The sequence below is a fragment of the Chelonia mydas genome, chromosome 3 (assembly GCF_015237465.2).
Source record: "Chelonia mydas isolate rCheMyd1 chromosome 3, rCheMyd1.pri.v2, whole genome shotgun sequence".
NCBI classification, from domain to species: Eukaryota; Metazoa; Chordata; order Testudines; family Cheloniidae; genus Chelonia; species Chelonia mydas.
Genome location: NC_057851.1, coordinates 81,942,871 through 82,484,479, shown reverse-complemented (window position 1 = coordinate 82,484,479; position 541,609 = coordinate 81,942,871). Strand labels below are relative to the sequence as shown.

Sequence of the window (541,609 nt, the reverse complement as noted above, 5' to 3'; positions counted from 1 at the left end):
GGCTACATCGCTCAGGGGTGTGGAGTTTTCGCACCCCCGAGCAGCATAGTTATACAGATTTAAGTTTGTAGTGTAGACCTGGCCCTACTCTTTGTCCTCTATCCTCTGCCTCTACCTGCTTACCTCAGTCTCTCTCCCCTCCTTCTGGCCCTGGACCTTCTTCTCTCACTAAACTCCCTTGCTGGTGGGAGTTGCAGCAGCTGGCTTCAGATGCCTCTGTTAGTAGCCAAATAAAGAGCTGCTACTGGATGCCATTTGCAGTGCGCGGTAAGTTTTATCAGTCCTACAACGCCCAAGAACTATTGTATGTATTCTTGAGCGCCATTCACTGGCACCTTAACTATTTACATATCTACAGATATTGAGCACTCCTGCATCAGCCTGTGGCTCCTCTTTCCAACTGCTGCATGCATAGTTGCCAACTTTCATGCAGTAAATAAGCACCCCGACTTTCACAATAAGCCAAAATTCAAATTAATCCCATTTCAAAACAAGGTCAAAACAAGCCAATCCTTAAGAATCCCAACATTCTATATGACTAGATCCCCCCGGCATGCAGTCTGGGACTGTGGTGGGCACTGTGCACCCCTGACTCTCCCTCCCCCTCCCAACTTGCCCCTGCTTGCCCCCGTGCTGGGAGCCAATCAAAAAAAAAAAAAAAGAAGAAGAAGCTGCAAGCCAAACAAGCAATAAGACAAAAACCAGCCCAATTTCGGCATTTTTTTCGCGGGTTTGGCGTTCCTGGCAACATGCTGGCTTGCATTCAGCAGGGGGAGCAGCACCAGGGGAAGAGGCAGCATTTTGCTGCCTGCAGTTCCTCTGTCACAGTGACTCCTGATGGCCCATAGAAAAAACTGCTGAAAATTCTATAGCATGACATTTGCGGGGGTCTGTGGTGAGTCTGTGGTGAGACATGATCGGGCTGCCAAATGCATAGTTTCATGCAAGATGTGTGATAATTGGCAGGCCTGAAACCCTACCAGGAGGCCTAGCAGCAAGTAGGCTGCTGGCAGCAAAGGGGGCAAGTGCTGCACAGGGAATATAGGCTTCTGTGATGGTAATTCAAACTAGCCCCTTCAAACCAATGTTCCCTCTAATTTTTGACAGGCCATGTGCGCAAAAAATTTGTTCTGTGCAGATTGTTTTGCTTCTGTGCAAATTTTTGTGCATGCAGCATGCACGGGGTTTAGGATTTGTGCGTGCGCACACACACACACAACTTACAGGGAACAGTGATTATAACCCCTTCAGTCTTCCCAGCTTCATCCAGCTAGTCTGTGTCTGCTGCCTAAGCTCCTTATTCTTTAGGTAAAACATGGATGGGAGGAAGAGAAGTGACTCTGAACTATGGGAGACTTGGTGAGAGGGAGTGGGGTCCAGGTGTGGGGGAAGGATTCTTCGGAGCCTGATTTTGGGAAGAGGGATCAGGAGATTTCATACTCTAAAGGCAGCGAATTCAGATGGAAGAGAAAGGGTTCTAATCCTGGGGAATGATTTTCCAAATCTCAAGGTTGGGTGGAAGCAGGAAGGGTTCTGAGCCTGGAGGGGGTTGCTGGTCAAGAGCAAGAGGTTTTGGGAGGCATCTGACCCAGAAGGTGTACAGGTTGGGTTGACAGGGTTTTGCATGAGTGGAGGGAATTGAAGTTGTAAGTGAATTAAGGTATGGAGAAGATAGAAAAGTGACTGAGACCGGGAAAGAACAATAAAGAAATCCTGGAAAGATATGTCCTGTTTTCTCCCAACCTGCCCTTTACAGTAAAGTGTCCTAATTTGTCCATTTTGAAAAGGACGAATGTAGTTGACCAGGAAGAGTGCTTTTCTTCCTCACCTTCATACCAACTTTTCTCTTCCCCCACCAAACCTTGTGGATACTGATGGTTGACAGCTTGGGTGCCACAGTGATGTCCTGTTTTTCAAACTTTGAAAATCTGAAAAACCTGTAGCAGGAAGGATAGGGACAAATTTAAAGTTTCTACTGAAAAAACTACTGCAGGCTTAAAACTGTTCAAAATAATTTATAATACAAAAGAGGCATCTGCATTATTATCTTTGTATACAAGCTGTTTAAGAACTTCCATTCTAAAAAAATTCACTCAGGCATAACATAACTTGGCACTGAATAGATGAGGCAGGGACAAGTAGGGCATTTTGAAATCCTCTTTTTGGATCAAATTATAGCCTTATTTCCCCCATTTATTTGAATTCAGTTTTAGGTTTCACATGGGTGAGGACAGAATTCTAGATTGGCCTTTAAACTGGCTGATTATATAGGCCCTGTTCTACAAAGCATTTAAACATATGCCTAACTTTAAGCATGTGGGTAGTCAGATTACCCATGTAATTTAAGTGTTTTGCTGAAATGGGGCCATGAACTGAATTGTCCATGTTCAGTTTAGTTTGGGACAAGGACCACAACATATTCTTCTATTTGTGGACAGTGCTCAAATAAAATAATTCATTTTCCAAGCTTTCTTCACATGTATATCAAATACATTTGTCTGGTTATATTTTGGTGTTTCATATTTCTGTTCTCTGAAACAATGTCTTTGACTACACCCATATTTTTCTCTAAAAAGAAATTATAAATATTTTCCACATTAGGCCTTCTAAAACCATGTGTGTGTGATTTTTATTTTGGTTTGTTATTTTAATAACTGGTTTGGTAAAGTTGCTCTTCTGATCAGGATCAAATCACTAGCTTTCCCTTCCTCACTATATTGTGGTGGATATCAAATTTGATTTTCCAAAAGCAAGATTCAGTTAACTAAAGAAGAGCTGCTGAGTTTAACAATGTAACATCATTTTAACGTGTATTTTAGAAAACTACATATTAAAAGCATGATCATCAAGATACTAAAAATATACCTTTCTAATAATTTGTATTGTTCAACCCTGCAATACTGTTCTGGGCTGCTGCTATTTGTCTTATTCTAAAATACTGTATAATTTATATTGTCAGAAGTTAGAATACACAGGCCCTTCCTTAAAATCTGACACAAAGTCATTCTAGAATTAGTAATGTGATCTATGTGGCAACTTTGTACCATTTGCTCTTGCGTACATTGTGCTACTATAAAATAACTCCTTCCTTCCAAGTCTGAGGATCTCAGCTATTTCTCTAGTAGTCCCAAATTGGTGAAAGGTGGTCCTCGCTTTGCTCTTCTAGAACTAGATTATTCTAAGTCACCAACTTCAGCTGCAAATTTACTTTGCAGACTGAGTTTTGACAGGTTTGATCTCAGTCATTTTTAAGCTTTTTGTAATTCCGATAACTCAAAATAAAAATATTGGAGTTTCAGTTGATTTTCTTGATATCAAAAAGGCATTTTTTTCAAGAGTGAAAATGAATGTGATTACTCAGACAAGACAGGAATGGGGAAAGGCCAGCCCGAGTGGAGACCTGGAGCTAATGGCCCCATTAGCTCCGTGGTTAATCCAGCCCAAGTAGCAGGTAGAAAGAGGAATTAGAAGCTGAACAAAAACACTACAAAGAACAGCCTTCAGTAGTAGGGACAGAGGCAACTACCTTGTCTACAAAAGAAAATTATACTGATTTAACTAAATCTGTTTTGACAGTTAAAATTCAAAAAGTTAAAATAATTTAGAAACCATTTTAGTTGCAGTCAGTACAATTTCCTCCTGTAGACCAGGCCAAGTTAAGGAGAGGTAGAAAAGGAAATCATGTGAAAATGGATAGCCTGAGACATAAAAATATATTTTCCAAGGGAGAATACGAGTGGGAAGAGACCACAAGCGGAAGAACTAAAATTAAACAAAAAAACCAAAAAACTCAAAGTCCTCCGGAAGCTGAATCTAGATCATTGGGCTGACATGGTTAAGGCACATCAGTTTCCATAGCCAGTGGTACACAAGGGAGTTCTGTAGTTTGCACCACATCCAACTGCCTTTCACTGCCCTAACCCAATGGATCAGGTATCCACTTACAGCTGGGTGGACTGGAAGCAGCGTAATATCGAGCAAGACTCAAAACCATGATGTCTGGGCTTATAGCCAAGCACCTGAACCACTCAACCACCATGCCTCACTAGAACTACAAAATTGTTTATTACAATATATCATGAACAAAACTCAAATTATATACATGGGCATAAATCACATTTTACAAAAGACTCATTTCCACGTAACTCAAGAAAATAGCTATTTAGTGTTTCCTTCTTCCAGACTTAACAGTCCATCCTGTCTAGTCTATATCTGTCTTGTTTAGATTGTAAGCATTTTGGGACAGACTGACTGTATTCTGTGTCTTGTACAGCACCAAGTATAATATTGGATTTAATACGTACTTACTTATTTATACATTTATACGTTTATCCCTATCAAATCAGGAAAATGTGGGTGTGACGTTGCACCTCAGAATGCTTTATAGAAATATACTTATGAGTATAAATATGACATAATTGGAATATGTTTTATGCTAGATATGCCATGTAACATATCTTTGCAAACATTATGTTCTTCTGCATGTATTCATCCTATTTCAATGCATGTATCATTTTTATATCTGAAGTTATGAGTGTTGGCTCTATGCTTGTATTTAAAGTGTTTACTGTAGAAAGCACCTAAGGCAGATTTGGTCAACATAGTGTGAAGCGGTTATTCAAGTAATTGGGAGTACTTGGCTAACAATGAACCTTGATAGATGCCAATTCACATCTGAGCCTTCCTGGGAATGTCCCTTAGAAAACTGAGTCATGCATGGACATGTGATTTGCCCATGTGACTCCAAAACTCCATTTTGGAGCTGGATACTACATAGGGAGAGAGAGGGGTTTCCACCCACAAGAGAGAGACTATATTTGCCCCTGGGAAAGCCCCTCCATTTTGTCTTCAGCTGGCACAAAAGATAGCCTCTCCACCCAAAGGAAATGCCTGAAAGAAACTGGAACAAAGGACAGGGACTACAGGGGTGTGAGGGATTGCTGCACCCAGACTAGGAGGAAGTCTAGTCTGTAAAAGAGGTTTATTGGAACATCTCTGAAAGTGAGATTTACCTGCATTTAGTTTTTACTGTATTAGGCTTAGACTTGCATGTTTTGTTTTATTTTGTTTGGTAATTTACTTTGTTCTGTCTGTTATTACTTGGAACCACTTAAATTCTACTTTTTTATTTAATAAAATCACTTTTTACTTATTAATTACCCCAGAGTATGTATTAATACCTGGGGGGCAAACAGCTGTGCATCTCTCTCTATCAGTGTTATAGAGGGCCCACAATTTATGAGTTTACCCTGTATAAGCTTTATTTGGGGTTTGGACCCCATTGGGAGTTGGGTATCTGTGTGCTGGAGACAGGAGCACTTCTTAAGCTGTTTTCAGTTAAACCTGCAGCTTGTGGGGACATGGTTCAGACTCGGATCTGTGTTTGCATCAGGCAAACGTGTCTGGCTCAAACAAGGCAAGGTACTGGAGTCCCAAGCTGGCAGGGAAAACAGGCTCAGAGGTAGTCTACGTACATCAGGTGGCAGTCCCAAAGGGGTTTCTGTGACCCAACCCGTCACAGTGTGCTCTCTTTTTTAAACAAGTATACAGTAATGAGGACACCAAAACTTTATCTTGTAAATGGCATTTCTCCAAACCCATCTGAAATTCCAGCCAAGCCACTATTAATGTTCACTAATTTTCCCATTTGAAAATTTCCTATTTGAAAACAGATCTATAATCTCAGAGTTTTGACATGCAGAATCTCTTCCTGGTGTTAGAAAAGCTTCAGTGAACAGCTAATATACATTATTTAGTAAATATTTACTTATCAGTATAAGTATATATAGAAAATGATGTTTCAAAACAGGTTTTAGACAAGTCATTTTATATAGAGAGTGTTGTAAGTATGCATGGCACTTTACAAATGTAAAAATGCAAGGTTCCTAACTCTGAAGAGTACACATTCTGAGGACCCAGTTCTACCTTCACATATACACAGAACTCAACTACAGGCAATGTGCGGTATATGTATTATTGTTTCACTGAACCCAGAAAAATGTTAGGCTCTTTACAAAACACATAGAAGACTCAGTCTGTGCTGCAAAGTTTACAATCTAAATTTGTATTGTACTTATTGAGAGCAATTTCTGACAAATAGACAAGAAAAAGCAAAGTAGGTGGAGGGGGTGAAAGGAGGACAAGGGCTTGCAAGAAAATTGTGTGGTTCCTTAGATACAGTTATGCATCCTCTTAATTAATTTTTAAATTAAGACTTTTTGTAGTTTGTTTTTCACTAATAATAATGAACCTATTCAACAGCAAGATTTGGCCCAACTCAGGCCACGTCTACACTACCCGCCTGATCGGCAGGTAGTGATCGATCTATCGGGGATCGATTTATCGCGTCTAGTGTAGATGCGATAAATCGATCCCCAATCGCTCTGCTGTTGACTCTGGAACTCCACCAGGGCGAGAGGCAGAAGTGGAGTCGACGGGGGAGCAGCGGCCATCGATCCCGCGCCGCGAAGATGCGAAGTAAGTGATTCTAAGTCGATCTAAGATACGTCGACTTCAGCTACACTATTCTCGTAGCTGAAGTTGCGTATCTTAGATCGATTCCCCCTGCCCCCCAGTGTAGACCAGGCCTCAGATAGCTAAGTTACACAGGATAACAGTTAAGGCACAAAAACATGTGGTATCACCAACTGTGTGGAGATCAACATTAGATAAAGCCTCATTCAGTGAATGGTGTTTATGTATCTCTCAGTGGGAGGGAACATGTCACTGATACTTCAGATCGAGCTCCTGCTGAGAAGTAGCTTGAGGCACAAGAACTGCATCAAACTATTGAAGTAAATAAGTAAGATTTTCAAAGTTGTAAGATAACATTTTTGCTTCCTTTTGGTGGTTGTTTGGGGTAGGTTTTGGGCATGCATGTTTTAAATTAGGCTCAGAGTTTGGAATCAACTCAAATAAGCTTCCTAAAGGGCAGCTACTTATCCAAACCTGTGGAGGCCTCCCACCTGACCCTGAATCCCTCTCACAAGCAAAAACCCAAATTATTTTTCTTTTTGGAGAGGGAAGCCTGATGTCCTGCTAGCCCAACCAGTGAGTTTTGGGAGCTAAGAATAATTCTTCCTCCTCCATTTTTATGGAGCATCTTTCTCTTCCCAATTCCATCCTGCTCTATAGGTTTTCCTTTTTTTAGGCCCACATATAACTACAGCAGCTTTATGATTAAGGTTCCAGTTCTACTACTACAAAATGGAACTCTGTTGTAACCAGGTTCCCCAACATTGTTGTAGCTTTAGTGTCGATGGGATCCAATGGGCTGTCTCTGAGAAATGGTTAACTGCCATTAAAAGCTAGACCTTCGGTGAAGGAAATAGTACTAACTGTAAAAGCACTCTTGACCCTACAAATATTTCATTATATAAGGCCACTTTTTTGGTTGCGGTCATTTAGAAATCAAGCTGAAGGAAATATTCAACTATTTTTGTTCAAGCCTCTGATAGTAGAAAGTCTTTGTTTTACCGGACTCCAAAAAGCTGAGATACATCAGTCAAGTGGACCTGTACACCCATGGGCAGACTTGAAAAAAAAAGTGGTTATTGTCTCCAAAGCTCTTCTCACTTGTGACATCAAAATGAGATGACCCTACTCTGAATATGTTGCACAGATTTTCAAAGCATGATAGCCCATCTCCTTTTCTCCACAGTGAAATAACTAATAATGTTGACAAATGTCAAAGTTTACATATCATTCAGATGACTGGAGGCTGTTCATGTCTCTCAGAGCTGTTGTTTCAGGCTGTCTGATTTGGTTAGATAGCACTGCATTGATTTACATAGATTTCACATTCTGAAGGTCATCTTTGCAACTTTGCAAGAACAAAACAAAAACAGAACTCTTGCATCTTTGCAAGAACAAAACAAAAAAATTTAATTTTGTTTTAAAGGAAAAGTGTAGAGACCAAGATGACAGTCACCGGAGAGGAGGACCAGCTTGTCAATTCAGTCCAGTGCAACCCTTGTTTAGGTCTGTGGATGTTGGTTCTTTGCCCAGCTGACCTTTCACACCTCAGGAAGTCCAAACAGCACAGAGTTACTAGCACTGTTGATACTACCTAAGTGACAAATCAATAATAATAGCCATAATCAGCAGTGTTTTCATTCCTTTGCTTATTGGTAATATCTAATTTCTCTTTAAAATTAAACTAAACTTTATTTTAATGGTGTACCCATCTCTTCTTTGTCACTTTGTCACTATTGCAAGTTGAAATCAAGGACTATGCAGATGTTAGTGGCCTCATTTCACTAGATAATTTCCAGCACCATCAGCACTTTTACTTAGTGGATGAACATGAGTGCATATCTAAATGAGGGAATACAAATATTAAAACTGTTACTCAAGTCTTTCATGTGGAAAATGTGCAAGGGTCTACAAACTAGATATTGGACAGATTTTGCATTTGTTAAAGAAATACTAAAGTTATTTTTGGAAAAAACACAAACAGTTATTTAAAAAGTTAATGATATTAAATATATCAACCAACACTTCAAAGTTGTACATGAACATATAACAGTTATATATAATTTAAATATAAAGTATATGTATTATAAACTTGTGGTTGTAATATATAATCTTGGTGCTGGTATGAGTTTCATACCATTAATCTACTCTAAAAATATATGTATAAATATATAAAAGTGTGAAAAGGGTGGTCCTTCTCCATTAATTATAGTAAGTCTAGCTCTCAGCCTTTTTCTTGGCTGTAAGCCTGAAATATTGATTTAAAACGTGATATGACACCACAGGAGAAAAATCAAGTGTATGCCAAGTCATTTTAAAAATGAATCTGAAAATGATGTGATCCAACTGAGTTTACCCTCAAATGTCACTATTTTTATTTAGTGGAAAGTCTGAACTCATCACAATTGGTAGATTATTTTACAACCACTCCATTCTACCTCAGCTACTTTGAAATAGTTTACATGTATTAGCAAAGAGCATGTGGAGATGCTTCATTCTGTTTGTAAATATTATACCATGGCTTGTGAGGTAAACAAAATGGAGGTTGGCACTTGTATGTCAAATGGCTCTTGATTTTTTCAGAAAAAGAACTCTTGACACAACAGGAAAAAAATGTTTTGCTGCAAGTCACATACTAAGGCCCTGATTGGACAGAGATTTATGTACTTACTTAGCTTTAAGCACATGAGTAGTCCCATTTGCTTAAAAGTTAAGAATGTGCATAAGACTTATTCAGGTTAGGACCCAAATGTAAGTGTGTATCTTTCATAAAACTACAGGCAGTAGCCTGACAGAGAAACTCTTTCCCAAAGGTATTGAAATAAGATAAATTAGTAAAGAAACAGTGAAGTGTTAATCCAGTACATATTTACACTAGCCAACCTCCGAAAGGAATTGTAGCTTTAACTACATTATCTATTTTCCTGTCTAAGAAGCTTGAACTAGCAATTAGGAAAGATAATGTATTTTTCTTGTCAGAATTCTCACTAATAAGGGTTACCAGAGGACCAGATTAATAGGACTGTCCCAATGTCATATCTAGTTGAAATTGGGATGTCATTCATTCAGATTCAACAGTTTATCAGTGGACAAAAAAAACCATGCACACAAATATAGGATGTACACTAACTCAAGGAGCACATAATTATAGTGGCAAATAAACTGGGATCATGCCCAGAAAATCACAGTCTTGCTTCATTATACTTGCCCTCCTAGGAAATGTAAATATGATTGGTGACTAATTTTATCCTTTAAAAAGCAATCTGCTTTATCATCATGGTGATCCTCCTGAGTTATTTATGACCTGCAAGACAGTAAAAAATTATGAGTTACAATAACATAACAGCCTGGTGGATGTGGCACAGGAAACATTGTATTCCATAGTTTTCAACTGAATTATCATCCAGGATAAAATATTGTGGACCGGTTAAGTGGCTCTTTGTATTTTATAAAATATTAGAATCGAAGACAACATGAAACCAAGATGAATTCTCCTCTCCTTCCACTCCCAAATGTCAGGGTGGAATCAAAAATAGTTTCAGAGAACCCATATGAATTCACCATGGTCTGGAAGGGTTTAAAAACATATCCATCTAAAAAGATTTTATTAGTTTTCAACCCTTTTCTAATCTCTCAATGTAGCATATTTAAAGTCTTAGTCATTCTTCTGGGTAATCCTCCACACAAAGTATCATCCTGCAAATGAAAGGCTATATGGTCAAGCTGTGACAAATGAAACAGCCAGATATTAAATCAAAGCCACCTAATCTGCATGAATGATCCTTAGAAGTGTACATCTGACATCCTGGATAAGCAAAGGATTCATAGGTTTTTTAAATATACTTTTCAAAATGTTAATATAGATTACTACTGTATGGCAAGGCCATTTACATTACTAGGAACTGTAAAGCCAACGGTTGAAGTCCAAAGGCTGTGTACAGAGAATAGCAGGTTGTTGTTCATTATCAGGCCATTTCTCACTCCTAGCTCAAAATCCAATTGCACCCACTATATTAATGATAATGTTAAGACAAATTCACCATTGCTGTAAGCAGACGAAACTACTAAAATCAGTGGAGTCACACCTGCTATCACCAGTGGTGCATTTGGCCCATTATGTATAATGGCAAGTCTATACTGGGAGATAATGATTTTGCAGTAATACCTTTAATCTCAAAGCCCTTTATAAACGATACCTATGCTGCCACAATGAGATGTAGCCACCAGGAGGTGGAGGGTGGCTCCAAAATTGGTAACAGATTGAGGGAGTGGGAGAATACATTTTGGGCCAATACCCTAGGGCAAACCCCTACTCTTTAAAAAAAAAAAAAAATCCCATAGAAAGAGTCGACAGGATTTCACTTTACAAAATAAGTCCTACTTTGTAAAGTGACGTAGGGCTTCTCTACACATGGAGTTCCTCTGGACACACTGATCCCAGAATTAAAGTGCCTTTTTCCAAGTTAGTTTAATCCACTTTGGAAGTGGATTAAGCAAAATCAGACAACGGGACTCTTATTTTAAAATAAGAGTTTCTACACATAGTTATTCCAGAATAGCTATTCACAACCTACATTATTTTTGAATAACTTTCAAATGTAGACAAGCCCTGAGGCCCGTCTACATTAGAGTAATTTTCACCAGTGTAACTAGATCCTTAATATAGAGTAAACCCTCAATATATAGAAGTACTATACTGCACCAATGTAGAACAGGGTTTATCTTGGGGGCAGTTCATTGGATTAAGTTGAACCAGTGAAAACTCCTCTCTGCATCATATAGCCCATTTACATTCTGTTTTGTAGTAGTGTAGCTATATTGATATATTACATGTTGGTGCAAGTTTCTCAAATGTAGACAGGACTTAAGTAAAAACGGTACCCTCTTAAGATATGTCTCCACTGCAACTGGGAGTGCACCTCCCACCCAGGCAGACAGACTCACACTAGTTCTGCTGGAGCTAATGCTCTAAAAATAGCAGTGTGGACATTGTGGCACGGGCAGCTCAACTCTGGGTCTGACCTTGCCCTTGCTGCCGCCCATTCTGCAATGTCCACACTGCTATTTTTAGCATGCTAGCGTGAGCACAGCTAGCGCAAGTCCGTCTATCCGTGCTGGGAGGCATGCTATCTCCAGCTGCACTGTAGACTACCCTTACTCAACAGAGCTGCTCCCCTGCACATATTCAGTCTCCTATCTGTTTTATGGGATAAAATACATTTTAAAATCACTTTTGACTTATGTTAGCATTGCTGATTCATTCTGATTCATGTATCATTAACAGAACTGTTACCCATGTTCTGATTACAGAATCTTTATTGTTGGTGATATATGAGCCAAGAAGGCAGCCTGGCTTTCAATTTCCAGACTGAGATTTCAAGGCTGACAGTTAGAAAAACAACTTTTCCACTTATGAAATGAGCATATTTGATATAGAACCATTAAGATACAAATATGTAACTTCACAATGTAGCTTTCAGTCACTTTTCAGACAAAAACTGATCCTTTGCAGGTTACCTCTGAAGTATTCTTTAAAATTTGAGTTTGTTCTTTTTTGTATGTATTATAAACACAAAGACAACCTGAAAGGGTTGATTTTATTTTTCATTTATAAAAAGCCATTATTTGCTTAGCAATATCAGGAAATGTCAAACCTGGTTTTGTTGTGGGACCGCAAGGATATTTATTATGAGCTCCAACTGTTACAACCTGGCCCAGTTCTGCTCTCTGGTTAGACACCAGTCTGTTGTGATTGAATCCAACCACTGCATCCTACCTGATTTTAAGCCCCTTGGGCCTGGGTAGCAACTGATCACTATTCCTAGCCCCCCGTCTCTCAAAACCAGCCCACAGCCCGCTTGAGTCCTCAGTTGCTTAGACATGTCCCTCTTTCCTCCAGAGTCCACCTGGATGTAGGAGCGCTGGTTTCCTAGTTACATTCTCAGGGACAAAGTGTCAGTAAAGCAAGAGAATTTCTTATCCATAAACAACTAACTCAAAGTCCAAGAGTTACAGATCTGTGAAAAACAACGAACTCCTGAATACAATCGTATGATCAGATCTCACCAGCCCTGTGAGTTCTGGATTTGATCTGAGTACTTAAGCCAGGCAGCCCTTCCAGCCTTGTTGGCCTGGCTACCTTGCTTCTGGCAGTGGAATGGCATCCCTTGCTTAGAAAAGCACCCCTTTTAAAAACCAACTTTGTCATGTTTCCCCATGTGCTCCAAGATGTGGGGGGATTCAGGCTCTCTACACATAAGCTCCACCCTCCACTTCACTCCTATCAGCTTCAAAGTCAATGGTCCCACTGATAGAAAACCCATTGTTCCAGTAAGGAAGCGTCCTTCAATGTTGATGGCCCTTGATTAGTCAGAAAAAGCTTCTCAGATATAGCCTATCACTGGGGTATCAAGCCTCTGCTACAAAAAAAACCCTCTAATACTCAGTGAAGGTTACAATAATAAATGGCATTCAAAAAACAAAATGGAATTCATAATTAGGATTCATGTTCTCAAGTCTGAAATTTTGTTCTAATGAGTTTGGTCATATTGATGTGACAGGAAGACAAAAAAACATATTTTAAGCAGTTTGGGAGATTCATTGCCTAACTACAAAACACTATCTTCTTGGAAGGACTCCACATTCCTATCCCTACCACTTTTCCTTCTTTACTCTCTCCACCCCTCAGTCTCATGCCAGGGCCAACTAAACTTCCAGCCAAGCAAAGCAAGCTTAAGCTTTTTTCCAATCCTATTAATGCCTCTCAAGTCAGAAGAGTTACCAGAGTGTGATGCAAGAAGCTTTTCACTCCTAATGTACACATCTGCTACTATACTTTCAGGCCCTGTCAATATGAGGGCTAAAGACTGAGTTGTAGTCCCAGATGTGTGGACTTCCCCTATACATAGGAGGAGGTATCACTAGACCATCAAGCAAGTATCGATTAAAAAATATAATTAAATTCTGGAGGTTGTTAGTCCATCATGCAGACAAGGCACCTTCTTATTCTATTTTAAAACATTTTAGTTGGAAACTTTAAAGTGGGTCCCTTGCATGCTTAATTTTTCATTCCTTATGATTTCTACATTATGGAGCCAGTACTGATTACAGAATCTTGTTGAATTAAATTATGCACATTTTCACAACTACACAAATTATAATATGCATTCACAGCATTCTTAATATACATTCAAAGCATTCCTTTAACACCATCATTGCCATACACTCTAAATAGCAGCTCAAGTGCAAATAACAATTAAAAAATAGGCTGAAGAAAGAAGTCTCAGTATGCCATCCCTTTTATGGTTCACCTCATTCCCATATTACTGCTTTTTCACCATATCCTTGAATCATTCCCCTCATTCAACAACAAATCTAGCTCTCCTTGGGACATGCATTTTGGCAGTCTTCTCTGGCAATCCATTCCATATGTTTACTAGAAATTGTGTAATACTGCTTTGCTTGAGTGGTATGTTTATTTCTGGAGTTAAATTCTGCTCTCTAAATCAGCGAAGTTAACGGGACACATTCTCACACACCCAAGAGTTCAATATTTATCTTGATTTCAGGTGCCTTTGTTTAAGACTATACTGGGACCCTTCAAGGAAGCATTGGAGATGTATGTCGCCACTCAATACATTTTATAAACACTGTGGCATTGTGATGGGAGTGCGAGGAAGCAAAGCAGAAATGACAACGTATTGCAAGAGGGCTCAAGATCATAGACAATGTGTACCACGCAGTACCACAGCATAGCAAGTTGTGTTAAAGACTGAATGAAAGTCTCAATCATGCCTCTTAACTTTGTTATAAGTATTTTAACATTGTTTTCTTTAACAAATAGTGATATTTATTTCAAAGCCTCAGCTATTCGGGAATGATAGGGAAACTGAATTCAATTTTCAGAAGTGTCTTAACCTAAAAGAAACATAAATGATTCTGATCTACTGTACTTCTTTTTCCTAGGCTTAAAGCAGGGGTGGGCAAACTATGGCCCAGGGGCTGCATCCAGCCTGTCAGACATTTTAATCCGGCCCTTGAGCTCCCGCTGGGAAGCGGGGTCTGGGACTTGCCCCGCTCCGGTGCTCCAGCCGGGGAGCAGGGTCAGTGGCTTGCCCCACTCTGCGCAGCTCCCAGAAGCACCAGCATGTCCCCTGACCAGGTCCTACTTGTAGGGGCAGACAGGGGGCTCCCCACGCTGCCCCTGCAGCTCCCATTGGCTGGGAACCACAGCCAATGGGCGCTGCAGGGGCAGTGCCTGCAGATGGGGCAGCACGCAGAGATGCCTGGCTGAACCTCTGCATAGGAGCTGGAGGGGGGATATGCCGCTGCTTCCAGGAGCTACTTGAGGTAAGCGCTGCCCAGAGCCTGCACCCCAACCTCTTGCTACAGCCCTGATCCCCCTCCTGCCCTTCAAACCCCTTGGTCCCAGCCCAGAGCACCCTCCTGTACCCCCACCCCCTAATCCCCAGCCCCACCCCGGTGCCTGCATCCCCAGCTGGAGCTCTCACGCCCTCCTGCACCTCAACCCTCAATTTTGTGAGCATTCATGGCTCGCCATACAATTTCCATACCCAGATGTGGCCCTCGGGCCAAAGAGTTTGCACACGCCTGGCTTAAAGTCTGTCTACACAAATCTCTTTCCTTTTCATAAAATCAGATAAGAGCAATAACTGCCATCTGCTGGAGGATCTGGGAGTTGTTTCTGACTCAGATTGCTTTGGGTTTTTTTGTATCTAGTTGTACTGGTTAAGCTTAGATGACGACTTCAGCCCAGGGAATAAGCAATTTATAAGAAACATTAAATTCTTCTCCACACCAGGTGCAACACGGACGCAAGACAATGGGACTCAGAGCAACTGAACCATCAACACTGAAGGAGATAGAAGTTGGTCAGTTCTGCTCTGGAAGTGGGTAAAATAAGTGGAAAGGAGGAAAATAATTTCTGGGATCTGTGACTTTGCCAAGGTTTTTTTTGTTTTTTATTCATTTTTTGTTGACACCATAGGAAACTGATTGGGCTTTTCTCTTCTGGAAATTAACTTTAACTTTTGTACTTTTGAAATATACAACAGTAATACTGGTAGAAGCAAGAGTAAACTCATTTCAACTGCAACCTAAATTATGTTTGAACCCAAGTTTCCAGGTGTGTAAGAGCTACCATATACACCCTTTGCCTCAGTTAGGACTTGTCTACATTAGAAAACATTATTGTGTTTATAGAACACAGATTAGCTGGCATGATGCTAAACACAGCTTGTTCTGATCTAAACTGACTGCAAAAGGTCATCATGTCAGTTAACTTGAGTGTTCTCAGTTCTGTTTAAACACAACAACATTTTCTAATGTAGACAAATCCTTAGCTTCCAGTAACAGGGTTAACCAATAGGTAGCCTAAATATGTTGTCTAAGGATCAAAAAGTGACCTGAGCTTTCAGTTTCACAATTTAAGCTGCAGTTTATTGTTAACAATGTAATCTTCAGCCATGCAAAGTGGAAAGATTTAGAAAGGTTCTTTGAATTAAGACACTTAAGTGAACGTTTCTGTAGAAACAGTAAAAACAGTGGCAACTATCAAATGTTGAAAAATGCTTTAACTTGGGTAGATAAAGAAATGTTACTAGATGGTACACAAGAGGGATTTGTCCAAGGCTACAGTACCAGCTTTTTTCCGCAAGATAAAATAAAAGAATAATAAAAAAAAATCTGAAACCATCAAGATGTCCACGTACCAAAGCGACCCTATAATTGTATTGTTTTAACTCTTGTTCTACTTTTGTCCACAGCTATCTGTTGCTACAACTCACATCCTGTTTCAATCAACATAGATCATAAACTTTTCAAAACAAAGCATGTATTGTAAAGGCTTGTGAAGCATAATGTACATTTATGGGGATACAGAAATATCACCACAGATTGTTTCAGTGGAAAGAAGCATCCTTTTCATTTTGTTGTCATAGCCCAAAATCAGTATGATAGCACCACAGTTCTAGATTTTTCATTATCTCTATAGGAGAGGTGCTGTTGTGCACAGAATTCCGGAGAAATGTAAAATATTCTAATCCATATGTGCATGCATACATTAACACATGCATAAAATGTGAATTAATGTTGCCAGACTGCATAGCCCAACTACAGACACACCATGAAAGAGAAGGAAATTAGCAGTTTAATTATTCAATACTCCTACTACATCTGCACTTCAGCACCCATTTTCAACCTCAACCATGTCCCCTCTACCACTCACAGTCCACATGTTTCCACTTTCAACCTGAACCAACAACAGGCATCATTGAACTCTGGCCTTTTTTACTGGCTATATACTTATATATGTTTTGATGGTTAATATAGGGTTGTTGTAACTCTCAGAAGTTACGCCATACACGGCCTAGATACGTAACTTCATACCGATGAAAGTCAGATCATGGTGATCGGATTGCAAATGGTGGCCACGAAATATGTTTTTCTGTAACATTCAGGAAAACTTATGTGAAAGGATGATCTATAGATACAGCCCTTTGGCACACCAAGCAAGAACCATATCCCTTGCAGTTGCATTATTTTCAAACTGCGGTGTGTGATTCACAATTGGTCTGTAGAGCTGCTTCTGTCACAATGGTGACTCAGTCAGCCCTGAAACAGCTTTATCTAGAGCTGGTCAAAACTGCATTTTGAATAGAGAATTATTGGGAATTTTTAGCTTGCAGGAAAGTGTCAATATTGATGACATTTTCAATGGGAAAGCGTCCAAATGTTTAATTTCAACTTTATCATTTTCCTTCATTTTGTTTTGACTTATAGTAAAGTATTAAAATTAATATTTTATATATTTTGACATTATCAAAATGAAATATTTTGATGGTCCCAACATTTTTCAAAATTTTTATTGCATGGGAAATTTCAGCTTTTCAGTTCAATTCAGTAAAACAAACCTTCAAATGTTGGAATTTCCTGTAGAACAGAAATTGCATTTTCTGACCAGCTCCAGTTTCATTGTAAACCAGCTGCTAACTGTCTGGGGTTATGTCCTTAGAAAGAAGCTTATATAACTTATGAATGATAATCCTACATAATGTAACTGCAGATATTCTTATTATGCATATAAATATCTAATCCTTTTTTGAATCCTACTAAGCCTCAATAGTAAGCCAATTGAGGCAGAGAGCTTAGATGGATTCGCTATATCTAGGTTTCTTACACCTGACAAATGAACCATAACGCTAAACCAACAAGCCACTTTGTCACATGAGCACTTCACTCTGGAGACTCAGACTATAGTAAATAAACAGAAGCAACAATTCCACAAAGGAGCTAGAACATTTGCTTTCATTAAGAGCTTCACTGGGATTTGAATCTGCAGGAGCAAAAAAAAACATTTTACTAAAACAAGCTGCATTCTAAAATTCTATGGAGACATTCTTCTATAATATACTATGGCAAGCAAACAGGAACACTCAAAAGTTAAAAGTGCAACAAAGCTTGCTGTGAAGCACCTCATCTGAGACATGAAATTTGTGGCAAATTCCTTATGTGGCAAATAAATAGGGGTAATTGTTTATAGACATTCAAAATCTCCTGGGGTCCCCAAGATCTTAGGACTAACATGCCTTAAGACAGGGTTGCTACAACGTTTTTGTAGCATGGACCACTAAGGTGAGCAGCAAACGGAGGACAGGGCAGTTGTGCCCTTCTTTTTATATTGCATATGATGTACAAAGAAGGCTTAAAAGGCCTATTCTCAGAGTCTTCTTGTTTGTTTGCTTGTTTGTTTTGTTTTTTGAAACTGTGCTCTATGCAGAACACTGATAATAACAGTGATACTTTTCATTTCTTGTACATAGCACCTTTCTAAGACCCCAAAGTGCTGTGCAGAGATAATCATCATCCACATTTTAAAGATGGAGAAAACATACCAGAAAAGTGAGGTGTCTTGTTCAAAGTCACACTAGCAAAGTCAGGAATGGAACCTAGACATCCTATATTACAGACCCTTGTTCTAACAACAACATTGTCCCCACCTTCCTCAAGTCACATATTCACAGTTTGTGTGTCCTTTCTTTGCTCTCAGATTTGCTTTCTTGATTGAATTAGACATATGGAAACTAGCTTTTCTACCTACCAGGCTGAAAAGTTTATCCTGTTCCACTTTTTCATAGAACAACAAAACTTTCAAGTTTAGCTCCTGGAATTCATTACAAGTCTGGTATAGCTGTCTCTGACCAAATTCTGGCATAATTGTACACGGTCCGAAGTTTGACAAAAAGCTTTTCTCCTTATATACCAACATTTAACATACCTTTTCCCCAAGACTTACTGTTTGCTAGTATAAACCCCCCCCACACCAGTATATATTCCTTTTACAGAGCTGTGTTTACCCTGTATAGAGAGTTTCATCTAATAAGGCCATCTTTAGGAACAAGGTTCAGTATTTAAGATAGTTCTTTTATTCCTTTTGCAGCCCACGTGCTGACGGAGCATATCACTTTCACCCTTTCCTATCACTAAAAACATTTTTCTTTTAGCTGGTGTGGGTGTCTTTATTTGAAACTACTGCTCAATACTATTATCAATTAAGCTGTATAACAGCTTTTTTGTTCAGAAATGAAAAGCAACAAAATAATGAGAAACCAGCACAACTATTCATGGTAAATAGGCCCAATGGCCTGTGATGGGATGTTAGATGGGGTGGGATCTAAGTTACTACAGAGAATTCTTTCCTGGGTATCTGGCTGGTGAATCTTGTCCACATGCTTAGGGTTCAGATGATCGCCATATTTGGGGTTGGGAAGGAATTTTCCTCCAGGGCAGATTAGAAGACGCCCTGGGGGGTTTTCACCTTCCTCTGTAGCATGGGGCACGGGTCACTTGCTGGAGGATTCTCTGCACCTTGAAGTCTTTAAACCATGATTTGAGGACTTCAATAGCTCAGACATAGGTGAGAGGTTTATTGCAGGAGTGGGTGGGTGAGATTCTGTGGCCTGCATTGTGCAGGAGGTCAGACTAGAGGATCATAATGTTCCATTCTGACCTTAATATCTATGAGTCTATAACCATTATTCCATTAAAATAATACATTTCTATTAAATGAAAAAAAATATTATTCATAACTCGAAAAAGCACAAATATTTCTTCAGAATCATTCTAAGCTATAATGTTAGCTTTCCAAACATAATATATCACACTCAGATTCTAAATGCAATTAGTACCATCTGATTATACTCAGTCTAAAGTAAATACAGCTTAATATTTTATTCAAGTTCATTAAACAAGAATGTTCAATTCAGCTTACAAAGCCTTATTCATAAGCTTTGTACATATCCCTTTTGTAAACCTACAGCAGCAGAAAACACAGTCCATTAAAAAAGCTTAATAAGAGAAAAGATCATTTCAACTACAATACAAGCCACAAGAAGAGGATTATTCAAAAGAGGATTGCCAAATGGAAACTGGAATAATTTCAAAAGTTATACCCCTATACAGTAGACTGAGCTCTACTATGTCTAACATAAAATTCAAGGATTTATATATTTATTTATATATATATATATATATTTATATATAGCCTATCCTGAATTAACACATTCCAAAGACAGAAATGTACAAATATTGCTAGAGTTCTCTAAGGAAGTAATTTTTAAAACAGTAAGACATATGTAATAGATGGGTCTGTACTTCTTGAAGCCTCATAATGGGCACAGGTGGGGAGAAAGGAAGCTTACCTTTGAGGTCTGTGAAGCCTCTGACAATGGGTTTCCATGTACTTCTACATCCCAAACATTAAAAGTGATTCTCAGCTTTCATATTTGAGTTTCCAAGACTTTATTTTTAAAAATTTGCCTTGAAAATATAAATTGAACACTTGGGACTAAACATGAGTCTTCCTAAAGATCTCTTTAGTTAATTACTGTCTCCCTAATTGCCAATCAAGGCTGCATTTAGGGGTCTATGGAAATTATGTTCATAGGTCCTAGGATTTCTGGGAGGATTAAAGATCACAGAACTACAGTAGACAGCTCTGCTGCTACAAACTGCTCCTAGCTAGGTGCTGGCAGTTTAGCCAGCTCCTCTGTTATGTAGCTAGTGTAGCTCAAGCTGCAAATAAATCAGCATAGTCTAGTGGACTAAGCACACATTTGAGGACATGCAACTACTGCATTCTAGTTTTGACTCTGACATAAATTCCTTCTGCGGCCTTGGTCAAATCACTTAACCTTTGCCTTCACTATCCCATCTGTGAAATGCGGATTATAATAATCTGCCTCACCAAAAGTTGTGCTGATTAGCTCTTTGAGGTTAAGGGCCATATCTCACTAAATTTCACCAGAATGGACTTAAGAATTGATAGTAACCCCCAGACCCATATTCCACCCCACTCTTATGTAAAAATAAATATCTTCCCTGCAAAGGTTAGGGGGGAGTGTCCTTTTACTTTCTTCCTCATGGACAGAGAAGGTTTGAAAGGTTTTATTTAAAAAGGTCTTTGTTCTGTGCTTACTTTTGCTGTAGAAATATGAAGAACATCACAGCTGGGACATTCACTGGTTTTGCAGAGCGCTCCTTGGAATCTCAGCTGTGGAGATAGATTTTCAATGGCAGTTAGGCACCTCCCTGTCATTAACAGTCAAAGGTGCCTAATTGCCATATGTGTTTTTGAAAATCTCCCCTATGAATTTTCTCATCCTTAACTGGTTTCAGAGTAGCAGCCGTGTTAGTCTGTATGCGCAAAAGGAAAAGGAGTACTTGTGGCACCTTAGAGACTAACAAATTTATTTGAGCATGAGCTTTCGTGAGCTACAGCTCACTTCATCGGATGCATGCAATGGAAAATACAGTGGGGAGATTTATTTACACAGAGAACATGGAACAATGGGTGTTACCATACACATTGTAACGAGAGTAATCAGGTAAGGTGAGCGATTACCAGCAGGAGAGTGGGGGGGAGGGGAACCTTTTGTAGTGATAATCAAGGTGGGCCATTTCCAGCAGTTGACAAGAACATCTGAAGAACAGTGGGGGGGAATAAACATGGGGAAATAGTTTACTTTGTGTAATGACCCATCCACTCCCAGTCTTTATTCAAGCCTAATTTAATGGTGTCCAGTTTGCAAATTAATTCCAATTCAGCAGTCTTTCGTTGGAGTCTGGTTTTGAAGTTTTTTTGTTGAAGAATTGCAACTTTTAGGTCTGTAATCAAGTGACCAGAGAGATTGAAGTGTTCTCCGACTGGTTTTTGAATGTTATAATTCTTGACGTCTGATTTGTGTCCATTTATTCTTTTACGTAGATACTGTCCAGTTTGACCAATGTACATGGCCGAGGGGCATTGCTGGCACATAATGGCATATATCACATTGGTAGATGTGCAGGTGAACGAGCCTCTGATAGTGTGGCTGATGTGATTAGGCCCTATGATGGTGTCCCCTGAATAGATATGTGGACACAGTTGGCAATGGGCTTTGTTGCAAGGATAGGTTCCTGGGTTAGTGGTTCTGTTGTGTGGTGTAGTAGTACCTGCTTTGAATATTTAACAGAAACAACCCCCCTCCCTCTCCACCTCCAACAGTTTATCCCCACTATAGAAGTGTCTCTCTCACACCTGGTGTTTCTCAGGCATTTAAATTAAGCAGATTTGATAAAACACACTCCCTGACCCCACCCCCAAAGAAAATGAAGTTTTAAACAGCATGAACAAAACTCATTCCCTTCTCACTTAATCAGGTTTATCTACTGTTCTATGTCTACTAGCTCTCCAGTTATCTGCTGTATTGTCAGGGAAAGCAAGATAGATGGAACCTGAATTTTCAATGTAAGAAACAAGTAGGAATAAACCTTGCAGGTCTTCTTTAAAACATAAAGAAACCAACCTCCCCAACTCACACACAAACCCATTTTGTCCTCCTCTGCCTGTCACCTTAAAGGGTTAAAAGCCCTCCTAGCATTTCACTCAAGTAGCCCTAATCCCTGGAGAATTATTACTGTATGCAAAGTGAGCTTATAGGAGCTAAGCTCCAGCTGGTAGGTATTAAAAACTCATTACTGTTTATTGGCATACTTATCAGAATGTATGTGCTTTTATCAGAATGTTTCAGGGGTTCTTTATATGAATCCAGTTTTTAAAAAACTAATGTTGGGAAGACGGGCTGTGAGGGGCACTGCATGACAGAATAAGAGAGATTCTTACTGTGCTGGTGTTCTTGTATAGGAACATCCAGGAGCAGATCTACTGATATACTAGCATAACAGTTCCAGTCCATGCCCTACAAAGTACTGAGCGCTCTCAACTCCCCTAGACTCCCATGAGAACTGAAACTACTCAGCAGCATGGTGCAGGATCAAGCCTCAAGATGCTGGGGCTGTTTCCCTTACACCACCTTGTAATTCCTTGTTGCACTGGGAATTCTCTGTTGTGTCTGAGAACATGATATAGACAGCACAACGTACTTGACTAGCCCTTATTTTCCTAACTCATTATAGCATTCTCTTCCCAATTGTTCCCCAGAGAAGAAAGGGATTTATTCCCTTACTTAAGAAAGAAATTGACTAACATAGCTCATTTAAAACAGAAAGCCATACTCATTCCATCCCTTTTTCTCCTTAGGAAAGAAGAAACTCTTGCCTGATGGGACAAAAATAGGAACAGTCCCTACCACTTCAGCAGGAGAGTGGGTTTGTATGTGTGTGTGGCGGGGGGGTGAGAAAACCTGGATTTGTGCTGGAAATGGCCCAACTTGATTATCATACACATTGTAAGGAGAGTGATCACTTTAGATAAGCTATTGCCAGCAGGAGAGTGGGGTGGGGGGAGGTATTTTTTCATGCTTTGTGTGTATAAAAAAAAAAAGGCTGTATCTTAGAAATGGTATGCAGGAAGAAGCAACAAGGTTTGGACATATCCTAGATGAGTGGTGTGACGGAGAGAGGGAGTCATCAAATGCAACTCCCAGGTTATGGGACTGATTGATCAGGAGGATGGTGGTAGCATAAGTAGCGACAGAGAGTGTGGGGACTGGAGGATGTACTTTGAATTTTGGGGAAATTATAATCAACCATAATTTTTTTTGTTTTTCTGTTAAGTTCTGGTCATGATTTTTACCTCCACTTTCTGAGCTGTTACTTTGCAAATCTCTCTCTTGGCTGGTGGAAAAGTAATGAAACCAATGATCGAAGGCTGATAGAATATCACTGGAAGTTAAAGAAAACTGGAGTGAACAAAGAATGGTTGATGTACTAATTTCTGAATGAGCCTGGACCTGTTCTACAATGCTCACTGCTTGCTCTAATTAGACAGTTCTCATTTATTAAGTCCATAGATTCCTTAATAATCTTCTCCAAAATATACATCCAAGTCCAAAAATTTCACCCCCCACCTTCAGTCTTGCTTAGGCTGTTGCAGGGGCACAGCTAAGCTATTTTCAGTGGTGGAGTAGCTGATGCCAGGACAAAGTATCTCTAGGAAAAGACCTGACTTTGATACAAACCCCTCCTCTTTAGAAATATCTTTGGGATACAGGGATAAATCAGCATTGGCTGAGACATTTAGCAGTATCTGAAGAAGGAGATCAGACTCATTGGACACAGGGAAATCGTCCACTCACGTATTATATATTATGCACATGTATACAAGCACATACTAATACATATTTTGTACTATATATCTAATGCTTTCCATTGATCTCTATTTAATCATGTTTGAAATGCTAATTTATTAGAGCTTTTATTTGTTATACCAATAAAATAAAAACCAGCAGGATCTTATTAAAGGGGAAAAGGCAAAATACCACATTTATTGTGAATACAGAAAGAATCATAGTAAGCAGTTAGTTATAGCTATAACATTCCATTCAATCTCATATTTATTCACACATTCATACATACAAACACACACACACACACAGGTTCTGCAAGGTTGTTATCATAGTTACCAGCCTTAGAGTTGCTCATGCCAAGGCACTGGCCAGGTGCCTAGACATGAGGAGGGAGCAGGGCCTTGTCAGATGCTCATCCGATGCTCCTGGAAGTTGGTTTGCAGAATCAGACCCCAAAGTTCTCACTTTCTAGAGTCCATTTTTATAGGAATTTCTTCCTATGCCAGTCTATGGGAATTGCTTCATCATGCTGTTGCTGAATCAATCAGCAGATAGCACATTCCTGACTGCTCTGTGCTGCTAGATGTTATCTTGTTCTTTGGTTCTCCCATTCTTGAGGCTGTTGGGTGGATTCCAGTCTGCCCTCCGGGGGGGTCCTCTGGTTATTTCCACTTGACGCCTTCTTCAGCCGATGGACACTGGATTCTTAGACTGGCACCTCCCTGATCATTCAGTTATTATCCACACCAAGCATCCATCCACATACATCCTCTGTCTCTATTTTAATCACAATTGTTAACAAAGCAAGATGAATACAACAAAAGGGCGGGTAGTCTCTTTGGTGCTGTTTCTGTTGTTACAGAGTATTGTTTTGAGTCTCTCTCTGTGTGAGTAGTTGTTATTACAAAGAATTGCTTTGAGAACAGACTCTGTCTTAGAATGTACTAACGCAATTAGCAGCTTGCAAGTTTAACACATAGAGGGAGAGAAACAGTACCAAAAACCAAGAGGCCTCTTAATTAGTAATACCCTGGAATTTAAACTATGGGGAATCACATTCATTTGTGATTTTAATACAGAACTTCTTTAATATGATCCAACATATTTACTTTTCCTACACTCTACTTTTTCCTTTCTGTTCTATAGATTGCAGCACTTGTAGTATTTGAATGAATGCACCAAGATCACATTGTCTTTAAAGCTATGTGATGCAGCCAAAGCCCTCACACAAAAGTGCCTGTCTCCCCTGGGGCTAACTACAGGCTACAGCCATCACTACACCCAAGGTGCTATTTGTCATCTAGTCCAGTACTACTCAAAGTGGTGGTCCGTGGACCGGTGCCCAGTGGTGAGCTGGAGCCGGTTCGCACCGGTTCACACAAACCGGTTGTTAAATTTTGAAGCAGTTTTAGAACCGGTTGTTAACCCGCTTCCCTGCAGGGGGTGCTGAGGCTTTGATGGGCTCCGGCCTGGAAGTGATGTAATTCCTCCTCCGGCCGCCGGGGGCGCTGTGCTTCGGGAGCCATGTGGGCTGCCGCCTGGCCCTGGGCACGAGCCCTGTTGCTGCTGCTGCTCCCCTGGCCCTGGGGCTCCCGCTGCTGCCTGGTGGGTCCCCGGCTGCTCTGCTGGGCCTGGGCTGCGTCCTGCTGCTCTCCCCGTGAGCACCCACCACCCTGCCTGCAGCCAGCCCCTGCCTCCTGCCCGCAGTCAGCCCCTGCCACACCCCCTGCCCGCAGCCAGCCCCTGCCGCACCCCCTGCCCTGCCTCCAGACACCCCCGCACCCCCTGCCCGCAGCCAGCCCCTGCCGCACCCCCTGCCTGCAGCCAGCCCCTGCCACACCCCCTGCCCTGTCTCCAGACACCCCCGCACCCTCTGCCCGCAGCCAACCCCTGCCGCACCCCCTGCCCTGCCTCCAGACACCCCCGCACCCTCTGCCCGCAGCCAGCCCCTGCCGCACCCCCTGCCCTGCCTCCAGACACCCCCGCACCCTCTGCCCGCAGACAGCCCCTGCCACACCCCCTGCCTGCAGCCAGCCCCTGCCACACCCCCTGCCCTGCCTCCAGACAACCCCGCACCCTCTGCCTGCAGCCAACCCCTGCCGCACCCCCTGCCCTGCCTCCAGACACCCCCGCACCCCCTGCCCGCAGCCAACCCCTGCCGCACCCCCTGCCCTGCCTCCAGACAACCCCGCACCCTCTGCCTGCAGCCAGCCCCTGCCACACCCCCTGCCCTGTCTCCAGACACCCCCGCACCCTCTGCCCGCAGCCAACCCCTGCCGCACCCCCTGCCCTGCCTCCAGACAACCCCGCACCCTCTGCCCGCAGACAGCCCCTGCCGCACCCCCTGCCCTGCCTCCAGACACCCCCGCACCCCCTGCCCGCAGCCAGCCCCTGCCGCACCCCCTGCCTGCAGCCAGCCCCTGCCGCACCCCCTGCCCTGCCTCCAGACAACCCCGCACCCTCTGCCCGCAGACAGCCCCTGCCGCACCCCCTGCCCTGCCTCCAGACACCCCCGCACCCCCTGCCCGCAGCCAGCCCCTGCCGCACCCCCTGCCTGCAGCCAGCCCCTGCCACACCCCCTGCCCTGTCTCCAGACACCCCCGCACCCTCTGCCCGCAGCCAACCCCTGCCGCACCCCCTGCCCTGCCTCCAGACACCCCCGCACCCCCTGCCCGCAGCCAGCCCCTGCCGCACCACCTGCCTGCAGCCAGCCCCTGCCACACCCCCTGCCCTGTCTCCAGACACCCCCGCACCCTCTGCCCGCAGCCAACCCCTGCCGCACCCCCTGCCCTGCCTCCAGACACCCCTGCACCCTCTGCCCGCAGCCAGCCCCTGCCACACCCCCTGCCCTGCCTCCAGACAACCCCGCACCCTCTGCCCGCAGACAGCCCCTGCCGCACCCCCTGCCTGCAGCCAGCCCCTGCCACACCCCCTGCCCTGTCTCCAGACACCCCCGCACCCTCTGCCCGCAGCCAACCCCTGCCGCACCCCCTGCCCTGCCTCCAGACACCCCCGCACCCTCTGCCCGCAGCCAGCCCCTGCCGCACCCCCTGCCCTGCCTCCAGACACCCCCGCACCCTCTGCCCGCAGACAGCCCCTGCCACACCCCCTGTCTGCAGCCAGCCCCTGCCACACCCCCTGCCCTGCCTCCAGACACTCCCGCACCCTCTGCCCGCAGCCAACCCCTGCCGCACCCCCTGCCCTGCCTCCAGACACCCCCTGCCCGCAGCCAGCCCCTGCCGCACCCCCTGCCCTGCCTCCAGCCACCCCCGCACCCCGTGCCCGCAGCCAGCCCCTGCCGCACCCCCTGCCCTGCCCCCAGACACCCCCGCACCCTCTGCCCGCAGCCAGCCCCTGCTGCACCCCCTGCCCTGCCTCCAGACACCCCCGCACCCCCTGCCCGCAGCCAGCCCCTGCCGCACCCCCTGCCCTGCCTCCAGACACCCCCGCACCCTCTGCTTGCAGCCAGCCCCTGCCTCCAGCCAGCCCTGCCTCCAGACACCCCCGCACCCTCTGCCCGCAGCCAGCCCCTGCCGCACCCCCTGCCCTGCCTCCAGGCACCCCCTGCCCGCAGCCAGCCCCTGCCGCACCCCCTGCCCTGCCTCCAGACACCCCCACACCCTCTAGCCGCAGCCAGCCCCTGCCGCACCCCCTGCCCTGCCTCCAGACACCCCCGCACCCTCTGCCCACAGCCAGCCCCGCCGCACCCCCTGCCCTGCCTCCAGCCACCCCCGTCTCCAGCCAGCCCTGCACCCCCCTACCCTGCCTGCAGCCAGCCCCTGTGTCCAGCCAGCCCTGCAGCCCCCGCCCTGCCTGCAGCCAGCCCCTACCACCAGCCAGCCCCATACCCCCTTGCCTCCAGCCAAACCCGCACCCTCCTATCTCCAGCCACCCCTGCACACCCTGCCCGCAGCCAGCCCCTGCCGCACCCCCCTTGCCCTGCCTCCAGCCACCCCCGCACTGCCTGCCTGCAGCCAGCCCCTGCCGCACCCTCTGCCCTGCCTCCAGACACCCCCGCACCCCCTGCCCTCAGCCAGCCCCTGCCTCACCCCCTGCCCTGCCTCCAGACACCCCCGCACCCCCTGCCTGCAGCCAGCCCCTGCCGCACCCCCTGCCCTGCCTCCAGACACCCCCACACCACCTGCCCGCAGCCAGCCCCTGCTGCACCCGCTGCCCTGCCTCCAGACACCCCCGCACCCCCTGCCCGCAGCGAGCCCCTGCTGCACCCCCGCCCTGCCTCTAGCCACCCCCACACCCTCTGCCCGCAGCCAGCCCCTGCCACACCCCCTGCCCTGCCTCCAGCCACCCCTGTCTCCAGCCAGCCCTGCACCCCCCTGCCCTGCCTGCAGCCAGCCCCTGTCTCCAGCCAGCCCTGCAGCCCCCTGCCCTGCCTGCAGCCAGCCCCTACCACCAGCCAGCCCCATACCTCCTTGCCTCCAGCCAACCCCGCACCCTCCTGTCTCCAGCCAGCTCCGCACCCCCTGCCCTGCCCGCAGCCAGCCCTGCACCCCCTACCTCCAGCTAGCCCTGCCCCATGCCCCTGTCTGCAGCTGGCTCCATGTCCACTGGTGTTCTGCAGTTCCCAGGGCAGTAACCATGCACACCTGCTTCAATGAGGGGGGCAGGAAGCAGCTGAGACCCACACATGTGCACACCCTAGGGTGACCAGACAGCAAGTGTGAAAAATCAGGACAGGGGGTGGGGGGTAATAGGAGCCTATATAAGAGAAAGACCCCAAAATCGGGACTGTCCCTATAAAATTGGGACATCTGGTCACCCTAGCACACCCCCAGAGAGCGGCGGGGATCCACACATGTGAAATGGAGCTCATTTCTAGTTCAGGCCCATCTTTTTAAAAAAGAACTTTTGGCAGGGTTAACATACATCCGTATTTCCCCGGACAGGTCAGGCTTTTTGGTTCTTAAATCGCCGTCCGGGAGGAATTTTTAAAATTTTTAAAATACGGACGTATGGTAACCCTGTTGGTACAAAAAATACATACAGGGGCACATCCCTTAAATCAGAACTTTTTACAGGGAACCGGTTGTTAAGATTTTGGCAGCTCACGGTGCCGGTCTGTGCGCACAATGGGAAAAAAATTGCCGGTCCCCCACATCAGACAGCTTGAGAAGCACTGATAGTCAGTTTCTTTTCCCCCAAAATGTCTGCTCTTCTTTTCAGCAGCACTATCACCTCACTGGTTGTTCTTCATCTTGTTGTTGTACATTTGATCTTTTTTCCTTTTTAAATGAAGTACTTTGCACTTTTTAATTGAATTTTATCTTCTGGATTTTAGACCTATTCTCCAATTTATCAAGGTAATTTTGAATTCTAAACCTGTCCTCCAAAGTACTTGCAACCCCTCCTATCTTGGTGTTAGCTACAAATTTTGTAAGCATTATCTCCACCCCATTATCCAAGTCATTACTGAAAGTATTGAATAGCACTGGACCCCAGGGAGGCCACTGAAGGAACCCCTTAAATATACTGTCCCAGTTAGACAGTGAACCATTGATAACTACTCTTTGAATTCCCTCTTTCAACCAGTTGTGCACCCACCTTGTTGTAATTTCATGTAGACCATATTTCCCTTAATTAATAAAGAATTACAGGAAGGTAATATAATTAATACCAATTGACTTGGCTTTATGGAAGATAGGTCTTATCAAACTCTTTTTCTGATGAGATTACAAGTTTGGTTGATAAAGGGAATAGTGTTGATGTTACAGACTTAGATTTCTATAAAGCAGGGGCCTGCAAACTTTTTGGCCTGAGGGCCACATCGGGTTTCCGAAATTGTATGGAGGGTTGGTTAGGGGGAGTCCCCGCACCCTATCCGACCCCCTCTCCTTCTCGCCTCCTGATGGCCCCCCCCGGGACTTCTGCCCCATCCAACCCCCCCGTTCCTTGTCCCCTGATGGCCCTCCTGGGACCCCTGCCCCATCCACCCTTCCCTGTCCCCTGACTGCCAGGGAGGAGGGGCCCGCGGGCTGTAGTTTGCCCACTTCTGCTATATAGCATTTGACTGGGTACCACACATTATTATAATTAAGAACCTGGAATAGTACAAAAAAAAATCACCACGGGACAAATTGTGTAGATTAAAAACTGGCTGACAGGTCCTCAGTGTAATTGTAAATGGGGAACCATCATCAACTGGGTGTGCTTCTAGTGCAAGGGTCTCAAACTCAAATGACCACGAGGGCCACATGAGGACTAGTACATTGGCCCAAGGGCCACATCACTGACCCCCCGCAGTTGCCCCGGCCCCGCCCCCACTCCACCCCTTCCATGAGGCCATGCCCCTGTACTACCTCTTCCCACCCCCCCATTCCAACCCCTTCCCTGAAATCAAAACGTAGTCCTACTTACAGGATAGGGGATTATTCTGGGAAACTATGACTGAAAAAGACTTGGGAGTTGTCACAGATTTGGAGGAGCTCTGCCTGTTTGTCATTCAGATTGCTGTGAGGGGATATCAATAAGCTAATGTGCCAATATTTAAAAACGGGGAACAGGACAACCCAAGTAATTATAGGTCTGTCATAGACCGCAGGCAAAACAATGGGACAGCTAATGTGGGACTTAGAATCATAGAAATGTAGGACTGGAAGAGGCCTTGAAGTCGTCTAGTCAGTCCCCTCACACTCAGACAGAACGAAGGATACCTAGACCAGTGTTTGATTTTTGTTTGCTGGGGCTGGACAGTTCAGGCCTATATGCATGCACTTCGGATGCAGCTGCTGTCTGTTTGTAGAGGGGTGCCCACCCCCGACTCCAATCAGCTAGATCCTGAAACTACTGCTGTCTTCCCCTACAGCCTCCCCAGCATCCCACCAAAGGCGACAGCCTTTCCTCTTTAGAGGAATGTGGTAGTGAAAGCAAACAAAATTCTATGCCAAGTGGTCTAAAACAGGAGTTCTGAGCCTTTTTCTTTCTGAGGCCCCACCAACATGCTATAAAAATTCCATGGCTCAGTTGTACCGCAACTGTTTTTCTGCATATCCAGTAGATTAAAAGCCAGGGCTGGCGTTAGGAGGTAGCAAGCAGGGCAATTGTCTGGGGACCCATGCCACAGGGGTCCCTGTGAAGCCAAGTTCCTTAGGCTTTGGCTTCAGCCCTGGGTGGTGGGGCATGGGCTTCAGCTTCAGCCCTGGGTGGCAGGTCTCAGACTTTGGCTTTCTGCCCTGGGCCCCAGTGAGTCTTAACTGAGGCCCTGCTCTCTGGTTTAGTTTGGCGGCCCCCCATGGGACCCTAGACCCCTGGTTGAGAACCACTGGTCCAAGACACCATTATTCTTTGTCCAATAGCACAAGCAAGATCCTTTAGAAAACATTCATCTTGTACGCAATGCCCCCTACTAGCTCAACATTAGCTTAGAAGTCTATCTGCATTCAGGTAGGCAGGGCTCACCCCAGGTTCATCAGGCTCCTGCAGCTGCTCTGCCATCTTGAACTGGTGAAAATGGCCTAAGACCCTGATTAGGTCAGCTCCTGCCTTTTTATAACTTTCCTGTCCCTCTCTCCCTGATCAGTTTCCTCAGGTGGCCACAGACACTCCCCTCCAAGTGACTGCATTGTCAAGCAACCTTTTGTCCAACCAGTTCCCCTAGGTAGAAGTCAGCCTTTTGTCTCAAGATGTTTCTTTTTGAAGAGTTCCATCAAGATTTAATAACCCTCTGTAACTCTTAATAACCCTTCCACTGGGCCATCCCTTGGAACTTCAGTCCACCATGGAGGTAAAAGGCCCCAGAGAAGGCAAAGGGCTGCACATTCAAAATTGAATGTGCAGCTTGATACAAACACAGAGATCATAATTTCACACTGAATTCATAAATTGTACAGATAGATCCCACAAATCATCCCAGGGGTCATGGTGGATAATCAACTGGAACACGAGCTGCCAGGGTGACATGGTGGCCAAAAGGCCTAATTCAATCCATAAAACAAGAATATTCAGTAGGAGTAGGAAGGTTATATTACCTGTCTATTTGGCACGGACTCTAATGCTACTGGAATATTGTGTCCAGTTCTGGTGTCCACAACTCAAAAAAAGATGTTGATAAATTGAATAAGGTTCACAGAAGAGCCATGAGAATAATTAAAGAATTGGAAAACTTGCCCTATAGCAACAGATTTCAAGAACTTGATTGGTTTAGCTTAGCCAAAAGGTTACCGAGTGATTTGATCAATCTTTAAATGCCTACATATGACAAACAAAACTTTGTGATAATGGGCTCTTCAATCCACCGGACAAAGGTATGTATAGCAAGAGCCAAATGAATGGGACTAGAAGCTAGACAAAGTCAGGCTAGAAATAAGGTGTAATTTTTTAACCATGGGAATAATTATGAAGGGCATAGTGGGTTCTCCATCACTGGGAACTTCTAAATCAAGACAGAATATTCTTCTATAAGTTGTTTTAGTTTAAATAGGAATTAATTCAGGGAAGTCCTATGGCCTGAAATATAGTGAATCAGACTAGGTGATCACAGTGGTCCCTTCCAGCCTTATAATCTATGAATGGCTTTCTAAACAAAGAGATAAATTGGGAGGAGGAAAAAATAGCTAATTTGCAGATTTCCTACATGTCCCAAAATGTAGTAAGACAAACCACTTCCAACAAAACAATGAAAAAAAACTTACTGTACTTTAATATCGTCTTCCCGTTTAGATCCCAAAGTCTTCCATCTCATTCAGTTCCGAATAGATTTCACTAGCATGACCCCTGTGCAAGACAACTTTTTAAACTTTGCTTTCTTAGGGTACGTCTACAGTACAAAATTATATCTAATTTATATAAGTCGATTTTTCAGAAGAGATTTTATACAGTCGATCGTGTGTGTCCCCACTAAGCGCGTGAAGTCAGTGGAGTGCGTCCACAGTACCGAGGCTAGCATCGACTCTCGGAGTGGTGCACTGTGGGAAGCTTTCCTGCAGCCTCTGCCGCCCATTGGAATTCTGGGTTAAGCTCCCAATGACTGATGGGGCAAAAACATTGTCACGGGTGGTTTTGGGTACGTGTCATCAGTCACCCCTCCCTCCTTGCAACCTACGGCAGACAATCGTTTCGGGCCTTTTTTCTGCCATCATCAACCATACACCACCACTTCTGCTGCCACTCTGCTTTCCTGCAGCAGATGGTGCAGTAGGTCTGCAAAACTCTGCTGTCCTGCAACTCGTGCAGTATGCCATCATAAACCGTACAACGCCGCTTCCGCTGCAACTCTGTTCTTCTTCATTTTGCACCTTTTTTCCTGGATTACCCGTGCAGGCGCCATAGCACAGAAAGCATGGAGCCCGTTCAGCTCACCGCTGCAGTTGTGACCATTGTAAATACCTCACGCATTATCCAGCGGTATGTGCAGAACCTGCAAAACGGGGTGAGGAAGCAATGACAGCATGATTAAGATAGTGATGAGGACATGGACACAGACGTTCCTAGAAGCACGGCATGTGACAATTGGGACATCATGGTGGCACTGGGCCACGTTCATGCAGTGGAACGCCAATTCTGGGCCTGGGAAACAAGCAGATTGGTGGGACCGCATAATGTTGCAGGTATGGGATGATTCCCAGTGGCTGTGAAACTTTTGCATGCATAAGGCCACTTTCATGGAACTTTGTGACTCACTGTCCCCTGCCCTGAAGCGCAAAGATACCAAAACGAGAGCAGCCCTCACAGTTGAGAAGTGGAGATAGCCCTCTGGAAGCTTGCCACGCCCGACAGCTACCGGTCAGTTGTAAATCAATTTGGGGTGGACAAATCTACTGTGGGGGCTGCTGTGATCCAAGTAGCCAACGCAATCATTGACCAGCTGCTATCAAGAGTAGTGACTCTGGGAAATGTGCAGGCCATTGTGGATGGCTTTCCTGCGATGGGGTTCCCTAACTGTGGTGGGGTGATAGACGGAACGCATATCCCTATCTTGGCACCGGACCATAGGGCAGCCAGTACGTAAACCGCAAGGGGTACTTCTCAATGGTGCTGCAAGCACTAGTGGATCACAAAGCACATTTCACCGACATCAACGTGGGATGGCCCGGAAAGGTGCACAACGCTCGCGTCTTCAGGAACTCTGGTCTGTTTGAACAGCTGCAGCAAGGGACTTACTTCCCAGACCAGAAAATTACTGTTGGGGATGTTGAAATGCCAATAGTTATCTGTGGGGACCCAGCCTACCCCTTAATGCCATGGCTCATGAAGCCATACACGGGCAGCCTGGACAGTAGTAAGGAGCAGTTCAACTATAGGCTGAGCAAGTGCAGAATGGTGGTAGTGTGCGCATTTGCTGTTTAAAAGCACGCTGGTGCAGTTTACTGACTAGGTTAGATCTCAGCTAAACCAATATTCCAATTGTAATTGCTGCTTGCTGTGTGCTCCACAATATCTGTGGAAGTAAGGGGGAGACATTTATGGTGGGGTGAGAGATCGAGGCAAATCACCTGGTGGCCAGTTTCACGCAGCCAGACACCAGTGCGATTAGGAAAGCACAGCAGGGCGTGCTGCAGATCAGAGCAGCTTTGAAAACCAGTTTCATGACTGGCCAGGCTACGGTGTGACAATTGTGTTTGTTTCTCCTTGATGTTACCCGCCCCCTTTCTTGACTGTAATTGCCTGTAAGACAACCGCCCTCCCCACTTCAATCACAGCTTGCAGAGGAAATAAAATCACTATTATTTCAAAACCATGCATGTTTTATTAGTTGATTAAAAACACAGGGAGATAAATCACAAGCTAGCCCGGGTGGGGTGGGATAGGGTAAGCAGGGGGAGGGAGGAGGGAAGGACAAGGTCACACTGCAAATCAAAATTTAGGATATGCCAGCCTTCTGCTGCTTCGGCAATCCTCTGGGGTGAAATGAGTGGATCCCTGGAGCCTCTTCCCTCCCCGTGTTCTTGGGCATCTGGGTGAAGAGGCTATTGAACTTGGGGAGGAGGGAAGAGCGGTTATACAGGGGCTGGCTGTGCTCTTGCTGCCTTTCCCTCATAAGATCAACCAGACAGCGAAGCACGTCAGTTTGCTCTCCCATCAGCTTGAGCATGGTTCCTGCCTGCTCTCATCGCAGTCATTGAACTTGTTCCGGGACTCTGCCATTATTTCCCTCCACGCATTCACCTGTGCCCTATCAGTGCAGGAGCACTGCATAAGCTCTGCCAACATGTCGTCCCAAGTGTGTTTTTTCCGCCTTCTAATCTGGGCCAGCCTCTGGGATGGAGTTGATAGGGGGTGCGTTGAAACATTTGCACCTGCGAGAGGAGAAAAAGGGAGAGTAGAAGTTTAAAAGATACATTTTAGAGAACAAAGGGGAGCCTGTTTCTCAGTGAAACAAGCAATTCATAGTACCTAGCACATGTTATTTCTGTACAAGGTCGCATTTTGCCTTTTATACTGAGTGCCTGCTAGTTTGGTGTGACTGCATCACACGTGGCTGGGCAACAGCATTCAGCTTGCAAGCAGCCATGGTAAGCCCTAGGCGCACACAGGGTTCTGCTTCTTCCACATTCATTACAATGCTTTCAAACTGCGGCACCCTCCTTTCCCATACCAAGCAATGCCTGGTGGGTTGGCCATTTAAAAGGAGGGCCTGTGGTCTCTCTGGGATGATCGCCGCACTCACACGCACACACCACCCCGCGCCCTTCAGGCCAAATGCCAACAGGCCAGCATGGATGGGTTTCCCCCCATCCCCACTGCAGGGTTCTGACCCTTTAAGTCAAATGCGAACAGACTTTTCCTGTAGCTGTACTGGTTGCGAATGCATCCCAAGTCTTCAGGACAAATGAATCAGTAAACACACTTTCTTTTAAACCCTGTATCGTATTTACAAAGGTACACACACCAGAAGTGCCTTCTCCGGCGTCATGGTCCCGGAGCCCGCCTTGGGAGGGGGTAGAGGGTATTGGCTCCAGGGTGATGAACAGTTCCTGGCTGCTGGGGAGAACAGATTCACCGCTTGCTGCCTGTGCACTGTCCTCCTCTTCTTCCTCCTCCAAAAAATCATCATGCCCCAGGAGATTTTCGCAAATACGTTTGCGTTCCTTTGTGTTCCTTTTTTTTGGAACGGAGTTCTGCCTGAACAGATTCTTCTCCCCAAACAGCGATGAAATCCAGTACCTCCCGCTCGGTCCATGCTAGAGCTCGTTTGCGCATCTGGGACTGCATGGTCTCCTGTGCTGGTGGACTCTACATGGTCACCTGCGCTAATCAGGTCACCATGCTGGCCAAATCAGGAAATGAAATTCAAAAGTTCCCGGGGCTTTTCCTGACTACCTGGCTAGTGCATCTGAGTTGCAACTGTGAAGAGCGGTCACAATGCAGCATTCTGGGATAGCTCCCAGAGGCCAATACTGTCGAATTGCATCCACAGTACCTAAAATCCCGAACAGCGATGTCGATTTTAGTGCTACTGCCCTTGCCGAGGTGGAGTACAGAAACCAGTTTTAAAGAGACCTTAAAGTCGACAAAACCGGGTTGATTGTGTGGCCAGATTTAGTTTTAATTTGATAGAATGTGGCTAATTTCGATATAATCGCATACTGTAGACCAGGCCTTAGAGTATTAAAAGAAACTTGTCCAAATCAGGAAAGAAAAGACAAATCAAGGTTTTGCTTCTGTCATAAATATAAAGGGAAGGGTAAACACCTTTAAAATCTCTCCTGGCCAGAGGAAAAACCCTTTCACCTGTAAAGGGTTAAGAAGCTCGGATAACCTCACTGACACCTGACCAAAATGACCAATGAGGAGACAAGATACTTTCAAAGCTGGGGGGGAGAGAAACAAAGGCTCTCTCTCAGTCTGTGTGATGCTTTTGCCGGAACAGAAAAGGAATGGAGTCTTAGAACTTAGTAATTAATCTAGCTAGATATGCGTTAGATTCTGTTTTGTTTAAATGGCTGATAAAATAAGCTGTGCTGAATGGAATGTATATTCCTGTTTTTGTGTCTTTTTGTAACTTAAGGTTTTGCCTAGAGGGATTCTCTAGGTTTTGAATCTAATTACCCTGTAAGGTATTTACCATCCTGATTTTACAGAGGTGATTCTTTTTACTTTTTCTTCAATTAAAATTCTTCTTTTAAGAACCTGATTGCTTTTTCATTGTTCTTAAGATCCAAGCGTTTGGGTCTGTGTTCACCTATGCAAATTGGTGAGGATTTTTATCAAGCCTTCCCCAGGAAAGGGGGTGTAGGGTTAGGGGAGGATTTTGGGGGGGAAAGACGTTTCCAAGCGGGCTCTTTCCTGGTTATATATCTGTTAGACGCTTGGTGGTGGCAGCAATAAAGTCCAAGTGCAAAAGGTAAAATAGTTTGTACCTTGGGGAAGTTTGAACCTAAGCTGGTAAAAATAAGCTTAGGGGGTTTTCATGCAGGTCCCCACATCTGTACCCTAGAGTTCAGAGTGGGAAAGGAACCTTGACAGCTTCTTTAGCAGTCTCTCTACGGCACTCAAATATAGTGAAGAGCACGGTATAAATACCTAGATTAAAAAACACAGTAGACTGAATAAGTTAGTCTTGTCCCTTGCACTCCATATGGAAATCAAACATAAGGTTCTGTGCTTAAGAGACTCAAAGGTCTCATATGTACCTATGGTGAGTATCAGATGCTCAGATACCTTAGTGATGGATGTAGTATAAGCAGCTTGACAGATCATTCCTAATTCTAGGGAGTGTAAGTAATGCTTAGTTTCAAAGAGGACATAGTTCATTAGCACATACTAATATTGTTATAGTTTCTCTTTTTTGAAATGCATAGTTAATAAAATAGTCCAAAGTTTATTAAGTTAGAGATGAGTAGTCAAAAAGTTATGTAAAACAGTCCAAATACCTTTAACATTAGCTGAAAACAAATCAAGGCCAACATTTACAGCTCAGTTCCCAGAAAGGGTTTATATGACAAGACTAGTCTAACAAGAGTCCCCAGGATAAAAACCCTAGAAGGCCATTTAGTAAATTATTAGATAATTGGCTTTCTTCAATGATTTGTTCTACTGATTTATCCAAATAAGCATATTGAGCTTCAGACACTTGAGGAAATAATGTCAGTGTACAGCCCAACATCACTGAAGTTCACTTTTGTAGGACTATACATTAAAAATAATTACAGGACTACAGCATTTTAAAAAATGGCAGCTGACTGGTCCACATCTGCCACATTTATTTTGTGACAAATACAGCAAAAGCTGAAGTTATCAAAAGTCCAAAACTATTTTATCCTATCAGACCGATTTTGATTTCTTTGGACTAATCCCTTCCTCTTCTTCAGCCATCTTTGCTGCAGGTCTCTTCTTTAACCCTTTCATCTTCCTTGTCTGTAATTTACTGAGATCCTGTTTCTGCATGTGGATCCGACCATATGATGTACCAAAGACATCGTGAGAGATATTCTTCTTCTTCTTCGGCTGCAAGGTAAGAACAATGTTAACATTTCTGGGCCCAGAATACAATTCAGTCACTGAAGGCAAGTGTATCTGCCATCACAAGTCACCATATTCACCAGTAATTAAACTTCCATTACAATTTAAGATAACTATGCCTAGAAATGGTATTGTACAGATAAAATCCAGAGTATAAAGATTTATTTTCCTGTCTTTATATGCCACCAGATCAGTTCCTTATCCTGCCCTACCCGTGCGTCCCTCTACAGATCATGCAATGACATCAGTTAGCTTAGCAAAAAGACCTGAACATTGCAAAGATAGTGTGCAATAAGAGAAGGTTATTTATTGTCACGGGAGGTTCTTTGAGAGGTGTGGTTCCTATCTGGATTCCAAGCGTGGGGTGTGCATGCGTGCCATACGCTGGAGATGGAACTGTTGATAATAGTGTCCATTGACCCGCATGCGTCGACCATGTGGTGCATCCAAGGCTTTAAGAGGCTGCGTGGATTGTCGCCGCTCTAGTTCCTTCTCACCCGGGGGTAGGAGAGCCCGGAGCAGAGGGAATGGAGGGTGGGATTAGAATCCAGATAGGGACCACATATCTCTAAGAACCTCCAGTTACAGTAAATAACCTTCTTCTTCAAGTGCTGGTCCCTATGTGGATTCCAAAGTGGGAATACAGCGAGCACTACTCAAGAAGGAGGTGGGTGCAAGGGCTCTCGAGAGGACCAACTGTGTAGGACAGTGTGACCAATGGCAGCATCCATCGTGGTGGAGGGTCTGAGGCACCAGCTTCTGCACACAGAGAGGGGGACCATGCACTGCCTTGTTTATGTATATGACCACCGTCCTGTTGTCCGAGAGTACTTGGATGTGGAGGGAGTCTAGGAACGCTTGGCAGGCCAGACAGACTGCTTGGAGCTCAAGGATGGTGATGTGCATTCGTGCTTCTCATGTGGACCAGAGGCCCTGAACAGTGTGGGTGTCGAGGTGGGCACCCCAACCCGCTAAAGACATGTCTGTGGTGAGGGTGGCAGTTGGTGTGGGGGGCATGAATGGTATGCCCACTAGGACTGTGGAGGGGTTGCACCACCATGAGAGGGAGGTCAAGACGCTGGAGAGGAGGACTAGTAGCTTGGTGAGAGAGTCTTCCTATGGATTGTAGACTGTGTGGAGCCAATGTTGGAGGCCGTGCATATGGAGACGAGCAAGTGGTGTAACAGCAGTACAAGCCGCCATGTGTCCGAGAAGGGAAAAGCACTGGCAGGGACGTGTGGGTGGATGTCTCAGCATGGTAATGAGGATAACAAGGGCAGTTAAGCGGTCCCTGGGAAGAAAAGCTCTGGCTGTCATGGAGTCCAAATGTCCTCCTATAAAGCTAAGTGGGAGGGTAGGGACGGGGACGGATTTTTCTTCACTGATGCACACTCCCAGTCTCTGAAGGAGGGTGTGTAAGGTGCACATGGTGGGCAGGAGGCAGGAGCGACAGGGTGCTACCAGAAGCCAGTTGTCTAGGTAAGGAAATAGGGTGTGCCCCAGTTGGTGCATGGAGGCTGCGACAATCGCAAAGACCTTGGTAAATACGCGGGGGGCAGTGGAGATCCCAAAGGGAGGACAAGGAACTGATCGTGGGCATGGCTATAATAAAACAAAGGAATTTGCGATAAGCAGGGTGAACGTCTACATGAAAGTACGTGTCTTTCATATCGAGAGCAGCAAACTAGGCTCCATGTGGGAGGGAAGAGATAGTAAGGGGGAGGGTGACCATCCGGAAGTGAAAAATGCGGATTAATTTGTTTACGGTGTGGAGGTCTAGAATGGGGTGCATACCTCCCCCCTTTTCAGAATAAGGAAATTGGGGGAGTAGAAGCCATGGTGGCAGTGTGGCACAGGTTCTGTGGCACCCTTGTGGACAAGGACAGTGTTTTCGTTGTGGAGAAGATCGAGTTGGATAGGGTTCGGGAGGGAGGGGGGCAGCTCCCAGGTGTGTAGCATGGGGGGAAGGAAAGGAATTCGATCAGGTATCCTTGACAGATGATGTCTAGCACCCAGCAGTCAGAGTTGATGGAACTCAAAGTGCAGACAGAGTGCCAGACAACCCCTGGATATGATGGGAGGTGCGTCCGGAAGGGTTATGGGAAGTTTTCAGGTCTTTATATGAGTCAAAACAATTGTTTGGGTCAATGAGAAATGGAAGCGGCAGAGGGAGAGTGCCAGGGCCATTGAGAGTGAAGCTGATGCTGAAGCAGTTCCAAGGGTCACTGGGGGTACGGGTGATAAGTGGTGCGAGGACGAGGATGGAAAGGTGGATGCTGTTGTCGGTGGGTGGGGGCTGGGGCACAGACGCCCAGGGAGGGAACAGTGGCCTGGGAGTCCTTAATGGAGTGAAGGGACTCAGTCTTGTCACTAAACAGTTTATTGTGGTCAAAGTGGAGGTCTTCCACCGTCATCTGGACCTCCTTTGGAAGACCATTGGACTATAGCCACGAGTCACGACAGAGAACGACTCTGGGGGTTAAGGAGAGAGAGACAGCACCTGCAGCATCTACTGTGGCCTAGAGCATGACTTTGGCCACCAGCTTCCCCTCATCTACCATGCGTTGGAAGTCCTGCTGTTGGTCAGGAAGAAGAGTCCTGGAAATCTGCCAGTTGGGAGTAGGATAGAAAATTGTATTTGGCCAGAACGGCCTGATAAATGGCAATACAGAATTGTAGCCCCGCTAATGAATAAACTTTTCTACTCAGCAAGTTTAATTTTTTGGCATTGAGATCTGGTGGAGTTGATTTAAAGTGCTGCTGACGGGCATGTGCGGTGGCAGCATTGATCACCAGGGAATTTGGCAGTGGGTGGGTAAACTGGAAATCTGTGTCCTTAGAGGGGACGGAATAGCGGCATTCCACTCGCTTTGGTATGGAACACAAGAGGCTGACGTATGCCACACCATCTGGGCTGGTTGTAAGGTAGCCGAATGAATGGGTAAGGCTGTGCAGTAGAATCCTAGAGATTGAAGCATGTCCAGGAATTGGTCATGGGGGTCCTGAACATCCTCTAGTGGAAGGTTGAGGGCCGTGGCCATGCGACGGAGCAGGGACTGATATTGTATGTGGTCATCTGGTGGGGAGAGGGAAGATTGGATCAGGGCATCATCGGAGATGAAGAAAAGCCTGTAAGAATGGGCAATTCTGGTGGTGTGATCGGGGCTGCCGATGGACCCAGAGGGTCCAGAGGTTTCCCCTGGACAGTCACTGTATGCATGGGAAAGGTGTGGTGTAGGTGGTGTGCATTGCGATGATGGTAAGGGTCCCATGAGGCCCAAAATGGCCAAAGAGTTGCCATGCATGGGCGGGGTCCACAGGTACCGGGAACTAAGGATCAGTGGTGTGACCGTAGTCTGGAGGATAGGCATGGTGCCAAGGGTCTGGACTATAAGAGCAAGAAGGTGAGAGCTGTGTCCGGTTCTGAAGACCAGTCGGACTCTGACTGTTCTGGGAAAGGGGGGAGTCGATGGTGCAGGTGGTACCGGCAGTAGCGGTGATGTCGGAGGATGGTCGACTGGGAGAAGGGGCTCGGCCGTCATCGTTGGAGCAGGACGGAGGACAAGAGGTTCACTGGCCAGAGTAGGGAACCTGGGACCTGATGGGGTTCCAGATTGTGGTGGGGTACCAGTGAAGGATAACAGAAGCTCTGCCATTGGTGTAAGTGAAGATAAACCGCCTGGAGTGCATGGGACTGGGAGTACTGAGCTTGACAGAACCAAAGGGGTCGATGGTGCTGGTAGTGACAGAGGGTCCTGGTGTTGAAACTGACAGTGTCGGTGGAGAGTGGTGGCATTTAGAACGATATTCTGTGTGCGCTTTCTTTGAAGGCGGTGTTGAAGTCAAAGTTGGACCTTCACCTGTTGCACGCAACTTCTCCCCCAACCGATCCCAGCTCGGAGAGGAAACACTGCATTTTGAGATGGTCCCCACTGGGGAGCCACACTTGTGCCCGTACTTCTTGTGCATGCGGTGAGGTTTTGTCAGTGTTGGCGGTGCTGTACGAAAGGGACCAGGCGAGGCGGTCACCGACCATGACTGGCATCACTCCGGTGGTTCCGCTGGAGCCGGGTCTTACTGCACACATGGGTGCATGGCTTCCGCCATTAGAAAATTTTGGAGCCGAAGCTCGCGTGCCACCTGGATCCACCACGGAGAGGCGCTCCAGACAGAGCAGCGAGAGACGACGTGGGCTTCGCCCAGACAGTACAGGCAGCGGGTGTGCTCATCGCTCACCGAAAAGGAGGGAGAGCACAAGGCATAGTTTTTAATCCCGGCTTGACGGGGCATAATCCCTGGACTAGGGAGAGAAGCCCCTGAACAGGGAAGATCCAACAAGTAACCTAACTAGCTATGGACCAAAAATGGACAACTACCTAATTAAGTAAATAAAGAAACTATATACAGTGAAAAAAAGGTTGAACGCAGTACTCTCAAGTGGCTAAGACCATGGAGGGACTGGGTTCCAACTCTGGCCATGCGGCAGTACGAGGGAACTAGAGTGGTGTCAACCCATGCAGCCTCTTAAAGCCTCGGACACACCATGTGATCGATGCACGACATGAGCGGGTCAACGGACACTACTATCAACAGTTCCGGTGAAGGCATATGGCATGCATGCGCACCCCACGCTTGGAATCCACATAGGGACCAGCACTCAAAGAAGAACTAACACCTTCATCCCTTGGTCTTTTGCATGGTTTACTTTAAAACTGGTTCTGTATTAAAGACTATGTATGATGCAGAGCAAAGATTTTTGTATAAAATACAAGATTTATGTACCTTGAGGGCTTTAGGTTGTTTAAGAGATAATTTATAGAGGTCTTCTGAAGCCAAATGTGTTCTCCTCATCACCAGATCTAATGAAGGTCCCATCTCTTCCAGTTCAATCCTCGGTATTTTACATCCCGACTTCTTCAACAACACTCTGCGGAAGAGAGAGACAGAACAAAAAAAAATTAAAAAAAAAATCAACGTTGTCCACCTTTGCTGCATTTCGTACTTATGTTTCTCATTATTTTCTGGACCACAGACAGAACTTGGCTTTTAGAAAACATGTGCAACTGTTGAATTTTTTTTTGGTTCAGAAAACTTATAACCACGGTACCAGTGTCTGATCTTGAATGCGTGTTCAGCTCCCATTGATTTCAATACAGTTGTATGTGTTTGTAACCCACACACCTCCTGAGTGTGGTGTTCTGTCCCCTCTAGTGGCACTGAGACCACTTAGAGATTAATGAGTCTGCACTACAGCCGTAGGTCGGGGCCATGTGGCTTTTAGCTCATGCAGTAGAGGCTCATGCACTAAGCTTCAGATGTCCCAGGTTCGATCCCACTTACTGACAACCAGGGTCTGTTTGTGTTACATGTGCACAGAACCATGGGCTGAATCTGGCCCTGGAAAATGGCTACAGATAGAAATGAAATCTAACCTCCTGTTAGACGAGGGGCGGGCAAACTTTTTGGGTTTTGAAATTGTATGGAGGGCCGGTTAGAGGAGGCTGTGCCCCCGCCCCCATCCAACCGCCCTGCTTCTCGCCCCCTGATGCCCCCACCCCGGGACTCCTGCTCCATCCAACCCCCTTGTTCCCTGACAGCCCCCCGCCCCATCCACCCCCTGCTCTCTGTCCATCCCCAGATCCCCTGCCCCTAACTGCCCCATCCAATTCCCCTCTCCTTCCTGACTACCCCTCACCCAACCACCCCTTCTCCTTGACTGCCCCCAGACCCTCTGCCCCTGACTGCCCCCGCCACCCCATCCAACCCCCTCTCTCCTTCCTTACTGCCCCCCCAGGACACCTGCCCCCACTCAACCACCCGGTTCCCTGCCCTCTGACTTCCCTGACCCCTATCCACACCCCCCGGTCCCTAACCGCAGCCACCAAACTCCCCTGCCCTCTATCCAACCCCCCTGCTCCCTGCCCCCTTAACACACTGCCTGGAGGGCCAGTGGCTGAAGGCGTGGCTGCACCAGGGCAGGCAGCCGCGCAGCACAGAGCACCGGGTCAGGCTGGGCTGTGCAGCTGCGCTGCCCCAGGAGCTCACTGCTCCTCTGCCCAGAGCATTGCGCCAGCGGAGCAGTGAGCTGAGGCTGCGGGGGAGGGGGGCCACCGGGAGAGGGGCCGGGGGTTAACTTCCTGGGCCAGGAGCTCAGTGGCCAGGCAGGCCAGTCCCGCGGCCAGATGTGGCCCGCAGGCCGTAGTTTTCCTACCTCTGTGTTAGACAATGTAAATGGGGGGAATGACGACACTTACTTGTAGCTTCGCATATAAATTTTTCCATCCATAGCTGTGAAATGCAGAACATACTCTAACCCTGCCAGGCGAATAGTAGGCACAGTAGGACCTCGAAAGAAATCTGAAAGAATATTTCAAGAAACCTGGCACTTTTACTTTTTTAAAATAAAGAGGTTTTTCAAAAAGGAAGTTTAAGATAAGCAGAACTTTTGATTCTAGTTTATTTGATAATAAGTCTGTGTTATAAGGGATGAATCTCAGATTAACTAGAAACGGATTTGGCCTTTCTAGAGGCAACCCCAGTAATGCTAAACAGGGTCCTTTCTGACTCACATGCACGATTATTCACTACTTCAAGCCCCAATCCTGCCAAGACCGCACTTGCTTAATTTTGCACGTGAGTACGCTCAATGGAACTACGCATGTATGTACACGCTTAACTTTACATACATGAGTAGTCCCGCTGAGCCTACTCACATGTGCAAAGTTAAGCAAGTGCAGAAGTCTTGGTAAGACAGCATAACAGACATCCGCTTTCCAGAAATAATTTGGTAGCAATACAAGCTCCAGATCTTATTTTAAAACATCAACCCAAACCACCCCACCCCAAAAAAGACAGAAGAACAGACATTATCATTGCTTCAATAGCAATAGTAACTTTAGTTTTGTGAAATAATACAAAAAGACATACTTATTTCAGTTTATCCATTCTTCTAAACTTTCAGCTATGAACTCAGAAAAACAAAATGCATCTCACATATGTTTCACTAAGTATACAAAAGTACAGAAATAACATTTAGCTAAGTTATGAGGTTGTTGGACAAAGTGATGGATTAAAAGTCTCTGGTACCAAAGCCAGCAGTCAGAGTAGGTATAAATAAGTGATCAAGATCAATACAAGATAAACATATACAAAGAAAGAAGGAGATAGTGTTTAGTGTTATCTTGATTGTTTTTACTCCCCATTGTTTATGATATCATCTTGGAAACTCGAGACCATCATTGCTTTAAAAAACAGTTTTGTCTCTGGTTAAACAGAGCACTTTTGCTCTTTTTTAAATGAGCTAATACTTGCTATTGCGCTGCAATTAATATTTTTACTATTGTAGATATACACATTTAGCAGACAAACACTACATGGTCAGTTACAAATAGAAAGAAACTTACAGATTGTGTTTACAGTTTTACAGGGAGCAAATTCAGATACCAGTTAACTATCAGTTAGTTGTCTAACATAATTCTCATATCAGGGCCATTAAAATAGTGTATGAGCAAAGAGCACACAACCATGCAAACATGTCAGCCCTTTGCAGAGGGTGGAGGAAGGATGTGACCTTAACAGGGTATGTTAATTAAAAAAAAAAAAAAAAAAAGATTAATACCCAGAAGCAGAACGGCTGAATGGCTCGCTTCCCTTTAAGTTTCATTTTCAGATTCTTCAGCCAGTGTTTTCCTCAGGGACCTTTTTCTGGGAGCATCAGTGATGAAGCTATGTTGAAAACAAAGTCTTACTGGTGGACACTACCTGAAGTTTAGCCAGAAAAATACTCTGGGTCACTTAATATTTTCTCCCTCCTCCTTTGTTGGGTTACTGGATTTGTATCTAGAGGAAAAGTCACCGGTAAAATATTTTCTTCTATTTTAGTGTCAGGCTGTAGCCAAGACGGTCTCTTCTGGCATGTGAAATTGTACCTACATTGCTTTTATTGGCAGATTATCCTTTAGTATGTTCTTGTGGTATAGCTTTCCACTCACAGGATGATCTTTATATCCAAATACACGTGGTCAGGAATTTAAGTTTCTATGACATCCACCAGCTGTAGACAGTATTTCCTCCCTGGAACTTTAGGGATTTGAAAATTTTGGCTTATTCATAGTTTTTGAGACAGTCCACTGTTGTTGGATTAGAGACCTTGTGTTCGTTATCTTTTTAATTCCTGCCACCAGTTTACCCCTTGTTTTTCTCTGAGCACTTAATGTGTTTCAAGGATGTCTGATTTAGTAACCACAGCAAAAGAGCTTTTGATAACTTCCATTTTGTCTTCAAGGACTTGAAATGTGTGGTTCAAAGCAATTTATAATTTGGCCACTTCCTAGGAAGATGCAACAGTTCTTGTCTGAACAGCACAAATACTGCTGGACTTTGCAGCAGTATGATGGGTGGAGCAGGACATGGAACAGTTGTTTTATGCTCCTCTGTCTCCCTCGTACCACCTCTACCCTCTCTTTTTCAAGAGAATCTAAATGACTCCTGCATATCTATGTATTGGACTCCAAATAATTTGTGCAAACATGGTGATAGGGATGAAGGAGAAACTTAAGTGCTATCTCAAAACAAACAGGCCTCCTCCCATTCAGTCCAAGCCTGCATTTTAAGAAAAGTGACCCAACATCTGCCAATTTTTAATACACAAGTGGGTCCAATAAAGGAATGAGTGGTGAAGTGTTTCACAAATATGTGCACAGGAGGCTATTAGAACCAGGGGAGCAGCAACTACATCTCAGAGGAACACAGAAGATCAACAGACTCCTAATACTGGCACCAAAAACCAATGGCAGTAAAACCACTACTACAATTTTAAGACAATGTTTGTATGGAAACGGGAGGGGGAAGAAAGTGACAAGTCTTTGCCTGGTTCGTCTATGTAGAGGGGTAAAGGGAAGCTGCTATTTACATATCCAAACCATTACGAGATGGCCTCAATTTTTAAAAAATGGATTTAAAAGTTTAGTTTAATTTGGTTATTATACAATATGCGAGTTCATCCCCTACCCCCACTGATTTCTAGAACGTGGGATTGCTATCACATGACTTCCCAAAAACGTACAAAATGTCCTTATGGACCACGTGTCTATGAAAACCTGGTTGTTTAACTCTAACATCAACAACATCACATGGTCTAGTAACAAGGGGTCATTAGGTAACTGAGCCTCCTGGCTCTTGGCAGTAGCGCTATAGTAACAAGCTCTTTACAACAGCTGTGACAGCTTCATAAGTTTCTTGGCAACAAAATGGTGGATTAAATACATTATCTTTCTCAGGACCAGAAAGAGCTACTCCCTATCATATAACAGCAATTTCATAGGAGGTCAAATTGTAAGCCTAAACTATTTGACGGTATCAACATCTCATTAAATCCTTAATCTGAGGAACCCCCGTCTTCCACCTATTGTTTTGTCTTTAGACATTTCACTGAAGTCAACAAAACATCAAGACATTTGATGTGTACTTGGCATATGTTCTGCAGCAAAAAAATGGATGCGTATTTGACTGACGTATATTTGGGTGTAACCAAAAGCTTAAGGGCAAACAAATGGGAGAGGGATATGTTACTCAGATGGGCAACAAAATAAATTCAAAGGGCTAGACTTTCAGTTCATCTAGCAAATGTCAACGATTGGCAACACCATCCATTTCAGCTGTAAACCTGTATTTTGTATAAATCTCAATTGTGTGTGCGCATTTCAATCCAACGCCCCAACAATGTGAAAAGGGGATGCACATTAGAACAAGAATGTGTGGGGTTACGGTGTGTAATGATTCTCTTCCAGAAATTTGAGCAAAGTGGCACAAACCTGGTCTTATATGGTTTGCATCCTATGTAATATGGACAGTGATGTAATCATTTAATCATTCACAGGCCCCCAGCTCCTCGAACTGAATGAAAAATAGCTTTGCCATAAAATTCATCCTATTTGGTGCTATATCTCTGAAAAATACATAGATGAGCTCTTAAGAATAGCAGTAATTAATTTATTAATGTAGCAGTCACAAAATCTTTTTTAGCATCTCCAATAGTAGTTTAGAAAGATTGTGCAGCTACGAAGCCAAAGGCAGTGGCAATTTTTAAACTAACATAGGCAAAAATGGATCTTTGGGATTTAACTATGAGTAAAGCTTAGAAGTTTGATTCTCATCTGAATCTCCATGCCTCCATCCATATTTTCATTCCCTGCTCATGCCCTACCAACATTCCCACACACACCACTTCATAGTCCACATCTTCCCCCCAAAATCCCATTCAGGTTAAGCACCCCCTCTCTCTTTTAATGAAGTCTTGGTGCAAGGAAAGAAGTGCACGAGAAGGGGAACAGATCTCCAGTCATTCTACCTTCTAGTTTCACTCCTAAAGCTTACTTCCCAAGAGTACTCAGATTGTGAGTAATGCCACGATACCATCTTACTTTTAAGCTCCAAATAGAACAAGTTCAATTATTTTTGTCTAAAATAATTTATCTAGAAAGTACACCCATTTTTGTAGTTGCTCTCAGCACTACTAATTAAAATCCATAACCTTATTTATCATCTGCATGTTCTCCGTCTATTCCAATGGCTCCCACCCTTGATGTGCAAAAAAAAAAAAAAAAGTTTGTACATTTCTGTTTAATGGAAATCTGTGCCTAGCTTGAAGTTAACCAACACATTTAATTGTATGTTTCTGCCTTAACAACCACTTCTCATTTTCACTGCACATGTTGAACCCAACATTCAACCTAGTGAGGTCCTGATTATAACTGGTTGAAAGTTCTCTGATGGAATAGTTTACCATTAGAAAACGCAGTATTTTGACAAGGTTGTTTCAATATTTCCAAAAAACGTTTTGAAAGGAATTTTCGTTTCACAGGAGATTGACTTTTTGTTCAGATTCAGGACGAAATTAACTTTTGAAATGTCAATTTCCCCACTTCAACCACCTCTAGTCTTCATGGCTTTCCCAGGCTGATCTATTTTCTTCCATCCTTGGAAACAGACTTGATAATGACAGATTTAACTTCAGTTTTATGGTATGTTGTAAATCCTAACACCGCTTCCTTAATGTTATCTTGCATTCTTGAATATGGACAAACATTAACAGGCAAGCCAACATTTCTCAACATTTAGCATTGCCACAGATTTATGAAGTCCTACTGCTCATAAAGTCTTATTTCAAAATACTCACCAATGAGAAGACTTTTCAATCTTCTATATTCTTCATTTAAATCAAATGTGTCACCAGCAAATATCAACATGGGCTTTGTTCCTTCCGGACACTTGCTGTTCTATTAGACAAATATCAAACTAAGTTATAAAGCATATTATTTATGCAAATGACCATGCACATTCCATTCTGAGCTGTTCTGGTCTCTGATAAACACAAAAAGAAAGGCATTTTTAAAAAATAAATCCATACATGTTACTTGTACTTGGAAGTGTTTGCATTTTGAGTGTTTTTAAACAATAGTGAGTGTTGTTCTCATTTAGGCTGAATAAGGAAAAGCTTCCTCATAGTAAAACGTGTTAGACTGTGGAAAAGACCCTACAATGGAAGTTCATTTGTTTGGGACTATTTAGAACTAGACTACTTGAAACACAAGCAAGCATGCTGTATTTCTTGCATTGGGAAGGAGATGGAAAAGACTTACTGGATCATTCAGTCCATTTCCAACTTCTGATTCTGATACACCCTTATATAGCCAATTGACCACAACTCCCTGCTGTGCAATACTTGTGAAAATCATCAAGCTTAAGGTGAGGGATCACTTTTCAAAGTTAAATTTCTTGCTACCTAAAAGATCTTTTTCATCTGTACTACTTGTTTTGAATCTGCAAACTAAGTAGTTGCTAATCTGTGTAGTTTCTTAATTATAACAGTGTAAAAAGGCATATAAAATAGCTAACCTATTTTTTGGCAAAACCAAAACTTAATATGATCACACCAAGGTGGGTTTGCTGTTAGGTTTGGGGTATTTTAAGTCTCTTGAAGTCAAAATGTTGGCCCTCAGACTGAGCCAGATACAGTTCCTGAAAACCAGGGTTTGTGTGTAATTGATGGCCTGAGAAAGTCTCAGAAGTATCTCACACTGATAACAGAAATATCCTTAGCTACAGTGAGATGAATTCTGCCCTTGGAAACCCAGACATGGTTTCCCCCAATAACTTTGAAGGCCTCCCATGGGTAGAATCCAACCTAGTAGCTTTGTAAATTGAATTATTCCTGTTTGCAGCTAAAAAAATTGTAGACTTGGTTTGCTCCCAACAAAAACTTTGCAAAGGAATCCACTGGAAAACATATAGCTAATTTTAGCAACATTTTTACAAAGCACAAAAATAAGATTCTGATATGAATGCATATGTTAATCCTGGAAGTCTAAAAGAGGCAATAGTGAAATGGTTTTGTTTTCCTTACTGAAAGTACACCAGATTCACTACAAGTGCTCACCAACAGATGTGAGCCACTAGAGCTCCTGCATTGTTTAAGAGTATCTTACCTTAATATCTTTTAGCGACACAAATTTCTCAACGCCTAGCTCAATCATATCCAGGACATGATAATCAAACATACGACCTATGAAAGAAAAAACAAAAAATGTTGGGTTAGACATTTATTCTCAAGAGCCACTTCTTCGACCCATTTTTTTAAGAAAACATTTTACCTATTATGAGATTGTTAGGCCTCTTCTTATTATGTGAACCAAACAGAAACAAAGAACAATCCGACTTCTTCGAAAAAAACTCCTATAAGATTAAAAAAGACCACAAACTTCAGTTTGCAAACATGTTAAAGATTTGGTGACGGCTAATGTCACAGTTACATCAGCTGAACAGCTACAGATTTCAAGTTGTAACCCATTCCCCCTTGGGAGGTTCATCCATTGTTTTATACACATGCCAGATAGTTCTTTCCTGGCATTTGACCTAAACTAGTGATACTCTGACCTCAGTGGTTCAGGAGCCAAATTAACAATCAACATTACCCAAAAGAGCCACAGAAGTGTGAATTCATGGTTTCATTTACTATAGCACTATTCATCTTTAAACAGCATGATGGGAAATATTTCTTGTATATTATTCTCACAGCAAATAAGTTAATAACTTAGAGCAAGCTGATAACTTAATTGATTAACAACATAATAAAAGCATCCTGACTGGTTAATAATTAAATCACAGTGTTTTAATATCATGTGCTGCAAAGAGCCGCAGGAGACACATTAAAGAGCCACTTGTGGCTTGCAAGCTACAGTCTGAGTATCATGGAGCTAAAAATTCCACTTCCTAATTTTGTCCCATTACTCCTTGTTCTTTCCATTTTTTTCACTGGTCACCCTAAACTCCTCTTCTGCCCTTTTTGATGCAACATCCTGTTAAATACTTGTAAACAGTTATATTTCCTCATTTAGGATATGTCTACACTGAAATCCAAAGTGTGACTGCAGCATAGACATACCTGCACTCCCATGGCTAAAAATAGCAGTGTAGACAGGCTAGCAATGGAAGTGCATAGCAAGGATCCTTGGCATGCTTGTGTAGTCCATGATGCTGCATTTACCCTGCTATTTTTAGCCATACTAGTGTGGGTATATATATTTTAAATTCCGTCATTTTTGGAGCCTAGATCATAGTTTACGAATGCTTTGGGAAGCAGAGGTAGCAATACTGCAATTTTTAGTTTAAATGTTCCCAACTGCACTGTTGGAAAATGCTGTGCACATTTCACAGGATAAGGGATGTTTGTCTGCAAGGAAATTTCAAGAGCATGGAACACAGGACAGGGGCTAACCCCCTGCTCCCATTTAACTGACTGTACCATCCTGCAGTTCACTGACACTCATCTTCCTCTGGATTCCCACTACTAATTCCCAAAAAGGAAAATAATGTAGTGTTGCAATTAACTCAAATGTTGGATATTCATCAAAATACTCTGCTTTACTTAAAACCAAGAAGAGATGGAGGAAAATCCATGAACTAGAAATTTTGAGACCAAAATCCTGTAAAGCAGAGGTTCTCAAACTTTTCTTATTGCATAATCCCTTCCAGATCTACCAGCTGCCTGCATACCACTACTCTTCTTGTCACTGATACTTTGTGTGTTCTTCTTAACATTACCTGTCTTTAGCCATCTGTCCATATTTCACGGTTATGTACAGATATAGTTTTAGTGCGACATATCTGTGTTCTCATTAATACATCTTGAAGTAAATTAACTACCATATTTTAAAAACAAATTCCCACAGAGGTTGAAAGCTTTGTATAAGTAGCCTATTATGAAAATGCAATAAATAAAATAATAAAATCCCCCATTACACAATTTATCTGTGTACCCCCAGTGCACACATATCACAGTTTGGGAACCCCTGCTCTCAAGGACACATACCAAAGGAAGCTTGGTTGACTTGCTAGCAATTTGGCAGAGGAAAAGATACATGGCCTGGCATGCTGTCCTAATTATATGCAGATATTGAGTCCCTGCCAAGAGAACATACTCATTTGCTATCATATGGATGAACTGAACCTTTCACTTTGAGGTAGACATTAAGAAAGGTCTTCCAGTGTTAGTACATATGGATGCACAACTCTCCATTAAAAGAAAACAATGGCAAAAACAAAGAACAAAACAGATAAGTCTTAGTGAGGATGCCACAAAACACTACTTTATAGTTATATGGGTCTTTTAATCTTCAAAACACTTTATATACATTACATGAAGCCTACGATTTGTCAATCTATCCCGTCGCCTTGTACCATAATATTTAAACATCAGCATATTTTTTCCCCCACAGGAACTAAGCCTGTTTACTGTGCTTAACTCTTCCTATTAGTAATACTAACAAATGACATAAATGACAAAATGGTGATAACATTACCCCATATAAATGGAACAGTAAAGACGCAATTTGTTATGGTAATGGGGTCTACAGGCCCCACACTGAACCAGGGCAAGGAATAGTGCAATACTGGCTACGGTGGCTCCGCCCCTCAGATGCAAGGCATGTTCCCAGTGGAGGAACAATTAAGGAGACTGGTAGCTAAGGAGGAGGAGAGAAGTGAGCTGTATGTGGCGCCAGGAAGCAAGGCTGACACTGAGAGCCATGCCACGAATGGCAACAGCTTTGTGAAGGCTGCTCTAGCAACAGGGACTTGGATTTTTTCCCCTCATTACACTGTGGGCATTTCTAGGAACTCATAACTGATACTTTTCTCACAGTTACTACAATAATCTGTTTTATTGGACAACTGGCAGTGTAATACAAATGCAAAGAGGACTAGCAGTAAAGTAAATGAATTGTTTATCCAAAAGTTTATGCTGTCTTAGAATGTAGTCAATGAAAAATATGAAGAAATAAAAAGTATTTGGAGAATTTAGAACATGTTAAAAAAAAAATATATATCTATATCAAAGGCGGCCCTAATTTGATTTGTACCTGACAGAGCAAAGGTGTGATTAAATCCGAGTCAATATCTAGAAGAATCCATCTCAAATGAGGTCTGTTCTTAAACGATTGTATATTATCACTTCTCATCTCTTATGGGCAACCAACCATCTGTGACCAGCAGTCTTTGCTCTAAACAAGTATGTTGTTCCATGACTCTCTAAAACAGACAAGCCCCAGGATTTAAGACAATGCTTTGATATTTTTGTCTTCCTGTTCAGAAACCAACTTGACCTTAAAGCACTGAACTGAGACCAAATTTAGTCAGAAGTATGTAACAGCCATCACACCCCGAAAAAATTTGTTTTAATTTTAATTTTAATTATTTTAATTTTTTAAATGGAAACTTCTTGTCCGTGAACTCTGGAATAAAACTTGTGATTCATGATCTTTGATTTGCACTGCTGAAGTCAGGCAGATCACCTAAGCTTAATACGTGCTTCTCTTCCTCTACTCAAATGTAATTAAGAAAAGCAATTTTTACAGGACACCCTAAATTTTCCTTTTAGTCTTTTCCCCCTATGGATTTTTTATTTGTGAAGAAACTAAGATGAATATTCACATAAACAATACATACTTTAATGACCATGAGGCTGATGTGAATTTATAAGAGAGCTGTTTAAAAATATTATCCTTCCCTTCAAAACAAGCTCCTTTACTTATAACAATGTTCTAAAATCCTAAATCTGTTTTGTCATAATTTCACAGTAACATGCATGCACTTTCAAGAGCACCCCAAAATTTTTATTTCCACAATCATAGCATGAGGGTTCTGCCTTCAGACAAATGAGTGTTACCAGAAAATAACCTGGCAACATAAAACCAACAGCAGTATCTCTCAGGATCTAGTATTACACAGATATTCAATTTACTCCAAATTGCACAATTCCCTATAATTTAGCTTCTGGGGTATAACTCCAATGAACCTTGGAGAACTACTTTCCATGGCAGCCCTGAATGACTGACAGTATCCTGTACGTAGTCTCTCTTGTTCCACAGCAAGCTAAATAAAATGTGGTTTATACTTACCAGTGATGTCTGATCCTCAAAAGGTCTGGTAATATTTTTTCTGAAGGGGGGGAAAAAAGAAAGAAAAAAGATAAAGATTTGGATTTTTTGTTTCAGAGTAGCAGCCGTGTTAGTCTGTATCCGCAAAAGGAAAAGGAGTACTTGTGGCACCTTAGAGAATAACAAATTTATTTGAGCATAAGCTTTCTGTGAGCTACAGCTCACTTCATCGGATGCATGCAGTGGAAAATACAGGGGGGAGATTTATATACACAGAGAACATGAAACAATGGGTTTTAACATACACACTGTTACGAGAGTGATCACTTAAGGTGAGCTATTACCAGCAGGAGAGCGGGGGGGGGGGGGGGGGGGGGGGGGGGGAGGGAACCTTTTGTAGTGATAATCAAGGTGGGCCATTTCCAGTAGTTGACAAGAACGTGTGAGGAACGGCGGGGGGTAGGTGTGGGGGAGAATAAGCATGGGGAACAGTTTTACTTTGTGTAATGACCCATCCACTCCCAGTCTTTATTCAAGCCTAATTTAATGGTGTCCAGTTTGCAAATTAATTCCAATTCAGCAGTCTCTCATTGGAGTCTGTTTTTGAATTTTTTTTGTTGAAGAATTGCGACTTTTAGGTCTGTAATAAAGTGACCAGAGAGATTGAAGTGTTCTCCAACTGGTTTTTGAATGTTATAGTTCTTGACATCTGATTTGTGACCATTTATTCTTTTACGTAGAGACTGTCCAATTTGGCCAATGTACATGGTAGAGGGGCATTGCAGGCACATGATGGCATATATCACATTGGTAGATGTGCAGGTGAACGAGTCTCTGATAGCGTGGCTCATGTGATTAGGTCCTATGATGGTGTACCCTGAATAGATATGTGGACACAGTTGGCAACGGGCTCTGTTGCAAGGATAGGTTCGTGTTTTTGTTTTGTGGTGTGTGGTTGCTGGTGAGTATTTGCTTCAGATTAGGGGGCTGTCTGTAAGCAAGGACTGGCCTGTCTCCCAAGATCAGTGAGAGTGATGGGTCGTCCTTCAGAATAGGCTGTAGATCCTTGATGATACGCTGGAGAGGTTTTAGTTGGGGGCTCAAGGTGACGGCTAGTGGTGTTCTGTTATTTTCTTTGCTGGGCCTGCCTGTAGCAGGTAACTTCTGGGTACTCTTCTGGCTCTGTCAATCTGTTTTTTGTATGACTTCACACTAGGTGCCATGGTGGCACTTGGGTTATTGTGCTGTTCTGAGAAGATTACTTTAGCTTTAGAAACTGAGTTCCATCTCGGATCCAAAGCAATATTAATTAAGTGATTTTTCCTCCCTTGGTATCCTACTGTTAATTGAATTGTCTCGTTAGACTGACCTCCCACTTGGTAAGGCAACTCCCATCTTTTCATGTGCTGTGTATTTATACCTGGTACTGTATTTTCCACTCCATGCATCTGATGAAGTGGGTTCTAGCCCACGAAAGCTTATGCCCAAATAAATTTGTTAGTCTCTAAGGTGCCACAAAGACTCCTTGTTGCTTTTGCTGATACAGACTAACACAGCTACCACTCTGAAATATTAATTCTGTTAGTCTTTCCTTAGTGTTCCCTATGTCGAAGTCCTTCTGTCATGAGATGCACTCTTCTCCACATTTCCTCGCTCTTATGATGCATGAATTGCAAACAACCATAGAGACAGTACTCCAGAAGTGCAATAAGCTGCCCTCCACAAAATGAAGGTTTGCCTTTCAGGTATCCATGATATAGCTTACAGTTGTCTTTGCCTTTTCATCCATATCATGTTTAATATTCCTAGATTTTCATGAGGTAGTACATCCAAGCACCTGAATTACAACTTTCCGCCTAATGGCTCCCTATTTTGTATAAACATATTCGATTATAAACTGTATTTCCTATTGAGACTACTTGCAACTTTACCTTTTATAGATTTAATGTTACTCTTTCAATTTATCTGTGCCAAGCTGAACTGCTACCATATCTCATTAACTATTCACGCAGATTTGGATCATCTGTGAAGTTGATCAGTAACTTGTCCCTTTTGCGAAGTTTTTACTTCATATATTTTGATAAATGGGACTGGACTCAGACATTTAAACACCTATGGGCTTTCTTCCAGGTTGTTGTTGTCGTCATTTAGAATCACCCTCAGTTTATTATGTAGCCAGATTTTTTTCTTTAAATCCACTGTATTGGCCTGCATGGCACCTTTCTAGAGTGAAAATATTAAGCCCAACTTTATCAAACAATTTTAAAATTGCAAAATGTAACTTACTTTTTGTACAGGACAGCAAAGGGCTTTTTCAGAGCATACTGTAAAACAAAGAATTTGAAGTTAAGGAGAAAGTTCTTTTAACACACTGAAATACTAAGCATTGTTCTTTCTAAAATTCCACATGAAAACGGCATCAAAAGGATAAATGAATTACTTGAGAATTAAACAGAGTGGCCATCAGGTGCAGTCTATCCCAGAAAGAAATCAACTCTATAGACATGCTCACAAAAGGGGCAAGAAAGTACAGATCTAAGACTGGATTACTAATTTTAAAGCGGAGAGGTTTACAAAAAACACACGTGAGACCAAAAAACACATTTGAAACACCAGAACAGGGCAGAACACTTTCACCTCCCACTCAAAATAATCTCAACGTTTGTACGAGAGATATTAAATTTCAAAGTACACTACACTATTTTTATTTTATTAAAATGTTTATACAAATTGAGGGAAATGTTGCCTTGCAGTTAGAGCACTGGAAGAGGAGTTCCAGGTTATACTCCTAATTATGGCCCTGACACACCAACTGAACAGTGCCTAGCACTTGGGGACCTGGTCCATGACTGGGGTACATCAACACTGCAATGTAAGCCCAGGGTTTGAACTCAGGCACAAACCTAACCCCCTTTCCATCTTCACACAAATCACTCTGACCCAGGACCTGGACCCATGGGGGTGGAGGGTCCAAGACTGGGTCATGCCAGGATCCAGGGTTCAAGCCCTATTGCTTTGCAGTACAGACACAGCCCCACTGCACTAGTGCTCTGCCAAAGATATTCCACAATACCACAGACTGACTTTCTGTGTCCTCTTGCTGGAATTAATATGGGAAATCACAAATCACCAGACACCAATTTAACCACAAATTGCTTTATTAAATCCAAAGTGTCTTTATGCAGTTGCTCTAAACTAAAAATAAGCAGTCACTACATCCAATACAGTAACAAAGTACTCATAAGCATTTGATCAAGACACTTACAACCAGTGGTGCTTAGACCCATACTGGTTGGCTCCAACATGGTCAGGCAGCTATTAGCAATGAACCCTTTAAGAGTTTACTTTTTATACCTTTAATGAACAAGTGATGTCATTGCAAATTACTGACTTCAGCTAAAAACCAATTGGAGACAGTTCACTCTTATTTCCAGTCTTAATCCAGATAAGATTTACAATCACCTTTCTTTGCAAGGCCTTCCCTCCCCTTCTTCTTACTGTCCAACAGTCTTCCCATTGCATCTGGGTTCACATAGGCTTTAACATTGGCGTGTGGGTTGGGAAGGGCTGTGTTGGCTCATTTTAAGACAGAGTCTCTTTGTTTTATTTAAAACCACCTGCAGTCATCCCTGTAAGTCAGAGGACTTCTTTTGAGAAACTTCCTCTTATCTCATTATTCTTTGAGCCAGACATCCTCCCTACTTTACTCCTTCTGGCCTTATCACTTATTTTTGAGGCCTTCCTTCTACTTGCTAGTCAGGGCCTTTCTTTACAATACATGTATATTTCCTTAACCAAATTTAAGCTAACTTTAATTCTTTAATTTTATACTTATCCTACACTTCTGAACAGTCAAGTTTTCCCACACCGCACCACGAAAAAAGGGGTGAGAGCAGTCACCTTTTGGGAGGGCATTACTAAGTCTGGGAAATGGGTGGTTATACTTGAGCATACATAATGCACTGTAGATAGTAGAGCCCCAGGCTCGGAGCAAGGGTTCAGCAATTCCTAACCTGGGGTTACAAATGAGTATGGATGCTTAAACATACTCAGGAATTGCTAATGTAAATTCTGCTAACCCTGTGCTCACATTGCAGTGTAGACATCGGGATTCCTAGGTGTTACTGCAACACAAATTATACCTATGCAACATTGGGCAAAGCATATCACCTCTCCATACATCAGTTTTCCATCTGTTAAATGGGGATTAAACCTAAGCTTAACACCTCCAAGTGAAAACAATAGTTTCTTTAAAAGCTTTGAGATCTTAAAATGAAAAGCATTACAGAAAGGCAGAGCACTACTAAATTCCCATATTAATAATACACATTAGGCAAAGTTAAATACACATAAAATATTTTAAACACAATTAGTCCTAAAGTCAAAGTTTAGCACCTCCCTACAACATCAGAGGGCAAACACATTCCTATCACAGCATTATTATTTTTGGCGCTATTTTAGGTGTCAGATGGCGTTAACTGTTGCAGGTAAAATAGATGAACATCAAGTCAGGTTTTGGCAAAATTCAATTTATTTTAAAAGATTTTATTTTGAAGTGTATTTGTATTTGACCTTTGTTAATTATTTAGGACCTTTTACAGACATTTCTAATAAGTTTTTTTTGTTAGCTCTTGAAGCCTGGACCTAAAGACAGTCAGATTATTACAGAATGTCTCAGTGAATGCTGGGATGCATAAACAAAGGACTCTTGAAGAGCAGAGAGGTTATTTTACATCTATATTTGGGACTCGTGCAACTGCTGCTTGAATACTGTGTCCAGTTCTGGTGCCCACAATTCAAGAAGGGGGTCAGAGAAGAGCCATGAGAATGATGACAGGATTAGAAAACATGCCTTAAAGTGACTGAGCTCCTTGAGTCTATTTAGTTTCACAAAGAGAAGAATAAGGAATGACTTGATTACAGTCTAAAAGTATTAACATGGGGAACAAATATTTAATAATGGGCTTTTCAATCTAGTAGAGAGATATAACATGATCCAATGGCTGGAAGTTGAAACTAGACAAAATTAAGAAAAGAAATAAGACAAATTTTTGACAGTAACGATAATTAACCATTGGAATAATTTACCAGGGATCATGTGAATTCTCCATCACTGACAATTTTTAAATCAAGATTGGATAATTTTCTAAAAGAGCTGCTCTAGGAATTGTTTAGGGGAAGTTCTATGGCCTGTGCTATGCAGACGATCACAATGCTTCCTTTTGGCCTTGGAATCTATAAATCTATGATTTAGTCCTTATGATTTGGCATCTTTCACGTTAGCGATAAATCCCATTTCCCCTCAGATACTGCAGTTCTGGTCCAACGTACAATAGGCTACGTCTACGCTACAAACCACTGATGGCAGCATGTAGGATATGTTCAGTGAAATACAGGCTGCATCCACACTCCAGTACATAGCTACACCTGTAAGTGAAAGGCTCCGGCAGAGAGTAAGCAGCAAGGAAAAGCTCCAGCAACTCCCCACTGCAGGAGTCTCTCTCTGTGGCTAGGCATGACCCCTCCCCGCCCCAGCAACAGGAAGGCAGCAGGACACTACAATGAGCGCTCCAGTGAGTAGGGTGCATACCTGGGTACACCCACAGGGTTTAAGGCAGCCAATCAGGAGGAGAACTCTGCCTGCCAACCTCCAACCCCTCAGGAGCTGAGAGGAGTTTTTGGATACGGGAGATGGAACAGCTCTCACAGGAGGGGAGGAGGAAATAGGAAGAGCCTAGCAGCTCAGGGAAGCTGTGCTCCCTGTTCCCTTTCCACTCCTGAGAAAAGTGGGTTGCCTCCTCCTCATTTCTGCAACACAAGCTTGGGAAGGGGGAAGAAGGTAAATAACCCTTGGGAGAGGGGAGTACACAGAAGGTGCATAATTAACAGGCTGTGGGACAGACTTCATTGGAATTCTGGGGTTTGGGGAGAAGCTGAAAGCTCTGTACTATCAGGGAGCATTTTAAACATAAGTCTTTGTAATTTCATCTTAGTCCTTTGGCAGTGGGCAGTCACCTTACTCTCTAAATCTGGTAGAGTTGGCAACACCGACTGTCACATACACTGGTTGGGGGCAGGAGGAATACAAAACCAAGACTGGATATATTGGATTTGGAGTAGATAACATGTGAAACAATTTATTTTAAAAATGTGTGAAATTACTCCTGATACACAGCCTATGTTAAAACTTATTTCAGTACACATATTTCCAACAATATACTTACAATATCTTTAAGTGTTTCAGTCACTGTTAAGTTTGCATTTCCACCTTTTATGAGGATGGCATTTTTTGTATTTTCTGTGAGCTTGGGTTCTCTCTTCTCAAGAAACCTTTTGGCCCTCTTAGTTTTAGGCTTTCTGCAATGATATATTAATTACAAAATTAACTTGCACAAAACATATTAGACTATGCTTGAAACAATCACTTCTGGTTGATGTTCTGTCAATAAAACAAAAATATGAATAAGTACTATACAAAATAACCACAAAGGAGTTAATGAAAATACTTTACTTGACTTGTAAACAACCCTCCCCCCCCCCCCCAAAAAAAAAAAAAAAAAAAAACACACTACTGAAATTGAAGGTAAAGTCTTGACCTTAAGTTTTAATTTCCTGAGTTCTGTTGACTTGAAATTTAAGGTGTGGTAATATTTCCACATCCTTGCTGAAGTACTGATGGTTTCCCTTCATACCAAAACCCTGCATCACGGCCCCACACGCTATGGCTCATGAGGACTAGAGGAGATCCTCTTAAGAGCCCATCAATGGCAGCCTAAAGGCGAATTAAAAAGCCCAAGTTATGCTTGGCACTTCTCTGCTACTTCATGATGTATCCTCATGTACAAATACAGAGTTAGAAGAAAGATTGCTAATGAACAATTGCTACCATGACTAACCTGAATTCGGGTCCTTAGAATACAGTTAACCAGGGGTGGGCAAACTTTTTGGCCTGAGGGCCACATCTGAGTGGAGAAACTGTATGCAGAGCCATGAATATAGGACTGGTGCAGGGGATTGGGGTGCGGAGGGAGTGTGGTGTGCAGGATGGGGCTCAGGGCAAAGGATTGGGGTGCAGGAGGGATGTGGGGTGCAGGAGGGGGCTCAGAGCAGGGGGTTGGGGTGCAGGAGGGGGCTCAGAGCAGGGGGTTGGGGTGCAGGAGGGGGCTCAGAGGGCTCAAGGCAGGGGGTTAGGGTGCAGGGCACAGGAGGGGTGCAGGCTCCAGCCTGGCGCTGCTTACCTCGAGCGGCTCTGGGGTGGCAGCAGCACGCAGCGGGGCTAAGGCAGGCTCTGTGGTTGCCTTGGCCCCGTGGTTGCCTTGGCCCCGCACCATTCCCCTGTTCCCGGCCAATGGGAGCTGCGAGGGGCGATGCCTGCAGATGAGGGCAGCTCATGGAGCCCTCTGAGCCCCCCGGGGGCTGTAGGGACATGGTGCTGGCTGCTTCCGGGAACAGCACGGGGCCACGGCAGGCAGGAGCCCGCCTTAGCCCCGTGAAGCCACAGGGCTGGCGAGCCAGACTGAAAGTCGTGACTCGCCAGACTGAAAGTCGTGACTCACCAGATCTGGCCCGTGGGCAGTAGTTTGCCCTCTCCTGCAAGTAACCATACTGTCTTCTATTAAGACAGATGTTCCATTTCAGTTTCACCAGTGATCACTGCACCACCTTTATGGATTATCTGTGAACTTTTGCCTGCATCTAGACAAGAACGATCTACTAAACTGAGAAGTTTGTTCCTGAAATGCTAAACAAGACCAGAAATGAGTGGCCTACCTCTAGATCAGCGATACTCAGATCTCTGGTTCAGGAGCCAAATTAGGGCCCAACGTCACCCAAAAGAGCCGCAGTAGTGTGTATTCACTATTTCATTTGCTATTTTTATATTATATATATTATTTTCACAGCAAAATGACTAAGTATTCTACAATTGGTTAATGACATAGTAAAAGCATCCTGATTTGTTAATAACTTCGATTGGTTAATAATTAAATCACAAAGTGTTTCAATGTCATGCGATGCGGGCTGTAGTGGGGTGGGTTAGGGAGGTTATTTTGGAGGACGAAGTGAGGCAAGGGACTCCCCCTACAGCAAATCCCACAACCACAGGGCTCTGCCCTAATACAGCACCCAGCATCCTCCCTCCTTCGTGTTTACACCTCTGGAGGCCCCGCGAAGGATCCTCTCGTCCCCTCGGGGGCGGCTGGCCGCGGGCAGAGCCGGGGAAATACGTGTTAATACTCCGTGAAGGAGCAGAGTCGGTGCCTCCTCTGGGGCAACCGGGCCGATGGGCGGGGAGAGGGGGTGACGCTGTTCTTCTCCCCCCGCACTGGCCTGGGAGCCCAGCTCCTGGGCAGGGGCCCGCCTGGGGGCACAGCGCACCCCGCGGACAGCCGCTCCCCCCGCACTGAGCTGCCCGGCCGCCGGGCGGGAGCAGGGGCCGGGCTCCCGCCGGAGCCTCCGCCTGGAGCCGAAGGCGGCGGGCGTGGGAGCAGCCGCCGCTATCGGGCCCTCCAAGCCCCTGCGCCGCCCCGGAGCCGCCACTTACACCACCCGGTCCAGCGCCTCCATCTCGCCGGCAAGAAAGAGACTGACGCACCCCTCCGCCCCCCACGTGCGTCCGAGCGTGCGTGCGGGACCCAAAACGGACCAGTCCGGCACGTCCCTTCACTGCGTCATGACATCACATCCGCCGTCAGAAATCCAATCCTCAACGCAGAGGGACTGGGAGTCGGGAGCTGCAGAGTGCGTGCGCCTTTTCTGTTACTGAGCATGCGCAGTAGAAATTGCGGCGGTCGCCGCCTCAGATCGAAACAGGGGTAAAAGAACTACGGTGGGGAAATGGGTACGGAGAGGCAGTAGGGGCAAAATTCTCAAAAATGAGAGGGCGGGGGGGGAAGGGTTGCGTTCCTGGCTGGCTGTCGCCTTTCCACTGCGCCCCCTAGCCGGGGCAGTGGCGCTGCAGGCCAAGGTGGGGGAGGGAATATATTTTATTAGACCAGCTTCTGGGGGTGAAAGAAACAAGTGTCTGAGCTACCCGGAGCTCTTCTTCAGGTCGGTGTAGCTCGGACGCTTGTGTCTCTCTCACCCACAGCCCTTGGTCCAGGAAAAGCTATTGCCCCACCCACCTTGTGTCTCCAGTATCCTGGGACTGACAGGGCTACACCAACACTGCAGAGACGCAGACCTTAACATTTCTGACCTATAGCCAGTAGCTGTTATCAACACTGAAGCATAACTCAGAAAAGCAAGGAATGATTCTTCCTGCTGTAGGATTTTCTTGGCTGTCTGTACAGCTCTCTCAGCCGCTGCATTCACTTGTGGGGACTATAGGCTGCTAGTAATATGACCAAACTCATAGTTTGTTCAGCATGACTTAAATTCTGCAGCTGTGAGTTGTGATCCATTGTCCATCACTAGTTGTTCTGGAATACCAAGAGTGAGCAAAAGTGCACTGCAGTTTTTCACTAACAGTGGGGCATTATGTCTTTAAAGTACTTTATTTTATTTGAAAAAATAGTCCATGATAGCCAGATAATGGTGTCCTCTGAATTCACGTAAACTTGTAGTTAGTCTCTTCCAAGGTCTGCCTGGTAGAGATGTTGTTGTAAAAGGTTCTTTGCATTGTGTTGGTCTGTTAATTCTACAGTGTTCACATGCAGATACTTTATTCTTTATGTCCTTGCTGATTCCTAGCCACCACACTGACTGGTTGGCTCATTCACACTTAGTCCTTGATATCCTTCGTGGATGAGGTTTGGATTTCTCCCCTCATTTAGTTTAGAATTACGATGCAAACTCCTTTAATCATTCATCCATTTGACTTGCTTAATTGTCCATGACTCACAAAATAATCTCTTGTCACTTCCTTAGTGTCCTTTAGATACTTGGGCCAGCCAGCCCTAATATAACTTAGATATTCTTGAAGTTGTCTGTCAAGTTCGTTTATTGTAGCTGGTGTAGTCTCTTTTCTGACAGGTTTCAGACTAGCAGCCGTGTTAGTCTGTATTCGCAAAAAGAAAAGGAGTACTTGTGGCACCTTAGAAACTAACCAATTTATTTGAGCATAAGCTTTCGTGAGCTACAGCTCACTTCATCGGATGCATTTACGCGTCTGGTGAAGTGAGTTGTAGCTCACGAAAGCTTATGCTCAGATAAATTGGTTAGTCTCTAAGGTGCCACAAGTACTCCTTTTCTTTTCTGACAGTGATCTGTATGTGTCCACAGCATCCATATATGCCTTTATATCATCTTTGAGCTCATGGGTAGTTGAGTGTATCTGCTACCACCAGATTTTTTCCAGGAACATATTCTACAATTGGGTTAAATCGCATCTTAGCAGTGCTTGATCAAGTTCTTTTTGGCTGATGAGGATTGTAAGCAGTTTATGGTCTGTTATTAGTATAAATGAATCCAGTCCACACAGTTCTATGTAAAAGTTCTCACACGCCCATACACTTGCCAAGCTCCCCTTTCAATAAGTGAATACGTTTTTTCTCCTGAGTGAAAGAAAACAAAATGCAACTGGCTTCCACTCAGATCCCTGTTGTTGCAACAATACACCACATAGCTGCTTGCATCCACCATTGTGAGTTTGTTCAAATCATAATTCTTGAGAACAGGAGCTACTGAAATGATTTCTTTTACCTTTCTGAAGGCGATGTCTTGATTTGGTCCTCACAACCAAGAGGTGTTGGACTTGAATAGTTCATTTAGTGGTTTCGACACCGTAGAAAGGTCTTGTAGCTGTAGTGGAAGTAATTTACCATCCCCAGTCTGCATCTCAATTCTTGTACATTTGCTGGTGGATTCAATTCTGAAATTGCTTTTACTTTCTCAAGGCTAGGACTTATTCCACCCTTGTTTACTGTGTCCCAAAAACTTGATTTGGGATAGGCAGAAAAAGCACTTGTCCTTGTTTAGCTTCAGTCCAAACTGACTTCTTAGGCTTAGACCTTCATTGAGGGTTGGGTTGTGTTCTTCCATCAAAGACCTATATATCACACTATCATCCATGAAAACCTCAGATTCATTAGTGTTCATTAACAGTTCTGTCATCTTTCTTTGGAAAAATTCAAGTGCACTAGTAATCCCAAAAGGTAATCTAAGAAAGCAAAATCTGCCAAAAGGTGTGATAAATATAGTCAGTTTAGAACTCTTTTTGGCTAAAAGGGTTATCCAGAATCCACTCTAGACATCCAGCTTAGTGAATACTGTAGCTCTTTTCACTTCGCTTTAGGGAGGAAGTCATCCAATTTAGGTAAATATATAGTTTTTCCTCACAACTGCTTCATTAAGTCTTTTAAGATCCACACATATTTGTATTTTTCCACTTTTCTCTACAACCGGTACCGTTGGGGCACACTGGCCTGTTGGCAATATTGAGAAAATCTCTGAGCCAATCTGTTCCATTCTCTTAAACTCAGTTTCGACTTTATGAAGCAACAGGATAGGAATCCTGCAATGTGTAGGTACACTGCATGGTTCAGCATTGTCTCCGAAGGTTATTTGTACTGGATCTCAATTGAGTTCTTCCACTTTTCTTACTTTGCCCATCATGGCTGCCACGCTGCAGCTGAGAAGTTGTTGGTCTTTGATCAAATGCATTCTGAATGTGAAGCTTTTGTCTTTGTAAATTGTTTCTGTGGTGAACTGGCCCATTCAATTCAGAATATTTCCAGGGCTAGTCAGAGCTGTGAGTTATTTCAGCTCTGGGAGGGGTTGAAGGTGATTGTAAGTCACTTCTGAGACAACACTCCCCTCTTCTCCAGAGTCAATTTTAAAGTCAGTAGTCTTCCAATGACTATTCAGTTTCACTCTCAAGGCAGGATCTGTATCATCACACATGACAGATCCCAGAAACAATGCTCGACTGTAATTATAGTCAGCTCCATGACTGCCTTAGTATTTTGTGCATTTATTACGTATTTCACCACACATGAGCTATGGAATTTTCCACATCGTGTGCATTTAGTCTAAAATGTTTTGTATTTAGCTTGGGACTCCCTCAGAGCTCAGGTGTTTTATGATAATGATTTTTAGCACTCTTGCAGTGTCTGTTTACAGCGTGTAAAGCTAGTTTCAAGTTTTTCAAGTTGCTCTGCCTTTTGTTCTTCTGTTTGACCAGTTCAGACTGTCACACTGTCTGGAGTGGCTCACAACTGTGAATGCCTCCCTCAGGGCAGTCAGAAGCAGGGCAGACACCCCAAACGTTGGTGTATTCCATAATTAGATTTCACCAAGCCAGTAACAAATATGAACTCCTGCATCACTATAACAGTCTTACCATGGAGTCACAGATAGTCCCCTTATACCAGTAGTGGGCAATCTGCAGCCTGTCAGGATAATCTGCTGGCAGGCCGCAAGACCGTTTGTTTACATTGACCGTCTGCCGATACGGCTGCCCACAGCTCCCAGTGGCCGCAGTTTGCCGTTCCTGACCAATGGGAGCTGTAGGAAGTGGTGACCAGCATGTCCCTGCTGCCCGTGCCGCTTCCTGCAGCTCCCATTGGCTGGGAGCTGGCAAACCGTGGCCAGTGGGAGCTGCAGGGGGCCATGCCTACGGACGGTCAATGTAAACAAACTGTCTCGCAGCCCGCCAGCGGATTACCCTGATGGCTGCATGCGGCCCGTAGGCTGCCCACCACTGCATTAGACTCTCCAGTCTATCTTGCCACCCAAACTGGACTTATAAAGTGATAAATGCTCACACAAAAATCACAACATATTCAGGTTGCTTCCAGTCCCACAAGACCAGTCACTTACCCTAGATCAATTGGTACTCTAGGTCTTACACCAAAGAGACTGCCGTAGCCATACTGTAATAAACTAAAGATTTATTAACAAGGAAAAAGATATAAAAGGAGTTATTTAAAGGTTAAAGCAAGCAAACATATACACAGAGTTATCTAAATCCTAAGAGTGACAGAGTTGTACTGATCTGTCAATTCAAAGTGTCTTTCTGGGTAGATCCAGGAGGCAGCCCCTGAGGGTGTCTGGCTTCTGTTTAGACTCTCTGGCCCTTCAGAGTTCAAACAGTCAAAAAGATGGAAAATTTTCCTGTGGCTTTGTTCTATTTCCTTCATTCAGTTTCCAAGCCCACAGGCCAAGCTTCCTTGCACGTAACATTTTCCAGGTGCATTAGGGCCATTAATGAATCTTTAGTATTGTGATGTTCCTTAATGGCCCACCTGATTTTGATAGTCCTTCTGGATGGTGCAGGGGGTTGTGGCAGTTCTCGTGCCTGAGTTCACAAGGTCAGAGCAAAAATTTTCAAAGTTATAAATTAACATATTGTCTTACAGCATGGAATTCTGGCATTACAAGTGAGATTAACGCATGCAGCAACGTACAGGCATTTCATAGAGTCTAAACACTAACTATATTCTTATAGGACTAATATCTATTTTGAGCAAAACTAACGTACAGATGGAACTGGTCTGGTCTCCAGCTATAAGTTTGTCAGTTCTTAACTAATGCTTGCAGCATGGGCAAGAGCTGGCATCTGGCCTGCCAGCATCACACAGAGAACTTTGCTATCTGGATAGGTGTGAATAGATTTAAGTCTGTCTTTAACTGTAGTTGCTGTGAGAGGCTTTTGTCTATTACCCAATAACAATCCTGCATCTGATATTTTCATGTTTTGCAGTCCCAAAATCACAGTTTTAGCCAAAGGATGCAGAACTCTTATAAAAGAGCTCTTATTTTTTCCTCGTTCTTGAATTCACTGGTAAAAACATGATCTTTCATAAATCACATTTCTTGAGGTATAAAGCGTGCATCAAACAGTCAGAACCATTTCATAGTCCTCTCTGTGACTGTCTTCAGTAAAGGCAAAAGATTTAACAATATGTGTTGCCTGCTTCCCCACAGCATAAAATAAAGAAGATACCTAAATATCTCCAGTTTCCTAGTGCAGTTTTGTAGCAATGCAAATTTTGTAAAATACTGCTTCCAGGCTGAAGTTGTATCAAAGCTGAAGTTCCCTGGAGCACGGAAGGGCATGTTTTAAAAGTTGCAACTTTTGTAACTTTGTTCCTTCTGTTTCTACTCTTCTCTGGCATCAGTTAGGCTACCTTGACTTCTGAAACCATATAATGTACTCCTTGTACATGTAGATTGCAGGTCTGTACCAAATATGGACTGGCTAGAGGTTCCTTCCCAGGCATACACCAGATGTGTTCACTATACAATCCTTTAATGTGCAGCCACTGCTGAGAGGTATAGCTATTGTATGCTCAGGTATGGTATGATACACATCGCCACCTAGTGGCTGAACTGTATGATACAGTTTAACATTCTGTTACATTTGCTTACGTGGTTTGGGGGTTTTAAAGAATCCCCCGTCAATTTAGAGGAAACAAAAAACCAAAATCCTAAATCAATAGCCTGTCAACAGCTGAGGGGAGGATGCTGGTGGGTGCCGCATAGAGCACAGAAAAGTTCTCTTAACATTGTGTGTGTGTGTGCGCGTGAGCACAAATGCCATCCCCTTATAGAGCCCTCAAAAGGATTAGTCAATTTACCAAGATTAACAAAAACATTTAGAACCCAATCCTTCAAGACAAGGAAGGTGGACCTCTTAGGCTAGATTATACTCTAAATGTTTTGGCCATCTAACCTGACTATTCATTTGTGATTGTTCTCACCCTATGTAGATGAGTAATCCATAAAGTTCAGATTTTTATTTAATTGGTTTTTCCTCAAGAAAACCTTTATTATTTAAAAATAATATATTTTTTAACAATTATATAACTTCTTAATAGCTTTCAAGGTATGTCAAATGTCACCCAAAAATAATAGATTTAATAACTTAATATTTGTGTAGACAAGCCTTAGACATTAAGGAGAGAGAATAGTGTATTCTGTATAGTGTATTGTACACTGCTGCAATAGTGTATTTAATAATTTAAATGAAATTTAAATTATATGTAAATAAAGTAGCCAGTCTTGAAGTTTAATAATTGTTATGATAAGGTTAGTATTTTTAAATGTAAAAAAATTAAAATGTTTATGGTAATAAGATATTTTAACAAATTAATTCAAATGTATCACATTTGCCAAATTATTTCCATGTTTTAAACTGTTTGTACCCTTCTGAAGTAAAGGAGGGATGAGGAAAGGTGAAAGGAAGCCAATTCTGATAGGGTCAATATTCGTCATGAGAAGAAAAGAAAGCATCTTTTGATGAGGAACCAATACATGAATGCATCCGATGAAGTGAGCTGTAGCTCACGAAAGCTTATGCTCAAATAAATTTGTTAGTCTCTAAAGTGCCACAAGGACTCCTTTTCTTTTTGCCAATACATGATACATACTCAGTGTCAGATTTTGCTGCCAGTGACAAAATCTGACAAGGAGGCATTTTCTGATGCCACATAAAGCACATCAACTAGGTCTCTATGGTAGGAGGTGCAGCTGTCATTTTGAATCAAGGCCCAAACCTGCTGGCTGCCCCAGTGCAAGGCAGACGCTCCCAGCCATTGCAACAGTTACAGCAGAGTTACCCCTGAGAACAAGTAACAATTCAGACAGAAGTTAGGCTGACATAATGCTTTGCAGATGAACTTATACATTTTTGGGTCTGCATCCAGAGATAGCCCAGAGCAGAAGAGTAACAGCTTCCCCCAAAAGCCCTGCGTGCTAGCATGTCAATAGGAGATCTATGTCCATAAAGTGGAAGGAATTCAGAAAGAGAAATAAAAACTACTGAGACCTAATTGTTACTCCCCCATTGAAGAACAGACAGTGGGGTTGGGGGAATAAGGAAATAAGGTCCCATTTGACTGGCTATCCCAGCCTCTGGACTGTACTCAGAAAGTTGGGGATGAATTACTCAATCTACATTTCATAATGACTAGATTATTACATAGTTGTGCTGGTGTTCGGAATAAATACCTATTTTATTGGTAAACCTAATGTACTCTGACATACATCTTTGTCCACATACAATAGGAACAATAGCATAACATAATCCTATTAAGAAAGTGATTAGAGAATACTATGAGGGAAGATCAGAGCCTGAAAATATTTGAAAACCTTGTCTCGTCTTTCTGCATCACAAACACATTTATACATAATCAAAAGCATTTGCTAGCAGAACATAAAAATGTGTTTATACCAAAGCTGAGAACAAAAGAAAGTGGAGGATGCTATGCTAGGAGGCTACCATTGAAACAGTTTATCTTAAATGTAAGCAAAAAGTTATGATATTTCTCTCATGAACCATGTTACTCAGGAACAAGATGAACTGGGTTTTTTTTCCTTTTAGGTTTTCCCTTGTAGCCAAAACTTCATTGCTAACTCTGATTTATATCTGAATTTGTCCTTGAGTACTTCACATGTAGTGATCACTATTCCAAATGATGTTTAAAAAACTACTAATCTATGCTTTCTGGTTCTCACACCAGAAGGACAATATCCTAAAGGTTGCCTAACACTAGGAAATATTGGACTCAGTTTTCCACCAGTGGTTGCTACAGTGAAAGCTGTAGTGTAGAAAGGGCAAAAGTTCTCTTCCTATCACTGGTAGAGCTGCATTTTCGTGCTGTCACCAGTGTAGATTTAGACCTGGTCTACATATAGAGGTTAACTAAAGATGTGATTTTATACTCAGTTAAACCAGTACTATTGTGTGTTTGGATATTCATCACCATTTAAACCTGGGTTGTATCATTACCTTGTGTTGGTAAGCGTACTGAGGTGCAAGCCAAACCAATAACTTGTTTTAAACCTTACATAAAAGAGTCTCCACATAAAAAAGTTGCATTAGTTTAACCAACACAATGTAATTTAAACTAAGGCAATGTGTGTGTTTAGACAGTTTCTTAGAGGGCCAAATTTTCCCAGTGGAAATGCTCTGGGAAGAAATACCAAGTATGTCTTGATTAGAGTTGTGATCCTGTTGTAACTTCAGCTACTTGGCAATAGATTAACACCTTTCTAAGTGCTAATTTAGAAACTCCACAATAAATTTATTCCAGGACACATACATTTTTGTTAGCTACTCTAGGAAGAAGTCAATGGAGCTACTCCAATTACACCTGATGAAGATCTGGCCCTCTATCTCTAATTCTGGACCACCTAGCCTTACTCACTTCTCTGTCTGCCAATTTTTCCACTGTGCAGCAGACAAAATGACCAATGTCATATCTACATAACATTTAGAAATGTAAAAATCTGTTTTGTGCTGTTAAACACTGAAAACGATAGAAAGGTAAGTACAATGGGCTAGTGGAGAACACAGGACACCACAAATGCCACATTGCTTCACTCTATTCCACAACAGTTTTCCATAGAGAACGCACACTAATTTAGAGAAAAAACACTATCAATGTGACAATCACATTTTTGTTTGAAAATGTTGTACTTATAGTTAAAAACATCTAAGATTTCTATGACAGGTTTCAGAGTAGCAATCGTGTTAGTCTGTATCTGCAAAAAGAAAAGTACTTGTGGCACCACTGTTCCTCAGACGTTCTTGTCAACTGCTGGAAATGGCCCACCTTGATTATCACTACAAAAGGTTCCCCCCCCCGCTGGTAATAGCTCACCTTAAGTGATCGCTCTCGTTAGTGTGTATGGTAAGACCCATTGTTTCATGTTCTCTATGTATATAAATCTCCTCCCTGTATTTTCCACTGAATGCATCCGATGAAGTGAGCTGTAGCTCACGAAACCTTATGCTCAAATAAATGTGTCAGTCTCTGAGGTGCCACAAGTACTCCTTTTCTTTTTAAGATTTCTATGACTGTCTAAAACAAGTTGGCAAAACAATGCACCATTTACTTTGTACATCAAATGCTATGAAATGTCAGTTTCACTATTTCCCCCAAACAAACAGTATGCAAGGGAGAAACTGATTATAATGGTTAGTCAAATAGGGGAGCAAATAAATAAATAAATCCTGAAAGTGTTTTTAAAGGAATTATTTCAAAAATATTCAGAACATGGTTTAAAGTTGTTTTTTTTTAATTTTCAACTTGGAAGTTTTGAAACTGACTAGTGTCCCTGTGACATTATTGATATAAACTATGACCATATAGATCATTGTTGCAACAACTGTTATATATTTGCAGTAAATATTGTATAAAGGTTGTCAAGTGAGGTGTCTATAAAAAGTTTATGCTTTGCTGGTTATGATTATGCTCTCTGTAGGTGTGTATCATTTTGTAGCTGAAGTTATGAATATTGGCTATGTACTGGTATCTCAATGTGTTTTGATTCTAAGTAGCCTCAGTGAAGCATTTGGTCAGCTTCTTGAGAAAAGACTATTCTCAACTAAACTCAGAGAAAAGACTATTCTCAACTCAGCCCCCAACTAAAACCCCTCCAACGCATTATTAAGGATCTACAACCTATCCTGAAGGATGACCCAACTCTCTCACAAATCTTGGGAGACAGGCCAGTCCTTGCCTACAGACAGCCCCCCAACCTGAAGCGAATACTCACCAACAACCACATACCATACAACAGAACCACTAACCCAGGAACCTATCCTTGCAACAAAGCCCGTTGCCAACTGTGCCCACATATCTATTCAGGGGACACCATCACAGGACCTAATAACATCAGCCACACTATCAGAGGCTCGTTCACCTGCATATCCACCAATGTGATATATGCCATCATGTCCCAGCAATGCCCCTCTGCCATGTACATTGGTCAAACTGGACAGTCTCTACATAAAAGAATAAATGGACACAAATCAGATGTCAAGAATTATAACATTCATAAGCCAGTCGGAGAACACTTCAATCTCTCTGGTCACGCAATCAGAGACATGAAGGTCGCTATCTTACAACAAAAAAACTTCAAATCCAGAGTCCAGCGAGAAACTGCTGAATTGGAATTCATTTGCAAATTGGATACTATTAATTTAGGCTTAAATAGAGACTGGGAGTGGCTAAGTCATTATGCAAGGTAGCCTATTTCCCCTTGTTTTTTCCTACCCCCCCCCCCCCCCCCCGGCCTTCTGGTTAAACTTGGATTTATGCTGGAAGTGGCCCACCTTGATTGTTATGCACATTGTGGGGAGAGTGGTCAGTTTGGATGAGCTATTGCCAGCAGGAGAGTGAGTTTGTGTGTGGGGAGGGGGGGGGAGAAAACCTGGATTTGTGCTGGAAATGGCCCACCTTGATTTTCATGCATGTTGTAAGGAGAGTGGTCACTTTGGACAGGCTATTACCAGCAGGAGAGTGAGTTTGTGTGTGTGGTTTTTGGAGGGGGGTGAGGGGGTGAGAGAACCTGGATTTCTGCAGGAAATGGCCCACCTTGATTATCATACACATTGTGAAGAGAATGGTCACTTTGGATGGGCTATTACCAGCAAGAGAGTGAGTTTGTCTGGGGGGGGGGGGGGGGGGGCGGAGGGTGAGAAAACCTGGATTTGTGCTGGAAATGGCCTATCTTGATGATCACTTTAGATAAGCTATTACCAGCAGGAGAGTGGGGTGGGAGGAGGTATTGTTTCATGGTGTCTGTGTATATAATAATGATATTCTGCAATTTCCACAGTATGCATTCGATGAAGTGAGCTGTAGCTCACGAAAGTTCATGCTCAAATAAATTGGTTAGTCTCTAAGGTGCCACAAATACTCCTTTTCTTTATTCTCAGTAAGTGCCCAATCAAGGAACGCTTAACTGACAATGAACTTTGGGAGACGACAATCCACATCTGAGCTTTCCTGGGAATGTTCAAACTAATATGTAAACAATGGCGTCGGTCTGCAAACTGAGTCATGCATGGACATGTGACTTGCCCATGTGACTCCAAGCACCATCTTGCTGCTGTGATTTTCCACAGTAAGAACAAAGAGGGATCCTTCCACGGGCAGAGAATATAAAAGGCCCTGAAAACCCCTCCATCTTGTCTTCAATCCTGCGTCTGACCTCTGGAGGAAACTTGCTACAAACTGAAGCTCTGAACAAAGGGTTGAAAGACCCATCCCAGCTGTGGATGTACTCCAGAGACTTGATTTGAACTTGCAGTTTATTCCATCACTGCTACAAGCCTGAACCAAGAACTTTGCCATTACTGTATGTAATTGATTCCATTTAACCAATTTTAGCTCTCTCCTATATTTCTTTCCTTTTGTGAATAAACCTTTAGGATTTAGATTCTAAAGAATTAGCAATAGCGTGGTTTGTGGGTAAGATCTGACTGGTATATTGATCTGGCTCTGGAGCTTGGTCCTTTGGGATCGGGAGAACCTTTTTTCTTTTACTGGGGTATTGGTTTTCATAACCGTTCGTCCCCCTAACTAGTGGCACTGGTGGTGATACCAGGAAACTGGAGTGTCTAAGGGAATTGCTTGTGTGACTTGTGGTTAGCCAGTGGGGTGAGACTGAAGTCCTCTCTGTTTGGCTGGTTTAGTGTGCCTCAGAGGTGGAGAACCACCAGCCTGGGGCTGTGACTGCCCTGCTCTAAGCAATTTGTCCTGAATTGATACTCTTAGAAGTGTCCCACCAAAGGCAGCTTCGTTACAGTTCCTTAGTAATACTATATATAAAATCAAGTGTATATCAATGAATGAGAGGTGCAAGCTGGACTAAACAGGGTTAAGTGAGATTCTAGTAAGCTCAGTGAGATGTTACAATAAAATTAAGTGAAGAATACATTTTGCCTTTTGTTGACAGAACAAGATTAAACCCCTAGATCACTTGCAGACTTCAACTGCTGATTGAATTGTTCTGACCAGAAGTGGTCTCCTATTGGGGACCATATGGAGTGGAGAGAGGAAAGAAATAGGCTACCAAAAACAACTCAGATGTGTTTTGTATGGTGCCCACCAATCTTAGCAAATAGGTCACTTGTATAGCATTTCCTGGGAGGAGCATCCACATGGGTAAGGACATGAAACCCCAAGCTGAAATAATAACTGAAAATGTCAAGGCTTTATTTTGCAATAGATATCTTACAAAGAAAAGATTTACTTTTATTGATATTCATGGACGTGCAATGCATCAGAGTTTTTCTGTGGTGTCTCCTTCTCATTTAGTCATTTGTTCCTGTGCTTCAACTCAGAGGTAAAGATGCTAGCTGGAAATGTATGTATATTTAACACAGAGACAGATACTAAAATCATCACATTCAAGACCCAAAAATGGCTTCCAAATTTGTGGGTGCAGTTTTGCACTCACTATTAATTACTCCCATAAAGTGGAGGTCAGGTTGAGGTGACTTTAAAAATTTGGTTCATAATATTAACTAATTCTATTCATCCTCACTTCTAGACGCTGCAGACTTGACATCACCTAGGAGCATCATCTAAGGTATTGTCTTGGGCACTTCCTGAAGGAGAGTTTTCTGCTTCAGAGGCAGGGCTATCAAGGAGAGGGATAGAGTCATCCATTTCCATGCTATGCTGCTTCTCCAGTTCGTAAGTTAGGCCAGAGTTCCCTTTGTCACTGACCTCTCCCTCCAATTCGTCTGCCAGTTTGTCCTGGGCCTGAGCTGCCTCCTCAGAATCTTCCTTTTGGTGCAGAAAACTACAAATCATATTAGGTCTGCTGTATGAGAAATCTTTGTCTTTAATCTGTAACCACTCCACACCACCTGGTCAGAAAAAAGATAAACTAGTGAAACGGGGAGGAGAGATTTTAACAGCAAGACAATATATTTTCTTAGTTTCACGAGTTCATTGTTTTAGCCTCAAACAATAACTAGAAATATGCAACAAAGGTAATGTTATGTTTGAGAAAAAACAACATTATGTATGAGGTGGTGTGTGCCATAAGCTTCTGCTACAAAAAGACTTGAGGGAAAGAAAGGAAACTGCCTGTGACCCATTTTCCAAACTGGAGACAGTAAAATTCCTCCCAAATGTCCTTACTTCCTTCTGCTGCATAAGACGGACCTATTTTCACTATGATCCTCACATGCTGAAGTGAGGAGAAAAATTCTTAGTTAAGACAAATAGCAGCTTAAGTTTCACTGTTTTGAAGCAATACAGCATAAAACTCTGAGGGGTAGAAGGTTTGTTTGCTTGCTTATACTGGTTTATATCTCCAATATAACATTTTTTGTCTAAGAACTGAGCGAGGGTCTTCAGAATCCCCATCATATAGATGATTTCTAATCAGCCATTTTCATTTGCTTTGCACTTGAGAGCTACATATCAGAACTATTGTTCTTCTAGCTGAGCAGTGCCCCCAACAAGCTCTTAGCTCTACTGCTTCTTCAAATCAGCCAGTGTTTCCTATTAGGAGACTCAACACCTGTCCACATCCAACACACAAGCTACTGCTGCTGACTCCTGAGTATTTTCAACCTAGGAAGGTACGAAGAATCGAGATATGGTCTCCCATGTGCTGTGTAAAACATAACTATTACACCACCAGCTAAACCCATTACATTTCTAAAATTTGGCAATATATGAATTTTTATGGTACTTATTGCTGTCACAAACGGGGCCACTCAATTACAGTACACTCCAAGAAATTAAAACCAAAAATACATCAAAACAAAGAGGGCTGCTTAATGGGTATGGTATTTCCCCCTTAATGGGGATGCCTTCTGTTGATTTACTGGCATTTGAGTTTTGCGTGCGTGTCTCATGCTGGTTCTGTTTGTTCATCTAATAGCTTTTCATTCTTCCACAGCAGTGATACATAAAAATAAATGGTACAAAGTTGTAAAGGTCAACATTTCCTTGCCTAATCCAAAAGAATGACTGGGATGGGAATGACATCTTTCAAGAATGTAGATCTTTATCTTTGGGCTGAGTCCCACCATACATTCAGGAGTTGAGGCCACTAGTTTTTGTGGTTGTTGAGGTTTCCCTGAAAGCTAGGGCTGTGTCTTGGTTAACTAAGTCTAAGTGTGTCTGGGATAACTAAAAACTATTATTTAACAGGATAATCCTTTTCCAATTCCTATTTATCTTAGAATCAGTGCATTTATATGATGACAGAAAATTCCACTTGCATTATAAATACTGGGAGGGGGAAATCCTTTTCATTCAAAGGTTGGTTTCTCAATTATTTATAATACCAGTGAAATAGTGGATCACACAGACATTAGTTTACCATTCTTCTGTATTTATTTTGTACTGTGCACCTATGCAAGTTCCAAAACAGTTACCATATGATTCAAGATGCTAAGAATATATTTTACTGATGCAAAATGGAAACTATCGTGTTAATTTAAGTTTAGACTATCAAATAACTTGATGGAACATGGCACCTGAAAACATCTAAGAATGACTACGAATGAAAAGTGGTACCGCAGGTCTGTAGACCAGTTTATTAAAAATACAGATTACTAATGGAACTGGTATTTCTTCCTTCATGTAAGTATGCTCTTCAGAAGTCACACATGCTCAATATACAGTAATCAAAATGTGTCAAGTGCTGAATGTATGAGTATTGAGTGTTTGTCATGTGCAAGCATTGAATTGCTTGTGAGGAAGCTTGAGAGTTCAATTAGAACATTTCCTACAGTGGCGTTGTTTTAATTAAGCAACCCACCTGCCACTATATTACACTAACTTTTAAAATGAATGATTTCTTAATAAATCAATAGGTAGTATTAGGTGGGGAAAGGAAATGTTACATCTTATGGGTAAAAGTCATCCCATCTGTGATCAGATCTTCACATCTAGATCGCTCACAAGATGACTTTTTAATACCATAAAATGTAATCTTCCAGCAGAATATGTATAAATTTAGCATAAAATGGCTCTTTATTCCTAACCCTGTGTATGAGCAAAATAGCAGGAACAATTGGGAATAAGACATTGCTAGGAGCAGTATTACTGTAAATATCTAAATACAGAAACAGCATTGACTTCCGGCCTAGAGATGAAAGGCAAAATTTAACCCTGGTGTGAAATGGTACAACGACATTGAAGCAAGTGCACCAGAACTTAATTTGCCTACAGAATGCATATAAAAATGGAAAGTAGTTTGGCCAAAATCACAGGAAGCTTTACAAATAGCTATCATTTTTTAGTTCAGTTAATTTGTTTATATATGATGTTGTTGTTTAAGAACGGAAAGCTTGTATCCTTTAGTTCCCTGGATACTTATTGGCACTAAATGGTCAAACTAATTTTTGTCTCCAGCTTGGTATCAAAGATAAGGTTTAGTCCTAGGACGACCTCACATGTTCCCACATACAAGACCAGGTGCACTAACCTACACTCTCTTCTCCTTCCTTCTTTTCAGTCAGAAGCGTCCGTGTCATGTTCAGCTTCTTCATTGTGTGGCATTTGTATTTCAGCTGTAGCTTTTGGTTTCCTTCTGCGTCCACTATAAATAAAAATTAATTGATTCATTTTAGTGAACATCCACATCATCTGAAACATGAAAATTATCTGAACCTTACAGCGTCAGCTCAGATACAAGCCAGAACATAAAAGATGTATCACTTACCTTGTTCTGCATTTTCTTCAAACACCACACAGGTTCCAAGGGTATCTATGGAGAACAAAGGACAGTTAGCTGAGAAATAACAGAGGTTATTTGCCAAAGGCCCAGTACTTCAAAAACCTGAGTGCTCTCCACTTCCACTGAAGTCATGGAAATTGAGGATGATCAGTATCTCTCATGATTGGGCCCTGTATGTCACACTGAAAATGAGCAGTTTCATCCATATAATCTTTTCCTACCTTCATACTCCCCAGCAAAGACATATCTGTCCACTTGCAAAATGGGCCTCTCTGTGTCTATTCCCTACAAACAAGGATAGACAGAAATTACATGGAAGTCATGCTTCAGCTAGTCAAGGCAAGGCACCAAGACTAGAGAAAACAACTGGTAAACTGATTTGCCAAGTACAGTAAAACCAGCATTATATACAGATTCTCTGACATGGTATATGCAGTACAAGACAAAAAAGCAATATGGAATGCAAGCTAGTGATAGTAAATCAAGTCTATTCTATCACACTGAGATTAGTATGGGGAGAAAAACGAACATACACAAAGGAAACTTTCTTTTCAGTTTATAGACTCAAAAGCTTCCTAAACTGTGAGATTTAGATGAAACAGATATACAGTATATCTCGGAAAATTAGGTAAGCAAATGAGAAAGGTGTGCAGGAGACAAAAAGGTTGCATGAGTACACAAACACCTAAACAACACGCAGGCACATCAGCAGTCCAATGGCAGAGGTAGGAAGCTATTATTTATATGCAACAAGCAGCTCTCTGAAAATAAAGGGACACCGTCAACTTAACATCAAGCAAATTTCTAAAAGTGAGTTAAAAATGGTTTCCAGGACTAGTCCTGCTTCTGTTTCCTTCTACAAGTTTCTGTGGTTTTACAATCACTTTCCCCTATTTTTAGAGTTTTTTTTTTCTCCCATTTCTGTGAGTGTGTCTCACAATCAACAAGGAAGTGACTATACAAAAGAAATAGTGAACCTGACTACACACAAAATGCTGTGAAACAAAGTAAACAAACAGAAATATTTTGGGGGTAATAACTTCTTTCAATCATAGTAACTTTAATTGTTATATTAATTATACTCGGTACATGATTTTAAGACAAACACTATTTTCCAGTTGATGGTGTCCCACAGAGTTGACTGAATCCTTTTAAAAAGTCTTTGACCTGGAAAAGGCTACAGCATGTTGAGGGAAGAGGCAGTTGCGAGAAGTCCAAAGGAGCATAAACTAACCTGTATCCAATCTCCTATTTAACAACAGCTTTTCAAAAGTACTTTATGTAATTGCCTCAGGGAAAACAGTATTTTAACTTAGAGTTTTACATTACTAAATTTACTTGCATGGAAAATAAATGATTCCCTAAGGGACAAAACCTTTTCAGGGCTGCATACTGGGGGATTTCTGTGTGGACAAGAGGGTGGAAGAAATCCTTACTCTGACTGCAGTTCAGTACAAAATCTATTTCATTGCCATTAATGCAACTTCAGGTTTACAATAGCTTCTGTGGCTCCTGTGCATTCATTTTGGGAGTGTGTTTTTTGGGTTGGGGTGGCATGGTTTGGAGGCTGGGTGGGCAGAGACGGCCAGAGGATTTACTGAGTATATGCCTTCCCAAAGCACAGTTGCATGCAGGGATGCTGGAAGTCCCCTCTGAACATAGCCTTGCAGCATAGAGGTTGGGACCCTTGCATGAGGTTCCAAAATCCTGCTCTCCCTTTTGCAACAGAACCTTTTAAGTTGTGCTGGCTCTGAGCCCTTCCAACTACACAGGGCATAGGGACAAGATTTATAATCTAACAGGTTATTGGTTCTTCCTGCTTATTCTTCATACAGAATCACAATCCTCAGTTTGTAGTATCAGTCCTCTCCACACAACCCAATTATGATGTCACAAATTAAGGAAGACATCAGACGGAGAATCAGCCCCAAGATCAGAAGAACTCTTAATGGTGAGTTGAAATACTTTAAGTACACACAAAAATTAATTTTCTGAATCACTATCAGAACACAAGCAACCTTAAAACTGAAAAAACAACAGAAGCTCACGTATTCTCACTTCATAAGCCTGAAATGTTCTCAGAAAAAACACTACTCCATGTGACGCTGTATGGAATATGGGAGACACTTTATGATATTGTTCATACCAATATTGTAAAATTCCAAGGAATCTTAATATCTTACCAGATGTGCCACGTGAAAATGTTATGCTTTGCCAAGTATGATAATCTTGTTTATATGTTTGATTCACCTTTTATTGTGAGTTATATGATATGTATGGTATATCTGTGTATTTCTAGGTGACACCCCCAGACATCAGCATTGCTCGCCTGTTCGATGGCCCATCAGGGTCATCAGCTATACAAAGAACCCACTGAAAGGAGCCAGGGGCTACACCTTCTGAGTCAGCAGGACGAGTAGGGGCATGCCTATAGATAGAGAACTTTAAGGCTTTTCCATGCCTTGTGTTGTGAAGCTTGAGTTTGGGACACAGGAAGTACAAGCCAGATGGCAAAAGGAATATAAAGGGCAGCTGCATCATCTCCATGTTGTATTCATTTCTGCTTCTTACTTCTGGAGTAACTTTTCTACAAACGAAGCTCTGAACAAAGGACTGAATGACCCATCCAGGGATACTGAGCCTGATACTAAGAACCTGATATATGGACTTTGAAGTCTCTGTATTTATCTGATTGCTTTACCATTTAACAAATCTCTTCTTGTTCTTTCTTTTTTCCTTATAATAAACCTTTAGTTTTAGACACTAAAGGATAGACTAGCAGCATGGTATTTTAGGTAAGATCCAAACTAACATTAACCTGGTGATGTGGCTGACCCTTTGGGGTCAGAAGAACATTTTGTATAGTGAGCAGAGTTTTTAAATAACTTCTCACTGTACTGGATCTAGGAGCTGATTGGGAACCAGAGAACTGGAATGCAATACAGGGAGCTGTGTGATTTCTTTTTTTTTAGCTTCTCCATAACCAGTGTTGGGGATCAGAAGCACAGTTTGTGACTGGTTGGTGAGTTTAACTTCAGTGTTAACCACCAGTTTGGGAGTGTCTGCTCTCCCTTATGCAGCCTGCTCTGACCTTGACATTTTCAGTAACGGCTGCCCCAGGCACCCCGAGTCACACTCCATTTCTTAGCAAAGATTCAAAACTGGGTGTCTCATTAGTAACTACAGCGGACCCCTGCTATAGCACACATCGCTATAGCGCGGATTCGCATATAGCGCGGTTGCGGTGATTTAAATTGGGATCCATGGTAACGCGGCCCCCACTATAACGCGGTACCGCGCATGGATCCCGAACCCCACGTTCTAGCGAGGATCCAGTGTAGTACTATAGTGATGCCTCATTACTGGTATTTCATTATTTTTCCTAGTATACTGTGAAGTATAATTAAAATTAAACTACGCTTAAAATAAATACTCAAACAAAGCATATTTGTTGTAATGTACTGACCTTGATAGATACAATTATATTTGTTTGGCCTCATCAGTGAGACTATTCAGGTGTGTAAAGTTAAGTTACTTGTTTGTGAGGTGAGGGCCTTTCATGTTAATTTTGTAAAATCCACAGTGGGTAGCACAGTTGTTAATTAATGAGATTCTCTCACAAATACTTCCAAAAAGTAACTTTTAAAAAAAGTCTTCTGAGACTAAGCTTGGGGTTTTATTTTTCCTGCTAAAACTGATAACATCATTAACATCAAAGTAGGATACAAAATGTAGATCCCTGTACTACTGTATAAGATACAAAAACTGGAAAAGTTTAGTAGTGTCTGACAAGAGTAAATGGTTTTCACTATTTAAAAATACTGTGTTTGTTTGTGTGGTTTAAGTCACTTGGGTGTTTTTGAAAGTTATACCCTAAGTTTTGCATAACAGTATATTCACAGACCAAAGGGAACTTTTGATATGCATTCACATTGCCCACTGATGCTAATTGCTCTGTGCACAGACCATGGGCAGTTTATCGCTCATATAGTCTGCATATTTCTACACTAGGGTTTGATCCAAAGCCCACTGAGTTCAATGAGGCCCTAAAATTTCTCCTTGTTCACGAAAATAAAAACTTGCCTCTTTACTAATATGTTGTAGTCAAACTCACCAAAATCTTGCATTTGTTTTCACATTTTTCTAGGAAGTCTGAATCAATAATTCCTGATAATTCTACCACGACCAGCTGTTCCTGCAACATAAACGTATAAAGCTCATTCATCACATATTTAGAACACTAAATAAATGAACAACTTTAACATGAACACAGATATGTCTATTACTTTGCTATTAAAACAGACCTCCCTCAAAACTAGAACTGTAGAACCAAAATTTGACCTATATTTTTTGTTTGCAAAACAACACAAAGATATTGCTATACCAGAGCAAAGTAATATCCAACTAGTACACAGTTCTGTCCATGTCACCAAAACCACAACTGAATTTGAAGGCTGTTTGTATTCGACCTCAGATAATGTTCAGTTTATACCTGGAAGAATAAGGACCGACAGCTCTTATAATTTTATGCTAGCTAGCGTAACAGCACATATTATACTTATTCATATTTTTAATTAAATCTTACAATGCTTCAACATTTACCAATTATAGACTGTAGCGTGAATTCTATAGGTTAATTATAAAGTTTAATTTTTTCTCCTTCTATCTGTTTACAGTGTGTTGCCTTTCCATTTAATTTGTTCTTGTAATTCCTTAATTTGAGGGGATGGGGAGTATAGGAGGAGAAAATGGTGTTGACAGATCTTTGCCAGTCTTTTTCTGAAGATAAGAGATAGATGCCCATTTTCCATGACCAATCTTTAATAATTATCAGCGAACACATAATTTAATTTTAAAAGTGTGGCAAAGGAAATATTGCAAGTTTGATTTTACAGTTTACGAGTAGCTATTACTCTTTTTTTTAAGGTTATGGTAAAATAATGTGACAGTATCAGTATTATTTTCAAAGTTCTTCCTCCTATATAATACAGTAAAGTCTCTTTTCCAGTTTCAGTTGTCTGCATGTAACCATCTGGCTTTGCCATCACAGTCCTCTGCTATCACAAAAATAAACATCTCCAATAAAAACCAGCTTTGTTATAACTGGAAGATTTTTAAAACATGACTCCATTGGAGAGGCAATGCAGTGCAATGGATAAAGTTCCAAATGGACTTGGGAGACTTAAGTTCCACTTCGCTCTCCACCACTAACTTTCTGTGACCTTGGGCAGTCATTTCGCCTAGCTGTACCTCAGTTTCCCCTTCCACCCTTGGAGTATCTTGTCTATTTAGAATGTAACCTTTTTGGGGGAGGGACCATCTTGTATGAATAGTCAGGTTCAGAGACTCATAGACTTTAAGGTCAGATGGGACCATTATGATCATCTAGTCTGACCTCCTGCACCACGCAGGCCACAGAATCTCACCCACCCACTCCTGCAATAAACCTCTCACCTATGTCTGAGCTATTGAAGTCCTCAAGTCATGGTTTAAAGACTTCACGGTGCAGAGAATTCTCCAGCAAATGACCCGCGCCCCACGCTGCAGAGGAAGGGGAAAAACCCCCAGGGCCTCTGCCAATCTGCCCTGGAGGAAAATTCCTTCCTGACCCCAAATATGGCGATCAGCTGAACCCTGAGCATGTGGGCAAGACTCACCAGCCAGACACCCAGGAAAGAATTCTCTGTAGTAACTCAGATCCCACCTCCTCTAACATCCCATCACAGGCCATTGGGCCAATTTACCACGAATAGTCAAAGATCAATTAATTGCCAAAATAATGTTCTCTCATCATACCATCTCCTCCATAAATTTATTGAGCTTAATCTTGAAGCCAGATAGGTCTTTTGCCCCCACTACCTCCCTTGGAAGGCTATTCCAAAACTTCACTCTCCTGATGGTTAGAAACCTTCGTCTAATTTCAAGTCTAAACTTCCCGATGGCCAGTTTATATCCATTTATCCTTGTGTCCACATTGGTACTGAGCTTAAATAATTCCTCTCCCTCCATAGTATTTATCCCTCTGATATATTTATAGAGAGCAATCATATCTCCCCTCAGCCTTCTTTTGGTTAGGCTAAACAAGCCAAGCTCCTTGAGTCTCCTTTCATAAGACAGGTTTTCCATTCCTCGGATCATCCTATTCAAAGGACATTCGAGCAAGGCAAGAGGCCATGAAATCCCTGCTTCCTCCTACCCCAAAAAAGGAGATCCCAGCTCCTGTTCCAGCCAGGCTGCAATAATACTGCAAGCCTTGAGTGACAGCCCATCTCCCTCACTACCAGTCCCAACATGTGCTAGGAATGTGACAGCATGGAGGCAGGGCTCTACAGCACAATGTGTGCAATTAGTACTTCATAACCAATTAATACACATATGTTTGTATAGTGCCTACCACAACTGTGACCTGATATCAGTTGTGCACCGTAGGTATTACCCTAATACAAACAACACGAGTTCCAGTATCCTGTGTGAAATGAACTGGTGTCAGTCCACTTCCTAGCTGACTCGTGTCCACATTATAAAAGACACTATCATAACCTGCATTCTTCTGGAGCGTCAAAGGCCTGCTGCTCTACACTATAAAATGTTACCATTTGTAAGCAATCATAGGTATGCTCATAAAACTTGCAGATGACACCAAGCTAGGAGGGCTTGCAATCACTTTGGAGAATAGGCTAGGCTAGGCTAAGAATTTAAAATTACCTTGACAAATTGCAGAATTAATCTGAAATCAGTAAAATGAAATTAAATAAAGACAAGTGAAAAGTACTGCACTTAGGAAGGAAAAATCAAATGCACAACTACAAAATGGGAAATAACTGGGTAGGCAGCAGTACTGCTGAAAACGGTTTGGGGATTACAATGGATCACAAACTAAATGAGAGCCAACTACGTGTTGCAGTTGCAAAAAAGGCTAATGTTCTGAGGTGTATTAACAGGAGTTTCACACGTAGGATACAGGAGGTATCTGTCCCTCTCTACTTGGCAAGAGTGACCTGGCCTCAGCTGGAATATTTGTATCCAGTTCTGAGCACCACACTTCAAGAAAGATAGGGATAAATTGGAGAGAGTCAAGGTGAAAGCAACAACAATGTAAAAGGTTTAGAAAACTTGACCTATGAGGAAAGGTTAAGAAAACTCGGCATGTTTACTCTAGGGGAAAAAAAGGGGGGGGGGATCCTGATAACAGTCTTCTGCTGTATCTCACAAAAGCTTATGGTCTAATAAATTTGTTAGTCTCTAAGGTGCCACAAGTCCTCCTTTTCTTTTTACGGATACAGACTAGCATGGCTGCTTCTCTGAAACCTACAAGGGGACAGTGATCGATTGTTCTCCATGTCCACTTAAGGTAAGGTAAGAAATAAAGGGCTTAATCAGCAGCAAATGAAATGTAGGTTAACTAGTAGGAAAATTTTTCGAATGACAAGACTAGTTAATTTCTAGAATAGGCTTCCAAAGGAGTATGTGAAATCTCCATCAGCAGAGGCTTTTAAGAACAGCTTGGACACACATCTGTGAGGGAAGGTCTAGGTTTACTTGGTGTTATCTCAGCACATGGGGTTGGACTAGATCAGGGTTCTCAACCTTTTTCTCTCTGAGGCCTCCCTCGACATGCTACAAAAACTCCAGGGCCCAGCGGTGGCGGGGGGTGGAGGGGAGGGGTCTCGGGGCAGGGGCCTTGGGCATAGGCATAGTTTGACTTCTATTTTGGGGGGCGGGCAGGGGCCAGCGGGGCTCGAGCCACCTCCACATGGTGGGGTACAGGGATGGAGTGCCACTTCCACCCCCTGACTCATCTCAGCAGGCCACACAGCCTGTCTGAGTTGAGGGGGGGCGGGGAAGCAACCAAAAATTATAACTCAAAGGTGGAGGGCTTAGCTCAAAAAGTTTGAAAACAGCTTAGGGTGCAGGAAGGGAGTAGCTGGGGCTGTGTGCCCACAGGGGGTGGCTGTGTGGGTGCACGGAGGGGGTGGCTAGGAGCTGGGTGCAGGAAGGGGATAGCTCAGGGTGCAGAGAGACGGGTACTAGGGACTGTATGCAGGCAGGGCGATAGCTCAGTGCAGAGAGAGGAGTGTTAGGGGCTGTGTGCAGGCAGGGAATAGCTCAGGGTCAGGGAGGGCGTAGATCAGGGTGTAGGGAGAGGGGTATTAGGGGCTGTGTGCTGTGAGGACTCCCCTATGATCCCTGTTCCCAGAGGGGTCTGCCAGCCATGGAGCAGGGTCTCCCCATCTGGGTGGGCTCTTACCGGCTGCCTCTTTGGGAGCAAACAGGGCTGGGAGCTGAGGAGCAGCTTCAACCTGGGGCACCAGCAGGAGAGGAGGGAACGCTGCCGCTGCCTGCTCCATAGCACCAGCGAGGGCTCCAGCTTCCCGCCTCTGACCTGGCCAGGGAGAAGAGATGTGGGGGAGGAGGGGAGCTGCCCCCAGGGCTGCCATGCTCTTGTGCTGCAGTTTATTTTTTTTTTTGGGAAGGGGAGCAATGCCCTCCATGTCTCCAACTCTGCCCATGGGCTCAGGGCTTCTGCCGCACAGGGAGTACCAGGGCTTGGGGCTCCAGGATTCAGCCCCACACCCCCCAGGTTCAGTCCCGTGGGGGAAATGGGGGGCAGGGGAGGCACCAGGGAATGGGGCTTCAGCTGCAGGGCTCCACGGCCTCCTTGAAAGGGCTTGCAGACTCCCGGGGGCTGTGGACCCCGGTTGAGAACCGCTGGACTCGCTGACCCCTCAAGGTCTCTTCCAGCCATACAATTCTATGAGTCTGTGCTAACTGATACGGTAGCAGGTACATAGGATATTCCTGAGGGCATTCTGTGCCAAAAAATTAAAAATTATATGCATAATATTTTAAAATTCTCCAAGTTTTATTTGTCAATAAATAAATGCAGAGGCTCCAGCATGGCAGTGGGGATCACAGGCCACTGGCTACACAAAGGTGGGAGATCACCTGCAGCCTCCCCACGCCCAGGACACGGACTCAGCGGTGAGGCTACACCCGACCCTGCCACACCATAAGGCCCAGGTCTGCCCCAGAAACACCCTAGAACCCTGCTCTTCTGCACCAGGTGTGGGGCAGGCAGGATCCAAGTGTGGAGGGGCTCAGTGTGAGGGGATTCAGGTGTGGGGGAGAGGGTTGTGTGTGGGACAATCTGAGTGCAGGCAGCACAGTGGGGGGGATGTGGATGCACAGAGGTTCGTGGGGCAGGGGGGTTCTAGGTGTAGAGGCAATAGCAGTGATGAGCTGGAGCCGGTTCGCACGAACCGGTTGTTAAATTCTGAAGCAGTTTTAGAACCGGTTGTTAACCCACTTCTCTCCAGAGGGTGCTGAGGCTTTGATGGGCTCTGGCCCGGAAGTGATGTAATTCCTCCTCTGGCCACCGGGGGCGCTGCGCTGCAGGAGCCATGTGAGCTGCCGCCTGGCCCTGGGCATGAGCCCTGTTGCTGCTGCTGCTCCCCCGACCCCTGGCCCTGGGGCTCCTGCTGCTGCCTGGTGGGTCCCTGGCTGCTCTGCTGGGCCTGGGCTGCGTCCTGCTGCTCGGGCTTCTCCGAGCCACTCTCCCCGTGAGTACCCACCACCCTGCCTGCAGCCAGCCCTTGTCTCCAGCCACCCCCGCACCCTCTGCCCTGCCCGCAGTTAGCCCTTGTCTCCAGCCACCCCCGCACCCCCTGCCCTGCCCGCAGTTAGCCCTTGTCTCCAGCTACCCCCGCACCCCCTGCCCTGCCCGCAGACAGCCCGTCTCCAGGCACCCCGCAGCCCCTGCCTGCAGCCAGCCCCTGCCGCACCCCCTGCCCTGCCCGCAGCCAGCCCTTGCCGCACCCCCCAACCCGAACCTAGCCAGCCCCACACCCCCCCGTTTCCAGCCAACTCCTGCTGCATCCCCCTGCAGCCCTGCCCGAAGCCAGCCAGCCCCACACCCCGTCTCCAGCCAGCCCCGCACCACCCTGCCCTGCCTCCAGCCAGCCGCGCACCCTCCTGTCTCCAGCCAGCTCCGCACCCCCTGCCCTGCCTGCAGCCAGCCCCGCATCCCCTGTCTCCAGCTGGCCCAGTCCCACGCTGCTGTCTGCAGCTGGCCCCACATCCACTGGTGCCCTGCAGTTCCCAGGGCAGTAACCATGCACACCTGCTTCAATGAGGGGGGCAGGGAGCAGCTGGGACCCACACATGTGCACGCCCTAGGGTGACCAGACAGCAACTGTGAAAAATCAGGACAGGGGGTGGTGGGTAATAGGAGCCTATATAAAAAAAAAACCCCAAAATCGGGACATCTGGTCACCCTAGCACACCCCCAGGGAGTGGCGGGGACCCACACATATGAAACAGAGCTCATTTCTAGTTCAGGCCCATCTTTTTAAAAAAGAACTTTAGGTAGGATTAACATGCATCCGTATTTTCCCAGACATGTCAGGCTTTTTGGTTCTTAAATTGCCATCTGGGAGGAATTTTTAATATTTTCCTGGGAAAATATGGATGTATGGTAAGCCTATTGGTACAAAAAATACATACAAATCAGAACTTTTTATAGGGAACCGGTTGTTAAGATTTTGGCAGCTCATCACTGGGCAATAGGACTCTGCAGGGGCTTCGAGTTGAAGGCGGCTGGGGCTCAGAGGAGGGGTCTGGGTGTGGGGGTCTCAGCAGTGTGGGCGTCTGGATGCTGGGGGAGTGGGACTTGGTCGGGTGGCGTTCAGTCTCAGTTCCAACACATTGCAGGCCATGCCAGTGAGAGCAAGGATTGAAGGGCAGGGAGCATGACTGCCCCTTGCCCTGGGGTGGGGGCACAGCCACAGCCTGCCCAATTTGGTGCAAATATTGCGGGAAAATAGGAATGAGGGCTCTTCTCCCCCCCCACCCTCTGTCACTGACTCCTCTCTCTCCCGTCGTGTCCAGCCCCGCTTCCAGCCTAGTCAGACACCCACCCTGCCACACCCTCCAGGGGCCAGCCCCGCCCGCGAGCTCCGCTGCCATACAGCAGGCGTGCAACAATGGGAGGGAGCGCCGGGGACCGTAGCCTCGGGCTGTCCTACGCGAGCCCCCAGGAGCTCGCCCCGGCAGCAGGGGCAGCCAAACACCGCCCCCCCACCACTAATCAGGCCGGGCAGCAGCAAGGAGGCTGAGTACAGACGCAGACACCTGATACCTGCGCCGCTGCTGGGGACTCCTACCCACCTGCTCCTCCTCTTCCTCCTCAGCTCCCACCGCCGCCGCCATGTCCCGGATCCCGCTGCGAGCCAGCGCCTCAGCGCCCACTACGTGACCCTGCCGCCGCCATCTTAGATTCGGAAAGGCCCCACCCCCGACGGCTCAGATCGGGGCGGGGGTCAATCCCTGGTCTTGTCCTGCCGCCCGATCCCCCCAGGCGGGGGGCCCGGAGCAGCGAAGTCCTGCTCCAGCCGCTTGCTAGGGCGGGGAACGGGCTGCAGGCCGCGCGGAGGGCGGGAGGCGGTTTGCTGGGGGGTTTCCTCCGGCCCCAGGGTCATAGGGCCGCCCGCGGGGAGATTCCAAACGCCCCCTAGCTCCCGCCACAGGGCACGGGCCCCGAGGGGCGGGGCGGGGCCGGGGTAGCGGTTGGCAAACGGTAACGGGCGCCGCGCAGCCCCGGGCCCGAGAGGCCCAGTGGGCGCAGAGGGCTGGCGAGGGATGGAGGGGCAGTGAGGGGGTTGGGCCAGGCCGGCGGGAGCGGTGAGTTCTTGGCCCGCGGAGGGGAAGCGGCTGCCCGGCGAGCGGGGGGGGATCGCGGACTGTGATGGGGGAGGGGGTGAGAGGGCGGGGGCGTCAGCACGACACCAGGGCGATGTGGCCCTTGGGCTCTCTCCGCAGTCGGGGGTCAGCCGGCCTGAGCCGGAGACAGAAACTAATTGGGGGGGCCTGACTGTGAGCTGCCTCCCCATGGCGCCGGGCGCACCCCAGACCTCCGCTCAGCTAGTGCCTGGTGATCTTAAGTGATCTGCCTGCAAGCCCACCGCTGCCCAGCTTTGTGTCCCTCGCCAGGCAGCCCGTGTCTCTGGAGAACTTCCCGTCGCCTCCTCCCGCTTCTGCCCCTGGCCAGGGGCCAGGCGAGCTGGGTTCGTATGGAAGCTGCTATGGGAACCGAGCTCGCCTGGGGTTTACAGCCAGAATGCTTCATTTTCTTAGGTTGAACTGAACATGTAGCTGATGGCTGCCAGAGGCAGGAGATTTACCAGCCCTGGCCTGTAATCAGTCAGTCCGTTCATGGAGCAGTTACCCAGAGCTACTAAGAAAAGGAGGACTTGTGGCACCTTAGAGACTAACCAATTTATTTGAGCATAAGCTTTCGTGAGCTACAGCTCACTTCATCAGATGCATCCGATGAAGTGAGCTGTAGCTCACGAAAGCTCATGCTCAGATAAATTGGTTAGTCTCTAAGGTGCCACAAGTACTCCTTTTCTTTTTGCGAATACAGACTAACACGGCTGTTACTCTGAAACCAGAGCTACTAGTGAATGAGCAGGTAGACTCATGGAGAGGAGCAGCCCCCAAATGCAGAAAGGATTCTGAAGCACTTTTGCCGTTAGTCCAGGAATACAAGGCAGATTACAAACCACATGAATTCTAACTCTGTGGGTGATAGGTGGGGAGCAGAGTGCATGGGCCTTTTCCATTCCAAGTGTTGCTTGTTTTTTTAATCGGAATCAATAATTTGATGTAATAGCATGTCACCCCCTCAGCACTGGTGACAATAGACCTCCAGTATTCCACAAGGCTTTAAGAAATAACACAAGTGCAGTCGAGTGCCTTATTTCATATTCTGCCACTAGAAGGAGACACATGAACAAAATATTGCTTGATTTAGAGATCTTGATCAAATCATTTGAGGCAGGTTTTCAATTAGCTTTTAACTGTAAAGGCAATATGTAAACAGGCTACTTTATTTCAATGATCTTCTCATGACTCATTCGGAGGTGATAAAACTAGCCTTTTAATTATCCTTAACTACTGGTATTGTGATTATTAAATAATTATACTTAATTATAATGTGTTGGGGCCAAATCTTGAAGTGTTTAGGCAGAACCTATAGTGACTTCAAGTGAAGTTCTGCCTGAGTAAGGACTGCTGGATAAAGCCTTTAATTTTCAAAGTGCTTTACAAACATTATTTAATATTCACAAACTACAGCACTCCTATGACACAGGGTTAGTATTATTATCCTCTTTTATGGATGGGGAAACTGAGGAAGAGAAGTGACATACCATAGAGAGCCCTCCTGAGAGCAGAGACTAGATCTCTGGAGCTCCTGTTTGTTAGTCCTCAAACCCCATCTCTTGCTTTAGACCCTAATCCTGCACAGATTTATTTGCATGCTTAATTTTATGCACTGTGAGTAATTTTGTTGAGTTACTGACACTATTTAAAGGTAAGCATGGATTTAAGTCTTTGCAGAATTGGGCCCTATAGATTGGAGCTTTTGGATGCATCAGGAAGTTTGGGAATGTTTACATATGATCATAGGTTAAGGACTTGGACTAATGATCTTAATTGAGATCTAAAAGTCTCTATAATGTTTCTTCTTTAAGGGTTGTTCCCCTTCACCAATATTACAAGAAACAGGGAGGGACTCACTGAAATTAACCAGAAGCAAATTTATTGGATCCCACTTTACTTTTCACTTTGTCTCATTTTTTATCTCTCATTTTCATGTGTTTTTAGATGCAATATCCATGCTCGTAACTCCTTCCCAATCCCCCTGCACAAGGCAGCTGTTCTCTCTGCCACTCTGTATTGACTTCTGTGAGATCCACAACATCGATCCATTTCAGTTAAAGACTCTTTTTATTTTAGTAATGCTTAATAAGATGGAGCCTTTGTCTGGGTCTCTGTTTTGTCTGTCTATTTCGACTGTAAGAACATAAGAATGGCCATCGTAGGTCAGACCAATGGTCCATCTAGTCCAGTATCCTGTCTTCAGCCAATACAGTGGTCAATGTCAGATGCTTCACAGCGAGCGAATAGAACAGGGTAATTTTGAGTGACCTAACTTCAGTGAAAACTGAGACTGCTCAACAGCATTGATGATCAGAGCTCGTTTGATCTCAGTTTGATTCGTCTATAGTTACTTGTTTAAAAGAAACTGATGCAAAAGAACTCAGTGCTTTTAATAAAAAGAAAAGGAGTACTTGTGGCACCTTAGAGACTAACCAATTTATTTGAGCATAAGCTGTAGCTCACGAAAGCTTATGCTCAAATAAATTGGTTAGTCTCTAAGGTGCCACAAGTACTCCTTTTCTTTTTGCGAATACAGACTAACACGGCTGCTACTCTGAAACCAGTGCTTTTAATGATGATCCTAAGAAATTTTATTTAATGCATATAGAAACAAAAGCTCATGCAAATGTCTTTTATAATCATTTACTTACTTTGATTTAAAGTATGCTCCAGGGGACTTTAAAGTAAAATCTGTTTCCTTGTTGAATTTTGTTTTGTCTTCATTGTGTATGAACACTGCTTTGCTTCTTAATGCAGTGTTGACAAAAGCATACAGTTGGACAACCCCAAGAACTGTCAAATTATTTCACCATGAAGAAAGGTAAAAATACTTACAGTAGCCAATCTGCATAATAGAACATCTGTTTGCTTTAACTCAGTGAGCTTTTGAGGCTGAACTTGGCAGAATTTTGAAATTCCTGGTAGTTTAATGTGTTAGTGTTCTTGCTGACCTAGGAAAAGCAATTCTTACCCAATGAAAATACAAAGGATCCTATTACGTAACTTTGGAGAATGGATTGTCCTTCTTAATACAAGTGCTAAACTTGTGACTTTTTTTTAAGTCACTGAAAAATGGTTTGGGATGAAGCAAAATGTAGACCTTTGTCACCAATTGCTTTTAACTATTTTGCTGATATGTTATCTATTGCTGTTGCTTTCCCAGGTTTCATTTACATAATAGCATACACCACTTGCTCTCACAGGATTGATGGCTCTGACTCCATGCCGAGCTATAATACAGGATGACAGAAAGAAGAGTAACAGGGGTGCTTGGAGGGCCAGGTGGGCTAGTAATTGGTGCGCCTGCCTGCTGGCCCTTTGTTTTCCTGGTCAAGGTGCCTCAGTCTTTCAGGCAGTGGGAGTAGGGGGAACCTAAGCACTACCACTGCACTGGGTCATAGAATCATAGAATATCAGGGTTGGAAGGGACCTCAGGAGGTCATCTAGTCCAACCCCCTGCTCAAAGCAGGACCAATCCCCAATCAAATCATCCCAGCCAAGGCTTTGTCAAGCCTGACCTTAAAAACTTCCAAGGAAGGAGATTCTACCACCTCCCTAGGTAACACATTCCAGTGTTTCACCACCCTCCTAGTGAAAAAGTTTTTCCTAATATCCAACCTAAACCTCCCCCACTGCAACTTGAGACCATTACTCCTTGTCCTGTCCTCTTCTACCACTGAGAATAGTCTAGAACCATCCTCTCTGGAACCACCTCTCAGGTAGTTGAAAGCAGCTATCAAATCCCCCCTCATTTTTCTCTTCTGCAGACTAAACAATCCCAGTTCCCTCAGCCTCTCCTCATAAGTCATGTGTTCCAGACCCCTAATCATCTTTGTTGCCCTTCGCTGGACTCTCTCCAATTTATCCACGTCCTTCTTGTAGTGTGGGGCCCAAAACTGGACACAGTACTCCAGATGAGGCCTCACCAATGTCGAATAGAGGGGAACGATCACGTCCCTCGATCTGCTCGCTATGCCCCTACTTATACATCCCAAAATGCCATTGGCCTTCTTGGCAACAAGGGCACACTTCTGACTCATATCCAGCTTCTCGTCCACTGTAACCCCTAGGTCCTTTTCCGCAGAACTGCTGCCTAGCCATTCGGTCCCTAGTCTGTAGCTGTGCATTGGGTTCTTCCGTCCTAAGTGGAGGACCCTGCACTTATCCTTATTGAACCGCATCAGGTTTCTTTTGGCCCAATCCTCCAATTTGTCTAGGTCCCTCTGTATCCTATCCCTGCCCTCCAGCATATCTACCACTCCTCCCAGGGTCCTCTGAGTTGATCCTGAACGGGGGGAACACCAAGTAGGGAGTCTGAATCCACTGCCCTGGAGTTCCTTCAGTTTGGGGTGTAGTTCCTATGGTCCAATTTGCTGGCGTGGCTTGCTTTCTGTGGTGCCCTCTCGTGGATTTTGGATAGTGTCCTGCTGCAGTCCCAGGGTCCTCCAGGCAGAGCAACAATGAGTTTGCTGAAGCCAAACCCCACAACCTCTCTGGTCTGCAATCACCCCCTCAGTTGCTGGAGGCTCAGAGGTCTCCTCCACAGTCTCCCTGGGCTGGGAGACAGAATATGCTACTTGGTGGCTGCCTTGGCTGCCAGGCTAGTAATCCTTCCTTTCAGGTAGGGTGGTAGCTAGCTCCTGCCTCTTCACCATTCAGCCTGAACTGGCCCCTGTTCTCACCTTTCCTCCCCCCACCCTCCAGGCCTGGGATTGGCTGCACCTATAATGAGACAAGGCTAGCTGGGCCTAAAGCTCTCCTTCACATCTGCTGTGCTGGCAGGCAGTTTCTTCACTTCATCACAAGGTGGCTCTGATAAAGCCTACAGATTGACACACTCTGTCCACTGGCATTTTATATCACTTCGGGTAAGGACACTGCCATTATGGTTTTTATTATGTTTGATCACAGGTGTAATGGGTCACTCACCTCTTGTGTGCCTCCTAGCAGCTAGGTGCAGTACTGCAATCCTTTTCTTGTCCCTGGTGCCCCCTGCAGGCTGCCAGTCAATTTTGGTGGGTCTTCCATAGCTTGGCCCTCTAGCCAAGACACAAAGTCCAAATGAACGCCTTCTGGGGGTAGCGAAGAGTTAAATAAATTAACAATCCTGTCATCCTTGCTAGGTTCTTCAGGGTTGTCCCCTTGTTGGGATTTATGCCACTGTGGCTTGCAGGGGAATCTAGGCCTGCCCACTACTACGTGTTCTAACTCAGGGACCCTATAAACAGCAGGTATGCCAATACGTTGCTGCTTCTTCCCTTTGCCTTTTTCTACCTGACCCATTTTAGGTTCACCCTTACCTCAGGATTAAGGTTTGTAGGTCCTCTTTTTCTCTGCAAACCCAGCTTAAACAAATACTGCCAGAACCAAACTCTGGTTATCCTTCAAGATCCTTTGGCCAGAGAGACACATCCTTCTTTCCTTTCCCCTCTGGTCCTAGATGGGAACTGAGCTGCTAAGATCCTGCAGCTCCTTTTAGCTGAGCCTGGTGAGCTCTGTTTGGCTGCTTCTGTGAGGCCTCTATAGGTATGCCTGGAGAACCCACCTTCACTGCTCCTGGGGCAGGGTGTAGTGGGACCCCACAAGGCCTTCCATAGGGAACTACAAAGTCCAGGTACACCCCATCACAACAGGGAAAACATTTTTTGTAAGAAGTCTGACCACTGTGAACTTAACTTTTGTATTATTACTGTCTTTGTAATTCTCAAGTTCCATGCATTTTGCCCTTGTATATTAAGTCTTGTCTCTTCTAGTCTGCCTTTGGATCTGTCTTCTCAGTTTCTTGTACTCTCTCCCATGTTCTTCAGCTGCCAAACCATTGTCTTTCTCTTTGTGGTTTTTTGCGAGCTCCAGCACTTCACAGTTTAATTGTGATGTCCAATTGCATTTTATGGTCAGGTTGTAAAGGCAGTAGATTAATTCAGTTATCTGGGATCATATATATCCAACCAAAGAAGCTGTTCCAAAGAAACCAGAAGAAGACTAGGAATGGGTTGCTCCGCCATGGCATCCCTTATGAATGTTTGGAAAAGCCATGGCATCTTGAAATGTATGAAGGTTCAATTGGTGAAAAGCCTAATTTTTTCCATAGTGACTTATGGATGTGAATCATGGGAAATTAATGCTACTTTGACAGGAAGAAAATTGAAGCCTTTGAGATGTGGGCTGGCAAAGATTCTTGTGTATGTTTTGGATGGAAAAGACGACAAATGCTTATGTTAGAAATATGATTGCAGAGAAGCAGACCCTGCTTTCAGAAACCAACAGATGTAAACTTACGTATTTTAGTCACATCAAGGATGGAGATGAAAATAACATTGAGAAAGTTATCATGGAAGGAATGGTGGAAGGTCTTCGTAATGGGGTTGACCAGTGAGGAGATGATTAAATGGAATGCTGCATATCACTGGGAGATCAGCTGCTGAATGCCTGGAGTTAGTGATGAATTTAGAAGGCTTTTGAAAATTCTGTTATGGTGTCACTAGTATTCAGACATAAATAAATGGATTTTACTTGTTTAAAAGGTAGTCCAAAATATGATCGATCAACCTTTAGAGAGGGCTCGACTTTTTTCTGCTGTTTTATTCCCATATCTTATTTTTAAAATTGTTCTATTTATTGATTTTAAAAAGCCTTACACTATCAGACCTGCTTACCCCTCAGGCACTGCGTAAGTCTCTCTTTTAAAAATGTCTTGTTCAGTGTCTTGTTTGCTGTTCTCTAGTGTCTACTTTTTTGACAATAATATAAGAATGAAATTAAAACAAAACATTTAAATCATATTTTTTCTTTCCAGACATTTAAAATAAACTACACTTCTTCCTTTGCAGAAGCAGAGGAGCATAATAGATTCAATGTAATCAGAGTAGGTTACGATATGAAACTTGTAATACCCTGCAGAGACTCCATGCCACTTATCACACCCATGATGCTTGGCAGGCCTGAACTTAATTGCATTTTACCCATTAATGCCTCCATACACTATTCCTTATGTAGGAAAGGCTCCTAATTCAACTCTTTGGAAGTTTTGCCTATGAGGGGGCTGCAGGAGGATCGCTAAGCCTTTAAGGATACTGGGGAAACAGTTTTGAGAATCTTTTGCACTTGACTGCTACTAATCAGCTCACAGGATTATTAACAAAACATCTTGCTTCTGTTTCTAAGGACTGAAAACTTGTTCTTTAGTAGTGTTAACCAAAAAAAGATGCTGAGGCAGGTTCATTCTCATGGTTAATCAAGTACTTTCAGGAGTTCCTGCTTCCCTGATCCACGTCAAAATAGGTGGATACTGTACCTGTGAAGTAATTGAACCTTTGCGACTCATTTATGCACAGACATCTTACTCTTGATAACTCTGGAGGTCTTTTTAAAATTAATTTACCTATATAGCCCATTAAGGAGATGAATGATAACTTCAATATAAGAATAGTTCTGTAGGAAATCACCCTGTCAGATTAAGGAGAGATGGTAGTGTAGAAATCACATGTAACTACAGGGCAGGTTCCTGCCAGAGGAAAAGCTGTGAATTTTTTTCTATTTATTTTTATTCACATTAATGAAAAAAACAAAACATGTTTTATTCATCTATTCAGTTTTTACCATTGAGTCACTTGATGCTCTGCTAGCACTGTCCTGGTATGTTGACATTAGAACAAGTGTTGCAATTTGCTACAAGTTTTTTGTTTCACTTATTAATACAGCTTTTATTTTGTACTTAAAGTGCAATTATTTTGAGGACCACTTTTTCAAATTGTTTTTGTTACAGTGTGCAATGCCTGGTCTCAGTTAAGTCAGTCAGAGACACCAATCAGGAGATGAATTTTTGAGAAAGAAACTCTCTGAAAGTTTGTTTCACTGATAGCCTGTACATTCTGCATTTCCCTTCCTCTAATTAATAATTAAGCACCAAATCCAATATACCCACAGTAATTCTTATCTTTCCAAGTTTACTTCTCTGATTTCTAGTCTACATCAAAAGAGTTTCTTGAAATAAATCCTCACGAGAGAGGAATTTTTTTGTCTGTTCTTATAAATGCAAATAAATATTCCTTTAAAGAGCTAAGGCTAAATTGTAGACACTGACCTTCCTTGACTGTCTGCCTTAGCACGGAGACAGCTGCTTTCCCTCAGCCAACCAATTGAGGATGGAAGGAACAATCATTGATCTACCCTTCAGGAGCTCAACTTCCAAATTCAATTTAAAGTGACTTCTGAAGCAATCACTAGTGGCCTGGAATATCTCAGCACTATGTTTACTATCATTTGGGTTTTGCACTGGTGTAGAATTCAGAAGGGTCTGATTCTGGACTCCTGGGGTTTCCCCTTTGAACACTGAAAGATTTGTGTAATATATTAGATGGATTTTTAGGTAGCGCACTGATCTGGTATATTCAGAATAGCAAAACCTAGCAGCTCAGCCTCTTCTGAACTTCATTATTTGCCTTCTCAGGGATCCTTCAGGCATACTGTTTACTATTAGAATAATCTTTCACATTCAGCTGTGAGACCGATGACATTGTGCCTTCCAGGAAAGTAATTTTCAGGAGTTTCTTTATCTACTGTAGTCCTCAGAACCTCAATTTCTCTCTAGATTACCTGATTTCCAAAGCAGCGATCTTGCATCACTGTTCATTAAATAATCTCCAGTATAACGTGATCAGGGTATTACTAATTAAGAGGTCTCTTGGTTTTTGGTACTGTTTCTCTCCCTCTATGTGTGAAACTTGCAAGCTGCTAATTGTGTTAGTACGTTCTAAGACAGAGTCTGTTCTCAAAGCAATTCTTTGTAACAACAACTACTCACACAGAGAGAGACTCAAAGCAATACTCTGTAACAACCAAAACAGCGCCCAGAGACTCCCCGCCCTTTTGTTGTATTCATCTCGCTTTGTTAACAATTGTGATTAAAATAGAGATAGAGGATATATGTGGATGGATGCTTGGTGTGGATAATAACTGAATGATCAGGGAGGTGCCAGCCTAAGAATCCGGTGTCCATCGGCTGAAGAAGGCGTCAAGTGGAAATAACCAGAGGACCCCCGGAGGGCAGACTGGAATCCACGCAACAGCCTCAAGAATGGGAGAACCAAAGAACAAGATAACATCTGGCAGCACGGAGCCGTCAGGAATGTGCCATCTACTGATTGATTCAGCAACAGCATGATGAAGCAATTCCCATAGACTGGCATAGGAAGAAATTCTTATAAAAATGGACTCTAGAAAGTGAGAACTTTGGGGTCTGATTCTGCAAACCAACTTCCAGGAGCATCAGATGAGCATCTGACAAGGCCCTGCTCCCTCCTCATGTCCAGGCCACCTGGCCAGTGGCTTGGCATGAGCAACTCTAAGGCTGGTAACTATGATAACAACCTTGCAGTACCTGTGTGTGTTTGAATGAATGTGTGAATAAATATGAAATTGAATGGAATGTTATAGCTATAACTAACTGCTTACTATGATTCTTTCTGTATTCACAATAAATGTGATATTTTGCCTTTTCCCCTTTAATAAGATCCTGCTGGTTTTTATTTTATTCATGTAACACTGTGACTATCTTTTTTGTTTTTCCATCAAAGTGAGAATTCTTTTGATGGACATCTGACTTAGAAATAATTAACACCAGTCTGGTATGAATCAAACTTTCATCAGAATCAGAAGTGGAGGAAAATTACATACGGTGCATATTAAAATGGTGTAGCCTCTGTGTGATGTTTTTGAAGCACACTGTTGGAAAAAGTATAACTGAACTTTGTTCTCGCCTTTTGGCATCTTGTCCCTGCATGAGGATTAAAAAATCAACCACCCTCTTCTTGGCCAGTGTGTTTTTCAGTTGTAGAAACATCATCAGCTCTTTAAAATAAGGTATAAAAAGGATTAACTGTTTAAGTATGTAGGAATTGTGTTGAAATGTTCTCAGGTTGTGGTGAGACTTCCCTTTTGTACATTCTTCTGTAACTAATTTTAACTCTGCACATTGCAGTCTTTGCCGTCTGAGCAGGTCACTTGTTGTAAATCATGCTGAATAAAGTATGGGGCATTTAGTGGTATAAGTTACTGTTCACTGAATGATGTGGCAGTCAAAAGCCACAGGACTCAGCTGGAAATGCTTTGAGGAGGATATTAAAAATGCGATCGTGAACTATTTGATTAATCTGGGTTTTTGCACTCTGTTGAATGCTGCAAAATTGTAATGCAAACTAGTAACTTCTACGTTTGAAGGGGAAAAGATATTAGAGGAGATGACTCCCAAGCTTAAACCACCAAATTTGTGTTTGGTTCTGATTTTGCTCTTTGAACCTCCCTGATGGGATGCATCTGACACTTCAAATTTTGGGCTTGCAAGCCTTTAGTTAAGTTGAATGAAAACTTCAATATAAGAATAGTTTACTTTTAGAATAATCTTTCACATTCAGCTGCAAGACTGATGACATTGTGCCTCTCAGGAAAGTAATTAATTCAGGAGTTTCTTTATCTGCTGTAGACCTCAGAACCTGAATTTCTCTCTAGATTACCTGATTTCCAAAGCAGCGATCTTGCATCGCTGTTCTTTAAATAATCTCCAGTATAATGTGACCAGCTTTGCAACGTGCTGTTCCACTGACTTCATTCATTAATCATGCGCTAGTTTAGATCAGTGATACTCATACTGTGGCTCTCAGGCCGCAAGTGGCTCTTTAATATGTCTTCTGCAGTTCATTGCAGCATATTCATTAAATCACACAGTATTTTAATATCACAACAAATCAAGATGCTTTTACTATGTTATTAACCAATTATAGTTGATAAAATAATACTTGGTCAGTCATTTTGCTGTGAGATTAATATGTGTAATGCCAATTTTGCCACAGTATTTTTATATATTTCCCCTGTCATATGGTTTAAAAAGGAATATAGTATTATAATAAATGAAACAATGAATTCACACTACAGTGGCTCTTTTGGCTAATGTTTATCGCTAATTTGGCTCCTGAACCACTGAGGTCTGAGTATCATTGTTGTAGTCTGTCTAAAAGAAATTAGAATGTGTACCTACAAAATTTAAAGTATGATCTCAGATTTCCTCTTTAGATTAAAGCTGTTGACTTGCATTAGCTCAGATGTTTGTAATAGTTAGGAGCTCAACTGTGAAAAGTGAGTGAAAGTTCATGAAATGTCACAATAACCTATAACAACAAATGTTGATTGGGAAATGGTGCAGAAGGCAAACAAAGAGTGAACTAGTCCAAATAAAAAAACCTACTGCTATAATTGAAGGACTGTGTTAAGATCATGCCTGCTAAACAAGAACGGTGTGACACTGAAAAAAATCAATTAACCAAAATTGGTGTGTGAGAAATAATGAGGGGATGGGCTATTTCACCTGTCACTCCCTTTGGGGGTTCTTAAAAAAGAGAAACTTTATGGGGAAAATAGACAATCAGATGGAGGTTATCACTACACCAGCTGACTCAAAGAAGGGGAGTGAATGAGTTTTGCAATCATGACTGCCACCCGGATCATCTCCTTATATATTCCAATCCTGGGAGATGTCCTGATGGGATCGGGCCAGAGAGAGGGAGCCAGATGACATCAACAGCTCCAGCTGAATCCTGAACACCACCTGGGATGTAAGACACTGTCTTCCCCCCACTTCCCACCAAATGTATCCTTTTTTCTTTCCTACCTTATTTCTTTTCTTTCTTATCCGTCTGAGTTTTTCCTTCTGTCTAATAAGAGTGGTGTAGCTGGCTAAGACTGCATATTTTTCAACACTGCTGTAAGCCTGTGACCAGCAAGGGGCAGCTAAAAGCAGTGTCATGACCCAAACAGCCTGATGCTGGTACGAATTTTCCAGGTTTCGGAATGGCTAAGGCATGTGCTGTGCCTGTGTTTTTCCAGCAGTGAGGTTGCAATTGAAAGTCATCTCCGGAGACAGAATCTGCATTCTCTATCTTCGCTGTTCTTTTTCTTGTTTCTTGTTTTGTCTTCTAGGGAACAGGACTGGACTTTAACAACAGCTTCAGGCCATCAGTACTAATCTCTTCTCCTTTCCCCCCAAAAGACAAGTATCTCTATCTTTGATACCATCTAAAAGCCTGTTAAACAAGGGGGTTTTGCCTTCTAAAAACTCCAGTTAAAGGGAAAGGGACCAACGAATGTTGTTAAAATGAAAGTGTTAATTAATATTGTACATTTCAAATACTTTAACTGTTTTTCATTTGTGTATTTTTAATAAAAGGTTAAAAAGGATTTTAAAGGTGTGTGCACCATAGTACTAAGCAGGCTGAGGTCTCTGTGTACCAAACCTTGTTTCCAGCTGTTGGATGGTGCCTGGGTTATTTTAAAAGCCTTTGGCCCATATATTCCATCTAAATTAATACAACAGGCACTAGTCTAAATAGTGTTCATCAATTCTTTTAATTTTACTATATTTTTCTCCTATATACATTTTTTTTTTAAATATTCAGAAAGTTTAACAAACCACTGAACCAGTTGTTCTCAAACTAGGGCTGCCGCTTGTTCAGGGAAAGCCCCTGGAGGGCTGGCCGGTTTGTTTACCTGCTGCGTCTGCAGGTTTGGCCGATTGTGGCTCCCACTGGCCGCGGTTCGCCGCTCCAGGCCAATGAGGGCTGTGGGAAGCGGCGCGGGCCGAGGGATGTGCTGGCCGCCCTTCCTGCAGCCCTCATGGGCCTGGAGCCGCGATCGGCCGAACCTGCAGACGTGGCAGGTAAACAAACTGTCCCGGCCCGCTAGGGGCTTTCCCTGAACAAGCGGTGGCCCTAGTTTGAGAACCACTGCACTAAACTGTCTGAGATATATACTCTTTGGTACTAACATAGCCTGTCCTTCTATCTTGAGTGTTTAGGCCAAATACAGAATACATCCATTCCACTCTACAAAAAGCTGTTTCTTCAGCACACCCCGAGGTTGCCCTTGTGCTGTACAAGATCAAGTACTTGCCTGCTTGTATATGTGGGCGAGTTAGAACTCTCTTTGGACAAAGCCTGCTTGATTGGACTGAATAATGTCAGGAAGCATAACATGTAATCTATTGGCCAGCACTTATGCCAAAGTCTTACAGTCAAGCTTGATTAATGAAAGAAGTTGAGAACAGACACAATGAGATAGTGCTTCTCCAGGTTTAAGAATAACCTGGGGAAGAAATAGAAGAAATAACCTGGAGAAGAAATAGAGCCGGTTAGATCTTGGTGGATGCAACCCCTCCACTATGACAAATCTTTTATTACAAAGCACAACAAAATTAGCCTATCAGATTACTTTTAATCCTGCATTTGTTTCAATAGTTGGTTTTTCAATTGCATGCTGCGTGGTGGTGCGAGTGAGAGGAGCTGGAAAGCAAAATAGAAATCAGGGTTTCTAAATGGCTGCCCATTGAGCCCTTCTGGTGGTCTGCATAACTTAAATATTTTGGAAATCAAGTTGTCATAGGTCATACCTGTGCCTACCCTGTTGCACCCTCTCCTCACCTAGAGTGTCAGTGCAGGCACTTCCTTCCTCAGTTTCTCTTCTCTCTGGGCCCCTTAAGAACACTACACAGTGTCAGGAGACACAGAGGACAGGACAAGGAGTAATGGTCTCAAGTTGCAGTGGGGGAGGTTTAGGCTTGACAAAGCCCTGGCTGGGATGATTTGATTGGGGATTGGTCCTGCTTTGAGCAGGGGGTTGGACTAGATGACCTCCTGAGGTCCCTTCCAACCCTGATATTCTATGATTCTATGAGACTGGGTCATAGGTAGTCAGGCCTCATGGTTGGAGCCTGACTGCTAGAGCCAGGGGTCGATACAGGGCCAGAACCCGGAATCAGAGCTGACAGTCAAAACCGAAGTCAAGAGTCCAAATGCCAGAGCCAAGGGTCAAGACAGAGTTAGAATCTGGAATCAAAGATGAGGGTCAGAGCCAGATTGCCAATAGGGAGCAAGGCTGGGACAGGATGGGTACAAGGCTGGCTGGAGGGCAGAATCTGGACTGGAGCAGTGGAGCTCTGACGAGAGAAGAGCGCAGACAGTCCATGGGCTTGTGTGTTGAGCAGCCATCAAGCTGCTTCTCATCTTAAGAACTGGCCTGCTAGCTTCCTCAGCCAATCTGACAGGCAGCCTAGCTGGCTCATACTGAGCATGTGCAGCTGCAGGGCCTTACTCCTGGCATAGTCCAAAGGGGGGCGCAAGACACATTTCCCCTATGTTATTAAATTCAAATCAACTTGAGATAAAGTCATGCCCCTTAGCTCAGAGGTTGGACAGCCTTCCTTAGGACTTGTGGTCTGCTGGGAACTCTTCTCCCTTAGTTGAGCTTCTCTTTCTGTAAGCACCTCCCTGGAACTGAGACCTAAAGGCCTTTCATCAGGCCCAAGTGCTTGTTATTTAATTAACTTCCTGGATAGGCTCCCTCCCCTTAAATTAGCTTGTTGTTGCTAGTAGCCAGTAATCCAATGACACAAGTATCAGGGGACTGGGAGGTTAGGAGAGTAGAACTTTCTCTTATGTAATGGCCCATAGAATGAAAGAGTTTGAGATACAGATATGGATTGTTTGGCATCTCTGTTCAGGGAATGTAATACAGAACAGCTGCAAATACAATTTTCCAAATCTTAATGATATAAAAAGTGTACAGTTAGTGTGCCCTCCCAACGTATGTTGAAGAAATTAAACACAAACACTTAAAAATAGCAGAAGTGTACTGTATGTTTTGGTGTTTGGCTGTTCACTTATTAATTTTCTACTACTTCTGCTTGCTTTAATTAGTACTACCAACATCCCAGTCAGTCTCTTCATCAGTTTCTAAATACTGTTGCTTCAGCTATTACAAAGCAATTACAGCCACTCTGCATGTGGTCTTGCTCTTTACGTGTACCAGATTTTGATTCAGGTGTGTACTATGTGAAACAGCATTAGTTCCAGACAGTTGGGCAGGAGGAGTAATTTTAAAACTTTTATTTCATTATAGTTTTTCTTTTAAAATGTTCAAATAGAATCTGAAATATGGGAATAAAATGAGACAAACTATGTATTTAAATGAGCAGCCTTTTTAAAGTCTTTATATCTCAAAGTTCACTGAACTTCAGGCAAAAAATTAAAACTGAAGATTAGCAACTACAGTTTGTTAGACCTTCAAATGAAAAGAAGCACAATTTGTACAATATTTGAATGCCAATGTATGTCTTTCTTTTAGCATAAGGTGGAAAAATGTACTTCGAACATTTGTCTCTTCGGTCTCACCTACGTAACCCTATTGTCTTCAATAAAGCTGAACAGGTAGAACTGAGAATAGAATTTAGCCCTAAAACTGGAATTTACAATTTTGTTGATGATGCATAAGTCAGAATAGAGTGCAGATCAATGTTTTTAGTCCTGTTGGCTGTGCAGCTCTAGCAAGTGTAAAATAAGCAGTAAATACAGAACTTACTTTTGTCACTAAAGTAAGAGAGTGTGATTCAATACATACAGGGAGCCGATCAGATGAGTAAGAAGCAGCTATTTTTAACAGTTATTTGCAAAATCAAACCACAGTTTCTGATGCAAAGAGGTACATATTGACCAAGTCTGGAATAAAAAACCCATGACCCTATAGAGTTCACTTGTGCGCTGAGTTCCGTTTTGTTGTGAAATAAGGATGTAATCAGTGTGTGTGTAAACTAGGAAATAAACAGAATTTTCACAGAAATGTAAAGTATAGCATCCATCTGTCTATTGTTTGAGTATATACAATAATTTATTAAACAACTTATTTGTTGGTGATCCCCAGTATGCAAATAAGTGGCCAATTTAGATCTTAATACCATATAATGAACAGTAAAATCATCTCTTTACTCAGCCTAAAAGCTTAAAGTTAAGCTTTTCTTAACATTAAAAAGCACTTCTGAGTTAATGTTGCTCATGGTCATGATAAAAAAGTCATTTTTCACATTGACAGTATAGAAGCTGTATGTAGGGTTGCTTTTAAACTGTTTTAGCATTGGATTACAGTTCCAGTGCAGAACACACACTCATGTGACCTCGCACATAGATTTCCATGGGACTGGTCATGTGAGTATGTGCTCAGCAATTCTTGAGGCCCAGTCCTGCACCCCATGCAATCATTGGCAACATTACCTCTGAGTTCAGTGGGTGCATGATTAAGCTTTATGATTAGGGCCACTCCACAGGATGGGGAATTCTCTTTCCTGCAAATGCCAGGGATTTACAGTATTTGGAAGTTCTAACCTGTGATTCTTCCAAAGATCAAACATACCTCCCTCTTAAAGGGGCGGTTTCAAGGAAAGACTGCAACAAAAACTTCAGTTTCCTAGGCCTTCTGGAGATTTAGCTGGCCAAAATTTTTGATCCGATGGTGTCTCAAATGACTTGCATTTTGAACTCACAATGCATAGATCACGGGCAAACAGATCTTGCAAACTGGCTCAGTGGGTCGCCCACTGCACTGTAGCTGTAGTAAAGGTCTCACTTTTGAACACATCCTTTAAGAAAACATACCCAGTGGTGAGTAGCTCTAGTACAGTGTCTCCATTTCAAGATTTTTGCAGATTTCTGGCCACTCAGTGCAATGTTTTACAAGGAGATGAAGTACTACTCTCTTCCCTTTCGCGTGGTCCCTGTCCATAGAATTGTAGGACTGGAAGGGATCTCAAGAGGTCATCTAGTCCAGTACTGCCATGAGTATAGGGGACTAAGTATTATCTAGACCAGGGGTGGGCACACTTTTTGGCCTGAGGGCCACATTGGGGTTGCAAAACTGTATGGAGGGCCGGGTAGGGAAGGCAGTGCCCCCTATCCACCTCCTCCCACTTCCTGACCTCCTCAGAACTCCTGACCCATCCAACCCCCGTTCCTTGTCCCCCTAATGGCCCCCTGCCGGGACCTCCCGCCCCTAGCCAACCCTGGGACCCCACCCCCATCCAATCCCCCTGCTCCCAGTCTCTTGACTGCCCCGAGCCCTACCTGCACCCCTGAGCCCTGAAAGGCCCCGCGGGACCCCACCCCTTATCCAACCTCCCCTGACTGCCCTGACCCCTATCCACACCCCTGCTCCTAACCGCCCCCCCCGGACCCCACCCACTATCGAACCCCCCCTGCTCCCTGTCCCCAGACTGCCCTGACCCCTATCCACATCCCCGCCCCCGACAGGCTCCCCGTGACACCACACCTATCCAACCCCCTCGTTCCCTGGCCTCTATCCACACCACCAACCCCGACAGGCCCCCCAAGATGCCCACGCTTATCCAACCCCCCTGTACACTGACCAGCCCCCCAGAAGCTCCGCCCCATCCAACCGCCCCCTGTCCCCTGACTGCCCCCCAGGACCCTCTGCTCCTTTTCCAACCCCCTGGCCCCAGCCCCCTTACCATACTCAGAGCAGCATGTCTGGCAGCTGCGCTGCCCAGCCGGAGCCAGAAACGCTGCCACTCTGCTCTGCAGGAGTGCGCAGCCCCACCGCCCACAGTGCTGCCCATACAGCGGCATTGCTACAGGGGAAGGGGAACAGCAAGGGAGCAGCCAGGGGCTGGGAGCTCCAGGGGCAGGCAGGATGTGGCCCGCGGGCCATAGTTTTCCTATCTCTGATCTAGACCATCCCTGACCAGTGTTTATCTAATCTGCTCTTAAAAATCTCAAATGATGGAGATTCCACAACCTCCCTGGGTAATTTATTCCAGTATTTAACCACCCTGACAGGAAGTTTTTCCTAATGTCCAAACTAAACTACCCTTGATGTAATTTAAGCCCATTGCTTCTTACCCTTAACCACTGGGGATAGGACATTAGAAATTAAGGGGATGCCCTGGCTGGAATGATTGAGTTGGGGCTTGGTCCTGCTTTGAGCCTGGGGTTGGACTAGATGACCTCCTGAGGTCCCTTCCAACCCTGATATTCTAAGGACTTTGTCCCTGCACATTTGGGGGCGAGGGCGGGGGGAGGGGAAAGAGAGGGTAGGTAGGGGTTGGTTGATGCATGCTCAAAAAAAAAATCCATGTGAAAACCCTATGTTTCTGCAGCTGGGAACTCAAGGGAAAAAAGGAGGAGCAGAATTTGAATTTCTTTTACCATCTCTAGACAACAGATAAAGGAAGAAGTGGATCTGGGATCTCTGAGGCAGAGTCTTGTAGATCCACAGAAGAGGATGGAGGAATACAGAGGTTGTACTAGAAAGCACCAGATATGAAAAGACATGAAGAGGCAGGTGTGGAAGCAGGAAGACCAACAGACACAGATGTTTGGAGCAAGCTCAAAAGCTCTTTCCAAAATAGCCACATAGACTGCTTTAGGAGCAGAATTGAGTAGGTCAGCTCCAGGCTCCCATTTGCAGATGCTCTGGCTGCTACATACTTGGGAGGCACCTGATATTTCTTATCTACCTTTGGAGACGTAGGCATCTGCCACAGGGCTTTGCCTGGGTCCATGATAGCCTTGATAGGGAGCAGTATTTTTCTCACTGAAGCAGCCTGGAGAATGTTCACTAACCTGAGTCTGTGCCTCAAGCTCCTCAAGAGGGATTTGAAGAGCCCCAGATATTCTTTTTAATACATCTTGGGAACCTTTGTGGGGTTGTTGGTGGTACTACAGCTTCACAAGGGGACAAGGAGGAAGGATCACTGGGAGGTCACCCTCTGGTTTTTGTTCTCTTTTCCTTTTGTACCTGTGGTAGTGGGAAGGTCTGTGGGATCTACACCACAGATGAAGCAACCCTGGTGGAGGCGTTAGTTCCTCAGGCTAAAGGTGGTCTGGGCAGAGTAGGATGGTCCCTAATAGGGTATGAGCCTTGGGTCCAGGATACAGGGAACCATGGGCCAAGGTTTTGTAGGTCACAGTATCTGTCCTGTGAAGAGTAGCTGGGCTCTCTGTATGACATGGAGGGTTGTAGCAAAATTTTGGGTGAGTAAATATACTGTTGGTATTGATCTTCCTCATCCTCTGACTTGGTGGAAGATGCTGAGGAGAATGTGTAACTCAGATCCAGTGTACCACAGGAAGGTTATTGCTTTGGAGGGTGCCCTATTTTGGTCATTATCCAAAAATATTTACTTTTTAAACCTGCTAGCTTCAAGAATTTGTGGCAACAGCCCAAAAGCTGGTATAAAATTTTCATTTACTTAAGTTCAAAATTCAGCCAGACTGGTGCTATTTTTCATCTTAAATTACCTGTAACCAAACGATAACAGAATAAAAACCTCCTTTGGATACTAGCATCCATGAGTTTTACAAAGCTCAAGACGCGGTATGATATCAAAACCTTTGTCAGGTTTCATTTTGAAACTGATCTTTTAAACAACAGAGAATGAGTTTTAGGTTAGCAATACCAAACATTTGCCTAAGGGCTTTAAGCAGTTTCCTAAAGCCTACTCTAGCAGATTAGATAATTTACAGTTACAAGCACTGTAATACTCTGTAAAACAAAATCTCTGAATAGGAAAGAGCTAAAGGTCAGAAAACTACTAGCTTGTCTGACCTTCTGTATAACAGAGGCTATAGAATTTCACTTAAGTCACCTCTATATTGAAACCAAACATGTTTGACTAAAGCATACCTTCCAACTAGTCTGGAAGACATTGAGATTGAGAATTTAACATTTCCTTCAGTAGTTGGCTCCAGTGGTTAATCAACCTTATTGTTAAATGTGTGCCTATTTCTTCCTTGAATGTCTGGCTTTTACCTCCATCCCTGGGTTCTTATACCTTTCTCTGCCAGATTAAAGAGCTCTTTAGTACCCCATATTTTCTCCCTGTGAAAGTACTTACATACTGTAATCAAAGTCACCTCAATCTTTTCATAAACTAAAATAATTGAGTTATAAGTCTCTCAGTATAAGGGCATTTTCTCCAAGCCCTTAAATTGTTTCTGCTCCCTCTCCAATTTAACATCTTTTTAAAAATATGGACACCAGAACTTTATGCAGTATTCGAATATCACCAATGCTATACAGATGTAAAATCACCTCTCTACTCCTACAATTTAAGGTGTGGTATTAGCCCATTAGCTAACACATGGTAACTACGTCTATTGTAGACAAGGTATACTACCTTTAATACAATATAAACTAGCTGAGTTAAAACCAATGACCAGAGTGGCCACTTGACTTCAAGGGATTATGGGACGTTTCCAGAGGCCAATCACAGCGTAGTAATGCAACACATCATCCACACTGACACCCGGGCATTTCAGCCAGGGCGCAGCAAGCTTTATGCTTCTCGTGGAGGTGGATTACCAGGAGCGCTCCAGCTGCAGAGTCCAGGCACTCTAAGTGCCTTGCCAGTGTGGACACCTCAGGAGTTAGGGTGCCTGGGGCTGACTTAATGCGTTCTAACTTGCAAGTGTAGCCAAGGCCAAAGATTAAAGCATTAACAGAATAAGGCCCTATTTCTGACTGGAACTGTTGCATAATACAGCTCAGTGCTAATTAAGTCAATTGACCTGCAGTCCTACATGTTTTAGGGTGTACAAAGGCTTCAGGGACACGACCCTGAAGAAGAGGGATAATGGGGACCTTTTAACTAGAACTGTAGGTAGTGGACCACAGTGTGGCTGTGAAGTTCAGCAATTGATCAAATACTGAGCGTACAATCCTACTTCTTTGTCAAGCTCCTTCTCCCCTCTCCCCACCAAAGAATGGATGTATGTATTTACCAGCCTGCAAGTCCTATCACTATTATCAATCTTGCATAGTGCACTTCCCTTTAGGGAGTAGATGAGTACTTACACTTGACAAGGGTGCGTTGCTTCAGCCTCTTATCTGACTGGATAGGCCAGACTGCACAGTATCTAGCACAATGAGGTCCATTAATGGGGCTCATACACCCTACAATACAGACTAACTGAAAAGCCTACTACATTGTTTAAGACCTCCCACAGACTGCAGATAAAGTTAAGGAATCAACAGGATCAGCGAAGTAACAATTATGTATCCAGTCACGTAACAAGCCTGGTTGAGCACAGCTCCACTGAGCCACAGTCCCAATCTTCATATTTCTATTTGTTTATATGCAAAAATCAAGTTGCTATATAATAGCAGCAGTAGAGTATTACTATGAAAACTTCAAGCAAAAATTCCAATTTCAAGGTCAGTGGCCGGACAAACCAAATGGTTCACACTATTGATTCCTAGGATCTGTAAGATATGAAACTTTTGGAATTAGATTTAAAATTTTATGAATGACAAGATGAAACAAGTATATATCAAATATTTAATAGAGTTAAAAAAATTAGTTAAGTTTATGGAGGAAAGATCCATCAATGGCTATTAGCCAAGATGGTCAGGGACACAACCCCATGCTCGGGGTGTCCCTAAACCTCTGCCAGACATCAGGCAATAACACTTGATAAACTGCCCTGTTCTGTTCATTCCCTCTGAAGCATCTGGCACTGGCCGCTGTTGAAAGACAGGATATGGGGCAAGACAGACCATTGTTCGTACTCAGTATAGCCATTCTTATATTCTGTTCTTAAGTCCTCCAGAGGTAAAATATTTAGTGTTTTAACTGTAAACTTGTCAAATAAAATGGGTACATTTAATCTCAGACTGTAGTAACTACAGAAATGCTAAAGATCAGAACATATTGCTTAGACAAGGTTACTCCAAGCATCCAGCTATCTTCAATATTTCTGAAGTTTTCAATAGTGGATAACAGCTCAAAATGCTCACTGATAATTTAGAGCAGCGCTATTCAGACCTAAGTAGTTCAGGAGCCAAATTACTGGTCAACATTACCCAAAAGAGCCACAGTAGTGGCTATATTATTCTCACAGCAAACAAGTTAATAACTTAGTGCAAGCTGATAACTTAATTGGTTATTAACACAGTTAAAGCATCCTGATTGGGTTAATTAAATCAGTGTTTTAATATGTACTGCAAAAAGTCACAGAAGACACATTAAAGAGCCACTTGCGGCTCAAGAGCCACAGTCTCAGTATCACTGATTTAGACTAGCACATGATTAATGAGTAGTTTTGGTTTAGTCACAGTATAAACTCTGATTAACTATTTAATGTTAACTTGTAGAAGTTATTTTGAATGTAGAACATTTTAAAACATGCTTTAAAGATTCAAACCACTTCTATATGAAACATGATTAGCAAAGACTTCATGACAGTTAAAATATTTCATAGCTACTCCTATTTATTCTTTGCAAGATGCTTTTGGGATTCACATTCCCTAGCGAGCTCTCCAATGGAGATTAATTGGAAGTTCAAACAAATTGCTCCAGGACTGTTCATAAGAAAAGGCTAGACAATTTTGTATTTAAGTGTAGCAGTAAGAGCAGCTGAAAAACATGCTAAACGCTAGCCACTAATTCCTGCTCCTTAGGATTGTCCAGAAGAGGAGACTTGTCTGCATTACCTCAAGAGATAGTACACTAGATTTAAACTTTAGCCAGTAGTTTCAGACTGACTTTACAGACTAAGTATGATGAGCACACTACTGCAACTATCAAATAAATTGGTTAGTCTCTAAAGTGCCACAAGTACTCCTTTTCTTTTTGCGAATACAGAATAACACGGCTGTTAACCCCCAGTATTCATGATAGGTTTCAGAGTAAGAGATAAAATGTGCAAAATAAAGGGGCTTGAATTCCAAGTTATGTTTCATGGCATGAACTTCCTAATGCTATCAGGCATGCATGGACGGATTGGATAATAGGGTAGACAGCATAGGAGAAACTGATATTTGGTTAATGTGTTAAGTATTTATTTGGAAAGAATAGCTTTAACCTTCATAAGAGCAGCTTAACATCTCATTTGACTTGTTTTGGTGTATTGTCCCTTTGGGCTATAAGTATCTATTCTGTTCAATGTATGCAATGCATATCCCCAAGTTTTTAAGCGCAGAAGTAAATTCAAGCTAATGAATACATTATTCGGATTCCTATTTCAACTAAGCTGTACAAAAAAGCACAAAAAGTGTGATTTGTAACACTACATCACTACAGACATTTTATTAAGCAAACTTTTATTGAAGCATTAAGTTTTGTGGTACAGATATATTTAAATTATCAAAGTCTAACACCATAGAGAAATTATAAAACCATACTTCCCCCTCTCCTGATCACCCAAGATAGTTCATTAATAATCCATTCAACAGCTTTCATTTTCTATTCAAGGCTTGTTTATATAAATTTGCATTTTTTTCAACTTTACTCAGAAAAGGGATCTTCGGTCTGTTTGTATTATAGGACCTCAAGCCAACATAATGTCAAATCAGTTTGGACAATGTTCAAGAACAAAAACCACTTAAAATATTGGTCCTCAAAATATAAAGCACCAAAAAAAACCAACCCACAAACACGGTGCCATCTACAGAAGCAAATTGTTAACATTGGCAGATAACTTCTTCAATGAAGTCTTCAATCAACAATATGGTTAAAATAAGTCAAAATAATGTTCCAACCACTTGATTTCTAACCAAGCAGATTTCTTAGTTTAGAAACACTAAAAAGGTGCTTCATTTATAAATACGGAAGGAACAAAAACACCGTTGTGTCAATCCAGAAAGTCAAAACAATATTGTGAGGACAAGAGGGAAGTCTCAAATTTGTAGTTATTAACTTGGTCTCACATCTGCTAAAATCCCACAGTATTTGCAGACATAGCTGAAAATATGCCAACTCTTGAAAGCCTGCATCTATTAGTCAATAGACATTAAGTGACTGAATTACATACTTTTACACATGTTCTATGAATAGCATTCTATTTCACTGTGTCCAGGTGTCCCAGACAGTTCTTGTTCTATGCAGTCATTCACTTAATGCCATCAAGTCATGGTAAAAGGAACCACCACATTAGTTAGGAGGAAAACCAGTGAAGTCACAACACTGTTGAATATAGCATTAGTCACATGCACAACGTCACAGGACTTTCAATCACAAGATAAAGGCATTGATTTTTTTTGGAATGACAAAACAAAGACATTTATACCAGTTTATAGCATATTTTCTGAAAACTGGAAATGAAAGTTAATGTGTAACAGTTTGAGAATGACCCAAGCTCATTAGCATAGCTAGCCTGGTAAATTCCACAGTCTTTTTGGCTAGGTCTATCTGCCAACAAATTTGAGCGCACCAGCTTTAGTAAGTTAGTCTTAAAAACATGTAGCTTGAGTAGATTAAAAAAGGTGAAAAAATATAAGCAACAGTGTAACAACTTTGCAAAGTACCAGTTCAACTATGCCAAAGCATCTGTATCCTGACAAATAACTTCCTGGGCCTCCTCTGAATGTAGACTACCCTACAAACAAACATCAACTTGGGCAGTAAATGAGATGAGACCAGACTTGACCTAAGCTAATATTGAACCCAAGTCTCTAGAAGTGAAAGGCTAGTGCATTATCCCACAGTGCTACAGCATATTGCCCTTTAGTCTTTCTGAACAAAATCCTATGAGTTTAAAGGACTAAAGCTATGAGTAAGAGTAATTTTATTATATCTCAAATAAAAAACCGCACCCCTATCTGTAGTAGTCTTTACTTATTCTCAATCTTGCCAAATAATTTCTATCAAGTGCAAGAACTTCGATTCAACCACTGAAATGTGACTTAGAAATCAATTTCATTAGAGAACACAAAAATTTGTCAAGAAATCGTCTAAAGATTAAAATTACAGCATAGATGAAAAAATCTGGCAGCAATTTAACAAAACTGCCCAAGATGAGAAGAAGGCTGAAGCCAATGTCTAATGAGGACGAAAGCCTTGTCTGTGGGGAATTTTTGGTGATACCTGGAGAAAAGCTATACTGTGTGAAATCCTAACTGAGTTGTTTTTACAAGTTTTGTAAAGTCTCATACAGTAACATTTCTCTACATGCACTTCAATTTCACAGCAAGAGTGGCATAGAATACCTAAACACAGAAGAGAGCATTCATGCAAGATATCTAACTCCTTGATATAATAATGCATACAATTCAAAATGATTATACTATGATTACATCTAGGGCTTCCCGCAACTACAAGGTGGTAGTGGAAAGCATGGCCCCCTGAATCATTATCTAGAAAGCAGCCACCACCTTCTATAAGGGATCTCTTTTTGCGTTTTTTCTTCATTTTTCTTAATCAACTATGTTGCTGCTGCTGCTTCTTGGCAAAACTGGTAAAAACAAAATTGTAATCATTGAACTGAGCAATCTGGCGGTCAACACGTTTAAACCCTTCAATCTTCTGGGCAGAAGAAAACACTGTGCGACATTTAGAACTCTAGAAACAAAAAAAAGTTAAATTCTTACATTTTCTGAGCTTTTTCTTACTTAAATTAACATATATAGCAGATACAAACTTTTAAACTAGTTTGTGGCATGCTCTTGGGAAGCAATCATCAATGTGCTTCTTTGAATGAAAGTGCTGTAGGAAGCCACTGCAGACTATTAAGAAGAAACAATTCTGTTTCCTACCCGGCCCCCTAGGTCTTTCATACTGCTTCTGTAGCAGATATGCAGGTTAGATGACCTGATCAGCACTTAAAAGCAGTGCTTCTAGAACTACCAGTTGTGACCAATAATCAAGCTCTTATTGCCTATCACAATGCCTATCCAAAAGTGACTGGAGAAAATTCTAAAGCTTGATTATTCCTGTATTTTAGCAATTTCATGAGAATGTAAAGATATTTTAGAGAGCCTTGGTTTGAAGTCCAGATTAACTGATTTCTAAGTTTTGTGTTTGATATATGCCAAAATTTTGAAGACTGTCTGGACCCTGAAGATTGCTGCTTCTCCTTAGCCCAAGCAGCTATTGTTCAAATTAATGTAAATGGAAATTATAGGAAATGGAGAAGGGAGATAAATGATTTTAAAGCAAGGATATTTTATTTAGTTAGCATCTATGTCTATTACCACCTTATTTAGTTGCCAGTTACTGAAAGGAGACTTACCTGATTAACAAAAAGGGTGGTAACAAATTTTCCTGGCTTGAAAACATCTACAACCTTTCTAATCAGCTCATCATAGGATGTCTGACCAATGTTTGTTTCAAAACTAACGTAAGAAAACTCTGGTTCTGGAGTTATGTGAATAGTCCAATAAGTTCCCTGAGGAAGACAGAAAAGGTAAATTAGAATAATTCATAGAAACTTAATGATTTAGTTGTCAATGCTCAATGACAGCAGAAAAAGTATGAAACTTACATCCAATTTCATCCCATTCATTGAATACCCACAAGGATTGAACATTGTAGCATCAATGACAGAACCTGGTATCAGGTCACGAATTCCACTCACCTGAAACGCAGAAGTAAAGTTACATACTTTGCACTTTATACTAATAAGCTTCCATACTTTGTATTATACAAGTCTGGCTACCAAAGTCAATGAACTCCAATTTGAGAGACCAGGCTCAGAAAGGATGTCGGAATTCTTGCTTGGACAGGGAAAGAAGAAAATTAACATCTACTAGAGGCCCATTATACAAAGACTTGCTTTGTATCCAGCCCTACCCCAGTAGGAACACCTGCCACACAAGTCAAAGTGGCCTGGCCCCTTTTCTTCAAATCTTTAACATATTTTCATACTAAGTCTTAGTGCCAGCTGCATGTTTCACTGAAAAGCAAATTTAAGGATGAGGGTGTAATTGACAATTGCAACTATGACTGCAACAGATAAAAATGGAGCTTAATAGTCCCAGCAGTCCCAAAGTGAGTAATGAGGACAGTTTGGATTTGCTTTGAAGTCTGAACAACATTCTCCCTTAATTCATGTTCTAAAAGTAGTGTTCTATTTCACTGAAAGTAGAGACCTCCCAGACAGTACTTGCACTGTACAGTCATTCACTTAAAAGCCATCAAATAACAGAACACAAATCATAACATTAATTAGAAGGAAAAATAGATGAAGTCACAATACTGTTGAAGTCATATGCATATTTCAGTGAGAAGCAGTGACACTCTTTTTACCGGAGTCAAAAATTTTGGGAGGGAGGCACAAAAGATGGAATTCATACCTAAGTTTTATCAGAAGGGGGAACTTCCCCAACCTTCACCTTAAAAGAGGATTTTTTAAACCTTCACAGTTTTAGGGGAGAAGTCTTGTCTGCATTTTAGACTGATAGCCATATGGTTCAATTAAAATTAAGCTACTGACTTTGACCTGTCCATTCTTTTTATTTCTGGCAGTCTCCATCTCTTCAGTTTTACATTTTGTCCGTTTCAATCTCAGTCAGTAGGTTCATGTCCTTTTTCTCTTAAGGAACCCATACTCCTTCATTCCTTTTCCAGACCACCAGTAAGAGCTTGCCATCAGCAAAAGAGCTGGGAGTTGCTTCCAACAGATGTTACAATGCTCTTTCAAATGAGTTGAAATTGGGACACTAGAGGGGAAAGATACTCTTCCGCAAAAACTAGTTCTGTCTCCAGAATTCCCAACCTGTTTTGGCTCGGAGAGAGTCTGAACTATTTGTCTGCCATGGCATTTTCCCTGTTAATCTCTTTTTCTACCATAGGATGCGGATTATGAATCAGCAAGTGCTAGGTGAAGCTACAGTTGCTCAATTCTGACCATCCCATATAAAATTTAAACTCCAGACTTACACGAGTGACATCATTTGCAGTAACACCGTCTTTCATGTAGAACTGGTCCATAACTACTGGATCAAGCTCGCTCATCAGAATTTCCAGTGTCTGATCTGGCTGATTGGTTACCCCACTTTCTGGGAAATCCAGAGTGTATAAATACCTGTTTAATATATAATCACTCCTGTATTATACTAGCAGCACTTCAAACTGATCTGTACTTTAGAAAACAGATTTCAAAATCTTAAAAATATACCTACCAGCAATCAGAATTCATACGCCCCATGCAATAAGCTGCTCCATCTATTTGGGACAGAAGGAAAGTCCATTTATAATGCACCACAGCTGATTCCCCTCTCAGTGAAGGGACTAACCTAATTTCTATTCTTAACAAGGATAATGCAAGAGTCATTTATGGGACATATAAAATGGTTGTTACTCATCTACAAGAACAGGTGTAGTGTGCCAAATCTTGTCAATAAGGATACTCAAAATATAGTATCAGAGGCAGTTGTGATAATGTTCATTTTTCTCTTTTCTAACAGCTTGTCTGTCACACAAGGCCATTATTTATCTTTTAGGTCTACCTTTATGAAACATCTTTAGTATGTTTTATTCATAAGGGCAATGAGAATTAAAAACAGAGCTGTGACCCATTACAATACACATTTATAGGCTAGGTCTTTAAATAGCAGGCTCAAAAGCTAGCTGTTCACTCTAACAAAACATACCTAAAAAGAACACTAGCTCAGCAACTGAATACATTAATATAAGGATGTATATTCTATCATTCAGGATCAATATATTAACTTCTAGACTCCTTTTACTTCTTAACTGAAAGTACTCTAAATTTAAAATTCTCATTTTGAATTTTGTAAACTGCCTAGAACTGTGTGGTTCTACTTTGAACAGTGCAAATTGACTGGCACCTTTTACTCCGATTTGCTCTCTGTGCACATTCAGAATCTCATCTAACATTAACAAGATTACACTGCTTTGTTTCTGAAACCTACAAAGCCACCACCACTAAATGTTAGCTACATTTTATTCCATTTTTTAGGTCAAAACGACTGTTTACTACTTTCCACTCAATTATCATTCCACATACCTCACCTCACTCACAACAGTGGGGTGTTACAAGTTCCTAACAGGACATAATGTGGGCTACAAAAGCTTGCTAGTGGTGACACAAGAAAAGAACCTAGCTCAATTTTCAGATCCCAGGCTGAGTTTATGATGCCAGCAGTTAGAAGCATGTTCCATATCAAACACATGTTGTTAACAGACACAGCATGGAACCTCACAATGAAAGATTTAGAGCCACTTCAGTGCAAGACTAAACCTGAATGCTTTTTTTAAAAAGTTACTAGGACCTTGGAAGTACTACAGTAGTAGCCACCTTGCTGTAGTTATTAGGCTGGGTATCCTCAGTGGCCACCTGTTTGAGGAGCACTACGATTTTAACACCGCTGGCTTAAGCATATCAAAACTCTACAAATAAAGATAGGATGTGAAGGGACCTCAAAGGTCATCTAGTCCAGTTCCCAGCCCTGAGGGAACTATGAATCATTAGACCACCAATGACAGGTGACTGTCTAACCTGTTCTTAAAAACCTGACAGATTCCACATCCTCTCTGTTACCCTGTTCCAGTTAGGAAGTTTTCCCAATGTCCAGCCTAACTCTCCCTTGCTGCAATTTAAGCCCCTTACTTCTTATCCTGTCCACAGTGAAGCAGCTATATTCCCGGCCAGTAGAGCTGCACTGTGGGTATGCATGCCAAGGTCTTTAAAACTGAGGTACTACCAGTTCAAAGCCTACCAGGCTCCTTTTAAAATTTATTTTTTCTATGGTATGCAATCTCTCTCATACACCCTGGTCAGGAAATTAGCAGGTACAATCTCTGGTTCAGAGGTGGAGGAGTCCGAGACAGTCTGTACTGGCTGTGAAAACCTACAACAGGGGTGGGCAAACTACGGCTTGCCAGCTGTTTTAATCCAGCCCTGGAGCTCCCGCTGGGGAGCAGGGTCGAGGGCCGCTCCACGGAGCTCCCAGAAGCAGTGGTATGTCCCTGCTCTGGCTCCTATGCGTAGGGGCAGACAGGGGCTCCGCTTTGCATGCTGTCCCCACCTCAAGCGCCGCCCCTGCAGCTTCCATTGGCCAGGAACTGCAACCAATGGGAGCTGCAAGGGTGGTGCCTGCAGATGGGGTAGCATGTAGAGCCGCTTGGCCATGCCTCCACATAGGAGCCGGAGGGGGGACATACCGCTGCTTCCGGGAGTCGCTTGAGGTAAGCGCCACCTGGAGCCTGCACTCCTGAGCCTCCCCCTATGCCCCAAACCTCTGCCACAGCTCTGATCCCCCTCCTGCACCCCAACCCCCCCCCCCTCAGCCCCACCCCAGAGCCCACACCCCATTCCCCCACCCAGAGGCCCCTCCTGCACCTCAACCCCAATTTTGTGAGCATTCATGGCCTGCCATCTATTTCTATTCCCAGATGTGGCCCTCAGGACAAAAAAGTTTGCCCACCCCGAGCTACAGTAATATTTTCAACAACTCTTACAGCCACTTAGCATGTGTGGGATGTCATGACTGCCACAGGAAGAATCAGTAATAACTTATTAGACAGACTTAACTAAATACATAACGTATGCTCTTAATACACAAATAGACAACGACAATTCCACTAACTCACTTGGGAAAATTTCATTAAGGAACTCTACTTCTTCCTGGAAATTCCTATGTGGGTACTCCTGGTGGGTAGGCTTCATGAAATTCTTACGCGAGTAAAAGAAGCTCTGAAAAATAAAGTCAACATACATATTTGGTATGCTTGGGTACTATTCTAGAGATTTTTACATTCTAGTTGGATGGCAACTAAGAGGTATAATTACATTCAAAAGCTCACCATTACTAAACAAATCAGAAAAGAGGAGGTTATTCATCTTGTGGAGTAACTGCAGTTCTTCGAGATGTCCCCCCCACCCCCATGGGTGCTCCACTTTAGGGTGCGCCTGTGCCTCTCGAGCTCTTGATCAGAGATTTTTCTGCTTGCAGTGCCTGTTTGGCCTGTGCACATGCCCTATGCCTTCTCATGTCAGACAGAGGCTATACAGAGATGTGCAGGCAAACTGTCCCCAGTTCCTTCTCCACCTGAATGTCTCCACAGAGAACAAGCAAAAGGGAAAGAAGGGAAGGTAGTGGAGCATCCATAGATGCACGCATCTTGAAGAACTGCAGTTACTGCAAAAGATGAGTGACTACTTCTTTGAGTAGTGCTCCACTTCAGGTGACTTCTGAGTAGTTTCCCCCAAAGAGAGGGGGGAGCTTTGGAACTAGGTCCACAACGAAGATAGTACTGCAATACCAACCGCTGTATCGGATCTGAACTAAACTAAAGCTCAGTACTTCAAAAACGTATGTACTGAAGCCCACGTAGCGGCCTTTCTTAAGCAATGCTGTGGATGTTGCTTGTGACCTGGTAGAATGTGCTATCACCCCTTTAGAAGGATGAATGTCTGCAGTCTCACAACAAGTGACAATACATCCGGATATCCATCTCAATAGTCTGAGCAGAAATCATGGATATCTTGGATCTATCTGCAAAAGACATGAACAGCCTGAGTGACCTTCAAAATTGCTTGGTCCTATCTAAGTGGAAGGCCAGAGAGCCTTTCTAACATCCAGGATATGGAAACAGGACTCCTGCAGAGAGTTATGTGGCTTGAGGAAAAACACTGGTATATGAATTGGTTAAGGTGGAACTCAAAAATTTAGGTAAGAATTTAGGATGTGGGCATAAAGAAACTATCCTTGAAGAATACTGTGAAGGGAGAAATCTGCCAGCAAGGCTCTAATCTCCCCAACTCTACAGGCTGAAAAGATGGCTACTAAAGAGCCTTCACAGACAAATGCAAGAGATTGGGTTGCCACAGGTTTCATAAGGTAATTCAGTACCATGTTGAGGTCTCATGTCGAGGTGGGGTCTCCAGTCTTGGGTAGAGATTTGCCAAACCCTCATTAAACTTAGAAACAGGATTAGCAAATATAGAAGGCCCCTCTACAGCCAGATGAAAAGCTGATATTGTGGCCAAATGGACCTTAGTTGAGCTAACTGAGCTAAAATGTGGTGAGTCCTGCAGTACTGGGTGCCAACAGCCGTCTGGAGACTGAGGTTTCAGTATTGATAGACTTGGTACCCACGAGGAGAAGGGATTCCAGCTCATCCGTTATGGGTAAGTCCCTTGCATATCTAAACTCCTGAAGGTCTGAATAGAGAATGAGTACTGACGCATTAGTGAAGGACATGATAACCAAAGCTGATGGTACTGCCAATGGTGGGCATACTGATGTAGGTGCTGACAGAGTCTGGTTCCATTGCTTGCTTGGTACCGAGGGTACCAACGGGTAGATGCCAATAGAGGAATGAGTTTGACTGTACTGGACCAGGATGCTTATACTTGCCATCCTCATCCCCAGTACAGAATACTGAAGACCTATAAGAGCCATGTCTCCCTCTAGAACAGGGGTCTCAAAACTCCCGGCCCGTGGGCCATCTGCAGCCTGAAAACCTCCCCACTGCAGTCCGTGGAGGAGAGACGCAGGCAGACAGTTGCCAGCAATGCCCGATGTAGGCATCGCCCCCCACAGCTCCCATTGGCTGGGGGAGAGGGACAGAGATATCATCATTAGTTGCCGGGCAGAGGCAGCCATGGAGGCAGCATCACTTGTTTATATTCATTGTGAGGAAAAAAGTCAAAATACCGAACACAACTATCTGATGCACACCTTGCTGCAATCCTGAAGGTTTCAACTGCTCAGTCATGGAGGCCAAACATTAACAAACTGACAGAAATGAAGCATTGCCAGGTGTCTGGCAAACACTAAAAACTCTCTGGCAGGCAAAGAAGTGTATAAAGTTGTATGGCAGCTTTATTATTTCTAAGAAATTCAAAATAAAAAAATACAATATAAACATTTTCTTTTCTGAATACCATCTTCAGTGACATTATTGGCCTGCTGGGAGGATTTGAAGACTGGCACAAATTGATTTTGAGACCCCTGCTTTAGAACTCCAGGGCTTTCCAGCTCCTCTAGTACTGGAGGAGTCCTTCAATGGTACCAAATTGAGAAGTCAAGGATCCAGAGACTACAGATCTCACAGGGGACCTGAGACTTTTTGGAACAGGGTCCTTCAGTTAAGAGTTTGTACTCCTCTCCTCTTTGGGAGCCCTCTCAGAATCCTCCAACGACCTCCACTTCTTCGGGGAAGCCTGCTTCGGATCTGTCTGGAGACAGATGCACGGAGGGGAGGGATCTCCTGACCTGATTCAAGACACTGGTCAAAGTAACTGGTCTATCATTAATAGTCTGGAGCTTAATCTCCCTGTTCTTCTTTGTCCTCAACATGATGGCTAGGGAGACATTGCACTTCCAGGACATGTGGGATTCCCTCAAGCAAGAGGCTTGGAGTGGCTGTCACTCAAAGGTATAGCCTCTTGGCAAGAGGGGCAGCATTTATACCTGGAAGCCAGGCATGCCTTGCCAGGAAGACAAGCCTCCCCAAGAAGAAAAAATCCTCTATTCTCACTACTAACACTTTAACTATAACCGCTAACAATTAACTAATATTAACAAAATTATAAGAAGAATACAAAATTGGTTAGGCACAATCAAGCTGGGCACACTAGAGCTCCGTTTCAGGCCAAGGTGGTAAAGGAACCGAGGCAGTTTGTCTGTGCATCCCTATGTAGCCTCACTGTTCAGCACAAGGAGGCATAAGGCACATGCACAGGCCAAACAGCCACTGCTAGTAGAAAAATCTCCAATGAAGACCCAAGAAGCATATGTGCACCTGAAGTGGAGCACCCATAAAGGACATACCCAAAGAAGAATGAGTTATTTATCAGATCTCCTATACCAAAGGAGGCAAAAATGAGCATTCACTCTAAATAGATACAGATCTCTGACTAGCTACTTTATCTAGTTAACCTTTTACATTTAAAAAAATTAAGATTAGACTGCTTCTTTTCTTTTGTTTGCAAATTCCATGTGATTCTCCCCCCCACATAAAAGGGGGGAGAATCACGTAGAATCTAGAGCTTTCTTCAGAGTTAAGTCCACATAAACAACATTTTAGCTCTCACTGACAACTTTACAATAAAATCCAATGAATATACAAAGGAAAAATGTTTCTTAAAGACTAAGGAAGCAATCTTATTTCAAACTCTGAGTTACATTTCAGAAGCATTAAGGTAACTTGACCATGTTCTTTTTAAAAAGGAACAAAAGTTAAAAAGTACAAACAGGATTTATTAATGCCATCTTGGTACAGAAAGGTATGAAACTTATAGGAGAGGAGATTACATCATTAAAGGAAGCAGAGTCCATGGAAGCTGTGAAAGACTACATGAGAAACACGAATTCAAAGGTCGTTAGTAGTACATTGCACCAAATCTTTGTTAGTTGTATTTCTGGCAGCTTACCTGAATTGAGTCAAACCCACTGTACTCCCTAGCAAGCTCCAACAGGGGAACCAGTGCTTGCAGTAAGAGGGTGGTGCCACATGTCTTCAAAATGAAACGTCTCTTGGAGACAAACATGCTACTCTCACTGAAAAAAAGAAAATGTCTTACATTAAAAATGGATTGGTGGTTTAGATCTTTGTAAAGCACCCTCAACAAAGGTTATAGTATACACAAATTAAACTTTCTATGTACAAAACAAACTTGGGGCAGGATTTGGAGAGCAATGATTAGACCAGGGGTGGGCAATAATTTTTGCAAGGGCCAATCCACTAATTTTGGTAAGTTGTCACGGGCTGCACATTTCTATGTTATTAATGGAGGAAATGCGGGGTCTGGGAGGGAGTTTGTGTGCAGGACAGAGCTCTGGGCTGGTGCAGAGTGTTGGGGTGCAGAAGAGGGTGTGGGCTCTGGGAGGGAGCTCCAGGCTGGGGCAGAGGATTGGGGTGCAGGGTCTGGGAGGGAGTTCTGACCTTGGGAAGGGGTGTGAGGTGCAGGCTCTAGCTGCAAGGTGCTTACCACAGGCGGCTCCCGGCCAGTGGCGCAATAGGGCTCAGGCAGGCTGCCTGCCTGCTGTGGCCTCACGCCACTCCCGGAAGCAGCTGCAGCCAGCTGCTGCTGGCACATCTCTGTGCGCCCCTTGTGGGGAGGGGGGAAGCAGGTCTTCATGCACTGCCCACCCCTGCAGCTCCCCATTCGCCTGTTTCTGGCCAATGGGAGCTGTGAGGACAGTGCTGGGGGCGGGGGCAGTGCATGGAGCCATGTCCCCTCCACCAGGGTTGTGCAGAGATGTGCCAGCAGCAGCCGGCCGCAGCTGCTTTGGGAGCGGCCCTCTGGGACTTTTAGTGTCCCAGACTTGGAGATCGCAAAGGGGCAGATGAGGCTGGACAGAAATGTTAGTCATGGGGGGCTGGACAGAAATGTAGACAGGCCGGATCCAGCCCGAGGGCCATATTTTGCCCACCTCTGGATTAGACTAATTCCACCACACTAGAGCCAAGTTTATCAATGCTAAGGTAGGTAACTACAGCATACAAAGCCAGCTGCTGCAATAGGCCTTTGCACCTAGGTATTACAAATCAGAGTAAGATTTCAGCCAAGATTTTAAGGCATGGCTAGTTATTTTTGGGTGCCCAGCTCAACATTTCGAAGGGACCCAATCATTTGCCAATTGTGGGTGCTTGGAATTTCTAGAAAGGGCCTGATTTATCAGAAAAGCCAGGAACACAATCTGAAAATCAGATTTATTTAAGATGTCAACTTGAACATCCAAAAGTCATTAGTCACTTTTCGAAGTCTTGGCCTGAGATGTCAACAATAAGATATCAATATTCTTTAGTACAAGTGTGTGGAATTAGCCTCCACAACTGAATAGTTAATATGCCTTTTCTGAATAAGCATGTATCAGATAAAAGCAGCAGCTGAATAATTTACTGTCTACTTGCTGCAACTGCATTTGAGAAAGCATTTTAACAAAAACAGGCAGGCATTCATGTACAATTCAGTTTTATGAGCATCCCAAGACGCATAATATAGATTCACAAATCTTGATTAGTAAATACAGCTATTAGAAAACAACATTAGCATTCATGTAAGGAAGGGTTACCAGTAAATCTCAGAAAGACTGTTTAATTTGAATAATCAGATCCATAATGCCCATGTTTTCAGCATTTGTTTCAGATTATATTGTCTGACCACTATCTAATACACCAAATTAATTCATCTTTGGCTAAAAGGAAGTAACTTTCCTTGCCTGAAAATGCTATGTTTCTTTAGGAAACATTTTTGGTTGGTTTCGTTACTATTCACTATAATAGTGGGCGAGATAGGTTCTAGGCTAGCAAGACAAGACTACAGTACAAGCAGTATATATGTTTTCCCAGATATTAGGCAAGTATGGAATTTGGACTACAGCTTTAGTTACTGAAATGCTTTCCCTGAAACAAGAGCAATTCTATTCTAAGATTAATTAGCTTTATATACAGGCACTGAAGGAATGAAGTGGGACAGAACAAAATCTCACTGCTTTTTATAAAATCTTAGCTTTCAAAGCCCGAAGGGATCATTGTGATTGATCTAAACTGCACAGACCATAGAACTTCCCCAAATTAATTCCCTGTTTGAACAGGAGCATGTATCTATCAAAAAACATCCAATCTTTATTTTAAAATTGCCATTGGTGGTAAATCCACCACAACCCTTGATAAGTTGTTCCAACAGTTAATTACCCTGTTAAAAATTTACACCTTGTTTCCAGTCTGACTTTTGTCTACCTTCTTCCAACTATTGGATCTTCTTATACCTCTCTCCCCGACACTGAAGATCCCATTATCAAATATTTGTTTCCCTCTTTAAGGTATCTGGCACTCGCCACTGTTGGAAGACAGAATACTGGGCTAGACAGACCATTAGTCTGACCCAGTATGGCCATTCTTATGTTTATGTTTCTATGTATGACTGCCCTATCCTCATTATTTACCACTCTAATAACAGGCTTATACAATTGCTAGGATTTCTTGTTTCCAATATACTTTAAAGACTCCTCACTGTCCCTATCCCTGCCAATCATGAATTTTTCCCTGAAGACATTAGCTTCTTTTATCAATATTCTACACTTCTATCAATTGCTACTTATTTCCCAAGCTAGATAGGAAGAAGTTTGTACCTAGAACAGTGCAGATATTTCTGTGAAGAATGCAGAAACTGCACAGCCACTAAGGAGAACAGACTGTATATTGTCCACAAGGTTTGCTCAAACCATGCCTTGAATTTTCATTTACATTAGTTTCCTTTAAACTGCTCTAGAAGCTTAAATGGTGCCCCTTTAAGATGCCATAGGAGTATAAGTGCCTCTTGTGTAAGTGACAATTTGGGCCCCATAAGTTTCAGCTGAAAAAGTTAGTGAAAAATTAGATCAAGAAAGGCAGAGCAGCTTTGACAGAACTGTAACTTACTTCATCTGCCAGTGAAGATATAGTAGCCAGAAGGTTATAGATTCATGTCTGTCCATACTGGCATTCCAGAATTAGAATATTTGAGTTTAGTCATCAATATACCTTTAAACTGAACCATGGCTTAAAGAAACTGAATATGAAAACTAAATGGAGAACAGGACATTTGTTAGCCACAGTGAAAGTTAATTTAAATGGCATATACTAAATGAGATGCAGCCTTTAATCATGGATACATTTATGGAAGTTTCAGTTACTAACCTGGTCTGATCCTTTGATTTAAGAGGTGAATTTAAGATCACACTGACAAATTAACCTTAGTAAGAAACTTGCAGAATCTGTTAGCCAGCTGAATAAATAAGTTGCCCTTTCAAAGTGGTTTGCCAGCTCCAGAATTTGTTCTTGAGTTATATACTATTTGGAGGCAGTCTTCTCCATTTCATAATCAATTAGTAAGAATTCAGATTGCCTCAATTTATGGCATGAGATACATGTTATGTAAGATAGCACACAACCAACATCTGTGTTAAAGCCACATGTTCATTACAAATCAGTGACTACTCATAGACCTGAACTTCAGTTAGCCAGATACTCAAGTACACTATTAGCTGAACTGGGAGATGGAGTGTTTGATATATATTGGCTATGTATGTTTATTACTCCCTTCTTCTAGACGCAATGTCAGACCTGTTCAAATATTCGTTTCCCGTGGATGGCTCACTTATGGAGAATGCTATTACTATAGATTCATTTTTCTTTTAAGAGACAAATATAGGGGTTATGTGGTGTGCACAGTTTAGCTAGTTGTGCACTTTTTGCAGCCATGGATTCGTAACAGATTAAACAGCAATGAAGTACAAGACTGCAGATGCTAGAGGTTTTCTAATACAATTTCTTCAGGAGTTTCTCACAAGCTCTTTTCTGCTTAACAAATCTATGAAAACTGAAACTTTTGTATTGTGCCTGCAAGGTGCAGTTTGTGCTCCTTGTAGTGAAATGAGGGGGAGTAAAAATCAACCTTTATTTTCCACACATTTCCATTTGACTGAAAAATTTAAAAGTTAAAATCTAGAGTCATACACAAAACAGGCAGGCAAGTGTGTTTTTGCCTCTCACTTTTTGGAATGTGGGGAAGCAGTTGAAAGGAGAAAAAATGCAGAAGATTCTTTTCCTTAGTACAAATTGTTCAAGATTCATGCAGCACAGCTGCAGAAACCAGGAGGGAGGAATTCCAGAGATTTCAGGGAATCTGAAGATTTGTTTACAGATGTCCTTAGTTCAGCAGCTATACTTGCTTTCCAGAGCAATTAGTTGATTTCTATATTTCATGTAGATGTAATAAAGCGAGCCTTGAAACTAAGTTTTCAGTTAGTCTTCCCACACAGTGCTGAACATAATCCTTGTACGTGTTTCATGAGCCCTTAATGTGGGAGATTTCTATCGATCCCAAGGCAATGTCTACTGATCAAGTAAATTCATCACAGAACTAGATGCAGATACAAAGCTAGTTCCTTAATCCTTTGAGACGCAGAACAAGACAAGCAGTGGTGCAAAACCTTTATAAAATGATTCATGATAATTGAGCACAAATGTGAAGCATTTTTACAGTTGACAGACACTGCAAGATTTAGACATCAGATAAAAATCTGGAGACTAAAATTAGGAATGACTTTCTTGGAAGAATATAATTATGTATATGCTTGTGTAAAACAACGTACTCTTTTGGAATATTGGCTTACCTGAGTACATAAGCTTCCTGCTTGTCAGTTTTTGTCACACTTATGATCAAACAATGCACATTCTCCAAAAGTTTGTCCCACTCAAACCTATAAAAGAAATCAGTAAGTCAAAGCGAATTCAAACACCAAGAGGATTTTTGCCACAGAATTCAATTTAATTCTATGGTTAAGGTATGGTGTCATTTTTAAGATGAAGACTTTATATTAAAAGCTGTAAGCCACAAAAAATCTCGCACCTAACACCTTCAAATTTAGTTTTGCTAAATGGTAGTTTACTGCCCCAGTTTGAGTTTACACATCAGCTAACTGGTTTCCACCAGTTTTATTTTTAAGTCACCATGGCTTAATTGACACTGCATATGGATTTAAAGCAATCACAACTGCTCCTTCCTCTGGGAAAGTATACAGCTACACTGATTGGTTAATTAATTGCTTCCATACTTTGCTAGAGAAGATTCATGAACCAATTCCCTTACATTTTTGTAGCAGGTACTCTTCAGCTCAGCTAACCTCTCACTCCTCCACCATCCAATGGCACTAGTTCCTAATAATTTGTAGATGACACCCTGTGGCATTAACTGGTAGTCAGGAAACCTTTTCCCACCTGCTAATCGACCATGGCAAGTCAAAAACACAGCTTACCCATCTGTTCAATAAGACACTTTAGCTACCTAATTGTGGTTTCAAATGTTAACACTTTAGACATTCTTGGAAATGAAAGATGCTGAGTATTAATTTGCTTGTGCACTATAAATAGTATTGACATAATCCTTCCATTCCCATTTTACCAGGAAATAGGAAATTAAACAATAAGTAGCGACACCCAAAACGAGCCTGTAAAAATACCTACAATGTTATGTTATAAGTAAGCTATTATAGATGGAAGTTTCTATAGTTACAGCAGCTACATAGCAAACTTCACTAGTTTGGTTAGAGATGGACAACCTGCATTTGAGCTACCAGAAGTTTCAGTTAGAGTGCATTTCAGCCAATATTCTTCATACCAAGTTCCAGTTCCCTTGGCTGTAAACAAGTGCTATTAACTTCTGAAGAACCATGGTCTAGACTAGAGATCAAAAACTGCATTATGTGGCTACTAAAGAAAAACCGTGTAACCTTGGGCAAGTCACTTAATCTGTGCCTCTATTCCCCATTTTACAGAAGGGATATATTTCCTTTGTCTCAACTGTATGCTCTTTGGGGAAAGGACTGTTTATATATATCTAGACAGAGCCTAGAACAACAGAACTCTAATCATCATTTCAAATGAGATTAATATCTAATTTTAGTGACATGATCTGTGATAACTGGCATACAGGAGTAGCATAGGATGATGTCTAAATAACCTGTGTATGAACAAGCCATTTGCTTTTGCATTTTTTTTTTTTTTTTTTTTAATAAAGCTGATCTCCCCCTCCCCCTTTGTCTTAACATAACAAATCAAGTTTTTTAGTGCCACTTTAAGCAGCTGAGTGACACAAACATTAATAAGTTTTATTTAGGTTAACCTTCTGTGGGGGCAGGATAAAAAAAAAGTGTAGTCCACATAGGATAAGCCACTGCATTATAATGCCCTGCTAATCCTATAGGATGATGCATTAGGACAGGTTGTCTCGCAACCCCAACACATAAATAAGTTTCAATGAATAAAGTGAAACCCGGTCAATTAAGACCAAAACTTAATTTATACAGCATATTCTAGAGAATATTTACTATCAGAGCACTATTTTTAAGCTTCCACACAAAAAATATACTGGCTACTGGTACGTTGCTCATCCCTTTAAACAAAATGTCATACTGAAACTTCAGACTCCCAGAGCTTCTCCTACATTTATCTAATGTGTAACTTTCAGGAAAGTTAACAAGATTTTAAATAATGCAATCCACAAAAAGTGCTAAGCTACTTAAACTTGGTAAAGCTAAACATTTGAGAGCTACATCAACTAATTAAAAAGCTATGCATCCATATATAAATCTTCTATAAGTGATCAGTGTTAACTTCAGCCACCACTAAACACCAACTAATTTCTTAATGAATGACAACATATAAAAATGTAACAGGCAAGCCACCACACACTAGTTACTTCACCCGTTAAACTAACATTTAAAACTTGCATTTAATGGGAATAAATTGAGTAATCAGAAGGTGGTGCACACTGAAATAAAGCGTTAAGTTTCACAATTATGAAATTAATGCTAATTCCAGTTTAGCAGTAAAAACCCATTTGTCTACATATAATGCCAGTACAAAGTTGAACTCAAATGAAAAAGATAAGCAGCAGAAAGTGTGCCACTGAAGAAAAATTCATTTGAGAATTAAACCTTTGAAGATTAAAGCAGAAACTTTCAGTTGAACTCTGAACTCACGCTAAACATTTCCAGTAACCCATTTTATAGTCTACCATCTATATTACTTCTCAGTCTTCTATAATCAGTGATTTGAAATGAAGGAATCTAAAATGCATAGCAGGTTTTTTTTTTTTTTTAAATTTAAGTCTAAGGTGATGAAGTCTCTACTAAAAAACTAGAAGACAGACTTAATTTAGTTCCTCAACTGAATATATTAATCTGCATCTCCTGTCTCAGTTACTGATCTAGCTGCCGCTGTTCCCTTTCTGGTCTAAGTGCCCCTTATTACCACTCAGGTGGTCAGGCCTTGTACCTTTACCGCTCCTGGGGTGGATTTCTGCCATTCTCTCACTTTTAGATCTGGTTGCAGTACCCTGTGTAAAAGTGCTTACCCAGGTTCTGGCACCTGTAGTTCTTCCCTTAAGGAGTATCACTAGTTGTGTATAGTTACAAAACAGCCTTCTCAAAGAGAAAGTTATTCTGCAATAAGACTAAAAGCATGAGGAAAAAAGGGTTTTAAAACAGATGTTCTTCCTGCATGTCCATTTTACACTAAAGGCTAACCATCACCTGATGGTACCCTCACTTCTTCCGACATCAATAGGTGCTTCCCTCTTAGGCTATGTACACACTACAGCTTACGCTGGTATAAGTTATGTCACTCAGGGATGTGAATAAACCACCCTCTTGGGCAATGTAAGTTACACTGACCTCAGTGCCACTGTGGACATCGCTATGTGGTGGAGAGGTTCTCCCGCCGACATAACTTCCGCCGCTCGTGGGGGCTAGAGTAATTAAGTCGAGAGGAGAGCTCTCTCCCATCAGCTTAGAACATTTGCACTAGCAGCACCACTGTAAGCTCTGTCATATAACAATAGCCTAAGTCTGCTTTTTCCATACTCTCCCCACTAGCCAACACCAATAATCTTACTTTTTAAATCTGCTTGAGTTCTTTCAAAGTCCTATGTGCAGAGGACGTTTGATGTCCTGGCACTGTCAATCTCTCTCAAATGTTTGTAGAGAAGTGGATTATCTAGAGTAATTTTTCTCTTCCTGCTTATTTTTCCTTACAGGCTTCCTATTACACTTAACCAATATACGTATGCAGTAAACATCCCAATCACCAAGTCACCAATCAGTATTTGTAAGTTTACAAAGCAGCTTCAATTCCATCAGTCCTGCTTTAGAGAACTTTTAAATTAGACAATCTATTAAGAAAATGCTACCGAATCTATAAAATTATGTTGGGCTTCTTGGTTAAATGATATCAAATTAAAATACACATCTCTGAATATCCTTGTCGTTGTCAAGCACAAATTCTAGAACGTCCATTACTGTCCAACAGGTAGTTTAGGTGACCCTGGCTTCGCTCCCACCTTCCACTTTGCTCTAGACTGCTAAATCTTCAAAATTTAAGTTAACAAGCTTTCACAGAAGCCATAAAATTAATTAAAACAATTATTTCTTGGTTAACCAGTCTGAAGATACTCCTAATTCTCAGTGCATCTCACAGCAAGTTTTGAGTAGTGTATGCAGGGTGGATTTGATTTAAACCAAATTGATTAAAATCATGATTTAAAGTCAGGAAGACTATTTAATCATGGATTTCTACATAAAAGTGCATTCTTGTTGGTTTTTAGAACCTTCATACATATTCTTCACAACTCAGAGATAGATGTAGGTTTCATTTTTAGAAGGTAAACACCAGACATTTAAGTGATTTATTTTGAAAACTTTTCAGATTAGTTTTATAGCTATATCAGAAAATGAATGACTGTTTGGTTATTTCATTTACCAAAGGTAACTGAAGCAGACATTTATGAAGTCATTGGGAGGTGAACTATCTCCAATTCAACAGGTTAATCATTAACATTTGGAGGATTTTCTTGCCACACTGTATTAGGAGAAGAACATCACCAGACAGACATTTACATTGTTTTATTTAACTAAAACAACATTATATATTTTAGACTTTTTTCTTCAACAGCAAACATTTTAACAAAACAAGCATATGAATTTTTGAATTTAAACAGTCAAGTTTTTTAAAATCAGGTTTGTTTTTGTTAAAATTGTTAACTAAAATAGTTACATGAAATTTTAAAAAAAACATTAAATCGACTATGTCAGCCAGATCAACATGAGAAACTTAAAATATTGGCTTCTGCAGCTAACTCCATCATCTTTACCTTCATTTTCCAGATTATGAACAAACTGGAACAGAAAAACAAGCTTTCCTGCTTTTTCAGGTCCCAAACAATTTCTCAATTTGGAATGAATTAGTTCAAAGAAAATATTCTCTCCCCACCAGCAGAAGAAGCTACTTCTGTTAAAAGTGAGATCATCACTTCAACAGTCTCTGAATCCAAGTGGTTAAGTGACTTCCACCAGTTCACTGGTGTGACTTTCTTTAAATCAGCAGCAAACATTTTTTGAATGGTTCACCCTTAGCTCTGAAGTTTATTATAGTAGGCACTATGGAGGGATGACTGTTGGATGTCCATGTCATAGCCAACTCCTCTTCTTCAGCAGTTAAGGTTTGATCCTGGTACCGAGTCTTGAGAATCTTTGCAAGAAAATGAGCTGGTGATAGTGCTTGTCCCATTTGTTTTTTTTTAATGCTTGTAATTTAACTCTGCCATTGCATATTTCTCTTTTTAAGATCTCACTCAGTTCCATCCAAATTTCAACAGCATCAGCAATAAAACAGCTATTTCCCTGCATTTTGTTCAAGGCTACAGAAATAGGCTTCAGGGTACTCTGCATGTGTTCAACATTTCTCAAGCTCAATGTTGAGAACTCTGGCTGTGAGAATGCCATCTATTTTTTCACGATTTTGTTCACAAACTCATCAGATTAGGCCAGTTCTTGATATAGTGCTCAAAACAGTCCACTTCTGAGTTCCATCCCATGTCTTGTGGAAGAGTTAGCTTGGTTTCTCCCACTTTTTTCAGAGCAGCTGCTACAAAATGGTTGTTATGGAAGTATTTTGCAATTTCAACATTAGCCTTTATTTCTGGAACACAGAAGTCTTTGACTAGGAGGTGCATCAAATGAGCACTGCAACTGTATGTTATTAGCTTGGGACTCTCTTTACTCTGTTCTAAGTTGCTTCTCATCTTGGATATATTTGCAGCATTGTCTGTGACTAAGTGGCGTACTAGACATTTGAATTTTTTTTTCTTCCCACAGTTTGTTATAGCTTTTACTGCTACTTCTTGTAAATACTCTGCTGTGTGTGCATTTCCTGACGTAGCAATTGTTTCTGTAAGGAAGACATTCCCTTCTGTTGTCACACAAGCACATACAGCAGGATCACTGGTGACATTGCCTGCCTGGGTGTACAGCTCAGCTAAGCATACAACCCTCTAGTAATTTAATACTTAAATGACTACTGCTCCAAGAAAAGTTTCTGAATGTGTGTATACAAGAAAGAAAATCAGGAAGTACTGGATCAAACTTATAGTTCTCATTTATTTAAAGTTTTGGAAAACAGAAGATCAAATGACCGTGTGTTGTGTGAAAAAATACTTCCTTTTGTTTGTTTTAAACCTGCTGCCTATTAATTTCATCTGGTGACCCCTAGTTCTTGTGTTATGAGAAGGTGTAAATAACACTTCCTTATTTACTTTCTCCACACCACTCATGATTTTATAGACCTCTGTCTTATCCCTCCCCCACTCCCCAGTAGTCTTTTCCATGCTGAGAAGTCCCAGTCTTATTAATCTCTCCTCATACAGAAGTCGTACCATACCCCAGTCATTCTTATTGCCCTTTTCCAATTCCAATATATCTTTTTTGAGATGGGGTGACCACATCTGCAAAACAGCAGCATGGCTGAGCGTGATTACAGGGAAGGAACTTCAGGTGAGTAAGTTAAATATTGTGGGGGGGTGGGGGTGGGGGTCTTCATGCTCTTTTTTTTTAATTTAAAAAACCAGTTGCAGTACAGTGGCTACCTGCTTCCCAGTGCCTGGACCAGCTAGGCAGAGGGTGCTCTGCAAAACATTGTTTATGTTCAGAGGGATGTCCTCTGATTCCTCCACAGAGATCTCCAGGAAACTATCACTGAGGTACTTTAATCCATTGTAGAAGGTTTCTGGGGAAGGCTGCCTTATTTCTTCCACCATGGTAGTACACTTTCACATGCCACTCCAGTATTAATTTGGCAGGCATCATTGCAGTAGACAGCATAAGGACCCGGTCTGTACCTGGACACTTGCAGCAGCTGTTCCCTTGCTGCCTTTGTTACTTTCAGGAACATATCAGCTAGGGTTATCTACAGATGTTGGTAGTATTCACTTCAATTGCTTGACCCACGAACATTAGTGCCTGTGGGCCCCTCTTGTGTTTTTCCACCCCTTCCCCCATGCTTTACACTACATGGCTGTAGTCTGGATGGCAGGGGTTGGCATTGCCCATGCAAACTGCAAGCCTAGGGCAAACTGTGTGAAGAGGCAGACCAAGGGCTGCTCTTGGGCACCCTGTCCCCCTGTGTGGGGCAGGTGGATGGTCCAAGCCTCCCACTGTGTCCCAGGCTGCCTGGGAAGCTAACGGTGCCCAGCTCCAGCTTCAGGACTGGACAGGGGGTGGTGCCTCAGGTCCTGGAGAGCAACAGTGGCAGGGGAAGAAAGGGAAAAGGTTTCAGGGGCCATAGGCTATCACATGCACAGACACATGCCCCTCATCACCTCATCTTGCAGTTTGGGAAGAGGAATGCCAGACCCTGACCTCCAGACAATGTTCATGTTAGAAAGGGAAGGTGGTATGGCCCCCTGAGCACCTATGGTTTTGCTGTGGGTCATTCCCCCCACCCCCAGTACTGCTGCAGATGGTCCAGCACCCTTGCCCTACTTACCATAGCTAGGACAGCAAACAAGTTCAATGAATACCTTGTAGAAATGAAAATGTTCTGCTTTACACTTGCATGGATTCAGGGGAAGGATTTTTATATGGCAAGTTTGCACTGACAATGGTCCCTTTGTGCTGTGCCTGTTTTACCGCTGAAAGTGTAGCCTTCATATCCTCCACACCAGAGGAGAGGGTCTCCCAGATAAGACAAAGGCGAAAGAGAATGCATGACTACATTTCATGAAATAATGAATACCTCTCGGACAGTGGAAACTGAGCAGAGGGCAAGGAGAATTACGCTCACAGAAAAAATGGACATTATGAGCAGGAGAAAAGCCCATAAGAATGAGCATGGCACAGAGAAGGTGATGATGGGGATTCAGAAGGAACAAAGGCATGTTGAGGCATCTGGTTGACCTACAGCAGAAAGCTAGAGGCTTGACTCCCTCTGCAGAACTGCATTCCAACATCGCTGTACTACCCCTCCCCACACACATTCCATTAGGTGTGCGGGGCAAACGCAATATCCCTTCCACTCAGCCTCAGGCAAGGGTGCACAGAATCACAGCCACACAATGATTTTTAAAGAGATGAATGTGTTTTCCCCCTCCCCACTGTATTCCCATCTTTCCAAGGTTTAAGTCTTGGTCAATGTTTTTTTTTTTTTTTTGCACACAGAAATGAAAAGTCCAGGTCTTGAAAACGAAATCTTTATTAATTCAAAGTGTGGGGAGGGAGGAATAGGGAAACTGAGGCATTGGGGTGAGCACAAACCTGGAGTGGTGGATGGAAGTCAGGAGTCCTGGCTCCCATCCCTTCCACGCTCTAAGCAGTAGCCCACACTCCCCTCACTCATGGCAGCCACTGTTCTAGCCCCCCAACACAGATGAGTTGCTGGGTCAATGCCCATTCCGCAGACATCAAGTACACTCCCCATTCACCAGCAGTACCTTTGGAAGGCCAAGGCTGAATGGAATGTCTCCCCAGCAGCAGGCTGGGAGGCAGCTCTAGTGTTGCTAGTGGGTAGGGGCTGGGAGTTTTCAGAGCAAAGCAGCAGGTATTTTTTCCAAGGTAACATCACTACATACACAGCAGTCACAGCAAGGTTCAGACTTGGTAGGCACAACACAAAAGCACCACACATTACTGAGAATCACTGTAACAGGCTGTGCTCACCACTGTGGCGACTCCTGCTGGTTGCTCCGGGAATTAGCTCTGTCCACCAGCAGGGCATCATCCTCTTTTGATGTCTCACTCTCCCTCACTGCATCTCCATTGTCTCTGCTGTCTGTGGGGATCCGCGTTGCCCCGGACCACGGCAGTCTCTTCAGGGCACAGCCCTCTGGCTGTGCTCCAACTCAGGTATCTCCCCCCTTCCGGGTGAACCAACAGTCCTTCGCCTGCCCTCTCACTGCAGTGGTGAACTGCAGCCCCTACTCCAGCCCTTCACTTAGGGGCAAACTGCAATCCTTTGGCTGGCCACTTCCCTTGGCAGCCAGTGGGGAAAGGGGGGTGGGGGGGACAGGCCCACCAGCTACTCTGTGCCCCAACCCAGGGACCCTATAGCAGGCAGCTGCTCACTGCCTCTTCTTCCTCTCTGCCACTACCTGCTTTCCCTGGGCCACTTTCCCATAGCCCCAGCACCTACTTGGCCCCTGTATCAAGATCACAGTCTGGGAGCCAGCCAGGCTGGAGCTCCGCTTGCTCCCCCAACCCTGCCCAGTACTGCTCTGTATCAGATACTTCTCTCTACAGGCAACCAGTCCTTCTCCCTCAAGCTCCAGGAGACTCAGCTCCTCTCTTCCCTGCAGCCCTTCTTATAGGACCCAGCCTGGCCCAGATTGGCTGCACCGTCACAGTCATTAATAAAATGGGTTTTCAAAGTCTCCCTGAGATATACTGCTCCAGGTCAGCGACTCTTCAAACAGCCAAAGGCACATTCAACCATTCTGTACTTACTGAGCCTATTGTTTAATCGCTCATTGCTGCAGTCCAGATGTCTGATGTATGGTTTTATGAGCGATGGGAGTAAGGGGCAGGCTGGGTCTCCCAGGATCACTATTGGCATTTCAACATCAATGGTGATTTTGCAGTCTGGAAAACAAATCCTTGCTTACAGCTTTCTGAATAGACCTGTCTTCTTAAAGATGCATGCGTCAGACACCTTCCCAGACCATCCCACATTGTCAATAAAACATCCCCAGTGATCCACCAGCACTTGCACCACCATAAAAAAGTATCCCTTGCTGTTTATGTACTCTGTGGCAATGGTGGTCTGGTGCCAATAAGGATATGCATGCTATTGCTCCACTGCAGTTGGATAACCGCACTGCGGCGAAACTACCCAGTATCTCCTGCATATTGCCCAGAGTGATAATCCTTCTTAGGAGAAGGCGATTAATGTCCCTGCATACTTGGATCACAGCAACCCCCATGGTGGATTTCCCAAATACAAACTGATTCCCCACTGACCAGTAGCAATTTGGCATTGCAAGCTTTCACACAGCAATCGCCACTCGCTTTTCCCACTGTCAGAGCATGTCTCATTTTAGTGTTGCTGCACTACAGGGCTGGGGAGGGCTCAGCACACAGTTCCTGGAAAGTGGCCTTATGTGTACAGAAGTTCTGCAGCCACTGCTCATCATCCCATACTTGCATAATGATGCAATCTCACCAATCACAGCTTGTTTCTTGGGACCAGAATTGGCATACCATTGTGTTCAGGTGCTGCACAATTGACAAAGATCAGGAATTGTTTTGTTCCATGGCTTCCAGCAAGGCTACTTGAAGGACAATGCAATGTTCCGTGCAGCGGCTCCTCTCATGGTTCTGGAAATACCACTGGATAAGGTGCGTGGTTTTTGTAATGCTCACAATAACAGTGCACAGCTGTGTAAGGTCCATATTTTTCTAGAGATGGCATACATGTAGTTATGCCAGCCTTTTGGAAAAAAGGCAAAAAATATTACGGGTTGCACATGAACTCAGGGGAGGGAGAAAAGTGTATCATGGGAAGTTGAAGCCATGTGCCCAGTCACCCCTGTTTGCAAGCCCCTCCCAAAACTCCCTGAGGCTATGCATCCAAATACTGCTAGTGAGGATGCACTGCACCGACACAATGACTGTGGCACGGACATGCACAAACAACGTAATTACTCCGATGCCTGTATGTCGACTTAAGTTTGTAGACATGCCAAGACTGAAATGTGGAGCATTGATCAGTCCCACTGTCTGAAGTCTGAATTGTTAATTGCTGCCTGGTGGTGAGGGGCAGAGCTGAAATGAGCTAAGCAGGGTGACTTGGTATAAAAAAAATCAGTTCCCAGGCAAATTCCAGAGCCATGAATAGAAGCAGAAAATAGTTATGGCAGGAGCTTAGAGAAAGTGAGATTTTTTTCCTTCCAGGTCCCACTCAGATTTCAAGATGACCAGCAACAGAACAGCTGTGGTGACTTGCCACAGATGTGCCATGTTTTCTTTCCTGTCTGAAGTCAGAAGTGACTTCCTGTGCATAAAATGCAAGCTGGTGGCTGTGTTGGAAAAGATTCTTAGATTAAGGGGCAAATAGAGACACTGAGGAGTTCCTAGATGCAAGAACCATCAGTACACCAGGTTCAAGAACAAAAGGAGCTGGCCACCAAAGAATGAGAGAGAGGAAGTCAGGGAAGACCTAGCAGTGTGAAAGCATGAGAACAGGTTGCAGTGGTGTTCTACACAGCTGGGGACAGATTAAGATGGGCAGGCTGTGGCTACCAGAGAAAAGAGGACCAGGAGGAATTCCACACAGCTAGCAGTTTCCAATCGATACCAGGTCCTCAACATGAAAACTGTGGAAGATACCTCAAGATCCAGCTGGTCCAAGGGAACATACGGGACACCATCTAACCCTGTAGATGATAGCTCAACTCAACCTGTAAGGAAAAAAAAATCAAGTTTGCCTAAGAAGAGTTCTCCAACTGTCTAAAGAAGACAGACTATTCTTGTTGGGGATTCAATGTTTGGAAGAACTGAGAAAAACATTCTGCAAGGCACAGGAGGACAACAGGATGGTGTGCTGCCTTTCCAGAGCCAAAACATGAGACATCACTAACAATGAATAGGATTCTCAAGTTAATGGGCAAGGATCCATTTGTGATGGTTCATATCACTAATGACACTGTATTGTGGGATATCACAGATCACAAAAAGACTTCAGGGTACTTGGAAGGGTGCTGAAGGAGAAGAATTTCCAAGTGATCACAGTTTCTTCCTGTCCTGCGAGCAAAGGAAGACAAGGCAGAAGACTTTGGAAGTGAAGTACTAGCTAGGTAAGTGGTGCAGACGTTTGATATTGTGGAACACTGACCACCTTCTATGGTAAAAGGAGACTGCATAGTTTAGATGACCTCCATCTCAGTAGAAAGCGAACCAATCTCCTAAGAGACAAGCTGGCCAGAGGGAAGATATAAGCACTCATTTACCACAAAATCAAGATGCTGCAACAAAATTAATCAAGGAACCATAGGACATGAAGAAATTCTTCATTTGCCTATATACCAATGCCAAGAGCATGGGTAACCAGATGAATTGGAACTGGAATTGGAACATTTAGGAACATAAATTCAACCTAATTGGTATTACTAAAACCTGATGGGGAATGATCTCCATGACAGGATTATTTAAATCAATGGTTGTAACCTATTTAGAAAGGATCAAGTGGGCAAAAACAGGAATGGGAGTCGCACTGTCAAAAAATGTTTTGGGAGTCACTGAACTTAGAAAATGATTTTGAAAGCTTGTGGATCAACATCCTAACAGATAAAGTACAAGGGGTGTACTGGTTGGCATCTGCTACAGACCACCAAATCACACCAGGGAATAGGATGACTGGCTCCTTACACAACTACCGATCATGTGAAAGAAAAAAATCTGTGTGATCATAGAGGACTTCAAAACATATGCTGGACATATGATGCACCAGTACTAAATCACCCACAGAATATCTAATTATTAGAGATGACAATTTCCTAACTCAAAAAATGTTGCCTCGAACAGAGGGGAATTCTACACTAGACCTCATCTTGAGGGATAAAGAGGAACTAATCACACAACTAAGAGCTAACTGTAGTTTAGGTACAAGTGATAACTTAATCACATTTATAAAGTACAAACAGAATGAAGTCCAAACCAGTAATATATATGGTTCTTGAAAATGTCAGTTTCACAAAACTGAAAACTACTGAGCCTAATTAGTTGGAACAAATTAATAGGAAAAAATGTGAATGATAATTGCAAACCGTTTAAGGACTTTACTAGAGGTCTGAAAAGCCACACACAAGCAAGAAGACTATTGGTTAAAAACAATCTAGTTTAGAAGGGAAGCAAAGTGAGCTATAAAAAATATAAAACAAATGGAAGAAAGGGGAAGATGACAGCATAAATATAAATCAGAAAATAGGAATTGTTAGCAAATTGATAAGATAACCAAAGGAACAAGGAAAAATCTTTGGCCACCAGAGTTAAGGATAATAAGGAGCTTAAAATTAAAACAAAGAATGCTAACAGCATTGGTCCATTACTAGATGGAAATGGTAAAATTATCAAAATAGAAAAGTCAGAAGTGTTCAATAAATATTTGTTTTGTATTTGGGAAAAACAGATGAAATAGTCATATGCTAACACTTTCATTCCACTAGCATCCCTGGAGGATGTTAAACAGCAGGTACTAAAGTTAAAAATCAGTAAGTCCAGATAACTTGCATCCAACAGTTTCAAAAGAGCTGGCTGAGGAACTTGCTGGACCATAATGTTTATTTTCAATATGTCTTGGAACACTGGAGGAGTTCCAAAAGATTACAAAAAAGGTAAATAATGGCACAACATTAAGAAGGGTAAAGGAAATGACCCAGGTAATTATAGGCCTGTCAATTTGACACTGATCCAGGGTCAGATAACAGAATGGCAGATACTAGACTTGATTAATAATCAATTAAAGGAGGGTAATATAAGTAATGCTAATCAACTTGACTTTTATGAAGATGGATTCTTTCTAACTTGACTTTTTTTATATGAGACTACAAGTTTGGTTATTAAAGGTAATAGTGTTGATGTAATAAACTTTTGTAAGGCATTTGACTTGGTACGGCATGACATTTTGATTAAAAACTAGAATGATAAAATTAACAGGGCACACATTAAAAGCTGGCAAATAGCTCTCAAAATGTAGTTGTAAATGGGGAATCAGCATTTAGAGGGTGTTTCTAGAGGGGTCCCACTGGGATGAGTTCTTGGTCCTATGCTATTTAACATTTTTAGCAGTGACCTGGAAGAAAACCAAAATCCTTGAAAGTTTGCAGATGACAAATATTAGGGGAGTGGTAAAATAAGGAAAGAAGACAGGTCACTGATACAGAGCAAGCCAGACTGCTTGGCTTCAAGCAAACTATGTTTTAATATGGCTAAATATATACACATCTAGAAACAAAGAATGTAGGCCATATATAAAAGATGGGGGACTGTATCCTGGGAAGCAGTGACTCAGAAAAACATTTAAGTGTCATGGAGAAGGATGAGCTGAACATGAGTTCCAATGAGAGACTGTTGCCAAAAGGGCTAATGCAATCCTTGAATTCATGAGCAGAGGAATCTCAAAGAGCAGAGAGATTTTACCTCTATATTTGGTACTGGTGCGACCACTGCTGAACACTGTATCCAGTTCTGGTGTCCATAACTCAAGGAGGATCTTGATAATTTGGAGACAGTTCAGAGAAGAGGCATGAGGATGATTAAAGGATCAGAAAACATGCCACAGATTGAGCTCCTTGCATCTATCACTATATCTTAAAGAGAAGATTAAGGGGTAACTTTTGGTTACAGTCTAGAAGTACCTACATGGAGAACAAATATTTGATAATGGGCTCTTCCACCTAGCAAAGATAACACAATTCAATGACTGGAAGTTGAAGCTAGACAAATTCAGACTGGAAATAAAGCACTGATTTTAACAGTGAGAATAATTAACCATTGGAACAATTTACCAAGGGTCATGGTAAATTCTCCATCTCCAGATGTTTTTCTAAGATATGCTCTAGAAATTATTTTGGGAAAGGTTCTATGGCCTGGCTTGTACAGGAGATCAGACTAGATGATCACAATGGTCCATTCTAGCCTTGATATCTATGAAACAGTCTTGTATTTGGGCAGGATTGGTATTTTCACTGATTGTGCCTAAGCAACACAGCAGCCTTGTGACTAGAATCAAATCTATTATACCACAAAAGCCATTTGGACTTGTCACTCAATTCACCAGAAAGCTTTGGCAGCAAAGCAATGCCAGCAGAACGGACAACGGTACTTGATAAGGCTTTGAAGTTTACAACTTTCACCAGGTAAATGCATGCCTCTACTTTAAGAAAGGAAATAGGCACTCAGCAGCAGCTCGTCTTCCACACTGGTATTTTCTGACTTGCACAAGGCAAAGTTCTGAATGGTGTGTTTAAGCTCAAAGAACCAAGGATTTTTCCTTGCTGAATGTAGATCAGCCCTCGCAGAACACTTATCAGTGAAGTGCTACTTTATTCTGAAAGTTTATCTGCAGAGGCAGAATATGGCATGGGTTCTTAACCTATGATTACAAACAGGTGTTTGAGTTGTGACCACCAAGCCATTTTTGTATTGCTAATTGGGAAGGTGGGGGAGTGCCAGTATGGCAAAGGTTCAGAATGACTGCACTAAGGGCTTGCATATGCCAGAGACTTTTGCACGAATGTAACTATAGCTACACCAATGTAACCCCCCCACTACTATACTGAATCAGCATAAAAGTGATTTGCACCAATACAGATCAATTTGGAGGTAAGAGACTGCTGTAGGTTGCTTTTTATTTACATTATTGTAACATTTATAGTAGGAGACTACAACATGCAGAAGTCTCTGGTATAGACAAACCCTATGATGAATCATCTTCAGAAGACAAGTTTAAGACAAGGTTTCGCATACAGCTTCATTCAACTTCAAGTTAATCAAACAACTAGGCAACTGATTTTTGCTGACCCTAAGGTAGCAACTTAAAATGGACTTCATTCTATGCCACACTCTGCCACAAGATTTTGTTTATTACAGGACACTCAATTACCAGATCACTTATATAAAGATGTCCCTGCCCATCCAGAACTATGTTTTAACTAGTTCACTAGCAGATTAAGCATGGTTCACCGGGAGAATTCATACAGCAATGACCAGGGCAGTCAGGCTGTACTGCTTTGCATTATTGCCTGTCAGATGATTATGCTCAGCAATCGGAAAGCAGGAACATGGAGGCTGGCTAAATGAACAGGGTCAGCAGCTGATAATAAGGACATTCCTATCCAGACATTTAAAATCCAAGGTGAAATCCTGTAATGCAGACCAGCCATCTACTGAATAGGTAGTTATGAAACTATTTTCTAGAATAATGCACCATTTACAATTGTATTTTTCAATGTGTAAAAGCTAAAGGGACATCAACTTAGAAATATCTGTCAGATGTTTTCCTACTTGATTAAAAGTAATGCATAGAGTTTTTTTAATGCAACAACAGGCAAGATATTTTTAATTTGAAAAAGGGGAAACTCAAAAATTGTCAGGAGGTTTAGGAAGCCCAGAACACAAAGCTACTTTTAACTTAATTTTAAGCTGACTAGATTTCATATTGCATGTCCCTTTGCATTGTTTGTTCTATATTTTACCCAATGTTTAAAAGTCAGCTTAATCTTTTAAATACTTTTGAGTTTTTTCCTGAACATGAAGTCTTCTTAGTTGATGCACCAACTCGGCTGTGTGAAAAAGTGACTTATTTTTCTTTGAGTCAAACAAATGTCTGAGTAACATCTGAATGATGGATTTAAAAATAGTAAGAATCCAGACTTTCTTCAGACTTTGAAAGAAAAGTTTGCATGGAAGCAACATTTTCATCTTAAGTTGCTAAACAATTTGAATAAATGCTATTTTAAGAATGCTCTGTTGTAGCCTGTAAATGCATATTGCTACTATAAAAGCTAGTTGAATAGGAACAATATTACAAACAGACCAGTCATAGTTAAATACAAACAGTACTTAAGATTTTACCTGTACTAAGTAGTATGAACCTGTGCATAATGTAGTTAGTGTCTTATTGCTTCCACTGCGGGTTACTAATAACCTTAAAATTTACCAGTGGTGTCAGATTTTTATTTTAAACCCGCAAATATTAACTGTTAGGGCCCATTCTGGAATTCCCACTCATGTGAGTGGTCTATTTATGCACAGGTAGTTCAACTGAAGTCAAAGGGACAACTTTCATGAGTGTTATCACATTCAGACCTTAATTGCCCAGAAGAAACAGCACCCCTACAACAAAACAGGATCCGTGTAGTTGTTCCCCTATTTCATACACAACTTGATGACAGGGTGGACTGATTTAAAAATCAAAATTATTTAAATTACCAATTTTAATCATGATTTCAAACAGCAAGCAAGAAACCTTGATTTAAATAAATTTTAGTTATTTTACACATTTTATTCAGTTATTGTTCTAAAGAAAGGTTGATTCTCACTGGTTGGTAACCTTTAAAACGGGTTTATCTACAACTAAATACATCCTTTACACTAAACTTGACATCTTGCTAACCAGGAGGATGCACTATATCTACACATATATTTAGACAACTATATAGCTTAATTTACATTTATTCAGATTCTTATTTTTTACCTTTTTATTCAATGAGAAAATGGTGAATGACTTACTAGATACTTTATTTGTGATTTGTAAAAAAATTTGGATGGAAATTCAAATTTGATTAAAAATGCACAAAAACAGCATTTACTTTAAAGAAAACTACCTTAAATGTGGTGGATACATTTAAAAGTTTATCAAAACATGTTTTGCCTTTAAAACTGAAGTATTATTGAACTTATTGCTTCTGGTCACCATGTCCTCCAAGATTTTACAACTAGCACATCTCATCCCCTCAAACCCTGTTTTTATTCCTAGATTGGAAAATAAAAACAAACCTTCAAGCTTTATAACTCAAATGATTTCTTAACTCTGAATGAACTAGTAATTGAACCAAACTGAATAAACTGAAGAGAAAATGTTCCCTGCACACCTTCAGAAGAGGCAGCCACTCTGCTGTCAAAAGCAGGTTCAGCATTTAAACTCTGCTTCCAGGTGCTTAGTCAACAACTTCCATCAGCAGTTCAGTGGTATAAAAACGTCAGCTACAACATGTACTGCTTAATCATTTAAATTAAATACAAAAATAAATCATAGTAAGTTTAAGCCTGAATCAACTGCAAATTTCAAATTAAATTTGAAATAGTTTATATTTAATTTAAATAAAAAAATTCTTTTTTTTTAAAAATCCACCATGTTTGGTGTAAACAGTGCTGTTTTTAGCCATTACAAATTTCAGGTTCAAACTGTTTCATATACTGATTCAGAACTTAATTTCTCCTATTACTGAAGCTATGTAAATTGATACCACTTATGTTTGCCTGGTAGTTCAAAGTCCATACTTTATATTCCTTACACATTACCAGAATTTAAGTTGAGGCTACATCTGCAGAGAGTACAAGAGCATTCTAAAGCCAACAATTTAAACCTAGAAGCAAAGATTCACTCAATTTCTCAAACTGAAAAAAGTCCACCCAAAACATTAAATGGCAGCTAAGTAATTGCTTGCTTTAAGTAGGTTCATATCAGTGTGTGCAATGCAACTCTAGATAAAATAGTTTAATTGGTATAAACAGAACTGTCACCACTAAGACTATGTAGTTACAATTTCTTTTGGTATGGTCCGCTTTTTAATTTTTATTTCTATGGTAACTATACAGCTTTTAAACGGCATATAACACATTTCAAAGGTCTTGGTGGTCAGAGAGCTGACCAGTCACATCATGCTAGCTATTCCTTATTTCAGTTGCTAAACTGCTCTAACATATAGCTGAAAGCACAAGCTTTCCTAATACTATTTTTCCATATACGCAGTTATTGTAGTTACCACAGGGATATGGTGCTATTTTGAATGTGAAGAGAGGTGGACCATCCGAAGGTAAATATGGTCCACACTGACATTTCCATCTAATCCAGTGCTCTCAAACTCAAATGACCACGAGGGCCACATGAGGACTAGTACATTGGCCCGAGGACCGCATCACTGACCCCCCACCCCGCCCCCACTCCACCCCTTCTATGAGGCCCTGCCTCTGCCCCACCTCTTCCCAGCCCCCATTCAAACCCCTTCCCCGAAATCCCCACCCCCAACTCCGCCCCCCCGTCCCTAGAGGGTGCAGGAAGGGTGCTGGGTATGACAGGGGATTGAGGTGCAGGAGGGGGCTCAGGCCAGGGCATCTGGGTGCAGGAAGGGTGTGGGGTGCAGCAGGGGATTGGGGTTGCCCTGCCCCCTGTGCTGCTCCGGGAAGAGGCCGGAACCTGGGGGGGGCCCACAGGGGTCTGTGTGTTGCCCTGGCCGCGCCTCCAGGCACCGCCCCCCACAGCTCCCATTGGCTGGGAACCGCTGTATTTTAGAGCAGGGCAAGCAGGCTAGAGCCGCTCTAGGTAAACGCTTGGGGGGGGAGGGGCCTGTGGGGAGCTGGCAGGCTGCGTGTTTGAGACCCCTGATCTAGTCAGACTGCTAGCATTCATGACATGAGAAAAAAAAGTAAGCTTTTCTCAAGCACTCTTTACAAGGAAATGGACTTAATCTTTAGCAAAGCTCTGTGAAAATTCTAAAGATGAAGCACAAAGTTATGTAGGAAGCAAACTGTGTTCACTGTACTTTATACACATGTGAAGATTTTGTACACTTCCCGGTAATCTGACAGTTCCACTTTTAGTTTCAAACCAAGTGGTGAAGACCACCACAGAATTTTAAAGCAGGGCTTAAAAGTGTAGTATCACCAATGGAAAAGATCTTTCTGCAGAGAATAGGGCTGAATGCCCCAGAGTTATCTTAACTTTTATGACTGATGCCTATTTTTGTCTTGCAGTGTCCATCAGAGCGTGAAGGGGCCAGTTTACAGTTAGTTGTAAGCATATTAAAGAAATGTTTTTTAGTTATTTACTTCCAATTAACTAAAAAAATTTATATTTAACTATAATTTTAATAGAAGAGCAATGCTAACTTGTGAATATAGATGTTTGCAGAGAGTCTGATGTAAGCATTTCAGAAATTTGTATTGCTTTCACCAATTTAGTTCACATGTGACGATTTACTTTAACAGAAATAATTGTAATGGTATTACAATTAAATGCTCAGTGATCTAAATATTAAGTATAATTATGTATATAGATTTCTTCCATGAGGAAATTTTTATTTCACTTCTTTACATGATCTTGTTTGTCAAAGAGGAATTGCTACATATTTGGGACATGCCAACACAAACTTAAGTATAAGGAATTTTCGATTAGAGAAACCAGTATGCAGTACTGTTCAACATAAGATTTTAACTTATTTTCTTCAGAATCTCATGGTAATTAAGACCCACAAATCAAACCACAGAAGTTCTTAAATCTTTGATTAAATTTTAAAAAGCGAGAAGATTGACTGCTGTTCAAAATACAGTTAGTAGCTATGATTTCATAAGTAAAAGTGAGCTTTAATAGGCTCTGAATAATTCCTTGAAAAGCAATGAACCATATTTAGAAATGACTTCCCAAAGTTATATGCATGAACATTAATTGCAGAAAGATATGAAATAAACCTCTTAAAAATTATTCTCGATCTCAGGATTTCTCTGGATTTCAGGGTGGGTAGGAACAGTGTCTCCAGCCTCTTTGCCAGAAGCTAGGAATGGGCAACCGGCGGATGGATCACTTGATTACCTGTTCTGTTCATTTCCTCTGGGGCACCTGGCACTGGCCACTGTCAGAAGACAGGATACTGGGCTAGATGCTCCTTTGGTCTGACCCAGTAGGGCCATTCTTATGTTCCTATCTTTACTACTCTAGAGTTATGGAGAAAAACGAAGAGTATAGAATGTACTTAAATAGACTGCCGAGCAGGGTGGATAAAAATCACTGATTTTTTTTTAAAAAATCAGTTATTTAAACTGGATTTTGAGGGAAAAATCTAAAGATCGTATTAAGATGCATTATAGCGCAAAGATATCATCATGGAACAGGGATTATAAATTCTAATTCTATAGTGAGAGAATATATTCATGTAATGTTTAAGAAAAGTTTTCCAAATGAGTTCCAATAGTTCATGGATTAGGGACCCAATCTTATGGAGTTCCAGGGGCTTCTGTATAGATTTAGGTTATTCTTCCTATCTACCCAACAGGATTCAGTGCTCAGTCTAGAACAGTAATACTCAAAGTGGTGGTCTGCAGACCGGTGCCAGTCCGTGAGCCATCGGCTGCCGGTCTGCGCGCACATTGGAAAAAAAACTTGCCGGTCCCCCACATCAGATAGCTTGAGCAGCACTGGTCTAGAAGATACCATCAGAGATGCTTAGTTTTGCAGTTCTGAAACTGTGGATTTGTGTCTCCAGAGATAACATGCTTGTTAACAGCAAAAATGTTTTTAAATAAATAATACACAGAGGTGAGAAATAACAGACCTCAACCCTATTGTCCCTCTGCAAATTTGTGTACAGAGTCAAACCCTTACCTCTCTCAAAGTGCAAAGTTTCAAAAAGTTCAATGAATACACGATTGTTGGGGGCGGAATAGATCTGGACAAGGAGAAGAAGTCCGGAGATAAATGTGAGAAGGGAAGTACAGGCAGTAGAAACAAAAGTGAAACTGTTTGAGCAGCATATTCCTGAAGTCTTGAGGTCTTTCTGAGTGTAGCCTTCATTGCTTTGAAATCTACCATACCATTCTCTCACTAGAAGGGAAAACCTGTAATGGCAGCAGGCCACAAAAGAGACCAGGTTTGGGAATAAGAACCATTCAAGAAATATATGTTTGCGGATGATGTTTTAAAGAAAGTCACACCAGTGAACTGGTGGAAGTCACTTAACCACTTGGATTCAGAGACTGCTGAAGTGATCATATCACTTTTAACAGCAGTAGCGTCTTCTGCCAGTGGGAAGAGAGTATTTTCTTCCTTTAGACTAATTCATTCCAAATTGAGAAATTGTTTGGGACCTGAAAGAGCAGGAAAGCTTGTTTTTCTTTTCCAGATTATGAACAAACAGGAAAATGAAGGTGAAGACAACTGAGTTAGCTGCAAAGCCAATATTTTAAGTTTCTCATGTTGACCTGGCTGACAGTCAATTTAATTTTTTTATAAATATTTCATTTAACTATTTTAGTTAAAAACAATTTTAATAAAAACAAACCTGATTAAAAAAACTTGATTGTTTAATTCAAAAATTCATATGCTTGTTTTGTTAAAATATATGTTTGCTGTTGAAGGAAAAAAATTCAGAATACATCATGGTTTTAGTTAAACACAACAATTTATATGCCTGTCTGGCGATGTTCTCCTAATACAGCATGGCAAAAAAATCCTCCAAATATTAATGATTAACCTGTTGAATTGGAGATATTTATGAAGTCATTGGGAGGTGAACTATCTGCTTCAATTACCTTTGGTAAATGAAATAACCAAACAATCATTCATTTTCTGATATAGCTGTAAAACTAATATGAAAATTCAAAATAAATCACTTGAAAAATGTATAGAGTGTACCTGCTAAAAATGAAGCCTACATCCGAGTAGTGAAAAATATGTATTAAGGTGATAACCAAGAAGAATGCACTTTTATGTAGAAATCCATGATTAAACAGAGTCTTTCTGATTAGCGATTTAAATCATGATTTAAATCAAATCCACCCTTTTGCAGAGTGGCTATTGAACAGACAAGGGAAGAAGTCAGCATAAGTTTCCTCTCCATTTGATTCAATTGAAGAAAATAAACCATACAAATAAGTGTGCCTAGCTTCTTGAAGTGTAAATTTTAGGGCTTTATCTCCATACTTCTAGAACTATAGTTTGGCAAACAAGACCTTCTCTACATACAACTTGCACGGGTTTAACTAGTTTTACTGTTCTTTTTTAAATATGAGATTTTCCAAGGCACAAAGAGCACTTAGGTGCCCAGATCCCACTGAAAGTCAGTACCCTCGCATGCCCCAAATGGAGTATGAGGGACAGGACATAGAATAGACCAGGTAGACCAGAGTACTCAGGGGGTCTGTGACTCCATGGTTCAGCTGCTATAGTACTTGAGTTTGCACTTGTTACTTGGTGAAACCTAAATATAGAACTCTCAACCAATTTGGTGTTTTTGCCCTGCTTCTTGACAGGCTGTCCTGTCGTTGGCACTCTGACCCATGAGCTACTCCAAAGAGCTTGACAGTATGTTTTCCAAATCGGAAGCTTTTCTCCACATAGGATGCTAGCCTGGATACAATCAATCCGATTCTTCCGGTAACCAGTTCTACCACCCTCTGAACATGTTTCAGAGTAACAGCCATGTTAGTCTGTATTCGCAAAAAGAAAAGGAGTACTTGTGGATCCCTCTGAACATGGGATGCCTTTCCTGAGCTGATCTGCAATGCCTCATGTGATTCAAATTATTAAGAACTACTTCTACTGCAATAATCTGAAATAATTGCTAGACAGAAAGGAAGTTAGGGAGATAGCTTCCTACATACAAAAGCCCTGGAACTAAAGTGTGCCAGTCATCATCCTGACCACTCTGCTTTGTATGTTGTATCTCCCTTTTCCCTTTCAGACAGTAAATACCTCAGAACAGGGACAGTTTACAGTACTCAACATATTTTGTGCCACTACTGAAATATAAACAAACTTAGGTACATTAAGAGACCTGGTGCACATTAGCACTACTTCTCTCACAAGTGTCCATTTGCCTGAACTACTAAACAGTATGTAAACTGCATATCAGCTTTTTTCCACGCTCTTTCTACAGTACTAAAAGCATGTAAACATACTGAGAAATTACTGACGAAAAATACATATCTACAACGAAGATTCACAACTGTAATTTCCTTCTCACCTCCAGCATCTGAACACATCACTTCAATGGCAGATCCTTCTGCTAACCACCTTTACAGTCCAAGCACTCAAAGGGAGTACAGATGTTTAACTCTTGGCAGACACCCCTCCCCAGGCAACACAATACTGTATGGTGAGACAACCTAGAGTAGCAGAAACCTCATGTGTGTCACGCCCAACACTGTTTAATCAAAGACCTGTGCCCCAGCAGGTTTGTCTTAGATACTGCACTGACAAAACAGAGCAGTCACAGCTCAGAGAGCTGTCCCTACCACGTAAAGCAGAATAGTTTGAAGCACATGCACAGGAGAGACCCAGCCCTCTCCTCCCCCCTGCATGAGTGGGATGGAAGAAGCGCCAGCACATTCCTAAAATGCCCATTGGGTGACAGACCCAGACCCAAACCTCATTGGCTTGAATTTGTCAATGGCATAGGAGAGGCAGCCCGATTGGGGGCGGGGGGGGGGGGGGGGGGAGAGGGGAAGGCTGAGCCAGGAAACTCACGTGTAATCGTGGTTCCAGCCACACTTCAGCACTGGGAGGGGGCTACTTCCTATCACCTGCCAGGCTGCCCCACTGCGCCACAACCACAGACAGGGGATCCCCACAGATTAATATCTCCTGCGGGGGAGGGAGGTTGTTATCTGAACCCACTCTACGCATTACAGAGAGTTGGGGCTGCTGCGATAGCCACCATGAGGGAACCCCCAGCCCTGCCTCCACAGCAAAGAAAAACGACACGCTCGCTCCTTCCCTACTGCAGGCTCCGTGGGCGGGGGAAAGTAGTGAATACCCACTCTTGGGAGGGTCTGGACACAGGTGACAGCCCACGCCGGTCTACGGGCAGCTCACCCCTTTCTCCTCACTCCGGTCGCTTGGCAGCAGGGGACCCCGCCATAAAGGCGGCTCCCTCCTGGGTTTCGTTATCAGGGGAAGGGCCAGGCGCTAACCGAATCCCTGAGTCAAGCCGCAGGGTGCGCACGAGGCAGCAGCCCCTGCAGCTGCGGCCCCTCCGCGTGCGCGGGGCCGCGGGCAGCACTGCGACACTTGCTCCCGCGGCTCCCCTGGTCCGTCACCACATGTTGCCAGCAGGGCCTTACGGGCTCCACGCGGTGGAGGCGGGTGTCATGGCTCCTGCGCAGAGGCCGGTCACTGACTAGCACCTTCGCCGGGCCCGGGCGCGCTCTCCTGCAGCCAGCGGGGACCGCGCCGCGGGCGGGCTGTGAGCGAGGCGCTGCCCGGGGCCCCTGGAGGGCGGGGGAAGGTCACACTCCGCGTGAGGCCGGAGCGGGCAAGGTCAGGCCGGCCGGGACTCGGAGCCAGGCCGGCACCCCGGGCACGCACAGGCCGCGCCTCAGGCCGGGGACGGTTACCGCTCCCCGCCCTCCCCGGAGCCTCACCCGGGAAAGCGCCAGGCGCGCCCCTCCCCCCAGCCCAACCGCACCCCGAAGCGGCTCGCGGCGCCCACCGGCGACAGCCCGGCTCCCCTCCGCCCGCCCCCAGCGCGCCAACCTGGGGATGGTGCGGAGATCGCCGGATCCCTTGCTCTGGTGCGGCTCCTGCGGCGAGGGCTGCTCCCGGGCGAACCACACCTCCAGCAGCTTCTCGGTCCCTTCGAAGAAGTGTGCACCGTTCTCCTCCATTGCGCGACAACTCGGCAACCAACAACCACAGAAATTAACCCCAGCCCGGCGGCCGCCCCGGCGGCTGCTGCACGGGCCGCGCCGCCGCCGGGTCCCCGGCCGCGAGTCACCTTCCAGGGGATAACGTTATGTGACCCTTCAACAAAACCAACAACAGCGAAACCGCCTGGGTGCGCGGCGGCTGCGGCGTGAGCGCGGGGGTTACAGTCCGGGCGGGCGGGCGCGGGGCAGGCGAGGCGGTTCGGTTCCTTGTATTCCGTATGTTCCCCTGTTGCAGAGAAGAGCGTAGAGCGAGCGCTAGCTAATGTCGCCGGCCATACTGTGTAAGCGAGGGGGCGCCGCGCACGCAGCCGCCTTTATACCCGCACAGGTAACAGGGAACTGGCCGCCGAGCGCGCCCATTGGACACGCGCCTCTCGGCCCCGCACTCTCCCAGGCCCCATTGGACACCGCACCTGCCTGTCAACCGCCTCGGCCTGTTCGACTCCGCCCTCAACAGCCGCCCGCCCAGCTAGAGCTGGGTGAGCGAGATCGACACGGGGAAAGCAGGAGTATGTGCGGTGTGAGGAGCATAAGGCGGCGTCTGGGGCTCGAGCGGAGGGCGGTCAGAAGGTGTTTAAGAGTGAGGTGTGCGGCTGGGGATGTCACTGTTCCTGAGGCTGAGAAGGGAGAAGTGTGACACAAGCTACTTGTGTGAAAGAAGGGGGGGGGGGGGGGAGAATAAGGGAGAAAGTGTAGTTTTTTCAACGTGGTGCAAACCCCAGAGCATTAAACTAAATCAGCATTAGCCAGTTGTAAACAGATGTAAGTGTGTCTACAGGGGGCGTGCACCAGTTTAACTAAAACAACTTAACTACATTTAATTTAAAAATTGATTTAAGTGAAAATGGTGCAACTTTTGTGTGCAGACATGGCAGCGGTATAAGAAATAGCCTGTGTCTGAGAGAGAGAAACAACAGTGATAGTGCAATGGAAAACGTCTGTGTGTGAAAGAAAAGGGGGTGATTGCATATGGGTGAGGCCTTGTCTACACACAAAAGTAGTGCAGGTTTAACTAAATCTTTTTCTTTTAATTGGTAAAGTATCAACTTAAGCTAAATTGATATAAGGCACTCTTAAACCGATGTAAATGTCCATGCAGAGCAACTACACCAATTTAATGAATACAGTTTCTAAACTAATTTAGTTAAAACAGTACAATTTTTGCATGTAGACAGGGCATGGGAGAGTGAGCGAGCAAAATACAGTACAGAGATAATAAGATGATGGTGATACAGAGGGTACAATATTTGCTTGTGATATGGCCCTTTTATGTTGCTCTGTACGTGCAAAGGGGTTGTAAAGCCACTTATCTGGGCAGCTGGGATTTCCTCCTGTGAGAAAGTTCCCAGGTCAGGAACTTGTAGCACTACTTTCAGAGTAACAGCCGTGTTAGGCTGTATTTGCAAAAAGAAAAGGAGTACTTGTGGCATCTTAGAGACTAACCAATTTATTTGAGCATAAGCTTTTGTGAGCTACAGCTCACTTCATCGGATGCACACTGTGGAAAATACAGAAGATGTTTTTATACACACAGACCATGAAAAAATGGGTGTTTATCACTACAAAAGGTTTTCTCTCCCCCCACACCACTCTCCTGCTGGTAATAGCTTATCTAAAGTGATCACTCTCCTTACAATGTGTATGATAATCAAGGTGGGCCATTTCCAGCAAAAATCCACGGTTTAACAAGAATGTCTGAGGAACAGTGGGGGAGAAAGGAATAAACAAGGGGAAATAGGTTACTTTTTATAATGAACCAACCATTCCCAGTCTCTATTCAAGCCTAAGTTAATTGTATCCAATTTGCAAATTAATTCCAATTCAGCAATCTCTCATTGGAGTCTGTTTTCGAAGTTTTTTTGTTGAAAGATAGTCACTTTGAGATCAGAAATCGAGTGACCAGAGAGATTGAAGTGTTCTCCGGCTGGTTGATGAATGTTATAATTCTTGACATCTGATTTGTGTCCATTTATTCTTTTACATAGAGACTGTCCAGTTTGCCCAATGTACATGGCAGAAGGGCATTGCTGGCACATGATGGCATATACCACATTGGTAGATGTGCAGGTGAACGAGCCTCTGATAGTGTGGCTGATGTTATTAGGCCCTGTGATGGTGTCCCCTGAATAGATATGTGGGCACAGTTGGCAATGGGCTTTGTTGCAAGGATAGGTTCCTGGGTTAGTGGTTCTGTTATGTGGTTGCTGGTGAGTATTCACTCTGTAGTTCTATGCCAACCACCATTTTGCACCTTTCTGATATAGAGAGCATGACCCCCCAGCTGCATGGGTCAGAGTGGCTCCACATTCCAGCTATCCCAGCCTGCCAGAACATTACCTTGGATTAATAGGCAGCTGGATGCTAGCAACCACCAGCCCCAGAACACAGGGAGCACAAAGGTAGCATAAAGCCACCTTTGCCCTTGCCCATTTCTGTCCCATACTGAGTATACCTCGCTCAGAACGAAGAACCAGTTCCAAAGGGGAGCGATGAAAGAATATCCATGTTTTAGCATGAGGAAAAGAATATGGACAAATTCCACATACTGCTTCAGCCCCTTTATATCATTCTGGTAGAAAAAATGGGCTGTGTAGTATGTGACTCTACCTCTGGCGAATACTCCCCATGTACAGGGGTTTCTCATTTTGTGTATAGCTGGCTGAATGGCTATTTTTCAGCTGCTGAAAGAAATTGTGTACGTGTGTGTGAGGGAACAAAAACCGCAACGTGTTGGGTGGAGGGCTTCCTCTGCTAGACACAGTTCAGTCATACTGTTGACTGATTTGCTGATTCTCTGTATCACATATTTCCAAGGACACTTTAAAAGGATACAGATAGAAAAAACTAGTTGTTGCTGATCTAGTCTGTGCACATAAGGAATGAATGACTTTCAAGATATTTGACCAGTTTCTAGGCAAAAGTGTTCATTGTTATTATGTATCTGTACTACTCCCAGCCTAGCACTGACCTCCCACATTCATCTTGATTTAGCAGCCTTGGTTCTCTCATTTCACTTACATACAAGGCAGTAACCACAGCCAGCTCCCTGTTTCAGGGGGTCAAATGTTAATAGTCAAAATTTCTCTCTGCAAATACAAGTTGTTCATTTACCTTATGGAAATTATGGTTTGTTTTTATGTCTGTTGTAACTAGCAATGATAGTTCTCGTACTTACTTGCTAATTATCTATTGTTAGTGTCTACATCTGAAAACAGTCAAAATAGTTGAGGCATGGGTTTTATATGTTTGTTATATAGAGGATGTATTGTGGATCTCTTGTACACAACCAGTTGCTATTCTGATGTATTATATTAGATATCAGTAAAAAATACGAAGTACTATCCTTCCATCTGACCCCCTTTTAGGAGCCCAGTAAAATTCTGATAGCAAGCTCGGAGTTTACTAATATTTTTCAAAGCACAATGATTAGGTGAACTTACGTCAGGTAAAACTGTAAGGGCATAGGTGTATTTAATGGATCTTTTATATATATCACATATTAGCTAGTATTATAAATATGCAAGTGCATACGCAATATAAATAAAGGGCTAGTTTAGTTTGATTCATGAGACCTTTGAATAACCTTTTTTCAGAAGGAGTGCAAAACAATGTTTTTGAGTTAATATGTATCCTGTTATTCAGTTCTTGAAATGTCCGCAAATTGGGGACAAGCTTCCAACAATGAAGTAACAATAAGAGATGACCCAGACAAATATCAGGGTAAACAAAGAAAGTCCCCCAAATCCCACAACCCTCTGTCAAATATTAAGATTGATAGTTGTTATTAATAGATCAACAAGTTATATAATTTAGGGTGTAATGTGGAATCTTATATTTGGTCATAAAATATTATGTAACATAAGAGGCGAGGGGTGTTAAAAGTATGGTATCATCTTGGGTATAAAAGAACGTATGGACACTTAAGTCTTTGCCTTTGTTTATGTACACCTTCTTTGTACATACAGCCAAACCTTTGGCCTGATATACCTCAGTTGATCACTGGGGAATGGCACCTTGTACCTATGCGGAAATAAACCTGTTCCTTGGATCTGAACTCAGGAATTAGCAGTGGTGTTGTATACTACAGTAAGCAGTGATTGTTTGCTTTGCTAGGTTTCTAAGGTACCTGTGGACCTGCTTGGTGGTCCAAAAAATATCCTTACAATTACCTGAATATTTAGCTATGCCTTGCAAAATTCTGTATTTGCCGAATAGCAAAGAGAAATAGTTCTTATATAATAACTGGCCAGTATTGTGAAAATTATGCCTTAATTTAAAAAAAAAAAGTTAGTGACCTTCCTACAATTTACTTGAAATGAATTATTCAATAGCTAAAAAGAAAAATACATAAAATATTAAATAATCATTCAGTGACTTTTTTTAAAGCTAAATTACACCCTCAGGCCAAGAAATTCAATTTTGGTGCAAGTGATATGAACTAAAGAGCTCATGTAAAAGCTAATAGGTGTCCAGATGCCACAGTAGTGGGTTGTACAAACATTTATTAATCCTCAACACTGTGACAGGGGTAAGTTTTATTCCCATTTCACAAATGGAGATATTAAGACAGGTTGGTGGTCTGAGTTTAATAGGAAGAGCTTTTTAAGTGACTTATTCAGTGCCTCAGAGTGAGTGTGCAAGAAGCAAAAATAAGAACTCGTGTTCTTGACTCACAACTCTGTACTTCCTTCATCTCATGTTGCCTCTAGAATAAAGTGTATATGTAAAAAATGTTAAAATATTCATATATAAAACCCTCAGAAATGGATATTTTTAGTGTTATAACATTGATATTTAAAATAGTATATATTTTTAAATAATGTTTTATTATTCATATAGCACAATAAGTGAACATGCCTCCCTGCCTGCCCTGCCCCGCCACTGTGCCGCTCCGGGAAGCAGCTGGAACCTGGGGGAGGGGAGGCCACAGGGGTCTGTGTTTTGCCCTGGCTGCTCCTCTAGGTACCTCCCCTGAAGCTCCCATTGGCTGCAAGGGCAGGGCAGGGAGGGAGCCTACCCTGTCCCCAGTGCGCACCGGGCCGCTCTAGGTAAACGCTGGGGGGGCCATGGGGAGCTGGCGGGCCGCAGAAAATAACCCTGTGGGCCGCATGCGGGCCATGTGTTTGAGACCCCTGGTCTAAATTAATTGACAAGGCTTTTCATAGAGACAAAGAATAAACCATAAGCCTTTGCTTCAGCTAAATAGCACAAAGATAGGAAAACCCACAGTTCAACTCCAGATAGTATTGTTTCCTCTTGTTCTGAATTACACACACCTTTGTAGGAGGTAGGACATGTTGAGTTTTTCCCCCCCCCATAGAGTTCACTGAAGGAAGCTAGGCGATTAGAATGCTCCATTCCCCGGTCATAGTATTAGCTTGTGCAGAGACATCGGATTGTTTGTGGTGGGTTTTAACAAACTTGATTTAAGGATAATTCATCACAATCAATCACAAAAATATTGTAGAAAGGCTGTTTATGTAAGTGAATACTTCAAATGGGAACCAGAAGTTTTTAAAATGATATTGCCAAAACTAAGCATTAAAAAAAAAATCATGAACCAAGCATCAAGTTCATGAGGTTTGCTCAAAAGTTGAGATTTTTTAAAAATAATAAATCTGAGTTTTTATTGGACTTCTGATGTTGAATTTTTGCAGTTCAACATTAAGTTCCTCTCTGCAACAATGAGGGATGGAAACTTACCTTATAACAGATGATTCCCACAATCATAGAACATCAGGGTTGGAAGGGACCTCAGGAGGTCATCTAGTCCAACCCCCTGCTCAAAGCAGGACCAATCCCCAACTAAATCATCCCAGCCAGGGCTTTGTCAAGCCTGACCTTAAAAACATCTAAGGAAGGAGATTCCACCACCTCCCTCGGTAACGCATTCCAGTGTTTCACCACCCTCCTAGTGAAAAAGTTTTTCCCAATATCCAACCTAAACCTCCCCCACTGCAACTTGAGACTATTATTCCTTGTTCAGTCACATGAATCCAGGAGCTGGGTCTAAGAAAAAGATTACAGGTCACAAGATTTATAATACAATCATGAGACTTGGCAACAGGATAAAAAATTTAAGTGGCTCTGCCATAATTTTATATATTGTACCATACTTCACTTATAAAATTAAATTACAAGATGTTTCCCATAACGAAGAGTAGAATCTGTGTGGCTTAACTACCTAGAATGCTAAAACTGCATGTATAATTAGCTGGCTTACAACTGAAATAACCTATTATACTTTCAGTGGCAGTGTGATTTAAGTTTTACTATAGCAGCATTCGCTGATGGCAATGCTATAGCTAAGCTTGTGTCAGCATTTCCAAAATAAAACCTCCTTTTAAATACAGATCATGACTCAGCTCTGAAATTTGCTCTAGAATTAATCTTGACAGAGAGCTTGTTTTTGGACAATACAAGAGTAATAGTTTATCCGTTTTGGGGATCGGAGGGCAACACTTTTTCTAGAGTTTGGCAAAATTGGTGCTGATCATAGAGGTACCGGAGGTGCATACAGAAAATAATTTTTTAAAACTTGATTCTACAGCCTTTTTTTGATGTTTTCATCTGTTTTCCATTTAAGTGAGTTGCACTTCATGACCTTACCTTTGGTAAATATTTCTGTAGCAATATAATCTTACCCTTCCATCTATGTTTTCTACAGTGGTTTTATCTGAGAGATTAACACCTGGTCTACACTGGGGGCAGGGAAATCGATCTAAGTTACGCAACTTCAGCTATGTGAATAATGTAGCTGAAGTCGATGTACTTAGACCTACTCACTGTGGTGTCCTCGCTGCAGTGAGTTGACTGCTGCTGCTCCCCTGTCGACTCGGCCTGCGCCTCCCGCGGTGGAGTACAGGAGTCACCAGGAGAGGACTTGGGGGGGAGGGGGGAGTTTTGATTTATTGCGTCTAGACTAGATGCAATAAATTGACCCCTGCTGGATCGATTGCTGCCCACTGATCCAGCAGGTAGTATAGACAAACTCAAAGCTACAAATGGAGACTTAGGGTAAATCCAAGCTAGGCTACTTGTAGAGTGTGCTACAAGACATTTCCACTTTCCACTAACTGAAGGTTCTGGGATCTCCCTGTGCCACTACGCAATGCAGAATTAGTGTTCCCTGCAGAATTCTATTTTTTCCTGCAGATCTGTGATTTCTAAGAAAATGCTTTCTTCTGGTAGAAATAATAAATTTCAGCTCCATACTTGGCAGGGCTTGCGCTGTCAGCAGGAGGACCAGCCACATGGGGCTGTCAGCGGGAGCCCCGCCATGCGCCCGGCTGTCAGATGGAGCCCAGCTGAGCAACATTTCCTGAATCTTGATTGTCTGTATTGTTTCAGATATACTTGCTGACAGGTATTTTGAAATAAATTACCAAAATAATTGCAACTGGTGTGATTTTGACAAAAATATGCAGAATTTTAAATTGTGCACAGAGTTTAATTTTTTTGTGCAGAATTCCCCCAAGAGTAGTTAATTTACTGCTGGAGTTTCTGTTTATAGGTGAGCTACTTTTGCATGGCAGGTGTGATGGATCATGGAATATATGCTTCCTGTTGTAGAGAAAAGACATATTAAGGGACATAGTCATTTTAAAAACCATGCTTTAAAAAAATCTTACAATTGCTGCAAACACCTAAGATAATTATACCTGAAAAATTAAAATAATTTACCCCAGTTTTGTACATTTCGCAAGGTATGCTAGTCTTTTGGGATGCAGCTGGAGAGTTCTTCTGGTTTGACAGCAGTGACCAACTTGTTCCTGGAAAGAAAGCCTTCTGCCCTTGTAATAAGAGTAACACACACACTTATGTTGTGGCAGGAGATTGAACTTTATTTCTTGGCCCATGTCATCTGATATAGGTAAGAGTTATAAAAGGTTAATATCCTGACTCTAAAGCAGGCCTGGAGAGACATTCTATCACAGATGCTTTGTCCATACTTTAGAGCCAAGGGGAATTCATGTATTCCCTCCAGTCTCTTGAGTGACTGGAAAAAATGACAAGACAGTCATTTTGATCACTCTACTCAGAGCCAGAACAGTAATTGCCAAGTCCACTTCCAACAACAGAATTGGGCTTGTTTTTTTAAAAAGGCGCTTTAATGTTTTGAGAGCCACGGGTCGCAGTTTTTTGGGCTTGTTTTATTTGGAGGTCGTTTATTTGAGCTTTTCCGTAATAAATGACTAACTTGGAGGATGGAGAGAGCAAGGATGACTTAATAAAGGACACATTATTATAATATTTTAATGTGTAACTTGATGTTGTATGCAGCAAAACTAGTACTAAAAAATGGAATTTGTATAAAACCTCCCCACCCCCAACCTTTTAAATGGGATGGGCTTGTTTTGGGCTTGCTCTGAAAGGCAGTGCTCTTTTTCCCCACCCCCCATGGAGTTCTCAGAAACCTCCTCTATCTTCCAGTCCAGATATACTGAATCAAGGGATGTCCTAATTCAGCTACTCTGTTGCTTCCAAGGCCAGTAAGGACTTGGAGCTCTGGATATTCTCAGTCACGAGCTTGTTATTCTTGAGGAAGATCTGTCTGACACACAAGAGTCACTGACAATCTCTGAAGGGAATCATGTCCAGCCCTTCTCCCTTAGGGAAAACGCTGCCATGGAATGGGGGCTTTAAGGGTGAAAATTATACAGCACTTATATGATGATACAGAGTATTGATTTTTATTCTGAAGTTTCCCCACAGATCAGTACTTATACCATAAGTATCTATTTGCAGTTACCTTAAAAAAAATATGTCTGCAGCTGCATTCTTATGTCCTATATAATGGTCACTTCAGAGAAAAAAGTCACTGGCATGTTTGAATTCAGAAAATCCAGAAAATCTGTCCTTTACAAACTAATTGCTAGTATGGAGGCATTCATAAACAACTGTGGCTAACCAAAAATTCTTGAAGTTATCAAGATTCCAAGGAGAATTAAAAAACTTGCTTCATGGCCAAAAAAAACTACACTTGAAATGTCTGTTTCTTATTCTGAGTTTTGATCCTTCCCACAGACATACATCAGAGTAGAAGAGGGCTGAATTTAGTCCTCTAAAGAGTACAGTTTAAGGCTGAGGAGACCACTATGATCATATAGTCTGTCCTCCTGCATAACATAGGCCACTGAATTTCATCCAGCGATTCCAGCAGTTGAGGTGTTTGTTCTTTGTTAATAAGTAAATACTATCAAGCCCAATAATTTGTGGTTGAACTAGAATATCTTTTTTAGAATACATTGAGACTGAATGTCAAAGACTTCAAGGAATTATTTACCAATTCCTTCAAAAATGAGTATTTGTGGCACCTTAGAGACTAAAATTTGGGAATAAGCTTTCATGGGCTAAAACCCACTTCATCAGACACACGGAGTGGAAAATACAGTAGGCAGGAATATATACACAGTACATGAAAAGATGGGAGTTGCCTTACCAAGTGGGGGTGGGGATCAGTACTAATGAGACAATTCAATTAAAGTGGAAGTGGGCTATTCGCAACAGTAGAATACCAAGGAAGGAAAAGTCACTTTTGTAGTGGTAATGAGGCCAATGTAATCAGGGTGGCCCATTTCAAACAGTTGACAAGAAGGTGTGAGTAACAGTATGGGGGAAATTAGTTTTTGTAGTGAGTATATATATGTACTGTGTATATACCTGCCTACTGTATTTTCCATTCCATGCATCTGATGAAGTGGGTTTTAGCAACTAACATTTATTTGGGCATAAGCTTTTGTGGGCTAAGGTGCCACAAGTACTCCTCGTTGTTTTTGCTGATACAGACTAACACAGCTACCACTCTGAAACCTGTCACCAATTCCTTCAGTAAATTGTTCCAATGATAGGACTTTAACTGTGGGGTAATCTTTCACTATTCTACAATATAAAAAAAGTTATTTTCAGTATGTCTGACTCTTGCAGCACAGAATCTGAGATTGGGAGTTGGATGAAAGACAAGACAAGACTCACTCCAGATCAAACTGAAGTGATAGTTGGCAGAGAGTATCATTGGAAAAACAGGTAGTAATTGCATCTGCCTCTTCTGTTAACAGGGATGTCTTCCCTTTGCCAAGATAATTCACAAACTTCAATCTTACTAAAACCATCTCTACTTCATGAGTCTCAGATAACATTGGTATGCAAAAGTCTGGACCTGTGGTACCTAAAAGGCCACTTGAAGCTCAAGAATGAAGACTGTGGTCAACAACTCAGCTCCTCAGATACAAGACAGCTAGCTACTACAAAGGTTAAGCTTGTTTGTGCAGGAAATAGAGGTCCCAGAAGCCAGTCCAAGACTGAAAAGCTCTTGCAGGATTTAAGAAACACTTCAGTCATCATTGCTCCCATTCCAAGGGCAAGGTACACTCCTTTGACCTTGCCTTAATAAAAACACACAGCAGCCATAAAATAAAAAATAAGCAAAAAAGTCAGTTTTCCCTTTGGAAAGGAAGATGGCAGAAGAGGAGACTCACATGACAAGGGCTAGTCATTTTGCTTAATGCACTTCTAGAAGCTGCTCAGATGCTACAGTGATGAGGAAAGGATAAGAAAATGAATAGAATAAAATTCCAAGTTCAAGTAAAGTGAGGCATGAAGAGGTTAAATTACGTGTTTAAAGTCCTCTTCAATGGATGTTTCAGAGGTAGGAAGAGAACCCTGGAGTCCTGCTTCAGATGAATTACAGACTTAGGCCCTAGTTCTGCAACTGACTCTGCATAGGTGCAGAAATATGTTTGAGTGGAACCAATTGCAGGATTAGGGCTTTCAGGACTAAATTTGTCACTGATCTTCACTCAGAAAAATCCAACTGTTTTCAGAGGGTGTTCTTTCTATAGCAGGGATTGGCAACCTTTGGGCCAGGCCAGTTTGTTTACCTGCTGCGTCCACAGGTTCGGCTGATCGCAGCTCCCACTGGCCACGGTTCAGCACTGCAGGCCAATGGGGGCTGCAGGAAGTGGCGAGGGCCAAGGGATGTGCTGGCCACAGCTTCCCGCAGCTCCCATTGGCCTGGAGTGGCCAATCATAGCCAGTGGTAGCTGCGATCGGTCGAACCTGCGGATGCGGCAGGTAAACAAACCAGCACGGCCCGCCAGGGGTTTACCCTGGTGGGCGGGGTGCCAAAGGTTGCCAATCCCTGTTCTATAGTAATGTTAGGATTGACACAAGCACAAGGTAACTCTAAGCCACAATATTATAGCTATTAAAACAATTGCGTTATTCAGACCATTTAAAAATAAGAAAACCTAACTCTGAATGTTTTCAATATTTTAGAACCTTCTAGTATATGCTACTTCCCCAGGGAATCAAACTTCACACTGCAGGAGTCTTCACAATGAACTTCCTCTTCTAGGAATCTGATTTATTGATCACAAATCACATCAGCCTCCTGCTTAGGGTTGCCAACTTTCTAATTGCAAAAAACTGAATACCCTTGCTCCACCCCCTTTCCCAGAACACCTGCTCTGCCCCTTCTCTGAGGCCCCACCCCCACTCCCTCCATAACTTGCTCTCCCCTCATTTTCACTGGCCTGGGGCAGGGAGTTGGGGTGCAGCAGGGGATGAGGGATCCAGCTGAATGTGCAGGCTCTGGGGTGGGGCCAGAAATGAGGAGTTCAGGGTGTGGGTGGGGCTCTGGGCTGGGGGTGCAGAATCTGGGATGGAGCTAGGGATGAGAGGTTTGCGGTGCAGGAGGGGGCTCAGAGCTGGGGCAGGGGGTTAGGGTGCAGGAGAGGGTGCAGTGTGTGGGCTCCAGGACAGAGTTTGGGTACGGGAGGGTCTCAGGACTGGGGCAGAGGGTTGGGGTGCAGGAGGGGACATGGGGTGCAGGCTCTGGGAAAGAGTTAGGGTGTTGGAGGGGGTTCCAACGAGGGGTAGGGGGGTTTGGGTGGGGCTCTGGCCAGGCAGTGCTTATCTCAGGTGGCTCCCGGTCAGCAGGGCTAAGACAGGCTTCCTGCCTGCCCTGGCTCTGCACTGCTCTGGAGGCGGCCAGCATGTCCAGCCCCTAGGCGGAGGTGTGGCACGCACTACTCGCGCGCACAGGTACTGCGCCCACAGCTCCCACTGGCTGCAGTTCCTGGCCAAGGGGAGCTGTTGCTAGGGCCTGCAAGGACATGCTGGGTGCTTCTGGGAGCTACATGGAGCCAGGGCAAGCAGGGAGCCTGCCTTAGCCCCGCTGACTGGACTTTTAAGGGCCCAGTCAGCAGCCACCAGGGGCCCTTTTCTGTCAAAAGCCGGACGCCTGGCAACCCTCCGCCTGCTAGGTCACAAACTTTGGTGTAGAGTACTAGCCTTGTCCCTGCTGAAGCTTTTCTCCCAGCAGGCTTGTGACCCCATAGCCTTCCTAGCTGGTTTCTGATCTTTACAGATATACATTCCCCAAGCCTGTGCTAGGAAACCATCACCCTATTTTCTTACACCAAAAAGCAACCCTAACTGCATGCATCTATTGGCGCCTTATAAATTGTAGCTCTGTGGAACAGTGGCTGGTCTCAGGTCCATCACCTGTGCTAAACCAATGCACTAAAGAACCTGCTTTGGAGCAGGTGCACTGGGCATGTGCCTAGAGATCAATCCCCTGTCATAGGTAGGTTAATGTTTCAGTTGTTGTGGAAGATTAATATTTTCATTACAACATATAAAGAATAAGAACTGAGTGTTATAGTATATTCTGTGCAATGTCTCCCATATACTTTTATCTATGATATAAAAAATTACAAGCAAGGCTGTATGATGATTAGTTAAGTTTACTTTTACAGGGCCTAAGGATAGACTGTAAGCCCTTCTGGGTGAGGATTGTCCCTTTTCTATATTTACACAGTACCCAGCACAATAGGGTCTCAATACCAATTAGGGCCTTTGGGTGCTTGTGATGTGGTTGGGACTCACCACTGCGGCACCTCCTGTTGGTCACTCTGGGAATTAGCTCAGTCCATGTGGAGCACCCTATACTGGTGGTATCCCATCCATCTCTTACCCTCTGTTGGCATCCAGACCTGCATTGCTCCCTTCTCGCAGCATCCTCTTCAGGACACTGCCCTCCAGCAGTGCCCCCTAGTCCATGCTCACCCCCTTCTGGGGGCAGGGGAGGGGGGTTAACAGCAGTCTTTTCACTTCACCCCAGCTACAGTGGCCAACCACATCCCCAAAGTCTAACCCCTTCTATCAGGGGTCAGGTGCAGTCTGCTATGGCCACTTCTAATGGACAGTGGTAGTACAAGGGGGAAGGGGGGGGGGGGTCCCAGCCCTCTTTGCCCTCCTCTGGCAGCAGCCTCCCTGCCCTCCTTCACTCCCCTTGTCCGCCTCCCCTCCCTGGACCACTTCCTCTTCAGCCCCCTTGTACCTTGTGGGCCCTTCTATCAGGGCCTGCAGCCTGGCAGGTATTGGGCTAGAGCTCTCTTCAGCTCCACCCAGTGCCAACTCCCTTCACTCTCAAGACAGACCTTCTCCCTTAAAGGTCTGGGAGAGACTAACTACCTCTTGCCTGGACAGCCTTTATATAGGGCCTAGCCTGGCTCTGATTGGCTGCCTCTTGCTCAGCCCTGATTGGCTCCCCAAAGGCCCTCTCTGATTGGCTGCCTGTCCGCGCAGCGCTCTGGCCTGCTGTAGCCCAATCTGGCCTGGAGGTGGGGCACCACCCCACCACAGTGCTACTATAATATAAAAGTTTACTAGAACTACTAATAATAATTGTCTATGAGAAACAAACAGAGCACACATGTAACAGTGACCTGAACAAGGAGCATGCTGTTTTTTTCCAGTCCTGCTGAAAGCTTTAAAAAACATGGTGCCCAATTCAGTAATGTGCCAAGTACCATTAATTATATGACATTGAGAACCTATTCCTTAGACCCTTGAAAAATAAAATTTACTAGTTATCATATGACCCCTTGCATGTAATATCTTGCTCTGGTGCTATGTGGGAGGCAGGTTGTAGAGAATATAATATGGCTCTGAACTTTCAAAATGACACAAATTAGATTAAAGAGAAATAGACAACATTAAAAATATGCTTCTGTCTGAAATGATACAGAACCTCAGATTACTAGAAAAGAGAAAAATAATCAGTTTGTTTAATTTATGTATTTAGAAGCACTTTGCACATAGACATTTCCCCTGTTTGTGTGGGTCCTCATATAGCAACAGGTACAAGGATTTTTTTTTTAAAATATGAGAACATGATTGTAGAACTGTAAACCTCCTCAGTTCCCCATCAATTTTTAATGTAAGAAGCAACTTTAAACTATTTTTTTTTAATTATGTTTCAAGGTATGTCCCTTTAAACACTGAAATAGTCACTCAGTTTTGTCTGATTTTTCATTATATTTGGAGAATAAGGATCTACAAACGCTAAGGCTTGGTCTACACACAAGTGTCATTTTAACTGAAAATGTTATTTTATACCAATTTAGTTAAACCAGTGCAACTTTGTGTATGGACACTCTTAGGGGCTGGTCTACAAACAGTTTTTGTATCATTATAACTCTCTTGGTTTAGAAACCAATATAGTTAAAGCACCACAACTTCCTAGTGCTTAATTAGCTGTAGCGGAAAGGGAGGAAGCAGTAAATGTGATATATCTTGATTTTAATAAGGCTTTTGACACAGTCCCACATGAAATTCTCATAAGCAAACTAAGGAAACATGTATAGATGAAATTATGATAAGGTGGGCACATAACTGTTTAAAAAAATATACTCAAAGAGTAGTTATCACTAGTTTGCTGTCAAACTGGGAAGACATCAAATCGGGTCCCACAGGGTCTGTCCGAGTTCTGGGACTATTCAAAAATTTCATTAATGGCTTGGAGGATGGAGTGGAGAGAACACACAAAATTTGCAGATGACACCAAGCTGGGATGGGCTGCAAGCACCTTGGAGGATAGGATTAGAATTCAAAATGCTGTTAATAGATTGGAGAATTGGTCTGAAATCAAGAAGATTAATTCAGTTAAGACAGTGCACAGTATTTCACTTAGCAGTGAAAAATCAAATGCACAACTGCAAAATTAGGAAAAACTGGATTGTCAGTGGTACTGCGGAAAAGGTATGATGCTGTATTAAATGTGGGAGACATTTTCTGATATTGTACCTACTAATATTATAAAATTGCAAGGAATCTCACCAAATATGCCGTGTAAGGTATCTGTGAAAATGTTATGATTTGCCAAGTATGATAATCTTGTTTATATGTTTGTATCATCTTTGTATTGTGAGTTATAGGTATGTATAGTATATCTGTATTTCAAAACTTGTGCTGTGTTTCTGGGTGACATCCCCAAACAGATGGACATCAGTGCTGAGACTGTTCGATGGCCCATCAAGGGTCATCAGCTGTACAAAGAACCTACTGAAAGAAGCCAGGGGTTACACCTTATGAGTCAGCAGGACTTGTAGCGGCAGGCCTATGGACAGCGGACTCCAAGATTTTTCTTTGCCATGTGCTATGAAGCTTGTGTTTGGGACACAGGACATACAAGTCACATGGCAAAAGGAATATAAAGGGCAGCTGCATCTTCTCCATTTTGTCTTCATTCCTGATTCTTACCTCCAGAGTAACTTCTCTATAAACAGATTTCAGAGTAGCAGCCGTGTTAGTCTGTATCCGCAAAAAGAAAAGGAGTACTTGTGGCACCTTAGAGACTAAGTAAGCTGTAGCTCACGAAAGCTTATGCTCAAATAAATGTTAGTCTCTAAGGTGCCACAAGTACTCTTTTTCTTTTTTCTATAAACAAAGCTCTGAACAAAGGACTGAATGACCCATCCAAGCTTTGGATGTGTTCCAGAGGGACTTTCAAGCCAGCAAACTCACCAATACTGCTAAGAACCTGATATATGGACTTTGAAGTCTCTGAATGTATCCGATTGCATTACCATTTAACAACTATCTTCTTGTTCTTTCTTTTTCCCTTATAATAAACCTTTAGTGTTAGACACTAAAGGATTGACTGGCACCATGGTATTTTAGGTAAGATCCAAACTAATATTGACCTGGTTACGTGGCTGACCCTTTGGAGTCAGAAGAACATTTTTATAGTGAGCAGAGTTTTTAAATAACTTCTCACTGGACTGGTCCTAGTTGCTGATTGAGAGCCAGAGAATTGGAATGCAATAAAGGGGGCTGTATGATTTCTTTTTTCACTTTTCAATAACTTGTGGGGGGAATCAGAAGCACAGTTTGTGACTGGTTGGTGAGTTTAACTTCAGTGTTAACCACCAATTTTGGGAGTGTCTGCTTTCCCTTTTGCAGCCTGCCCTGACCGTGGCATTATCAGTGAGGGCTGCCCCAGGCACAACGGGTCACAAAAGGATCTGGAGATAATGGTGGATTACAAATTGAATATGAGTCAACAATCCAATACTGTTGTGAAAGAGACAAATGTAATTCTGAGGTGTATTAACAGGAGTGTTGTATGTAAAACACTGGAGGTAATTGTTCAGCTCTACTCAGCACTGGTGAAGCTTCAGCTGAAGTAGTGTTTCCAGTTTTGGGCACCACACTTTAAGAATGATGTGGACAAAATGGAGACAGTCAAGAGGAGAGAAAAAAAATCCCTGAACTATAAGGAAAGATTGGACATGTTTATTCTAGAGAATTGAGGGCTGAAGAAGGACAATTTTCAAATATATAAAAGGTTATTATGAAGAGGAAGGTGATCAATTGTTTTTCAAGTCCATGGAGGGTAGGTCAAGAAATAATTGGCTTAGTTTGCAGCAAAGGCAATTTTGGCTGGATATTAGGAAAAACTTTCTAATTTTAAAGATAATTAAGTACTGGAATAGGTTATTTAGGACTCTTGTAAAATCCTCATCATTGGTTGTTTTCAAGCACAGACTAGACAAACATCTGTCAGGGTTAGCATAGGTATACTTAATCCTGCCTCAGCACTGTGGAGGAGGAAGAGAAAGACTAGATGACCTCTTGAGGTCCCTTCCAGATCTATATTTCTATGATTCTATAGCAGTATAAAAATGCTTATATTGGTATAGCTAAGTTTATGGTAATAAGCTATATTAGGCATGGCCAAACCGCTGCTCATGAGCCACATGTGGCTCTTTTATAAAATGCGGCTTGCAGCGCCTCCCTCCCCATTCTCCACCTACCAGACCTGGGGAAGGGGGAACTCAGAGTTTCTGCCCTGCAGCAAGGTGTCGGGGCTAGGGGCTTCTGCCAGAAATGAATGGTGCCTGCTGAGAGTGGGAGGGGCACAAGTTAAAGGTTTGCCCCCCCCCCCCTCAACAGCCTCCCCTTACCCTCAGTGGTTCTCCCTGCGGCTCCCAGCTATTTGCTGCTGCCTTTCCCCATGGCCATAGCTCCCAGCTTTCCAGCTCCAACAGCTGCAATGTAGGGAGGAGGCCTCGCAGCACCATGTGACCAAGTAGGGCCAGCAAATCCTGGCAAAAATCTAGGGGCGGAACATGTGCCCCCCTGTGCCCCCCACGCATTGCCTCTGGCTTCTGCCTAGCAGGGAGGTGGGGGTCTTGGGGCTTCAACCCCATGGGGCATGCCTACTGGGGCTCAGGGCTTCAGCAGGAGTGGGGCTGAAGCCCTGAGCCTAGACAGGTGCCTCCCCTAGGGCTGAAGCCCTGAACCGTCCTGGGGCCAAAGCCCCAAGACCCACCATCCCGCCGCAGGGCTGAAGCCCTGAGATACACCACCCCGCCACAGGGCTGAAGCCCTGAGATACACCATCCCGCCACAGGGCTGAAGCCCTGAGATACACCACCCCGCCACAGGGCTGAAGCCCTGAGATACACCACCCCGCCGCAGGGCTGAAGCCCTGAGATACACCACCCCGCCACAGGGCTGAAGCCCCGAGACCCAGCAGGCGCGCCCCGGCTCTTGAACTTCGGAAGATTGTTGTATGTGGCTCAGTACGTTTGGCCCTCTGAGTTATATTGATAAATGTACCTTTATAGCGCTATAACAGTGTCCACAGCAGGGGGTTGCACCACTTTTACTATATGGGTTTCTAAATCAATATAGTAGTGGAACAAAAATTGTGTGTAGATAAGCCCTTAGATCAGTTTAAACCAGGCTTACTCCGGTTTAGCTTGTGTCAGTAAACATGCACATGCTAAACAGATATAACCAGTGTTAATTTCACACAAGAGAGTCCACACACAAAAGCTACAATGGTTTAACTAACCTGGTTTAAGTTAAACCAGTGCAATTTCTGTGTGTAGACAAGCTCTCATTTTTGTCACTTTACAGGATTGGGGCCACTGAAAAGTTCTGCAACTTTTACACCACCACTTAGATCAGCTTTTATGCACAACCAGATTGTGCTAGTAAATAAAATTACGCATATTCTGGGCTCTTTCCTCCATCTCACTCCACCCCTTCCCCCAAGCTCCCACCCCGACTCTTCCTGCCCAGTTCCATCCCCTCCCCCGAGCATACCCCGTCCCTTCTCCCTCTCCCCACCAGCGCCTCCTGCACGCTGCAGAAGAGCTGAACCACGGCGGATGGGAGATGCTGCGAGGGAGGGGAGTAGTTGATCGGTGGGACCACTATGGGCAGGAGGTGCTGGGGGATGGGGGGAACTGATTGCCAGTGGGTGCTTAAGCACCCACTAATTTTTTTCCGCCCTGGCAAATGCATGTATCTTGGTTGGGAGCTGCTTGCTTCCTATGGGCTCTTTTCTCTTCAAGCTGTAGGAGCCAGCTTCTCTCATTGGCTTTGATACCCTGATAGAGATGATGGCGCCACCTGTTATGATCACTTGCCAAGATTTCCCATTGGTCAGGATCAATTCCAAATTCCTTCATATCTCACTTGCATGTGTTTTTATAGCAAAGCTTGGGGTGTCCTGTTGTTCTTGTTCCCTCTGATAGCTCCCCATATAGCATGTCCTTGGGTATGCATCTGTCTTCCAACCCACTCAGATGGCCCAGCCAGCGCAGCAGTCTTTGCTTGAGCAGGGCTGTCACACTAGGTAAATTTGCCCTTTGAAGAGCCTCTGTGTTGGTGACTTTATTTTGCCATTTGGTGTTGAGTATGTGGCATAAACAACGTAGGTGGAAACTGTTTAACCTTTTCTCTTGATGAGCATAAGTTGTCCATGTTTCCCCACCATACATGAGAGTGCTGAGGAAGCAAGCTTAGTATACTAGCATTTTGGTCTTGATGGTAAGTTTTGAGTTGTTCCATGCTCTTTTAGTTAGTCCGCTAAAGGTGGTGGCAGCTTTTCCAATGCGAACATTTAGTTCTTCATCCAGTGAGAAGTTGGTAATCACTGTAGAATCTAAATAGAAGTAGTCCAAAAGTTCAGCTATCAGGTTTGTATTTAAGGTAATTGAAGGATCTTGTGGAACCCCCTGTCATAATACAACCATTTTTTTTTATGCCGATGGTGAGAGCAAATGCCTGACAGGCACTTGAAAGGGGATCCATGAGTTCTTGTAATAGATCTTCATTGTGGGCTATGAGGGCAGAATCATAGCAAATAGAAATTCCCTGATTAGCACCTTTTTGACTTTGGTCTTTCACTTAAGTCGGGACAGGTTGAAGAGTTTCCCATCTGATCTTGTGTGGTGATACACTCCATCTTTGGAGAAGAAGATTCCAAAGAGTGTAGGGGCAAGAACACATCCTTGCTTCATTCCACTTTTCATCTAAAAGCTGTCTGAAGTGGACCCGTCAAATTGGACAGTTGCTTTCATATTGTTGTGGAATGAACATATAAGACTTAACAGGGTTGGTGGGCAGCCTATCTTTTCTAGTATTGCAAATAGACCTGATCTGCTAACTGTGTCAAATCCTTTGGTTATGTTCACAAAGGTGATGTACAATGGTTGGTTTTGCTCTCTACACTTTTCTTGGAGTTGATGCAGAGAAAATATCCTGTCTATAGCTGATCTTCAAGCCCCGAATCCACACTGTGATTCAGGGTAGACATGATTCACCAGCTGTTGTAGGTGCACTAAGGTGAATTTTGCAAAAGCTTTTCCTGTTTCACTTAGGAGCGAGATACCGCCTTAGTTGTTGCAGTCGCCCTTTTTGCCTTTATTTATTTATTTTCATGAGTAAAAAACCCACTTCTTCAAAGCTTATGCCCAAATAAATTTATTAGTCTTTAAAGTGCCACCGGACTCCTCATTGGTTTTGTGGATACAGACTAACACGGCTAGCCCTCTGATACTTTTCGCCTTTGTTTTTACGCAAAGTGATGATGTTTGCGTCACGCATCTCTTGTGGTAACTCACCCTCTTTCCAGCATTTAAGTAGCAGCTGATGAAGATAAGGTAATAGGCTATCTTTCCCACTCTTGAGGATTTCTGCTTGGATGCCATCTTTTCCAGGAGCCTTGCCACTTGATAGCAAATCAATGGCCTTGCTTAGCTCTTCTACAGTGGGCTCCACATCTAGCTCTGACCTGTAAAGTTGGTATTTGGTCCAATGAGTTGCTGGTGATATTTCTTTCTTGTGTGTATAGCTCTGAATAGTGTTCAACCTAATGAAACAACTGCTTGCTTTTATCTGTAATGATTCCAATGTAACTTTACTGTGCCCCACTGGTTCCACAACTTGATATGTAACTCTTTCTTCTGATTAACCATGTCTTTGTGATTTGTCCTTTAGCCTCAGCTTTCTGTTTGTCCAGGGACAAGGAATATTTTGCCTACAGGATCCTTGTGCTGTTTTGTGAGGTAACACTTTGTTTTCCTCACGCCCAGAATAAAGCAGTTGGCCAAAGGCAGAATCTCCTATGTTCAGGCCAGAGTACTGGATCATTCCCCAGAAAAACAGCACAAAGTTTCTATTTTGATTATGATACTTATGACAATAAGTGAATTAAAAGCCAGTGTAGGCCAGTGACTAGATCATGGGAGAAGAAGTCAAGACTCCTGGGTTCCATTCCTAGTGTGTACTCTCATTGTAAGATCCTTGGCAAGTCACTTAAATTCCATGCTTCACTTTCCGTACCGATAAAATGAGGCTCTAATACTTTTCTACATCACAAGGGTATTTTGAGGTTAAATTAGTTAATGGCTATAAGGGACATAGAGTGTCCCTTGGATGGAATAGATGCTACAGAAGTGAATATTTTTTTACTAAAAACGTTAATGTTAAAACTCACTGACACAAACTAGTTTTTCCTTTGTAACGCTGACAAATTTACAATTTAAATAAGACATCTGAACTTGTGCCACTTGATTCTGCTGTATTCCCCTTTCAGATTTTGTAGTTGATGTAAGTATGGGCAGTGTTTAATTTGTAATGAAAGAGGAGACGACGCTCAAGCAATTTTTTACTTTTATAACTGGCATGGCAAGCCCAGAGGTGCCACTAGGTTTATGAACTGCCAAGCCTTGAAGTGCTGGCACAAATTAAGCCCTGGGTATGGGAGCACCTGGAATAGATTAAAAAATTTCTTGAAGAACGTATGCTATGATGCCCCACCTCATTGCAGAGACTCCTGAAACTTTCAGGGAAGCACCCATGAAAACCCCAGATATACTTATTATACCTCCAAGCAAAAATTTCCAGTGTGCTTATATGACTTCATTTCTTAAGAGAACCTCTGTGTGCTTCAGCAGCACTTCTATCTGAAGACATACACCTGCAGAGACCTCTTATAAACTCCTCCTCCTGTGAGGCCTCTTCCCCCTCTGTGGTTTCCATTATATATTCCATACTTCCTTATACTGCAAGAGATGGATCTTTTTCTACTCTTCAGGAAAGGCAGCCTCATTTTGACTCTAACTGAAATAAACTTTTAAAATAAGTATTTTATATGCTAACCAATGCAATGCCATCTCAGGTTTAGCGAAGCTGCTGGAAAAAGGCTGCTTCTGGCCCTTTAAGAGTTGGAAGAGAAACCGCTCCCTTGCTGAACCTAATTGGCAAATGAATGCTCCAGTTAGGGATCAGCCAACTAAGAGTGAAGCAACAGAGATGATGCAAAAAGAAAAGGAGTACTTGTGGCACCTTAGAGACTAACCAATTTATTTGAGCATAAGCTTTCGTGAGCTACAGCTCACTTCATCGGATGCGTACTGTGGAAAGTATAGAAGATCTTTTTATACATACAAAGCATGAAAAAATGGGTGTTTACCACTACAAAAGGTTTTTTCTCTCCCCACCCCACTCTCCTGCTGGTAATAGCTTATCTAAAGTGATCACTCTCCTTACAATGTGTATGATAATCAAGTTGGGCCATTTCCAGCACAAATCCAGGTTCCCCCCCCCCACAGACCCACTCTCCTGTTGGTAACAGCTTATCTAAAGTGATCACTCTCCTTACAATGTGTATGATAATCAAGGTGGGCCATTTCCAGCACAAATCCAGGGTTTAACAAGAACGTCTGAGGAGGTGGGGCGGGGTAGGAAAAAACAAGGGGAAATAGGTTACCTTGCATAATGACTTAGCCACTCCCAGTCTCTATTCAAGCCTAAGTTAATTGTATCCAATTTGCAAATGAATTCCAATTCAACAGTCTCTCGCTGGAGTCTGTTTTGAAGTATTTTTGTTGTAATATCGCAACTTTCATGTCTGTAATCGCGTGAGCAGAGAGATTGAAGTGTTCTCCGACTGGTTTATGAATGTTATAATTCTCGACATCTGATTTGTGTCCATTTATTCTTTTACGTAGAGACTGTCAGTTTGACCAACGTACATGGCAGAGAGGCATTGCTGGCACATGATGGCATATATCACATTGGTGGATGTGCATGTGAACAAGCCTCTGATAGTGTGGCTGATGTTATTATTAGGCCCTGTGATGCAGATGATGCAGCCTCCAGTTGTGGGAGACTGTGGGTTAAGGAAGGTTAAAGAAGAGATAAGAACTTCTTGCTCTTCCCTGATAATTATACAGAAACGGAGTATAACGGTTGAGAAATTTATCTAGACAATAAGGGAAGGAAGTAAGTTAGAGCAAACTGCAAAGAAAAATTTAGCATATTCTAAAGGCAATCTGCAAAGGGGAATGATTTGACTTATGTCCTTTCCCCCTCATGTTGTATACACAAGGTCTAAAAATGTTTAAAAGATGGCTTTGGTCTTTACCTTAGAAATACATGTCTTGTCTGCCTTGGAAAACTAAGATGAGTAAAGAATTAATGATATCACCAAGAGAATGAAAGCTGAGCAACTGAGAAAGAAAGGGGTTTATAGTAAGACTGTTTAATCCTTTTTGTGTTTAGCTTCTGTGACTTAACACTTTGTTAAAAATGAATTATTTATTCCAAAGCAACATCTTTGCATCTCCAGTTAAGATGTTAGAGTGTATAACAAATATGCTTGGAGTCCGCCAATTTGGCATTCCTGATCTAAATGAATTCCTGAGGTAAGAAATAAGAAAAAAAATGCTTTGGTGGTTTTGTGTGACTTTTAGGCCACCTTTATACATCAACAGAAGGAAAAAGAAAAGAACAGTATTTTAAAAATATTAAATCCATTTCACTTCTAACTGGCTTAGAAAACATGGAAATAGACCCAGTTGAGACAGAAAGCATAGAGAAAATACCAATTTAGTAAAACTGAGAAACTTCTAAGAGCTGTACAAGCAGACAGCACCAGTGTCAAAATGATATTCAACAACTGGAAAGTTCCTGAACTGTGAATAAGTACAAAGCTGATTCCTTCTCCTCATCCACCTCCACATTTTACCTGATCAGGGTTTGGTCTGCAAGATCTTTTTCTAAGCTGCATGCATGTTACTAGCATATTCATAGCATGAAAAAGCATTGGAAATAATATTGCCCCAGGACACCAGCCAATTCTTCGACAGTCTTCCCTCCATCCCTATTGGCTGTCACTCAGAGATTCTCTGCCTTGTGTAAAACTGCTTGTGCGGCTTCCCCTGTAGGAGCAAAGGAGAGAGAAGAGGGTCCCTTGCAGCTCATCTCTAGCTGCCCAAACCTATCTGTATTCATCCAAATGGATAACTTTTCTTCTTTTTCCCTGCACTCATCAACTTGTCTCCAGTCATACAGGCTAAGATGAACTGCTCTAATTATTTCCATTTTTATGGGAGAGCTAGAGTTAGAAAATGCTAACTCATACCCCCACATCAGGAGTTGGAGGAGGAGGGGTTTTGTTGTTGTTTTGTTTTTTTTGCACCAAGTGGGAACTGAACTTCTGAAAATCATCCTTATTGGCCTTATGGGGTTAATCCCAGGAACATTTAGCCTTATATTGTCAGGCTAGAAGTTGGTAGAAGCAGGAGAGCAATAGGAATTCACAGGTTTACCACAGTTATATTAAAACGCAGCTTAGTATCAGGTAGGACAACCAGCATCATCATAGTACAACAGTTATCATGGCCACTTCCTTTTTTTTTTTCTTTTCCTTGAGTTCTTTGGCATTAGGACACTCACACGTTCTTGTCAACTGCTGGAAATGGCCCATCTTGATTATCACTACAAAAGGTTTTTTTTCTCTCCTGCTGGTAATAGCTCACCTTAACTGATCACTCTTGTTATAGTGTGTATGGTAACACCCATTGTTTCATGTTCTCTGTGTATATAAAATCTTCCTACTGTATTTTCCATTGCATGCATCTGATGAAGTGGGTTTTAACCCACGAAAGCTTATGCTCAAATAAATCTGTTCGTCTCTAAGGTGCCACAAGTACTCCTGTCCTTTTTGCGGATACAGACTAACACGGCTGCTACTCTGAAACCTCACATTTAAAGTGAGTTAACATACATTTCCTTATCTGTTACTTATACCCCAAGTTATTAAAACAAATTTAAAATATCACTTACTTTTCACTTCTTTTCTTTCTGTATCTTACTCAGTTTGGACAATGAAAAAACTAGGGAGTTTCATTTCTATTTCTAATTGGCTTCATTTACTGATTCTAAGGCACCACAATGCTGCCAAGGAATGGCTTAAATTTTTTTTTAAAAAAGTGCTTTCATTTGAATTAAAACTGTAATGAAAACACTTTTATTAATACTAAGTTTTGTAACAGTTTCCTCTCAAAACATGTTGGGCCAAACTGCTTGCTGAGTGGCCCTTTTAATCTATGGACTACATTTGTAAAAAGAGTGAACAGAAGTGAAGGTCCAGAGAAAGACTGAGCTAGCTCTGGAATGTTAATGCCTTTCCCATCAATTGTAGAGCTATTGCCTGAGAGAACAGCCCTGTTACATGTAGGGCACTACTCAAAGTTACAGCTTTACTTAAGACTACTGGTAGGTGATCTGAAATGCTTTTAAAAATTGATTTATGATCCAAGTTCAACAGAATACATGTATATTTGGCTCACAAATTTAAAATACAGTGTTATTAACTGAGCCTTTTTACCTGTCAGGACCTGAAGTAAAGATACTGTCTCTCCAGGAGTTCAGGAGATCACTTGCTTTAAGACTTTGTTGCAGGGAAAACATGCACCCAGATCTTAGGTCTTGGCAGCTATGTAAAGAACTTAATTTTTGTTTTAACATTTGCAAATAAATATAGTAGATCTTCGCTTAGCTTCTTAATGATTTGGAGTCTTAAACAGGTTCTTGGCTCTCTGAGATATTTTAATTCACCTTTTAAAAACCCTTACACTTTAAAAGTTTGAGTCTTGTCTGGTTCTAGCCTCATCTATTTAATTACCTCTGTTTCAAAGGTGTGATTTTATTTCTGTTCCAACATTAAAGATTTAAAATAATTTCTCCTTTCATAGGGTTGGCAGATACGATCAGTTCTTTTCCTGAAGGGAATGGAAGGAAGTTAAGATGCAAGGAGGGCCTTGAAAATGAAGACTAGTTTGTTTGCTGCAATAGGGAAAGGGGAACCAGTGTAGCGATGCAAAGAGGGGTGACAAGCTAGGGCAATGATCTTTGCAGCAGCATCTGGAATGGATATAGCTAAGGCAAGCCCGCATTTGTCAAAGCCAGAGAAAAGGACATTGTGGTAACTAAGGCTATGTCTACACGGCAAATTACTTCGGTCTAATTTATGTCACTCAGGGGTGTGAATAATGCACACCCCTGAGTGACGTGTTATACCAACCTAAACGCCAGTGTAGAAAGTGCTATATGATCAGGGGAGCTTCTCCCACCAACATAGCTACCACCTCTCATGGAGGCAGGAATTATTAAGCCTATGGGAGTGCTCTCTCCTGTCGACTTAGAATGTATTCACCAAAAGCGCTACAGCAGCGCAGCTGCATCAGTGCAGCTGTGTCCATGTGCAGCAGGTAATGGAGGCTGGGGGAGACTAAGCCTCCTGAAACCTCCTCTAATGCTCCCCGCCACAGCCCTGAGGGGCTCATCTGGACTGCTCTGGGTGCCAGTGGGCCAGCCCAGGTTCAGGGTGCCAGCTGAGGTGCGGGGCTGCGCCAGCTGAGGTGCGGGGCTGCGCCAGCAGACTGACTGGTAGTGGGGAGGGGTCTTGGGTGGAAATGGCAGGGCAGGGGCCTAGCCTCCCTGAAGGGGGGTGCACGCGCCGCCCATGGCTGTGCCGCTGTAGCTGCTGTAGTGTAGATACAGCCTGAGATAATGAGGTCCTTAATAATGAGATCATGAGAGTTTCAGTTGTGTGGGTGGACAGGAAAGGCAGTATTTTAGATTTTTTTCTGCATAAGATTTGACCTAGATTGACACAACCATGATGTGAGGATTTAGAGAGAATGCAAAGTTGAATGTTCTGGACCTGAGAGACAGGGATGGAGGTGTTGTACATTCCCTGAGAAAAGAGGGATTGGAGGATTAGGAGTTCTGTTTTGGCCATGAGTATAAGCTAATGGCTGCAGGTGCACAAGGAAATGTCAGAGACAGGCTGAGGCTTCAGTTTGGATAGAAAGAGACAGGTATAGAATAGATATAGATCTATGAGCTCTCTGCATAGAAATGAGTTGAATTTGCAGATTAGTTTATGTAGACATAAGGTATAGAGGGTAAAGAGAAGGGGAACCATAGTGAAGCCTTCTGCCCCCCGCCCTTCCCCAAATGTTGGAGTGGGGAAACAAGAGGATCCTCTGAAGACAATACTGAAGAAGTGATTAGAGATGCAGGAGGAGGACCAGGAGAGGACTGAGTCATGGACGCCAAGGGAGAATAAGATATCAAAAGAGCACCATCAGTGGTATCAAAGACAGCTGACAGGTTGAGGTGAGTGAAGATGGAGTACTGGTTCTGAGTTTAAAAGCTTTAGTGAGGCATTTCATTGGAGTGCAAGGGGTAGAAGCTAGATTCGAAAGGGTCTAGGATGGATTTGGAATGAGGAAACAGATAAAAGGGAGAGGGATGTCAGTTGGAGAGAAAAGTGGTTCAAGGGTGGCATGATTTAAGATGGGAGAGACTGAAGCATGCTTGTATTATGAGGAGAGAGAACCGGGGAAGAGCGGGAGGTTAAGGAGAAGGATAAAGGAGGAGATAAGAGTGGGTGCAACAGAGATCAGGAGGTGGGATGGGGTTAATGAAGATGCTAGAGGACAAGAGCAGACAAACTTCTGTATCAGTGACAGGGAAAAATGAGTTGTAGGAGGGGAAGGGAAGGTGAGGAGAAGGCGAAGGGCTTGTTGCATTTTTGTCAATTTTTCTCAGAAGAAACTGGTGAAATACTGTCAGAAAAGTGGAGGCAGGAGGAGGTGGGGAGTGTTTGAAAAGAGAAACAAAGATGATAAAAAAGACTTGGGATTTCAGATGGGAGATAAATTATGGTGGAGAAGTTGGAGTTGCTTAGTTAGGAAGATGACAGAAGTTTAGGATGGGGAAAAATGTGAGAAATGGGAAATACTGAAGCATTATTTTGACCACAGAGGGTAATTCTATAGTGGTTTTATTTTTATTAACACTTTTATTAACACTTCTGAAGTATGTAATTTTATTTAATTATATTGGTTAACATTGGATTGATACCTCTCACCGGGCAAGACAGCAATGTAGCAGCTCAAGATCAGGCCTTATGGATTTTCATTTATTGGTATCTACAAATAAATCCCTGCTGAGGACAGCATCCACCATTAGAGAAGCTTGCATAGTGAGAAGGCAGGCTATCAGACAATTCTGATTCACAAGTACTTGGAGCTATGGCAGAAGCAAAGCTGACTCATGTACCTTCCTAAAAAAAAATGATCATGTTAGAATAATTATGGTCCCCCTTTGCCACTTCAGATACAAGCTTCTTGTCATGACTTTTATAGCCCTTTATGATTGCCGTACCAGTCAGGTGCAGGATTTGAATCCAAACACTAACCACTATACAAAATTCGATTTAGAGGTTCCAATTAAGACATATTTCTTCTACTTACCTTAGCCCCAAACACTAAGTCATGGAGGCCTCCAAACAAGGGAGAGAAGCTTCAAAATAAGCAGAACAACATTTCAAAAATTAATAAAGCATTTAAAATATTTGAGAGCTCAAAGTAATTTAGTCTATAAAACTTCAACATTTAGTTTTCATTATGTCTGTTTGAGGACTCCTTTGTAGGCCCAATATATTTAGGACTGATATTGGCCTGGTTATGAAGTTATGTTTTCACATTGTTTAGAATTCACTGACATTACAAAAGCACCAAAAAGCTCACATCAAGACTCAGGTCCATACCTTGCTACATGAGTAACAAGAAAACAGGGCCTCCCCAGAGAACTCAGTCTTTGTTTATAATAATCAGCAACAAGTAGATTCATTGAACAAAGGATATTTCTGGGATGACAAGGTAAAAGTAAAACAGGTATGTTTTGCATATTAGCCAATAGTCTGAGTTTACCACCTGCCATTCCTAGCCAACATCACCTGTCAGTGTTTTGTAGGTGTCATGGCAGAAGTGAGTTGAGGATAAGGTGGTAGCTTTATGGATTTGATGGGGAGTTTTTTCCATGCATAATGGGAGAATTGATAATAGAGGTTTACATTGTTGACAGAGCAAAGTCCTTATGGCACTGATTTTCAGTAAAAAAAAAGCCAAAATGGGGTCTCCTTAAAAAAAAAAAAAGGTTATATGTGACCGTATATCACTAAAATTCTGAGAACAGCTTGAGACATATGTCTACCCTATGTAGCCTGTATCGCTATAATTAGGGCCCTACCAAATTCACCGTGCATTTTGGTCAATTTCATGATTTCAGATATTTAAATCTGAAATTTCATGGTGTTGTTATTATAGAGATCCTGACACAAAAAAGGGTATGGGGGGGGTCACAAGGTTATTGTAGGGGGATCATGGTATTGCGACCCTTACTTCTGCGCTGTTGCTGGCAGTGCCAGTGCCAGCAGCAGTGCAAAAGTAAGGATGGCATGGTATGGTATTGCTACTGTTACTTCTGTGCTGCTGCCTTCAGAGCTGGGTCCCCTGCCAGCGGCTATCACTCTCCAGCCACCCAGCTTTCAAGGCAGTTCAGAAGTAAGGGTGGCAATACCATGATCCTCCTACAATAACCTTGCAATCCCCTACCTTTTGGGTCAGGACCCGCAGTTTAAGTAATGCTTGTCTCCCCTGTGGAATCTTTATTTTATAGGGTAAAAGCACACAGAAGACCAGATTCCATGGTCTGTGATGCATTTTTTACAGCTGTAAATTTGGTAGGGCCCTAGATATAACTATGCTCGCATAGCCCTGTAATGTAGATGCAACCTATAACAACAGATTTGTTGTAGGAACATCACTTGTCTGAATGACACTGGTTATTTCGCAAAAAGAAAAGGAGTACTTGTGGCACCTTAGAGACTAACAAATTTATTTGAGCATAAGCGTTCGTGAGCTACAGCTCACTTCTGAAAACTGGTTATTTCGACAGACATCATCTTCTGTCAACATAGCTGTGCCTACACTGGGGTTTTTGTCAGCATAGCTATGGATATCAGTGGTGTAGTTTTTTCACACCTCTAACTGAAGTAGCTATTCCAACCCAACTTAAATGTACACCAAGCCTAGGACAGAAGGATGTAACCCTTCTCTTGATAATCATGCTTAAGACTGATTTAAGACTGGATGATTCCTCTTACAGTGTAGTCGCCTCTTGGGGATGTTGTCAGGTCGACGGTGAGTCAGGAGTGCACATGGTGTCTCACTCCCACCGCCATGGGCTGGCCGGCAATACAGGTTCACCTCTGTGAAGCGAGTTCTGGGCAAACCTTTGGTTTTGCAACACTTCCTGAAGCCATGGTTCTGCCCTAGTGCAATGTCAGCGTGCAATGCAGGATTTAGTGGACACCTTCAGATCTCTTGTCCTCTTGGTCTGGTCGGGAAGGAAACCAAAGCGTTACCCGGCCGGGCCTCTACTGCCCGCACTTTATTGGGGGCCGAGGGTGACAGATCCGCCCCGCTCTGCTGCAAGGGGTGTGTGTGTGTGTGTGGGGGCGCTACACAGGGAGGGGCAGCTCTCTCCGCCTCTGACCCCTCAGGAGAAGGACAGATGGAACCCCCAGCTCCATCCCCTCCGAGCCGTCACCTGCCCCGTCCAGGCAACGCCACCCTGCGGGGCACGAGGCCGGGCCGAGGGCAGCCGTGCAACACGGAAGGCAGCTCCCGCTCCGCGCTGCCCCGGCCCCGGCCGCTCTGCCCACAGCAGCTCCGCCCCAGCAGCGCGTGCCAGGGCCCCTGACTGACGAGCAGGACAGCCATTCCCGCCTATGCCCGTGGCCCAAAGAGCGAATGGGCGGGATTAGCCTTGGCCAATCGGGAAGAACGGTGAGGGGGAAGGCGGGGCCACCGCTTGAGTGGCAGCTCATGAGATAAACAAGTTCCAGGCAGCACCAGAGTCCCTCCCCTCCCCCCCCAGCCAAAGGGCTGAGGCGGCAGCTGCGGCGCAGGTATGGAGCACGGTCTCCCTACGAACCCCCACCTCATGCAGCTGCTGCTCCCCCCTCAGCCGGGCAAAGTGAAGAGTCAGCAACTTCCCAGCGCCCGCTGAAACGCTCAACAGCCCAGGGAGACCAGAGCGCAGGCGCTGACAGGGACTGGGTGTTAAGGGACATGCTGGGAAATGTAGTTCACCCGCCGCTGCCTGCCGACAGGGGCCCTCGGACCCCTGCCGCCAGCTGTACTACCAGTCCCAGAATGCTCCGCGCGACGCTGCGAGCCGCCCCAGTTGAAGCGGGTGGCGGCGGAGGGGAGCAAAAAAAAAAAAAAAAAAAAAAACAACAACAAAAAACAAAAAAACCACACCGCAACCCAAAACAAGGAAATGGTGCAGGGAGGGGGTTCCCGGCGCTGGGGGCGCTGATCCCGCCGCGCCCCCCTCCCCCATGGGTGAGCCATGGACTACGAGTTCAAATCCAAGCTGGCGGCCGAGCGCGAGCGGGTGGAGGATCTGTTCGAGTACGAGGGCTGCAAAGTGGGGAGAGGCACCTATGGGCACGTCTACAAAGCGCGGCGCAAGGACGGGTAAGAGGGGAGGCGGCGCTGGCACGGGACGGGGGCTCCTGGCTCGGTCCCCCGGCTCTCCTGGGGCGGCGGGGAGCCGGGGGCGGCCGCGGTGCCGTGAGTCCCTGGGTGTGCTCCCCCCCCGCCGCCCCTGATGCTCGACCGCAGGCTCCCGGGGCACCATCTCGACCCTGCAGCTTCGCGCCGTGGGGCGGGCGCGGGGGAGGCTGCGGTTGTCCGTGGCCCCTGGGGGCAGGGGCTGGCGGTGACAGCGGGGCTGGGCGGGGCTGGCTGCCGCGCCCCCCGCCAGTGGGAATTCCCAGAAATCCCCGCCTGCCCCACATATACAGGGGAGCGCGGCTTGCGGGGAATCGGTAGTTGTGCGGCGAGTCCAGGTGCGAAGGAGAGAGAGAGTGTGAGTGTGAGTGTGAGTGTGTGGACGACATAGGACAAGGGGCGTGTGAAGGTGGGGTTGGCTTTGGGGGGGACAGTGGGAGGGAGAGAGCCAGGGTGTAAAGGTGGGGGGCAGTGGGAGGGAGGGGACAATACTGGGGTGAAGATGGGGGTTGGTTGTGGGAGGGGGACAGCCCTGGGGTGAAAGTGGGGAGTGTGTGTGTTGGTGGGTGAGCAGTATCAGGGAGATTGGGGAGAGCCCTTGTGCATGTGTGTGGGGGGTGGGGGTGGGGAGTCAGGGTGTCCTGATTGGGGTAAGGGCTTGAGGATGACCTGTGGTAGCCTTGGTAGTAAAGTATGTGTCAGTGTCCCTTTCTCCCTGCAAAAGATGGGCACCAGCAATTTTCCGCCCCATGCTCCACCCAGTAACTTTACTGTTTCACTTGAAGTCATGAGGGATGGTGAGGCAAAGGGAAAAATAGGCTAAAGAACCTAACTCTTGAAAAAGTTTTGTAAACTTTGTATTAAAGTAGAAAATCCAGCTTTCAGAAAACGTATTTACGAAACATGACTTTGTGTGGAGGTGGTGGTGAGATGCAGGTGCAACTCCACTGACTGGTACATCCGGGCTTCATATAGCTCATAAATGTGCTAATTAAGCACTTATGTTCAGGGCCCCAAGCAGGCCCTGAGTGTTTTAGCAAAAAAAAAAAGACAAAGCTAACAAACAACCCTGTTCCACACAAATAAACCAAATTAAAGAGTATTCTGGGTATATTGATGCTAGCCAGTGTGTTCTGTATGGGCTGAGTGGAGGTCTCTGTCAAGTGTTGCTTCAAATATCTTATTTTGTTTTTGAATAAATGTTTCCATCCCCAACCCCAGAATTGTTAAGGATATGAAATTTGTTAGCTGCACAGTAATGTGGTGGTGGTAAGTGTCTCTTATCCATTTTGTGATACATTTAATAGCACAGTATAGTACAAATTGAGTGAAGTGGTGCTAAAAAGTTAGGTTTTCTTGTTGTCCTAGTGAGGTAATTCAGTATGTCTACTAAATGTGTGAGGTTTTTAAGTATGGAAAATTCCCTAAGGGTATTGTGTGCTACCTGAACACTGGAGGTGCCAATGCTTCATCAAAATTATTTTTAAAATCCAAAAGAATGACCTGTTGTGCTTGCTTCTACTTTTCCAATCACTACTGTGTAGAACTGTGCTGTAGTTTCTAATAAGTCTGGTAATTGTTAGATGTGTATGACAAAGCCCTGGCTGGGATGATTTAGTTGGGGATTGGCCCTGCTTTGAGCAGGGGGGTTGGACTAGATGACCTCTTGAGGTCCCTTCCAACCTTGATATTCTATGATCATACTAGCTGATAGCTAGGCCCAGAATGAGATGTGCTGCTCTCCTTCCTATCATGCTGCACAGGTGGGATTGTAGTGCCCTAGCTAGCTGTTACTATTCCTTGCTCATCTCATTTCATTGTATTGCAATTCTGTGATTAAAACTTAGCTATATCTAAGGTTTTAAAAAATCAAATGTTGATGCACACTTCAGACAGCATGAATATTTGCTGGAGAATATAATTCTAAACACCTCATTCAAATCAGTCAGACCTATAGGAACATAGGATAGTGTTCAGTGGGTTTTTTTTTTTTAAACAAAACTATTATGTGTGTTGTGTGTGTGTATAAGGGTGTATTTACAGAGCTGCTCTGTACACATTCAGTTTTTAAAGACACTTGTAAGTTCTTATCTTTCCACGGATGACTAATTCTATGTAGACTTCCATCAGTATAGTCAAGTGGAGTTTTGGAAAAGCAACAGGATGTTAAAAATACAAACTGATTATCATTTAAATTCCATTATCACTTTACAAAGGAATGACTGTGAACACAGTGATTAGAGTTCTGTCCAGTGCAGTGCTGTGGAGGGCAATCCGTATTGGGTTCAGTTTTAACACATTCCTCTGTGATCTCCTGGTACAGGTAAATAGCTTGTTAGAGTAATCTAAATTTGCAAGACACATTAAGGCTATGTCTACACTAGAGAGCTTACAGTGGCACCAATGCAGCTGCACCACTGTAAGATCTCTCGTGTAGCGCTTTGTGCCGTTAGGAGAGAGTTCTTCTGTCAACATAATCAAACCACCTCCAACGAGCAGCGGTAGCTGTGTCGGTGGGAGAAGCTCTCCCACTGACATAGAGCTGTGCACACTGCCACTTACAGCAGAGAAACTTGTGTCACGTGGGGTGGTGTTGGTGTTTTGTTTGTTTTGTTCACACCCCTGAGTGGAGCGACATAAGTTTTGCCAACGTAAGTGGTAGGGTAGACGTGGTCTTAGTTAGTAGAGTATAATACTGAGGCTAGACTAATAGTTGAGAGACTGAGGACTGGTCCAAGTCCACGACTGGGAGTCAGGAAATCTGATTCCAGCTCCAAAGCTGACTGCTGTAGCCTTCAGCATAAAGTCTAGTTAATTTCAAAAAGAGAATTTAAAGAAGTTCCAGGTACTACAGGTGACACTGAGCTCCCCTGATAATTTTGGTGATTTTACAATTACATTTTCCTTTTTTATGGCTCTTCTCATCCTTGTTACTGCGTGAAAGATCTTTGGAAACAAAAAGAAATAATAGTTTAACTGACTATACTCACAGTGCTGTCAAACACATCAGGTAAACTGAAAAAATCTTTGTTATAATAATCCTTTGAGTTACTTGTAAGAATTGGTTCCCCCCCCCCCCCCCCGAAGTATAATTTTTCTGTCTTAAACTTAAAAGTTGATTTTACAAATGGAAAAACTGAAGGTGTACAATGGGGATATTGTTCATATACTTTAAATGGGTGTTGGAAATATTATAAGGGACTTGTACCTAGAGTCGTTAAAATGTTAGAAATATTGGAAGGAAATAAAATGAGACTGAACTTCAAACAATGGTAGTTAATACATCTGTGTGAGAAATGATCCAAAAACTACACTGGACACGAGAAAGAGGAACTGGAAAGAGGTGATGATGAAAAGGACTTAAAGGTGATAGTGGACAGTAATGATGCCAAAAATGCCAATCAGGGTGGATAAAAATCAATGATTTAAAAAAAAAAAATAAAAAATTGTTTTTTTCCCTCAAAAAGCATTTTATCAAAAAAATCCGATCTAAAGATAGTTTTAATTAAAATACATTATAGCTCAAAGATATCTCTTCATGGAATAGCTATGCTTAGTTTTGCAGTTCTCAAACTGTGGAATTGTGTCTCCAGAGATAACATGCTTGTTAACAGCAAAAATGTTTTAAATAAATAAATAAATGATATATAGAGGTGAGAAATAACAAACCTCAACCCAATTGTCCCTCTTTAATTTTGTGTACACAGAGTCAATCCCTTACCTCTCTCTAAAAGTGCAAAGTTTCAAAAAGTACAATGAATAGAAGATTGTTGGGGGTGGAATAGATCTGGACAAGGAGAAGAAGTCTGGAGATAAATGTGAGAAGGGAGTGACAGGCATTAGAAACAAAAGTGAAACTGAGCAGCATATTCCTGTAGTCTTGAAGTCTTTCTGAGTGTAGCCTTCATTGCTTTGAGATCTACCATACCATTCTCTCACTAGAAGGGAAAGCAGGCCGTAAAAGAGACCAGGTTTGGGAATAAGAACCATTCAAGAAATATATGTTTGCTGATGATGTTTTAAAGAAAATCACACCAGTGAACTGGTGGAAGTCACTTAACCACTTGGATTCAGAGACTGTTGAAGTGATCATCTCACTTTTAACAGCAGTACCTTCTTCTGCTGGTATAGAAAGAATATTTTCTTCTTTTGGACTAATTCATTCCAAATTGAGAAATCGTTTGGGACCTGAAAGAGCAGGAAAGCTTGTTTTTCTTTTCCAGATTATGAACAAACAGGAAAATGAAGGTGAAGACAACTGAGTTAGCTGCAAAGCCAATATTTTAAGATTCTCATGTTGACCTGGCTGACAGTCAATTTAATTTTTTATAAATATTTCATGTAACTATTTTAGTTAAAAACAATTTTAATAAAAACAAACCTGATTTAAAAAAACTTTATTAACTAAAATTCAAAAATTTATATGCTTGTTTTGTTAAAATATATGTTTGCTTTTGAAGGAAAAAAAAATCCAGAATACATAATGTTGTTTTAGTTAAACACAACAATTTAAATGTCTGTCTGGTGATTTCTCCTCCTAATACAGCATGACAAGAAAATCCTCCAAATATTAATGATTAACCTGTTGAACTGGAGATAGTTCACCTCCCAATGACTTCATAAATATCTGCTTATATTAGCTTTGGTAAATGAAACAACCAAACAATCATTCATTTTCTGATAGAGCTGTAAAACTAGTCTGAAAAGTTTTCAAAATAAATCACTTGAAAAATGTATAGTGTGTACCTTCTAAAAATGAAACCTACATCTATCTCTGAGTTGTGAAGAATATGTATTAAGGTTATAATAACCAACAAGAATGCACTTTTATGTAGAAATCCATGATTAAATTGAATCTTCCTGACTAGTGATTTAAATTATTATTTAAATCAAATTCACCCAGATGCCAATATCACTTCTGGGCTGCATATCCAGAAGCTTCACTTTGTGGAGTATGGAGGTGATCGTTGACCCTTTCTGTATAGTACTAGTCAGAGAGTCCACAACAGGAATTTGTTGTACAGTTTTAAGGTACCGCAGTACTAGAGATGTTGTCAGATGATCAAAAGTAATTTGAACAGCAGCCAAAATGACTAAGGGACTGGAGTGACTGATTTATGGACAAAACTAACTAAAATATCTTCATAGAGAGAATGTACTCACTGCAACTAGATGTAGAGTCCTCTTGTCTGGCTACAGAAGGAGGAGTTTCCTTAAGGAATTGTGAGGAGAGGGAAGGGGAACTCCACTGAACAAAGTGGATGGTGCAAAGGGAAGTGGCAGGTCCAGGTGTGGGGAAATCCTAGCCTTACATGTGCCTTGGGTGGGGTGGGATTTATATCCTGTACACTGCAGTAGCAACGTGTTCTATCTCAGACCAGCAACAGGTGGCCCATGCCCATACTCATTACAGAAGAAAGATGGTTCAAGGGTAAACAGGAGTTGGAACAGATTTTTTTGGGCGGCATCCCCTGAGGAAGTTGGGGGAAAGGGGCTTGGGACTCCTAATGTCTGGTTGTGAGAATCCCCAGGGTACAGTCTGTACTGGTGAACAGCAGTGTTCCCTCAGTTCTCCAACCTGGGGTGCCTTTTACACAGCTTTGCTGAGACAGAGACCGCTCCTGACCTGATCTCACTGTCGCTTCAGCTTGCAAATTACTCCCAGCTATACCGCCAGGTGCTACAGCCAGCCACCCTTGAATTACACTGCAAAGGAACACCAGCAAATTTGCAGACCCAGACTTCCCTCAGAAATGTGTATCATATACTGCTCAGCCCTCTCCTGGACAATACAAGCTCCTATAAAGTCTATCATTTTTTTTAATAGAAAATGATATGCATAAATCCTGTTATGTTCAATGGAGTTTCCCAGACACTTCAGTTCAAGCACACTGGTTTAGATAAAACAATGACACAAGTTTATTAACTATAAGAAGATAGATTTTAACTGATTACAAACAAAGAGGCATAAAAGTCAGAATTGGTTACAAAGAAATAAAAGGTAGAACTCAACTAACGCCTAACCTAACAAGCTAAGTGGATTCAAAGCAAAAATCTCTCACTACGGTAATTTCTCGCTTAAAGTTGTAGTTATGTTCCTGAAAAATGCGACTTTAAGCGAAACGATGTTAAGCGAATCCAATTTCTCCATAAGAATTAATGTAAATGGGGGTGGGGGGTGTTTGGGTTTGAGGGAAATTTTTTTCACCAGACAAAACTATATATATATATATATATATACACACACACACACACACACAGAGTATAAATTTTAAACAAACAATTTAATACTGTACACAGCTATGATGATTGTGAAGCTTGGTTGAGGTGGTGAAGTCAAAGGGTGAGATATTTCCCAGGGAATGCCTTACTGCTAAATGATGAACTAGCTTTTGGCTGAGCCCTCAAGTGTTAACTCGTTGTTAATGTAGCCTCACACTCTACAAGGCAGCACAAATGGAGGGAGGGGAGACAGCATGGCAGACAGAGACAGAGGCACACACCCTGTGTGAGAGAGAGATGTGCATTGCCTCTTGGTGTACGCTGACCCCACTCTAAGTATACTGTCTTTTTAAGTAGATCAGCAAGTTGAGATAGCAGCTGCTGCTGCCAGGAAGCTCCCTCCCTCCTGAGCCCTGTCATGTCCCCCCGCCCCATGGAGATGGGGTGGAGGAGCAGGGGGAGGGGGAAACCCTGACATTAACCCCCTTCTCTTCCCCTCCGCCCCTGCATAGCAAGCAGGAGGCTCCCGGGAGCAGCTCCAAGGCAGAGGGCAGGAGCAGCACATGGCAGTGGGGGGAGAGACAGCTGAATTGCCAACAATTGATAGCCTGCTGGGTGGCTGCCCCACAGGGAACTTAGGGGAACGGGGAGCTGATGGGGGGGCTGCTGGTCCACCTTGGTTCCAAGCCCCCACCAGCTAGCTCCAACGGGCTGTTCTTCCTGCAAGCAGTGGACAAAGCAGGTGGCTGCCAAACGACGTTATAAGGGAGCATTGCACAACTTTAAATGAGCATGTTCCCTAATTGATCAGCAATGTAACAACAAAACGTTAATCAGGATGACTTTAAGTGACTTACTGTACATTCGAGCAGTCTTACTGGTGGAATTCCTTTCTTCCAGGATCCCTCCCCAGTCCAGTGATGCCTCCTTTGTCCTTTAATTGTTGTCAATGCCATGAGTAGAGATGAAGGGAGAGATGATTTGGGGCATCTGTTCCCCATTATTTATAGGAATAATCCAGTTTCCAGCCAATGGCAGCTGCGGGGGTGGCACTCAGGGTGGGGGCAGCGTGTGGAACTTCCCTGATCGCACTTGCACCTTGGAGCTGCAGGGACATACTGGTTGCTTCCGGGAGCTCTGCGGCACCAAGGCAAGCAGGGAGTCTGCCTTAGTCCCGCTGCACTAAATGGCTGTTTTAATGGCCGGGTCAGCAGTGCTGACTGGAGTTGTCAAGGTCCCTTTTCGAGTGGGTGTTCCGGTCAAAAACTGGACACCTGGCAACCCTAGACTTCTCTAAAGTCATACCACAAGTTACAGAAGAGCTGGGAATTGTCAGACTGCTCAATTCACCCACATACGTCCTACTCAATGGCTTGTGCTGCTTGTCTTCTGACTTGTTGAACGTGCAATGCCATGTACTTTATCATAGTAAAATTTCTTGTGTTGCTGCATGAAGTATATTAGTTGACTTAGCATGGTAAGTGTAGAGCACTACTGTTGGTTTCTTAGCTTGAAGCAGAACCTGAAAATTTGTCACTATAATTTGTGTAATTAAAAAGAAAAAAAACCTCCATATACCCCCATAACAAGCAACACATACAAATTAAATGAATCTGTACAACTTGCTAGTTGCAAAACACACTGAAAAATCATGAAATAAGAATTATGTAGTTAGTGTTGTCATGATTGATAACTGTGAATGAAATGACATGACATAGCTGGAGATGATGAAGTGGCTCTACTTTCCAACAGGACAAAGTGAATGGTGATGGATACTTGCTGCTCTTTCCTTAAGGCTCTCATGTGCAGAGTTTTTTAGGGATGTATCATGCCTCCCCCTTCTTCAATGTCTGAGACCTCTTAAAGATGTGAGGTGCTCTGGGCTCTGCTGCCCACGCTATGCAAATACCACACCATTATATAACATTTTCCACTGCATCCAGTGCCACTACAAAGGTAGTGATGTGCTTGTAGGATTTGAAGGGGAAACCAGATGAATCTAGGTGACAAGAGTAGGAGACAAGATAAGAAACAGTTAAGGGTTTTTGTCATGGGAGTAGAGAAAACTGGACTGATTGCATAAGAGGGCCAATTTTCATAACCTATTGAAGAAAAACTGGCAAGATTTAGTGATTGACTTACTGAAGAGAGAGAAGGGGGGCCCACAAGGAATGGATAAGTTACCATCCCCTTGCACAAGGAGGACAGTGGATGTTAGAGAGGGGAGAAAGAAAAGAGTGTTTGGGAGGAAAAATTAGTTCATTTTTGCTGTGTTAAGTTTTAAACCGGTGACAACTGAATATCAGGAAAGGTGTTTGAGAAGCAAGACTGAATGGGGGTTGTCAGGAGCTGAATAGTCTTTCCATAACCTCTCCTTTATTTCCACACTCCCCTCCTCCCTCAATTATAACTCAAACACTGAATGGGAAAATGAATCATGTAAAGAAAAAACAATTGTAAACTTTGTTTTCTACTTCCCAAAGATGTATCTACTCTTGACCTTGCTTGCTGGCATTCAGGAATTGAAACAAAACCAGCATTTTTTAATATCTCAGGTTTCGCCGTGGATGAAACAAAGTAGTAATTGACCTGAAAAGATTGTTTCAAATAGTGATGTATTTGACTGAAAGAATGCTGAATCCACTTCAGGACAGTTGTTTTCACAAAAGAATTAGCAAACAGAAGGAGGGTAGTGTGGATACCAACAGCTCCCTTGGCTCTAGGTTGACCTAAATTAAGTCAATCTAATTCTGTAGTGTAGACAAACCCTAAGCCATCCTTATAAATTTACTTCTGGTTGTATCCCTATCTCTGATAGGTTAAAAGGGTACTATTAGTGGCAATCTAATACATTTTTAAAATTTATAGTAATTTTAGGTAAGTCCCTATCCTAACTCTTGTGGTATTAAGATGTCATCTTATTTTTTTTTTTTAACTTTTCTCTCATATTGGTGTGTGAAATATCCCAGGGCCGAATGGTGAAGTTGAGTATCTATAAAGTGTTGTTAATTGAAAACTAAAGATTTAAAAAGATTAGAGAAATAAACTTTGTGTTTCTAAAAATAGTAGGCAAAAATTTCACAAGCAAGGTCTTCACTACAGACTTGTATCAGTATAACTACATTGCTCAGGGGTGTGAAAATCCACACCCGAGCAACTTTAACTCTTCCCCATAGGGAAACAATGGGAGAAAAGTTTTAATGTTTTTAAAAATCAGTTTAATCTATTATGGGACAACAAGCAGTTATATGATTGTTATATAATTTGGGATAATTGCAACATATTCTCCAGTATTTTTATCCTAAATAGTAATATATATTCTTAACCTTAACTCCATCTTAATGTAGTTTTTCATCTGGGCATTTAGGAATGAAGTAAAAGTATTTTAAATAGTGTACTGCACATGTATAGTATCATAGTCTTTTGACAGTGCATGATAGTGATGCTTCAATTGCATGCATCAATAATAATTTCTAGCTGTAGCATGCTTAGTTATGTACCTTAATATGGTCGCTCCCTTTCTCACATTCTCCCTTTTCATGCTGCTCTGACAGGTTGCATAGCTTGACAGACAAAGCAAAAATTGAGTTCTGAAAGTGGATCTACAGCTCATCATCTGGAAATACAGATACACTTTTATATGAGATTTTAGTTCCTCAGCTTTTAAGCCGATCAATTTGCTTAATTCCAAGTACTTTGTTCTAAACTTTAACATCCAAAATACTGCCCATAAAAAGAGCAATGCAGGTGAATTTCCTAAAATAGTACCCTTTGCTTAACTTGTGCAGGCAGAGAACAAAGAGCTCAGATCAGCTTACATGTTCTGTATGCAATAATTTGGCTTCAATGGTGAATAATCAGAATACTGCAAAGCACAATGTTGATATGATTCTAGTGTTCTGTTGTCCAGAATGCTAGTGTAATAGGCTAAAAATATTACTCTGAGTGTTGGTATTTAGAATATAGCACTTACTCTGAATGAGTAGTTCATGTAAACAGAATAGTTTTAGCTAATATTGGAGACTAATAATGGCATGTTACCGTGCATGATGACCTGCATTAATTGTGTATTAGATAGACTTTAGACCAGACTAGGGAATTATATTTATACCTGTTCAGTCGGCTGTGCTATGCAACGCAAACTGAATATGCTGCAATCAGGGGTACTGTAACTGCATTTCAAAAGAACTTACCATGATGTTCTTGAATAAAAGCTCTTATTTTTCTAGAAGAATGAAGGAAAGTTACAGTCCTGGCTGAGTTCTTCTTGTCATCCGACACCAGGCTGCTGTTTTGGAACCAAGCTTAGGATCCTGCATGCTTCACGCCTCCTGAATCTGAGTAGCATCTGAGGCCAGACTACAAGACAGGCACACTCCTGGGGTTACAGACTCCTGCCTAGTACCCATTCTTAGGATGTGGGGCCCAGTTCTTCTAAGCCACAAGATCAGTGCCTAGTTGCTTAAGACCACAAGACCCCCAAGTCTCCCAATAGTGTAAGCATGCCCTCCCCAGAGCATCACCCTCATGAGTGCTCTAGTTTATGATTTAACTTATCAGGCTACTTGACAGTTAAAGCAAGGAACATGCAGACTTTGCAAAAGAATGTCTTAACTATATACACTTTCCTCATAGAAATGTACAAGAGTTAGCTCCCCTTTCCCTCTTACAGGCTTGTGGCATAGATGGTTATTTCAGCTAATAAATCATTAACCAGTCAATAGTCTTGGTTGGTAGCCTCCATTGTTCTGCTAGGGCAAGGCTATTCAATTGTTGATAGTCCTTGATGTTCCTAGTTCAGTTTCTTAGACATTGTCTATTTTCTGCCATATGCAGAAGATTTTAATACACACAGAAGGTCATAGTCAGCAATAGGGTTCATTAATTCACATGGAATTCATAAATTTACATAAATTCCCCAAACTGTCAGTGCTAGTTTCAGTGTAAATAATGCAGTTTCTGGACTCCTTGATGCAAGAAGTCATATTAAGATCTTTTGCAATGCAATTATTTCTGATTCCACCATGTTCAGTATGCCTGAGTTGTCAGTTATTGTTCACTTTTCATCTTGGATTCAGTCAGTATCCAGGATAACTGCTTGTAAACTTCACTTGAACTTTTAGGAAAGGATGGGATCATAATCTGCTTAGTAAGAACAATCTTGCAAGTATCTCTTTGAAATGGAGAAACCATTGGGCTTTTTGGTGCTAGTGCCATGAGACTCTCAGGTGTGAAGTCCCATTCTTGAATTGGTCTGATACCTGGTGATGACCAGGAGGGAACCCAGCAGTGGCTCAGAAGAAATGATTTTGTAGCAACAGGACACTGAGCAGCAGCAGTAGCTGGAGGAGCTCCTGCAGGATAAATGAGAGAAAGAATGGTGTCACCACATGGCAAAGATCTTGTCTATATTAGAGAATTTTGCAGCTGTGAGAATAATTCCCTCCTGCCCCAAAATTGAAATGCACCTTCTGACCCAAACTAGTGCTTCAGTGGATTGTCAGGGATTAAGTAATGTCCTTGTAGCCTTTCATGTTGATTAAGGCTCAATCATTACTTAGTCCTGACAAATTTGGCACCAGTCATTTGCTGGCACAATTGTTTGAAATAGTCATCCAAGCATAGGAGGAAGTGGAGTTACCAGTTTTTCTCTATACTGCCTCATCTAGTGAACATCCTAGAATTCCCTCTCTGCTCTTTGCGATATCCCCTCTCCCTATGTCTCACATATTATTCCTTCCCAGCCTTCACTAGTGCCCCTGGATCACTCCATAAATAAGCAAACCAAGTGTGGTTTTCTGGCTGCAGGTCCCAATCGGACAAACTATAGGTAGTCCAAATACTTCTTGACACCCATTCCTTGAACATTACGGTCTGTTTCAATCTTCTAGTAATTTGACCTAGATAATATGAGCCTTATTAGAGGGAGGGTAGGTTTACTTGAAACCTCAGATATTTTAATCATGACCAGTTGCTGGTAGCTACGTGGCTCCCATGGGCCTACATACATTCCCAAAGTAAAATTGCATGTATTTAGGGGTGAAGCCCTGATTTGATGTCTCAGACTTGCCATGACCTGCCTTTGAGAACAGAGAGGTCCAGACTCCTGAGAGTCTTTGTTTCTCTTAGTGTCCCCTGTTCAACTTCTCCAATTTTTTAATTATGGAGACATATAACCTTGAAGGTCTATTTAATGCATCATATTTGGAGGCACCAGACTCCTCTCAACCTTTATTTAAAAAAAATCTGGTGGCTTGTTTAGAATAGCTTGTATTTTCAACTGTGCGTGATGCAGTGCGTATTATTGCTCTCCTTATTAGATGGGGCATCTCTTGAGCTACTCTACTCTCCCCGACTGAGATGCTTGTGATGATATCTTTAAAGGAGGAAAAACTACTTGCTTTGTAGTTCTGTTTCTTTGAAGATATAATCTTGCAGAATTCTCTCTGTTGCTCAAGTCCAATCAGACAACTTCTAGAGGGTTGAGATCAGACTGAGAATCCTGAGAGTTCCTCAAAGAAGTAGAATATCAAGGGAAATAATTATCCATTGTACAATCAATACCTTTTGAAAATCCTTATAGAAAAATATTCAATATGTTGGGAAGTAAATTGGGGTTTTCTTTCCCAAATAGAGAGGTATAATACCGTCCATGTTTGGCAGTTTTCCACACCCAAATACTTGTATTTAATAAAGTGAGGTTATTTTTTATGTATTCTGGAGGGCAGGGATTATTGTTATCCAGAATGAGAACTACACATGTAAGGGAAATGCTGGATAGTTCTGGTTTACTAATTTTTTTTTTTTTTTGAAACCTTGGATAACTTCTTGACTCATTCCTTGCTTCAAGTAAAACTCCAGACAAGAATATGCTCTAAAAATCGTATACCTGTTTACTGTCAAAACTTGTTTCTATGTCTACTTATGGTAACAAGTATGTAGCTTGGCTGCTGCTGAATAGTATTCTCTGTCACAGTTTCAGGATAACTGCACCTGTATTTCCCCCTCTTTGGTCCCTCAAGGGCACCCCCTTAAAAGCTTCTGTTTCCCAACTGTCACCTCTCCTGGGTGAAGACCTGCATCTCACTGTGGCACTCTGTGCTTCAAAACAGCACCCTGGAATCCCCATATTCACCACTGTCATATAATTATGACATGTTTTGTACAAAATATACCTTGTGAGGTATCATTTTAAAAGTCTTAACCTGTTAAACATTAATATCCTGTTGGATTGTATGTGCTATCATTGTATGTAAAGTTACGAAGTTTTGCTATGTGTGTGTTACTGAAATATGTTGTGAGGTTGTGAACACCCACAACCAGCCTATCAGATGCAACTGTGGAGGAGCCAGAAGTGCTGATGGCCCATTAAAGGGACTCCATGCTCCTAAGGATTATCCCAGGAACTGTATACTTCTCACAGATAACACATAGGCAATGGAGACTGCTTGACACGCGTCATAGCAAAGGATCGTTCCAGCAAGCTGGAAGAAACTATAAAAGAGGGGAAGTGACATAATCACTTGGCCTCACTCCCCCCACAACTCAACACCTGGAAACACAACTGGAGGACAAAGACTGAACGGAGGAAGGTGATCCTGGGCTGGAGGAGAGTTCTGATGAGCTGGATGCGGCCCCTAGGCTGTAGTTTGCCCGCCCTGGTCTAGTGCCTAACTTTGTATAAAAATATACATGAATATTAATGAGCATAGTTCTGTATTTTGGCTAGAAGCTTGTTCACTTTCTTAAATATCATTTTAAACTAACAGTCTAACTCCTACTGTGTTTATTTATGAAATGTTGTTAGCTTTTTTGAGGGCAAATCCATCAGACAAGCTAAATTTATAAAGGAATTAATCTGTTCCTTTTTAAACTTGCTCAATCAACTATTAACTACCTGTTCTTGTCAGTGTGATGAAGTGATATAAAATGTTTGAACACCTTATCAGACTACAGTTTGGAAAAACATTCTTAATCTTATAAACATCTTGATTCTGCTAATTCTGAAGCATAGTAAAGAAGTTTGGTGTTCAGTAACACGCAGAAGAGAGAGTTCAAGAAGCAAGTGTGATTGAACTATTAATTAATGAATCTGCATTTAGCTAATCAACACCAATGAGCAGCGTCTCACAACTCTCAGGCCAATACATAGATGAGAGCTGTAATGAGGTCACATGTTAGCAAGTTCTTAAACTAAGAAAATTCATTTGTTTACGTCTGAATATGACATAAAGTGACAACATACGAGAATTATCTAAAGTGATGGTTCGTGAAGGGTAACTTCGAGCACTCAGTAGGTAATCTGCTGCACACCATCCATCCATCTCATCATAGGTCATCCCCTACTATGATGATCCTCCACCATTTCTTCCATAATGACTTTCTTAGGGTGATTTCCATCTCTGTGCCTCATGTGACTAAAGTACATAAGTTTTGCATTTGATTTCTGACATCAAGGTCTGCTTCTCTCCAGTAATATTTCTAACATGGGCATTTGCCTTCCCCTCCCCCCACCCGGGAGATACGTGTCTTGGCCATCACCACATTTCAAAAGCTCCAATTCTTTTCTTGTCAGCAGCGTTAACTTTCCATGATTCACATCTTTAAATTGCTATGGAAAAAAATAGGATTTTCACCAGCTGCACCTTCATACATTTTGAGATGCCAAGTTTTTTCCACACTTTCTTAAAGGTGGCCATAGCTGAGTGAGCCATCCCTAGTAGTCTTCCAATTTCTTGGGAACAGTCTCCTTGGGGTTGTATGTATATGATCCCAGATAATTAAATTCATCAACTGCTTCTACAGTTTGTCCATTAATCAGTGAAGCATGTGATCAATGCATGATTGTACTCTCCACACTTTTCGGTGATGTGACTTGGTGACATGTGCCTCAGCCCTCTCTGAAACCAGCTTGTTGTGGTGATAGTTCTGCTTCTGTCCTTCATTTCATGCAGTCCTGGATTATGTAGAGCATAACTTTGCTTTCATGAGATATCAGGGAAATGATATAATAGTTACCACACTCTATTATGTTTCTCTTCTTTGATAACGGCAGAAAAATTCCCTTCATCCAGTCCTCTCGCCAATTTCTAGTCATCCATATGTCCTTACAAAATTTCCATATAAGAACAGTTTTGTGATCTATCCCTCATGCTTTCTCAGGCTTCATTTTCATAATAGCATTTACCACTTTCATTCACAGGATTTAGGGCTTTTGGCTCCATACTCTCTCATCTGTCATCTTCAGGTATCAAGATTAGTACAGTAATCTCTCCCCCTGCATTTACTATCACCACCCTCAGTGAGGACTCTGCAATCGTGAACTTTTATTACGTTTGATTGTGGGTAAAACCTTTCAGTAAGAAGTCCGACTACTGTGAACATACTTCTGTATTACACTCATTATATTTCTCAGGTTCCAAACATTTTTCTCTTGTATATTCGCTCTTGTCTTATCTAGTCCGCTTTGAATCTGTCTACTCAGTTACTTATATTCTCTTCTACATTCTTCTGCCTCCCAAGCCTTTATTTCACTGTCATTTTCCTCAAGCTCAAACACCTCAGTTAACCATAGTTTAATCCTACGCTGACTTTTCGGAGTGTGTGCTTTGGTGGTTTTGAGCATAATAATTTTCATTTTATTCTAAAGTTTGCTGGGGTTCTCTTTCATCTATGCCAATGCCTAAAACCCATTCTGGACAGAAGTTATATAACTTAATTGATTCTGGACAAATCCAGATGCAGTGGACTTGTCGAATGTTGTATCATGTTAAGTTTTAATTTTGTGCTTGAGGCTAACAGCCTATGATCTGACCCACAGTCTGCACTCGGAAGACTTTGTCCATTGGACTCTTGATCACAAGCATTGCTATATTATTATATGGCCTGTCTGGTTCTTTGTCACACTATCCAGTGACTTCCACATATAGAAACATCCAGGTTTTTGGGTGAAGATGTTTGTAATAACCGGGTGATTAGAGCAGCAGAATTCAACTAAAAGTCTTCCTCTCTCATTTTGTGAGCCCAAACCATTGTTTCCCATTACATCCTGCTGAGCTTACTGCGCTAACATTCATATTTAAGTCCCCAATTTTCTCATGGTGTTTTAGTTACTGTTCAAGTCACTCATAACCACAACCTGTCCTTTTAATTGCTGGCACCTCCTATCCAGTATGGTTTGTTGTGCCTTCTGGCCTGGAGGGTCTCACCATCTTGTGCTACATGTGATTCACTTTAACAGAGGATAGTTTCCTGCTGCTTTCTCTCCGGTTTGTGGCTGCTGTTGGTTAAATTATGATTTAACTCTTCTGCCTTTTGATGGTATTTTCTCCATTGAAGATTCCATTTGCCTACTCAAGTGCCAATCCTCGTGAAGGCATTGGCATTTCTGAAGCTTGCCAGTTACTTTGCCGCCACTCAGCACCTGGTGTTAGCCAGTCACTGGTTGTATCATGTACTGCCATGATGATACCATCTAGCCTAAGTCTTGAGCAAGTTCTTCACTTTTACAAAATAGGCTAGAGCATTAGTAAGCATCCTCATTACAACTAAACTACAGTTGTCAAAAAAGACTACATTTTTTATAGATTTTCCTTGCTTCTTAAACTCTCTCTCTCTGTAGCCCCCCCACCTCATTCAGTATACACTTATTAACTCCTGCAATGCATGAGTAGCCTCTTTTAGTACACAGCCCTGAGTCATTCCATGAGCACCATCCATCCTGTGTACTGAATGAGCTAGGGGTCCTGTGGGGAAAAAAATAGCATGGAATGATGTAATTAAAGACTGTTACAATGCATATGCACAAGGGGCTGCAAATTAAGGTTGTGTAGGCAACCTTAATAACAACATTTCCCAACTTTGGTGCTTTACTTTGCAGCTTTGATGGTCTTTTAATGTATTCTTTTGTATGTAACTTTTTAGGATTTTGAAAAAGTAGATAAGGGGGAAAAACAACATTCCATCTTTTGGAACCATTCGGGCACTAGGTTGTCAGGTCCAAGGTGCAAAAAACTCAGACACACAGGATTATCCTGAGCCCCTAAAATTGGACAGCTGGCAGTTTGTACTTATCACCCTTACAGATTTCCCTGGCCAGCTGCCTCAGAAAAAAGGATGATCCTGGGAAAACCTAGAAAGGGGGCACTCTGAACAGGTACCCATCCACTGGTTTGTCAGTGGGGTTGAAACCTTTAGAACCATAGTATAGCCCTCTACCACGTGAGCTAATGGATTAATTTGTGGTGGTAGTAGGCTGTTATTCTCTGGATGGACCAGCCACTAGAAGGGAATGTGACCCTTCTCTAGTAGTCTTACAGATATTCAGATAATGGATGATATCCCTCCTATTGAGGATGTTGGGAGTTCTGGGTTCTACTCAGGGTTCTGGAGAGGAGTCTGCTGTAGTTACAGATGTTTTGCCACTCTCCCCTTTCTCTGTTTTCCCTGCCTGAACCCTCGTAGGTACTTGTCTGCCCCAAATTGTCCTGTACGCCCTTTCCCTTTTGTTCCTCATTCCCACTCTGCTCCTCAACCCTCTGCATTCATGTCTCAGGCAGCTTTCATCTTCTCCTTCATGCTGCCTGACACCCAGTCTTGGTGCCATAACAGCCCCTGGCAACCAGGATGAGCAATTGTAGGAAAAGTCCTGCGAAGACCTGTGCTGGAGCATGCTTAGCAAGTTCTGAGGGGGAGCATGCTCAGTGAGGTCAGAAGGTTGGAAGAATTTTGCTACCAACCTCTAACAAATGTTCACTAAGCCTACGAAAGTTACCATTTGCATGAACTTGGGTGGATTTTCACTGGGGCAGCAAAAGGTATTTTGCTCCTTAGGCTGTTTCGAAGTATAGAGATGCTGGTTTATCAACTAAATGGTTGTAAGAATTTAACATTGGCAAAACAAATGTGTTTTCCCCTAACCTTATTCTCTGAAATGGCTAAATTGTTTTTACAGAAACTTTTCCAAAAAATTCAGCTCAAGGCAAACATGGAAAACTGGAGCCCAAATGGTTAAAATTTGTCTAAGTTATAAGCAACCGAAAACAAGGTCATAAGTGGAAAGTTGGGTAACCTTAACTATAATTAATTTTACAGATTATCTATTTTAAAAATTTAGTATTTTTAAAACAAATTGAGATTGTGTCCTTCCACCTGTGAAGCTAGATGCTTTAGTTACACAAGTCTGTGTGGGAGAGATACATTTGAAACAAACTTTAAGCACTTCTAGGTATGATTTAAAAGCTTTCCATATATAAATGTCACATTTCAAGTCTGATATTTAAGGGCCCTTCCAGGACTAGAAGCATGTGCATATGTTCCACTGGAAATCTTCCTCATCAGTGGAATAAAACTCTTTTTAAACACTTGGTTGTGATCCAGCATAGAATCATAGAAATGCAGGGCTGCAAGCGACCTCGAGAAGTCATCTATTCCAGTGTCTCTCAACCTTTCTAGAATACTGTACCCCTTGCAGGAGCTTGATTTCTCTTGCACACCACAAGTTTCAACTCACTTAAAAACTACTTGCTTACAAAATCAGACATAAAAATACTAAAGTGTCACAGCACTCTATTATTGAAAAATAGCTTACTTTCTCATTTTTACCATAAAATTATAAAATAAATCAACGAATATAAATATTATACTTATATTTCAGTATATAGTATACAGAGCAGTATAAACAAGTCATTGTATGAAATTTTAGTTTGTACTGACTTCGGTAGTGCTTTTTATGTAGCCTGTTGTAAAACTAGGCAAATACCTAGATGAGGTGATGTACCCTCTGTGTACCCCCAGGGGTTGGTTGAGAACCACTGATCTAGTCCTTTCTCTCATCCTGAGGCAGGACCAAGTATACCTATCCTTGTCAGGTGTTTGTTCAACCTGTTGTTAAACACCTTCAGTGATGGGGATTCCACAACTTCCCTTGGAAGCCTTTCAAGTGCTTAACTATCCTTTATAGTAAGAAATTTTGTTACTAATATCTGACATATATCTCCTGCTGCAGATTAAACCCATTACTTCTTGTTGTACCTTCAGTGAAAATGGAGACTAGTTGATCACTACGTTCCTTACAACAGCCCTTAACATATTTGAAAACTGTTGTCAGGTCTGCTCTGTTTTCTTTTCTCAAGACTAAACATGCCCAGTTTTTTTAACCTTTCCTCATAGGTCAGGTTTTCTAAGTCTTTTATCATATTTTGTTTCTCCTCTGGTCTCTCTAATGTATCCACATCTTTACTAAATTGTGGTGCCCAGATCTGGATACCTTATTCCAGCTGAGGCCTCACCAGTGCAGAGCAAAGAGGGACAATTACCTCCTGTGTCTTATGTACGACACTCCTGTTAATACAGCCCAGAATGACATTAGCTCTTTTAGCATCTGCACCACATTGCTGACTTATTCAATTTGTGATCCATTATAATCCCTGATCCTTTTCAGTGGTATTTATGGCTCGCCTGTTTTTGTATTTGTTCATTTGATTGTTTTTCTTCCTAAGTGCAGTCATTTACACTTGTCGTTATTGAATTTCATCTTGATTTCACACCAGTTCTCCAATTTGTCAGCATTATTCTGAATCCTAACCTTGTCCTCCAAAGTGCTTGTAATCCCTCTTATTTTGGTGTCATCCTTAAATTTTATAAGCATACTCTCTTCCCATTATCTAAGTCATTAATGAAAATATTGAACAGTACTGGACCCAGAACAGACCCCTGCAGGATCCCACTAGATCCCCCATTTGATAGTGAATCATTACATTGATAACTAGCCTTTGAGTATGGACTTTCAATCAGTTTTGCACCCATTTTATAGTAATTTAATATAGACTACATGCCCTAATTTGCTTATGAGAATGTCACGTAGGACTGTTTCAAAAGCCTTACTAAACTCAAGATATCATGTCTACAGTTTCTGCCTTATCCAGTGGGCCAGTAACCCTGTCAAAGAAGGAAATTCTGTTGATTTGGCATGATTTGTTCTTGATAAATCTTTGTTGTCTATTACTTATATCTTCTAGGTGCTTACAAATTACACAATCAATCATTTATTCCAGTATCTTTCCAGGGAATACTGGGTTTGTTGAAAGGTCATGCCTCCCCTACTCACATTTTGATATTTACTAGCTACTAGAAGAATTGACATAGATTCATTAAAGTATTTTTTTGAAAATCTGTTGTGGTAGTGAAGAAAGATTTTGACTTTGCTGTCATTAAAATCGTCTAAATTTAATTACATAAACTCAGCAAGACTTGCTGATTTAAATTCTTTATTCTCAGTACAAAATATCTTGGCTTTTGTCAATATCTGGCTTTTTCTAAAATGGATTAATAATGTTTTGGCAGCTAAGTGATGTACAGTATACTTTGCACATAAAAAATTTTAAGCATAAAAGGAGGAGTGGAAACAAGTGACCTTTTTTGTTTTTTCACCTTCTAAACTGAGTTTGTCTTTTTAGGTTAGAGATAATGTCCATGGAATAGTCAAAGGATAATGGTTTCCTGTAAAATAGATATCTGTGAAATAGAGGCACTTGTATTTATGTGGGGAACACTAATCTGTGATCTTATATAACAAACGTACTCCTGTGGTACCAAATGATTGATTCCAACTAATTGTTTTGTCCGTTGAATATTTGTGCAATAGAGTGACTTCCTCATTGTACACTTTTGATCAGACATTCCCATTGGCATAGAGAACAGACTTAGTATCCTTGTGCAAGCCTGTGCAATAGCTTTTAGATAGCACTGTGTCCAGTGCTGTAGGTCAGAAATGGAACTGAATGTCTGTAAAGGTTGGTACTTGACAGAGGTGGTGCCTAGTAGTTAGAGTGTGGTAGGGGAGCCCAGGCCCTCCCACTCCCCTGGACTCTGGCCCAGGCCCTGAGAGGGTGTCCAAGTTCAGGAAAGGGTTGTAATCAAGGTAATGCAGAACAAACACAGTACCTTTAGTCTGTCTGGGTTCTAGTGGGCCAGTTCCTCTCTTCTCAGAGAAACAGCTTCTCTGTCCTTTCTCAGGAGCTCCTGAGGCCAAGTCCTTCTCCCTGCCTTATCATCCCCCTTCTGAGCTGTCTGAGGTCTTTTAAGCCCCATCTCCACCGGGAGCATGCTCTGCATAGAATCATAGAATATCAGGGTTGGTAGGGACCTCAGGAGGTCATCTAGTTCAACCCCCTGCTCAAAGCAGGATTAATCACCAATTTTTGCCCCAGATCCCAAATGGCCTCCTCAAGGATGGAGCTCACAACCCTGGGTTTAGCAGGCCAAAGCTCAAACCACTGAGCTATCCCTCCCCCCATGAGCAGCTGGGTAGGGAGTCCGGGCCTGGAATTTTTTTACCCTTTATTCCTGGGGGAATTCTACGCAACTGCGCATTGCAGAATTTCACAGAATTCCCTAAAAACAACAAAGAGTTCGGTAGCATCTTAAAGATGAACAGATTTATTTGGGCATAAGCTTTTGTGGGTAAAAAACCACTTCTTCAGATGCATGGAGTGAAAATTACAGATGCAGGCATTATTATACTGACACCAATGCATTGGTGATCTTCCTGAAAACACCATCGTAGCCACCATGGATGTAGAAGCTCTTTACAACAATATTCCATGAGGATGGACTACAATCTGTGAGGAACAGTATCCCTGATGAGGCCACGGCACACCTGGTGGCTGAGCTTTGTGACTTTGTCCTCACCCACAACCATTTCAGATTTGGGGACAATGTATCCCTTCAAGTCAGTGGCACTGCTATGGGTACCCTCCTGGCCCCATAGTATGCCAAAATTTTTATGGCTGACTTAGAACAGCGCTTCCTCAGCTCTCGTCCCCTAGTGCCCCTCCTCTACTTGCACTGCATTGATGACATCTTCATCATCTGGACCCACGGAAAGGAGGCCCTTGAAGAATTCCACCTGGATTTCAACAATTTCCATCCCACCATCAACCTCAGCCTGGACCAGTCCACACAAGAGATCCACTTCCTGGACACTACAGTGCAAATAAGTGATCGTCACATAAACACCACCCTATACCAGAAACCTACTGACCACTATACTTACCTACATGCCTCTAGCTTCCATACAGGACACATCACACAATCCATTGTCTACAGCCAAGCCCTAAGATACAACCGAATTTGCTCCAATCCCTCAGACAGAGACAAACACCTACAAGATCTTTATCAAGCATTCTTAAAACTACAGTACCCACCTGGGGAAGTGAGGAAACAGATTGACAGAGCGAGACGGGTACCCAGAAGTCACCTACTACAGGACAAGCCCAACAAGGAAAATAACAGAACACCACTGGCCATCGTGTACAGCCTCCAGCTAAAACCACTCCAGCACATCTTCAACGATCTACAACCTATCCTGGAAAACAATCCCTCACTCTCACAGAATTGGGAGGCAGGCCAATCTTTGCTTACAGACAGCCCCCAAACCTGAAGCAAATACTCACCAGCAACTACACACCACATCAGAGAAACACTAACCCAGGAACCAAACCCTGTAGCAAACCTTGTTGCCTACTCTGTCCCCATATCTACACTAGCGACACCATCAGAGGACCCAACCACATCAACCACACCATCAGGGGCTCATTCACCTGCATGTCTACTAATGTGATATATGCCATCATGTGACAGCAATGCCCCTCTGCCATGTACATTGGCCAAACCAGACAGTCCCTACGTAAAAGAATAAATGGACAGAAATCGGACATCAGGAATGGTAACATACAAAAGCTAGTAGGAGAACACTTCCATCTTCCTGAATATTGTATAACGGATTTAAAAGTAGCTATATTTGAACAAAAAAACTTCAGAAACAGACTTCAAAGAGAAACTGCAGAACTAAAATTCATTTGCAAATTTAACACCATTAATTTGGGCTTGAATAAGGACTGGGAGTGGCTGGCTCACTACAAAAGCAGCTTTGACTCTCCTGGAATTGACACCTCCTCATCAATTATTGGGAGTGGACTACATCCACCCTGATCGAATTGGCCCTGTCAACACTGGTTCTCCGCTTGTGAGGTAACTCCCTTCTCTTCAGTATATAATGCCTGCACCTGTAATTTTCACTCCATGCATCTGAAGAAGTGGTTTTTTACCCACGAAAGCTTATGCCCAAATAAATCTGTTAGTCTTAAAGGTGCCACCGGATTCCTTTGTTGTTTTTGTGGATACAGACTAACATGGCTACCCCCTGATACTTGACAGAATTCCCTGTTTACTCCTCAAAATTTCTGGCCACTAGTAGGGGCCGCTGGACTCTGCAGAGCCAAGCTCACAGTGAGCGGAGGGCCCACCCTGCTTTGATCCTCATTCTTCCATGGATGGGAGAGGGCCTGGGAGACCCAGTCAGCTCTGGCAAAGGGTGAAGAAGGGCAGGGCCGCACCACACCATGTACCTTGGTGGGACAGTAAAGAAGTTGGGGGAGTAAAGGTTTTGGGGGTGATGGTGTCATGGCTTGGCTCTGGGGGAAAGGGTTGTGGGTGTCTGGGCTGGGGGGTGCCTGCAGCTGGGCTCTGGGAGTATGGGAATGCAGGTGTCTGGGCTCTGGAGGCCGCACACAGCCCCCTCCAGGACTCTCTAACTGGAACTGGTTGTTGTAGGGGGTTTCTTTAACTCTCTACTTCCAGGGGAATCTTTTTTGCTGTTGTTTGTATTATTGACATATTTGTTGACAGGTATTTTGAAATAAATTACCAAAATAATTGAAACTGGAGTGATTATATTGTGTTGTTTTGACAAATAAAATATGTAGAATTTTGCAGAATTTTAAAATATTGTTTGCAGAATTCTTAATTTTTTGGCCCAGAATTCCCCCAGGAGTAACCCTTTAACTCCCAGTGTGGGGTTTATACATCCCATCACGATGCCAAACAAATTACAGAAGGTGGGCCCTCAGACTATTAAGGGTGCTTTATTGTATTAAAGGTCTATTTAATAAACCAAAAGATCTTCTAGCAGTTGAATGTAACTTGTGCTATCAACATATAAATTCTGTGGAAAAAATCTTAGCATCTTAATGTGAGAGTTTATACATATTATGCTTCTGAACTATTAAAGAATATGAAAGTGTACCATACCCTTCTATAAGGAAAAGGTCAAAGGGATTCTCCAGTGTAGCTTTTCCTACTGGCTTGCCTCTATGAGTAGCTACATAAGAATCTCCTTCAGAGTTTGGCTTTGTCAGAGAGCATGAGCAGCACACCTAACAAGGGGCCTTTTGCATCCAGTTGGGAAGGAACAAAATTTGTCCCTACAAACTGTGACCAAACCACAAAAGGTTACTGCCGGGTTCTTATGGCTTTCCCTGTTACTATACAAAACACATGACTTAAATTTTTCACAGAATTTGGCCAGTGTAATTTAAAATTAGCTATTGCACAAATGTTTAGTCAGCAACTTTTTATATTCCATCTTCTTCAAATTTATCTACCCATACTATAAAATGTAGAATGGCTATTGACTATAAACAAAAAATAAAATCATATAAATATTCTATGGCATGTACAACATTTTGTATGATGTACATCAGATTTTAAGATTGAGAATTTAGGTGGTGACTTTGTTAGATTAAAATAAATAAAATATATCTAAGAAATTTGATGCCAGGTTGCTGTACGTAGGTAAACTCATGGTAAGGCTTTCAGGGAGGAAAGAGCAGCTGATAAGCTATTGGTAAACTTGTTCTTTGCAGAAATGAGACCTTTTGTCACTTTATATGGAAAAGGTAAAGCTTTTAATGTTTGGTGCAGTTCATGAAAGATTGTTAACTCTTTATAATCTGAAATTAAACCTGTCATAGCTAAGAGTGAGGAAATGAATTGTCTTTTCAGGAACGTTATGCTTAAAAACATAATTCTTTTAAGGGTATTTAATACCTTACTGCAGTGGTTCCCAAACTTGTTCGGCCGGTTTTGCAGGGAAAGCCCCTGGTAGGCTGGACCGGTTTGTTTACCTGTCGCATCCGCAGGTTCGGCCGATCGCGGCTCCCAGTGGCCGTGGTTCGCTGCTCCAGGCCAATGGGAGCAGCTGGAAGTGGCGCAGGCTGAGGGACGTACTGGCCGCCGCTTCCAGCAGTTCCCATTGGCCTGCAGCAGCGAACCGCGGCTACTGGGAGCCGCGATCAGCCAAACCTGCGGACGCGGCAGGTAAACAAACTGGCCCGTTCCATCAGGGGCTTTCCCTGCACAAGCAGCAGAACAAGTTTGGGAACCACTGCCTTACTGGTTTATTATATGTTCCAGGAAATCTACTTATAATCTTGATATTGGCATTAAAATACATGGTAACCACCTGAGTTGTGAAAACCTGACATACAATTTAATAAACATTGAGACAAAGGGTCTTCCATTCTATTTTAATATGACTCAAATAAGTATAGCAAATAGGAGGGATGTCACTTGTTACCTGAGAGCAAGTAGAAGAATAACAAAATTATTTTTATAGGAAAATAAAATCTAAATGTGTGGTTTTAGTTTGTTACTCATGCTGACTCAACTGTTCTAACATGTTGTGTATTTGTAATTTACAAGACTGTCTGACACCTTAATAATGATTTAAATTCTTAATCTTTTTATATATTAAAAAAATCAAATCTGAAACATGCATTAGCAATGATGGCTGATCTTCCAAATTGCAGTGAGTGAAACTGGACCTGACGAAGCATCTATCTTCCATTCCAATCTCTGCCTAAGGGTGTTTTTCAGATAGGACAAACATGCAGTCTGTCTGACTCTACTATGCAGATTGCCGGGTCTTGCCGCCTCCTCATCAGTGAAATTGCAATCTGAAGTCAGCAGTTTCTATACTTAAAATCTAGTTTGCCTACAAACTGTCTATACATATACGCTTTATTAAAGTTAGTTGAAGACTGTAGAAGGTAAGTCAGCTGAGTTGGAGAGGACTGGGATGGGAATATCGGTAGCTCCACAGCATGCTTCCTGTAGACCTCTGGCATCTCTAACAGGCTTGGAAGACGCTCCTCCTGTTTCATGTGTGCCATTAGGGGAACATTAAAAGATTGCTGTAGAGTTTCATGGGTTCTTTCTTCCCATGAGCTTTAGTGCCAAAGTCCTTTTTTCCCCTTACTCTGTTACAAATTGAATGAAAATGGGGATGTTAAGATCTTCATAATGGTTTAGAGAAGAATATGCATTCAGAATATTCCACACACTTGTAGTCCTTGTTAAGCAGAAGAATAAGCAGTACAGGCTCCCTAATAAGATCAGTGTAGACCTAATATTTGGTGTTCCCAGACAATTATCTTCTACCCTTTCTGTAGTCCAGTAATGGGGGGGTATTAGACTGGAAAAGATAGTATGCAGACTAAGCTAGTCATAGCTGAACTCAGTGTTAAAATAGTAATGTTATTTCCAGGGGCTCTATTTACAGAATTGCGAAAGAGCTGGCAGCTAAAGATATTGGTATTGTTATTGCTAAATAATTTGGTAAACTAGTCTTTACTGTTTAATTAAGAAAATTATTACACAGGATTCCATGAAACTGGTGGCAAATTCAGTGAGCTTCTCTGACAGTCTAAAGAGCCTTACTGCTCTGGACTTGATGTATAATTCACAGATAAATAGAAGCACATCACTCCTTTTTTAGGTAGTGGAGTCCTTAATGATAGTCTGCTTTTAACGTCATTGGAGTATAAATCCGTTTTCTCACCACTTAATGCCTAATATATATGATGTAGCAATAATATTTCCCTTCTCCCCCTCCTTATCTTTGGATAATTCTTTCTCTTGTGCTGTTTGCTTCTCTGGAGAGGAAGGCTTTTAGAATCTGTGATCTATTTTGAGTGATTGCACTTGTCAATTCCACTTCAGGCGTGTGTGCTCTTAGTGCACTAGAGTTGGAGACTTTTTCCTTAGTGGTAACTGTTGGAGTGGTGCATTCACCCTCTGCTACTTTGTGCTGCTTCATGATGGTGTAAAGGGCAGAGCTGCTCCACTCCCTCCTCAGTTCCTTTTTACTACCCAGGATCAATAGTGGGAGTTGATCAACTTGCTACTATGAGTTTCTCTCACTCCAGGGGATTAATTTCACTTCTGTAAATAGTTAGTAGTACTTGTTAGAGTAGCTTTTTTTTGTTATTTCTATTACAACTTTGAGCATCAGATTCCTGCTATACCAAGGGGACTGTTGACCACTACTGGGGTATGCCTTGGTCTCCAGGCTTTTAAGCCTTGTGCTGGCTGCAAAAAGTCTGTTGATGTGTGATCTTTATTCCAGGTACGTAAAGTGCCTTGGATAGGGTCACTTCCAAGACCATTGCCAGATCTGCAGGGACTACAAGTCCCAGAGAAAAAGGATAGAGAAGTGACACTATATTACCTCCTCAGGGAGGTCGCCCTGCGTCTACCTTTTGAAACTTCCTGCTTGGTCTGGGCATCAAGGAATTCTGCCTCGGATGATTGCTTCTATGGATATTGTGGTAAGTTGAAAGGATTAGCCTGTGGTGTCTGGGGTTTCTTTGTCTGTCCAGGATGACTACAGGGCCTACTAAGAGTAACTAAAGAGAGTAGCTTCTGAACCACTTCAACCTGAATATCAAGTAAGGCAGAGTCCCCACAGGCTGGTAGGCATACTACATAAATATGGTAGGATCTTTGTGAGTGGCTCTGCCTATAAATTAAGTCATTCTAGAGTGCACAAAATCTTTGTGGTAAATGCCACCTTCTCTGCCTCCAACAGCGAAGAGGACTGAGAGAATCTAACATGTCCCTTCTCAGGGCTATGAATGTTTTTACACCTGCCAGGTTCCTTAGCTGTCTCAGTAGTGAATGAAAGAGCAGATCAGGAACAGCCTTCTTCTATCCCAGAAGACAAAGACAGAAAGAGATTCTACCTTTTTGGTAGAAAGATTTATTTCACAGCTGGTCTACAATATTGTATCTTTCTAAGCAGCAAGTCTTACTGGTCAGATATGAATTCTCCCTTTCAGGCAATGTATTGAAGTGCTCAGACAAGTTGCTGGAGGAGGCCAGGCAGGAGTTGCAGGCCATCTTAGAATAGGGCAAACTGATGGCTGGGACCTCTCTGGGCTGCCTTAGATGGTGCAGATTTGGCAGCCAGAGCCAAGGCATCTGCAGTAACTGAAGCCATGAATATCTGTGCATAATCATTGGGTCTCCTGCAGGACGTCCGGTCTAGCAGACTATCCAGCAACTTCACCTATGAATGTCCTACCCTCTTCTCACAGAAGATTGATCAGAAACTCCATAGTGTGAAGTATTCAAGGGTCACACTGAAACATTGGGAATTTACACTCCATTCCCTAAAGGAAAGCAATTCCTTGCACAGTGTCTCTAGAGATACTATCTCTTCCCACCAAGGCAACTCCAAGAAAAGCAGGGGGTGGGCCACCAAAGGAAGAGACTTCCACCTCCTCTGTTTTCTTCCATGGTAGGTTCTTTGAGACAGTCTGGAAATCCAAGCAGCCTGTTTGACTGTCTTACTGAGGACAGAGTATCAAATCATTATGTCCCAGTTTCTCCCTCCCCTGTTGTTCCAACAGGTTATCTTACTTCCTATTTGCTTGGGCCCATATCATGACAGATGGATTGGGTGCTAAGTACTGTGTAACAGGGATTTATTTCCACCCCCCATTCCCCATCCCTTTTCAGGGACCACTCTCAGGAGGTTGTCCTCCTCCAGGAGGTCCAGTCTCACCTTCATTTGGGAGCTATTGAAGATGTTCCGTTCTTCACATGACTTCCTGATCCCAAAGGCAAAAGGAGGGCTCAGATCCATTGTAGACCTCTAAAATATGAACAAATATATAAAAAACAAGGGTTTGTATGGGCACCCTAGCCTCTATCATCCCTTTCCTGGATCCTGGTGACTTAAAGGATGCATATTTCCATGCGGCTATCCATCAAAGCCACAGGAGATTGCAAAGATTTCTGGTCAACACAACCCGTTATTAGTTTGCGGTCCTGCCCTTTGGCCTGTTTGCTGCCCTGCAAGTATTTACAAAAAGGCATGACAGTAGTGGCTGCATCCTTAAGAAAATCAGAGTGCAAGTATTTCCTTACCTGAATGACTGGCTGGTATGAGGTAGATACAAACTCCAAGTAGAACTCAGTTTATGCAGGAGCCAGTCCCTCTTATTGATCAACAAGGACAAGTCACTCTTTTCCCCAGTTCAGAGAACAAAATTTATATGGGTGAGCCTGGATTCTACAGTAACCAAAGTGTTCCTACGTCAAGCCAAATTCCCGAGAATGTTTAACATTTCCACAGATCTCAAAGCCCATGCAATCACAGTAGTAAGAAACTGCCTCAGACTACTGGGGTATGGTCTCCTGCACATATGTGGTTTGTCACACCGGACTTTGTCTCAGGAAGTTGCAGAGTTGGTTAAAGACTGTTGGTTAAGTACGTCCTGGCTTGTCACCACTGGCCGTGCTGATTTGAATTCCTGCATGAGTACTAGTCTCATAGAATAGTAGGACTGGAAGGGACCTCGAGAGGTCATCTAGTCCAGTCACCTGCACTCATGGCATGAGTATTATCTAGGCCAGTGGCTCTCAACCTTTCTAGACTACTGTGTCCCTTTCAGGAGTCTGGTTTGTCTTGTGTACCACCAAGTTTCAAGTTATTTAAAAACTACTTGGTTACAAAATCAGACACAAAAATACAAAAGTGTTACAGCACACTATTGCTGAAAAATTGTGTACTTTCTCATTTTTACCATATAATAATAAAATAAATCAGTTGGAATATAAATATTGTACTTACATTTCAGTGTATAGAGCAGTATAAACAAGTCATATGAAATTTTTAGTTTGTACTGACTTTGCTAGTGTCTTTTATATAGCCTGTTGTAAAACTTGGCAAATACCGAGATCAGGTGATGTACCCCTTGGAAGACCTCTGTGTACCCCCTGGTTGAGAACCACTGATCTAGACCATCCCTGACAGGTGTTTGTCTAACCTGTCTTAAAAATCTCCAATGATGGAGATTCCACAACCTTCCTAGGCAATTTATTCCAGTGTTTAACCACCCTCACAGTTAGGAATTTTTTCCTAATGTCCAACCTAAACCAGCCTTGCTGCAATTTTAAACCCATTGCTTCTTGTCCTATCCTTCAGGGTTAAGGAGAACAATTTTCCCGCTTCCTCCTTGTAACAGCCTTTTCTGAACTTGAAAACTGTTATCATGTCACCTCTCAGTCTTCTCTTCTCCAGACTAAACAAACGCAATTTTTTCAATCTTCCCTCATAGGTCATTTTTTTTTTTTTTAGACCTTTAATCATTTTTGTTTCTCTTCTCTGGAGTTTCTCCAGTTTGTCCACATCTTTCCTGAAATGTGGTGTCCAGAAGTGGACACAATACTCCCGTTGAGACCTAATCAGTGCAGAATAGAGTGGTAGAATTACTTCTCGTGTCTTGCTTACAAGGACTCCTGCTAATGCAGCCTAGAATTATGTTTGCTTTTTTTGCAACAGTGTTACACTGTTGACTCATATTTAACTTGTGACCCAGTATGACTCCCAGATCCCTTTTTGCAGTATTCCTTCGTAGGCAGTCATTTCCCATTTTGTATGTATGCAACTGATTGTTCCTTCGTAAGTGGAATACTATACATGTTTCTGTATTGAATTTCATTCAGTTTACTTCAGACTGTTTCTCCAGTTCTTCCAGACCAGTTTGAATTTTAATCCTATCCTCCAAAGCACTTGCAAGCCCTCCCAGCTTGGTATCGTCCGCAAACTTTATAAGTGTACTCTTTATGCCATTGTCTATATCATTGATGAAGATATTGAACAGATCTGGACTCAGAACTGATTCCTGCAGGACCCCACTTGATATGCCCCTCCAGCTTGACTGTGAACCACTGATAACTATTCTCTGGGAATGGTTTTCCAACCAGTTACCCACCCACCTTATAATAGCTCCATCTAGGTTGTATTTCCCTAGTTTATTTATGAGATGGTCATGTAAGACCATATCAAAAGCCTTACTAAAGTGGAGATATACCACATCTACTGCTTCCCTCCTATGCACAAGGCTTGTTAACCTGTCAAAGAAAGCTATCAGGTTTGTCTCCTTGGACTAGTGGATGCATCCAGCCAATGAGAGTATGGGAATGAGTTCACTTTGGCTCTCTCTTACCCACACTGGCTCTAGTTATGGATGTTTCTTCTGTAGGTTGGGGAGCTCACCTACAAACCTACCAACTCAGTTTGTGGTCTCATGAAGATTTGGCTGTCCACATAAATGTGTGGACGTGCGGGCTGTTCATTTGGCCTGTTGGGCTTTTCTCCCATCACGGCGGAGAGGCTACATGTTCTCATGGACACTGTGGCAATATTCTAAATGAATATGTAGGGAGGGACTGTATCAGACCGTCTGTATCAAGAGACAATACATCTTTGGGAGTTTGGTATTGCCAATGCAATAAATCTCAAAGCCTCCCACCTTCCCTGTGTTCATTGTAGCTTGGAGGATCGCCTGAGCAGATAATTGAACAGAGATTATGAATGGCTTCTTAGTGCAGATAACATGAGATTCATTTTTCAAACCTGGGGGCGGGGGGTTACTCACTTAGACCTGTTTGCTATTTGCCGCATGAAAAAGTGCCAAGTTTCTTGTTCCAAAGCAGCTCAGAATCCGGGATTTCTGATTGATGCTTTTGTACTTTCTACAAAAGATGAACTGATGTATGCTTATCCTCCCATTCGACCCCTTCCCATAGGTGTGTTCAGGCTCAATTTAGGTCGTGCTTGCATAATCTTTATACTATCAGCTTGGCCTTACCAGCATTGGTTCTTCAGGCTGCTGAGCCTCTCTACTAGGGCTCTTTTGACACTTCCTCCAGAACGCAAGCTAGGCTCCCAGGACCATGGGCACTGGCTGTATCCCAACCAAGTTGCTCTCCATCTGATGGCCTGGACGCTCTATGGTTAGCAGCTCAAAAGTGAAGTGTTCAGAGAATGTGCAGAACGTTCTGCTGAATAGCAGGAAAACAACTACTAGATACATTTACCCGTTGAAATAGAAATGATTCTCCTTTATGGTCAAAACAGAATGATTTTCACCACTCCTGGCCTCTCCAATATATTTTGTACTGTTTGTTCCACCTGAAACAACAAGACCTATTGATTTAGTTCTGTCAGAGTTCACCTGACAGCTGTCTCCAGCCATCAGTCGCAGGCTGCTTAGTATTTTTGAATGTTATGTCAGTCAGATTCTTAAAGCATTTGGACAGGGGTTCTCTCCATGTGATGGATTCCATTCCTCCTTGGCACTTAGATCTGGTGCAACAAGTTTTGATGGTTCTGTCCTTTGAACTGATGGCTGTAGGCTCTTTACTGCAACTTTCTCTGAAAGAAGTATTTTTGGTAGGTATTGCCTCAGAAGAAGGGTGGTGGAGTATGAGCGTTGGTAGCTGACCCTCCTTATGCATTTTTTTAAATATAGACGAGGTATGTGTGCCTCCACATCCGAAATTCCTGACTATAGTAGTATTGGAATTCTAGCCCAATCAAGCCATATACTTAATGACTTTCTTTCCTAAGTCCCAGTCTCATCAGGATGAGGAGAGGCTCCATACCTTCGGGCGATGGCTTTTTACTTGGACAGGACTAGATAGTCTTTTAAATAGTCACCCCAGCTGTTTGTCTCAGTTGTGGGCAGGATGAAAGGTCTTTCAGTCTCAAAGCAGAGGACCGCATCCTGGATTTTGTCCTGCATATGCCTGTGCTATGACGTTGCCAATGTACCCTCTCCAAGCAGGGTGGTAGCACGCTCCACGAGATCTCAAACAACTTTTTTTGGCTCAAGTAGCTATAGCCGACATTTGTAGAGCTGCAATTAATAGTCATCAGTACATACTTTTACTACACATTACACTATATCTCAGCATTCTGGAGATGATGCCAAGTTTGGATGAGTAGTTCTTCAGTCCTTGTTCAGGTAGACTGTGAAACGGACCTCTGGTTTAAACTGCTTGTGAGTCACCTGAAGTGGAATGGATATGTGCAATCAATTGAATGAAAAAATGCTTACTAACCCTGTTCTGTTACTGTTTTTTGAGATGTATTGTACATGTCCGTTACATCACCCACCTTCCTATCTGTCAAGAGTCTGTTTGGTAAGAAGGAACTGAGAGGGAGTCTGAGGTGGCACCCCACTTTATACCATCATGCAGCAGCAGCATAAGAAAGTAAAGGGTACATGCTCCAGCCTGATAGGTACTGCTAAGGGGGAAAAAAATCTGACTCTGCACTTGGCATGCACATACCTGAAATGGAATGGGCATGCTTAACACATTTTGAAAGACAACAAAAAAGAAAAGGAGTACTTGTGGCACCTTAGAGACTAACCAGTTTATTTGAGCATGAGCTTTCGTGAGCTACAGCTCACTTCATCGGATGCATAGCATATCGTGGAAACTGCAGAAGACATTATATACACACAGAGACCATGAAACAAAACTTCCTCCCACCCCACTCCCCCGCTGGCAACAGCTTATCTAAAGTGATCATCAAGTAGAGCCATTTCCAGCACAAATCCAGGTTTTCTCACCCTCCCCCCCCCCCCCCCCCCCCCACACACATGCAAACTCACTCTCCTGCTGGCAACAGCCCATCCCCCTTTGAAACCCCTCTTTATAATGCGCATGATAATCAAGGTGGGTCACCTCCAGCACTAATCCAGGTTTTCTCACCCCCCCCCCACACCCCCCCCTCCAAAAACCACACACACAAACTCATTCTCCTGACAACAGTTACAGAACAGGGTAGTAACTGTTTTATTTTTTTTACCAGTCAGTCATGTAAGATTGTGAGGAAACAAGTCTCTGTACAGTTCTAGTAAAGGCTGAAAGAACTTATCTGAACCTGGAATTAAAGTAGCTGAATTTTTAGCACTTCAGAATTATTTAACATGGGGACATTTGCTTTTACATTATAAGCAGACTGTCAAACTTAGTATCCATAGCCTTAGAAGAAACTCACCTGCACATGTTATAGTTCCTAGTCACTAGTGGTACTGTGGAGTCAGCTTAATTTTAGCAATGGTGACAGTTCTTTAGCTTGGTGATATCGCTATGAACCTTCATCAAGAGGGTTGGTAGTAGCAGAGGCAGGCTCTGGGTGGAAAGGAGAGTGAATCGCCAAAGAAGAGATTTTCTGTTGTGTCCTACAATAGGGTTAGAAAAACTGCAGCTAATAAACTCTTTCTAATTAGCAAGTAGAAACCCTAAAAACTTGCTGGGATTGCTGATTGTATAGTAGTCTGAGGCCTTTACAATCAATTAGGATTTATTTCTGATTCTCCTAGTTTAGAAGTTACTGGAGAGAAGGAAGAGAACTAGGTTAACCTACTACTAATGGTTCTGGAATAGAAAAGACCAGGTTCATGAATGTCTCCTGCATTGCCTGCAAGGTTCTTTTTGCAAAAATACCAGTGAAAGACCTTCTCTCAGAAAGTGCTTGTCTCCATCCTGGATCAGGTTATGGTCTGGCTCATGGGTAGGCTTTATTAGATCCAGAATATTCACCATGAACACACGGATTCACTGTTGTCTTGGTTAAATCACTTAACCTCTTTTGTTTCTCCATATGTAAAATGTGGATAAATACCTGTCTATCATGGGTGCTCTGAGACATGCTTAGCTTTTGCAATACACTTTCAGGTCTTATGGCAGGTTCTCTAGAAATGCAAAGTAGAAGAACATATAAATATGGCACTTCAAAGCATGAATTTTGTAGCAGTGGGTAGTGAATCTGATTTATTCCTTAAGCTGTAACCAGCCTTCTGAGTTCATAGACCCTGGTGGACAGAGAGACAAATAAAGAGAAAAGCAGCTATGTTCGTAGTGTCTATTCTAAAAACACAGCTGAATATATTTACCAAATGGAGGGCAAAATCAGGCTATAGTTATATTTCTAATAGTATCTTGTAATAAAAGTTTGTTTCTAATTTCTATCTAGTTTGCTATCCTGTAAGTTTCCTGTATCTTATTATTTTAGTGTAACATTTATTAAACTAGACTACTTTTAAAAAAAAATTTGATCTGTCCGGTCATTTGTCACGTGGTTTAGATTGGCTCCTCTGATTAAATAAATATACAATTTTTAAAAATTATTGTCTGTTTGCAGCGTATGTAGAAATACTACTTCTAATACAATAATTAGAATTGAGAACTTTTCCCTTTTCTAATTTTTTTGAAAACAAAATGTAGACTCAGATTACATTTTGGATGCTGAATCCTAGTAATTGCTTTGTTTACAGACTTGTCAATGTACTATATTTACATAAATAAATGCCCAAAACAAAGTAATAATAAACTAAGCATAGCATTTAGGAATTTGGCATTGTTGTGTTTTGAGAAGTGTAACCTTTAAATCTACATAAACTTCTCTGCCTTTTACTTCTGCTGTGTTCGTAGATTCCAGAAGGGCTTCGTGTATGGACTTCCTGCCTTGGAGGTAGCAGAATATTCAGCAGAAGGTAAAGAGGAGTGCTGCCTTCTGGTGTCATTGTATGTTTGCTGGGGTGCCTGGCATTGTGTGGTGATCTATTAGAAAGAAGGAACCATATAACAAAAAGTGCAGTGGTGTTGAAAAATGTAAATCGGACATTGACATTCTGCTAATCCAGACTTTGTGTAAAATTATTTGCATAAATTAAGTTCCAGGTGGGATGATGAAGCACTGCAAATGCTCCTTCCCTGAAAACTGAAGCGGTTAGAACTTATTTTCAAGATTAAAAGTATAGAAACAAAGTGCTAAGTATAATACTTCTTCAAGGATGTCCGTTGTGCTTACTGTGAGATATTTCCTGCTTGCCTGAACTCCTGTTGACTGCCACTTGTTCCAGGCTTGGGCTGAATACTTCGGATGTGACCTATCATCTTTCTCACCGATGTTGAATGTGGATTTCTTGATATCTCGAGGGCTTTGACATTTCCTTTCCATCTGCATTTCAATCATGTTCCATACCCCTGGCTCTATTTTCAAGGCTTCTTACAGACTGAAATACCTTAGTGCATTTCTGGCCAGAGCTTGAGTCCTCTTGCGTGACTTTCTTTTCTGGTGAGGCTGCCATCACCTAATTTGGGTCTTGGCTGTCATTGTCAAGGAAAGATGGAAGTAGCTGATCCAAAGCTGTAATTACTGTACATGAAAGGCACAGATTATTCACTTTCTATATTAAAAGAAAAATGATCTTTGTCTCATTAGATGTAGCTCTGAGTGGTAAGTGATTAAATGGGTGTTTGCACCCTTGGGAAGAATAATTCTAGGCTGCAGTCCTTAAAAGCAGAGCTTTATTTAAAAATTGGTCATTAGGATCTCCTGATGAGAGATCCATCTTAATGTCCTGAAGGTCCCAGAAAGCAAAACATAGTGTTTAATTTCTCTAATTTGCAAGCCACTATGATCTCCAAATTGTTATAAATTCTATTGTCCTCTGCCTTTGTTTTGTCTTCAATTTTATATTGAAAGTAAATGTTGCACACTTTTTTTCCAGATCATCAACGTATAAAGTGAATAAGATCTCTCCTAAAATGGATACCACTCTTGTCATCTGAGTGGTGTTCTGGTTGTGTCAGATTTGCTTCAGTATTTTCTTAAACCATGGAAAATAAGTTTGTGGCATGTCTTCCACTTTTCTTTTTCTAATTTTTAGATTTTTAAAGGCTAATATACTTCAAAGGCATATGTTGAAGCACATAGTTTAATAAAATCTTAAGTATGTTCTGCATAGGTAGTATATTCCATTAGTGACAAATCCCACCATCACCTCCACAGGTGTGCCGGCTCATGCTTGTAGTGGAACTGGAATGGTGCCAATGTAGGGGAGTTCAAGGGCAGAATGCTGTGAGGCAATGCATGGGTACTCCCCATATGCTATGGAGTCTAGGGCTCTTCACAGCAGGGCTCTTTCTACATCACCCTACAGGGGAAGATTGGGAGCCAGGTCAGAACATGTGACTTCATGGATCCATCAGCCTTTCTTCCTCGTACACTTACTTCTGAAACACTGACCCCACACTAGGAACTGTTAGGTAATTCTGCTGATGCTGTTCTGCCACTCTTCACATGGGGAGGATTCTTCCCTTCCCCAGCCTTCAAATAACGAGTTAACATACAAGCCAGCTAGTCTGCCTGTGTTTTGACATCAAAATTTGCTCCTAAATGCTTTGTCCGGTCTTGTTTAAAATGTCTCAAGTGAGGTTGGAGTCTTCTGCCACTTCACTGAAGTGGTCATTTAACAGTCTGAGATCAGATTTTCAAAGCGTTGGCTTTGATAGACTACATTTTCTTCCTGTTTTATCTCATTCAGATTACACCTCGCTACCTTAGGTAATTCTCTATATTTGTTGTTTACATTTTCATATGTTAATAGATGGTTGGAATTGATTCTCTTTAATCATTTAACGAAATTGTAAACTTTTCACCACTCCATTCCATCACATCCAGTACGAAAATACTGTTTAACTACCCCCACCCCCCCCACCCAAAAAAAAACAACTTTCACTCCTACTTGTAGTAATGAGAGGTCTTGTGGTCATAGTTTTTTTTCAAGTATCTTGTCATTTTTCTTCTGAATTCTTTCCTTACATTTAAAAAAATTTTCTTTTCTCCATTTGCTTTCCTTTTTCTCTACTTTTCTGAATTTGTTGCACTTAGCTTCATTTTGAGATGTTTCAAATTTTCTTCTGCACATGATATTTTATACTTTGCATATGAATAGTATTTTTAATCTATGGACTCATGCATTTAACATCTCTTGAAGTATTATGATTGCTTAGGCATGCATTGCCTGCCTTGTCTTTCTGCTTAAATTTTTATCTGGAAACAATTTTGAAGTTTGAAGAATTAGAGCTAGGTATGTCAGTACTATGGATTGGATTGTGGTAAGAAGGTAGAGTGCAACTTTATCAAAGCCACTACCTAAGTAGCTGAACTTCTGCCTTCTTTACTTACAATTCCCAACATAACAAATAAGGAATTTCTGAGATAAGTGAGCAAAGGAAAGACTTGCCTTCTTCAGGCATTCCATTTGGAGACAAGAATAGGAAATCGGGTATCATTCAGTTGGCACTGTGACTGTGAAAGTATTTGGCACTGGGAGATAACAACCAAGTTGTAGAGACAGTTGGGGAAAACCTTATTTTACAATGTCTGCAGTACTGGGGGGTTGTGTGACCTAATGTTGGCAATAGACCACTGGTGGGTACATAGTTATGAGTCTATATCCAGGAACTTGCCTAGACAGGTGTTTCCCCGTGATCACTGTCTTCATGATATTTCTTTTAAGGGGGCTGCATGTGGTCTCTGCCAAAAGCTAAGAACCCGCTGGTTGTCATGGTTGTTGTGGGATGTATGTATGGAAAATATTTTATGTTCCAAAGCTGCTAGAAGTGAAATTTCAGTTGACGCAAGCTTTTCTCAGAGCCAACTCAATCAAGAATGAGAACAATTGACATTGTTGGACCCAGCCTTGCTAAGTGTTTATAAGTTAGACGAGGTGCAGGCTTGGGCCTTTACAAAGCACAACAGAGCCCCAGAAAAAAAGACCTTGACTAGGTGGACCATTGGGGCAAACTAAAGTTAACGAACATCTTGGTCATTGAAGAGAGAACAAAAGGTCTGGAACTGTATAAAAGGAGAAAAAAGGGCATACGGTAGTATCCATTACAGTGGTGACACTCTGACAGTGTGAGTGTCTCATGAAAAGTACATTCCAGCTGTCTACTGGAAAAGCACTGTACAGATTGACAGTTGGGTGAGAGATAGCTTATTAGTTAGGAAAGGAACCTTGTTAATAAGTATAGGCTCTGGATGGTGTGTTATATTTTTTCTTTTATCTGTCACCATATGTTTCCAATCCTTATACTTGCTTTTGATTGAGTCTTTATCTTAAGCCTTATCAAATAAACTTCTGTTTGGTTTTACTACATATGTGGCTAAATGCTGTGTGCTATGGAGAGTGCTGAACTGAGGGGAAGCTAGTGAACTGAGGGCACTGCTTCCACAGAGGCAGTGAATCCTTGTGCATTGTAGGTGTCTAGAAATTGAGGGACTGGGCACTTGAGTGTAATGAAGAGGGGTATACAGATTGGTAGGAGCGACCTGGGCCCAAAGCAGAACTTGGGAGGCTAATTATCTCCATAGATTTAGCCACAGGTTGTCTGCTCTGCCCCATGGATTCACTTAGGGAGCCTGAGGGCTGAGGTGTGAACATTGCTAGCCTGTGGAGCCCAGAATGAGATGTTTGTATTGCCAGCCGCTGATAGCCTTGGGCACAGACAACTTCTTGCTGTAAGTTGGCAGTAGTGATTCACCCTGTACCCCTGGGTAATCCCGAAAGTGTAAGTGTGGATAAGAGCTAACTAGCTGATGCACTTCTTGGGTAAGACTTAATTCAGTTTTGGGAAAATACAGAGAGACTGAATATATGCCTTTTTTTGCCTTTTGATACTCAAGTTTGAAATCCAGGAGTCTTGTTGGATCAAGGGCTGCTTTTGTCTGTCCAAACAGTAGCTGAAAACGAGAACTTTTGTCTTTCATTGGAAAGGTTGCATCCTGCTTCCCAATCAGACGCACATCTCCCCACCATTATTTGTGCTTATTATTTCCATATGGGGCTATGACTGTGTGCTCTTCCTTGGGATATGCTTGAGAGCTACTTTGAAACTTTAGCTAGTGTCCAATGTGGCTACTTGTTTAGCAGTGTTTCACTCACGAAGCATATTATACTTGTGCTCCAAAGATTGCGCTGGGTTTCCAGTTCATTTCTGGATGCAGTCCAGAGTCTCGGTTTTGATCTATTAAAAAAAAAATAAAAAGGGGTTTATAATTTATGTTCTAAATATCTTGGTGATCACATTTCTGCTTATGCTTTGCATCTATAGTTGAGAGTAGCTTGTGAAGTCGAGGCAAACAATTGGTAGATGTAAAAGTCACGGTACTGGCAGTATAGTATTCTCATTGAAGGACCCTGGACTCTAGCTTCCCATCCATCGTGGTCTAACATACAAAACCATTATTTCAGCTTTGTGGCTTTTGTTTAGGAGAAGTGAGTTGGAGATCTTTTAAATTATAATGATGGGCTTACAATTTTTTTTATTGTACACACTGCTAGAGTGGTGATAGATGCACAACATAACCTTTAGTTATACCATGCAGTCACTTCCGTATTCTCTAGCCCAGATGTTCTCAAACTGGGGGTCACTGTGGAATGTATTCTGGTGGTGGTGGTGGGGAAGAAGCCGCTCAGCCTTCAGAACTGGGCAGACAGAGAGCGTTATCTGCTGGCCAGGCGCCCAGCTCTGAAGGCAGCACCACTGCCAGCAGCAGCAGAGAAATAAGTGTGGCATGGTATGGCATTGTCACCCATACTTCTCTGCTGCTGCTGGAGGTCGTGCTGCCTCCAGAACTGGGAGCCTGGCCAGCAGCCGCTGATCTCTGCTCTGCCTTCAGAGCTGGGCGATTATATGTACTTGTGTTGCTGGGGAGGGGGCGTAAACTACTACAGACACAAAGAAAGGGTGTTTGATCAAATAAGTTTGAGAGCCATGTTCTAGCTAGTGAACAGTGACTGTTAGAACTTGCACTGGGAGAACAATCCTCTAGAGCAGTCCCTTGATGTAGATATTTAATCGTGATCTTGTTATACAGGCCAAACTGTATTTAATGATATCCAAATTAAGCCTACTTGAATTCAAACTGAGACCATTATGATATATCTGAAACATATTCTGAATAGTCTAGATAAAGTAGTATCAGAGATTACAACAATGGACTAATTGTCAAGTCTTCCTGAGTTCTGTTACAGACACCATGGTCTTGGGCAGGTCTCTTCTAGGTCTCTGTCAACTTATCTGTAATATGCTTTCTAATTCTTGGAGTATTGTGAGGCTTAGTACTAAAATCCTCTGAAACGTGTTAAAGATTTTAAGCCTTAAGTTCTTCTGAGATGAACATTTTGAAAATAGACTTATTTTTAGACTTTTGTGAGGAAAATGCAAAGTGAAAATGGCAACAGGAAGCAAACATAAAGTTGTGTTTTGTTTTTCTGCAAGGAGTACTTTATTTGGAAATAAACCAGTTTTTCCTTCCACTGTACAAATTAAGAAATATTAACCTTGAAGACTTACAGAACTAGGTTTTGCCTAGTGATGGAGAGAAACTGTTCAAGCTGAGAGATCACCTCATACACTACACATGGTGTGGCATTGTACAATAGAAAGAGCCTCCTATCTGTCAGGTGCTAGGATTGAAAGCTTTTGCATCTGGATGTTCCCCATGATGGTTTGCAAAGTCTGGAGCCAGGAAACTTTCAAGCCAGGATACCAGTCTCATATACTTCAGCTTGTTATAATGCTTTTATTTTTCATAAAATAACAAGGTTGATAACACTTCTGGAACCAGAATAGTCCCTTAATAATACCCATAGTCTTGAATATGATAATTTTAAAACTTCATAAATGTAAATATCTAGTAGCTGCAACAGCAGACACTTTAAAACAATGCTTTGTTTTTGGAAGATCATTGGATAGAATTACTTGTGCTGTAACCAGCTAAGGGAGAAACTTGTCTGTTAGTAAAAACAACTCTTATCTGATTTGTTGTTAATGGTCAAAGGTCTGTATATGAATAAGTTGCCGTCTTTTGGATTGCCCCAAAACTGCAGAACTACAGAATAAGGGCCTCTTGCATGACTCTTCAGATCTGTGGAGTGTATTATAAAGATAATTCTTGCACCTCTCTTTCAATGAAAACTGTACTCGTATTCTTCCTCTTATATAGATCTCACAACACTATTGTGGATATTTATACTGTGCTATAGGGTTACCAATATACTTGTCTCTTAAGCTTACTACATAGTTCACTAGAACTTTCTTGTGTGTATACTGTAGCATCACACATTCAAATATTTTTTTTTTAAAAGTTGCTTAAAAGTTTAGGTCACTAAAGATCAGGCAGTGAGTTTACATACTCTTTTCTTTTATCGAACCTCGACATTTAAAAGCGTGGAAATGGCTACCTAAGGACATAAGAATGTTTGCATGGGCAATATAAGATTTCTTATCAAGTATTCAGAACTATGTATTTCATCACAGTGCAACAGCCTTAACTGACTCATGCAATGTTGGGGTTTTTAAATGGCTTTTATCTGAAAGGATACTGATACATGGGAAATACACCTCTACCCCGATATAATGCGACCTGATATAACAAGAATTCGGATATAACGCAGTAAAGCGGTGCTCCGGGGCAGTGGGGCTGCGCTCTGGTGGATCAAAGCAAGTTAGATATAACGCGGTAAGATTTTTTGGCTCCCGAGGACAGCGTTATATCGGAGTAGAGGTGTAGTAGGAGCTAAAATATATTTATCAGTTGACAGTAGTTTTTTGGTGAAGTACTCAAAACAGCTGTTTCTTGATAATGTGTATAAAATAGGAGAAGTGTAAAACTAATCTGTGATAAAACTTTGAATATGGATTTGCATTTCAGGCTGAAGAATTTAGCATTAATATGTACATATGTAATTTTTCTTAAGAAAAGTTGTTTATATTTTGAAATGACTGAAAATAGTATTTTGTGTGAGTTAAGATTGTGGTGATGTATATGTGATGGGTTCGGTCACAGATCCCCTTGGGACTGTCACCTGATGTGCTGAAACTACCTCTGAGCCCATTTTCCCTGTCAGCTTGGGACTCCAGAACCCTGTCTTGTTGAGCCAGACATGCAAACCTGCTGCAACACAGACCCAGGGTCTGAACCATGTCCCCAAAGCTGCAGGCTTTAACTGAAAACCACTCAGCAGGTACTCCTGTCTCCAGCACCCAGACACCCAGCTCCCAATGGGATCCAAACCCCAAATAAATCTGTTTTACTCTGTATAAAGCTTATATAGGGTAAACTCATAAATTGTCCGCCCTCTATAACACTGATAGAGAGATTGCATGGCTGTTTGCTCTCCCAGGTATTTATCACTTACTCTGGGTTCAATAATAAACAAAAGTGATTTTATTAAGAATAAAAAGTAGGATTTAAGTGGTTCCAAGTAATAACAGACAGAACAAAGTAAGTCACCAAGCAAAACAAAACAAATCACACAAGTCTATGCCTAATGCATTTAAGAAACTGAATACAGGTAAAATCTCACCCTCAGAGATGTTCCAATAAGCTTCTTTCACAGACTAGACTCCTTCATAGTCTGGGCCCAATCCTTTCCCCCGGTACTGTTCTTGTTAGTTTCAGCTCAGGTGGTAATTAGGGGATTTCTCATGACTGCAGCTCCCTTTGTCCAATTGTCCTAGTTAATGGGAGCCATCGAGATTCTTAGCCACCATTAATGGCCCACACTTTGCATAACTACAATAGGACCTCAGAATTATATTTCATATTCCTAATTTCAAATACAAGAATGATACATTCATACAAATAGGATGAACACACTCAGATTATACACTTTGTAACGATACCTTACAAGAGACCTTTTGCATAAAGCATATTCCAGTTACATCGTATTTCCACTTGTTAACATATTTCCATAAACATATGGAGTGCAGTGTCATAGTATACATTTCTTAATATTTGATAAGAATGTCTGATATATGGGCAGAGTAAGGTTTATTATGTCCTTAATTAGCTATTTCCTTTCTTCTTAGTTACTGGGTTTTGTAAACAAGTTTTTGAGTTTTGGAATTTAAATTTTAAGAACTTCTTTTCTATTGTGTACAATTTTCTATTGTGTACATAGATGGGGAGGAGGCATGGTAACAGTCTTCAAGCACATAAAAGGTTGTTATAAAGAGGAGGGTAATAAATTGTTCTCCTTAACCACTGAGAGAGATTTAGGTTAGACTAGAGGTTCTCAAACTGTGGGTTGGCACCCCATTTTAATGGGGTGGCCAGAGATGGTGTTAAACTTGTGGGGCCCGGGGCTGAAGCTGAAGCCCCCAGGATTGCGGGACTCGGGTTACAAGCCCTCTGCCTCGGGCTGAAGCCCTGGGGATTCGACTTTGTCCCCCACACCCGGGGCAGTACGGCTCCAGCTTTGGTCCCCCGACCCAGGCCAGCAGTGTTTGGGTGGGCTCAGGCTTCGGTCCCCCATCCTGGAATAGTGTAGTAATTTTTGTTGTCAGAAGAGGGTTGGGGTACAATGAATTTTGGGAACCCCTGGGTTAGACATTAGGAAGAACTTCCTAACTTTAGTCAGGGTAGTTAAACACTGGAACAAATTACCTAGGGAGGTTGTGAAATCGCCATCATAGGAGGTTTTTAAGAACAGGTTAGACAAACACCTATCAGGGATGGTCTAGAGATAATACTTAGTCCTGCCTCAATGCAGGGGACTGGATTAGATGATCTGTTGAGGTTCCTTCCAGTCCTACATTTCTAGGAATCTATGAAGATAGTTTTTAAAATTTTTAGGGCTGTCGATTTAATCACAGTTTACTCACGCAATTAACTCAGAAAAATTAATTGCGATTAAAAAAATTAATCGTGATATAATCGCAGTTTTAATCACACTGTTAAACAATAGAACACAAATTGAAATTTATTAAATATTTTGGATGTTTTTCTACATTTTCAAATATATTGATTTCATTTACAACAAATAATACAAAGTGTACAGTGCTCACTTTATATTATTTTTATTACAAATATTTGCACTGTAAAAATTATAAAAGAAATAGTATTTTTCAATTCACCTCATACAAGTACTGTAGTGCAATCTCTTTATCATGGAAGTGCAACTTACAAATGTAGGGGGTTTTTGTTGCATAACTTTACTCAAAAACAAAACAATATAAAACTTTAGAGCCTACAGGTGCACTCAGTCTTACTTCTTGTTCAGCCAATCACTAAGACAAACAAGTTTGTTTACATTTATGGGCGATAATGCTTGCCCACTTCTTATTTACAATGTCACCTGAAAGTGAGAACAGACGTTCGCATGGCCCTTTTATAGCCGGCGCTGTGAGGTATTTACATGCCAGATATGCTAAACATTTGTATGCCCTTTCATGCTTTGGCCCCCATTCTGGAGGATATGCTTCCATGCTGATGATGCTTGTTAAGAAAATAATGCGTTAATTAAATTTGTGACTGAACTCCTTGGGGGAGAATTGTATGTCTCCTGCTCTGTTCTTCCTGCATTCTGCCATGTATTTCATGTTATAGCAGTCTCGGATGATGACCCAGCATGTTTTCGTTTTAAGAACACTCACAGCAGATTTGACAGAACGCAAAGAAGGTACCAATGTGAGATTTCTCAAGATAGCTATAGCACTCTACCCAAGATTTAAGAATCTGAAGTGCCTTCCAAAATCTGATCGGGACGGGGTGTGGATCAAGCTTTCAGAAGTCTTAAAAGAGCAACACTCCGATGCGGAAACTACAGAATCCGAACCCCCAGAAAAGAAAATCAGCCTTCTGCTGGTGGCATCTGACTCAGATAATGAAAATGAACTTGCATTGGTCTGCATTGCTTTGGATTGTTATTGAGCAGAACCCATCATCAGCATGGATGCATGTCTACTGGAATGGTGGTTGAAGCATGAAGGGACATATGAATGTTTATCACATCTGGCATGTAAATATCTTGTGATGCCAGCTGCAACAGTGCCATGCAAACACCTGTTCTCACTTTCAGGTGACGTAAACAAGAAGCCGTCAGCATTATCTCCTGCAAATGTAAACAAACTTGTTTGTCTGAGCGATTGGCTGAACAAAAAGTAAGACTGAGTGGACTTGTAGGCTCTAAAGTTTTAAATTGTTTTATTTTTGAATGCGGTTTTTTTTGTACATAACTCTACATTTGTAAGTTCAACTTTCATAATAAAGAGATTCACTAAATACAAGTACTGTAGTGCAATTGAAAATTTTTTACAGGGCAAGTATTTATAATAAAAATAAATATAAAGTGATCACTGTACACTTTGTATTCTGTGTTGTAATTTAAATTAATATATTTGAAAATGTGGAAAACATCCAAAATATTTATATAAATATTATTATATTATTGTTTAACAGCGCGATTAATCACAATTAATTTTTTTAATCACGCGATTAATTGCGATTAATTTTTTAAATCTCTTGACAGTCCTAAAATTTTCAATAGCTGGATGGGCTACCAGATTATTAAAACAGAAAAGTGAGCATTTCAGGACAAGCTAATAATGAATCCTGTGGACAGACCTTTGTCTCTTGCCTAACAAGGTACACCTAACAAGGTAGCTAAGTAGTACAGCCTACCTTCACTCTTAAATGCTGGTAAAAGTTGCTTAAAAATCATGGCAAATGTAAGTTTCTGATCACTGATCAAGGCTAAAGCTCTGGTCTTTGATACAGACAGTGCCTCTCAAGCTTCATGTGTCTGGGCTTCAGTTGCCCTATCTGAAAAAGGCGTTAATGCTTTGCATTTCACATAGAGTTCATCTGTAGTTATCAAGGTAGCTCAAAAAGATGGGTAAGCATTTATTATTAACCTTGTTTTACATTTGGCTTAACTAAGTACTGATATCCAAAGCAATTTGACAGGTTTCGGAGTAGCAGCCGTGTTAGTCTGTATCTGCAAAAAGAATGGGAGGACTTGTGGCACCTTAGAGACTAACAAATTTATTTGCGCATAAGCTTTCGTGAGCTGCAGCTCACTTCATCGGATGCATCTTATGCTCAAATAAATTTGTTAGTCTCTAAGGTGCCACAAGTCCTATTCTTTTTCCAAAGCAATTTGTATGCAATAAAGTACAAATCTACCATCTCTAAAGTAAGGAATCCCTTCTTGCTCTGTCAATGTAACTTCTGACAATCTACTTAAATTCAGTTCCTCAGCTACCTCATCTGAAAAATGGACCTGTGTACATTCCCCCTTGGGTAAGGGACTGTTTTTTGTTTGTTTGTTTGTTCTTTTTGGGTGGGTGGGGGACACACAGATGGAGTCAGTTACTTCAGTAGATTCTGGAATTTCTTTTCACTCTTCTTAAAAGTAGCCTTGTCCAGTTCTGAAATAGTCTCAGTAGCTGGCAACAGAAATTATTAGGGCTATGGAACGGCTGCCATATGAGGAGAGATTAATAAGACTAGGACTTTTCAGCTTGGAAAAGAGACGACTAAGGGAGGATATGATAGAGGTCTATAAAATCATGACTGGTGTGGAGAAAGTAAATAAGGAAGTGTTTTTTCCACAACGCACAGTCAACCCGTGGAACTTCTTGCCAGAGGATGTTGTGAAATCAAAGACTATAACAGGGTTCAAAAAAGAACTAGGTAAGTTCACAGAGGATAGGTTCATTAATGGCTATTAGCCAGGATAGGCAGGGATGGTGTCCCTAGCCTCTGTTTGCCAGAAGTTGGGAATGGGCGACAGGGGATGGATCACTTGATGATTACCTGTTCTGTTCATTCCATCTGGGGCACCTGGCATTGACCACTGTCGGAACACAGGATACTGGGCTAGATGGACCATTGGTCTGACCCAGTATGGCCATTCTTATGTTCTTAGGGGAACATCTAGCATGATTAGGGGCTAAGCGTAGTTGACTGTTGCAATCAGCTTTACTGACAGAAAATCCGGTCTTGTTTTCAATAATGGCAATTTCTTAAACATTTTTAATTCCTGCCTTTGAAAACTGCCTCTTACACAAGTCCCAAGTCAAAAGTTACCCATGTTTTCAAACTCTGTAGTCTTTCATTCGATTTAGGGGACATAAACATACACTTTGCTGCCCCCACAAATCTGAAGTTGGTAATCTCAAAATATTTATATGTCAAAATATATTCTAGTTCTTGGTAAGTCAACTTTAAACTTCAGAAAGAATGAAGGTTTTTTGCAGTTATAAGGCTGATTTTTTTTATCTTCCTTAGAATGGAACCATAATTACAGGCCTCATATGAAGAAGCTGCTATGTTTCCATAATAAACTCAATTAGAACCCCAGTCCAATTGTTGCAAAAACTATTGGACTGGGCCTTTACTGCTTAAACTAAAGGAAAGTGTTAGCTTTAATTTATAGAAGGATCTTCTGTTATTTCTAAGCTGCTAATAGAGGGCATATGCATATTAAGATGCTTAACCTTACTTCTGCTGAAGACAATGGCAAAAAAACCCCACCAACCAAAACCAAACTCTCTTGTTGAAATAAATAGAGCAGGATTGCCCCTGAATTGCCCACCACAAAAATCAAGAACTTTGGCTTTGTTACAATGTATTTTCAAACCTCACTAGCACACAAGTTTGTAGATGTAACAAGAGGGTTAGTTTGAAGGAGGAGTAATAATAATCCACTTTTGAGTTAGGGTGAGACCAAGTTAGACAAAACTCAATTTCCAATCAGTGCAAGTTTTCAGATTCTCCTTTTTCTTAAGAATAAATCTGACAACTTTCAAGCCAAACAAATTTTGTATCCAAAGGTATAGGATTGCAAAAACAAGCAGTATTATGGAAGCTAATTGTAACCTTAACTACAGACAATATGGAGGTTAAGTTGGAGCACGAGTGAGACTTGGTGAAATGGTAACCTTCTGGGTTTTCCCTACTTCTTCTTAGCCAACCCTTTGATTAAGTATACTGTATTGTGGTTGTTTAAATGCATGATAGCCTATTTAGTGGGAACATCTCAGATTCTAGGACTTTGCACTGCAGGGTGCACTGAACCGTACAGAGCACATGAAGTTTGAAACGGTCAGTGATGAGGACCCAGCAAAGACTTTGCTAGATCTGTTGCAGTATAATAAGGAAAACTGTCTTTTAAAAACCCTCATTGTGAGTTTGATATTTTTTCGGTGATATATTAAATGTTCAAAACATAAAAAGTTTTAAGGTTAGAAGTAGACTATTCCAATTTTATTTGGATTTGAGCCATTTGATGGTTGCTAGATCTTCCTAAGAGAATCTTGCCGATACCGTGTGTTTGTGTGTATATATTTTTGTTTGATAGTCTGTTGAGGTCTGGAAAAAGTGCCTGGAGTTTCTTTATAGAGATCCTTGCAAATGTTTTATGGTTTCAAGAGATGTAGATATGTACAGATTGACAACTTTTTCTTATTACAATTTTCAGTTTTTTAGTTTTGATGATTGTGGCAGTGGTTAAAGATGGTTTGATTCCTTTTGATCCTCATTCTGCTGTAATTCATGTTATAAGAAGTTAGTGTTTTAGTATCTTGATCTAGTTTAAGAAGACAAAAATCAGTGTAATGTACTTGCGTTTATCAGTTTAAGTGAATATAAATGTAATCTATAAAATATTCCTCTTTTTTGTTTTTTGTGCACAGAAAAGATGAAAAGGAGTATGCACTGAAGCAAATTGAAGGTACAGGGATATCGATGTCGGCCTGTAGAGAGATTGCAGTAAGTGGACATAAACAAAAGAAAATATCTTCTTATACTTGTTATGCAATGGATAATATATGTCTTACTCTGTGAGCAACACAACCAAAGGCTTAAAGTATAAATTTTTCACTTTACGTATGTAAATTTGAAGGTTTATCCCGATATAGGCTGCCACTAAAATTAATGTTTTGTAAATATATTTAAAAAACAACAACTTGTAAATGTCAGATCTGTGGAAAGGATATAATATACATTTTTTTCAGTATAATTTTGTCTGTCTTACTTTATTTGCCAGGGTTAAAAAACAAAAGTATTGTTTTAAAAACTATTTCAGTTAAATAAAAAAAAATATTTAAGGTTCCAAAAGAGACTCTAGTTGCCACTATAAAAAGGTCACTAATGTGTTGTATGTCAGCATAATGGTAACCTACTTTTGTTTTATGTCTGAAAATGCACTGTAGTCTTGTTACACTCTGCGGTCTCCTACGTACAGAAAGTTGTCTTAAGACTACTTTTCCATTTTGCATTAATGCTTTCTTTCATTGTATCTGCTGCAGATCTCTGAAAAATAGAAGCATTAGTACAAGAATTACATAATTTTGAACACAAATTCTACTCTTAGATATGTGTATGCATCTCCTAGTGATGTCAGTAGAAGTCCTAATAATAATAGGAATTGCGTGTCTGTATCTGAAGGTAGAGTTTGGCCATTAGATTTTTTTTGAGACTGAAAATAACTGCATTAAGGTTAAAGTACTTGTTAGGGGAATAAAATTTTGTAGTGCAATGCCTGCTGCATCACTGTAAAAGAAATGCACTTGCTTGATCTAATATATTTGAATGCTGACATCATGGTCAGTGCTTACAAATATAAGATGTATGCCTCTGGCTTTTTATACTCTAGCATGCTAACGCAAAAATAAGCTGTTCAAACACACACAGTATCATGTGACAATAGAAGCTAATGGTGGTGGGGAATTGAAGAGGCCACTGACTTCTGTTTAGCATAATAAACATGGTAATTTTGTGTAGTCTAAGGAGGTTTAGCAGCTAAAAGTACTGTTCTTTAAAGTGCCTGTCACTAGTAAATTACGGTAGTTCACTGTGGAGATTATAGGTAGTTGCTGTGCTGTCCAATTACAATTAAAATAATCTACCCCTATGACCTGCCTGCTGGAATTTCTGTCTTTGCGGAAATAACAGCTGTTTTTTAGTATCAGTGCTAGAATGTGTTTAGTTAGCATACAGTCAATCTTCTGACAACAGTGAGACTTTTATCATCTCTGCATTTCTACTCCGTTAGTTTTAAATTGTGTTAATATTTTGTGGGGGAGGGTTCAGTTCTCACATGTGTAACTTTTCCTTCTCTATGAGGCCATATGGCCATACTAGTGTCTATTTAATAACTTCTGTATGCTGACATGGAGATATGTCAGCATCATAGTCTTGCTTTTTCTTTTTTTGAAATGGTCTAACTTGGTTCAAGAGCTCAAGACAACCTAGAAAAATGACACAACTATTACATAAGGCTTTTAATTCTACAGTAAATAAGTGTGGCTTTTGCTTTTTTTATTTTGGCTGCCTCAGCAGATGACTTATTCATCTCCAGAACATTTCTCACAAATTCCATAGTAAAACTCCTGTGGCTGAGATGGCATGGCAAACTACTGCTGGCCTCAGTAAAATTCAAGGTTGGCAAACACTGAGTAACCTTAGGGAAGATGATGGATGAGGTAGCTGAAACAGAAAAAAGCACTGTTCCTTTTATCAAATAAGGTAGACTAAAGGGGGGACTGTGGGGCACACTTCATAACTTCTGTGGGTCAAGCTTAGTGCACACACCAGGGGCTCCTTGTATTCATGCATTCCACCCCACAAGCTCCTTATGTGACACTCTCCCAAGCCTCTCTGTTTCAGGGACTCTCTGTAACTCCCCAGTCTCCCCTTACAGGTTTCTCGTGTGCCCCCTGATTCCCTCCACCCACTACAGCAGGGTGGCCCATTCTCCCCACCAAACCAGGGGCTCTCTTCCCCCTTCCTTACCCATCCCCCACCCACCAGGGTTGCCCATTCTCTCCACCATACTTGGGATTGTCTTACCTGTCCGCCTTTGCCCCATCATACTAGGGGTCTGTGTCTCTCTTCCCACATCCCTCCAAAGGATACCTAACCTTTTCTTCCTTCCTTATTGAATGGTGGTGTGGGTGGCTGAGGCCTTCCCTTGCCCAACTGGAGCAGGCTTCCAGGAGGCAAGGTATGAGAAAGGAATGAAAGTAGTCTCTTTCTCTATCCTCTCCCTCTGACTGCCCAAGGGGGCTGTGCATCCACCCCACAGCTCCAAGCAGGGAGAGCAATTATTTCTCTTTTGATCATTCAGAGATCAGGGTGTGAACATGTTAAATTCTATTGGGAGGGTGAAGGGATATTGTTCTGAGGGAAGGTATTAATGGGTTGCCATCAACAGGTGACTGTGGCTGGGAGTGTGTCTTGTTTTCCCTTTTTCAATATTATTATCCTCCAAATCGATAGACTACTGATGTGAATATTCCCTGAAATTTTGGAATTGATTGGACAAAGTGTTCAAAAGCTACTGTGTGACAGACAAAGATTCCATCAAATTGAATGTACGGCCTCACAAATTCAGCCAAAAATGTACCTCAAAACCTGCAGTACAGGGTTTGCTTATACAAACCTATGAAGTCCTACAGAAGAGAGATTGGACTGGTAGAGACGTCTCTATAGGTGGCAATGGAGAGAGTGAATTCAGAGGGAGTGAGTGTCTATGTAAGAAAAGGAAATTAGTCCTCAAATTTAAACCCAGGTTATAGTATAAGAGCTCAGTAACTTCCTTTCTGATATTTGTATTGCAAGTGGGAAGACTACACATTTCTCTTGAAAAGCTCAACATTACATAGGTGAGTCTAAAGGATTCAGATGAAGGAGGCCATATTAAGACTACTGTGTGGATAGTTCTTTTGGCATCCATAATACAAATTTCAGAGGAATGATCAGGATGGATGCTAGTCTCCAAATATTTGGGGCTCATCTTCATATGTGGCTCCATTCAATGAGGTTGCATATAGGAAAGGCACATGTGGTGCAAACAACCTGATTGGCTGAGTGTTCAGGATAGCTGACAACCCATCTTTTTTCTGTTTGCCCATATTATACCTGAGCAAAACCTGAGGTTCCAGGAATTTATCACTCTATTAAGAGGTAATTCAGCTGTCCACAGGTTCAGAACCATTGTATACAGAAGACGTTGCACAAGATGGGAGGATATCAGATTAGCTTTGTGATCTAGAGGCTGCCTTTTTCTGTCTAGGAGAAATGCAAAGACCACTATCTTTCTCCAGAGAGATTATGGATCAGTTTATCAGTCCCTTGTTAGGACTTGGCAAATCGTTTTTGTGCCTTGCCTTTCTTCCTTTACCTCTGTTTATGTTCCCTGTCCATAGAAAGGAAAGGACTCATATCACTGACTGTGTCAAATAGGTAATGATTCCTAGAGTTAGTGGTGGTGATTGTATCCCGTCTTTCAACTTTTGGACAACATCGGCTGAAGCAAGACTCCATAGTTCATTCAAGCTTGTTGTATTCACATTGTAATTTAGATTCTGTTGGCGATCATAAGAACAGCCATACTTGGCCAGACCAATGGTCCTCTAGTCCAGTATCCTGTGTCTCACAGCAGCTAGTGCCAGATGCTTCAGAGGAAATGAACAGAACACGGCAATTTCAAGTGATCCATCCCCTGCCGTCCAGTCCTCGCTTCTAGCAGTCAGAGGTTTCGAGAAACCCAGAGCATGGGATTGCATTCCTGACCATCTTGGCTAATAACCATTGATGGACCTATTTTCCATGAAATTATCTAATTCTTTCTTGAATCCAGTTACATTTTTTTTGGCCTTTACAACATCCCTTGTTGATGAGTTCTGCTGGTAGACTGTGCATTGTGCGAAGAAGTGCTTCCATATGTTTGCTTTAAACCTGCTGCCTATTATTTTTATCAGGTAACCTCTAGGGCAGGGGTTCTCAAACTGGGGGTCGGGACCCTCAGGGGTCGCGAGGTTATTAAATTGGGGGTCACGAGCTGTCAGCCTCCAACCCAAACCCCGCTTTGCCTCCAGCATTTATAATAGTGTTAAATATATTAAAAAGTGTTTTTAATTTATAAGGGGGGGGGTCACACTCAGAGGCTTGCTATGTGAAATGGGTCACCAGTACAAAAGTTTGAGAACCACTGCTCTAGTTCTTGTCTTATGTCAAGGGGTAAATAACACTTCCCTATTCACTTTCTCCATACTGTTAATAATTTTAGAGACCTCTATCATATCCCCTCTTAATAGTCTTTTTTCTATGAACAGTCTGTCTTTTTAATCTCTCTTCATGGAAGCTGTTCCATACTCCTAATCATTTTCATTGCCCTTCTCTGCACCTTTTCCAATTATAATGAATTTTTTTTGAGATAAGGTGAACAGAACTGCATGGAGTATTCAAGGTGTGGGCATACCATGGGTTTATATAGTGTCATTATAATATTTTCTGTTTTATCTGTCCCTTTCCTAATGGTTCCTAACATTCTGTTACCTTTTTTAGACTGCTGCTGCTTATTGAGTAGATTTTTGCAGGGAACTATTCATAATGATTCCAAGATCTTGCCTGAGTGATAACAGCTGATTTAGACCCCATCATTTTGTAAGTATAGTTGGGATTATTTTTTCCAATGTGCATTACTTTGCACTTACCAATACTGAATTTCATCTGTCAATTTGTCACCCAGTTACCCAGTTTTGTAAGATCCCTTTGTAATGCTTCACAGTCAGATTTGAACTTAACTGAATAATTTTGTATAGTCTGTAAATTTTGCCACCTCTCTGTTCACCCATTTTTCAGATAATTTATGAGTATGTTGAACAGCTCATGTCCCTGTAGAGATCCTTGGGGGATCCCTCTGTTTACCTCTCTTCAGTGTGAAAACTGACCATTTATTCCTACCCTTCATTTCCTGAATTTTAACCAATTACTGATCTGTGAGTGACCCTTCCCTCTTATCCCGTGACTCCTTACTTTGCTTCAGAAGCATTGAAGAGGGAACCTTGTCAAAGGCTTTCTGAAAGTCCCCGTACATTATATCCACTAGGTCACCGTTGTACACATGCTTGTTGACTCCCTCAGAGAATGCTAATAGATTGGTGAGGCATGATTTTCCTTTATAAAAGCCGTGTTTGATTCTTCCCCAACATATTATGGTAATCTATGTGTCTCATAATTTTGTTCTTTATTGTAGTTTCAACCAATTTGCCTTGTACTGAAGTTAAGATTACCGGTCTGTAATTGCCAGTATCGCCTCTGGAACGCTCTTAAAATTAGCATTACATTAGCCAATCATCTGGTGTATAGGCTGATTTAAGTGCTATGTTACATACAACAGTTAGTAGTTCTGCACTTTCCTATTTGAATTCCTTCAAAGCTCTTGGGTGAATACAGTACCATCAGATTCTGGTGATTTACTACTGTTTAATTTATCAGTTTGTTCCAAAACCACTTCTATTGGTATATCATTCTGGAACAGTTCCTCTGATTTGTCACCTAAAAAGAATGGCTTGGGTTTGGGGATCACCTTCATATGTTCTGCAGTGAAGACTGATGCATAGAATTCAGTTAGCTTCTCTGCAATGGCCTTGTCTTCCTGGAGTTCTTTAGCACTTGAATTGCAGTGGGCCCACTGACTGTTTGGCAGGGTTCCTTCTTCTGATGTACTTAAAAAAAAAAAAAAATGCTGTGTCATTCTCTTGCTAGTTGCTCTTCAAATTCTTTTTTTTGGTCTACCTAATTAGACTTTTACACTTGACTTGCCAGCGTTTATGCTTGATACAAGGATTTGACTTCCAATTTTTATAGGATGCTTTTTCGCCTCTAACTTCCTCTTTTACTCTGCTGTTTAGCCAGGGTGAGATAAGGTGGGTGAGGTAATATTTTTTTATTGGATCAACTTCAGTTGGTAAGAGAGACAAGCTTTCTAGCCACACAGAGCTCTTCTTCAGGTCTGGGAAAGGAATGCTGAGCATCACAGCTAAACGCAAGTTGGAACAGACTGGTTAGCGTAAGTAGTTAGTATATATTCTAAGGACCATTCTAGATAGAGTGGCCCATTAACACTCTGCAGTCATAGGACAAAAAGAGGTGATTAGCGGGTTACCAATTTATTATAAAAAGAAAAGGAGGACTTGTGGCACCTTAGAGACTAAGCCATAAATCCAGTGTGTCTCTTCAGTTCATGATTTTCAGTGTCTACCAGAGTTATGAATTTAAGCTCTTAGGCTTGTCTTTTGAATATGTTGCACAGGTTTCCTTTGAGGATGAGGACTGATAGGTCAGAAATAGAGTGACTGCTGTGTTAAAAGTGTTCATGCACAGGTAAATTACACAGAGCTGAAGAAGAGCTCTGTGTAAGCTTGAAAGTTTGTGTCTCTCATCAGCAGAAGTTGGTCCAGTAAAAGATATTACGTCACTTACCTTGTCTATCTAATATCCTGTGACCAACACGGCTACAACAACTGCATATTTACACATACTTTGAGTGTTTTGTACATAAGCACTTGTGCTACTTTTCAGTATTTGGTTGCTTGCCTTCATGTGTTATACTTAAATAGGACTTTTTAAAATTTGATTGTTCCTCAGTACCTCCTACCTGTATTTTACCAACTTTTTCCCTGTCTTTACTAGGATACAGAGTTCCCCCTTCAACAAATCTTAAGAACTATTGTATAATCAAAACACTTATTTTGTAGCCTTTATAAATGCCATGAACTTGGTTCAAGGCTTATTTTTTCTTTGCTCTGTATAATGTAACTAGATATAGTGGACTTAGTTCTAAATTTCACTGAATTTCTTTGTAGAGGAAAATAAACTGAATAAAATTTAAGTTTTTAGATCAGTGGTCTTTTCAGGATAGAGAAGTGAGCTATTCCTTTTTGAACTAATTGTATTGCTCCAGTTTAGTCACAAATATTTTGTTATGTCTGCACTAGTGATGGTGACGAGTGTTCTGAATTGCCTTTGTGTCAGTATTAAGACTAGGGTTCAAAACCATTTCAGTTGGTTCCTGGCAGCATATTTTGGGTGTCTTCAAAAGGCTGTCCAAGTACTGTGGGACACTAGTGGGAGGACTAGTTGAACCATTTCAAGTTACCTCTGTCCATATGGACATATACATGGTACAAAGTGAAATTGTTTGGATTATAACATTAATTTAGCTTTACTGAATGCTAATCCAAGCAGATTGTAGCATTCATGTACACCACTTGGAGTGGGGGCACAAGATGTGTTATAATATGCCAGAGGGACCAAATGGTTCTGAGGATAAGCAATGTCTTAGTCCTGGTCTACACTACAAGTTTAGGTCGAATTTAGCAGCGTTAGATCGATTTAACCCTGCACCCGTCCACATGATGAAGCCATTTTTGTCGACCTAAAGGGCTCTTAAAATCGATTTCTGTACTCCTCCCCGATGAGTACAGAGGGGATTAGCTGAAATCGACATCCCCGGGTTGAATTTGGGGTAGTGTGGATGTAATTTGACGGTATTGGCCTCCGGGAGCTATCCCAGAGTGCTCCATTGTGACCACTCTGGACAGCACTTTCAATTCAGATGCTCTAGCCAGGTACGCAGGAAAAGCCCCTGGAACTTTTGAATTTCATTTCCTGTTTGGCCAGCGTGGCGACCTCATCAGCACAGGTGACCATGCAGTCCCAGAATCGCAAAAGAGCTCCAGCATGGACCGAACGGGACGTACTGGATCTGATCACTGTATGGGGAGATGAATCCGTGCTATCAGAACTCCATTCCAAAAGACAAAATGCCAATATATTTGCCAAAGTCTCCAAGGGCATGATGGACAGAGGCTACAACAGGGACACGCAGCAGTGCCACGTGAAAATTAAGGAGCTCAGGCAAGCCTACCAAAGAGACAAACGGTCGCTCTGGGTCAGAGCCCCAGACATGCCGCTTCTGTGATGAGCTAGATGCATGGAATTCTAGGGAGCATCCTTACTACTACCCCACCCCTGTCCATGGACACCTGCAAGGGGGGGAGTCTCACGCAACAGGCATGAGGATTTTGGGGAGGAGGAAGATGAGGAGGAGGATAGCACACAGCAGGCAAGCAGAGAAACCATTCTCCCCGACGGCCAGGAACTGTTTATCACCTTGGAGCTAATACCCTCCCAAACCTCCCAAGGTGGGCTCCTGGACCATGAAGCCGAAGAAGGTACCTCTGGTGAGTGTATCTTTGTAAATATAATACATGGTTTAAAAGCAAGCATGTTTAATGATTAATTTGCCCTAAAGACTGGGGATGCATTCGTGGCCAGTACAGCCCCTTCTTTTAAATGGCCAACCCAATGGGTGCTTGGTATGGGAAAGAAGGGCGCTGCTGTTTGAAACCATTCCCACATGTTATGAAGGTTGAAGAAGCCGAAAGACTGTGGCTTACCATGGCTCCCTGCAAGCCGAATTCTGTTGCCCGGCCCTGCGTGTGTGATCTCTCATGCCAAACCGGCAGGCCCTCAATATAAGAGGCAAAATGTGACTTTATATCGAAAGCATATGTGCTATGTAATGTTAACAGCTTGGTTCACAATGAAAGAGTCTACCCATTGTTCTCTAAAATGTGTCTTTTTAAATTCTACTCTCCCTTTTTTTCCTCCCGCAGCTGCAAATGTTTCAACGCTCCCCCTATCATCTCTGTCCCAGAGGCTAGCACAGATAAGAAGGCGAAAAAAAAGCACTCGCGATGAAATGTTCTCTGAGCTCATGCAGTCCTCCTGCACTGAAAGAGCTCCGCAGAATGCATGGAGGCAAACAATGTCCAAGTCCAGGAAAGCAGAAAATGAACGCGAGGACAGGAGGGACGAGCAAGATGAGAGGTGGCGGCAGCACAATGAGAGGAGACAGGATGCAATGCTGAGGCTACTGGGGGATCAAACTGATATGCTCCGGCATCTGGTGGAGCTGCAGGAAAGGCAGCAGGTGCACAGACCGCCGCTGCAGCCTCTGTGCAACCGCCCACCCTTCTCCCCAAGTTCCATAGCCTCCTCACCAAGACGCCCAAGAATGCAGGCGGGGGAGGCTCCGGGCACCCAACCACTCCACCTCAGAGGACTACCCAAGCAACAGAAAGCTGGCATTCAATAAGTTTTGAAGTGCAGTGTGGCCTTATCCTTCCTTCCTCCCCTCATCCACCACCCCAGCCCGCCATAAACTTCTCCCCCTTACTCTCACAGATAGTGTGGAGCACACAGCAAGCAGCAATAACAATGGGAATATTGGTTTCGCTGAGGTCTAACCGAGTCAGTAAACTGCACCAGCGTGCTTTTAAACGTCCAAATGCACATTCTACTACCATTTTGCACTTGCTCAGCCTGTAGTTGAACAGTTCCTGACTACTGTCCAGGCTGCCTGTGTATGGCTTCATGAGCCATGGCATTAAGAGGTAGGCTGCGTCCCCAAGGATAACTATAGGCATTTCAACATCCCCAGTGGTTATTTTTTGGTCTTGGAATAAAGTCCCTTCCTGCAGCTTTTGAAACAGACCAGAGTTCCTGAAGATGCGAGCGTCATGTATCTTTCCCGGCCATCCCACGTTGATGTTGGTGAAACGTCACTAGTGATCCACCAGTGCTTGCAGCACCATGGAAAAGTACCCCTTGTAGTCTATGTACTGGCTGCCTTGGTGGTCCGGTCCCAAGATAGGGATATGCGTTCTGTCTATCGCCCCACCACAGTTAGGGAATCCCATTGCAATAAAGCCATCTACTATGACCTGCACATTCCTTGTCACTATCCTTGATAGCAGCAGGTCAGTGGTTGCATTGTCTACTTGGATCACAGCAGCCCCCACAGTAGATTTACCCACTCCAAATTGATTCCCGACTGACCGGTAGCTGTCTGGCATTGCAAGCTTCCAGAGGGCTATCGCCACTCTCTTGTGAACTGTGAGGGCTGCTCTCATCTTGGTATTCTCGTGCTTCAGGGCAGGGGAAAGCAAGTCACAAAGTTCTATGAAAGTGCCCTTAGGCGTGCAAAAGTTTCTCAGCCACTGAGAATTGTCCCAGACCCGCAACACTATACGGTCCCACCAGTCTGTGCTTGTTTCCCAGGCCCAGAATCAGCATTCCATGGCATGAGCCTACCCCATTGCCACCAGGATGTCCAAATTGCCATGGCCCGTGCTTTGAGAGAAATCTGTGTCCATGTCCTCATCACTCTCATCGCCGTGCTGCTGTCGCCTCCTCGCCTGCTTTTGCAGGTTCTGGTTCTGCACATACTGCAGAATAATGCGTGAGGTGTTTACAATGCTCATAACTGCCACAGTGATCTGAGCGGGCTCCATGCTTGCCGTGAGCAGGAGAGCAGAGTTGCAGCAGAAGCGGTGGCTAAAGACGGATGCCACGAGAATAGATATTTATAGAGAACAACGAGAGGACCTGCAAGGTGGATTCATGAGAGCAGAGTTTCACTGGAAGCGGTGGAGGACGATGGTTAGCACCACACACATTTCCTGAGGAAGAACACACGTATGTGGGAGCCTATGACAGACAACATGGAGAAATTCGCTATTGAGACAATAGCAGTGGAGCAGAGTTGCAGCAGAAGCGGTGTATGACGACGGTTAGCAGCACCCAGGAGGACCAGAACGGATCCTCGAGCTGCAGGAGAGCAGAGTTGCAGTGGAAGCGGTGGATGATGATGGTTAGCAGACCTACTGCACCGTCTGCTGCCAGCAGCACCCAGGACACAACAGCGATGGTGTTGGTGAGCTGAGCTGAGTGGGCTGCACGCTTGCCGTGGTATGGTGTCTGCGCGGAAAAAAGGCGCGAAATGAGTGTCTGCCATTGCTCTCACGGAGGGAGGGGCGACTAACGACATGTACCCAAAAGCACCCGTGACAATGTTTTTGCCCTATCAGGCATTGGGAGCTTAATCCAGAATTCCAGTGGGTGGCGGAGACGGTGGGAACTGTGGGATAGCTACCCACGGTGCACTGTTCCATAAGTTGATGCTAGCCACGGTGGTGAGGACGCACTCCGCCGACTTAATGCGCTTAGTGTGGACATCCGCAATCGACTGTATAAAATCGATTTCTAAAAATCGACTTCTATAATATCGACCTAATTTTGTAGTATAGACATATCCTTAGAGTCCATGTGGTCTGTTAGATTAAATATGAAACTAATAAATTCTGGCCGTTCTGCTCCAGGCTGTACCAATAACTCGTGGTCACCTGATCTCTTTCTGCATTTTAGAAATGTGGAATAAATTTACCTTATGAGAGTGAGGATTAATTATTCAACGTTAAAATATTTTTAAGACATAAAGTGTTACGTAGGTACCATATCCTTAATGCTTAAGACACAATTACAAACTGTCTTTTATAACTTACATGACTGTTTATTAATTAGTAATCTTTAACCAAAACAGAGGACTTACATCCATATCCAAGGTTTCAGAGTAGCAGCCGTGTTAGTCTGTATCTGCAAAAAGAAAAGGAGGACTTGTGGCACCTTAGAGACTAACAAATTTGTATGAGCATAAGCTTTCGTGAGCTACAGCTCACTTCATCGGATGCATTCAGTGGAAAATAAATTTGTTAGTCTCTAAGGTGCCACAAGTCCTCCTTTTTTTTTTTATCCATATCCAAGCCTTCCCTTTTGTCCTGGATCTTAGATTTCAACAGCACTTTGCAATATTTGCTGTGATGTGGAAGGTAACTTTCTACTTCTATTCCACCTGCTTTTTTAGAGCATAGTTTAAATAAAGTGAGAAATTAACACCCCTCCCCCCACACACACACTTCAAAATCTACCATGTATCCCTTGAAATGAAACACTTTTGCAGTAGCAATTTCTGTAGCAATTCCTTTTGAATGTGAAAATAGAATGTTTGTGTTTATGGAAACTTTGAAACTCCACTCCCTATTTCAGTAGCTGGAGGTAGTGAAATAACTATATATTACAAATTTAAGGGATTTTTTTAATTAATGTTAGGCATGTATTGGCTAGAATAGTTTACGTATCATGGGCTTTATAAAACATGAATCATCAGCAGGAAAGTTATTTGTTTAGCAACATGACAGCCCCTTCTGATCTTCATGCCATGGGTAAAATGAGATTTACTCAAATTACATTGCTTAATCCTGAATAAACTGTGCAATTTAAATGCAGTTTTCATGAGGGAATACAGAACAGCTTTTTAAAGCATAAAAGAAGTTATAATTTATGGGTATTCATTATCCTTTTTTTACTTTAGACAGAAGTTATTAGAAAAATGTGAAAATAGTACCTCTTCATTCAACAGATCTGCCTCTTTTCAGTGTCTTAGCAGCTGACCAAAATAATATTACTTTTAAAATCTAATGTAATTAGATATTTTTATACATCAACTCCCCCGCCCCTTCCGCCCCCTGCCACTCGCAAGCTAATCAATATTGTATGTGTAGGCCTGCATCCAAGGAAGTGTATCAAGCAAATCCATGTTAATAACTAATGAAATGTCAGTGTTATTTCTGAGTGTTCTTGTTTTTGTCAATGTTTTAAACATCCTTTAAAGTAAATGTACTTTTTGTTATAGTGCAGGTCTGCTTTGAAAAGTGACTTCATAAAATTGACACAGGGTAGCATATTGTTTAAACGGCTTGCAGATCAAATTTACTCACTTGACAAGTAAAAACATTTATTTTAGCTGCTATTCTGTAAAATCAGTCTGGAATTTTAGTTGCAAGATGAGTTCTTTCTGACTCACGCTACTAATAATAAAGACTCTATCATCAGAACTTGATTATTAGTTCTGTTCATTATGAATAAAATGCAATCTTTATCTTCCATAGGTGTGCTGTCCCTGCACAAAGGAATAGAAAGTAGTAAATACTTACTTTGGCCAATAAAGTTGGAATGACACTGAATAAACAGAGAAGAGGACTAGTTTTTCCATTAACTTCAAGGGGGTATTAGATCAGGCCTGAATGTGGAGGCAGAAATTGTCAGTAGTATATATTTTGATGTTTTAGGGGGAAATGTATCTTATTTTACAGAATTATGTTTGTATGTTACGGAAGGTAAAATGTCCATTAGAATGTTCAGGACCTTGCAACATTTAAAACATAAAATGTTTCAGTCCTATGTTTATGTCAACTAGTGATCCTCAGTGTCCAGAAAAGCATAGGAAATGTGGTAAAATAGAAAACGGTTAAAATTTTAATGGTACTTTGGTTTGAGAAGTTTATATCAAATTGGGGTTATATCATCTTATTTTTAGGGCTGTCGATTAGTAGTAATTAACTCACACGATTAACTCAAAAAATTAATCACGATTAATCACACTGTTAAACAATAGAATACCAAATGAAATTTATTAAATATTTTGGATGTTTTTCTACTTTTTCAAATATTTTGATTTCATTTACAACAAAGAATACAAAGTGGTGTACAGTGCTCACTTTATATTATTTTTTATTACAAATATTTGCACTATAAAAATGATAAAAGAAATAGTATTTTTCAATTAATCTCATACAAATACTGTAGTGCAAGCTCTTTATCGTGTAAGTGTAACTTACAAATGTAATTTTTTTTTGTTACACAACTGCACTGAAAAACAAAATGATATAAAACTTTAGATACAAGTCCACTCAGTCCTACTTCCTGGTTAACCAATCGCTAAGACAAACAAGTTTGTTTACATTTATGGGAAATACTGCTGCCTGCTTCTTATTTACAATGTCACCTGAAAGTGAGAACGGGCATTGCAAGGTATTTACATACCAGATATGCTAAACATTCGTGTGCTCCTTCATGCTTTGGCCACTATTCCAGAGGACATGCTTCCATGCTGATGGTGCTCATTAAAAAATAATGCATTAATTAAATTTTGACTGAACTCCTTGGGGGAGAATTGTATGTCTCCTGTTCTGTTTTACCCGCATTCTGCCATATATTTCGTGTTATAGCAGTCTCGGATGATGACCCAGCACATGTTCTTAAAACGAATACTTTCACTGCAAATTTGACAAAATGCAAAGAAGGTACCAATGTGAGATTTCTAAAAAAGCTACAGCCTTGACCCAAGGTTTAAGAATCTGAAGTGCTGTCCAAAATCTGAGAGGAACAAGTTGAGGAGCATGTTTTCAGAAGTCTTAAAAGAGCAGCAGTCAGATGTGAAAACTACAGAATCCTAACCACCAAAAAAGAAAATCAACCTTCTGCTCGTGGCATCTGACTCAGATGATGAAAATGAACGTGCATCGGTCCGCTCTGCTTTGAATTGTTATTGAGCAGAACCCATCATCTGCATGTATACATGTCCTCTGGAATGGTGGTTAAAGCATGAAGGGACATATGAATCTTTAGTGCATCTGGCACGTAAACATTTTGCAACCCGGCCAGAACAGTGCCATGCGAATGCCTGTTCTCACTTTCAGGTGACATTGTAAACAAGAAGCAGGCAGCATTATCTCCTGCAAACGTAACCAAAGTTATTTGTCTGAGCCACTGGCGGAAATAGGACTGAGTGGACTTGTAGGCTCTAAAGTTTTACATTGTTTTGTTTTTGAATGCAGTCATTTTGTACACAATTCTACATTTGTAAGTTCAACTTCCATGATAAAGAGATTGCTCTACAGTACTTGTATTACGTGAATTGAGAAATGCTATTTCTTTTGTTTTTTACGGTGCAAATATTTGTAATAAAAATATAAAGTGAGCACTGTACACTTTGTATTCTTTGTTGTAACTGAAATCAATATATTTGAAAATGTAGAAAACATCCAATAATATTTAAATAAATGGTATTCTATTATTGTTTAATAGCACAATTTTTTTAATTGCTTGACAGCCCTACTTATTTTATAAAGGGTTTTTGATATATGGGAATATTTTCCCTTGTCTAATCACACATGAACTATATGAAATATATATTCTAAATTGATAGTATTCTATTGAATCTGTTTCATTTTGAGTGCCTATCCTTAGCTCTATAATCTGGATTTAATATTTAGTAAAATCAATTTAATTGGCACTCTCATAAATGGCATGGTTACTTAATGAAGATGGGTGCCAGAGAACTGAATTGGTGTAAGGAATTTAAATGTCTCTTAAAAAGCAACCAGTAGGACTCCAAGTTGTGAAGTGTTTTTAAATGGCATGCCTAGTGATGTCTGCAGGACTACTTCCTGTATTCCACAGATGGGATATGAGTTTCCCATGGTGCTTCCTGGCTCTATTCCTTATTTCAGTAGATTCTTCTGTTTATTCCCTCCATTCTGCACTGCTCTTTACCTTTTGGCACCCATGCCCTCTCTCTACCATAAAGTTCATTCCACCAACCCACAGTCCTGGCTCGTTCCCAGCATTTTCTTTGTCCAATTCTGTACTTGTCCTGCTGAAGGGCTTTTGTAAGTCCTATGAGCTCACTTGCTTCATCCACTATAGGTTTATTCTCTGCTGCATAACTCTGCCATCTACTCAGCCAAACAGCAATACTGCTCTTCCATTGTTGAATCTTATCCCTATAGTCACTTACACTTATTAGCAACATTAGTCTTCTTCCTTAAATCCTGCCTTTCTCTCTGAACATGGTCATGACTGCTGCTACTTAAAGTGCTTGTCCGTGTGTGTTTGTGTATATATGTAACTATATATAATAAAAATATTCCAGTCTTGCTGTGCATGTGCCTAGTGCACTCAAGTTGGATTGTTGTGGTCAGCAGTGTTTGTTGGGGCTGCTTCTGGTGCCTGTCCTGTCCTTGTGTCTCTAAAAGGGCATAAAGGATACAATGGCTCTGCCCTTCAACTCTTTCTCACTGCCTGTAGCTGAGTCGAGTCAAAACTTGAGGTGTCCTAACTTCTTCACTCACTAGTGCAGCTTATTCTTTGTCAGCACTTGTAAGTAGTTAAGTCCTTAGTAATTAGGTATTAGCATAGATTTTTTGATAGAATTTTCTTTCTTCCCTTTATAAAGGAAATTAACATCTTTGTTTTGCCCATGAGGCCATACTAGGATCAGTTATATAATTGAACACAAATCTCCAGGCTTCAAAAATTCAATGTGAGGCTTTAATGCCTCTCAGTGATGGGCACATCAGGTATTTACTATGTCTAGGTGAAGGGCGCATTAGAGAAAGATGTGCTATCTCTAAGTCTTTTTCTGTGAAAACACAGAGTTAGGGTATCTTGCTTAAAAATGTTCCTTTTGGAGAGGTCAGTGTACCCATCTTCAGACTCTGGGATGTCTGGGGCAGAAACTTCTGAATAATGGTCTAAAAATTCTCCTGCTGGCTCCTCTACATGTGGAGCTGAAGTTCCTGGGAAGGGAAGAGCACTGGGTCTCGAGGGGAATCACAGGCCCTTGCTTGAGGAGACATACATCATCAAACTCAGATAAAGGGTCGTACAAGGCCCAAAAAGAGTCAGGCACTGGTCACCGTGCCTCATGACCAGCTACATCAGTACCACATACATTGATCATTACTGACCTCATGTCACTGAGGCCTCCTGTACAAACACAATCTACTTGTCTATTTTTTGACACCAGTGTATTTGGGACCAAAATCCTATACAGGTTTTTGCTACTGGACTTCTCAGGATGAGTACTGTAAAGGTGCCTCTTCCTCCGCTGTTTGGGCAGTGATAGAGTACATCAGCACTACCAGCCAGGTGCTCCTGGCATGCCTGCTGGTACAGGTCCTCCTCCTCAGGAGGACTGTTTGTTCTCCTCCTCAAGCTCTGAGGGCTTTATGGAGCTTTCACCAGCTCGTTCCTTGGGGTCTAGGTATTCAGGCCAGCATACGTCCAAGAGGGAGTCAAAGGGTGAGTTTATTATCCTAGATGTAGCTCAACGAGGAATACTACTTCCAGGTCCTCCCCATTGCGACCTGCCCTTTATGCTTATCAGGCTCTGTAGGGAACGCATTGTGGTAGAACACCATTGTCTACATCCCAATCCAGAGCTAGAGCCTTTTCTCCACCTCACAAGAGAACTTTATAGCCAGCTTGGTCTGCTCTTCTGCCAGCTGAGCAGACTGTTCCTGGCTCTGATGAGGAGTCACAAAGCAGAGGACCATCCTGCCCTGGCTCACTATTATAATCATCCGTGGATGAGGCTGTAGTCCCTGCATCATCTACTTCGACCCCAGATAAACACAAGAGATTTCAGGACTCGTTACACAAACTGGCTAACACACCTGAGATTTAGTTGAGGTGATCCAGGAAAAATCATGCTCAACTCCAGGACATCTTGCATACCTTGGTACCTGGATACCTTGTAGTGCCCACCTTTAGGCATGACTACACTTCAAGCTGGGGGTGTACTTCCTGACTCGAGGAAACATGCTCATATTAGCTCTGATTGAGGTAGTGTGCTAAAAATAGAATGTAGTCGTGGTGGTGTGAGAGGCTAGCCACCCCAAATACAGTCCTGTCCAGACCATAGACAGGTATTCAGGGCAGCTAGATCCTTGCACTGCCATGGTTGCATTCTATTTTTAGCAGGCTAGCTTGATGAGAGCTAGTGGGAGTAGTGTCCTTAATTTGGGAATTACACCCCCCAGCTCATAATGCAGACAAACCCTTTGAGGGAACTTTTAGAGTTGGCTAAATTGACCCGGAAGACACTTGTCTCTCTTGCACCAGTATTGAAGAGAGCAGACCATTGCTACCAACCTCCTTTCCAGGGCTTCAAACAATTTTATGTGCTCCCTGCACCAGCATCATTAGTGATTCCTGTGGCAAATGAGAGAGCAAGAGCAAAGCCATAAAAAAAACAAGGAACCCAAAACATTTTTTTAGACAAAAACTAATCAAGTCTCCAATGAGACTCTCCAATTACCAAGCCCTGTTAGTGAAATACAGTGATCTGAATTGGGATTCTGTGACTAAATTTGCAGACTGTCTTCTTCAAGACAACAGGGAGGAATTTAAGTCTCTTATAGCTGAAGGTCAATTGGTAGTGTGTACATCCCTCCAGGCAGCCCTCAATGCTGTAGATGCAACTTCTAGATCTATGAAGAGATCATTGTGGCTACAGTAATCAGGGATCACCACAGAAGTAAAAATAACTGAGGATCTTCCATCTGAAGGATGTGAAGTTTTCAGTGCTAAACTAGATAAGGCCTTACATTCTCTAAAAGACTCCCATGCTATGCTGATATACTTAGGGATCAGTATTCCTGCATTGAAGCATAAGCACTTCAAGCCCTCAATCATGACAGAGGCAATCTTTTTACATGCAGTGTAGACAATCTGACCCACCGAGGAAGTGCCAAAAATTTCCCAGAAGGAAGACATCTGCATCCACTATTATATTTGCTCATTAGCTCTTAGCAAGACAGTAGATTTAACTTCTTGATTGGGATTGGCATGCAAATTCTGAGGGATATTCCACTTATGTCCCTTCTGTTTAGGAATCATTTTATTTCATTCCTTTGGGGTGTGGACTGCCATCAATTACATCCCTCCCCGCCCCCGTCCTGGTAATCATGGGCTATTCCATCTAGTTCTAGACCCTCCTCAGCCCCCCATTCCATTTTTCAGAGTTCACTCTCATAAAAGCATGGTACATCAGGACATGCAATTACTTCTAAATCTTGAAGCAATGGAAGAGGTACTTCTTTTCTGCTTCCCAAAACTAAATGAGGTTGGCACCATATTCTGAACCTGAGACATCCAGTGTCTTAATCACACAAGCTCATGTTCATGATAGTGTCTCTGGCATTGATCATTTCAATCTTAAAGCCACATGACAGCTATGCAGCTCTTGACCTTTGAGATGTTTATTCATATAGCTATTCACCCTGCCCACAGAAGGAATCTGAGGTTTCAAGTGGGCATCACACTGTACCAGTACAGGGTGTTACGAGTCAACCTATTGACAGCACCAAGGATGTTCACGCAATACCTAGTAATAATGTCATCTTTCCTCAGGAAACAAGGAGTTGAGGTGTTTCCCACATATTTAGAGTGACTTATTTGTGGAAAGTCCTATCAACAAGTAAGACTTCATTCAATGAACTCTGCAACTTTTTGTCTCTGTTGGTCTGAAAGTAAACAAAGTCAAACTGTCTCCAGCTCAAAGGGATGGAATTTGTAGGAGCCATTCTAGGCTCCAGAACTTCAATGGCTTATCTACTACAGGAAAGATTTCGAGCCATGCTAAATCTTTTCAGCCAAGTACAAGCTCGCCAGAAGACATTGTGAGAACCTGTCTCAGGCTGCTAGGTCACATGATCTTCTGCATATACATAACTCAGCTTGCCTGACTTAATCTTTTATTGCATAAAAGGGTGGGTTGAAGTCTGTATATCAGCCAAGCAGACATCACCCGGATATTTTAGTACATTTTTCAAGAGAGAGCCTGTCATTCAGGGGGTCTTTCCATCAATTTAAAGTCTGCAAGGGAATGCCCTTTGCTCCTCCATTACGATCAAAGGTGTTGGTGACAGATGCCTCCATGTTAAGATGGGAAGCCCTTTTAGACAAACTTGGAACACTAAAGTATGTGGGTTCTTCAGGAAACAAGATTTCATATAAATGTTTTGGAGCCAATGGCTGTTCATAGGGTTTGCTCAGCTTTCATAGATACTAAGGTCAGAAGGGACCATTATGACCATCTAGTCCGACCTCCTGCACAACGCAGGCCACAGAATCTCACCCACCCACTCCTGCAAAAAAACCTCTCACCTATGTCTGAGCTATTGAAGTCCTCAAATTGTGGTTTAAAGACTTCAAGGAGCAGAGAATCCTCCAGCAAGTGACCCATGCCCCATGCTACAGAGGAAGGCGAAAAACCTCCAGGGCCTCTTCCAATCTGCCCTGGAGGAAAATTCCTTCCCAACCCCAATTATGGCGATCAGCTAAACTCTGAGCATCTGGGCAAGGTTCACCAGCCAGATACCCAGGAAAGAATTTTCTGTAGTAACTCAGATCCCACCCCATCTAACATCCCATCACAGGCCATTGGGCCTATTTACCATGAATATTTAAAGATCAATTAATTACCAAAATCATGTTATCCCATCATACCATCTCCTCCATAAACTTATCGAGTTTAATCATAGAATATCAGGGTTGGAAGGGACCTCAGGAGGTCATCTAGTCCAACCCCCTGCTCAAAGCAGGACTGATCCCCAATTAAATCATCCCAGCCAGGGCTTTGTCAAGCCTGACCTTAAAAACTTCTAAGGAAGGAGATACCACCACCTCCCTAGGTAACGCATTCCAGTGTTTCACCACCCTCCTAGTGAAAAAGTTTTTCCTAATATCCAACCTAAATCTCCCCCACTGCAACTTGAGACCATTACTCCTTGTTCTGTCATCTGGTACCACTGAGAACAGTCTAGAGCCATCCTCTTTGGAACCCCCTTTCAGGTAGTTGAAAGCAGCTATCAAATCCCCCCTCATTCTTCTCTTCCATAGACTAAACATCCCCAGTTCCCTCAGCCTCTCCTCATAACTCATGTGTTCCAGTCTCCTAATCATTTTTGTTGCCCTCCGCTGGACTCTTTCCAATTTTTCCACATCCTTCTTGTAGTGTGGGGCCCAAAACTGGACACAGTACTCCAAATGAGGCCTCACCAGTGTCGAATAGAGGGGGACGATCACGTCCCTCGATCTGCTGGCAATGCCCCTACTTATACATCCCAAAATGCCATTGGCCTTCTAGCCCGATAGGTCTTTTGCCCCCACTGCTTCCAAAACTTCACTCCTCTGATGGTTAGAAACCTTTGTCTAATTTCAAGTCTAAACTTCCCAATGACCAGTTTATATCCATTTGTTCTTGTGTCCACATTGGTACTGAGCTTAAATAATTCCTCTCCCTCTCCGGTATTTATCCCTCCGATATATTTATAGAGAGCAATCATATCTCACCTCAACCTTCTTTTAGTTAGGCTAAACAAGCCAAGCTCCTTGAGTCTCCTTTCATAAGACAGGTTTTCCATTCCTTGGATCATCCTAGTAGCCCTTCTCTGTACCTGTTGCAGTTTGCATTCATCCTTCTTAAACATGGGAGACCAGAACTGCACACAGTATTCCAGATGAGGTCTCACCAGTGCCTTGTATAACGGTACTAAAACCTCCTTATCTCTAGTGGAAATACCTCCCCTGACGCATCCCAAGACTGCATTAGCTTTTTTAACGGCCAGATCACATTGGCGGCTCATAGTCATCCTATGATCAACCAATACTCGAAGGTCCTTCTCCTCCTCCGTTACTTCTAATTGATGCGTCCCCAGCTTATAACTAAAATTCTTGTTATTAATCCCTAAATACATAACCCTTACACTTCTCACTGTTTGACTGAGGATCAAAACATCCTAACCCACCCAACTACAAGGCATACTTATGTTTCTAAGTGGAAGAGATTCACTAGCTGGATTCAATATCCTCATCTCTGGCATGGATACTGGACTACCTTCTGTCCTCAAGGAACTTTGGACTGTCAGTGAGCTCCGTGAAGGTTCACCTAGCAATCATCTCAACTTTAAACCATCTAATTCAGGAGTACTCTGCTTTCACAGCCTACCATGGCCAGATTCCTAAAGAGGGCCTTATGAGGATATATCTCCCTGTTAGGAAACCCTCCCCTTCTTGGGACCTAAATATAATTCTCATTGGGTTAATGGCCCTACCTTTTAAGCCATTAGCTACCTCTTCTCTGTTTCATCTTTCCATTTAAACTACCTTGCTCATAGTGGTAACATTGGATACCAGAAGAAGGTTTGGGGAATGTGACGGGTCCGGCACCGCAGCTCCCCTTTGTGGCAGGGGTGGATGGGGTGTCGGGGCCTCACCACTCTTACGTTCCCATGCCTGTCCTTTAAGGGCATTCTGATGTGGCCCAATGGCCGGTTTCCCTGTGCTTGCTCCTTGGTTGGGGTAGCGGGACCTAATCTGAGTCCATGTGTCACGCCCCGCGTATCAGGGCAGTGTGGCCCAGTGGCCAGAGTCCATAGCTCCCACTCTCAGGCAGGGAAGTGTATCCCAATGGTTGGAATGGTAGGGGGACCCAGGCCTGCCCTCTCCACCGGGCCCCGACCCAGGGCTCTCCTATTGGTGGGGTTTTCCCTCACGCTTAGCTCGGTGGGGATCCGCCCGCAACATGCCGAGCATCAGTGCAGCTTTAACACTGCTTGTCTCTAAAGTTCCCCTGGGTGACTTCCTACCTTCACCGTCATGTTCTCCACTCCGGCCGGGGGAGGCGGGGGGGTCCTCTGGTCCGTCCCCTCCTGTCAGGACCTCTGTCTGGGACACCAGGTGCGTCCCGGCTTGGCTGGCCCCCGGATCCTGGAGCGCTGGCTGTCCCTACTCAGGACCTGGCGATGTGCCTCCTTCACCTCCAGTGGTCAGCCCAGACTGAGCTCCTTTGCAGGGTTTTATACCTAGTCTCCAGTTGGAGCATGCCCTGCAGGGCTTCCGGGGCAGGGCTTCCTCTTCCAGGAAGGAAGGATTAACCCCTGCGTTACCAGTGCGGGGCCACTCTGGAGGGAGATACAAGCTCTGGTGGCAGGGTCCTCATGTGCAGTTTTTCATAAACAGTGTCCTTGAGACCTCACTCTAAATTTTTACCTAAAATAGTCTTTCAGGTTATATATGTACTTGTATTTTCCCCAAACCACATTCAGATAAAGGCAAGATTAAGCTTCACATCATAGATGTTCTTAGTGCATTTTCTTTCTACATAGAACTAAGTAATTTAGAGTATCCCTCGGGCTGCCTGTAACATATGGGAACAGTGTGAAAGGACAGGCCATTTCAACACAGACTTTCTAACTGGATTTTTGATTGTATTCAGCTATGCTAAGGATTAGCAAGCACTATTCCTAAGGGAATTCTGTGCCAAAAAATTTAAGTCTGCAACAAAAAGTTAAAAATTCTGCACACAATATTTTCAAATTCTGCAAAATTCTGCATATTTTGTTTGTCAAAATAACACAATATAATCACACCAGTTTCAATTATTTTTGGTCATTTATTTCAAAATACCCGTCAGCAAGTATGTCTATAACCATGCAGACAACAAAAAAAGGTTCAGGAAATGTTTTGACAAATAGATTCCTTTCTAGACATATTAATACAGAACTCTGAGTAATAATTCATTTAAACTACAGTCCAGAACTGTATTTCCCACACTCTTCAGAAGCAGTGGAAAGGCTTGGGGGAGTCAGGGGTAATGGAGGAGCTGAGGGAGAGGGAAGTAATTGCTGGGAAGGAGCCTGGGAGTGAACTTGGAGGGTTGTTGGGTATGGGTGGGAAAAGTATGGAACAGGTTTTTTGCGGGTGTGTGGAGGGATTGTTAGGGAGCTTCCCCCATGCAGTCTCTGGCTGACCCCTAGTCTCTCCCATTCAGTCAGGCACATCTGGCCCTGTCCCCATGTGTCATTGCACCCCTATCCACATATGTCCTTCCATCCCCACTCAGATACCCACTCCTCCATCCCCAGGTGGCCCTGCACCTCGTCCCCCTGTGTCTCTGTGCCTCCACTCAGGCCCCCTCTGTCCCCCTGTGGCCCTGCGCCTCCACTCCCATTCAGCCCCTGCCCCCGTCTGTCCTCCATTAGTCCTTATGATCTCCTGTCTGTGACTCCGCCACCCCCCCCCCCCCCACCCACAGCCCCATGCTGTCTGTCTCCCTATAGCCCCTGTCTCTTGGCCTGGCCTGACAGGTGCTGTGAAGAAGGCAAACTCTTTCTCTTCCCTAGCTGGGCGGGAGCTGCTGCTCTGTTCTATTGCTAAAACACCGTTTAGTGCACAAAAGGAGGAACTGCAGCAACTTTCCAGCAGAAGCTTTTTTCCTGCACAAAAAATTAAAAATGTGTGGCTCATTAATTATGTGTATGCGCAGTGGCATAGAATTCCCGCAGACGTAAAGCACAGACGCACTGAGAGTGGTGGCTCTGTATTAGAGCACAAGCAACCTTTGTTGCTTCTTGAGAAATGTTCCTATGCTGGAGATATATAGGGCGGCTACTTGGGTTCAGTTCACTTGTTTATTCAGCATTACTCCACAGTAGAAGCATTGAGATCTGACACTAGTTTTGATAGGGCTGGCCTACAATCATTATTTAGGTGGACTCCTAGCAGTTATCTCCTACAATTTAGATTGCTGCATGTGGGTGGCTAACTGTGGAATATATATGGACAAACACTCTAAGCCCTGGTCTACACTAGGACTTTAGGGTGAATTTAGCAGCTTTAAATCGATGTAAACCTGCACCTGTCCACACGATGAAGCCCTTTATTTCGACTTAAAGGGCTCTTAAAATCGATTTCCTTACTCCACCCCTGACAAGAGGATTAGCGCTTAAATCGGCCTTGCTGGGTCGAATTTGGGGTACTGTGGACACAATTCGACAGTATTGGCCTTCCGGGAGCTGTCCCAGAGTGCTCCATTGTGACTGCTCTGGACAGCACTCTCAACTCAGATGCACGATTGTTTGCCGTTGCTCTGATGCAGGGAGGGGCGACTGACAACATGGCTTACAGGGTTGGCTTACAGGGAGCTAAAAATCAACAAAGGGGGTGGCTTTACATCAAAGAGTATTTCAGGCAGGACTTCATGGAGGGTTCCAATAAGAAATGGTACACCTAAGTTATTGTTCTTATTGGAACAAGGAGGTTGGTCTGGCCTCTGATTGATACATGGCTAGATTTACCTCGCTGCACCTTCTCTGTGAGTGACTGCAGTGTGACCTAGAGGAATGAGTCCCCTAGACGGGGTGGGGGGGGGGGGTGTTTGCAAATGAGTACAAAACAAATCTGGTCTATTTCTTGTTTTGATCCACTCCATCTATCTTTTACATCTTTGGCTGGCAGCAGACGGTGCAGAAGGACTGCATGCCATCCACATCTCGTGGCTGCTCGGCAGAAGATGGTACAATAGGACTGCTAGCCATCCGTATCACCTGCCTGCTCACCATAAGATGGTTCAATAGGACTGACTGCAGGACTAAAGAGAATGACTTGATCAAGTCACTCCAAATTTAGTCCCTGCGCCCATGTCTGCCCAGGCGCTCCTGATCGACCTCACATAGGCGACCAGGAGCACCTCGGACATGACGATGACGGCTACCAGTCCTACTGCACCGTCTGCTGCAACAAGGCAATGGGTTGCTGCTGCTGTGTAGCAATGCAGTACCGCATCTGCCAGCACCCAGGAGACATACGGTGACAGTGAACTGAGCGGGCTCCATGCTTGCCGTGGTATGGCGTCTGCACAGGTAACTCAGGAAAAAAGGCCCGAAACGATTGTCTGCCCTTGCTTTCACGGAGGGAGGAAGGGAACGGGGGCCTGACGATATGTACCCAGAACCACCCGCGACAATGTTTTAGCCCCATCAGGCATTGGGATCTCAACCCAGAATTCCAATGGGCAGCGGAGACTGCGGGAACTGTGGGATAGCTACCCACAGTGCAACACTCCGGAAGTCGACTCTAGCCTCAGTACTGTGGAAGCACTCCACCGAGTTAATGCACTTAATGCACTTAGAGCATTTTCTGTGGGGACACCCACTCGAATATATAAAACCGATTTCTAAAAAAACGACTTCTATAAATTTGACCTAATTTCATAGTGTAGACATACCCTAAGAAGAATCTTATTTACCTTACAGTACCTGTGGTTCAAGATATTGTCCGTATGTATTCCACAACCCACCCATCTTCCTCACTACTGTGGAATCTGAAACTCCTGGATTCTGTATTGGTGAAGGAAATGAGGAGTGTGTTGGGGAATATTGCCATTATGCCCTTGATTAAAGGCATAAGGACACTCAAGGCCAGGTGCAGTCCCTAACAGACTCCCAAAACAATGTGAACTTGGGTATATGCATACAAACAGTGGAATATTTATGGACAACACATCTAAGAACTACCGTTACTGTAAGCTAAGTACCGATTTCTTCTTCAAAGACAAAATTTACAAAATCTGCTAAGATCTTCCCTCTCCCACAAACACTACCTTCGCCATCACTGACCTTAAGGTCTCTGCCTTCTCTTCAGCTGTGCCAATGAATTCATCCATTCCCACCTCATTTCCATCGTCCTTATGCTCTCCCCATCTCTCTTTCCTTTTAAATCTGTCCTTTTTCCACTCAATATAAGTATGTTCTCAACTCTCCTTCTCCATATCTGCCTTTCCTGCTACCTTCCCAGCTCTTTTTTAATTTATTCTCTCAAATATTTTAATATGCTCCGATTTCCTCTCCTCCAACTCTGTCTTACATTCCTTCTAATCTGGCTTCTGATGTTTCCACTCCGCTGAAACTGCTCTTACTAGGGTAATGACCTCTTGACAAAAATCTCAGGATCTTTACCTTCCCTCTGCCGCTTGTCATGCTGTTGATCATCTCCTTTTTGATCTTTCATCCCCACTGAGCTTTAGAGATTCTGTTTTCTCCTGGTTCTCCTCTGGCCTCTGTGATTTTTCTTTTGATGGGTGGGTTCTTTTTTTTTTTTCCTACTTAGAGAGGATTCCTCAGAGCTCTTTTACTCCTCTTGCTCTTCTCACTTTACACCCTGTCTCATCAGCTCGTGTCTTCAGCTGTTATCTGTATAATTGCAATCCTTACTCTCTACCACTGAACTGTCTCCTTCCATCCAATCCCACAACTCAGCTTCTCTGACATCTCCTCTTGGATGTGTTGTCACCTTAAACTGAGCATGGCAAAAAACAAACTCTTCCTCTCTTTTTGTCATTCTCGATATGTCTCTCTTCTCTATCACCTTAGCTTGCACCCTTGAGTGTTGTTTTCTACTCCTGTCTCAGGTCTCCAGGCTAGTTTCAAATCTTTCCTCTTTCCCATCAACACTTCTGAGATCTTTCCTTTCTTTTCATCCCCACAGACAGATCTATTGTTCAGGCCCTTATAATATCCTGTTTTAGATTACTGCCATACCCATCTCTTTGGTCTCTCAAAACACACATTGTTCCCCTTCAGTCTGTACAAAATGCTGCCACTCTTCTTTTAAACGCCTCCACTAGCTTCCCATTTAAGGTCTTATTAATTTTTAATCTTCTTGTCACTATCTCCAAAGCTATACGTACATAACTTGGTGTGATGGGTTGGATCACAGAAACCCACTGGGAGCTGCCAGCTGGTGTGCCAAGACTACTTCTGCTCCTGCTTTCCTGCCCTGTCAGCGTAGGACGTCAGTGCCCTGCCTGGTTTGAGCCAGACCCACTAGCCTGCTGTAAACCCAGACCCAGGTCTGAACCACGTCCCTTAACAGCTGTAGGCTTAATTGAAAGCAGCTTAGAGAAGTGTTCCTGTCTTTAACACTCAGGTGCCCAACTCCCAATGGGGTCCAAACCCTAAATAAAGCTTATAGAGGGTAAACTGATAAATTGTTTGCCCTCTATAACACTGACAGAGAGATATGCACAGCTGTTCCCCCCCTCCCCCCGGGTATTAATACATACTCTGGGTTAATTAATAAGTAAAAAGTGATTTTATTAAATACAGAAAGTGGGATTTAAGTGGTTCCAAGTAGTAACGGACAGAACAAAGTGAATTACAAAGCAAAATAAAATAAAACATGTAAGTCTATGTCCAATACATTAATAAAACTGAATACAGATAAATACCTCACCAGTTCCAGTAAGCTTTCTTTTACAGACTAGGCTCCTTCTAGTCTGGGTCCAGCAATCAGTCACACTCCCTGTAGTTACTGTCCTCTGTTCCAGTTTCTTTCAGGTTTCTCTTTAGCCAGCTGAAGACAAAATGGAGGGGTCTTCCAGGGGTTTAAATAGACTTTCTTTTGTGGGTGGAGACCCCCTCCTCTCTCCTATGCAAAGTCCAGCTACAAAATGGAGTTTTGGAGTCACCTGGGCAAGTCACATGTCCATGCATGAATGAGTTCCTTATCAGCCAAGCCACATTCCTGGGAAAGCCCAGATGTGGATTGGTATCTCCAAGTTCATTGTTGGCTTAAGGGCTTCTTGACTGCGCACATACTGAGAATAGTCTTTTATCAGGAAGCTGACCAACTGCTTCGCTAAAATCTACTCAGAATCAAACAAATATGCAGCCAATATTTATAACTTTGAATACAAAATGATACATGCATAGAAATAGGATTAATAGATTCAGTAGATCATAACCTTTACAGAGATATGCCATGTAACCTATGTAGCATAAAACACATTCTAGTTATGTCATAGATACTGTGGCAAATTGCCAGCACTACTATAATGGGTCTTGCGCTTTCTCTTCTTGGATGGGGGTTCAGGGCACCGTTTCTTGCCTCTGAACTGGGGTATTAACTGCCACACTAGTGTCCTAGAGGAGTGGAGTGGAGAGGAGGGACCCAGGCCCACCCTCTACTCTGGGTCCCAGCCCAGGGGCCCTAGGGATAGCGGTAAATCACTAGACCTAGCAGTTCCTTCCCCTGGGCTACTTCCCTCTCTTGCCCTTCAGTTTGTGGGGCTTCCTGCCCTTCCTCTGCACAAAGCAGGTGTCCCTTTACCTAGGGTCTTGGTCTTCTTAGCCCACCACAGCACTTCTCCAAACTCTCCTCTGCTTCCCTCCAAACTGCTCTCTGCTCCAACACCAATCCACTCTGCTTCAACTCCTCCTCTTGTCTGATTGAAGCTGGGGGTTTTTATCATGTGACGGGCTTCAGGTGCTTTAATTGGCTTCAGGTGCTTTAATTAATTTATAGCAAACTTTCTTCCCTCTACAGGGAATAAGGCTCCCTTCTGGTACTCTCCTGCTGCCCTCTGGCCATGCTGTATCACAATACATTCATAAGTATAGTTCCATAAAGCCTTATGGGGGGCACTGTCACACTCGGTGCTTCCTACTTTTCCTTCCAAGTTAGGCTTCATGTTGTCTCCTGTCCGCTCTGCCCTGCCAGTGCTCCAAACCTCATCATCAAATTCTCACACAGTCAACTCTGTGCCTCTATCAAGCAGTCCCATGTGCGGAACAATCTACCTGAGCTCATCTTCAAGGTCCCTACCTTGTCACCTTGAAGACCCACTTCTGTGCTGCCTATAGTGAATCAAGTTCACTTTTTTATAAATTGTTCGCTGTTGATCCCCTTCCCTTGACTGTCTACATTTCTTTTTTCTTAGATTGTGATTTTCGAGTAAGGGCCATTCTTAAGTGTTTGGAAAGTGCCTAGCCCATAGTTATTTTTGTGATAGTGCAGTTAACAAGGTGTCAGGGACAGAATAGGGTTTCACCTTCAATGATTTATCTCAGCCACCTTCTCTGCTCTCAGTGTTGGCCTTGGAGGGGTGGAGAAAATGGGATGAAGGAGGAGACAGCTTGCTCTGTTAGGTCCTTGTCGTTAAGATGGTGAAGGGTGGAAGAGGCTGGAGGTGACGTGGGTTGTCCTTGAGGTTCCCCAGTCTGTTTTCCCCCTTGAACCTTTCTCACAGCCTTGATTTTCCTCAGGTTTCACAGATCACTTTCCAGTTTCGATCTTCCCCTTCTGAAAAGCACTGGTCTCAGAACAAGTTCATGCATCTCATTGAAATGTCAAGCTGTAAAAGCTTTCATAATTTGATGTACTTTAGTATTCTAGTGTTTCATTAGTAAATTTATGTATTGTGATGAATTTGCTGAGCAGTAAGAGATCAGCAGAGGGTGTCCACTAAGACTGAATCTGTTGCTGATCTGTTGAAGGGCAGTAGGGCAGACTGTCAGGATGGGTTCCAAGGCATTTGAGGAAAATGGTTAGAGACCTGGAGGCAAAGAGATGAAGCGGGCTGTTCCTTGTGTCAAATCAGGGTAACAGAGCTAGGGTTTCTAGATTTGCCTGAATGTAGCTTGTTCTGTCTTTTTATTTTAGGGGGAGTCACACTGAGGGGGAGTCAGGCATAGTATAGATAAATAAATTAGACCATGCTCCAGAATGTCACCTCTCTCAACAATGGAAACTAATCTGGTGCAAGGCCACGAAATTGACCTCTGTTCAGCTAAGAGGTGGCAAAGTGAATGTTATCTTTAGAACACGTGAAGGTGGGGCCTGAACTTATTTGGTTTGATAAAAGTGTCACATGATGGTAAAAAGTATGAAAACCACTCAGTTATACGAACAGTAGGGGAGAGAAAATCAGACCGAAGTGACTGTAGTTGATTGTGTCCCTTTAAAATGTTAGATTTTATTCAGGGAAAGATGTTTGTTACCCAGACAACAGAGAATATGTATTTCAGTACCTAGGAAAGGAAAAGAACAGATGTTCTTATGTGCAGCATGGAGTTACAGCCAATTATCACCCTCATTAGTAAATATAATGCGGGCAGTAATTAAACTGCTTATTACTTTACCATTGCATGTGATAAAATTAATAAGCCATGAATACAAGGAAGAAGGGTATGGGGGGAGGAAACTCTTCCTTATCTGACGCTGTATGAGATTTTAAGTATTTTAACTTAAATAATAAAATTCATCAATGCTCCTTTTCCACACTAAAATGCTTTTTAGGTTTTGTAGACTTACATTTTGCCACTGCATTTTCTTCAGTATTATGCATTCTTCTGATTGTCTCCTTAAGAAAGTTCCTTTTGATTTGACATTTGACTCATTAGTATTACATCTTTGATAATTTGTGTTACTCTTCTTAAATATCTGAAAATGAAAAGGAAATTGGGTAAATCCCCTAAAAGTAAAATAAGGAAGTCTCTACTAGAATACCAGAAATATTAGTATTCAGCTTCGGGATCATGTAAAATTATACTGAGGCCTGATTTGTACATGGATTTTTGTACCAGTATAACTATTATGATTGGGGGGTATGACTTTTTTAATCAAAATGTTTATGGTGGTACAGCTTCCCTTTTGTAGATGCAGATACATTCCTATTATACCGGTATAGCTTATTCTCCTTCTTTTGGGCATCCACATCCTTTCCAGGTTAGTGAATACTGTTCTCAACTTTTACTGAAAGGAAGTAAGGGCTTTGATATTTGATATGATGGTTACGAACAAAGCACATTTTAGGCCTGATCCTCTTGTAATATACACTAGCATAACTTTATAGATGACAGTGGAGTTATGCCATTATACACTAGCTCAAGATTTGGCCTCTTGCCTATACTTTTTCCATACTTCTTGCCAGAAATAGAAAGGAAAACCTTTATTTTATGCTTTTATAAAGAGCATTGCAAAAACATTTTTTCTGTCTTGGTAATATAGGATAAAGGAAAGTGTCCTTGCCTATCCTTTTTTTCAGGTTCGGCTAAAGGACATATGTGGTCCTATAGATCAAACTGTAACACGTCATAGTGCATGGAAACAAGAAAAGGAATATTGTGTATCCCTTATTTTTTAGTTTATTTGGTTAATTGACTGAATTATCCCATCACACCCTCGTGACATGTTGGGAAACTACTCCAAAAAGTCCAATATTATGGCAGTGGTGGCTGAAAAGATGAATGTAAAAGAAAAACATTTGTCCTCTAAATAGAAGGAATGAATTATTTTTAAATTCCCGTAACTCTTTTTTCGTGTTGTTTTTAAATCTTCTAATCTCCCCATCAGCCTGCCCCTCTGATTTTGACCACTGGTGTATGCTCCCTCTCATCACGCTATCCTACACTCATCCACAGTGACTGCAACTTCCATGTTGATGACCCATTGGATCACTTTGTTGCATGTTTCCTCACCTTCACTTTATTAGTCCTGCAGCCCTGATTCAACTCTCCCATTCAACAAAAGGACAGTTCACTTTACCAAGCACTGCTTTCTCCAATCTCTCTGTTGGTGAGCTTCCCCTATCTGATGTAGGAACATGGGCCTTATAGAGTCCAGCATTATAGAGCATTATAGTCCAGTTCCTAGCTATCATGGGTAACCCTGTCATAATCCCATTTATAAACTCATTAAGATAGTTAAATTGTTTTCCTCTACTACTCCTATTGAAAGGCTGTTCCAAAATCTCACTCCTCTGATGGTTTAGAAATCTTTTAATATCCAGCCTAAACTTATTCATGGTTTATACCCACTTTGTTTTTGTGCCAACAGTCTTCTTTAGCTTAAAAAGCTCTTCTTTCTGGTGTTTATAACCCTGATGCATGTATAGAAAGCAATCATATCCTCTCTCTGCCTTCATTTTTCTAAAGCAAACAAACCAAGCTCTTTTAGTCTCCTCTTGTAAGAGAGGCTCTCCACTCCCCTGATCATCCTACTAGCTCTCCTCTGTACCAGTTCCAGTTTGAAATCAATTTTCTTGAAAAGGGGAACGTGGAGGAGATTAGTCACTGTCAGCATTGCCCATCAGCCCTCTCTCTCATGCTCTGTCACTTGGCCTTTCTGTGACTTCCAGTCCATCATTGCTGATGACTTCTTGTCTGTTCTCAGCCCTTTCCTCCTTTCCTTTTCTTCCCATTTTTGACATGTCAGCTGCCTTCAACATCATTGACCCATAGTCCTCTTCTTGAAATCTTGTCCTCCCTTTGCATCTGTGATCTGTCCTTGCCTGGTTCTCCTTCTACCTCTCTAATTGTTTCTTTGGAGGATCGGTCTAATTTTTCCCCTCCAACTTTTTTGGGGAGGGAGGGACAGGAGTATGGTTCCATGGGACTCTGTCTTGGGTCCCGTTCTCGTCTCTCTCTATACTTTATCTATGGGTAATCTCATCTGCAAAAACAAATTCAGATACCCACTCTATACTGATGACTTGCAGATCTACATCTCCTTTCCAAACTAAAATCTTGACCTGTCTCTTTGACACTTGTTGTCTAGCTATCAACTCAAGCTTAACATGGCTAAAACACAGTTATTAATCTTCCCTCCACCCAAGCCCTTCTCACTACCTCTTTTCTTGATCACTGTAGACATCATCACCATCCTGCCTGTCTCTCAGGTCTGTAATCTAGGTGTCTTCAACTCAGACCTCTCTCTAGGTCCTCACTTTCAGGCTATATTTAAATCTTGCGTGTTCTTTTCTGTATAACATCTCTATGATACAGCTAAAATACTCATCCAGGCCCTCCCCTTGCATCTTAGTTATTGCAGCACCCTTTTCTCTGGTCTTTGCAAAATCAATCATGCCCCACTCATATCCATTCAGAATGATGCTGCAAAGATTTTCCAGCCTTCTTGCTTTGACCATGCCATTTTCCTATTTGCTCCCACTTCTCTATTGCATCAAATATAAACTGCTTGTCTTCACTTTCAAGGCTATTTTGCCTTCATGGCCTATCCCCACCCTACCATTCATCTCTGGAGAGATCATTGCTGTTGAGATGTTGATGCTAGCCTCCGTTGCCCAATTGTTACACTTTCAAACAAGCACCTTTGTGCTTTCTTGCATGCTGCTGCACATGTTTGGGAGGAACTTCCCATAGACATCCTCATTATCCACCTTCAAATCCCTCCTCAGAACTCTCCTTTGTTGTGATGCCTACAAGAATCTTGACCACGGTTAGGTTGCTGCTGCGCTAGTCCATAGCTTATCACACTGAGCAATATTGTCCCTTTTTCTTGTACTTCCCCCTCTGGGGCCTCTGTCTGTCTCCCCCTGCCCCATGTTTTAAAGTTAGATAGTTAGGCCTTTGGAGCAGGGACAGCCTGGTTGTTCTGCTTGACACAGTGCTTAGCACAATCTGTGGTCCATAAGTAGGGCTGCTAGCGCTATGGTGATACAAACAGATAAAACTGGGAATTGAAACTTTTAAAATATGGTATCCTAAGACAGTTACAGACGGGAGCTCTGCACTTGTTCTGGGTCTGGTCAGTGCTTCTGTCTTTCTTTACCATAAGTTTATACAGTATCTAGCCCAGTGGGCTTTCAATCTTGATTGGTGTCTCTAGCTCCTACTGTTGTAACACAAACAATAAAGAATACTATAAAACAAGTTACCAGTCTGCCTCCTGCTGACAGAAATTTATAATAATTTGGGAAAAGTCCAGGTCCTTTCATTATATATCTTTTCTGGAGCAGCAAAGCAGTCCTGTTAGGATTCTTGTCAAACTATATTAAATGAATTGTTTGATGAAGTTCCTGGGACAAGCTATTGAAGTGTATAAGAGAAACAGTTTAATCTTGCTGTGTCGTGCTGTTACATGAGATTATATATTGCAATCCAGAATAGGGAACTCCCAATCTAAACTATTTTTCCTAACCTTCTTCAAGTACATGTGAGACTGACTCAAATGTAAAAAGCATAGCTTTTTGACCAGTCTCGGCTTGGAATGTGCAGCACTAGTCACTTAGCACCCCTTCCTCAAACTAATTTACCTTAGGCTCAAACATTGTATGTGGCAGGATCACTACTAAAAGGGTCTGAGCCTTTGTATAATATTGAATGTGAAAGTACAGTGGTCACTATTAAAAAGGCAGCATTTAAGTTACCACAGTTCTTTGAGTGCTTGTCCCTATTTGGAGTATTCCCGCTTGGTCTTTCCTCTGCACCCAGGGCATGTACAAAATGTCTCTCCATGGTAGTGGCTCACTTAAGGAATCAGGGTATTTTCATTTGTCCCTCCTTTAATGATTAGCTGCTGAAGTGTGCTTTTGTGCAAGGACCTGATGAGTCACATAGCTACTACAGCCAAACTTCTCTCATACCTAGGGTTCTTTCTCAAGCTTCTAAAGTCTATCTTCTGTCCTGCTCAAAGGATTCACTTTATAGGCGCCATATTCAATTTTGTAGAAGGGAAAGCTTTTCAGCCATAGGACAGATTTCTCTGAATAAGACAATGTATATTAAAGATTTGAAGTTGGCCTACACAGACATCATTATGTCATCCAGGAGAGTGAGCTGAATGCGCTCACGGCTGATCCACCTTTTATTCGTTTCATAAGGATAATGTAGTTCTTAGATCTGATTCTCTGTTTTTACCTAAAGTAGTGTCGATTTCCATGTTAATCAGTCTTATTAATTTGCCATTTTCCTCCTAAACCACATTCTAATAAAGGGGAATCTGTCTCCACATATAGGATGCCAGAAGGGCTCTCGCATATTATTTGGACAGAACTATGAGCTATCAAAAACATCTAGACTGTATGTATCTTATGCCAAGAATAATATGGGGCATACAGTTTATTCTTGGATTATTTCATGGTGGATTAAACAGTGCATTGCTGAGTGTTATATGGTAGAAAAAGTTCCTGTGCCTGTTTCAATTTGACCACGTTCCACTAGAGCTGTGGTTACTTCTTTCACTTGTCTGAGCCAGGTGCCACTTGCTGATGTCTGCAAAGCTGTGACCTGGGCTTCAGTACATGCCTTCACCAATCACTACACTCTGGATTTGGTTTCTTTAGAGGATGCTGAAGTGGTAAAGTGGTGCTTCAGTCTTTATTTAACCTGGACTCTGTTCCTGCCTCCAGGGTAGTCTCAGTACTGCTTATCAATCTAGCCCATAAATGGGACTATGCAGAGCCACTCCAAGAAGAAATGAAGGCTACTTACCCATAACTGGAGTTCTTTGAGGTGGCTCTGCATATTCAGACTTCCCATCCTCCTTCCCCTCTCTGTCAGTGTCCTGGTTGTGATGTCTCTGACTTTGTGGTGGAAGGTACTTAGCTGGGAGGGCGCTCCACCCTTTTTGTAGCCTTGCCCTTGGTATGTCGACTACACTGAGGGAATGGGCGGGGACACAAGAGCACCCTAGCTACACTGCTAGAAAAAGGGTTTTGCTGCAAGACACCACAAAGGGGCGCAAAATCCCACAAGTGGGAATATGCAAAGTCATCTCAAAGAAATCTGGTTACAGGTTCATTTCCTAGTTGTGATCACGTCAGATGGAAGGTTTGGGAAACTAGGCATGCTCCTGGTGGCCCTCCAGTGATCTTCCCAAAGGAGAAGGTGTCCATTAGGCTTCACCTTAGGTTTGTTCAGCCTGCCTCCTGCGGACAGAAATTTATAATAATTTGGGAAAAGTCCAGGTCCTTTCACATCACCCAAAACATCCACTTAGCTGTGTTCTACCCTAAGGCACATATAAGCAGGGAAGAAGTGAGATGGCACTCCATGGATATGGATAAGGCCCTTGCCATTTACTGACAGATAATAAAATCATTCTAGAAGTCACCAAAACTCTGTTGTTTGCAGGGAGGGTGAAGGGGGAGGCCTCTTATGCTCCCAGGCTGTCAGCGTGGATCTCAGGCTGCACAGTACTCTGCTACAAGCAAGGTTCCTCTTGGGGGCAGTGTGAGTGACCATTCAACAAGAGATCAGGCAGCCTTGATAGGACCTTCCGTGAGGGAGGCTATAACAGACACCTGTGGAGCAGTGGCATGGGCTCAATACACATTGTCACAAAGCACTATGCTTTGGAACAGGCAGCTGCCTCATATGCCTCTCTGGGTAGAGGGGTCCTCCATTCTGTAATGGGACATGGCTTCACGCACCCACCTTCTCAAAGAGGACACTACTTGTGAATCACCTGAAGTGCACTTCACATAGGTACAAGCACTTGGAGAGGCAACTTGTAATAACTGGAATTCTTCAAGGTGTGTTGTCCCTATGTGTAGTGTACTATCCCCTTCTTCCCCTCTGCCTCAGATCCCATCCTAGGGACCTGTGGTAGAGAAAGAACTGAGGTCATGATGATTGGGCAGCCTCTAATACCCTGGAAGCAAAGCACTAGGACAGCAGGATCACATGCATGGTCCAAAGGAACACAGTTGGAAAAGAATTCTCCAATCCCAGATGCCGGGAGTACATACACAGGCCTGAAGTGCACTACGCATAGGGGCAGCACATCTAAAGAATTCAAGTTATTACAGGAGAAGTAACCTCTCCTTCCCTGTACTTTGGAATAAGAAAAAAATGTGCTGTCTAGAAGTGTCTGTTGGTAAACATTAACTTTTTGTGGTAATCACTGTATCTTACTAATTCAGACCAGGTAGATTAGACTGTAGATTCAGACCAGGTTTGAGATGGTGGTAACTGGCTTGGTTGAAAAGAACACAATATTGTTCACGTTATTTTGCAAAGGACTCTTGCCTTGTAGTGGACAGAATGGATGGTGCTCATTTAGTGAGCAATCTAATATTTTCTCATTGTTCAATGTGTGTCCCATGCCTTATTTACTGCACGTCTTTTAGCTCCGGCAGTAGAGGCTCATGCATTAAGGTAACAGGTTTGATCCTCGCTGCCAATGCCCCGTGTGAGTAGGCGTTACATGAATATTTCCCAAATATTAATGAATTTATTTTCACAACAGCCCTGTGAGATGATTATCATCCCCATTTTACAATTGGGGAATGGAGGCAGAGAGTTTAAGGTAAAAAGTATCCACTAATTTTATATACCCAGTGTGAGAAACCTAGGACCTGATTTTTTCAGAGTACTTAGTACATACTATTTATATAGCACTTTATATACTCAAACTACAGCTCCCACGGACCTCACTTGCAGCCTTGCTCACTCAGCACTTCTATAAAACAGACCCCAGGGTCTTAAATTGGGCATCTAGAAAATGGAGAACACACAATTAGTAACCATCTGTGAAAAGTTTGGTTCAGGTGTCCTAACTAGCATCACATAGGAATGTGCACAAACAGGAACAGAGTCCAGTTCCTAATGGCAGCATTCAACTGCCTTAACCAAGAGGGCATCCTTTCTCTTTCCGCATTCGCTTGCTTCAGTCACTACATACCTTCTTTCTTAGGCAACAAATGAAACAGGTGTCCCTGCAGATAAATTTCCTTCACTACGGAACTATGATTCATCCCCAGAGGGAATCTGTTCTGTATACTGAAGGAGGCAGGGGTCTATCACAGGATGGCACTGGCCCTTTAAGAGGTACGAGGTCAGTACATCCGTGACTGGTAAGCTGACCGCCAGTTAGGGTTAAGAGAGGGCACCTGGGCCATGGGGACAAGACCTGGTGAGTCAAAGATGACTGAGAGCACTGGCAGAGAGAAAGAAGGTTGTTAGGGGGCTTATTCCTTCACCTACTTACTTCCCTGGTCCTTCTCGCATGAACAGAGAGCAACAATACCCGAAGTCCAAAGGTGCAAACAATTCGATGTTTGTTGGGGTGAACTTCCAGCAAGCATGATTCCAGTTTCCTTCCTTTGTGTCCCCCTTCCCAGCTCTGACACCAGAGAGCCTTACACCTGTGTCCCTGTTCCCATTCCCTCCCTTAGCAAAATGATTCCAATTCCCCACCCCCATTCCCTGTTCCAATTTCCCCCCCCCTTAGCAAAACATTATTCCAATTTCCCCACCCCCATTCCCTGTTCCCATTTCCCCCACCCACACACCCACCAACTTCTTGATTGACTGCAGACTATATAGTAAAACTTGAGTTCTGCTTAGCTATACCTTAACCAATCATTTTCCTGAAATTTAACTGACCAATCCTAACATATTGTAACATGATTATTTAACCAATTATATCCCACCACCTTAATTAGTTTACACCCAGCAAAATTAATTATACAGTAGACAGGAACAATCACAGAACCAGACAGAGATTATACAGACAAACAATAGCAAAGTTGGAACTATAATGACAAAACAATACAGAAATGAGGATTTCACATCCCAGCTATTGATAAGTGAGTTCTTGTCAGACAGGATGCTATCAAACTAAGTTTCCTTTTACATCTTCTAGGCACTTCCCTTTCTCTGGAGGCGATAGGCATTATCAGGACAGGATAGTATTCCTAACAGCGCAATAGCACCTTATTTCAATGTGACTAGTTTGGAATTTGAGGATGTGATCGTTCACTTCCCAATTTATGGCTGCCTCTGTTGCTTAGCCAAAGGCCTTAGCCTAAGAACAGGGCCTCAGACTGTCACAGTAAGAGAAGGACCTTACACTGGCAGACAGTGATTTTGATTCTTTCTTTTATACCTCTAACTAGCCAAGTGATAAGAATACACCTAAATTCTTAGAGTATAGGCAGTGGTGAGCTGGAGCCGGTTTGCACCGGTCCCCGGGTACCAGTTGCTAAATTTTGAAGCAGTTTTAGAACCGGATGTTAAAAATTGTTAGGAAAACAAATGTTATAAATTGATCTTAAAATGAATAATCTTAATCTTATAAAATGGTGTAGAAAATAATAGGGCAGAGGTTGGCAATCTGCGGCACGCCTGCCAAAGGCGGCAGGCGAGACGATTTTTACTGGCACGCTCCTGCCAGCCGGGGTCCGCTGGCCCCACTCAGCCCGCTGCCTGCCTGGGTGAACAGAACTGAGCGGGGCCGGCAGCTGGAACCCCAGACTGGCGGCGGGTGAGCCGCTGCCGGTCTGGGGTTCTGTCCGCCACCCCGCTCAGCCTACCGCCGGACTGGAGTTCTGGCTGCTGGCCCTTTGCCAGCTGGGATCCCAGCCATTGGCCCCTCTCAGCCTGCTGCCTGGCTGGGACCCCAGCTGGCAAGGGGCCAGCGGCCAGAACTCCAGTCCGGTGGCGGGCTGAGCGGGGTGGCGGACAGAGTCTGAGGTTCCGGCCACCGGCTCCTGCCAGCCGGGGTCCTGGCCGCTGGCCCCTTGCCACCCTGCTCAGCCCGCCACTGGACTGGGGTTCCGGCCGCCGGCCCCTTGCCAGACGGGGTCCCGGTGATCGGCCCCGCTTAGCCCGCTGTCATTCTGGGTTTCCGTGGGGGGCTCAGGTAAATGTAAAATGTAAAACTGGCACGGGAAACCATAAATTAATGAAGACTTGTAATACGGTGTACAAAATAAACTTCAAATGCAAAGGGACGAGGAATTTTAGCAGTTAAAGAGCCGTTTCTACAACAGATAGTTCAAGATTTATGTTGCTATGCGCGTGCGCATGTAATGTCACAGGCTGCGACTTGGTCGCATCCAAGTTTGTCCTGCCACAAGACAAACATCTCGTTTATTATTTTATTAACAGGGGTTGCACTTGCCTCGTTCGAGCACTTGCTCAATTGTTTTCTATACAATTCAACACGACCAGTGAGTCATAGTTGGGTCTGTTTGTTTCTAGTAAATTGCGTGTGATATTTCGTTGTGTAATACTAACTGGATTGTTATTCGAAGATTAAAGTTTTCTATTCAATATTATTTACCCTTCATAATGAAACGCCAGAAAAGCATTAGTGACTGGTTTTCCACTAAAATGACAAAATCATTAGTTGGTAGTTCTAGTAGTGAAAATAATAATTTAAATACTGAAAACGCCAATGACAATAATTTTGGCGATGAAAATATCTTAAATGTTGAATCATCTGAAAATGTGTCCGCAATGGAAGAGGATTTACATGATTGTGAAAATGTAGTACCCGATTGTTGGAGTTCTGAGCAGGCACAATATTTTTTAAAGAAATATAATGGCTTGATAGTTGAAGGCAAAAAACTTGGCTGTTCCCACTGTGCAAATATGTCACATTTGGGGGTCCTTGTAGGAAAATCTTTACACATTTCTTCGGAATGGCGAACGTGTACTATTAAAGCATCTGGAACTGATAAAAAAGTTCAGCAAGTTTCATTAAGAAAAAAAATGAAGGAACATTTCGAATCAAGCTCTCATTTGAGAGTTATAAATATTTTAAATGAATCTAAAAAAGAACCTCTCACTACAGTGATTGATAAAGTTACTGAAAAAAATATTGCAATAACCAGCAAAATTTTCAACATAGTTTACAGCTTAGTAAAAAGAAACTGACCAATGTCAGATATGGAGGATGAAGTAGAGCTACAAATTAAGAATGAAACTGATTTAGGGAACTGCCTACATTCTCAATTTTCGGCCATCAGAATCGTAGAGCATATTGCTGAATTAATAAGAAAACAAATTTTTAGTAAAATCATTGAAAACAATTCAAAGATTTGTATTATTATCAATGAAGCTTCTACAATTTCAAGTAAAATTGTGCTTGTAATTCTTATAAAATGTGAATTACAAGATTCTTCACCAACAGTTTTTCTCAATTTAGTGGAATTAGAATCAACAAAAGCAGAAAATATTTACAATGCTTTGAGAACTACGTTAACCGATACAGGATTTGACACGGAATATTTAAAGAAAAATTTAATCAGATTTTGTTCTGATGGCGTGAACACCATGCTTGGACATAAATCTGGAGTTGCTACAAGACTCATCCAAGATTTTCCAAACATTATAATTTGGCATTGTTTGAATCATCGGCTACAACTGGCTTTAGATGATGCTATAAATGATATCAATGAAATAAGCCATTTCAAGATTTTTTTGGACAAGATTTATGCAATTTTTCATCAGTCAAATAAAAGTTTGAACTTAAACAAGTTTCTGAAGAACTATATATTGAAATAATCAAAATAGGCCGTGTTTTTGGTCCACGATGGGCTTCTTGTAGCTTTAGAGCTGTCAAAGTGGTCTGGAGAGCTTATCCAGCTCTTTATATTTATTTTTCCAAAAATAAGAAATTTTCTGGCATGGAAAAAAGATTGAAAAACAAAGAATTTTTAAAAGACTTGGCATTAATGATTGATATTTTGGATGAACTTGCATTATTATCAAATGCACTGCAAGCGAGACAATTGAGTTTAACAAAGGCAGATAAGCTAATCAAACGAACAATTGATTTTTTCATACAATTAAAAGATAGTTTTGGTATACATGAAAATAAAATGAATGAAATGATAGAAAGTGATGCTTTTAAATGCATAGAGTTTGAAGATAATGTAAGGTTTAAATCACTGCCACGAGACAAAGTAATAGAGTGTATTATTGAAAAAATGAAGGCAAGGTTATTAAACGAAAATCACATTAAATATAAAGAAGATAATTTAGGTCATTCTAGTAATACACCTAAAATAGTTGAATTATTCAATGTTATGGATCCCACTCCATGGAATATTGAAGAAGTCAGGTTACCTTGGAAATCAGGAGAAGAAAAAGTGCATGAATTAAACAAATTCATAAAATTTGTAGTCAATTTAAATGATTTTCATGATTATGTAGAGAATAACATTCAATCAAAACATCTTCCTGATCCAGAAACAATAAGGAAGGCAAAGCAAATTATGAACACAATTGCAATTAGTTCTGCAGAAGCAGAAAGAGCTTTTTCGTTGATGAATATTATTTGTAGTGATAAAAGGGCGAATTTAACAATTACACATATCTCAAGCTTTATGACCATCAATTTGTTGGGAAAACCACTAAGTTCCTGGAACCCAATACCATATGTTAAAGCATGGATGAGAAGTCATCGATCCGCATTAGATACCAGAGTTCGTGTATCCAACACCAAAGATTAGGGAGAAGATTAAGAAGCCATTTGGAAATTACTACCTAATTAGTAATAAATAACGTACTTAAGTATTCTTTAAAATATTGCTTGTTGCATTGTATACTTCAACATGAATATATTACACTTTTTATTTTTAATAACTTAAGTAGTTCACATGTAATATTTTAAAATACAAGAATAATAGGCATTTCATTCTTAAATATTATTATCGTTTGCTTACTCATACATCTCTTCTTTTTATTTTCTTCTTTTCAAATGTATTTTAAATTCATTTAAGAAACCGATACTTTGTTTCTATTGTAATAAACATGTTAATAATGTTTTTTATTTTTTTTATTGTTAAGTATGACTCCCAATGATTCAATGCATTGCCACTTCTTATGGAAAAAGGTACAAAAAATACATACTGTGGCACATCCTTTAAATCAGAACTTTTTTTAGGGAACCGGTTGTTAAGATTTTGGCAGCTCATCACTGAATATAGGCCTTTACAGACAGGCCTGAATATCTATATCCTAACAAAGGTAGGTGAGAGCTGTCTGAGGCGGAAAGGTGAAACCAGGGTGGGCAGGAGGAGGAGGAACTGCAGCAGCAGAGGATGTCTGGTACAGAGAGCCATTGGGAAGAGCAAAAGCTTAATGGTGAGGACTGGTCAGAGTTGAGGAACCCCTGCTGAGTTAAAGGAGCGCTCGTGCAGACACCCCTCAGAAGGGGAAGAATCAGCCTGGTTAAGAGAAGCTGAGCCTAAAACAAGAGGGTTGATGCTGGAGGGGTGATCCTAGATGCAGGGGTAGGATTCACATGCAGAGAGGCCTGAGTGAATGGAATGCTGGGAAGACCCCTGGCAGTTGGCCTGAGTGGAAGGCTGCAAGGAACCTACACCCAAAATAAGGGGCTGGTCCTGGAAGGATGTTCCTGGACAGGAATAGGACTCTCAGGCAGGGAGGCCTGGCTGAGCAGAACACTGTGGGGAGGTTTGTCACAAAAGACCAGACTTGAGGCTAGAGGAGAAGACTCACAGAAGAGAAGTGTGTCTTGGAGCTCTGATAGAAGGCCTGGAGAGTGGGGCTCTGGAATAGGGGCTAAAGGAACTGACAGAAAGTGGTTCCTGGCTTGGGTGGGATACCTGGAAACAGTGACCTTGGAATGGGATTTAAAGAGCTGCTGCATTGTAACCTTGTTTTATTTTGGGGTTTTCAGAACTGTTTTTTATTGTGAGGGATGTGTGGACTGTGGTACTTAATATAAATAAAATGGTTTGAATTTGCTGCAGTAATCCTTTTCAAGTGCGATTCCAAGGGGAAACTGAGGCAGGCAGGCGTGTTGTGCCATGGCCATCTGTGGGAGGATGCTCCAGGAGGGGTTGCCCTACAACAGGGCCTTCAAAAAAATAGTAGGTGATCATATAATTAAGGACAATATCATAATGCATATGCACAAAGGGGCTGAATTAAGATTGGACAGGCAACCTTAATTTGTCACTTCCTAACTTTTGAGTGCTTGACTTTGTAACTTAAATGTTCTTCTAACATTGTGTGTGTGTGTGTGTATGTGTAATTTTTATGGTTTTTAAAAAGCAAACTGAAAAAACAGAAATGCCATGTGTTGTCTCATTGACACCCACGTAGATCATCAACAGGATGGGACTTTTTGATCCACTGTAGAGGCCTCTGTCACTTGAATAGCAATAGTAGGTTATCCTCTATGTATAACAGCACTAAAGGGGGATGTGACACACTTTCCCACTGGGTTTCGCAGATCTTTGCTAATAGGAGAGGAAAGGTGAGACTCAGAAATCTTGGGTTCCATTCCAGGCTCTGGGGAGTAGTGTCCTCTGTGTACAAGCCCTTCAGCCCATTTCCCACCCCTCCAAGCTTGACCCCTTCTACCCTGCCCTAGTTTTTTCTCTTTCCCATCCTGACTTTTTGTCCCAACCCCATTCCCCTCACCTTGACCAGTGGTTTTCAAACTGCGGGTCGCGACCCAGTACTGGGTCGTGGAATGGAAGGCACTGGGTTGCGGCAGCTCTGGTCAGCACCACTGACCGGACCATTAAAAGTCCTGTCAGCAGTGCTGCCTCCGTCTAGGAGCCGGACCTGCTGCTGGCTGCTTCTGCGGCACAGCACAGTCTGCGGTGCCAGGACAAGCAGGAAGCCTGCCTTAGCACCCCGCTGCACTGCTGACCTGGAGCCACCCGAGGTAATCCCATGCCCCAATCCCCTGCCCCATCCCCTGCCCCAACCTTGAGCCCCTCCAAACCCCACATCCCTGGCCCCACCCCAGAGCCTGCACCCCCAGCCCAGAGCCCTGCCCCCCTCCCACACCCCTGCCCCAGCCCAGAGCCCCCTCCTACACCCTGAACCCCTAATTCCTGGCCCCACCCCACAGCCCTCACTCCCACACCCCAACCCTCTGCCCCATCCCAGAGCCCCTCCCACACCCCAAACCCCTCATCCCCAGCTCCGTTGGGTCACGGGCATCAACAATTTTCTTCAACTGGGTCACCAGAAAAAAAGTTTGAAAACCACTTACCTAGACATCGCCAGTCTGTGTGCCTCCAGGCTTCTCATCCCAGTCCTAGTTCCCCCATCCTGGCTCTTATTATCTGACTTCTCTTCCCATCTCCTCATTCTCCATCTCTACTGGGTCCTAGTCCGAATATCCCTCCCTTGGATGAGGAGCCTGTCTGTCTTCCCCCTGGCTTCTTGTCCCAGTCTCTTTGCTCAGACAGTTACAGTTCTTCCCTCAGACACCCAGTCTGCAAGCAACCCAGAGCTGCAGTTGTAGGGAAAGTCCAGTTTAGCACAGCTGGACTCTTTACAGACTTTTTCTGCAAAGCTTTGGCAAAGCTCTGCTGAACATGTGTAAATTGTGATTTTTTCCCCAAAGGCTTATAACGGCCAAATTAGAGCAGATTTTCATAGGGATGGAAAAAGGCACGTCCTTATTGACACACAGGCCACCTTCCACTAAATTTCAAATCCCTGCTTCAAAAAATGGGGATGCTAGAGGTCCTCAAAAGGTCACAGATTTTTTTTTTAAATGGGGAAAATGTGTGGTTTTCCCCCTAATTTTGTTCTCAGAAACAGCTGAACCACCTGGGCTGAAAATTTCCAAAAAAATCCCAAACAACCTCCTCCCACCCCAAAAAAACCAACCAACCAACCAAACAAAAAAACAGCGTGAGGCCCACGGCCAGGGTGGAAAATTTCAACATAGAATCACAGGGCTAGACGGGACTGCAAGGGTTATCTAGTCGAACCCCCTGCCAAGATGCAGGATTTGTTGTGTCTAAACCATCCAAGACAGATGGCTATCCAGTCTCCTTTTGAAAACCTCCAATGAAGGAGCTTCCACAACCTCCCTCGGCAGTCTGTTCCATTGTCCTACTGTTCTTACAGTTGGGAAGTTTTTCCTGAGATTTAATCTAAATCTGCTGTGCTGTAATCCGAACCCATTGCTTCTTTTCCTGCCCTCTGTGGCAAGAGAGAACAACTTTTCTCCATCTCTTTTATGGCAGCCTGTCAAGTATTTGAAGACCGCTATCATGTCTCTCCCTTCATCTCCTCTTTCCCAAGCTAAACGTACCCAGTTGCTTCAGCCTTTGCTCATATGGCTTGCATTCCATCACTTTCATCATATTTGTTGCTCACCTCTGGATCCTTTCCAGTTTCTGTACATTGGTGACCAAAATTGGACACAGTATTCCAGCTGAGGCCTAACCAGCGCCGAGTAGAGTGGTATGATCACCACCGTGACTTGCATGCTATGTCTCTGCTAATGCAACCTAAAATTGCACTTGCTTTTTTTTTGCAACGGAATCATGTTGCTGACTTATATTGAGGTTGTGATCCACCACAACTGCCAGATCATTCTCAGCAGTGCTGCTCCCAAGCCAGTTATCCCCCATTTTGTATTTGTGCATTTGGTGTTTCTTTCCCAAGTGTAGCACCTTATATTTGTCTTTGTTGAATTTCATTTTGTTGTCTATGGCCCAGTTCTCCAATTTATCAAGATCCCTCTGAATCTTAACTCTATCCTCCAAAGTGTTGGCAACCCCTCCGTCTTTGTGTCATCTGCAAATTTGGTCAGGATGTTCTCTGTACCTACATCCAGGTCATTCATAAAGATGTTAAACAACACCGGACTCAGAACAGATCCCTGTGGAACCCCACTTGAGACCTCATCCAATCTGACATCATTCCATTTACAGCATAAGCATTTAAAGAGTGGCAAAATTATGGCAACTGAAAACAAGGTCTTATAATGCCAAATTTCAGGCAGCCTTAATAATAGGCAGTGCTACCAGCCCTGCCAATAATAAAATTTTGCAACTTATAAAAAGAATTTCTCTGCCTTTCCAGGCAATCTGAAGTCATATGACACATAATTACAAAAGTAATCATGATTTCAGTTAATTCATTCGAAGAAGAGGCTGGTGTCCATGAGTGAACTCTGTACTGAAGTTTTGAATGACAGTTATTCTTGTTGGTGAATAATCTTGAATAAGACTGCATGACACTTCAGTTACTCACTTGTGTATTGTCTGGGAAACTCTTTGAACCCAGTTCTCAGCAAGCATGTCTAATAGGAGTGTTGACATAGTATGTTGTTCTGAGTCTTTAGGGATCACTATTAGACCACCTCTGCCAATTCTCAAGGTCGCTTAGCTTGTCTAACCAATATTTCTTTTGCTGATCTAAGTTTTCTTAAAGAGACATCTATTAAGTCATCATTCACCACCTAAAGCCTTTGTCATCTGCCTCAGTTTTTATTGTGGAAAAAATGTTGTTGTTTTTCCTCATGGGTTGTGTCATCACAAAACTTTTCACTTTTGACTGAGGAATGAGAAAATACTAGTCTTAAACTAACAGTCCTTTGAGTTTTCTCCATTGCACTCCATGGATGGTAAGACAATGAAAAGAATCTTGGGGGGGGGGGGCATATTGTGACTTGGGCGACAGTCAGTTAACGTCTTGTTTTCGTTTGTTGCATGCTTAGATTTCTCCAAAGAGTTGACTGTGAGTGACTGCAAAAGCGGTAACCTAGTGCCAAATTAGTACAAAACTAGTACAAAATTTAACAGTAATCACATCCATAAAAAGATATAATAAACATATTTGTTCTTTAACTCAGTGAGAGAAATGTTAAAATTACAATAAATAACTGGCTAAATTCCTTCACTAATTTTTCTTTAATTAGTCTTGAACAAAAAAGACCTTGAAGTATATTCTTGTTGGTTTTGTTACAAGTTCAGTATTATTATCCTAAAATATAATGTACAAGAGCATTTACTGTAAAAGAACTATGTGCAATATTTGGGTCTATAATGATTTACTATAATACAATCAATGTACAGTGAAAATGTACTGTATGCATCTATAAAATACTGTGTATAGAACCATTTAAAGAAAAGTACTAAGGTTAAACTATGACCAAAGATTTATTAAATACAATGGAACCATAAATGTAAAATACTGTTAGTTTTCACTTTTTTCTACCGCGGATTGGAAATACAAAAGAATTAAATGTTAAAGATGCATCAAATCAGCAATACTTGTGTATCTAATTGGTGTAAGAGTAAAAGATTAAAATCTAGATTGGATTTATATTCCTTATTTTTTTAAATGCAGTAGGATCAACACAAGCCGTTTAATCGTGTTTTGCGAGGCTAGTAATAGCAGAAATTATTACGGGAACTGTTGTATGTTTCTCTTCTTACCTCTCTTAATTTTGTAGACTTTCTCATTTTGAGGAGTTTGGCTTTAATCAACATCCAGCTAGCTGTGACACTGATGTTATATCTGCAGTTTAGGACTCCTCTGCATGGGAAATTAAGCTAAATTAACTAAAATTGTGAATTTAAAATGCATTGGTAAAAGTACATTGAACCCCTTTGTAGATGCTCTCAGAAGTAAAGTGGACTTTATCTTAATTCTCTTTCAAAAATGAAAAATAATCTCTAATATTCCATGAGTTCATATATTTTAGAAAAAAGAAAAGGAGTACTTGTGGCACCTTAGAGACTAACCAATTTATTTGAGCATAAGCTTTCGTAATGAAGTGAGCTGTAGCTCACGAAAGCTTATGCTGAAATAAATTGGTTAGTCTCTAAGGTGCCACAAGTATGCCTTTTCTTTTTGCGAATACAGACTAACGTGGCTGTTACTCTGAAACCTGTCATATTTTAGAAAGAAATTCAATTTGAAAGTCAGAGTTTAGATTAATATAAGGAAATAAAAATTCAAATTGATCCTCTGTTAGGTTATTATCTTTTTTTGGATGTTTCATGTCACAACTTTGGTATCAAGTGAGCGTAGATTTTTTTTATTTGAACACAGTATGTAGCTTTGGTACACTTAGGTTGCGTCAAGATGCAAAAATGCTCAGTAAAAACAAACAAACAAAAAAAGCCCAAGACAAACCACTTGTCACCTATGGATATAGATGCTCTTTCCTTTCTGTGAAACAATAAAAGCATTATCCCTATATTTCTTTTGCACTGGTTTATAATTACACACAGTCCTCCATTCAAAAGCCAGATGTTTTATAAACTTAAGGGGGAAAATCAGCTTCTGAAAAATAAGCAACTAGTAAGTATTGATGGGTCCATTTGTTGTGTGATCACATGGGTTGTTCCCCTAGTATTCTAGAAAACACCAGTTGATGAAAATACTTGTCAACATCTTCAATCCCAAGTGGATATGCCAAGTCAGAAGACATCAGTTTGTGACATGGTAACTTAAGCCTTGTCTCCATTGCTTAAGAAAAAAAGCTGAGTGTTTTACTTTGGGGTAATTAATACGTGTGAGAGATCCTGAGGTAAAAACAGTGAAGACAAGCCACTCCCAGTTTTACTGTGAGGTAAACTCACGAAAGTCAGCCCTATAACCTCATCATGAGTGACCTTGGTTAGATTACCTCATGAGAAAACTGGGAGTGGCTTGTCTTCAGTGTTTTTACCTTGGGATAGCTCTCACACGTTAACTACCCCAACGTAAAACACTCTCAGCTTTTTTTTTTAGCAGTGAAGACAAGCTCTTGCCCTCTATAAATGAGATTAATAGTAACATAAATTATTAAATAACCATTATGTATGTATCCAGCCACAATTTTAAAAAAAACAACCAAATTAATACATGTTTAGGTGTCATAATACATTGTTTAACATGGGATTAACAGGAGCCAATTTTGAAGATTTTTTTTTTCTTAAATAAATTGATTCTCTTCTTGCAGCAGAGAAACTGTTCTTGGAAATCCCTTTCTTTAGTTCAGATAGCATATATTTTAAGCTTCATTATTGATCAGATAGTTCTTCGAGTGATTGCTCATGTGTATTCTACAATAGGTGTGCGTGCTCGCCGGGTGCACCAGTGCCTGAAGATTTTCTTCTAGCAGTACCCGTAGCGGGGAGCACCCCACCGTGACCCCTGGAGCAGAGCCTGCCTGATGCGGTATAAGGGGGGCTGCGTTGCCCCACCCTCAGTTCCTTCTTGCCGCCAGTGAAGGTGCATCAGAACTGCTCAGCTCCAGCTTTGCTGCAGCTCGTCCCCAGAACTCTTCGTTTGTTCAGTAGTACCTGTAGTCAGTTAGGTTTCAGAGTAACAGCCGTGTTAGTCTGTATTCGTAAAAAGAAAAGGAGTACTTGTGGCACCTTAGAGACTAACCAGTTTATTTGAGCATGAGCTTTCGTGAGCTACAGCTCACTTCATCGGATGCATAGCATATCGTGGAAACTGCAGAAGACATTATATACACACAGAGACCATGAAACAAAACTTCCTCCCACCTCACTCCCCCACTGGCAACAGTTAGTTAGTTTAGTTAGTTAGTTAGTTTAGTTAGTAATTGAGCCCGGGCCGGGGCATGCCCCGCACCCCAGGCTTTAAGTCGTGCGGCTCTTGTAGGCACTCTGTGCCAAGGAGCGACCTGCACACGGATTGTCTGCGCTGCTTGGGAGAAACCCATATCAGCGAAAGGTGCAAGATCTGCAAGTCTTTCAAGCCCCAGACTAAAAAAGAAAGGGACATTAGGCACCGCGCCATCCTGATGGAGTTGGCGCTGGCCCCGTCCCTGGCACGCCCCTCTGAACTGGTAACCGGCACTGCAGTGTCGGTACGTGGAGACCCTCTGGTACCATCATCCAGGCGGCACTGCTCCCCGTCTATGGGGCACGCCAAGAGGACTGGAAAGACTCTCTCTTTGCAACAGCACCGAGGGAAGTCTGGGACAGAGGCTAGGCCCATGTCGGGTAGTCCTCGATGCCCATCGGGCCCTAGGCCTCCGACTTACGTTGAGCAGAGTAGCCCGGCCCCTTCGGAGCAGGCCTCTCTGGATGTCCGGATGCCATCTATGCTTGAAGCCCTCCAGGCAGCCAGGGACATCATATCCATGCTGGTGTCTGGAGCTCTGCCGATGTCAGCCCCACGGCTCTAGAGGCAAGCCGCTGCCGGGATCACAGCAGTCGCCACTGGCCCGGTACCGGTCTCAGTCGAGGGAATGTTCCCGACACTGCTCACTGCCCAGCGACCGTTCAGGGCTCAGTCCATGTGGATCGCCCTCGATGCCGGCCAGACTGTCTGGATGGGTGCCGTCCGACCGGGACTCCTGGCACCACTTGTCTTCACGAAGCGAATATCGACGGGACCGTGGTGGATGTCACCAACGGTCCTCGTCCCGCAGAAGATACCGCAGTCGGTTGCGTCATGATCGTCAACGCCTTTCCCACTTCGACTCCCGTTCCAAGTCTCTGCCAAGGCACAATAGTCCCGGGTGCTGATCGCTGGCGTCTTGCCGGCACGGGTCTGCCCATTGAGGCCGTTCGCAGAACAGCTACTACTGTTGGTGCCGCTCCTCCGCATCGAGATCACAGTCCCATGGCCGATGTAGATCCCGGCACCTCTGATATTCCCGGTCCAGAGGCAGCAGCGGATCATACGCCAGCCCGGTGTCCCCTCACAGCCGCTCATCTACAGGCCAAGATAGCCAGCCTCAACAGCTGACCCCGCCGGTGGCTCAGCAAGCCCAGTGGTACCAGTGGGCACCATGGCCTCCGACTCAGTCCCCGATAGGGGCTCGCTCGGTGGCTGGGGCCTTGGAAACACCATTGGTGTCTATCTTTAGACCACCAGAAAAAAGGTTGGTGGGACCTGTTTCCTCGGTACCATGCCCGGAGTCCGACCAGGTGGTGGATCCTCCTGTGCCGGACGACAGCCAAAGTACCGCATGGGCCTCGCCCAGTCCGGAGGAGCTGATTGCGGCCCCACCCCTCTCCGACCTGCAGGAGGACTACCAGACCCACCAAGACCTCCTAAAAAGGGTGGCAGCGAGCCTCCGCCTCCAGGCTGAGGAGATGGAAGAGCCCTCCACCTCCCTGTTCAATGTGCTGTCCCCAGGGCCGGTGCAAGGAGGTTTCACGCCCTAGGCGAAACTTCCACCTTGCGCTGCCCCTGCGGCAGCTCCCCGCCCCTCCCCCTCCCCCCTGAGGCGCCCCCCCCCCCCCCCCGCGGCAACTCTCCACCGCCCCCTCCCTCCCTCACTCCCTCCTTCCCCTTGGCCCAGGCAGCCCCCCCGCGGCAGCTCCCCGCCACCCCCTCCCTCCCTCGGCCCGGGGAGCCGTGTGCAGCAGCTCCCTGCCCCAGCTCACCTTTGCTCCACCTTCTCCCCAAGCATGCTGCCGCCGCTGCTTCTCCCGCCTCCCAGGCTTGCAGTGCCAATCAGCTGTTTGGCGCGCAAGCCTGGGAGGGAGAGAAGCAGAGCAGGGCGGTGCTCAGGGGAGGAGGCGGAGCAGAGGTGAGCTGGGGCGGGGAGTGGTTCCCCTGTGCGCTGCCCCCACCCCCTGTTACTTGCTGCAGGCAGCCCTCCTCACGCCCCCCTACCCCAGCTTACATCTGCTCCACCGCCCCCCCCCAACCACTTGGTGCCCTAGGCGACCACCTAGTTTGCCTAGTGCTTCCACCGGCCCTGGCTGTCCTCTTCAACACCGGGCAGGGTGGCCTTGCTGCTCCATGAAGGGGTGGCAAGAATTTCAAATGCCCAACCAGCCTCGTTGGCTCCCATCTCTAAAAAGGCAGAGCGCAAGTACTTTGTACCCATGAAGGGACACGAGTATCTGTATACCCACCCGGCAGCCAACTCCTTGGTGGTCGAGTCGGTCAACCACGGGGAGCGGCAGGGGCAACCAGCCCCGACCCCCAAGAACAAAGACTCTCAGAAGCTGGATACTTTCGGGAGAAAAGTTTATTCGTCATCAAGCTTTCAGCTACGAGTAGCAAACCATCAGGCTCTCCTTTGTCGCTACGAGTTTAACCTCTGGGAATCTCTCCCCAAGTTTGAGGACTCCCTCCAGGAGCGCGATAAGAAGGAGTTTTAAGGTGCTCATGGAGGAAGGGGCAGCGGCCACAAAAGCATCCCTGCAGGTCGCTTCGAATGCAGCGGACACGGCCACACGGTCCATGGCCTCAGTGGTGTCCATGAGATGGGCGTCATGGCTTCTGCTCTCTGGGCTCTCCAGCGAAGAGCACTTGTCAATGCAGGATCTCCCTTTTGACAGGAAGGCTCTATTTGCTGAGGAAACAGACACAAGGCTGCATGGCACGAAAGACTCCCGCACAACCCTCCAGACCATAGGCCTCTATGTTCCTCCTCCGGCAAAACCCAAGTTCAAGCCTCAGCAGGCTCCTGCCCAGGCTGCCCTCCCGAAGTATGGGACCACCCCCAAAAAGCAGCGGGACTGTAGAAAGCGCCTGCAACGGCAATCCCAGCCTACCCCCCAGCCTGGGTCTTCTAAGGTCAAGCAGGTGAGCAAAAGGCACAAGGAAGCTGGAGATATACAGGTATCTTTTAATTTGTGCGGTGGGAAAGCAAGCAGAGCATATCTTTAAAACCTTTGACTTTACTGAAGACAATCACAAAGATGATAAAGAACTGGTTCTGGCTATGTTTGGTGTGTACTTTATACCTCAGAGAAATGTGGTTTATGAAAGAGCATGTTTTCACCAGAGAATTCAAGAACCAGGGGAAAATTGTTGAATGGTTTGAATGAAAACTGTGATTTGGGGAATGCAAAAAATATCAGACAGGCTGTTAGTGGGATAACAGATAAAAACTAGGGCTATCAAGCGATTAAAAAAATTAATCACGATTAATCGCGCGATTAATCACACTGTTAAACAATAATAGAATGCCATTTAAACATTATTGGATGTTTTCTACATTTTCAAATATATTGATTTCAATTACAACACAGAATACAAGGGCTCACTTTGTATTATTATTCTTATTACAAATGTTTGCACCTTAAAAATGATAAACAAAAGAAAGAGTATATTTCAAGTCTCCCAAATACAAGTATTGTAGTGTAATCTCTTTATAATGAAAGTTGAACTTACAAATGTAGAATTATGTACAAAAAAATAACTACATGCAAAAACAAAACAATGTAAAACTTTAGAACCTACAAGTTCACTCAGTCCTACTTCAGCCAATCACTCAGACAAACAAGTTTGGTTACAATTTGCAGGAGATAATGCTGCCCACGTCTTGTTTACAGTGTCACCTGAAAGTGAGAACAGGCATTCGTATGGCACTATTGTAGCCAGCATCGCAAGATATTTATGTGCCAGATGTGCTAAAGATTCATATATCCCTTCATGCTTCAACCACCATTCCAGACAACATGCGTTCATGCTGATGACAGGTTCTGCTCAATAACGATTCAAAGCAGAGCAGACTGACACATGTTCATTTTTGTCATCTGAGTCAGATGCCACCAGAAGAAGGATTGGTTTTCTTTTTTGGTGGTTCGGGTTCTGTAGTTTCCGCATTGGAGTGTTGCGCTTTTAAGACATCTGAAAGCAAGCTCCACACCTCATCTCTCTCAGATTTTTGAAGGCACTTCAGATTTTTAAACCTTGGGTCGAGTGCTGTATCTATCCTGTGAAATCTCACATTGGTACCTTCTTTTCATTTTGTCAAATCTGCTGTGAAAGTGTTCTTAAAACGAACATGTGCTGGATCATCATCCGAGACTGCTATAACATGAAATGTGTGGCAGAATGTGGATAAAACAGAACAGGAGACATACAGTTCTCCCCCAAGGAGTTCAGTCACAAATTTAATTAATGCATTCTTTTTTTAAGGCCCATCATCAGCATGGAAGTATGTCCTCTGGAATGGTGGCAGAAGCATGAAGGCGCATACGAATGTTTAGCATATCTGGCATGTAAATACCTTGCAACACTGGCTGTGAAAGTGCCATGCAAACGCCTGTTCTCACTTTCAGGTGACGTAAATAAGAAGCAGTCTGCAGTATCTCCTGTAAATGTAAACAAACTTGTTTGTCTGAGCAATTGGCTGAAGAAAAAGTAGGACTGAGTGGACGTGTAGGCTCTAAAGTTTTGCATTGTTTTGTTTTTGGGTGCAGTTGTATAACAAAAAAAATTTACATGTGTAAGTTACACTTTCACGATAAAGAGATTGCACTACGGTACTTGTATGAGATGAATTGAAAAATACTACACCTCTACCCCGATGTAACACGACCTGATATAACACGGGTTCGCATACAACACGGTAAAGCTCTGACACGCTGCTCTGAGCAGCGTGTTAAGGGTGCCAGGCTGGGCCAGGGCTGAGGGGTTGGATAAGGGGCCGAGGGTCTTGGGGGCGGTCAGGTGCTCCCACCCCCCCATGGTCTGGGAGGCAGGAGCTGTGGGGGGGCACTTTTGGGGGTCCTGCAGTCCCAGAGTGACCCGGGGGATTAGCGGGGGGCCAGGAGCAGCCCGCTCCACTTCCCTCGCCCCGGCCCCAGCCGTGTCGCTAGGGGGAGTGGGCTTGGGGAAAGGGATCCCCACCGCACTCACCGGCAGCGGCGGAAGCAGGGCAGCCTGGCCCCAGCCTGCTCCACTCTGCCAGCTCCCAGCTGTGGCACTCCGCTTCCCTCCGTAGGTGGGTGCGGGACCTTTCCCCAACCCCGCCCCCAGTGACACGGCTGGGGCTGGGGCCACGTCGCTCCACTTCCTGCGGCAGGTGGTGGGGGACGGACGTCCTTTTCCCCAACCTCCTCGCACTCACCCGCGGCTGGAAGCGGAGCGCCGCAGCTAGGAGGTGGCAGAGTGGAGCGGGCTGAGGCCGCGTTGCTCTGCTTCCTGCTGCTGCCGGTGAGTGCCTGTCAGGGGGCAGAGAGTGTGGATAGGGGTCGAAGCAGTCAGGGGACAGGGAGCAGGGGGGAAGGGTAGGGGGTGGGATCCTGGGGGTGATTAGGGACGGGGGTCTCTGGAGGGCGCGGTCAGGAAACAAGGAACGGGGAGGGCCAAAGCAAGTTCGATATAACATGGTCTCACCTATAACGCAGTGAGATTTTTTGTCTCCCAAGGACCGCGTTATACTGGGGTAGAAGTGTATTTCTTTAGTTTATCATTTTTAAGGTGCAAACATTTGTAATGAAAATAATAATATAAAGTGAGCCCTGTACACTTTGTATTCTGAGTTGTAATAGAAATCAATATATTTGAAAATGTAGAAAAACATTGAAAAATATTTAATAAATTTCAATTGGTATTCTATTGTTTAACACTGCGATTAATTGCGATTAATTTTTTTAATCGCAGTTAATTTTTTTTGAGTTAATTGCGAGTTAACAGCCCGAATAAAAGCCTTTTCACATTAGCTACAATAGAAGAGAGATTTATCCCTATCCACAGCTGTGCAGAAAGCAAATCAATCTGAGTTGGTGAAATAGTAAAACCTAGGACAACTTGACAAACTTGAAGAACCTGAAATGAGCTTAGATACTGTAAACAGAAACTTGAGAGTTAAAAGTCAATATCATAAAACCCTTGAGGCAATGGGAGAGAACTCCCAGTCTTCCCAGAATACCAGCCTACATGCCCAAGGTGTGAAAAAAAATCATATTCCAAGTGCTGAGGTATGTCCAGCCAGAGGTACATGGTGTAATACACGCATAAAATATGGACATTTTGTGGCTGTTTGCCACACCAGAGCAGTCAGGGAGTTGAGTCTTATTGAGGAGAAGTAAGAGCCACAGAAATAAATTATACAAGTAGCTTTGGCTTTTTTCTTTAGGGGAAAAGAAAAGCAGTTAAATTTCCATCAATCAAATTTTTCTGTTTCATATTCACCAATCTGGCATCTTCATTTCGTGAACACTTACAGGAAATGAAACACAGAAGTAAGGACTAATATAAAATGTAGTGCCAAAAATAAAAAAGCTGTTAAACCACATTACAGCTACATAGTTTAAAATAAAGTTTCAGTGTTAGGAAATGTAAAAGGTAAAGTTTCTACAGCAACATTATCTTGGTCATATGGCACATACTACTGTGCACAGCATTTTTTATTCTGGTTAAATATTAATTAACATTAATTTCTGCATATCCCTGGAGGAGCCTTAACTTCTGCAGTTCCTGATATTTTAACTCAAAGACCTTAATTGTGTTATCAAACATTTTGCTTTAAAAAAAAAAAAAAAGCAAGAGCCAAAGTTATCCTTTTAGGCAGTTATGCTTTTAAGTTCACACCTGACTGATATTAATATGGCAAGTCCCTCCTTTGCTTCTTCTAATATGCGACCAAAGATAGTTTTCTGCAAGTCCAGGTTAGCAGTGTAGTAGCACGCTGTTTATACTGTGATGCCTGCTTTCTTGCAAGGGGAACAAATATACTATGTCTGTGCTGAGGAAATTTTCCCTCAGTGTTCAGAACAGCTGTAAACTAGTTCAGCTGAACCATCCTTAAAACCAGACGGACACAAGTGTAGGTACCCAACGTAAAAAAAACACAAGACTCAAGTGGCTGGAACTGTTTTTATAAGTAAGTTAGACAAACCATCTGCAAGTTTTATATTTTTTGGTCATGTCATGCTCCTGAACCAGATATGGACTGCTTACAGAGCTTGCTTATACGTACCAGATGTGTTCATCATAAGAGCCTTTAATGCTCCACCATATTTGGCTGAGGTTTTGTTAAATAAGGTATTTTACATGTAGTGCCACCTAGAGGCTAAACAGCATGATACAGTTTAGCATTCTATTACATCTCCTTTCTACAAATATTTACACTGTCACAATGTCTTTGTAGTTCAGTACGGATCAGTCTCTTAAGTGTCTGCATAATCACTTGGTCACCTGGCTATCCATTAGTTGCAGCGACTGGCTGTGGTTGGTTTGGAATCGTTAAGTCATTGTCTTCTTGTTCTGTATCTGCCATCTGTACAGTTTGCTCTGTTGACTGTTCCTTTTGAGGAACAAACTGTAGATGTTCACATTTTCTGTTGAACTCTCCGCTGTTGGTCTCGATCACATATGATTTGGGCACTGAATTCTTTTTCTTTATGACATCTGGAGTTGTCCATCCCTTTTCTCCGTCCAATTTGGCATGAACATAGTCACCAGGTTCGAGACCTGGGAGTTCTCTATGTGACATCTGTTGTAAAAGTGTTCATAAGCTCTTTTAGCCTTTTTATCCCTTTTGGTTATTCCCTTCATGTCTGCCACTTTGTAGATAGTGAGGTAGTTAAGCAAGGTCAGCATTGTACCTCCCACCCATGGTTGACCTCGCTTAGTTTACTACTCCAGCACAACTGAAGTGCATTGCTTCTACTAAATTTTTACAGCAGGATAGCTAGTGTGCATTAATTATCCTGCGGTAAAAAACACAACCTTTTTGGTCACTGAAGACTTAGCTTTGATGAATCTGGCGTCTGACTATTTGAGCAAGTGCTACAAAGTCTTAGAATCATAGAATATCAGGTTGGAAGGGACCTCAGGAGGTCATCTAGTCCAACCCCCTGCTCAAAGCAGGACCAATCTTTGCCCCAGATCCCTAAATGGCCCCCTCAAGGATTGAGCTCACAACCCTGGGTTTAGCAGGCCAATGCTCAAACCACTGAGCTATCCCTCCCCCGTGAGCTAGCCCTCCCCTTCATATTTGATACAGCTTTTTTATCATAATGAGAATGACCTTCACAGTAACAACGGCTCACCTCTCCTCCCTAATTCCTACAACGAGACTCTACTCCAAGCAGACCTTTCTATCTTCCAAAAAGCAGACAAGCCAGGACTTTGTATTACCAGTCTCTTATTTGGAAGGCACTCACATACTCCAGCTATTGGCAGCAGTACAAAACCCTAAGATAATCAATGGATGACATATGAGAAAGAGTTTAAGACAACTTGGGGTCTGTTGAAGCAAAGTATCAGCATGTTGTCCTTTAGTTAGTGGGGCAAATAATGAAAGGCAAAGCAATGGTTCTGTGTACATTGTCCTTTGAAATGTTCCTTACTTTTGTGAAGATTCCAACACTGAAGCTTCTCTGCTGATTCCATTACCAACTTTACCCTCTCTCAAACATTGGAAATTTTTCAATACTATTTTTTTTTCAGTATGCAAGATATCCACTGATAGGGGAATCTTGTTCCAGATTAAGTTTCCCTCAAAACACAATTCATTTTGACAGAAAGCAGAGAAAGTCACTAGCAACTTTGTATACGTTATGTAGGTGCCAGAAAACCTAGAAACTATTCCAGGTTATACAAACCCAGAATTTTGAGGCTGGGACCACACAATGAGGTAAAAGATGTTATAGTGAAGGGGTGTATAAAAAATCCCTTAACTAGATATGCAAGAAATATTCAATTTTAAATGTTTTTATAAGTGGGAAATTCTACAGCATCGCTAAAGTGATGGAAACAATACAAGCTGAGGTGCTGCTGAATGTAATGAAATCCTTAAGGTGGTAAATTAGTTCTTCTCTCTCAACTCCTCCCTTATTCGTTTATTAAAATAAGTAAATAATTGTTCAGTAGCTCACCTGGGATACAGGCAAAAGGCTCTAGTAAAGCCTGGGATAAATATTATTGGAATAGATTTATAGAGGGGAGGGGAAAATAAATTAATCTGTCACAATGTGCAGTCCAGTCTGCAGGGCGGATAAAAAAATCAATTTTAAACCAATCTGATTTTTCAAATCGAAATTGGATCTTTTATTTATTAAAAGAAATACAATTAAATTAAAATAAATTTTAAAATTAATTTTGAAATTATAACAATCTATGTTAAGGTATACATTTACTATAATCCATTAATCATTCAAATTAAATTAAAACAATAATATTAAGCAATATGTGTTTGCTGTTAAAGTTTTAAAGAAAGTCGAACCACTGAACTGGTAAAAATAACTGGCTAACTACCTAAACCCTGAGTGTGTTGAACTGCTAAACTAGTTTTTGACAGCAGGAGCCTCTTGTACAGATGCAAAGGAAATCATTTCTGTATTTCAGTTTATTCAATTAGTTCAATTCAATTACTAGGTCATTCAAAGTTGAGAAACCAAATGAGAGTTGAAAATACAATAAATCTTGTTTTTCCTCTTCCACTATATAAATAAAAACCAGATGAGAGAGGGTGAGAGCTACTTGTTGTAAAATTTTGAAGGACCATGGTGATCAGAAACAAGAAGTTCAATTAATTAAACTACAGATAATACTTTGTCTAATAAATCAGTTTTCAATGTAAAGCATGTTTTGATAGTTGTTCTTATGTATCCAGTACATTTATGGGTTAACTTTAACTACTAATTTTTTTTAAAAATGCTGTTTTGTGCATTTAATTGAATTTGAATTTCCAAATAGTGCTTCACACAAATTAAAAATTAAAAAAATTAGTCAACTGGTAAGTAAGAAATGCATCGTTCACTATTTTCTAGCATAATAAAAAAAGTAAGTATTAAGAATCTGTATAAATTAAGCTATGTAATTGCTTAAATATGTATCGATATAGTGTAGCCTCCTGGTTAAAAAAGAAGCTCCAAATTTAGTGTAAAGGCTATTTAGTTGCAAATCAATGTGTTTTAATGATTGCCAACCAATGAGAATCAACCTTTTCTTTAGGATAATAACTAAAAAGTACAAATGGAAAACGAGACTAAAATTGATTTAAATCAAGATTTCCTGCTTGCTGATATAAAATCATGATTAAAATCTGTGATTTTAAATTGCTGAGATTGAAATCAGTCCACCCTGTCAGTCTATTATAAAATAAATCCAGACAGTTACACGGCCTTCTTAAACACAAGTTATATTGCTCCATATTGTGTTTGGACTTGTCCAAGAGTAATTCAGCTTGAGGAGTAGGCTCATGTAAGCACACAGTAACCAGTAGTACTGGAGGTGCCCTTCGTTGTGTGTCCTTAGAATGTAAACAGTGTGCTATGTTGCAAGAAGATTCTAGATAAGTGACTTACAACGTGTGAGGACATCCTGGGGACTGAAATACATATTCTTTGAGTCATATCAGTGGTGAACTCACCCCATAATTATTTCAGAACTGGCATGTAACCCATGAGATAGTGCTGTTTGAATCTGGCAGAAGGTGCCCTTGAACGTACTGGATAGTGGAAGGAGAGTGAAGAAAGGGGCTGCAATTTCTTGCAAAGTCATTTCTTACACAAATACTTTTCCTCTGGTATGTCAGTGGAAACATCAGAAGGTTCTTGGGATGATAAGAGAGTCTTATAGTAACAATGTAATAGTACTAGGTTTAATTGGGAACCAGATTTAAAAAAAATATTTTGCATTTTATACACGTGGGCAATGTTTTCCCTTCTGGACTTTGTATATTTAAATGTGACCCTTTCTTGGCAAGAGCAGGCAGCAAGGTGTCTCAGATGAAGCTGAGTGTCTGACACCTGAGCTGAATTTGGTGCAGGGAGTCTAAAGTCAAAGCATGTTAGCAAAGTTTAGTTGTTAAGAGAGTTTGTGTGTGGGTTTCACGTTCATTGCTCCATAATAGATTCAAAGTCCATTAATATCACTTCAGCCTTTCATGCCAGGCAGGAACTTCAGCCTAACTTAGGTTCTGCCTTACCCTTTAGACAGCAAATTTAAAATTAACTGTTTCACTCCTTGACTCAAAGAAATTCCAGTCAGTTTCCTTCTCATAGGACACAAAGTTTAAGTAGAGGCTTTTTGGCAGCAGAAAATCATGGTTACAGAGACAAAGGGAAAAAAAAGTGTGATGAGTTTAATTTCCAAGAACAGTGGATAGTATTGGGGTCTAGTGAAACAGAATGTATAGTTACGAAACGATTTGGAACTGCACTTCTAAGAAAAATAGTATTAATGGGAAATCCAGTTAACTGGCCTTAACTGTTAATAATTATAAAAATAATAATACATATAAAACATATAGGGTATAATTCTTCTTTCTTTATCCTCCTGCTCTTCAGGTGCATAGGGCATCCTCCAGTTTCTGCTGTTTATTTGGGGCTTGTGCTGGTCTGTTCCAGCTTCTGAGTGTCATGTGAATGAATTTTGCTTCTTCCTCTATTCTTCTATGTTTCTCTAGGTTACCCTCTTTTTCTCTTTCCAGGTGGTGTGTCCATATTATCACTTGTCATGGAAATTATGTTGCTGGCATCTGTAAAACGTCCATAGTTGTCATCTTATCATATTTGATAATTTAGATTGGTTCGCTCTACTTACAATTTCTGATGGTGCAAAAAAATTTTTTCCAATGGACTCCGAAGCTCTTTCTGCAGGCTTTTACTTTGGAATGAGTTGATCTTATTAATTTCTATTGTAGATTTCCATGATTCTGCTCCGTAAAGGACAGACATGACACTGGAGTTAAAAATGTGTGGTTTTGTTAGTGCCAATCATGCTACTTTTCCAAATCTTTTCAAGTTTATAAAAATTGTTTACTGCTTTTGATATTTGTTGCTTCACATCCTGCGTGGTGTCACCATCATTGCACATCTCACCCCTAGGTAAGTAACTGACTTCTTCTAGTGTTTCTTCATCCACTCTGGTTAGTTTTGGGACACTGATAGTTGTATATTTTGCCTTCCCCTTCTTGATGAACAAATCAACATCTGTATCTGCCAAAAGATGTATTTTCTTCCTTCTGATGTGTTGAACTAATCAGGACAAGGTCAGTAGCAAAAATGAGGTCATCCCATTGTGCTTTATCATTTGTCCATAAAATTCCTTGGTTGCCTTCTGCAGTTACTTTCCTCATGACATAGTACATTACCAGTACAAACAATAGTGGGGACATAATGGACACAGTACATCCTTGCCGTACTCCAGTTGTCGCTAAAAACCCCTGGCTGATGATGTCACTATCTCTGATCCAAATGAACTACTAGGAATACATGATGAGGAGCTGCTACTAGAACTTGATATTGATTTAGAAGATATTACAATGGAATAAGTTAAAGCCATCAGTAAATTCTCAAAAATGAGATTGCAGCTGGAGAGGGCAACATTACTGGAGAGATACTTAAAGCAAGTGTTGGAACAATGCTCCAGGCTTTCCTTATGTTTTTGGATAGAATATGCTATGAAGAAAATAACCCAGCCTGGTAGAAGAGAGGCCTTTTAGTAATATTGCCAAGGAAGGGTGAGCTTGCCAGCTGCAATAACTGGAGAGGAATCACATTACTTGCAGTGCCTGGGAACATCATGTGTAATGTCATCCTGGAACGTATCAAGAAACAAATAGACTTCCAACTTAGAGAGTAACAAGCAGTTTTTAGACCCTTGAGATAATATGAAGACCAATTGTAGTTCTCAGACATATACAACAAAGTGTGGAATGGCAAGCAGCACTTGTGATGAATTTTATAGCTTTCCGGAAGGCATATGACAGCATTTATAGAGATAGTCTTTGGAAAATTATGGTATACTATGGAATACCAGCAATATAATTAGAATCATCAGGGATCTAAACAGGGTATAATTAGGATATCTGAAATATATTCGAGGTATACCATGATATAAATCTCTTTCTAGGCTTCTTTAGTGTACATCAACATCATTGTGAATATATACATTTTTAAAAATTTTCCCTTGTAGAGTAGTGTATCCTAAACTCAGGTTCTGGGCACATTAAATAGCATAACCACCTGGAAGAAGTTTTAACCATCTTTCCTGTACTGGTTTCCCATTGAATTTAGAATGGAAACTTACTTGCAACAGTCTTCAATACTACATAGTGAAGCATTTGGAAACATTCTATAAAATTAAAGTTATTGATACCTACTTGTATTTAACTACTGTGGCAAGTACCAACTTACAGTTTGGTATAACTTCAGCAGATCTACAGCAGTATCTCTTGGCTATAACTATGAAGTAAACTTTTATTTTTAATTGCTGTGAAGAAGCAATGAGTCAGAGAGTGCCTCTCATGAATGACAGGTAATTGATCTGTCCCTTCAGAATAGGTTATTATGAACTCTGAGGGGGAAATGTCCACTTCCTGCTTATGACTTCCATGAAATCTTATCTGAAATCATGATGTTGGTGACAGCAACCCTAACAAAAAAAAAATCTTCTGGGTAATTTATTTTGACAAGTACCACTTCTTTATGCTGCAATTTTGATATATTTAGAATCCCTTTTTAAGGACCAAATGTTGCACAGCATGCGGTTTGTTGTTCAGCAGCAAAATAACTTTTACTGTTTTGATTGTATGATTCAGTGTAATTGCTTAAATATTTATGGAAAAAGATCTAATGTTTATACATGTTATGTGGGCTGCTGCTGTTGCAACAGCACTTTCAATGTGGCTATAAATGATAGCTGACTTCATTCCATTTAGAAGTCTAAAAAACCATTAACTTAAAAGGGGCAGATAAGGATATTACTAAAATGATGTAATCTACTCTTTAATGAGCATCTTTGTTCATGTTAGAGCACAGATCATATAATATTGTACAAAAATTGAATGTCATGAACATAAATTTGTTAGTCTCTAAGGTGCTACAAGTAATCCTTTTCTTTTTATAAAAATATACGAATACCTAATATATACCTGGTGTTATATAGAATTGAGAGAGCTTGATGGACCCTGCTCCAAGCAGCCTCAGCCTGTAATCTAATTAAAAAAAATATTTGGAGAATTTTGGTGTCTGATTTGAATGACCAGAGGATGGATTTATCTCAGGGAATCAAATATATAAATATTCAATATTGAATTTTGAACATACTGCAAGTTTAGATCCTGACCCTGCACTTGGATTCATGTGAGCAGACTCCTGTGCCCGTGCAGAGCCCTAATGAAGAAAAAAAAATCAGTGTAGACAGAATGATTATTTGAATTACAGTATGTGTAACTTTGCTAGTCTCTGGACAATAGCTTTTATAACCTTGATCTTAAAAGAATGTTGTATGACATAAACTAATATATATCTGATATATTTTTAAAGAACAGCAGTTAGTGTTCTGTATTCAAAGGCTACTGTAGCTGCTTGAGACAAAGCTGCTAATTTAATCCTATACATTTATCCAGCCAGCAAGTGTAAATACAGTAGAACCTCAGAGTTACAAACACCAGAGTTACATTCAGTCAACCACACAGCTCATTTGGAACCGGAAGTATGCAATCAGGCAAGCAAGCAGACGCTGTGCAAATCATTACTGGATCAAGCTCTGTGAAGAGATACAGAGAGCTTCAGACACAGGAAACCTCAAAGTCCTGTATGATGGTCTGAAGAAAGCTATTAGTTCCACTGTCAACAAGGTTGCCCCACTCAAATCACTCAGTGGTGAAATCATTACAGATAAAAGCAAACAGTTGTCTTGTTGTGTCAAACACTATTCAGAGCTATATGTAGATGAAAGAAACATCACCAGCGACTCACTGGATCAAATACCAACTCTACAGGTCATGTCAGAGCTAGATGTGGAGCCCACTGTAGAAGAGCTAAGAAAGGCCATTGATTTGCTGTCAAGTGGCAAGGCTCCTGGAAAAGATGGCATCCTAGCGGAAATCCTCAAGTGCAGGAAAGACAGCCTATTACCATATGTGCCAAGTTTCTAATCTGCCGGGGATGCTCCCACCCCGGCTCTGCCCAAGCCCCGCCCCCACTCCACTCCTTCCCCCAATGCCCCACCCCCACCCTGCTTCTTCCCACCCCTGCCCTGCCCCCACGATGCCTCTTCCTCTCCCCGCCCCACTTCTTCCCTTCCAGTTCTGTCCCCTCCCTCAAGTGTGCTGTGCCCTCGCTCCTCCCCCTCCCTCCCAGCACCTCCTGATGCTGCGAAACAGCTGATCTGTGGAAGGTGCGGGGAAGGAGGGGGAGGTTCTGATGGGGGGCTGCCTGTGAGAGCTCAGTACCCACCATTTTTTTCCCGAGGGTGCTCCAGCCTCGGAGCACCCACAGAGTCGGCACCTATGCCTATTACCATATCTTCATCAGCTGCTACTTAATTGCTGGAAAGAGGGTGAGGTACCACAAGAGACGCGTGACACAAACATCATTATTTTGTATAAAAATAAAAGTGAAAAGGACCACTGAAACAACTACAGGGGTATCTCGCTACTAAGTGTAGCAGGAAGAGCTTTTGCAAAGTTCATCTTAGTGTACCTACAACAGCTGACGAATCATGTTTACCCTGAATCACGGTGCGGATTCAGGGCTGGAAGATCAACTATAGACATGATATTTTCTCTGCGTCAACTCCAAGAAAAGTGAAGAGAGCAAAACTGACCATTGTACATCGCCTTTGTAGACCTAACCAAAGCATTCAACACAGTCAGCAGAGCAGGTCTATTTGCATACTAGAAAAGATAGGATGCCCACCAACCCTGTTAAGTCTTATACATTCATTCCACAACGACATGAGAGCAACTGTCCAGTTTGATGGGTCCACTTTGGACAGCTTTGGGATGAAAAGTGGAGTGAAGCAAGGATGTGATCTTGCCTCTACACTCTTTGGAATTAGTACTCTCAAACTGTGCATTTAAGGACATACATGAAAGATAGAGGAGTACTTGTGGCACCTTAGAGACTAACCAATTTATCTGAGCATGAGCTTTCGTGAGCTACAGCTCACTATGAAAGATAGAGTGCATCTCCACACAAGATCAGATGGGAAACTCCTTCAACCTGTCGTACTGGCCGCTGCTTCCTGCAGCTCCTATTGGCCGGGAATGGCGAACCGCGGCCACTGGAAGCTGCGGGGGGCCATGCCTGCGGACGGTCACTGTCAGCAAAATGTCTCATGGCCCACAATCAGACTACCCTGATGGGCCTCAGGTTGCCCACCACTGATCAAGACCAAAATGCTAGTATACCAAGCTTGCGTCCTCAGCACTGTCATGTATGGTGGGGAAACACGGACAACTTATGCGCATCAGGAGAAAAGGTTAAACAGTTTCCACCTACATTGTTTATGACACATACGCAACACCAAATGGCAAGATAAACTCACCAACACAGAAGTTCTTCGAAGGGAAAATTTACCAAGTGTGACAGCCCTGCTCAAGCAAAGATGACTGCTCTGGCTGGGCCATCTGAGTAGGCTGGAAGACGGACAAATACCCAAGGACATGTTATATGGGGAGCTATCAGAGGAAACAAGAACAACAGGACAACCCAAGCTTCGCTATAAAGACATATGTAAGCGAGATATGAAGGAATTTGAAATTGATCTTGACCAATGAGAAACCTTGGCAAGTGATTGTAACAAGTGGCGCTATCGTCTCCATCAGAGTATCAAAGTCCATGACAGAAGCTGGCTACTACAGCTTGAAGAGAAAGGAGCCCGTAGGAAGCAAGCAGCTCCGAACCAAGATACGTGCATTTGCAATAATTGCTAAAGATCATGCAAATCTCGTATTGAACTATTCAGTCACATGAGACATTGCAAACCATCTACATCATAGGCTGCAATTCCCACCGTCTCTCACAGACGAAAGGATGCCGACAAACTGTTAAACGTAAGCTACTAAAAAAAAAAAAGGAAAAGCAGTATTTTTCTTCTGCAGAGTAAAGTTTCAAAGCTGTATTAACTCAATGTTCAGTTGTGAAGTTTTGAAAGAACAATCATAATGTTTTGTTCAGAGTTATGAACAACCTCCATTCCCGAGGCATTCATGACTCTGAGATTCTACTGTAAGGATCTTTCATTTAGTTTGTGCGTTTACAATTTAATTATTTAGAAATCTTCCTAGTTAATTTCATTTGGCAGCCTCTCAACATTCTTTTGAAATGTTAATATATTTAATTTGGCTTTCAGAACATGAGTATTTAAAAAAGCATGTATACAGTGTGTAGTTTTGTAACATGCACAAACAAATTTAGATAATTTGGTGGGACCTTCTTGGCTTCTGTGATTGTGACTACACAGATTTACCCAGAGGCTTATACAGTAACTGAAAAACACAACCACTTTTTTCAGGGAGAATTCTTGATATTTCATTTAAATGCAGTACTCCTTCAATTTTAGGATCAGATGTATCAGTTTTATGCAGTAAATTAAAAACATATTTTACATAAAACCAACATACTTTACATAAAACCAAAGCAGTAATTTTTCTGAGTTTTATGAAATCCTTGTAAGTGGATAGGCTAATCATAGTCTAGTTCTTCTCAGGTTTAGTCTTGAAGCTTTGGACAAGGGGGCTTTTCATGCCTTCTTATTTCAAATGCTATAATATACATAAAATATTTTAAAATATTAATTAAAATGCTTAGAATATCAGTTGGTGTGTATCTGTGTCTCTTTCCTAAAAAAAATTATCATTGCTTCTGTAGTGTGAAAGAATCTCTCTCCTCTAACTTCTTGGTACTCCATTGTTTTTGCACGTTTCATTTACTAGTCAAGTTGTGCTGATATGTGCCCACTGATATAAGATTTCTTTAGTTTTAATGGCAGTAACATATTTGTTTTTAGAATTCCAGAATGCACATATGTTGTAAATCATGTGTTGTGTATTCTTTCCTATTTCTCAGCTGTATCATTGGATAATGGCAAATTGGCATCAGATCTATGGCATAGAATTTGTGTTTTAGTGATCTGATTAGCACTGCTCTTTTTCAAATGGATTCTGAACTGCTCAGTTGTGTATCATGGGCCCTAGACTGCTAACAACTCAAGGAAATTGTAAATCCTGCAGGGGCTTAGGCTAAATAAAAGAGTGCTCAAGGTGGTCCACAAGACAATGTCTCTGTTAAGATAAAGTCTTCTCTATAAAAAATGGTTTGAAAACCCCAGCAGTATATCAGAAAGTCTTCCCCCACTCTGCCTTGAAAGTGTGCCTCAGCATTTGTCTCTTCAAACTGACTGCTGAGACTAGTAATGACTGTGATCACTACAGTCCTAGCCTGGAAATGAAGCAGTGGTTTATAGGAAAACACGCTGTACATTCTATCAATCTTCTTAGCCATCTGGTTCCTCCTCTTCTGCTCTTTGAAATGCAATTACAAACTGGATTAGTATTCAGGATAATTTTTTTAACGATTAAATAGCATGAAAAATATTTTTAACTGACATTCATGCTTATCTTGGTGAGGAATGAGCAAGCAGTAGCTGTCAGAGACTTTGGGGACAGGATCAATCAGGAGGGCTTCTGTTCCCAAGAGACTCAGTTTCCACTCCTTCCATAAGAGGAGAGAAACAGGAACTGGCATGAACTCCAGGAGCAGCAGTTCCCATGAAGGTCATGTTGATTTACTGATAAATAGAAATGACCAATCCCCTTCTCAAATGAGCTTACACAGTTCCTTTGAGAACTGATACCTTATCCATAATGGTACTTCGAAAGCACTGGTTCTTAGCCTTTTTGAAAGGCTGAACTTATTTACCAGAATTAAACCGTGGGTATACAACCCCGTGCCCTTATCCTACCATTCAGTTGTGGATCCTCAAACAGACAATTTAATTATGGGTCCTCTTAAACATTACTCGGACCCTGACTGTTACCCCTGCTGAGTAGGGGCTTCAATCTCAATCACAAAACAGGGATTTGGAACAAGTAAACTAGAAGGTAGATAATGTCAGTGTACTGATGTCCTGCCTGTAGGCTTTTATCATTTAGGTGTGGATAGACATTTGACCATAAGCAAAGCAAAGTAAAAGCAAGATGAAGCAATATTAATACAGTGACTATCTCTCTTTCTTATTATGTATTATTAAATATTTATATTATGGTAGCACCCAAAGGTCGCGCTACAAACATGGATAAGACACTACTTGCCCTTAAGGGCTTACAATCTGCAGACCTTTTTCTATCACAAACCATGTAACTAACGAAGCTGTTCCAATTCTTCACCAGATTCATTTGTTTGTATGCTGCAACCCTGTCCCCTACCCTGTTTTGTATATTTTAGCTTGTAAACACACAGAGCTTGTATCTTATTTATGTTTGTATAGCACCCAACACAATGGAGCTCAAATCTCAATTGCTGCCTTTGGGTGCTATCATTATAGGCTGGGCTGGTTGCCTGGTTAGTATTCAGGTTGCCCAACACTTACCATTATAAGACCACTTACCATTACAAGAGATCCACTCCCTGGACACTACAGTACAAATAAGCGATGGTCACATAAACACCACCCTATACCAGAAACCTTTTGACCGCTATACTTACCTACATGCCTCCAGCTTTCATCCAGACCACATCACACGATCCATTGTCTACAGCCAAGCCCTCGGATACAACTGCATTTGCTCTAATCCCTCAGACAGAGACAAACACCTACAGGATCTCTATCAGGCATTGTTAAAACTACAGTACCCACCTGGGGAAGTGAAGAAACAGATTGACAGAGCCAGAAGGGTACCCGGAAGTCACCTACTACAGGACAGGCCCAACAAAGAAAGTAACAGAATGCCATTAGCCATCACCTACAGCCCCCAACTAAAGCCTCTCCAGCGCATCATCAAGGATCTACAACCTATCCTGAAGGACGATCCCTCACTCTCACAGACGTTGGGAGACAGGCCAGTCCTCGTGTACAGACAGCCCCCCAACCTGCAGCAAATACCAGCAACAACACACCACACAACAGAAACACTAACCCAGGAACCAACCCCTGCAACAAAGCCCGTTGCCAACTGTGTCCACATATCTATTCAAGGGACACCATCATAGGACCCAACCACATCAGCCACACTATCAGAGGCTCATTCACCTGCACATCTACCAATGTGATATATGCCATCATGTGCCAGCAATGCCCCTCTGCCATGTACATTGGCCAAACTGGACAGTCTCTACGTAAAAGAATAAATGGACACAAATCAGACTTCAAGAATTGTAACATTCAAAAACCAGTAGGAGAGCACTTCAATCTCCCTGGATACTCAATAACAGATTTAAAAGTCAACTAAGAGTCCTTGTGGCACCTTAGAGACTAACAAATTTATTTGGGCATAAGCTTTCATGGTCTAGAACCCACTTCATCAGATGCATGGAGTGGAAAACACAGTGGCAGGTATATATATACATAGTACATGAAAAGATGGGAGTTGCCTTATCAAGCAGGGGGTCAGTCTGATGAGACAATTCAATTAACAGTAGAATACAAAGGGAGGAAAAATCACTTTTGTAGTGGTAATGAGGGCGGTCCATTTCAAACAGTTGACAAGAAGGTGTGATCACTAAAAAGGTGATTTTTTGTCCCTTGGTATTCTACTGTTAATTGAATTGTCTCTTTAGACTGGCCCCCCTCTTGGTAAGGCAACTCCCATCTTTTCATGTACTATGTATGTTGTGACAAAGTTCCTCCTCTACCTTGGTGGGTCTTGTGCTTATTGGCGGATTTGTTTGCCTTGGAGCTTCACAGCAGCCTTCAATTTGGCCGTTTTCGTGAACCCACAGTCCAGGTCAACTCCTCCTGTGTCTGACCAGGAGTTGGGAGGTTTGGGGGGAACCCAGGCCCGCCCTCTACTCCAGGTTCCAGCCTAGGGCCCTGTGTAATGCTGTCTAGAGTGCCTCCTGGAACAGCTGTGTGACAGCTACAACTCCCTGGGCTACTTCCCCATGGCCTCCTCCCAACACCTTCTTTCTCCTCACCATAGGACCTTCCTTCTGGTGTCTGATAATGCTTGTACTCCTCAGTCCTCCAACAGTCCGCGTTCTCACCCTCAGCCCCTAGCGCCTCTTGCTCCCAGCTCCTTACACGTGCACCACAAACTGAAGCGAGCTCCTTTTTAAACCCAGGTGCCCTGATTAGCCTGCCTTAATTGATTCTAACAGCTTCTTCATTAGAACACCTGCAGTCAATCAGCCTGTCTGTCTTAATTGTCTCCAGAAGGTTCCTGATTGTTCTGGAACCTCCCTGTTACTTTACCCAGGGAAAAGGGACCTACTTAACCTGGGGCTAATATATCTGCCTTCTATTACTCTCCTGTAGCCATCTGGCCTGACCCTGTCACAATATATATACTTGCTACTGTATTTTCCACTCCATGCATTTGATGAAGTGGGTTCTAGCCCACGAAAGCTTATGCCCAAATACATTTGTTAGTCTCTAAGGTGCCACAAGGACTCCGCGTTGTTTTTGCTGATACAGACTAACACAGCTACCGCTCTGAGACTTAAAAGTCGCCATTCTTCACCAAAAATATTCAGAAACAGAAGAACTGGAATTAATTTGCAAACTTGACACCATCAAATTAGTCCTGAATAAAGACTGGGAGTGGCTGGGTCACTACAAAAAATAATTTCCCCTCTGTTGATACTCACACCTTCTTGTCAACTGCTGGGAATGAGCCACATCCACCCTAATTGAATTGGCCTCGTTAGCACTGACCCCCACTTGGTATGGCAACTCCCATCTTTTCATGTGCTGTATATTTATATCTGCTTACTGTATTTTCCACTCCATGCATCCGATGAAGTGGGTTATATCCCACGAAAGCTTATCCCCAAATAAATTTGTTATTGTCTAAGGTGCCACAAGGACTTCTCGTTTTTTTTTATTATAAGACTGTTTTCAGTTGCTCATAACTTTGCCATTCTTTAACAGTTTGGGTGAAATTTTTCATGCTGGGTCTCTGCCTCAGATTGATTTTTTTTTGGGAGGTGAGCAGAGGGGGAGGGAATTTCCATCAAAAGAGTTCAGTCTTTTCTGAGAATGAGACTAAGGAAAAGTATGTTGTCTTGACCAAATTAAAAATTCTGGTGATGTTGTCTTTGAAAACTTCAAGCATAGCCATGCTTTGGAGCAGAGACTTGAAATTTGACATGGATTGGCCTTATTCTCAGGATTGTGACTTTTGCCATCCCTGTGAAGATCTGCCCAACTTTGGCCAAGTTATAAGTCTTGGAAAAATCCCAGTTTGCATGTGTTCAGTAGAGACTTGCTAGAGCTTTACAGTAAAAAACTCATCTGCACTGAATATGCTTCAGCCAGGGGCTACAGGGTTCTGAGCAGGACTTTCTATGCAATTGCTGCCATGGGCCAGGCTGGGGCCGGGAACAGAAACTGACAACAGCAAGATCATCTCTCCTGTGCAATCACTGATGCCCCAGCTGGGCCCAGGCAGCATGGAGGAGGAAGCTGCTGGATTCAAATACAGAGGAGACAAGAGCCAGATCCAAGGGTGGAGAGAAGCAGACTGGGACAAGGAGTCTTAGTGGGAGAGGGAAACTGGGGGTGGGAGGGAGAGTGGAATTAGTTGGGAAGGAGACAAACTGGGAACCAGTGGGGTGGGAGAAAGGAGGTGAGGGGAAGAGACATGGGATCTGACGAAGAGCCAGGATGCGAGGAAGGGGAGGAACTGAGATTGGACAAGGATCTGAGGGGAGAACTGAGACTGACTGGACAAGGAGCCAGTTGGTGATGGTGGTGGTGAGGGGACTGATTGGGCAAGAATTCTATTCCAGGAGACTGGGACTCTGAGCTTGTGGGGTGGGGGGGAAGGAGGAAGGCAACTGGACTCGGTATGCGGAGGACACAGACGGATGGGACAAGGAGCCAGACTAGGGGAATGGAACTGGCTGGGCATGGAGACGGGGGGCAAAGAGTTGGGTGTGAGTGGGGAGACCTGGGATTCTCTGAGCAAGGAACATAGACCGGGAGTGGGGACTAGGAGGAAGACTGGGAGAGTGAGTCCAGAGGGGGAAACTAGGGCTGTCTGAGCACTGGGATTGGGATGGGAAGCCTGAGAAGTGAGATTGGGACTGGTTAAACCAGGAGACGGTGCAAGGAGCCAGTAGTGAGAGTCAGGATGGGGACGTGGGCAGTCTGGAGTGGATGTGGCAGAATGGGTCAAGCTTGTGGGGAACGGGCAGAAGACTTTGTGCCCCATAGAGCACACTCCTGTCCAGAGGCTGGAATGGAATGCAAGATTCCTGAGTTTCACCATTCCCCTGCTGTCAGCAAATATCTGTGAAATGCAGTGGCAAAGTGTGTTTCATGTCCCTCTCGTGCTGCTCCACATAGAATTAAAGTTGCCTGTGTAGCTGACATTTCTTAACTTTTGAGTGTTTGACTTTGCAACCTTCCTTTTAACATAGGGGTCCTTTTAACATAGGGTGTGTGTGTGTGTAGATGTGTGTGTGGGGTGTGTGTGTGTGTGTAATAATAGAAATGTTTACTAATAATAGCCATGTGCCGGTGGTGAAAAACTGCTGTTTTAAGCATACAGCATGATATACATCCTTCAGACTCAATTGTGCCATTTAAGCACAGTCACACCACCCCAGGGGGAACACCATGAGGCACTGTGCATCATGCCTTCCTGAGCTGCTTGACATAAGCAGGTTGTTCATTGCTGTACACCTTTATGAGGCTAGCCAGGGTGCGTGTGTTTCTCCCAATAGAAATAGAAATGTAGTCGTCCCTAAACTCCAATTCTGTTTGACCCATCAGCAGGCCATTGGTGTTGGGATGGCTCTTTATGCTCTTCTTACTGCACATCACTCTCCATCCGTGTCCTAGCTAGGCACAATCTAGCCCTTTCTGAAGTTAATAGCAATAATGTACTGAATTGCTTTGGGTATGTTGTCTGTGGGATCAAACTTACTTTGTTGCAAGTACCTTGCATGACTATGACCTACCATAGTTATCCATGTCTCCACTTCTGGTAACACAGTTGCCTTTGTCATTAGATACTTTGCATTGCAAACTGAAATCATGTAAATGGTGGTTTTTGTAGCTGCAGAAATACTGACTTTTTTGTGTCTTTACTTACAGCTTTTACGAGAATTGAAGCACCCCAATGTGATTGCATTACAGAAGGTTTTCCTTTCTCACAGTGATAGAAAGGTTTGGCTGCTGTTTGATTATGCTGAACATGATTTGTGGGTAAGTGCAATTTTCCTGTATTTTAAAATATTTATACAACATTCATATGTGACACTGTTATGTGTCTGTGTATAATATAGTTAAGGTTGTAACTGAGGATGTATTATAAGCCCAATTTTGGCCTTCCCTGTAATATCCATGAAAAATGCCATATCAGCTTCAAAAATGAAGATTAGCTTTGAAGGCAAGATTGAATATTCCTACCAGATTTGAAGGGAATAGGTTATGGGGTTCCCAAATTGTCACCCTAAAATAGAAGTGTGAAGAAGCTTTCCACGCTTTCTTTTTGCAACTTTTGTTACAAAAATTAAGTGAGAGAGAGAGATTAGTTTACTGGCTTCCCTCATCAATATCTAGTGCGGAAAACCAAAATCCAGTTGTCTTACACTCTAATTTCAAAGTCTATTAATGTCTGAATTTGTAATGTTGCTATGAGTGAGGCCTGTTCCACTGAGTTTAGAGTAGGATATGAAATGATTTCTGGAGATTTTTTAAAATGAAAACTTACATCTCTCGCCCATTTCCTCATAGTGATAGCATGTCAATGGCAGAAAGGGAATTTTTCCACCAAAAGTCTAATGATATTTGGTTTGGTCTGTTATAGACTGAGGTTTGTTACAACATTGTGTTTTGGATTTGGGTACAGATTCTCAAGCTCCATTTTCCCCATCCAAAATATATGGGCTGCTTAGATCTGGGGGCTTGGCTCAGGCCCAGAAGAGAACAAAACATCCTAAGAGTAATTTGTGGTGAATAAATTCCTTTGAAAATGTTCTTGCCACTTCTGTCCTTACCATTGTCAGTCTCAATGTTATTACAAAGGCATCACTAATATGGAAGTTAGCATTACTAACAATATGTTTAATGTCAGTGGCAGATTGTTGAATTGCTTGTAATTACAAGTATATTAGATAATGAGAGCTATTTATACAAGACATTATCAGAAGTTCACTACTGAGGAAAGTAAACACAGACTATGCACAAAGTAAAAGAAAACTTAGATCAGAGTGAATCAACTCATGAGATTTAATCCTCCTGCATATAATCTAGTTGAATCAACTTGCTCTGACATGGTGACAGTCTTACACTGAGTCACTTCTGAAGGTTTTTCATTAAAATCAAATTACACAAAAATGTGTGTACTCTACATATATTTCCATTCTACATATTATAATTTTACATGCATATAATTTAAATAATTCTGTCCATCAGTTGAATTTACTTGTTTTTTAGAAAAAAGAAAAGGAGTACTTGTGGCACCTTAGAGACTAACAAATTTATTTGAGTATAAGCTTTTGTGAGCTACTGCTCACTTCATCGGATGCATTCAGTGGAAAATACAGTGGGGAGATTATTTTCCACTGAATGCATTCTATGAAGTGAGCTGTAGCTCACGAAAGCTTATGCTCAAATAAATTTGTTAGTCTCTAAGGTGCCACAAGTACTCCTTTTCTTTTTGCGAATACAAACTAACACGGCTGCTACTCTGAAACTTGTTTTTCAGAGTAACCACAAGAACCATTTTACTGCTGCATTGAGTGGCATGTTCAAGAACCCTTTTCACCAACCTTTGCTATTCTAATTTTTTTGTGTGTGTGGTATTCATATTGTGTAAAAAAAAAACACCACTTGGCTAATAGATGAGGAATCACTATGTTTTAATGTTCTCACCACTCCGTATGGGTCTGGCTGTTGTTTAGTCATAGTCCCAGTTTAGTTAATTGATATATATTATTTGAGATGTAATGTTTGTTACCCTAGTAGTTTCTGGCCTCTGACTTTCTCCTTACTCCTTTCTGTGCAATATGTGCTGATCAAATAATTTTCCTTTCCCATGCACCTGATCATGTCTCTCCACTTTTTAATCTTTACAAGAACTTTCCCTCTTCCTCTGCATAAAATTAGTTACATTCAAGGCTCTCCATAACTTGGTTCTTACCTAAAGCTTTGGCCTCATCTCCTCTAAAAGCCTCTTGTTCCTTTCATTTCTCCGCAGCATCACTCCTAACTTCCCCCTTTGTCTCTTTTGCTCACTCCCAACTTTGTGTCTTTTTTCATGCTGCCTCCAACCGCCTCCCAGTTAACGTACGTAAAGCTCCTTCACACTCCTCCTTCAAAAAGCTCCTTAAAATCCCACGTTTTGTGAATCATTTCAGTAGTAATGTCCACTTGTTTCTGTGTTGTGGTGTTTTGCATTTCCTGTACTGCACAACTTGAGCCCTTAAACCTTTTGGGGAAGAGAACTTACTTGTTTTGCATAGGTTTTTTACTAAACAATACTATATACTCTCACAGTGTTACCCCAAACAAAATAAGTATATTTAATGCCTATATCCATCTGAAAATATATATATTTTTTTTAAATTGTGGGATAATAGATGTGCTTTCACTAAAGAGAGATACACAGATGATCAACATTTTCAAATTTGGGTGCCTAAAGTTAGTTACCCAAATCCATATTTAAGCACCTAAATTAGTGTGTCCTGATCATTAAAGCTGCTAATCATCTGCAACTCTTAATGGCTTCAGTGGGAACTGTAAATGTGCATCACTTATAAAGATCAGGCCACTTTAATTAAAGTGGTTATCTTTAGGCTCCTGTGCTAGAAAATTTTGGCCAGAGATGAATAATGAAGTATGCCGGATATTGTCTTCTTCTATATATTTTGTAGTACAATAAAAATTCAACCTATTTTAATGAACAAAAATTATGAATAGAAGCCCAGTCGTTAAGGGGGAGAGTCTTTGGATTCAGATGATGATTATATTTTATTAAAATACTTTTGTGATGGGCAAGAACAAACACTACTTATTTTTGTTCAGCGTTTTTAATACAGATATATCATAGATCACCTCACGTTTGGTGACAAATGTAGTAAACTACAAAGTTTACTTGTAATTTATGTTAGTAGTTGTAATTTATCTTGTTAGCATCTGTGGTTGGCATAAGGAAGACGCGAAGAGAGCTGTAATAACTTAAAAACATTTGACTAAGTCTTTATCAATATTTGTATTATCCCCCCCTGCAAACATATTAACTACTCACTCATTAGCTAATGTAATCACACTGAATCCCCAAAACACCTCCCAAATTTTACCAGACAGGCAAAACAAAATAATTCACATGATTTGAAGAAGCAAGAAAGCATAAACTTTGGCCATGTAGCAATTCATCGAACCAATACATAGTCATACTTGGTTTTATACTTTAATTCCCAAATCCTCAATATAATCCACATATGGTTTCCGTATGTTTTTAAAGCCTATCCTGTGTTCTTTCAGTCTATCTTTCAAATGATGCAACCTGAGGTAAGGTTAGCCAACCCTTATTCCTCTCTTGGGGATGTATTATCCTTACAAAGTCTAATGGCTATTCTTTTTGGTCACTTTTAATCTAATTTACATCCAGGTTGTCTTTCTTGATTTAATGATCTTCAGATTAGAAGTATTATTAGTTTTACATATCACTGAGCTAGTCATAAAGACCATGTTCAGAATGATGGCCATGTTTGCAATTGCTCCTTTCGAATCCACATGTATGACTGTACCGTCCTATAAAATGTGTTTCATGGATTAAACATACCCAAGAAAAGTGTAAATACCTAAACCTTCTACCTGTTTTCTGCAATGCCCAATGCTTACCATGTAAAATTTTTTAAAAAGACAATTTTAAATGTCTCTCTTGCTGTTTTATAATTAAGGAACTTTGTTGACCTATTCAGTTTTCATATAATTTTCCTTATTCTGTCTTAGTTTAAGGTTTTATACTGCTGCATGTCACTTCCTTTGTGGGTCATAAGCATTTGACATCACTTTTAAAATTTATAAGAAACAAATTAAATGTGTGATGGCCACTAAATTCAACTTTTCTTAGTAACATTTTTTTTAAAGGCCACATGAGATCTGGCTAGAGATGAGGTTTTTATTGGTAACAGTTATGTATTTATTACCTTCCAGCAGGTCAGAAATGTGTAGGATTCCCAGCTACACCAATAAACCATTATAACCATGCCATTATAACCCACCCAACTTCTGGGTTTGGTGCTCTGTCCCACTGAGTGGCATTGAGGCCACTTAGAGAGAAATTAATGAGTCTGCTCTACGCCCTTAGTTAAGAGCTACATGGCTTTTAGCTCATGCAGTAGAGGCTCATGCATTTAGCTCCAGAGGTCCCAGGTTCAATCCCACCTGCTGATGAGGGGGGCCTGTCGGTGTTACACCATTACCTTTTTAATATTAATATTCCCTTTACATGCTGTTTGGTTGAAATATTCGACAGATCTCTCCATCCTATGTTTTCTATTATTCATCCTTTCTATTTGCTTAACTAGATTCCTGCTCTTAAAGAAAATTAATATCCATTTTTCTGTCCTGAATTGGTGAGATATCTTTCCTTCTGTAGCTTATGGCTCAGAGCTGATCCTCAATGATTTTATCTGCAGATACCAGTGAAACTGTTAAAATAAAAAATAGTTGTTGCATATGATATGAAATAATGTTGGATGTTAATCTATTACACATAGTCTGCCCTTTTAAATTAAAGAAAAAGGTTATAAGGATGCAGGGGTTGTCTTTAATATATGATTTTCATCTAGTAATAGAAATGAGAAATCCTATTATCCTCATTTTGTTTAGAAAGAAAGCACAAAGGATCCTCTTTGGATCCAAACTTCCTAATTCCAATTGACTCAGCATTCAAATAAAGATTTACAATTTCACATATCAAACTTTCAAGGAAATAGTCTTGTATTCTTACTATTAATTTAATAATGGTGGTGAAGCGCCTGCTAGTAAGTACAAATAGTACTGCAAATTTAAGTGGATTCCATCAACATTTTCCAATATTTAAGTCATACTCAGATCTGGTGCAATTCCATTGGTTTTACTTGGTTACATTAAGTCTGATTTTAGCTCTTACTCATAAGGATAGCTCAAGCCCAAATATTTTTACATTACTTAAATGTAGGCTTGGCAAGCCAGTCAATTGACCACCTATTATTTGACCACGGTCAAGTATTGTCAAATATTTCAGCAAGAATCCCTTGATCTACGATGGATAAAGATTGATGATTTTAAAAAAATCAGATTTTTTATTTAAATTGGATTTTTAAAATTTTGTTATTAAATTATCATTTGTTTTTAAAAATCAGTTTAAACTAAAAACTGAATTTAATACAAAATATGTCAAGACCTAAATTTATTATACTCTCTTAAAATATTTAAATAAAAATGTTGAATCCATGAGTTTCTACAAAAACTTTGAGTAAAAGGCTGCTTTTCTAGGTAAAGAAAGAATTGGGAAAAACATTCAGCTTTTGAGGTCAAGCTTTGTAAATGTGGCACAACAGCTCATATACTGTATTAAGGGCTTAATCCTGTGGGGACCCAGAGGCTGTGCTATTGGGTGCAAGAGACTTGCAAAGTCATCCAAGGTATTGGGGCCTAGCTTCTGACTCCAAGAGACACCAACACGTAACTCATCAAGATCAATCACAGAGCCCACTTAGATACTCCTATTTTATAGCTTTTCCCTACCTCAGCTTTGATAAGCTCAGTTTTCAATTTAAAGAAAATCACACCACTGAACAGGTGGAAGTCACATGGTAAGCACTTGGGACCTGAGTTTGCTGAAGTGCTAAACCAACTTCTGACAGCAATAGCCTCTTCTGTAGGCACAAAAGGAATATTTTCTTCATTTGGACTAATTCATTCAAAGTTGATAAATTGATTGGGAGTTGAAGAAACTGGAAAACTCATCTTTCTCTTCTCATCATGAATAAAAATGAGGAGGAAGCAGATGAGATATGCTAGTTTTAAAAGTTTGAAGGATAGCCTGAGTAACTTATCTTCAACAGGCTTAAGACTGGTCTATGCTGCAAACATAGGTCAGGTTAACAGGGCTGTGAAAAAGTTTCTCTGGGCAAGGGCAAGGGCAAGGTGTGCGGGGGGGCAGGTTCATTCCTGATTCTTACTCCTTCTCACATAGCTTAGGGGAGGTTGGTGCCCCATGGGCCCTAGCATCCCCAGAAGGTGTGAGGCTCACCCCTACAGAGTTCTGGGTCTGGAGACACTGAGGGAGGAAGGGTAATTCTGGCTAGGCTTCATCCTTCCCCCTTTCCTCAATGCTATAGTAGTTGCTGAAGGCTGCTTTTGTGTCTGCTCTGCCAGATTGACAGTTTTTCTGCTACTGTGGAAGATGGTATGCTGGAAGAGAAGGGTCACTGATCTAAGCTGGTATAACATTTCCTAGGTTCTAAGAAAAAAGACACAGTGAAAACTATGCTGAACATGGTGTGAGGGGTTGTGAGGTGTTCAGTGCTTATATGCTGATCCAAAAAAGAATTAACTAAGTTCATGGAGGATAGGTCTATCAATGTCTACTAGCCAAAATGGTCAAGGACGCAACCCTATCCTTTGGGTGTCCCTAACCTCTGACTGTCAGAAACTGGGACTGGATGACAAAGGATGGATCACTCAATAAATTGCCCTGTTCTGTTTGTTCCCTCTGAAGCATTTGGCACCAGCCATTGTTGGAAGACAGGATACTGGGATAAAAGGACCATTGGTCTGACCCAGTATGGCTGTTCTTATGTTCACCATAATAGGAGGTTTCAGCAGCTTTCAGTTTGGACCTTTTTTCTTACCAGGTTTTGCAGGCCAGTTGGGAAGGACTGGGTCCATTGTTGATAGATATTGTCAGTGTTTCCCTGGGTGAAGGAAGAACAGTGGTTCCAGCAGCTCTTAAATAAGTCAGTTTTCAAGAAATCAACTCATGATGTTGTCAGTCGTGCTAACTGTGACCCTGTATCTTATCTACCATTTTTAGGCAACATCATTGGGAAGTTTGTAACAAAGCAACTCTGGCAATTTCTTGATTTTTTCAATTTCCTTGACCTTCAATAATTTGATAATAGACTGGATTTGGGGCAGAAATAACACTGATTATAGTAGCATGGTAGCCGTGTTAGTCTGTATCAGCAAAAATGAGGAGTTGTAGCACTACAAAAGTGATTTTTCCTCCCTTTTTGTCAACTGTTAATAGCCCACTTCCACCTTAATTGAATTGGCTCGTTAGCACTGACCCCCCACTTGGTAAAGCAACTCCCACCTTTTCATATGCTGTGTATTTATACCTCTCTACTGTATTTTCCACTCCATGCATCTGATGAAGTGGGTTTTAGCCCACAAAAGCTTATGCCCAAGTAAATGTGTTAGTTTCTAAGGTGCCACAAGGACTCCTCGTTGTTTTTACTGATTATATTAGTTGATGATCTTCTCCTAGCAATGGACAAAGATGGTCACTCTTAAGATTGATTCAGTTCAGTGACATAGCAGTGAAATATTCTGTATCCCAATCCCTTGGTCTTGAATATATCTCACATTTAAATTTTACTCAGTACTGAAATTGTAAGTGGGACAGGATCAGATCAAGTGTGTAGAATAGTGTAAGACTGTCTCTACTGGAGACAGCAGTAACTGTAGTTTTTGCTTTTGTTTTGTAGGTAACAGAATTTGAGAGACCCATCTATCTCTGTTGAGGGAAACTATCAATTATAATTGACTTGTAAAATTGGGTGGGATTGGAAAGAAAGTAAAGCTGCACTTAGTACGGGACAGTAGGCTTTGATTAGACCTTTAAAGGAGAATCTCTCCAGAGAGGGTTAGATAACTTTCCAACAAACCTTAATACAGTATTAAGTCCCTGACTCTTTTATAGTTGTAATTTTTTAACATCTACCTCTCATTTGTGTTCTTTCGCAAACCTTGCTCAAGATGGCTATGCGTTTGTTTCATTTAAGTACCCCTAACCAGCCTTGTTCTTTTATGGTGGGGATTTCTCTACATGCAATGATATGGTCTGGTTTTAAAAAAATATTTTTGTAAGGATTGGTTTCTTGCAAAGATCATTAGCTAGTTTTGAAATGGATCCACTGAAATGCTTTTATCAGTACATGCTCCATGAGAAAGGACTAAGCTTTTACTAACTGCTTTGGTGTGTGTGTCTTTGACATGGTAACCTCTACATATTTCATTGCTGCTTCTAAATTTTTGATTGTATACCACTAAAAGATTTTTTAAAAATTGTTGTAATTAGCAGCAGCACCTTTTGAAAAGCTCTTTGAAGTACATAAGAGAGTTCTTCTTGTCCAAGGAACAATTCACAGTACTGGGCGCAAGGAACTCCCTGTTCTCGCTCTCAAACTCCTTCTGTGACATGACTGAAAGGAAAAACTTCAGGGGAAGTTCCTATCTAATATGTAAAATGATCTCTTAAGGGTTTCATTTAGTGTTATCAGAATATTCAGGCATTTGGATACCCGGCTGTAGGAGTTTGGTGTTTATTTACTAATTGTATGTTGGGGCGGCAAGAACTAGTAACCTTATGGCTTTGTCTGTACTAGGCATTTTTCTGTATTTCCCACCATCATCATCACTTGTGGAAGTAACAATGAGAATATTAGTGTAGACAAGGAGTTGCCAGTTTTTTAACCCCACTGTGTCATCAAGAGCTGGTCTGAATATGGTTCAATGACATGGTGTCTAAAATACCAGTGGCTGGCCTATGTTAACTCTTCCCCCAGAGGAACTTCACCAGTGGTAGCAATGGTGAGAACGATGTCTAATGTAGACACAACTTCTTGTTACGGCCTGATATCTAAAGCTTCAAAGCTGGGAAAAAAAGTTTGAATTAGGCAGTTTCTACTGAAAGTTCAAGTAATTCAGTCTTGTTGCTGCTCAAATTAATACCTTGAATTGCTCTAAATAAATGTATGTAAATGGTCTGTATGAATTTCATCCTATAAAAAAGCTCATTGAAAGTTGGCTTGTTATGCATGGTTCTTTGAACCTCAGTCTGTGAGAATCTAGTTATGGTGCGCTGCACCTTATGCACATGAGATTGGAACCTTTTGAGCACCAGTATCTGTTGGGACCACACCTGTGCAATGTATGTCCTTGTGCACTCCACCTCGCAACTAAGGGCATATAGGGCAGAGTGGCTCTGACTGCCTCTCACTTCCCTTTTACCGTCAGTGACAGTGAGAGGAAACTTCGTAGTGTTCACCTGCTACCCCATAGTGCCCCTTCATTGAAGTAATGATGTAAATATTTGTAAATATTAGTAGTTACCATAATTAGTTCAGGAGCATTTTTCTACCGTCATGGCAGCTCTTTTTTGTTTTCTTTAGATTTTCTGTCTTTCGCCTGAGTACTAATTAGTGCCTGCCTGTGTAATGGCCGAGTCTAAACCCTCTGACTTCAAGCCATACCAATCATGTGATGGACTTACTCCATTAACTGATGGACACAGTTGGTGTCTTTTCTTTTTCAAGAGCCATGGATCCAGACCATTGTGCTGTGTGCTGGTCCTTCTTTACCAGAACTTATCACTCCAGAGATACTTGGCTTCAGGAGGTAGAGTTTTAGCCATCCATAAGGGGTTAATTGAGTTTTGAAAGGTGTTCTCTTATGCCAAAAAGGGACTCTTTTCCTATTGATCCCAATCCTCAAGTATCCCTGTAAATAGGGGTGAACCCAAAGGCTCACTGGACCAAATGGCACCAAATCTATTCTGGTATTGAAACAAAGATTCTTCGTAGGTATCAAGATCCCCAGTACAGTAGTCCACAACAGCATTACAGGCCTGTTCCTACCTACTGACATTGAGCCCCTGGCACTGGCCTCAGTTCTGATGCCACTAGTACCAGTTTCTCTGGCACAAGAAAGAATTAAACCCTCAGTACTGGTAATGTCTTATCCTCCCACTGAGATGTCTCTATCATCTCTAGAACATATTTAATCTTCCTTCTCTTCACCCACATACTCTTTCCAGAATTAAGATGAGACCTATCTCCAGATGTCCATTCCCCATCTTCTCTCAGGGATTCCCCAAACACTTCCTGAATCACCCTCTTCCTAGAGATGATCCAAGTGGATCATTCAGTGCATTACATCTTGCTGCCAACTAGCAGATATGCCCCTTCCCTCAGGCAACAGGGCCCACTCAACTAGAGCCGAGGCATCCTCTTCAAAGACCCACAGGGCAGCCACTGGGACCTAATTTTATATCTTTAACAAACATTAGGCTCTGGATCAGAGAGCAAATCAAATGCCAAATTTGGGAGAGCAGTTCTGTAGCTAGAACTCCTCAGACCCTCCTTTATTAATCTGGGAACTGCTAGTCCATCACCATAAGTGAGATCCATACTGACCAAGACTCGAGGTGAGAATGATTACTTATCCCTACAGTAACTGTGGTCTTTAAATTGTTTTGTCCTTATGAATCCCATGACCACCCCTCTTCTCTGTTCCTTTGGAGTCCATCTGGGCTGGGATTGTGAATGAGCAAGGAAACTGAGAGGCAATCAAGGCTGGTCTATCCCGTATGCCGTTGGGTAGATGCAGGGTACAGGTGTGGCTCCAGTGGACATTGCTGGACAAAAGGATCCAATCTCATGCACATGCAGCACATATGTACCATAAATGGGGTGGTGTCCACATGGAAAAAACATTTCTAAGAACCACAATGACTGCAAAGTGGTAAGTAGTTACTGTTTTGGTATTGTCTAGATTTTCTTTAAAAATTAGTAGTTGTGTAACACTGAGAACACATACATCTGAAAACTAATTGGAGACAAAGCAAAACCTTTGCAAAGCAAAAGGCAGCAACTTCTTTATTTCTTTCCCTTTGTTAATGTTGTTTGAGGAAACTTACTTTGTTAAAAAAGCTTCATGTTTCTACTTTTTATTTCTAGCATATTATCAAGTTTCACCGTGCCTCAAAAGCAAATAAAAAGCCCATGCAGTTGCCAAGATCTATGGTTAAATCACTACTCTACCAGATCCTTGATGGAATCCATTACCTCCATGCAAACTGGGTGCTTCATAGGGACCTGGTAAGTACTCTGTTTTATCTGATATCGAAAAGTTCACATATGTATTCTTGGGAAGAGGAAGAAAAGTCGCAAGTAATAATCTTGCCTATCGATCCTTACAGCTCTTCCTGTTATTGTTACTGGATACCATTGGAGGCTTTAAAAATAAAAACAAGCTATGTGTTCACATTGTTTTTATCTGCCACATCTGAACTGAGACAATGATACTGCATCCGGTAAAAGGAATGCAGATACCAATATCTGAAAACAATACACCAGCCAGCTGGTATGTATTTGTAGTATAAGTGTGTGCTCTACTTTAAAAGTGCAGTTTACTATGAAGGAGATAGATAACTTGCACATAAGCCAAACAGTGTGTAAGATTATCAAAAGCTAGTGAAACACTAGGTTCTTCTGTGGAGTATTTTTTTCACGTGATATTTTTTCTGGCTGTGGGAAGTGAATTGAGATCAAGTTATCAGCTTTGCAAGTTTCACATGACCTAGAGTGGCTCTTGAAAGTGGTTGCAGATTATGAAAGCTGCCAATTGCCCCATCTATGCTAGGTGTTTTTTCTGAAAGTTTCCCACCATTTCTAACACTAGTGCTGCGAAACACTAACGTAGACAGCCTGTAGAATTTCTTTGAGCGAGGTAGACAACATAGTGGTCAAATGTTCTACGATTGTTAGAACTCTACCTGTGGTACAAATGGTGGGAGCTCTAAAGAAAAGTAGTCTAGTGCTGAATTTCCCATTTTTCTCAGAAGAAGGTCTGTGAAAGAAAAGTGTCACTTATGCAAAATGTGAAGACATAATTAAAAATGGCTTAAGACAAAAACCTAAAAACAAAAAACTGCTCAACTACATTTAAAGAAAGTATAAATGATCTTAAGACCATGCCACATACAGTCTCAAAGATGTGTTCTCTTAAGAGCTTGGTTTCTTGGCAAGGCAGCTACCTATAAGAAGCCTAAAAACTTGGGAATTTCTCTCTCTAACCTATGCTATTTACGCTCAGGTTGGCTGATGATACTTTTGTGGATCCTATCTGTTGTCGGTATATATGGAGCAAAGATGGTGCCAGGAGTCTTTGTATTCTTCCTTAGAAATGACAGTTGTTTTTGTGGGAAGGAAGACATTTTTCCGAATCACACATGGAATGATGGTGCCAAACAGAGCTTTCTATAACTAGGAAGGGAGAAGACCAGAAGACTCTGAAGTTCACTGGGTTCTTGCTATGTAAATCTAATTTACTAGGACGTGCTTAGATACCACAGCAAGGGGTGCTACAGAAAACCCATAAACACACACACTGTACTGGTGATTAAAGACACTCAGAATGCATGTGTGTTTTAAAAGAAAAAACTGCAGAATAAAGCCCCTTTTAAGAATCTTGTAAGTCTCAAGTAATTTAAATCACATATTGATGCACAGCAAACAATACAGTTCTGTAGAAAAGGACCTGGGGGTTACAGTGGATGAGAAGCTGGATATGAGTCAGCAGTGTGCCTTTGTTGCCAAGAAGACTAATGGCATATTGGGCTGCATTAATAGGAGCATTGCCAGCAGATCGAGGGAAGTGATTATTCCCCTCTATTTGGCACTGGTGAGGTCACATCTGGAGTATTGCGTCCAGTTTTGGGCTCCCCACTATAGAAAGGATGTGGAGCCCAAAGGAGGTGGTGGAATCTCCATCCTTAGAGGTTTTTAAGGCCCAGCTTGACAGAGCCCTGACTGGGATGATTTAGTTAGTGTTGGTCCTGCTTTGAGCAGGGGGTTGGACGAGATGACCTCCTGAGATCTCTTCCCACCCTAATCTATGATTCTATGATACTATTTGCTCTAGTGGTTCACATCCACTATTGAGATCGGAGTTAATATGCTCATTTAGCAACTCATTTAAATGTGTAATGATAAAAAAACTCAGTTATGTTTCCGAACATATCTACCTTCTTCCTTTCTTGTTATTTGTACTTATAAAACAATTGTATCTACATTTCCATTAAACTGAATCAAAGTGTGTGTACTATTTCCCTTATTCCCTAAGCCTGATATTTGTTTCTTGTTTTGTCTTAGTTGGTTTGGTTACACCCTTTGGAAACAAAATGCTTTTTTCTATTTTATGTAAAGCAGTGTTTTACAGCTGGGCACATGGTGTCTTCCTGATTAGATAGTGTAAGTAATTTCGAGTTATTTGTAGCAATTCAGCAAGAATAAGAATCCTGGGAAAAAACGTAACATGTAAATGTCATAAATTTACAAATCTAAAGCTATAACAATATCAGAGAATATTTATATCATAGTACCAGTCAAACTGTTTTAGTATAATGCAACAGAAAATGATGTTTAGAATTTACTGCACACAAACTACATTGAAAAATGCAGAAACATAAGAGCTATACACTTGCCGGAGTAGTGGGGGAGATATCATACATTTTATTGTGCTGTTGCACTCGTGATGTTGCACTCCATATGATTTATGAAAATATGCTTATAAATGTGAGTATGATGTAACTGGAATATGCTTTATGCAAAAGATATCTTGTAAGGTATCATTACAAAGCTTATCATCTACTGAGTGTGTTCATCCCATTTGTTTGCATGTATTATTTCTATGTCTGGAGTTAGAAGAATAAGATATAAACTTGTATTACTAATGTAAACATATTAAGTGGACGCCATTAAAGGAGCTTCAGAATCAATTAATTGTAAATGACACTGTTTACTTGCAAATCTTCCTGTGTACATGTGGGCCAGCCCAGGAAGAATGGAGGCTGCGGTCTCACAGGCCATCTGATCATGTCACATGATGCTGGAATCCATCTTAAATCTGGTACTTTTCCATTTAGAAGGGGGGGGTGGGGACCCAGAGAGACAAAAGATTCCCAACTTGTGCCACAGCTATAAAAGGGGGTGGAGCAGGACAAAGAGGCTTCCAGTCATAAGAAAACCCTTGCTTACCACCTAAGATGTCTACTGGAACTAACAAGGACTGTACCGGGGAAAGGATTGGGCCCACGTGAGGAAGGAGTCTAGTCTGTGAAAGAAGCTTATTGGAACATCTCTGAGGGTGAGATATTACTTGTAATCAGTTTCTTAATATATTAGGCTTAGACTTGTGTGTTTTTGTTTTATTTTGCTTTGGGACTGACTTTGTTCTGTTTGTTATTACTTGAAACCACTAAAATTCTACATTTATACTTAATAAAATCACTTCTATTTATTAATAAACCCAGAGTAAGTGATTAATACCTGGGGGAGCAAACAGCTGTGCATATCTCTCTATCAGTGTTATAGAGGGCGGACAATTTATGAGTTTACCCTGTATAAGCTTTATACAGAGTAAAACGGATTTATTCAGGGTTTGGATCCCATCGGATGTCTGGGTGCTGGAGCTGAGCTGTTTTTAGTTAAAGTCTGCAGCTTTGGGGGCATGGCCCAGAGCCTGAGTCTGTGTTGCAGCAGGCTAGCGTGTCTGGCTCAATAAGGCAGGGTTCTGGAGTCCCAAGCTGGCAGGGAAAACAGGCTCAGAGGTAATTTCAGCACAGCAGGTCACAGTCCCAAGTGGATCTCTGTGACCAAACCTGTCACAGCACTTAATCAAAAGAAAATGGCAAAAAAATTAGATAGTAAATATATTTATAAAAATAAATTAAAAAGGCGTGAAAAAATTTTAAAGGCGCCACTTGTGCTCGGTGGGGGAGCAGCTGCTGCCCCGCTTCCCCCTAGCTACGCTACTGATTCTAAGGTTTAAATGTTCAAGTTAAATTGATTACTATTGGTTATTGAGATTTTTTTTCTTTAGATTTAATGTAACTGTGTTGATAAACTTTATAATATTGGGGTTAATTTTTTTTCTGTGGGAGACTGAAAGACTAAATGGCTTTGTACAAATATGAATATTTTTTTGAGATTAAATACTTATTTTTCATCCGCAGAAAAGCAGCTTTCGAGAGGATATTCCTTACCTGATTATTCTATTTAATAAGGTGTACATTTTAAAAGATGAAAGTAATTAACCAGTGGAACAATTTACCAAGGGTTGTGGTGGATTCTCTATCACTGACCATTTTTAAATCAAGAGTGGATGTTTTTCTTAAAGATATGCTCTAGGAATTATTTTGGGGAAGTCTGTGGCCTGTGTATTACACATGAGTGATCACTGTGTGATCACAATGGTCTCTTCTGGCCTTGGAATCTAAGAATCTGTGAATACAGCAAAGAAGAAGGGAGCATAGGGTCTGGGACAAGAGCACAGTCTTTATGTTGTCACTACTGTCAAGTTTTAATTTCTTTCAATAGCATTATGTCCCTTTAATGACCTTGGAGCTAGTGTAGTAATAGTCTACAAGATATATAGACTTGTTGCCTATCAAGACATTTAAAATGATACTTTCTGATTGGATTACATGTTGCTGGGTGAAGAAAAGAAAATCTTAACATAAGAATGGCCACATAGGATAAAACCAAAGGTCCATCTAGGCCAATATCCTGTCTTCTGAAAGTGGCCAGTGCCAGGTGCTTCAGAGGGAATGAACAGAACAGATAATCATAAAGTGATCCATTCCCTGTCACCCATTCCCAGATTCTATGGGAACTGTGCATGGCACAGGCCTTCCTTTCCTGGATGGAGTTAGGAATGCAATCAAGGTCTCCCTCCTTTGATGCTACACAATGCTTCATTAGCCTTCAGTGGGCCATGTTTTGTGCAGAATGCACACTTTACCTTAATTAACACTTCTTTTCTTGTTTGAGTTACACAATTACAGAGGTTGACAATGCAAACACCCAGTGTAACTTTATATCACGGGCTACAGAGGTTATAAGTGAGATCAATACATGCAGTATCCTACAAGTATTCCATAAAGTCTAAATGCTGAACACATTCTTATAACACTAATATCTGCTTTCGACTCTAATTTAATTTTACCCTAGCTCTTTGAAAAGGTGACTTGGTGGCATTAAAGGGCAAGCTTGAAATGCATCCGCTACAATCACATACTTCAGAAACAATGGAGTTTTTGCCTTCTGACTAATTCTGTGTGGTCCTTTAGAAAATGGATCATTTTGCCTAAACAACCACAAGATCTGGAAATACTCTTAAGTAGCCAAAAGAACCCCACTACAGAATCCACCACACACTGTCCACAGTGCTTTTTAGAATAATGTTATTAAGAGTTCCAGACATTCTGGCAATTGTCAGATATTGCCTGTGATATTATCCCTTTTTACAGCGTCTATTCATTACTGATGGAAAATAAGAGGCCTGAGCCATTTCATTATTTATTTATTTATTTCAATCTTTTTTCTTATAACAAATTATAGGTGCCAATTTCTAGAATAAATACAAAAATATTATACACCAGAAACAAGAAAAGACTAATTTACACAGTTGCTTAGGTTCCCAAGCATTAACTTAAATATTTCCCGCACAGGATTTTCATGGCATGTATTAAATTTAAGGAAATCAAAGCCAAGAGGAGAAAAGACATGGGAAGAAGTGGGATGGGGAGAAACAGAGGGGATGAGAAGAGGGATTATGTGGCCTGCCTTTCATCCAGATGTCCTGAAGGGATCTTTAGCTAATCAGTTCTAGGTAATTGTCCCAAATGGATTCAAATTTTTCTGGGGTTTGCTGTCTATTTTATGTGATCCTTTCCTTCGCAGCCGGGTCTGCCAGTCCATTATACCAGTCTTTGTGGTTTGGAGGACTATTTACTTTTCCAGTGTGGCAAAATTTGATGTCTTGCTGTGACGGAGTGGGGAGTATTGACCTGAGGATGTTGCGTGGGAGTTTTACTGGTACTGTCTGCATTGGTGCTGGATGGTGATGGGATATCAGGGTGTGACTTCACTTCAGGGATGATACCTGAGCATGTAACCTGAGCCCAGGTGACACCTTCTGCCCGGGGAAACTGGAGAAAGGCTGGAGGAGGAACCGGAGTGTGTGGCTGGAGGAGAGTGCTGGAAAGGGTTTCAGTTGGGAGCTGGCTGGGGAAATGGAGGGAGACCCAGGACCAGGGTCTAGGTTCCCTTCTCCCCAAGATGGACCTGACTGAGGGGGTCCTGTTGTCTGTGCCTACAAGCTCTGTTTGGGACTGTGTTCCTGTCATCTAATAAACCTTCTGTTTTACTGTCTGGCTGAGAGTCACGGTGAATCACAGGAAGTGGGGGGTGCAGGGCCCTGTCTCCCCAACGCACCATGACACTTGCAACCAGTAAAGTTCAGTGTAGCTATCTGCTTCGGTATAATGATAGCTTCCATTTCCAGGGTACATGGCCCATTATGCAGGTATCTGCTTTAAGGTCAAGTGAAGTCTCTATGATTCTGTTAATTCTCTCCTGTAGGAGCTATTTTACCTAAATGTTCATAGGGCCAGAGACAGGGAGAGACTGACACTCTAGCTCTGTGGTAAGGGCACTTAGGATACAGAAGACCCAGTTTCAAGACCCTGATTCGGTACCCTATCCCCCAGTCTGTAGACTCTCTGGCCATGTCTACAATACCACAATAAGTCGACCTACCCCACGCGACTCCAGCTACCTGAATAATGTAGCTGGAGTCGACGTACATTAGGTTGAGTTACCACAGGGTCTACACCTTGGGGGGTCGACGGGAGAAACTCTCCCGTAGACCTACCTTACTCTTCTCGTCGGGGGTAAAGTACAGGGGTCGACTGGAGAGTGATCTGCTCTCGATTTGGTGAGTCTTCACTAGACCCATTAAATCAACCACTAGTGGATCAATCGCAGAGCATCAATTCTGGCTGTAGTCTAGACATACTCTCTTTTGTGCGGAATCAGGCAGAGCGGGGACTTGAATCTGGATCTCCCATATCCTGGGTGAGAGTCCTAATCACTGGGCTATTGGCTATTTTGGGGTCATTTTCATGAAACATTTAGAAATATCTCATTTTCACAGAACAAAAACAAATGTGGAAGAAACCTTGAAATTTTTCATGAAACGAAATTATTTTCTGGCAAGTCCTAATTAATATTTTCATGTGTTCTGAGATCCTCAAGTGAAAAATGTTATACAGTACAAATTGTATAATATTATCTTTTTGATGAACTCATCCCAGCGAATTGGAAGCATTAAAGAGCATATAAAATAAAAGTTAATTACATGGCTTGTAGGTAGTGAGAAACTGATCATGTTTGGAAGGACTCCTTAATGGGGGAGAGTGTTATTTGTATTGATTTATAGAATGCTATAGATTTACACTGCACTCTACAAACATAGAGTAAAAGATGTTTCCTGTTTCAAAAAGCTTGTCCTTAAGATGGTGATTAATTTTAAAAAATTACCTAAAATGCTGCAGAACTGAAGCAGTTTTTTTCAAAACAGAGGCAGTTTTTCAATGTTCCTTTTTAGATTATAAATGAAGCAAAATGTATGTGCTTTTGAAAGATGTAACCTACAATGACCAATACAAGAATCACTTTAAAGAAGTCTGACGATCTTCCCTTCCACAAGTGAATCTGAGCAAGGATTTTCAAAAGCTGATATCAAAAGTAAATTTAGACTTACATTCACTCATCAGTAGTTTGACAACCAGTTGCTGAGCAGGAATGCAGAACTGTTGGAGTCTGCCCTGCTGCCAACAATTTTGTGCTAGCTTGAAGATTTTCTTGGCACCAATCAGGATGTATACATGCCTTTCTATAAATAAATAAGTAACCAACTAACCTGTCTGCCTGTTTGTTTAGCTTTTAGAATATGCTTTCCATTGAAAAATGTAAGTCCTTACAATAGATATCACTTGTGATTTTTTGGTCTTGATTGGTGCTTTTCTCCATCTGTCTACTGGTTCCCATATTGTACAAAAAGAGTTGGGGCGCCTATTCCTCAGTCATTCCACCTGACCCTTTACAGCATAGGGATCTTATCACACTATGTAAGTATCTTAAAGGATCAAACCAGGATCTACAGAAAGGATTTCTCATGTTCCCAGAGTGGGATGGTGGTAATGATTAGAAGATATTTGGAAGGGTGGTTTCTGCTTGAGTGATTTGGAATAGTGTGCTGAAAGACAAAGTGGAAGCAGATTGTACTGATACCTTTGAAAGAGATGTTCATTTGTCATCCAGTAATGTATGAGTATGTCAGCTAAAACAGGGTTTACTCGCTGACAAATAAGTTTAATTTTGGTAGGCCTATTATTTTCTACATCCTTAAAATGTTATGTTTATCAGCGTCTACTTCAGAAGGTCAGGAGTGTCTTTGCTTAGAACACTAAGGTGTGCCCCTTCGGTTCTAGAGAGACTAAGGCTATATCTGTACTGCGTAGCTTACAATGGCGCGGCTGTGCCGCTGCAGCCGCACTGTTGTAAGGTGCCCTGTGTGGCCACTCCTTATCCCTGGGAGAGAGCAAGGGGTGATAGCTTCATTGCCAGGAGCACAGCTCCTGCCGACAAAGCGCTGTCCACACCGGCGCATTTTGTTGCTAAAACTTTTCTCCTGAGCGACAAAAATTTTAGCAATGAAAGTTCCAGTGTAGACAAAGCCTTAGTGTTGTCAGGTTATATATGTCTGCTAAGGTTCACTGAATCTTACAGCATTTGAATACATCCAAACAACAAAACATCTTCCAGCGGTCCATTAGCACATGCTTTCCCCTTTTGGATAACTTACTAAGACTTCTGTGGTTTGTAGATGCATTTTACAAATGAAGAATTATAATTGCTGTCAGGGAAAAGCTTAACCAAGGTTTAGAAAGAGGTTTACACCAATAAAACTTTGACAGGAAATAAAACGTGTTGGTAAGGTAAGTCAGAAGAAAGAAGGTACTGACTTACATTCTTCCGGCTGCATTCTGCCAGTAAATTCAACAGCTACATGTGGCTCCTCTGAGAGCTGCTTATCTGCTCTCCTGTGGAGTGGAGAATGGAGAGTGAGGACAAAAAATAAAAGTAGTTCAGGAATCTGTTTATTTCTTTGCTTGATGTAGAAAAAACAGAAGGAAAATGTTCTCATTTCTAATGGAGCAAATTCACATGCCATCTGCTTTATGAAGCATTTTAGTAAATAGATAATGTATTTAGCATGCTTGTGCAGCTGTCCTTTTGGAGTGAGCAAACTGAGCTTTACATTCTAAAAACAACTCTTGAAAGTGCCTCCTTTCCAGTGACTGTAATCTTGCAAATTCTGTTTCTTTTCTGTTTTGTTCTTAGAGAATGCTGCCTTTTCTCAGCTATGATGTGATCAGGTAACATAGCATCTGTCTAAATTTCTTTCTTATTCAGTGGCATAATCCATCATGAATAAGGTTAAAAAGTTCATACTTTTAATTCTGGAAGGTAATGAAGCTTGAAGCAGATCAGAGAAAACAGAGCTGTGTATGCATAATATGTGAAGAAACAAAGAAAAAATGCTGTATTTGCATTTGTTCTCAGGTGTTGATTCCCTTCTTGTATATATTCCTCTTCACGTGTAACATATACAGTCACTTTTCCCACTATATTAGGATGCTGCAATAATGTAGCAGACTGTGTTGCATCTAAATTAATCAGTGTTGATCAATGGTCCAGTAACTTGCACTGACCCATGCCAGTGAATGCTTGCTTTCATTCGTTAGCTTTATCACGTTCTGTGATCTCTGTCAGAGACAGACTTACTTTGCTGTAAAAATGACAGGTCTGTTAGTATTTCACAAAAGACTTGTCTCTGAACCATCATCTTCCCCCCCTTTTTTGCTTGTATTTAAAACCTTTTAGGGTGCAAATTACATTTAGTTTTAGTGTAGGTCAGATCTGTTAACAAAACACACAGTAAATTAAAAATATACCCTAGATGAAATTATTTGTGTATTTGTGTATATAAGGATCAAATTTTGAAAGGCTCCTCACAGGAGATGGCAATTAAGTTTTTAAATTGAACAGTAAGAGAGGGGTTGTTGCAGTCTTATACATATGTTTTGAATTTCATATAACAAGCATTTCAAAGTTAATTTTTTCACCCACTTTAATGAATTCCAAAGCTATCTTTGTGCATGGCGGGAGCACTGCTAAAAATCCACAGTTCTGTAGCTTCAGAAATACTCTGTCATCATTTAGCCACATATGCCAGAAAGTCTAGTCAATGAGGATTTGTGACTTATATCTCGTTCAACAATTCTCCTACAATTTTTATGCAGAAAAGAAAATCTTGAAACCATCCAACTTAGTACATAGCTGGCCTACATGTTATCACATGTTTTGGTTGCTATTTCGCTTGTCGTCTGTCTCCTTCCTATTGTTATACTCTCATGGTTGGGTTCTGTCTGAAATTAGATTGAATTCTTTGGCAGGGGCTCTTATTCTACTCTGTCTGTACAGTGCCTAGCGCAAAAGGGACCTCTGGGTGGTACCGAAACACAAATAATTAATTCACATCCTCTGTCCACCAGACACGTCAAACCCATGGAAAAAATAAATTGGACTTGTTTTTGGCTTAATTGGCTTTTGAGTTGCTTGTTGGTTAGTTTTTTGCTTGTAGCTTGTTGCTTGTTTGGCTTGTAGCTTGTTGCTTGTTGCTTCTTTTTTTTTTGATCGGCTCCCAGCAAGCAGGGGCAAAGGGGGGAGAGAGTCAGCGGTGCACAGTGGGCCCACCACAGTCCCAGACTGCATGTCGGGGGGGATCTACTCACATAGGGTGTTGGGGTTCTTAGGGATTGGCTTGTTTTGGCCTTGTTTTGAAATGGGATTAGCTTGATTTTTGACTTATTGTGAAAGTCGGGGTGCTTATTTGCCACATGAAAATTGGCAACTGTACTGTCCGCCATTATTCTTTTAGTGCTTTGTCTCAGGATTTGACATAATCTACCAACTCAAATAGTGGGGTTACCATACGTCCGTATTTTCCTAGACATGTCCGGCTTTTTGGTTCTTCAATCGCTGTCCAGGAGGAATTTTTAAACATCTAAAACATCCAGGATTTTGCCATTATTATTTTTCCCCAAAGAAGAGTTGATCATTCAAGAAAGATAGTGAATGTTGATCATTCAAGAAAGAAAAGTGAATGCTGATCACTCGAGAGAGTGCCCACTTTTCCCCCTAGCTCCCAGTGCTTGAGCCGCGAAACAGCTGTTTCATGTGGCTGGGAGGGAGGGGGTGGAGGGGGAACACGGCACACTCAGGGGAGGAGGCGAGGTGGGGATTTGGGGAAGGGGTCCAGTGGGGCCCAATGAGGTGGAGTTGGGGTGGGGGCAGGGGGGAACGAGCAAATACCCACCCCACCCCACCCTACCCCACCTCGTGGAGTGTCCTCTTTTTTGAATGTTCAAATATGGTAACCCTATCAAATAGCCTTCCTGCCTACTTCAGCTCATAGTGTAAGAACAATATAGTGTAAGAACAATATAGCAGTATTTTATTTAGTAAAGCTGCTGGTGATTTTATAGCACATTTTCTTTGATAGCACCACCTTTTGCATCAGCATTAAAAGTTTGCTGCCTTTTTTAAATCTTGTCACGGGATGGCACGCACTGCCCCTTAAGAGGAAAGAGGCCAGTGCACCTCTGACTTGTCAGCTGACCCCTCAGTTGAGCTAAATAAGAAGGCAGCTCGCTTCTGGATGGTGGGAGAGCCTGGGAGTGTCAGGCCTGAGAAGCAGTCAGGAAAAGGGCAGAGAGATCATATTTTGGGCTCTCATTGCCTGGGAACAGGCAGACAGGCCAGAAACTAGGAGGCCTGGGTAGTGGGAGCAGGAGCTGCAGGAATCTCCTTGGTTGGGGAGGCAGTGGGAGCCAGTGGGGGAAAAGAGTCCCTAGGGAGAGAGCCCAAGGAGGCAGTGCTCAGTTAATGGAGCATGGGAGAATCCTGCAATATGCCCTGAAGCAGAAGGACTTCAGGGAGGTAAAGGGGAAAAATCCCTTGGGAGCTATAGACCACGGTGCTGGGGAGCTGTGTTTGTGGGGGTTTTGCCTACCTTTGAGAAATAAAACCGCCTGGAAAAGAGACTGGGTGTAGCAGTGGGTCTTTGTGGGCTGGGGAGAACCAGCACCTTGCAGACCTCCTCATTGCTTTTGACTTCTGCTAGCCTAAGGAGCTGAGAACACAAACTTGGATTCTCTCCATGGCAGTCTGTTACATTTCCATTCAATCGCCATTATTTTTTTTATTAAAGGATATATTAAGTGTAGAAATGTCATTGTAGTCAAGCAGTGGTGAAATTTGGAGTTTAAAAGTATTCAGCTGGTTCTACGTGAAATAGCAATTTCAGATTTTTAAACTTAAGAACCAGAGTAATTTAACTCCATCCTTCTTGATTAAATATTGAGTTAGAATTGGAAAGTTCAGTGCAGTGTCCATCGACAGCCAGTATTTTTTTAATATAATTTTTCTTTGGAAATAATGTGTATGGACTAGATTCAGCATTCCTAAAATTCCCATTGAAGAACTTTTGTCATAGAGATGGCTGGGAACTATGTACCCTCATTCATTCTTTCATTCAAGAGTCAATAATACAATTTTTCTAAGTGGAATAATATGGCACAGCATACAAGGTATCTCTAGTACTCAGGTGCTGGAGGCATTTTCTTGTTTAGTTCAGTTTTATATCTACCTTTAAAACAATAACCCTTGACAGAATAACTGGGTGACATTTGTCAGAGCTTTGGATAAGGCTCAAGTTTGGTGAAACTGGATTTATTGAGCTAGCAGCAACTTCTAATGCTGTTGAAGCTTAATTTTACAGCAACTGAACTTTTAGAACAAAAGCCTTGGGGGCTGGTTTGGCCACTTCATTGATATTGGACTTCAACAAATTAAATGGGAAACTGGATTCTGGTTTTTGAAAAAATCAGGATACTGATAAGGACATTACAAACTCAAATATTCCTGAAACTTATTCTTATCAGGTCACTGTGTATCAATATACTGATTGTCATAGTCACTAAAAGGGCAACAGTGTTGCATGTTTTCTGAATAACATATACTTGGTCCCCACTTATGAAGTTTTAGTTAGCTTTTTAGTATAGTGATGGCACAGGTATATCTCAATAACCATAGAATCGGTGAATATATATGCTCTATTTGGCTGATAAACATTGTTAGCCAGAATGCAGGGATTTTCAGTGGATGGTTTTCTTAATGCAGATCTCTTTGCTCAGATTAGCTACTATAATCTTTCTGTTTTGATTGCTCCCAAATTTCAAATTTAAAAGATTTTTGCCAGTACCAAAGGCTGCCTCAATATCTCCTTTCAGCTGCAGCAGTAAAAAATATGTGGAAGAAAAATGGGGGAGCCAAAAAGTAAAGGAAATGAGGCTGTCAAACTGATGACAGGAAATTGTTGTGTTTTAAGTTTGAAGCCCTCCTCTGCCTTCAAAAAAAAAAAAAAAAAGAAAAAAAGAAAAAGAAAAAGCCATTGCCTTGTTTTTCTCCTTTCAAGCTCAGTTCTGTTACCACAAAATGAGAGTTTTGTCAATGACTTCGTTTTATCCCTCTCCCCTCAATACCTTCTATAAGCTTCTGATCCCCGTAATGACTGTCCTATTTGTGTTATAATTTTTGGTTAGGTTGGGAGAATCCCAGCCCTCCCCTTCCTCAGTCTCTCAATAAGGGTGTGTCCTGTGTCATAAAGGTCTGAATTGTTTTTAAACAATGTGCCATTCAGCAATATGCAACATTTTACATTCTTTCTGAAGGGTCTTCCTGTTAAAATGTGGGCGATAATAAAATGTCAGTATAATAATAATGACTTTAGGATAATTCTTGTTAACTCATTGTTACCCATATTTTGGGCTAATACACTTTTTAACCTTCCCCAGCAGTCTTCTATAACCCATAGTATGTATTTTCCCTATTAAGTGGGAAACACTCTAAAGTTACCATAAATATTTTCAAAAATATTGGGTTCAGTGTCTTTTTATTTTGTTGAATTCTAATTTTAGTGATGGTGCCAAATCAGCCCATACCTCTTATTCTAAAAGTCCAACTGTGTAACAGTCATTCAGTTGACAAGAGTATGAAAGCTTGCTAACTCAATAAGAAATAAAGCTTCATCAGGTTTGACCCTTATCCAACGCTGTCAGAATGTCATTCACTCACAGTATAATGGTTGCTACTGTGCTAAAGGAATAATTTAAACTGAATGGCAGAGGATGTAGTTTGTTACTTCATCAGTAAGGAATAATGCAAGGCAGAGTACATTTGTTGGGCAGAAAGCAATGTTCTATGGTTTGTGATAATGAGCTAGATTTTCAAAGGGATTTAGGCACTGAGTGAGATTTTTTTAAAGTGCCTAAGTAGGTTAGGTACCTACTCATAGATTTCCAGTTGAAAATCTGTCCCTAATGAATGGGAGTTAGGCACCTAACCTGGGTAGGTGCTTTTGAAAATCCTAGTAGTGCGTAAAGATGGAGATAAGCCAAATGTCTCCAGTACCTGAGAAATGTGGTTGTCTCACAGCAGCTACTTGCTCTTCCACGTTATTCTACATAGAAAATGGTATAATTGTTGATAAATGGGGGAGAAAATGTAAGTAGTTCTGAGCCATGTCAAAGACAGAATTTGTTCTTGTGGGCCAGAAGTGCCTTCTTATTAACAACTTCCATCTGCTGTTTTCCTCCTCGACACTTACCTTTCATTTGTTTTCATTCTCCTCCCCTGCCCACATTCCTTTAGCTGTCAATCTGCCTGTTGCCACCTCTTCTTCATTACTCATATTGCCTTGGCTCCATTTCTCATGAAATCCTCATCACGCTCTTCATCTTCAGTGCCTTAATTGTTGCAACTCCCTTTTCCGTGCCCTTTCCAAGTCTTAATTGAACACGCCCCATCATGTGCAGAATATTGCTTTATATCTTGTCCCATGTACAAACAAGTGCACTCAACCCTCCCTAATCTTCAAATAATTCCACTGACTCCCTGTTCATTTCAAGATTCAGATCAAAATTGCCTTACCTGATTTAAAACTCTTGAACTTGCTCAAGCCTATGACTCTCTCTATACCCTCTTCCAGCTCAGTCTGTTTTTCTAGAACAGGGCTCCTATCTGATCCTGCTCATAATCTTGAGTTTCAGTATGAGTGCTTTCTCCTTGAAATGCCTGCCCCTGGGAACAGCCAGTACTTCTCTACTTTAAGCTCTTTTAACTTTTCTTCTTCCCTATGTCTCTTAATTTTTCTCCTTCTCAGTTATTGGTCTTACAAATGAATAATTTGCTCCCCATAAACTGTATTTATATAATTGCTTTCTATATTTACAACATACAGTATTTTGTATTTAGCTCTTATAAAGCATTTTGGGGATAATTTATTGGAAAGATCCTATTCAAAATAAGATCTATTGTATTTTTACTTTTATGTCTCAGATCACTCCCTCATCCTTGCACGCTTTAAAAATAAAAATATTTCCATTTTCAGAAGTTATTGTAAATATTTTTTATTATTGACCTCAATTTTTGTAGAAGTCAGGCTAATCTCAAATATATCAGACCAAGGTAAAGGAGCTATCAGATGAGGTGTAAAGATAGGGAAGCATTAATGCCATTGTATAAGGCACTGGTAAAACCGCATCTGGAATACTGTATACAGTTAGAGTTGCACAGGTGTAAAAAAGACAAATTCAAACTGGAAAACATGCATAGAAGTATTATTAGGATGATCAGGTAAATGGAGGTACTATCTTGAGAGGAGAGTAAAGAGCTTTGTTGTACTGCATGTCTGTAAGGCTTTCTGAAAATCTGCTATCAGAACTTTCCACTGCGCTCTCACAAGCTAAGCAGAGAAAAGCTGGGCCAGAAATTGAATGGAAGACCTTCAGTATGTAATTTCTACAATAAACAGTGTTGGAAATTGGTTATAGACATGCCCACCTAGTGATAGAGGTGCTGTGCAACTGAAAGTGCAGTCTCTCCAATGAAGGAAGGAATAGATCACTTCTGACCATAACATCTCATATCAGAGGGATAGCTGTGTAAGTCTGTATCCACAAAAACAACGGGGAGTCCAGTGGCACCTTAAAGACTAACAGATTTATTTGGGCATAAGCTTTCATGGGTAAAAAACCCACTTCTTCAGATGCATGCATTCATTTGGGCATAAGCTTTCGTGAGTAAAAGACCCACTTCTAAAGATGCATGGAGAGAGCATGCACCTGAAGAAGTGGGTTTTTTACCCACGAAAGCTTATGCCCAAATAAATCTGTTAGTCTTTAAGGTGCCACCGGACTCCTCGTTGTTTTTATAACATCTCATGGAACTTTTCAAGAAAGAATGGTTTATTGGGTGCAGAATATGTGTGAGCTGTTCTAGTCCTTGGCTTTTCTTTGTAGAACATGCAATACCATACTCCAATATAGAATAATGGAGTTTCCTGTGTTTCATTCGAGGCTACTGTGACATTATTCCAGGATTTATTGTTCACCAAGCAAAGCTGACTACTGTCTTTTTCTACATTATTATTATTGACTGTCGTATCACTTTCATCTAGTAATGGTTCAGTGCCATAATTAGCATCCCTTTTGTTCCTAATATACTTTAAAAAAAGGTCTGTTATTGTCCATAACCTGTTGGCTATAGGTTTCTCCTTTTGTCCTTTGCTTTCTCCTATCATTTTTCTACAATTCCTAGTTTCTGTTTTATATTCATTGCTATCAACTTTCCATATTTTTCATTTATTATTATTTTTTATTTTTCTTTATAACTGCTTTCACTTCCCAGCTAAGCCACATTGTTTTTTAACTAGTGTAGCCTTCTTTCTTGGCTCTGACCCTTTGGGCATCTAGAGGGGCAGCTCATCTTTTTGGGCCTGCTCTACTCTTTATGCCGTTGGTAGAGAGCCTGGGGACAAGGACATCTGGGGTGCAGGTGCAGCCCCAATGGACGCAGTTGGGCCCACTCTGCTGTTTTGTGCCCTCAGGTCGGAGGGGTGCATCTGGGGTGGAGGCCCAGCCCCAACACACACTGCTGGCCAAAAATATCTGATCTTGCCCAGTTGGGATGCATACACACCAATGGTGAAATCCATGTGGCCCACACATCTTGATGTCACAACTGGAATGTGGGCGATCTGGCTTACTGATCAAAGCAGGAGTCAGAGTCCGAGACAGGCTAGAGGGCAACTGAGCATTGAGTGTCAGGAGGCAGGCAAGGTCAGAGTCACAGGAGATCAGAAGCAGGAGACAAACTTGAGAGCAGAAGCATGGATCAATAACCAGAGTCTCTCCAGGTTGGGGACCCAGGATGTCAAGCCAGGGGAGCAGAAGCAGGAAGCACAAAGCACACAGTCCAGAGTAAGGTGGATCCCAGTTGCATGGACACTTTTTTGTTCCTATCCGGCATTTATATAGAACCTGTGGACCAATCCGGATTCCCAGTGTTCTGCCAATCAGGGTCCAGAACTGGAGTCCTCTGTCGGGGTTTAGCTTCTGCCCTAGCAACTGTTAGCAGGTTGCTGGGTGGCAGGTTGGAGCTTACTAGTTCCTAAGAGTCCTGTGGACTTGGCGTTGAGACCCACTGTCCTGTACGCTCAATGAACTACAATTATTGTAATGTATGTAAGTGTCTGTTCTTCTCAGATAGTATAGTTGAGTTTTCCTCTTTGTATTGAATTTAATCTGCATTTGTTCCTGCTTCTAATTCTTGGCAGCATGTTGTATTTTTTAAAATATTACTTATGACTATTAAGTAGGCCAAGATTGTCAAAATGGCTAATACTGGGTGAAATTTGTCATGCAAATTCCCCCCCCCCGAAAAATGCTGGGTCAGTGCTGGTGATTGTTGCTTTTGAGTGGGGAGAGAAGCAAACTTCTCAGATATGCCGAAAAGATTTGTTTTGACATTTCCAAAACAAAATGTTTTGACTTTGTTTCCAAAAGACATTTTGTTTTGGAATTTCCCTCAAATGTATTTAATAAAATCATTTTAAAGCCCTCAAAATCAAAACAAAGCATTTAGTTTTGGGACTAGCAGAATGTTTTTTTTGACCCAAAATGAATTTAGTTTTACTGTTTCATTTATCAAATTAAAAAAAAGATATTGTAAATCCACATTTATCTGTTGGTTGGTTTGTTTGGTAACCAAATAGAAAATTTAGTTATTCACACAGTTCTGCTAGTGACTGAGTGCCCAGATTTTTGGGTGCCATAAACGATACCTTAAAGAAGCCTGATTTTTAAAAAGTGCCATGCTCCAGCCCTCTGAAAGCTATGTGCCTTCACTTTCCAGGCCCTGCACAGAACACATCCCCACCCTAACACCATCTCTCATTCAGTACCGAAAGGTTGACTTCTGCCTCTGATCAGCTCATGAGGCCAGCCTCAATCCCCCACTTGTTACATTTTCAAAGAGGCACCTTCATGTGTTCTCCCAAGCCGTCCCTCATGCCAGGGAGAAGCTCCCTGTAATCATCCACAAAACTTACTTTCCGCTCCCTCCTTAAAACTCTTCTTTGCTCTGAGGTCTATAAAAAAACATGACAACAATTAAATTGTTGATGTTCTGAGACTACAACCTATCGTACTAACCAATATTGTCTCCTCATTTGTTTGTATTACCACTGCCTGTCTGAATCCATCTGTTGTCTCTTTTTTTATACTTGGATTGTAAGCTCCACAGGCACTGACTTTTGTTTTTCCCAGTGGGTGCTCCATCCCTGCTCTGCTCTGAGGCCCTGCCCTCGTTCTGCCTCTTCCTGCCCCCACTCCGACCCCTCCTTTGAGGTCCGTCCCGCCCGCCTGCCCACCACTCGCTCCTCTCCAGCCCGAGGGGCCCGCCACACAGTTGATCAGCAGCTAGCCCCGGGGCCACAATCACTTTGGCTGGTGGGTGCTGAGCGCCCCCTATTTTTTTCATGGGTGCTTGAGCCCCAGAGCACCCACAGCGTCGGCGTTTATGGAAAGCTCTTTGGGGCAGAAGTTTCTCTTTTGGTTTGTTTCAGTGTTCCAAATAACTCTCTTCTGCTTGCATCCCTTTCTACACTGATACAATCTGCTCTACCTTGTGCTTTTGCCTCTCCTGATTGTTCCCTTTGCCTCTTCACTCCTGCCAACTCTGCTTTCTTTTGTGATGCTCCTTTTGCTTCAAACATCTTCCCAGACTAACATTCTCAGATTACTTTCTTGTAACAAACGCTGGAAGCCTGTACCGTGAAACATCCCATCTCTGCAGAACACACTCCACTCGTGTTTTTTCCTGTTATCCTGTATTATACTGATTTGTGCCTTTAGACAAAGGCTCTTCAAAGCAGGAACTATTTGTTCAGTACACTTTACCCATTATACCTTTTTATGTACATGGAAAGGGCTTCAAATAAAGCATTGTATTAGTAATGTATACAGATGTTGTGATAGCAGTTTCTAAAGCTGTAATTTTAGCAGTTTATAACTTTCCACACAAAAAAATACATTTTGGGCTGAAGTTTCTTGTTCTTGCTCTCGACATGTAAGTGAATTATTTTAAGTGGGGGAAAAATCTCTTGAGCTATATCTGAGTATTCTAGACTGAAAAAAAAAATCCAGTATTTTTAGTAAGAAATTCCTGAATAATTTTTCAGCTCAGATAACTCAAAACCAGCCTGGATGTGAAACTCCAAGTCCCCAATTTTTTAATCAGATCTGTGGGGGCACATAGTTATGCCCAGTTTCGGCATGCAGTGTGCACAGTCTTCAAATTCTGTATTGAATAAGGGAACCTTTACTAAGTCTGAAAAGAATACACAGAAAAAAGGTGAATCAAAGTTCATTATGTGCTCTAGTCAGTATATGTTATCAGGTAACTGATAAAATGAGCAGAAAAGTGAATGTAATACATTAAAATTCCACAGAGCATGGATTAAGAATCCATATTTTATTAAGAAACACTGCAAAGACATCATTAACCTAAACACTCTCAAGCAGATCTGTGCTTTCTATCTTATAATCTCATTTGAGTGGGAGCATTCAACTGTGGCAGGTTATAAAGAGATCTTTCTTCCAGTCTGCAGAGACCAAACGGAAATCTTAAAATAGCTCAATCTTTTACCTCCTTTGCTTCATGTCACTAATTTTGAAGACTATATTGCCACATCAAGGAATGACATTTGCCAAGAGCCTCTCATTATGTTGTTCCAAATTAGCTGTAGGATATAAAATAGTAGGGTCAAATTCTGGTAGGTTATGGTGCATAGGCACCCACCCAAAAATATATGAGGAAGGGGAGTGCAAGGTTGAAGTTTTCTGCCTCCATTCTGGTGTTATCCTGCAACAGGAGCTGTGGAGGAGGGGCTGTCTAGGGTGCAGTTGGGGGATGGGTCTTCTCCACATATTTGACCTCTATTCATACCCCTTCTACCCCACCCCCCAACAGTATTCCTACTCATGCCATCAGATAGAATGTTGTGTGTAGGGCGATTGCTGACCAAAATATGTATGCTTGTCAAGACTGTGTCAGTGTGAAATTTTCAAATTCACCCAAAGGAGTTAAGCACCTACTTTCAATTGACTTTCAAACAGAATTGGGCATCTAACTCTAGTATTGTCTAAAGTGCCTAGTTCTTGGTGTATATGTGCACCCTTTGGGGGAGTATTTCCACAGTGAGGCAGAATTTAACCCTTAGCCTGTAGGATATGTTTAGATTGATCGCACAAGCATGTTCAGACTTATCTTCAGTTCCATAGTCTCAGTACAGGGAAAGGATAAATATAATGTCTGTCATCACATCAAAGGGGGCAGCATTCCGTATTATTTAAATCCATAGAAATACAAATTTTAAAACAACTCAGTTTTCTCCGTATCTTTGATAGTAACCCTATTTTAATAAAGTTGCTCTATGTAAACAGTACTTAATAATACAGAAGTTGTTGGCCATTTGTTTGGCATTTGCCTAACCCTTCCCCAATCAATATACATTAAAAATAACAGTTGTTTGTACGGAATGATTCCTGAAAGGTAGCATGACAGATTGTCGTTTCTAAATGTTTGAGATAGCAGTTTGTCAGAAACTTGCATTTGACCTAGCTCCCATCTGTAGCTGACTGGTTTTTGACTAGTTATAGTGTGCATTGGATCCTCTCGTGCCAATATTATTGGTCATAATCATTTCTTTTCTTTCTCTTTGTTCTTTCATAACTTCAGTAATATGAATTCCAGCGCTAGATTGTATACATAACAGCAGGGAGGAAAATGTTCATTTTTGTATCTTATGACTTTATTTCTGTGTGTGATTTAGTTTGTGATGACTTTACAGTTAGTTTGATATCAGGAGTCTAATTAAACTAGTGAAGTTTTGTCAGAGTGCTATACTGTGCATTTTCTACCATGTTGCTCTTACATAGTTGTGATAATTGTATGTTTGGAAGATCCTCAAGATTTTGATAATGGAAAAACAGTATGTACAGAATGTGGGTAATATCATATTAATATTTATGCAGCACAGTTCCATGCATCTTAGAAAATCAAACGCTCAAGAGAAAGAGTTATTTAAATTTGAAAGATGATTAGAAATAACCATTTGATCACTAAAATTTTACACTGAATAATTACTACATATTATCCCTTTCCTGAATTCTGCCTAAAGTTTCTGCCTAAAAAAATATAAAGAACAATTTGGTTCCTTAGTGCATCGTCCCTGAAGTATTCCCAAAATCTCTCCCCTAAACATGGAGGCAAAGACTTCAAGACAAATTTTCTGGAAAATAATCAAATTATAAATAGCTATTTTTCCTTTCTCTTTTCCTTCTTTAAGATTTCCACATAAGGACTTATTATTTTAACCTAATTCAGTCAGTCTAAACCCACTGAGCAAAATCAGGCTTGTGATGAAAAAGGGTTAATTTTGCAACTATGCCTTTTATTTCTATATTATTTATCATAGAAACTTTTTTTATTCTTTGTCTGCCTTAGACTAACAGAAGAGTGAAGTATCAGAATTTCAATGTCTATGATATTTGATGAAGTACAATTAACAACATGTTTTATGATGTTTGGCAGGACTCTCATTTTTAGTTATTTGTACTTTGATTGGGTAAAGGCCTTAAGTTCCTGTCTTAATAGTCCCACTAGGCCATGCAGAATAGCCAGAATACTATATAAAACAAAAACCAGAAGTTTACAATAGCTGAATTTATTGCCATAGTTCAAAGTATTATCAGAGATGGCAATTATTATTAATTCTCAAGACAAAGAATTGTAATGAAAATAGAACAAAGCAAATAAGAACAAGAGTTCCAACAATGGAAAACAGGTGTAAATCACTCATTTGAATGCCCTAATCTCATTTCCTTCCTTCATCAGATTCTAATCTAGAACTATTTAGGATAATGGGTGTTTTTTTTAAATATTAGTATTCTCCCAGACTTATAGTCTCTCTTTTTAGATTTTGCTATTAAATTAAGGACAGTGGCAGTGTATCATTAATTTCTGGAAGTCCTAGTTTAAGAATATATAACCATAAGTCTCATCTCAGTATTTTTTGAGTCAGATCTTTATTTTACATTTCTAAAATAAAGGTAAATTAGGCACATCTTCTGGTAAGGAGCAATGTAGAATTGTGTTGACTTGGCCATAGCATCCTGAGGCATTCTGAAGCAGAATGTGTTCTGGAGCTCTTACACAACTAGGGGCTGTGACCTGTTATTACATCTTTAATGGGATGCAGCTTACTTCCTCCACATTGCTTTGCAGGTGGTGTGTCTAAGTGGATAGAACAATGGTCTCATCCCCTTTGAGGTGCCATGTGCCCATGAGGGAGTAGCTTGGGAGCAGTCCGTTTACTCTCATGAGCACAGGGTTTGAAAATACACCTGGCCCTTAAATGAGTTGGCAGGGGTGGGCAATCTCCTTATACCCTCTGTCCTCTCCCCCTCCCCCAACCTTATTGCACGTCTACCTAAGGACCACACAGAATCTGGCCCTAAATTATCCAATATTGAGACGTTCCATGGGAAGTGAGTTAGAGTGGATTGTGATTTGTTGAGAAACCTTGAGATAACATGAATGTGTTGTTTTGAACAACTGCTTCCTTTTGATTTTTTTATTGAAATTGTTTCACCATTTTTTTCTTTTTTCCATCCATTTCTCTCCTTCATATTTCTTTTCTTCCTTGCCCTCCCCAAAATACCACTTAGGTATTTTAAACTGAAGTATACAGTTGCAAAATCAGCACCAATGAGTGCTTTTGGATAGATTGTGTTGCATAACAGCTTAATTTAAATTCTGTTGACTGTTTTGGAGTTCTATTTTTTTACAGTTCTTTTCTCTGTAACTTTAACTGCATAGTCATCAACTGGAACAAAACAAAGCAATACATTATGAAGTAAAGCACTAGGAAAATATGCTCAACATCCTGAGTCTGTCTTGAGTTTTAATTTTGTCTTGCAAACATTCTTCAACAACCCATCATCCCTAGACAACCTGAAGAAATCCCTGAGTCTCCAGAATGGTATGTTCAAGGAGGATTCTTTCATTTATGAATTCTTGTATAGTTCCATACATTCCACTCTTGACTGTGGTGACCTCATTTACACTGGATATCAGCAATCAATTTTCCAGTACCATAACTTCCTTTAACTGCTTCATTCATTGATCAAGCAGTGGATAGACTTTATTTTTGTTCATATACTTCAAAACAATTTGTTACATCTAGCAAAAAACATATCTTTCAGTTCTGATCATACCATTTCAGTTTATAAGTTAACCATATGTTTTATAGGAATTGCTCTTTTGCAAGAAATCACATCAGATCATTAGTTTACAGTGTTTTATATAACAAACTGTGAACATTCTGTCTGACATTTTTGAGCAGTATTAGGAAGGGAGAGGAGATAACATAAGAATGGCCATACTGCGTCAGACCAATGGTCCATTTAGCCGAATATCCTGTCTTCCGACAGTGGCAGATGCTTCAAATGGAATGAATAGAACAGGGCGATCATCAAAGATAAATCCCCTGTGGTCCAATCCCAGCATCTGGCAGTCAGTCTTAGGGACACCCAGAGCATGTGGTTGCATCCCTGACCATCTTGGCTACTAGCCATTGATGGACCTTTTTATACCCTGACACCCCAATATTCACCACTGTCATGTAATTAGGATATGTCTTATACAAAGTATGCCATGTGAAGCATCATTCTAAAAGTCTTGATCTGCTAGACAGTAATATCTCATTGGATTGTATGTGCTATTGTCATGTGTGAAATTATGAAGTTTGGCTATTGTGACAGACCCAGACCAGTGGGGTACAGGAGTCTGGTAGAAGGCAAATATACTGGCCACTGGATGAATAGTTTTCTGTTCCCTGAGTGACCAGAGCAGGGGCTGCCCTAGAGCAATCAGGAACCTGCTAGAACCAATTAAGACAGGCAAGCTAATCAAGACACCTGGAGCCAATTAAGCACTTTCTAGAATCAATTATGGCAGGCTGGCTAATCAGGACACCTGGTTTTAAAAGGACCTCCCATCAGTTAGTGGGGGGCAGACATAAGGAGCTGGGAGTGAGAGGACGTGCTGGTGGAGGACTGAGACGTACAAGCATTATCAGACACCAGGAGGAAGGTCCTGTGGTGAGGATAACAAAGGTGTTGGGAGCAGGCTATGAGGAAGTAGCTCAGGGAGTTGTAGCTGTCGTGCAGCTATTACAGGAGGCACTCTAGACCGCTGCAATCCACAAGGCCCTGGCCTGGAACCCGGAGTAGAGGGTGGGCCCGGATTCCACCCAAACCTCCCAACTCCTGATCAGACACAGGAGGAGTTGACCTGGACTGTGGGTTCCACCAGAGGGGAGGTCTCTGGGCTGTTCCCCGACCTACATGGTGGATCAGCAGAGACTGTGGGGGGTTGTTCTCTTTTTCCCCATGGTGGCCAGTGATGAGGTTATCTGAGTGAATGGCAGATTTGAGCCACGAAAGTGGCGAAACTGAGGGCTGCTGTGAATCTCTGAGGCAAGCAAATCCGCCAATAAGCGCAGGACCCACCAAGGTAGAGGAGGAACTTTGTCACATTATGTATGTGTTGCTGAAACATGTCCTGAGGTTGAAAACACCCACAAGCAGCCTTTCAGGTACAACAGTAAGAAGGCCAAACAATGTTAATGGCTTATTTAGGACATGCACACAAGCACAAGGATTACCCCAGGAACTGTGTACAATAGAAACATCTTGGAGATAGCACTACACAGTGGGAACTGTTTAATCAAGGTCACAGCAAAAGAGCTTTCCAGCAAGTGGGGAGAAGATGTAAAAGGGGGAAAATGACATTATGGGAGGACCTCGCTCTTCTGTACAACAAAGCACCTGGAAACACCTGAGGGACAAAGACTGAGCTTGTGCTGTGCAGATCTTTCTATACAGTGCAAAACAGTATTAGTTTGGGATTATCTCCCAAAAGGGGTGTGCATGTGAGTGCTGGGTGAGTCCTCTCACACAGAGCTGACTTCAGTCTGTTTCTGCAGCTGGATTTGGCCCTACCTGTGTGTGTGTGCTGCAAGAGGCTGGAGAGCCTAATTCAGCAAAACAGGGAGAGGGAATTCAGGCTGGTGGAGCAGGAGAGGCTCAGTGAAACCCCAGTACATCAGGTGGCATCCTGAACAGGTGCAGGGAGAAGGGGGGTGTCCAACCTGTCATAGACCTATCCTCCATTAATTTACCTAAGTCTTTTTTTTTAATCCAGTTATAATTTTGGCCTTCACAACATCTCTTGGCAATGAGTTCCACGGTTTGACTGTGTGTTGTGTGAAGAAGTGTACTTCCTTTTGTTTGTTTTAAACCTGCTGCCTATTGATTTCATTGGGTGACTCCTGGTTCTTGTGTTATGTGAAGGGTTAAATAACACTTCCTTATTCACTTTCTTCATACTAGTCAGGATTTTGTAGATGTCTATCACATCCACCCTTAGTAGTTTCTTTTCCAAGCTGCATAGTCCCAGTCTTTTTAATCCCTTTCCTCATATAGAAGCTGTTCCATATCCTTAATCATTTTTGTTACCCTTCTCTGTACCTTTTCCATTTGTAATATATCTTTTTTGAGACGGAACGACCAGAAGTGCACACAGTTTTCGAAGTGTGGGCATACAATGGATTTATATTACACCTGAAGAATTTGCACCAAAAAATTAAAAATTATGCGCACAATATTTTAAAATTCTGTATAATTTATTTGTCAAAATAACACTGTATAATCATGCCAGTTTCAATTATTTTGGTAATTTATTTCAAAATACCTATCAATAACTATATCTATAACAATACAGACACACAAAATTCCCAAGGAGTAGAGAGTTAAAGAAACCCCTACGACCACACAGTTCCTGTTTCTCTGCCCCTCCCGCAGCACAACCTAGCCCAGGGGGCCAGACACCCAGCCTCCTACCTCCAAGAGCCCAGCCATAGGGCACCCCCCAGCCCAGACACTTGCTCCCCTTAACCCCCAAAGCCCAGCTGCAGAGCGCTCTCGAGCCCAGCCATTCACACCCCTTCACCCCCAGAGCCCAGCCACACCTCCCACAGAGCAGAGACATGCACCTCTGCCTCCCCAGAGCACAGCCATTCCCCCCCCACCCCGCCCCACAGCCCAGACACTCGCATGCACCCACTACCCTCCCAGAGCTTAGGGATCCAGAGGGAGAAACAATCTGATGTTGGGTCCTGGGCTTGTGTGGAATTTCCTGCATGCCGCCTCCTTCCTTCAGGGTGTTCCAGGAACTGCAGCTGCCTGAAACCCTCCCACTCTGTCCCCCACTCCCTGGCAGTGTCTTCTAATTGCGAGGTGTGGAGCTGGGCTCTGCTGGATCCAGCGGCCCTGCAGCCTCTGTGGGGGAAAAAGGAAATTCGGCACAGAACATTAATTTCTGCATACATTCTGCATCGTGCAGTGGTGCAGAATTCCCCCAGGAATATTATATAGTGGCATTATGATATTTACTGTCATATTATCTATCCCTTTCCTAATGGCTCCTAACATTCTGTTAACTTTTTTCACTGCTGCTGCACATTGATCAGATATTTTCAGAGAACTATCCACGATGATGCCAAAATCTGTTTCTTGAGTGGTAACAGCTAATTTAGACCCCATCATTTTATATGTGTAGTTGGGATTATGTTTTCCAATATGCATTACTTTGCATTTATCAAGATTGAATTTCATCTGCCATTTTGTTGCCTACTTGCTCATTTTTGTGAGATCCCTTTGTAACTCTTTACAGTCTGCTTTAGACTTAACTATCTTGAGTAATTTTGTGTCATCTGCAAACTTTGCCACCTCACTGTTTACCCCTTTTTCCAGATCATTTATGAATATGTTGAACAGCACTGGTCCCAGTACAGATCCCTAGGGGATTGCTAGAAGGAGGATCCTGGGAACTACAGGCCAGTCAGCCTCACCTCAGTCCCCGGAAAAATCATGGAGCAGGTCCTCAAGGAATCAATCCTGAAGCACTTACATGAGAGGAAAGTGATCAGGAACAGTCAGCATGGATTCACCAAGGGAAGGTCATGCCTGACTAATCTAATCGCCTTCTATGATGAGATTACTGGTTCTGTGGATGAAGGGAAAGCAGTGGATGTATTGTTTCTTGACTTTAGCAAAGCTTTTGACACGGTCTCCCACAGTATTCTTGTCAGCAAGTTAAAGAAGTATGGGCTGGATGAATGCACTATAAGGTGGGTAGAAAGTTAGCTAGATTGTCGGGCTCAACGGGTAGTGATCAATGGCTCCATGTCTAGATGGCATCCGGTATCAAGTGGAGTGCCCCAAGGGTTGGTCCTGGGGCCGGTTTTGTTCAATATCTTCATAAATGATCTGGAGGATGGTGTGGATTGCACTCTCAGCAAATTTGCGGATGATACTAAACTGGGAGGAGTGGTAGATACGGTGGCAGGTAGGGATAGGATACAGAGGGACATAGACAAATTGGAGGATTGGGCCAAGAGAAATCTGATGAGGTTCAACAAGGACAAGTGCAGGGTCCTGCACTTAGGACGGAAGAATCCAATGCACCGCTACAGACTGGGGACCGAATGGCTAGGCAGCAGTTCTGCAGAAAAGGACCTAGGGGTGACAGTGGACGAGAAGCTGGATATGAGTCAACAGTGTGCCCTTGTTGCCAAGAAGGCCAATGGCATTTTGGGATGTATAAGTAGGGGCATAGCCAGCAGATCGAGGGACGTGATCGTTCCCCTCTATTCGACATTGGTGAGGCCTCATCTGGAGTACTGTGTCCAGTTTTGGGCCCCACACTACAAGAAGGATGTGGAAAAATTGGAGAGAGTCCCGCGAAGGGCAACAAAAATGATTAGGGGTCTGGAACACATGACTTATGAGGAGAGGCTGAGGGAACTGGGATTGTTTAGTCTTCAGAAGAGAAGAATGAGGAGGGATTTGATAGCTGCTTTCAACTACCTGAGAGGTGGTTCCAAAGAGGATGGTTCTAGACTATTCTCAGTGGTAGAAGAGGACAGGACAAGGAGTAATGGTCTCAAGTTGCAGTGGGGGAGATTTAGGTTGGATATTAGGAAAAGCTTTTTCACTAGGAGGGTGGTGAAACACTGGAATGCGTTACCTAGGGAGGTGGTAGAATCTCCTTTCTTAGAAGTTTTTAAGGTCAGGCTTGACAAAGCCCTGGCTGGGATGATTTAGTTGGGGATTGGTCCTGCTTTGAGCAGGGGGTTGGACTAGATGACCTCCTGAGGTCCCTTCCAACCCTGATATTCTATGATTCACCTCTCTCCATTCCGAAAACTGACCATTTATTCCTATCCTTTGTTTCCTGTTTTTTAACCAGTTACTGATTCATGAGAGGACCTTCCCTCTTAGCCCATGACAGCTTACTTTGCTTAAGAGGGTTTTGTGAGGGACCTTGTCAAACGCGTTCTGAAAATCTAAGTACCCTATGTCCACCGGATCACCCTTAACCACATGTTTATATGCCCTCTCAAAGAATTCTGATAGGTTGTTGAGGCATGATTTACCTTTACAAAAGTCACGATGACTCTTTTCCAACAAATCCCAGCAAGTACAGACCAATAGGACTAACTTCAGTACCAGCCAAATTGGTTAAAACTATAGTAAAGAACAGAATTATCAGACAAACAGATGAACACGATTTGTTGGGGAAGAGCCAACGTGGTTTTTGTAAAGGGAGAGTCTGTGCCTAGTAGACCACATCTCCTCCAGTGTCTGGAATGGAGCCTGAGTCTGAGTCTCACCATTCCTCTGCTGAGAGCAAGTGTATGTGAAAACCCACTGGTAAAGTGTCCCATCCCACTTCTGTCAGTTACTCTGTTAGTTCAAGTGGCAGAGGTCTGTGCATTGAAGCTAAAGGTTGTGGGTTATCTATAGGGCATCATATGTTGGAATTTGGTGTATTTTTAAACTGAGGAAATTATACACAAAAATACATTAAAAGAACATTGTTACACACGCAAAACTTAGGAAATCCTAGAATTAAGGCTGCTTGTGCACTCTTTAATTACATGATCATATATTGGTTTTTTCCTCAGGATCCTTGCACCTGTCAATGAACAGGATGGAGGGTGTTCTCACCTTATGAGCAGCTATTCAGTATTTTGATTTCTCCTCTCTTCTGCGTCTCAGGGAATCTGTTCAGTAGTTTCTTGGTCTCAAATTCAGAACTGCACTCTTTCTTTCAACTGTTTAAAAATCAGTCCCTTGTACATTTCACGTTAAAACTACCATCCTGCAGAGGAAGAGGGTAGATGTCTGACTCAGTAAGGGAGAAGACAATAAATGCTGTCTTCATTATCAACTGTAAAGAAAGGGCATAGGGTGAAATTAGGTTCTGATTGTTTTGAATATGATTGAAGCATATCTCTGAGGCCAAAGTTGCTGCTTCTCTGAGAACAAACAGCCCATGAATATGGAATTTTGAAGCTACACTTCTTTAAAAGATAAAAATCTGGCTACACTTGGCTTTATATTTGTAAACATCCATATTTATTTTCATTTCCATTTTCTCTAGCTTTTGGTCTGATGTCCATCCAATTTAAAGAAAAAGGGAGATGTCAAGGTGGTGGTATTGAGGAAACCTGAAATTCTAGGCCTCATAGTGTCCATTGTTAACTTTCTATTTTCTGTATCATTCTTCATCTTTGTTCTTATTAGATCATTTTGTTTTAAAAGCCTTGCATTGCACTACTTACTTCACTGGCTTATTCTTCTTGTTACCTAATTGCTTAACCACATTTGCCTCTGTTACCCATTTTTCTTTTTAGACTTAGACTAATTTCAGTTTCAGTTGAATTATCTCCAACTGTTTTTTAAAAAAGATTTCCTACTCTTCTGTGCAGATTTCCTAGATGTTAGACATAATTCTGGCTCTAGTGTGCACTATAGTGGTCTGTATCAGTCTGGTCTTGTTGAATGTAATACTTGTATAAAACATTGTTGTGGAAGAAATGGTGAACTGCATTTTGATGAAATTCATAGATGCTGCTGCATTGAGAGGTAATGCTAATAGCAGTAGAGCAGAGATATAATACAAAAAGAACTAGAGGGAAAATCTAGACAGAGAATGTAATGTAGTTAGCTTGGGGAAAATATGAACTAATTAATCTGGGGAAAAATAACTTGAAACGCTGATAATTCAGTGGGAGGGAGAAAATTTGAAAGTCTTTTTGTCAAAAGAGACCTCTTGTCAGGCTTATATGAGCTGGCTTTTCTTTGTAGTCCTATCATATTGCAATGTGAAGAACTAATTAGATACTGTGCCCTATGAGGTACCTCAATACCAGAAAGATGTTGACCAAACAGTTTTCTCACAATAGATGGTGGAATGACGATACTATTCTGTGTTTCAGAATACTGTGTTTCATGTAGTTAAATACAGTGGAAGGAGCTCAGAAAAGAACACCAAAAACTATTAGAGGGTTGGAATGATTTAAAGAGCCATTATTGACTGAATTACTATATTAATAAGTTTGATGATTGTCTGCAAAAACATTAGTTCAATAATGCAGTATGTTTGACTAAAATGTTTTGAGTTGAAGGGTGGATTTTTGTTCTGATGAGCTTCTGATTAAAAGCCATTTAATGACTTTTTTTCTATTTTATTGTATAAATGTGTTTCTTGTGGATGGGGGATTTTGGGGTAGCGCAGGCAAGCTGGGTGCAAGTTTCTCCAGACAAATCTGATAGTGTACCTAAATCCTGACCTTCAACAACCACTGGCTACTTTGTAGCAGACTGTCAGTGTAAAACTATGCAGCCTAATGGCTTTCTGATCTGGGTGTTTGTGATCTAAAGACTAGGAGGAAACCACCAAACTCATTTTTGCTTGTATCTTAAGAATGAATTTAGATAGGTCTCCAAGGGCAAAAGGTTTATGCTGCCTAGCCTATAAATAATTGTTAAATAACCAAGACTTTAAACTTTATATAGAAAAATACTTTATTTTTTTACAATAGAAAATGTCTATTTCATATCATTCTTTGTCCAGTGATACATTCCAACAGGGAAACACATTTGTTTGGGTATAAACAATAAAGAATAGTATATGGAAAGCTGCATGACCAAAGGAGGCTCTCATGGGAATGCAGTTCTTTATCACATCTCTGAAGAATTGTGTCACTGTATTTAAGTACAAGAACAGTAAACGTTATTACAATTAATATGCTACGATCCATTGTAGAATACTGTTCCTGTTATGACCTAATTAATTGTGTTCCTCTCAAGATTGTAGACAGTTTTACTTTTGTTTGTTTGTTTTTTGTTTTTTTCTTCTCCAACCACTCCCAGTTAAAGACTTCATAGGAGTTACATTGATTCAATAAACATCAGTGTTCTTATGGTCACGTTCATGTTTGCATTTCAATTTTTTTTCTTAAATAATAAATACTTGTTACATCAGTATTTCCAGCTCTCTCACATTGAGATCTGTTAATTGCCACTGGCCCACTGATAGTAGAAGAAGAGAAAACACTATAATTTACGTTTACTTCTTGTAAGCAACTTGCTAAATTATATCGGCATCTAGACCCCTTGCTGCATATGTTTCAAATTTTCACACAGGTTGTTTGTTGCTGTTGATCTTGTTCTTTTTGCAGTTGTTCCTTTAGTATACAATCAAACCTCAAATGCATCTCAGCAGGGATTTGTCTGATCGTTTTTTATCGCTTGTAACTTAAATGTGAGACTTGCAACTCTTACTGTTTCTGCTGTTTCTATAGCAACTGAACTTGCCCAAGCCAGCAATATCACTTTGTTTCACAGCTGGCATTTTGTGTTCACAGTAAGGGGAGAGTTTGAGGAAAGTACAGAGTGTATTTATTGGGGTGCAACTGGGTCAGAAGTGTTATTTCAACCACTGCAATATTGACCATTTCTATTCTTTAGTCTTCATCTGCCTACAATCTTACATGGTTTTTTATCCTCCCTTCTTGATTACTGCCACTTCGTCTGTCCTCGTCTCCTCAGTTGCCTTGTTACCATGTTCCAGCAAGTACAGTCCAGCCTCAAATGCAAGAGAGATCATCTCAAGACAAAATTATTTTAGGGAATCAAAGTACCATACAAATCTAGAGAAAGGTCCAAGATGTTTCTACTGTTAATATGTAGGCCTCCAAAAAGCAAAGGTTTCCTAGCAGAATTGAGATGCTGTCTGAAATGGTGATGAAATTTCCTAAGTCTTACTGTTCTGAGAGACTTCAATATCCCTATTGACACCACCTTAAGCCCAATTTTTTCTCTCTGTACTTTCCACTCTTGGTTTCTCACAGGTCGTTTCTGGATCTACACAAACAGCTGGTCATATCCTGGATCTGATTTTTTTTTTTAAACCGGACATGGATAAAGACAGCACAGAAAATACACCCCTATCCTGTACTAACCACCACATTCTCAATGCTGATTTCAGAATCCTCCTGGCCTCCAGACAAGTAGAAGCTCATGTCCTGGTCAAAGTCCAAAACTTTCTTGTAAGTAAATCCCCACCACCATCACCACCGAAAAACCATCAGAAAAAAAGATCTAGTGAGTCACCAGAACCACTCACAAACCACAGACATTGGACACACTGGTGCTGAAGCATCTAGTTGCCCCTCACAGATGTCCAAGATTCTCTGGTGATCCGCAACAGAAAAATTGCAAAGAAAATTTGAGCATTGGAGGTAGAAGATACATGCATGTGCAGATAGGTTCTGGCACAAGGTGGTCTTGTAGCTGTTTAAACAAAGAAAAAAGAAATCCAGCCTCTCCTCTACCATAACAGTCTCGTCGAAGCACACCCTGCTGTACTATTAGACTGCAGATTACCTTGTGAACTTTGAATGCCTCCACTCACTGCCAGAACCAATCGCTCTTGCTGTGGAGAATTATCAACCAGTTATTTAAGAAAAATATCCACTCACATCACTGTCAGGACACCAGATTGCACATACTGGATATTGGCATAATACAATATTTTTCCTCTCTGAATTTAATCAGTGCAGGAAATTTGAATGTGTGTTGATTTTTGTGGGGTAGGGAAGGGAGAGAAAAAGCATGTTGCGTGTGGACATGCCTATTGATTTTTGTTTTGGGTGAAGAAGGGCTGTATAAATGTTTTTTGATCAGGGAAGAGACTGAGAGAAAAGGAAGATTTGTGAGACTACTGAGAGGGTTGGAATGTGGAACCTGGGTAAGGGAAGCAATGATAGAGGGAGAGCATAGAAAGACTGGAAATTTGGAAGGAAGAAAAAGAGAACACAGAATATGAAAAGAAAGAGGAAGGGAATGGAGGGGAAAGAGAAGGAAAGGGAAAGATTGGTTACTAAACAATATAGCAAAATTAGATTGAGTGGCAAATAAGCTGATAAAGGAAAAACACATAGTGGAAGAAAGGGAAAATAAAGTGAAGGGAAAGAAAAAAACAAATGCAAGGGACAAAAAGTAAATGTTTGCTTAAGAGAAAGTTCCTTTGCAAAATGGTATATTAAATGTCATTCAAAAAAAGATAATCTGTGCTGTGGCGCTGTGAATAGAAATTCACCAGTGGCCAGCCCTGGCTGGCTATTCTGCCTCTCTCTTGTTTATTTTTAATGTTGTACAAAATTCTTAGATTCATAGATTGTAAAGGCCATAAGGGACTTTACATAGTCTACTTTGACATGTATATCACAGGCCATTAAATTTTCACCCAGTTACCCCTAAATTGAGCCCAATAACTTTGATATTTGACTAAAGCATACCTTCCAGAAAGGCATCCAGTCTAGATTTGAAAACATCAAGAGAGAGAGTCCACTACTTCTCTTGATAGTTTGTCCGTATTGTTAAAAAACTATGCCCTATTCTAATTTGAATTTGTCTGGTTTCCGCTTCTAGTCAAGTTCTTGTTATGCCATTCTCCATTAGATTAAAGAGCCATTTTAGTACCTGGTATTTTCTACTGATGAAGGTACTTATATACTGTAATCAAGTCACCTCTCCATCTTCTTTTTAATAAACAGATTGAGCTCATAAGTCTCTCACTGTAAGGCATTTTTCTAGTCCTCTAGTTATTTTTGTGGCTCTTTTCTGTAGCCTTTCCAATTTTTCAACGTGGACCTGCAGGATGTAGTGTACTGGATGCAGTCCTGACCGCATGTACAAAAATATGATCATATTGGAAGATCATTAGGTGCCAAAGTGACCTCTCATGACCAAGTTAGTCATAGCCCAAAATACTTAATGAAAAGCCACACTAATTAGGTACTTATTAAGAAGAGTATGTGGGAAAGATGTAAATATAAAAGCTCAATTTTAAAGCAGAAAGTTGATTTTTATGACTAAGACCTCCAGAATAAGTCATACTTTTGCATGTGTATGGATAAAAGGTATAAAATCCAGCTTCCTGTGTATATAGTATTTAATCACAAAACAGCCAAGCTAGCCAATTTTTGCCATGCAGGACATCAACAGGAATGTTGGCCTATATATTTTTTCAATGTTATTTTTCAAAAAAGCACAAATATAAAGAAAAATATAGTGAAATGAATTTGACCAATGTAATCTATGCAATACTGTTTTCAGAAATGACCTCAGTTATAAAAGATACACATTCACATTAATGCCTCCAGATCAGGCCATATTTTAGGGCATTTCCCCTACTTTTTTCACCCCCGTAAAATTTTCTCCTTTTGACAGTTCTTTCAACTAATCTGAATACACAGATGGCAAATTAGAGTTCCATTTTTGAGTATTATATGTTTTGTTACCATTAGAGAACTGGTATCCATTTCTTGCTTTTCACTGAAAGATTTAATTAAGCAGCAAATTCCAGTACACACGTTTTTGGAGAGGACCATATCTATATATACAGAACACATTTTTGCATATGTTTCTTCAATATTTTTGTAATCTCCGGCAAGAGAGAATTGTATAACAGTATAGCTGCTGACTGGACATATCTCCAACATTTACTTCCAAAGTCAAAGGGAGTTGTGGGTGCCAAGCATCTCTGAAAATCAGGCCATTTATTTTATTTACGTGCTTGTATAATGATTTAGGTGCCTAAATATAGGCACCTAGCTTTGAAACTTTTGGCCTAAATTTATAAATGTCATACTGTACATAAAAACACCGCATTAGGATAGATCAGGGGTCAACAACCTGCGGCATGCGTGCCGATTTTTAGTTGCACTGTGCTGCCAACCAGGCTGCTGGTCCCACTCAGCCCGCTACCGGCCTGAATGGACGGAACCCTGGGCAGGCAGCGGGCTGAGCGGGGCCGGTGTCCGGGCCCCCGGCTGACAGGGGCCAGTGGACGGAACCCCAGACTGGCAGCAGGCTGAGCAGCTCAGCGCACTGCCGATCTGGGGTTCCGTCTGCCGGCCCCTGCCAGCCAGGATCCCCGCCACCAGCCTGCTGCCAGCCCGGGGTTCCATCCATCCAGGCCGGCAGCAGGATGAGCGGGCCAGTGGCCGGGACCACAGACTGGCAGCGCAGGTGGCAGACAGAACCCCAGACTGGCAGCGCGCTGAGCTGCTCAGCCCGCTGCCAGTCTGGGCTTCCTTTCGCCTGCCCCTGCCAGCCGAGGTCCCGGCCACCAGTCCCGCTCAGCCCACTGCCGGCCTGGGGTTCAGTCAGGGGGGCCCTGTAAATGTAAAATTTATTACTAGCACACGATACCTTAAATTAATGAAGACTTGGCATGCCACTTCTCAAAGGTTGCCGACCACTGGGATAGATTCATCCCTGATGTTATTGAATTTGGCCCCCTGTTGATTTTATTCACAATACCTTGTCGCTGTGTGATATCTGGTTCTGTATGCTATTGTATATTTTAGAATCATAAAACACCCACTTGGAATTCCTTAACAACTGTTAAAACTTTTTATAGAAAAAACATTCAAAAGAATGTGATCAAAACAGCAGACTAACCAGCTTAGAAATCAGCTTAGGCACACTTCTTTGCTAGTTGTTGCAGCAGAGTTCTATCTCCAGATTAATTAAATACAGGTGCAGGAATCTTTATCACAACAATGTATAGACTATTCCCAGTTTTTTTTAATTAATAGGAAAACAGCTACTAACGTGGATTCCACCATAGCCTATGTGCATTATTGTGAGCCATTTAATATTTTAGTTGCTGGGCTAAAATATAATTCTCTTTGAAGAAACAACCTCTTGAACAATCTTGAGATCAGTGCAGGTTGTTACATGAGCCTAGGAAGTCAGCTGTTCTGTGAGTCCTGTTATACTAAAGTTCTGCTTGCTTTCTGTTATTTTGTCCTGAGCACATCTCCTGATGCCACACAGTCAATCGTTAAGTTGCAGTTCTGCTATACAATGAGTACATAAAAACAACATTGTGGGATTCTTTTTTGCCCAACTAACTTCCAGGTGAAATCTTTGCAGTTTACAAATAAATGATTGCCAGACTTGCAAAACTCAACCCAGAATCTAAGTTATTTTGAGTTCGTTCTAGCCCCCAGTCACCCAAAGTCAGGTTTCTGAAGTGGGAATTTATGTAACAATTCTGATGGTGATAGGGGCATGTGTAGACCCCATCTCCATCTCCCACGATCTTATTAGCTATGTTATGTTAATGGATTTAAAATATAGTAAAAAATTTACTTTAGTCAGTAAGCTAAGCAGATAGGATTCTGAATACACAGTGGAACCCAATCTGTTGAGTATGAAGGTTCCATTTTTGACAGTGATGATTTTCAGAGTAGAATCACACTTTAGGAACTTTAATGAAAGAATGACAATGTACACCACCTGCCCATTAATTTCTGCAGGTTGTTTTTGATCACTGCTTTGATTTTTAGTTGTGGTAGATCAATCTGATGCTTGGTGATTTTGAAATAACTGCTTATACTTACAAATTTTTCTCCAAAAAGTTAATGCACTTTCTGTACTATAGTGATCAAAATGTCCTCACAGTATCAGTGACATTTATTTTATTTTATTCCACTCCAAGCTGCTATGATTGTCAAGGTAGCAACACAAATATATTGTGAATAGATGCCTTTGAGAACAAAATAAACACAACTTGATTAAGCAAGCGTGGCTTGTACCAGTATATTAATGAGGAAAAAGGGCAAGGGAAGTTTCCAGAATGGACATCTTATTTCTTAGTGTGAAATGTGAAAAATCTCCCTAAGGGGAAGTGCATAATGTGCTTCTCTATTCTTGTCTTTATTTCAGTCACAAGATCAAAATCAACATTTAGCTAAGCACTGTCGGTCAGGTATCTTTGCAGTTGTGATGCTTTAAGCATCACATATTTAAGGGATTAATTGTACCTTGCTTAATATTTAATGTGATATACTTTTCTAGTGGCTGTCTTTCTCTTCTAAGCCGTTCCGGTGGTCTTCCAGTATATCATTTTGGCACACATCATCTTTCGGTTTTTATGTTCTCAAGGCAATGTGATGTATGGCCCACACTGTTGAAGTGGAGCCATTTATTATATTGTCAAAAATTACACTTTGCCTGGCACTACTGACATCGTACTGACTAGCTGGAAGCAGAATATACTAATGCTTTATGCAATGATTCAGCAGTTTAATTATGTCATGGTGCCTGAAATTGGGCCTGCTCTTCCCTAGAAACACAATATCAGCTTGTACAGTAACTCCTCACTTAACGTCCTCCTAGTTAAAGTTGTTTTGTTGTTACGTCGCAGATCTATTAGAGAACATGCTTGTTTAAACTTGTGCAATGCTCCCGTATAACGTTGTTTGGCAGCTGCCTGCTTTGTCCACTGCTTGCAGAAAGAGCAGCCCATTGGAGCTAGCTGTCGGGGGTTTAAAACCAGGGTGGGCCGGCAGCCCCCCATCAGCTCCTCTAAGTTCCCTGTGCGGCAGCCACGCAGCAGGCTACCAAGCCCTGGGCAGTTCAGGTGTCCCTCCTCACACTGCCATGTGCTGCTCCTGCCCTCTGCCTTTGAGCTGCTCCTGGGAGCCTCCTGCTTGCTGTGCAGGGGGTGGGGGAGAAGAGGGGTGCTGATGTCAGGGTGTTCCCCTCCCCCCACTCCTGCACCCCACCTCCACAGAGCAGGCGGGGGACACCATAGGGCTCAGGACTGAGGGAGCTTGCTGGTAGCAGCTGCTGTCTCAACTTGCTGATATACTTAAAAAGGCAGTGTACTTAGAGTGGGGTCAGCATACTTAAAGGGGCAATACACATTTCTCTCTCACACACGCTTGCACACACACACACATCATGTGTGTGTGTTTGTCTCTCTCTCTCTCTCTCGTGCGTGCACATACACACACATACGTTGTGTGTCTCTGTCTCACACACATGCACCCCCTGGCACTTTGGAAAGTGGAGGGAGTGGTGCGCTCCAGTGAGATAGCATGGATTCATCGTCACATTCAGTTTCCGCAGGGAATGTTTGCAGCCACTGCCATGCGTCTATTGTATCTCTTCCCTCCATTCATGCTGTCTTGTAGAGTAAGGCTACATTAACAACAATGTGTTAACCCTTGAGGGCTCAGCCGAGTGCTAGTTCATCATTAGCAGCAAGGCGTTCCCTGGGAAATAGCCCACCCTCTGACTCCACCACCTCAACCAAGCTTCACAATCATCATTGCTATGTACAGTATTAAATTGTTTTTTTAAAACTTATACTTTGTATATAATGTCTTTTGTCTTGTGAAAAAAATTTCCCTGGAACCTAATCTCCCCCATTGACATTAGTTCCTATGGGGAAATTGGATTCCCTTAACATTGTTTCACTTAAAGCATTTTTCAGGAACATAACTACAACATTAAGTGAGGAGTTACTGTAGTAGGGGCAGTAGCAAGATGGGCACATGTGAACAGCTGCTTATGATTTCACTGGATGTCTGCTCTGAAAAATGAGCAGCCTTAACTTAAGTGGACAGCAGTCGTCCATCATCCTCAACTGTGCTTGGCAAGTGTCCTTATTTGAATATTTACTTACTGTAGGTAACATGCGAATATTATTTGTTATTTAACATTTATATTGTTGTAATGTAGAGGTTTCATCCAGATCGGGGCTACACTAGACAGTCCCTGCTCCAAGTTGCTTACATTTTACACAACTTTTTGAGTATGCCTATGTAATGACTATTACATTCATATGTCCACTGTGTTGGTGACAGACACCTCATAGACACCAACTTCTGAGGTGCTTTTAACTTGGACAGTGTCTGATATGGCCAGTTTGATATTTACAGCAAAGGTTTGCCCACTTTCCCTTAAATGTCCATTTAATTATAGATAAAAGTTCATCTGTGTGTGCAAAGTGAGAGCAAGCATCATCTTTTTCATTTTGCCTAGATTTGCTGAAGAGACTGTGGTCTATATTTTTTGCAATAACCGTGTGCTAAAATTGATACTGTCCTTGCCAAATGCATTCTCTGTTAAGAGACTTTGAGAAAATCTTCTTTTAACTTCAGGGATATGGTGTTAGGAATTGATAAACTGATTGAGATTATGGCATGAGTTTTGTTCACTGTCTCTTCTAAATCTTGGAGAAAGTCAAACTTGATGTGACCTGTTGAGTTGCCAGCAGTTTTGAAGTGTATATTTAAACCTACTTCATGATAATGTTTGAATGAAAGTATCTAAAGTTATGCTTTGAAGGTTGCTGTTGTGTATCCCTCTATTTAAATAATTTCACATTTAAAATCTCTTTCATTTTTTTTGTAGCTGTTAATACAATAGTAGAAAATCTTCCAAAATATGTGTATTCATGTTTAGGGAAGGCTAAGCCCTGCTTATTGTTGAATTGTACAACAATTGTTGTAATGTAATATGCACATTTTATATAGCTAATGTTTGGAATGGACAATTTGTTTGCTTTGAACAGTTGCAGATTGCAGGAGATGCTTGTAAAGACTTTGTATTATCAGCCAAGGCTTAATCTGCAGTAGAAAAGGTTTGTCTGTAAAGCTATGCTGTAGACACTCTGGCAAAAGATTGCTTTTGTTGGTATAGCTTATACCCCTAACAAAATTAGCTATACTGGCAAAAGCACATTTTGCTGGGATAACTGTTTCCACATGAGGGCTTTTGTTGGTATAAAAATGACAGTTAATAAAAATCGTATTAATGATCAACAAAAAAAATTGTGTGGACCTAGCCCAAGACAAGGACTTCATGGGCTACCATTCAAGAAATCTAAATGTTCTTGACAGTGTTCTTGGGTTCCTGCTTGTGCCTCACTGTAGAAATTGCTGACATTTTAATTATTTATAAGTGTTTTTAAAGGTAAAATTAAAGTAATTAATAATTAAAAGCAGATGAAGAGGTTTTGTGCAAAGAACAATATTAACTATTATTGCAGTGTATTTCTAGTGAGAACTCTCAGGGATCTGTTCTTGGTCCTATGCTATTTAATATTTTTAGTGATGACCGGGAAGAAAACACAAAATCATCACTGATAAGGTTTGCAGATGGCACAGAGATTGGGGGAGTGGAATATTATGAAGAGGACAGGTAACTGTCATAGGGTGATTTGGACGACTTGATAAACTAGGCTCAAGCAAACAATAGGTGTTTCTTTACAGCCAAATGTAAAGTCATGTATCTGGGAACAAAGAATGTAGGCCATACTTGCAGAATGGTGGACTGTATGCAATTGCACTGACTGCCATAGAACTCCCTGGCATAAGGTTGTGGTGTTGCAGGGGTTCTTGTCTCTACCATCCCCCTCTCCCACCCTCCCAAATAACCACTTCCTTGGTCCCATAAGAGCCTGTCTGTCTGGGTTCTCTATGGCCTGGCCCTCTGGCCAGGTTACTTAACTGGACACCATTACATTAGGCTTGAATAAAGACTGGGAGTGGATGTGTCATTACACAAAGTAAAACTATTTCCCCATGTTTATTTCTCCCCCTACTGTTCCTCACACGTTCTTGTCAACTGCTGGAAGTGGCCCACCTTGATTATCACTACAAAAGGTGGTGGTTTGTTGTTTGGGTTTTTTTTCTCTCCTGCTGGTAATAGCTCTCTTTACCTGATCACTCTCGTTACAGTGTGTATGGTAGCACTCATTGTTTCATGTCTTCTGTGTATATAAAATCTCCCCACTGTATTTTCCACTGCATGCATCCAGTGAAGTGAGCTGTAGCTCACGAAAGCTTATGCTCAAATAAATGTGTTAGTCTCTAAGGTGCCACAAGTACTCCTTTTCTTTTTGCATCCCTTTCTAGTGTAAGAAAGATTCACCTGTAAGTTCAAATAAAAATACATACTCATAATTCTTCTGCCCCCTTGTGCTACTCTGAAGTTCTCTGCCTTTCACCTGCAACCCCTAGGTCCTGCAGAGCTTCTTCCTATATTGTTTCTTTCCAGCAAGTCTCCCCCACTATAGGCTGCTCCCTGTGGATATCTTCTAGCCTGTCTTTACTAGGCTCTTCCCAGAGAGCAGGAACTCCCCTTTGCTCCTCTCTCCTGGGTCTCCCCCCCCGAGACTGTGTTCACAGATCAGTGATCCCCTCTCACTGATCCCCTGCAGACTTTTAAGTCTCCAGACAGCTATCCCCTAGCTGAGTGTGATGGTCACAAGCAAGGCTGTGCCTGGCTTGCCTTAAAAGGCTAGACAGCCTGTGACAGGGACTCTATCCTGGGAAACAGTGACTGAAAAATTCTTATGTGTCATAGTTGCTAATCAACTGAATATGTGCTTCTGGTGTGACACTGGCTAAAAGGGCTAATGTGATTGTAGGATGCATAAACGGGGGGCTGGTGAGTAGAACCAGGGAGGTTATATTGCCTCTGTATTCTGCACTGATGCAATTACTACTAGAATATTGTGTCCAATTTTGGTGAGCAGAATTCAAGAAGGATGTTGAAAAATTGGAGAGGGTTCAGAGAAGAGCCATGAGAATGATAAAAGGATTGGAAAACCTGCATTAATAGTGAAAGATCTAAGATGTTCCATCTGTGTAGCTTATCAAAGAGAAGGTTAAGGAATGATTTAATCACAGTCCATAAGTGTCTACAGGAAGAGTAGAAATTTGATAATAAGGAGATCTTAAGTCTAGCAGAAAAACGTATAACATGATCCAGTGACTGAAAGCTGAAGGTAGACAAATTCAGACTAGAAATAAGGTGCCAATTTTTAATAGTGAGGGTAATTAACCATTTGAGCAATTTACCCAGGGTTTTGATTGTCTTCCTCATAAGGTATCAGTCAGTTGAATATTCTGCTTTTTATTTTTCAGAAACCAGCAAACATTCTGGTAATGGGAGAAGGTCCTGAAAGAGGAAGAGTGAAAATAGGTAAACCTTTCAATAACATATTCATTAGATATTCAATGAATAACGATCTTTCTACGCAATTTGGTAGTTTAGAATAACATAACATTCTAAAATTCACTGTATTCTTAATAACAAGATTTTGTACACAACTCCTAATTAAACTGAATATTGGCCAAAAAGTATGTTTGAAGTTAAGAATTTAGCAAGGATTAGACATTTATATAGATAATGAGGACATCTACACTTACACTAGATTGGATAAAAGTATAGATGAGGGCATGCTTCAGGGCATAAACCAAATACTAACTATCAACAGTTAGGTAGAAATTTTCCTTGCGGCTGTGTTTATCAATAATTGCCCAACACAGGCTTCTTGCAACTTCTACCTACCATTCTGGTACTGGTGACTTTTGGAGACAGGTTACTGGACTAGAAAGGTAACTGGATAATTGGTCTGATATGGTATGGCAATTCTTATGTTCTTAAGTACTGGTTTTAAAAACTGTTCACATTTTGGTTAATGCAATTACTGGAAATCCATTTTTGGTAAACGAAAAAAGTTCAATATTTAAGAATTGTGGCGCAATAGTGGAATTATTGTAACTAAGAATTAATATGGTATTTAACAATGCTACATTTCCTCAGACATCGTTAGCATATAAAATTTAAAGAGATGGTGCTCTTTTCATTTGAAGATTTCCCTATACAACAAAAAACTATTAGGCATCAAAGTGGAAACACAAAATCACTGTGGAAGCTATTAGTCACGTATCTAATTATACTATGCAGGTACTAGGCAATAATAAAGAGGATATAAAATTTGTTTTTAATGTAGCAAATGTATGCTATTTTTAGGTATTGGGTGGGAATGTTCAAATCAGTTAGGATAAAATAGTAATCCGCCTGAACTTTTTCCCATTCCTTGACTCAACCTGAACTTTTTTGAAAATGTTTGACTAAGTTTTGTGTGTATATGCTTCTACAGTTCTTTGTATTGGTCACTCCTAGAAAGCGGAGAGCTGAACTGTTGTGAAAGAACCCATTTACTTGAGATTTTGTATGCAAAATTGTATTAAAAACAGCTCAGATGAGGTTTGGGGTTGCATCCACGCTTTCAAGTGTTTATTCATACTTGACTGTCTGCTCTTTCCAATGTTCCTCCTCATTACTACAAAGCCAGTCCTATATAAAATAAATTTCTATCTCTATATTATCTTAGCACTCTTGATTTATACAACTTGATAACATTTGAAATTTATTGCCATCAGAGTGTGTATTAACAGGCATTCATTGGTGGATTCAGCAGAGAGGCCAGGATTTAGTGCCTGATCCTGCAAATATCTTAGGGCTTGTCTATACAAGATGTTCCTGTGCAGCAAGCCAGGGTGTGAATTTACAGCACACTAGCTTGCTGTGCAGTAATGTCCCATGTGGACATTGCTGCAGCACACTGAAAGTCCTGTAGTATGCTTTGGCTTACTATGCTTTAAAAGTAGTAGTAGCCAAAGAGCACTCTGAGACTTTTAGCACACTGCGGCAGTGTCCATATGGGACATCGCTGCACAGCGAGTCAGGGTGTAAATCTACAGCACATTAGCTTGCTGTGCAGTAATGGTAGTTGAGGGAACTCTGTAATGTGCAGACTGAACTACTTTCTTACCCCTAGAGGTGATCCTTCCAAGTCAGGGTTGGGGTACATTAGAAGGATAGTACAGGGAAACTTCCACTGCCATTGTTTTCTCTCATTTTGTGGATACATTGGCATCAGTCACCAGGGCTACCCTGGCACTCCTGGCTCTGCTGCTGCTCTGCAGCAGTGAGCGATTGCCTTGGGAACATCTCATGGCAGCTGGCTCCACAGGCAGGTGCTGGCTTCAGGGGCTGTTGCTGGCTGGCGTTGGGCTCCTTCGGGGGGAAAAGACAAGAGCGTGTCGAGGTGCAGTTTGGAGCTATGCCGCCTGCCCTATCTGGGGAGTGCCTGGCCATGCACAGGCGGCCCAGCTTGGGGAGCAGGGTAGAGAAGGCTTCTGGGGGGCTAGCCAGCACCCTGGTGCCCACAGCACAGAGAGCCAGGGCCCAAGCTGGGCAGGCCGCTCCCACCAGCTTCTGATCTGCCAGCTTCTGGCTGGAGGCAAGCCCCATAGTTTGAAAACCTCTGTGCTAAATGGAAGGCTGAAATCTGGGGGGGCACATGGCCCCTGAATGCCCCCACTGCCCCAGCGGCTTTGCACCCCGGGTGGTTGCCCTGCTCGCCCCGCCCTGATTATTGCCATGATATAATTCTTTTACTATACTACAGTTCCACGAGGAAGCCACCTTTTAAATGTTACATAACGGTATCACTTAATTGAAGTCAATGGAGTTGGGCCCAGTATAATTTGAAGTAATTCAGTCAGATATCTAGTAACTATTATTTATAGTGTTCAATCATATTAGGTTACATTGTGTTCTAATAAACATCTTGCTTATCATGCTTATAAATATTGCTTGTCATTGTGTGACTTATGTATAGTCAAACAAATGTTTTAATATTTATTTTTCAGCTGACATGGGTTTTGCAAGATTGTTCAATTCACCTCTGAAACCTTTAGCAGACTTGGATCCAGTTGTGGTGACGTTCTGGTATAGAGCTCCAGAACTGTTACTTGGTGCCAGACATTACACAAAAGCAATTGGTAAGTTACTGTATAGGGAAGTGAAGTTGTTTACAGTTTCAGGATAACTGTATGTGTATTCCTTCTGTGGTGCATTCCAGAAGTGCTCAGGTGGTAGTATAGATAGGAACCATACACCTGGAAGTACTCTAGTTACTATACAAGATTAGTAGCCATTCTTTACAATCCCAGCTCCCAACATGTAAAAAGAAAGGGTATCAGAGCAAACACTACACAGATGTTCCTCAGTTCATATAGCTACAGACCATACCTTTACCCCAGTAGGTACTATAAATGGGAATCTGATGAAGATTATTGGTGGTCTTGGCAGAGCCTTGAGCCAGATGGCCTTACTGGCCCTCAGCTACATAATTTGGGGATGTTGAACATACTTGTCTTACAGGGACCCACCCCTCCTGGAAATCAGTGGAAGCCTTATACATTGGATCCTTTGCTCCCGAATCCATCTCTATTATTATGGAGTATAGAGAGCATTCCCCAGTGGTTGTCCCATATGTTGTCAGAGGAAACAATGATGGGACCCACTGAATACCAGGATGCGTATCTGGAACCTGATAAGTTGTCTTCTGCTTTAGGAGTCCTTTCACCATCTTCCCCATAGCCTTGCCTTCAGAATATTCAGGAATGGTGGGAGGAGCAGGTGCAAGAACATTCCAGATGACACTGTTGTGAAATGTTCCACAGTCAGAGTTGCAACACTGGCACGTTCCATTGGTGTTAACGTGTAGAGTCCATCTTAAAGAACTCTAGGTACAGGTGAATAACCTTCATTTCTGTCTGCAGAGAAATATTAGCAACATCATCAAATATATTCAAAGCTAATAGTTCAAAAATGCTGCTTTTCACCAGTTGAAATATATAAATAAAGATGTTAATATATTGTGTAAAAATGCATAATATAACTGTTCCTTTAAATATCTTAATTTGGGAGAACAGCAAAACATAACTTGTCTTACAGCTTTATCTGTAAGTTTGAGGATGGAGTTTGAATGACTGCTGGCTGAGCTTCTTTCTAAAATCTAGTATTTCTTTAACAATTGATGTCATCAAGAAGATGTAACAAACCAAAACTCATGGTCTGTTCACTTATTTGTGATATGAACAAAACTGAAGTATAGAATGAGTTATAAGTATAGAAAGGGCTATGAGAGTTTCCTCTTAGTTTACTATTCTTCATGCCATCTTGCTTCCTACAGAAAGCAGTCCGTGCTAATTAAACATTTGGCTCAGAGTGAGATTGGATTTTCTAGGCACCTGTGATTTATGCAATAATTATTATGCTTTGCTAATATCCTTAACACACAAGGTATTAGGTATATAAATTTCTGTTACCGTCAGTACAAAGATCTCAGTTATAGTCAATTGAATCACCTTTGTTACTAATAATGTCCTATATTATAAAAGTATATAAAGAGACAGATTTATGCTGATAGTGAATTCCTTCTCTGAGAAGAATTGAGATTGACTTTAGCAAGACATATCATTTTAGATTACCAGTGACTGTGTGATTTCTTAATTTCCTATGTCCTTGAAGGTATTTGTGAAAACAGCCATGTGGCCTCTGTTAGCATTTGTCAGGATTGAGTCCATCCTGAAGGAGGAGTAGAATAATGTGATATGTAGAATACTGTGTCACATATGAACATTGGGCAAGATCCTGGTTGCACTCCAACCCTTTTGCACCACTGCAGCTATGTAATGTGGCCATAATGCTGGCTTAAATAGCTATAGAAGAGGACAGGACAAGGAGTAATGGTCTCAAGTTGCAGTGGGGGAGGTTTAGGTTGGATATTAGGAAAAACTTTTTCACTAGGAGGGTGGTGAAACACTGGAATGCGTTACCTAGGGAGGTGGTAGAATCTCCTTCCTTGGAAGTTTTTAAGGTCAGGCTTGACAAAGCCCTGGCTGGGATGATTTGATTGGGGATTGTCCTGCTTTGAGCAGGAGGTTGGACTAGATGACCTCCTGAGGTCCCTTCCAACCCTGATATTCTATGATTCTATCTGAGGATCATCCTATCTTGGAGGAATTCCCAGTTGGCTTAGAGCTGGCATACCTAGTGCTAGACACAACCTGTGGAGTAAGGAGTGTGACTGTGGGAAAGGAGCATGGCTGTGTTTCTGATATGCTTCAGCAATCCCCAGCTGCCACAACAGCCCCATGGGGGCCATTGCATCTACCTGTAACTTAGAGTAGTCCAGAGGCTATCTTGATTGCATAGTGGGAAATTATCTTGATTCTGTTCTTTCTGTTTTGTAACTTTGTATACCATGCTCATCACCATAATGTCTGAGCACCCTCCAGTAGTGCATTAAGCAATGTGTCTATGCATCTCTGACATGCTTTTTTCTCTCTCATCCTTTCCCCAGAGTGAGATGTGCAGTTGAGTGTCTTGCTTTGATAGGGTGAGAGAGTTTTGTTTGTTTAATTTTTAATATACCTTACAAATTTCAGGTGTTTATGTAAGAGAAGGCAAGTCAAAGAAATGCACCTTGCATGTGACATATGAAGAAGTAACTAGTCAAGATGGTCACGGATGCAGCCCCATGCTCTGGATGTCCCTAGCCTCTGACTGCCAGAAGCTGGGATTGAACGACAGGAGATGGGTCACTCGATTGCCTGTTGTGTTTATTCCCTTTGAAGCACCTGGCATTGGTCACTGTCAGAAGAGAGGATAGTGGGCTAGCTGGACCATTGGTCTGACCCGGTATGGCTGTTCTTATGAGGTTTGCATGGTCATTAGTTCCTGAGGGAGTTCATTCCACAGTCTCAGGCCATCCCAGAGAAAGTTTTGTTTCCCTCACAGACGTGCTTTGCTCTTTTTGTTGAGAGTTCTGTTGTGCCAGAGGAGCACAGTTGTCGACCATGGTCTTTGCCCCAGAGCCTAAGACAGTCTTCTAGGTATCCTTTGTCCAGGTCATGGACTGCTTTGAAAATAAGGATCAAGACCTTGAACTTGATTTGAAATTCTTTGGGAAGCCAGTGTAGAGAGCAGAGGGACTGCTTTTGGGTTTGATATGTTTGTGATAGCTTGTGTTGCTGAGGAGATGTGCTGCAGTGTTCTGAACTAGTGGAAGTTTCCCAAGTGCTTAAGGTTTCAGGGTCAGTTATATCGCATTGCTGTAATCCAACCAAGAGGTGAAGAAGGCATGAATAACTGAGGCCCCTGGTCTTTGTCTGCCAGGATGGGATGGAGTTTCCTAGCAAAGCAGAGACAGTTGAAAGCATTACTCACAGATGCTGCTGTGTGAGAGTTTAACACCAGTGAGCAATCCTTGAATACTCCTAGATGACTGAGTGAACTGACTAATTGTGGTTGCGTATCTTCAACGAACAGAGACTGCATAATGGCTGGAAGCTCTTCAAAGTACTTTCCTCAGCCCTACATTGTCACCTCTGTCTTGCTCAGGTTCAGACAGCGGTTCTTTATCCAAGAGTTGATCTCATCCAAGTACTGGACCAACTTGGTGGTAGTGGCCCTGTACTTGGATGAAGAGTAGGTAGAGCTGAGTAGAGCTGTATTTTGTGGCACTTGAGTCCATGTCACAGATAATTATTCCTGGTAGTTGACAAATTGTTTGCAGATCTAGATGAGTGATTATCTATCTATCTATCTATCTATCTATCTATCTATCTATCTATCTATCTATCTATCTATCTATCTATCTATCTATCTATCTATCTATCAGGAGATCTCTTTGAAGAATGAATTAGTATAAAATTATTATTGTTGTTTAATTTGCAAAAGATGACTTTATTCCTACCCAAAGGTTTTTATTATTTAAACCAAAATATACAAGGACTCACTGTAAAATCCCAGAGGATGGTGCTAGTTTAGAGAGGTTTGTTTGCTTTGTAATGGAGTAATGACAGCTTCTACTGATGTGAGTTAGCATTTGTGGGCCTCACATAAGAAGTGTGTCTTCAGGAGGGATTTGAATGAAGGGAGGGTAGTGCCTTGTACAAATGGATAGGAAGTGTATTCCAGGCTCATGGGGTAGTGAGATAGAAATCATGGAGATGAGGGTAGGGAGAAAGGAACAAAGGCAGTGGGGAGGCCAGATTTGTTGGCCTACTGAAGAGGTTAAAGGGGGACAAGAAATTAGAACAGAGATATATGTGGGTGTGGAATTATGCAGTGTTTGAAGGCAAGGAGGAGAAGCTTATAACATGACAATTGTAATGTGTATGCTCCTTATGAGTCCAAACTTGTATTTTGCCTCTAGCATTGTGAGCAATTACCAAGCAATCTTAATGGGCTAATTATACCAGGAACAGTTGCCATTTCAACTGCAGACCACACATTAGAGACACATTCCTTTGGTGAAGGAGGAAGCTCTTAAGCTACATCTTGAAATTTCTTTCTGAGGAACATAATTTTAACTTGTTTTAAAGTTCCACAGCCCTCAAGAAATATATATATATATATGTAATAGCTCTTGAATTAAATAAGGCACTCATTGAACAGAACTTGTTCATTCGGGAGGAGAAATTGCCTAGATGGTTTTGAAATTGAATGTTATGAAAATGTAATAAATAACATAGGCATAGGTTCTCATTTTCCACAGTATGTATAGTTTTCCTCTCTTGTCCATATATTGTTTCATTTAATTATTAATTGCAAATGATCTGGCTTTTAGCTATCATCTTAGGTTAGCTTTAGAGAGTTCTCATCCTTGATGTGAATATTGACTATTCTGTCATTGTGAGAAGCTTATTTCAAATTTATTATGCATGCATATAAACATTATTCTAAATCTACCTATTACAACCCCAGAATCGTTGCCCAAATCAGATATTGTACAAATAAGACCTCTGCTTTAGTTTTCATTCTCTTCCATCCTCTCACCTTGATTACTGCATTTCCTCATTCATGGTCTCTATGTCCCAACTCTTCAAACTTCATTTTGTCCAAAATAAGAAAGCTTGTCTCCATGTACTTATCCAGAAACAAGAAGCTGTTACTCTCAGTGCAAGTCTACACTACCACTTAAGTCAATCTAATTTACATTACTCGGGGTAAGCAACAGCTTAGCAGAAGATAATAGTTTTTGCTGATGACATAGCTCTTCTGTATAATCACTCAACCAGCATGCAAGCAAAGACCAAAAGGCTGTCCAACATCGCAAAATATAGGGTTAATATAAGCTCCCAACTCAAGCTTTACATTAGAAGGCAAAAGAGTACAAGAGGTGGGTCAACTCACATGCTTTGGCAGTGAAATTCAAGCCAATGGCAATATCCAGAAGGAAATAATGTCATGAATTAGCTATTACCAGCAAGATTTGGTCTTTGAAAAATCTACAATTTAAAGACCAAACTATGAATTTTCAACTCAGATATTTCCACCTTAACATATGAATGTGAAACCTGGAAATTCACCAAAGGTATAGGTAGACACACCTTTGAAAGCAAATGCCCCAGAAAGTTATCAGGTATCAAATGGAATGTATTTATAACAAAAGCTGAGATTTATCAGAATTCAACATAATCTTATACTGAGAGTTATCAAGAAAAGATGATGGAAATATTTGGGTCATGTGTTTAAGAATGAAGCAAGAGCCTCTGCCTTGGCAGGCATGCCATTGAGCTGCTGGTGGAACATGTAAAAGGGGCTGACCAAAAGAATCCCTCCACCAAACAGTGCTTAGAAAGGGAAAACCTGTATGGGACTTATGAACAAGGATGCAATGAGTGGCCCTGGAGAGACAGGGATAGCAGAGCCTTCTTTATGCCCTAAGTGACACTTGATGGTGCAGGAATGTTTCAGATAGTATTTAACAACAATAGTTTAACTGTTTTTCTTTACTGAAGGTTTTTGGTTATAATGCGTTCGTTCTTTTCTGAAATGCACAAAGTAGATTAAATGTTGCTCTCTTTATCTAGTTACAGTAGGCAATGGATGATTTATTGCTGAGTACCTTGGGTTACTTCCCTCTTACTCGACAGTGACTTCCTTTGAAAATATTGTGCATACACAATATAGTATATTTGGGGGGTATTGTTTTGGAAAGGAAAAGCTAATTCCATCACTGCGGTCACCTGAAAACCAAAATACTGCACAAAGTTATTTGGCAGACACACAACAGGTGTTAGTTTTTCCTGCAAGGTTATTTACATAAAACATTTCAAGGGTGTTTGAAGAATTGGTATTTTGTGAAACCTAAACTGCTCCAAGTTAGAATTGACAAATTACCATGAGTTAAAAGCCATGTAGCAGTCTTGCTTACATTAAGCATTCCCTCAATTGGGAGACTAGTTATAGCTGTGTCTAGTTACTATAACTCTGTCTAATCTGCACTCTAAATTAGCTGTTAAGATTAAATAGAATATTCCCCAGAATTAATGTCCAAAAATAAACTGGTAAAGGCTCAAGCTGATACAGACTAAGTAGTCTGATCATAAAGGTGTTTCATTTTTATAAACTAAGTTTTAGTTTCTAAAACTGAAAGGAAACACTAATGCATCTTTTAAAGTTTTGGAGTGCATTTAGTGGTTATGAAAGTGAGATTAATAGGAATGAGCCAGGCACGGGGGCCAAATCTATATGTACTGAAGCCAGGGGAGTTATTCTGCTGCGGGTTAGGAAAGAAGATCTAATGGATAAGGGTCCTGGACTGGAACTCGAGGTGTTGGTTTAATTACTGGCTTAGCCACAAATATCATTTGTAGTTTACAGCAAGTCACTTAATCTACATTGTGATTCAGTTCCTCATCTGTAAGGTGAGAATAATATTCACAGCAGTGTTGTGAGGATAAAGTCCACTAATTGTGGGATACAGATATAGAACAGTGTTGAGGGACATGATTAGATACATAGCTACATACATACATACGTACCTACATAGATTAGATTTCTCCTATGGTGAATTTTAGCCCTGAATTTAAGGAGTCTGACCGAGCTTCCCATACAGCTCTCCAAATGCACCTCATTCCTGACATAAAAATCTGTGGATTTTCAGTCTTAAACAGAGACTGCCAATCATGTCAATTTATGTCATATTTTGTGGTCTGATATTGGATCTTCAGTCAGACTGCCCATTTACCACTGTCAGCTGACCACCATAAAATGTGACACAAATTGACGCTGACAATTTAATATATTCTAACCCAGGATTGGAAAAGCAAGTTCATTAGCCCCAGTGCTGTCTACATTACCCAATACCTTCCACTATCACTTCAGCTTCTTCTTGGGCTGATTTTTCCCCCACAAAATGTAATGACTGTTGAACCCAAGTTCTTTGATTTTATATTTCATGTTCAGTTATACAGAGATACATTGTTACAGGATAGGTTTCAGAGTAGCAGCCGTGTTAGTCTGTATCCACAAAAAGAAAAGGAGTACTTGTGGCACCTTAGAGACTAACCAATTTATTTGAGCATAAGCTTTCGTGAGCTACATCACTTCATCTTTATGGTTAGGTGAGCTCACCTTACCTGATCACTCTTGTTACAGTGTGTATGGTAACACCCATTGTTTCATGTTCTCTGTGTATATAAAATCTCCTCACTGTATTTTCCACTACATGCATCCGATAAAGTGAGCTGTAGCTCACAAAAGCTTATGCTCAAATAAATTTGTTAGTCTCTAAGGTGCCACAAGTATTCCTTTTCTTGTTACAGGATAATTAGCAAGGCTAAAAATACTTTGGATGGTTTAAGAAGGGGCTTACTGCTTTAGGCAAACAAAGTTTTCCAAATCAATAACCAGTGATGTGAAGCCAAAATATTATGAAAAATTTCTCCCTCAATGAGTAATAAAGACAATGTTCCCTGGGCAATATAGTCTTTCTCCATTCTGTTCACAAAGGTCCATCAGTTCCACACACTTTCTCCCCAACTCCTTCCCCTCCACCCCCAAAAAACTTCACCTCACTATTTTTCTTTCAAAAAATGTTATCCATTTCATATTTTCCCCCAATCTTAAATCATTACAGTGGCTCCTGACTAATTGGGGCTCCCCTGGTTTTTCTCCCTAGTAACTGTTCCTCACAACAGCAGCAGTGATTGTCCTACAGCCTCTGGCTCTGGAGTAGCTGGTTGAGTGGAAGTATTCTCCCTCTGGTGCTGGGCAGACACTTAGGAAATGTTTCCTCTTAAGTTGGGCAGCTCTTCCCTAGATGGGGTAGAGGAGTGATTTCCTTAGGCTGCTGGGCAGGAGAGTGGGGCTTCAGGCTCCCTCCCAACACCAACTCTTTGGACTGTGGCTGCACAGGCAGGCATCAGCAGCAGTGGTCACAGGTCTCTCACTTAGAACAGCAGCCATTTAGTCCCATCTTTTCCTTCCCTGAGCCTTGTCATGCACTGCTGTAGCAGCTGGTTAGGGAGTGGTGCTGTGGGGAGTATGCAATGCAATACAAGGACTGCATGGGGACATAAGGGAGTTTCCCTTGCAGCTGCTGCCACAGTCACAGCAATATTTGAGTGCACTTCGAGAGTTGAAAATGTTAACAAGCAGAACCAGACTTAGCATTTTGCAGACGGTTACAAACAATTTTTTGGTCACTGCCTCTTTATCGCTCACCTCCCCTGTCTCCACCACACCACTATGCAGGGCTAACCTAAGGATTTTATGTAATTCCTTGGGATATGCCCAAACATAACTTACTTATTTTACGTACAAATTATAGTGGGATTGAATCTTTAGGTCTCCTCAGCCTCCTGCTGCAGAAATGGGTCCCAGCTGCAAATTTCTATTAGTCTCAGAAATCTGTTACCACTTACGTTTTCAAGGCTCCCTTCAGAAGGAATTGGGCTAAAAACTTACTTTTTAAATAAAAAGATTCTCTTTTAGAAAGCCAAAAGTTTGCATCAATTAACAAATGGTTCCTGCAAGCCACTCCTCCAGCTCATCAGTGCAGTAATAAAAGTGTCTGTTGAAAAGGTTCAATTACTGGCTGCTGTCCACAGAGTGCTACAAAAGTTTGTTACCAAGTTGTAGTCTAGCTATCAGCACTTGATCGAAGATAATTCTTTGACTTGTGCCAACCTTTACAGCCATCTAAGGGTACAAAACCCTGATGCGGAGATATTTTAGCTTTCATCAATTTGAACTTCAGATTATTACAGTAATATCAAATATCTCTCAACGCTGCACTGCAGGTTAGTGCTCCAGCTGACTACCTCATTCTCAAAATATGGATGGGATTGCTTCACAGACTGCCTTCCTGGCACTAGCACTTTCACAGCCTGGCCAATTTAGTTACATATAAGGACACAAGAGTAACTCTCAGTGTCTCATATATAACTAAACGAATTAATTTAAGATTGAACCCCTCACTAACACAGAGACACTAATATATTGTAAAGCAAAGCACTATGCTTAGAAAGAAGATAAAGCACTGCTCTCGGTGTTTGTGCTGTCCGAAAGGTAAAATATCTCTTAATCCTTCCTTCCCCATGAAGCTGATATGGCAGTTTAGGCCTTAAAAGCTTTATCTAACTCCCACTGAAGTCAATAGAAAAATGCTTGTTGGCTTCACTATGAGTTTAAACAAGCACCCATTTTTCTTATCATGACTCATTCCACCATGGAAGAAGTCTTTTTTCACCTTGGAGCAACTGAGGAACATACTGGCATTTTAAAACTTGAAACTGATGGCAGAGAAGTGTCATAATTTATTAAAGCAGCTGCATGGGAATATGTGAGAGAGATTAGAGACCAATTTCCATCTTAATTTCACATGAAGTTAATCTCATAAGAACAGTATTGTGTACACCACTCCAACACATTGTTGTTCAATTTAATATTCTGTCTTCAGATTAGAAGAGAAAAATGGTAACTTCCTTTCCTTTTCAGAGGTACTATAAATACATCTTCCTTCCTCAGTTGTCAAGTTTCAGAAAACATGGGTAAAAGCAGTACCCTTCTGTGATGCTTTAGGAGTCTACCCAGACCAGTAAGGGGTGGTGTCATCACCTGCCCTCTAGCCCTGGGTGCTTCTGTGCTGTGCAGCTTTGGCTCAGAGCTCTGATACCAGCAATGTGCTTTCAGCACAAAATGGCATCACCCTGGCTTCTGCCAGCCTGGTTACTCCTTTCAGGGCAACACCATCAGACCTTCCAGTCCTGACTTTCCTCAGAACTGTCTCCCTGGTAATGTCTAGACCCTCTCACTGGAACATTCACAAAAGCTTACAAGTTTGTTTCTCCTTGAAAGAGAAAAGACACAACAGCTTATTAACTTAACTGGGGTTAATGCACCCTTCCCTTCAATCACAGCAGTGAGCTGGTTTATAGTAAAACAAGTTTAACTACATAAAGACATAGATTTAGGTGATACCAAGTTAGAAGTAGTAGGGATAGAAATGGTTACAAACAAAAGTGAAAATACACTAGCAAGACTGAAATTCAACCAACTGAGCCTTCTTGTTGAAAGTTTTTTCAACATAGTCATTCTTCCAGCATGGCTGGCTGATCTTTAGCCAGAATCACAGAGCCCAGTGTGCTTGGTTTTCTTTGTCTCCTCAGGGCAAGGATAACTTGGGGGTTCTTTCCCTCTCTCTTTATACTCCAGTAAACCTTTGAAATGTATTCTTCTGAAGTGTAGCCCCAGATAATGTTCCTTTCCTTTGCTGAGTGTAGAGGCCATGCCGGCTTCTTCCCACTTGTGATTTTTTTTTTACAATGCAAATGCTCTTCCTGCAATCTCTGGTGCAAATGAATAACCCACTGTCCTGGCTTGGGGTGTGAGACCCTTTCTTTTGTCTTCATAGTTCTTTTTAGATTTTCTATACATTTATCACAAAAGAAGATTAATGATCAGTTAGTTATTAGTTTTCCAGTAATATATTACATCCCCCCTTTTGGATAAATATTATAACAGTGTGTGAAGTGCATTGAGCTGGTCAGTCAAGCTGAGACTCATTGCTACATACTAGAGAGCTCCATGCCATCTGGTACTGGGGTGCTCTTAGAGTCTCACTTTTTACTGTGTATATTACTCTGTGCGCATTTAATATCTGTCTGTTTCCTGGTGTATGCCTTACTGTGGCATCTATATACTTATGGGGGATGTGTCCTTTTATTAACAGAAAGTCCCAGGAGAGAAGCTGAGGCAAAGAGAGTAAGTGGCTTGCTTAAGTCCCAAAATGGAGTCAATGTAAGAGCCAGGATTAGAAAGTAGGAGTCCGTGACCTTCCAGTCCTATGCTTAGGCCACACCCTCCACAGTCACTTTAAAATTGCAAAGCATAACGCTCATACTTCTTGGAAATTTTCATAAAACATTCTGTTAAAAAACAGTTTTGCCAATATAGTATTTCTTGTACGGTGTTAATTCTTTCATCATTATAGGGGAGATAGAGCAATCGCTATACTTGGGCTGCCTAATGGTTTCCATTATAAAAGATACTTGTTTCCTTCTCTGTGAGAAGCTCTCTCATCTCCATTATTTGCAGCAGCCCTATGATATTCAGTGAGGAAATCTCATGAAATCCTATTGTGCTTTTCTGGTGAGAAATAAACTTTAAAATGGTCATTTCCCTTCTCTCACTTGTGTCTCAGGAAAATTTTGATGGCCTGGCAAAATAATAACATTTTCTGAGGCTGAGCTGATGCTTCTGGCAAAGCAGAAGTCTCAGCATCAGCACATGCTGTACTGAGAACACCTGGAAAGAGCTGTAGCATAGGGTAGGACAATACTGCCAACCTACCTGTGGTCCCAGTCACCCATGCCCCGACCTGGGGGCGCCACACAGGTTAGAAAAGAGGAGAGAGCCAGACTAGGATCCAACTTCCCGCCAAACCCAGCAGCTGGCCCTAGCAACCCAAATTCCCTGCCCCCTGGGGCACCAAATGGGGCTGGAGCTCCTCCAATCCTCGGGGAGGGAGAATTGGAAGATAAGATGAGTCAGATGGGCCAGTCCCCCCGACTCAGCACATAGTCTCTCTGGGGTAACAGCCAGCTCTTACTGCCAGCTAATGTAGCTAGTCCTATTGCTCAAATGGTAGCAGCCTGTGAGGCAGTGTTGAAGGCTCAGGGTTCAAACATTGGTGCTGCATGATGGGAATATTGTTATAGTTGTACAGAAATTTTTTTTTAAACTTTTTCCTATTATTTTTTAAAAGTCTAGGAAATTCCATACAACCAATCTACATTTAAAAGAATATTATTTGGGTTGTAAGACAAGCACTTGAAAGTTGGAAAATGCCAGATTTACAGTTGCCCACGTTACCTTAATTCTTGTGCATTATGATACAGATTATGATCACATATCCTACTTTTCCCCACAGGTTCACTGGCTCATTCAGTGCACAGAGTGCACACACGAGGCGACAGAATTAAGGTTGTGTAGGCAATCCTAAATCTGGCATTTCCTAACTTTTGATTTTCTGATTTTGCAACGTAGCTATTTTGTTCTTTTCATGTAGTTTTTTGTATATAATGTATTCTTTACAGTACATAAAAAAAGACTGTTCTTTAGGAGTTCATCTGTTCCAGCTCCTCATTCCCCATGTGAAGTCATAACCCAATGCTTGCCACTAATTGACTGTAATGTTGCAAACAAGATTATGACTGAAGATGCCTAATACACAGCAGCCACTGAACTCAGAAGATCTCAGAATCATCTTATGGAAATATTATGATGCATAGAGATGGAAGTACAAGAGTAGACATTTTGACATACAAAGAGAATTCTTTCTAAACAGAGGAATGAAATCCTGGCCTTGTTGAAGAAAATGGGAATTTTGTCATAGACTTCAGTGGGGCCAGGATTTCACACAATATTTTTCAGTATTTTTCAAGAGGTATCAGTGAGAGCTTAAAACATGACACCAGTAGAGGCCTTAAGGGAAGTAATGCAAGTACTGGCAAAATAAAGGCCAGTTTAAAGAAGTGGTGATAAAAACAAACAAATAGCAAGCGTATTTAAAAATTAGATACAGACTCTTGGTTTTTTATCTTTCATCTTAATTTGCATGTTATGGTTTTGTTCTATCTGATTTAAAATTGGCTTGGTCCTATATATGATGGCCCTAGAGAGTAACACTAATATTTCATCACAAGAATGGGTAAATACACACTCACTAGCTATGTACATTCTCCAAATCTCTGAGATGTGGGTTGTTTTGACAGTACACTAACTTGCTCGTCATATTTTCAAAGTACAAATTTCAGTTCTTCAGTTCTGTTCCTTTGAGATGCTGTTTGTTAAAGCTTCAGAGAATATTTGCCAACTTCTAGATGAGTGGTACCAAAAACTTTCCTGGCCCATTACCCATCACCATCACTGCCCGCTTCCTGGTGAAAAGCCAGCTCATGCAAATCTGTCATCAGATTTGCATATGAGGCATCACATTCAAGAGAAAGGTTCAATAACCAGTCTTTTCCAGTGCTTAGAGAAATAAAATGTAAAGGTCCCACTCAAAGGAATTGTCAAAAAACTGTCTTTAAAAAAGAAGAAATTAGATTTCTTTTGTAAATTAAGGAAAAATATTTTCCCCCGTATCAGAAATAAAGAAAAAAAGTGAGAATTTTTTCTCACATCTTTAAATATTTAGACATGTTTTTATTAAATTTTATCCTGTCTTTAAGTACTTGACAAAATTATGTTTAATAACTGTCAGGCTCTACTTCTGTAGTATCATAGTGTGTCATAGTGTATCATAGTATCATAGATCACTTGGGAGCCCTGAATTAATATGCTAAGATTCAGGATCAAAGTGTACCATATCAGTAGCTGAATTCAATACATGCATGCTGCTTGTATGACCACACAGAAACTAATGCTTCAGTTTATACTCTTGCCAGTCTACTCTGGGTTGTATGTAAAATTTGGAATGATTTTTTGAGTAGTATCTATCTTAGTGATTGTAAAATCTTGATGAATCGTCCTTGGACATTACGGGTATACCCGTTACATAGAGCCTATCTCTTTTTTTCTTTCTTCTCTCACTCTACTCCATGCTGAAAGATTTTTTTCTTGCTTCTGCAGTCCCCTTCACCGACACTGCCTAACCCGTACCCCAAGCAGAGTTTAGAAAAGGGAGAATTTCCAGATTCTCTAGGAAGTCCACGAGGGATTTCACTATCACTATTGATTTTATGTGGAAAACGCTCAGATACTGTGGTGATGAGCTGCAATATAAAACTCTTAAACAGATTAATAGATTCGTAGAGTTAAAGGCCAGAAGGGACCATTAGATTATCCACTCTGACTTCCTGTGTATCACAGGCCATTACATTTCACACGGTTGCCTCTGTACTGAGTTCATAACTTTGTTCATAAAGCATATCTTGAAGCATCCAGTCTTGATTTGAAGACCAAGATATAGAGAATATACCACTTCCCTTGTAGTATGTTCCAGTGGGTAATCACCCTTGCTGTTAAAAAATTATTTCTTATTTCTAATGTCAATGTATCTGGCTTTAAGCTTCCAGCCATTGGTTTTTGTAATGCCTTTATCTGCTGGATTAAAGAACCCTTTAATACCTGATATTTTCTTTCCATGGAGGTACTTCTACATTTCATTCAAGTCACCTCTCATTCTTCTTTTCGATAAGTTAAACAAACTGGGCTCTTTAAATTTCTCACTGTAAGGGCTTGTCTTCATGAGGAAAAGCCCAGAACTTACAACTGCTGAATAGCTATTCTGCACTAACTCCCATGTGCACACCCTTTGTTAGTGCAGAATAAGAGCCTCCACGTGGAGAATTAGTGCTGAATAGTTATTGTGCTTTAAATTCAGACCCTAGCTATTTCACACTAATTTCCCTTTGAATTCCCCATGTATACTTATACTTTAGCTACAGAGCTAATGTGACATGGGTTATGCAGAATGTGTCCTAATTTAGCAGCTGTCCTAAAAAGCCATTATTTCACACATTTCAAAGCTAGGACATTGCCAATCATAAAAGCTTTCCAATAATATGGGCATACAGGCACTTCTAAGAACAGCATATAGCTAAACAATCATAATGAAAGTGTATATATTTAAAGTCTGTTCTCCTAGTTATAAAACATCATGAGACACTTTTAAAATATATGGATAATAATTACAATAGTGAAGACATTACAGGTGGGAACTGGGAGACTGTCATAAAAAAGAATCTTACATTGCAGAAGGGAACTGGCTACTTAGTCATTTCCTCCAACGACAGTTAGTCCACCCTCAAAGCTATGGAGCAAAGTTAACAGGAGTGAGACTGGTTGGGCTTGGGGTTGTTTGAGGAGGGGAGAGAGCCTGGACAGCTATGAAAAGCAGAGTTCAAAAGGTTGAGGTAACAGTCAAGTAAGCATCTGAACTTGAAATTTGCCACTTCTAAATGAAACCCTTTATAGATAGAAGTATTTCTGTTTGCCATATCCTCCATCCCAAAATGTACTGTAAGTTATTCTATTCCAGTATTTTATCAATGAAATAAGAACCATCGCCATGGGTAGATATGTGTTCGTCTCTCAATCTTCACCATAGCATAGGAAAAGGAGAGTGGAAGATAGAACCAGGCTGACAGGGAAAGTAATGTAATTTGGTTTATAGTTCAGGATATTGCCATTCACCAAATCAGGGAACATTATATGCTTTCTCTGCAGAAGCGTATGGGATCAAGTCCAGGCTGCAAAGTTTTCAGTTTCTGTAGACCAGAGTTGGAATATAGCAAGAGTTTGTTACTAGAAAATCGAGTATGGGTAAAATTAATGTAGTAAAATAAAAAAACTTGGCTATATTAAGCCAGCATGTCGCGTTGTTAGGCTATTTTGCTGAGCCTCTAAAACCCTATATGCATTGTTACCCTCCTAATTTGGAGGGGGTTGTGGTTTTGGTCCTGGGGGCATAGAGGAGCAAAATGAACACTGTCCATGTTTGACTTTAGTAGCTCAGGAGCAGTGAAATATCCCTTCTCCTGACCTTTAGGGACCGGGAAAGGGAAGAACCTATTGTGGTAGACTTATACTGCTTTTCTTTTTATTATTTAAGGGTGTTTTAAAACATATGTATTGTAAATATTATAAATATTAATTACAACTGTTGTTTTAATGCTGTATTTTATATGAGGTGCCCGAAGCAGGAAAGGTGGAGAAGCAATACATTTTATATTTGAAAGACTTTTTAAAATCTCATTTGAACATTTAGTGCTCAACCCTGCAAACACTTCCAAGGCTAGTGGTTACCATTGTGGGTCTAGTCTCTTTGGTTTCAGCTGGCGTTAAACACTGTACTAAGGTTATATCCACACTACCACGGCTACAGCTATGGTGCTGTAGTTGTATTGCTGCAGCGTCATTGCATAGATGCTTTCTACATCGATGGAAGGGCTTTTCCATTGATTACAGGTAATCTATCCCTCTGAGAGGCGGTAGAATCCTTCCATCAACCTAGCCGTGTTTACACCAGGGGTTAGGTTGACATAGTAACATCATTAGGTCAATCTAACTTTTAAGTATTGACCATGCCTAAATGTTTACAGGATTGGATCCATATGGTAGATAAGGGCAGGAGGATTATCTTTTATTTTTATCAAAAAGATGAGACCCAAACTATACATGATTGATTTAATTCAAATAATCCAGGAGATACACTGGTGTGTAGAGGAACATTTGTACTGAAGGAGCTTCTATGCTATTTCCAGAATTATTCCTTCTCTAGAAATACCACCTATGGTAGATAAATATCACAAATTGCCAATATTATACAAAAGCAAAGTTGAGAAATGATGGAAAAATTCCTAATAGCAGGCTGGATTGATTTAAATCAAAGCGATTTAAATCACAGTTTTTAATCATGTTTTGCATTTATACTTTTTAGTTATTTTCCTGATTAAAGGTTGTATCTCCCTTGTTGGCAACCATTAAAACATGTTGATTTACAACTAAATGTAGCCTGTACACTAAATTTTGTGCTTTTTTTTCTAATAAGGTGGATATAATATATATATTTAAGCGGTTATATAGCTTAACTCACGTTTACACAGATTCTTAATTTTTACATTTCATTAATTTTTTATTATCAGGTTTGTACATGATTTGTCAAGTTCTGTTTGGATAGAAATTAAAATTCAATTAAAATGCACAAAACAGCATTTTAATTTTTATCTTTAATTAGTGCTGGGTACAGGAGATAAAAAGTTTATCAAAATAAGTTTTGCATTGAAAACTAACTGAATTTTTAAATGAAGGGAGTATTATTTGTAGTTAGTTAATGGAACTGATTGTTTCTGGTCACCATGTTCTTCAAGATTTTAGAACTCATAGATTTCATCCTCTGCCACCTGTTTTTTTTTTTTAAATATATTGGAAGAGGAAAACAAACTTTCCTGCTTTTTTTTTTTTCATCACCCAGCTGGTTTCTTAACTTCGAATGAATTAGTCATTGAGCTGAACTAGTAGAATAAACTGAAATAAAAAAATATTCTTTCTGCACCTGCAGAAGTGGCTACTGATTTCAAAAGCTGGTTTAGCGCTTCAGTAAACCATGATGTTCCAGGTGCTTAGCCAGTGATTTCTGCCAGTTCAGTGGTTTGACTTTCTTTGAAAGTTGGCACCAAACATGTATTGCTTAATGTTTAAAAAGTTTAATTTAAATTATTTTAATAGATTATAGTAAGTTTACTCCTTAATGTAGGTTGTCATAATTTCAGATTTACTTATGTTTGTTTTTAAAAAATAAACCCATATTTAATTTAAATTAGAAAATCTGATTTAAATTTAAAAAATCAGATTTTTTAAAAATAGTTGATTTTTATTGGCTCTGCCTAGCAGTAAGGGCAATTAAGCACTTGCAGTAGTAGTTGCCAAGGACATGTTTTATAGCAGGTTACATAAAGCTAAGGATTAGTATAGAGAAAATCCTGACCCACTTGGATTGCAATTCATGATGCCTTGTCTAGCCGTATAAATCTGTAATTCTATTAAAAAAATGAAAGTTACAGATTTTCTATAATTTAATAAGTATTCTGAAGATATTTTTAATACCCTGAAGTTGGGGTGACCAGATAGCAAGTGGGAAAAATCGGGACCAGAGGTGGGGGTGTAATAGGTGCCTATTTAAGAAAAAGCCCCAAATATCGGGACTGTCCATATAAAATCGGAACATCTGGTCACCTTACCTTAAGTTGAAGGGAATCCAGCAAGAGGCATAAAAGGCTAAACTCAGGAATTATGAGCTGCACGTATTAAATAATGTAATGACTGAAAAGCAACATAGTTAAAGTACTTCCATGTTGCCCAATAATCCATTTCTTGAGTAAATGAAACATGAATCTGAAATGTTGAGTTTACAGCCTGTGTGTGTTTAAAAAAAAAATTATTATAGAAAAACATCCACTTGTTGCTGTGGCAACTTTTGTGAAGCCAGGAGGACAGAGAAATGTACTTTCTCTGTTAATCTATATCACAAAGACCCAGGATACTTTAATCCATCCCCACCTGTAAACTGCCTTACTCACAGCCTAGCTTGTGAGGGAATAGTCTTCCAAAGTTGAATGTGCCATATCTGAGGAGGTTTTCCATGTCATCTTTGCCACCAAAAGGAGATCACTGATTGCATGTTTTACTTTGAGTGGAAGAAGTTAAACACCTCTTGTAAGACTGAATGATTAAGTCTTTTCACTTGACCCACATAGAAATTATGTAAATACCAGGCTGCCCAGGCTGCAGAAGGAGAAATTATTAAGAACAAAAGATGTTTTCACGCAAATACCCCTAATAATAAAGTCAAAGCAAGACAACACCTGAGAATGTAACCTAAATGTGTATAAAAGTAATGGGATGAAATATTGAAAGGGAAAATTTAAGATGACCGTCAGGAAAATGTCTGACAATAAGATGTTGACTTGTGGAATGGTATTTCTCAAAGGAAATGGAGAAATTTGGGACACTGAAAACTAACTGGAGAAAATAATACAAAGGGTACTATGAGGAAAGATTAAAAATTATTTTTCTACTGGTGCCTAATTCAGCTGCCAGTATTTCTTTTCCCACCCTCAAGCCCATTGCTTGACTATTTTACATTTTTAGGGTGTTTAGCGTAATGTAACTTTGTTGTAGTACAGAACTCTTAGGACTGCTATTAGTGGAGTTAGCTAGATCACATATAATCTATAGATTTATTTAACATAACTGAAATTGCTGTTCTGATAGATTTTGTTTTGAACAGCATGTGAACATGACAGAACACAAAATCTTTTTGTATCAAATTAATGTTACTAGAATTTGCTTTCATTGAGATGATCAGTCTGTTGTACTGTTCATTAATGCACTTGGTATCAAGCTACTGTAGAGTACACGGTTGTAAAATGGTTCCAATGGGCATTACTGAGCATGTATCAGAGTCTTTTTAATTAGTTAAGAAAGCTGCAGTCTGTCTTCTTTCTTAATTAAAATTTGGATCTTGCTCTCTTCATTTTATCTAGTCTGCATTGTTTGCCCAGACACACAAGCTGCTATAATTTTTCCTTTTCAGTATATATTTGATTGCCTTGTAGGAATTGCGTTAGAGTATCTGATAGAGCTGTTATTTCAATCTGTCCTTTTTGGAGCATTATGTTCTGTTTTAGATAATCACTTGAATGTCCTGAAGATTAAGTTGTCAGTAGAGATTGGGAGGGTTTCTGCTGTAACTCTGAATGTATTGCTATACTGTGTTAGATTGCTAGAGTCCAACTTCAGATAGAATTTACAAGACAGTTTGTTTGATTTGGCTTGTAACCTAAAATGTGGTGATGCAGTTATTCCATTTCCTGTGTGTTAATTTATTGCATGTTTTAAATTATTGTCATGAATTTTCATGTGAGTTATTGTGTCTGTACTGTGTAAAATAGAAATCAGGCTGATGGAATATAGTCAATGCACATAAATTATCTTCTCTCTTTCCTAGATATTTGGGCAATTGGGTGTATATTTGCTGAGCTATTGACTTCAGAACCTATTTTTCACTGTCGTCAGGAAGACATCAAGACAAGCAATCCTTTTCATCATGATCAGCTAGATCGCATTTTTAGTGTAATGGGATTCCCAGCAGGTAATTTACTTTCATTAAAAGGTCAGGCATAAATCCTTTGAGTTAGATTTTGTTTTAAAGGAAATTACTAGCTCTATAGCTTTATAAAAGCTGGCAGTATGATGGATGTGGAGTCTGTGCCCAAGAAAGTGGTGGGACTTGTGGAATAACAATACAGAATAACTAACATAAAATGTCAGACAAATATTACAGTTTATGTACATCATATTATTTAACCTGCACTTTAAACTGTCCAATTGCTTTATCTTTTCTAAGATAAAGACTGGGAAGATATAAGGAAGATGCCAGAATATCCCACACTTCAAAAAGACTTCAGGAGAACAACGTAAGTGATTATAACACAGACAGTGGTTAAAAACTGCTTGTAATAGATACATAGAAATCAGCACTAGTGATTAGATTCAGTTATCTTCTGTCTTGTTTAGACTTTGGAAGAGTATTTATTTGGATTTTAAAAGAATGCTAGTGTCCATCTTTTAATGTTGGCAAGAGGTTTTGCTGAGTAAGTCAGATCGTCTGCTGCACTGGTAGACAAGGAAGGGAAATGGTGCAGAGAGCAACATAGTCCAGGACAAGGCACGGGTCTGGGATTCAGGAGATTTGAGTACTATTTCCAGCTCTGCCCTGGATTTTCTAAGTGACCTTTGGCAAACCACTTGATGCCCCTGTGCATCAGTTTTCCTCTTTGTAAAATAAATCATAGTTACCCACAGAGATCTAGAGATTAAAAGCAAGACATAAATTCTATGTCTGATTATTCTTAATGGGAATATTTGAGCTCAGGAAATGCAAAGATTTCACATGGCTCATGCTTCTGTTGGGAAAAGGGACAGGCTTGTTTCTCTGCCAACTGAAGGGAATAGTTGCAACAGCTTCTCAAATGGCAAATGATGATGCAGTGGCTGCACTGTTGGAGCCATTGTGCCTGTCTAACAAAGTAGCTTCTACTAGGATAGGGCAGCTCTGCCCTCCCTACAACATTTGCTATGGCTGTGTGCTACCATCAAGACCTCAGCCATATATCAAAGCTGTATGTTCCATTGTAATAAAGTAAACAATGTAATAAAATAAACAAACAATTTAAAAAATACTAACACTGAAAGCTAGGACAAACATTCACACTTCACAAATAGAGTGTATGGCAATGTAGGACATTATATCTTCTAACAAATGAAATACAAAATGTGTCCTTTTGGACTAGTATGCATTTTCTTTATTGCTTGGTGCAGTGCCATAATCCTACAGTATATTATTTTGAAATGTGTTTACAATTTTTCAGATATGCCAATAGTAGCCTCATAAAATACATGGAGAAACACAAAGTCAAGCCTGACAGTAAAGTTTTCCTTTTGGTACGTACATCATTGTGCTATTAGGGATTATTTTACTTTGAAATATAATTGTAATATTAAAACAGTTCTATTTCTGCTTACTGGAGGATGAGAAGTATGAATTTAAAAAATATAAATGATAGCTACAGCCATGGCTTTTAATATTTTAACAAATTTGCCATTGTCGGCTTTTGCATTTCACCCCAGAATTGGCTGCCTTTCTGAGACAGGCAAAGTAATCCCTCTGTATAGTTACATCATATGTCAGTTTGTGAATTATACATGTATCGGTGGGAGAGGGGGGTGAGGAGATCATCTTTCCTTCTGTAGGATGAATGCTTTCTTTAGTTCTTTGCTATTTAACATACCTATAATATAGAAAGATCCATCAGAGCCCTAGCTTATAAACCTTGCAAATACACTCCAAAGCCCATCTCTTGTGTTGGGCATTTACCTGCGAGGGGCTGAGCAAATTGCCTGCATAATGTTCAAGCAAAAGAGACCAGGCATAGAATCTTTGTCTCTCATATGGGAGCAGAGTGCTACCCGTGTACTACTAGTGTAGCTCATCTGCAAAGAGGACAGGCCATGGGTATGTGCACAATAGTAGCATAAAGATCACCTTTGCACTCTGATCTGGATGCAGCCTTTGTGTAGGACCAGTCCCCATGCACTGAGTTACAGCTCCTTTCAGGCTGCTCTTGCATACATTGTCTACAAATAGTACCAAAGGGCATGGCAAGAGGAAGTCTTGGTCACACCCACTTTCCTCTATGCCTCTTTCCCTGCTATGCCAGCAGCAGGGAGTGACATAAGAACTCCTATCCCATCTGTGTGCCCGCAGAGTATCACCCTTAGATTGGGCTGATCCTTCACGGATGGTAACACTTAATTTAGAGCCACTTTATTTGAGTAGCTCAAGGTGGCACATACAGCACTGAAGAATCTAGCCCAGTTAGCTTTATTTCTCATACCAACAAAACTTCATAGTTCTAATATTTTTGATGGATGTGCATCATAGAACTAGATGTGTTGCTGTGCATTAAATGCTTATTTTGCTTTTCTGAATGAGCTATTTGTCGTTTATGAGATCGTGATGTAAGTGGGGCACACAAGCCATTAGTTTGAAAAATAATGGTTTCATACGTTTGTTAACTACTTCTAATGTTACACTACACAGCTTCAAAAACTTCTTACCATGGATCCTACGAAGAGAATTACCTCAGAGCAGGCTTTGCAGGATCCCTATTTCCAGGAGGATCCATTGCCTACATCAGAGTATGTGTCTCACTTTTTCTGTGTTCTTTACAGTGATGCCTTTTTTTTGCTAACTATTAATGTGCAGTATATAGTGACCATTTAAAAATGAAGAAATGGGCTTGTAACGAGAACATTTTTCTCACCACCGTGAGTCCACCTCTAAGCTTTCTAGGGGCACCAGTGATGTAAATCAACCAGTGATCGGCAGAGGAACAACTTTATACTTGCTGCACTCAGTAAAAGTGGGTAAATGGGTGGGGGGGGGGGAGGTGATGGTTCTTAGAAAACTATTCTGAAGTATTTATATAAAACTCCTGTAGATGTGCCTCTCTTAGACATACACCATTCAGCCAAGCTGTACATAATGTACTTAGTTCTGAACAATTACTTATAAATCAACCCCTCTTATCTTAGTCTACAGTCTCCCTTGGGCAGAGACCTTGAATTATGCCAGCGGAGGTGGTGTGACATGGACAGATACATCTGCTGTTATGATAAGAATACCAAAAACACTTTATCATATGACCTCAGTCTAGTTTCTTCTAATTAATTATAGACTGAGCTGGCAGCAGCATCGGATGTAGTTAAGGTTGCTGAACCACTTTCCATTATAACTTTACCAAACTTTAACTGTTTGGGCTGAAATTTTCCATGCTGGGTAGGGATTGCCTCAGGCTGGTTTTTGTTTTGTTTTTTCATTGAAGTTTCACTTAAAATGGTTTAACTGTTTCTGAGAATGAAGTTAAGGAAAAATATGACGGCTTGTCCATGCTAAAAATCAAATCTTCTATGGGAAGCTCTAGTGCCTCCATGCTTTGGAGCAGGGACTTTAAATTTGTCAGGGTGTTCTTCCTGGTGCCCGGGATGTGCTTTATTGCTGTCTCCACAAAAATCCACCCAAAGTTGGGCAGCTTATAAGTGTATACAAAATTGCAGTTCACACATGCTTACTAGAAACTAGTTAGTTTGGCAGCTAAATTCTCCAAAAATACTATCTTTGCTGGGCATGCTCCATCCCAGCACTACCGAACTTTCTTTGCAGTTGCTCCTTCCAGTGGCCAAGGAGTGCAGTGGAACCAGGCACGGGTACCTGACAGCAGAGAGACCCTCTCCTCTGTTCTCATTGCTCCCTCTGTTGGCACCGAAGCAGTAGGAGAATAAGGAGGAAGATGTACAGGCTGAAGAGTTGGGGGGTTATAGGGGCAGAGCAGGAGCAGGGACAGGCTGTGGTCCAGGGACAATAACGGCTGCCAGGGGGTGTTAGGAGAAGAGGGCAGAGATAGATTGAAGTTGCAGTGGGTGATAGGCTGAGGGGCAGAATGAGACTGTAGGACATACTTCCTTCCAGAATCTGGAGTACAGCCCAGAATTCACCACTGTTGTGCTGTCAACAAGTAGCTGTGAAACCCACTGGTAAAATGTTTCAGCCCTAAGTGGCAGGTCCACATACAGAATAAGCAGGCTACTACTGCTGCCGGTTATCTCATTAGCTCATGTGGCAGGGCTCTCTGCTGTTGATCAGTCTAAACCCAGCCCTTCTGATGATCCATGTGGAGGATCAGTATGGTTCCACATGATAGAATGTTTTTTCAGTGTTCTAGGAAATTACATCAGAAATACTTAATTAAAAGAACATTTTGGTTACAAAATCAAGCACTCAAAAGTTAGGAAATGCCAGACTTCAGGTTGCCCATGCAAGCTTAATTCAGCTCCCTTGTACATATGTGTTAGATACAGACTTTAATTACATGATAACATACTGCTTTTCCACAGGACACCTGCCTCATTCAGTGTACAGGATGGATCTGCGCAGGTCTGAAGCAGTGTTCTGTAGTGAATGAGGCTGTCTGTAAAACCCCTGCCTCATTTGTTGCAGAAGTTGGAAGGTGTGTAGTGAAGGAGATTGCAGGAAGAAAAAGGATGGTTTCATGGTTTAGGCAGTTGAATGATATCCTAAAGAATTGGATTCGGTTCTTGACTCTGCCACGAAGTTCCTATGTGGTGCTGGGCAAGTCACTTAAACAAAACTTTTCACAGTTGTTGTTTGCTCCTCATTTTATGGGTACCCAGCTTGAGATCCTGGGTTCTGCTTTGTGAATGTGCTGAGTACTCACAACTGCATCTAATGTCAATGAGAGGTGTGATTTGAACATATAAACTGCTATCCACATGCCAATGGATCTCAAGCTGAGCAAATTCAGTGGACACTTGATAGTTTTAGCCCTAATCTCTCGGTGCCTTAGTTCCCCAGCTATAAAACGTGGATGGTAATGCTTCCTTACCCACAAGGGTGTTATAAATATAACGCATTAGTGTTTGTGAAGTACTCCTATGCCACAGTGATGAGCAGCATGGAAAAGCTCATGAGGAAATTAATAATTCTGTATTCCATGTAGAAGTTGGATGGTGTGCAGTAAATAAGGTGAAAGGCCACCCATGCTATGAAGAGGATAAAAGGAAATATGGATATCTACCCACTTGAAGAGTCCGATCCATCCCATGTACTTAGTGAGGCAGGGGTGCTGCGGTAAAAATAGTATGTGATCAAGTAATGGCCACCTTTATTCTTAAATTTCCTAACATTTGAGTGCTTGTCTTAGCAAACTGGCTATTCTTTTAACATAGTGTATTTTTTGTATATAATTTAATTTTGCCAACAGGGGTACTAGGAACTTTTCAGCCAGAAAGGCAATAAAAACCCAGTCCAGGAAACTTTATTATCTGAATAGAAAATACACAGATGCAGCATGGGATTATTTATTTATTTATTTTATTATTGTTGTTGTTATTATTTTATTTTATTTATTATTATGGTAGCACCTAGGAGCTTCAGTCATGGACTAGAACCCCATTGTGCCAGGCACTTTATAAATGTATAAAAAAGATATCCCTGCCCCTGAAGAGCTTATAATGCAACAAAAGTCTGTGAGTGATCAAGCAATGACATTTATCATGAGTCTTGTTTGGATATGATATTTGTTCGGATTTCAAAAAATATTTACTGTTTTGTTAACAATTATTTGAGGGGAGTTCTAGGGATTATAGGATTTTGTCATGGTTACAGAACAAGCTTCACATTTAGACTCCTTTCGGTCCTCCTCAAGTGAATGCCTCTCTGGGTGGAACCATGGGGTCCTACAACCCTTAGACAGGATCTCTGGACTGCAGGTTCCCTGTTTACCAACTGTAATAACACAACAGGCCTAACTGTATTTTGCATCTGTATGCCATTTTCCTCTGGGAGCCTGTTACCGGAATCCAATTAAAGTGACTCAAAAACACTTTCTTCAAAGCAGTCTTGTTAATTCACCCAAAGGTGCATAACAAGCAGAGTAAAGGGTTAAAACAAAAAGAACAGGAGTACTTGTGGCAACTTAGAGACTAACAAATTTATTAGCGCATAAGCTTTCGTGGGCTACAGCCCACTTCATCGGATGCATAGAATGGAACATATAGTAGGATATATATATATACATACAGAGAAGTTGGAAGTTACCATACAAACTGTGAGAGGCTAATTTTTTAAGATGAGCTATTATCAGCAGGAGAAAAAAACGTTTGTAGTGATCATCAAGATGGCCCATTTAGACAGTTGACAAGAAGGTGTGAGGATACTTAACTTAAGGAAATAGATTCAGTATGTGTAATGACCTAGCCACTCCCAGTCTCTATTCAAACCCAAGTTAATGGTATCTAGTTTGCATATTAATTCAAGCTCAGCAGTTTCTTGATGGAGTCTGTTTCTGAAGCTTTTCTGTTGCAGAATTGCCACTCTTAAGTCTTTTACTGAGTGGCCAGAGAGGTTGAAGTATTCTCCTACCGGTTTTTGAATGTTATGATTCCTGATGTCAGATTTGTGTCCATTTATTCTTTTGCGTAGAGACTGTCCAGTTTGGCCAATGTACATGGCAGAGGGGCATTGCTGGCACATGATGGTATATATCACATTGGTAGATGTGCAGGTGAACGAGCCCCATCATCTCAGGCATTGGCACCCTGACAGCAGGATTGTCTGGCTATGTGGACTCTCTCCTCAGGCCCTACACTACCAGCACTCCCAGCTATCTTCGAGACACCACTGACTTCCTGAGGAAACTACAATCCATCGGTGATCTTCCAGAAAACACCCTCCTGGCCATCAACTTCATGAAAAAACTCATACAGATACAGACAGATATCATCTTCCTTTCCAAATGCAAACAGATGGACATCATACCAAAAGGACTAAAGGTAAAAAATCCATTACAATCTACATATCACACAGACTATGCTGAGAGGTTGTGCCACACACTCTCAAAGAAACTGCGAAACCACCTAGTCAACATCCTATACAGCAAACAGGGAAAGATTAAGAATGCGCTCTCAAAACTGGATACTCTCATAAAAAAACAACCTTCCACACAAACTTCCTCTTGGATAGATTTTACAAAAACTAGACAAGCCATTTACAACACAAACTTTGCTTCTCTACAAAGGAAAAAGGACACTAAACTATCTAAACTACTGCATGCCACAAGGAGCCACAACAGTGGTTCCCTTAACCCACCCAACAATATTGTTAATCTTTCCAGCTATACTCTTAGCCCGGCAGAAGAGTCTGTCCTATCTTGGGGCCTCTCCTTTTGTCCCTCCAGGCCCATGAACATGATACAGTTCTGTGGTGACCTAGAATCCTACTTTCGACATCTCCGACTCAAAGAATATTTCCAACATACCTCTGAACAACGTACTAACCTACAGAATCCTTCCTACTAACACTACTAAAAGAAGGATTCTAGGTGGACTCCTCCTGAAGGTCGAAACAACAGACTGGACTTCTACATAGATTGCTTCCGTCAACGTGCCCGGGCTGAAGTTGTGGAAAAGCAGCATCACTTGCCCCATAACTTCAGCCGTGCTGAACACAATGCCATCAACAGCCTCAGGAACAACTCTGACATCATAATCAAAAAGGCTGACAAAGGAGGTGCTGTCATCATCATGAATAAGTTGGAATATGAACAAGAAGCTGCTAGGCAGCTCTCTAACTCCACGTTCTACAGGCCATTATCCTCTGATCCCACTGAGGATTACCAAAAGAAACTACACCATCTGCTCCCTGAAAAAGCACAGGAATAGATCTGTGCAGACACATGCCTAGAACCCCGACCAGGGGTATTCTCTCTGCTACCCAAGATCCATAAACCTGGAAATCCTGGACGCTCAATCGTCTCAGGCATTGGGACCCTGACAGCAGGATTGTCTGGCTATGTAGACTCCCTCCTCAGGCCCTACACTACCAGCACTCCCAGCTATCTTCGAGACACCACTGACTTCTGAGGAAACTACAATCCATCGGTGATCTTCCAGAAAACACTCTCCTGGCCACTATGGATCTAGAAGCCCTCTACACCAACATTCCACACAAAGACTACAAGCCTTCAGGAACAGTATTCCTGATAATGTCACGGCAAACCTGGTGGCTGACCTTTGTGACTTTGTCCTCACCCATAACTATTTCACATTTGGGGACAATGTATACCTTCAAGTCAGCAGCACTGCTATGGGTACCCGCATGGCCCCACAGTATGCTAACATTTTTATGGCTGACTTAGAACAACGCTTCCTTAGCTCTCGTCCCCTAACACCCCTACTCTACTTGCGCTACATTGATGACATCTTCATCATCTGGACCCATGGAAAAGAAGCCCTTGAGGAATTCCACCACGATTTCAACAATTTCCATCCCACCATCAACCTCAGCCTGGACCAGTCCACACAAGAGATCCACTTCCTGGACACTAAGGTGCTAATAAGCGATGGTCACATAAACACCACCTTATACCAGAAACCTACTGACCGCTATACTTACCTACATGCCTCCAGCTTCCATCCAGGACGCACCACACGATCCATTGTGTACAGCCAAGCTCTGAGATACAACCGCATTTGCTCCAATCCCTTAGACAGAGACAAACACCTACAAGATCTCTATCAAGCATTCTTAAAACTACAATATCCACCTGCTGAAGTGAAAAAACAGCTTGACAGAGCCAGAAGAGTACCCAGAAGTCATCTACTACAGGACAGGCCCAACAAAGAAAATAACAGAATGCCACTAGCTGTCATCTTCAGCCCCCAACTAAAACCTCTCCAGCGCATCATCAAAGATTTACAACCTATCCTGAAAAATGATCCCTCACTCTCACAGATCTTGGGAGACAGACCAGTCCTCGCTTACAGACAACTCCCCAACCTGAAGCAAATAGTCACCAGCAACCACACACCACACAACAAAAACACTAACCCAGGAACCTATCCTTGCAACAAAGCCCGATGCCAACTCTGTCCACATATCTATTCAGGGGACACCATCATAAGACCTAATCACATTAGCCACGTGAGCCATCAGAGGCTCCTTCACCTGCACATCTACCAATGTGATATATGCCATCATGTGCCAGCAATGCCCCTCTGCCATGTACATTGGCCAAACCGGACAGTCTCTACACAAAAGAATAAATGGACGCAAATCTGACATCAGGAATCATAACATTCAAAAACCGGTAGGAGAACACTTCAACCTCTCTGGCCACTCAGTAAAAAACTTAAGGGTGGCAATTTTGCAACAGAAAAGCTTCAAAAACAGACTCCAACGAGAAACTGCTGAGCTTGAATTAATATGCAAACTAGATACCATTAACTTGGGTTTGAGTAGAGACTGGGAGTGGCTGGGTCATTACACATATTGAATCTATTTCCTTAAGTTAAGTATCCTCACACCTTCTTGTCAACTGTCTAAATGGGCCATCTTGGTTATCACTACAAATGTTTTTTTCTGCTGCTGATAATAGCTCATCTTAACTAATTAGCTTCTCACAGTTTATATGGTAATTTCCAACTTATCTGTGTGTGTATATATATATATGTATATTTATATTACTATATGTTCCATTCTGTGCATCCGATGAAGTGGGCTGTAGCCTACGAAAGCTTATGCTCTAATAAATTTGTTATTCTCTAAGGTGCCACAAGTATTCCTGTTCTTTTTGCGGATACAGACTAACACGGCTTCTACTCTGAAACCGGTTAAAACAAGGGGCCTGTTGCCTGGGCCTTACATTTTATCCTTTCCTTTCAAGGTTTAGGTAAATTCCATTTACCCCAAGTACCCCTTCCCCTGGCTTGGTTAAAAAAGAGAGTCCCTGCACCATTCTCTTTGTCAATTAGAGATCCACCTGCAGCAGCTGCTGCCCACTCAAACCCCCATCTTCCCTAGGCTGGGGTCTTTATTGGGTTAGTGTCCCTACTGATCCTAGGCTCAGGCCTGGACCTTGCTAGCCTGTTTGGAGCCAGGTAGGTGAGCATTTCAAAGTAATAGCTCCTTTATTGTTCCCTTAACGACCCTGGGTATTCTCTCTGAAGGTACCTTTTCTGTGGTATTGTTTGTTTTCTGTGTATTTCCCCCCAACAGCTCTCTTTGATTTCACTCCATGCATCCAGACAAGCTAATATCAAGCAGGTAAACTGAGGAATATGTGACATTCATAAAATGTAATACTGATATCCGCCACTCTCCGCAGCCTCCTAGAAGAACAGAATGCTTAAAAAGGAACTTATGGAGGAGGCATGTTAGACAGGGAATGGATTCCAGATGTAGGAGCCCCCTCATGGAAGAAAGCACAGGTCTAGTCTAGACTAGAAAAAAAAAAAGGATTTGTAAAAAAAATCAAGTTAGCCATTATGATTTGAAATGCCACTTAGCAATTAGCATAGACCCGGGTTAGCACTTTCAAAATCATGTTAAGCTGATTGTATTGCAACACAGGTTACCCCCTGAAGGTTCAACAGCAAGAATTGCTGAAATTAAAATTCGTACAAAATATTATCTACTAGTAGGTCTTTGCTGTCTGGTCTACCTCTGCCTAGGTCACAACACCTGGCAACATGATTTTAAAGGTATTAAACTGTATGTACTCTAGATACTAAATAATATTTCAAATCATGTTAGCTGACTCAATCTAAAAACTACTTTTTTATTTCCTTCTAAACAAGGCACCTGAGATTAATTGATTCCAGTTCTCTAGAGATGAACAGGTAGTACATTTAGGGCATTCAAAAGCCGTTGAAGTCAATGGAAAGACTCCCATGACATTAACGGGCATTGGATCAGGCCCTCAATCCACTGTGCCATCCATACTCCCAATTGAGTTTTGTAGAGCTTCTGGTGGATTCACATAGCAAAGTGAACAAATGCAGTGTCAGGACAGCAAATAATTGTGCTGTCATTTGTGCTCACTCAGTTCTGCTATAATTCTAGAGGAAGGCAGCTTGCCAACAGCAAATATAGCAAAAGTTAAAATCAGTGTACGTCTACCAGTAGTTATATATCTGTTGGGTGTTTATAGGGTCACTTAGTAATTTGGAGTCAAAGCATAACAAACATTAAAAGAAAAAGCCCTGAAATATATATGATATTAAATAAATGAATTTCAGAAGCATGTATGTTTAGTATGTCTCTGATTTGCTGTTTGATATATTTCAGTGTATTTGCTGGCTGCCAGATTCCTTATCCAAAACGAGAATTCCTCAATGAGGATGAACCTGAAGAGAAAGGAGAAAAGGTATAATAAAGGGCACTTTTTTTCAAAATATAACAAAAAAGTTGTGATGCCACAAAGGGAAACTAACAGAACATGGGCTCTTACCCAGAAATGTGTTTTGAAGACAAGACTGTCCTAAAATTTATCACGGTACATTAGAAAGTTTCACATTAATGCATAGTAAATTATAGTGAATAAGATTGATTGTTTGTATTTTTCCTAAACTTAAAAATTTGCAGCTAGTCAGACACTATTAGTAATACATGGCTAACAGAAGAAAGAGAAAGGGGCCTCATGCTGTAATCAACTTGTGTCCTGGCGTCTGCATGGGACAGGGCCTGTTATTGATCCAAGAGGAAACCTCTGGTTGAGCACGTCCTTTGGTCAGATAGTCTGTACAACATGGGAGCCCAGTTTGATTTAAAGCTGTGCCTATCGATACATTTGAAAGAGTAAATTCTACTTTCTGAGCTGATATTGTAGATTAGTATTTCTTTTACATGTGACAGTGTCAGAGCAGGGGGAAATGTTAATCTACTAAATCCTCATGATTTTGTTCCGCAGGTCATTTTTTGAGACTAGGAAATTACAAAACCTAAATTAAAATAACATTGGAGTCATGATTCTGATGTAATTGAAATTCCGAGACTTAGCAATGCTTTTTAAACTTTCAGTTACCGAACAATAAGAAACAACATAAGTTCAAATGAGTTAGGCTTTTGTTATGTTGATTTTACTCATTTGTGAGTGTTAAAGTATATATTTGCATTTCATTTTCTTGGGAAATTTTATTTAGTTAAACAAAAATGACACACACAGTATAAATATTCAAAGCAGCTATTATGATCTGTTGTGTAAATAGCCTTTGTGTCTCGTGGGGACTGTCGCATATTTATGCGTGCCATAAATAAAGATTTTGCAGCATATCTAGTTAATTTTGAAAAAAATGACATTTTAAACTATGTATTACTCATTGACTCTGTTTCCACAACAAGAAAAGTTTGTTAAAGGTAACCAGTGAAGGGTGTTTTTAAAAAAATGGATTTGTACCATGTTTTGCTGCTTTATGATGTATAAAAAAGGCCTAGAAGATTTAAAAAACAAACAAATATATAAACATCAGGAATGTCAAGTTTGGTCTTTCCTGGTTTTGCTGGAAGGCTTACAGGGGGTCTCTAAGATGGTGTATCTGGAGCTCTTACACCTTAACGGAAGGGTAAATCTTTAATAAAAACATCCTGTCTCCAAAATTTTCATTGGTCAGCAAAGTTAAATAAGTATTCACAAAAACAAAACCCCATGATTTTTTCCTAAGTAAAACCCCTTTGTTTCAGACACATGGCTAGATTTTTTTCCAACTAAAACAGTAGAATGAATGAGGGCAGTGCAGGGGAACATGCTGCTGTCCTTACACCTTTACTATATAACAAGTTTCAGCCCGTTGAGTTATGCAGTTCCTGAATGTCAGATTTACTTTTCTAATAGAGTGCAGGCACAACGTAATTGTGTTGTCACAAATGCTGCAATAATCAGAGTAGTGACAAGGATCCCTTCAATGGGAAGATACTCAGCTTAATGGGTGAACACAGCAAAACCCTTTATTTCAGTGATGGACATGAAGGAACAATGATTCTAGCAATAGCTGTCACATAAAATAGTCTGGAAATAGTTTACTAAATGTCTTGAAAAAGTAATATATGCTTACTAAAGCTTGTTGTTTGCCACAGTAATTTATATTAACAGTAACAGTACTTTGCACTTCAATGGCACCTTCCACCCAAGAATCAAAACAACTTTCCAAACAGTAGTAAAGCTTCACAGCAACCCTGTAAGGCAGGTCTGGTCCTGGAAAAACAATAAAAGACAAATTCCCAGTCGCAGGTTGCCAGTATTCATCATTTTAAAAAAAGGTTAAACCACTTAACAACCTTTAACAGTTCACAACCATTTCAAAACACCAGAAACCACTGCACCAGTACCTGCCAGCTCAGACCTACAGTAGCAGCAGTACATGGAGGGCTTATGTCTCCCTTTCCTATCTGCTAAAGTCAAAAATATATCCTACTGCCTGTATGCGTCATACACAGTCACACCCAGTTTCTATTTCAGGGGAGATCAACAAGTTAACTTGTTAAGTTTTTTGTTTTTTTAAATTAATGAAGTTTAACTTTAAAAAAAAGAAAGAAGTTATTTATCTCACAGAGGTAGATCAAACCATTATTAAAGATCCAAATGAACCTGAAAGCCTGTGGGGGCGAGTTGCATCTGCCTTGTCTCCAGCACTGCTTCCCAGACTCAGGCAAATCTATGCTAGAAACTTGCTGGTATAGTAATGTCAGTTACAGGTGTGATTTCTTTATTTTGATGGCATTTCTATATAGCCAAAACCTTAGTGTGGACATCCGATGAAGTGAGCTGTAGCTCACGAAAGCTTATGCTCAATTAAATTGGTTAGTCTCTAAGGTGCCACAAGTACTCCTTTTCTTTTAGTGTGGACATAGTTATACTAGCAAGTAAATGCTTTTGCCTGTTGTCATGGGGTGAACTGCATCAGTGCTTTCTCCCTGTCTCTCTGTGGGCATTCATACCACCGTAGAGTGGACCTCAAAGCTACAACATGTTTCGTCAACCATGTGGTCATTGATACAGAGCGAGCTGTGCCTTAGATCCCTTTACAGTCCCTCTTGAGTGCACCCCTCAACTGACAGGTTTCACTCCCTTACCCCTCTTTGGGTGTAACCACACAGGTCTACCATTCTTAGACTGGATTCTGTGGTGGCAGGATCCTCCTATTTCCATGTTAACACAGTAGACTGTATGTATTTGGCACCTGCAAGAAACCTTCCTCCAGGACCCTGTGACCAGCAACTTATTAAAGTGACTCAAAACAGCTCCTTCCAAACAAAAGTATTGTTGATTCACCCAAAGATACACTGTGATCAGAGAAATGGGTGAAAGCAACAAAAACGTACATGTGTCTGGCCTTACCTAGACTTATTCCTTTCCATGCAAGTTTAGGAGGGTTCCACTCAATCTAGGTAACCTTACCTCTGCACTGGGGCAGACTGTGCTGCTGAATTCTCTGCTGAATTCAAAATATCTCCCCTCAAGTAGCAGTTCCTCCAACCCCTTCCTTTCTCCACGGGTTGCTTTGAACTCTTTAAGGTCCTTTTGATATCTAGGCTCTGGCTTTCTCAAAACAGCGTGTAACTTTTTTCTGGCCCCTAGGAAAAGCATCTTACCAATTGAATCGCCCAGCTATTGTCCCTCTGAACTTGTTTACCCAGAGCTTATTTTGTTTGATCCCTGCTTGCTCTTCCTTACAACCCCTTCTAAGTTCAACTCCATGTAGTCAGACAGAATAATATCAGGCAGGCAAACTGACGTACATATAACATTCATAGCAAAATTACAGTTATATCCCTCATTCTCCACACTGATATAACTTACTTCATTCAGATAACTGTTAAAAATGGTAATGGCAGAAACACTCTTGTGCTGGTATAAGCTGCCGGCTACAGCAGGAGAGTTGCCACTATAGCTATACTGGCAAACTTTTCTAGCGTACACTAGGCCTCATCCTCTTTCAAAAGCAAAAGGAACAGTAGCTGCACTACACAGCTGCACTACACAGCTAGGTAATCTCCATGCCTCACCTGTCCAAAGCCAGAAAAAACATGGAATCCATTAGCCCCAGTTTTTCATGCAGCCTAGGTTTCAACGTGGCAGCTGTGGGGATTCATAGTGAAAATGGTTCAGCTCAGACCCAAGCACCCATATGCAAAAATCACAAAATGTCAAATAATTAATTGAAAAAAATGACAATCTCAGCACTGTGATACAAATGGGGTCTTAAATATGGCAGTTCATTTGGATCTTTAATAATGGTTTGATCTACCTCTGTGAGATAAATAACTTCTTTCTTTTTTTTTAAAGTTAAACTTCATTAATTTAAAAAAAAAAACTTAACAAGTTAACTTGTTCCTCTCCGCTGAAATAGAACCTGGATGTGACTGTGTATGATGCATACAGGCAGTAGGATATATTTTTAACTTTAGTAGATAGGAAAGGGAGACATAAGCCCTCCATGTAGATGCAAGACAGTATGAGCCTTTGTGCAGTCCTAAATAAATACATTCTTTTGAAATTCATCTGAAGTGTAACTTGTGACATTGTCATGATGAATGGCAATCGATACACACTTTAGTTTGAAGACGCTAAATAGCTTGTGATTAGTGAGTCTGCCAAGCAGTTTGTACCGAAGGCAATTGGTTGCTATGACTTATGGGAAGCGAATTATGTAAGCTTTCCATAAAGGTTGACCACATTTAAGCTCTGATAAATTGTTGTCTGGTTAAGCTGACCCCTCACCCTCAAGACCCTGGGAGAACTGAAATGAGTTTAAAATTTTATAAAGTTTTTAAGTATTTACCCAAAAGTGCTCAAATATTTTGAGCAACATTTTAGAGTTTTTATTTATGGGCTGGTGAAACTCAATCTGCAATAAAGATGTGTTTTTGTTTCTCTAAAGAGAGTTTTATATCTTATATGAACAACAAATAAAAATGGTCACTGTTGTAGTCCCCTTGGCTGCATAGATGCCCGGTAATAAGAACCTTTTGCAGTGCTGGATGGTTCTGTTTCTTTACAGCTGGATATCTGTGGAACTCTTGCTTATCACGCTCCACTCTCCATTCTTTCAAGTCCTTAGGTCTCTGCTGCCAGACCACTAGAGTCTCCTTTTGCTCTCCAGCTCCCACACTCTGCATCCATATGTTCTGGCCTTTTTCTCTCTGCTTTCTGGCTCCCTCCCCTTCCTTTTATTTGCTACCAGGCCCTGGTGTCTCTTTCAATTATCTCACATCTCTCTCTCTCCCTCCCTCCCTTCAGCTACCTTTTCCCCTCATTCTCTGCCAACAGATCCTTCCTTCAGCCCTTTCACTGCCAGAAGACGCTGTCCTTCAACCCTGTCTCCAGGCAGTCTGCTCTAACAAACTCTCTTCCTCTTTCCACTACCAAGACTCTCTGACCCTGTGTCTACGGCACCGTGTTTGGCCCTGTTCCCAGCATATCTCTCATTGCAAGGTGGTTAAAGCATAACACTGTAACTCAGGAGTTGAGATATCTATTCCCAGCTCTGCCACAGATTTATTATGTAACCTTGGACAACTCATTTCACTTCTCTGTGCTTCAATTGACTCATCTGTAAAATGGAGATAATGCCACCTGCCTCACAGGATTGCTGTGAAGCTTCATTAATGTTTGGAAAGTTGTTTTGATTGTTGGGTGGAAGGTGCCATTGAAGTGCAAAGTATTATTACTTTATTTGCTGTTGCTCACCACTGCTGCCCTGCTGCAGCTTATTTGCACCCATTCGTGATGTGACCACCACCATTTTCTTGATGGTTCCTTCCAGCCTTCTCATTATTAAGCTGATCTGGATTGGCTGGCTAGGGATAGGAGTTACAAGATGGTCATTCAAGTTGCTTTTTTCCCCTAGTGCACCTTATTTTTAAAAATGAACCACAAACAATTTTATTCTATTCTGAAATTTCAAACCCACAACAGTTAAGTCATTTTGAAATTCATCCCTCCCTCCTCAGTTCACAAATATCTACCTGGAGCAAATAGCAGCCTATCGAGGACAGAATGTTTCACTTACTTTGGTCTCTTCGCTACAGTCCAGCTGTGCTTTGTCCTGTGGCTAGTTCTCACCCACGTTGTGGTTTAGGGGTCCTGGAGAGTTTGTGATACCAAATGGAGATAAATAATTCAGTGACCCATCCCCAGCTGTACTTTCTCTTAGAATCAACAGCAACAGAATCAACATCAGCAACAACCAGCACCTCAGCAGCAACCGCAAGCAGCACCTCAGCAGCAGCAGCAGCAGCCGCAGCAAAGCAGTACCCAGACGAACGGGACTGCAGGGGGAGGTGGCGCAGGAGGAGGCGGTGGCGGCGGCGGCGGCACTGGGGCAGGACTCCAGCACAGCCAGGACTCCAGCCTCAGTCAGGTGCCTCCAAATAAGAAACCACGCATAGGGCCTTCAGGCACTAACTCAGGCGGGCCTGTCATGCCTTCAGATTATCAGGTACAGACTCTGATTGTTCCTACTTTAGTTAATTTTCGGGGCATGGTGTATTCTACTATAGAATTTTCTTTTTTTTATAGTGAAATATTTCCACAGAATAAATTTACTGAAAGTGAAGTTCATTATAATGGAATTGTGCTTGCTCTGATATATTGCTAGAACTGTGGACTTTAATTCTGCTTCAGTTTAAAAACCATTTCACTGTATCAAAGTTCATTCTAGATTTATTTCCCTCTTTGGTATTTATATAGATTTCAATAGTGTTTCCTTTGTTCTCAGAATTTCAATATCATTCTAAAACATGTGCATAACTTTAGGAATGTGAGTAACCCCACTGAAGTCAGTTTTGTTGGATTGGGTCCAGAGTACTCAGCACTTCAGAGGATTGATCCCGTCTGAGAAGCAGGCCCTAGAAAAATATGCTGAGTCCACAGCACAGGTTCTTTGATTTAATTCCTGCCACTTTCTGTTCCATGAGATAATGATAGATGGGAAAGTCATATTCTATTGTTTCATTTAATACCTTGACAACTGTTCTCTTAGTCTTAAAGATCAACAACTTCTATGATGCGATAACGTAGATCTGTAGGTGACTCAGTATGCTTCATGCTTAAGCAAGACACTCTAATAATGGTGATTCCCATTTTATCTCTAAAATGCTTCCTGTGAGTGAATTCAAAAGTGAATCTTCAAATGAAAGGTTTGGGGGGTTATTTGCAATAAACTGGTCTGTTGTTTTCCACTCTCAGCATGCTCTCACTATTAGCAACATCAGAATATATTAAATGAAAACAATGATTTCAGTATTCTTTTTGAAGCTGCACATTTGTCTTGCTTTACTAGAATTAGAATATTTCTTCCACTGAATAAGCGACATACATGAAATAATTCAAAGCATTGTATGAACCAAACTCACAAATACTTGGGGAGATTGTGAACATTTCAGACAAGATTAATTGAGCTTCACCAGATAAATATTTTTCATTTTTTTAAAAATACACCTGAAAACAAAGCTTTGTTTCTTATCTCAAAAGATCATTGAAAATATGTCAGAATGAGAAGAGACTGGATATCACTTGAAGTTATGTTTTTTGCAGGGATTCTAAATGCTGTTGCTGGATACTTTTAGTAAGACATCATCTTGATAAAGACTCATATCAGCCTCTTTTAAACCTTTCTTTTTACTCCAGAGCTGCTTTGACTTCCTAGCCCATCAACCACCTCCCCAGATAATTGATTTCTGAATGCTAGACATTTTCCTTCCATTCTAGTTTTCTTTCTTTATTGCAAATGATTTTAAAGGTGGTGATGGCAATTTAGGACTAACAACAACTCAGATTTCTTTCTTGAAAAGTTCCAGAGTGGCTTGAGGTCTCGGAAAGTCCCTGTTTATGGCTGGCTTGTTTCTGTCCATTTTTTGAGGATTTTTGTGCTGCATTTGATGTTATTGACCATGGGATCCTTCAGGGTGTCTTGGAGTTCTAGGCAAGCCTTCCCATTACAGGATTTTCTTGATTTAAGTCTTACCTTTTGGGAAAATTAATGTAGCTCTTGTGATTCTTTTCTGCACAGCCTGTAGCCATTTGTTTTAGTGACCCCTCCACTCCAGGCTTTATTTTGACCCCGGTGCTGTTAATTATTTGTATGTTCCCATTAAATCAGCTGTTAAACAGTACAATCTGATTATCCATGTTTACACTTGTATCTAGCTATCTGTGGCTCTCTCTCTCTCTCTCTCTCTCACTTCTAGCTGACTGTTTGTCTTATATCCAGAATGGAATGTCTGCTATTTGTCCAAATCTAGAGTCAAAACAGAAATTCTCTTTTGTGGGACTAAAGGAAGCAGAGCCTAGTTAAATGCATTCTTTTAGTCTTATGGCATTAATTTTACTCCATTAGATTTAATTCAAAATTAGACGGAAAAATCTTTTGGTTTTGGGCTCACTTAGCTTCTGAATTTAAATCTGTGATGAAAAATCATTTATATTATTTAATCACAGCCATCCTTCATTATTTCTAAGAATGACAACTGTAATTCTTGGTTGCTTGTTTTTTGTCTAACTTTCTGACCCTTTCATTTTTTCAGCACTCCAGCCCAAATTCTTTATTTATCTTCTTAGTGGAATCTAGATTAATGTTTATCATAGCTGGTGACAGAGCATTTGTTTATTTTTGTTCTTTTTGAATGCCTGGATGCTAAATGTTAAGGCTGGGGCAGCCAACCTGAGCCTGAGAAGGAGCCAGAATTTACCAATGTACATTGTCAAAGAGCCACAGCAATATGTCAGCAGCCCCCCATCAGCTCCCCGCTCCCAGCGCCTCCTGGCCACCCGCAGCCCTGCCGATCAGCGCCCCCCTGAACCTCCCGGTCAGCTGTTTCATGGCATGCAGGAGGAGGGGGAGGAGTGAGGGGATGGCAGGCTCAGGGGAGGGCGTGGGAAGGGCTGGAGTGGGGGCAGGGCCCGTAGCAGAGTTAGGGGGTGAGCAGTGAGCATCCCCCTGGCACATTAGAAAGTTGGCATCTGTAGCTCCAGCCCCGGAGTCGGTGCCTATACAAGGAGCCTCATATTAACTTCTGAAGAGCCGCATGTGGCTCCAGAGCCACAGGTTGGCCACCCCTGTGTTAAGGCAACAGGATCAGAGCTGTGTAAAACAAAGTCTAAGACCAGGGGTAGACAGGCATTTATTTGGTGTGAAGGCCAGATTTGATCATTTATACAGGATCTTGAAATATTTTACATGAAAAAGGCTACATATGTTTTATACAATGTATTATATGATATGATACATACAACCAGGTCTTAACTGATTATTGGCAAGGAAACTGGAAGGCATGAACAGCTTGAGTCACTATTTTGTTATGAATCTTCAAAATACTGTACAAGTATTTTGAAATTCTTAACGTATCTGATGTATCTTCACTGAGATCTGTTCCGTACAAAGTATTAAGATTAATGAATAACACATTTTTTTCTGTGTCTGTGAAATCTTGTTACACAAATCTGGCAATTTAAAGAACAAATTCAGGGAATTAATATTAAGGTCTTGCACACATGCACTCACTGGCATCTCTGTGTAAATGTCTTTGTTTTTAGTAGACGGAGCACCAGAATAGGAATCGAGACGTGTTCTAGAATGATATTATTATTGGAACTTATCAACAAGTCTCTCCCCAGTCAGATGTTGGGGTGTCTTTTAAGTCCTATCCCCCCATCTCTTACCTACTCTTATTCCATCTCCTCTGGAACTGAGTACATTGCCTCTCTAGCACACCTAATCTCTCCCCTTCCTCCCCCTCTCCCCCCGCAACGTAGAGAATGAAAGTTTGGAGCTGGCAGTCACTTATATTTGTTATTTAGTTAATAGGGGCATAGAAATAACAAATAAAAATAGATATTTATTAAAAATAAATCATGATAGTCGGATATGGGGTTAAGAAACAACAAAGATTAGGAGTTAGCAGTGGGGCTCGATCACTTCAAAGTCAGTTTAAAATGGTCTTGGATTGTAACTTCTGTCTTTTTACATGCCTGTCAAACACCTAACACCATTCGGGTGCTATATCGATAATAATGATTTAATTATCATACTGTTGGCCCTTAAAGAGGAATGTTGTTCAGTCACTTTCACTGCATTTTGATTTGAATGAGCCTCTTAGAGTTGAAAAGCTCCCTGCAACATTGTCCTAACAGGCTGTTTTAATTTCTTTTCCATTTTCTTTTTCTCCAGCACTCCAGTTCACGCCTCAGTTACCAAAGCAACATTCAGGGATCTTCTCAGTCCCAGAGTACAATGGGCTATTCCACATCATCTCAACAGAGCTCTCAGTATCATCAGTCTCATCAGTCTCATAGGTACTGAGACCTAATAGACTGCGCTTAGAAAGGAATGGACTAAAAGTCAAAAGACTCCAGCAATATGAAGTTCCTAACAATGAGAAGAACCAAAAATGCAAACTGTGATACAGATTTAAAATTCACAATTATAAAAGGAAAACTTTATTTACTGAAGATTTTTTTTCAATGACTCTGTTCCTTCTTTATTGCCATAAAGGAGATTCTTGTGAAGTGCCCCCTCCCTCCCGCGTGCTTCCCTCGCATGTGTTCCCTTGTGGTAACTCTAATGAAACCGTCTGATCTGAACCCAGCACTTAACTTCTTTAACCATTGGAATTTTTGAAGGATTCCTGGTGCACCTTTCTCATGTTGTAGTGATTGCCATAAATCTATCTTTTCAAAACTCTTCAATGGGATTTTAAAGTTTTAGAATCTTGAACTCCCAGGCTTTCAAGCTTGTATATAGTTAGTTTTATACTAGGCAAACCAGTTTAGCTATACAGGTATAATGCACCTTTTAAAAGCACTATGTTTTTTTCACAGGATATTACTGTTTTCCTCATGGATGTCAAGAACAGCAAATTTTACTGTTCCAGAGTATTTTACTATTCTGTTTGTATTAGTCTAGTTTTCAGGCGACGTCTTAGGGAAAAAAAACAAAAAAAACCCAACCCAAGTCTCTGCAGCAGCTAATGTGACTCATGGTACTGGACTGTACACCAAACAGAAGATTGTGAATGTTTCCTAAATCTTTCATATTGAATCCCATACATATTATGACCATGTTCTGAGTAGTGTTGAATTAAGCATTATTTTAAACTAAAGCATGATACGTACATGAAAAGGAGATGCTTTCGGAGCACCACGGGAACAGAGGAATGGAGTGTAACGGAACGTCTTCTCTGGCTGGGCATCCAAAAGAGCCAGGAAAATATATTTAGTGCCCTGTGATCTCAGTAGAAGAGAGAATGTGGTTGATGACTTATACTAGTCCTTGTTTAAAAACACAAAACTAAACAAAACAAAAAAAACCCTCTTCTTTCATATATATGGGAGCTTTATATATCTGGCTTCTCTGATGCAGTCTCTCTTTGTCAGTTTCCCTGACTCAATTATCTAAATATAAAGATGACAAAAATTTAAAGGATTTATAAAATAAAAAACAAATAATTGTCCATTTTTATATAAGATCATCAAATTTAAGAGACGTTATTGTATGGTTTGAAGAGCGTGTTGAAAATTGTCTTTGTTTTTCATGTTTAATACGCAAATTCTTTATTCTTCACGTTGCTGTGATTAATCCAGATTAGTTGCACCAGATGCACTTGGTTGCACTGAAATGTTTCTTTTTCCCAAGAGCAAACATGTTGTGATTGTGCCTAAGGACCATAAGCGGATGGGTTACTGGCAGTCTATCCCAGGTAAATAATTAGAGCTCACAAGCATAATTGGAGGATCATTATCCAATTTTCGGAGCCACAGTTATTCAAAGACACGTAACGTATAATTTGGAGCAGCTCCATTTTTCTTCTGTGTTTAGAAATAAGGCTGATGAATCTGATTGCACTAAAACTGGAAAGACATTCATGTACTTTAGAATGTTCCTCGCTGTATGAGCAGCACTGGTCTTTTTTAATTGATTGCTGGAGAAGAAGTCAAGAAAGGAGCAAATTATGTTTAAGCAATGCATATTACGGACATTTACACTACACAGTGTGATATCATGTTTAGTTGTGTTCTATCCTGAATCCATGCAAGACTTTAGACATAACCACTATACATTCCACACTAAAATTGTGATCCAAACTAGGCAGGTGGTAGATATGTTTGCTCTGTTTTTTTGTCCCAGTGAGTGTAATAAGTATTTCCATTGAGAGTGAGTTCCCAGTCACCTTTAATGCTTTTTTTTCTCTCTCAAAAATGTTTTGCTTTTATGACCAGTTGGAAACCTGGTTTGGCCAAACCAGCTGCCACAAGTTTTTGCTCCGTTTGCCAGTGGCACCAGGCTTCTCTGGAAAGTGACTGAAGATAGAATGGGCAAGAAACGATAAACATGAAATGAAGCAATTTGAAGGAAAATATAAATTATTATTAGGACAAAATCATCTCCTATTGAATACTTTCCGTCTTTATTCTTTGTGATACTACATGTCCTGTGCTTCTGAGTATCTTAGTTGGCAGGAAGTGATTTTAATTGTTAGTAAATTTCTTTACCTGCTTGCAACATATCTGGGCTCAAAAGATGCAAGTCCCCACCTCTTAATGATGTCAATGGGAGCCCATGTCTGCCTGAAAGAGAATTTTGCCCCTGCCCTACAGCAGCATTATTGGATATTCTTGTGACTGGCTTCCAATTTTCTGGATACCAGGTTTCTGATGTGCTGATCGTTGTCTCCTGTCTTCTTCATATCCCTCTGTCCTCTCAAAACACCATTGGTTATTGTAACATAATTGTCTAATGTTGGTCCCCCTCCCATCTCCTTTGATTCATTATCAAATTATTGATGGTGGCAGGGGGACAAAAATCTGCTTGTAGTTAAGCTGGACTCGTGTCAACAAAGCTGAATCATAGTGTAGGTTCATCGATGTGTGGAGTGCAAAGATACACAGCATTATAATGTGCTTTAATTCAATGAGCTTCCATCCCCTAGAATGACTGCTATCACCATTGTCTAAACTGAATAGATAATTCTGTATTTTCTAGATCTAAATTGCTTGCTGTGCTTTAGCCCCTTGCAGCTTCTATGCACGTGCAAAGCTGAGCTAACTCCTCCATTGCCTTCAAAATAAAAGTAGAAAGGGGAATAAATAAAAGCAGTGTTACTGCTTAAAAATGTTTACTGTGCACGTTTGCTCGCTTTCTCTCTCTTTGTCAGTTGGTGTTTGGATATTTGGCCTTTTCTGGTGAGCTATGTGTGAATTTCAGGGTGGATGGGAGCCAACATGAGAGAGACTTGTTCAGAGGTAATTTCATGAGGAAAAATGCTCTTTGTTTTCAGAGGTTAATCATGTAATATGTTATGGGAACCCAGGATCATGTATATTTTTCTACCTGTGCAGTTTTGGTAATTGACACTTATTATTATTCACAGTTTTGACCTTACCCATAACCTCTGTGTGCCCTCAGAAAGGTATTTCACACTGGTAACTAGAAATGGAAAGTGACATCAACTTGATTGTTTTCTCATTCCTGTTCCCTTGGTGAAACAGTGGACAGTCAAATACCATCCTGCAATGTTTCTCATCTCATTTTTGGAGAAGACAGGAGAGTGAGGAATGGGATTAGCAGCATAGTCTACATTGGTGAAGTTTATGTAGCACAAACTGCACAATGAAGGAAGAATATTGTGAAAGCTGCGAGTCCTGCACTGTATTTGTGACACTGTATCTTTTGTGGGGTGGGGAGGGAAGAGCATTCTGAGGGGAGGGTGGGGGTAGCTTGAAGTATTCAAATATGTCTAATATTTTATATAAACATATTAAAGCTTAGTTCCCCTTCGTAATCTTCAGTAATGGTACTTAAACACCATTAAGGAAAGAATTGTTTTAGGATTAAATAAATGTATTGTACATAAGGCCATATGTAATCTTCTACAAGTGTCGCCACACAGGAGCGATATGTATTACTATATGAAAAAAAAAATCCTTAATGCACTGTTATCTCCTAAATATTTAGTAGTAAATTAATACTATTTAATTTTTTTAAAAATCTGTCTTGTGTAGACACTAAAAAGTATTACACAAAATGTGGACTGAAATTGTCCTTTTTAACAGCAATTTAAAGAACTTTTATATATGTAATGTAGTACACTTTTCAAATTGTTCTAGTTTGTATTCTCCCATGTTTACTATTGGTGGAAGTGTGTCTGTTTCTCTTCAGCTATTTTTTTAATAATTTCATGCAAGTATCCTTCATTTTTGTAGTTTTTATTGTAGATTACTGCATATGCTCTTCATGCTGCCACAAAGCTTTGCTACTTTAGCTCTCTGGTGGCCACATACAGCAATACCCATGCTGATGGGTTTGCAAAAACACAAAACAAAATATTTGTTTCTCATTCTAGAGCTAAGAGTTGCTGCTTTTAAGTTCTCCTCATGTCGCTCTTGAAATGACTGTTAAAACTGAACTATGAGTTCATTGCATTTATTTTATATTCCTGGTTGTCATGAAATTGAATTGACTTTGCTTCAGTGTGAATTTTTTTAATACAAATAATATACATTTTTAATAATAATAATAAAAGGTTCAAATCAAAGAAGTGTGCTGGGAAGTTGTGAACATCAGACTTTGAGTTACAAAAGAAGCAAAATGTATCCTGCAGAGTTGCAACCTGTAATTGTATTCAGATGTTATGATATCATAAACCACACAAAACAGATCTTGTGAAGCCTCCAGTTTGGAATTATAGCCTTTTAAAATACCCAAGAGGGTATTCGTGTTTTGCATGTACGGTAATAGAATGAAGCTTTATGGAAAAACAAAACAGGTGGAATGCTTGGTGTACTCTCTAAAGTGATTTAGCATGCAGCTTGGATACCACTTATAAAAATATAAAACTACCAACCTGGTGATTTTATATATTTGTCTTCTGGAAAAGCTGTGCATTTGGAGACTAAGCCCCCGTGCTTACCACCTTCCCTACCACCCTCCACCCTCCAATCCCATATCCAGGCTATCTTTGAATATAATTCTCCCAAGTGCCTAGGGTGACAGCATGTTAGATTGGAGAACATGAACTAGGGAACTCAGCTCTGTTTTTCAGGGTGATTTTCTGTGCGTTGTTGGCTTGCATATTATAACTCCACGAGTCAGTTTTTCAGAGATGGTTGTTATACTGGCTTTTCCATAAACTACACCCATTTTCTCCATCCCAGCTGTGTGTGAGAGAATGGCTGCCACCCACTTGCTTCTCAACTGACACTAAAACAGAGGCTTGAATTTCTGTTGTAACTTTAGAACAAGGTAAGAACATGCTATGCCCATGTTCACTAAGCTGCTGGCTTCTAGCAGATAAAGGGTTCTGACTGATTCTTCCTCCCTGATACATCAAAGGATTAGGTTTAACATGATGCATGCACGCTATCAAAGAGGTTTCTTTGACTTTGTGTCTGCACTGATGACTTGCATTTCCAGTGTGTAGTACCTTTCACCTAGAAGGATCCCAAAACATTTTCCAGATGATATTTACAAAGTATAGGAATCTCTTCACCAAGCATTCCAAGCGGCTACAACATGTGTGGTTATGTTTATTCCTCTTGATGAGAGTAGGGCTGGTTAGCCGGTGGGAGTAGACATGGTTATATAAAGGATTCTCTGCCTACATTACACCACTTACTATGTTTTTTTCCTTTTCTACTTGTACTTGGTGGAGTGCAGCGGCAGCCTTTCAAAATCCCTGGTACATTGGAATGTACAGCATTGTCTCAGAGATCATTCATCATTCCCAGCAGTGTGCTTAAGTTGGATGCCAGCCTTTGAGGTCTGGCATTCTGTGTCAAAGAGCTAAGTTTAAGACTAATGATCTAAAGAAGAATCAGCCCTGCAGCATCCAGCCATTTATGGGTAAAGGCTGCAAAGACAGTATTTAAAGCTGAGACAAGCTCATGCTAAGAGTTAGCACCAAAGCAAAGGAGAGGCAACAAAAAGTGTCTTAAAGAGAGAATATTTGTTGCTGATTGCAGAGATACAAGTTCTAAACATTCTGAACAGAAAATCAGGCTGAAACTTTAAGGGCAATAAATTGTTACTTCAGATGGTTTTACAGATATTGACAGAGGGGAGTGTGGAAGGCAGTGTTGTCTGGAGGAATGAGCACAGACTTAGGAGTCAGGGGCCTGCATTCACACTTTGGCTCTGTTACTGATTCCATGTGGCCTTAAAGTCACTGCTCCTTTCTGTCTGTTTCCTCATTTATAAAATGGGGATTAAAGGTATCTCACTCACAGTAGTGGTTTCTGGATTAGTTAGTTTCTGTATAGTACTTTGAAAATGTACAGTACTACAGAAATGCTAGGTATTATTAACTCTGTCTAGATAAAAAGAAAAGGAGTACTTGAGGCACCTTAGAGACTAACCAGTTTATTTGAGCATGAGCTTTCGTGAGCTACAGCTCACTTCATCGGATGCATAGCATATCGTGGAAACTGCAGAAGACATTATATACACACAGAGACCATGAAACAAAACTTCCTCCCACCTCACTCCCCCGCTGGCAACAGCTTATCTAAAGTGATCCTCAAGTAGAGCCATTCCAGCACAAATCCAGGTTTTCTCACCCTTTTCCCCCCCCCCCAGTGAATTTGTATGTGTGTGTGTGGGGGGGGGGGAAGGGTGAGAAAACCTGGATTTGTGCTGGAAATGGCTCTACTTGAGGATCACTTTAGATAAGCTGTTGCCAGCGGGGGAGTGAGGTGGGAGGAAGTTTTGTTTCATGGTCTCTGTGTGTATATAATGTCTTCTGCAGTTTCCACGATATGCTATGCATCCGATGAAGTGAGCTGTAGCTCACGAAAGCTCATGCTCAAATAAACTGGTTAGTCTCTAAGGTGCCACAAGTACTCCTTTTCTTTTTAAGAATACAGACTAACACGGCTGTTACTCTGAAATCTGTCTAGATAAACTCAGAAGTTTAGCATTGTTCCAGAGGCCAACAAAGGATAACGCTGACCTGAAATACTACTTAATAGACATTGGTTTTTCGTGCAAGTGAACTTCATGCCCTTCTTTTCCAACACAGAGCAATGTATGGTCAGCAAATGTGATTCATTTTTTAATATTCAGAAAGAAAAATATTTTATTGTTTCATCAAGACACTGCAGGGATTGATTTTTTCATTAATGAATTAAATATTTATTAGTGCAACAATTATAGTGATTGAAACAACTGACGTTGTTGTGAAGGATGTGAGTAATGGGACTTTAGATACAATCAGCCTATTAAAATACTGTGCTATTCCCAGAATTCTTCTGCAACAATAATATCCACAGTAAATGTTTTTAAAAGTCATAATCCCTCATTCTGGCAACATTTAAAATCTGATGGTTATTGCCAGCATACATAATATTTTTATTTAACATAATTGTATGAAAACACTATCACAGGATCAGTGTCTCTGGCTTTGAAAATAAACATCCTGGCATGCATGTGCAGTATTTGTGAGAAAGCATTATATGTGAGATTGTGTTCTTTGGAATCGCTTAAATAGGATACAGAATTTGGAAGAAAGTGTAAATTGCATACTTTTATTATGTGCATTCACAACATGTGGCTAAAAATGTTGTCTTCTCTTGTCTGTGAATGAAATAAGGCAGCAAAGCATTCCAGAGGCTATGTTTCCTTTAGGCGCCATTCCATATCAATGCATTTTAGGTACATTTTAAAACAAAATGAGTCAAATTGATGCCTGAAATCAATTGTTAAACAAGGGATCTATTTGCCCCAGTAACGTCATTGCAAAATTGGAGTCATGCTCTGTGGATGTAAATCTAAACTAGCAGTGAAAGTTACTAAAACAAATTAGCTAGGGACTCTTCTCTCATTTTTAAATGTGATCTTTGAATCAGTAGTTTAAAAAAACCCTCCGATTTCTTCTGTTGAAAGACACAGAACCTATGATATGAAATGTAATCATAATGATATGTTCTATACTCTCTCCATCCCACAAGAAACTGAGAATTCAAGCAGCGTAGGTAATGTATACATGCAGGGCCAGGACAATGGGGCCCTAATCTTGATTGAGGCACTCTGTGTGATACAGTAATGGAAATAACCAATGTCATCTGACTTTTCCAGACTAAGTTTTTTAAAAAAACAACCCAAAATCTAGGTCACTTTGCATAAAGCAACAGTTCAACACTGAGAGGATGCACACTATGTTGTAAAGTAGCCTCATTAATTAACCTGAAAATTACTTCAGCAGGGGAACTTTCAAACTGACAGCCATTACAAATGTAAACCTTTAGAAGGAAAAGAATGTGGAAAAGGCAGGAAGGGCACGTGAGATGTCTAAAATTAGTGCTTAGTTGTACACTTTTACAGTGATATTACTACACTGCCTCACATGCTGGCTATTACTGATAGCTTCAGTAAATGTAGGAGGCCAAGCTTTTGATTACAGGCCTGATCTTGGTCTCTGATGCATAGAGCTTCAGTGAGAGTCCTAAGGCATATTCAAGGGCAGCATTGCAAGAAATGTTTTAAATAATTATAATTAATCTCTTTAGAACATACTTCTACATGTTAACAAATAGGGTCTCTGGCTTTCTTTGGGATGTTAAAGAACAGATGGAAATGGAGTATGGATTCTGTTGATTTTTGTTAGTGAATGCAATGCTAATGATGGGCTAGATTAATAGCCCTGGAGTCTGACATTCTTCTTTTATCTATAGACTAGGCAACAGTACAAACTTCCACATACCATATGGTCAGGCTGATACACCCCTGTTCTGGAGGGATGACCTCTAAGGATGAGAGGTTGTTCAGGCTCTGTGATCATTCAATCCTGAGTTTGCCAGCAAAGTTACATATGTGATGTGGACACATAATCATTAGGTCATCAGCTCATTTCATATAAGCCACAGAAAAGCCATCAGATAGGTTTTAACAGAAAATCACTCCTGACTAAAGACAGAGACCTGGAGGTGAAAAGGTTCAAAATTCCACTACCAACATCATGTGACCATCCAGTCTACTGGGTAGCGATGTGAGACATTCAGAAATTCTCAGAGCTTAGCATTGTTACTAGGGCGATACAACATAAGCACTCTTACTAGTTTTTCACCAGTTTTCAAAAATGATATAAAAGTACGTAAATTCCTAGGGTATAATGAAATCTATCCCAGTTATTTCTATTTCCAACTATGTATCCAGGATGTATTTTAATTGTGTTACCAGGATCTGGTAGTGATACACAAGGAAAAGCAAAGCTTTGAATAATTTGTCATCTGAACTCAATGTCACTCATTAACGGGGAGACATCAAAAGAAATCAGGCTTTTTCTCTTGGCTGTCCTGATGCTTGTGCTGGCATTGCTTCTGCTGCAGCTGATTACAGGTCTTATCAGACCATTGCATTATGAAGTAGCTAATTCTTTTTGAAAACATTTGAGGTTAAGTGGGAAATGTTTATTTTCTTCCAGATGTAGCATCACAACTGTAAAATGTACAAAGGCAAAAGTGTGCAGTTTAACCTAATAGCCAACAATCCACTATGGGGCAAATTACACTCATTTAGCAGAAAGAATTCATCTCCCAATTATGGATTGACTTACCAATGGCAAAAAGGTTGCAGACTTTGGTATCTGATTCTACCACCATAAATGCATGAATATCTGCATAGAGTTAGGGGTTTCAAAATGCTGTTCTCTGCTATATTGACCATATCTGTTTACATCCTTCTGCATTTGGGGGGGAGCTTGTCATGTCTCATAAACATAGAAATGATTCCCCATCACTTCAGTTAAAATAGGAAAATGTACAAACATTCCAATGTGAATATACCTGTTGGGACATATCTTGGGTTGCCATTAAATAGTGCTGTTAATATAGGGAATATTAAAAAAAAATCTTTGTAACAATCCTGAACAATAGCTTCAAGTAATGTCTGTTGTTGCACAGTGTGCTCATAGAGCTGTAACTGTGTTTGACTGGTGTGTGTCATGTTTACACACTAGCTTTGTGCTTTCATCTCAGAGAATCCAGTCTCACTGACAGTGTTATGCACATGCAGTACACATGCGCAGCTATGGCTTGCTAATGTAAGTCTTGTAAAAAAACTTTTCAATTAACTGTGTCCACTTTGAGACATGAGTGCCCCACCATTCGGTGCACAGAAGGGCATGTTAAACAGTGGTGGTTCTCCCCACACATGCCATACCCATATAGCAATCCCAGAGCGTCATATTAATACACAGTATTTGTACTATTTCAGGACCTTGTTGTCACAACAGCTCCATGCATTACAGTCATAACGGGGGTAAACCACATGTATCCTTCCTAATTCCCTTTATGGAGTAACTAATCATATCATTTGCATATTGACTGTGGTCCATAGTTCCCTGTAGGCCAAAATTGGACACCCTCTAAAATCTAATGATTACCATTACAGTGCCCTAATCTCCCTTCTGTAGATTGTGAAATTTCAAAGTATGTACTACCAGATACTTTGAGATGACTATTTTCATGCAATCTGTGATAACCCCTTTATGGTAGGCAGGTAGAAGTCAAAAGACTTTTGCTTTCAGGCTCTAGGATTCCTCCAGAAGGCAAAGCTCAGCGTAACATTTCACTGTGGTTTGCTCATGCAAAATGTCTCAGGATATCTCCTAAATCTTCCTATGTAGTATAGCTGATGGGATCTTACCAATACAGTTTACCACATTTCGGCATGCTGAAGAGACACCTACAAAAAAATTGTAATCAAGTTTCCTAGTTATTCTGATTATTCATACATCCAAATGGGGTGTGTGTGTGTTAAGACATGGTCTGTTAGCCAAAAATATGATAAAACAGGATACCCTGAACAGCCAAAATAACTAAGTATAGCAACTCTCAACATTCATATTTCAGCGAGGTTTCAGATATACACAGTGTGTCCCAGCTTAGGATGCTCAAGGCCAGACATTCTCAAATGAGTAACATGAGAACTTCTTTCACCTATATACATGACCAGCTTCCATTTCTACAGTTACAAGAGGGTAAATCCATTATTTAAGCTAGGACTACTGTACTGTGAGCCAAAACCACCCAGCATCCCACAGTGCTGGGTGATCTGTATTACATACAAATCACAGCAAGCTCCCAAGCTTCCAGTTTATAATGGATGTTCACAAGCTGTTTTGGAAATTAAGCTGCAAACTACATAACAGTTATTCTTTCAACAGAGACTAGATAGCTCAAGGGCTGGCATACTCAGACGTTCACCTCTGGATTGCCACCTTAATGTCAACCCATGCCAGCAGCAACTGCAAATTGTTACCATCTGATCGCTTTTTGGTGGCCTGTAAGAAACGAGTGTGATGGGCACAGTCCAGCTAGAATCATAGAATACCGGGTTGGAAGGGACCTCAGGAGGTCAAGTAGTCCAACCCCCTGCTCAAAGCAGGACCTAATCCCCAACTAAATCATCCCCAACAGTTCCTAATGGGCAGTTGTCCACATTACAGAAGCCAACTGACATGAACTGGCACCCCTACTGGAAGTCTCAGGAGAGAGGCCAATACTGAAGAGTTATGAAAAGTCTCCAGGGTTCAGGTATTTGAGCCGGTCGGGGGAGCTTCATTTGACATTGTGGTGTTTGTATTGTGTATATTTAGATAAAATACTTATGTTTTCAGGAACTAATCTGATACATTTCGAGAGTGATTAATTCACAGTTCTATAGAATGTATTAATTGAACAAGTTTAAAGTCTAATAAAAATTCCAGTCGTAGCCAAAGCTCATACAACCTGCTAAGCACATAAAACATCCAGCACACCAGAACGTGCACCTCTAGTTACAAATGCGACTTCAACAAGCAATAGAGTTTTTGGGTGGCAATTCATTTTTAACTGTAAGAAAGTGAGGACTTAAAAATGAAGCCCTTGCAAGCCCATCTTCCCACCCTACAGGGCTGTGAGTGCAGAAGTGGGTCTGATGTATTTTCTCCACCACATCATGTGTATATAAATGTTTTTGGTGTGTAGTATTTACATGGAAATATGTTAATCTGTTTTCTTGTCTGTTCCATAGAAAGATTGATCTGTGATCATGACAGTTCACCAGGTTCAGGTGGAGTTGGAGGGATGCTTCCCCCATCTCAGCTGCCATTAAAGTGACAAGCTTTATCCAAAACTCAGATGGTAGAAGGACAGCACCAGTTTTGAGTGGTCACTGAGTACGGTGAGTGGCTGAATACTCCATATTGTGGTCACGGTCCTGCTTTGATCAATTCTTCTGAAGCTTCTGTGGTATTCTAATGTCAAAAGTATCATTCATTCCTTCCCTTTAAACCCCGTGCTGCCTGCTGCATGACCTGGATTGAAACGTACCTGAGTCAGAACTCCGGGGTGTGTCTGACTTGTTCTGTCTAACAGCACCCTCTCAGCTCCATAGGAAAAGACTCACAATGTAATAATGTAAATGCAGGTCCCACTAACATTTTGTTCCACCTTACTTTAGACAACTCGGAAATGTCTGCCTCAGATGAGACCCATTTTCCAAAATCCCCGGAGTCCTGATGTTCTCAGGAAGTAACCTAAGCTAACAATGCCAATATTCATGTTTTATGGGGATTTCTGACTCAAATTTTAGAGCTGGTTTATCATGCAAACATATGTGCCCCTAAGCCATCCAATGATTAGAAAGAACTAATCTATTTTAAGCAATATGTAGTCCTTAATCAACTATTTATCATTCGTGAAGATTACATTGGCAGCTGCAAGGAGATAAGGAAATCCCAAGATGATATAGAACCTGGTTTTTGTGTAGTACCATAAGTTAAGAACTGCAATGGGGATAAAGATTCTGATCCTACTTCCACTGAAGTAAATAGCAAAACTCCCATTAACTTCTATGGAAGGAGGATGAGGCCCAAAGTCTATTATGTAAACACAAAATCCTTTGATCGGATTTCACATCAGCCATAAAATGAGAAAAGTTAGCAACAGAAAAGGCTTAGTCCATCTCTCTGCCAGTGCAGGGTTGTTTCCTACAGGAGGCTTGAGTATTGTGTCCACATTTAGAGGTTCTTGGCAATGAGTTTCCACCATTCCCTTAAGAAACTATTCAACTATCTAATAGATCTCACTTGCCAGGAAACTTTCCCTACTGTTCAAGCTACAGGGTCTTTTTCTTTTTTGGATGAACTATGTCCCATCAATGTGCAGGACTGACAGAAAAGGCTGGCAGAAACCATGATGCCTTACTTGCAACATGCAAAAGAAAGTAAGTTAATGTATCACTAATTTCGAATTGCTATTGCCCTGATCCATGTTGTGTAATGTGCAGTTTATGTAAGAGCTCAGTCAGCAGGAAGAGAGAGAAATGGTCTCGGCACTTCTGCTTTATTAAGTTATCTGACAGGTCAGGCTAGTCACGTTGCTGGAAAGAAGGGGGGGGGGAAGGATAGCTCAGTGGTTTGAGCATTGGCCTGCTAAACCCAGGGTTGTGAGTTCAATCCTTGAGGGGGCCATTTAGGGATCTGCTTTGGGCAGATTGGGGATTAGTCCTGCTTTGAGCAGGGGGTTGGACTAGATGACCTCCTGAGGTCCCTTCCAACCCAGATATTCTGTGATTCTACAACAACAGAGATGGTGCAGCGGACAAGGAGTCTGATGAATGTTTCTTGCAATGATACAAGAACATCCTGCACCAGACTCAGAGATGTCAGGCACGGGGGTAACTGCTGCAATCAGTTTGCAAAGCAGTGTCCCTGACTCCATGATGGATGCCATTTTAAAATATCTTAGCTTCCCTCTGAATAACTGACCATCTGCAGTGGGTCCAATAACAATATTGGTCTTGTCCCAACTCCCAGCCAAAGGCCATGCAACAGCTAATTCTGAAAGTGAAAGAAAGGAAATATTACCCCAGCTATTCTTCCAGCTAGCAACTTACTCAAGAGGAAGAGGGAGGCAATTGTGGTCTGTTGGCCAACACCCCTTGGAATATGAACATTTTTATGGGTGTGGGCGCAGAAAGAGTGAGTTTATTAGCTTCCTGGCATGTTTACCAGCTTCAGTGCTAGTTACACAGCTAGGGCCTATTCTCTCCCCTCAGGATATCTGAGCACATCCCACTGAAGCCCATTTGGAGTTATTTGTGTCTTGCAGATGGAGGATAAGGCCCCTGGAGTTGTTCTTTTGTATTTAATTTATATGATGTTGATTTGTATCTGGCTATTTTTCAAGCACGTATGATTCATTTTTGCATGGGCAGGTGGGAGTGGCTCCATTATTTTCTTTTGAATCACTTTGCGTTTTTCTGTCACTGGAACATGCTTTAACAACTGTGTGTGGGGAGCCTGGTGGGAACAGGCTAGGTGGCTCTGTCTCAGCTTGCGCTGCTGCTCCATGGGCATGAGAAATTCTGTGGCGGAGCTCCTCCTGAGTTTTTTGAACTGGTTTCTTCTATTATGGCAGCTGGACCATTTCTGATCTCTTCATGGGACTTGTTTCCTTGGAGAGAGAATGAACTTCATCCTTTGTGTTCAGAGTATGAGACTTCTGCAGTGACTGCCGCTGTTGCAGGTCAGAGATGGGGTCCCATACACCTTTCAGGGATAAGTTGTCTAAACACTGCTACGCTTGCTTCAGACACACTCTTTTTATATCTGAATCCAGAGAGCCTCCTCTCATCCCTAGCACTAGCTGGGACATTTTAGAACAATAAGCCTCGCACAGACAGGCTCCATACTGTCTGCCAAAGATTATTTGGGCATCTGTCGTTGCTTCCTACAGGCTTGGCGAGTTTGGCTTTCACAGATTGCAGAACCAAAGCACAATGTGGGGTTTTGCCCAAATCAAAACCAGGCCACCTTGTCCTCTCTAGCGAGCACATCACACATTTTACAGTGCCCAACAGTGCGTTAGTTGCTTCACAAGTGACAGAAACATCATCCCTGCCTGAAACAGCTTACAGTCTCAGTACACATCTTACAGTTCTTGGTTTTAATAGATAAAATAAGTCCTACCGAAAGTAATGAAGACATAAAGGGCCAGATCCTCTGTGGGTGTAAACTGGCATAACTCCATGGACTTCAGAATCTGTGCTCCCTATACGCAAAAATGAAAAGACTTCTCCTAAAAGCAAAAACTCCCCTCGCCCCCTTGCAGGCAAATACATGAGAAAAATAGTAGGGTTGCACTTTAAAATTAGGCTAAGTACATGGCTTCACAAGGGATGTGTTGCTAATGCACTATTTTAATTTCTTTTGCCTTCTGGTAACCAGATTCACTAATCCACTTACAGGAAACATAACTTAACAAGAAATATACCTAAAGGAAATCTACCGGCCACTGCAGGTGATCCTTGGTGAACTCGAAAAAGCTTTGATTAAGGAATCTGGGACCAGACATTTCAATGGCAGGTGTCGCAGTATGCTGGGAAACAGAGACAGAACGTCAGGGCACAGACGTTCTCCCTTTTGCCTTCTGAGAGAGGAACTGCTGGTTTGTTTGTTTTTCCCCAGAGCTCAGGTACCAGAGATGATGGCAGTTCTTTTCCAGTGCATAAATAATTTATTGGCCATATACATCTCCTGCTGGCAGCTGGCTACAGTATGTCATGCTGAGGAATGCGAGAGAGCAACAAAAGAGCACTCCCTTGGCAGTGAACAATGCAGAGGCAGTTCAGCTGCCCATAAAATGCCATCGGGTAAGCGTGTCCCTCCGGTTACCAACAACAAATCTCACACAGAACGCCAGACATTGGAAGGGGAAGCAGTTGACGTTACTTTTCAGGATCATTTGTACCTTTGTCACTAGGCTGGTTCCCCTTGAGAGCAGCGAGCATTAATTACGCTGTTTTCTAAACAGACATTATCAGACGTTGAATTTCAAGTCTCTCAAGAAGAGTTTGGACAAATACTGTCACTCTGGCATAAAGCCATGAGCAGCCTGAAACCTCACTCACTTAGATTTAAAGGACTTTTTCAGAGCCCCCGGTAGCAGAATTCCCCTTGATTTCAATAAGAGTCGAAGGCGTGGAGCTGCTGCAGAGTCGGATCCTAAGGTGTTCCCAATGTTTTCTTCACACTCCATTGCTGGGAATACCTTCCTGAGACTTGAACAAAAAATGCCTTTCCCCAGTAACTGTCAGTGCCCATATAGCAAGCTCTTCCACCCTCGTCTCTTCCCCTACACCACCTTGGTAACAAAACTTGAAGGCAGAGTTTTATAGCTGTGTTTTGGGCAGGTATTTCAAATGTGGGTGCCTAATGTGAGGCACCTAATTCCATATGTAGGCTCCTAACTAAAAGGCTCCTGATTTGAAGAGGTGCTATGCACCTGCTGCTCCAGAACGTGGCTCGGAATTCCCAAGCCAAGATTCAAACTCCTGGCCCTAGTTATTAAAAAGCTCTCCCAGAACTCTACAAAGCTCTGTCACTTGCACATTAAAAAACACTGGCCGGGTCAGATGACATATAAAATTATAATTACATGAGAAATATCACCTAAAGACATATGTTAAAATTGAAGTAAGACAGTTTATGGATAGATGACATACCCTATTATATATGTTAATACAGTATTATTTTAGCATCTCCAATAATGCAGCCATTCCTAAGCTGGGGCAGCTGAAATGCTGTGTGATATCCTGGGGAAGGATGAAGTGAACACTTGTTGCAAATCTTTGTACTTTATTAGTCTCTAGTCAAGTAACTTGCATGGTTCCTGGCACGACTGCATTGGAGAGTGGCAAGCTCTGGTATCTGTAACAGCTCTATGAACATCACAGGCCTAGGTAGCACCTGGAGATAATGTAGGTTAAGTAGATTGTCAGGAAGTCTGCTGCCTGCTGACATCTACAGCCAAGTATAGTGTGTGCTTCCTCTCAGCACTTACCAGGTGCTGCTTGCACTGGAGCCAGCATAAGGGCATCCTGGTGATATTGTCTGCATGACATTTGCATTAAAAATTAGAAATAAAATGCAGCCCCAAACCAGCAATGGCATCTGTGCACCACCCTCAAGTTACTCTTATTTCTAGCAGGAATACTCTTCGCTTAGGGGACTGTATGCAGCCTCTCCTCCAGTCAGAATATAGGTGCACATTAAGGGCTAGATTCATTCTTGTGCCAATATTAGGGCCAACCCGGAGAAAAGGCTACTGCCACCTCCCCTAGCTCAGTGTTGCCTATGGGTCACTGCAGGAGTTTCGGGTTTGTCTACACATGCAAATTAATCCAGAATAAACTAGGCTATGAAGTTAAAGTGGATTAACTATTCCTGATTAACTTTATGTATGGACATGCTTATTCCAGAATACAAGTGCCTTATTCCAAAGTTGGTCACTTCCAAAGTAGATTCATAGATTCCAAGGCCAGAGGGCCCACTGTGTTCAAGTCTGACTCCCTGTGCATCATAGGTCGCAGAACTTCCCCACAAGAATTCCGAGAGCAGCAAGTTAAGCTAATTCAGAATCCGGCGCTGTTATTCTAGAATAAAGCGTCCACACATGGTGTTAATGAGGAATAGTTATTCCAGAATGTGTAGCCAAGACCCTAGAATTGCTGGGAAGCAGGACTGCTCGAGCCAGTCCCTTGTCCAGCCTGCCACCAAGTCATGTCCTACCTTGGTATGATGCCTGAGCCAAGGGCTCCTATGGGGATGTATAAACAGTGAAGCCCATTCTGCAGCTCCTTGAGAGAGCCTCCTATGCTGAGCATCCCTCTGGATAACCTTACAGCTGCACTGCAGCGGCTTAGCTGGCACAAAGGGGCCTCAGCACCTGGGTGAACTCCCCTGCAACTCTGCTTTTGCAGCATCAGTATGTGCCAGTTTTGGGGCCAGATGGCCCAATACCAGCCTTTGGCCCCTGCTGTAAAATTACATGATGTAATTCTATTGTTGTTCAGTTATGTTTGGCGTAAAGCAAATAAGAGCAGGAGGGATTATTTTATGCAATGTTCAGAACAATTTTGCAGCTACTCCTGAAAATTTTCTTCCTTTCCTTTTCTTCTCCTTTCTGTTCTTTTATCTTAAATTTGCATCTTAAAGCAGTTATTTTCCCAACAAAATGCTCATCCAATGAGGCAGCAGATTCTTTACTCAGTGGTATTGTCACATGGTTTAAATATATGCTTGTCCAAAAATTGAAATTTGGGGTAGCTTGATTCTCCACTTATCTAGGACTTTACACCAGTGAAAAGTGCTGTAAAATGCTACCAAAGCAGGATGATAGAGAGGAATACTCTTCCCCCTTCACTGATTGATTGGTTTGGAGGGCGAGCATGGGTGAAAGCTTTCAGAGTCCACTCAGCTGGAGTTACAGGCTTAAGGTGTAAGAGGTTTGGAATGAGGTATTTATTCTTTTGAGTTGTGCTCGATTGGGTAAGGTGTGGCTGGCAAGTAACACGCTAAAGGTTTGGCTGCCATCTGCTGGTGAATTCCAGGGGCATGAAATGCAGGCACTCAAAAATGAAAACTCCTAGTAGAAATTTGAAAGAACACGATAACATTTTTTTCCTCCCATGTCATTTATTGTTCTGTTGACAGAAGCTAGCCCTACCATGTTATCACATTTGGGCCCCCAGATCGCAATATTAAGCTTACAGAATTTGGAGTGTTATAGTCTTCTTGCCAGTGAAGAGATCATCATTTTCTCTGTTAGAACACCTGGTGTGTAACCTATAAAAAGCAGACTTCCAGCTGTGGAAGGTTCAAACTGGGTGACCTTTCTAGCCATGTTTTTATGTGCCCCCCAGCACTGTAGTCTCTCAAGTGCTTACGGTGAAAGTGGTACTGTCGGTGTTTCCTGAGGAAAGAAGAGCAGGGAGGTTGTGATTAACAACATAGCTTTGGATCGTGCCCCCCCAGTTCTGCAACTAGGGGAACATGAGCTCAGCTGCCTCTGTGGCACCACTGTCCCTTGCCTGGGGTTATTTTATTTCTTCCACTGGGTCCCTGAGAATGCAATTATCATTTTGCTTGTTCCTTCTTTCTCACAAAAAGGGCCCCATTCTCAAATTACAGATAATTTCTTCTGTCTTCTTTATATCAGAAGAGCCAGTTAAAACAGAAATTGAAATTCATCAGTAGAACAAAGTGACCCAGGGAGCCATGAGCCATCATCAGCCTGGCATGTCTTCAGAGCCAGTTTATCAGCTATCAACTATGGCCCGCAGGTTGGATACGGCCCATGAGCCGTTTTAAGCCAGCCTGTGAGCTCCTGCTGGGGAGCTGGGTCTGGGGCTTGCCCCGCTCTGGTGCTCCAGCTGGGGCACCATGGCATGGCCCCGCTCTGGGGCGCAGGGTCAGCTCCCGGAAACAGCCGCGTGGCCCCGCTCCAGTGCTCTAGCAAGGTCGGGGTCCGCTCCACGTGTAGGAGCCGGAGAAGGGACATGCCACTGCTTCCGGAAGCCGCTTGAGGTAAGCATCGCTTGGAGCCTGCACTCCTGAGCCTCTCCCCACTCTCCAACCCCCTGCCCTAGCCCTGATCCCCCTCCTGCTCTCCCAACCCCTCGATCCCAGCACAGAGCACCCTCCTGCACCCAAATCTTTTCCCAAAAGTTTGCCCACCCCTGGTCTATAACATTCCATCTATGGACAGAGCATTTGTCTTTTACTGCTGCAGAAAATAACAGGAGGGAAAGCAGCGACTAGTATCCAGGCGCTCATCAGACAGACTTGCAAAGGTTCCTGTGAGAGAGAGGCCTGAAATGCCCACACCACAGAGAAGTTTGAGTAAAGATTTTGCTTCTGTTCCTTCTTGCCCTTTTCTCTGCATTTAAACGTCCCCTTTGTGAGAGGCAAGGCTGAACGGAGCTGTCCCAGCATTTTCCATCTTGCTTCTTCTGTCTGTCGGGGTTAATTAACTTACCTGCTTTTGGTGGTTCTGCCCGAAGAGCTAGATCAGAATGAAAACTGCAAATCAACTATTTATAAAATGAGCTCCTACCATGGGAGGGGTTATGTTAAATAGAGGGCAGAGCCAGGCCTTTATATACAGCGCTGGCTGACTACTAACAGAGCATAATTTGGGTTAGCTCTGGAGAACTGAGGAGCAGCTTATACACTGTACCTGTAAACTGGATGCATCAGATACGAAACCAATGAAAGATAATGTCAGTTTTTATAGCCACTTTTCATAGTAAACTCATACTCTAGAGCAGCTTTATACTGTTATATTTTGACTGGACAAAACATCTGATCTTTTTGCAAATATTCCCTGAATATGCAGGTCTCGTTGGTTTTTCACCCTCACTTGTGCTTTGTAGACATATTTTATAATGAACTTTGCACAAACACTATTTACCACACTCTCTTCCCCGTCACTACGAAGTAGTATGACAGCTCTACTCCAATCACTTTGTAACACCCTTTGAGACAGAAAAATGGCTCACTTACTGTGAAGGTATTTATAAAAGGGTCAGTGTTTTCACTATCTGAAGGAAGAAATTAATGTTTTAAGAGAGACCCTGTGCTAAGCACAAGTGAGGTTTCCCATGCATGTCTTGCCACTTAATGTAAAAACTGACCATTTCTCCAGGCATGTTAGTTTCTGGTTGAACTGGATTTCCAATGATTCAAAACAGAGCCAAGACCCTGCATACCAATAAAATTACTTAGGACAATACAATGTACTTTCTGGCAGAAGTAGAATATTGGGTAGATTGTTACAAAGAAATACTGGGGGAGCGGAGAGAGAATATTTGTTTTAACTAATCCATTTACATTTCTTGACTTTAAATTATTTTGGTTCATTTATGGAATATCTATTGGTCAGTTTATTTCCCTTAGAATGCCGTCTAAAACTGGTCCGACAGAAGAGCACATAGCTCTAGAAAAACAATAATCCAGAAGTTCTTAGCAACAATTTTAAATAATGAAAATTAAAAGCAGTGACAGAACGATGCAGCAGTTAAAGTGCAGTTCCACTACATAAGCCAAGTGTTTTTATTTTAAAAGCAACTTCTTAACCAACATCTCTCCCTGTGTCTATTCAGAGTCACATTCTTTTACTGTGGTGACAAAATAAGTTTTACTGCTCTTTTCTTTTGTTAGCCTTGCAGAGGCAAACACTTAAGAGGATGTGAGAGCTGGATTCTGTTCCTTCCTGTGCATCAACAGCACTGTTTATTAAATTCCAATTCACTACACATTTGCAATACCATTGAGGGTGATGGAATTGCACAGGTGTGCCATGAGGGGCTAACTGGGCCTGCAAAACTCCCTTTACCATTTAGGGTGTATGGCGCTTTAAGAACTATGCGTAATTTCTGGTGTGTTCACAGCATACAAACAGAGATGTTAGATAAAAACATAGAATACTCTGGCTGGAAGGCTGCGGTGTTACACTACTTTATTTCTTAGAATTCAGAACGATAACATGCAAGAACCCCAAAACAGGCAGAGACAAGGCAGGTTGCTCCCTAAAACAGAGAGGCACAATTTCCCCCACTTTAAACTGGCTGGCTGCAGAATGACTCTGATTGCACAGAATGATTGCACACTTCTCTACAGAGGCCCCAGGCTGCAAGCAGGACCAGGAAAGCTGTTGAGAATGTAAAGTGATAGATCATAATGCTAACAGTTTTCAGTGCGCCACAATTATTGCATCATCAAAGCCTGGAATTTTTTGCATAGCAGAGTTGAAATGCCTTGTCAGTTGCAAATGGAGTTAGGTGAGGTGAACATAAGAACTGAAATGTGGTTGAATGTGTCTTGAAAACAAAATGCCCTCACTGTGCTAAGGTTGTTTTATTATTACTTTTTATATAAGTAGAGCTGAGCAAAAATCAGAATTTCCATCCCACAGGAAATGTTGTTATTTCGTTTGTTTTCATCCCAAATTGGGACAAAAAGCTGAAATATCAACATTTTTTGAAAAAGGAAATTTTCAAAAAATTTCAATTCAGAAATGTTGAAATGTTTCATGTAGACATTTTTGATAATGAAACATTCTGATGTTCCCCAAACTGAAATATTTAATTCCCATTTGTTGAACTGACCAACATTTCAAGTCAGTCCAACATTAAACTGAATTTTCCCATTGTCACAAGGAAACTGTAGTTCAGGAATCTGGTGCCCCCATTCTTCCCTATGGGCAAAGGTTCCTTGTTGCACTCCATTTCCCAGGATGCATGTACAGTCATGTGACTCCCAGGACGCATCAAGCAGTTTGGTCAGAAAGGAATCCATATTGCATCATGGGAGATGTAGTTCCATAGAGAGCTCAGTCCATTGGAGAGAATGAGGGCCTGAATTATAACTCCAGTAAGAAAAGTACAATAGCGAAATTCTGCTTAATGTTGAATAATATTTTGTTTCAATTTTGGGTCAGTAAAATTGAAAACAAAATTGGCAAAATTGAAATTTTCCTGTGAAAAAATGTCATGGTGCAGCAACTGTATTTTCCAACAAAAAAACTCATTTCAACCGAAAATTCCCAACCAACTCTCTATATAAGTAACCCTAGCAAGGATGTATGAAATGGAAAGAACCCAGTTTGAATTTGCAAGGCAAGCATTCAGGAGGAAAATAACACTTTTACTTGTAAACTCATTTGATGTGGAATTAATGAGAGAGAATGGCAAAGTTTTTACAATCATTTTTCACAGTAGAATTGCATCCCAAGGACTGTGACTAATTGTTGTGTGTCTTATTGGGAGACATGTAATGGGCTCAGATGGCACAGTCGCCTCTCCTCCTCAGAACCAGAGTTATAGCTTGTATCATAGTATGGGACAGACTCTAATTCCATCACCTTATACTTTTCTTCATCAGCCTCACTAAAAATAAGGGCTTTATCTCCAGTTACAATTCAGAGGATTCCTCCTCCCCAGGAGCACAAAATCTGCTTCCACTGAAATCAATGGAAAAACTCTCATTGGCTTTCGTGGGTGTTGGCTCTGAACCTAGGACTGCAGTCACTGCCAAAACCTCTGATGCAGGAACACTCCCTATATCAGAACCTAATACCAGTGCAAAATCTGGAACAGCTGCAACAGTGATGCTTCAATAAGCCATTCTGAAATTTAAAGAGGGGTACAAAAATGAGTTGCACCTTATTATAACCAGTTACATAACACATAGCTATGCCTTCCAGGAGGAAAACTGTAACCTCAGTTGTACCTGCTGAGTCTGGAATTCCTTCAAGACATCCTGATGACATTATAAAACCCTGACAACAAATCTTAAGGGTTGTTTTTTTAAGTGTCACAATAACCCCAATTATATCCTTACTGTATGTACATTTGAGACATAATATTGCTTTTTCAACAAGATATGTTTTGGTAATCACTTCTTTACCGTGTCCCCTGCGAGTACACACTTGGCAGGAAAACCAGATTTGCAAACAGACGACCAGGAAGAAACCAGCAAGTTCTGATCTAACTGGAAAATTAACATTTTCATATTCTGCACAAGGTTTTGCTAGATGACCAGGGTGCCTAGGTGCTACAGTAATAATAATAATAATTAAATAATTAATCAGATGCTGAAATGCTGTGGAGCCACTGCCTTTTGAAGGCCACCAAAAAGTGCTGGAGACCATGAGAGCTGTTTAGTTTGGAAGCTGTTCTTGTTGCGGATGTCCCTCTATCACAGCCAATCCTTGTGTGATTTTAAGAAAATGGGAGGGTGGGACTAATGTTTCAGATAGGATACTAGGATGGTTAGCTGTTAGGACATTTTTCTGGATGGGAAGTAAATGGGAAGATTCAGCATCTGAGAGTGAGAGGGAAGCTGTGCTGGGTTAGTGGCCAGCATCTGGGTCTTGCTTTTGCCTCATCTGTGGACACTGGATCTGATGGCCAACTGTCACTTAGTAACATAGAAGTTTTGACTCTTGCAGTTGTCCTGCAGTATCAGATGGGAGGTGATGTGTTGGGACTACTGACAGTGCTTGTTTTGAACCAGCTATGAGGCTCTGTTGGCATTAATGGGAGCAGCTCTGTTTGAAGATGGCTGGGGTCCAATGGGCATGCGTGTGAATTTTTTTATAATGTGGATGCTAGGAAATAATAATCATACGTGCTGCGCAGGCATCCAATGGCTTCTGTTTTTTGGGGAGAACTCTGTAGCTTTTCCCCCTTCCTGGGACTGGATTCTCAGCTCTCTCTGGTGATGTCTGTTTCTAAGGCAAAAGGAGCAAGCAACCTTGTTCCTTTTGGGTGAAACTGAAAGGAGGCTTTCAGGTAATTAACATTTAGAACATCTGCATGCACACATTGCAGTCAGGCAAGAAAACCTGACTGTCTGGCTTCTCCTAGCAATCTATCACTTCAGTTTTTTGAATGAGAGATTAAATAAGGCTGATAAAGGCACCAGTGAATGTGCTGTTTCCAAATGCCACATTTATTGTAAATCAGACACCTGCTCTTTGTGATTTAATCTTTGCTTATCTGATGGCTATGGCCTGAATTACTGACTTATGGTTGGATGATAATGCAGCTCAAATTTTGCATGATTTTGTATCTGATAATTCAGTATCCCAGACCACAATGTAAAACCCCTTTGTTATAAATCCAACATAGAGTAAAGAAGCCAGGCCTGGCAAAAATCAGGTACTGTGAGTATATGATGTAAAGCAGGACCATGTTTTAGGGTTCTTTTGATATACATCATCCTGTATAGCAGGAAATTCATGAAGGAGTTGCTCTTGACTATGATCCTGGAAGGCCTATGAATCTTTGTGCTGGATTTCAATCTCGGGTATGAGAGGGTCTTGGAGCCTTTGCTTTGAAATGTCAGTAGGTGATAGTTACATTTAACCTCATTCAATGAGTTAGCATAGCCAGACATGGAAAGGATCAAAAGGTGGACCTGCTATCATTGGATTTAGTAATCCCAGGGGAGGGGCCAAATGTCTTGGGAGATCAAATCATCGTAGTTTGCATTTCAACACTGGGTGATCAAGCTTTCTGCTACTGTCATAAAAATGTATCAATATTCACCTAAATATTTCCTTAATCTTTTGCCTGTCCTTCACCAGGAATGTTAACACAACAGAGAGAGTTCATATAAGTCTGATAATTACCATTTAATACAGTGGTACTAGTCCATTCTCATTCCGTCCTAGTTTCTCAGAGACCATTATGGTTTGGGTCTGTTTTAGAGTAACAGAGCTTGAGAAGGACATACTTGCCTTGCAGAATCATTACTTCCAGGATCATGGTCCTATATATCTGTAAAACCTGCTTCTTTAGTGGGACTGCTAGGTGCCTCTTCTAAACCATCCAGCTGTCCTTCTCACCACTGTAGTCTTATTCATTTCAACTGCTGGCTGCCAGTAGAGATGACCCTAGGGGAGAGCTGATCAGTTTTCAAGGACAAGAACTAGGATTTCCAAGATGGTCTGAATTTACTGCTATTACCAGAGTTGGGTGTCAGGAATTCTGTTGATTGTTCAGGGGGATTTCAAATCAGCTTCAGAGTTTCACGCAACTTGGAGCTTGGATCCTTTTCCCTACAAGTCTTTTTTTTTTTTTTTCTGAATGGTGGGAGATACTGATGTCAGTATAGTAATAGTTCAGTTGTCATTATAAGAGGGCTTGTAGATAAGCTGTGATGAATCCTAAACTAAATAAAGCTCCCACAACATGGCAACACTTGGTAGTTAAGGAGTAATCTCTTGGTTTGGCCAAACTTCTAGATGAATTTACAGGGACACACAGCCATCAATGATATCTGCAGTTCACATTCAGCTGTGAATACTCAACTTATGCTGCCATTGTCGGAGTCAAGAATTACTTACTAAGAACAGTTCCTCAAAGTGGCTGATCCTTGCTTGATAAAATTAATAAGCAGCTGGTTTAAAACAAAAATAATGAAGTACTTCTTCACATAATGCATAGTCAACCTGTGGAACTCATTGCCAGGGGATATTGTGAAGGCCAAAAGTATAACTGGACTCAAAAAAGAATTAGATAAATCCATGGACAGGTCTCTCAATAGCTATTAGCCAAGATGGTCAGGGACACAACCCTATGCTCCAGGTGCCCCTAAACCTCCAACTACCAGAAGCTGAGACTGGACGACAGGGGATCACTTGAAATTGCCTGATTCTGTTCATTCCCTCTGAAACATCTAGCACTGTCCATTGTCAGCGACAGAATATTGGACTAGATGGACCATTGATGTGACCTAGTGTGACAGGTTCAGTCACAGAGACCCTCTTGGGACTGTCACCTGATGTGCTGGAACTACCTCTGAGCCCATTTTCCACTGCCAGCTTGGGACTCCAGAACCCTGCTTGTTGAGCCAGACATGCTAGTCTGCTGCAAGACAGACCTAGGTCTGGTCCACGCCCCCAAACCTGCAGACTTTAACCAAAAACTGCTCAGCAAGTTACCTATCTCCAGCATCCAGACACCCAGATCCCAGTGGGATCCAAACCCCAAATAAATCTGTTTTACTCTGTATAAAGCTTATACAGGGTAAACTCATAAATTGTCCGCCCTCTATAACACTGATGGAGAGAGATGCACAGCTGTTTGCTCCCCCAGGTATTAATCACTTACTCTGGGTTAATTAATAAACAAAAGTGATTTTATTAAGTATAAAAAGTAGGATTTAAGTGGTTTCAAGTAATAACAGTCAGAACAAAGTAAGTTACCAAGCAAAACACACAAGTCTAAGACTAATAAATTTAAGAAACTGAATACAGGTAAATCTCACCCTCAGAGATGTCCCAATAAGCTTCTTTCACAGACTAACTCCTTCTTAGTCTGGACCCCATCCTTTCCCTTGGTACAGTTCTTGTTAGTTCCAGCTCAGGTGGTAACTAGGGGATTTCTCATGACTGGCAGCCCCCTTTGTTCTGTACCATCCCCTTTTATATCTTTGACACAAGGCAGGAATCCTTTGTCTCTCTCTGGGTTCCCACCCTTCTTTCTAAATGGAAAAGCACCAGGTTTAAGATGGATTCCAGTATCATGTGACATGTTTACATGTCCTGTGAGACTTCATTACTCACTGGCTGGCACCCACATATACAGGAAGGCTTACAAGTAAACAGAGCCATTTACAACCAATTGTCCTAGTTAATGGGAGCCATCAAGATTCCAAGCCACCATTAATGGCCCACACTTTGCATAGTTACAGTAGGACTTCAGAGTGATACTTCATATTTCTAGCTTCAGATACAAGAATGATACATTCATACAAATAGGATGAACACACTCAAGTAGATTATAAGATTTGTAATGATACCTTACAAGAGATCTTTTGAATAAAGCATATTCCAGTTACATCATATTTACACTCATAAGTATATTTCCATAACATATGGAGTGCAATGTCACACCTAGTATGGCTGTTCTTATGTTCTTGCAAGTGGTCTAAGGTCCATTTCAATTGTTGATACTCTAGATCATGGGATTCTGCATCACTTGGGTAATTGGTTAAATCTGGCTGGGGATCTGTTTAAATTAGGGCTGTCGATTAATCCCAGATAACTCACGCAATTAACTCAAAAAATTAACTGCAATTAAAAGATTAATCGCAATTAATCACACTGTTAAACAATAGAATACCAATTGAAATATATTAAATATTTTTGGATGTTTTTCTACATTTTCAAATATATTGATTTCTATTGCAACACAGAATACAAAGTGTACAGTGCTCACTTTATATTATTATTTTTATTACAAATATTTGCACCATAAAATGATAAACACTTCATACAAGTACTGTAGTGCAATCTCTTTATCGTGAAAGTGTAACTTACAAATGTAGATTTTTTTTGTTACATAAGTGCACTCAGAAACAAAACAATGTAAAACTTTAGAGCCTACAAGTCCACTCAGTCCTACTTCTTCTTCAGCCAATTGCTAAGACAAACAAGTTTGTTTACATTTATAGGAGATACTTCTGGCTGTTTCTTATTTACAATGTCACCTGAAAGTAAGAACAGGAGTTCACATGTCACTTTTGTAGCTGGCGTTGCAAGGTATTTATGTGCCAGATACACTAAACATTCATATGCCCCTTCGTGCTTCGGCCACCATTCCAGAGGACATGCTTCCATGCTGATGATGCTTGTTAAAAAAATAATGCATTAATTATATTTGTGCCTGAACTCCTTGGGGAAGAATTGTATATCTCCTGTTCTGTTTAATCTGCATTCTGCCATATATTTCATGTTATAGCAGTCTCGGATGATGACCCAACACATGTTCGTTTTAAGAACACTTTCACAGCAGATTTCACAAATGCAAAGAAGGTACCAGTGTGAGATTTCTAATGATAGATACAGCACTCGATCCAAGGTTTAAGAATCTGAAGTGCCTTCCAAAATTTGAGATGGACGAGGTGTAGAGAAAGCTTTCAGAAGTCTTAAAAGAGTAACAGTCTGATACGGAAACCACAGAACCCGAACCACCAAAAAAGAAAATCAACCTTCTGCTGGTGGCATCTGACTCAGATGACAAAAATGAACATGCGCCGGTCCGCTCTGCTTTGGATCGTTATCAAGCAGAACCTGTCATCAGCATGGATGCATGTCTTCTGGAATGGTGGCTGAAGCATGAAGGGAAATATGCCGCTTTAGGGCATCTGGCATGTAAATATCTTGCAATGCCGACTACAACAGTGCCATGCGAATGCCTGGTCTCACTTTCAGGTGACATTGTAAACAAGACGTGGGCAGCATTATCTCCTGAAAATTGTAACCAAACTTGTTTGTCTGAGCGATTGGCTGAAGTGGACTTATAGGTTCTAAAGGTTTACATTGTTTTATTTTTGAATGCAGTTATTTTTTCTACATAATTCTACATTTGTAAGTTCAACTTTCATTATAAAGAGATTGCACTACAGTGCTTGTATTAGGTGAACTGAAATATACTATTTCTTTTGTTTTTTACAGTGCAAATATTTGTAATAAAAATAGTGAGCACTGTACACTTTGTATTCTGTCTTGTACTTGAAATCAATATATGAAAATGTAGAAAGCACCCAAAAATATTTAAATAAATGGTATTCTATTATTGTTTAACAGTGCGATTAATCACAATTAATTTTTTTTAATCGCTTGACAGCCCTAGTTTAAATGGTTCTAGCAATTCCTGTCTGTAGTACTACTGTATGAATTCTCATGGTATATTTCAAGGCTGTGAGCTATCTTCGATGTTCTTCAGTCTGACTATATTTAGCCTCTTGAAGAGATTTGTGAGTTACAGGCTGGGTTACCATCACTGCCAAGCTGGGGAGCCAAGTTATATTTATCTTTCTCTCTACACTCAGTAGGGGACATCATCCAAGGCTCTATACCACTGAAAGCTAAAAAACAGATTACTATTTTAGGTTTTATTTTTAATGAGATCTTAATTGATTTTATTGTTGGTCTTTTGCAAGGAGTCTAGAATGCTATGGCAGACACGTGCCTAATAAGTACAATGTGTTATCACTTACATCAGAATGTCGGGATATATTATATACAGCACCAGAGGGGCTGGAATACTGAGCGTACAGGGTTTATCTACGTAACAAAGAAGCAGTAAGAGAACTTGGCCTTTTCTAAAATATTTGTATATCAGCTCTTATCACGGTATCTTATCTCACCAATGACCATATCAGAGAATTTTACCTTTGTGGGTATGATACAAAAGGGACCAGCACAACCAAGGTTATCATGTCAGAAAAAGCTTGGCTTCAGAACGTGCGTTAATAATCAGAAACCTCTTGTTCCCATCCTGCTGTTGGACAGTCACCAGTTCAGTTTATTAGTTGCCCTTCATTTGAACAATCATTTCCGCTTCAACTGAAAAAAAAAATCTTCAGTAGGCTTGATGGAATGGACTCTGAAAAAGCATATTGCCATATCCAAGCAAAAGAGCAATCTCCTGCAGACCTGCCAGAGACAATGCTTCAAGCACAGTAATTGGCTGCAGACATTCCACTAACTCATAGTTACTGAAACAAAGAGGCTCATTACTATACTGATTTTAAAAACACAAGGGTCCTGTAGTCCAAGGGCCTCTAAAGAAAAGATGAGTGGAACATGAAAACAATTGGGTTTCAAACAGTGCTAACTGATTTATTAGTGCAGTGCTGACATCTTGTTAATGGAAATGTAATTCCTGTGTGGGGGAAGATTCTGTGGTGCCTGGACTGAAAATGGTTATTTAAAGTAAGAGAAGGGACTAAATTCAACCCTGGTGTAAGCAGATTGATGGAGCTACACCGTCTCACACCATGGTAGAATTTGGCCCCAGATGTGCAACCTTGGTGCTGAGACATATGACACTGGTCAATCAGGCAGCTTAATGTTTCTTTGTTTGTTAGTTACAAAGCAATCGGTTTAAAAGGCACTTTTCACCCTAAAAGATATACCTTGTGTCTGACCTGAAAAAATACAGCTCTATCACATAATTATATCTTATGTAATCTAATCTATTTGGGGCATTTCCAGTGCATACATCACTCTGGTATTGAGGTGCCATGTTGTTAATTAATTAGCAATTAGCAACATCAGGAGGTACATTAGCTTGGAAGCAGAAGTTTCATTGCAGACATTTCTGGCTACAATGCTTCTGATGTGATGTATCCTTTGATTTGATTAATTTCTACCATTATTCCAGGATGTGTTTCTAAGTATCCTTAGTTCTCAGTCTCTTCCCACATACTGTACAGACATGGAGTGTCTAAAAGAAGTGAAGCCTTGCTTTGCAAAAGGCAGTGGGTTGAACTGCAATAGCAATGGGAAGATTCTGGAACTGCTAGATTTGACTACTCACTAGTCAGACTCTTATCACATTCCTACTTTTTAGATTAGAACAGTGAATTCAATTCTGTTCCTTTCATAAAGCCAGCCAATAAAACTTTAGCATCTGTGGATTACTTAGGGAGGTTTCTGAGACCTACTTTATATTACTGTCCATTGCTAGGCTACCTATTCTTGTAGTTCTGTTCATATATTTTTGAGGTCTGTGCTGGGGTGTGTACCCCCAAAGAGGCCCTGAAATGGTTAATATAGGCCTGAGAGGCCAATTAAAGATGATTCCCGGGGGGGGGGAGGAGCTGGGTGGATAGTTTAAACAGAAGAAGTTTAGAGCAGAAGGGCCTGCAGGGAGAAATTCTGCAGTCACTCTCTGGGACAAGAGAGTGGAGAAATTGGCAGGGTCAAGGAGGAAGCCTTGGCAGGAGGTCAGAAATGATATGGAGCAGCTGTTGGGATGGAGCAGGCTCTGGTGGTGAAACGGCAGGATCGGGTCTTCCAAGGAGAAAGCCCTGGGAGGCATTTAACTGAGGAACTGTGTAAGGGAAACTTAAGCCAGAGCAGGGCAGAAGTTAAGTTATATTTTTGCTTTGAGATTTACTGAGGGATGCCAGGGGAGAGCCATGGCCCCGACAGAAGGGTAAACCTAGAGAAGGCCTCATAAAAGGTTATGGTAGAAAGAAGTCCCGGGAGGAAGTGGGGAGGAGAGGTTTAATAGACAGACCTTGCCTACTTGCTACAGGGTCCCTGGGGCTGCAACACAGAGGAGGGAGTGGGCCTGGGTTAGTCTACCAGCCAGTGGTGAGGTGGCATGAGCAGGGAGAAAGGAACATGGATGATGGAGAGCCCTAAGAGAAGGGTATGAGAACTGTGGGGCCTAGAGTTGGGGCCCAGCATTAGAGCTGAAGACCATTTTATAAGAAAGTTCAACTGTTATTTGTTGGATTTTTTTTAACCCTAAAAGGGGTGGGACTCAATTAAAACCTGGCCAAAGGGCTAAGCCACAGGAATAGAGACCACCACAGGGCTGGACCAGCTGTCAGATGGGGAAGGAGCCTGCTACCTCATGCCCAGCTGTTAGGATGTACACTAGCAGTGAGTGAACTCTTCCACAGGTTCTTTCTTTGAGGTTTGACTCTTTTGCAGGATTCTTAAATTCTTATTGTCTTTTTGTTTGGTAAAGCTTTTGTGACCGCTTGCTAAGTGGGCTGAGTGGTGCCTCTCTTCAAACACATATATTTGGGTCAAACTTAACATTCCAGAAAACTGTGCTTGGAAGGAAAACCACATTTGAACATTTCTTGGCTTATACTGAAAACAAACTGAAAGCTACTTGCACTATTTGGGAAGATTGAACTCACGGTTTTCTTCCCCTACATTAGTAGCAATCCTTTATCTGAGTCGCGTACTGTGTTTGGTCGAGAATGAAGGACGGCCATGCCCCATGTATGTGTTTGTGTACATACTTTTATGGCATTAATCACTGTAGTGGCTGAATGCCTCATACAGATTAATGAATACAGCCTCACAAACCCAGCCTTGTGGTTTAATTGCCACACCAATCTTCCTCTCATACCTTTGGGGGACTTGTTATTCTCTTAAAATAGCCTATATTTCTTTCCCAAGTGAGCCCTCTAGCAGTATTTGCTAGAAAGGTTTGCTGAGTATCCTATTGAAATGAAATGGCAGTTTAGATTGTATAATCTAAAAATCCACTTTTATAGTTCCTAGTATGTGAAAGATTTCCCTCTGTGCCTTATCTGCTCCCTGCTTCTTTCCTCTGTGCTAATGCACCCAGATCCTTGTAGGTAGCAGTGGCTCATAAAATGTTGGAGGAGGGATGAGAGGACTCTATATAAATTATTTTGTTTGTTCCCCCTGCCAAAGATGAAGAATGGCCTTCAACACCCGTGGGTTACACAAAAACTCATTACACTGAAAAAGATACACTAACTATGCTTTAAATAAAGTCAGTTGTAGAAATAGTTGTATCAAGTGATGGCAAGAAAAGCCATGAACTGTGGACTGAAAGCTCCAGTGGAATCAGATGCATGCCAATGATAGCAATTGTTCTCTCACACTGAGCCAAAAACAATTTAGCTACCCTAGTAAGAAGGAAAATGCATTTTGCTAATGATGAAAACATATCGGGTTGTAACAATTTGTACAGGTAGATCTGCCAGCCTTCTTGTATGCACCCGGAGTGTGAATCTTAGGACTAAATTTTCAAAGGGGACATAACCTGGCATCTTATATTGTGCTTGAATATTTTGCACATAGAATTTAATGTATATCCCAACAAGTGTTTGAGTGTGAAAATGCCATAGGCATGAGACTGGCTATTCACATTCCATTTGCGCATTGCTTAAACTGAGAAATAGACGTGCCCTCCTCAATATGTTGAATATGCATTTGTGCACTTTCTGGGAATAGGTCCCTCCCAGGCCTACTCTTCTGCTCTCATTTAGATGTGTACAAAGTTTTACACTGAGCAACATTTGTTGATAAAATTCCAATTTTGCATCTTTTTTTTTAAATCTAGTTTGTGGTGTACATGGTACTTGAAGTGGCATGGTGATGAGATGGGAAATCATAGCAATTTACAGCAGAAGTGACTCCTGAAATCAGCACCCCTGAAAACATAGCAACCTGTATGATGGGATGCTGTGGTCTTTGAGGAGACTGAGGCTGTTACACTTGGATTTTTTTCCTTTCTCCTTCATTCTATTCTCAGGCCATAGTCCCACCCTCCCACTGGCTCTCTAGTGTAGAGGTGCATTCTGACCCTTGGATGGAGATAAATTATCACAATCTACTGCTGGCTGAAGAGACAAAGCCAGAAAATATAATAAGGCAAACAAACAAACAAACAAAAAGTTTGAGAGAACTTGGCATATGTCCCAACACAATCAAGAAAAGGACAGAGAAGAAGTTACTGACATTATTTCCTTTGCATCAGGCAATACAACAACCCAGGCTAACAAAACTGTAAGCAAAACTGAAAAAACTATTTTTTCCCTGTTCTTCACTGCCTACTACTACACATGAGTAAATGCTTGTATCATTTGGTCTGTAAGTGAAGTGACGAGCACTTGCATTTTACAAATTATGTGAGTCAGATCCTGGGGTGTGGCTGTGCATAGAGTGCTGCTCAGATTGTGTGTGTGCACACAGATGGTGGAAAGCTCACCCCAATCCCACTGCTGCTCTGTGCGGGGCCAGTCTGTGTTGAGTTAGAATAGCCGAGGTTATCAGGATATTTTGGGGGTTAGTCTATTTGCATCAGCGCCGTAGTTATGAGGGCTATGGGCAGTAAAGCATAAAATTACAATCTTATGCATGGAATCAAGAAGATGTCCACTTTCCCCTGCTGTTCGAACCTTGTATGTGCTGTAGTAGATGATTCGCAATAGAAGCAAACAAATTCTTCTGTGAGCCACAATACGTCAGAGAGCAGCCTTTGTTTTCCCAATGAAGTAACCTATAGGCCAGTGCTCCTGAATGCTATGAATTCCTGTTGTGTGAACACCCCTCTGCTGTGAGCACCACAGGCAGCATGAGGTGGATAGAGAGTGAGCGAGGTCTGCTCCCACTGACCCCTCAGGAACCAGTACATGGTGCCCATTCTCCCTGTGGATAACTGCTGCTGTTGCCAGCTAATGTAGTTAGGCCTGCGTCAGTGCTGAAGATTTCAGGCCCAAACTAGAGTGGGGTGGAGAAAGGGATGTCCATTTTGTGGAAGATTTTGATATTTTGGTTTCATTCAGTTTCACAATAAAAAAACAAAAATTGTCATTCCCCAGGAAAATGAATAGAACCCCTGCTCTGGGGCTGTACACCTGGCAGGATGCCCCTCAGCTTCAGACCTGGGAAGCCCTAAGGTCCCCAGCTATGAGGCAGCCTGCCTGGTGGGATGCCCCAGAGTCATTGATCCTGGAAACTCTAGGGTCCCTAACTTCAAAGCAGTCTACATGGTGAAGTGCCATGGACCCTGGAAACGCTGGTGGGCAAGCTGGCAGGAAACCTGTCTGGGTTCCAGAGGAACTTTGTTGAAATTGAACCTTCTCTTCAAAATGTTTTGATTTCAACCAACTGGCAAATTCAGAAGAAAAAAATGTTTCATCAGAATTTTTCCATCCAGCTGTAGTTCAAGATGATGTGTGATGTGGAGATAGTTACAGCTGCAAATAACGGAATTTGTTTGTATCTTTTTACTTCAAAAAACCCTAAGAAATTACATACAAAAATGCCTCTGCATGATACAGTCTTTAATTACAGGATCACATATTATTTTTTCCATGGGATCCCTGCCTGCACAGGAATAGCTTTTCTGGGACTGCTGAGAGGGATATCATTCTGGTAGTTGCCAGAATTTTGAATGCTTTCTAAAGTTGGAAATACTTTTCCTTCTTGTGTGTTGGATCTGGCTCACAGGTACATCAGAGACTGCCTACGATGTAAAAAGCTCTTCTCCAGGTTTAGAAGGAAGAATCCCAGTTTCAAGAGTATTTCCTAGCTCACTTCAAGTCTGGCAACCATTATCAGCCTATCACTGACTTAAGGGAAGACAATAGTTTTATTTTCTTCAGTGACTGGTGCTGTGACCATTAGTATCTTTGCGAGAGCATATTTAAAGGAAGGAAGTAGCCTCGGAACTGTTCCTGGATTATTTTGCACCTGTTAATCTTCATAAGAGTAAACTGGAAGACATCAATGCTGTCACTTAGTAACCCATGGATGTGATCTCATGATTTGATCTAGGTATCTTTACTATCCTTTTCCCCCCTTATTCTACTGCAAGTTATAAAGGATACTAAGGACCCAAACCTGCAACCCTGTAAAATGTCCTTCAATGGAGTCATATAGTGGTAGGGTAGTATTATCTTGCATTATCTTCAGTGAGATTACTGTCGTGAGTATGAATCCCAGAATTGCTTTGTGGCTCGATCCTAACATTTTCATATTTGATTTTTAACCCTCATTTTAAAAAAGTCTTTAAAGACTATCAGCTGACCAGATATGAATTTGCACATTTAAATTATCCTGGGCTCCTTTGAAGGGTTCTATAAAATAGAAAAATATACTTCCAAGAAGGGCATCCATGAAATAAATCACAATTTAAGAAGATGTGTTAACTATTAGAAAGCATGCTTTCGCCATTGTCTGCTGTTGTGCTGGCAACAACTGACACTGAATCACAGGGATAATATGTTCCAAAACTTATTTAGAATAATCATTTGGGATTTAGTTCCTTGTTTTATTGTGCCAAGTGGCTCAACATAAAAGCACTTTTAATAACTTAGAATCATAGAATATCAGGGTTAGAAGGGACCTCAGGAGGTCATCTAGTCCAACCCCCTGCTCAAAGCAGGACCAATCCCCAACTAAATCATCCCAGCCAGGGCTTTGTCAAGCCTGACCTTAAAAACCTCAAAGGAAGGACATTCCACCACCTCCCTAGGTAACCCATTCCAGTGCTTCACCACCCTCCTAGGGAAAAAGCTTTTCCTAATATCCAACCTAAACCTCCCCCGCTGCAACTTGAGACCATTACTCCTTGTTCTGTCATCAGCTACCACTGAGAACAGTCTAGATCCATCCTCTTTGGAACCCCCTTTCAGGTAGTTGAAAGCAGCTATCAAATCCCCCCTCATTCTTCTCTTCCGCAGGCTAAACAATCCCAGTTCCCTCAGCCTCTCCTCATAAGTCATGTGTTACAGTCCCCTAATCATTTTTGTTCCCCTCCGCTGGACTCTTTTCAATTTTTCCACATCCTTCTTGTAGTGTGGGGCCCAAAACTGGACACAGTATTCTAGATGAACCTGCACCAATGTTGAATAGAGGGGAACGATCACGTCCCTTGATCTGCTGGCAATGTTCCTACTTATACAGCCCAAAATGCCCTTAGCCTTCTTGGCAACAAAGGCACACTGTTGACTCATATCCAGCTTCTCGTCCACTGTAACCCCTAGGTCCTTTTCTGCAGAACTGCTGCCGAGCCATTCAGTCCCTAGTCTGTAGCGGTGCATGGGATTCTTCCATCCTAAGTGCAGGACTCTGCACTTGTCCTTGTTGAAGCTCAACAGATTTCTTTTGGCCCAATCCTCCAATTTGTCTAGGGCCCTCTGTATCCTATCCCTACCCTCTAGCGTATCTACCACTCCTCCCAATTTAGTGTCATTTGCAAACTTGCTGAGGGTGCAGTCCACGCCATCCTCCAGATCATTAATGAGGATATTGAACAAAACCGGACCCAGGACCGACCCTTGGGGCACTCTGCTTGGTATCAGCTGCCAATTAGACATGGAGCCATTGATCACTACCCGTTGAGCCCGACAATCTAGCCAGCTTTCTATCCACCTTATAGTCCATTCATCCAGCCCATACTTCTTTAACTTGCTGGCAAGAATACTGTGGGAGACTGTATCAAAAACTTTGCTAAAGTCAAGGAATAACACGTCCACTGCTTTCCTTTCATCTACAGAGCCAGTTATCTCGTCATAGAAGGCAATTAGATTAGACAGGCATGACTTGCCCTTGGTGAATCCATGCTGACTGTTCCTGATCACTTTCCTCTCCTCTAAGTGCTTCAGAATTGATTCCTTGAGGAGCTGCTCCATGATTTTTCCAGGGACTGAGGTGAGGCTGACTGGCCTGTAGTTCCCAGGATCCTCCTCCTTCCCTTTTTTAAAGATGGGCACTACATTAGCCTTTTTCCAGTCGTCCGGGACCTCCCCCGATCGCCATGAGTTTATTCATTTATTCACATAAATAACACACACAATCTTTTTATGCAGAGAACAATTTAAGAAATGTTTCATGAAACAAAATAATGCCATATGTGTCCTTTCCAAAACCCCGTTATTCAGTTTGTTCACTTGCCTCTTTCATGTTGACAGTGCTTCTTTTCCTTTTAATATAATTTTAAAAGGGTTTCCAAGGCTGCTCAAAGTTGGAGGTCTTGGGATCTAATAAAACCTGTCAGTTTTCCCTTTGGCATTATAGTTTTCATATCTTTCAGCCATGTGAAACCTGTCACCGACAGCTCTTGATCCGGTTTTCCACTGAAAGGAACCCTGGGGTTTGGCAATTAATACCAGACTGGTCAATGCAAGTTAAGGTGCTGTTTTATCATTATTTCATCAGTATTTAACAAACAGAATGTATATTCCAATGAGAAGTCATTTTAGTCAGTGCAGTCACAGAACATATATGCTCAATCTGATCGCAGAAGGTCAGAATTATTATTATTAATTATTATTATTATTTACATTTCATACCAGGCGACAAAATCATTCTTGGTGTAACTCCTTTGAATTCAGTGGAATTAGATCAGAGTGAATTTGGCCACAAGTGTCTTTGCAATGACTGCACGATCTCACATTGAGAGAGAAATACATTGTGCAGCAAGAGCCATACCAATGCACTGGCAGCTGGGTCGTGCAGCCTCTTTTCTTGTGAACAGTATCATGAAATTCAATGAGGCCAGGCTGCATGATCTTTATTTGAATGTTCTCACATGTTTTTAAGATGACCAATTAAAAGTGCATTTATTTCAGTCTTTAATCACTTAAACCCAGAGGCTTATATTAGATGTGTGGAACATATACATTTGCTTATATCTAGATCTTCACATCCTGGAGTTTTATTTTAAAGCATCAGTAGAAAGTCACAGGGGGTGAAATTCATCCCTTTGGAGAAGGTCAGCCCAAGACCTATACACCATTTATTTCCTCAAAATAGATGTAAATGAGACCCTAAGGGACACCTGGCTGTACACAACCTCTCCAGAGGGGTACATTTAATCCATATTGTATATGCACAGAATGCAGTTTTTAAACACTTAGCTCCGAAAAAATTGAGTACAAGGACCATGGAAAAATTTACATTTTAAAAACAATTATTTTTGAGCTCTGAGATAAAAACATGTCTAAATCTAATGTAGAACAATATCATTTGGTCATGTTTGACCCAAAATTATCAGAAATGATCAAATGAAATGTTACCACACTTTTCTGAAACTCTCACCTTTATGGAGGACAAATAAAAGGAATTTCAGGCCTAAAGGAAATGTTTATAGAAAGTTATAAATACCTGAATACAAGCTTACAATAAAAGTGCTATTTGTACCATACTGTCATTACTATACTTCTATAAGAGGGTAAGTTTCTGGAGTGTCTGAAGTTGTGTAACATATACTAGCTGGGTACAATGACTTGCCTGCAGTTTCTTCTGAAAATCTGGCCCATTATTCTGAGTCAAAGCTTGACATAAATTAATGGTTGGAACAATCTTAAAATACAGCACCTGCTTCCTTTTAAGACTTTTTTTTAAAATTTTCTTTTATATATATTTCCCCCCCTCTGTTTTCCAAGAGATGTGTTTTAATAAAACTCTCAAGAGTATTCATTCCTGCGTTTTAAAATATCAGATGAGACCACCCTGATGTTCAGGTTGCCACTTCCAAGAGTTTTCATTCTGGAACAAATGAATCCATTGAGATATGGCCTTATGTCATCATGAATCATCATATTGCATCAGAACATTATCACTGAAAAACAATGTTCCCAAATTGAGAATATATTTGCAAGCTCTGGAAGGGTTTTCCAGTCTTGGGGAAATGGCATCACCCTGCTAAACATATGAGAAACAACACTAGTCCTGGAAGGAGCTTCTGAAAAGCTCCAAAGTGACTTAGAATCCTAAGTCCCATTCTCAAAAGCAACATAAGAGCCTAAATCTCATTAAAAATCAGTGGGATTTACACTCCTAAATCACTCAGCTGGCTTTGAAAAATTTCCCCTGGTCTAATTTGGAAGAAGTTTCTTCTGGATCACAGGGAATAGTAAAGACAAGAGTCAGACAAACTTCTGGGGGTGGGGGGGGAAAGAAATTCAGAATTTAAGAATTTGATTTTATACTTAAAACAATATAAATTTGTGCCACATACAAAAAAGTCTATGGATGCCTTGTAATCCAAACAATTGAAAGCATCCTCAAGTAAGTATCAATTTTGTTATGAAAGTTAAAGCAGTTGTAGAATTTTGAGTATAAATAGAAACACTTGTATTTGAACTCTTGTTCACTACTATTCCAAACCAATTAACAGCTGCAATGAAAGTAAAGGAGTAAATGACCAACCCAGATTAACAATGGCTGCTCTACATTAAATAAACTCAACAAATTTTGTGGGCCAGATTTTGATCTTAGTTGTACCAGGGTAACTCCATTGAGATCAATGAAATGACTCCATTTTTTTAAAAATTGAGGTGCTCTGATACTATGTTAGAGGGGGCCTGCAATGGGCTCTGCATTCCACACAGGCTCTGAAAGGGTTGATGTGGGCCTGAAAAGCCAATTATGGTATCTAGCTGCCCTGGAGGGAGAGGAAGGGTTAACTGAACATGAAGCCCAGCTGGGCAGGAGAAGGCTGGTTGGTATAAAGCCAGGAAGCTGTGAGTTCAAGGAGGCTACAGGGGGAGAGTCTGTAGTGAGTCTCTGGGTGCAGAGAGGTGGGGAGGAGAAAACCCAAGAGAGAGAATAAGCTTTGGGATTGTAGCCCTGGAAGAAGTGTCAACCCCAGAGGAACTGTGGAGAAAGACAGCCTGAGGGCTGAGCAGGAAGAAGTCCAGGGAAACAGCAGCAAGCGGTAGGACTGAGCAGACAGTGGCTGCTTGTTATAGGGTCCCTGGGTTGGAACCCACTATAAAGGGCAGGCCTGGGTTCCCCTTTCAGCCACTGGGAAGTGGCACAGGATTGTGAGAGACACTGGTCAGGCAGGACTTTGTAATCTGCCCTGCCTTCTGGGGTATCTTAGTGACCTGGGTCACTAAGAGCACCCTCAGTCATGGGGGTGGACCCTGAGGTGAGCGAACGACAGAAGTGGGGGCCAGACCAGATGAGAGCTGATTCCCCAGACTCAGCTACAAGGAGATGCCCACAACTGTCAGTGAAGCCTGTGACATGGTCATATACAGGGGTGGCCCTAGACTAGCTGCTAGCAACTGGCGCCCTAGGCGAACCATGCAATCGGCGCTCCTCACCCCCAAACACCAAGGGCAGATCTAGGCTGAGGTTTTTGGTAAACTGGGAAACATTTTGCCCCTTTTTTCCTTTTAATGTTTTTTAAGCTTTTTTTTTTAAACAGAGGCTTAATTATTCGGTTTGTCCATCCGTCCGTCCGCCTGTCCAACCAATGTTTCTGAGATCAGATAAAATAGAGACACAAAATTTTCAGAATAGATTTGTACACGACAGCTAGATGATATTTCAGTCTGATTTCAAATAAAAATGCATTAAAATATTAATTATAATTTTTATTATTACACATCCAAAATCATCCATTACGCTATCCTGCTTTAACTGCCATTACCACGTCCAATATAGAAAGAAATAAGAAAACTCTTCAATTAACTTTAACCTGTATTTACAAAACACTCCAAATAAAAAACACTCTGTGCTCTTAAAACATGACTTTTCTTGCTTTAAGTTTTGAAAGTTCAGTCACTAATTCTTTTAGATCCAGTTTTCCAGCTATTTCATGCTCTATTGACATTGTGGCAAGTCCAACAAGTCTCTCTTGCACCATTGTTGAACGCAGATATGTTTTTATCAATTTTAACTTTGAGAAGCTACCTTCCCCACTAGCTACGGACACTGGCAAAGTTAAAAGAATGCGTAGAGCTATAAAAATGTTTGGAAAACTGTCTGGGAGTTTATTTTCCCAAACAAACTTCAGTACTTGTTCAGGAGTGAAATGTTTCTTAAGTTCTCTTGAAAAAGCCTGAAGCTCACTACACAAATCGGTAGCATCAATGTCTTTTGAATTTTCATGAGTCAATGCCGACTCCGGTTTTATACAAAATTCTCTTATCTGTTTTGCTGTTTTCTTTTGCAAGCTGTGGATATCATATAGAAAGCCAAATACTGGCTCTAGCTGCTGCATCTCTTGAAATCTTTCGTCAACCGAGTGAATAGCAGTATCAAGAACTGCGAAGTAGAAATTCACTTTGAACTTTTGTTTCGGGTTCCGAATGGGTGTTTCTCATCCTTCATACAAAAACTGCCGTTTCTTTCGCTGAATGACAACTGGCTCTGGTTCAAATTCTGTTGGAAAGCCTATTTCTTCAGCAAGCTTGAGAGAGTCTACCAGAGTTCTTTCGAACCCTTCATCACTTCTGAATTCCTCCAGAATATTTTTAGTTTGCTGCAGTTTTTGAATAGCAGAATGTATGTTCAAGTTATTTTCCTGAAGCTGCTTACTAGTGAGGTTAATCTTGAAAAGGATATTATGCCACAGAATGAGTGAAGTCACAAATTTGAACTTGGAAAGGCCATTTGCAAGAGCTTCTGCATCTGAAAGTGCCATATTGCCAGATGATCCAGTAAAGGTAGTATCAGAAATTTCAGTTAGGGCTTCATAAATGTTTCCAAGTTCATAGCTAAGAGGCTTCAAAGCATCAATGCAACTCTCCCATCTTGTCTGACTAAGTCCTTTCACAGTTAGAGAATTCACATGGCGAGTCTCCCAACAGCGTGTTGAGCCTGAGAAAAACACATAAACACGCTGCACCAGGTCAAAGAAACTGCTTGCCTCCAAACAGCATCTAGCAGCATCATTGACAACCAAATTCAGAGAATGCACGCTGCAAGGAACGAAAAAGGCCCTAGGGTTGATTTCCATCATTCTCCTTTGCACACCCCACACACATTTTACTCCCATTATCATAGCCTTGGCCACGTAAGTTTTCAACAGACAATGACATGGTTTCAAGCTCTTGTAGAATAGTTTCAGTCATAAATGCTCCAGTTGTCTCCTTCAGTGGTACAAAACCCAAAAAATGTTCCTTTATGAGCACTTCCACATTATCTTCATCTGCAGACTTTTCCATAGCCACAAAACGAATGATCATCGTCATTTGTTCAACATGACTCACATCTGGTGTACAGTCCAGTATTATTGAAAAGTATTTTGCAGAATGGGCAGCTTCTGCAATTTTCTTTTTAATGGCATTTGCTAGGATTTGAATCAGTTCATTCTGCATATTTTTTCCTAAGTAATGAACCTGTGTTTCACGATCAGTTATTTTACATAGCTGCTCCTTCATGCCTGGATCAAACAAACCTAGGTAGTCAACAAATTTTTAAAAGTTCCATTACCTGGAGTGTATAATTTTTCATTTCTACCGCAGCCGTGGAATGCTAAATTTTGCCCACCGAGAACTCTCTCTGAAGCAATCAGATCATCTAATATTTGTTGCCAATATTCTTCTTCTTCCTTGATCACATATAAATTTTCTTCATCAATAGTTTTTCCTTTTTTCAATCGTAATTCAAGTTCTTTCCAATTTTGAAAACATTCCAAATGTTCTGTACTTCTTTCATGTGAAGAGAGAATTGAAGATATGTTTTTCCAGTCCTTCAAACCATTTTCAGTAGGTGATGTACCAATTGCTTGATTTCTAAACAACTTGCAGCAAAAGGAAAACAGAGTCCTTCGACACTGAATATTGTAACCAGTTTCAATGAATTTCTTCGCCATTAATGAGTTTCCTCTTGTAATGCTGAGCAGAGAATTTTCTTTTATTTCCATCCTTGGGGAAGGGAAATTCATGAACTTGTTCGGGTCCATGTTCCACGAGAATTTGCCACACACGGTCATCACATCTGGGCCATGAAGCTGGGCCACTCTAACTTGTTTGTAACTTCCTCATCCTTTCTTCCTTCTACTTCGTTTACTTCAATTTCTGCACGTGTCTCTGAAGGTGAATAAATTTTCTCCACTTCCATATAAGTCTGATGCTGTGAGTTGCCTTCATCTAGAAGTAAGTTTCTGTCATCTTGAGTTTCCAAACTGCTTTTTTGTGGATGTGAGCTACCCTCATCTTGAAGTAATGTACCTTCATCTTGATGTTCCAAACTGCTTCCATGCGGATGTGAGCTAATATTCTCTCCAAGTAAAATTGCTTCATCTGGATGCTGTGAACGGCTTCCATCTTTATTTGGATTAAAGAGAAGATATTTCAGGAAGGATCCCTGCTGTTTTCCTTGGTCCTTTTCCTTCTCAGCCTTTCATTTACGATACTCAGCTCCTGAGGATTTCCTTTTTCCTCTTTCTGCCATGGGGCATTTGAATATTATGTACTGTGCTCCCAACTGCAAGCATTATACCGTTAAGGATGGCTGACACACCACATCATTGGTGATTTAAACCACATTGCAGCCATCCCAACACATCTTTTCACTGCTTAAAGGTTCAATGATTAGTAACATACACTCACTTACCTATTAAAACAGTTAGTTACAGCGTTTACACTTAAACAAAATGACTTTTTCCAATGTTATAACCCCACAACGGTTGTTTGAAAAGTAATACCCTTCCTCAGGGTTACCCACTTGGAGTGTGACGTCATCACTTTCATAGTCTATTAAGTGTTAATGCTGTTTCCTAGTCTATTAAGTGTTAATGAGGGAGGCAACCTAGTGACAGAGGATGTGGAAAAAGCTAATGTACTCAATGCTTTTTTTGCCTCTGTCTTCACGAACAAGGTCAGCTCCCAGACTACTGCACTGGGCAGCACAGCATGGGGAGGAGGTGACCAGCCCTCTGTGGAGAAAGAAGTGGTTTGGGACTATTTAGAAAAGCTGGACGTGCACAAGTCCATGGGGCTGGATGCGTTGCATCCGAGAGTGCTAAAGGAGTTGGCAGATGTGATTGCAGAGCCATTGGCCATTATCTCTGAAAACTCATGGCGATCGGGGGAGGTCCCAGATGACTGGAAAAAGGCTAAAGTAGTGCCCATCTTTAAAAAAGGGACGAAGGAGGATCCTGGGAACTACAGGCCAGTCAGCCTCACCTCACTCCCTGGAAAAATCATGGAGCAGCTCCTCAAGGAATCAATTCTGAAGCACTTAGAGGAGAGGAAAGTGATCAGGAACAGTCAGCATGGATTCACCAAGGGCAAGTCATACCTGACTAATCTAATTGCCTTCTATGACGAGATAACTGGCTCTGTGGATGAAGGGAAAGCAGTGGACGTGTTATTCCTTGACTTTAGCAAAGTTTTTGATACAGTCTCCCACAGTATTCTTGCCAGCAAGTTAAAGAAGTATGGGCTGGATGAATGGACTATAAGGTGGATAGAAAGCTGGCTAGATTGTCGGGCTCAACGGGTAGTGATCAATGGCTCCATGTCTAATTGGCAGCTGATACCAAGCAGAGTGCCCCAAGGGTCGGTCCTGGGTCCGGTTTTGTTCAATATCTTCATTAATGATCTGGAGGATGGTGTGGATTGCACCCTCAGCAAGTTTGCAGATGACACTAAACTGAGAGGAGTGGTAGATACGCTGGAGGGTAGGGATAGGATACAGAGGGACCTAGACAAATCGGAGGATTGGGCCAAAAGAAATCTGATGAGGTTCAACAAGGATAAGTGCAGAGTCCTGCACTTAGGACAGAAGAATCCAATGCACCGCTACAAACTAGGGACCGAATGGCTCGGCAGCAGTTCTGCAGAAAAGGACCTAGGGGTTACAGTGGACGATAAGTTGGATATGAGTCAACTGTGTGCCGTTGTTGCCAAGAAGGCCAATGGCATTTTGGGATGTATAAGTAGGGGCATTGCCAGCAGATCGAGGGACATGATCATTCCCCTCTGTTCGACACTGTGTCCAGTTTTGGGCCCCACACTACAAGAAGGATGTGGAAAAATTGGAAAGAGTCCAGCGGAGGGCAACAAAAATGATTAGGGGACTGGAACACATAACTTATGAGGAGAGGCTGAGGGAACTGGGGAGGTTTAGTCTTCAGAAGAGAAGAATGAGAGGAGATTTGATAGCTGTTTTCAATTACCTGAAAGGGGGTTCCAAAGAGGATGGCTCTAGACTGTTCTCAGTGGTAGCAGATGACAGAACAAGGAGTAATGGTGTCAAGTTGCAGTGGGGGAGATTTAGGTTGGATATTAGGAAAAACTTTTTCACTATGAGGGTGGTAAAACACTGGAATGCGTTACCTAGGGAGGTGGTGGAATCTCCTTCCCTAGAAGTTTTTAAGGTCAGGCTTGACAAAGCCCTGGCTGGGATGATTTAGTCAGGGATCGGTCCTGCTTTGAGCGGGGGATTGGACTAGATGACCTCCTGAGGTCCCTTCCAACCCTGATATTCTACGATTCTGTGATTCTATGTTACTTTTCTTTTATGGACCTTATTTATTACATGTGAACCAGATATAACAAAGAAAAGTTCATAATTATACAGCCTGATAATAACACTAAGGTTTAATAACGCTTAAATATACTCAGATTTTGGATTTATAATGCTGAAAGACATTATTCTTTATTGTTTGGCACCAACAAACACAATTTTCCGCAGTATTCACTTGATTCTTAGCCATCTACCTGTGACGTGTGTTAAAATGACCATTTGACATGTATCAACTCATGATATCTCCATTCTACATGAATTTCCGACTATGCGATCTTGATGTATATTCGAGTTAGGTGTCACTAGTATTGCAGCTCTTGCCGGCGGCAGATGTGTTTCATTGTGGCTGAGTTGTTGCTTATCAAAATTGTGGAGTAGGTCATCTTGACCCTATGTCACAAATTGAAAAAAATTTTCGCTAAAATATTATTTATTTTTGCAGTAAATAAAATATTTGAATTATTAATAAATTCTCAGAAATATAGAGAAATTAATTATCATTCATATTCCCTCTGTACGCACATGGGAATTGAAATAATGACATCTTCGTTATTTTATCTGTGTTTTTTTCATCTTTTTCATTTAAATTTTTTTTTTTAAATTCGGTTTTTTTCCTCGAATTTGGCGCCCCATTTAACTTGGCACCCTAGGCAACCACCTAGTTTGCCTATCTGGACAGGCTGCCCCAATCATATAAGTATCTTAGATTAGAGGTGGGCAAACTATGGCCCTTGGGCCACATCCAGCCTGCGGGACTGTTCTGCCTGGCCCCTGAGCTCCTGGCCTGGGAGGCTTGCCCCTGACCCCACCTCTGCTGTCTCCCATCCCCCGCAGCCACACCTCACTGCACTGCCGCAATGCTCTGGGCAGTGGGGCTGCGAGCTCTGGGGGGAGTGCAGCTGCAGAGCCAGGCCTGACCCAGTGCTCTGTGCTGCGTGCTGTGTGGCTGGCTCCAGCTGGGCAGCGCGGCTGTCTGTCCTGGTGCAGCCTTGCCGCCAGCCACCGATGCTCCAGGCAGCACAGTAAGGGTGCAGGGAGCAGGGGAGGGAGGTTGGATAGAGAGCAGGGGAGTTCGGGGGGTGGTCAGGGGCCAGTGGTGTGGATAGGGGTCAGGGCGGTCAGAGGGCAGGGAACAGGGGGGTTGAATGGGGGCAGGGGTCCTGGGGGGGCAGTCAGGAAGGAGAGGAGGGGTTGGATGGGGTGGCGGGGGGCAGTCAGGGGCGGGGGTTCAGCGGGTGGTCAGGGAGCAGGGGAGTGGATGGGGCAGGGGTCCCGGGGGACAGTCAGGAAGGAGAGGAGGGGTTGGGTGGGGTGGTGAGGGGCAGTGGTGGGGGGCAGTTAGGGGCGGGAGGTCTGGGGGTGGTCAGGGGGAAGAGGTGGTTGGATTGGGCTGGGGTCCTGGGGGGGGCAGTCAGGAAGGAGGGGGGGTTGGATGGGGCAGCGGGGGACAGTTAGGGGCAGGAGGTCTGGGGGCGGTCAGGGGACAGAGAGCAGGGGGGGGTGGATGGGGCAGGAGTCCCGGGGAGGGGGCTGTCAGGGGGTGAGAAGCAGGGGGGTCAGATAGGGGGTGGGGGCTGGGCCACGCTTGGCTGTTTGGGGAGATAAAGCCTCCCCTAACCGGCCCTCCACACAATTTCTGAAACCCGATGCGGCCCTCAGGCCAAAAGGTTTGCCTGCCCCTGTCTTAGATGGATGGTGTTACATTGGGTAACTGAGATTAGAATTGGCCCTTGACACTTAGTATTTCACAGTGGGGGTTGATTTTTACCGGGGTGCATGTTCCTTACATGTCAGTGCAGTTTTTATTTTAATTTCACTGCACATCTGAGTATCACAGCATGTTTTTGAAATGCGGGTTCCAAGCACAGTAATTTAGAAGGGTAAAAAGATCCTGCTTTTTTCAGCTGTCTTAGATTCAGTTTCATTATATATATTTTTAAAGATGCTTATTTTAAAAAAGACTTCACTTTATCTAGTGCCATTTGCTCAAGAAGTCAGAGGAGGGAGGAAAAAAGGAGTCTTTCCTTTGGGGAGAAGGAAATTGTGTTGTACAGGTTTAGTGAAGAAGCAGACTACTTAATGACCATTCCAATACTTAGTGCTGAAAGCCTCTATGCCTATTTTTTCTAATCTCCAGTGTAACCAGGCAAACAGTTTAATTCTGCATCTCCTATCAGATGTACCCAGAGCTTCCTATGGAAATATTACATTCTAAGAAATGGTATTTGTGACAAAGAATGCACAGATCTTCATTAACTCTTTCCTAAACAAGGTTGCCATATATGTGGTCATCATGTTGTTAAAATCAACTACTGCATGTATTGATAGCCTGGTTCTTCAAATGTGGAAGCAAATTTTCATTTAAGCAATTTGTCTTTTGGCTGCAAAATGTTTGACTGCAGGAATGTTGTCTTTTGACTGCAAAATGCTGCTTATTTATGGCACCACATAAATTATGCATCATAATAACACTGCTATTGATTGAGGTTTCCAATACTTGGTTTCCATAGATGCAAAAATATTTCTCTTGCCAACTCATTTTCTGCTTTTTTTTTGTTTTAGTCATGCTACAAAATGAATCCCCCACATTGCATTATGTGATTCAGAAGTTAGAGAGAAGTCACTTTTCTGCTGTATGACAGGTTTCAGAGTAGCAGCTGTGTTAGTCTGTATTCGCAAAAAGAAAAGGAGTACTTGTGGCACCTTAGAGACTAACCAATTTATTTGAGCATAAGCTTTCGTGAGCTACAGCTCACTTCATCAGATGCATTCAATGGAAAATACAGTGGGGAGATTTATATACACAGAGAACATGAAACAATGTGCGTTACCATACACACTGTAACCAGAGTGATCACTTACCAAAAGAAACTACAGCATTTGCTCAAGAAACTCCCTGAAAAAGCACAAGAACAATTCCGCAAGACACACCCCTGGAACGCCGACCTGGGGTATTCTATCTGCTACCCAAGATCCATAAACCTGGAAATCCTGGGTGCCCCATCATCTCAGGCATTGGCACCCTGACGGCAGGATTGTCTGGCTATGTAGACTCCCTCCTCAGGCCCTACGCTATCAGCACTCCCAGCTATCTTCGAGACACCACTGACTTCCTGAGGAAACTACAATCCATCGGTTATCTTCCTGAAAACACCATCCTGGCCACTATGGATCTAGAAGCCCTCTACACCAACATTCCACACAAAGATGGACTACAAGCTGTCAGGAACAGTATCCCCGATAATGTTACGGCAAACCTGGTGGCTGAACTTTATGACTTTGTCCTCACCAATAACTATTTCACATTTGGGGATAATGTATACCTTCAAATCAGCGGCACTGCTATGGGTACCCGCATGGCCCCACAGTATGTCAACATTTTTATGGCTGACTTAGAACAACGCTTCCTCAGCTCTCACCCCCTAATGCCCCTACTCGCGCTACATTGATGACATCTTCATCATCTGGACCCATGGAAAAGAAGCCCTTGAGGAATTCCACCAGGATTTCAACAATTTCCATCCCACCATCAACCTCAGCCTGGTCCAGTCCACACAAGAGATCCACTTCCTGGACACTACGGTGCTAATAAGCGATGGTCACATAAACACCACCCTATACCGGAAACCTACTGACCGCTATTCCTACCTACGTGCCTCCAGCTTTCATCCAGACCACACCACACGATCCATTGTCTACAGCCAAGCTCTACGATACAACCGCATTTGCTCCAACCCCTCAGACAGAGACAAACACCTACAAGATCTCTATTAAGCATTCTTACAACTACAATACCCACCTGCTGAAGTGAAGAAACAGATTGACAGAGCCAAAAGAGTACCCAGAAGTCACCTACTACAGGACAGGTCCAACAAAGAAAATAACAGAACGCCACTAGCCATCACCTTCAGCCCCCAACTAAAACCTCTCCAACACATCATCAAGGGTCTACAACCTATCCTGAAGAATGACCCATCACTCTCACAGATCTTGGGAGACAGGCCAGTCCTTGCTTACAGACAGACCCCCAACTGAAGCAAATACTCAGCAGCAAGAACACACCGCACAACAGAACCATTAACCCAGGAACCTATACTTGCAACAAAGCCCGTTGCCAACTGTGTCCACATATCTATTCAGGGGACACCATCATAGGGCCTAGTCACATCAGCCACACCATCAGAGGCTCGTTCACCTGCACATCTACCAGTGTGATATATGCCATCATGTGCCAGCAATGCCCCTCTGCCATGTACATTGGTCAAACCGGACAGTCTCTACGTAAAAGAATAGATGGACACAAATCAGACGTCAAGAATTATAACATTCAAAAACCAGTTGGAGAACACTTCAATCTCTTTGGTCACTCGATTACAGACCTAAAAGTGGCAATACTTCAACAAAAAAACTTCAAAAACAGACTCCAATGAGAGACTGCTGAATTGGAATTAATTTGCAAACTGGATACAATTAACTTAGGCTTGAATAGAGCCTGGGAGTGGATGGGTCATTACACAAAGTAAAACTATTTCCCCATGTTTATCCCTCCCCCACCCCCCACAGTTCCTCAGACGTTCTTGTCAACTGCTGGAAATGGCCCACCTTGATTATCACTACAAAAGGTTTCCCCCATCCCCCCCCCCCCGCTCTCCTGCTGGTAATAGCTCACCTTAAGTGATCACTCCCATTACAGTGTGTGTGGTAACACCCACTGTTTCATGTTCTCTATGTGTATAAATCTCCCCACTGTATTTTCCACTGAATGCATCCAATGAAGTGAGCTGTAGCTCACGAAAGCTTATGCTCAAATAAATTTGTTAGTCTGTAAGGTGCCACAAGTCCTCCTCTTCTTTTTTCTGCTGTAGTAAGTGGAAACACTTTAACAACTTCACCTGCTCTTATCAGAGAAAGTCAATCTAAAGTACCTCTGGCTACTGTGTAGCAAGCCCAGTTTAGACATTGCTTAGACAGCTTGCTTCAACATTGAAAAGGCATTTCTAAGTTGTTTCCCTAAGTACTCTTTTCCATTTGGAGTAAAGTAGCTGTCCTGTCTCAGATCCTATTTTAAGCCTGAAGACAGCTTCATTGAGTGTATCAGTTAAATTACATCATTCATCTATGCTCTACCATAGGAAACTGAGTTCTTATAGAGGATTATAAGAGGAATGTCATTTCAAAAATAAGGGGCTGAGAAGTACTTCTTGCATGTAAGGAGCAAGATAACACCTAATTCAACATACAGGGTCCTGACCAAGGGGAGTTTTGAGAGAAAAGTAGACGAAGAATCTCTTTGCTTAGTAATAAGCGGGGGGGATTAAATTCCCTCACACAGCGACTTTTGGCTTGGTGGGGAAGTAGGATTAGCACTAAAATCCTTTTATTCTACTTAACAAATCTCAAGCATTCCCAGTTAATTCAGGTAGGTTTATGGATTTTATTTTGTTGTTTGGATTGAAACTCTTGCAGAAAAGCTCCTTGTATGAAACTTTTAAAGATCAGGCACATTTTTACCCTGATGAGTTTTCAGTAGAATGTTCCCCAAAGAGTTAAAATGGCTACAGTACCAAACCAAAGGCTTCCCGGATTGCAGATACGGAAAAGAAAAATGCATGGGCCTACTTCAAGTTTTGCTCTTGAGTAGTTATTAAAGTTGACTGAAACAGGAAGGGGAACTTTCACTCTACCGGTGGAACTAGAAGAAGAACCGTGGGGGTGCTTGCTTCTGCTTTTACCAGAGGACCAAGAGCTGCTCTACAATCTGTTTTCTCTTCTTTTAGCCCTGGTTCCTGAATTAGATGGAGAACAGTCAATCAAGTTGGTTTAATGCAGCTTTGCTTGGAACGGAATAAAGGGGAAATGGTTCAAAAGCACCCAGGTGGAGAGGAAGAGTATTTCTGAAGCTGATGGTCTAGCACTGGAAGGACAGCTCTACTCTTTCTATTAACCAATTAATAATAACCTCATCTGCTGCTAGATTTGAAATGTTTCAGGGCCTGGTGGAATGTGCTGAGCATTTAGCAGATTAGGCCACTGCAGTCTTGGAAATTGAGACAGCAGATAGCTGTAAGCACACAGGGTTGCATCCGATGAAGTGAGCTGTAGCTCACGAAAGCTTATGCTCAAATAAATTGGTTAGTCTCTAAGGTGCCACAAGTACTCCTTTTCTTTTTGTGGATACAGACTAACACAGCTGCTACTCTGAAACCACATAGGGTTAGTCAGTTAAAGTTTTTCATCACCGAAAAGTTTTTCATGCCCCCGTCCCCTCCCCTGCTGTTCCCCCTCCAATGCAGCTACGCCACCGCGTGGGCAGCAGGGCTGTGAGCGCCTGCCGCTCTGAGCAGCATGCTAAGGGGGAGGTGACGGCGCAAGTGCGGCGGTGGGGGGTTGGGTAGCAGGTCCCGGGGGGCAGTCGGATGGGGCGGAGGTTCTGGGGCGGTCAGTGGTTGGGAAACAGGGAGGGTTGGATAGGGCGTGGGAGTCCCAGGGGGCCTGTCAGGGGGCGGGGGTGTGGATAGATCGGGACAGTCAGAGTACAGGGAGCAGGGGGGGTTGGATAGGGGGTAGGATCCCAGGGGGGGTTAGAGTGGGGGGGTCCCAGGAGGGGGTAGTCAGGGGACGGGAAGTGGGAGGGGGCGAATAGGGGGCGGGGGCAGGGGCCAGGCAGTTTGGGGAGGCACAGCCTTCCCTACCCGGCCCTCCATACAGTTTCGCACCCCGATGTGGCCCTCGGGCCAAAAAGTTTGCCCACCCCTGATCTAGTCTGACTTCCTATATTACAGAATTTCTATATATAGAATTTCATTCAGTTGCTCCTGTATTAAGCTCAATACCTTTTTTGACTACAGCACATGTGACCAAAGAACTTCTTGATGCTAACTGGCAGATGGCACAGAGGGTGAGTAGAGTTTTACAGGAAGCCGCTATGTCAGTTATATTTGTAACAATTCACTAAAAGGTGGCATGGGAGGTCTCCACTGAAAACCAGTAACAAACTTGTCATCATAACCATTGCAAAATGTATGTAAGGATAATATTTAAGAAGGTATGTGCCTATGCTGAAAAATATGTTCTTAAGGTCTGTGGGTTAAAGCAGGTCACTAGGAGGTGACAAACATGCTTCTTTCAGACAGGCAGGAGACAATTATCTGTCTGATTTTATGAAAATTGAGTATTGTTTATTTCACAATACCTATTTTCTTACTATGCCACCAGCTAATCAAGATTAAGACATTAACAAGAGATTGTAAAATCTACGGGAAGGAATACAAACACGAGTGTTTCTAGTTTATGAATAAAGATCAAGATACATTTGGGATTGCAAAGGGACACCCTACTATGAAGTTAGCTGTCAGTGTGCTTGCTTCATGAACAGAAGATCACAGCCAAGCCAGGCTGTAATACACTACAAAGATTTAGGGTGAATTTTTGCTCTTATGACATTATTATGTCATATTGGTTAAGTTTAGGCTCCAGTATGTGTGTTATGATTTTATTTTATATGTAACCCTTTCTTTGCAATTTTCTGTTTGCTCTCATTTGAATCTCTGTTCTTTGTTAAATCAATTTATACTTGTTTTCTCTATAAACAAATCTAACTGCTGTGTGTTAAGCAGAGCTGTGTTCTGAGATAACTGTGAAGCTGGATGTACTGGTCCTTTGGGAACAGAGGATTTGGAAATTCAGTGAGGGTCCAATGTTGAAAAACCCTAGAGTAGACAGGGTTTAAGAGAATACTGCACATAAATGCTTCCCCTGATCCCTGCTTCCTCTGAGGAGGGTTTCTGATGTTGTTCTGTCATCAGAGGGTGTTGGGTGATATGAAAGCCTGCCACAGGCAGGGAATAAACATTAAAAGAACAACAGTAGAGATAAATATAAAATTTTTGAGGTTTTAATATGTCATGTTTGATAGTTGCTGTATTTGGGGCAATTTTTGGTTTTTCTTTGGATTAAATCTTTACTAACTGAGTTTTGTCCAAGAAGTCAATCACATTTCTCTTCAGGGGACTGAGAATGCCAAAAATATCTCATTACTTACATAAGGCAGTCCTGGAGATATCTAATGAAGTGATTAAAGTATCCAGCCTCTGCTGCAGATAATCCTATCCTAGAGTGCCAGGGACAGTGTATGACAAAAAATATTATCCAGATAAGGATCTCCTCTGTGCGCATTGTGTCCTATGTTAATGAGATCTCCTTAATTCGAAGCACTGAGCATTCAGTAGTGATGAATGTAACTGTCATTTTCTTTTTCCTAGTTAATAAACTTTGAGTTAGTTTATTACAGGATTGGCTACACGTTTTGTCTTTGGTTTGAGATCTGAAGTGCAATTGACCTGGGTGACTGGTCATTTGGGACAGGCAGTAACCTGAATATTGGTGTGATTTTTGGTGTAAGTGATCATCTATCACAAGACCAGGTTGCCTCAGTGGCAAGATAGGCTGGAATGCCCAAAGGGACTGTCTGAGACTCCATGGTAAAACTGTTATAGTGTTTTAGGAGTTCACACCTGTTACTGGGTTGGTGAAATCTAATTAGAGAACATACCACTGGTTTGGGGTGTCTGCTCTGCTTCTTGACAGTCTGCCCTGAGGTTGGCACTCAAGGTCGTGAGCCACTCCACACAGCGTGAAAGTGATGTCGGCTGGCATCCTGTTATTATTGGTAATGTCAATGAACACGCATTTAGTTTTCACCACATTCAGGGATAGTCCATATTCCTCACTGACTGTTTTTACAGACTCCTACATTCATTGCATTGCATTGCATTGATGGTTGCAGCAAATAGTTTCATATCATCAACATATCTGAGGTCAGTTAAGTGTTCACCAATGGAAATCCCAGCTCTTTCCACTTTATCCAACTGTCCAGGCTTGCCTTATAATACATTCTGCATACATGTTGAAAAGACTTGGGCACAGAATACACCATTGTCTCACACTGTGCCCGATGGAAAACCACTTGCTGGTTCCTGCTGCTGTCTGCACTGTGGTCTCTTGTTGACAGTTCAGAGTTGTGATGAGTTCAATGAAATGCTTTGGAATCTCCTCAATCTGCCAGTATCTTCCAGAGGCAGTGATGTCGGACAGTACCAAATGCTTTGGAGTCATCAATTCATAGCTAAATACACGACAGTAACTCTGAACTTTCTTGATCACTGAATATCTGTGACTTGAAGGGTGTTTCTGGTCCATGAGCACCTTGGTGGGGTAGCCATACGGCTGGATGCAGTAGCTCTGGAAGGCTTCTGTGGTTGCTCTGGCTGTGATCTCCCCAAGGAGCCTGGCAACCAGGAATTTGGGGCATTGATCCGCAATGGTCAGCATGTAGGATGCACTGCTTTGGCTTGAGTTCATCCCCAAGTGATACAGTGCTACCGACTCCGAGGGCGTGCTGGCTTCCATCATCTGGAGGGGGGGCCCTGTCTCCCACCCTGGAGTTCCTTCTGCTGGCGCAGACTGGGCAGTTATCGTGCCTCTCCTGAATGGCTCAGGCCATCCTCACCTAGTAAAACCTCATGTGAACATTCATATCAGTCTTCTTGGGGCCAAAGTGGCCCAAAGCATCATGATAGGCTTTGGAGAACCATATCGGCTGCCATGTGGGGCAGCACCATCTGGGTGATTTCTTCATTTGTCCTGGAGTCTACTTGCTCTCTCTCTATCTCAGGGGATGATGTGGGTCTCCACGCTGGCTGGGAAGCTTCAGTCCACCTCCAGCCAAGCCCCAAATGTCAGGTGTGGCTAACCCAATCCCAGCATGGGGGTCGCTGTCTAGCCCTGGCTCTCAGGTGTTTGCAACCCCACTCCCTCCACAACCTTCTCTTTAAAGTTCTCAAACTCCATATTGGGGTATTGGACTTGGAGGGAGCGCAAAGGCTGCTGAGCAACAGCATTACAGGTGCCTTCTGCCAATCGTTGTGCCAGGTAATGTCCTAGGTCCTGGGCCAGGGAAGGCCTCATCTTTTTGATGGAGTGAAGGATCACTTGGAGGCTATTGCTGAAGTCCCTGAGTGGCTCGGAGGTTTCTGATCCTGAGCACAGAACAATTTCATCTGTTCGTGGGACTTGGGCCCATAAATCTGATCCAATTGCTTTAAAATATTTTTGACTGTACTTCTGGTCAGCTGGGCAGGTCTGTGCTTCCACTGGGAGACTCACCCCACATAGCCCAACAAGATCCACACCATCTGGAGCTCAGTGAGGCAGTACCTATTAAATGTGGATTCCAGCCCTGCCTGGAAAGCTGTGAAGCTGGTCTGGCCATTCCCTCTAAACTGAGGTAACTATAGGGTCTTCATGAGTGAAAGTCATTGGGACAGGGCAGGCTTCCAGGAGGAGGGCAGGGTTTCAGGGGCTTGCCTGAGAGCCTGTACTATTCAAAGATGTCCCTGGCCCTCCGGCTACTTGAGCCTCAGACACTGTCCCCAGGGATCCCTGTCTAAACTCCCCAAATCCTGTCAGGTGAGGGATTCCCAGAGTTGGAGAAGGGGTTCCAGGTCCCAGCCCTGTGCCTCTGCTCAAACACCAACCCTATCTTTTAGGTGGGGTCAGAGTTAATTTCTGTAACAAGCACCACGCTTAACAGTAGAACACCATTTTTATCTAACCTAGGCAAAGTCCAGAGTAAACCCAGGGGAGGATCTCTAGCAGGGTTTACATAGACTTCCTGGCCCCTATTGCAGCATAGGGAATAAACCTTGTGTCTGGCGCAACATACAGTGTGCCCCCCATCTAGTCTTGCTCCAGATGGAGCCTCTGTAGCTTCTTTGTTACACCACCAACCTTTACAGGTGAGGTCCCTGATCTGCCCCCTGGCATCAGCTCATTGGCTCAAAGCTTCCCAGTCTGTAGCCAATTCTGTGTCCTTGTTTTGGAGTGGCACTTGACCTCAGCCAATCAGGTTTGGTTGTCCAGGGGAGCAGGACAGGGGTAAGAAAGGGAAAGGAGCTCTAGTCCCACAATCACATCTGCACTGCATGTCTATCACTTACTAAGCTTCCAACATCCCGTCCCAGCATGAAGTGGGCTGAATATAAAACCTGGATAAATTCTCTTGGAGAGTCTCTCTTTCAGTTGTTCTAAAGTCCTGTTCAAGGAATCTGGAATGGCTGTAACTGTATTCATTTTTAACCAATAAAAGTTGTGATTAAGCATGGAAATCAAGTAGCTGTGCATGCAAATAGAAATGTATTTAACTAGCAAGTTGCCTGCATAAATATTCATTTACAAACACAATTATAGTCAGTCAGTGCACAGAAAATCATAGTAACCGCAACTGTGTACTTTTTTCTGCATGCATACTTTTTTTAAGTCAGGCCTGTAATGTCCCATTGTATGAACAAATACCATGCAAGAATTTTATTCTTGACCAGTGCTGTCTTTGATCCAGTCAGGCTCCCTGTGAGGTGGCCCACCAGACTGATATGGGAGAATCCAGCCTCTGGATCCTTGGGTGTTTTAAGCCTTCGGAAGCTGAACAGACCCTAGGCTCTTTTCAGTTTTGGGGTCACTAGGCATATTCTCTGCATGAAGACCCCCTCTCTAACCTTCCCTCCTGAAAACTGCAACCTCACGGTTACCTGTCCATGGTACCCCTGGAATCAATGCTGACCCATCAGACTCCCCCTTATCTTAAACACATCCTCTCCTAGAATCCCACCAAAGTTGTGAGCCTTCTGGTTTACCTCTTCAAAGGGCCACATGGTAGGGGTAGCAGTTAGCACACAGATGCTTAGCACAGAGTTCTCCATGCTGTTGCTCTTTACTCAATCCCATGAGAAATACAGAGATCTATGCAAAAATAATAAACCCTACACACAGTTTCCTGCCTCGGTTTCCTCAGAGCATTCTTTGGACAGGGGTCAGAGGCCCTTGGATCATTCAGGGTCCTTATGCTCCAGTGCATGACTTGTCCCGAAACATGGTAAGTTCTTCCTTAGCTCTGCTATGCTCACCTGAACTGGTCCATGCCCTTCCTACCCAAACTTCCTGTGTCTCTCTCTTCCTCTTGCTGCCCGAGTCCTTATTTAAGCCCCTAACGGGTCACTTGGCATCCTTTCTGTGCCTGCTAAATTTCATCTCTCCCCTCCCCTCAGCGAGGTAGGGTAAAACCATTTTTTCCCCTTAGGCCTGAGCTTACCCATTATTCTAAAGTGTTGAGTTCTAATGATCTTCCATTGTACCTGGTCGAGGTGGACATGATACAGCCCCGCAAGCCCAGGGGGTATACATAACTGGAGGTGTGTGATGAATTAGGGCTATATCCATACAACTTATGAATTCTGATTGATATTGTGAAATTGTATGATGAAAATCTGCTGTGTGATAAGTGCCCATATGCATGTGGACCATCACTGTTAACAAGTCCTGTAGCATGTATGCATCAGTTAGCTACAATAAGAAGGTACTTAAGACTTAATGACCCTATGTAGTCAGGTACAATCATCTGGGATGGTGGGTAAGCTGCATTCTTAGAAAACAAATTTAGCTGACTCCAGATAGGAAGGAGAAGGTAGGAGCAATAGAAAGTTACCAGATGGGTGTGCTTCACAACTTCTGCATGCCCCTGAGAGAGTTAAACTGTAAAGCAGAAGCTTCACACCTTTGGTATGGAGTTCTGGGAGAAGGGTGCACTTAAGTACCAGGGAGTCTGAAGGGTCAGCTCTGTGCTCAAACAGGCTAGGCAGCTGGACAGCAGATTCCAGTGCTCAGAGAGAGGTACCAGATAGAAGGTCTGCGCTCTGAGAGTAAGTCTCGGGACCCTGAAATTGGGGCACTGACTGGACCCATTCAGGCTCCAGAAACTTAATACACCCAAGGGATCCAGAGCATGGAGGCTTGGATTCCCTTCACATCAGTCCTAGTAGGTCGCCAAGAGGGGGTGCTTATGAGGATCTGTGACAGGGGGTACTTGCTCATAACACAGAAATTTACATAGTAAACACTTCATAGTAACTTATAGTATCTACCACAATTCACAGATTGTACAGACATATTGGCAAATCTGGGAGGTTTTACCATACTGAAGATTTTAACAAATGAGACATCTGAGGGTCTAGTAAAGTGCTTATTTGCCTACAGGTCTCCAAGTTGAATGGTCACTTTAAGTCACGGAGAAGTGACATTAAGCTCAAATCTCCTCTCAGTTGAATTAAGTGAATTTGCAGGACATTGAGGGCCAGTTTTTGCCTCATTGCTCTGCGCAAGTGGTGGAGGATGATATGAAAAGCCCAGCTCTTGTGTGTTTCTTTGGAGCGACTGGACACATTTCACACTGTGCTCCTTGAAATGCAGGAACTAATTCCTCTGTGTTCCTCCTTTATGGGTTGCAAGGCCCTGCAAAAGGAATGTGGAGTATGTGCAGCCACAGCCCTGCCCCACTTATGCATAGGCTAGCAAAGCTCTCTGGGCACATGGGTTTAACAAACAACAGGGAGCTCTAAGAGGAAAACTCTGTTACTCTCTGAGGCAGAATTCCTCTGGGAAAGGGGCAGCTTCATACATCCCTGAATATATGTGTGTGTGTGTGGTGGGGGAGGGGGTGGTCACCATGGCTAATGACAATAACTGAAAGCCCTCCCTTTCAGTAGACTCAGAGGGAAGGAACACATACAAAGGCTTTGATGCAGGCAAAGGAGTGTGATACTGATGTTAGGTTTTGCTTGCCTTGTATCAGAACTGTAGACAAGCATGCTATCCCTGATAGAAAAAGATGTAACTAATATTTACCCTGTTTGCAGACAAACATCTAATCTAATATAAGATAGGGCAGGTCTACACTGGCAAAGTTACAGGGCTGGCAGTTGCAGTGCTGCTCAGAGAGCACTGAAGGGAAACCGCTGTTGTGTGTTCACACTGTCAGCTGCCTGTGCAATAGCATGTTCACACTTGCGGCACTTGTAGCGGTATTTGGAGTGGTGCACTCTGGGCAGCTATCCCACAGAGCACCTCTTTCTCTTTTGCTGCTAAGACTTGTGGGAAGGTGGAGGGGGTTGCAGGGCATCCTGGTTCCTGTCCCAATGCCCCATGATGCATTGCTTTGCATCCCAGCAACCCCTGTGCTTCCATCTGCATTTGGTGCCATCTTTCAACGGTTTGTGTACTGTGTGCCCTGCCTCTTTGGGCTGCAGGAATGGATCCTGAACTGTTGACCAGAATGCTGCTTGCTCTGACCAACACATCACGAGTGGCAGTGGAGTTATGCCTTAAACTACAAAGGCAAGAGGAGTGTGACATTGATCTGGCCACACATACTAGCTACAACAAGAGATTGCTTGTGGCATTCATGGAGGCGCTGACCACAGTGGACTGCTGCCATTGGGCTCAGGAAACAAGCACTGAGTGGTGGGATCACATCGTCATGCACGTCTGGGATGATGAGCAGTGGCTGCAGAACTTTTGGATGAGAAAAGCCACATTCCTGGGACTATGTGGTGAGCTCGCCCCAGCCCTGTGGTGCAAAGACATGAGAATGAGAGCTGCCCTGTTACTGGGGAAGCGCGTGGCATTTGCACTGTGGAAGCTGGCTACTCCAGACTGCTACCAATCGGTTGCTAACCAGTTCAGAGTGGGAAAGTCGACCATTGGACTCATATTGATGGAAGTGTGCAGGGCCATTAATTGCATCCTGCTCTGAAAGACTGTGACTCTGGGCAACATGCATGACATTGTGGATGGCTTTGCATAAACGGGCTTTCCTAACTGCGGAGGGGCAATAGATGGCACGCACATTCCAATTCTGGCACCAGACCACCTAGCTACTGAGTACATTAATTGCAAGGGGGTATTTCTCAATGGTTCTCCAGGTGCTTGTGGATCACCATGGACGTTTCACAGACATTAATGCAGGCTGGTCCGGAAAGATGCATGATGCATGCATCTTTCAGAACACTGGCCTGTTCAAGAAGCTGCAAGCAGGGACTTTCTTCCCAGAACGGAAGATCACCGTAGGGCAGGGGTTCCCAAACTTGGCTTGCGGCTTGTTCAGGGTAAGCCCCTGGTGGGCCACGAGGTGCTTTGTTTACCTGAGTGTCCACAGGTACGGCTGCTTGCAGCTCCCAGTAGCTGCAGTTCACCGTTCCCGGCCAATGGGAGCTATGGGAAGCAATGGCCTGGCCCGCGCTGCTTCCCGCAGCTCCCATTGGCTGGAAACGGCGAACCGTGGCCACTGGGAGCTGCGAGCGGCCATGTCTATGGATGCTCAGGTAAACAAAGTGTCTTGCGGCCCACCAAGGGCTTACCCTGAACAAGCCTGAACAAGTTTGGGAACCCCTGCCATAGGGGAAGTCAAAATACCCCTTGTGATCCTGGGAGACCCTGCCTACCCCTTAATGCCATAGCTTATAAAACCATACACGAGGCAACTTGACAGCAGCAAGGAATGGTTCAACAACAGGCTGAGCGAGTGCAGAATGTCTGTTGAGTGTGCATTTAGCCATTTAAAAGCCCGTTGGCGATGCCTGTATAGGAAGCTGGACCTGACCGATGAAAATATTTCTATGCTTATAGCCACAAGCTGTATGATCCATAATATTTGTGAAGGGAAGGGTGAAAGCTTCACTTAGGGCTGAACTGCAGAGGCTCAGCACCTGGAGGCTGAGTTTGAACAGCCAGAGACCAGGGCTATTAGAGGGGCACAGCCCGGGGCCATAAGGTTCAGGAATGCCTTGAGGCAGCAATTTGAAGCTGAAAGCCACTAATATTTGTTGCTATGCTCGGGATTGTAGTGCTTGTAATGCTAGGAGGTAATTGGTGCACATGATGCAGTAAGGGGGCTTAACATAATTGTATGTTGCTTTGCATTTTTGCTTTCACTTATTAGAATAAAGATTGCTTTCAAACCAACACAATTCTTTTATTAAAAGACAGCAGCCAAAGGAGAGAGTCAAACGAAAAAAATACATCAGCAGGGAGGGGAATGGGGGAAGGGAAAGTCCCAGGAGGAAGAGGGGTCCTGGGACGGCTAAAGATTTGTGTATGTCCAGGAATCATATCCAACCTTCTCCTTTGGAGTACAATGCAGCGGATACTGTACTTCAGCAGGGCCAAACTTCAGAGGGATGGGTGTTGAGTGCAGTGGGTAGTGAGAGTCCGCAGTACTGGACTGTGAGGAGGGAGGAGTGGAATGCTGTGGGTATAGAGTGAAGTCAGGAGGTTGATAAGAGTCTGTTGGCAGTGTGTGGGGGACGCATGGGAAAGAGTTTTGTGACAGCGGCTGTAGGGGAGGGTGGGCACAGAGCTGCTCGGTTTGAAGAGCTAGTAACCAGAAGTTACCTGGAGTGTGTCCGCTTGGCACTCCATAACATTTAAGAGCTGCTCTGTGGCTTCTTTCTGGTGTGCCATGTTCTTCTTCCGGTCCCTCTTCTCGCTGTCCTGCCACTCATTCAATTCCTGTTTCTTGGCATCGGAGTGCATCATAACCTCAAGCAGAAAGTCCTCCTTAGTTCTTCTTGGCCGCTTTCTAATTCTGCACAGCCGTTCTGCTGCCGATAACAAAGAGGGAGGCTGGGCTCCCAAGGTCATCACTGTGGAGTTTAAATGCAACATTTTACAGAAGCAGTATTGTTTGCAACATAAACAACACTGATTCAGTGCTTTAAAACACAGCCAGTACTCACACACCTGTCACTACCTGGTTGACCCCAGGCAAGCACACATGAGCCACAAGACCCCCAAAATGGTGAGTTGCCGCAGGGGCAGGTTAAATCACTGTTCCTGGATCCTGCTGTACACTGGGCACGTGGCTCTTGGGGAGAGCCAGCACTGTAGGGGAGGCTTGATAATCATTCCTGTCCCCACACTTTCCACAGGATGTGATCATAATGGAAGATATCTCGTGGCTGAGGTGAGCAGGGAATCAAGGGAGGGTCTTCTCCAAGCCTGCGGCTTCCACCCTGGCCTCTATGCGGCTCGCCTGTGTATAGTAATGGTGTCCCACCCCAGGACGGCACAGTGGCGCGGGAAAGTTACCGTTTGTGGGGCAAGAAACAAAGCAGCTCGCCGAAGAACCTGCGGCAGCGGATTGCCCAGTATCTCCACGAGAGTTTCCTGGAGATCTCTGAGGGAGATTCCCTTGAAGCAAGGGAGTCAATCAACAGCCTGTTTCGCCGCTCAGACTAGGCATGCAGTGGGAGACAAGCCTATTTTCTGCAACCCTCCTGCCCCCAACAACTCGTTGCAGAAATTCCCAAAATCAGATCCACTTACCAGGGGCCTCCTCTCCTGTTTGCGCTATGGCAAGATCCGACAGCTGTGACTAGCTAGGATCCTCCAGGGTAGAAATGAACTCCTGGCTGTAGGCATCTCTGGCCTCCGAGTCATCCTCTGCCTCTGGGTCCCCTCCCCCTCCACATCCTCATCCAAACTTTAGTCCTCCTGGCTTGGTCCACTCTTGACTGGCACGTGAGCCAAAGAAATATCCACAGGGACCTTTGCAGTGGAGGTGGGGTCACCACCGAGTATCATGTCTAGCTCTTTGTAGAACTGGCAGCTCATGGGCACAGCATCGGAGTGGCGGCTTTCCTCCTATGCCTTGTGGTAGCCATTTCGCGGCTCCTTCACTTTGACCCTGCACTGCAGTATGTCCCAGTCGTGGCCCCTTTCTATCATGCACCGTGAAATCTGTCTGTAGGTATCATAATCCTGATGGCTGGAGTGCAGCTGTGACTGCACTGCCTCTTCTCCCCAAATGTTGATGAGGTCAAGTAGCTTGGCATTGCTCCAAGCGGGGGAATCGCCTGGTGCGCAGAGCAGGTGTGGCCACCTGGAAAGATGCGCTGAGACCCCTGCATGCATCACCAAGCAAACAGGAAGGGGAATTTCAAATTTGCAAAGGAATTTACAGGGTGGGGATGACAGTTGGTCACCTGAGGGCACGACAGTAGAGTTCAAACCAATGATCAGAGAGGTGAGAACAGGCATTGTGCAGCGCTGTAATCGCCATGGTGTCTACACTGGCATTGCAGTGCTGTACCCTCGGCACAGAAAGCTGTACACCTCTCATTGGGGTGTTTTTTTTAAAGAGCTATAACTGCGCAGTTTCTGCGCACTAAGGGGCTTGGCAGTGTGTACACCTCGGGAGTTACAGTGCAGAAAGCTGCTTTACTGCGCAGAAACTTGCCAGTGTAGACAGGGCCATAGAGACTATTAAAGTCCTCATGTTGTTGAGTGAAAACTCTGCTCAACAAGTCAGTCAGTACATCATCTTTCCATGGTAGAGGAGACAGTGGATGCATCCAATGAGGGTACTGAATTTTATGATCAAGGAATTTCTTGACACACCTGGCAGAGCATATATTTGGAACAATATTTTATTTATTTTCTTTGGCTTCTGGTAGTTTAATGGAAAATGTCTGGAATTTTTGTATAACCTTTTTTCATAGCATCATAGAATCATAGAATCATAGAATATCAGGGTTGGAAGGGACCCCAGAAGGTCATCTAGTCCAACCCCCTGCTCAAAGCAGGACCAAGTCCCAGTTAAATCATCCCAGCCAGGGCTTTGTCAAGCCTGACCTTAAAAACCTGTAAGGAAGGAGATTCTACCACCTCCCTAGGTAACGCATTCCAGTGTTTCACCACCCTCTTAGTGAAAAAGTTTTTCCTAATATCCAATCTAAACCTCCCCCATTGCAACTTGAGACCATTACTCCTCGTTCTGTCATCTGCTACCATTGAGAACAGTCTAGAGCCATCCTCTTTGGAACCACCTCTCAGGTAGTTGAAAGCAGCTATCAAATCCCCCCTCATTCTTCTCTTCTGCAGACTAAACAATCCCAGCTCCCTCAGCCTCTCCTCATAAGTCATGTGCTCTAGACCCCTAATCATTTTTGTTGCCCTTCGCTGGACTCTTTCCAATTTATCCACATCCTTCTTGTAGTGTGGGGCCCAAAACTGGACACAGTACTCCAGATGAGGCCTCACCAGTGTCGAATAGAGGGGAACGATCACGTCCCTCGATCTGCTCGCTATGCCCCTACTTATACATCCCAAAATGCCATTGGCCTTCTTGGCAACAAGGGCACACTACTGACTCATATCCAGCTTCTCGTCTACTGTCACCCCTAGGTCCTTTTCCGCAGAACTGCTGCCTAGCCATTCGGTCCCTAGTCTGTAGCGGTGCATTGGATTCTTCCATCCTAAGTGCAGGACCCTGCACTTATCCTTATTGAACCTCATCAGATTTCTTTTGGCCCAATCCATGCTTTCTGAGAACAATAAAATGGTAAAGGGGGGAGAGGGTTAAATTGTGATTTGACTCTTTCTTTCTCTGGTGCCTTCTAAACAGTACATCTTTGGACAAGAACGCTGCTAGAGAAATTGCACTGAGAGCAAACACTGGACTATAGCTGAATGCAGCTTTACTAGTCATCATCAGGTCATTCAAAATTTATTATTTTGGCCTATGCTGGATTAAAATATAGAGTAAATTAAACTGAAATCAAAGCAACACTATAATGACAGTATTGACAATACTCATGCAAATATAGAAAGTATTAGAGCTCTTTCTGGATCATAGAATCATAGAATATCAGGGTTGGAAGGGACCTCAAACATTATCCTTAAGGATAATGCTTTAGTATACTGCCAAGCTGAGGTAAATTTAGTGTACTAGGCATAAGAAATGGAGCAGATTATGAGAATCCTACTGAAAATAATCCTATTAACACTGGAAAATATTCAGGACAAAACACTGTTTTCACTTCCTTTAAATGAAAAATAGACTATTTTGTATCTTTATTAAATATATTAATGCCAGGAATACTTTAGAGTATTCTTTAATTCCACAGGAAGCTTATTAAGCATTTAAATATTTCCTTCAGTTCAGTTTGGCAAAAAGAATGGGTTATTAGCCTCTATTTTTGAATGTATCAATCTTCTTTCAGATTTTTATATTCCCAGCTATTGCACAAGTGACAAGTTTAGAAATGTAAACTATTAACTTTTTAAAGAAAATGATATCTTTCTTACAGAAATTACAACTTTCTAAACTGTGTATTGTTTTGAAATGGCAAGAAGATATCTAGTTTGACTCTGATAACATTAAACAGTCCTTGACTGCTCAACTACCAATAAAGTAAATAGACTATTTTTTTGAAAGTTCTTCACATTCAGAAAGAGATATCACTGCCAACTTAAAGCAATGTAAATAATTTTCTGCTGTGTAATTAGTATGGCTTTCCACCACAGAGCTCTCCCCACCCTTGGGTTTTGGCTTATTTTCCTTTTTTGTGAAAGCATTGTACATTACAAACAATTGTGATTTTGGGTATGTTATTTAATGATCTTTTACACGTTCTACTTACTTTAAAAGCTGTCATGCTTTTTTTCTTTCTCTGTTTTTAAGCTCTCACCCCCTTGTCCCACTAATACCTGTACGAAGTGAAAGCTGGTCTCCATTTTGGAAGAGAAGGCTAAAGGACTAGAGACCAAAGTATCAACCGTGCGTTGCATTAGAGAAAAAGAAGACTTTCTGGATAGAAGTCAGCATTTGGTACTGCAGGCACAGCATGCTGAAGAATAAGAGAGGGCAGTGCAGAACAGGGAAGAATATTGGCAGCATGTAACCTCCAGAAGAAGAAAGAGGGGAAGCCATGTTTCCCCAATGCAGATAGAGGTAAGAAACTGTTTTCAGGTTCTCTGCACAGGTACTACAGCGGAGAATGGTTTGGAAGAGTTATCTGAGGGAAGGGTTTAGAAGGACACCCCATTGACCGGAAGGCATGGGATGCATTGTCCTAGGAATGGGGATTCCATGACCACCAATCCAACGAGAAGGAGATGAATGGTGGTGGTTGGGGATTCCCTCCTAAAGGGGATGGAGTCATCATTCTGCCGTCCAGACCGGGAGACTCGAGAAATGTGCTGCTTGCCTGGAGCTACAATTCAGGATGTGATGGAGTGTCTGCTGAGACTGATCAAGCCCTCGGACTGCTATCCCTTTCTACTTCTCCATGTGGGCACCAGTATAGTGCCAAGCATGACCTTGAGCATGTCACCACAGACTACATGGCTCTGGGAAGAAGGATAAAGGAGTTTGAGGCACAAGTCCTGTTCTCATCCATCCTCCCTGTTGAAGGAAAAGGCCTAGGTATGGACCATTGAATTGTGGAGGTATATGCATGGTTACGCAGGTGGTGTCAGAGAGAGGGCTTTGGATTCTTTGACCATGGGATGTTGTTCCAGGAAGAAGGATAGCTAGGAAGCGATGGGATCCACCTAACGAAGAGAGGGAAGAGCATCTTCACAGGCTGGCTTGCTAACCTAGTGAGGAGGGCTTTAAACTAGGTTCGCCGGGGGATGGTGATCTAAGCCCAGAGGTAAGTGCAGAAGTGGGATACCGGGAGGAAACACAAGGAGGTGGGTGGAACAGGGGAGGCCTCCTGATTCATACTGAGAAAGCAGGGCAATCGGCTAGTTATCTTAGGTGCCTGTACACAAACGCAAGAAGCCTTGGAAACAAGCAGGAAGAATTGGAAGTCCTGGCACAGTCAAGGAACTATGATGTGAATGGAATAACAGAGACTTGGTGGGGTAACTCACATGTCTGGAGCACTGTCATCGATGGGTATAAACTATTCAGGAAGGACAGGTATGGGAGGAAAGGTGGAGAAGTTGCACTGTATGTAAGAGAGCAGTATGATTGCTCATAGCTCCAGTATGAAACTACAGAAAACTCTTTTGAGGGTCTTTGGGTTAAGTTTAGAGGCGAGAGCAATAAGGGTTATGTTGTGGTGGGCATCTGCTATAGACCACCAGACCAGGAGGAGCAGGTAGATGAGGCTTTCTTCGGACAACTAACAGAAGTTTCCAGATTACAGGCCCTGGTTCTCATGGGGGACTTCAGTCACCCTGACATCTGCTGGGAGAGCAATACAGCAGTGCACAGACAATCCAGGAAGTCTTTGGAGAGTATTGGGGATAACTTCCTGGTGCAAGTGCTGGAGGAACCAATTATGGGTCATGCTCCTCTTGACCTGCTGCTCACAAACGGAAGAATTGGTAGGGGAAGTAGAACTCGGTGGCAAACTGTGCAGCAGTGACCGTGAGATGGTTGAGTTCAGGATCCTGACAAAAGGAAGAAAGGAGAGCAGCAGAATATGGACCCTGGACTTCAGAAAAGCAGACTCCCTCAGGGTACTGATGGGCAGGATCCCCTGGAAGGCTAATTTGAGGGGGAAAGGAGTTCAGGAGTGCTGGCTGTCTTTTAAAGAAGCCTTATTGAGGGTGCAGGAACAAACCATCCCAATGTTCAGAAAGAATAGCAAATATGGCAGGTGACCAGCTTGGCTTAACAGAGAAATCTTCTATGAGCTTAAACACAAAAAGGAAGCTTACAAGAAGTGGAAACTTGGACAGATGAGTAGGGAGGAGTATAAAAATATTGCTGGAGCATGCAGGGGTGTAATCAGGAAGGCCAAAGCACAATTGGAGTGGCAGCTAGCAAGGGATGTGAAGGGAACAAGAAGGGTTCCTACAGGTATGTTAGCAACAAGGAAATCAGGGAAAGTGTGGGACCCTTACTGAATGGGGGAGGCAACCTAGTGACAGATGATGTGGAAAAAGCTGAAGTACTCAATGCTTTTTTTGCCTTTGTCTTCACAGACAAGATCAGCTCCCAGACTGCTGCACTGGGCAGCACAGTATGGGGAGGAGGTGAGCAGCCCTCAGTGGTAAAAGAACAGGTTAAGGACTATTTAGAAAAGCTGGACATGCATAAGTCCATGGGTCCGGATTTAATGCATCCGACAGTGCTGAGGGAGTTGGCTGATGTGATTGCAGAGTCATTGGCCATTATTTCTGAAAACTTGTGGCGATTGGGGGAGGTCCTGGACAATTAGAAAAAGGCAGATATTGTGCCCATCTTTTAAAAAGGGAAGACAGAGAATCCAGGGAACTACAGACTGGCCAGTCTCACCTCAGTCCCTGGAAAAATCATGGAGCAGGTCCTCAAGGAATCCATTTTGAAGCACTTGGAGGACAGGGAGGTGACCAGGAACAGTCAACATGGATTCACCAAGGGCAAGTCATGCCTGACCAACCTGATTGCCTTCTGTGATGAGAACTGGCTCTGTGGATATGGGAAAAGCGGTGGACATGATATATCTTGACGTTAGCAAAGCTTTTCATACCATCTCCAACAGTATTCTTGCTAGCAAGTTAAAAAAGTATGAATGGACTATAAGGTGTATAGAAAGATGGCTAGATCGTCGGGCTCAACGTGTAGTGATCAATGGCTTGATGTCTAGGTGGCAGCCGGTATCAAGCGGAGTGCCCCAGGGATTGGTCCTGGGGCCAGTTTTGTTCAATATCTTCATTAATGATCTGGATGATGGGATGGATTGAACCCTCAGCAAGTTTGCGGATGACACTAAGCTGGGGTGAGAGGTAGATACACTGGAGGGTAGAGATAGGGTCCAGCGTGACCTAGACAGATTGGGCCAAAAGAGATCTGATGAGGTTCGACAAGGACATGTGCAGAGTCCTGCACTTAGGACGGAAGAACCCAATGCACCCCTACAGGCTGGGGACCGACTGGCTAGGCAGTAGTTCTGAAGAAAAGGACCTGCGGATTACAGTGGATGAGGAGCTGGATATGAGTCAGCAGTGTGCCCTTGTTGCCAAGAAGGCTAATGGCATATTGGGCTGCATTAGTAGGAGCATTGCCAGCAGATCGAGGGAAGTGATTATTCCCCTCTATTTGGCATTGGTGAGGCCACATCTGGAGTACTCTGTCCAGTTTTGGGCCCCGCACTACAGAAAGGATGTGGACAAATTGGAGAGAGTCCAGAGGAGGGCAACAAAAATGATCAGGGGGCTGGGGCACAAGACTTATGAGGAGAGGCTGAGGGAACTGGGCTTGTTTAGTTTGCAGAAGAGTGAGGGGGGGATTTGATAGCAGCCTTCAACTACCTGAAGGGGGGTTCCAAAGAGGATGGAGCTCGGCTGTTCTCAGTGGTGGCAGATGAGAGAACAAGAAGCAGTGGTCTGAAGTTGCAATGGTGGAGGTCTAGGTTGGATATTAGGAAAAAGTATTTCACTAGGAGGGTGGTGAAGCACTGGAATTGGTTACCTAGGGAGGTGGTGGAATCTCCTTCCTTAGAGGTTTTTAAGGCCCAGCTTGACAAAGCCCTGGCTGGGATGATTTAGTTGGGGTTGGTCCTGCTTTGAGCAGGGGGTTGGACTAGATGACCTCCTGAGGTCTCTTCCAACCCTAATCTTCTATGATTTTGTATATTAACTGTCTTACTAACTTGAGAATGTGATAGCATAGTAGTTGAAGTTTCTTTTTGTCCTTTAAGAAATGTTTAACTGTTGTTCCGTCTCCTGGTAGCTACGATGTTATTTGAGAAAATTATTTTCTTTGTGGAAAAAATTCAAAATTTCCTGAATTTTCGATTACAAAAACCCAGCCTTTCCTCCCTCTTCCTCTCCCTATCCTTCTCCAGTGACAAAATGGGAAAAGGAAAAGAAAGTAAGGGAAAAATGAAAATTAAAACAAAACTATTTTTGGTTTTTGAATTTTTAATTTAAAGATGGAAAAATAAAAATGCTACAAATTTCAGTGACAAATTTTGTTTCTGAAAAAGGCCATTTTTTGCTGACAATGAATGAACAATTTCAATCAGCTTGAATTAAAATGTATAGAGTATATAAATCAATTAGTGATAATGTAATATTAATTATAAAAGTATCCCAACATGGCCACTTTTTAATTTTTGAGCTTTTATTTTTACTGTGAGAGTTTTAGATTAAACCTTTAAGATCAAGGTCCTGTCCCTCTGGACATAACTGTTTGTAAAAGGGAGAATTTTCTCCAGTATCTTTGGTTCATGATGATTTTGATGGATTGCAAATTCCTTCCTCTCTTTCCCCTACCTCCCATTCTCCCTGTATCTTACTTTATACAAACAGATTAATTATTAGCGGGTGGTCACTGTTTCACTATACTAATTACACAGCAGAAAATTATTCCAGACTAGATAGCAAAAAAATTGCATGCGTCTGAGACTGCGCCTTCAAATGGTGCATCATATTTGCCTGAACTGTATTGTGTGTGTCAAATTTAGGTTGTAAGCTCTTTGAGGACAAGGATGTCCGCATTTTGGTGTCTTGTGCAGTGCCCAGAGCATTGTTGGCACTTACTAATGAGAACAGTCTGTACAGGGCCAAGCACACGGATGTGGCTCAGCAAATACAAATTAATTTCCAAATACAAATTAATGGCAGATAGAGCCTAGGTTCTTCTGAGAGAGGCAGGGCCGTCACTTGCTATTTTGGTGCCCTAAGCAGCGCCCCCGTAGGCAGGGGGGAAGGCTTAATATTAAATGATTAAATAACGGGTAAACTGTGATTTAACGAGGACCTCTTCCTGAACTGTACTGTGGAACTGAGTTTAAAGGGCTGACAGCTTGTTGTACTTGGTTAATGATTAGCATTGTTGCCCAAGTATCCTGGCAGCCATGATGAGATACACTATGGCTGCAAGGCTGTCCCTAGCTATTTTGGTGCCCTACGCAGCCCCGCCGTGGGGAGCGGGCTGTGTGGGGCCCCAGGCCTCCATGGGGGAGAAGGGTTGGCCACTTCCTGCAGGAAGTGGAGTGACCCGGCCCCAGCCTGCTCTGCTCCCCTGGCTCCCAGGCTTGGGGGGACGGGGGAACCGCCCCTCAGCACTTGCCGGCACCGTGGCTGGGAGCCAGGGGAGCGGAGCAGGCTGGGGCTCGGTTGCTCTACTCACCGGTGAGTGCAGGGTTGACAGCTTCTGGAGTCCTTAGGGGAGTGGGGCTGGGGCAGAGCAGGGACTGGAGCTGCACGCAGCTGCGCAGGGCACCAGGAAATGTGGTGCCCCAAATTTCCTGGTGCCCTACGCAGCTGCGTACTTTGCATAAGGACGAGGGGTGAGTGGGGAGCAACTCTGGGAACAGACGGGCATACCGGCCAAAAGTAGGAATGAATTATGTATACTGTGGTCATGCCTCAAGGCCTCATCCAGGTCAAGGACCTATGTACATGTGTATAGTATGGTGACGGGTTTCAGAGTAGCAGCCGTGTTAGTCTGTATCAGCAAAAAAACTGAGGAGTCCTTGTGGCACCTTAGAGACTAACAAATTTATTTGAGCATAAGCTTTCATGAGCTAAAACCCACTTCATCGGATGCATGGAGTGGAAAATACATTAGGAAGAGATATATATATATATATATACAGAGAGAATATGAAAAAATGGGTGTTGCCCTACCCACTGTAATTTGGTCTCCTTACAGTTGGTATGGCAACACCCATTTTTTTCATGTTCTCTGTTTCTATATCTCTCTCTCCCCACTGTATTTCCCACTGCATGCATCCCATGAAGTGGGTTTTAGCCCACGAAAGCTTATGCCAAAATAAATTGATTGGTCTCTCAGGCGCCACAAGTCCTCCTTGTGTACACTATGGAAAGTCCCTGCCCCCAGTTGCTCACAGCCTGGCAGGGGCTCCAGTGGACCCCTCACGGAGCGCAGGGGTGTAGAGGGTGCCCATCCCCGGGGTATCTGGCCAGGGCTATGGAGATCATTCGAGCGGGAAGCTGGAAGGCAGCGGTACAGTTCTGTGGCAGCCCCTGGTGTCCGGCCGGGCCCGGGGGTGTCTCGGGCGCGGCGGTGCAGACCAGGGGGAGGAGTTAGCGGCGGCCGGGACCCGAGGCTCTGGTGGGCGGAGGAGCGGCGGGGGCCGGCCGGGCTGGGAGAATGACTCTCCCCGCGCCCGCCGCCGGGCCAGCAACGCGGCCCCTCTGCCCCCGCCATGGCTCCGCAGTGGGAGCGCCTCTTCGACTCCGTGGGACACTTCGGCAGGTAGCGGGACGGAACCCCAGCGCGGGGCCGGGCGGGTGTTTTCCAAGGGAAACTGAGTCTTCCTGAGCCTGCTCCGGGCAGCGGGGGAGCTCCTGGGAGGCAGCGGCTGCCGGACCCACGGGCCAGGGGGAGCGTGGCGGGTCGCTGCCCTGCTGGCCCCCCTGGGGGCTGTCACGCTTCGAAATGCCGAGTCAGACCTACCTCCTACCCGCCCGGCTGGCTGCGAGCCGCGGGAGCGAGACCCTGCTGCCGCTATGGTTCTTTTGGCATGTGGTCAGAGTTACAGTAGCTCAGGTCAGGACCGCACAGGGATAAGCCCCACATTACAAAAACTTAATAATGTGTTTTCAGCCTGAGCTATACACGTTTTCAAGAGGTTACAGCTGGAGAAACAGATAGTCATGGCTTATTATGGCAGGTTTCAGAGTAGCAGCCGTGTTAGTCTGTATTCGCAAAAAGAAAAGGAGTACTTGTGGCACCTTAGAGACTAACCAATTTATTTGAGCATAAGCTTTCCTGAGCTACAGCTCACTTCATGGGATGCATCCGATGAAGTGAGCTGTAGCTCACGAAAGCTTATGCTCAAATAAATTGGTTAGTCTCTAAGGTGCCACAAGTACTCCTTTTCTTTTTGGCTTATTATGGGTGTATTAACCCCTTCCCCATAAATGTAAGTAACCTTTTCAAATGGTTTTATTATTGTTTTTAGGGTTGACATCATTGCCTAACAAGATTTTTTTTTAACCCAAAATGATCTCCTTCATCTATCATGAAATGGCTGCTTTAATGGTGTGTTTTATTAGTTTTGAATCATGCATAGTACTACAACTGAGAATCCTTGTTAGCAAATCAAATAGCTTCCTCAGTCAGCCTATTTTTATAAGCTCATATAAATCATGTGCTATATATGGTTGAAATAGTTCTTGCACAGTTAGATTCTGACCAATCCAAATATGACTGATAGTATTTTGGAACTGGTTTGATTATTTTAAGCTCCAGATCATACAGTAAAGAATGGCCAGCTGTTAATTTTTTTAAAAAATCACTTTTAGTTAAAAGCATTAAATTTGCCCGGTTAATGCTAATCCCTTTTTTTATTTGACTCCCTTTCAAAATCTACTTTGGTGCCTACAGCCATTCAAATATTGGTTCTGTCATGTGCATACAAAATGTTGATATAAAAATAAATGACAATAATTTCAAGCTATGGCGTTCAACATTTCATTTAAAATATTTCAGCAGTTCCTCAATATTTCATAGCTTTTATTTCCCCACCCCCCACTCCCGTTTGTTCAACTCATCCCAGTTTTTGTAAAAGTACGTTAATACACAGGTTTGTTATCACTGAAAAGTCAAAACATGGCTTTGTCCAAAGCCATTTCAAAACAAAATATGTCATTAAGGTTGTAAAAAGATAATTTGTAATACCAATGTTAGAAAATTGCAATAATTAAAATAAAACATTTTTTTGAAAAGAAACACCGAGCTAATACTACAAAAAATTACATTTTCCCTGCTGCATATATGAATTATAGCAGTATGGTCTGCTGTTATCAAGAAAAGGACTGTGTCCATTTGTGTTTGACTTGTGCCTAACACAATGGTGCTGTGATCCTGATTGAGTCCATCTGGCACTAACTGCAATAAAAATAAATAATAATAACATGCATTCTCCCTTTCTGATGTCTATCAGTAATAGGAGAATCTGAAACCTATTTTATGAAGGTGAGTATGTTATTGCCAGGGGGGAGATGAGGTGGGGGAGGTTGTCTGTGGCTCATAAATTCAGGAAAGTTGGCTTAAAAGTTGCTCTCTGGCCTGTATTTGGAGTGTGAAGTCTCTGATGGTTATTGGGAAGATAAATGGAGAAGAGTATGGTGTCTAGCCCATCACAGAATGGTGAATTGAGCCATGGTTTAGTCTGGAATAAATATAGAGAGTAATATATGAGCTATCCATACCAATAGGATGGATGAGAGTCAGGATTCCAGTCCCTAATCTGAACCACTAGTGGATGTGGGTTGCAGTTTACAAGTAGGTATGTAGAGCGTTCTGTGGGGTTGTAGGGGAGTCTTGGCTTATACTTTAATTAAAACAGATGAGGAAAAATCAGGGCTGGCTCTACACTTTTTGCCGCCCCAGGCAGCGCGCCAAATTGCCGCCTGAAGAAGGGAACTGCCGCCTAATTGCCGTTGCGGGACTGTGAAGATACAAGCTGCCACGGCGAAAAAAACCATGCCGCTCTAACGACATACGGACTGCCGCCCCTTTAAGATTGCTGCCCCAGACACCTGCTTGGAACGCTGGTGCCTGGAGCAGGCCCTGGGAAAAATGCCAGGGGAAAGGGGTCAGGATTTTCCCTATTTGTAGATTTCTTGGTGAAATATTTCTACACTTTCTGATGTATAGGTTTTTTTGAACTGCAATGATCTAAATTCCTGTCTTTCAAACACTTGATTTTAAATCTGACTCCAAATTTTCTAACTTTACGTTTTTTGCTTAATAAATGAAATGCTCTTACAGCATTCTTATCAATTAATAGTACAGTTGCTACCTTAGCTTTATTTTAATAAGATTTTTGGTTGATTTACTTCACTTTAAAAAATCTTTTTACACTGCTGGTGTGTGAAAACTTGTACTATGTTATGTGGAGTTGTTACAATTTGGAGCAAAGAGAAACCCAATGCAAGAACTACTCCAGTGTTTATAAATTCAGCAGGAGACTGTTGCTTATTAAAAACTGCTTTGGACCAGAGATTCCTACATTGGAGCTCTGCCACATCCAGACCCCAGGTCTGTACTATTCCATCTAAGCTTTTATATGTGCTCATTGCCCTAGCAGCAGTATTTGAGTTCCATGTGCCAGGCCTTCCCTCTCCTTCCCACTTGTTGGGGCCTTATCTGTCTCCAGCCCATCCATTCAGTGCTAGACTCTCCCTCTCCTTTTCACTCAGAGCTTTTCTAGACTCCTCCTTCCCATATAGAGTCCTATATTCCCTTTCCTATGTCATAGCTCACAGATCTTGTTGTGGCCATATTCCGCTCCCCCCCCCCCCCCCCGTTGTAAATTACTATATGTTCATAGGGCCTCATGGAATTCCCAATGTTCACAAAAGATGAATCAAATAACAAAAATCCCCAACCATCTCAAAAGTACTCAGACACCATTCCTTGTGTAGAGAAAAAGAAGATAATTGTACAGAGTGTATTTTTGATTTTCCAACCTCTCTTATCTCAAAAGTGCCTTGAAAGATTACTTCCAGACTTTCTCAAAATACACAATTTTGGCAGATATGAATACACATGCTTAAGAAATTTAAGGACAATTGGTTTTGGTTCACTCAATTTACTGTGGAGAAACAGGTGGTCATAGTCCACTTTGTAACAGAGCTACACATAACCATAACAATGAAGAGACTACAGTCTTTCTATAATCTATATAATAAGATTCCAGGATTGTCACTGTGTGTGTCACTCTGAAGCTTAGAATGCCCATTGAGTCAGCGTGAATCAATGGAAGCAGCTACAAGCATCGTTCACAGCTCTTTTTGTTCAGAATAGATTGGATCATCACTGGATTTCACGGTCAGTTACCTTTCAGTTTTGAAGTTGTCAGCCATTACACCTGTACGCCAGCATAGGCTTTCAGCTACTGTAAAGCATGTATCTATGCCATGCAAAGAGTCCTAGACCACTGTGACACTGGAGATAACTCAACCAATCACCACCTTATTCTACAGCTACCTGAACAGCACCTACCCTTCAGTACCTGTGTTCTAGTTATGACTACTATTCCATGTTTCTGTTGTCCCTATAATATCTGATTTCACTTCATGCACCAATAGTCCTTGTTTCTCCATTTTGTTAACTCAGGCTTCTTGCATTGATGTACAGACATCTTATTTGTTTCTGCTTGGCTTCATGCATATTCCTTGCCTAATTTAGGTAATCATTTTACTGCTATCATCACCTACCTGACCGTTACTGTCAGTAGTACTGGCTCTGTCTTTCCTTTTGTTGTCTATTCTCCTACCCTCTGTTGTTCCTTTCTCTGTTGCTGTGCTCCTTTTACTTGATTTTCCTTCCACTCAATATTAGAATCGGGTGTGAAGATTACATGAGTATCTCCCAACCATCTCCCCTAAATTCTTAGTTTAAAGCTCTTTTAATCAGTTGTGCTAACCTCCATCCCAGAAGTCTATTTCCCGCTCTACTCAGGTAGAGTCCATCCAATTAGAACCATTGTCTGTCTGTGAATGCCTCCCAATGGTTGAATACCCCAATGCCCTCCTTATAGCACTGTTGTCTGAGCCATTTGCTGATCATCATCATCTTGTCTTGCTTTTTGTTCTTCTCCTCTAGGGAAAGGTATAATCCCACTGAAGATCACCTGAGCCTCCATTTCTTTAATTGTCTTCCCCAGCCTAGCACAGTCTTTTTTTAATGCATCCCAGGGAGAATCTAGCAGTATCGTTTGTTCCATCATGAAGAGCAATGAGCGGATTCTTTCCTGCTCCCATTAGGATCCTCTTCAGCCTCATGTTCATATCCAGTATCTGTAATATTGTTCTAGTTTTTTAATCAAAATATTGTGCAGTAGCAAGTGAAACACTTTACAGAAGTTTAATTATATTATCTCAACATTATTGCCTTCATCAACCAAACTTCATATCTTTTTTTTTATGAGACTACAAGTTAGTTTGACAAGATCTATGTTCTATAAACCCATGTTGATTTGCATTAAATACATTACCCTCTTTTTAATTCTTTATTAATCAATCTCATATTGGACGCTCCATTACCTTGCCTGGGATCGATGTCCAATTTACCCTTTTTAAAAATTGGCACAGTGTTAGCTTGCTCCAAGACTTCTTCAAATTCAACATTAATGAGCCAGCGATGCAAGTTATCTGGACCTGCTGATTTTAAAAAATCTGACTTTATTAGCTTCTGTTTAACATCCTCCAGAGATACTAGTGGAATAGAAAGAGTGTTATCACCGTATGATGAGACTACATAATTTATTTTTCCCCAAAATACAGAACAGAAATATTTATTGAACACTTCTGCCTTTTCTGTATTATTATTGATAAGACTTCCATTTTCATCTAGTAATGGACCAGTACCATTGTCAGGATTCTTTTTGTTCTTAATATATTTAAGTAACTCTTTATTATCCTAACTCTGCTGGCCATAGATTTCTCTTTGAGTCCCTTTGCTTCCCTTATCAATTTTCTACAATTCCTAACTTCTGATTTATATTCATTACTATCAATTTCCCCTTTTTTCCATTTGTTGTATGTTGTGATTTTTTTTTATACCGGCTTTCACTTCCACTCTAAAACAGGTCATTTTTTTAACCAGTACCATCATCTTCCTTGATTGTGGAATTGTGGCTTTTTGTGCATCTAGTAAAGTGTTCTTAAATACTTCCCAATTATCAGTCACATTTTCCTGACTAAATTCTTCCTCCCAGTTGCTATGGCTCGTAATTGTTTTCAGCTTTGTGAAATTGGCCCTGTTAAAGCACTAAGTGTATATATTACTGTTCTGACTTAATTCTGTTCTGTTCTGTTCTGACTTAATTCTGCGTGCACATTGTAAATGTGATCAAGTCATAATCACTTGTGCCTAAGCAACCATTAATTTTTACTTCTGTGATCAGTTTCTCTTTATCTGTTAAGACAAGATCTAATAATAGAGATCGAAGAGGAGATACACCAGTGCCAAATAAAGAGGTAATATAACCTTCTTACTCCTACTTGATATTTCCATTAATATAGCCAAGGATAACATTAGCCCTTTTCACTGCAGCATTGCTCTGGGAGCTATGTTCAGCTGATTATCCACCATGACCCTCAAGTCCTTGTGAGAGTCACTGTTTCCCAGGATAGAGTCCCCATTCTGTAATAAGGACTACATTCTTTGTTCCTCAAAGTATGACTTTTCATTTAGCCATATTAAAATTAAAGTTAAAAATATGGTTTGTTTGCACTCAGCTTATCAAATGATCCAGGTCACTCTGTAGCATTTCTGTCAGTCTTCATTATTTACCACTCCCGCAATATTTGTGTCATTTGTAAACATTACCAGTGATGATTTTATATTTTCATGCAGGTCAATGATAAAAATGTTAAATAGTGTAGGGCTGTGGGCTGTGTTTCACAGACTGGTAAGAATCTATAATTTTTACCAAACCCAAAAGCAGTTCAGACTCATGGGTAATTGGTCATGTACAACATTCACTTGAAAAAAGCCACAATGGCTGTCTCTACAGAATTATTAATTATTTTGTAATGTACGTGATAAGCTGCATCTGGAACATGGAACGTGATGCAAATATTATATGAGCATGATGGATTATACCCGGTGCTGTATCTTAAAGGTGAAAATGACACAGTTTCCCTCAACATTTTAACCTGGTAGCTTCAAGAGTTTAGTATTGTTTCCTCTGATTTGCAGGAGCTATTCCTATTTACTTGTATAGAGCTTTGGAAAATGCATATTTATGAACACCAGCACCATATTTCTCTCAACTGATTGCTTCAAACCTTCTAGAAACTAAGTATCTCAAATCAGTGTCCACCTATGGGTTCTAGTTGGGAGTGGATGTGTGACAGAAAAACTTCATCAGTGTAACGTCTTAATTGTGCCAAGTGATAGCATCTGCACAGAACTGTTGCCCCAGCTCATATTTTCATGTAAAAAATCAGTAGGACAAGTGCAACTTCAGTGATGATTGTTTGTTGTCTAGATGTCTTATAAGGTCTATCTGCGTGCATTCATGTGTTTGATTCCTGTGGGGTACTTATTGTAGAAATGCCTGAATCTCATACTTGAAGAATTCTTCCAGATTGATTGAGCATGTTTGGCATGTGATGTCTGATGTGCCAAAGATACTCTAGTCATGCTGAATAGCTGCTGTGAGGATCTTCTCTGATGAATAATTCCCCTGAACAAGGGAAACTTGTTTTCTTTTTTTGGTTCTCTGATAGGTTCAAACAAAGCACCACATCTTTCTGTTATGATATAAATAGCTTCCCAATAGGGGTCCCTTAGGAGCTGAGCAGGGCAACTTTGTTCCATGCAGTCTTCTGACTGACCTCTCTGGTGGATGCCTCTATCTCCTTCTGTCAGTGCCAAATTCATGGCAAACAGGGAAAGAAGGGAAAGGAGACCAGGGGACATGCCATAGTAGGGCGCATCTATCTTGTACATGGTTTCACTATTTGCACTTGTTCATGTACTTTTGGTTTGGAGATTTTTTTTTCTTTAAGGTTCTGTTGTTACTGGTGTTTTGGTGTGGTATGGGCAGCTGACCGGCCTGTCAATAGGTGAATATTGCACTTTTCTAATACATGTTTATAAATAGAGTTTTTTATTTCATCAAGAAAATGTATTGCTATCAGTGCATTGCATCACACAATGAGTATTTAAAATAATAAAGGTAAACACAAGATCAGGGACAATTAGAAATTAGTATGTTCTGTACAGTTAGCTAAATCAATCCATACTTCAATCACTTCCTTACATTGATCCATACTGTGAATCAGCACCCCACCCCCCATTTGATAAGCGGTCATGTCAATCATAAGTACATTGCCTGGCAATCAGTCACCCCCACAAGCACATTCATAAAGGTACTATTCTTCCAGGCAAGTCCATAATATGGGAGCACAAAGGGTCCTTGGCTTCTGTTGCCCAGGTGTATCCAACTTCAGCTGTGGCTGGTGCACTTTCTGGGCTCAGTGTACTGATTCAGCAGCCCCTTGCTGTCATAGGTCCATTCGGGAAATAATGGCTTACCTTTGGCTTCACAAAGATTGTAAAGAGCACAGGAAGCCTTAGTAACGCGGACAGCATTAATGTCACTCAAATCCAAATTGTTCCATAGACATCTACAGTGGGATTTCAGGTTTCAGAGTAGCAGCCGTGTTAGTCTGTATTCACAAAAAGAAAAGGAGTACTTGTGGCACTTCAGAGACTAACAAATTTATTTGAGCATAAGCTTTCGTGAGCTACAGCTCACTTCATCGGATGCATTCAGTGGAAAATACAGTGGGGAGATTTATATACACAGAGAACATGAAACAATGGGTGTTACCATACACACTGTAATGAGAGTGATCACTTAAGGTGAGCTATTACCAGCAGGAGAGCGGGGGGGAAAAAAACCTTTTGTAGTGATAATCAAGGTGGGCCATTTCCAGCAGTTGACAAGAACGTCTGAGGAACAGTGGGGGGGGGGGGGGGGAATAAACATGGGGAAATAGTTTACTTTGTGTAATGACCATCCACTCCCAGTCTCTATTCAAGCCTAAGTTAACTGTATCCAATTTGCAAATTAATTCCAATTCAGCAGTCTCTCGTTGGGGTCTGTTTCTGAAGTTTTTTTGTTGAAGACTTGCAACTTTTTGGTCTGTAATCGAGTGACCAAAGAGATTGAAGTCTTCTCCAACTGGTTTTTGAATGTTATAATTCTTGACGTCCGATTTGTGTCCCTTTATTCTTTTATGTAGAGACTGTCCAGTTTGACCAATGTACATGGCAGAGGGGTATTGCTGGCACATGATGGTATATATCACATTGGTAGATGTGCAGGTGAACGAGCCTCTGATAGTGTGGCTGATGTGATTAGGGCCTATGATGGTGTCCCCTGAATAGATATGTGGGCACAGTTGGCAATGGGCTTTGTTGCAAGGATAGGTTCCTGGGTTAGTGGTTCTGTTGTGTGGTGTGTGGTTGCTGGTGAGTATTGCTTCAGGTTGGGGATCTGTCTGTAAGCAAGGACTGGCCTGTCTCCCAAGATCTGAGAGAGTGATGGGTCGTCCTTCAGGATAGGTTGTAAATCCTTGATGATGCGTTGGAGAAGTTTTAGTTGGGGGCTGAAGGTGATGGCTAGTGGCGTTCTGTTATATTCTCTGTTGGGCCTGTCCTGTAGTAGGTGACTTCTGGGTACTCTTCTGGCTCTATCAATCTGTTTCTTCACGTCAGCAGGTGGGTATTGTAGTTGTAAGAATGCTTAATAGAGATCTTGTAGGTGTTTGTGTCTGAGGGGTTGGAGCAAATGCGGTTGTATCGTAGAGCTTGGCTGTAGACAATAGATCCTTGGCTGTAGACAATGGATCATGTGGTGTGGTCTGGATGAAAGCTGGAGGCATGTAGGTAGGAATAGCGGTCAGTAGGTTTCCAGTATAGGGTGGTGTTTATGTGACCATCGCTTATTAGCACCATAATGTCCAGGAAGTGGATCTCTTGTGTGGACTGGTCCAGGCTGAGGTTGATGGTAGGATGGAAATTGTTGAAATTAGGATGGAATTCCTCAAGGGCTTCTTTTCCATGGGTCCAGATGATGAAGATGTCATCGATGTAGCACAAGTAGAGTAGGGGCATTAGGGGACGAGAGCGGAGGAAGCTTTGTTCTAAGTCAGCCATAAAAATGTTGGCATACTGTGAGGCCATGCGGGTACCCATGTGGGGCCATGCGGGTACTTCAAATCAGGTATACATTGTCCCCAAATGTGAAATAGTTATGGGTGAGGACAAAAAGCACATTCAACAACCATTCTACATCTGCTGAGAGTGTAATTAAACTTTCTTTTGCCAGGTCCTCTGAAATCAGGGTACAGTTTCATAAGCCAAAAGCAAAAGAGGGTACACGAGGTCTCCCAGAATATAAAAGGGGACAGTAACTCTGTTTATGACCATATCATTTGGTGGGACTAGTATCCCAGCCTGTCCGTGAATGTATATGACCAGTGAAAAACTCTGGCATCATGGATTTTTATGTCTGCCACCGTGGGGTAAACCACACCCCTGATTGCGTCAGAAACTTCCACCAGCACTTCACCCCCAGTTGATTTTCCAAACCCAACCTGGTTGGCAATGGACCAATAGCAGTCTGAGGTAGACAGCTTCCAGATTGTTATAGCAACCTGCTTCTGGACCAGCAAGGCCTCTCTGATGCATGTATCTTTACCCTGGAGGGTTGAGTCAAGTTGCTCACAAAGCTCCAGAAATGTAGCTTGCTTCATGTGAAAGTTCTGGACCCACTGCTGGTCATCCCAGGTCTGCATGACCATGTGATCCCACTGATCTGTGCTTGTAGCCCTGTGCCAGAAGCCCCAGTCTACGTAGGGGGGCATCAGCAGCTAAACTGAGTGTCATGAGCAGCATCAGCCAGTTCAAGTCTGCCACATCTCTGTCATCTCCTACCTCTTTCTCCTCCTTTTCCTGCTTAATCATAAGCTCTATCAGGTACCTTTAGTGAGTCAGGAAGTGCCGCTGCAATGTCCACCAGTGCCTCATGGAAGCTCTGCCCATTTCCTGACATGGGAGTGAAAGAGCAAGCAAGAGAAGCTCTTCAAAAAGTTTCTCCTCCATGTTGCTGGCTTTGGGAGCTGGGAGCACACAGACCAAAACGTCTGCTCAGCAGGATGTGTTCTCAGGCTGTTCAAACTTTCTGTAGTAGGCAGGTGAATTGTCAAGTGTTCCCACAGTGCACCACAGTCAAAGGGCTTTTGACTCAGATCTGTGTGCTACAGCATTGATGGCAGAGCCCCAGGTTTGAGACTGGTTTAGAAAATTCTTACTGTAGGGTAAACAGTCAGTGTAGATGCTCAAGCCCTGGGTTCGCTAACCAGGCTCAGGTGACTCAAGTCCCACTAATCCTGGCCTTGCATTGCAGTGTAGAAATACCCTTAGTGCCATATAGGCCACTTGGCCTTCCCTAGCCGCAGGGTCCAGGCTCCTCTGTCCCATCCTGCACCCAGAGCCGCCCTCTCAAAGATACCCAGGAATATAGTGGGGTCATCCATAGCAGCCCATCTTCCAGGGCCCAGTCCCTGTGCACAGCTGCCATTCCCTACCAAGGGACTCACTATCCTTTGCAGTAACTGCTGCTGCACATTCTCTTGCTCTTTGATGACGTCCTGCAGACTCTTTTGCTGCTTTGCCTACCAGGCAGGCAATGTCGGCCTTTCCAGGTGGTGCTGGAAAACTTACAGAGTCTTCTGCATCTCCTCTTGCTGTTTCACTAGCCTTTGCAGGGTCTTCTCCAGTGTCGAGGCCACTGAACCCTCCTGCTGGCTATGACCCCAGACAAACCCCCCTTGTCTATCAGGGCATCATCCCACTCCTGTCTCTTTTCTAGCCACAAACTGCTTGGAGACCTTCTGGTCAAACACCTCATGCAATTTATTTTCAGTGTCCTTTCCACCACCCTTAGAGACTTGTGCAGCTCTATATTTACAATGGCATACACTTAGCTAAGGAGCGGGAGAGACTGAAAGTATCTTTCCCCCTTTAAGATCTTTCCTGACTTTGACACTGAAGAGCCTGCCAGTCTCTCTCCTCCCTGTCCCTCTTTTTGGTAATGGGATAATTAGCTTTTGGGGGCTCTCCTCAGACCATTCCAATCTATAAATTAGGCACAGCTTTCCTGCCTTAGGGATGACTCCTGAGCAATGTAATTGATGATTTAATGATCAGAGTGCTGGTACAGCTGCGGTTGGCCAGCACTCTGTCACAATTGCTGAAGTCACTGAACCCAAATTAAATGAACAGCATGTAGCCATTGAGGAGTCATGCAAGCTTTGCTTTTGCATAGACCCAAGCAAGTGAAATAGAGCACTAAAAAGAGCTCAGTACAAATGCCTGCAATTGAACAAATCATGAGATCAATCTCATATGCCTTCCAGAAAGAGTTAGGGAAGTATATCTAATGTTGAATAAAAACAAGATGAAATTGTGATGGACTGCAGTATCATACATGGGAAAACTTGCTGACCTCCCAAGGGCTACAACCTTGGGATAGACCGTAGTATTATAGTATTGGTGGGATAGACAATAGTATTATTTCAGATCATGCCCCTAGAGGGGGACTATTGTACAATCCACTAAAAACGAGAAAAAACAAGGAAAGAACTCAATATTATACGATATCCTAGTGCAGAATACATAGGTAGTGACATTGAGTAAAAGAGAAATTCTGGAATATGTAAAATGAGATGATTACAGTACAATCTGAAGATAGAAAACAGGCTGTAATTTAGGGAGATGGCTTTAAATATCTAGCAATAAAGAAAAAAATTCTGAATTGGCTTCCTTGAAAGAGAAGAAACAAAAAGAATATCTGCTCTACATAAGGATACAAAAAGCCAAGAGCAATACAGAATATTAATAAATGTAAGGGGAAAATTCAATTTTCTGTTGACTAAAGAGCCAAAGTCACAATAAAGCTAGTCAAAAGATCCTGCTTTAGAAAGGTCAATAAACCTGATAATATTTTGTCTCATCCTCTTAGGAGAGTTCATGGGAAAGCTATCTGTTGAATTAAAAATCAAGGAAGGTATGACAAAAAATCCAATAGCTATTATACCAGCTTTCAGGATTTGAATACTAATTTATATGCATCACAATGTGTAAATCCCTCAGAACAGCTAGAGAAAAACAAAAGCATCTTTATTTTTGGAAGAAGATACAGTTAGTTTAGATGAACCAGTGTCTGGAGCTTGAAACAAAAAGTCCAGAACGAGACTGCTAAAAAGAAGCAAAAGCAAAACTTTTTAGAAGAACTCAATCATTTTATTGGGCAGGGTCTGTACTAAAATACAAGGGAAGGGTACATTCCCAGAAACTGTGTAGCATGCTATCACCACACCATTACACAAGAAGGAAAAACCAACAGTTGACTAAGGGCCAATTTCCCTTCTGAATGTACACATCACAAATTTTGCCAGTGTATTGCCAACAATATTAGAGGCAGTAGTTAAACAATTGATAGATTTATAAAGACCAGACATATTTAATCTCTGGAAAACAGTACTCAGACAATCTACGGTGTACATTAAATTCCATCCCCTCAGCCTGGATAAAGAAACAGAAATTTGCTCTGAGTGGCCTTTTCTGAAGGCTTTCTTGAACTATATATTGATTTGGTCTGACAGTTAGAAAACAAATATTTTATACTTACCCCAAAATATAATATCTTATAATAATAAAGGGCTCCTTTAATAAAGAAATATATAATGTAACTGGAATATGCTTCATCCAAAAGGTCTCTTGTAAAGTATCATTACAAGCTTATAATCTGAGTGTGGTCATTCTATTTGTATAAATGTATCATTCTTGTATATGAAACTAGAAATATGAAATATAACTCTGTATATTGTAATTATGCAAAGAGTGGGCCATTAATGGTGGTTTGGAATCTTGATGGCTCCCATCAACTAGGACAACTGGTTGTAAATGGCTCCGTTTACTTGCAAGCCTATCTGTGAGTCAGGCTGGGAAGAATGAAGGCTTGGGGTCTCACAGGACATGTGACCATGTCACCTGGTACTGGAATTCATCTTAAACTTGGTGCTTTTCCACTTAGAAGGAGGGGTGGGAACCCAGAGAGACAAAAGATTCCCACCTTATGCCAAAGCTATAAAAGGGGGTGGAACAGAACAAAGGAGGCTGCAGTCATGAGAAATCCCCTAGTTACCACCTGAGCTGGAACAAGGACTGTACCAGGGGAAAGGATTGGGCCCAGACAAGGAAGGACTTCAGTCTGTGAAAGAAGCTTATTGGAACATCTCTGAGGGTGAGATTTTATCTGTAATCAGTTTCTTAAAGTATTAGGCTTAGAGTTGCATGTTTTGTTTTATTTTGCTTGGTAACTTTCTTTGTTCTGTCTGTTATTACTTGAAACCACTTAAATCCTACTTTTTATACTTAATAAAATCACTTTTGTTTATTGATAAACCCAGAGTAAGTAATTAATACCTGGGGGAGCAAACAGCTGTGCATATCTCTATCAGTGTTATAGAGGGCGGATAATTTGAGTTTACCCTGTATAAGCTTTATACAGAGTAAAACAGATTTATTTGGGGTTTGGATCCCATTGGGAACTGGGTATCTGGGTGCTAGAGACAGGAGTCCTTTCTAAGCTGTTTTCAGTTAAGTCTGTAGCTTTGGGGGTGCTGGTCAGACCCTGGGTCTGTGTTGCAGCAGATTAGCATATCTGGCTCCAAAAGACAGGGCACTGAAGTCCCAAGCTGGCAGGGAAAACGGGCTCAGAGATAGTCTCAGCACATCAGATGGCAGTCCCAAGGGGATCTCTGTGACCCAACCCGTCAGAACTAGTTTTACATGTTCCTAGTAAAAATACCAAAAATAATCTTGGAAAAATTAGAAAAAAATGCAAGTAGGGTTTTATGGATCTTTAAGAACCCTCAAGTCAAAAGGAAAATTTACAGTTCTCTTCCATGCAGGGAGGAACTGGATTTCCAAACTATAAACAGTATTATTGGACAAAGTTCAGAATAGCAGACTGAAATAAAAATTAAAATAATTTACCCTAGATCCAAATGGAGAATGATTTGACTAAAACCAAATCTCCCTTTACTATAATATGGACAAAGAATAAGGAGCGTATTCTTAAGGGGCAGTCTTTAATTATGGCAATACTAAGGCATAAGTAATTGGGAAAGTGTTCTTACAGAAAATGGATTGCTATATTATAACTTATTTCAGAGTAGAGAATTTATATCACTGTCCAATATCAAAGAGAAGAGGGTTGGGGGGCTTCATAATTTTCCTTTGTGCCTATATTTCCAGATGCATAGCTTTCCAGTAGAAAAAAATAAATAACTCAAGGCATCATGGACTTAGTTTTGTTTCAGGGTTCTCAGTGGAAAAAAGTTGCAAAGAGAATTTATTAAAGCTTACATAGTTTGAACAAAAATAATAAAATAAGCCATAAAGATAAACAGAAAAAGCATTCTACTAACCAAATAGAAAAGGAAGAATGAAACTAAATAATATTATACACCTAAAAGAGTGCCTTATGCCTGTAATTTGATGGAAACACGGTATAAACTCCTATTCTGTTAGACTCCTTTCAGTTTATGGGCCATGAAATTATTGCCTCATACACTGTGTTGGTGAAACTAGTACAATGTAAAGGGAACAGAAAATGTGGAATTGGGATGTGCTTCAAAATACAAACATAATGATAGAAAATAGTGTTACCAAAAGTAGTAGTAGTATTGAGTTCTCCCTGCAAGAAATAATATCTAGAAATAGATAATACAGAAGTAGCAAATGCTAAAACATAAATGGTTGTGAAAATGTAGTTCTTGTGCATAGTGGATGTTGGAAATGGAGCACTGGTTCTATTAATTTCAAAACAAATGGAAGAACTTTAAAGCTGTGCAGTTTCCTTTATTAAATTACATGACAAATATTCTCAAGATGTGTTATCTAGAAGAGAGAGAAGTGGACAAATTAACAATTTATGATGAAATGGGACTGATTCCAGCTCTACCTTTGTGAAGTATTAGAGTCTTTTGTGGTTGCTTGCATATTAGTAGTGTAAGATATAAAATTATTTCATAATGATTTTCAAGTTTATCAAGTGCATGTTAGATATTTAATGTGTGCCATTGAATATTTGGCTTTTGGTTTTATGTTTGATATTTTTCCCCTTTTTTATTTTGTTTTTAGCTCTAACAGTTACAGAGCAGGTGTGTTATAAATGGGCTTGGCAGGAGTTGAGTGAAATCGTTAGAAATCTGTAAATGTCACTTTCACCTGACACCCAGAAATAGACAAAAACAAATACATAGATAACAGTCAATATGTACAGCCTCCCTCACGTATAGTGCCCCTCCCCCCCGGATCCAATGTCACTGGCTGCACAGGGAGCCCTCTGCAGCCCTGCTGTCATTGCCCTCATTCACCCACTGGCCAGGAGTAAAAGGTCTGTCTCTGGGCACGAGCCATTCAGCAGTGATGTGGCCAGTGGCTGGTCCTCCGCACTGCAGCCCTGGCTGGGGGTCTCGGCACCACCGGCCAGCACTACAGTCTACCCCACACCTTGCACCCACGTGTCTTGGGCCCCTTGACCACACTGGGAGCCCCCTGTAGTCTCACTCTCAGCACTGCCCTAAGCCCATCCTCCCTTATTTTCCAACAACTGTGAAATTTGAAATAGATAAAATTAGGAAAAAATGCTTAAAACCCATAATTTTGCACAACTGAGGAAATTAAAATAGTGTGACAGGGTCGGGCCAGATGGCTACAGGAGAGAAATAGAAGGCAGATATATTAGCCCCAGGTTAAGTAGGTCCCTTTTCCCTGGGTAAGGTAACAGGGAAGGTTCCAGAACAATCAGGAACCTTCTGGAGACAATTAAGACAGACAGGCTGATTGAAACACCTGCAGCCAATCAAGAAGCTGCTAGAATCAATTAAGGCATGCTAATCAGGGCACCTGGGTTTAAAAAGGAGCTCGCTTCAGTTTGTGGTGCACGTGTAAGGAGCTGGGAGCAAGAGGCGCTAGGGGCTGAGGGTGAGAACGCGGACTGTTGGAGGACTGAGGAGTACAAGCATTATCAGACACCAGGAGGAAGGTCCTATAGTGAGGATAAAGAAGGTGTTGGGAGGAGGCCATGGGGAAGTAGCCCAGGGAGTTGTAGCTGTCGCACAGCTGTTCCAGGAGGCACTCTAGACAGCTGCATTCCACAGGGGCCTGGGCTGGAACCCGGAGTAGAGGGCGGGCCCAGGTTCCCCCCAAATCCTCCCAACTCCTGGTCAGACGCAGAAGGAGTTGACCTGGAATGTGCGTTCCCGAAAATGGCCAAATTGAGGGCTGCCGTGAAGCTCCAAGGTGAGCAAATCTGCCAATAAGCGCAAGACCCACCAAGGCAGAGGAGGAAGTTTGTCACAATAGATAAAAATTGAAAAATAATGCTTAAAAATAAAAAATCGTTCTCTGTGAAAACTACAAAAAAAATTTATTCTTGCCAAGCCAAGTTATAAAGAAATAAATGGTGAAGTTCAGTCAATATATGTAATGAGAGAGAGAGAACATATTTAAGATGCTTTTAAATATGCTTATTAACAGTGTGTTTATATATGACATATTGATAAGACTTCACTAAAAAGCTACCTTAATAAAACCTATCAATCTGTTCATGTGCCTTACCAAGGGGTATAGGCAGAGAAGTAAGGTAATGTCTTGTGTGCAACTAAAGCTCTGTAATGGAACAGCTGACAGACCTAAAAATGCTTATCAGTTAGATTATCATTTGCAGGTGTTGCAGCACAACATTGGGAGCAAAGGCGTATTCAGGCCTGAGTCTATTCTGGTAATATGTAACAGCTCAGCATAAGCAGTGTTGCACATGTTTAAGAAATTGCAGAGTAATCATGGTTAGTGTTGTGTATGTGTAGGAGAGACATAGAGTAATCATGTTTGTGCGGACAACAGAAGATACAAGCAGTTAGAGAGCTGAAAAAGACCTGACGGGGTGGGAAATTATACATATTCATAAGAAAAGATAACAAAAGTTATAAATAGTCATGATAGGCAGAGCCTTTCTTGGGGGTCACACTCAGGCAGCTTCTGAGCCTTTCCCCCTTTCAAAGATCTTTTTGGGTTTTGGTAAGTCTTTGCGGGTGGCTACTCTGTCACGAGAGTCAGCTCCTTCTAAGGCACAGCAGCTTTCCTCCTGGTTGCTGCCCCTTCCTGTGACCATATCTCCTTTTTCAGCTTTCTTCATCCAGCTGGAGCAGGCTCTGCAGGTATGTTTGTTTGGTAGAGACTGAGCCCAGAGGAGCTCATTCGCCTTCTCCTGATTGGGATGGAGGTATGCCTCTTCACACTCAGCCTAACAAAGGGAAGCTAAAGCTAAAGCTGACTGGTGCTGGAAGTGTATGTGGTGGTGGTCTAGTGAGCTTCCCATGTGTAAAGTAACTGATCATTGCTTGCTTTGGTGTTTTTCCTTAGTAAAGATTTGTTACCCTGATCTGCTGAGTGGTGATTCTCAATCTGCATAATTTGGGTGGCCTAGTACAAATAACTGTGTCATCAATTATAAAAGTCAATTGATATGTGTGCATAGCAGAGGTGGGCAAACTACGGCCCGTGGGCCACATGCAGCCCACGGGACTGTTCTGCCTGGCACCAGAGCTCCTGGCCTGGGAGGCTAGCCCCGGCCCCTCCCCTGCTGTCCCCCTCCCCTGCAGCCACGCCGCTGCACGGGTAGCACTCTGGGTGGCCTGGCTGGCTCCGGCCGGGTGGCGTGGCTCCAGACATGCTGCTCTGAGTGGCATGGTAAGGGGGCCGGGAGGTTGGATATGGGGCAGGGGGTCCTGGGGGTCAGTCAGGGGACAGGGAGCAGGGGGCGGTTGGATGGGGTGGGGAACTGGGGGGTTGGATAGGGGGTGGGGTCCTGGGGGGAGCGGTTAGGGGTGGGGTGTCCCAGGAGGGGATGGTCAGGGGATAAGGAACAGGGAGGGTTGGATGGGTTGGGAGTTCTGAGGGGGGCAGTCAGGGGGCGGGAAGTGGGAGGGGGCCAATGGGGGCAGGGGCGAGGCTGTGTGGGGAGGCACAGCCTTCCCTACCCGGCCCCTCCATACAGTTTCGCAACCCCGATGTGGCCCTTAGGCCAAAAAATTTGCCCACCCCTGGTGTATAGATAAAGATTGCTTCATGCAGTGAATGCACAAACTGGAAAATGTTTAACATAATTAAAGGCAAGGTTGTCCATTAACTTTGTTAAAGGAAAGATTATCCAGTAACAACACTCTCATGAGATACCAATCAGTGACCTGAAGTGCACTATCATCTTTCTCTGTAGTATCTAGATACTTGGCATGAATCTGCTGAAGAATGTACAAACTAGCATTGACAATAAATATGTAGGATGTTCAAATAAGAGGAGGTGTTTGAAGGAAGAAGTCCATTGTGCCTGTTGCTGTGTCAGCTTAAACTGTGGAGCTATGCAGCCACTATATTTTGGTCAGCCACCAAGAGTCTGAATGTTGCCATCTCTTAATGCAGGCTGTTCAACAGAATCCCAAGGGCCTTGGCATGGCCAAATACTGAAATCCTCACTCATGCAAAGCTCCCATTGACTTCATTGACCAATGAATCACAGAAGTGTAGGACTGGAAGGGGCCCTCAGTAGGTCTTCTAGTTCAGTCCCCTGCACTCAAGGCAGGACTAAATAATAACTAGACCATCCCTGACAGGAGTTTCTCTAACCTGCTCTTAAAAACCTCCAAAGATGGAGATTCTACAATCTCCCTAGGCAATTTGTTTCAGTGCTTAATTACCCTGACTGGTAGGAAGTTTTTCATAATGTCCAACCTAAACCTCCCTTGCTGCGATTTAAGCCCATTGCTTCTTGTCCTTGCCTTAGAGGTTAAGGAGAACAATTTTTCATCCTCCTCCATGTAACAACCTTTTCTGTACCTGACAACTTTGTCTACACTGCGCATCTTACAGCGGCACAGCAGTGCCGCTGTAAGGTACGCAGGGTAGCCACTCTTTGTCAACAAGAGAGAGCTCTTCTGCCAACAAAATAAAACCACCCTCAACGAGGGGTGGTAGTTTTGTTGGCAGGAAAGCGTCTCCTGCCAAAAAAGCACTGTCCAGACTGGCGCTTTTCATTGGTAAAACTTGTGTCGGTCGGGGTATGGGTTTTTTTCACACCTCTGACTGACAAAATTTTACTGACGAAAGTGCAGTGTAGGCACAGCCTCAGTCTTCTCTTCTCCAGACTGAGCAAACCCAGTTTTTTCAATCTTTGCTCCTAGGTCATGTTTTCTAGACCTTTAATCGTTTTTGTTGCTCTCCTCTGGACTTTCTTGAATTTGTTCACATCATTCCTGAAATGTGACACCCAGAGCTGGACACAGTACTCCAGTTGAGGCCTTATCAGTGCTAATCTGCTTTTCTGTTTCAAAGACTGGCCAGTCCATTGTGAGAACTGGAAGCTGACTTGAGGTTAGGTGCTGCCTAGGACTTTGACAACATAGTGTCACAGTTCAGGGCAACTGCACCTGTATTTCTACCCTGTGGTCAAGCAAAGGCATCCACTTTAGGCTTCCGGTTCCTCAGCTGTCCCCTCTCTTGGGTGGAGACCTGTGTCTTTCTCCCTCCTGACCTGGGTTTTTCCAGGATGCACAGTTCCCTGTCTACACTGTGAGTTCCCTAGCAGGTCAGACTGCCTGAGCAAGCCTGCTTTGCTTTCTCCTAAGAGATTATAAACTGTGTAATTGCCCCCAGTTACACGTTTCCACTCACCTCTTTCTAAACAAGCATGTTTATTCTTAAGGTGAAAACATTACAGGGAAAACATTTTAAAAACAATAAAAGAACCTACATGCATGCTAATAAGCTTACCAGTGATCACCCCAACCCCTCAACTCCAGAAGGGGTTCTGGTAGAGGATCAGTTCTTCAAAACTTGTAAGGATTGAGATCCCCCTTGGACAGAATGTCCTGTTTGTTTTCTGGATCAGAAGGAAGGCCCTGAATCAGTTTAAAGTGAGGCTGTTTTTCCAGAAGTCCTTTCTTTGTCTTTTGATCTCTGGAGAATCCAGTTTGAACTAGTATTTGTGAGCCTCTCTGGAGGAGTCACAACCTGAATAAATTTGCCTAATCATGCTCTATTGTTCTTAATTCCTGGAGGGCTTGGCCCACAGTGATACATAAACTTTATATAGTACCATCTCCTAAAGGTACTGCAGAAAATTGCCATATCTGTCACACAAAATATGGTTGATCACTGTGAGTGAGAACTTCAGCTGTTCTAATGAATTCTAATGAAATAGCAAGTTAATGATCAGAGGCTGACTGACTTGCTTGCTTCTTATTATCGCAAAACTTATACCAGGTTGTTTCATAAGCTATGAGTACAGCATCAGTAGATGACTCTTCACCCCGTCTTGATAAGTTTTTTTATTAAGTTTATCTGCAACCCACTTCATCAACACATACATGATTTTCAGCCAAGGATGTGTACCCAGCATTAACTTCCTTGGTGTTACATTTCACTGGGACATTGTGTATCTTAAATCACCTTTTGACAGAGCACTTCAGTCAGTAGGACAGGCTGCTATTGACGCAGTAGAGATAAGTACATGATGTGTAAGGTTAGACACCTAGCACTTCACTTTGGCAATACAAAGAAAAGATCTTCATTAATACAGACTCTCATACAGGGCCCTTTTAAGGATTTCTGATTAGCTCTGACTAATTTTGGCCTTTCTCAGGTAGAAAATAAGTAGTCAGTCGTCCTGGAGCAGGGCTGTTTTGTTTGTGCCAGGACATTTCTTGATTAAATATATTTTAAAAATCAAATGTTAATTATTCCTAGTATTAAGCAAATGTTTATGTAAAACATTAGTTTATTGGTTTAAGTACAAATGCATATGGTCCTATTAGCTTAAAATTTCACCTCTCCTGTAGAAAGGGACAGAATTATTTTTACAGGAATTCAATGTTTTTCAGTGGAATTCACCTTGCAGAGCAGGAAGCCCCCATTTAAGACTCCAGGATTGCACACAACTACTTGCATTAGCATTTTTCTGGAGAGTCTGCAAAGTGCATGACAAATGAGTCATGCAAACATTTAAAAACATTAACCTAGATACAGAGCATTATGATGAGGACTACTTCTACATCCTAGCTACCTGGAGACTTATTTCTACCTTGAGTTAGATGTTAAAGATCAAATTCTTCTTCAAGTGCTTGTCCACATGTATATTCCATTGTTGGTGCCCGTGTACCCAATATATTCAAGACAGATTCTTTTGGCAGCAGTGTCCATTGGGGTATTGCTGTATCCTGAGTGTCCTTGTGCTTCCAACTGAGAGCATAAAGGGTGGGACAACTCCAGTGGCCCCTCAGTTCCTGCTCACCATCCATTGCTATAAGTTGGAGCTTGAAATTACTGTCACTTTCATATTTGTTTAAACAGATAGTTGGATATTTAGGCTACACCTAGGAAATAGGGGTGTGATTCCCAGCTCATGTACACATACTCGTGCTAACTCAATGAGAGCTATTGCTAGAAATAGTAGCATAGTCATGGTAAGATGGGCAGTGGTGGCATGGCTTAGCCATGCTGAATGCAAACTCTCTTGAACCCCGTGGCTTTGTATTCGGCCATGCTAGGCTGAATTGTAGGAATTCTGTGAACAAGTAAAAAGAAGAGGAGTACTTGTGGCACCTTTGAGACTAACAAATTTATTTGTTAGTCTCTAAGGTGCCACAAGTACTCCTTTTCTTTTTGTGAATACAGACTAACACGGCTGCTACTCTGAAACCTGTGAACAAGTAGCAGACTTCATACAGCAAATTCTATTTCTATTTTCCCAATTAGGTCTTAAAGTAAACATGGACATGCCAATACTGATCCCACAAGAAAAAAAAATAGAATTCACTGGGGGTATTCTGGACTCTGCAGTACTGATGGTTTATATACCTCAAGAAAGATTCCAAATCATACTCGACTTACACACCCATCTCCAGGCTCATACCTGAACATCAGTAAGAACATGTCTCAGACTTCAGAGCCATAGGTATCTCGCATCTTCATGACTCAGCATGCCAGATTTCACCTGTGCTGCATGCGAAAAGGGTGGTTGAAGCCTTTACAACAGCCATGCACACATCATCTGGGTATGCTGGTTCACATTCCATCTGTTGTCATTAAAGTGGTGGATGGACCCAAAAATGTCTACTGTAGAAAGTTTGACCGTAGGCATTCCCTTTGGCATTGGCCACTGTCAGAAGACAGATACGGGGCTAGATGAACCTTTGGTGTGACCCAGTATGACCATTCTTATGTTCTTATGATATGCAGAAATCCTGTTCTATCAAAAGGAGTTTCTCAAACACTTCATTCCAAGCACACCAATTCAGATAAAACAAGTTTATTAACTACAGAAAGATAGATTTTAAGTGATTACAAGTAATGAGGCATAAAAGTCAGAATTGGTTAAAAGAAAATAAATGCAGCTAATACCTAACTTAACAAGCTAAGTGAATTCAAAGCAAAAGTCTCTCTCACCACATGTTCTAGCACAGTGGTCACCAATTGGTTGATCGCAATAGACTGGTCGATCCTAGAGGATCTCCCCATCGTTTGCTATCTCTGTCAGTGAAGTGTGGCTGCCGCTAAGGCAGACTCCCTGCCTACCCCAGCCCCATGCCGCTCCCAGAAGAGGCCAGCGCAGCCCCACAGCTGGGAGGGGGGGCAAGGGTCTCCCTCCGCGCGCTGCTCCTGCCTGCAAGCACCACCCCTGCAGCTCCCATTGGCTGGGAGAGCTGCGGGGGTGGTGCTTACAGAGACTTCAGGCTCCCCCAGGGGCCACAGGGTTACGTTGGCCCCTTCCGGGAGCTGTGTGGGGCTGGGGTAGGCAGGGAGCCTGCCTTAGCCTTGCTGTGCTGCCGACCAGGAGCCACTGAACATAAGTGCTGCTCGGCAGGAGGCTGCACCCGAACCCCCATCCCTGAGCCCTCTCCCAGAGCCTGCACCCCAAGCCCCATCCTGAGCCCCCTCCCAGAGCGAGCACCCTGTACCGCCTCCTGCACCCCAACCCCCTGCCTCAGCCCTGATCCCCTCCCAGAGCCAGCACCCTATACCCCCTCCTGCACTCTAAACCCCACCCTGAGCTCCCTCCAAGAGCCAGCACTCATGCCCCTTCTTGCACCCCGAACCTTCTCCTGCACCCCAAGCCCCAGCCCTGACCCCCCTCCCAGAGCCAGCACCCTGTACCCTCTCCTGCCCCCCAACACTCTGGCCCAGCCCTGACCTCCTTCCAGAGCCAGCACCTTTAACCCCCTCCTGCACACACACTCTCTCCTAGAGCTTATACCCCTCTTCCGTTCCTGCATCCCAACCTGTTGCCCCAGGCTCAGACCAGGCTCCTTCCCACACTGCGAACCCCTCGGCCCCAGCCCAGAGCCCACACCCCCTCCTGAACCCCAAACCCCTGCCCACCCCGGTGAAAGTGAGTGAGGGTGGGGGAGGGCAGGCGACAGAGAGAGTGGGGGATGGAGTGGTTGGAGCTTTGGGGAAGGGCCAGGGCCTCGAGGAAGGGGCGAGTTAGATGCTGGGTTGCCCTTAGATTCAAAAAGTGATCTTGGGCGTAAAAAGAGACCACTGTTCTAGCATGTTCTTACTGGCTGAATTCCTTTCTGCCAGGATCTCTCCCCAGTCCAATGATGCTTCCTTTTTCCTTCAAGTGCTGTGGGTAGAGATGAAGGGAGAGATATCTTGGGGTTGATCCGTTCCCCATTCTTATACATTTTCTACTTCTTTGAGAATCATCTCCAGCTGGGGTTCAGGAGACATCACAGAAAGTATGTGGGGATAGGAACCTCCAGCTGTTTCTTTGCCAAGACGTAAATTTCTCACTCACACCTTTTTCTTGCCAAAGAACGGCCACTTAAACAGGTAATAGTCCATTTGATTTTGTTGACACCTGGCTGAGGTGTTAGTTTGCCTTTGTCTCTGAGGAAATGGTTTGTGGCTGCTTCCCCAGATATGAACTGTGTCTTAGTAACATCATACAGTAGTATCTTATAACTTTACATACAATGTTGCCACACACATTTTACCAGGACAATAAATATCAGGAAATCATGAGTTTTCAGATGATACCTTAGAAGGTCTACTTTGTACACAATTTATCATAGTCTTAAAAAGGGGGTGAACACAGGGATACACTGTCACACCCACATCCCCAGATCATCCCAACAATAACTCATCTCTGCCCTAACTATTCCTTTGAGAGTGTTATCTAATCAGTTTCTGAACATTTCCAGTGATGGCACTTCAATGACATTTCTTGAAAGACTGCTCCAATGTCAACTTGCTCTGTTAAAAAATGTTTTATTATATCGAATCTTGATGTCCCCTTCTTTAGTTTGAGGCCATTAACTTCTTGTAATACATCCTTGGGCAACCTTGAATAAATCTTCCCTCACTATCATTTCCATGTATGGTGCTATTAAATTTTCCCTTCTGCTTATTTCTTTAAACTGTATAAATTACAGTTCCTTAACCTTTCCACATTCTTCTTTTTATCCTGTAAAACAGCACCCATCTCTTTAAAAAGCAATAAAAAATTTACTTGAAATAGAAATTTGTGTCATTTTTCATTCCCTCAGTCTTTCGAGAGTTTAAATTAGAACTGGATACAACTGATTCTTGTAAGTGGAAAGGGAGTTTTCACAATGTATTATCCAAGCCACTTCAGTTTTAATAATAACAACTCTGCTATCATATCCTTTTTATAATTATTATCATCATCATCTATTTGGAGAACCCAAATGTGGAGTCTGCATAGTCAGGATAGTGGATAGATCAGGAGATTGGTAAGGTTGGGATCCAGAGACTTTAAGATTTGGGCAGCTGGTCTATATTTACCCCAGATTGGTAACAACCAACATTTTTACCATCTAATGGTTGTTGAGAGAAGTGGCTCTCAACTTTTCCAAACTACTGTACCCGTTTCAGGAGTCTGAATTGTCTTGCATACCCCCAGGTTTCACCTCACTTAAGAACAATTTGCTTGCAAAATCAGATATAGAAATACAAGTGTTACAGCACATTATTATTGAAAAATTGCTTACTTTCTCATTTTTACCATATTATAAATTGATTGGCATATAAATAATTTACTTATATTTCAATGTATAGTATATAGAACAATTTAAAGTCATTATCTGTATGAAATTTTAGTTTGTACTGACTTCACTAGTTCTTTTTATGTAGCCTGTTGTAAAACTAGGCAACTATCTAGATGAGTTACCCCCTGGAAGGCCTCTGTGTACCCAGGAGTACACATACCCCTGGTTGAGAACCACTGGTTTAGAGGCCTTTATAGTAAGAATTAGTGACCCCAGTGTATTTCCTGATGCACAAGTGCCCAGAGTACAAAATAATACCAACATTTTTACAACCTTTTTGGCAGTCTTAGCAAAAAGTCAAATGAAATGTAGACCATAAGGAAGTATATGTAATGTAGATAAGCTATGTCTTCATGGCAAAAAAAGGTGTTTTTACATCAAGATAACAATCTCAGTGTAAAATCCTAGAGGAGACAAGGTATTCCAGTTTTTAGTGTCAAGCTAGTCAAGGTCACCCCAGGAAGAGGAAACAGGGTTGATCTCAACTAGCTATATCGAGGTGAAAAGTACTTGTGTCTTGTCTCCACTAAAATTTTACTTTGAGATAGTTATAATGTAAAAAGAAACTTTTATTGCAGTGAAGACAGAGGCATTGATGGCTGCAATACAATGTTATGAAATAAACACTACAGATATACAATTTAAGGGCCTAATTCTGTGAAATGCTAAGTACTTCCTGTGACGCATTAAGGCCCCATCATGTTCAGTGAGAGTTGGGGAAGCTCAGCAGCTTTCAGGATTACTTCCTAAAAAGGTGTTATTGGGTAGTCAGTGACTACTGCCAGGTTCCCTCCTCTGGGTCTTATGAGGTGTCCACTCTCATGTGCAGGATGGTGGTGGGATCCTCAGTAAATACAGCATCCAGTACAACATAAAAGCAGCAGGTCTGGGGGCAGCTCCAGATTTTCTGTTGGCCTCCCCTATTTTTTGAAAGGGCTGCCAGAGTTCCTTCCCCTTCACCTTGCTTTGCTGCTTATCTGGGTCATACCCGATGAGTTGTTGCATGCCTTCTGCAATGTCCGAATATACATCTTTATTACTGCGATTATTTCTCATCTGAGCTTGCACTGCTCCTTCTCCCCTATGGTGACCAGGGGGAATGAACAGAATAGGTAATCATCAAGTAATCCATCCCCCATCACCCATTCCCATCTTCTGGCAAAGAGAGGCTAGAGACACTATCCCTGCCCATCTTGGCTAATAGCCATTGATGGACCTATCCTCCATGAACTTATCTAGTTCTTTTTTGAACCCTGTTATAGTCTTGGCTTTCACAACATCCTCTGGCAAGGAGTTCCACAAGTTGACTGTGCGTTGTGTGAAAAAATACTTCCTCTTGTTTCTTTTAAATCTGCTGCCTATTAATTTCATTTGGTGACCCCTAGTTCTTGTGTTATGAGAAGGAGTAAATAACAATTTTATTAACTTTCTCCACACCAGTCATGATTTTATAAACCGCTATCATATCCTCCCTTAGTCATCTCTTTTCCAAGCTGAAAAGTCCTAGTCTTATTTATCTCTCCTCATACGGAAGCTGTTCCATACCCCCTAATCATTTTTGTTGCCAGTTTCTGTACCTTTTCCAATTCCAATATATCTTTTTTGAGATGGGGTGACCACATCTGCATGCAGTATTCAAGATGCGGGCGTACCATGGATTTATATAAAGGCAATATTATATTATCTGTCTTATTATATAGCCCTTTCTTAATGATTCCCAACATTCCATTCACTTTTTTCACTGCTGCTGCACATTGAGTGGATGTTTTCTGAGAACTATCCACAATGACTCCAAAATCTCTTTTTTGAGTGGTAACAGCTAATTTAGACCCCATCATTTTATATGTATGGTTGGGATTATGTTTTCCAATGTGGATTACTTTGCATTTATCAGCATTGAATGTCATCTGCCATTTTGTTGCCCAGTCACCCAGTTTTGTGAGATCCTTTTGTAGCTCTTCACAGTCTGCTTTGGACTTAACTATCTTGAGTAGTTTTGTATCATCTGCAAATTTTGCCACCTCACTGTTTACCCCTTTTTTTTCCAGATCATTTATGAATATGTTGAATAGGACTGGTCCCGGCACAGACCGCTGGGGACACCACTATTTACCTTTCTCAATTCTGAAAACTGACCGTTTATTCCTACCCATTGTTTCCTATCTTTTAACCAGTTACCGATCCATGAGAGGACCTTCCCACTTATTCCATGATAGCTTACTTTTGTTTAAGAGCCTTTGGTGAGGAATCTTGTCAAAAGCTTTCTGAAAATCTAAGTACACTATATCCACTGAATTCCCCTTGTCCACACGCTTGTTGACCCCTGTCAAAGAATTCTAGTAGATTGGTAAGGCATGATTTCCCTTTACAAAACCATGTTGACTCTTCCCCAACAAATTATATTCACCTATGTGTCTGACAGTTTTGTTCTTTACTATAGTTTCAACCACTTTGCCTAGTACTGAAGTCACGCTTACTGGCCTATAATTGCTGGGATCACCTCTGGAGCCTTTTTTAAAAATTGGCGTCACATTAGCTATCCTCCAGTCATTTGGAACAGATGTTGATTTAAATGATAGGTTATAGACTTCAGTAAGTAGTTCTGCAGTTTCACATTGGCGTTCCTTCAGAACTCTTGGGTGAGTACCATCTGGTTCTGGTGACTTATTACTGTTTAGTTTATCAATTTGTTCCCAAACCTCCTCTAATGACACCTCAATCTGCGACAGTTTCTCAGATTTGTCACCTAAAAAGAGTGGCTCAGGTTTGGAAATCTCCCTCACGTCCTCAGCCGTGAAGACCAATGAAAAGAATTCATGTAGTTTCTCCGCAATGGCCTTATCGTCCTTGAGTGCTTCTTTAGCATCTCAATTGTCCAGTGGCCCCACTGGTTGTTTAGCAGGCTTCCTGCTTCTGATGCACTAAAAAAAAATTGCTATTACTTTTTGAGTCTTTGTCTAGCTTGTCTTCAAATTCTTTTTTGTCCTTCCTAATTATATTTTTACACTTCACTTACAGAATTTATGCTTATTTCTATTTTCTCTCTCAGATTTAACTTCCGCTTTTTAAAGGATGCCTTTTTGTCTCAATTTGCCTTTTTTAATTTGTTGTTTAGCCACGGTGTCACTTTTTTGGTTCTCTGACTTTGTTTTTTAATTTGGGGTGTAAATTTAAATTGAACCTCTATTATGGTATTTTTAAAAAGTTTCCATGCAGCTTGCAGGGATTTCACTTTTGGCACTGTACTTTTTAATTTTTGTTTAAGTAACTTCCTCATTTTTGTGTAGTCCTCCTTTCTGAAATTAAATGCTATAGTGTTGGGCTGTTGTGATGTTTTCCCCACCACAGGGATATTAAATTTAATTATATTATGGTCACTATAACCAAGCAGTCCAACTATATTCACCTCTTGGACCAGATCCTGTGCTCCACTTAGGACTAAATCAAGAATTGTCCTCCTCTTGTGGGTTCCAGGACTAGCTTCTCTAAGAAGCAGTCATTTAAGATATGAAGAAACTTTATCTCTGCATCCTGTCCTGAGGTGATGTATACCCAGTCAATATGGGGATAGTTGAAATCCCCCATTTTATTGAGTTTTTTATTTTTATAGCCTCTCTAGTCTCCCTGAGCATTTCACAGACACTATCACCATACTGGTCAGGTGGTCGGCAATGTTCCCTCTAATTTTTTCCATCCATGTGTGGAATAAATTTTGTTATGTGCACTGAGGTATGTGCCTATGTGCGCCACGAATAGAGACAAAAAACCTAGATATAATATATATTTTTTTAAAAGTTACCATCAGGATTATTACTGCAGCCAGGATAGGTTCAGCATTTTAGAACTCACTACGCAGAGAATTACATTTAAGTGAAAGAGAAATAAAAATTATGAAATGCGTAGACTAGTCAAAACTCTAAAATAACACTTTGGAAGAATAAAATTACAGAGAATATATGTGCATTGCAGGACGTACCAAGAAGTAACAACAACAATAATACAAGTATGTCCTGGGAGGGGAGTGTGAAAGAGACTGTGTGTGTGTGTGAGTGAGAGAGAGAGAGAGAGAGAGAGAGACAGACTCTGTGTGTGTGTGTGTGTGGCTTTTGTAGTTAATAAATTTGTTTTGCTTTATCTAAAGCAATGTGTGAAAATTATAACTTAGGGCAGGAAGCTGTTGCATATTCCTCTCCACATTGAGGGGAGGGAGCGAATTTTGTGATCTTACGCTGTACTGTTCCCTGTGCAGCTCAAGACGGTATAATTTTGGATTTATACTCGGGGGGGGGGTTGTGCCTGAGGAGCTGGGAGGTGCCCTAGCTGAAGCCTTCCCATGCAGGGACTGGTCAAATAGCCTGCCTGCATGGAACTGCAGCTGGGTATGTCCCTACCTGTATATATGCTGATGAAAGTGCAGGCTGAAGCCTGGAGGGCTTGTTAGCTTGTCACAGCAGTACCGCGTAAGAGGGAGCCCAGGCTGGTGAATCAGTGGTACCCCAGTTTCAGGTGGCACCCCAGAGGGAACCCATCACAAAAGTGTACTCTTATATTTCTTGGGAACCAAGAACATTACTTGTGTGGCACTCTGCTGGTATTTGGTCTCTTGCAGGGTTTAATTAATTTAGAAGAACCGCTACAAAACAAACCACTAGATAGCTAATTATGACTCCTTTTACAAATTTTTTAAAAATTACTAGATTCATATTAGCCACCAAAATTATTTAGTTGTCCTTTTCTTTTGTCTATGGAAATCTCAGGTATTTTTCCCTATAAACTTTTTTTTTCTCATTACAGATTCCAAGCATGTGTCTATTTTGCATCTGTCTTTCAATCTATCTCATGTGGCATCCATTACTTGGCTTCCGTATTCATGGCTGTTACTCCTAAATTTGTATGCAGCGTCCCTGGAAATGTAACTAGTATACTGTTGAACAATTCCTCTAGTTCTAGAATAGAGGATATTTGGACACTGTGGACATCAACAAAAAATTACATTGTGGTCCAGCTGGAAAATGGAGAAATTTGGGAACTTGATCAGTGCAGCAGGTCCAAGCGGGAGGACAGTTTGTATCTTGCATATGAATATAGTGGCAACAAGTCTGTTTCATCTTGTTCTGATGGATATATCTATGATCACACAAAATGGAAGAGCACCATTGTTACAGAATGGGATTTGGTCTGTCACCGGGAATGGCTTGCAAAGTTAACTCAGCCCACATTCATGTTTGGAGTCCTGTTTGGAGCAGTGATTTTTGGTGGTATGGCTGACAGGTACAGTACCATCCTCTTAATACTGTAGTTTAAGAGTGCAGTAACTCTGTATGTGCCTAAATGCTTTGCTCTTCTATTAGATATTAATTTAAAAGAAGTTTAATCTAATTGCCATTTTATTAACAAATGTGTTCTTCAACAGAGCTTACATTTATTTTTCTCTGATACAGATGATTTGTGTTTTTCTATCAGAAAATTTAAAAAACTGTTGATAGAAAATGTATTTTTTTTAAAATGCCCTGCTTTATATCAAATGTAGGCTTTGATCCTGCAAGCTACCCCCTATATGTGGAACCTTGTACCTAAGCAGAGCTTTCTGCAGGATCAGGGTCATAGTGAGTTTCCCTGGTAATAGTTCCCTCTTCCCCCTACGCATTCTCCTCATCTTATAATAAAAAAGAGAAATGTTTATGATGGATATGATGAACAGTTAAAGCTATGCTGAAAGGTTAAAAAAAATATAGTTTTTAAAAAACAGATTTCCTGACCTCTGTCGATACTACTACTTTATGGGACTGATGCAAAGACTTCGGGATTTGAATTCAGTCCTGTATTACTAAAACTAAAAATCTACTGTATTTTTCACCATTATTGGTTTACCTTTTTTTTGCATATCAGTCTGTATTAAGAAAGAAAATAGACCAATCAGTTTCCCTTTAGTTTGCTGTCAGTTTCACTTCCTTCAGCAGTAATATAATGCTGAAATATTTCAGTTGTAAACACATTATGTAAATGCATAAAGTAGATCTTATTTTTTCAGTTGGATTTTATAAAAGTATGGAACTGGTTCTCTTAATCTAAGGTTTTGTAAAACTTTCTTTAATACAAAACCTGAATTTAGAGCCTAAATTGAACTGACAGTGTCTCTTTAAATCAGTTATAATATTTTCAGTTAATATGCAGACACAGATAATGACATTATAGTCACATAATTCTCAGTTAGATTAGCTCCAGCTCTAGACATCCATTTAAGAGAATAAACATATTGTATTTTATGGAGTTACAACTAAAAGTTTTACATCTGAAAGTTACTATCTGACAGCTTTTGATTGGTGGGAAATAAGTTGGTAATTTCAGTCCAACTTCCAGTCAACAGATGTTCCCAGCACAAGAATGACCACAGCTGGCACTAATTAGCATCTCTGCTGAGAATCTTGGCAGAGATTAAGGATTGAATGGGCATGAAGACAACTACCTCCTCCATTCTTCCAAGGCCTGATCTACACCACATAGTTAGGTGGACGTAAGGCAGCTTACATCGACGTAATTATGTCAGTGTGCACATTATAGCCTTGTCCCACCTATGTAAGTGCCCTACTAATTGACATCATAATGCCAGCTCCATGAGAGGCATAGGGCTTAGGTTGGTGTAGTTAGGGAAACTCAGTGTCTGTGTAGACACTGCAATGCTTACATCAGCTGTTGGCTGTCTTGTCAATTTCAGGGCTCCATGCTGGAGCCGTGAAATTGACAAAAAAGCCAGGCCTCTGTTTTCCCAGTTGCAGCGGAGCTGTGCTCGCCTGGCTCCCCCACTCCGGCTGGGAGCGAGGAGGTGAGCCGAGCTGAGAGCTCTTGCTCCCCCCTCCCCAGCCCCTCTTCAGTTGGTGGAAGTGATACTGGTGAGGACTCACACCACCGCCAGAAGGAGGGTAGTGTGGACATGAACCACCGCAGTAATTACTGTGGTGGCTCTAAATTGATCTAACATAAGTCTGTTTTGTAGACGTGCCCTAGGTCAGGGTTGAAGCACATTGGCAGGGCATTGTAGGGAAATTTGCAGAGCAGCTGTCTGGGCTATATCTGTTCTGTAAGACTTCACATTCCAGTATTATTTTAATGTGGTACCAAATTCATGTACAAACCCGAACCCAAATCTCCAAAAGCTGCTGCTGCTGAAGATAGAAATAATACATCTCTACATTAGAGAATAAAAATGAAACAGGGCCTGTTCATTATTTAGTTGACACCTGAAACATACTCTATATTAACGAACATTGTTAAACAAAATAGGACAGAGTTAATTCATAAATAGATTTTATTTCTGTTAGAGTTTGTTTTCTCTTCAGTTGAATTTATTGGTGTTGACTTCTGGTTATTTGTTTATATACAGCATGTTCTGGTAGATCAACATGTTTTCTATCTGAGATGATGTGGAAACTGGACAAACAAATTTAGGATTCCTTTTATGTTAAAGACCTTTGATTCAGAATGAGGAATGACACATAATTTAAGACCTGACTTGTAATATTTATAATAAGAAGATAAAATTTCACATAATTTTATTTCCCTGCTAATGTACTTATTGTATATGTGACATTTAACATATGTGGGCATTCCTGGTAATGAGTTTGTGTGTACACTTATGAAATCAGAGAACTCTGGGGGAGTATCTGATTACCATTTATTAGATATTTTATCTTAATGTAATTGAAAGGAATTAAGGTAAAAAACCTTTCATTGGAATCCACATTATATTTTGAGATAGCATGAGTTATTGCATGCTAACCTGTGCTGGAACATGTTAAGTAGTTGTTACTTAAAATAAAATGTCCAAGAAAGAGAGAAATAGAATGGAATGAATCTGTGTAAAAGGGCAAATTACAGATGCGGAAGTTAAACGTAAAGTTCAATATGAACATACATAGTGCCCTTTTCTATGGAGACCTTCCTTCCAGTCATGGAAAGTTGAGTGGGGCTCCCTTTCATCAGTACTACTTTTATATTGGTCACAGTGATAGGTACAGAAAAAATAAAAGTTTTTCCCTCACCTAGAGAACAATATATCAGAGCTAAGATCAATCCTGGGGCTACTGTGGTAGTGCCGTGCCCTAAATACAGCACTAGTGATACTTTTCATATTTACTATAATTCTTATTGGTAAGATTTCCAAAGTTGCAGTCGCTTTTTAGTACAATATTTATCACATGCCACCCCATTGTTCACTCTGTGTGTTTGTTCTATCCTTCCCTCACCTTGTGTCTTATCTATCTCCATTATAAGCTCTTAGGGGTAGAGACAGCTCTGTGTTTGTACAGTGCCTAGCACAATGGGGCCGTGTTCTTGGTTGGCCCTCAGGCACTCTCATCATAAACATGGTTAATAATAAATAATGATGATGTTTTTGTTGTAATGTGCAGAGTGGGAAGACGGTATATAATGTGGTTCACAAGCATTGGTCAGTTTTTATTTGGTGTGGCAGTAGCATTCACATTTGACTACTACAGCTTCGTGATCATACGTTTTCTCCTTGCTATGGTAAGTATAGATGCTCATCCTAATTCTTTTTAAATGCAGTTTCCTAACCTTCCTCAGGAAAGCCCTCCATAATTTCTCCCTATTCCTTCTCTTCTCCAGTTTTTAAAAGCCCCATGTGTTGCCACAACACTCTGTTTAGCAAAGGAGTGAGAATTCGAACACTGCTTCTTCACCTTTCAGTGCCCTTTCTCTTTGGTTTAACCAGAAAGGGTGCATATGAAGCAATATTTGGTGCTTCCTTCATCAGGGGCTGACAGTGCTTCTTTTAGCACAGTCTCAACCCCAGCTAGGTTGGTAATTAGGTGTGAGACGAAGTTTGAGTAGCAAACTCTGGTTCCTGCATTGCAGCTTGCATTGCACTGTTATTCATGGTGTATTACTAGAAATAGACTTTATTTTTGGTAAAATGCAGTCATGGTTTTACCCCAGCTATGTTCATTGATAGGGGATAGTTGCCCTTTTTTCTCATGTTTCAGAGTGGTAGCCGTGTTATTCTGTATCAGCAAAAAGAACGAGGAGTACTTGTGGCACCTTAGAGACTAACAAATTTATTTGAGCATAAGCTTTCGTGGGCTAAAACCCACTTCATTGGATGCATGCAGTGGAAAATACAGTCGGAAGATATATATATATATACACACACAGAGAAAATGAAAAAATGCATGTTGCCATACCCACTATAATGAGAGTGATCAGCTGAGGTGAGCTATTATCAGCAGGAGAAAAAAAAAAACTTTTGTAGTGATAGTCAGGTTGGCCCATTTCCAACAGTTGACAAGAAGGTGTGAGTAACAGTAGGGGGAAAAATAAGCATGGGGAAACAGTTTTACTTTGTGTAATGACCCATCCACTCCCAGTCTTTATTCAAGCCTAATTTAATGGTGTCCAGTTTGCAAATTAATTCCAATTCAGCAGTTTCTCATTGGAGTCTGTTTTTGAAGTTTTTTTTGTTGTAGTATTGCCACTTTTAGGTCTGTAATCGAGTGACCAGGGAGATTGAAGTGTTCTCCGACTATGGGTACCCTCATGGCCCCACAGTATGCCAACATTTTTATGGCTGACTTAGAACAAAGCTTCCTCAGTTCTCGTCCCCTACCGCCCCTACTCTACTTGCACTACATTGATGACATCTTCATCATCTGGACCCATGGAAAAGAAGCCCTTGAGGAATTCCACCAGGATTTCAACAATTTCCATCCCACCATCAACCTCAGCCTGGACCAGTCCACACAAGTGATCCACTTCCTGGACACTACGTGCTAATACGCGATGGTCACATAAACATCATCCTACACCAGAAACCTACTGACCGCTATACTTACTGACGTGTCTCCAGCTTTCATGCAGACCACACCACACGATCCATTGTCTACAGCCAAGCTCTATGATACAACCGCATTTGCTCCAACCCCTCAGAGACAAACACCTACAAGATCTCTATTAAGCATTCTTACAACTACAATACCCACCTGCTGAAGTGAAGAAACAGATTGACAGAGCCAAAAGAGTACCCAGAAGTCACCTACTATAGGACAGGCCCAACAAAGAAAATAACAGAACGCCACTAGCCATCACCTTCAGCCCCCAACTAAAACCTCTCCAACACATCAAGGATCTACAACCTATCCTGAAGGACGACCCATCACTCTCACAGATCTTAGGAGACACGCCAGTCCTTTTACAGACAGCCCCCCCAACCTGAAGGAAATACTCACCAGCAACCATACACCACACAACGAAAACACTAACCCAGGAACCTATCCTTGCAACGAAGCCCGTTGCCAACTCTGTCCGCATATCCATTCAGGGGACACCATCATAGGGCCTAATCACATCAGCCACACTATCAGAGGCTTGTTCACCTGCACATCCACCAATGTGATATATGCCATCATGTGCCAGCAATGCCCCTCTGCCCTGTACATTGGTCAAACTGGACAGTCTCTACGTAAAAGAATAAATCGATACAAATCAGATGTCAAGAATTATAACATTCAAAAGCCAGTCGGAGAACACTTCAATCTCCCTGGTCACTTGATTACAGACCTAAAAGTGGCAATACTACAACAAAAAACTTCAAAAACAGACTCCAACGAGAAACTGCTGAATTGGAGTTAATTTGCAAACTGGACACCATTAAATTAGGCTTGAATAAAGACTGGGAGTGGATGGGTCATTACACAAAGTAAAACTGTTTCCCCATGCTTATTTTTCCCCCTACTGTTACTCACACCTTCTTGTCAACTGTTGGAAATGGGCCATCCTGATTATCACTACAAAAGTTTTTTTTTTCTCCTGCTGATAATAGCTCACCTTAACTGATCACTCTCATTATAGTGGGTATGGCAACACGCATTTTTTTCATGTTCTCTGTGTGTGTGTGTGTGTGTGTGTGTGTGTGTATATATATATATCTATATATCTTCCTACTGTATTTTCCACTGCATGCATTCGATGAAGTGGGTTTTAGCCCACAAAAGCTTATGCTCAAATAAATTTGTTAGTCTCTAAAGTGCCACAAGTACTCCTTGTTGTTTTTTCTTATGTGCATCCTTTCTGTCTTTTAAACTACGTCTAAAATGCTGGATTTATGTGTAAATAGATAGGCTTGGTAAACATCCTAAAAGCTTCTACTATACTTGTATGTATGTCAGCATATTTAATTTTTTAGCAATCAACTTCAAATTGCTACCCTATATTCAAGGTATACGTTTTGTGGGCTTTGCTTTTAGAATGCTTTGACTAATGAGAAAGATGGTGGGAGAAAAATGAAATAAGTGGTTTAAAATAGTTTAGAAGTCAGAAACTAAAATTCACTCAAGAATAAAGCATCAAATATTATTCTCTTTACTTGTTGCTGGCAAAGCATAAAGCAAGAGGGGTCCTTGACTCTGGAATTCACTTCCCTCCTTTGCCTGACAGAGCTTCGATTTCTTCACTACCAGGAATGCTGCAAAGCCTATCTTTTCTCGCAGGCCTTAAGGGCCTGGTCCAGTGCACAGTGATCAGTGTGTAATGTGTGCCTGGGTGTGCCATGTCTGAGCCCCGGCACCTCCAGGCTTGGCAGTTCATTGCTTTGGTGCCTCTGGGCTTGCTTAGTCAGTTATGAATGTAAAAAAATTGCTTGAGCCCTGGCACCTCTTTCACTACAAATTAAACACTGCCAGTGATGTCAATAGAAGTCTCTGTAGTGACTTCACTGGGCATTGGATGAGGTTTGAGCGAGGCTGAGGGGGTTTATAAATGGAAGTGCTGGAGATTAAGACTCTGCTCAAACAAGTAGACCCTGCGTGGGCACAGAGCCACACTGAATTCAGTGAAGCTCTGCGGAGGCCTAAGTATCTGGCCACAGGAATCCACTTCCAGGATTGGGGCTTAAAAACCCTAATCTTACACCATTGAAAACAATGGGGGCATTCCAATCACCTCGACTGTGTGCAGGATCAGATCTTAAAGGATGATTTAGATGGTTGAGTATAATGCATATATATTTTTCACTTTTGTATGGGAATTTATTAATTGGAGTTTTTATAACTGGAAATTTGATTAATCAAAATATTATATGGGAAGCATCTTTAGATTTTCTAATTGTGTGTTTTGAAATGTTTTCAGATGCCTAAAGCACTAGATATGTGCCAGAGAAATAGAAATAAGTACATTCACTAAATAAATACTTTAATGCAGAACATTAGTATGGTTAGAAAACTTATGGGAGCCTATAAAAGTGTAAGGAAGATTCTCTTTCAACTTGTAAAATATGATTTAACAGGATAATCTACCAGGGGGTGGAAAATCATTATTCTGAAATATGCATTTCTATAGTATGCAGGGTATTATGCTTAAAACGAAGGCCAAGATTTTCAGAATGACTGTTGGTTTTGGGTGCTTCAATTTTTCGAGTGTCCAACTTGTTTCACCTTCAAGGGGCCTGATTTTTAAAGGCTTTTTGAAAAGGTATTACCCACAAATGGAGGTATCCAAAGTCACTAGCCATTTCTGAAAATTGTGACCTGATATTTTACAGGTCTGAAATCAGTTTTACCTAATGTTGATTGTTTTTTTCAGGATTACTGTTGCTCTCTCTGAGTGCATCATACTCCAATACAGGGCAAGCTAGGGGGCTCTTAAGACTTTCAACATAAACAAACATGAAAGTATTGGCCATTTGTTTTGGTATTGTCACACAAAGGGAATAGACATAAGCTTTTCTTTGTTTTTTCCCCCTCAGGTTTCAAGTGGCTATCTGGTTGTGGTTTTTGTTTATGTGACAGAATATGTTGGCATTAAAGCTCGAACATGGGCATCCATGCATGTCCATGCTTTTTTTGCTGTGGGAGTCATGGCTGTGGCACTGGTGGGATTTTTGGTGAGGACCTGGTGGATCTATCAGATATTTCTTTCCATAACAACTCTCCCCTTTGTCTTGTGCTGCTGGATGCTCCCAGAGACACCTTTCTGGCTACTGTCAGAGGGAAGATACGAAGAAGCACAAAAAGTAGTGGATGTAATGGTGAGATGGAATAAAGTAAGCACTCCTTGTAAAATTTCTGAACTGTGTTCAGTCCAACAAGATGATCTAGTCAGTTGCAGAACGGGTGATAATGACATTTCTACAGCGAAGAAGCACAACATCTTAGATCTGTTTTATAATTGGCACATTGCAAGAAGGACCATTACAGTCTGGATGATTTGGTTCACTGGGAGTTTAGGATACTACGTATTCTCCCTGAGTTCCGTCAATCTAGGAGGCAATGAATATTTAAATCTATTTCTCATAGGTAAATATCTGTTATATTTTATTCTGCTTATGACAGAACTAGAACTTATAATTTATAAATGTTTAAAGATCTGACAGTCAATTTCCTGACCCCCAATTACCTGTACCATCACCAACTCCATTTACAATTGCAGATTTAATTCTTGTCAACTTGAAATGTAGTTATTTTACAAAAGCAAGCTTAGAGTATGTCAAGGTACTATATTGTCCTTGACTTCTCCTGCCAATTTTTGTGCTTGTAAAACCACATTTTCCTAGTTTTAAAATTGTTTCTCTCTGCCCGGTTGTTCTGTGAAAGAACCACACAGACAACAGGGAAAATTGACTAACCGTACAGGGGAAACTATTAAATTGATGAAATACTATCCCAGTAAACAAACTGAGAAAAATAGAGATTTTCTTCACTAATTTTTTTAGTCATAATAATATTAGATTATACTGGTAACACTATTAAGCTCATAATTTTAAAGTTTGTTCAAAGTGTGTTTTTTAAATCTAAGGGGAAATGTTTCTTTAATTTAGTCTTTAATTTAATGTGGTTGCAAATTTTCTCTTGACATGATAAAATTGGTCAGCACATATAGGGCCTGATCTAAAGTCTATTTAAGGTCATTGGAAAGATTCCCATTGAGTTTGGTGGACTCTGGATCAGGCTCCAGCCCTGTAAAGGACTTAAGCTCATGCTAGTTTTAAGCGTATGAGTAATCACAATAAAGTCAATGTGACTATTCATGTGCTCATAAGCACTTTTCAGGATTGGAATACTAGTGAATTAATTTTAAGTTGCCATGTATTATTACATGTTAGTAACTTGACTGTTGTGTTGAAAATAGGATGCTAATGTTGCTAACATAACTAAGTTGTTATGATACTGTAAATAAATTACTATGTTAGCAAATTTCAAAACTATTTTCTTTGTCTTCTGTGACCCACCTCACAGGGTCCAAGAGTCCGGGCTCCAGCCTGAGCTGCAGTTAAACAGCCCCTTAGCCCAACCCCAAGTCAGCTTGCGGGTTTTTAATTGCAGTGTAGACGTATCCATACAGGCCTATCTCCCCATCAGAAGGGCAGCTGCAGCTGCCTTGTGCCTTATAGCCTCTTTCCCTGGTGCATTTCTTATTCCCCACAACCATATTTATGCCAGTGTAAGCCCTCCACTGGCATTTTTGCCACCAGTGGGTTTATCGCAAAATGTTGGTGAAATACATCTTTCACCTAACACCTATATCTTTTAAAACCAGTTTAATCATTAGACTAAATAAATGCTCATAAAAAGCAAATCAGAATTATTTTAAAGGGCATTTGCAGTCATATTATCATGGTTTAATACCAGATAAATTCATAATGACAGGTGCCGTGGAGCTTCCTGCGTATGTCGTTGCTTGCATTGGGATGGACAAACTGGGAAGGAGAAACACATTGACTCCATTTCTTATATCAAGTGCAGTGATCTGTGTTTTGATTATGCTGATCCCTCAGGTTAGTCACTTACCATTTAAAATATACCTATATTGTGGGGAATGTGAGATATGTTAATGCAACATGTCTTTCTAAGGCCTGAGATTAATTAAATGTAGTTTAGAAATGAAGCTGGAGTTCTTTACAATAGATTTTCCATATTTCTGTTAAGGGTCCCAAACTAGCATTCCTAGCTCTTAATTAAACAAAGGGTTCGAAATAAGCTGTTTAGTAAACAAAGCCACATTCAGCCATTATTTATTGGTGGAAATAATCAGGAAAGTATGGAATAGGTATTGCTCACTGTTTACAGAAAGATCACAGTTACGGTCTAAATTTTTCAAAATAAATGAATGGCATTGAATTTGGAATGGTGAAGTTTTCTGGTGCTTTATATATTTGTACTCTCTTTTAATAGGATTTCAGTATATTATCTGTCTTAGCAAATATGGCTGGAAAGTTTGCAATTGGCGTTGCATTTGGCCTCATTTACCTTTACACAGCAGAACTGTATCCAACAGTTGTACGGTAAGAACTTTAAAATAATTTGCCATGTGTTTTTCATTATTTTGCTATTTCTTCCCTTCATTTGTTATGCTTTTGGGGCCAAATCCTGCACCCTCTGAAGTCAATGGCAGTGCTCCAAGCTACTGCACTAGTATAAGATCAGTTTCTTTTCTGTTATAGAATTCTCTGGTTTTGGCTCCGCAGTAAATGCATTTATTTTCTGTTCCCTTCTACATAGATTGGTCCCACTGAGGTACTGGAAAAATGCTCAGTATTCTTAGCATTCAGTTCCCTCTTTCTGAATGTTCATGGTCATTAGGAATATGATTTATACTGAATGCTCAGTATACTTTTTATTCTATTTATAGAAGCAACCAAGTTCACTGTAAGATAAATTTAGATTAACATAACAATATTTTTATAGCATCTCTGCATTTCTAATTAATTGCTATATCTGATGTCACTCTCATTGGGCCTTGTGTCTTCTTGTCTTATCTCCAGGTCACTTGCTGTAGGAAGTGGGAGCATGATGTGTCGTGTCGGGAGCATAGTTGCTCCTTTTTGTGTTTACCTGACGAGTGTTTGGATCTTCATGCCACAGGTACATGTTTATTTTGATAGTCAAAAAAAATTGTTATCCATTTTACTGAGATTTAAAGTTGAAATGCAGATACGTTCAAAAGGAAAGAGTGTTAAATATTCTCATTCTTAGTTTAAATTGTCAGTTTTTTAGCTATATATTTTTAAGAATATGAATCTGAACTCAGGAGTGAGCCTCGAGGCAGTGAAATCTTCTGAACAGTTGATATTACAGACACTTTAAAGACGACAGACATATCTTGTATGCATTGAATACTGGTATAAAATAGTTACGATCTTTTGTACAAAGCTGTACTGTATCATTCATGTAATTTGGAGTAAGTGTCTCATTCCTAAACTGAAAGTGTTGTATTTAGTCAAGATCTTCATTGAGCAATGGTCTTTTCTCGTTGCCATCAATCTCCTTTTGAAGAAGCAGAATAGCCTAACACAGATGATGGGGGAGGGAGCAAACGTTAAATCCTGCTGATGACGACAAGATCCTCCATCTCTATCAGTCAAGTGAAACACAGATGCCGTGTTAGATCACATGAGATGAACTGGAGCCCTCTCTATGGAGAGCAAGCCTAGCAAATCTAAGCTCTCATTGGACCACCAGCCTAACTATGATCAAAACATCCTGCTGATATGGAGTGCTAAAAAGAATAAGGTCAGAAGCAGCCAAATAGTGGGGCAGTGAGATGTTGAGGAGGTGGCATAGATGGGATAGTAAGAGCATAACCAGGTGAGAAATAACTCAAGAGGTGACTACAGAAGAAAATGATGCTGTCGTGATGATCATTAGGACTCTCAACAAACCTTGGATTTAAGAGAGAGCTTCTTTTTGTAGAAAAAACAATGAGGAGTCCTTGTGGCACCTTAGAGACTAACACATTTATTTGTGGGTAGCTGCAACCTCATTCCATCATGTGATCCAACAGTCATCTGTAACTTTAATTGTCCCATGAAGATGAGATAGGGCAGTTTCTTTGTAGAAGAAAATGGGCACTTCCTTAGCATTACATGGATTTTGGAGTTCATTTTGTCCAAAATATTTTTAACTGTATAGTTATATTCAGTGCATACAAGTTATCCCCTATTCTCTTTATGAAATCTATTATGTGTGCTGCTCAGAAATTCTACAATTGCTCAATCTTGCTTTTTCAGAAGGATAAGTTTAGGTTCATGTACATAAATGGTGAGAAACCTTATACTGAGGAGTTAAACTGATAATGAGCTTATTTTACCCATTTAACTTTTTTTTAAATTTACTTTTACTTCTTTGAAAAAACTTTACAACTCACCTTTAATATCACAGCTTGTATGTGAATTACAGATGTAAAGAAGGTGAAAGCGTTTTGGCCTGAATTTTCAACCCAGCCTCTCTTCCTGTGTGTGTCTTTTTACACACACACAGTTGGGTTTTCCTACAAAGGTAGAGTCATGTCCATTTGATTTTAAAAATATAAAATCTACATTTGTGAATGCTAGAGACTGGTTTGAGAGACTGTCTGAAAACTTGGCCCATTATGTAAGTAACCTATGTCCAGTTTTTTAGGATTCATTTGTGATGGTGGGGAAGCAAAGTAGGAATAAATAAATAAAGTTCCTAACAAACACTCTTATCACGCCAAAGAAATGCACCTAGAAAATACATGAAAAGCAAGATCTGAAGAGCACAGTAATCATGGGAGAACAGTCTCCTTTGACTCTTCTTCCCTTCAGAGTTTTGCTTTTCACTAGCAGTGATAAGGTTTATCTGTTCAGAACTCCTGCACTTAAAACACAGCTGGGGCAAAGTTTAAACATTTGAGAACACTGTAAGTGGCACTGCAAATATTTCAAATATGGACAACTCTCAGTACACTAAAAACACTCACATACAGTGTGAAACTTTGTTACAATAGTGACTGTAAATTTGTGTTTTCATGATAAACTTCTACCATTAGGCATTTGTAAGTTCACTAAAAACTTGCCTTGGGCTGAAGCTTATCATGCAAGGTCTCAGCTAACATACACATTTTGGGGTAAACTATGAACAAAATAGATTAATATTTTGAAATAGACTGACATAGGTTATGTTGATACAGTATATTATTTATGCTACACATCCTATATTCCGTTAAGTTTTTATTGCTACTCATTTTCACCATAACTCATTTGTGGCTCTGTCTCCCAAGAGTAATACAAACCATCCCAAAGAATGCCAATAAATCTTGAAATAATACCCACAGTTGTCTTGTTCATGCCACACATCGTAGAGAATTTGTGGTTTTAAAGTTTAAATTAAGGCCCCAGTTCAGTAAAGCACTTAAGCGTGTGCCCTAGTACCTTGAACATCAAGAGACCTTAGTTAGCAAAAGTGTTTATGGACATGACTAATAGATTTTATTCCATATTTATCATAAAAATTTAAGGCATATAATATGTATGAGACACATCACCGATCCCTGTGTTATATGAATGATAACAATACACAAAAAGGTTTAAAACGTTTATTATGAATAACAAAAGGCCAGATTGTGATCCTCTCCCCCCCCCCCCATGCAATCTCACTGGTTTAAATAATAAATTCTATAGCTTGCCATTTAGATGACATTTTAAAAGTCAATTCATTAATCCAGTATCATCCAATTTATTTTTCTATTTTATCCTTTCTAGGAAATACCTCAAAAATACTTTATAGAGAGAGGTAGAGGAAGAGAATGCTTTACAGCTCTGGGTACAGCAGCTCTCATATCAGTAGGGGAAACTGACACATGAGGATGGAATAGAGTAAATAGCTGACAGTAAAGAGGAAGTGAGTATGCTTGTGGAGTAGTTAGAGTCAGGAGGGGAATAGATACATGCAGGGGCAGATTAGTGTATGGGCCCATGGGGCCCATGGCCAGGGGCCCCGGCCAATTGGGGGGCCCCCTGCAGGATTGCTGGAATTCCGCCCCATCCCCTGCTCTTCCTCTCTGCTCACAGGGCCCTACCACCCTGTTCCTCCTTGTCCTCTTCCTCCTGAGGCCCTGCCCCCTGGCTAGGCCAGACACAGGAGTTGTAGGATGAGCATGTTCCCCCCCACCCCGCCCCAGCGCTGAGCTTCCCCTCCAGCCCTCCCTTCCGTGTGTAGCCTACCCCCAGCCAGGGGCGGCTCTAGCAATTTTGCCGCCCCGAGCAGTCGCCGCTGAATTGCCGTCGTGCCAAGAGCGGTGGAGCTCCCGCCCAAAAGCCGCCGCGATGGGAAAAGTGGTGGAGATGCTGCTGAATTGCCACCGTGGGACACGGACTGCCACCCCATTCTAATTGTCGCCCCAAGCACCTGCTTGGAAAGCTGGTTCCTGGAGCCGGCCCTGCCCCCAGCCCCTCTCTTTCCCCCTTCCCTCCTGCGCAGAGCTGCCCTCACACCTCCAGCCCCTCTCCCTTCCGTGTGGAGCTGCCCCCCTCAGCCCATCTCCTTCCACCCTCCCTCCTGTGTGGAGCTGCCCCCCACAACCCCTCTCCTTCCCCTCATTTTACACATGGGTATAGTGAAACACAGAGAGGTTAAATAAGTTGCCTACAGTCAAGCACAAAGTGAATCAAGTATCACTGCTAGTTAGAGAACTCAAAAGTCCAGCCTGCCAGCCTCCAACTCTTACCAATAGACAATACTGTTTTAATAGAAAACCTCATGTCTCAGCTATTACAATATTTGGCACTTAGGCAGAGTTCTCTGGCATAATGCTGTATTACGTGTATAGACAGACGCAGCTGTCCATAGAATCATAGAATGTCAGGGTTGGAATGGACCTCAGGATGTCATCTAGTCCAACCCCCTGCTCAAAGCAGGACCAATCCCCAACTAAATCATCCCAGCAAGGGCTTTGTCAAGCCTGACCCTAAAAACCTCAAAGGAAGGACATTCCACCACCTTCCTAGGTAACACATTCCAGTGCTTCACCACCCTCCTAGTGAAAATTTTTTTCCTAATATCCAACCTAAACCTCCCCCACTGCAACTTGAGACCATTACTCCTTGTTCTGTCATCAGCTACCACTGAGAACAGCCTAGATCCATCCTCTTTGGAACCCCCTTTCATATAGTTGAAAGCAGCTAGCAAATCCCCCCTCATTCTTCTCTTCCGCAGACTAAACAATCCCAGTTCCCTCAGCCTCTCCTCATAAGTCATGTGTTCCAGTCCCCTAATCATTTTTGTTCCCCTCCGCTGGACGCTTTCCAATTTTTCCACATCCTTCTTGTTGTGTGGGGCCCAAAACTGGACACAGTACTCCAGATGAGGCCTCACCAATGTCAAATAGAGGGGAACGATCACGTCCCTCGATCTGCTGACAATGCCCCTACATATACATCTCAAAATGCCATTGGCCTTCTTGGCAACAAGGGCACACTGTTGACTCATATCCAGCTTCTCGTCCATTGTAACCCCTAGGTCCTTTTCTGCAGAACTGCTGCCGAGCCATTTGGTCCCTAGTCTGTAGCGGTGCATTGGATTCTTCCGTCCTAAGTGCAGGACTCTGCACTTGTCCTTGTTGAACCTCATCAGATTTCTTTTGGCCCAATCCTCTAATTTGTCTAGGGCCCTCTGTATCCTATCCCTACCCGCCAGTGTATCTACCTCTCCTCTCAGTTTAGTGTCATCTGCAAACTTGCTGAGGGTGCAATCCACACCATCCTCCAGATCATTTATGAAGATATTGAACAAAACCAGCCCGAGGACTGACCCTTGGGGCACTCCACTTGATACCGGCTTCCAACTAGACATGGAGCCATTGATCACTACCCGTTGAGCCCGACAATCTAGCCAACTTTCTATCCACCTTATAGTCCATTCATTCAGCCCATACTTCTTTAACTTGCTGGCAAGAATACTGTGGGAGACGGTGTCAAAAGCTTTGCTAAAGTCAAGGAACAACACGTCCACTGCTTTCCCCTCGTCCACAGAGCCAGTTATCTCGTCACAGAAGACAATTAGATTAATCAGGCATGACTTGCCCTTGGTGAATCCATGCTGACTGTTCCTGATCACTTTCCTCTCCTCTAAGTGCTTCAGAATTGATTCCTTGCGGAGCTGCTCCATGATTTTTCCAGGGAGTGAGGTGAGGCTGACTGGCCTGTAGTTCCCAGGATCCTCCTCCTTCCCTTTTTTAAAGATGGGCACTACATTAGCCTTTTTCCAATCGTCCGGGACTTCCCCTAATCGCCATGAGTTTTCAAAGATAATGGTCAATGGCTCTGCAATCACATCCGCCAACTCCTTTAGCACTCTCGGATGCAGCGTATCCGGCCCCATGGACTTGTGCTCATCCAGCTTTTCTAAATAGTCCCGAACCACTTCTTTCTCCACAGAGGGCTGGTCATCTCCTCCCCATGCTGTCCACACTCACTCACCTGAAACTCAGTTTCCAAAACTACCGTTACAAGTATCAGCGGGGTTATTAATTCAAAACCAAACAATTTATTGACAAGATGACAATGAGGAGCTGGGGTGCCCGAGAGCAGCGCACGGCCCGTGTCCCTGCCCCCCAGGGCATGCCATCCAGGACAGGTGGAGGGTCCAGGGCTCCCCACAGAAGCCCACGCTCCCTGGGCAGCTTTTACCATGGCTCGATTTCCAGACTGGCCAAGAGGCAGGGCCATGTGGGGAAGGGAGGAGCAAGGGCAGGGCCCCATGGTGGGATGTGGGGGGGAGAGGGCAATGTTCCTTGTGCCCAGGGATATAAATAAATAATCTTAATCTGCCTCTGGATAGATGTGCTTAATGGGGGGAAGGGTGAGTATGATTCAGAACGAATTGGAGACTAACTGGAACTGGTTAGTCTAACTGGTGGGATTTCCAAAAGCGTTCAGCACTGACCTACTCCTGTTCCCACTGAAGTGATGGGAGCCTGATTTGCATTTATACAAAGGCTCTTTTGCACCACAGTGGTAGTATAAAGATGCTTTAAAGTGGGAGTACATTTCATTTACACCCGCTTTCAGCCCTTTGCACTGTGTAAAGAAGCCTTAGTGTAGATGAGAATCAGGCCCTAGAAATTTTACCATTGACGACAGTGTGACCAGGAAAAGGCCAAACCTGAGCGCTTTTGGAAATTCCACCTAACAGTTTTCAGGCAAGATCTAAAAAGAGGCAGTGTGGGAGATTTCCAGACAGTCAATGTGGCAGCACAGGTCAGAATGACTGTTAACTATGGAGAGTTGACTACAGATAAGTGAACAATTTCCAACTGCAAAAGCATCCATTGGATGCTTTTATAGATCGTGTTATTTTTCTCAAAATTTCTGGTATAACAGTAACATTATGGTGGCTGAAAAAGTGAGGGAGCTGACAGCTCTTTTAAAGGAAAATATTGAAAAATATTAAAGATGGGATCTAGTAGTTAGTGTATACAATTAAGCCTCCCCTTGAAACACTTCCTCCTATAACTGTATACCTGCCTGCAGAGACCTCCACCAGTCTGGCCTTCATTCCTACTGTAATAGTGATGATTGCCCTCTTTTCTAATTCTTCATTGTAGGAATATAACGGTTTTACTTTCATTGTGGTATGTAGCATTCAACAGTATTTTGCTTACTTTTTTACTCTTTTAGCTTCTGCACTCAATATGAGTGTAACAGAATTTGTTAGTCTCTAAGATGCCACAAGTACTCCTTTTCTTTTTACGGATACAGACTAACACGGCTGCTACTCTGAAACCTTTGAAACAGAGGTAATTCTGCTTCTCGCAGAGGATTGCTTACGACAATTGGTGGCTCTGGCTGTGGGGGGTCATACACAGCTTGGTGTTTTTAACTGAAAATAACTCTGTCAAGTTACAGCTGAGAGTTCAAATTTGAAATCTCCTTTCTGACTTCCAAAGTGCTATTCTCATTTAGAATTAGGGGGTGGTTGCCTGCCAGTGTACCCATATCTGTCTGAAAGTGCTGTGTTATGAAAGTCATAACCACAGCCATTTCATATGTTCTCTCTCATGTTTAGAAGGAAGGTATTAAACAAAATGGATCAGAGCTTGGGATCAGTACAGAGCAAGTTGAGGACATCACAGTATCAAAATGCACAGAATAACAGTTATAAAACAGAAAAAGAAGACTGCCAGAAATGGTGTATTAAAGACATGTATTTACAGAGAAGTAGAGTGAGAGCATAGGGAGCATAATGGGATAGGACTGAAGATTAGTGTGTTAATATCTGTACAATGCTTTGAAGATGTTAATTGCTAAGTATTATCATTCTTATCAAACAATAAAAATTAAAGAAAAGAGAAAACAAGGAAGAATTTTTAAAAGTACCGATTGTCCAGAGCAGTGGTTTTCAACCTGTGGTCTACAGACCCCTGGGGGGTCTGCAGATTGTGTCTAAGGGGACCGTGAAAGGTGACTATGAAAATAAAGTTTCAGATCCAAGAAAAGGAATTCCGTTCTTCTGATGGATCAAAAGTACAGTATGTGAATTCCCCCACCTACAGGTCAAAACCTGGAAGTGTTGTTACCATAGAAAGCCCACGGTTTAGCGCCCTTTCTCAGACTGCATCAAATGCCATGCTGAGCACCTGCAACATTTATAGTTGAATTCTGTTCAGCCAGTTTTCAGTCTTAGACTTCGATGGTAGGGGTCTGCAGGCCACAGGTTGAATTTCCACAGGGGTCTACCCCTCCATTCAGAATGTTTTAGGGGTCTGCAAATGAAAAAAGGTTGAAAACCACTGGTCCAGAGCAACAAATTGATGGGAAATCTTCTATTGTTCTTTGGGACAGCATCTTCCTGCATGTGTGCACCTAGCACAGTGGATCCCGATCCTGATTGTGGTCTTTGGCTACTACCACAATAAAATAAAACAATGATAATAATAATAGTACACACTGAAATCACAGTGTACATATTCAGATCATAGACACAACGCATGGGTCAGTTAGAAGCTGGACCCCCATCAGCTTTCTCTCTCTGACTCAGGACATCATACCTATTCAGAACAGCATGCAAGTATGTACTTAAGCATCTTCCTGCATAGGAATGGACTTAAACATGTGCTGAAGTGCTTTCTTTAATCAGGGTCTCTATGATCACAGTTAAGAGATCCTGACCTACAGCTTGCATTGGAGAAAGGTGCTCAAATACTATGATGATAGGTAGAGTAGGTAGACAAAGAGCCAGGTCTACAGCTTCTTTCCCCCCCCCTCTGTGTGACAGCAGGGAAGTTGTAGTCCAATAAAAATAAATGTAAAATGAATTTAAGCAATCTTACAATTACTTTTAAAATTACTATCTGCTAAAGAGAATAATTTTTCAATGAAGTTGCATGCATTCTGTTCACTTCTGCAAAGTTGTTCCTGCTTACACTGGGGCTGTATTTAGCTCGTTGTGTAAAACATTTGACTTGGTCTGTGTTAACTTTGCTGGACAATCTGTCAGTTTATTTATGTATTTATTTTTGTTTTATTTTATTTTAGCAATTGCAGCAGGGAACATTTAAGACTTTTGATCTTTGGTTTTCATTGAAGTTCACTGTGCTCCCAAATTTTAAAAATATCTTCTCAAGCAAGACCAATGTTTTCCATGAACCCAAAGACATGTTTAACCCTTACATTAATTGTTTATTTCTTCCAGTTGCTTGTTGGAATCATGGCCTTTCTGAGTGGAATGCTAACATTAATGCTCCCAGAAACTCTTGGAGAACCATTGACTAATACTTTGGCTGAAGCTGCAGAACTGGGAACAAACAAGAACAGCTGTTTGGGAAAATCACCCCCCGCCCAGAGTGGTATAGTGTTAGAAAAGATAGATGCTTAGCCAAAAGTCACACAGCACTGAAGAATAAAGCAACATCAAGATTGCTGTCACCAGTTTTAATCCTCATTAATTCTATAAGACCATTTTATTAGAGCAACCTGATCATGGTTTTAATGCACGCATCTTTTAATTTGTATGCAATCTTGCCTTTTCTAGAGGGAAAATAGAAAAATGTCTGGTAGAAAATTTGAAAGGATTTTAGAGCCACTCGCAAACTTAATCATACTTTTAAAAATCTGTTTCATTTGCTTTGACTAGTTGGAGTGATTATTGTTCATTTGGAAAATACCAGGTTTTCCCAGATTCACATATTTCCTTTCACTGCTTTAGATTTTCTGCAGCTCTGCTTTTAATCTCATCATGAAATCCCCTGTCAATAACTGCCATATTACAACTGACAGACACAGATTTTTGACTTATTAACATGGTAAGCTCAAGCACACAGTACTAATTCAACAGAAAAGGCTCTTAATTACTGTGAAAGGTTAAACAGAAATAAAGATTTCTGTTTTTCAAATTTTCTTCTGGAGAGACTGCCATTGCTAAAAAATGAAAATATTCTATGCAACAGCTTCTGACAAAAAAAAATCATTCTCAATTTGCAGAATGTTCAAATAGTATGAATACTATTCATTTTGTTTAATGTCAAATGTATTTTTTGTTATAGATTTAGCGAAAAAACTGCTTTGGGACTCTGTTGAAGTATCAGTAAAGTCTATGTATACAGATAAAATCTGGTATTTTTGAAAATCTTATTCATTCCAGACTGTTACGTTAAATGACCCTTTCCCATTAATTTCCGTTCAAATCTATCATCAGTTTCTTTATATCATCCTAGGGTAAAACCAACCCCTGTGCAAAGCAACCACACAAGGCTTATGTATCTTTTTAGTGCTCAAAATAGGATTTAAGTAGAGCTTAAGTAGTGCATAGGCCTGTGCAGGGCTGGGTGCTTAGGCTCAGATCCTCAAAAGTATATAGGTGCCTGATTCCAATAGGAGTTAGGTGCCTAAATACATTTGAGGAGCTGGGCCTTAGTAAATAAGTGATGTATAACTGCTAGCATCAAAATGTTATTTTTTTCATGGACCATCCATTTGTAGCTCCATTTATTCAACACTGTACTGTACTAAAAAAAATTATTTTTGATGGAAGAAACTTATCAACCATTAGAAATGGATGCAACAATCACTAATTCCTGCAGATGCCTGTGAAACATCCAGAGCTGGTGCTAGCCCTAAGCAGAAATATTTTTGTCCCCGTCCCCCCCCCAAACACTAAAACAGGCAAGTTCTTATGATAAAAAGTGAATGGGAGCCCCCCTTGAGCTGCTTGGGACCCTATGCAATTGTTTAGTCTGCTTATGCCTAGTGCCGGCTCTGAAAACATCCCCCTGTTATATCACTCGTGCTGATACACATGAGTGATGGAGACTGTAGAAAACACTAACAGGGATAGATTGAGGACATCATTTCACTCTAGCTGCTATTTTTTATAATTTTCTATCCCAGCCCTCCCTTTTTAGTCTACTGTAGAGCTAGCCATTTCTTCCATACCTGTGCAGCCTTCCGTATTGTGCATAATGATTCTACATGCTATGCAAGTAATGGTTTGGACTCTGCTCTCAGTTACATCTGTACAGCTCCTCTGACTTCAGTGAGTTCTGAAAGAAGAATATGATTCAATATCTCTATGCCTCTCTAATAGGAAACAAAGCATCTCTCTTCAGTTACAGCACTGTCCTGCAGTTCAAAGTATAGAATCATAGAATATCAGGGTTGGAAGAGACCTCAGGAGATCATCTAGTCCAACCCCCTGCTCTAAGCAGGACCAACTCCAACTAAATCATCCCAGCCAGGGCTTTGTCAAGCTGGGCCTTAAAAACCTTTAAGGATGGAGATTCCACCACCTCCCTAGATAACCCATTCCAGTGCTTCACCACCCTCCTAGTGAAATAGTGTTTCCTAGTATCCAACCTAGACCTCCACCACTGCAATTTGGGACCATTGCTGCTGCTTCTGTCATCTGCCATCACTGAGAACAGCTTAGCTCCATCCTCTTTGGAACCCCCCTTCAGGTAGTTGAACGCTGCTATCAAACCCTCCTCCACTCTTCTGCAGGCTAAACAAGCCCAGTTCCCTCAGCTTCTCCTTGTAAATCATGTGCCCCAGCCCCCTAATCATTTCTGTTGCCCTCCTCTGGACTCTCTCCAATTTGTCCACATCCTTTCTGTAGTGTGGGGCCCAAACCTGGACGGAGTACTCCAGATGTGGCCTCACCAGTGCCGAATAGAGGGGAATCATCACTTCCCTCGATCTGCTGGCAATACTCCTACTAATGCAGCCCAATATGCTATTAGCCTTCCTGGCAATGAGGGCACACTGCTGACTCATATCCAGCTCCTCATCCACTGTAATCCGCAGGTCCTTTTCTTCAGAACTGCTGCTTAGCCAGTTGGTCCCCAGCCTGTAGTGGTGCGTGGGATTCTTCCATCCTAAGTGCAGGACTCTGCACTTGTCCTTGTTGAACCTCATCAGATTTCTTTTGGCCCAATCTGTCTAGGTCACGCTGAACCCTATCTCTACCCTCCAGCATATCTACCTCTCCCCCCAGCTTAGTGTCATCTGTGAACTTGCTGAGGGTTCAATCCATCTCATCATCCAGATCATTAGTGAAGATGTTGAACAAAACCAGCCCCAGGACTAACCCCTGGGGCACTCCGCTTGATACTCGCTGCCAACTAGATACTGAGCTGTTGATCACTACCCAGTGAGCCCAACAATCTAGCCAGCTTTCTATCCACCTTATAGTCAATTCATCCAATCCATACTTTTTTAACTTGTTGGCAAGAATACTGTGGGAGACCATATCAAAAGCTTTGCTAAACTCAAGATATATCATGTCCACTGCTTTCCTCATATCCACAGAGCCAGTTATCTCATCATAGAAGGCAATCAGGTTGGTCAAGCATGACTTGTCCTTAATGAATCCATATTGACTGTTCCTGGTCACCTTCCTCTCCTCCAGTTCCTTCAAAATGGTTTCCTTGAGGACCTGCTCCATGATTTTTCCAGGGATTGAGGTGAGGCTGACTGGACTGTAGTTCCCTGGGTTCTCCTTCTTCCCTTTTTTAAAGATGGGCACTATATTTGACTTTTTCCAATCATAGAATTAGAGAATATCAGGGTTGGAAGGGACCTCAGGAGGTCATCTAGTCCAACCCCCTGCTCAAAGCAGGACCGATCCCGAATTAAATCATCCCAGCCAGGGCTTTGTCAAGCCTGACCTTAAAAACTTCTAAGGAAGGAGATTCTACCACCTCCCTAGGTAACGCATTTCAGTGTTTCCCCACCCTCCTAGTGAAAAAGTTTTTCCTAATATCCAACCTAAATCTCCCCCACTGCAACTTGAGACCATTACTCCTTGTTCTGTCATCTGCTACCACTGAGAACAGTCTAGAGCCATCCTCTTTGGAACCCCCTTTCAGGTAGTTGAAAGCAGCTATCAAATCCCCCCTCATTCTTCTCTTCCGTAGACTAAACAATCCCAGTTCCCTCAACCTCTCCTCATAAGTCATGTGTTCCAGTCCCCTAATCATTTTTGTTGCCCTCCGCTGGACGCTTTCCAATTTTTCCACATCCTTCTTGTTGTGTGAGGCCCAAAACTGGACACAGTACTCCAGGTGAGGCCTAACCAGTGTCAAATAGAGCGGAACGATCATGTCTCTCGATCTGCTGGCAATGCCCCTACTTATACATCCCAAAATGCCATTGGCCTTCTTGGCAACAAGGGCACACTGTTGACTCATAGCCAGCTTCTCTTCCACTGTAACCCCTAGGTCCTTTTCTGCAGAACTGCTGGCGAGCCATTCGGTCCCCAGTCTGTAGCGGTGCATTGGATTCTTCCGTCCTAAGTGCAGGACTCTGCACTTGTCCTTGTTGAACCTCATCAGATTTCTTTTGGCCCAATCCTCCAATTTGTCTAGGTCCCTCTGTATCCTATCCCTACCCTCCAGCATATCTACCTCTCCTCCCAGTTTAGAGTCATCTGCAAACTTGCTGAGGGTGCAATCCACACCATCCTCCAGATCATTTATGAAGATATTGAACAAAACCGGTCCCAGGACCGACCCTTGGGGCACTCCACTTGATACCGGCTGCCAACTAGCCATGGAGCCATTGATCACTACCCGTTGAGCCCGACAATCTAGCCAGCTTTCTATTCACCTTATAGTCCATTCATCCAGCCCATACTTCTTTAACTTGCTGGCAAGAATACTGTGGGAGACCGTGTCAAAAGCTTTGCTAAAGTCAAGGAACAACACGTCCACTGCTTTCCCTTCATCCACAGAACCAGTTATCTCATCATAGAAGGCAATTAGATTAGTCAGGCATGACTTGCCCTTGGTGAATCCATGCTGACTGTTCCTGATCACTTTCCTCTCCTCTAAGTGCTTCAGAATTGATTCCTTGCGGAGCTGCTCCATGATTTTTCCAGGGAGTGAGGTGAGGCTGACTGGCCTGTAGTTCCCAGGATCCTCCTTCTTCCCTTTTTTAAAGATGGGCATTACTTTAGCCTTTTTCCAGTCGTCCGGGACTTCCCCCGATCGCCATGAGTTTTCAAAGATAATGGCCAATGGCTCTGCAATCACATCCGCCAACTTCTTTAGCACTCTCGGATGCAACGCATCCGGCCCCATGGACTTGTGCACGTCCAGCTTTTCTAAATAGTCCTGAACCACTTCTTTCTCCACAGAGGGCTGGTCACCTCCTCCCCATGCTGTGCTGCCCAGTGCAGTAGTCTGGGAGCTGACCTTGTTCGTGAAGAAAGAGGCAAAAAAAGCATTGAGTACATTAGCTTTTTCCACATCCTCTGTCACTAGGCTGCCTCCCTCATTCAGTAAGGGGCCCACACTTTCCTTGACTTTCTCCTTGTTGCTTACATACCTGAAGAAACCCTTCTTGTTACTCTTAACATCTCTTGCTAGCTGCAACTCCAGGTGTGATTTGGCCTTCCTGATTTCACTCCTGCATGCCCGAGCAATATTTTTATACTCATCCCTGGTCATTTGTCCAATCTTCCACTTCTTGTAAGCTTCTTTTTTGTATTTAAGATCAGCAAGGATTTCACTGTTAAGCCAAGCTGGTCGCCTGCCATATTTACTATTCTTTCTACACATCGGGATGGTTTGTCCCTGTAACCTCAATAAGGCTTCTTTAAAATACAGCCAGCTCTCCTGGACTGCTTTCCCCCTCATGTTATTCTCCCAGGGGATCTTGCCCATCAGTTCCCTGAGGGAGTCAAAGTCTGCTTTTCTGAAGTCCAGGGTCCGTATTCTGCTGCTTTCCTTTCTTCCTTGTGTCAGGATCCTGAACTCGACCATCTCATGGTCAGTGCCTCCCAGGTTCCCATCCACTTTTGCTTCCCCTACTAATTCTTCCCGGTTTGTGAGCAGCAGGTCAAGAAGAGCTCTGCCCCTAGTTGGTTCCTCCAGCGTTTGCACCAGGAAATTGTCCCCTACATTTTCCAAAAACTTCCTGGATTGTCTGTGCACCGCTGTATTGCTCTCCCAGCAGATATCAGGGTGATTGAAGTCTCCCATTATCATCTGGGACCTCCCCCAATCGCCACGAGTTTTCAAAGATGGTGGCCAGTGGCTCTGTAATTACATCAGCCAATTCCCTCAGCACCCTCGGATGCATGTGTGACAGGTTCGGTCACAGAGACCACCTTGGGACTGTCACCTAACGTGCTGAAGTTAACTCTGAGCCTAGTTAACTCTGCCAGCTTGGGGTTCTAGAACCCTGCCTTGTTGAGGCAGACACGCTAGTCTGCTGCAGCACAGACCCAGGTCTGGTCCACACCCTTAAAGCTGCAGACTTTAACCAAAAAGTGCTCAGTGGGTCACCTATCTCCAGCACCCAGACACCCAGCTCCCAATGGGATCTAAACCCCCAATAAATCCGTTCTACTCTGTATAAAGCGTATACAGGGTAAACTCATAAATTGTCCATCCTCTATAACACTGATAGAGAGCTATGCACAGCTGTTTGCTCCCCCAGGTATTAACCACTTACTCTGGGTTTGTCAATAAACCAAAGTGATTTTATTAAGTATAAAAAGTAGGATTTAAGTGGTTCCAAGTAATAACAGTCAGAACAAAGTAAGTTACCAAGCAAAATAAAACAAAACACGCAAGTCTAAGCCTAATACATTAAGAAACTGATTACAAGTAAAAATCTCACCCTCAGAGATGTTTCAGTAAGCTTCTTTCACAGACTAGACTCCTTTCTAGTCTGGGCCCAATCCTCTCCACTTGTTAGTTCCAGCAGGCATCTTAGGTGAAAAGCAGGGGCTTTCTCATGACTTGGACCCCCCTTATTCTGCTCCACCGTCTTTTATAGCTTTGCCACAAGGTGGGAATCCTTTGTCTCCCTAGGTCCCCACCTCTCCTTCTAAATAGAAAAGTACCAGATTTAAGATGGATTCCGGTATCATGTGACATGGTCACATGTCCTGAGAGACCCCCAGCCTCCATTCTTCCTGGGCTGGCCTACACATACACAGGAAGGTTTGCAAGTAAACAGAGCCATTTACAGCTGATTGTCCTAGTCAATGGGAACCATCAAGATTCTAAACCATTAATGGCCCACACTTCACATAATTACAATAGGACCAGTGGTGAGCTGGAGCCGGTTCGAACTGGTTCGCTGGAACCAGTTGTTAAATTTAGAAGAACTTTTAGAATCGCTTGTCCTGTGAGGGACAACCAGTTCTAAAAGGGCTTCTAAATTTAACAACCGGCCAAAAGTGGCGCCTTAGGCGCCAACTCCGTGGGCACTCCGGAGCTGGAGCACCCAGGGGAAAATTTGGTGGGTGCAGAGCACCCACTGGCAGCTCCCCTCCCCTCCTCCAGCCCCAGCTCACCTCCGATCCACCTCCAGCCCTGGGTTACACTCCGCCCCGCTCTGCTTCTCTGCCCCGCCCCAGCTTCCCGTGAATCAGCTGTTTGTGCGGGAAGCCTGGGCAGGCTGAGAAGCAAGCGGCGGCTTCGTGCTCAGGCCCAAGGAGGCGGAGCGGAGGTGAGCTGGGGCGGGGGGGGCATGAGGAGGGCCTCCCACGCCGCAGCAGGTAACCAGGGGCGGGGGGCAGGGGAACCGCTCCCCGCCCCAGCTCACCTCTGCTTCCCTGGGCCTGAGCATGAAGCCACCGACTGCTTCTCAGCCCTCCCAGGCTTCCTGTGCAAACAGCTGATCCACTGGAAACCGGCTGGGGGGCAGGGGGGGTGAAGAAGCAGAGAGGGACAGCGCATTCAGGGGAGGCAGCGGAGGCGAGCTGGGGCTGGGTTCGGGGCGGGGCACCCACCAAATTTTCCCTGTGGGTGCTCCAGCCCCGGAGCACCCACGGAGTCGGCGCCTAAGGTGCCACTTTTGATGTGATCAGTGGGGGGAGCAGCCGCTCCCCCTCAGCTATGCTACCCTGCCCCTAGTAGCCAGAGGGACATGCTGGATGCTTCCCCGGAGCCGCCCCAGGTAAGCACCGCCGGGACTCCCCACCTCGCCCCCGGCAGGTCCCTCTGGCTCTTAGGGGCGGGGCGGGGTGGACACCCACTACAGTGGCTCATGAGACCCTCCTGCCCGGTTCCAGGGGCAGTCAGGGGAGTGGGGTGGATGGGGCAGGGATCCGGGGGGCGGGGGCATCAAAGAACGCGGGGGTTGGATGGGGCAGGAGTCCCACGACCCCCTCGTGGGGTGAGAAGGGAACAGGTTGTTAAGATTTTGGCAGCTCATCACTGAATAGGACCTCAGAATTATACTTCATAATCCTAGTTTCAGATACAAGAATGATACATTCAGTAGATTATAAGATTTGTAATTATACCTTACAAGAGACCTTTTGCATAAAGCATATTTCAGTTACGTCATATTCACACTCATAAGCATATTTCCATAAAACATTATGGAGTGCAATGTCACACCATGGACTTGTGCATGTCCAGCTTTTCTAAATGGTCCTTAACCTATTCTTTCACCACTGAGGGCTGCTCACCTCCTCCCTATACTGTGTTGCCCAGGACAGCAGTGTGGGACCTGACCTTGTCTGTGAAGACCAAGGCAAAAAAGGCAATGAGTACTTCAGCTTTTTCCACATCATCTGTCACTAGGTTGCCTCCCCCTTTCATTAAGGGTCCCACAGTTTCCCTGAACTTTTTCTTGTTGCTAACATACCTGTAGAAATCTTTCTTGTTACCCTTCATATCCCTTGCTAGCTGCAACTCCAGTTGAGTTTTGGCCTTCCTGATTACACCCCTGCACTCTCGAGCAATATTTTTATACTCCTCCCTACTCATCTGTCCAAGTTTCCACTTCTTGTAAGCTTCCTTTTTGTGTTTAAGCTCACTGAAGATTTCACTGTTAAGCGAAACTGGTTGCCTGCTCAACCATCTCATGGTCACTGCTGCCCAGGTTGCTTCGCACTTCTACTTCCCCTACCAATTCTTCCCTGTTTGTAAGCAGCAGGTCAAGAGGAGAACGGCCTCTGGTTGGTTCCTCCAGTAGTTGTACCAGGAACTTATCCCCAACATTCTTCAAAAATTTCCTGGATTGTCTGTGCACTGCTGTATTGCTCTCCCAGCAGATGTCAGAGTGATTGAAGTCCCACATTCGAGCTAGGGCCTGTGTTCTGGAAACTTCTGTTAGTTGTCCGAAGAAAGCCTTGTCTACCGCCTCCTCCTGGTCTGGTGGTCTATAGAAGATGCCCACCACGACATCACCCTTGTTGCTCTCGCCTCCAAACTTAACCCAAAGACTCTCAAAAGAGTTTTCTGTAGTTTCATCCTGGAGCTCTGAACAATCATACTGCTCTCTTACATACAGTGAAACTCCTCCATCTTTCCACCCCTGCCTGTCCTTCCTGAATAGTTTATACCCATCCATGACAGTGCTCCAGACATGTGAACTACCCCAGCAAGTCTGTTATTCCGGTCACATCACAGTTACTTAACTGTGCCAAGACTTCAATTCTTCTTGCTTGTTTCCCAGGCTTCTTGCGTTCGTGTACATGCACCTAAGATAACTAGCTGATTGCCCTCCTTTCTCAGTATGAATCAGGAGGCTCCCCTTGTTGCACCCTCCTCCTTGTGTTTCCTCCCAATATCCCTTCTGCACTTACCTCTGGGCTTAGATCACCATCCCCCGTAGTACCGTAGTATTCTGGGTTCAAACTAAGGAACAAATCATGTCCTGTGTGAGGAAAAAACATGCCTAGAAGCCTGGAAAAATCAGCAAGTCAAAATTTAGGGAGTTTCTATGGGATAATCATGTATGAAGTAGAAAGGGGACTTAGTGCTCTTCCCATCACATAGATGTCCTGATATATACAGGGAAATCCCACAGAATTCAAGATATGCAACTAGGAGTGGGGCTTTTGTTTGGAGACCTAGGCACTAACTCAACTCTTACACGATTTCACCACGTGAGTAATCCCATCTCTACTCAGCAAAGCACGCACTTACCTGCTTTCCTGAAAAGGAATGGCATTATTCACATGCTTGGGGCAATGTGTTTTGCTGAATTGAGGCTCCAGTGCTTTTGCACTGCTCCCTGGCCATACAGCTTCCTCAGTAGCTGTACTTACCAGCAGCTCTTTCCTCTTTACAGGGTGTTTTATAGTGCAGGAGGGAAACAGCATAATATAATTGTAACAGGGAAGTAAACTGATATTTTCTGATATTACAGCTGCCAGTGCCACTGTTAATTAAAAGTTTCAGGTTGTTACACATTGCCAAATGCTGTCTTGGAATACATGATCCACTGTATAATGACATCTTGAGGACTAAGAGTACTAAAGCTACTCCTTAATCCTGACCGTATATGGAGCATTACAATATACTTCTAACAAGCTATTAGAATAAAACTACAGTTAATTCCAGGACTAAGGTGACTACATGAAAAATCAATTTAGGTCTGCTCCAATCAAAGTCAGTGCATGGCATAAATTCTATTGACTTGGGTGATTCAGGACCAGACCCTTGTTCAAAGTGTGTAAAATAAAGAAGGAAATTAAATGCAGTACTTAAATACCCAAACACGTTTACACATTTCCATTGCTGTTAACTGGAAATCTGGGTAAATCATTAGGGGCTACAATTTTAATGCTAATTGCAACAGAAAATGCAGCCTGGTGTCAAAGTACTGGTACTGGTATCAAGATGGGAAGGTCAGAACTTCAGTAAGAAGCACAGACAACAGAATGATCGTTCTAGATCTATTTTTAGCTAAGAAATTTAAGCATTTTGTGGATGTAAATACACCAAAACAACTTCAGAAAAATGCAGGGGCTCAATCATCCTAGGAGATGAGCATGAGCAACTTCCATTGATTTAAATGGGAATTGTGCATGGACAGCTCCCATGGATGATGGGACCTCAGAACTTGTCTTAAAAGAGCTGTAGGAATCTCCTGTTGTTCCCTGTGTCTTTGGCTGCAACTCTCATCTTCCTATCTTGACAGACTGACAGTGTGGTTGCTTCCTGCTTCACTGTTTCATATTTATATTATGTACAAGGTCCAATACACTTTAACAAAGTAATCAACCGGGGGCATATTTTCTTCTTAATGCTCATGAAAAAAATCCCATTAACCGTGTCTCTTATTTTCTCCTTAACCTTGATAGTGGGTCAATTATAACTTACTAATTAATGGTTCTGACTGTTCCTGATGATTTATAAGCTATCTCCTTTTAATTGTGGTTCATCATAATTGCCGGTCATTTTGGCTGTAAAATGTTTATATCCTCAAATTGATATCACATTGTATCATACAACAGTGAGGGTTATCAGATTAATACTTCCCGGGGTAATGAGTACAATGATTAACATTTGTTGAATTCTAACTGAAGAACAATAATAAGGTGATATGCTTGATATTTTAAATCAAATGCATTTTTTAAACTAAGGTTTAAGATGTATTTTCTAATTTAATGTCTGACTTTAATGTCTTTTTATACATTTTGGTAGTTTAAATCAACTATGGGAAAAGTAGCCATGCAAACTATGTACGCTATGGGCCAAGTCCAGTGGGCTGTGCACTGAACATGTCAATAGCAGATAGAATCTCCCCCCTAAACGTTGTTGTGTAGCTGGTTCACAGAGCCTGAAGAAGGCCGACATTCCCAACTCTGGGGCGGGTGGGACCAAAGGATTCTTTGGCCTTGCCCTGCTGCTCCCTCAGCTTATGCCAACCCATCCCCTGTATTCTGCCATGCAGGGACCCTCTGCAGGGTTTGGCTCTGCCGTATCTCGGGGCTATTCACCCATTTTTATGGCCTTCCAAAATCCAGCCTCACCTTGTACAGCAGATTTATACTGCTGGAGGCCTCTGTGGATACTGGATTTGTCCTATATATGTGTGTCAAAGGTACTTCTAAGATACTTGCCTAGATCTCATAACAAGTATAAAGGATAGAAAAGATTAAAAGACTAGTTATGAATTTAAACAATAACAAGGTTATCTGTGATATCAAAAGAAATTCCTGTTGTATGCAATAAAACAACACCCATATTGTTGAATCACTCATGAAAAAAGGTTAAGGGAAATCCATATACGGTAGTTATTCTTGCAGTTGGTTTGTGATACCAGATTCTATACACCAGGCAATTTATCCATTTTGATAATAGATGCGGGGCATATATACTGTTCTAACTGACCTTGTCTACTGTGTTAAATGCAGCATACATGATTTTAATACAATATGCATTATTCAGTCAATGGAATTTTGTTTTTCCATGTATGTATTTATTATCTCAAAGTATGTAGAACAATAAAGTGGAATATGCATTTAATCTTTATCACCATGGCTTCAGAGGCAGTCGTGCACTTTTATTTTTCCCTTTATATAGTCATTCGTATGCACTGGTGTTATAAACTCATTCTGAGGAGCTATATTAACACCTGGAAGGTCTTTTGAATGATTTCCTTTAGGGACACTGTACTGTATTAAGGTTTTTGCATGTTTTGGGTTGACAGTTACCACTTGTGTGTCTCTTTGTCATTTGTGTTAGCTGTTAAAAGGCAGTGTCAGCTGGGAGCTATACAATATAATAAGATTCAGGATTGTCAGTTTGTGTCACTCTGAAGCCTATTATGTCTGTAGAGTCCTCGACCATTGTGATGTCAGAGGTAACTCAACCAATTCCCACCCTTTCTCTTCAGCTAATCTGCATGTGACTGTTTCTTCAGTTTTATGAGGGACACTGCACAGATGGTCGATTGGTTGGTCCAACTGCCACACCCATGTGCCCAACTGTCACCCACACAAAT

The 541,609-nt window shown here is 42.0% G+C and overlaps 6 protein-coding genes and 3 long non-coding RNA genes across 24 annotated transcripts; 5 read left to right on the top strand and 4 right to left on the bottom strand.

Moving 5' to 3' along the window:
• Positions 1-38,174: 38,174 nt before the first annotated feature.
• On the bottom strand, positions 38,175-63,538 carry RPF2 (ribosome production factor 2 homolog). Of its 3 annotated transcripts, none has more exons than XM_043542815.1 (11): positions 62,678-63,319; positions 61,132-61,264; positions 57,190-57,231; positions 54,929-54,968; positions 53,891-54,059; positions 51,125-51,206; positions 50,960-51,036; positions 49,651-49,750; positions 44,729-44,831; positions 43,257-43,401; positions 38,175-38,459 (listed from the first exon to the last, which is right to left on the bottom strand). In XM_043542815.1, exons 5-11 carry the CDS (start codon positions 53,987-53,989, stop codon positions 38,277-38,279), a joined length of 789 nt encoding a protein of 262 aa, XP_043398750.1. In that variant the 5' UTR covers positions 53,990-54,059; positions 54,929-54,968; positions 57,190-57,231; positions 61,132-61,264; positions 62,678-63,319; the 3' UTR covers positions 38,175-38,276. The 3 variants fall into 3 exon arrangements, with proteins under 3 accessions (XP_043398750.1, XP_037750568.1, XP_037750567.1); XM_037894640.2 differs by having other exon boundaries at positions 57,194-57,231; XM_037894639.2 differs by lacking the exons at positions 53,891-54,059; positions 62,678-63,319 and adding an exon at positions 63,450-63,538 and having other exon boundaries at positions 57,194-57,231.
• Positions 63,532-81,896, top strand: LOC119565776. 2 transcript variants are annotated; one of them, XR_005224674.2, is made up of 3 exons: positions 63,532-63,720; positions 75,539-81,242; positions 81,591-81,896. It is a non-coding gene; the product is annotated as an uncharacterized LOC119565776 (long non-coding RNA). The 2 variants fall into 2 exon arrangements; XR_005224673.1 differs by lacking the exon at positions 63,532-63,720 and adding an exon at positions 74,886-74,938.
• Positions 75,775-90,821, bottom strand: GTF3C6 (general transcription factor IIIC subunit 6). The gene is made up of 6 exons (XM_037894642.2): positions 90,458-90,821; positions 83,406-83,486; positions 79,513-79,576; positions 79,277-79,321; positions 79,040-79,153; positions 75,775-76,457 (listed from the first exon to the last, which is right to left on the bottom strand). The coding sequence occupies exons 1-6, from the start codon at positions 90,497-90,499 to the stop codon at positions 76,153-76,155; spliced, it is 651 nt and encodes a 216-aa protein (XP_037750570.1). The 5' UTR covers positions 90,500-90,821; the 3' UTR covers positions 75,775-76,152.
• A 23,106-nt stretch (positions 90,822-113,927) lies between these two features.
• Positions 113,928-154,993, bottom strand: AMD1 (adenosylmethionine decarboxylase 1). The gene is made up of 9 exons (XM_037894638.2): positions 154,371-154,993; positions 129,695-129,781; positions 124,966-125,092; positions 121,176-121,278; positions 118,742-118,784; positions 118,500-118,644; positions 117,103-117,195; positions 116,851-117,006; positions 113,928-116,180 (listed from the first exon to the last, which is right to left on the bottom strand). The coding sequence occupies exons 1-9, from the start codon at positions 154,499-154,501 to the stop codon at positions 116,040-116,042; spliced, it is 1,026 nt and encodes a 341-aa protein (XP_037750566.1). The 5' UTR covers positions 154,502-154,993; the 3' UTR covers positions 113,928-116,039.
• A 22,668-nt stretch (positions 154,994-177,661) lies between these two features.
• On the bottom strand, positions 177,662-185,242 carry LOC119565774. 2 transcript variants are annotated; one of them, XR_005224671.2, is made up of 3 exons: positions 184,440-185,242; positions 182,746-182,794; positions 177,662-178,356 (listed from the first exon to the last, which is right to left on the bottom strand). It is a non-coding gene; the product is annotated as an uncharacterized LOC119565774 (long non-coding RNA). The 2 variants fall into 2 exon arrangements; XR_005224670.2 differs by lacking the exon at positions 177,662-178,356 and adding an exon at positions 179,068-182,555.
• A 152-nt stretch (positions 185,243-185,394) lies between these two features.
• CDK19 (cyclin dependent kinase 19) lies at positions 185,395-416,376 on the top strand. 11 transcript variants are annotated; one of them, XM_043542810.1, is made up of 17 exons: positions 185,684-185,820; positions 213,436-213,527; positions 221,497-221,558; positions 235,345-235,420; positions 309,523-309,633; positions 320,388-320,528; positions 329,682-329,716; positions 353,271-353,331; positions 363,022-363,079; positions 365,602-365,733; positions 385,551-385,694; positions 385,950-386,019; positions 386,974-387,046; positions 388,206-388,303; positions 396,810-396,888; positions 402,674-402,958; positions 406,688-416,376. In XM_043542810.1, the coding sequence occupies exons 1-17, from the start codon at positions 185,787-185,789 to the stop codon at positions 406,817-406,819; spliced, it is 1,683 nt and encodes a 560-aa protein (XP_043398745.1). In that variant the 5' UTR covers positions 185,684-185,786; the 3' UTR covers positions 406,820-416,376. The 11 variants fall into 11 exon arrangements, with proteins under 11 accessions (XP_043398742.1, XP_043398743.1, XP_037750562.1 ...); XM_043542812.1 differs by having other exon boundaries at positions 185,702-185,820; positions 213,326-213,527; XM_043542807.1 differs by lacking the exon at positions 213,436-213,527 and having other exon boundaries at positions 185,395-185,820.
• On the top strand, positions 186,415-190,136 carry LOC119565775. The gene is made up of 3 exons (XR_005224672.2): positions 186,415-187,125; positions 188,801-188,866; positions 190,080-190,136. It is a non-coding gene; the product is annotated as an uncharacterized LOC119565775 (long non-coding RNA).
• LOC122465029 (E3 SUMO-protein ligase KIAA1586-like) lies at positions 274,974-280,363 on the top strand. Its single transcript, XM_043542806.1, is given in 3 exon segments — positions 274,974-276,586; positions 276,589-278,261; positions 280,352-280,363. Coding segments are annotated over 2 exon segments (2,166 nt in total). The 5' UTR covers positions 274,974-275,409; the 3' UTR covers positions 277,578-278,261; positions 280,352-280,363.
• A 62,649-nt stretch (positions 416,377-479,025) lies between the features above and the next one.
• Positions 479,026-530,022, top strand: SLC22A16 (solute carrier family 22 member 16). 2 transcript variants are annotated; one of them, XM_037894630.2, is made up of 8 exons: positions 479,026-479,188; positions 509,464-509,940; positions 513,078-513,195; positions 517,424-517,973; positions 519,324-519,451; positions 519,849-519,958; positions 520,439-520,538; positions 529,107-530,022. In XM_037894630.2, exons 1-8 carry the CDS (start codon positions 479,139-479,141, stop codon positions 529,287-529,289), a joined length of 1,716 nt encoding a protein of 571 aa, XP_037750558.1. In that variant the 5' UTR covers positions 479,026-479,138; the 3' UTR covers positions 529,290-530,022. The 2 variants fall into 2 exon arrangements, with proteins under 2 accessions (XP_037750558.1, XP_037750559.1); XM_037894631.2 differs by lacking the exon at positions 529,107-530,022 and adding an exon at positions 523,178-523,487.
• Positions 530,023-541,609: the final 11,587 nt, after the last annotated feature.

Excerpts from the sequence above, each read along its gene's own strand:
- RPF2 (XM_037894639.2), bottom strand. The coding sequence starts at position 63,472 with ATGGAGGCGCTGGACCGGGTGGT. Across the intron at positions 61,265-63,449 it reads GAGGCGCTGGACCGGGTGGT|AAAGCCTAAAACTAAGAGGG; the intron begins GTAAGTGGCGGC and ends ATATCATTGCAG. Across the intron at positions 51,207-54,928 it reads TTGAGGATCAGACATCACTG|GAGTTTTTTTCGAAGAAGTC; the intron begins GTAAGTATAAAC and ends TTAATCTTATAG.
- GTF3C6 (XM_037894642.2), bottom strand. The coding sequence starts at position 90,499 with ATGGCGGCGGCGGTGGGAGCTGAGGAGGAAGAGGAGGAGCAG. Across the intron at positions 79,322-79,512 it reads CTTTGCTGGGGAGTATGAAG|ATACCCTTGGAACCTGTGTG; the intron begins GTAGGAAAAGAT and ends TGTTCTCCATAG. Across the intron at positions 76,458-79,039 it reads GGAAGGAGAAGAGAGTGTAG|GTGGTGTGGAGTGGTTACAG; the intron begins GTTAGTGCACCT and ends TTTTCTGACCAG.
- AMD1 (XM_037894638.2), bottom strand. The coding sequence starts at position 154,501 with ATGGAGGAGAACGGTGCACACTTCTTCGAAGGGACCGAGAAGCTGCTG. Across the intron at positions 117,007-117,102 it reads TGAATGGGATGAAATTGGAT|GGAACTTATTGGACTATTCA; the intron begins GTAAGTTTCATA and ends TGTCTTCCTCAG. Across the intron at positions 116,181-116,850 it reads CCACCCTTTTTGTTAATCAG|AGTTCTAAATGTCGCACAGT; the intron begins GTAAGTCTCCTT and ends TTTTGTTTCTAG.
- CDK19 (XM_043542807.1), top strand. The coding sequence starts at position 185,410 with ATGCTGGGAAATGTAGTTCACCCGCCGCTGCCTGCCGACAGGGGCCCT. Across the intron at positions 235,421-309,522 it reads CGGCCTGTAGAGAGATTGCA|CTTTTACGAGAATTGAAGCA; the intron begins GTAAGTGGACAT and ends CTTTACTTACAG. Across the intron at positions 320,529-329,681 it reads GGGTGCTTCATAGGGACCTG|AGAATGCTGCCTTTTCTCAG; the intron begins GTAAGTACTCTG and ends TTTTGTTCTTAG.
- SLC22A16 (XM_037894630.2), top strand. The coding sequence starts at position 479,139 with ATGGCTCCGCAGTGGGAGCGCCTCTTCGACTCCGTGGGACACTTCGGC. Across the intron at positions 479,189-509,463 it reads TCCGTGGGACACTTCGGCAG|ATTCCAAGCATGTGTCTATT; the intron begins GTAGCGGGACGG and ends TTCTCATTACAG. Across the intron at positions 513,196-517,423 it reads TACGTTTTCTCCTTGCTATG|GTTTCAAGTGGCTATCTGGT; the intron begins GTAAGTATAGAT and ends TTTCCCCCTCAG.